At 53.4% G+C, this 573,715-nt stretch overlaps 5 protein-coding genes and 1 pseudogene across 12 annotated transcripts; 4 read left to right on the forward strand and 2 right to left on the reverse strand.

Moving 5' to 3' along the window:
• Positions 1-105,152: 105,152 nt before the first annotated feature.
• On the forward strand, positions 105,153-444,493 carry ADARB2 (adenosine deaminase RNA specific B2 (inactive)). 2 transcript variants are annotated; one of them, XM_041767012.1, is made up of 10 exons: positions 105,153-105,631; positions 354,541-354,627; positions 360,813-361,687; positions 405,988-406,102; positions 417,680-417,848; positions 419,266-419,417; positions 424,427-424,595; positions 432,496-432,677; positions 439,598-439,776; positions 440,271-444,493. In XM_041767012.1, exons 1-10 carry the CDS (start codon positions 105,532-105,534, stop codon positions 440,445-440,447), a joined length of 2,205 nt encoding a protein of 734 aa, XP_041622946.1. In that variant the 5' UTR covers positions 105,153-105,531; the 3' UTR covers positions 440,448-444,493. The 2 variants fall into 2 exon arrangements, with proteins under 2 accessions (XP_041622946.1, XP_041622947.1); XM_041767013.1 differs by lacking the exon at positions 354,541-354,627.
• Positions 384,580-385,030, forward strand: LOC121497411 (protein S100-A10-like). The gene has a single exon (XM_041767014.1). It carries the CDS (start codon positions 384,580-384,582, stop codon positions 384,871-384,873), a length of 294 nt encoding a protein of 97 aa, XP_041622948.1. The 3' UTR covers positions 384,874-385,030.
• On the forward strand, positions 442,786-456,100 carry LOC121497763 (annotated as a pseudogene).
• Positions 456,101-465,128: 9,028 nt separating this feature from the next.
• Positions 465,129-518,346, reverse strand: WDR37 (WD repeat domain 37). 4 transcript variants are annotated; one of them, XM_041765534.1, is made up of 15 exons: positions 518,128-518,346; positions 515,881-515,978; positions 507,289-507,466; positions 504,625-504,721; positions 501,740-501,835; positions 501,304-501,368; positions 497,540-497,675; positions 495,981-496,052; positions 492,583-492,627; positions 490,216-490,292; positions 484,429-484,669; positions 483,023-483,164; positions 472,482-472,616; positions 471,717-471,831; positions 465,129-467,912 (listed from the first exon to the last, which is right to left on the reverse strand). In XM_041765534.1, the coding sequence occupies exons 2-15, from the start codon at positions 515,898-515,900 to the stop codon at positions 467,781-467,783; spliced, it is 1,551 nt and encodes a 516-aa protein (XP_041621468.1). In that variant the 5' UTR covers positions 515,901-515,978; positions 518,128-518,346; the 3' UTR covers positions 465,129-467,780. The 4 variants fall into 4 exon arrangements, with proteins under 4 accessions (XP_041621468.1, XP_041621469.1, XP_041621467.1 ...); XM_041765535.1 differs by lacking the exon at positions 518,128-518,346 and adding an exon at positions 516,592-516,760 and having other exon boundaries at positions 484,429-484,666; XM_041765533.1 differs by lacking the exon at positions 518,128-518,346 and adding an exon at positions 516,592-516,760.
• On the forward strand, positions 516,827-525,116 carry IDI1 (isopentenyl-diphosphate delta isomerase 1). Of its 4 annotated transcripts, none has more exons than XM_041765538.1 (5): positions 516,827-516,973; positions 520,697-520,869; positions 521,355-521,447; positions 522,248-522,378; positions 523,518-525,116. In XM_041765538.1, exons 1-5 carry the CDS (start codon positions 516,957-516,959, stop codon positions 523,833-523,835), a joined length of 732 nt encoding a protein of 243 aa, XP_041621472.1. In that variant the 5' UTR covers positions 516,827-516,956; the 3' UTR covers positions 523,836-525,116. The 4 variants fall into 4 exon arrangements, with proteins under 4 accessions (XP_041621472.1, XP_041621475.1, XP_041621473.1 ...); XM_041765541.1 differs by having other exon boundaries at positions 516,883-517,011; XM_041765539.1 differs by having other exon boundaries at positions 516,913-517,050.
• A 6,006-nt stretch (positions 525,117-531,122) lies between these two features.
• Positions 531,123-550,239, reverse strand: GTPBP4 (GTP binding protein 4). The gene is made up of 17 exons (XM_041767149.1): positions 550,050-550,239; positions 548,900-549,070; positions 546,857-546,960; positions 546,637-546,773; positions 545,116-545,216; positions 542,911-543,003; positions 542,023-542,214; positions 541,877-541,942; positions 540,094-540,183; positions 539,326-539,436; positions 537,303-537,380; positions 536,939-536,990; positions 536,484-536,584; positions 535,075-535,272; positions 533,921-533,986; positions 532,471-532,614; positions 531,123-531,779 (listed from the first exon to the last, which is right to left on the reverse strand). Exons 1-17 carry the CDS (start codon positions 550,095-550,097, stop codon positions 531,627-531,629), a joined length of 1,905 nt encoding a protein of 634 aa, XP_041623083.1. The 5' UTR covers positions 550,098-550,239; the 3' UTR covers positions 531,123-531,626.
• Between the last annotated feature and the right edge of the window lie 23,476 nt (positions 550,240-573,715).

The raw sequence follows: 573,715 nt of genomic DNA on the forward strand, positions 1-573,715 counted from the left end.
ACAGCTTCTTTATCCATTCATCTGTTGATAGTTTCCTTTATTTTTGAGGGTGTCCTACGACTGCACTGAGGAATCTAACATTATCCATGTGTTCTACTTTCTTTCATCAAAACTAGAAGGCAAGTGTGTTAACAGTGATCATTTCTGGGTTGTAGATGTTCAGCTACCTATCATATCATCCTTTTTACTCTTTTTGTTTGTTTGTTCTGTAGTTACCAAATGACTTTTTGATAAACCAATCTTAAATTTCATTTTATGGGGATCCCTGGGTGGCTCAGCGGTTTAGCGTCTGCCTTTGGCCCAGGGCGTGACCCTGGGGTCCTGGGATCAAGTCCCGCGTCGGGCTCCCTGCATGGAGCCTGCTTCTCTCTCTGCCTGTGTCTCTGCCTCTCTCTCTCTCTCTCTCTTTCTCTCTATCATGAATAAATAAATAAATAAATAAATCTTTTAAAAAAAAATGCTCGTTTTATGTATACACATATACCGTCACACACAGAAATTCCTCAAGAGTTTTCCTTCCCTGTCACATCCATTCCCACCAGAAAGGTCCCTGCATCACACATTTTTACAAGGAAAAGATCCAACTGTGGGAAGGGATGACGTATGGAGGAAAATGAGACTTGGTCGAGACAAACGATGACCTCACCCACACTCGTATTTACTCCTAGGGGTTCAACACACGCACCCATATAACAAACTGGAAACAGGGACTTATATATAACGTGAGGCTCTTCAAGAGAGAGAGGCGGGCACGAGGAGTGGTGGTGGCATGCGCCCCAGAAGTTATATGATGCTGCAGGAATCCCTACTCGTGAGAGTCAGTGGGTGTGGTCACCTTCAGAAACGAATCTTTTGGGAATGGAAATCAGGTCAAAATGCCATTAGGATAACTTGATGTAATAATGGGTGTTTGCTATTTCTACCAAAACGTTGTTGAGGTACAAAGGTAACCTGAGAAACAAACCCTGTCCAGGTCCAGCACCCACTCTGAGCCCCGGCACGGGCTTGTGAGGGCAGCACCCAGGGCCTCCATTCCATCTTCAAGGAAGGAGACGGGAGAGGAGAGAGGCCAAGCCCTGGGCCTCCGGCGACTTCCTGGCACACCACAGCTGCAGAGCCACTCTGGACCCCCCTCGGAGGCCTTTCTGTGTCCTTGACCACCCACCCAACCGGGACCGGCTCTCTGCCTGCCTGTGCCCCGAGGGAGGACGCGGGAGGGACACACAGGAGCCGAGGCTCTCACTCACTAGAATGCTTTGGCACTGCACGAGTTTCCTGCTCTGTAAACATTTATGCACAACTGGCCCAGGGCACTGGGGCTGCAGGTGCCAGTTTTATGAATCAGATAAATTCTTACTTGTTAGCTGCAGTCACATACATTTCCCCCTAAAGACACCGCCGCTTCCAACTATATCAGTCGATGTGACACAGTTGTGGAGGGGTCCTGTGCCCGACTGGCCGAGCGCTGGAGCCCCACCGCGAGCATTGCCTGTGTACAGACGCGTCCCTCACAGGGAGCCCACCACACTGGAATCCGCGCAAGGCGGCTTTGGTCACTTGCTCCATTTCATTTACACATTTGGCTGTTGCCAACAGGCCAGGGATGCTCCCATCAGAAAGCCATGAAGAGCTCTGGGTTCACTCTGGGATCACACCTGGCTCCCAGTGTGTAGTCCATCAGACTCAAGAATTCGATGCATGTGGTGGCAGCTCAGGGGTCAGTCACCCCTTCTCTCACATGAGTAGAACGTTCTCCCCTCATGGAGTCATCGTTGCCCGATGCATAGTAATCAAGAACCCGGACCATGTTAATGTCTCTGCACGACGGCAGCAGCAAAAATGGTCATGTAAGCAATGGTGCTCTGTACTGCGTGGGCCTGGAAGAGGAAACATGACGTGAAGGGGGAGAAGAAACAGTCCAGTGGCAGCAGGCCCGGGGAAAGGCCGCCGTGGTGCCGACGCTCCTCGGTCTGCGTGGGACACTGCACGTTAGTCCAATGAGGTGGCTGAGAAAACTCAGGGTAGTTGTCATGACCAAAGAGAGACCTCTCCCTGCCAGAGTAGGGGTTTCACTGCTGTCTTTGGAAAATGACAACTGAGAGCAGAATGAAGATATTCTAAGGACGAAACATGGGTGACCCTCCCCACCTCCTTCCTCTCCCAGAAGTGGTCTCCAAGGAGCTCACCAGAGCAATCAGAGAGGACTAGCTGTGCGTGGTCTCTCCATCAGAGGAACAAAGAGAAAGGAGAGGGGTGAGAAGTTATGATGAAGAAATAGCCTATGGACTGGACTCCGTGGACTCAACAGAAGGTTGCAATGGGAATAACTGGAAATGCAGTCTTCAGGGAAGAGGTTTGGGCGGTGGACTTCCCTGAGGAGGCATCAGGTAGGAGCAAGACTCCTCCATGACTCTGTGAGGCAGGTGGGTGGGTGAGGTGCCTTAAGATGGGCATCGGGTGCTACATCTCCAGGCGCCTTGCACTGCACACAGCAGTGGCTACATCTAGATTAAGAAGACTATGGACCAAGAGCCAAAGTCCTCAAAGAGCAAGTGTAATGATGTGGACAACAGATAGAATAGGATGGAGCATTTGAGGTGACTGAGATGAGTTTGGGAAGGAAAGGTCGGCTTTAGGAAGAGCTAGATTGTGAAGATGCACATTTTGGGCGGGGAGGGGGACACTCACTGGTGCCTGCTGAAGACAAAGAGCCACTGTCTTGAAAAGGTTTCTGCTCAAGGATAGCGTCAGAGTAACGGATTTATGACACCCGTGAGCCAGACTCCTGCTTGTTTTCTCCAATATCGGGAACAGATTGTGTCCTCGGCTGATAGAACGCCACCGACCGCCCCCCGTCGAAAGGAAGGCTGCCTGATTCAGGCCCCCTTCGTCTCACGGGCTACTTGATTGCCCCCCATCTGATGGCAGACCCCCTGACTTCAGTCTTACTTGAGAGTTTGGTATACAACATGTGATCATACATTTATTTTAGATTATGATTTGATCAGCTGAGCTGATTAGCTGCACAGAGGTGATGTCATCAAGGCCACGGCCGAGCGCTTCAGCAGCCCTGGGTGACGACACCCTGCAGGCCTTGGCACAGATGGCAGGCACCAGGGAACCTCTAAGCCACTGACTGAGGACCAGCCAGGCTGTGACCCAGGCTGCCTAGGCTCTTAAGAAAGAATCTATAAACTTTATTTTGTCTTTCAAATGACATCTTTTAACACAAATTTAATTTTCCTGGAAACTGTCTTCCCGAAATGTTTCTGTCTGGACACCACGGCTGCGTCCACCCATACAGCGTTCAATATAAGCCCAAAAGTCCTTTGTCTTGACAAACTCTACCCTTTACATGCTTTTGTTTTGATTTTTCCATTTCTTTGAATATTTCGCTCACAGTGTGCTGGCATCATTCGATTACTGAGGTCCATGGTTAGCGTGTTTCCAAAGCCTCAAATTGAAATGCACGAACAGGAGTGATGTCACCACCATGGCAGTGTGAGAGTTTTCTACCGTCTGCCCCCCAGAGAACACAAATTTAGATCATCATCTGTGGGCCACGAGTCCACCGTGGGCTTACGAGGTCCAGAGGTGGGTCAGGGCAGCTCCACATATCACCGAAGTGAAATAGTGTAAAAGCGCGTGCAAGGAGAGAGAGGGGACACCGTCTGGCCTTCTATACCTCTCCTCAGCGAGGCACCACAGCTGAGGCTCGATCATACCTCTCCTGGGGGAAAGTGAGGACATGGAGGGAGTGCCGGCTTCCCCAGCTGTGTGGGCGCTGTCACAGGAGCCTGACCGCCCCGCACCTGCCCAGCCGGAGTGCTGAGCTGTGAATGCACCCCAGGGGGGTGGGGAGCAGGATCAGGACCCACAGCAGGATGTGGATGCTGCAGCCCATGGCAAAGACGCCTATTGGGACGCCTGCCCACAAGCCACCGGAATTGCCTCATGTGCACTGCATGCCTCACCCACCCTCCCACCCTGCGGGGGCCCCCGTGTGTACCCCTAACCATGCAGAAAGCAGCCTATGCAGGGGGCTGGTGCACACAGGCACGGCAATAGCCCGGGGCTCGGGACTCGGAGAAAGTGCACAGAGGAACACGGGCTGCCACCCCCGGGGAGGAACATGGATCATCGCCCTTGGGGGGGAATGCGGGTCATCGCCCCCGGGGAGGCGGATGAGAGGCTGTCAAGCATTCACCCTGTGTTGCAGGACAGAGAAGACAAAAGATCTTCAGGATCCTCTGAAGAGGACACAGGAAGTGTGGAGCAGGTGCATCCGTGGGGAAGACCTGAGCGAGCCCAGATTCCCCGTCAGAGCTGCCTGGAGTAAGCGGGTGGGGACCACGGAGGTGACCACTACCTCCAGTGTGAAGATAGCAATGCAAGACATCAGGGAACAGAAGAATCAAGAAACACAGAACCCCAGTGACCAACCCCTCAAAAGCCTCCATTTGCTGCTTAGCTGACAGGGAAGTCAATATGTTTAAGAAGCTCTTTGAACTACAAGGAAACACAGAAAGAGATTCAGTGGAATCAGGACTATAATACTCAAAATATTGCAAAAACCTACTGTAACCTATATGGTCATTTTGTCCCATAAGCAAAGCAGAGCGATGATAATGTGGAAGCTTCCAGATGAGACGAGACTGGCTTAGTGTCTGCATGCAGGACCAGACCAGTGCTGCGTGAACAAGTAGGGGAAAAAATCCTACAAGAATCAGAAGATGTTGGGGAGATGAGACCCCTGACCTCCGATGCACAGACGCCAGTGACGCGGATGACACTATAGGCCTCGCCCACCGGCGACAGGATGACCCGGAGCCCGGGCAGTAGGCAGGGACTCAGCGCCAGACCCTGAACTTCCCCGCGGTGGGGGGGCCTCAGTCCAGCCCCAGACACCTGCCGAGAACTCGCTCCCTGGCCAGAGAAGGGGAGACCCCGCTCCTGCCGCTCCCGTGGTCTTGCACCCCTCCACTGACTCCCACCTGCTGGGGAAGTGGGGCGCACTCCCTGGTCTGATTCTCAGGGTGAAGTCAGTGCTCTGTCCATCTGCAGGGGTGAAGTCAGTGGTCTGTCCGTCTGCGGAAGAAAGGGCGTGTGCTATGCAGACTCCTCTCTCCTCAATATGGGAACTAGAAATGGGGCAAACGTGTGGGTTGGGAGGCCCCCTGGCAAAACTGCCAAGTCCCAGGCCTGCATCAGAGAGGACGAGGCGCCCAGCAGTGTGAGCCGTGGCATCTGACTCAGGTTTGAGGACTCAGGTCCTCCCGGGCCTGTGTTGTGCGAGTCCCTTGAAGGCACGACAGGCCCACGAGGACCGCCTCCCGGCCCACCAGCTCATCGCCGAGAGGTCTCGGCCTCCACTATTTGCCAGAGCACTTGCCCGTGGCCTGGAGCCCACATGGAGAGCGACCTTTTGTTTCATGATAATCATCCAGAAAGGAGGAGCCGCAGCCTTCCGCGAGGCCACCATCCCAGGCTACATCATCCAGAACTTACTCCGTGCTCTGTCTGGCCTCCTTCTGGAGGATTGCCCCGCTCTGCGTGGACAGGGCGGCCTTGCTCCGGCTGCTTCGCCAGCAATACTGTCCCCCTGTTAGCCAGTGGCAGGCCGGGTGCCCTCAGGACACCAGCAACAGCATCCAGGGCTGTGACTTTTCCAAATCACAGGTTTTCTTCAGTGGCATGCAGTCGGCTGTCGGTGGCAGGCCCCGACAACACCGAGGGGGACGTTTGGACCTGCAGAGCACCTGGGGCCTCTCCAGGGAAGACCCACGTGGGGCCTATTCCTGCGAGAGCCAGCTCGTGCCTCAGGATGGGGGCACATCAAAGCGCTTTTCAGCTCTCAGCTCGAATCTGCTTTCTTGTCCGATTCTGGAGCGCCATGGTACACCCAGGGGACCCTTGGCCACTTGGCCCAGTGGCCCCCAGCCTCGGGTCCTGAGAGATGTTAGGACTACGCTCCACAGACATTAGCAATCTTGGTCCTGGCACACGCGGCCCCCTCTTCACTCGTGTCAAATCCCCGCTGACCCTTCAAGATCCAATTCACAGGTCACCTATTTAAGAGCGACTCGAAATCCCCCAAAGAGATTGCTAACCACATATTTCCATTAAATTTTGTGAATGTCTCCCCACCACCGACTCTGGGTATTTACTTAGGTTTCTGACAACTCTGCTTAACTGGTTAACTCCTCCAAGACAAATACAGCATTTTACGGGAGAAACCTGCCAACCCGAAACTCCACATAGTGCCCGCATTTGGGGCTGCACCGAACGTCGGCATAAGTGAGCAAACGAATCGACGCGCTGTGGCTGGGACCCAATGCACTCTTCACAACTTCTGAGAAAGAACTCATCTCTTTTTGAAGAAAAAAAAAATACAGCTCTAACAGGAAAAACTCCCTTCGATTTATTAAATTGTTTCTTGCTTGCCTAAGGGTTAAGGATCTTCGGTTGCTTGCTGCAGGCATGTTCAGATATTCAACAGAGGAACTCCTGCGTGGAGAAAAATCCATCGACTGGAAGAGAGAAGCCTGGAGCATTTTCCAGTGTGATTTCTAATTGACAATCAGGATCGTTTTCACTTTTATTGCAGGGACTCTAAAAGACCCAAGTTTTCCACTAGATTTCAACCCAATTCAGAAGTGATGCCAATTATTTAAAGTAATAAGATTCGCCCTAGAATGTGTGGTTGCTGTGCTCTTTGCTTTCCTGCCCTGGCCAGATGGGAAGCAGAAAGAAGGGAGAAGGCGCCGTGTCTCCTGGTAATAAGAATAGGTCTCATATTTTCTAAATTTACTTTTCAAAGATTTTGTGACATTTTAAAGGAGCACGAAAAGATTTTAAGACAGATATTTGATATAATTGTTTTCACATATTTTCACTCTAAGTCAATTTTTTTGAAAGTCCTCTGGATCATGCTTGCGAAGGACTGAACGTTTGTGTGCCCAAGATTCAGACTGAGGGTTGCTGGAGGGGGGGGGGGGGATGGAGTAACTGGGGGATGGGCATCAGGAGGGCACGTGAGGGAATGAGCACTGGGTGTGACATGCAACTGATGAAGCACTGAAACTGATAATACACTGTATGTTAACTAAACTGCTTGTAAATAAAAAAACTTATTTTTAATTCATATGTTGAATCCTAACCCCCAAGGTGATGGCGTCAGGAAGTGAGGAGGTCATGCAGGTGGGGCCCCGGTGAAGCGATTAGCGTCTTTATAAAGGGGCCCCGGGGACCCCCCTCACCCCTCCCACCACATGAGGACACAGCCCACCCCATCCCTCCCCAGTCTCCCCCAGTGGTGGTTGAGGCGATCTCGGATGTGGCTTGAGAGATGCTGTGGTCACAGGCAAGTCCCACATGGACAACTCTACCTGTCATGAATATCTGTCCATGTACTCAAGTTGTAGTGATAGAGTCTGCGTGGCCTTGGCCACACTTCCCCAGTAATGAGTTCAAACAGCCAGTAATGAGTTTCCTGGTAGGATTTTCCCATCAAACAAGTATGTCACCTGTTTACTTCCTGATACAGGTTCTAAGGTATGACAAACGTCATTTAAACAAATAGAGCTTTGAAGGGTGTGTATACCTGGTATGACAGCAACAGCAGGAGCTACAACTCATGAAGCATCTCCTATGTGCAGGCCACCACGTAGGAACTTGAAAATATTTTCTCAAATCTTCACGATAGGCCTCTGAGCTAACTGTACAGAAAAGCAGACCAAAGATCATCTATTAAGTGAACAGCTGAAACTCAACCTGCTTCCTCTAGGCCCAAAGCCAAATTCTCTCTGCAGCGTCACACCTGAGACAGGTTTCCCTGGTGTCCTGCAGGGGAGCAAGGTTAACTCCCCAAAAAGGCATGCTGCATTCCCAAAGACTCGTGAGCCATATGCCCAGTGTGCCTCGGGGCAGGGCCCATGGATGCCCACCCGGGTCATGACGGCTTCTGAGATGCAGCCTCCCTTGGCTTCGCACTAGTAAGGGACCACGAGGTCCTCTGGTTTTACCGCTCTTCCAATGACAAACGCTCTCAGTGTGCAAAGCGTGTGCTTATGGGGATTCGGATGTCAGGAAAATAAGACTACAAGGCAGGAGATGGGAGCAGCGATTCTCTGGCTCTCCCCAAATTTGAGGAACCGCGATCGTACACAAGGAAAAAGCAATCCCCAGGCGCCGGGTTTGTATACTCAGCAATTGTCTCCCGGCTGACCTGGGACCACGGCTCTTGCTTTGGCTCATTAGGAGAGCTGTGTCTCACTGAGAGAGATGTGAGGTTGTTCATAAATAATACAGGGCTACGGTGAGGGCAAGCACGATTGTGAGAATATTAAATTCCCATTAGCTGTGTTACATGCAATCAGGCTGTCCGTGTTCTCTCATGCGTCGGATGCGGCGTGATGTTGGGGTGGGCAACAAGTCACCAGTACGGACTACATTAGGTACTTGCTGAAGATGAAGGAGGGAAATTGAATATGCCAGGCTGCTCAGGGATTCCACAATGAATAAAACAAACTCATTAAAGATACTGGCTCATAAAAATATATATATTTTATGCAAAAAGATTCTGAATTAAAGTGGGAAAAAAGGTGAGGATCAAGTGACCCTTACTCAACCCCATGGAGAGAGTCATTCTTCACGTCCATTACCAAAAATATCTTAAAAAAAAAAAAACCCAGTGGGCAGGAGGAGGTCAGCTTTCCTCTTCCTTTATCCTGGAGACAGTGCCCCCACAAGCACTCTCTATGCCCTGAGAGAAGGCAGGTGCCTTCGGCCTCCTGGGCAAGCTTTCCTGGCACCTGGAGAGCTCCGTCCAAGCCTGAACCTGGGTTCAGTATCTTCTTACAGGGTTACCTGTTCAGGGATGGGGGACATTCAGAAGAGGAGCCCTGCTTTAGCTGAGATGATAGTATGGGCTCATTTTGCTAAGATGGGACATTGATAAAATGAATTAGGGTCTTCTCTTGAGTCCATTCAAAACAGCTGGCGTTCATGGAATTCCAGACGCACCGTGCCATGTTGCACGTCTTGGATCATCTAACTAGACACGGGAGTGAGTCTGAACACTTGCTGCCACCACCGACCTCCTTGGTTTCCAGCAAATGTACTTTCCTCGGTTTGTAATCCATGTACCACATTCCAGTGAGGATTTCATTTTCCTTTTAATCGACTTATTAGGGGAGTAATTGACAAATAGTGGATTCTTACTTCAAGTGTGATTTGCCGTTCTTAAGAGTACAATTCAGTGAGCCCTGACAGACATATTTATAGACCTTTTACAGCCTTACAGAAGTAGCATTTCCATAGGCTGGAATGTTTCTGGGTTCAGCCTTGCAGTCAGCCCCCTAACCCTGCTCCCTGTCCCTGGTAAACACTGGTCTGATCCTTCTTCCTGTAATGTGGCCTTTCTCAGAGTGACCTGTAACGAAGGCCATACTCATGTATACTTGAGTGTCTCGTGTTTCTCTAACGTTCTGTACTGCTGAGATTCATCACACTACTGAATGAATCATCCAGTTTGCACGCTGAGTCTCATTCGAGGGTATGGATGCCCCTTGGTGGGTTATTCATTAAAGAGTTGGTGGACCCTTTTTTGCCCTCCATACTTCAGTGCTCATGACTAAATCAGTTGTACATATTCAGGCACAAGTGTGTGTTTTTAGGTCTTCATTTTGCTTCAGTAAATACATATATTGAAATCGCTGGGCCTTATGATAAGTTCTTGTTTAATTGTGGAGGAAACTCTACAAGAGGAAATTGTAGAGGAAACTGCCCACTGTTTTCAAAGTGGGTTGTACTATCTTGCATTTGCATCAAGGATATATAAGAGTACCACACCCCAGCACAAACTTTGTGTTGTCAGTTATTTGTCTGGTTCAGTGACATCACAGCGTGGCTTTAATATGTAGTTCATTCATTAAAAATGAGATTGAACATCTTTCTAAGGGCCCATTGAACGTCCATATTTCCCTGATAAAGTGTTCAAACGTTTGCCTGTTGTATATTGGATTGTCTTTTTATTATGGAGTTTGGAGAATTCTTTATATATTTTTGTTACTAGTCCCTTTCATGTGTGTTTTACAAATATTTCCTCCTAATCTGTATTTTGTCTTATCCTTTATTTAACAGTGTCTTTCAAAAAGCAAAGTGTCTAACTTATCCATTTTTTCATGGTTTGATGTATAAGGTACAAGCGATAGTTTATGTTTATACGAATGGATGCCCAATTGTTCCAAAACCATTCATTTGAAAGATTATTTTTTCTTATTAAACTGCCTGTGCTCGTCAAAAATCAATGTGTGTTATTTTCTATTCTGTTCTATTGATTTATATAACAATCACTATGCCAACGATGACACTATCTTGATTGCTCTACCTTTATAGAAAATGCTGAAATCGGGCAGTGCTTTCTTTCAAAATCATTTTGGTTATTCTTGGTCATTTGTTTTCCATATATATTTTGAAAGAGCTTATAAATTTCAACACAAACAAATTGCTGTTGCAAATTTGGTTGCGTTGAATCTGTAAATCAGTTTTGTGATAACCACATTACAATATTAAATTTTTATATCCATAAACATGGTATATATATCTTTAAAAAATCATCTTCATTTTTTAAATTGATGTCACCAATATTTTGTGGGTTTCAGCAAAGAAATCTTACAGATATATTGTTATCCTTATATAAAGCTATCCTCCCCAAAAAATAAAAATAAAAAATAAAGTAAAATAAAATAAAGCTATACCCATGTGGCTTTGTCCCTGGGTACTCCATAATTTTGATGCTATTGTTAATACATTATGTTAATTTCAATTTCAACTTTTTATCCATAATGGAGAGATACTATTGATTTCTGTATTTTGAGCTTGTTTCTTGATAATTTGCTAAACTTACATATTCTGTTAGCATTTTTGCAGAATCTTTTGGATTTTCTTTGAAAATAATTTTGTCTTTCAAAAAAGACCCTTTTATGTTCCCTGTCCAATCTCTATGCTGCAAAAAAAAGAAAAATAAACAAAAATATTTATCTTGCTTTATCTGTTTGCTTATTTGCTCAGTGTTAAATAGGAGAGACAAGAGCACCCTTCTTGCCACATTTCTAATCTTAAGCAGAAAGTCCTTCCTGGTTAAGTATATTTCCCATAGATTGAGGAATTTTTGTTCTCAGATTGAGAAAGTCATCTTCTCTTCCTCCTTTGCTGAGAGTTTTTACCAGGAAAAGCTTTTTTGGTCCAAATCATACAATATAATCATATAAGTTTTCTTGATAATCTATTGATATAAGGAATTGCAGTGATTGAATTTGAAACATTGATACAACCTTACACTTCTGTAATGAATTTCAGTGGGTCATCATGCGTTCTCATATTTCTGGATTTGTGTTTTCAAAATTTGTTAATGATAGGTATGGCTATGTTCTTGCAGAGTGCTGTTCTGTAGGGACTGGGTGTGTGTGATGGTTTTGCTTGTAGAATCGTTCTAGTCTTATCAAATAAGTTGAGATTTGTTCTCTTCTCTTTTATTTTCTTGAAGACTCTGTTGAATGAGTATTACCTCTTCCACAAATTTTTTGGTAGGTTTTATCAAGGAAGACATGTGGGACTGGTATTTTCTTTCTTTATGGATTCATGGTGACTCTCCTGGCTATCTATCTCTTCTTGGGTGACATTGTAATACTTTCTACTCAACTGGTCCATTATATTGCCTTAAAATTATCATAATTTTTTTAAAACTTTTAATGACATTAAGGTCTATGAGATCACACTCTTTAATTCCTAATATTGGACATTTATGTCTTTCTTTTTTTCTTAATCAATTTAGCTAGAGTTTTAGTAATCATTAATCATTATAAAGTTTTGGTTTCACTGATTTTCTCTACTTTTCTGTTTCCTACTTCATTAACTTTGCTCTTATCTTTATAATTTCTTTTTTTCATTAAAAGTCAATCAGCTTTTCTTTTTCTATTTTTATAATTTGGCAATTTTTATCATTGATTTGAGACTTTTTCTCTTTTCTAATCAATGCATTAGATTAATTAGATTAATTTATTGCAGTTAATGCATTAGATTCCCCTCTAGGCACTGCTTTAGCTGCATCTCACCAAATTTGATGAGTTCTTCTTCATTTTTATTTGATTTATATATATAATACCTCCCTGAGAATTTTCCTATGATGACTGGATTATGTAAAAGAATATTGTTTAATTTTCAAATATTTGGATATTGTCCTTTGTGTTCCTGACATTTTTTTGTTTACTTTTGTTGTGCTCACACTTAGTGTAATTTCAGTGCCCTTTGCATGTGCTGATATTTGTTTCACCGCCAAGATCAGCTGTCCTAATAAACGTTCCATGTGCACTTGAAAATTATGTGTCTGTTTCTGTTTTGGGAGTGGAGAGTTCCACACATATCTGGTAAAGTCAGGATGACAATATTGTCATTTCTTATGTGTCTATTCATTCTGTCAATTACCAAGAGGGGATATGAACACTCCACAGATAATTTCGGGCTTGCCTGTTTCACTTTTCGGTTCCATCAGATTTACCTGGAGTCTCCGTGACCAGTTGCATATTCCGTTAGGAATGGTACTTCTTCATGATGAATTGGCCTCTTTATTGTTGTGTGAGGTCTCTATACTTGGCAGTATTCTTTGTTACACAGCCTACTTGAATATCAATAATGAATTCAAAATAACACACTTGCTTATACATATACACATCTAAGTCTTTTTTAGATAATACTTTGTAATTTTAATATGGTCTTCAAATATGTAATGCAAATACACAAATGCAAACATACATTTAATACAATTTTATTTTATTTTTTAAAGACCTTATTTTGAGAGAGAGATAGAGACAGAGACAGAGAGGACACGCACACACATGTCCATGTGAGTGGGGGGAGGATGGAAGGAGACAGACAATCCCAAGCAGACTCTATGTGGAGCGTGGAGCCCAACACAGGGCTGGATCTCACAACCCCGAGTTCATGACCGGAGCCGAAACCAAGAGTGGGATACCCAGCCAACTGAGCCACCCAGGCGCTCTGACGTTTCATACAATTTCTTGTCTTTCTTACATGACTATATAAACTGACAAGTCTGAATAACTTAAGAGCTATATCAAGATACACATTAAGATTAAATATTCTTCTACTTGATTCCTCTGAATAAATATGTTCCTCATCAACAAACCAGCTCATGTATCAGCAAACAGATAGTGGAAAAACTGTTTGTGCACCATAATTATTTGAGAAATTGGTAACTAAGAGACCATTTAATAAGTTAAAACTCAGATTTGCAAGGATATACCTGAGAGGTTTCAGAAAATAATTACTACAGTGTCAAATAAATCTGAATTCCGGAAATTCTAAATTTCTGAAAATGCATATGGAATTCGGGTTGTTCTTAGCCTGTTTGAATATTAATTAGAGAATGCTGTTGCATGTGTGCTGCCTACAAAACATATCAATGTGCATTTATTTCACTCAGAAGTGAGATTTGAGATTTATATTTATTCTCCCTTCAAACACATGACTATTGCCCTTGCATCTTTTTTGTGTCCCCAGGATGAACGTGTGAGGCTGCCTTTCCCTCCTGGACGGAGAGCCCACCTCAAGGCTCCTCCCAGACATGGAGAAGGACACCCCGCACTCCCAGGCTGCCCTGGGCTCCTGTGTGCAGGACACACCTGGAGTGGTTCAGACCTGGAATGCTGAGTATCGTGTCCCCTATGCTCACACGCAGGGACCGCAGTAATGACGACGGAGTCGGGGCTGCTGTGGCATCGCACCCGAGGAAACCCAGCCAGGACGGGCGTGCCGACAGGGCGTCCTCCCAGCTGGCTCCTGCCTGGAGAGCTGCGCAGGTCCCAGGCAGGTGGATGACCCAGCCTGGGAATGCTCAGTGGACGTGAACCCTGACAGGGGCAAGCCCTTGGAATAGACGGACTTGGCCATCGGGACAGAGACTTGACACAGAGGACACCTGTGGGAAGAGAGGCCTTGGCAGTTTCCCACCTGAACAGGTGGAATCCTCCTGGGTGCCTCCAGGGAAGCACTGCCTCCGTCTTAAAGTGGCAGCGACCCTGAGGATGCCCCCCTGCGGTCCCCTCCCCCGCGGAGAACCACAGGGTCCCTGCCGTCTGTCAGTCCATGCTGGCTTCCCAGAGCTCCCAACAGTCAGCTCTGACAGCCACAGGGTGGTCATGTGGGGCCAGAAGACACCTGCCCTGAACCTCACATCCTGGCCGTCGTTGAAAACAGAGGCAGGATACAAATGCATCGCCTGCCTGTCCCGTAGTAGTTTACCCCATGGACTAGGGAAACGTCCACCCACGTCCCACTTCCCCCGGCGCCTCCCGTTCTCCCAGCAATGCCTCACAAGACATCTCACCATCCTGGACACCATCCACAGGACCCCGTTTGGTCTGCCCTCATCGGTGCACAGCGGCGACAAAGAGCCGCACTCCCAGCGACACTGTCAGAAGAAGCGGGGCAAGGGAAAGAGTCACCGAGGGACGCGAATGGCTTGCCCTGTGTTTCTAGAATCCCAGAGACAAGGCTCTTCATCTGCTTCAGAGAGGATATGAGCACAGGGGAGGGGAAAGTGTCCAGAAACGAGAGGGCCACTTTATTTTCACACTCTCAGCTCAACTTTTCAGAAAATAAAGTTTCTTCAGTTCCCAAAAGAAGTAGATAAGAAAAATAATTCTCAGAACTTTTTAGCCCAAATGCTATGAATAGATTACTTCTCTACGTTAGAAAGTATTTTAAAAACCACATATCCAAATACATATCTTGAGCACTCGACAAGACTTTTTTTTTTTCCTATTACACATACATATTAATAGAACTTGCACAGAATACCGTACCCACTGAACTATATCTTCATTAAATCTGAGAAATGTAAGAATCCAAATTCTTGAATAGGTCATCATTTCAAGAAACACGAATTATGCCAAATATTGATGTTTCAAATAATATCAACTGATAAAATCAATGTTCTTTCATTTCTCTGCATAATGTGCCTTCCCGCGCCGAGCTGGTAATTGCAGGGATGTGGAGGGAGCGGGCGAGGAGCGGTGACGGGAAGGGCTTGGCGTTGCCTCCGCTCTGAGCACAGCAGCCAGGGTCGCAGCTCCAGCGTGTCTCACCGCGTGAAATTGGGAAATTGCTGAATGGCTCGGGGCTCCGCTCTGTCCCATCGGACGTGGGCCCTGGGCAGGGCATCTGTGACCTGCAAGCCATGCTGCAAGCCAGCGTCCTTAGAGCGACCCCGGCCTGGACGCCGGGCCTGAGCATCCAGGGGGCAGCTGCCACCCGCAGTGAGTGCAGAACCCCGGGGCTCGCAGGAGCTTGGGTGGGCCCTGCTGTCCAGGTCCCCGTCAAGTGAGTGCACAGCATCACCGAGAGCCCTACTCCCTCGGAGCCAACGCCCGGTTTTCGAGGCCAGTGGAGACAGAGAAGTCAGCATGGGCAGGTGTGCCGTGCAGCCCAGGCTGTGTCCTGGCCTCAGGGCTCCCAGAGCAGGAACATCAGCATCCAGGGCTTGCTGGGGACCCACTGCTCCAGCCCCACCCCGGCCCGCCCAGGGGAGCCAGCCCTGAGCATGGCAGCCCGGGGAGCAAGGGACGCTCAGCACCCCGAGCCATGGCAGCAGGCAGACCCCCGCGGGGCCCACTCTTTGGACACACGAGGGAATTGCCAGAAGCACAAGAAATGGTTTTCCACAGATTGCAACCCTTGAAGGAAAAGCTGGATCTCAACTCTGCTTTGCTTCCATAGCGTCACCCTACCTACCGGAGGGCAGCACAGAAGAGCCACAACCGGACGGTAAGTAGCCTTTGTCCACGTCTCCCGCGGCTGGAAAACGAACGTAGGGATGCCGGGGTGGCTCAGCGGTTGAGCATCTGCCTTCGGCCGAGGGCGTGACCCCAGGGTCCCGGGATCGAGTCCCACATCAGCTCTCCTGCAGGGAGCCTGCTTCTCCCTCTGCCTGTGTCTCTGGCTCTCTCTGTGTCTCTCATAATAAAGAAAATCTTAAAAAAAAAGAGAGAGAGAAAAAAAGAAAGAAAGAAAGAAAGAAAGAAAGAAAGAAAGAAAGAAAGAATTCTAGAAAGAAAGAAAGAAAGAAAGAAGGAAAGAAAGAGAAAAAGAAAGAAAGAAAGAAAGAAAGAAAGAAAGAAAGAAAGAAAGAAAGAAAGAAAGAAAAAAGAAAGAAAGAAAGAAGAAAGAAAGAAAAAGAAAACGAACATGGTCGATACGCAGCGGTCTTATCTGCCTTCCTCACCAGGGTCCCTGTGCTTGACATTGGGGTGCACAAGATAATGTCGGGTGAGTGAACCCAAGCCAGCTAACGGGAAATAAAGAAACCCCATCGTGTGCGCACATGAAACATTAGACTGCTCTCCAGCTCCTATGAATGATCTCCGAAAGAGTTTGCTGGTAGCGAGAACATTGGGAGATTTTTGCAAACTGATTAATTGAACATTTAACAGCTTGTTTTCATGTACAGTTTACTCAATTTATATAAGCAATTACTGAATTTGCATGTACAAATGGATGCAGCTGCAAAGCCTAAGGTACTTTTTTTCATTAGATCTACTAAATTTGAATCAGAAAATAGGTTTACAAGTCGTGTTTGGCATAGCTCTCCGTGCTAATGACAAACACAACCCGGCGTCCTATATTTGAATAAGGTTATTGCGAAGGTCACTTATACCAAATAAACTAATAGGATTTGAAATGCATGAAATCCTGTTTTTTACAGTTAAAATGCAAGAAGGGAACAAATCTTAATCACTTCCCTCCTTGATCAATTCCCGATGCCTCAAACTGTTTTACATTAGTCGTGTAGACACAGGCGAGGGGAGTCTGGAGGGCGGCGTGGCCGGGTGTGTTCACAGCAGCGATGTCGATGCACATTTAACTCATTATACAAAGTTAACGCCGTTGCCTTTCCCATACATTTTTGGTTTTGTTTTATGGCACCTGGAATTGACAGGTTGGAGAGACATTGTAATGCGGTAGTACACAGCTCCATCCAAATGTCACTTAGAGTCCTGCTGAGAAATTTGGACTCAATCTCCATTTTGTCTGACTTCTACCATGGTACCTTACCCATTGAACCATATAAAATAGAATTCCTACAGAAATGGGAGAAAGGGGTTATCTTCCACGTACTGATTACTCTCAAGCAAAGAGAATTTTGTGGCACGTGACGTCCCCAAAATCTTGACCGGATACTGAATACATCAGAAGGTTCTTAGTAACTCTATGTTCTTGGGAATCTTCTTCATGTTTCATTTCTTAAAAAGATTTATTTATTTATTTATGATTTTCATAGAGAGAGAGAGACACAGGAGGAGGGAGAAGCAGTCTCCATGCCGGGAGCCCGATGCAGAACTCGATCCCGGGACCCCAGGAATGCGCCCTGGGCCAAACACAGGCGCTAAACCACTGAGCCACCCAGGGATCCCCTTTCTTCATGTTTTTTTTTTTTTTAGATAACATTTTTTTTAATTTTTATTTATTTATGATAGTCACAGAGAGATAGAGAGAGAGGCAGAGACACAGGCAGAGGGAGAAGCAGGCTCCATGTACCGGGAGCCCGACGGGGGATTCGATCCCGGGTCTCCAGGATCGCGCCCTGGGCCAAAGGCAGGCGCCAAACCGCTGCGCCACCCAGGGATCCCTTTCTTCATGTTTTAAATAGTAAACTAATCCTACATGGATCTATCTGATAACCTCTGAAATCATTCGTACAGAGAGAAGTGATGATTTTAGTTTTCATTTGAGGTTTTTCACATCAAGCAGAAAGTGCCTGTAACGTTCACAAATTTTAAATCATTAGCAAGTGGATGGCACCATCCCGTTTATAAATCTAGGCCTTTCCATCGCAGATACTTCCTGCCAGTCTATCTTCATTAGCACATATCAGAAAGGGTTGAGGCAACACGCTCCTGACACGTAACACAAATCCAGGAAGTTTCAGCTGGTTTGAGGCACTGCCACCGCACTAGACAACTGTTGTGAAAATTTATTAGGGTGATTTGTCCCAGCAATCCAACATGGAGTTTCCATTTCACTGTTTCTCTTGATTTATATAAATCACCCTGGAAAGTTTTGACCGGGGAGTCCTATTACCTTGCTGTTAGGACTTCATGAGTTCCAAGTTCCCCTCTGATGAAAGCATTTTATATTTACTGGAAGTCCATGACAACCCATCTGCAGCTCGTACGTGGACGCATGCTGCAGCGTAAGTAGCGCTCAGTGCATTGGATGTGCAATCACAGACTCGTACGCTGAGTGCGTGCTAGTGTTTCAGTGACATTGTTCAGCTTTCCGGGTGATGGCCAGCACCGTCCGAGCACTGCACACACTGGTTTATGTGTATGCTAGTCCTATCATCGGCAACACAACCCTCTGATATAGGGTTACCATATATAGGGTTATTATATTGCAGGTGGGAAACTGTCCAGGCCCGAAGAAAGGAACCATATCTAATAAATACTCGATTGATGGTCACCTGGTGGTGCAGCTAAAAACATCTGGGGGTCACATTCAGAATTACTTGGTGTTAGATCCAAATATTATCATTAATTAGGTTTCTGGGCTCGATTTATGGTTTCATGTATAGTAATGTAAAAGTTGGGGTTTTTTTTAACTGTGAAATTATGTTCCGACTGAAAAATTAAGGGAAGCTAATGAAAACAATAAAATCCATTTAAAAAAAACTTATTTTGGGCCTTTGGAGGGTCATTCTGAATTTTAAATCTCACCGTTAAAGGAACTAGATTACAGAGCAGCCCCAGTGGCTCAGCGGTTTAGTGCCGCCTTCAGCCCAGGGTGTGATCCTAGAGACCCAGGATCAAGTCCCACATCAGGCTTCCTGAATGGAGCCTGCTTCTCCCTCTGCCTGTGTCTCTGTCTCTCTCTCTCTCCTCTCTGTGTATTCTCATGAATAAATAAATAAAATCTTTAAAAAAAAAAAAAAAGGAACTCGATTACAAATATGTGAAAGATCAGCCTGTGTCTTATCTGTAGCCCTCTCAATTCTCTGAAAATTGTGTTGGCTTTGAAAATGTGTGTTCTGGATTTTAATTTGTCCCATCAAGAGATCCTCAATTCCATTATTTATAAATAAAGGAATGAGCTGGATTCTGAAGCACGGTAACTGTACCTGGATTCCGACCATGTTCTAAAGTCCTTAGCTTGTCCTCACCACACTTGTGCTGGAGAAGGAAGGCTGCATCCTAAGGCCCAGGACCTACTGGTCCCCTCCGAGGAGGTCCTGGGAACTATGTCTCAAACTGTGTTTTTAAAGTCTCCGTTACAGGGCAGCTGGGCGGCTCAATCCGTTTAGCGGCCAACTCTTGATTTCGGCTCAGGTTATGTTCTCAGGGTCATGGGATCGAGCCCCATGTCGGGCTCCACACTCAGTCAGCACAGAGTCTGCTTGTCCCTCTCCCTCTGCTCCCCCACCCCACCGGCTCTCCCTCTCCCTCTTTCTCTAAAATAAATAAATAAAATATTTTTTAAAAATAAATTATCTGTCAATGCTCTGCTTTCATCTATTCATGCCTACTTTGGAACCATCACTAATATCTATAAAACAACAACAAAAGAACAGGATGGTATTAGGCAAGTTAGAAAAAAATGATGGGCCAAATTCTGGAACTAAGTAATGTGAGGACTGTCTCAAGGTAGCTACATTTGATTCTATCTACCGGGTCCTTCCCCGAGCCCCCTGGCCCCGGGCGCTGGCCTCAGCATCACAACCTTCCTTCCCTCCCTTCCAGGACCGCATCGCCGGCCAAGCTGTCCCTGCTAACTGATGCTGGCCAGTGACAACTCCTAAGTGGTGAAGCCTCTGGGACCTGAAATACGATTGTCCGTGATCCTCCTGATCTTTTTAACCAAACCTCCTTTGGAAGCAATCTCACCAACTATCACTCTGATGATTGTGTGTAGAAATGAGCCAGGACCAAGCTTTGTAGAGCCAATCCATTAAATCAGGCATCGAGCAGATAGAGCCATTTCTTCTATATTGCCTGCAATAGAATATATTCAGAGCACTTCATATTTCATTATAATTATCAGCAAAATGATTTTCATTGAATTTCATTTCTTCTCTTAATAAAAAGAGCCTTCAAAATGAATAATACAAATTTTTCCACTCATTTTTTATGCTTATAATCCACAATACATTTACCAGAAAAGAAATGATCCCCAAAATGAATCACAAAGGTCATTCACTGTAGGGTTAAGATACGTTTTTTTATTTCTATAAAGGTTTTATGAATTCTTCTATGTATTAAACTATTCGGGCCCCCACAAATTGTTAGCCAATGCATGAAATGTGATAGAGCGTTTTTTTTATTGTTTACAGATTTGTGTGCCGCCTTTGTAGAGCAGTTTAGAAAAATCCAGCATATTTAGTTTATTCGCTTATAAAAAGTATTAAAGTCTTTTCAAGAAGCTTTGTATAAATTATAAAGTTTGTGTGTTTCCAAAACCATTTAGAGAAGAGAGCTGTGGCAATTAGATTATGTTAATATGACGTGGCCTGTGTTTATTCAAACTGTGTCTGCGGACGAAGATTTAAATAAGCTCAGCAATATATAGGCATGGTGTGTGTGCACACACAGACAAAGAAACCCCATTTTAGCCATTCTGGTCTGAAATTCAACTGATATTTTGTAACGATAAACCTACTGGCGTCTCTGTCTCCAGCTCTGGTTCTGTTAGTGAGTTTCCTGGCCCCATTTTCCTAGGCAAATCTTGGGGGCTCATTCCCTAATAGGCTCTGGTCTCTGGAGATGCTGAATCTTTAATTTTCTGCTCATCGTGACTGACAGCTTATTACTGAGGGTCATGGGGACTCCGGGAACCAGTAACTAGGTGTATTGCATGGCGCGGGTAAGTGCTTTAACCTAACAACATTTAATATAGACTATCATTTTATAATTATCATGACCTGACAGAGGACGTGTGCTTTGATAGTCCTATAAAGAATTCACTAACTTACGAATTCTGCTTTGTTTTGTTTTCTACTCACATGAAACATCCAGGCTGTACAGTTAGATTGACTGGCATCAAATAAGCCTTCACCACTAGTGGTCTGTGAACGTAGAGCATTCACCTGCCACCCTGCACCTCAAACTCCATCCATAAAACCAGGGTATTAGGAGCATGTGCCTGCATGTTTAATATTCAAAGATGGATAGATGATAGATGATAGATACATAGACGGACAGATGAGGAGGAGGATAGGCAGGTATGGATACAGATATTGTATTAGTTATGGCAAAATCATAACTAAATATGGAATAATATATCCCAGATTAAATATACAAGGAAATATAAATATATAAAGTACTTATTTATAATGCATGTATATTATATGTAACATACATGTGTGTATATACATATATATATATATATATATATATATATATATATATATATATATATATATTTAACCTTAATTGAATTCTCCAGGCTCCTTATTGCTGGGGAACTGATTCACTTGCCTTCACGAAGCATCTGCCCCCTTGCTCCCCACAACATCCATGACCTCTCCTTAGGGGTTCCCCTGGGATGGCATCTCACAAATCCTGCTCATTCCACTTGCCGCCACAGCGAAGCTGAAGTACGGACTAAGGACACCATTTAGCGATCCTCCTAAACCTGAAAACGTTAAGAGGGACAAATGTAAATGTGGCTTTTGATTTCCTGAGGTTTACCCTGAAGAAGATAGAATGTGTCTCTCCAAATGTCGTCTCACGGTCAACCAGAGCTGGATTAATATGCTCCTGCTCCTCTGAAGTCACCCGCCATCAGAGTTGTCCCCCCAGCATTCCTGGTCTTTCTCCACAGGCCTCAGAAAAACAAAATGTCAAAACCAGCATCCAAGCTGGGCCTCCCCTTTCTCAACGAAACCAAAAGCAGCCTGTGGCTCCATGCCCCAAATTTATTTCACCAGCGTACTCAAACGGAGCTCATCGGCTGCGTTCAAACACAGCAAAATCCTAGCCTCGTGGGCACTTAACAGGATGAGCACTGGGTGTTATTCTATATGTTGGCAAATTGAACACCAATAAAAAATAAACTTATAAAAAAAATCCTAGCCTCAAATCCATTCACCATTTTCTGCCCACTTGGGATGCAGAAGACACTGACCAGGCACTGTGTACAGACGGTCTCGCCCATCACTCATTCACTTATTCAGCAACTGTTTGAGTTTGTGGAGAAGCCATGTACTGTCGCAAGCACCACAATTCTTGGCACGGGGTGGGGGGACATCATGGGGACCTGGCAAAAGCATTAGCTGCTGTCACAGACTGACCGTGTAAGTTAGTCTTAGAGACTGATGTGGAAACAGATCTGACCGACGGAGATGAAGAATCCAGCTCAGGGGTCACAGTCTCCTCCCACACAGCTAGGACGGTACCGATGCTCCTACTTTTCAACCCAAGAAAGTTGTCCCTGTCAGAAGAACCACAAAGCACTCGTTTCCTAGCAGGCCACTGAAATGTCTTTAAGGAAAATGCAACTAATGGAATTCTCATCTTTTTCTGCATCTCCCTGACTTTCCTCCCCCCATATTGAATATATGAACCACACTTATTTTTTTTAAGTCTTTATTTTGGAAAGGGAGGATCAACTGTGGGTTTAGTTTCTATCTTGTCTCTGGATTTAGGTCACATGACAAGTATTATATAAAAATATGCAGGGCAGCCTGGGTGGCTCAACGGTTTAGTGCCGCCTTCAGCCCAGGGTGGGATCCTGGGGGCCCAGGATCAAGTCCCACATCGGGCTCCCTGCAGGGAGCCTGCTTCTCCCTCTGCCTGTGTCTCTGCCCCTCTCTCTCTGTCTCTCATGAATAAATAAATAAAATATTTTTAAAAAAATAAAAATAAAAAGAGGCTCTAGATGGTGGCACTTTCCTTCAACAGGTAGATTTTTCACCTCAATCCAGTAGGGAGGGACATGAGCCAGGGAAGGCTCAAACCTCGTTGGTCTTCCCCAGTTCCTAGGTAGTAGGGTCTAGCCCCCCAAAGACTTCAGTAATAGTCAAAGTGGGCTTTGCTTGGCTAGGTCCCCAGGCAGAATGTGAACCTTGAACTCTGTCTTCTCAACAGTACAAAAATGTGAAAAAAAATCCATTTTGTTTTTCAAAGTGTTTGGTGTTGTGTTTTAGTCTCCCACCCCAGGAAGCTTCAGGATTTGACAGGTAACTTAAAAGGAAAAGCAGCCACATATGCCTTTCACTACTTTTTAATCTTTTGAAGAAATGTGTTTCTTGGGACAACCAAAAAAAAAAAAAAATCAGAAGAAGAACCTCAGAGAAAGCATAAAGTACTACAAACAACAGAAAAAGTGTGGTCACAACCACTTTCCCTCCCTTCATGGTCAACAAGCAAGAGTCCAAGGATGGAAAGTTAGCATTTTAATCATGACGTGGCTTTGGCACCAAACTCATGTGCACAAGCTCCCCTCGCTAGTCTGTCGGCAGCAAATGAAGGATCACAGAGAGTGAACCCCAGTGATTGCTTCTCTGCTAGGAGCTTCTGCAGACAGAAGACCATGGGGTTAGGGCAATATTCATGTGTCCATAGGTCCATGGCCAAGACACCATCATCATCTTGAAACTAACTCTATGGTCTCTTCCCTTCAAAGCCCCCAAATGACAGTCTGTGGTTCTTACATCAGTGAGTTTTCTACCTGCAGTAAATTTAGGGACATGGTTCTGAGTTCACTGCAGAAATGGCTTTGCCACCTTGGTGACTAGAGGTTTTCCAGCACCTTGAAGCCTCCTCACCACCACCACCACCCCCCACACACACACCAGAGATTGTGTCCTTAAAGACACCAGGCCATACTGCCCAGACTCTGTACGTGATACACAGTGAGTGCTCCGTCAGGATTACCATGATTATGCGCCAGCCACATGTCTCCAGAGCCTGCACGATGGGACGTCCCTTATATGCATCTCATGACATGACCTGCAGCCACCAGGGAGAGGGAGGGTCATGTCCTGACCACCAGGACATTCCTTCACATAACTTCCTCCAGGAAGGAGACCATGTAGGACGGGAATCTCTCGTACTGCCTTATCTCTCTCTTTTCTTCCCAAATTCTGTCTTTGGGGGGAAACCTTCCTGAGCCATGTTTAAAACATGACTTACATTAATTAAAAGTTAATTAATCTTGGTATTCTCATGATTTTCTTTCCAGTAGACATTCTTGTCCTTCAGCCCTCAAAAAACAAAACAAAACAAAACAAAACAAAACAAAACAACAACAACAAAAAAAACAAAACAAAAACAAAACAAAACAAACAAAACAAAAAAAACTAAATTCAATTATCTTCCAGAAATTGCTTAGTGTCAGTCATTTGAAGCTAGAAACATTCAAACTCTGCTTTTTTGTTGATGATGGCAGTGCAGTGATAGTCACAAAAGCCAGGATGTATTGAGGACTAACCAGACAACATACACCATATGAAGAGCTATATTTCCATTAAGTTGTTTTTTCTGTTCAGCAACTCTGTGAAGTGAGTACAGTATACTTTTTGTGTCATTAATGGAAGATCCACAGTTTGGAAAGACTGAGTGAGTCAGACCAGCTCAAACAGCAGAAACTATGGACTGAGAACTTGCATTTTTATAGTATCATGCAGACGCAGCCCTTGTAGGAACAACCCTTAGAAGATGATGGTGGTGGTGGCAGTGGTGGTGGTGATGATGATGATGACAGTGATGATGATAGTGATGATGGTGGTGGTGATGATGGTGATGATGATGATGACAGTGATCATGGTGAAGATGATGATGATGGCTACAACATTGTCCATGAAAAGGAAGACATTGTCAATGTAACAGCGTTCATGGGGGCTTGCCTGTTTTGTTCTCCCTTGGAACCAGCATATTGATGGAAATTTCAAGCTTCACATAGACCAGAAATCTCCCAACCAATTTAGCTGGATTTCAGTTACCAGACTTTTTAAACACACACAGACAAACACACATAAAAAGAAACATTGGAGAATGGTTATGTCTTTGCCAAAAGGTGAAAATACTATGCTCTTCAATCTCCAACTAGCTCATGTATGTTTATATAGAACAAATACTAAATATGTAAAATTGGATTCTGTTTTCATTTAATCTTAATGAAAGGATTGGGTGCTTTCTGTATTTTTCATCCTTTTTTTTATGAGATGGCTGATCTGTGCATTCTATTTTTTTTATTTTTTTTCAGAGTATCTTTATTACTCATCATGCACTTTTTTAATTTATTATTTTGGATATTTTTTTATTGGAGTTCTATTTGCCTGAGTGTGACCTGTGCATTCCTCACTATTTTATCCTCTTTGGTCTACGTTAGGGCACCATGTTGTTTCCAAGGCCTCAACCCTCAGCCTCTGTTTATAAATTTTCTGAAAGTTTATCTCAAGTACAAGTGTATCAGTGCATCTCTATAGAGATTTACTTTCTACAATGCCCTACATTCTTTTGTTATCACCGTAGAAATTGCCTTTTTTTTTTTTTGCTAACATGGTGATCTGATCTCTCCTGCTATCACCACCTCTATCCTCTTCCTGTGGACTGTGCTGACAGTGAAGGCAGTTTTCCTGGCTTCAACAGAATTGACTGCACTCGCACTGATGCCCCATTTACGCAGAAATTTAGTCCAGTGGAAGCTGCCTGTACGGACAGTACCAAACATCTTATATCACATGGGAGTATAGAAGGTTTAGTATTTACCATTTTGTGCCCTTAAATATGCAGACCATACTTCCAAATCACTGTTCTGTGTCTACCCAAACCTGTAGGATTCAGTCACTGTGGCTGACAACCAAGTATACGTCCTTATAGGGTAATTATCCAGGACTTATAAATTATTTAGAATCATTCTATCAGTTAACAAATACACAGGTCCTTCTGTGTGTCAGGCACTATTCTCTTCTAGATCCCTAAAATGCTTGTAAAACTGTGTCATCTTTTGATTACTATGGTTTTATGATTAACTGAGATTTACCTAAAAATATTTTTTTAAGATTTTATTCATTCATGAGAGACACAGAGAGAGGCAGAGACATAGGCAGAGGGAGAAGCAGACTCCCTGCGAGGAGCCCAATGTGGGATTCGATTCCAGGAGCCCGGGAACACGACCTGAGCTGAAGGTAGAGGCTCAGCCACTGAGCCACCCAGGCGTCCTAAAAATCTTTTTTTTTTACTTCCAATTACTAGGCTATAAAATCATGGAATCATATAGGTGGAGGGAACTTCAAAGTCCATTGCGGTTAGTGCCCCTAGAAACCTTTGGGTTGCAATATCAGAGACCCTGGTTGAACTGGACTAGACTTTGATGAAATATGGAAAAGACATGGATGGGTTTTCCCTTAGGAGGGCCTGGAACCTGGGATCCTGCCCTGTGTTTCTTTCTCGGTGTGGGGAGCTTCGTCCTCTTCACCCAACCTTTTGAGGAGATGGAGACCTGGCCCTTAAAACTCATGGGCTCCCAATCTTAAGAACTTATGAGCATAAAAGAGTCTTTTTTTTAGATCCAGCTTAAAATAAATTGGCGGAGAGGCCCCTGGGTGGTTCAGTTGGTTGAGCATCCAACTCTTGATTTAGGCACAGGTCATGATCTCAGGGTCATGAGATCGAGCATTGCATGGGATTCCTTGCTCAGCACAGAACCTGCTTAAGATTCTCTGACTCTCTCTGCCTCTGCCCCTCACCCCACCCGGATCTCATATGCACACACTCTGTAAAACAAATGCAAAAATAACAATGATAAATTGAGTGAGATGAAACCTAGGATGGATGTCCATCCTCCCACTAGCTTAGGAGGTCATGAAGGATGGACTCCCCAGTGCTGGCAGTCCTCATCTAAATTATGTGGTCCAAGCAAAGGCAGGATACATTTCTCTAAAGGAGAGAGGTGCTGTTCCTTAAAGAAGGAAGTGGTGTTGGCTTTTCAAAAAAAGGGAACTTGAATGTTCACCAAATGTTCCATTCTGCTGTTGACAATATGACACCACAGATATTTAAGGACCATCTCCTGAATTTATGTTGGTTGTTGGTTACAAAGCTGACATTGGAATCTAGAGGTCTCCAAGCTGCAGAAAATTAAAATATTAAAATATTTTAATGAAGATATTTCTCAAAGTTGTGTTTCTCCTAGAAAGAATTTAAAGTGTGCTTGATGACAAAAGATCATGAGTCACCTCAACTATCATCACAGAGGCTGCGTGTGTTAATGTGTCCAATTCTTCACTCAGGGCGTCGCACGTTCCTTGACATTTAATGATCTTAAATATGCATATGAAATGAGATTGTTTTCCTATCATTTTCTCTCTTTTGTAAAATAATGAGTAGGAAAACGTCAGTTTAACTGGGGATTCCAGTTACACATCTTCAAGTTTTTTGAAGTACTGTACACCCGTTTGAACCTGCGAGCTCTCCGTAAACCAGACGGCATTCCATCATCCAATCAGTAAATGCCGTCATTCTTCAGCCAATAAGCCTGTGCTAGGTTGTCCCTGTGAGAAGGATGAGGAACAGGGATCGGTGAAGTCCTAGCGAATGTATGCACTTTTGATGATTTGATTTGTGTCATGATCTTATTTTTAATGAGAGCACTGTTGAGAAGCTAAAAAATATCCATAAGTTTGATGTTATACATGATAGACACAAATCACTTCTATCTGGTTCATATTCTAGCCCCTGCCTTTGAAATGCTAATTATTGGTTCTAAGAAGCTGCTGAGAAGGGTGACAAAAAGCCTCCTCTTTTATGGGAACTGCAGAGCTCAAGCCTCTGAAGACCTTACAGGATGTGCGTGAAGGCCGCTAGCTCTGGCCTACGCGGGCACCCGGGGACGCGAGGCAGCCGCCTCCCTGCACCGGGCATCCCGTCCATGTCTCATGCGTCCAGCCTTTCTGTGTCTGTGGGTCACGTGCTCCTGTGTGGTGTTCCCTGCTATGCGGCCTGCATCAAACCCAGCTTACAGGACCAGCTGTGACCTATTCCCCTACGCGTGTACGTCTGCATGTGCATCACACAAACATGTATGACAGGTAGGTACACAGTGGGACCTTAGAGATAAACAGGAATCCCTTCTTGTCATCACCAGTCCTGGGGGTGTTGAATGAAAACTCCCTTCTCCAGGCTCCCTCCCCGGGCCGGACCCTGGAGCTCTGAATCCAGGCGGGGGATTGACACAGGGCGGCTATCCAAGCTTAAAATATCTCTTGTACTTGATACATCTATGCGACATGGGATTACCAAAATCTCTAGTGTTCTTCCAGTGGTGCCCTGAGTAATAAGCATGTCCTTCAATACGCGCTGTGAACACCCCCCTCAAAGCAGAGAAGCCAAGAGAGAAAGGTAGCATGAGCCCACCTGTGGAGGCTGCAATGGCATCGAACGATGAAGCAGGCCTCAAAAATCACAAACCCTGACCGAGACATGTGAGAAGGGCTGATCCATAAAAACTGATTGATATTGCAATTTTTAATTGCAACCAAATCTGGTAAGATCATTTTACAAAGGTTGCTGTAAGATCATTCCATGTCAACCACGTCATAAATCATTTTTACAAGCCCTAATTTCCTCACTGATTTTTTCCACCTTTTTGGAATATTCCATCGCCCAGCCCTCTGAAATCCCCCCGATGTGTCTGCACTACAGCTACAGGCGTGGGGCTCCCAAAAGAAGCGTAGCTGAGACATGTCATGACGGTTTAGAAGCCACAGGAACAGCCACTTTGGTTCACATTCAAGGTCAAAGTTCTTTAGGAAATGTCCCCTGTACTGCAGCAGGTCCCCTGCTCTGCCAAACATCCCGACCCAACAAGCAGCGGTTGGCCAAGAAGTGTCCTGGAGCCTGCTCTTCCGGGCACCTCACACCTACAGCGGAAAAACCCAGGACTCGGAGTCAGACAAAATGCACAACGCCACCCGCTTAGTAGTTTTGCAATCATGTTAAAGTCATTGAGTATTTCTATGATTCTGTTATCTGATCCTTAAAATGTACATCGCGGGCCGTGGAGCAAAATAAAGTCCCGCAGTTTGCATAAAGCACTGTGCCCAGCGCATTTCAGGTGTTCAGTAGCCGTGAGCCCCTGGTGTCAGCCGCCGCGCACCTGCGTCCCTTCATGTGGGAAGACCTTCCACAGGGACTCCCGTGACAGGACAAAAATGGGAGGCGCAGGTGGGAGGCCGGGACCAGAGGGGAGCTCTAGCTTCTGCAGGGACCCGGCCCTGGGGCTGTGCAGCTGCCCCCCCACTCTTGCCCCCCTGGGTAGGGCCACCCTCTGCCTGGCTGAGGCCCTGGTGACCTCCTCATCTGGATCAGCTGGTTCTGTCACCTGCTTAACCGATTTCCTGCCTAATTCTCTCCACCAGAGAGGCTCAGGGCTGCCTCTGCTTCCTGGCCCGCGCCCATACGTGCATTACAGTGCCGGATACTTGACATTCACTGAAGGCGCTACAGCTCCCTCGATGCACCGGGCAGGCTCGCTTCGCGTGCCCCTGCCCCCCGAAGCTTCCTGATCTTCCTGGACCTGATGGCGTCCACCCTGGTCCTGGCCCCTGAGCCCCTCCTTCCTTATGTGCACCGCTCGTGTGACGTCCGGCATTTATCCTGTCGTGTATCTCGGTCCTACTTCTCAAGAAGTTCCTCGAGGACACCAGCTGGGTTTGGTGCTTTCCCCCCTTGAAGCTACCATACGGTCCCTTAGCGCTGTGGAGGGGCCTCAGGGGCTCGTATTTCAATTTCTCGGATGTCAGTAATGGGAACACGCTGGGCCTCAGACAGACAGAAGATCTTCCAGCCGAAAGACACACCGTCGATCATATTATTTAATTTTTCAAATGCACTTATGGAAATTAGGAATAAAGAAACGCCAGGGCAGCCCGGGTGGCTCAGCGGTTTAGCGCCGCCTGCAGCCTGGGGCGTGATCCTGGAGTCCTGGGATCAAGTCCCACGTGGGGCTCCCTGCGTGGAACCTGCCTTTCCCTCTTGTGGACCGCAGGTGTTGCTGACCGCATCGACGATGGACAGCTGGTGGGTACCCATCCGTGTGGCCCGGCGGCTCAGAGCACACAGGTAGCGCCGCAGGCCCTGGTTTCTACTCCAGGCCCAGCCACTCCGCAGCTACGTGATCACAGACAAGTCATCCACCCTCTCTGGTCTTCACCTTTCTCGTGTGTAAAAATAGACACAGTGACTTTGTCTAAATCACGGAGTTCCTACCGTGGGGACAGGCGTCAAGCACCTAGCAGGATTCCAGGCACACATGGGGAGAACTTCACAAGCACCAGCTGTTACTCCTACTGGCCGTTAATTCCGCCCCAGGCTTGCAGATGGTTATGCTGGTGCCTGGGCAGTGGGCTCATGGTCGATGAGCAAAGATGCGGGTCTCCAGGTCGCCTCTGCTGGTGGGAATCGCATCCCAGCGCGTGAAACTGTGACTTCCCTCCTGACACGACACTGGTCAACGTAGTTGTTCTAGTGTCGTCCCCCACGGCACCCCAGCTGTAGTGTGCCCGCGGTCCACCATGATGCCTCGGTTGGGTTCCCACCCAGGCCCCCACTTCCATCACCTGATCTTAGCCAAACGGATTCTGACTTCGGTGCCCCCCAACCCAGCGCCCGTGCCACCCACGTGGGGCTCCGTATGTCCCATCGGCCGATCAAGGTGTTCGCACGCTGGATACACGCGTGTCTTCAGGTCGAGAGCAGAAATAAGTCTGATGTCCTGGCATCCCCTGTGCGGCTCTGTGGACGCCCCATAAAGTCATGTAAATGCCCTTGTCAGAAAGAGGGTGGGTGTTACTAATTCCCCGAATCTACTGAAGGTGAAGCTCAAGGTTGTTTATGAGACAGACAGAGAGAGACGTGGTGCCTAACGCGCCTGACGAAGTGACCACGGAGCAGTCTCCGTGGTTATGGGGCAAATCGATACAAAGCATGAGGCAAACATCAAGACGAAACGAGGTGGGAGGCGACGCCGGAGGAAGCAAAGGGGGAGATTCATTGCTGGCACCGGCCCTGGAGGAGCCCCAGCCGGTGGGAGAGGCGTGCGGCTCAGGATAAAGAGTCGGAGCGACAAAGGCGGGGCACTAACAAGCGCAGGCACGTGGTACCGCGCTTGAGGGGACAATGGGATCTGCAGACGGGAACCCAGGGAGGAAGTGAGTGAGCCGGTGAGGAGCTGCGCAGATTGTACCTGGGTGGCCGGGCGGGAGCGCAGGTGACACGGGCCCTCCACGGGACACCCGCTGCCCCAACTTCCCCAAGCACACCCACCTGTCGCCAGGTGTCCTTGGAGCTGTGCCGGGACAGCAAGCTGCTACAAGGAGCCAGAAGCAGGCCATTTAATTTACAACCACCCCCGCCCCCCCCCCAGAATGAGAATGGGCTGGGGCTCCCAGATCAGGGTTCAGGGCTCAGGGTTCAGGGTTCAGGGCTCGGGGCTCCGGGCTCTGGGCTCTGGGCTGCAGACCAAACGTCCATCTCGGCCCCGAGGTGCCCATGCTAGAAGACCACCGGTTACCGATTTCGCCTACAGTTTCTGCATTTTCCAAGCTCACAAGCCGCTGGAGGCCTGCGTGCCCGCCCACGCCCCCTCCCCATGTGCCCCCTCCATCCCCCCTACACCCCCTCCCTGCTGGCTGACCCCAGGGACCCCAGCTCTGCTTCATTTAGGGCGATGTCCCTTCTGTTTTCGGGTTGGGGCTGCTGCACACACCCGTGTGTGTAGACACGGACCTCTCTGCCCCCCCAAGCACCAGGCTCCGTGCTCCACATTGGTGCACAGAGTCACCTTGAAGCGACCTTGCCACTCACCAGCTGTCAGCCCTGGGTCAGCGCCCCCCCCATCCCGTGGGTTCTTCCTGGTGGGAGCTGCAGGGGGGCCCTGAGATCCCCGCAGCACTTGTCGCCAGGGCCCCAGCCCCCAGCATGCCTTCCTGGGGTGCTTTGCCCTCCTGGCAGGTGCGTGTGTGTGGCAGGTGCATGGCTAAGGGGCTACGAGGAGGAACATTTGCAGAGAAAGGCTCAGGACAGGGCTTCTGAGTGTGAGGTGGTGGTCAGAGGGTGGTTGCGGGTGGGATGGCAGCCAGGGGCCCTGCGCCCCATCCCGGAGGGACTGGTCCCTGACAGGTGTGCGGCGGCCTCGGAGCCCCCCCCCATCCCCCTGCGCCTGGACCACACGGGCCGGGGCTAGGTTTGCGTGCTTCTCCCCAGAACCGCGACTTGGAACCGTGGGCTTGGCCACGTTTTCCTTCTACCTCGTCCAGGTACACGTCTGTGTCACCCCTGCCTCCGGGGTTTCCCTGCCTGTGTTAGCCCATCAGTGTCCCCCTGCTCGCTCCATCCTCTGGACTCCGGGGACCCTTACCAAGGTCTCAGGTCACTCCTGGAAGTCACCAGGTTGTGTCACCCCCCCCCCCCCCCGGGAAGCGCTGGCTGTGCTCTGTACAAGCACTTGGCCGCAACCCCCCAGGGCTCGTGGACCCGAGAGGCCTGTCCCCTTGCTCCCAGCTCACCTTTATCTCAGGGGTGTCCCCCAGCTCCCCGAGCACAACTGCCCTACCCCTTGGGCTCGAGTCTTGGATGCCACCGTCAATGGAGTCTTCCTTCATTTTGTTTTGGGGTCATTGGCTGCTCGTTGACCAGAACTGTCATTGATTTTGCATGTTGTCTTCTCCACTGAAACACCCATCAGCCATTTTTAGCTTTAGTGACTTTTTCATAGATTTTGTGGGATTCTGTGTCTGCAGAACCGTGTCACCTGTGAAGAGAGGTAGTTACTTCTTGCTCAATATGGATGCTTTTTATTCCGGTTTGTTCCTGGTTCGCCCTGGAGACATCTCCCCGCTGAAAGCCGAATGCGGGTGGTTGGAGGGAGTGGTCTTGTGTCTTGTCTTGTGGGCTGAACTTTGTTAGACAAAAATAGTTTTCTTTTTCTTATCTATTGAGATCATTTATGAGGTCTTACATTTATCTTTTACTCTGTTGACATGGTGCACTGCATCCATTGACTTTAGGATGCGAACCCAATCTTGCAGTGCTGTGCTAAATCCCTTCGAGTCATGTTCTTTAACCTACTCATGTGTTGCTGGTTGTTTTGTTTGCACCCATTTCGTTAAGGATTTTTGTGTCTATGCTCATAAGATACAATTGGTCTGTGGTTTGATTTTATTATGTCTTTGGTTTTGGTGATTAGAGTGATACTGACCTTATACAATGAGCTGCAAAGTGTACCTTCCTCTCCTGTTTTTTAGGAGAGTTTGAAAAAAGTTGGTATTCTCTTTCAAATATTCAGTCGAATTTATTAGTAAAGCCAACTGAGATTGGGTTTTCTTTTTGGTGAATTCTTTGATGACCAACTCAAATTTCTTTCCTATGTCTATTCAGATTTTCTATTTCTTTTTTAGTCAGTTTCAGTAATTTGTCTTTCTAGCAACTTGTTCATTTCATCTCAGCGACCTAGTTTATTGGCACATACTTGTTCAAAGATTTCCCTTATGGAGGATCCCTGGGTGGCTCAGCGGTTTGGCACCTGCCTTTGGCCCAGGGCGCAATCCTGGAGTCCCGGGATCTGGTCCCGCGTCGGGCTCCCTGCATGGAGCCTGCTTCTCCCTCTGCTTGTATCTCTGCCTCTCTCTCTCTCTCTCTCTCTGTGTCTATCATGAATAAATAAATAAATAAATCTTAAAAAACAAAAAGATTTCCCTTATAATATGTTTGATTTCTATAGGATTGGCAGGAAAGCCCCCTCTCTCATTCCCAAATTTATTTTTTTCATTCCCAAATTTAGTATTGAGCCCTCTTTCTCTCTCTCTCTTCTCTTCTCTCTTTTATTTCCTGTTCAATCCTGCTAAAGTTTATCCATTTTATTCCTCTTTTCAAATCATTCACTTTTGGTTTTATTACTTTTCTCCAATTATCTATTCTCTAGTTTCTGTTGTAATCTTCATTATTTCTGATTGCTTTGCATTTGGTTTGCTTGTCATTATCTGGCATCTTAAGGTAAAAGTTTAGGTTATCAATTTGATATTATTATTTTTGCTTAATGTAGTCATTCATCTATGAATTTATCTTTATATACTGCTTTGGTTCTATACCATAATTTTTTGCCTGTTGTGTCCTCATTTCATTAATTTCAGAAAATTTTACAATTTCTCTTGTGATTTCTTATTTAACCCATTTGGTTATTTAAGGATATGTTGGTTTGTTTAATACCCACATTTGTGTGAATTTCCCAAATTTCTTTATTATTGACTTCTAATTTCATGTTGCTATGGTCAGAAAACACATTTTTTAAATATTTTATTCTTCTAAATTTATTGAGGCTGATCTTATGTCCTCTCCTCTTACGGTCTATCCTTGAGGATAATACATATTCTGCTGTTGTTGGATGGAGTTTTCTTAGGTGTGTGCTAGGTAAAATTAGTAACCAGTAAGCTATTTTTAATTAATTGCTAAGATCTTATATATCTTTGGGGATTATAATGGTGAAGGCTGGACACAAACTTCAAAGAACTTATCATCTCTAACCAGAGAAATAAAACACATGAGAAACTGATGTACAATAAAAGAATATTTATGTTATAAATTATGAATAGAGAAAATAATCGTTCAGAAGCATCTAATAAATAGAGAAATACGATGTTTGGAGCAGGAAAGATTTTAGAAGTGGACTTGAACTTTTGACATGAAAGATAGGTAAGATTTGCCTGACATGTAATCAAAGAAGGGATTGGGAGGAAGCTAGTGAAATTAATAGGGCTTAGAAATAGTGTGGTTGGTACAAATCAAACAAGAATTAGAGACTAACCATGTTGACAGCCACAGTGGAAGGAAGGGTAAAAAGGATGGAGGAAGGGTGAGCAGATAACTTAAAAGCAGAATAAAAATTGTGTGAGAGTTGATTGCTAATTCAATAATTTGATGAATCTGCACCCCTACTAATCACTTTCTGCTTTGCAGTGCCACATTTTGTTTCACGTCTTCTCTCGCATGTCCTCCTTTACATTTATTTGAATAATGTTCAATTTATTGCTTAAAACCTCTGAGGACAACTATTCCCTACCCGACCTCAAAAGTTACCTGCTTTTAAATAACACCACTAAAAAGCCCAAGTCCCCACTTCCAGTTGGAGTGACTCTCCACATACTTTCTCGTATTGCCCTAAATCCAGTGACTGATTCTGTTGAACAGCGCTGCGGGTTGAATGCTAGGAGAGTGCCCCTCATTGTTCATTTTTGGTGTGCAAACACTGATTTCACATGATTCAATCTCCTATGTCCCTTTCTTGGACAATTCTAAAACAGAGAGCCCTGAAACGTTCATCTTTGCTGGGGACTGCAGAGATATTTCCCAAATGAACCGGGATTTTATTAGTTGAAGGAAATAAAGGCCACAAAATCTTGGGTTCTCCTTTCCATCCACATGCCCAGATTTACATAACAGATTCACTCCAAATTGTTTCTATTTGTCTCTCAGCACAGCATGCCCCATATGGAGGCCTAATGAACAAATTAACAGAACCTGTGGTGATCCATTTGTGAAGGACAAATTGGTTTCTAACTGAAAGAATCACTCCACACATTTATCTGCAAGTTTAGAATGTGTAACCCTATGAATGAATGACCCATTTTACACAGATTGAATGTCTTTGAATCCAAATTAAGATGTTATTTTTCCTTTGATTTTGAATTGACTTATACTCGAAGTAGGAAAGAAAACCTGTCTCTAAAATGTCAGATTCATTACATTTGCTTTGCAAATTCAAGAAATCCTGCTTGTCCCAGAATACTTTATGCTGCATTATATATTTATTGTATATGTATTTTATAATGTATTTATATTTTTATAATATAGTGTTTATGATATATATGTGTTCTAATATGTTAGATATAATATACGTTATGTGTTTTATGGATATATAGCTCATACTGTTTCTTAAATTGCCTCCTATTGTACAAGGCAAAAAAATCTCCATCTGCAAATAGCAGTGTGTGTCGAGCTGCGTTTGGATGACTACGTTACTGAAACAGAGTGCTGAGGTGGCACTGTGTTCTAGTGAATGTTCCAACATAAAATCTTCCTGAAATGACAAGCTAGAAGGTCACTTGGTCTCCTCCTGAATTTCCACACCCTGAAACAGTTAATACCATTCTAACTCACAAAAGTGTTATGATTATCCCAGTGTGAGGGGGAAAACATGAAAAGCAGGTTTTAAGTCATAGAAAACTATAGAAAAGTAACTGTCCTTTGCTAATGTTTTTCAAGGTCATCTCATACTTTAGAAATTACTTTGCTACTGTATTGTGTATATTTATTTTCACAGTATTGTGGGTACTTTTTTTTTCCAGTTTATATGGATGAGTCTAAAATCCTTTTTTTAGTTGTAATTTGGGATATACTACCCTGAACGGTTAATGAATCTCCAACTTTTACAGAGCTGGTCAACAAGAGAGCTCTAGGTTGCTTTCCACACTTCTGTCTGTATCCATATTTATCTTTTTCCAGCCACATCTATCCCTGTTTCTATATCTGTCTGCCTATCCATCTATCCATAGCAATGATTAATTGTATGTGTTCACTTGACCAGGCCATGGGGTGTCCAGACATTTGGTCATACATGATTCCAAGTTTGTCTAGAAGCGTCTGTGAATGAGATTAACATTTGAATCAGGAGACTGAGAAAAGAGATCTCCCTCCCCAGTGCAGGTGGGCTTCATCCAATGAACAGAAAGGTTGAGTGAGAAGAAATTCTGTCTTTCTAACTGTCTTTGAGCTGGAATGATGTTCTTCTACTGGCTTTGGACCCAGACTCAGACTAAAGCTGAACCATTGGCCCTCCCAGGGTCTCCAGCTTATGAACAGCAGATTCTGGGGCATCTCAGCCTCCATAATCTTAAGAGTCCATTCCTTATATAAAAAAAAAAAATCTACCTACCTGTATACTGTCCGCATGTGTGCATAGATACTGTTTATGTATGTATGTTCTGTGTACATGCATGCATACATGTTCATATTGCACACATACACACACAGGGGAGAAAGAGGCCCTGGGTGTGGTGTGGACACACTCCCGCCAGTCCTTGCAGGTTTGAGGCAGATGACTGTTGGTCATACCAATAGGGATGACTGTCAGGATGACCAAAGGTGGTGATGAAATTATGTCTACCTGACCCTGGAACATAGCATCTGCTGTTGCAGGTTTGGGCGTCTGAACTTACATAGCACACATAACTTGGAAGTTTATTATATTTTTTCCTTAGAAAAATCAGCAGTTGTAATGCTCATTTATACAGGATCTCCTCCTCACTGTTGTCATAGCTTCTGCTGCTCGTCCTGGATCTGTCTCTGCACCATGTTGCTAGGCAATTCCTGACACGGCTGGATTTAAATAAACATGTAGACAGCACACAGAACACATCCCTCCACCCACCATCCACGCCTCATACCAAAACTGGAAGCAGTGAGACCCTTCATAGGGTCCACACAAGTCACTTTGACATATTCAGAGGAGTTATTTTAAAGGAATTATATTTAAAACACTAATAAGGTAAAAACAGTACAGTGATACGTAAAAAGATGTACTTCTATTAAAAAGTTGGAATTTTGCAAGTAATGATGGTTTTACCATATCCCATCCGAGGAACAAATTTAATGCTAAATCTTCTTTTAAAAATTTTCTTTACATTTATGTTTTCTATGAAACTAATGTTTATTACCTTTCATTGGCATTCATTTGTTTTAGCCATATTTCACTGGAATGAAATGTCTTGTGGTGAAAAATATTTAGTATCTTTGGATCTTGAAATTGATTATTCAGAAGTATTAACTAAAGGCCTATGTGAAAGTACACAGCAAGAGGGGCACCCAACTGGTCCAGTTGGTGGAGTGTGCGTGATCACAGTCATGAGTTTGAGCCCCACGTTGGGTATGGATCCTACTTTTAATTAATTAATTAACTAATTAATTAATTAATTTACTTATTTCTTTATTTAAAAAAAGTACTCAGTAAGACATGTTATGGAATACAATGGTAAAATATAGTTCTTGCCCTCCAGAAAGTTACAGTCAGATCTTATTATGAATACCCATTCTTATTTCACAGAGAACATGCCTCATTTTGTGTGTGTTTTTTTTCTGGTTAAGTAACATACACTTGTAAGAGAATAAAATAAACAGAAAGTTGTACTCACTCGGGTGGTGCTGTCACTCGGCACAGTGCTCAACTCTTGGCAGCCCTCCAGGTGTATTTGGCCAGGGAGGGACAAGTTGAATGAATGGACACAATATGATAAACCTCAAGGCATGTCTAGACAGGATCTCGCCACCACTACCCCACGCACCGCACACACTCTCCAGTGTCTCCATAACATGGGATACATAGCGATGTGAAAACACCGTGTTTGTGGACTCGTGTATGAACAGATGGAGTCAAGTTAAATGTGGCAGAGGCTGTGCTGGCCCCTGGGTGTCCCTGTGGTGCCACTGGTCACAGAAACTCCCAGACAGCTTCCTCTCACCGTCCCTGGGGCGAGGTGAAGCACATGGCCACACAGCCCGGGAGAAAGTCCTCTGGCGGCCGGAGCAGCCCATCGTGGACTCTGCTCTGGATGCCTCCTGAGCGGGTCCAGCACCACGCTGGGGGCCACTGCACAGCTGGACGTGCCCGGGCGGCACACGTGTCCTGGAGACAAAACACCATTTGTGACCAGAAGACGTTCACTTGACTCCGAAAAAATGATGCACACACTTGACTGGAGCAACGGAGGGTCGATCTTAGAAAACCAGGTCTGAAAGAAAGAAGAGAAGGGAAAGAGGGAAGGAAAGAACAAAGGAAGGAAGGAAGGAGAAAACCAGGTCCTTTTTAGAAGGAAGGTCAACTGAAAAAGATTACCCATAATCTTTTCACCCATAATCAAAGCCATTTCTCTCCTTTGGAGTTTGCTGTTTCCAAAAAAAAAAAAAAAAGTGCAACAAACTTAGGAATAATTTGTGGGACATTTCCCACATCATATTTTATGCAAATCATAATCATTCCATATGTTGTTTGGCTTGTTTATGAAGTTTAAAAGTAACTATTTAGAAAAATGCATGCCTAATGGAATCTAAAGAAGCTTATGCTTTTAAAGAGAAGCCCATATGTCACTGCAAACAGATACAGTTTTCCAAGATGCAGATACTCTCCTACTCTCCATAATAATCTCTTCCTCCATAAGTTGGTTCTCCCTACCCACCTTGGTTTTGCTATTATTATAAAGGCAAGATATTTCATCTTTTAGAGAAAGAGTTTGGGACCCCTGGGTGGCTCAGGGGTTGAGCATCTGCCTTCAGCTCAGGGCGTGACCCCAGGGTCCTGGGATCGAGTCCCACATCAGGCTCCCCGCATGGAGCCTGCTTCTCCCTCTGCCTGTGTCTCTGCCTCTCTCTGTGTCTCTCATGAATAAATAAATAAAATCTTAAAAAAAAAAAAGACAGGAGTCGTTTATGCCTCCCTGTGTGACGTGTGTCGCAAGAACACTTTTATTTTTACCAAGTTTATAACCAGTTACACTAACATAAAATAAGTTATGATTTTTAAAAAGATTTTTAACCGCTGAGTCACCCGGATGTCCTAAGTTATGATTTTCTAAAGAAGAGTCTGCTCATTGTGCACCTACATGATGACACTAAAAGATGAATATCTTGCATCTGTGTGCCATTCCACACCACACGTGTACCTGCTCCAGAGAATCCGAGGAAGACCCCTAGGACCCCAAGCCTCTTCCTGAAGATGGAAGTGTATTTGATCATAAATTCTTACACCTGGAATTGGCAGCCTCAAGGAGTTTTGGAGAAGTAGCAGAAAGACCATGATACCCCCCATTTGTTCAGATTTATCAGCAACAGGTCTGTGAGCCTGTCTGGGTGTTGGGCTGCTTTAAACCAGGGTCAGGATCAGGCTAAGGCTGAAGTCCTCGGGACCTGCCAAATGAAAGATGACACGGGCCCACGGTATTATTTGGGGGGATGCAAAAGCAGGCACTGGATGGGCTTAATTCTGTCTCCACAGAATTCATATTTTGAAATCTAATGCCCAGGACCTCAGGGTGGGATGTATCTGGAGACGGGGTCTTTGAAGAGGTGACTAAGGTAAGACGCGGTCACCAGGACAGACCCCGATCCAGGTCCTCACGGGAAGAGGAGATGAGGACACAGACATACAGAGGGACGGCCACACGGGGACACGGGGAGGGGACGGCATCTGCACGCCCAGGACCAAGGCCTCAGGGACACCAGCCATGCCCGCCCGACCGCGGGCTCCGGCCTCCAGTACGGGGACGGGGAACGTCTGCTGTGTGAGCCCTGAGTCTGGGCGCTTGGTGTCACAGCCCAAGCTGACTCATGGAGGTGGCATCGGGGTTCTGTGGGCTCAGAAAGAGCCTTCAGGGAATGTGGCCCCATTGAAGGGGCAGCTGAGAGCTTCCCGTTGGGTGACCCACATCCTGGCCTCCAGAGGGGAGCAGCAGCTGCCTGTCCCTGCCTCCAAGGAGAGCTTTGCAGAAGCGCACGGAGCAGTGAGTGGGCAGTCGCACTTTACTTTGCAGCGTGCACAGATCTAAGGGATCATTTACTAAGGGGACGAGAGGAATAGGGGAGGAGAACACCATGAACACGGCGACATCATGCGCCTCCCCCAGGAAGTCTCACTCCAGTCCTGTGGACACCAGAATATCCATTTAAAACAAAAATATAGCCTTCGTGGAGCCAAGGGTCTTCGTGTGGCAATGAACCAGGAAATAAAAAATAAAAAAAAAACCACTAGGATTATTATTTGGGGGGTAAATTTTATGTCTCTTTCCCAGATACTGACGTTCAGGAAACTAATTTACTCAGGCTTAAGCTTTAGAAAAGTCCCCCGGGATGCCCACAGGAAGACCAGATTTTATTCTCTGTTGTAAATCAAAATGTTTCCGTCTAAATATTCTTGCCTAATATCACTAATATTTTCCAGGCATGGAGAATAGTGTCTCTAGCGCCGGAAACAACTTTGAGAGCTCCTGTATAAATGACAGGCCAAAAATATGCATTTGCCTTCAAATAAATTTTCACAGAATGCGGAGTCCACTCCTGGGCCTGTTGTCTTCAGCGATGATGAAAACAAGGGAAGTGTCCATGCCGTGTGAGGCCGCGTGGCCGTGGGATTTCCTGTAGAGGTGAGCAAGGCGCAGCAGTGACCGTGGGCGTGTCCCCCTGGGTCTGCTCCGGGCCCTTGAGGCCACAGGCGACGTGTCCCCTCCGGGAGCTCGGGATCTTCCTCCGACCCAGAGCTGTGGGTGCAATCTCCGTGGCTGAGGCTGCACAGACAGGGGTCCGCGAGTTTCGGGGGGTCCCTCGGCCAGGGGACACCTGCGGTTCCCGGGCAGAGCCCTGACCGCCCGATGGCTGACGTCTCCCAGGCCAGGGTGAGTGTCCCTCTTCAGGCCCAGGGCAGCAAGCGCACCCCTCACGTTACCGGGAGGTCAGCTGGAGCCAGAGGTAGGTCCCACCTGCACCCAAGCGGAGGGGCCTCTGATGGGGGACGTCCCCGCGATGTCCCCAGGGCAAGGGGCAGAGAATTGTAAAAACTGGTGAGAGCATGACGTCACCGAGGGTGAATTCCCGACAGAGCCAGGGGACAGGTAGCAAGAAGGCGAGAGGTGCAAGGGAGGGCGTAGTGGGACCGAGGCCGAGGGGCGAGGCTGGGACAGGTGCCCCGGGCCACAGGTGCCCCAAGGCTGGGACAGGGGACCGTGCAGCCGGGCCAGGGAAGGACGCACCCAGCAGGTGGGATAACCACAACTCACCTCAAACCCCATTAGACTGTCAGGTCGAGCGGCACACAGTCACCTGAGGGACATGGAGCAAACCACGCGAGCAGAGAGAAAGCACAGAGAGGAGCAGGTGCCCTTCTAAGGTAATAAAAACGGGAGGCAGAGACAGACGGTCTAAGTTGAATGTTTCTTCACTGAACCCGAGGAAAAATGTCCAAAGACTGGAACAGAAGCCAAGACCAAGAACACAGCAGCACAGCAAAATTCTAAAGTTAAAAAAAAAAAAAAAAGGCCACCGTGTGCTGTTATGTTTTAAATATAATAATGACAGAAAAATACAGCAACATTTAATTATAGAAACTAAATAAAATAATGGACAGGCATATTGACTTAAAAAGTTCCAAAGTATAAATAAAGGTCATAGTAGTGGGTGCCTGGGCGGCTCCATCGGTGAAGCATCGGCCTTCAGCTCAGGTCATGAGCCCTGGGTCCTGGGACGGAGTCCCGCGTCGGGCTCCCTGCTCAGTGGGAAGCCTGCTTCTCCATCTTCCTCTGCTCCTGCTCATGTGCACTCGCTCTCAAATAAATAAATGAAATCTTAAAAAAAAAAAAAGAAGATCACAGTAGCCTCATAATCGTGTCCAGCCCTAGTTTTTAAAGGACGATGTGCCTCATTTTTAGGTCACTTGCAGTAAAAAACAGGAACCGAGAATTTTACAACCATCCACGTTTTCTTTGATGGGTCATAGCAACGAACAACAAGACCAGGAATAGTGATGCCACGCAGATTATAAACTGTTCTCTTGTCCTCAAAAAAACAAAAAAATGAGAGAGAGAGAGAGAGACAATTTAAATACAATTTCAACTATGAATTTACTGGACAATAAGCAATTCAAATATAAACTGAAGTGATTTAGATCTAAACCAAGACCAAAAGTATGGACTACAATGACATAGGAGAACATGCTAAGTGTAAGCCTGGGCCTAATATTTTAAACATGGCAAAATACTGGTCAGTAAATCAGACGATTTTAAGCATAAAATTTTTTAAGACCAATTATTTTTCCAGTATGGAGCTAGGGAATGACGTGAGTACTAAAAGGGTAATAAATCTCTCACCTTACAAAAGCCAAAATGTAGTTTTGATCATTTGGTAATCAAAAAGTTAAAGAAATCGTTTTGTAATTTTTTTTCCAAATCACTGGCATAGATGAATAGGAAAACTAACAACAAAGATCCAAGAGGGGGAAAGAGAGAAAGAAGAAAGAAAGAAAGAAAGAAAGAAAGAAAGAAAGAAAGAAAGAAAGAAAGAAAGAAAGAAAGAAAGAAAGAAGAAAGAAAGAAAGAAAGAAAGAAGAAAGAGAGAAAGAAAGAAAGAAAGAAAGAAAGAAAGAAAGAAAGAAAGAAGAAAGAAAGAGAGAGAGAAAGAAGAAAGAAAGAAAGAAAGAAGAAAGAAAGAAAGAAAGAAAGAAGAAAGAGAGAGAGAAAGAAAGAAAGAAAGAAAGAAAGAAAGAAAGAAAGAAAGAAAGAAAGAAAGAAATCTTATTTTCCAGAGGAGCAGAGCTTTGATAATATCAACGGGCATAGATTAACTTCCGAGAAATGAATCCACGACCAACATCCTAGATGAACTTTCCGTCGCTAAGAAAATTTTTTTAGAAAAAAAAAAGAAAGAAGAAAGAAAGAAAGAAAGAAGAAAGAAAGAAAGAAAGAAAGAAAGAAAGAAAGAAAGAAAAAAGAAAAAAAGAAAGAAAAAACCATAGTAAAATAAAATAAAATAAAAACATAGTGAAAAAAAAAAAAACAGTAACTGTCAAAAAGACCATTAATCTAATAACACTGGGTTCCAAGCCATTTGAATACAGAAATCCGTTTGGAGTGGAGTCCTGAGAACCATATCAACTTTGATATAACAAGCAGATAGAAAAGCACTTAAAACACAAAGTAAATATGCAAGTATTCCAAATACAAAGACGTCCAATGAAGAATTATATGTTAAGGAACAGCCTGCCTTTGCAGCGCCCATATTCAGAATTAACGCCGCACTAGATCATTCATAAATCCCCAAGGGTAGAAAATAGACCAACTATATTTGTTCAACATAATGGGACACAACAGCAGAATTTTAAATGTATCCTTGCTTGTGCGTGGGTATATTTTTTTTCTTAAATGATAAGTGTTGTGTAGAATGTTTGTTTTGGAATTTAGCTTTGACTCAGAAGCTCGTATCCCATTTACAAAGCTGATCTGCCCAGCGCATCTATATCCACCATCAGCTCTGATTCCTCCAGCTAAGCCAAGTGTCCATCAAAGGCCGCTCCTGATTAGTTCCTTTTTTTTTTTTTTTCAAATGAACAAGCTAAAGAATGGATAAAGATAAAGATAAAAAATTTTCTTAGCTACGGAAAGTTCATCTAGGATGTTGGTCGTGGATTCATTTCTTGAAAGTTAATCTATGCCCGTTGATATTATCAAAGCTCTGTTGAAAGCAGCTTGCGGAAACCCCAGCTTTCCCGGGCAGGTAGCATTGGACACAAAAGAAACATTTCCCTAAGAATTGTACAGAATGGCTGTTACGAAATTCCCATATAAAGGAAAACGCTGGGTTCTTCTTCCAAAAGATCGGCGGGCCCTCTCCCTCATATTATTTACGGAGGAGACAGCGTTTGCCCCCATTGCTGCCCAGCTACAGGATCCAGGGAGGGCAGGCCTTGTGCAAGACATCTGATTTCGACCTCAGTGCCCTGTTCCCCCCCATCCCACACATTTCCATTTCAAGGCTCTGCTCACGTTGCACTCAGCCAGCATGTCAGTGCCGGCAGACAGCTGCGAGGGGCGGTAGGACCGAGCAGTCGCTCCCAAGCTCCCCAACAGCGCCCTAAAAATAGCTGGGAAAGAGGCAATGTTGAACGGGGGGCGGGTGGGAGAATTATACTTTACCAATTACATCCAAGGAAAAACCATGTGTAAATACAGATGATATCTAGACTGCTTTTCCTTGGTGGTTTTGTTCCCTGTTTGTCTAGGATCACGGGAGGATAGATAAATGCGCAGACTCGTTGACAAGCTTCAGACACAAGAAGAGAAGCTGTACCCTGAGTAAATGGCCATTTGGGCCCACAGAGCACCTTTTACTTAAATATCAAAAAAAAAAAAAAATGTGAACCGCTGAACTGATGGTGTCTGTACCTCATGTGTACGACACCTGTGTGGGGAATCCATTGCAGGGCCCGTCTGGTTGATCTGTACCCCTTCCCCCTAGAAATCAAGCCCATTCCCTTCATTTATGTCCAGCATCTGCCAAGAACCCCCCACCCCTATCCCAGAGCGGTTACTTCCTCTCCTGTTACTTGAATCCCGCCCGCCTTCTCTAGTTTCTGGCGTGGGTGTATGTGTCTCCCCCACGCGTGGCCATCCTGCCTGGGGCCTGCCACGGCGCCTCTCCTACCGGCGGTGCTGAGTTGATCCAACAGTGATGCTAAAGTCTGTGACATGTTTTAACGGGATAACACCCTTCTGGGTTCCCAAGAAAATGTAACCTGAGTTTAGGTGCTCCTCTGCAGTCTGAGTACGGGTTGCCTGCATGCCCCATTCCTTGGCTGGGGGGAGCCTGAAGCTCCTCTGCCCCAGGCCCCACTTCTGGGCGCGCTCTCTAAGATTCCTCAGCCTCGGTCCAGATCTGCCTCAAGCAATCCATGGGGTTGCCGCACAGAAAGCGTCTGCATGGGAGGAGCATGCCGACAGCCACCAGGATCAGAGTGTGGTCGCAACGCCTGCAAGTGACCTGTCCACGTCAGATGTGCCGTTTCCCAAGTCCATACCGGTCACTTGGCTTTCACCCCTTGCCTGCCCTCAGGTCATTCTCGTTCTTCCAGGCTCTGGGATCTGTCACTCTCTCTTGCCCATTTCTTTCATTCTGCAGAACAGTAAGTGCATTCACATTGTTTTGTAATATTAGACACATCCCCGCGCCCTGACTCCATGGGGGCCACCCAGGGTCTTACCTTGATCTGCACTGAGGCTAGAAAATATTTTCTAACAATGGTCTTCCCTTTAAAATTAATTCTGTTGCCTGATGTGGAACCAGAAATGCATTCTTCACCTAACAAATCAGTGTGCAAAGATGGAGAATGTCAAATACTTACAAACGGTTTTCATGTATCTGGTGTAAAGGTGAGAATGTAGTTCTTAGTATTTGAATCATGTCTACACCAAGCAAAAATAATGAAAAATGAGAAACTCATTCTCTCAGATTCCCTGCACTCAAAATTCCAAACAATTAACTTGCATGCTTGCATGATTTTTTTTTCCTGATTTGGTAAAATATGTAAGTTGCTCAGGTATCGCACAGAGGCACCCTAAGACATCTGTCTTGATTTCCTTATTCTCACAGGTACCATTTCCTAATAAATATATGCACTCCATAAAGCCTATGTCATAAATATAGACAGCTGACTCATCGTGCTAACTAACAGGATTTCAGTCGTTTCTCCAAAGAATGTGCAAAGCAATTCAGCTCCAATCCAAGTGGAAAAAAAAAAATCTCTGAAACTTATATTTTTAGCAAGCATCTTACTTCATTATATAAGAATGCTGAGGAAAAGTGTAAACTCATACCCTGGTATAGGCAAACCATCCAGAGGGCATACCCTCCCCTTTCCTCAGGTGCTATGATTGTGCTCATGCTCCTTAATGGTTCCAAAAATATCAGTTACAATCAATTGATTGGCAAACAATTATTGAGAATCTATTCTATACAGGGCCCTGCACTTGATGCCCTGGGACAGATAGTGAGATAAGACATGGCCTCACACGAAATTACATAATGTTGCAGTCCTAAAATCGACATGAACTTCACGGTGGATTATGAGGTGGTTTATAGCTGATTGCACTGCAGAAGCTCAGAAAGAGACAATAGTGACATGTTGGCGTACACGGAGAAGGTAGCGTGTGTGTACATGTGTGTGCTCCAGGTACACACGAAGATGGAAAGTCCTTGAGGACGGAATAATGCAAGACACATACGTAGCCAATCCAGGAAGTTTGTGAAATGCCATGATAAAAGGCAATGAGTTGATGGGAAATTTTACTTTGATGCTAACAGAGGAGTGAGATACAAGGGTGATATGGAATCAATTTGTTTTCATTGGTGGTGATATATCTGACAAGGATCGCAGTCGCACACGCAGGTTTGTGACTTGCCTGACCTCTGTGTCAGTGGGGTGAATGAAGCAAAATGAAACAGAGTCTTTCAAGCTTGCCTTGAGAATTTATCCAACAAAATAGTACTTTTGCCTTTTTGGAGATGTATTTATTTGAGACAGAGAGCACGGTGCACAGCAGAGGGAGAGAATCCCCAAGTAGACTCCCTACTGAGCAAGGAGCCCAATGAGGGATTTGATCCCCCCACCCTAAAATCCTACATAGGCCAAAAGAGTCAGACAACTGACTGAGCCACCCAGGTACCCCAGAGTATGATATCATACTTCACTTCCAGGCCCCAGATTTAAAAGCTTCTACCTTCTTCCATTTCTCTTCGTGAAGGCCAATCTTTCCAGCGACCCTAATTTCCAGTTTTGCATACTTGGATTGGCATACTGCAATGCCAACACAGAGTGGTGGGAGTTCTCCAGTCCTGCTCATTGGAAAGCTGCTCTCAAGCTGGCCTGGTTCTGAATTCCTGCACGTTCTCTGCAGCCTGTGTTGAAACTCAGCTCTTTTGGGGGAACTCCAAGGGAGGAAGCAGAAAAGAGCCACAGAGTCTCACCTTCTCAAGGGATTCCCACCCATGGCTGTCTCCCTGCCAACACATGGGACAGAAAGCAGATGGAATGGAGTTCTCCCATGGAACTGAAAGACACATGCCATGCTCAGGGGAAGTCGAACCATGCAGTAACTCCCAACTGTTAGCAGAGCTCAAGTACATCATGCTTACTGGTTCCTCTGGACATTTATCCATACATGAAATTAAATAACAAAAATGTCAGCAACTCAAAGTTTCCTAGAAGTACATACAACAGAACACAGGTATATATTAATAAGATTCTGAAAACATGTCTCCTATGCATGCTTAAGCTCTATATCAGTCAAACAAATAACTTAAGAATAAGAAACATTAAAAAGAAGAAAATATGAAGTAGAAGAAATAGCAATAGTCATTAACTCTAGTAAAATTCAAGATTAAATCAAAATAATTGTTGATAATGGGTTTTACAAAATTTATTGTAATGGCTTAAAATTTTCTTTTTTTTTAATTTTTTTTGGCTTAAAATTTTCTTGAAGATACTTAATGCAAACTTCAATATACTTAATGTCAAAAAAAAACTAAACTAAACTAAAATTAAAGGCCATGAAAAGAATACGTCTCAGATATTTGTGGGTAGTTAGGGTGAAAGTAGGAAAAAATAAAAACATATTATATCAGTGGAAATCATAATAATTTTTCTATACTGTGGATGTTGGTAAAGACATAAAGTTTAAAAGTATTTGCACAAATTTAGATGAATCCACTAGTACTATTAGGAATATGATATGAGAAACAATAATGTTTCATCAATCAGTATCAATAAGCAATCACAAGAAAACAATTAAAAATGTGTAATAAAGAGAAAATGAAATATATTGTGGCTGGGTTGATGTAAAGAATTTCCATTTGACAATAAATGTAAATGGATTATATTCTCTTACTAAATAATCTCGCATTAATCTAAAAAGCATGTTTCAGTCATAGATTCCTTTAAGATATACATATTTTTGAATAACACAGAAATGTTGAGAACAATGAAATATATATGCTTTCCTAGATCATTACAAAAAAAAAGGAGAGAAAATACAGATAACTAAATTTTAAAGAGAGATGTGTGCATGTGTGTCAAGGATAAGCAGTGATGGGCAGAAGAAAAAGGAAAAGAGGCCACTTATCAAAAAATCTAACCAGGAATTAAGGAAGTACTGATTATCACAGCTTGAATTCAATAAATATATCTGAGTGTATATGGTAGGCAAGAATGGAGCCAAGCACCAAAAATCATGAAGTGAGTTTCTTCTTACATTTCTACATTTTAACTAAAATATGCATTGTCTATTTTTCTCTCTCAAGACAGAAAACTTCATTTCACAATAAGGGGCATTAAAATAATGATTTTCATTATCAGCAAATAGAATTCAAGTGATCTATCTTTTTCTGGAAAAGCCTCATAGTATGGGGGGGAATATTGAAGAGGGGGAATGCCTACTCATAAACAGTAAGCATCCCACCTCTGACTTCAAATATTATATAAGTCTAAATTTTTAAGTTTTAGTTAGAATAGAAATGCACTCCACACATATGCAAGCTTGTAGGTTGTATGCTGTGGAATTTCAAGTCACTGCACGATTATAAAAAGCCAGATTAGGAATGGTTTACAGACTGTTTCTTGTATTTTTAAGAGAAATGTAATTCATCTGGAATGAAGGGATCATCATAAAAGGATGTGATTAAAGGAAATCTTGCTCCTACTTGATCATGTAAGATTTCTCTGATGTTACTCATCTCTTGTGTTCATTCCCCTCGATACATTGCTTTTCTCTCTCTCTATTCCCATATCACCTTCTGCTTCTTTTATTCACTCTGCTCCCATGCCCGTCTTCACATTTGAATTCACATTCCTATAATTTATAAGAAGTATGGCTTTTCACACTAGCCTTGGACTCTATTAATACTTAAATGGACTCTTTGGAACTATAATATATTTTCGCTTAAAAATGAATACATATAGTAAATAAGACTCAAACTTTGAAGACACACCTTAAGGAAAATGACGTTGGTGTTAGTGTTTCATAACCAACTGAGCTACTTCCAGAAGGACGCTCAGAGGACTTGAAAGAACCAGGCCTAAGATTGTATTTGAAAAGAAATCAACCCAGTGGAATAATTAGTTGCCAAGAAATTAGGCTAACTAACCCAGAATCCAGCATCTGATATTTGATCCTAATTATATCTCAGTAAGATGTGGACAAGAGGAGGTTTTGATGGAAAGAGAGTCAACCGCCTTGTAATTAAAATTGGATTCTTAGTGTCTCAGTGGTCAAAGGGCTAAGAAAGCCTATGGCGTTTGCCCCCTGAGTTTATATGCACATCATTAATATATGAAACTTCTATTTGAAAATTTTTCAAAGGAGAACATCAGGCTATTTTACTCCATTTTTATTTCTGAGCAGCCAAACCAACATGTACTAGGAACATTATATTGTCTTTTTCTGACATACTGAAAAAGCCATTGACTGATTTCCCAATAACTGTATCTTGGGTTCTCATGTCAACATCTGCAAACCAGGCCCTCAGCATCCAGGAAAGTCAACCTTCTTGAGCCTCACAAAGAGCAGAGCAGGTGCTGCTACGCATCTCCACCCTCCACCATTTGGAACAAGCAATCGACTGAGTGGAGCATGTTCACTCCATTTTAGATCGCAGAGCTAAAGAGTGCAAATGAAAATGTGGAAAACAACAATCCAGTGCCTGGTAGGACAACGTCTTCCTATGATCACAGACTCTCAGGACGAAATCTCTGGTAAACCACTGAGTCTGTACTGATAGGAAGAAAGAAAAATATTTAATGAAATTATAAATGAGAAAATTAGGAAAAGTATCAGAAACTGTTACCTGGGCATAAGAAGTTGGGAAGACGGGAGATTTTGTAGGGCAGTGTGTCTATTCACCATCTTGATTATGGTGATAGCTTCTTAGCTATGTCAAAACTCATCAAAGTCTACCTTTCAGGGTATGTAGGTAATTGTATGTCAATTGCATCCCAATAAAACTGGAAAAACAAGGTGAAAAAAATTATATCTGGGCAATTCCTGGCTAAGGAGCACATGTTGATGAACAGCCTTAAAAATGAGGACACCTGGCTGGCTCAGTCAGTAGAGCATGCAGCTCTTGATGTTGGGGTCATGAGTTCCAGCCCCACATTGGCTGTAGAGCTTACTTAAAAAGAACAAGAAGGGGGAGAAGGAGAAGAGGAGAAGAACCTTTAAAATAAGTGACCCGGGATCCCCGGATGGCGCAGCGGTTTGGCGCCTGCCTTTGGCCCAGGGCGCGATCCTGGAGACCCGGGATCGAATCCCACGTCGGGCTCCCGGTGCATGGAGCCTGCTTCTCTCTCTGCCTCTCTCTGTGACTATCATTAAAAAAAAAAATATATATATATATATATATATATATATATATATTTAAAATAAGTGACCCAATCCTGAGTGGGTGGACCGCTATAACACAGGAAGCATTAAATCGCATGTTCCATTACCAATAATAACGCCAGAGAAATAACTTCGTCCAGTGAATTATTCACGTGTGGGGGTTTATTGAAGCTTGATTCTCTCTGCCTTCATTAGCACAGAGTTTTGGATTGTCCCTTCTACCGGGATACCTGGTAGGACTAGGGGGGTTGAAATGAAAAGGTAGCTCCACCAAAAATTCAGGAAACCTACCATTCTGTTCTTACATTAAGTCTCCCTGGGAGGAGCTGAAAGGACATTTCCTTTTTTTATATATATATATAAATTTATTTTTTATTGGTGTTCAATTTGTCAACATATAGAATAACACTCAGTGCTCATCCCATCAAGTGCCCCCCTCAGTGCCCGTCACCCAGTCACCCCACCCCCACCCACCTCCCCTTCCACCACCCCTAGTTCGTTTCCCAGAGTTAGGAGTCTTCCATGTTCTGTCTCCCTTTCTGATATTTCCTACCCATTTTTTCTCCTTTCCTCTTTATTCCCTTTCACTATTTTTTATATTTCCCAAATGAATGAGACCATATAATGTTTGTCCTTCTCCGATTGACTTTTTTCACTCAGCATAATACCCTCCAGTTCCATCCACATTGAAGCTAATGGTGGGTATTTTTCATTTCTAATGGCTGAGTAATATTCCACTGTATACATAGACCACAGCTTCTCTATCCATTCATCTGTCGATGGACACTGAGGCTCCTTCCACAGTTTGGCTATTGTGGATACTGCTGCTAGAAACATCGGGGTGCAGGTGTCCTGGTGTTTCACTGCATCTGTATCTTTGGGGTCAATCCCCAGCAGTGCAATTGCTGGGTTGTAGGGCAGATCTATTTTTAACTCTTTGAGGACCCTCCATGCAGTTTTCCAGAGTGGCTGCCCCAGTTCACATTCCCACCCACAGTGCAGGAGGGTTCCCCTTTCTCCACATCTTCTCCAACAGTTGTGGTTTCCTGTGAAAGGACATTTCCAAAATATCTATTTTATGAGGCTAACCTGATTCTGAGCCAATTCTTAATGAGGATGAACAGATAGAGAAATTTTATAAGCCAATACCACTCGTTAGAAAAAAATATAACAAAACGGTAAACTATTAACAAAGCATAGCACATACTTTACGTGCATGTATTACATACGCATCTAACATTATATGCATATAATACATAGTATATATAGTAATATAACATACTATACATGTGCGCATGATATGTGCACGTGCGTGCACGCATGTATATATATATGTAAAATATTTGTACATAGGCCTATATACAATATTATATATATATAGAAAATACTTCATTACCAAGCCATATTAATCTCCAAAATGCAAGGTGGATTTGACATCATAGGGGCAAAACATCACTCAATTCCAGATTCCTTCACTTCAGAGAAATTAATTGTCAACTTAAAAAAAAAAAATCTCAACTGATGCTCGCCTAATGAACCTACTTCCCTTCCCGGTTCCAACGCCACATCTCAGTACCATACAGGAGACGCGTCAAGTCACACGTTAGATGAATTCATAGATGATCACAACCGTCAATATGCTCCGAAGCTCTAGCTGGGTGCCCGCGAAGGGATGCGCCTCTCCGGTGGTCTTCTTGTGACTACAGCCTCCATTCTGGAGGTGTGCATTCTCTGCCACTTGTCCTCAATATCTTTCCATATTGCCTCTTGAATTTACCATTTATGTGATTGTCCCTAGAATTATAGGAGTTCCAGAAACACTAAGAAAATTGAAGAAGCTTGCTGGGCTGAGTAACCAGCAGGTGGTTCCACCACCGCAGCCTGCCAGCTGCTGGACCTGTCCCCTCCCCACCCCAATCTCCGAACAGATGTCTGGGGGGAGAAAAGGAGAGGGTTGTTCGTTAGGGGACTCCCACGGGGGGCTGATGGCCCTGCTGCACCGACTAGGACAACCAAACTCTAGTCTGTCACAGGATGGCTTGTCTGAGTCAAGGTGAGGTAGAAGCCCCGCAACCCCAGGTGTGTGGACCCGGGCCGGGCCCGTCTCCCCGCGGGACAGGGGACACTGTGGGGTGCAGCAGAGGTGAAGCCGGCCAGCCTGTCTACTAGCAGGGGGCCGACTCTGTGCCCGCGCTGGAACAGGACCCAGACAGGACTACAACCAGGCCCATAAAACCAGTAACGTACTATGAAGGTCATAAACTACTTTCAACCAGATGATCAGCTACTCTTCCGCGAGGCAGGACAATCCCTTTCGACGTTCTGCTCCATCTGTTCCCATCCAGAGCCACGGGGAAGAATCACAGAAAGAATCTTCAAAAAAAAAAGAAACTAGGGGCAAGGGGGAGAGGGAGGCAGCAGGGGCAGCGGCTGCGTGTCCGCCCCTCCCCCCATGAGACACAGGGCTCCTCACTCACCCTTGTGCAACCCGGACAAGACTATCACCACTGGCATCTGCAAAACAAGAAAGCGGCATGGACAAGGGTCAGAGTTCGGCCTCCGCGTTAGTGCCGGGCCCTGCTGGAGGCCGCCCGGGTGACCCGAGGGCCCTCACACCATCGCTCCCCTTCCCAGGCGCTGCCTTTCTCCGCGGGCAGACACAGCCTAACCTACCGAGGAACGCGGCTCCTCAGCGTGTTTCCAAAGAATGAAAATCAGCTGGATTGAAAAGAAGAGAACAAGAAACAGCCCCGCCCTGGTCAGGCTCCGGGGGACAGACCCGAGGACTCTGCTGTCCCTCTGCAGCAGGTCGCAGGCAGCTGCGAAATGCCCTTGAGTGACAGCGGCTTCCTCCACTGCCACAGAAGGCCCTGTACTCTCTCCCCCTAAAACGCGGCCCCCGGGGTCCTCAGCCACCCTCACTTCATGGTAGCACCTAACTCCTGGTTGTAAGCCCGAGTCGACTAATCCCGTCTCAGAGAGAGACGCCAGTGCAGGCCCTGGGCCTGGCCTCCTGCACTCCTGGCCTGGCTCTCGGCTTAGGAGCCGCCCTCCTGCACCCCTGCCCTCCTATTTCCTCCTCTCCTGCCTCCTCCCCTCCTGCCTCCTGCCTCCTGCCCCCCTGCCCTCCTGCAAAAGGACAGGACACCTTCCATGGTTCCTTCACGTCAAGAAGCAGGACTACAACTCCATTCCTCATAGTCACAGGGGAGTGAATGTATAGGTTTTGTGCTTCAAACAGCCCCATGGTTCTGAAAACAGACCCAAAGCTGCAAACGGAGCCAAAAGTATTGGCTCAGGTGTTTACATTATCTCCGTGCAGGTGATCGTATCATTTTAAATCCATGTACTGCTCATCCCGTACAGTCCCTCCCCCGGAGGAAGCAAATCCCTTTGTTACCTTCGTGCGATGACTGCTGTCCTAGAAACGGCTTCACCTGCTGCCTATCACAGTCACTGGCTTCCAGGGAAAATGGATCGCAGAGAAAGTGGCTTCCTAACAGTAATGCCTCTCTCTCTCTCTCCGTCCACTCTCTCACTCTGGCCTGGAAGCCAAATGACCATAGTGCACAGGGCTAAGTAGACGTTGGTGGGAAGATCACAGAACACCTCACAAATTCCTCGAATCCGAGATGCACAGAGAAATCCAATGATCTCACAGTTGGAAGACACCCGAGACCATTTCCCCCAAACACACCCATCCTACCAGTCCTGTCACGGAGACCCAGAAAGGTCAGCCCTTGACCTCAGGACACCGAGAGCCAGGACTGGACGTGTCACACCTGCCTTGCAGTCCGCGGCTTTTCCATTAACATACCCGATACTCCACATTTATGACCTTCTAAGTGAATCATAAAGGTTGTTCAGAATTGCATAAAACGTAGAATCACATTATCTTTCTACTCTGAATAAAAAAAATATATGAAGCTGTGGTATTTAAGTACAATGTATAGATAGTAGAACATATTTGAATAAGTTCTGTAGTAAAAATATCTAGTCTAGGGATGCCCCGGGGGGTTTAGCAGGTGAGCATCTGCCTTCAGCTCAGGGTGTGACCCTGGGGTCCCGGGATTGAGTCCCACATCAGGTTCCCGGCAGGGACCCTGCTTCTCCCTCTGCTTGGGTCTCTGCCTCTCTCTCTCTCTGTGTGTCTCTCATAAATAAATAAATAAAACCTTAAAAAAAAGCATCTAGTCTATTTATTATGTAATTATCAAGAAGTATAATATCTTAAGCATAAGAAAATAGTTTCTTTTCTATTCTAGTTAATTTGACATTTTCTCACAGTTAACATATCTATTGCATTGTCTATATATTGTTAATGTAAGATATTTCTGACATCCCCATTCTACACATATAGTGAAATCACAGAACTGTAGATATTGGTAAAAAGTAAAACTAAAGGGTCATTTTAATTTCCATTGTTATTAGTTTGAAACACTATGTCTGCTTAAGTCTAACCACTATGGGAAGAAAAGGCTAGAAGTTCATCTATTCAACTGTTATCATGTTGAACCTGTGATGACTTAGTGAGAAGATTTGTCACTCTTCATGATATAAATTAATTTTTAAACACAGATTAAATATCAAGAAAATGAAAACCTGAAACAGATGGCTAAAGCTTATCATATAAGAGAATCACAATAGAATATCTCTGGGTTTTCACAAAACACATTAATTTATATTTTACCCGCTGAGAGTTTAAGACCGACGAGCAAGAGAGGCAGTGAGTGAATTTCTCTGTGATTTCCAGACGGCAGCCACATTCCCACGTCCGCCTCACTCAGTACTGCATGTTGTGAAGTACCTCTGTGTGCTCCTCTTCCTCCAGATGCACCTGTATGAACAATACTCCCAGTGGTTCCCGACAATCCTTGCAGGGGTACCTTCTGTGATCCCGGAAGGTCGCTGCCGTCGTCGTGTGGTAACCACTGCTGGTCAGTGTCTTGTGCACATGACATTTCTGGGATAATCCTTCCTCTGCCACAAAAGCCTACACACAGGCCAACATTCACATTACAGGAGCTCTTCTGCATGAGCCCACGGCCTGCAATCCTCGGGGGCAATATTGGGTTTCATTCAAGCGGACACAAAAGTCAGCTGTAGACCACAACTGTGATGGTCACAGCAACCGGGTTATATTCCTCTCTGTCTCTCAGACTCATGAGGACAAAGACCTGAAAAGTGACCCCAGGAGCCACACCACTGTCTCCTCCTCCTCTGTCCTCCAACCAAATTCCCGTCCATTCTTCATCATGAGACGATTGTATTGGTCAGAGCATTCCAGAGAAAAAGAATCAACAGGATATGTATTGTTACCCACATATATCTCTATCTATCTATCTATCTATCTATCTATCTATCTATCTATCTGTCTTTGTCAGACATGAGGAGTTCTCTTTTGCTTGGGGGCAGGTCAGACTTTTGTTCCAGTCAGGCTTTCAACTGACTTGATGGGATCCACACACCGAGGGAGGGCAATTTGCTTGATTCGGTCTACTGATGCAAATGTCCGTCTCATCCAGAAACACCTGCACAGACAGAATGATACTTGGCAAAATATGAGAGCTCCCCGTGGCCCAATCAAGTTGACGCGTAAACTCAACCATCATACAGTCAAGCCATGCCCACCAGTAGATGCAAAGTGACACATGGGCAGTAGACAGTGGGCTAGGGAGGGGCTAGGTGAGGGCATGCATGTCCCCCAATCTAGCAGTGATGGCCTTTAACCCTAAAATGACACACTCTTACAAAAGGGAAAAATTCATCAACACAAATGAAGAGACAAAGCAAGCTCAGATAAAAAAAGGATCACGCTACAATCCAAAACCCATCTGTATGATGGTACGCTGATTCAAATCCACAGGGCGTTGCTAATGTTTGATGTTCCATAAATGCTCTTGTTTCAATTCCATATGCGTCCTTTGTTTATTCTTTTACCTTTTTTGGGGGGTGGGGGGGGGGGGTCCATGTGATAACTACCTGAGAAGTTACAGATGCCTTCACACTGCTTCACTCCAGTTTCCCAAGCCCTCAGCTTCCTGGACAACATGCTCTATTGGTCCCTCCTGGTCACCAAGGTGCTGCTGAGGTTTCTTCGAGAAAACAGGTGACTTAGGAAGAGGAAGCAGAAGGAACAAGTGGTAACATGACCTCACAGATTTACAAAGTTATGCTAAAATAAATAGCCCTTCGTGCCATAATGTTCCCTTCCTAAATACCTTTTTGATAGATTCCATTCATAAGCTGGTTCTGTCAGTGAATCATTCTACACAATCAAAAAGAAAGAAAAGGATTGGTGTAATCTTTGCCTTTTTGTAGCATGGTGAGAAATACCTATATTCACCTTGGAATAAATCGTTTGATACAGGTAAAAAAAAAAAAAAACTGTAAAATAGTTCTCTCAGATGTAGTCATTTATGGCCCTTAATTAAATAGCCAACATCTAAAGAAAAAAATATTGGGCAAATATGACAAAATTATCCACTCTGGATGAGTAGACTTAAAATAGGGCCATTTGCACATTGGCCTATGTATAATTTTATTAGGAAACTAAGTAAAGACAAATCATTAAACTCTCTCTCCTCCCTCTCCCTTTCTCTCTCTCTCCTCTCTCCCTCTCTTTCTCCCCTTCCCTCTCTCCCTCTCCTCTATTTTTTTGCTTCAAGAATCATAGTTAATAACCTTGATATATAAAGACCCTTACAAATAAATAATAAAGTATGAACACAAAAATAAGAATAAATGCAAATATCTCTACATAGGAAAAAAACTTAATTAATGTATGTGAATGTGGACAATGTCACTAATAAGGAACAAAATGCAAAAATAAACCAGATGCCAAAATTCACATTTCAAAGAGCATAAAATACATCTAAAAATGAGCACTAATTTTTGGCAAAAGCAGAGCAAAAAGAGAGCTAACATATACTGCTGTGGGAATATAGGTGTTAGAATACCATACATTCCTTTGGGATTGTCAACAGCCTTTTAGAATTTAAATCCTTTTACTCAGCATTTCAATATTAGGAAGCAACTCCACCTTTCTAATCAGAGACACACACAAATATATATAATCTCAAATATGTCTGTGATGGCATCATTTACAAGGATATAAGCTGGAAACAGCCCAAATATGCAGCGCTAGGGAAGCAGTTAACTGAATTACGTTATATCCCAAGAAGAAATCTTCTGGGACAGCCTTAGTGAAATTCCCCTAATATGCCCTAATATTCCTCATGAATTTTCCTTTCTGTGGGAGGTAGATAAAATAGACTATGGACATTGTCCATATATCTTCAGTTTCACCAAGATCTGCGTATCATTTTACTAAAATACAGATTATACCATGGAAAGGAAAAAATGGTTTCTCCCCTGCTTAAATTAAAGTCTCTTTCTTTGGAGGCTACATGCGCTTGATAGTCATGCTGCTGGTTCAGAATTTCAAAACCTTGCACACAAGTTTTTAGACAATAGTAGATAGGTTGATAGATAAGAATAAAACTTACCAAATTGTTAAGAAATTACCATACATAACCCTTGAATTGACAATAGAACAATCTTCCCCCGCAAATAACCTTATATGTCTTATTGAAATTATGGACTAACCATACATTTTCAAGTTCTCCCCAGACTTTATAATTCTTCTGTGATGCTCAACATCGTTATGAAGGGTAGCAGTGCAGTGACCTTTATCTTTCCTACTAAGAAAGATAAAGCCGTAACACATAATTTTACAGAACTCTGATGGAGCACAAGACTCTGTGAGTCTAACCAGATACCTAGGATATGTTTTGGAATTTTTTTTCCTTACTACACATATATTTTTTTAATATGTGTGAGCTGTTTTCTCTAAACTTTTCAATAAATACAAAAAAATGGAAGTCCTTTGTCTAGTTGTAACTATCTCAACCAAAGTTCTTTATACTGTCATATAAAAGCGAACGATACCGTCTTGTACAAGGTGATGAATCAACCAAATGTGTGTGTATACATATATATATACACATATATGTAAAAAATAGTGGGAACATAAAAAGCCCTTTCTCCAACAAACTAACATTAACGTTGATAAAAAAGATTTTCCCGGGGATCCCTGGGTGGCGCAGCAGTTTGGCACCTGCCTTTGGCCCAGGGCGCGATCCTGGAGACCCGGGATCGAATCCCACTTCGGGCTCCTGGTGCATGGAACCTGCTTCTCCCTCTGCCTATGTCTCTGCCTCTCTCTCTCACTGTGTGCCTATCATAAATTAAAAAAAAAAAAAAAGTTAAAAAAGAAAAAAAACAGCACCCTCCTTCCCACCCTACACCCAAAATGCCAGGTTGTCTGGACCATGCTACCATGCAGTATGAGGCCTTAAAATCCTAGGGAATTCAGCATGGAGAGGGACTGCACTTAATAGTAAAGGCCTTCTATAGAAAAAAAAAAAAATTTTCCCCCTAAGGTAGCTTACATATTTATAGTGTGTGTGTGTGTGTGTGTGTGTGTGTGTGTGACTGTAATGTTTTACGTGGTTGCACCACTAATCGTGAGCGGCAGTGAAATTGTCGATTCCTATTTCTTCTCATGACACCTTCGATCTCGCTTCATGTGGTTTAACACCTTATTAAGTGTATGCAAGTTTAAAACTTTGACCTTCCTATTGACTTGAACACTCGTGATCCTTGAGTAATTATCCATATCATTACATTGCCTTCTATCTTAAAATCCATTTTTTCTGAAACTACTATCAGGTTTTGGGTTTGGTTATTGTTGCACACTTTGCCTTGTTGACCTCTTCCATCTATCTACCTTCCATTATTCTACATTATTATGTCTCAGCTTTCCCTCTTCTAAACATTAGAAATCTGAGTTCTCTTCACCGAATCTAACATTTTTGCTAACTGGATGCATTTTATTCACGTACACTTACCAGGATTGAGACTTCCCTACATCTTCTCTTCGGCTTTCATTCTGTCCTATTGTTATGTTCCTTTTCCTCCTTTCTTGTTCACCTTTTTCATTTTTTGTTTGCTTTATCTATTTTTTCCCTGCATTTTCTATTAATTTTTTTCACCTTCTCTTCAATTTATGGTTTACATTGAAATTTTGCATATATAATTAACTTCACAATGTATCCTGAGACTACTACACGTCCTAAAAAACAAAAAATACAGGAAACTTTCAGCTTTGATTATGATCCTCCCAGCCAGCTTACTATTCTTATGCCATATTTTATTGAGTTCTGGTTTTTTTTCTCAAAAATCCCACAAAAATGAGATATTACTATTTTATAAATATAGTTTAGGCTAAAGTGTGTGCTTTCTTTGCTTGACATTTCTTCGTGCACCTCTGACCCTCCTCCTGCTGATGATTTTCTCTTCTCTGAAACCCGATTGTTAGAAGTTCCTTTGGTGTAGACCACTTGGATGCACACCCTCCCAGCCTCTGTTCATCTGTAGATAGCTTTATTTACTCTTCTGCTTGAAAGATGTGTGTTGGGGACACAAGTCTAGGTTTACTTTTTTTTTTTTTTCAGCACTGTGAAGATATTTTTTCCTGTTTTCTGATTTCCACTTTTGTAGTTGAGAAGTTGGCTGCCAGTTGAATTGTTGTTCTTGGAGATGATGTGCCTTCCGGGCTGTATTTAAGATCCTTTTATTCAGCAGCATCATTATAACATATCTTGATGTCCGTTTACTTTTGTATTTTCTCCTTGGTAGTGATTGCGCTTGCTGTCCGTGTGAGAGCTGGAGTGCCAACCCATCTGCCCTCTCGCAGTCATTACTTCCGTAGGGCACTTTTTTACGGCGGTGTTAAAACTCTTACTGAATCCTCATGTCCCTTAACTTCTTTCCAATTTTCTCTCTCTCTCTCTCACATTCTGAGGATTTCTTCAGATTTATCTTGCACTTCATGAATTCCTCCTTCATGTGAATCGAATCTGGTTTTTAATTTGCTCATTGACTTTTTAGACTCAACCGTTACAATTTTCATTCCCTATGTTCCGTTGATTTTTAAACCCGTCTGGCTCTCCTTAATCGTCTTTTGCTGCTTGCTCACTTCTGCTATGGCCGTGCTCACATCTTTAAGTATTTCATATCGAGTTCTTTTATATTCTATGTTTGATAGCTCCCATTACTGAAATATTCAGGCGTCTGCATTCATCACCATAGGCAGGACTGTGTAACCCACACTGTGTTTAAGGGAAAGAGCATTGCTGTTGCCTCTGACAATCTCCTTCCACGTCCATCAGACCCCACTGCCTCCATCACCAACATACACTTGTTCAGATCTCTCTCCCCACCGTGGAAGATACTGCTTGCTTAGTAATCTTTTTTATGAAAATACATTTATTAAAACATATTTCACTCAGCTCATCTGGTTTTCAGATTCATCAATGTTACTACATCTATCAGTAGCAGTTTTTAACTGATAATTAGTACCGATTGTATGGATATATCATAGTTTATTGATATGTTCTTCTTCCATGAATATCCCTATGTAAGTCTTTTTGCGAACTTATATTTTTATGCCTCGAGTAAATATCCAGGAGTGAAATTATTGGGTCACATGGCTGGTGCCTATTTATTCCTATAAGAAACTGCTACATAGTGTTCCAAAATGGTTGTTACACTTTACACCGCCACCAGAAATATGCAAGAGTCCCGGGTGCTTCTCATTCTCACCAATATTGGGTATTTCCTGGCTTTTCAATCACAGCTATGTCATTGGGGTACCACGGAAGCTCACTGTTACATGCTTAACTCCACTTGCATATCTTCCTTTGTCTCATCACATATTTAGCGAGTTGCTTATAATTTTGTTACTGAGTTATAGGAGACTTTTTTATACGCTGGTTCGCAGTCCATTCTCAAACACATATTTTATAAACATCCATTCCCAGGATGCACCTAACTTTTCATTTCCTTACTAATGTTTTTGGAAGAGATTTTTAGACTTTGATGACAACTAACTTATCAGTGATCTTACCTATAATTATTGTTTTAAGTGATCGTCTAGGGAAGAGCTGCCCACCCTCATGTCATGAAGAAACTCATTCATGTTATTGTCTGAAGATTTATAGTTTTACCTTCTAGGTTTACATTTATAATGCATCCTAAATTGACTTTGATGTACAATGTGAGGTCTAGACTCTGAGGTCTATTTCTGTGTCCAGGAGGATAGCATTGTGCCAGCACCATTTATTTGAAAGACTGTATACTTTCCTATTGGATGGCCTTGGTGCCTTTGTTGAAAATCGACTGCTCAAATGTAGGCCTGTTTCTGAATTCTCTATTCTGTGGCTTTATCTGTTTGCCAATATTTATGCCAGTGCTACACTGTCTTTACTACAATACCTTGTGGTCAGTATTGATACTAGGTAATGGAAGTCCTCCCAAGTTGTTGTTATTTTTCATGATTGCTTTGAATAGTCTTTGCCCTTTGCATTTCCATATACATTTTACAATGCATTTGCTCATTCTTCAACAAAGTCCTCTGTAGTTTGGGTTAGAAATGCATTGGACCTATAGATTAGTTTGTGAAAGGCTGTTAGCTTAATATTTAGTCTTCCAGTTCGTGAACATGGTGAGTCCACCATTTGTTTAGGTCTTCTTTGATTTATCTCATTAGTATTTAATAATCTTTAGTGTAAAAATCTCATGCATCTTTTGTTAATTTTTTCCCAAGTACTTCACCTTTTTAGAAAGCATTATAAATGGAATCTTCTTTTTAATTTCATTTGTCAATTTTTTGCTGCTCATATAAAAAACACAATTGACTCTTTTATCCTTCTATCCCTTCTATTCAGTCTAATTAAGTTATTTATTTATTAGGTTTGTTGTAGATTATTTAGGATTTTCTATCTCAATTAAAAAATACTATGAAAATAGGGTTAATACTTCTGTTCAAATATTTTTCATTATTTATTTCAGTATCACCTAGGACCCTGGTTCAACAATTAGCACAAGTGGTTATTTCCTTTGTTCCTGTTTTTAGGAGAAATTACTTAATATTCCATCATTAAACATGGAATCAGCTATAAATTTTTCATGGATTACCTTTAGCAGGTTAAATAAATTCCTTGAGAATTTTGTTGAGAGTTCAAAATTTTAAACTTTATTTACCTTTCTAGAAGAAAATTGTTATAATCAGATTTACATTTTTATTTTCTACTTTTTATTATATACTTACTTATTTATTTCTTTAGCACTAATGGGTATTGAATTCTGTCAACTGTTTCCCTGCATCTATTGAAATGATTATATGACTTTTCACTGTCATTCTTTCAATATGGTGAATTATATTACTTAAATTCAAAATTCTAAAACAAACTCGTATTCCTGGATTAACTTCATTCAGCTAATTGTATTTTAAATATTGACAGGTTTGGTTTGATAATAAATCATGAATGATATTTGCAACTATGTCTATGAGTGATTTTGGTTTTTAGGTCATTGTTCATAGGGAATAAATTCCTTACTTTTTTTTTTTTTTTTTTGCCTGATTGGGAAGTGTCCCTTTTGCTCTAATTTTTTGAAGTATATGATATGATTTGTGTTATTTCTTCCTTGGATGTTTGAGAGAATTCACAGTGAAACCACTTAAATTGGAGTGCTTTTTTGAGGAAGGTTTTTGATAACTAATTAAATTTCTTTAATTGGCATAAGACTGTTTATATTTGCTGTTTCTCTTCATTCAATTTTGGTGAATTTTATTTTGCAACGACAATGTCCCTTCTAACCACATTGTCTTACTCGTGGCATTTACTTGTTCAGAATATTCTCCTCCTGCCCCTTAAACTTTATTAAACATGTAGTCCATTTTTTTCCTTTTATTTCTGGTATTGGTGATACAACACTATGCTAAAGGAAACAGATGAACGAGAATATTCGAGAGAAATTAAGGGGTAAAAAATGAGTATAGTTATGCCAAGTATATGCAGATGAAAACGAAGCAGGTGTCACACCTTGATATTTGACATAAGCTGGCGAGAATGCAAAGAAGCTCAGATGGCAAAGTATTTAACAAGGCAAAGAAAAGCATTTGCTTCATAATGCTAAAGGATACGGTTAACAATAAAGATTTAACAGTCACTAATAGGTGTGGAAGGTTAAAACACCAACAAAGTTAATAATGCAGAAATTACAGAGAGACACTGTAATACTAAGAAACTTTCATACATTTTTATCAATCACAAAAAGACAAATGAATAGGGAAGACATAAAAACAAATTACTAAGGTAGATCTTACTGCTCTAAGTCATACTCTAAACTGAAATAAATAAATACATGGTATTTTAAGAGCATTTAAGCCCATGTGAAGCATTCTCAAAACTTCAACTAACTTAGCCTACAAACCGAATTTCAATACCAGAGTAAAAATAATTTTAAAAATAAATAAATAATAAAAAATAATAAAAGCATTATTTGGCCATTATGCAAAAACTTTTAAAATTGTAATTGATAGCAAAATCAAAAGCAAAAAGACCTTCCTTTCACTCCCTTTAAAACATGTCTGAGGAGGGCCAGCATTGAGCACACGGGAGCACATGCACGCACCTCACACTGGCATAGAATTGGGAATCCAAAACCGAATTTCAGAACCTCCTGAAAACAATAATGAAAATATAACATCATAACCCACAGGGTTCTCCTGAACCCCAATAGAAGGAGATTTATGTAAACAGTAACTTTATAATAGAAATGACAAAAAGAATAAATGAATGTATCATCCAACTACAAAAGCTAAAAAAAAAAAAAGACAAAACAAAAAGCAAAAGGAAGGAATTAATTAAAGGAAGAATTAATGAATGAGAAAATGAAAATAGAGTGATAGAAGTAAACAACACAACAGTTAAATAAATAAGTGAAAATTCAGCAAAAGAGCAAAAAGAATAACTGACTCAATAAAGAAGAAGGAAAGGAGAGAAAACACTAATTATCAACAACCTAAAAAAACCAAAGAAATAAACATTAAAGTAGAATGTTTTCATTATGAGAGTAATATGCACTGTAAAAACATACTTGAAAATGCAGATGAAAAGGAAAACTTTTTCCAAAAAATGCAATTTGACAAAAATGATCCCATTAGAGGAAGGCTAACAGATAAGCTACCACAAGAAAGAGATGGAATAAAGAGCAACTTTGTATTTTAACAAAAGCACCAAGCCCAGGAAGATTTGCAAAGGAACTCTATCTACCAAGTCTCAAATGTCAGTAAGTCCCCGTGTCATTTATATTATTCCACAGCATAGACGAAGTTTTTGTAAAAATGTTTTAGGTAAAAGGACATATTGATCCCAAACCTGAAAAATAAATACCTAACAAAATAAAACTATAGGCCATTTTCACTTATGGATATGAATGCATGTCTCTTACAACGTGTTAGCAACTGAACGTAAGCTCTTGTTAAGAGCTAACACATCTTAAAATTTTTCTGAGAATTTTTTTTTAATTTTTTAATTGAAAAAAATAAAATCAAAAATAAAATTCAAATCAGTAAAAATAAATGAAAATCTAAAAAGCTCACACATCTGATCCTAGTTATTCTAGGAATGCAGCAGTATTTTAGCATTAGGAAACTTAACTTATAACTCATTAACTCTGAAGTTTTCACTCTCTTAACTGAATATGTTATATATCCTATGTTAATACAGTTAAGGATAAAAATCATTTGATCATGTCTAGGAATTCAGAAAATGCAGTTGGCCAGACCATCTTGTGTCAGCTGTACCCACTGTGTGGACACGTTCAAGTTAAAGCGAGCAGTAAGGCACTCGAGAACAGGTAAGAATCCGTTCCATGTACATGCATGAAAATGTTTCCAATAATTACATTTTGGTTGTAGTTTCATCACTGTTAATTGGAGATGATTGCTCATTGTGGTTTTTTTTTTTTTCAGTCCAAATGCAGGAATAAAGACAAGTATGCCCTCATTCACTTTCCTTTAACATCCTGGTGGAGATACCAGCCAATGCTGTTACACGAGGTAGAGGAGGTAAAGCCATCCGTGCTTCCAGGTGACGCGATTCCGTACCAGGTAAAACCAGAGGAGCTGATGGAAACCCACAACCAAAACAAAATGATGTATTAAGCAGCATGTTGTAAAATCTGCATTTAGATGAGAGAAGGACAGATGACTGAGATCCGGGAGGCCCGAGGACGAGCGTAACGAGCCCAACGAGCCTGCACTGCCTTGAGCCTGGGCCTGGGAGGCAAACGAGGTTCCCCACCGAACAGGCTGTCCCCAAGGGGCCTCAGGCGGGTGCTGAGCCTGAATCCCCAGTGCACCCCAGACGTGTAAACGCCTCTGCCCCGGGTGACCCCAGGTGACCCCCAGCACAATCTAAAACCCCGGCTCTCCCCGGGCTTACCTTCCTCCCCTCCACGAGAGCACCGCACCTGCGCCTACGGTTTGTCTTTCCCAGCACACGTATTTCAGTTTTTTATCCCTTCCCACCATCTGTCTTTTCATTTTGTGAGTTCTTCGGGGATAAATTCTGCACTTTTTTTCATGTCTTTGGTACAGGTGCCTAGCAATATTCCTTTAAAAAAAAGAAAATCACAGCGTGGCCATGGGAACGGAGTATAACCCAACGAGGTCTAATCGAGAACATGCCTTCAGCCGGACAGAGCAACCAACATACCTTGAGCAGGAGAGAAGGTAGCTAACGCATTTCACGGCAGTGTTTTAACAGCCAGCCCGAAACTCCGGGCGCCTGAGACGTGCTCTGAACTCAGGCCTCACCCCCAGAACGAGGTCCATGTCTCCCCTCACGGCCGGGAACCCCACGGCATCCTCTACGACGCGGTCTTTTTGCCACTCTCTGTTGGAAGATGTTTTCCTCTCTGAAGCTAAGCGAGACACGTTTATTGCCTTTCCTGACTTTGTGTTACGGTAATCGTTAAATACGAAAGTGGAGAGAACAGAATAAGGAACCTTCTGGATCTCTGACCCAGCTTGACAATGAGCAGAATTGTTTTATTATGTGACTGCAGCAACATATCTGTCAACCTCGTGATGGAAAACATGGGCCCGTGCTCTGTTGCTGTGGTTCTGTTCCTGGTTTGTGTTTTTGTCTGTGACACGGTCGGCAGCAGGACCGAGGGCCATGGGACGCAGCCACAGACGGGGCCTGGGCCTCTCCTGCTCAAACTCCAGCACCGGGGAAAGGATGCTGGAGCGTAATCCCCTTCTACTAGATCAGAAATGCCCAGAAAACCGAGAGCTTGCCTCTCCTCTGTGTTATCATCACCCCGCCTGGAGCAGAGCTGGGCTCCTGGAGGTGCCGCGTGCGGGGCGCTCTGGATTCAGCTGAAATGGAGTTTGCTTTTCTCTCTGGCATTCAGCATCCAGGAACATCACGATGGATCTGGCCTGATTAACCACTTATGAGATGTCGGGAAAATCACCAAATACATCTCTTGTGCAAGATTGCTCTATTTGAAAACCCACAACCTCCCATTACCATGGAAACCACAAAGATTCTACTGTGAATTACAGTTTGAGATTTTTTCTTTTTTTTTTTTTTTACTTGGCTGGTTGTGTGTAATTAACTTTTTTATATCATATTTTTTGATATGCCGGGAAGGCTGCTCTAACACCTGCTGTAATACGAAGGAGCCCAAATGCCGGCTCGATTTTGGAAGGTGCGCCCCGGAGGGGCCTCCTGGGGGCCGGGGCTTCTGCTCCCACCCTGCCACAGGCTTCTAGTAGCTGCAGGACTTTGGAAAACGCACTTCATCTCGGCCTGCATATCCTCAGCCCGTGTGGTGGCGAGGGATGGGGCCAGGTGGCGGCTCGAGAATCCAAGTCCTTCCAGCAGAAAAATCCCATGACTCCCTAATCGCCTCTTTCAGATAGAAAACACAGGCTTTGAAATAAATGATTTCACCTCATAAGCCTAAAAACTCCGTTCTGGTAACCTGATATTCCAACCAGGCTACGCGAAAGGAGGTTTTAAAGCAGCTAGTATTGGACCGAAAAGACAAAGCCAACGACACTCACCCTATAACCACGTGTGGCAATAATAATAACGACCACTACCAGCCATCAATACCTGTATGACCCGGGCACCGAGGTGGGCACCTCATAGTATTTGACGCAAATGACTATTGAAAGGTAATTATTACTATACATTCTCATAAGGAAAGTGAGATTTACAATAATCACTCCACAAACTCTGGGTTAATAAGTGATAGAACTGGGTCTGAAATCATGTTTCGTGCGCACTTCGCTACCTCCTGCGAGTCTTTGTCTCTTTGTATTGACCCCGCAACACTGCTACTTAATTACACTGGAATTCTCTGAAATTATTATCAAAAAAGTCCTCGGAAAGCCACTACTAAGTGCAGCTGTTCATAGGCCGAAAAATTAAGAATATCGAAAACTTACATTTGCAACTTTTTCTCATTCCTTATTCATAAAGGAAAAAAAAATCCAAAATAAAATCGCTCTCCCCAAGGAATTTACCAAATGCCCAATCCTGTCTGGGCAATGTGGCACGATGATGGGTGTCAGAGGTCAGAGATGCTGCGAGTCCTTCCCTGCGCCTGTGCACATACCTGTGTGCCTGAGTGGTCGTGGCTTTGTCTCTTCCACAGTCTACTGGTCTTGTTAAAATTCCATTACGGTGTTCCAGGTTGTTTATAATTTGGGGCTGATTAATACGTAACACTCAAAGGCAATTCTATCGGCAATGAGTTGCGGGGTTTGAATGCAGCGGGGAACCATACGCAGCAACTGAAAACCGTGACTACTTTAAACGTCCCCACATATAAACCAGAAGAAAATTGAGAGCTTTGGGTTCAGTATGAAAGATAATCACATATGACCTGGTTCTCTCTCCTTTCTTATTACACCCTTTTTTATATTAAAACGAAATGAATGTCAGTTGGGATCACCTTGTCCCTTGAGACTTATATGGGATTGGGATCTGAGGGGACTTAGAAGCATGGCCTCCGACCCCCGATCCCGAGAGCGCGCCCGTCTCCAATGCTTATCCAACCTCACTCACACCTGACCCCCGTCTTTCCTTGGCAGCGATGCCTGTGATCAGGGGCGCAGTCCCTTTCACGTGATTTTGCACAAGTACCAAGCGCGTGGGGTATCGCACACTTGAATGGAGCTCCCGCTGATTCACACTTGAATCTGCTCCCGCTCTCTGGGCACTACCCATGCCACCACGGTGCGTTATTGTGCCACAAGGAGCTTGGAGCAACTTTTAAATTAGCTTTGCTGTTTAGGTTTGCTCACTCTCATCCAAAGTGGAGTTAACAACATATTGCCAAAAAAAAAAAAAGACATTTTAGGCCAGGAGTGTCTCAGGTATATCAGGTATAGGATCACTGATTTTATGGGTAGGTCTTTTTCTCTATTACCTGTCACGCCTAGTCACAGCTAACGGCAAGGGCCCCCCCGCCCCCCCCCAGCTCACGGAAAGGGTCCCCCCACCCACCCACCCCCACCCCACCCCCCCCCACCCCCCCCCACCCCCCCCCCCCCCCCCCGTCTTTGGAGAGGACCTGATGCAGGGAGCTGGGAGCTGCAGGTGCAGCGGGACTTGGGAAATGCTTGTGCAAATTGGAGCAAGGCGGCCGGACGTCAGCGCTCACCACGGAGCAAGTGCTACCAGCTGCAAGCAGGTAAGGGCCTTTCACCCGAGCCGCAGGCACCGCGGGGATGGCCACCATCACACTCAAGGTAGGAGGCATGGAGAGCTTCCAGGGGCTGAGGAAGATCCCAGCGGCCGCAGGAGGGGCCCGTGTGAGCGTTCAGGGGAGCGCACTTGTCCTCCTGTGGCTCATCCTATGTGGGCAGCAAAGACCAGGGAAGCCGCAGGGACGGCCAAGGCTGTCAGGGCGCATCGCCCGCGGGGTTGTGGCTGCAGCTCGGGCAGGATGGGTCACCCCTGCGGCCCACCTGTCGTCCATCTGCATGTCCGGTCACTTGCCCGTGATGAAGGTCCCAGTGCCACTGCCACCATATGACCGAGGACAGCGAGCCAGCCAGAGACCCATTAAGTGCTCTGAGAAGAGGCAACCAGTAAAGCGCAGGGTCAGGATGCGAACACAGGCAGCCTCCCTCCAGAGCCCAGACTTCGGGCTGCTGCAGGAGCGGGCCGCGTATTGAGGTAAGATGCCGCCCAGCCGAGGCTTCGCCTGGAAAAGCCGGGGCCCTTGGCCGGTGGCGTGGGCTGCAAAGGAGACAGCAGGCAAAGACTCCCCGAATGAGCACATTTTGGGAGTTCTCATCTGGGCTTCAGCGCCTGCGTAACCTGTTCCTTCAGCCCGGCTCCATCCCTCATAGGATATACTTGAACAACTGTATTCACCTCATTTCCAACCCCAAAGCTAGAACTGTCTGGAATTTAGAATAAAGAATGTGCGGTGACCCTCACACTCGGCGCCCGGACGGCCCCACGGCCCTGGACGACCCCTCTCCTGGTTTTATCGCTACCATCAGCCCAAGAAATATCAGGTTTCTGTGTCACCTGTCCGCAGACTCTCCCAACCTGCTTCCCGATGCCCTTTTTATTATTATGACTTCCATTTATTTTACAAAGAGGTGTGGATCTCTCCCTTTCCTGTCTTTGCCTGATAAGCATTCTGCTAAATGAAATACAATGAGACGATTGGTGCAAATTACGGAGTAGATAATGTGGCCTGACACCAGGGTCAATGGTGTTGTTAGCAGCGGGAGGGAGTTACGTTTAAACAAAAGATTGCTCAAATGAGGGAACCTGCAAGCTATCGGCCGGTCACAGAGGGTAAAATTATAAATATGCTAATACGTCTTGCTATCATAATATGACTTTGTTGTTAATAAAGTATTGAAAAATGATAATTATATCTGGCTCTGGTAGACACGGTGCTGTTCACATTCTTATCTGATATTTGACCATATTCTAGACTTCTATTCTGACCGCCGTCATTCAGAGAAGAGAAAAAAGGACTCACAGGATGATTTTGCTGTGGTCTCTCTCACAGTACAAGATGCATCTTTTATTACACAGGGTCTATTAAGAAAAAAAAACTTCTGAATTTAATTCTTGATAAAAATCATTCTGGAGTTACCATGAGCTTTTTTCTGTTTCCCCCCTTTTTTTTCCGGTTTGTTTTGTAGGATGTGCACTCAGCTTACAAAAAGGGAGGGAATCTCTAATTTAGGGGTTTACCCACCGGCAGCCACCATATTATTTACAAACTAACTTGAATTGTTTATGAATTCATTTGATTTAGCTAAATGTGCTTATTAGTCTTTAAGACTAGTAAATAAAGATGTATATCTTTTCTGCTTAATGTATACAGTTCACAGAGACTTTCTCTTTTTTTTTTTAAGATTTTATTTATTTTATTTATTTATTCATGAGAGACACAGGCAGAGGGATAAGCAGTCTCCATGCCGGGAGCCTGACACAGGACTCGATCCCAGGACCCTGGGGTCACACCTGAGGCCAAGGCAGATGCTCAACCACTGAGCCACCCAGGTGTCCCTACAGTTCACAGATTCAACCCTTCCCACAGTATTTTAAGAGGCTGAGAGTCAGAGTCCCTGGCGTGTATTACTGTCCTTTGTTTCTGAGCCCGTTGCCAGGAGAAGGAAGGAGTTGCGTGGATCAGACAATCCACATTATCAAAGAAACCCCCCCCCCAACCTTATCCAGCTGTGCCTTCAGCAAAAGTAGCTTCCTCTGGAACCATCTAGAAGGCTTGAGAGGGGCCAGCGTGAAGGGGGGCAGTGATTGTGCAGCACGTGGACTACAACTTTGAATACTCGTACTGAGGACGGGGAGAGGTGAGCGCCACACGCACAGTGGCTGACGGCAGCGAGGGAGCAAGCACTGACTTTGTGACACCCTTTGCATGTCCCCCGAGAGGTTGCGCGAGAGGGCTGCAACAGGTGCACTGTGCAAGGGAGGCCTGCCAGAGGTCGGCCGCTGGTGGGGAGGACAGGTGCGCTCCAGGAGGACAAGAGACAGGTGTCCGGGTGACACCAGCAGTCAGAGTAGCAGCGCCCGCCCCGGGTGGGCCCCATCGTGTGACCCCCACTCCCACACAGCACTCTCTACTCTCACGGGGACTTCTACTCCCAGTTGACCTTGAGGCGTCTCTAAGGTGGTAAGTGACCTGCCGGCTGCAGAATGGTGAGGCCAGAGCAAGGGCTCGAAGTCCCGCCTGCCCGACCTGACCGTTGCCAGCAGGGAATGCAGAGGCCTGCGTGGCTCACGCAGACAGAGGGAGGACACAGATGGGGGGCTGGCCACGCGGATGCAGGCCGACTTGCCACTGATTTATGAATTCAGCTCCACTGGGAAACCCGCGCGTTCCCCTCCCCACAGGAGCTGCAAGGAACCAGTAATAGCAACCCAGCGCTGCTGCTCTGTTTGCCTGAGACAGACAGGTCTCCACCCGGAGCGCTCACCTGGGCAGGTGGGCCAGGCGCTGCCCCCAGTGTGACCTGCACCCTTGTCAGAACACGCTGGGCTGCTGACAGCGCCCGTCCAGGGTGGCCCGAGCCCGAGAAGCCCAGTTGGAAGGGCCACCACCGCCCGGCCTTCCCAGGGAGGCAAGCGTGCAGCCCCCAGGGCCCCAGGGCCCGTCCTCTGTGGGTCGGCCCAGAGCTAGAGCCCTCCTGAGCTGTCACCTTGCAGGCTCTCTCCTGGGCTGGCCTGCGTGTGTACTCAGTGGCAAGTGCACCACCCACCCCGGGGCAGCCCCTCCTAACTCTGTGCCCAGGACCCTTGCTCAGTGTCTGGGACTGAACCAAGGCCTCCCCTGGGGACTGGAGACAAAGCTTGGGCTTCACAGAAGCAGATTAGGGATCCCATGCTCACTCTCTACGGCCAGTGTTGACCTCGACCCTGGGGTCCTGGGAAACACGTGGTTAGCAGCCCCCGTGAGCCTTTCGTGTTAACCCGTGAGCCTTTCAAATAAGAGTCGTGGGGGCCCGTCTGCAGCAGGGACAAGGCCAGACACAGACCCCCCCCAGACCTCAAGCTCCAACTCATTGAGGATCAGTGCACTGCCCGCCCCACAGACCCGTCTGCACAGCTGCCTGCCAACGTGCCCACCCCAAACCCCAGCTATGCTGCTCTGCCCCAGGGGCCTTGGACCAGAACCTGCCCTCATGCTCCAGCAGGCGTGAGAGCATGGAGGGATCCCCAACACGCCATCCAAGAGCAGGCGGGCCCTCCACGCAGGCGGCCCCGGACCCGCGGCCCATGCCACCCTCCCCCTCCAAGGCAGAAAATCCGTATTGCCTGACCTGTGACATCCTCACCCACGCCGGGGTCAGACCCCGCTCCCACCTGCCAGAGACCATGTACCTGAGTCCGGGTTAGCTGCTCTCTTGAGACCATCATGCCCTGGAAGTGGGATGCGAGGGAAAGGGGGGGGCCTGTGCAGGGTCCTGGAAGACACCCCGAGTGGGTGGGATGCAAACCCCTCTGTGTAGGTGTCCTTCCGGGCCTGGACACGTTGGTGCAGAGGGACCCTCAGCAGAGCAGAGTGTCAGCGGGAAGCAGTTTGCAGGACGGTGTTCTAGGCTCCTGCCAGCTCTCACTGCCCGCCCTCCCCCTCCCGGTACGGTCCCCCCCCACGACGAAGCAGCCCGGGCCCACCAATGGGAACAGGAGCCAGCGCCTCGCCTCACTTCAGGGCCAAACTACGAGACCCCGTGCGTGGCCCTGGGGCTCCCCGCAGCCTGGGGAGCAGCAGGAGCTCCCTCCCCTCCCACAGACTTTGCCCTGCTGCCCGCAAGCAAGGCCCTCCCGGGAGCTGGGCCGCGTGTCCAGAAAGGCCCCCGCGCCCGAGCAGCTGCCCTGCTGGTATGTTTGTCGTCTGTCGTAGTCCAGGCACTGCAGGAAACTTGGCGGCTTGCAAACATCAAGGCGTCCGCCCCATGGCCCTGTCGGGCTGAACCCGCTGAGGCTGCATCCTGTCCCCGCACCAGGCCTCCCCCGGTGGACACGGCCCAGACTTGCTTGGCCAGCGTCTGCAGGCAGGTCACAAAGGGTCAGTGTGGCTGAGGCTCAGGGTGGCCCCGGACGCGCTGCGCTTCGCCGTCACCTCCCAGCAGCCTGCAGAGGAAGCTTCTGGGCCATGGAAAGGCCCACCTTCCACCCGAGGGGTCGGCGCCCGCGGATGCCCATCCACATCTCGATGTTGGCCATCGAGTCCTCGTCATTTTCTCTAAGCGTGAACCTCGGCGAAGAGCCCTGTTAGTTTCCCTCCGTGGCCTTGGTCACACATGGTGACCGGTCAGGGCCGGGGCGCGAGGCAGAGGGAAGGCACCGAGCAGGGAATAAGGCCAGGAATCCCAGGGCCGCGGCGCCTGGAATGGGTGCCGGGGAACCGTGCGTTTCAGGGACAGCGTGGACCTAAAGTCACATGACAGCAGCCGGTCGCCCAGCTCAGCCAGCGGGCAGGAGACGCAGCCTTCAGCTCCCCGCACTTGTGGGGCCGGCCACAAGTCTGCTGAAATACTCGTCCTTACAGGCAAAATCTCCCTCGCCAGAAACATTTATTGTTAAAAGCAGAGTATCTCTCAGCCACACCGTCTGTCTCTTTCATGTCTCCGGTATGGATTTTTCCGTCACTTTAGATATGCCAGTCAAGTAGAGGAGAACATAAAAATAAACTGATCCTAACGTGTTCTCTGTCCCATATTAGACACTAAAACTGAATTATGTTTCCACATATTCCCAGCTGGACGATAATCACTTTCAAGCTTTTTATTTATGACATGCATCTAGGAAAGGAGTACAAAACACATAAAATTCTTAAACAGCAGTAAATAGACTAAAAATTATTAGATTTGCATCATTATTATTACTATAAATTTTTATGTTTCTATTTTAAAATTTCACATAAGTCTAAGGGGATTTTTTTCCATTTCATGAGTGTCCCTGCCCAATAAACTAGCAGGAGGAAAGAATCATCGTTCCAAGACCTGAGTAGACTTTCCCCTCTAAGTACAATTTGGGTAAGCTTGGAAAATCAACTAAAATACGCGATGGCAGGGCCACCCCTTTGCGTTCAGAGGAACAGCCCCACACTCGGGAACTGTCACCCGCCGAAGGGTCTCGGGTTTGCCTCCCTTCGCTGTTTGTAGCTTTTCATGTTTATTCATTTGATCTTGTATTAAGTACAGATTTGCCTTATGGTTCGGAATCAACCCCAAGTGGAAGGAAGTTCCGGAGCGCGTGAATCTATAGCTTCCCGTCCTCGGATCGACGTCTGGAAGGGCAGCCGGCTGGCGTGTGAAGTCCTGGAAGGGGAGGCTTTCGCACCCAGGTCTCCCCAGGCAGCACCCCCTCCGGCTGTAGGTCAAATGCTTGTGCAATTGGCACGATCCCTTCTACGTGCAGCACTCACTCAAAATGCTGCGTTTGTGGGCAGAATGTGTGTGCGCCGGGGGCCTGTGGGCCGCACGTCCCACAGAGCTTGGGTCACTGTGGTGGGACAGATGCCCACGCCGACTCTCCAAGGCCTTTATCGCCGATAAGCACATTGCACAGTGATTGATGTGATTTTTTTAAAGATTTTATTTATTTATTTATGAGAGAGGCAGAGACACAGGCAGGGGGAGAAGCAGGCTCCATGCAGGGAGCCCGATGTGGACCTCGAACCCAGGACCCCGGGGTCACGCCCTGAGCCAAAGGCAGACGCTCAACCCCTGAGCCACCCCGGTGTCCCAATGATCGATACAATTTTAACGTCGATGCACTTTGAAGCATTTTCAATAAAAGATGCATTAAATACTCTCTACTTTCCTTCTTATTAATCATTAAGCAGAAGAATTTTAAATCCCGTTTACCTGCGACAGATATTTCTGTTTAGCCTGAGAACTGGGTCCCGCAACGGGAAAAACCTCCAAGATCTGCAGAAGATAGGATTTTTAATCTGGAGGAAGTGCCGCGGGCATCTTCATGTGCCACCTTTCAACGTAATTCCGCGATTGATGCAAAACCATCTGGAGCAGCTTCCTGCTCACCACCGTGGTAGGCGCAGGCCTGGAGCTCCTGCACTTTCACTTTGGGGAATGAACAGTTTACCTTCTGGACTCGGAGTCAGTGCTATTTGTTATCTTACGATCTTTGATTAAAATGGAGTTTTTAACCCCCCGTCTGATTACCATGCAGTTATGTTCGTCTCAGGTATGATGCTGTATGGACATCACTCAGCTCCTCCTTCATCCCCATCACCTGTTTCCCCCTTCCCCACCCCCTCCCGTCTCGTGACCAGCAAGGTGTTCTCGAGAATGAAGAGTTTTAGTTCATCTTTTTTTTTTCTTCATTTGTTCATATAATTTGTCTCTTAGATTCCACATACGAGTAAAATCGCACGGTATTTGTCCTTCTCTGACTATTTCACTCAGTGTGACACCCTCCTGGTCCATCCGTGTTGTTACAAATGGCAAGATTTCATTCTTTTTATGGCTGAGTAATAGTCCGTGATATAGATACACCACGGCTTCCTTACCTGTTCATCTATGGAGGTCACTTGGACTGTTTCGATATCTTGGTTACCGTAAATAATGCTGCTGTAAACATAGAGGTGCACATATCTTCTCAAATTAGTGTTTTTGTGACCTTTGGGTGAATGCCTGGTGGTGCAATTGCCGGATTGCACGATAGTTCTGTTTTTAACTTCCTGGGGAACCCCCATACTGTTTTCCACGGTGGCTGCACCAGTTTTCAGCCCCACCAACAGTGTAAGAAGGTTCCCCTCTCTCCACATCCTTCCCAACACTTGTCGTTTCTTGTTTTCTTTTTTTTTAGTTTTAGTCATTTTGCACATGTGAGGTAATAGCTCACTGTAGTTTTGATTTGCATGTTGAGCATCTCCTCATGGGTCTGTTGGCCATCTGGATGCCTTCTTCGGAGAAATTTTTGTTCCTGTCTCCTGCCTGTTTTTTTTTTTTTTTAATTCTTCTACTTATTTATTTATTTATTTTGGTGTTGGTTTAGAGAAGTTCTTTATATATTTTGGATACTAACCCTTTATCAGATATGTCATTCGCAAAAATCTTTTCTGATTCCATAGGTCGCCTTTTAGTTTTGTTAAGTGTTTCCTTCAGTGTGCAGAAGCTTCTTATTTTGGTGTGGTCCCCATAGTTTATTTTTGCTTTTATTTTTGCTTTTATTTTCCTCACCTGAGAAAACATATCTAGAAAAATGTTGCAACAGCCGATGTCAGACAGATGACTGCCTGTGTTCTCCTCTAGGATTTTGATGGATTCCTGTCTCACGTTGAGGTCTTTCATCCATTTTGAGTTTATTTGTGTGTGTGGTATAGGAAACTGTTCCAGGTTCATTCTTCTGCACGTGGCTGTCCAGTTTTCCCAACACCATTTGTTGAAGAGACTATCTTTTTCCCATCGTATATTCTTGTCTCATTTGTCAAAGATTAATTTAAACATATGATCATGGGTTTATTTCTAGACTCTCTATTCTGTTCCATTGGTCCATGTGTCTGTTTTTGTGCCAGCGCCACACTGTATTGATTACTATCGATCTTAGTTCATCGTGACATCTGGGATTGTGATACTCCCAGCCTTGTTCTTCTTTTTCGGGATTGCATTGGCTATTTGGGGTCTTTTGCGGTTCTCTGGGATTTTAGGATTGTTTGTTCTCGTTCTGGTGTCTCCTGACACCATCCTCTTTGGGGGGTAGTTCTCAACACATGCATGTTGAGGAGGACGCAAACATTCAGACCAAAACATTTTTGAAAGAGGAAGAGGCATAAAAATGTGAGTGGTTTCTGATTCATGGCCTCACACCTGCTGCTTGTTGCCAAGGCCAGCATGCAGGCACACATCTAATATCATGTATGCATATGAAAGTTTATCGTGCCACATAATGTTTTTTTTTCCTTCAAACTGAATCATCCCATCAAATACATATGTGGTTGGCCACCATGTGCCCTGAATTCACAGTACAGCTGTCAGTCCACTTGGCCGGCTGACGCACTGGAAATAAATTGGGTTCCAGGACCGATGCCTCTCTGTCTCATATCACCAAAGGCTCTGCCAAGAACTCACCTGTGCCTAACAAGGGAAAGCAGCCTGATGGAGGACTTGGCCTCTAGAGTCACACGGAGTGGCTTCAGGTTCTGGCTCAGTGACGCTCACCGTATGACCGTCCATGCACAGCAGGGGTACCGCATCCCCTTAGCTGGGATAACAGGTGCACAGTGGTTTGCCCCCACAAAGCTGCCCAACAGATAAGTCTTCCTGTTGGAAATAACCAGGTGTCCTCAATAAGCCTATCTCTCCTGGACTTTATAGTGATGGAAGGCACCTGCTGATGCCAAGTGCCCCTCCCACGTGAACATGCTGTGAAGACTCGTTGGATACACATCAGAGGGAGGAGAGGGCTCCTCATCTGTGGTGTGTTGTTGAGGACAAGAGAAGAAGGCATCTTTCCAGTCGGTCCCCCTGGAGAGCAGGATCGAGAGGAACACGGTCACTCTCTGATCAAGAAACAGTATCTGTTACAGGCACTCATCAAACAAAGCCACTGGATAATGATCCATTGAAGTCTGTGGTAGGTTAGCGGCACACCAAAAATATGTTGCCCGAAGACCATCTGTGAGAACACCCTGTCTGGGGAGAGTCAGAGTTATAATCCAATAAATATGCAGTGATGTGGGTATTTACATAAAGGTGAGTTACATTAAAAAGTCAGACACACATTCTCCCCCAATTTAGAATTCACATTTCTTTCAGGCTTTGAGTTAGACTTCAATCTTGACAGATTTAAGTGGTAATCTGTTATAGTATGAGATGGCATGAAATGTATTTATTGACATTTCAAATTATAGCATTTTCAATGAGAAAGGCATCTAATTTTGAGCTACTAAAACAGCATGGTGTAGTCATATATTTCTTGCTGAATAGTAATCACTCAGCGATACAGGATTCTTATTTATAGCAGGTATCTAGGATGGGAGTGCTACGTACAAAAAATGATGTTAAATCACGAAAAGTTGCCATCATGATTATTAACAGGCTGTACTTCTACTTTAAAATGCTAAAGAATCCTGTGATATTTCTGCATTTAATAATTGCACCAGCTCAATAAAAAAAAAATACAAAATCATTATTTCCTGACATTAATGAAGTCAACTTTTCCAGCACAATTTGAATAGGCAATTGAACAACGGGACTCAGAAATGCATTAAAACCAGGTCAGCTGCTTGGCGTTTCCAACAATATGTCCACAATTCCATGAAGGGTAATCTTAAACCATTTTCCAGAACAGCCTGTACATCTTTATCTTAAAATTCCAAATGTTTCAACAATAGACGATTGTGAAGAACTAGACAATTATTTTTCAGCTCCCATTGATTAATGACTTAGTCTATGACACGCAGAGAAACCGTAGAACAAAGGGGTCCGTTATAATAATGCACAGGCATTAAACCATCTTCATTAATAGAATCTTCTGGATTCAGCTTAGCATAAAACCAAATATGCCATAAAGGAAGTAGAGAGGTGAGAATTTTAAATATATTTTGAAAACTCACTAGATAAAAAAAGAAGATTAAATCATGTTGCTGCCCTCAATTAAAATTCCCTCTCCCTCCCCATCCCACCCACCCCCCAACACACACACAGAGTTAACCAGTAAAAAGTGTCATAAAATTGCATTCCTCACACTATAAGGAGTTGACCCTCTCAGACCCACGTCTTCTCAGTGGTTATTGACATTCAGGAGACCAGTTTTTTATCTAATTACAATGTCTTGAATAACAAATGCCCTGATAACAACGGGGGAGTGGTTCAGGCTACCTCCTTTCAGAACCCTTCCACGGTGGATGATTTATGTAATCATAGCGGGAAGGCGGGGTTTGAGAAAACAGGGTGGTATTTTAAATGTTTGGGGGCTAAATTTCGTCAATAAGATCCCCGTGTATGACAAAACTGTGGCCAAACCTACGATGATCATCACATCATTTACCATCTTCGGGAGCTTTATTAGGTCAATAGCTCAGCTCACCGTCAAATCGTTTTATTCCCCACTCAGCTGCTTTGCTCGTCTCTCTGTGCGAACAAGAACCGGATCCCTGGTGACTCCAAGCGAAGCCGCCCCTGCACCTCTGCACGGACATGGACATTCGGGGAGCTCGGCAGGTGGGACGCTGCCCCGAGGGCTCCTCCAGGCCCGGGGAGGGGTGCTGCCGACCATCCCATTTCACAGGAGAGAACATCAAGGCTCAGACAACCTAAGAAAGTTGTCGGAGTTCGTCACTGTCTGTGTGGCTACAGGAGGGTGGACACTGTGCGTGGCTCCCACTCGTGTCCTGCCTGGTTTCTCATTCCGTCAGCTGAGGTCACCTTATTTGCAACTGCGTACCTTCGGGGACGTGCGAGGGGCCTCCGGGATGGCCCTCCAAGGCGCCCAGCGCCCGAGCTCACACCGCACCTGCTGTGGCCGAGAGCACCTGTCACGTTGGGCAGGAGCGGGAGGTCACCGCGGCGCTCACCCCTCCAACGACCACCTTGTCCTGGAGCGCGCCCTGTCCGCCCCGTCGTTTGTCTCCTCCTCGGCCTCCTGTCCTCCCCTGCTCCGGCGCCAGCCGCCGGCCGCCTACGGAGAGGTTCTCAGGATGACAAACTAACATCTCCCACAGCCCGCGGGGAAGCCGGCTGCAGCCCGAGTGAGTTTGGGCACAGGTTCCCCACCGGCCGGGCTTCTGGACGCCGGTGCAGCCCCCTGGCCAACGCCCTGAGCCCCCCGCTCCTGGGCCCACACCCCAAGCCGGAGGCGGCGAGCAGTGTGTGCGGTTGGAAGCCGCTGCTTTGGGGTGATTTGCCAAAGCCTGGCGGGCAAGTAGGCGAGGGCGAGTGGAAGGCGTCGATGCCCGGCACCTTTGGGTCATCATAGTCTCCATCCCTCCCGGTGGCACCTGCAGGAGCTCAGCGTCACCTCCCCGGCAGGGCACCTGCCGCCTGCCGCCTCCCACTGTCCCGTTCTTGGTGTTGGTTGTCGTCTTCCTGCAGCGCCAGGGCTCCCTGCACCCAGGTTATGGGCCGTGGGGGCAACGTCTCCTCCCGGCCTGTCGTCGGCAGAACCTTTTCCAGATCCCCCCTGTCCCCAGCGCAGTTGGTCCACGTCTCCTTGGACAAAACTGGGATCCGGAACCAGGTTCCGTCGCAAAGGAGGCTGTGGATGTGATGGCCTGGCCGTCTGCTTCCACGAGGCGCTTCGGCAAGAGCAGGGCCAGGCTGGGCCAGCGGCGGGCCCCAGAACGCGGTTCAGATGGGCCGGTGCTGGCTGGACTCCCGTGGTGCAGCCGCGCACTTCACACCTGGAGCTCAGTCCCCAGCAAGTGTGGCGAGCGCTCTCCCGTCAGCCATCGAGTCGCACCCCGTAAGCCAACACCTCGCTCAGGGCTGCAGAAGGCCTGCTGGGCCCATGGGGCTGCGGTGACAGTAGGCGGGCCCCCAAACAAGGCTGAGGCTGCGGGAGACGGGGGGCCAGAGGGCGAGGCGTCCCCCGCACCAGACACGGGGCCTCCACTTAGCACGGTTTCTTCACTGGTTCTGGGTTGGAATGGCTCACGGGGCACAGCACACCTGCTCTGAAGCCATTATCCCCGTCCGCCGGCGTGCAGGCCACCTCACCTGTTGGCCCATCACAGAGTTGGGAGTGACCAGGTGCGCAGTTAGCCCCACTTGCGGGATTTAATGCGGGGACAAACTGCCATGGGCTTGCAGGTCGGTCGGTCCGCGCCGCGATTCAGGTTTTACACAAAGAGTTGCCGGTGGTGGGACTTTGTGACCTCACGCGTGCATCGATTTATTGGACTTTTACAAACATTTGCAACCTAGACTGTTGCCTAACAAGAAACAGACCCATAAAACGACGCACAGCACAACCAGCCACAGCGAGAGAACCTTCTGGTGGCACGTGGAGCTTCTGAACGTCCCTGTCTTACTAGCAGCAGGCAGCGAACAGAGACGGATGACAATGTAGACGCACGTACGGATGTGCACGGGGACGCGTGTTCATACAGGACGTGATCTCTAAACAAGTGACGTCCCTGGTAGAGTCCTCGAGTCCTGAGGTTTGGGGGGGTTCCTGTTTAAATGTGAGGCTTTCCCATGTCTGCTGACCACATTCTCACCCATTTCAATCTCCCTGATGACCGCGTCTCCCCGAACGGGCCTATTCTGACCTGGAGGTTAGGGATACAGGATGCAGCTCACCTGAGAGGTTTCCTGGGCGTTTGAGCCTGGGGGGGCTGAGGCTGCCCCCCACGTGTAACGTGAGGGTCAGGTCCTGGTTTCCTTGCTGCAGAGGAATCAAGACGTTGGAGTGGCCTTAGGAAAGGAGAAGCCCCCGCACCCCCGCCCCACCTGGAGCACAGGAACCCTGCTCCTCTGAGCAGCACCAGGGACGGAGGGCACTCGGGGCGCAGAGGGTGTACTCGGGGTTTCTGGGCCCGCCGCAGCGCCCATGTGACGTGCAACCTTGCGGGTGGCTCCCCGTCCTTGCCTGGACAGAGCCTCCTGTCCCCACGCTTGCCAGTGGGATGCCCTCCTCTCTGCGGGGCTCTCACCTCCCCGCCTTCCCCTGGTCGCTTCCCGGCACCCAGCTCCCTGATGAGCTGTGCTTCCCTGTGCAGAGGCCCTCAGGGGACAGGTCCAGGTCCCTGGGCAGAGTGAGGTCCAGAGGCCGTGCTCCCCACCCTCTGGGTGCACCGGGGCCCCCCTGCAAGTGCTGGGAGGGCAGGCAGCGTCTGTCCCACCTCAGGCTGGGGTGCAGCTCTGCAGAGACATGGGGAGCCCAGCTCTGGGGGTCCTGAGGCTCTGCACAGGCCTGTACTCCGGGGTCACCGGGCGTGCAGCTCCTGCCAGCCTCTGCCCCCCTCGACACCTAGCTGGGTTTAAAGCTGCTTGACTCAGTGTACATGGTTGATCCATTAACAATGAGCTCACTGCCGCTGTGCTCGGCCTGGGGGGAGCTTCTCGAGCACCTATGCTGTGTCCCCAAGGCCACCGCAGGCTTCCAGCGGGGCGGCGACCTGGGGTGGGGGGTACAGGTGACAGCGCCAGCGACCTGCACAGGAGGACCTGCCCCTGGGCCGAGAGCCTCCACCCCCTGATGCGGGGCGCGTCCACACAGCCCCTGCCTTCCGCAGAAACTGGGGTGCGCGCTGGGATGCAGAGCTTCAGGTCCCTGCGCCTCCCTCCCGGGAGCTCAGGCCAGCATTTTCACCGTGCTGCTCCCGCGCCTCACCTCCCTTCCCCAAGATAACAGGTAACCTTAATTTTACGCACCGCTGAATCAAAGACCAATTCAAAGACTAATTTCACTCCAGAAATATCAGGTCTTAAGCTATTTCCACTTGTTCCAACTTTTCGTAGCTTTAAACAACAAAACGATGTTTGTTTCAGAAGCTCTAGTCTCTGTGAATTTTGGGTAGTTCTGTGCATGCATCTGGATTCCCGCTCCTTGGGACGGCTCCCTGTCCTTATGTAAAAATGATCAGGGACCACCTAGGGTTTCTTATGACGAAGGATTCCAAAATGGGAGAGTGGCTCCAACCATCCGAGGGCCCTTCTATACATGTGGTAAAACACTCACTGTCTCGAAATTGGTGGGCAATGGGCACTCTAGAAAATCGCCCGAGTTCTTCCCATGTTCAGAGCGGCATTTGTAAAGCATTGACCTAATGGTTCACGTGGCTCTTCAAAGTGCCTGCGTCGTCAGAGAGAATCAGGCCCTCTCGTGGGTCTGACTTGTCATGCTCTCTTCTTTCCCTTCCTTTAACCTCGGGTAATGAAGAGACAAGCACCTGTTCCTGAATTCTTTTACCTGGACAGCATATAAGAGATTAAAAATCTTCCAAAAGGAATAACCTCCTATCATCTTTCTCATGATTTTGTGTGTCCACTAAAAACAAAAACAAAACAAAACAAAACAAAAACAAAACAAAACAAAAACAAAAAACAAAAAAAAGACCACCCACACCTTGATAAGTTTGATTCTGATTTTTTTGTAAGAAAAGATTACGGGGGAAAACTCCTGCAAAATATATTTGAGATTTTGGAAAATATATTCCCGCACCCAGTTTTAGAAATAATCCATTCAGGGTTTCCAATAAATCACCAATAATCACACTACATTCTTCACCTGGGTAAGAAAAACAAGCAAACAGAAAAGACATTATGTTTTTCATGAAATATTTATTTTAGTTTTGCGTAACATTTAAAAATGTGGATAAGATCTGAAACTTGATCTGACAAGGACCTCTGTGGTCCAATACACAGGAGTCACTGCACTGCGTTTCCATTTTTCATAAGAATAATTTGATGGGGGATCCCTGGGTGGCGCAGTGGTTTGGCGCTTGCCTTTGGCCCAGGGCGCGATCCTGGAGACCCGGGATCGAATCCCACATCAGGCTCCCGGTGCATGGAGCCTGCTTCTCCCTCTGCCTATGTCTCTGCCTCTCTCTCTCTCTCTCTGTGACTATCATAAATAAATAAAAATTAAAAAAAAAAATTTAAAAAAAAAAAAAAAGAATAATTTGATGGTCAATGTATAAGAGCAAAATGACCAGCACCCCAATATTGGGCTGTATGTTTACCGATAAACAATCCCTACAGCTTCTAAACGGATGAAAACGGCCTTTCTATATGTTGGGCTGTTCACACGGAATCAAGTCAGCATTAATGAGAACGTATGGCGAGAGCAGAACAACCAATTATTTTAGACGTCAATAAAATCCAAAACTACTTGGGCAAGAAATCCTTGTATTTTTTTCTGGATATGATTGTTCACTGATGCAGCCGTGAAGCTGCCATGAGAAAAATCAGACAGGACCATTTTGATAGGTCTTCTATCCCATCATCCGCGACGTCATGATATTGGAAGACCTACCACGACTTTGTCTTCGTATCTTAGATTTCGGGCTGTATTTACTGCTCCTTGGGACTGTGAGTTCCCGGCACTGACTATCACCACTGTCATTAAATGATAGACGTGCTATTTAGCTCTGAATTTTCAGGTTGTCTTTGGGCGGAGCAGTGGACTCAGAGGATTTCCCTCTAGGGCTCATGCCCCTGGTGTCCTTGAATGAAGCAGGGAAAGATGGAAATGAGATGACAAAGAGGAGCTTGGCTTGGGGCAGACTGGAGGGCACGCCGTCCCATGGGAAGGCAATCGAGTTCCAGATTCTGAAATGCCGTGAACCAGCCAGATGAGGTGGCTGGCGGCTGACGGCTCCGACGCCATGTCTTCCCAGCTTCCCAAGAGGGCATCTTCCCCATAATCTGCCCCCTGCTCAAGCCAGGGAAAGAAAAGGAAAAGAGAGAGAAAAATCTGGGGAGAGATTCTGATTCTCTTTGCTTGTCTCTCCACGTATCAATCCTTCTGTCCAGGTAAACGGAAGCACATTCCCGTTCCCATCACCTGCTTTTCCTGCAATAGGGTCATGTTGCTCATGCTCTGGACTTCGGGCTTGGCCATGGTGCTTGGTCTGCACGATGGGAGGCGACTGGAAGCCATGTGTGCCACATCTGAGCAGGGCTGGTCCTTCTGCCAGGAGCACAGCCCCATCCCGGGGAGGGCTCGTCACAACCCTAGAGTTGAGGTCAAGGAAGACCTTCTGGGGGAGAGTCCTACGGCTGGCAGGCGACGTGACGGAGAGCGAGCCTTTCATGATGCCAACTGCTTGGGCTCTGGACTGTCTGCTGGGGCAGCCCGGGCCGGGAGCCAGCTGTGTGGCGCCCCCGAGCTCAGGCCCCGTGTGTGCTCCAGCTCAGGGTCACAGCACGCCGCAGAGCCAGGAGGACACGGGGAGCTCACAGAGACCTCACAGACACCAGGTGGTCGTCTTCAGGTTCCTAACAGGCCACCGTTTTTCTCCTAAAACATTTCCAGTGGCTGCTGCACAAAACCCGAACTCTTTTCTCGGCCTGGTAGGCACCTTGCACCAACCACTGCCCGTCCATCCAGCCTTACCTCCCACGAGTGCTCCCCTCCTGCACCAGCCAGAGCGACTTCCCCAGAACCGGCCCCGTCCCCTGCCTTCCTGCCTGAAATATCGCTCCGTCTCCAAACACATAAATCCACGACGTCGAGGGAGGCCATTTTTCTAAGCAAGGTTATTATACGCTCGATAATGTTTCCTGGATTAATGGGAACCCGCCCCCCGGCTGAAGAATTCGCGGGCTGCTCCTGTCAAGTGCCTTCTAAATTCCTAAGTCCCCTTGTTTGTACCAAAACCATCAGAACTTAGTCTAGGGTTATGAGTTATGAGCCAACCTCCCATATCTGGGCAGCCGGGCCCCTCCACGCCGGGCTGCGCGGCCTCCCGTGGAGCGGTGGCGACGCACCTGCTGCCCGCAAACGCTGCGTGCGCGGTGTCTCTAGGCCGGCGCTCAGGTGCTTCCTGAAGGACGGCCCCTCTCCCGGCCCTGATCCGCGTGCGCCGGATCGATGACTCGGTCCTGGTAACTGAGAATCCTCAGGAACCCCTTCCTTCCCTCCTTCTGGCCCAAAGTGAATTTCCTGCCCCTCTTTTATTGTAGAACTGTATTTGTTAATACAGTGAATTATTAAATGAATATATGTGAACATGTGTGTGAATTCTTGAGGAATTTGGTTACCCCAAACTAAATAACCTGTCAAATCGGTGAACTCTTGGGGGCCCCCGGGTGGCTCTGCAGTTGAGCATCTGCCTTTGGCTCAGGGCGTGACCCTGGGGTCCCGGGATCGAGTCCCGGGTCGGGCTCCCTGCGTGGAGCCTGCTTCTCCCTCTGCCTGTGTCTCTGCCTCCCTCTGGGTCTCTCATGAATAAATAAATAAAATATTTTTTAAAAAATGGTGAGCTCTACGCCTCCTTTTTGACTCAGTAGATTATACCAAACAATGAAATAAGATACGATTTTCCTCTCACCCCTTAGGTTTCAGATTCAGCTCGTCAAAGTTTAACTTCCTTTTACTAGACCAGGCACAGTAGTTATTATTATGATTTTCAGATTTATTCACTAAACATTGTGGTATTACTTTCATTCGATTGTGTGGACTCCTCTCTCTCTCTCTCTCTCTCTCTCTCTCTCTCTTTTTAATGATTCCCTTTGGCATGTAATACAGCTACTTCTTTTTTTTTTTTTCTTTTTTTTTTTTTTAATTCTAAGGCCAAATTCTTTGGCACTTCTTCTCGGCCTTCTCCTGGGATCTGCACATCTGGGCATCTGGCCACCACCACTGCCGTTTTAGCCACGCGTCTTGTTCCCCTTTATTAAATCCTCAGGAAGAGGTTCCCTCTCGACACCCTTGCTTCATTTAAACACACACACACACACACACACACACACACACACAACAACAACTATTCTTTGTAAGATGGTTCTAGGCCAAAGCAAGAGTATTTCTGAAGACTTTGAGGTTGGCTTTGTGGGCACAGAAAGGAGGAGGAACACTTCCATCCTCAGCCCCGACCTGGACTGCTCGGCAGTGACCCCCTGTGGCTGCTCGGGCGGGCTCGGTGCCGTGGTGAGCCTCCCGAGAAGGGGCTGGTGTGTGTGGTGACGACGCACGCAGGGAGAGGAGGGGGGAGAGGAGAGAGGAGAGAGGGGGAGAGATGAGAGAGAGGGAGAGAGGAGAGGAGAGAGGGGAGGGGAGAGGGGAGAGGGAGGAAGAAGGGGGGAGACAGAGCCACAGGCAGGGGAGAGGGGAGAGGAGAGAGAGGAGAGACGGGTGGAGAACAGGTTTTAGGACAAGGTATTCTCACCTGGAAAGCACGGCTGTGTCTCTAAATCAAAGTCTGTCTCCTTCTGGGGACCCAACAACAGACAGGCGCAGCCTCGGGGCTCAGGTCGGGGGGGCTGGGGAACACTCCGGGTCTCAGGGTCACACCCTGCCGGACGGCCCTGTGTGGCCCTGAGCTGGGAGGGGGGGCACTCGGGGGAGGGGGGCACATGGGGCACCTTTGTGAAAGCTGGGGGGCCAAGGACAGAGCCGGGGAGCGTGTGCGTCCCAGCGGGGAGCTTGGTGAATCACGGGGGCAACGATGAGCCTGAGCACACGGCCTTCACCCGCAGGTCGGGGCCGCGGAGACCTTGCACTCCCGACCCTGAACGCGAGGGCCTGCCGGGCTGCTGCTTAGCTCTGTCGGCTGCTCGGGGGTCGCGCTTGTTCTGCTGTGTCGTGTTCCTTCCACCGGAAGGCCAGGTGCCAGTCCCCGGGCCAGCAGACAGAGAGGGCTCCGGGCGGGAAGGCCGTGCACCCCGGCATCTCCGAGGGCCCCAGAGAAGCAGCCACCCGGGCTCTGGCCTCTCCTCCACCCGCAGGGGCTGCGGGCCAGTCTGCGCCTCTGGGAGACGGGGCATCTGGTCTCCCTCTCCCGCATAGACCAGGGTCAGAGGCGCTCCAAGGGTCGTTCCGGCCTCCACCCCGACCCCAGGGTCTGAACCATCGGCCTTTGCAGCATAATGATTGCAGCATTAGGGCCCCTGTGTCTGGCACGGCAGCAGAGCCGTGACTGTCCCCGCTCCCGACCCCAGGACCCCAGGACTCGGCCCCTGCGCTCTGCACCTGCTGTTCCTCCTCGCTTAGCCCGAGGAACCGTAATCGGCCTCAGCGGCCACGTCCTTAACCCACGCTCAGTCCTTAGCAGGAGGCGGGCACTGGGGTGCACCCCCCGGTAACAGGACACACACTCGGGGCAGCAGAAAAGCATTTATGTTTGCAAAAAGAGCAAGATTCCTGCCAACTTACCTTGTGATTCATTTCATGAGACACAGATGATGCGAGAACCCATGAAGGGGACGCGGCTGTCACACTTTCCTGACTGCACGCGGGCGGATGTCGGGGCGTACGCGTGAACACGCTTGCTCCAACACGTGTGCCAACGTCCAGCGCCCTGCACTTGCAGCTGGACCCTTGTTTCCGACGGCTCCGACATAACATCACCGTGCAATGAGAAATCTCCGGCCAGACAGCTGAATTTCACTTTTAGTTTTGTTTTTTTTTCTCAAGAACATCAAGATTGGTAACTTGCAAAGGAAAACAAAAATTAGGAGAAAAACCCCAAACTTCTTTAGACCTAAAGGAAATATGTATTAAGGCCAGAGCAAAGTATACAGAGATCATTTCTTTGACTTTAGAGATTGAATTAATGTTAATTATGGTAAGAGCACAAAGTTCTCTTTCATCCTTTTTTTTTTCTTTTTCTGTTTTTGGAAGAAACTTTTAAATACAGCGTAGGTAAAAGTACAAACAAATGGTGTTGAACACTTGGGTGTTAACTGAACATTAGAAATAAGCTACCTCCTGGGGCGTCTGGGGGGCTTAGCCGCCTTCAGCTCAGGTCATGATCCCGGGGTCCTGCGTTCGAGTCTCACATCTGGCTCGGAGCTCAGCCAAGAATCCACTTCTCCCTCTGCCCCTCTCCCCTTCCACTCTCTCTCTCTCGAATCAATGAATAAAATCTTAAAAAAGAAATCCATATCCTATTGAATGTGTGAGTCATGAAAATTTCTGTTTTGAGTTGTGGGGAAGGTAGAGTGATGTGCTTAATATCCACGCCCAGATACAGTCGGAACAGAATCCTGGGGGGACTTTTCCACCAGTGGTAGAAATTATAATATATAATATATAATAAACAGTGCGGGTTGGAAGCATTTGGCTTTCGTGGAGATGTGGGTTTCTCGTTTTTCCTCCCTGCCGGTTTTAGAAAGCTGCCTCCTCTCCGGGTCCGCTGGGACGTCGTGTCGAGCCTTGCACTGTGGCTCACTTCATGAGCCTTTCCATAAGGAAAAAGGCCCAGGTGCACTCGAAAGGACAGCCAAGCAGGAGGACGACCTGCTGGGAGCCGCAGCCCTGCTCCTTCCCGGTTCACGTCCCTGCGGTAGACCCAGTGTCACTGTCTGTCCTTGGCACCCTCCTGAATAGACACTTTAAATACACAGTTCTCCTTCTCTAGTGTCAGTAAGTGAAGCGCACGCGTCCGGCACCTGCCCCTCCCGCTGCCTCCCCGGGACGCTGGCGCGTGCTCAGCACACCTGTCCCCTTAGCTGGGCCTGCGGGAGTCATCCTCGCCCTCGTAACCAGAGTGCCCACGGGAAACCCCGTAGTTAAGACACACTTACAGCATGGATCTAGCATGTGAGGTTTGCTAACCGCCTCCCTTGGGCGCCCTGTCAGCCCCCCGGGTCCCACCGCCGCTGCCGCCGTTGGTGTCTGAGCACGTGCTCTCGGCTGGCACTGGGCTTCAGACCACGACCCTTGAATAAGACTCCTGTCGGGGCTGTGTGAACCCCAAAAAGCCTCGTTGACCAGAACGCATTCGTGGTAGTTATCCTGGTTCACTCAAATTCTCCTTGATTGAAGTAAGAGGCCAACAGTAATGTTGATTTTCCAAAATCCGCTGAAAATGATTGCAGAGCTGCTGGCCAGACTGGGGACGCACGGTCCTGTCCCGGTCCATGAGGGTGTGTGACCTGCGGGGGTGGTTCGGGAGTCAACGGCCCCACACAGACGGTGTGGCACGGGGTCCTCGGGCCCGGGACAACCCTGATGATGCCGGTGCCCCCTGCCCCACGCCGAGCCTCAGAGCCCGCCTTCCACGGAGGCCTGAACACCTGCTGTCCGTGTAACGCCCCGGCGGGGCTGAGATTCCCCGTGGCCGACCCGGATCGGACCACCTGGTGGCCTGCGGAACTTCCGGCTCAGAGTGTCTAGAACTTCTACGAAGCTCTGATACCCATTTGCTTTCTTGCTTTTCTTCTCTGGTTCCCAACCGTGAAGTCCTGGGAATCGTCGCAGCTCACGGAAGGCGCGCGTAGTTAGAACGGCTTTTACATGAAATTGAGCTGCGACAAGGTGACGGACTATGCCGGTTTGGGCGTCTGCGGGGCGAGCGGTTGCTGGGTGGCTGGGGGCACCTGCCAGTGGTCGGGATCATCGCTTTTACATAATGTGTTTAAATATACGCCAGGGCAGCCTGGGGGGCTCAGAGGTCTAGTGCCGCCTTCAGCCCAGGGCATGGTCCTGGAGACCCGGGATCGAGTCCCGCATCGGGGACATGGAGCCTGCTTCTCCCTCTGCCTGTGTCTCTGCCTCTCTCTCTGTGTCTGTCATGAATAAATAAATAGAATCTTTAAAAAATAATTAAAAAATAAAAATAAACATATGCCTAACCTGAAATACTTTTTATTTGTCAAGAGGACTCCATGCGCAGGACCTAGATATAGGCCCCGTCCTAAGCAGACTGACTCTTTTGAAAAAGATGACTTAGAGAATTACCTCTGTCGTCACATAACACGAGCAGGTGTCTAACAATGTCTCCTTCGATAAAGGTGCCCTTGCCTTAACCAACATGTGATGTGTTCACGTATTTTACCTCCTTTCTCATGTCTGTAACAGGAACGGTCACTGTCCCCAGATACGCGTTTGATGCAGCTGCAGTGGGAGGGGGGGCCTTGACCTGTATTTTTAAAGCTTCTTATATTTGCAATTAATAGATGTATTTCAGAGCAGTTTTATGTTTTATAGGAAAGTTTTACTGAGACTTCCTGAAGAATCTCTCCCCCTGCCCCCTGGAAGCCGTATCACCAGTATCTTGCGCTAGAGTGGCACATTTTGTTGCAAAGGAAGAGCCAATACTATTAATTGATTAATGAATGATTATTACTAGCTGGATCAGCAGTTTGCCTTAGGAGGCACCTGGCTGATTTAGTCAGAAGAACACGTGGCTCTTGATGTTGAGGCCATAGTTTGAGCTCCACCTTGGGTAGAGAGATTACTTCAAATAAACAAATGAGCTTAAAAAAAATATAGTCGCTCTAGGATCCACTCTGATGTCGCACATTGTATGGGTTTGGACACGTGTATAAGGACATGTAGCCACCATGACGGTGTCATACAGAGTCATGTCACTGCCCCCCCAAATCCCGCATGTTCCAGCAGCTCATCCCTCCCGCCCCTCAACTCTTAGAAATTACTGTTATTTCTTACTGTCCCCCTAGTTATGCCTTCTCCACAGCGTCATATAGTGGGAATGACGCAGGAGGAAGGTTTTTCAGACTGACGCCCTTCACTGCGTAACACGCTTTCCAGTTCCCTCTACGTCTTTCGACGGCTTGTCAGCTCACTTCATTTAAGTGCCAAATCGTCTGGATGGACCACAGCTATTTATCCGTCACCTGCTGAAGGACATCTGGATGCCTCCAAGTTTTCACAATTTTAAATAAAGCTGCTTGCAAACATCTGTGTGCTGTTTTTTTGTACGAACGTTGTTTTCGAGATCCCCAGGTGGCTCAGTGGTTGAGTGTCTGCCTTCGGCCCAGGGCGTGATCCCGGGGACCCAGGATGGAGTCCCACATCGGGCTCCCTGCATAGAGCCTGCTTCTCCCTCTGCCTGTGTCTCTGCCTCTCTCTCTCTGTGTCTCTCATGAATAAATAAATAAGTAAATAATAAATAAATAAATAAATAAATCTTTAAAAATAAATGAACATAGTTTTCAGCTCATCTGAGTCAATACCAAGGAGCATGATTGCTGGATTGTGGGGTAAGGGTACGTTTAGTTTGTGGGAAGCCACCAACCGTCCTCCAGGGTGGCGGCCCCATCTGCGTGCCCACCCGCAGCCAGGGAGCGTTCCTGGGCCTCCGCATCCCTGCCAGCACCTGCTGGTGTCAGGGCCCTGGGTTCCAGCCCCTCTGATGGGCCTGCTGTGGTGTCTCCTTGCTGTTCGAATTTGCATTTCCCTGATAAAATACGATATTGAGCTTCTTTGCAGATGCTCATCTGCCATCTGTATCTCTTCTTTGGAGAGGTGTCTTTTCAGATAATTAGATCATTTTCTTAACTGTGAAGGTTTTTAGGATTTTTTTGTAATGAATGAAATTTTCATTCAAATGAAGATGAAAAAAATATTTTTTAGATATCCATAATAGACTAGTTGAACAAATTATGGTAGATTATATGGTACAATATTAAGACAACTCTGACCGTTATCTTTTATTTATTTATTATTTTTTAAGTATTGTCAGCTATATTTTACAAGTTATAAAGCAAAGACATCATTGTAGAAAACACTTGAAATGTTTAGAATCATTGGCAAATATTGCTTTCAGTCTTTTAAACTCAAAAGTATTATTTAAACTAAATTTATTTTTTTTTAATTTTCATATTAATGACGATTTAAGCACTTTTCTTTGGCATTAATCTTTTGGACCAAATCACTTTAATTACCGTGGAGTTTTAAGAGCTCTTTGTACATTTTGGATGCCAGTCCTTTATCAGATATGTGTTTTGCAAATATTTCCCGCAATCTGTGGTTTGTCTTTTTCTTCATTTTTGAAGGATAATTTTGCTAGCTACAGAATTCTAGGTTTAGTTGGGTCTTTCCTTTCTACACTTTGAATATTTCACTCCTCTCTCTTACTCTCCTGGTTTCAGAAGAAAAGTCCAGTGCAACTCATGTCTTTGTGCCCCTGGGGGTAAGGAGGGTTATCTCTCAGCTTTTTAAAAAATCTTTGTCCTTGATTTTCTGCAGCTCACCTTAAGCCTTGGTGTAGACATATTTGTATTCATCCTTCTTGGAGCTCCCTGGGCTTCCTGGTTCTGTGGTGTGCTGTGTGCCATTTCCAACTGGCACTTCCTGCTCTTCCTTGTCCTCCAGGTATTCCCATTATGCCTGTTATAGTGATACCAGTTTTTGCATATTCTGTTGTCTTCTTTCTCTGTCTATCTCTGTATTTCAGTTTTGGAAGTTTCTCCAAGCCGCCTGATGCTTCTCCCCTCAGCTGTGTTGTCTCCTCACGAGCCCATCAAAGGCATCCTTCATTTCTACAGTGTGCTTGATCCCTGGCCTTTCCTTGTGAGTCATCCTGGGATTTCCATCTCTCTGCTCATGACTCACCTGTACCTGTCTGGTGTCCATGGTTTTCCATTAGAGCCTCCAGCCTATTATCCATAGTTGTTCTATATTCCTGGTCTGCTAGTTCCATCATCTCTGCAGCTTCTGCTGTTTCTCTGTCTCTTTAAACCATGTTCTTTTGTCTTTTCACGTGCCTTGTACTGCTCTGTTGTTGAGCCAGCCATGATGCACTGGGTGAAGAGGCTTTAGCTAGAAGTTAGGACTGTTTTACTGCTTGCTGTCACTGTACATATCAGACTGAAATTTCCTCCAGTGTCCCTGTTTTGTCTTTTCTGCCATCTTTGGATATCCCTAGAGACTTCTTCCTAGATGAGGTCTGAGATGTGACCCCTGTTTTCACTCAGGAGCCCTTCTGATGTCGTGGGCAGGGGACCAGGGAGATGCATTGTGCAGCCCCAGGATTGTGATTAGGTCTCACTCTTTTTGCGGCCAGCTGCCCCTGGGCTACAACCTTCACAGCCCCTCTCAATTTTCTCCACTTTAGGTGGGACAGGTGATGACCATGGACTGGAGTTGGGCCCATCTCTTCCTTCAGATCTGTTAGACTCTGATAAAACCCAAAAAGATTAGGCTCGGCTGAGCCAGCTCCTCCCCCCCCCCCCCCAGGCAGGCCTTGTGGAGAACCGAGTGCCACGTCCTATCACAAGATGGTTTGCACCCCTGCCCATACTAGAAACCTAAGGGATTTTCTCTGATATTCACTATGATGACCTGGTAGGGCTCCAGGAGGTAAAACTCTCAGAGGTGTGGGCTCCCGCACTCGACTGGGTCTCAGAATTGTCCTCAACGAGCCTCCTGGTTCCTGCGCCAGCACATTGGGAGTCTCTGCCTCCCTAATCCCTGGGCGGTAGTTTCTAACTGGATGAGTCCACAAGAATGACTGTGCTGATGTGTCCAACTGGAAACTCCAAATCTCATCATTCAAATAGAAAACCAGTATTCCTATGCTCTGATTATCAAGAATCCAAACCTAATCCTCACTTCTGAAAATAAAGAGGTTTTAAAATAATGATCACCTAATATTTTCCTCTTTCACATGGGCCAACGGAGCTGAGACCCCGTGGGATGAACTCACGCAGGAGTGTGTCTACACGGAACCACCCACCTTATGAGCACATGAAGCAAAATTTCATAAAAACAAATCTCAAGGTAATTATGATAGAAAAATAGGTAGCTATTTTTAGAAACAAGACTATTAGGTACAGCTTATTGGGTGACTGAGTTAGGAGCAGATGATGAGAGACAACCATCATTCACTTACTGGACCTAGGGACTCAGTTTCCCCACCTGCAAATGAATGGAGCAGGTCAATCATTTTTGTATTGCTCCCCTGGAGAACATGGAGCAAGGCTGTGCCCCAGAGGCATCCCCAGAGCATGGGGCACCTGAGGTGGTGGGGCCCAGGGTGTCCTGTACCTGACTCCGTTTACAGTGTACTCACGGGCATTCCGCATGCTCCTTCATGCAAACATAGGCACTCTGGATTTGAAAACCCTTGGAAATTCATTGCTCTAGTTGATCACTTAAGGTTCCTTTCGGTTCTACATTTTCATAAAATCCATGAGCTGATGTGATGAGGAACAGTAAATTATTTGGAGAAGAAAGGGTGGAGCAAAATTTACTTAAAATCATAAATATGGCTTCCTTTTAAACTTGTGTCTGAGGCAGGCTGGTTTTAAGGCTGGGCATGTGAGCTTGGGTGGCCCTTTCCCCGTCACCAGCTTCCGTTCTCGTCGTTGCTTTACCTGGATTGACTTGCCTGGATGAACCAGAAAGTGCCTTCTGAGGCCTACCCACCTCTCAAAAACTGGGACTGGCATGCCCGTAACAGCAGCCTCTTGACCCCTGGCACCTCGGGGCTGGGAGAGCTCGCCGGACCCACGACAGGTGTACAGGGTATTGATGCCTCTCAGACAAAGGTCACATAATCCACATAGCATTGCAACATAACAGATAGGGACTGAGGTCTGCAGATCTTTACCAAACGTCTTTTATTACAATATAAAAATTAAAGGTATCATTTACCAAAGAAAACAGTTTTCATCAAGACTCTGCTTTGTTCCAATAAACACTCCTTTGGCCTATAAACCCTGAAAAAACTAATGCTTGTTAATGAACATTATTACACTGTGTGCCTCCCTGAAATATTTTTCTTAATTATGTGGGCAAATCAATGTTTGGAGAAATAGGCGAGAATACGCAAGACTGTTAACAACTGTTGTTACGTGAGAGCGAAGACAGCAGCAGGAAGCAGGTTTGGAATGTGACACACTTGAAGAAGCACAAGCCTGAGGGTGGGGAGCTGCCCACGTGCCCACGCTAGCCCCAGGGGACGGCTGGGGGTCCCCTGGCCTCACTCCTGGAGGTCAGAAAACCCACCTTCCAGAGGGAGAAGCCCGCATTTGGTGTCCAGTTATCCATCCTGAGAAGGTGACCGACTCCAGGGCCCGGCCTCGCCAACCGCGTTGGTGCCTTAGTGCTCTTTAGTAGCGCAACACAATCATCAGATGAATTTGTTTTCCTAGTATACTTAAAGCTTTAAAGACTCTAAAAAGCAATATATTTAATTATTAATAAAGTAATCCTTAGATAAGTGGTCATTTCAGTCATAAAACTGTGAGTTCCTTGTAAAAGTCCGACGATGACAGCACCTAGTAATATTGTGCTATGATTTAGAAAGCAAACAAACGGTTTTAGGGGCACCTGGGCGGCTCAGTCGATGAAGCGTCTGACTTTTGACTTCAGCTCAGGTCGTGATCTCAGGGTAGCGATCTCAGATCCGTGAGGTCCAGCCCGGTGTCAGGCTCCACGCAGAGCAGGGAGTCTGCTTGGGATTCTCCCCCTCTCCCTCTGCCCCCACTTCTCTGTCCAAAAACAAAAGCAAAGCAACAACAACAACAATAAAAAAAAAAAAACAGTTTTAGGGAAATAGAAATATATTCACAATGTTAGAGGTCACAAAAACCCACATTTCAAAATTATTAAATTCCGATTATCAGACTTAACAAGACGCCACTGTACAGGCCAGTCATAGACGTAAGACTAAGTTTTTCAAATTGTGTCTCAAATTTCCCCTTTTTTAACAGAAACAGCATATTAGCATATTTCCCTTCATTTGTCACAAACTGTTTCTTGAATACGGAGACATTGAAAACATTTTAATGATAGCCCAAAGTGATTGTGCATTCCAGTCCTCCTCCAGGAGAGCCCCAGAATTCATTATTGCTTTAATGACAGGCCTCTTGACTCCAGACGAGGAGGCTCGGCATTTTCCACGGTGTCTCGTCCACCGGGAGGTGGTCGCTGACAGGACGGATCAGCAGCCCACACCGCATGGAAACGCAGCACAAATGCAGCTGAGCACCTGCCCTCTGCGCCTGGGCGCTCCGCTGCCACTAACAATTACCAGGGACAGGAGCACCGGCGCGCTCGCAGCAGGGACGCCTGACCCGAACGCGGCGGCTCATTTTGCACCGCACTCATTCAATACAGCCCTGCCCTGCAATTTCCCTTGCATTGTTATCTGCCGGCGTTTACACAGTCACACCTGCATTATGTCCCCAGTCGCCAGCATTAGCTGTTTGTCACATCTATTGATTGCACTCAAACTGCAATTTACATGGATCGCTTTCGACGGTCCTGAGAAAATCCCACCTGCCTCGGTCGGGATGGCGGCTGGCTGGTGGGGACCCGAGGCCATTGCTGGGCATGCAGTGCAGACCAGCATGACCCAACGCAGGCCCGCGGTCATATCAGGGCGTCACCCAAGATGCGGCTTTCCCGTTTGCTGTGATAATACGATGCAAGTGACGTGCAGGGAAGTAAGTGCCATGGATAACATCCTGTGCTCTGCGTGGCAACAGAGAACACAGTCGGGTCACAGAAGGACCCCTAGGGCAAGCCCCTGGTGCCCACACCTTACGTAAACAGGTGCGTCTGAGCATCTGCGTCCCCGTCCCGCAGATGAGGGAACCGAGGCCCGTGGACAACTTGCCATATGCCCTGGTCCACGCAGATGCTCAGCAAAGCACAGGTCCGCGTGGCTCGGAGCACCTGCCATCTTGCCCCGCACCCTGTCTCCCACAAACAGGCCTCCGCTCCGTGTGTCCGGGGCCTTTGCTCGTTCCTGTTTGGCTGTAACATCCTCCCCCCCTCCTCCCCGTTTCTCTTGGAATGTTCCTGACTTAGCTCCTTTCTGCATCCTTCCCTCTTCGAAGCCTGCGGTTGCCTCTCCCATCCCTTCTCCACAAAGTATCCTTCAATGACACCTTGAGATACAAAGAAGGCTCCTCACGGGGAGGCGTAGGCTAAGGATTGGGCACAGCATCGGCACCGCCCCGGGCCCCGCTCTGCTTGGGTTCGTGCTCGGCAGCCCGGCCTGCAGGGGACAGGAAGACCCAGGGTCACCACGCTGGTGTGAGAGGCCGGCCACCAGCACCACGTCAGGGTAGCGCCGTGACATCACGGGGGCCTGCACCGCCGCGCACCGTGCATGTGACTCACCCAGGCCAGCCGCTGGTCCAAGTGGGCAACGGGTGTCGCTCTGTTGGCCGTGGTCTGGACGCAGCTGTCAGCCCTGGCCCCGACTATCCAGGCCACAGCACCGTCCACAGATGATCTATATCCTCGCATCTGCACAAGCTTCCCAGCGTTCGAATAACGTTCACAAATCCTGCCTCCCTATCTTGGTTTCGAGGCTTCGGAGAAAACGCGCTTCCTCTGGTGCACCAGGGAGCCCGGGCCACAGGCTCACACCCCCCAGGATTGCCACCGACCCCCCGAGGACTTCCCCCAAAGTGGGATTCCCCAAAGTCATGGTTTGGGCTGCAAGTATAAGAATAGGAAGGAGGAAGCCTGGGGGCGGACCCCTGGGGGGGCAGCCTCCGCTGGGAAGACCAGGGTGCCCGTTGGTGGGGCTGCAGGCCGGCAGGGAGGGCCAGGGTTCTCAGAGGTAGCGGGGGCTTCGCTGCGGGGAGGGTCTCATGAGCTCACCTCTTTCACTTTGGTGCCATCAACATGTCTGTCCCCCCCCATGGGACACCTTCACCCACCCTCTGTGTCCGGTCTCCGGCTCGCAGTGGCCGCGGTGGTTTCCACCCAAGCGAGAGTGGGGAGGAGTGCCCTCCTGGCCACCCTGGGAGCACTGAGGAGCGCTCTCCCCAGGCCGAGAGTCTCCGTGAATATGAGAATAGTGGGGCGACTCTGGGAATTCAGACACTCAACCAGCCGGGGTGCATCTTGCATTGACAGATGACGGCCAAGCTGCCATCTGAGGACAGCGACGCTGTCACACGCTCTTTGCACAAACCTCTTCTAACCAAATTAGGTTCCTTGCTAATATGTCTGGTTACCTTTCCCGAGGACCATGTCTCTTCAGTGACAGGATCGTGTTAAGCACTTTCCACTCCGAGGGACCCCCCACAGCCCGCGAGCCCGTCTGCTGCTCAGGAGCAGGCTCGGGGGGACAAGGTGGGAGGAGGCCCCCGTGCCGAGGGTCCTCTCGGAGAGGTTGGGGCGGGTGCGTGCACTTTCCATTTGAGTTTCAAACCCTCTGAGGAACCCACATCCACATTCCTTCTAGTATTTCCCTGGCTCTGTCTTCTTTGCCTTGTCCAAAAGTTGGCAATTATCATGCGAGCTTTTAAAAATCAACTCTGTGAAATGGTCGAAGATCCCGGTTGGGACCACCCCATTCCCCCAATTCCGGTTGTTGTGGGCAGAGGAAGGGGAGAGACGCGGACACCAACCAGCTGGAGTTTCATCACGTCCACGCAGCCCACGGCTCAGATGATGGGAGCATCCAGGAAACCGTGGGAGGAAGCGAAGTGTTCAGACTTTAAACATCCGGGTAGAGAACGAACATAAATCCATCCATCAGCCTACCCCATTCTCACGACAGAAATGTATTCCTGACGCGCTTTCATCCTGCCTTTCAATTTATTACACTGATTAACACCCCAAACCATTAATTCCATCTGTGTTCCATTCTCTTGCTGTCTTTGCGCTGTCACACGGCACTCTGGGGATGCGACATTGTTCCTTCTGAAAACCACGGGTTCCAGGAGAAGATTTGGAACATAAATGCACATATATGTTAAGTGTTTGAATTGTATTGGTTTAAGACACAAGGGGACGTCTAGGATGGGGTATGCATGAGTAAGGGTTTTAAATGATGGTAGCTCTTTATGAATAAAATGTTAGGGTTTCACATTTCAAAACCTGGCAACCAAGGGCCTTTTAAGTGTAAGTGCGGGTAACTGGATCTATCCACAGTGTTGTGGAGGAGGAGTATTTCAGTCGTGGTTTCTCGTACGCTACACAAATATTTGGTAGTAAAATCCCGCACTTTGCTCTACCAAGAGATGGATGGCTCCGTCACCTGTGCTGCGTGATCCATGGGGCCCCGAGCCGTGCGGGGTCGACGTGGGGGCAGGCCGTCTTCTCGTGGGCCCTGCTTATCCCAAAGACCATCTTGATTTGCATTGGTTTTGCTGGTTGTTGGGGAGTCACTGGTTCAAAGGCAGAAAGACAGCCACAAACACGGTCAGGGATGTTGGCAGGTCAGAGTGTCCTCCTTTCACCAGTATTTTCTAAGTTGTGCTCCTTTAAACGTTAAGACGAACTCCAATAAGTTCTAGCCTAAAGATGCGCTCTGGCGAATGTACGTTGGAGTTAAAACCTGTGGTGCTGACCCATGAAGAAAACCTTGCATTCCTGAATTATCTGACCCAAGAATGCGTGTGCGTGTGTGTGTATGTGCGTGCACGTGTGCATGTACCAGCAAGCGCATCCCATGGACGTCTGAGAAAGGGATCTCGGAAACCTGCTCTACACCACGTTCATTCAGGAAACTGATAAGAATGCATCTGGTGTTCTCTCGAACCGTAGACATGCTTAGGAGAAAGAAAAAGAACAAAGGGAAAATAATTCTAGTAATAACATCGTACAAAGAGCATCTCCACATTCAGGACTGTGTCCTGCACCTGGGGGCCTCCCAGCGCTCCCTCCGCGCCCTCGGGCGGAATGTGAATACGGATGCCTGTGTCGTAGCAGCTGTTGCCTTGATATATCATTTTCCGATACTTTCAGGTCTTATGTCCAAGTTCTTTGATGTGAGTTATTTAAATTTAAGAACAATGGGCGAAGATGAAAGAGTAAAAAAAAAAAAAAGGCGCTCTTGTGCTATTTCCCTGTTTGCGAAAAGTAATGATTTCATGCCGTCTGTGAGACCGTTGTGAGTCAGCAGACATACATATCTCCGGTGGGGGGGGCCTTTGTTCTGCTGCTTTCCACCTAGTGGGCATCGCCTCCCCGGTGAGGGGGTACTGGCCAAAATTTGGATTCTAAAGAAGTCACAGTAGTTTCCGTGGTATTCTTAGTGGTTGGGGGAGCCGGAAAGAAACCGAGTTAACTATACTTTTAACTGACTAGAAATGTGTGGTGAACGCTGATGAATCAGGAAGTGAAGTCGTTGTAAGTTGGCCAAGGAGTCTGGAGGAAAACTCCATCGGGGATGGCAATAAAGGGACTTGAGTTTTGGCCAGAAGGTACAATTCTTGGAACCATCCATCCCCGTGCACCCCTCAGGCTCCTCTTTGGTAGAAAGAGAAGGTCAGGCCAGCGGTGTGAGCCCCTGAGAGTTCTGATTTGTGTTGTTGCTGGAAGACGATGGAACATCATAACCCAGTCTTGGCTCTTCCTCCGTCTAGTAATGCAAGGGATGCGCCAACACTCAGAGCCTGCATAACCCCGGGGGGAAGATAAGGATGATACCGTCTTTCCTGCCCATGTCAGAGGCGTGTTCTGAGAAAGGAGGGTAAATGTGGAAGGCTCAAGAGTGATAAACACGTGTGCAGGACTCTGCAGGTGTGCCCAGGAATGGTGGACGTCACAGTGAGCATCGATGACCAGCTCCCCACTCGTACAGATGCACATGTCCACATCCAGTTGTTCACAGATACCTGTGGGTCTAGAGGCCCATCGTGATGGAGACATCCAGGTGCGGAGGTAAAGGTACAGGCGTAGGTACAGGTAGGAGTTATCTCGGGGTTCTATGTGACCCTACGTATTTATAAGTCACACACACGTAAACACTGAAGCTCGGAGTCACTATTTGACAGTGTCACGTATCTCAGAGTCGGCTTGTACAAGTCCCCAAAATGCACCAGCCTCCGAATCTAGAATGAAAACTGGTAGAGCAATGCGGTAAAGGTCACGGGCCGGCCAGCTCAGATGACCCAGGTGTGAGTCCGCCATCTGAGCCTCGCCACTTTGGGCAAGTCGCTATGTTCTCTGAGCCCCCGCCTCCCCATGTGTAGGAGGAACTCAGCTTCAGGCCCGCGCTCTCTGAGTCTTCGAGAACATCAAACGAGATGCAGCGCCACAGGCCGTCAATCTTGAGCAAACAGCCGCCACCATCAGGACTCCCGCGGGGCCACTTCTGCACCGGCTCAGGGTGCTCCACAGTGAGCGACAGAGGCCGCGCCCCTCGTGCTTCGCCTGGTGGGTGGAGAGGCACACGGGGAGATGGGGCAGACAAAACGCGAGGTAGCGGCGCAGCTAGAGTCCCAGCAAGGGCGAGGAGGGAAGGCAGGGGGGCCGCCCGGCCGATGCGGGAGCCACCTGCCCTGGCACAGACGGGGAGGCTGGGCCTGCGGAGCCCCTACTTCCATCCCGCGGCCGGCCCCCGGCCTGCAGCCCCGTCTGCCCTGGGAGCCTCCTGCCCGGGTCTTCGTTCTGTGGAAGGGTGGGGAACGGCTCAGACGGGCAAAGCCACGCATCAGTGACGGCTCCTGATGGGCGTAGGGTGACGTTGGCTCCTGCTCCTCTTCCAACTTCTGCTTGTCCCTTTAGGCTTCTGAAGCCTCCTGGGAAACAGACAAAAGGCAGAGCGAAGGATAGCAGGTAGTGGATTTCGCTCACTTGATGCCACCCTTGAGTTAAAAATATTAGTAATCACGAACCTTTTTGAAGCCCGCCCTCCTACGAGGGACAGACTTTTTTTTTTCTTTTCTGGGGCTCATGCTCTGTGCATTATCGTGTGCAAAATAAATACGGAAAGTAGGACATTTCTAGGCTAAAGCCGTGTTTGCGGAAACTACACCAAAATAAATAAGGAAATAAACAGGAACCTCAGGAAAGGCCAAGATTGGCCAAGATTTTTTATCTTAACCAACGTTTAAATCTGGATCCACACGAAGGGTTAAAATCCAAGTTTTTGTTTTGATTTTGGTTCCGTGCCCCACACCCCCCCACACACCCCCGAAGTCGGAAGCAACACGTAAGCACAAGCAGCTGTATTCTCTGCTTTTCGAACCCACGCTTCAAAACAGTAGGAGTCAATGCACCCGCGTGTCTCGGGCGCAGCATCTATGCCTCCTACGAGGCTGGGGGGTGTGAACCAGGCCGGCGCTGGGTGCAAGCAGCCTTGAGGGTGACTGTGCATCTGTTTGCAGGGCTCCCCTAAAGCACCCTCCCTGGGTTTCTGGGCTCGGGAACCAGTTCTAAGTGGGGCAACCTCGTGTGAGCGTGGAGGAGGTGCAGGGAGCCGGGAGCCCGAACGTCCCACCCCTGCGTCTCCACATGCGGTGCCTGCTCTCAACTATCTCTTGTGCCACAGACAGTAGGTGGGCGCGTCATGCCCTCGTCCAGCATCTGAGACCAGTTGCAGGCGGCTTTCCTTAGCTGCGCTGCTGGGGGAAGGCAGCACGTGCGTCTCCATAGCAGCCTGAAATGCGCCAGACAGGGAAGGCGCCTTCTCTCTGAGGCCCACCTGTGACACGCGCTCAGTCTCCCCAACGCATTTCCCGGATTCACGCACCGAACAATGACACGTACCGAGTAATTAATGTGCGGGTGAAGCCACGCGGCAGATGCCGCTGTGACGCCCCTTTCACAGGTGGGGAAACTGAGGCACCGTGTACTCGCCCAGAATCAGAGCAGGGGACCAAGGACTTGAAATCGCACGTCCTGTTCTCTCTCTCACCAGTGAAAAATGAGTTCTGACCCCTCAGCTCAGCACGTAACACACGTGAACCTCCTGATTATTTCCCACGTTGCCTAAGGGGTTATTTTTTCTTATAAAAGAAAATCATCAAGACATTTCTAGGTCCATCAAGAGCTTGGAAACAGTAGGGATAAGGTAGTCAATAGCATACAGATACTTGTGTGCCATCTCCACATCAACATACGACAATAACGCTGGCTAACGACTCCGCGGGTGGATTTTTTTTTCCCAAATCATTACTATTATAATTAATAGCTTATGGGACCTGAAGGCAAAAAGGCAGTAATGATGCCTCGATTATTTTTCTTCTTATAGCTCGTGTTAGATTTTTAGTGTTCCATAAGTACAGTCTTGAAACAATAGGATAGCCCTGAAAAAAAAATTGTTGAAAACTATTTCAATTTGCAATCCACCTCCTGGTTAAATATGACTTTTCTTTCATCCGAATGTTTTATTTGGCGTTAAACCCATCAGATGAAAGCCCTTTCTCTGTGCATTTCATTGTTACCTCCATAAAGCAACCCATTAAAATCCCTCTCCTTAAAAACCAGACTCCGATCCCAACACCTCTGTCTTTATGCAATCTCTGCCTTTTGCAAAGGGAACAGCCAAGGGGTAGGAAGGGGAAAGCAAAACAAAACAAACAAGCAAACAGACAAACGTGCCTTCTCTGGAAAAAAAAAAAAAAAAAGAAAGAAAGAAAAGAAAAGAAAAAAAAAAAAAACGAATACCCCTAAGAGGCTGTCTTCCGGGGGAATTGCAAATCTTAGTCCCCTCCTCCGGGGGAGGTGAGGTCTCCGGCATTTCTTGGAGAGATATTTCCCCCCTGGCACAAGGAGCATTATAATGAATTAACTAGTTAAAAACTGTTGGGCTGGAGAGAGAGCTGCTGCATCTTGCCGGGCGTGTGGGGTCGGGCAGGCGCTGTCCTGCGGTCTGAGGCCGGGAGCCTGCAGCCCCGGGGCTGAGCCCTCCTGCAAGCGGCCCCTCGGGCTGCTCCCTGATGAGCTGGCTCTGCGTGTTGTTCCCTCCCTCCCGAGCAGTCTCCTTCCCTTTCAACCGGGTCCTGGGCAGCTCCATCCGTCCAAATGGGAGCTGAGTTTGCAAGCTGACAGAGGATGCAAAGGGCTGGTGGTGCTGATGTCAGAGCCAGAAGACAGTTGTGATTGGACCTAATTAGACTTTGCAGCAGCAAATAGACAAGCTCCCTGCGTGATTGGCTTCAAAGTGGCTGGTGCCAAACAACTAGCAGAGGTGCCAAAGTAGAAGCCCTGCGTCTGGAGCCCAGATCAAGAGAGGCCGCCCGGAAGAGGAGGAGAGCCTGGGAGGGAGCGCCCACGGCGCCCGGTGCACCTTTCCTTCCCAGCGTGTCCTGTCGTCCTGCCGCGGAGCGCGGAGCTGCTGGCCGGCGGGCTCTCAGCCCAGCCCCAGCCGGTGACAGAGAACAATTAGGGGGAAGGAGGCGGGAGCGAGCGAGGAGGGCTCCGTCCTAAAAAGTGAGCCCCGCCGCCTGGTTTGCAGAAGCGGGAGCGGCGGCGGCGCAGGAGCAGGAAAGGTGAGCTGCTGGGAGGCAGGATCCCCTCCCGTGCCCGTGCGGAGCCCCAGCCATGGCATCTGTCCTGGGGACCAGCAGAGGGTCCGGAGGGCTGAGCGGCCAACTCAGATGCAAGTCTAAGAGGCGGCGGCGGCGGCGGTCGAAGAGGAAAGGTAAGGACCTGGCTTTCTATGCTGCCTCCACTAACTGCACTCTTCTCTGCCTTGCTCGGGTCGTGCCCCCCCTTCAGCAGCTTCGGTGCAGGGTGCTGGGGGGTGTCCGTTCGAAGCAGAGCGCGCAGGAGTCCCGATCCCTTTGTAAAGGGCCGGGGGGCTTCTTCGAGCTCAGAGGGGACTGCGCGCAGCGGACAAGACAGCCGCGGGCTCAGCCCAGCCGGGCTGCGAGCAGCCGGGGAGCAGGGCAGGCAGGGACCAAGGATGGGGCAGCCGTGCCCTGGAGTGCAGCACGGTCCCCTCCCTGGTCCCCTCCCTGGCTCGCGCTCCGCAGCCCGGCTCTGCCTCTGACCCTCTCCGAGGCGACATTAGCACGCGGTGCCAAAGGAAACACTCACTTAAGCCAGCAGCCCCAGAAACAGGGACAGGACCCGGTGCCAGCGCCTCCATCCAAATTGTCTCGGAGGAAGGAGTGGGCACAGCCCCGGCCGTCACGTTTCCAAATTGGCCCACAGTTCCTACTTAGTCTGGTTGGTACCCGTTGTTCCATAAACACCAGGACCCGCGGGAAGCACGGGCTGGTCCCGGGGGTGGGGGGTGGGGGGGGATGAGCAGAAATTAAAACCTGGAAAGAGACATAGGGACCGCGGCTCGTTGGCGGCAAAACCCTGCAAAGCAGAAAGGGAGGAAAAGCAGCCGGGTGACAGGTTGCCGCTGACTCCCTGTCGCGTCCGGCCCGTCCCCGATATTCCGGGGACCGCCGCCCCGAACTTAGTGCGTTCCATCAGCAGCCCAGAGCTTCCCGCGGGGGGCCCAGGGGAAATGCCCTGAAATGCCATTGGAGCCTGCACGCAGTCCACGGGGCGAGCCCCGAGCTGCCGGCGCCGCTCGCTTTCTTTCCCGGAGAGGAACTTGTTATCAGCAGCTCCCCGTGATGAGTCCACCGGAGAAAGTTCGGCTCTTATTATTATTTGAGATGCGCTGATTAATAAAACAATAATAATAATAATAACAGAGTGAATACAGAGCCTTGCAGAACAGTGGGGCAGACACCAGACAGGACCCAATCTCTCAGATTTTCCAGTTTTCTGCGGCAGGGTGCATTGTCGGCTACGGTGGCGGTGGCTCGCCCTGCCCGGAAATCACTGTATTTGCAGGGCCTGCCCTAAGTTTCTGACACATGGCTCTCCCCACTGCTCTCAGACACCCCCGGCTTCTTCCAGTAACAGAAACCATCCAGGCGGTTTGGAGACACGCGGGCCGACGTCCAAGGTCCCCGCTGACGGCTTTGTGTCAGGACCGCGGGGAGCAGGGGTGGCTGACACCGTGCCCCCCAGAGGGCTCCCAACCGGGGGGACCCGGAGATTCTGGTGTAACTCAGAGCTGCTGCTCAGTCTGTTACCTGAAAAACCTCATCCTGACACGGATCTGTGGGTGCCTTCCAAAACAATGCCAGCTGAAAGTGGCAATAAAGGGGGGGGTAGGCACCGAATTTAATTAATAATGAATATAACTTTTAAAAGAAGAGAAAAGGAAACATTGCCTTGTAAATCGTAAGTGGTTGTGTTTCCCAAGACCTCCCTTTAGTCTATTTTGAATATTTAGTAATACTTTCCCTTTATGTTGAATATTGAGTAATATTTTCCCTTTAGTCTATTTTGAATATTAAAATGTTGGACTATGGACTCCTGTTTCACCATAAAACAGCATTCCACAGAAATAAAATGCAAGCTGATGGATGCTGGTGCCTTTCTCCAAATTCATTTTTCTTACCTTTAAATGTCAGTCGTGCTGGCTTAGAAAACATCCAATTTTGGGGAGAAAAAAAAAGGAATCTGAAGGAAGACTTCCTTTGCTATAAACTTACTGACAACAAATCAGAGTGAAATCTCTAGATGAGATGTTTGTATGCCTTGGTTATTTGGAATAGACCAAGTCCCCTCATTTCCACACCCCAAAACTGAGGAGGGGAAGGGCTCGCGGGCACGCGTGTGCTAATTCCAACGCCTCGGAGATACACGGGTGGGGGTGAAGCCTCCTGCGCACCTGCTACCGGGGTCGGAGAGTCAAGTCACTAATACTCACTTCTTAGGGAAAAGTTAGTAATATAAATGTGAGTGAGGCGATGAAAAGAAAGCATAGCGACCGTGGGGCACGTCAGACTGTGATTTGCACTTGCTGGGAATAGGTCAGTGGATGTGCAATTCCTAATTATTACAGATCCTTGTTTTTCTCTTGTACCAAGAAAAATGGTAGATTTAAATCATGCTCTAACAGTCATGGGTCTCGACAACAGCCGTGGGATGGGATGGCCTCCCATCTGGCCGGCTCTGGCCTCGGCTCTGAAGCCCAACCAGTTATGAAAACTCTATTTGTCACGATTTAGAATCCACGTGTGTATGGATGGTTGTTAAGGAATTTGGAGAAGGCTCCGTGGGCACTAACGGGGGCTCTTCTCATACGGGAATAACTAAATTAGGATAAATGTTGCCCCGATCTGCCAGCGGAACACATTTTTCCACCTATTCTAATCAACGAGGGTGATTTTTTAGGCTCCACCATAACTTTTAGCTCCCGGGCTGTGCAAAGCTGTCCATATTCTGTGTGCAAACTCCAAACACGGCTTTGATATGATCTTGTTTTGTTTTGTTTTGTTTTGTTTTATTTCACTTATTATTGTCAACATACTCTATGGGTTTTGAAATTAAAAAAAAAAAAACTGTAGCTACAGTTTAAGTGTGGGATTGATCCAGGGCTCTCATTGCTCTTAGGTGTGATCCAGGGCCTCAGAAATAAAATATTTTCCTGTAATCAGTATTTTATAGTCCCGATAGCACACGGGGGAGAGGATATGTCTTTAAGAATCCAAAAAAAATGTGAAAACTGAAAAAACTTAGTCCCAAGTATTAACTTGCTGGGACCTGCATTTGTTCCCCAGATAAACTTTAAAGGAGATGCTCAGAGGAAAAACCCACACACCCACCCATGTGTTCCCACTCTCTCATCAGGACCCAGGATGATGCATTTCTGCATTTCCTCTCTGTTACTTTTTAGTCAGGACTTTCTTTTAAAATTATTTACGAATGATTTACATTTTCTGTACCAGGGAAACAGTGTCAAAATTTGAGTTTCCAGTAGGAGAAAAATAGGCAGCTAAGAAAAAAAAGGGGAAAAAAAAAAAGACAACAGCAGTGTAAAGGACGAGGAAGCCGTGTAATTTCTCCACATGTGACGATACAGGATGCTCACACGCCGGGTCACACGTGGGAGACGTGTCAGCTCCGTGTCAGGAGATACCGGCAGCGCTTAGTAGTTTGTGGAGTCTGTTTATCTGCTAAGTACCCGCGGAGCTCGCTGCTTGGGGGGCTCCTGGAGGCAGCCCTTTATTTGGTGGCTCCGCGTGGAATCCTACGAGGCGATTGTGCACGACCAAGTGTGTGTTAGGTGCTTAGGGCAGCGTCTCTCATGCGAGACAGGAACTTGGATGCGTGAATATTGTCAAGGATCTGTCTTGTGGCCCAAAATAATGAAGGTTAAAGGTTTAAGGTTATTTGGGATTTTGTGCCCACTCAGCCAGGTGGAATAAGAGGCAGGAACTGATGGAAACGGTAGGATCTATGAAGATAGATCACTTCAGATTCGATCAGGTAATCTCTCCACCATCGGCTGCATTTCGGGCAACGTGTCCGAGGGATTTCACAGGCGCATTTTTAATCATTGAAGTAGTAGCTGCGTTCTGTTGTGTTTGCGTGCAGTTCTCTCTTCCGTGGGTGTGCTTGTCCTACAGGAAGCTCTGCACCAGCATGAAATGCATTTTGTAAATAAAATATCTTGAGTGTTGGACTGTGAGCTCCTACAACGTATCAAAGTGACTCAAGTTTGTGGAAATTTTTTTAAAAGCTTGTTTTTTGTTTTTTGTTTTTTGTTTGATGCAAACCTATTTGGAGATGCATCAGGACGCTCGTTCCCAGAGGTAGACAGGAGGACAGGGTTCTGAGCCGGGGCCTCAGTCACCAGACACAGAAGGGGAAGGAACTTGAGAAAACTCTGTGAAATGCTCTATAAACAATCATTTGTTAAGTCGGCAAATTGGATTCGGTCATCAGCACATGACCTTTCTTTTTTTTTTCTTCTTTTTTTTCTTTCTTTCTTTTTCTTTTTCTTTTTCTTTTCTTTTTTTTTTTTTTTAAGACATTCAGCAGCAAAATAAGCTAACACTTGAGATCTCGCTATTGTTGCAGGGTGATGGGTTACCGAGAGTTTCAGGAGATCGGAGGTGAATTTTGGAAATGGCCACATGGGGTGTTGCTCTGTAGAGGTCAGGCGAGGGATCCCGGCCAGAGCAGGAGCGCGGGCTGCTCGCCGCGTGTTGTGAAATGCGGATAAAAAGTTGGCAAAAGGAGCAGAGTAAGTGCAGCAGATGGACGACAGACGCAGGCTTGTGGTGAAACGGGATTCCATGAAAAATTAATGAAATAGAAAGAGTGTGTCAAGGATGAGGTGGGCAGGCTGTGGGGCTCTTCCTCCCCAGAGGGCGCCCAGGTGCGGGGGGTGAGCCTCACCCCGGCCGTGGGGACACGGCGCAGTGCCACCGCCACGCGTCCCCGTGAGCCCGCCCGCCCGCTGCTGACAGCTCCCGAGGAACGACTGGATGTCGTGATAAAACTAAATTGATTAAACCGTTCGCCATCGTCTAATTGTGTCGGGCTTCCTGCCCCCCCCCCTTCTCTCTTTAAAATTTGTGTTAGTACCTCTGGTTTTTGGTGACCCGTGTCACAAGCAGTAATTTGAGATTGCTTCGAGGGCATTAGATATGATGAGTGAACTTGAATTTAGAATGAAAATGTGACATTCGTGTATCCGTATCTAAATAGGGGTGATCCAGCGATTGCTGAAGCGCTGTCCCAGAAGAGCATTATGTAAGGAAATGCAGAATGAGGAAATTGTATTTTTCTTGTTGGAAGCATGGGAAGATAACTCAGGCTCCGAAAGCATTCAGTGTCCAATTTAAAAACCACATATGTGCTTGTGGTTGTGCCTGTGTGCGCCTGCATGCACAGTGCAGACAGTTGAAACCTTTGAGCGTTCTCTACGTCTGCCTGCCTCTTTATCCAAAATGCTGGAGAATGAATGTTGGTGTTTTAGTGACATGAGCAATTCTAAGCAATTCGTAAGACCAAAAATAATTATACTACTCTGCTCTTCGTCATTTAAATATGTTGTTTCTAAATAGATGCTGCATTGACTAATTGGGCTCTTAATTACCAGCAAAGAAGATTTCTAAAAGGATAGATTTCCACGTAGTAAAAGCAAGATTTTAGAAGCACTTCTTAGAGCCATTTCTAAACTTAAAAAAAAAAAAAAGGCGAAGGCCAAGCGAAATATGAAAAGCACGATGTCCTTCACAAAATATTTCAACTATTGAGTGATAGCGCTAACCATGCGGCTCTGCATTACGCGGAAAAACAGCCCAGCAGTGCCCCGTCTGAATTCACATTGTTAAGTATCTGTAAATAGAGTGAACCTGAATTAACCCCATCTCTTCAATTAAAATGTTTTTCCTCCCACTGAAATACAGAAGTATATGCCGTTAAATCGTCCGCTAGGCAAAGAGAATTGTTTCCTCCTAGCCGTTAATATACTGCAATTCACTTAAGAACGCACCACTATCCAATAAAGGGACGTTACTTTCAGAAAGAGGAGAGCATTTGTTTAATTCCTGACCACGTGTAAATCTGATACGCTCCGTGAGGCTTTAGGAAACGGGAAGGAAGGCACGTCTAGAAATTTGTGAGAGACTCCTGCCCCTGCATGGGCCCAACACATGCTCCCTCCGTCATTAAACTTACATTGATCTGTTTATTTTATTTCTAAAGAGAGGGGTGCAGAGGCCATTGCGCCTGGTTTTTGACCGGCTCCGTCTCGGGAAGGCCCTGGCGCACGCAGCTCTTACAGCCCCTGTCCCCACTGCACAGTGAGGAGTGGGTGAGCTTCCCAGGAACCACATCAAACTATCACAACCTACAAATGGATAGATTTGCTCCTTAAGAGATCTCTAATTTTCCCAAAAGTAAGCCTGATCCCTTGCAAAGACAGAAGGTGTTGTTTTTGTTTTTGTTTTTGTTTTCTGAAGAGTGATAAATATTTGGGGGGGGGGGAAAAACCTTAATCTGAATATCTGGGTCTTCTCCATACCCTGTGGGCATTTACTCATGTTTTATTCTACTTACAGATATTGCATATGAAGGGCAGCAAAAAAACAAGTTGATTTCATTATTTTATTGATGAGAAATGAATACAATTAGTATCTGGTTTCTGTAAGAGAGCAGCTAGTGAACGTCCTCTTTGCATTATGCACACACACACACACACAGAATTATATTACCTGTTTCAAATCATAAAAATCATCAATAGTTAATGTTACCTTTTAAATCTCACAAAATAGCCAACAGGTAACATCAATTTTATATTTATGCTGAGGAGGGGACTTTACGTTTGATTAAGAAATAGTGTCCGGAAAGAAAGAAAAAAAAGAAAAAAATAAAAGGAAAAAAGAAATAGTGTCCGGGAAAGACACCATTTAGATAAACAAAGAAAAGTAGTGTTTAGGTTTAGGATGGAAGGGACCTATGACATAAACGCTCAGTTGGCTCCCAGATTCTGAGATGGTCTCTCTTGACTCCCTAAGAGGTGAGGCGGTGAACGCTCCTCCTGTGCTGTATCCATTTGAAATGCAGGAGCGAAGGTGGCTCGGCCAAGCATCCAGTGTGAGGATGGCCAGAGTGGCCGCATGTGCAGCCGCTAATCCTGCTCCAACGTGACGATTCCCAGGAGCTGGCCTCCAGCCGAAAGGCACAGCTCTGTCTCCACTCCCAGGAGGATCAAAATCTCTGAGGGATTAGGGAGCGAAGTCCAGCAGTGTAGACAAAAGGTGGACCAGGACAGTTATTATTTCTAGGGTAAGCACCTGCTCACTTTAGCCAGAGTCTGCTTGCATTCGTCCCACTGAGCGTGTTTGTCACAGCACCCACGGAGAACTTATTAATGAAAGAGATCGAGGTTTCTATCTGGTGCTGTTGCTTCACCATTTGGTCAAAATAAATAAATAAATAAAACAGAGACTACTCAGAATTTATTAGTAAACACTTTTTTCTGGAGTCTCTACTATGCAGAAGTGAATCTTACACCTGAGTGATGATAGCCCCATACTTCTGGGTGATTTGCACATAATAGGAAGTGTTCTTTTAAATACCTTGACCAGGATGTGCTCAGGAGAATCTTATAGATTTAATTAATCTTTGCTGCTCCATTTATTTCGGATGAAACCCCTGACTCTTGTTTCCCACAGCCGAGAGATAGAAGACGGCCTCGTCGTTTTGCAGTGTCTGACACGGTGTCTCAAATACGTCTTTCTAGATGTGGCCTTAAAACAGGGTGGAGGGGACCCGGCTCTCTGAAACTGGACCTGTGACTCGTTGAAAATGCAAACCCGAGCGGAGCCCCCTTTTGGGCTTAAAAACAATAAAAAGTGGGGGAGCTACTGTTCCTGAAAGGCAGGACCCGGAAATCATAATAAACCAGCTCAGAGCATATGCCTGGGACCCCAGCAATTGATTAAAAAACAGATTTTATCAGTCTGAGTCCATCGGAAGTACCCAGATTCCCTCTCGTTAAAATTAATGCAGTATTTCCTAAAAGTTTAATTGCTTTTGGAAAAGTGCAATTTAATAAACATGACAGAAACGTCAGCAAAATAGATTCTGACCTCCTCTGCACCCCAAGTCTGGCTGGGTTCACTCAACCCTGGCGGTAACAGATGCTCCACTTGCATTAGGCTCGGGGCTGTGAAAGCATCGTGTCCTTAAAGGAAACTCGCTCTCTCTCTGTCTCTCTCTCTCTCACCCGGACCGTGTGGGACCCGAGAGCCGAGGCAGCAAACGTGCAGGAGCTCAGGAGGTCTGACATGTCTGACGTGCACCCTTCAAACAAAAGAAGACTTCTCTAAATTTGGGTGTGCAGCGAAAAAATATTTAAAAATACCCCCTTCTACTGTTCCTTGGGTGGATAAAAACATAGAGGGCCGAGTTCGACCACTGACGTAAGGGTACCTTTACATGTGCCTCAGCCTCCCTACTAACACTGGAGACAAAAGTTTTTAAGGGACAACCCAGATTCCAGCAGAGTCACAACAGGAAGTGACTTTTTCACTACAAACGTATGGTTCAAGGATATGTTTTGTTTTGTTTTTTTATTCAAATGACTCGATGCTGCTCATTTTCCTCCTAAAGAAAAAAGTAAATTTGGACTAGAAATCATTGCTATACTCCCAGGGAAAAATCCTAGGATAATCAGTAGCTTGTAAAAAAAAAACCCAAGGCAGCAGAGTGGGGGTCCCCTTGCTTTGCTGGCCCATGAAAGACACAGTGCTGGGGGCAGACACAGCGCCCTGGGCAGGTGGCCTTGCCGTGTGCTAAACGTGTGCTCGGTCCTCACATCCGTGCTCCGTCAGCATCTGTAGACGGGCGTCTGTTGGGTTCTGACTGAAACTCAGGGAAATGTTCACTTACCAAGCATTTAGGATGATCCTTATTTTAGATCTAACAAATTTGAGGGTTCATATAATTTTATGTAATCACCTGAATTTTTTCGTCCAATTTGTAAGGGAAGTTAAATTATGATTTGGGCTTTTGTGTGTAGATAATGGATAGAACTCAAGTCATTTAAAAAATTGCACTTGTGTGTTTTTGGTAGATTCCTCATACACGGAAGCCATATGTAGAGATGGCTGAGACTGGATTTAAAACACAGCTGACCCTCGAACAATGCGGGTTTGAACCCCAAGGGCCCACCCATGCACAGGTTTTTTTCCCATAAATACAGGGCGGTCCTGTAAGTTTATTTTCTCTTCCTTACGATTTTCCTAACGACGTTTTCTTTTGTTTAGCTTGCTTTATTGCGCAAATATAGTATTCAATACGTACAACGTACACGCTGCGTTACGTTATCAATAAGGCTTCCTGTCAACAGCAGGCCTTAGTAGTTAGATTGGGGGGGGGGCTCAGACATCATACGTGGATTTTCAGCCACACAGGGGTTGGCGCCTGTACCCCGATGTTACTCACGGGTCCACTACACACGTAAGCATTTGTCAAAACGAGGGATAGATATCGAAATATTAAAAGATTATCTGACTCCAAAACACACACATTTATGTATAAATGTATACGCACATTTTTTAGATGGGCATTTATAAAATCGTGTACAGAAAACAAAAATCCTGAGTAAACTTCTGAGAGCACAGACTCCTTGAGAGAGAGCGTAAAAAACAATGCCGTTGGTTGACGACCACGCTTTCTGGTCCTGAGGTCAACGCTCGTTCATTGTAAAGTTCCAAAATATCGTCTCACATCACAAAACAAGAGGGAAACATAAACCACGTGGTTGGATGAGATCTCAATGACCAGAGAATGACAGAGACAGGAAGACAGAGGGACAATAACCTCTTTCCCTTCCTTCCTCTGCTCCCATCAGAGCGCACCTTCCTACATTTTCTCTTCTGTACCTTCTGAAACAGAAAGGGCCCTTGACGTAAAAGTGTGGGGCACCCAGTTTTGCTCTGCTTGCAGGTTTGCCCTCAACATTTTATGTCTATTTAGACAACGGCTGTATCTGATGGAAGGACCATGTCTTCATTATGGGCAAAGAGCTACGAACTAAAAACACACACCAAAAAATCAGTTGGCATAGTCCTCGTCTCCAGGATTATGTTGTATTTGGGGATACACACATACCAACATGAAATTAAAAATACAGAATAAAAACAGAATAAAAGCACAGAATAAAAATACACCATCGAGACCCTAACGCACTATTAGGCTCTATGGGAAATTTTTTTTCAATGCAAAATATTATTGTATTCTTTACAAAATTGTTGGATTCCTATTATATTTCTTGTATTACATCAAGTGAAACTCCTGTGTGAAAAGTAACTCATTAAAATATAAACCCCTCCAGGTTTGAAGGGTTTTATTTCCCCACAATGTCAAAACGTAATAGCTACTCAATTAAAACCCACTGAGAAAATGGATTTTTGATTTTGAAATAAGAATTGCTTAGAGAAATAATCAAGACAGGATAGTAGGAAGGAACATTTTCTAAGGGGATTGTATACAGACCATATGAGCTGTACCAATTTACATAAAGGAACAAACCATGGGCGACAGAGGTGGGGTAATGCTCCGAAGCCATCCCTGGGAGGATGACGTGGAATTACCTGCTGGTGTGAGTGGCAGGCATCGTTCTGTGTGTGTAGAGACTTTGGGTGTGGGGGCCTCGATGAGCTGTGTTCCCATAAATCAGGACAGTGGCTATCTCATTGTACACCATCAATAAACGGTTGCCGTAGAATCAATTATTAGATTTAGATTGCAACTTTGTAAAGGCTGCTGTCTGACTTACCTTGAAGTTGTTGCTATGTAAATCTGAATTTATTCGCGCAGCAAACATTTATGGGACACCTTTATATGTCGGCCACCATGGTAAATGGCAGGGATTAAGCAGTAACAAAAGCTCTGAAGATGTCCTGAAAGAGTCAGGAAGCACATCTCACTTGGCTCTGGCGTCTTTGTAGTCCACACGGAAGAAATAGCTTACAAAACCCCCTTCCAGAGAGCTCGGGAGGCACATCTGTATCATTTGTCAACCCAGCTACACCGATGATTGGTGTGCTTGTGGGTTATTTGTGTGGATGGGGTGACATGAACCCCTGAGGCCCATACAAACTCCAAAGATGCTTCTCGGGGAGCAGGCCCCCGGAGCAGGGTGTCCCGTGGCCCTGACTCTTCAGCAGCCTCTCTCCTGGGCCTCTAGCTTGCACACCAGGCCACACCTTCTGCCTCGAGGGTGCATGTCTGTCCCTGACTCTCCCAAACCTGTAACTGGTGCCAAGCTCCTCCTTCTATAAAGGTGCAGGCGCTGCCCAAGAACTCAGCCACCATCTTGCTACTTGGCTCACAAAAGTCCAGCTCTGTCCTCCTTGCTAAGGACACACATTGTGTGTGTCTGTGTAATGCAAAAGTCCAGCACCAAGGCTAAGAAACAAAGCAAACATGGCATCTAACTCATGATGCAGCTTGGCTCTCTTTGTGACAAGGATGGCAGGTCTTTGCCTGGAGGTCTTGCAAAGTAGGACATAGATCTCAACCGAATAGTCCTAGAAGCTGTTCCCACTGCCGTGTCCACTCAATACTGTGGACACAGACCATGTCCTGAAGAAGAGAGGGCCGCTGAATCTGTCCCCCGCTCGCCTCTGTGCAGATGGCTTGATTCTTGGTCTTTCTTGACTCTCACCTATTAGAGACCTCTGGAGTTATCTCTGTCCCTCCGCCTCCGTTCCTGTCTCAACCTTATTCACGAAGCAGGATGTGTGCGGAACCCATGCCCACGCTGGAGCCCTGGAAGAGAAAAGTCATCCGTGCGTCCTACTTACTTGTCTGCTGACGTCGGCGGCAGTGATGCTGGCTGCAGTCATTAGGTCTAGATGTTTATCTATCATGAGACTTGGGAACGTTTCCAAACTCAAACATCAGGGCAACAATAAGAGTGGGAATTGATAAAATTGAAGCCAGCAGAAAGCTGACATTAGCATCCACGCTTCTCCACCAGGAAACCGTCTGATCCTTAATCCAGGTGGTTAAGGAAATCCGTAAGTCCAGCTGCCCTTGACTCCTTTGGACTTTTCTTCTTTGAGTGTTTAGGCCGAGCTGATCTGTTTCCCTAAATAGCCTCGACTCGTTTCTTTCCACTCTAAAATGTTACTGCTTATATTGAGGTTCTTATCACTAGTATCAAAATCCTCTCCATCCGAAAATATTTAAGTTTCACACAAGAATGCAGAGACATCACCAACACTTACATGCGTGTGTGTACGTATATATGTACTCACACAGTGTCATATTTAGGTGACCTATAAATAAAGTTCTAAGATAAAATTTAGAATAGGAAGAGCTGTGGATCCTGAGGGTTTCAGTGGGGTGAAGCATCTGCCTTCAGCTCAGGTCATGGTCTCAGGGTCCTGGGACCAAGCCCCGAGTTGGGCTCCCTGCTCAGCAGGGAGTCTGCTCCTCCTGTTCTCTCTGCCCCTCTTCCTGCTTGTGCTTTCTCCCTTTCTCAAATAAATAAATAAAATAAATAAAATATTTTTTTAAAGAAACTTTAGAATAGGAAGGGTACTCATTAGTCAAAATAACTATACAAAAACATGTAGATCCCAGTGTATGAGTGCGCTAGAGCTGCTGTAACGAAGCACCACAGATGGAGCAGCTTCAACAAATGTTCACTGCCTCACGTCCTGGAGGCTGGAGCCCGCGGTCCGGGCGGGTGGGACAGGTGTCCCCGAGGCCTCTGTCCTGGGCATGCGGACACCGTCCCTCCCCGTGTCCCCACACGGTCATCCCTCTGCACATGTCTGTGTCCTCATCTCCTCTTCCTATGAGGACCCCAGTCAACCTGGATCAGGGTCCATCCTAGTGACCACGTCTTACCTTAGTCACCTCTCTAAAGACCCTGTCCCCAGATGCAGGCTCATTCTGAGATCCTCGGGGTTAGGAGTCTATCACATTCAGGCACATAATCCAGGCACATAATCCAGCCCATAACAGACAGAAAAGAACAATTCTATTCACTTTCAGAGATATTTTCTGAAAGCTAAGGGTTCCATGGGTTTTCAGAGCCCCCTCTCCAGAAACACCACGTCTGCCTCTGTGCAGGCCAGAGAATCCATGGGTTCCGTGTCATGACCGTCATATCTCCAGCATGTGAACCATGATATCTCCAGTGGATGATCTACACTCGTATAGTTGGGCTAAAAGAGATTTGATTAAATAGCATCCAGACTGTTTTTCTCCAGGATTTGCCATGAGTGTTGTCAGCTGACGTGAGGGTACAAAGCTCAGTGAATTTGACCTTATCCTGCCTTGTTTCCTCGTCTCCTCCCCTCTGATAGTGAACTAGCATGATTGTAAGGGGAGTGAATGGGGGAGGATCATTTTTAGCCCCGACTGACCACTCTTCTTCCAAGTGGAGTAGGGTCCACGCTGTACCTTTCTTACCAGGATCCTAGGATACCATCAACTCAATATCAGCTTCGTATTGGATGAGGGAGGTGGGACCCAAAGAGATAAGCAGCTACTTCGGGAAGCTAAGGAGTGAGAGAACCTGGAGCTTGGGTCCTCAGTCAGCTGCTCTTGGGCGAGAGGCACCATCACCGGGGGTGGAACGGAAAGCCCACGGAAGTGCTGTGGTGGCAGCGCGGGGCCCTAGGTCGGGGGGATTCCACGCACCGGCGGGGGTGGGCCACGCACTGAGCCCGCGTTCCCTGAGCCCCCGGGGGTCCTCCTGGGGAAACTCTCAGAAGCAGCTTGGCCGGTGCCTGTAACAGCCGCAACACAGAGCTGGGTGCAAAGGGCTCCAAGGAGGTCTCCCACGTGCCATGTTCACTGTGAAACCAGCTCATAACATCTTAATGACTGTGTGGATGTGGATGAGTTTGTATATATGTAAATACACACATATGCAAATATTTGTGTCTGCATATCTTCCACTGTGCGTTCATTTGCTTAAGTGGTGTCAGTAACACAATTTTCTGATTTGAAGATTAAAGAGACCGTAGAGATCATTGAACAAACTCAGGCATCAGCATTTTCAGTTTTTAGACGCCTGTGTAGCACGTATATTGAATTCCAAAATAAACGTATTCCAAAATGAGGACGGTGCGCATATTAAATTCCCAAATAAATTGTCGCATAAGGCAAAAAATTTTTAAGGAATACCACAAATTAAGATTAGAGATGAGGACGTTTTAAAATTCTCTCAAAAGACAAATGGGAAAAAAACGAAGCCGGCATGCTGCACATACACTGCACCGTATGCAGATGAAGCACCTTGTCTGTTGTGACTTTCAGATTAGTTAACGCTTCACAATGAAAATAAAACATACTGTTCATTCAGTGAAATGCTGGAACTAAATTTGGATATTATAGAATGAATTCATCAGATTTATTTGCACTTTTTTGGGTTATTCTGCGTCTGGATTTAAAATGAAAACACCCTGCGTTACTTTGTGTGTGTGTTTCTGTGTGTTTGTGTACAGGATGCGTTTTATCCACTCTCATGCGTAAAGGATAAGTTCGCTGTTCCAATTTCCTAGATTAAGCTGGCTCAGACTCTGTGCTGGAGAAACAAAGTCAAAATCACATCGAAGCCACAGGTAAACATATAGGCTGTGTTTTAAATTCACTGAGTAAATGGATGAAATCTGGACTCCAGAAACAAATCTGAGGACGGAATAGTTAAGAGGACATCTGAACTCACCCTGGGAGCACCGATTCTGGAAATGCCAACTGGAACACAAAACGGTGAAAGCACACACCCTCGTAAGGAAGCACCGTGAGCTCCCACAACATATCAAAGGGGCGGTAACGCAGACGACGAGATACATACACACCTCGTCCGCGCACAAGCTCGGAAATCACTCCTGCCCTCTGTTCAGAATCTTACTTGTAAAATCATTCCACCTCGACACACGCAGGCAGGATCTCTGTTGTTTTTCCAGTTCCTCTGTAGACAACTCACTCATTCTTGGTGACATTTTATCTATGAATCTTGATCCCTTTTCCCCAGAAATGAGAATGGTACGTCCCCTCCGGCCTGAACTTAGAGAGCGAGCGGAGATTTGGGGCGGCTCCTCCGCCAGTTACATGGACTGAGGGAGGCTCTGCATCAGGGAGCGTAGTGTGAACTCGCATGATTGAAGGGGAGTCAATAGGGGAGGATCATTTTCAGCCCCGGACTGACCACTCTTCTTCCAAGTGGAGTAGGATCCGCACTGTACCTTTCTTACCAGGATCCTAGGATACCATAGACTCAACATCGGCTTCGTGTTGGATGAGGGAAGTGGGACCCAAAGAGATAAGCAGCTACTTCGGGAAGCTACGGGGCGAGAGAGCAGGGAAGAGGGGAGAGCTGAGAAATGATAAAGGGCAGATTGCATCGTGGCGGAAGGGGCTTGAGCCTGGGACGTGGAGCCCAGTCCACCAAGGGTGCAGCCTCTCAACAACCGTATGCGTGGGACTCAGGCGACACGTGGCGGGCAGTATATCTGGCTTCACTGGGCTTTTGTGAACGTCCCGCTGGCGTAATACACATGCATAAATTTCTTTATTTGTAAACCTGTCTTCCAACTCACCGTCGATTTACAACAAAAATTGCGCCTAATCCGAGTGACTTAAAATGTGTGTGCAAGGCCTCTGCCCTTCGTGTTACGAGTATGAAAACAGCAAAGCCCGGTCGCGGAATCTAACTACTGATGTTTCCAGATGAAAACAATACATGGCCAAATTTAGAAAATACTCTGATGATAACCTTGTGTTTTTTAAGTTAGTTTTTAATACCTGTTCTTTCTGAATTCTTTTAGATCCACATTAACATTTATTTGGCCCTAAAGCAGAGTAAGCGTTTACCTCTTGTAATATTTTGGTCCATTTCCTTCTTCTTTGTAGCTTTGTTGTTTATTTGTTTTTTTTTAAGTGGCTTTAATTTTTTTTTAAGTGGCTTTAATTCTTTACACAAGTTGGATAATAATGAATCAGTTACTGTCCTGGTCCGGCTTCTGCTGAGGGTCCCCCAAGCTGACGAAGGGAAAACTCTGGAATTTGAGATGTAGGTCTGTTCATCAATCCCTTGCTACCTTCATTGGGGCGAGCACTGCCTTGGCTCTCCGCTGTGATCATTGCAGGTCTTGTAGAGTTTCGGAGTGGAACAGTATTTGTGGGATCATTTTCATTAAAGGAATGGGAACATCGAATGGATAATGTCTAATGTGGACCCACCTAAGGATAAGTTACAGATGCCATAAGCCTGATAACCTTCCAGATAGACGCATCCACACCAGGCACATGCAAGTCAAAAAAAAAAAAAAATCAGCAACAAAACAATAAATACAACTGTTCATCTACTTGTCTTTTATACTCTTTCCTCTTCTTCTTCACTGTTAGATTAGTTGGTGTCCCAAAATTTCCTGCATGTGGACTGTCAAGCCTCCACCAATGATTTCCTGACAAGGGTAGTCACGGGGCACACAGGGCGGGTCCGCCCGAGTAGGGCCAGGGTCCATCTGCAGTGGGGGACTACTTAGGAATGATGCCTGTAAGCTCTCCAATTTAGGCAGTCGAACTCACAGGCCCCGGAATTTATGAAACAGCACTAAATATTATTATAATTCTGCTAAGTTCCCAAAGACCCCCCCACAAGACATTCTTTTCTCCTTCCCTTTTTTGTTACACCTCCCCGAGCTGCATTACTTACCCATCTGTGACTTTGGTGTTCCTGCTTTATATTTGCCTAAGACAGCATTTAATTTTTTTATGGTTTTCACAAAATCAACTCAAAGCCATCCTTGGTGTGCGTGTATATTGAGACAGACCAGAACCATTTACAGAGTCTCAGAATGGGGATGAAGCAGAGAGTCAGTGCAGTGGACGGAGGACCACCAGTGGGGGAGCAGAGGACACGACCTGGGGCAGGACCTGGATGCCCATGGTTGGGTGGGGCCGCCGCAGGGTGCCACTGCCCCCCAGGCCCCAACGCTGCCCCTTGTCATGCCCATGGTGGCCAGACATCAACCGCCATCACATGTACCTGTTGATGTGTCTGCTCCAAAATCACTGAGAAATGAGCCCGATTTGTGCCCGCAAATGAGAAGAGTTCAGAAAACTTGAAAAATTAAAACTGACACAAAACTCATGACTTAGTCAAGCAGATACAGGAAGTGTGGCTTTGTGCACCTGTGCGGGGAGGCCCATTTGCGGTCCTGCCAGGAGACAGGCGGGTCAGGAACGCATGACATGAAAGTGTGAGGACACACACTCAGTGGGATCTCGAGAGCGCTGCCTGGTGGGAACCCAAAAGGTGCGAGTACACCTCCGGGTCCTCCAAGGCAGATGTGAACTTGAGGGTTATTTTCTAAACTTTTAAAGGAACTAATATTTTATTATAATACTCTCTTCAGCAGATCCTTGTCATCCATGAGATATAAATATATTCAGAGATTTGTGAATCATAAATTTGGCAATATTTTATAGCACGTCATTTCTCCTATGGAATGGAGTAAAGTAAAATTTCCAAATGGGGAGATTCATGCAGCGTTCAAGATGCATGGTTTAGTTTGGTTTGGTCTTTTTTTTTTTTTTTTTTAAGCTTGGGATATTTTGATTTTTATAAATTTAACAAACTGTTTTACTGAAAGACTTCTTAGAGCTAGTGCTTGTTGATAAGATCTAAGGCGAGGAGAAGCAGGCAGTGTGATTTATTTTTAAAAATTTTGGTGTAACATTTTAAACTTAACTTTTGCGGGCCATACGCGAAAGCCTCACTTAACATTAACATTACATGGGATAAAGTTTTGGAAATGTCCAAATAATTGAGCACTGCTGACCTTTTCCATAGGCTCCTTCACAATGGAATCTGCTGTATTAGGATTTTTAATTTCCCTACACCTATTTTCTTCCTCAGAACCATAATTTTTTAGACCCATTAATACCTTCTTTATTACTGTCACCAGCTATATTAGAGGACTATCTACGAGATTTCAGGTGACTTTCTATCATCTGTTCAGAATCCAAGCCACCTTTATGTGGAAGCCACGTAGCCCACGGTGGCACTTCCACGTGCACTAGCACATGACACAGCACACAGACGATGGATCTGGAGGGGCTTCCGCAAAGCATAACCCACGACTAACGTTCATCCTTGTCCAGCAAGGTGTCCAGAGCTCTGTCCATCATCTGGAGGAGAGGGGAGGCCAGTGGTGATGGAGGCATCCAGCCCCACTGTCCCACCACCCAGCTCTGGAGACTTCTGGAGCATCTTCTCCCTTCCCTCCACTTCCCCAGACTCTGTCACTCTACGAGTTCCCTCCCTATTCCCAGTAAATGCTCTTTTAGCTTAAAACTGGCTTGTTTAGGGATCCCTGGGTGGCGCAGCGGTTTGGCGCCTGCCTTTGGCCCAGGGCGCGATCCTGGAGACCCGGGATAGAATCCCACATCAGGCTCCCGGTGCATGGAGCCTGCTTCTCCCTCCGCCTGTGTCTCTGCCTCTCTCTCTCTCTCTGTGACTATCATAAATAAATAAAAAATTTAAAAAAAAAAACTGGCTTGTTTAGTTTCAACTGCTTATAAATAAGAATATCATATTACTTTCTTTTCGGAGTCCTTTTAAAATAATAGAGCAAAGCACAAATGAGACACACAGTGTCGGGAAGTGGGTGGTGAGTCATTGGTGGGGTCACCCTCCCGCGCAGTGATTTGACTCCCGTTCAGCATCTCTTGGGAGGCTATTCAATTTCAATACCACGATACCTGCACAACAATACCTGCACATCTCTACATTTCCTACATCTTTGGGGTCAATTGTCAGCCACAGTTTTAAAAGAATTATGTTATTACATTTAATATGAAATAATCCCTGAAAGTTTCCCAATCAGCTAATCAACATCTATTATTCAAATAGAAAAGAAAATGCATTTAGTGGTCTTTGTTTCTTCCTTAAACCCCACTTACTTTCAGAAAGAAGGTTATATGATCATCCTATCCTCCCACAGCGAGACTCTGCAAATAAAAATACACGACCAGAATGAATGGAAGAGTTTGGGAGGATAATCTGACTACCGAGCGTTAGAGGAAGTGCTGGTCTTCCTGGTGGCCAAGGCAAAAGGGGAAACAGAAAGAGGGCTGTTATGGACTTCTTGTTTTCTAGTCAAAGCAGTCAACCAGGGTGTGAAGAAAAAAAAATAGGTTATTTGACTCCGGAACATAAGAGAGCATATGTAACTAATTGGATATGATGGTTATAAAAGGACTTCATTAAGGTTTCACCGAAGCATCTGGTTCTCCATCAGCTGGTCCTGACGGACCATCCACACACAGCCAGATCTAAAATGTGCTCCCGATGGCTGGAGGAGCTCACGGTCTTCAGGGGGGGTCACTCCATACAGTCCAGGCTGGCACGGCCATGTCAGGGCCATACAGGTGGGTGTGAAGCGCCCTATGCATCCAATACATTAATAAGCCAACCCAAGTTGATTAAATGAAAAATGTAAGAAGTGGGTTAGGATTCACACCTAGTCTTTACCACGTAAAAGCTGAATTTTGAGGATACCATTTTTACATTCTGAATGCACGCCCAGTACGCCAGCGCTGATCAGCAAAGTAAAGGCTCCAGGCACGTTAGACATGCTCGTTAGGTGAATTATTTTAGCTTTAGTTTTTAGTAAACGAAACAAATATTAGAATTTAGCCTTAAAAACACCATGCTTCAATTTTGCTTGCTCTTCCTGCCGGCTTCTGGATGGAGAGGCTCACCCTTCAGCTGACTAAAGGGCCTGACAGCCCAGCGTAGACGCATCTGATGTTGGATGACCTCGCTGTCCCCCCAGAGAACCATCAACCTGGAGTGCCAACCTCTAATGCTTCCAAATCCCGGCCTCCAATTTTATATAGAAGCTGTTCATATTTTCTTTCTTTTTTTTTTTTTAAACTGCCATTCCAGCTCAGATAAAACCTTTCTTCTCCTAAGTTTTTTACGCACACACTGTCCTACCTATTCTCTCCAAATGTTTTTTAAGCAGTGGAACGCTTGGTAACTGAAATCACATGGAGTCTCCTCATGCAAAAGAAAGAAGTAAGCTTTGAAAAACGTTAGAACTGCAGGGAAAGGTTTTGTAAGCCCTGGTGGATGGAGCACCGGGCCCTGATCGGGCTGTGCTGTAGTTGCCACCCCGCGGTAGGGACTGTCCTGCGCACCCTGCCGTGGCTTTCCCTGTTTCCCATGGAAGCAGTAGAGCCCTTATGCGGATGGCCACCTCGAAGGTGGCAGAGCGTGACGTCAGCTCTTCATGTCCCCCCGAGACCTGGGGCATGGGCTTCACGGTCCACGGGAGGTGCTCTGTAGTAACCGTGGACGGAATTCTGCTCCCGCCGTCATCGAGCAATCTTCTGCGCCTAAGGCGGCGAGGTGGACTTACAGTCTCGTCATAGGGCACCTTGCCTGAAACGCTCAATTCTCATCTCCTTTTGGCCAAAGCAAAGAGGATGTGGGGCCTTAAAAAAGCTCCTTAACCCCCTGAGAGGAGGGAAACCTGAGAACAACCCTGTAGCACAGTCCCGCCAGAGTACTTCACACACCCAGACTCTGCATTTCTGTGTGCGTGCTTGTCATGTCCGAGCATCCCCTTCCCTCACCAGGCTCCATGCCCCGCTACCCGCTCATCCGGTTGTGAAATCCCAAGGTTGATATGACTTGACGTAATTTTCTTTCCTGAGTCCCCCCGTGGCTGGGACAGTTCCACACATAAGGCGAGAGCTGGCCAGGGACACGGTTTTACTGGGTGCTCTGTGCCCTTCAGCTTAAAGCATTTCTGAAACGGGTCAGCCCCATTCCCCTGGTGGTCCGTCACCTGCCAGCCTCTCCGGATTGTCTTCCTCCCAGGTGTTCCAGGGCTTCCATCTGACTTCTCATGGCCCAGACCCTGACTCCAACGAGACTTTTCTCTTCAACTGGTCACTCTTACAACCTGATGTCACCTAGCTGATGTTGGCAACCATTCAATACACCTTCACAAGGAAGAATGAGCGACCAAAAAACACGTTGTTGTAACTAAGGAGCTTGCTTGCTAATAGGAAGAGAAGAACGTTTTTACCCAATGCAATCATGACACTGTGGTTTCAGCCATCCACAGCGAGACTGGGAGAGATCTTTCTGGAGAACGGTGAAGGAAGCCTTCCCAGTGCCCTCAGTTCATGCTCCACAGGCACAGCTCCCCACACAGAAACCACGCGAGGTGCTCCCACACCGACTTCCTCATGCAGAGCATACGCAAAGAAAAAGAAAAGAAAGGAATGAATAATGTAATACACCTGGTAATTTCTTACTTTTGTAGGAAACAGAGCTCATCAAAAGTATGTAATGTTTGCCTACATACGAGCTGTGTGAGCTCTTTCCAAAAATACTAATTTTTTACAAGATGAAAAACTATTATATTTCTGTTTGGAAAATAACCAGTGAGTATAGAGCACCTGTTGTGAACGCCCATTGTGTTGTCAGCAGCTGGACAGAGATTCAGTCATAAATTAGAAAATAGTCTCTGTCACTTAGGCTTCCATCCTGGAGGGACTTGGAGGCACGAATTTGGAACACCCGTTTCAGATACAGCTTAGAACATTATTGCTTTGTGAATTGTCTTAATGGATCTGAGGCATATATAATTTGGAAATTAATTTTTTTAATGGGGTGGATTTTGAACAGCACAAATAATGGGCAGTTTGAACGTCCTGGAAATAAAAATTAAGCATCGGTCTAACTTTGGGTGGATAAAACACATAGAGAATGTAATTAAGCTTTACCTTTTTTATTGGGAAGCTTTTGGAGGCGTGGAAGCACAATTCAGAGTTGTACTGAATTCTAGGCAGCTATAAGAAATCTACCACCATCTGGAATAACCTAGAAATGTCAGAGCCAACACTCTTCCTATTCCATTTAAGGAAGAAGTTACACGTGTAAATCTACAATAAAACAGACAAAGAGGAAACACTTTATCAGTCATCTTCATGAAAAGAGATACCACACATCCCTTCCAAAGGCCCAGCCAGGCTGCAGCCCCATTCACCGGAATCCATAATGCAAGACAAGACTGAGTTCCTGAGACGTTTAAGTAGCTTGCCTGAGATCACACAGTTGGTAGATTAGCTCTGAACATCTCCAAATTTCTTATCGTCGTCACCTCTCTCCTCTGTCAAGCATAGGAAACCCTCAGGGAAGAGTCCCCCATGAGAACTCCTCTGTCAAAGGGCAGGAAATGAAACCTGGGCCCAGAATCAGTGCTCATGGACGTGCCCGAGGCTCCCCACCGGCACCGCGGTTCCAGGGATATCTATTAGCCGTCTTTGTTTCTCACGTTGAAGGTGCCAATGCCAACTCCCCTGGGAAAGAATGGCCAGATCCAGGCCAGCCATAGCACGGGAGCTGGCTGATGTCCCGGAGTTCCTCAGAGTTGGGTTAAGATGCCCGAGCCTGTTTCAGGGACCAGGTGAGCACTGGGCCAGGCCTCAGGTGACCCACTGTCACTCCACCGCTGGTTGAATGCTCCCTGAGACTTTTTGAGAACTGACTTCCAAACACCGACATACACTGCGTAGAACACAATGCCTTTCCACACTCAGCCCCTTGGTTTGGCTGTATTTGCTCTGCAGCCTCCCTGGGAAGTCCTTGGAAACATTTCAGGCGTCTGCGGAAAGCCCTGCTCTTCCCCATGCTGGTCTGAATAGGTTGGGAAATGGTATATGGACCAAAGTCCAAGTCCCATTATGGCTTTTATGGCCAATAAAAACAAAGTTGAAGGCGGGAGCATGGAGTGAACTGTGAAGTGGGTGATGAGATCCCGAGGATAGGTAACCCCATGTCTTCCTCGGGCTCCTGCCCACGGAGGAGTGACAGAGGACACCATCAGGCCTCCCGAATTTCCCAGGTAAGCAAGCGTGTCCACTTCCTCATGGGGGGAGCAAACCAAGGAACGAAGGGGCCCCTCCAACACCCACATGAATGTTGAGTGTACCAAATATCTCATGCTGATTGATCCAGTTTCTCCTCTATTGGGCTCGTGCCAATGACAGATACAACGTTTATGTGACCAACATCAAATCCAGGAATTCATACCTTGTTTCTCTTCCAAATAGTAACTTTTTAGGAGAAAGGGTGATAATCATCCAAGACCCATAAAGCCCAGAGTGTTTAATTCAGTGCCACACAACACTCCCGAGGACTCGGATACTCAGGATTTATTATTAAGTTTCAGAGATGATGACAGAAAAATAGAGATATATTAGAAATTAAATGTACTCTTCTGGTCTGAGTATGAAGGACAATAAATATTGTTGTCATGGGACAAATTAATAAGTAATATAAATCACTGATGACGAGGACATTGACTGTCCTAGAAGATCTCCAGTCTTGCTTCCCTTTCTGATGGACTACAAACCTTCACAGACTCGGGGTGTGGAGGTTCAGGACGTGCTGTCCTCCACCAAGCACCTAGGAGGGAAGGCGATTAACACATGGAGGGGACAGTCTCTCAGGAGAGCTGCACGTAAAATGACCGGGGAAGGGAAAGGCAGCTACTTCTCAAATTAGCATAATTAGTAATTATCTCTTAATAGCCCCACTTGGCTTTGGAGACTTGGCACTTGAAATTCTGCTTAAAGTTCAGTGAGGAAAAACAAATTTCACGCTGAAATGTCTCAATAACACAGCCGAGCTGCTGAGGTAATGGTCTGGGTGAGGCGAGGGGAAGGAGGTGAGCATATGGACACCTCCAGCTCTCCCCTATAAGAACCAGGTAGGCAATCACACGTATTTTGACAGAAAACACCGAAGAGCATGTAGCACCACTGAAACTCCCCCTGGTCTTTCTGTCTTTGAAAATACTTTCAGAATTTTCCCTCCCTGGGGAGCCCGTGACACCAGCTAGGTATTGAGAGTCATCCCATGTAATAAAAACATAATATAGCTTCCCTGAGTTCAAAATAATAAAAAAAAAGATGAAAAATAAAAATAAACTACAATAAGAGAAAGAAAAACAGCATCAATGTTATAATCAGCCTCTAACAAATCCTAGAAGGACCTTCCTAAGTTGCTTACAGAATTTAAATCCAAATAAGATTCATAAGCAGCAAAGGGCTAATGGCAAGGAAACTGGTGGATGCTTTCCATTTTTTATTAAGATACGGTTAGCAGGACATGAAGAAGACATATTTACATTTTTACGTAGCTCAATGACACCCTTCTTTAGCCTGGACAAGGTACACTTTGCCACTTGTCAAAGCAATCTTTTGTTATTAATCAGCTGCACTTGATTTGTGTATTGTAGCAATTTGAGGGAAGTCTAAACTATCACCTTGCAATATTGATCGATAAACCACTGGACGATGGGCTCAAAGAGGAAGGTAAGCAAGTCTCCAGTCTGCAGACATTTATTTAGCACAGGAGAAAAAAAAATGCCCACGGGGTTGGTCATTCTTACTTTAAGAGCGCAATAGTGTCAAGAGGTTGAGAGTGAACACATTCATGGGGATCTGACACTACTCATCCTCCTTCCTCCATGTTTAAAATATTCTGCTTGGGCCCTCCCCCTTCCTCCTTCCCTAACCTCAACCTCATTTCTTCCAGCCATCACATGCTCCTCTGATTATATTCATGCAGCACTCCCCGGTCCCACGCCCACATCTGCCCACAGTGTTGGGTGTTCTTTGATGCGGCTCACAGGCTGATGGGTTGATCGCATAAATGACTCTTGAAAGAGGAAGAAGAAAGGAAGGATTTAATATTCATGATCCCTCAGTGCAGAGCACATGCACATCATCTCACTGAATCTTCACAAGAACCCAAGCAGATAGATGCTATTATTTCTGTTTTGCAGGAAAGGAAAATCAAGTCTTAAAATGATATGAAATATGGCAGAAAGAGAACTTGAACCTACACTTTTCCTCCCTCAAAACTCATGCCTTCCCCCCTAAAATGATGTAGCCACGCAGCACACTAGCAGCTACGGTTTTTGAGGAACTTCCGTACTGTTTTCCAGAGTGGCTGCACCAGTTTGCATTCCCACCAAGAGTACAAAAGGGTTCCCCTTTCTCTACATACTCACCAACACTGGTTGTTTTGGGGGTTTTTTGAAAGTAGTCATTTTAGTAGGTGTGAAGTGACATCTCATTGTGGTTTTGACTTGCATTTCCCTGATTATTGGTGATGTTGAGCACTTTTTCATGTGCCTGTTGACCTTCTGTGTAGCTTCATTGAAGAGATGTCTGCGAAGTCCTTTGCTCATTTTTTAATCTGGTTATTTGTTTTTGCTATTGAGTTGTAGGAGTTCCTTATATATTTCGGAATTAACCGCTTCTCAGTTGTATGATTTGCAAATATTTTCTCCCATTCTATAGGTTCCCTTTTCTCTTCTGTAGTTTCCTTTGCTGTTCAGAAGCTTTTTCATTTTATGGAGTATTGCTTGCTTATTTTTACTTACGTAGTCTATGCTTTTGGTGTAAATAAAGGTTCAACTTTATTTTTTCATATGGTATCTAGTTTTCTCAATATCATTTTACTTATTTAAGAGACTGTCCTGTACCCTTTCTGTAATCCTGGCTCTCTTGTCAAAGATCATTAACCACATGTGTGAGTTTATCTATAAGCTTTATGCTGGTCGATCAGTATACATGTCTGCCTTTACACCAGCGCCATATTGTTTTAACTACTGCATCTCTGTAATATATTTTGAAATCTAGAAGTGTGATGCCTTCAGCTTGCCTATTTTTCTCCAAATTGATTTGGCTATTTGGGATCTTTTATGGTTCCACATGAATTTTAGGATTATCTATTCTATTTCCATAAAAGATGCTATTGAGATTTTGATGGAGATAACGTTGAATCTGTAGATTGCGTTGAGTAGTATGAACTTTCTAACAATAGTAAGTCTTCCAATCCATGAACATGGGATGTCTTTCCATTTATTTATATCTCCTTTAATTTCTTTCATCAGTGTTTTATACTTTTCAGTGTATAAATCTTTCACTTCCTTGGTTAAGTTAATTTTTAATATTTTTTTCTTTTTTATGTTATAGTAAGTGGGATTATTTTCTTAGTTCCCTTTTCAGATGGTCCAGTGTTTATATATAGAAATTAAACTGACTTTCATATGTTGATTTTGTATTCTGCAACTTTACTGAATGTATTATGTCCAGAAATTTTTTAATGTGGCGTCTTCAGGGTTTTCTGACTATAAGATCATATCATCTGCAAATATAACCATTTTACTTCTTCCTTTCTGATTTAGATTTCTTTTATTTCCTTTTTCTTGACTAATTTATCTAGCTATGGCTTACATACTGTGTTGAATAGAAGTGGTGAGAGTAGGCATCTTTGTCTTGTTCCTGATCTTCAAGGAAAAGCTTTCAATTTTTCATTATTGAGTAATGTAAACAATCTCATTTCTGGGTATATATTCTAAAAAATGAAAAAGAAATCACAAAAGCTATCTTATCCCTATCTTTATTGAAGCATTACTCATAATAACAAAGATATGAAAATGATCCATTTCTTGGAATAAGTTAGAATGTTATATTTCAGACTTAAAAAAAAAGAAAATCCTGCCATTTTTGTCAATACAGATGAACCCGGAGGACATTATGCTAAGTGCAATAAGCCAGTCACAGAAGCACAAATAGTACATGATTCCACTTCTGTGAGATATCTAAAGTAGTCAAATTCATAAAAGTAAAGATCCTGACACTTGTTGTCAGGAGTGTGGGAAATAGAAGATGCAAGATGAGCAAGTTATAGTGATCTGCTGTACAACATAGAGCCTGTGGTCAACAATACAGTTTTGTGCCCTTAAACATTATTTAGGAGGGCAGATCTCATGTTGTGTTCTTAACACGCATACACATCAAACCTAAAGGAACACAAGGAAATTTTGGGAGGTATCGGGTATCTCTATTTCCTGATCGTGGTGATGGTATCACAGATGTTTGCATATGTACAAACTCATCCAAATGTGCACATTTAGGATGTGCAGTTCTTTGTACATCAATTATACCTCGGTAAACCTGTAAAAAAATTATTCTGGAAGTTAGGGAGTAGAATCATGTAATACTGACACATCCTCAGTCGCCATCTTACATGGATGAATCTTGACCTGCAGTGTTTGCCAGCAGAGTGCCTTGCTGCAGGGTCTAAGCAGGGAAGATGTGAGCACAGTCATACTTTCCTGTCCATGCAAAGTTAACATTCTTACAGTCAAGGTCAATCTGTATCACTGCCTACTGCTTAAATGAACACATCACTGCATCTTTGGATGGAACAAACTGTGCTCTCCAGACCAAAGCTTGGTTTGGGTAGTTTGGCTTTGAGAGTCCAATATCTTTTTTCTTTGCCCCCACCAATTTTCTCATGTCATCCCTAATACACAGGGTTTTCCCTCAATTTCTATAATTTTCCTGTTCTTACAAGGCACTGAATGATATATAAAGTTAAATTAGAATCTTTGCCCCTGAGAAACAGAAATCCCAAGGGCACCAAGGAAGCCTGTGCTGAACAGAATCCCAGATAGAATCACTATGAGCCATGTGGTTTCCAGATCTTGTATCTTCCCTAAGGTGAGCATGAGTCAATGTGTCACTTTTCCCAAAGAGACCTAAGTCTTAAGCTTCAGCATATATAGGATGTTGGAGACTTTCAGAGTCCCTGCCCTTCCATGAGTATAGGCCAGTCCTGGTTTCCTCCACAGGGGGAGATGAAACAGAGAAAATCTTTAATTCTGTGATGCTATGGAAACCAGAACTTTAGTCCTAGTTTAATGTCAGTTTTCTGAGCCAGATGTCTACTTAGTTATAACCAGAGGAGAAGCCACGATGTTTCTTTTGGAAAACTCAAGGTTGACGAACTAAGTCAACAATGCTTGCATATGCACTAGGCCCCACTCTCCCATTCTAAGTGACATGTGGCACTGGGCCTCTAGAACGGTGCTCAAACCACATCTAATAAAATAATAAAGTTCATATTCCAAATCAGAAGATTGGAAGGCTGAAAAAAACAGGATTATGAAACTGAATCAAAATGATGATATGAAAAAAATATGGTATGAAGGAAGCACCAGGGCTGAACAGATGTCAAACCAGAAATTAAAGTGGCATCGCTGAGCCACACAAGTGTTTACAGGAAGAATATGATTCTAGAAAATGGGATTAATGAGAACTTGAAGAATTGTGGGTTACATCTGTTCCTCCCCCCACCTCAGAGCATCCCCTCTGCCGCCTCTGGTGAGGTAGATATGAAGTGAAAGTAATAAATGAGTGTCATGTGGAAAGGTTGACAGCTGACCAGGGTCACAAGTGTTGAACTGTGAAACTGTGAAATTGTGTAAGAATCTGGGACACTTTGAAAAGTAGGCTCCAAAACAGGAATCCTGTGAGGGAGAGAATGTCTTTGGAAGCAATATTTGTTTCAATGGAAATAATTTGTTATCGATTTGATAAAATAAGAAAAACCCTGAACTTTTCACTCTTTGTGCATAGATCCTTTGGGGCAGGGTATGGAGAGAAGGGCGCATGAGGTGCAGCATCGGAGGCACTGGGTGGAGGGTGGCCCCAGTGGGAGCTCTGCTGTCCACTATGCTCCTGGGCATCATTCAGGAGGAGATGATGTTCATTCCATCCTGAAGGGTCTCCTACCAAAAGGGCAGTGCTCTGGCAAGGGTTGCCTTTCTGGCCAATTCCTCAGGGTGTGTTCATTTAATGGGGCCAGAACTGTGAGCTCAGGTGCAGCAAGAACAGCTTCTGAGGAACCTGGTTCTGCAAAACACCATGTAAAGCTGTGCCCTCCACCGTATGGTCCTAGAACGGAAGGTCTGGAGACATGGCGCTCCACTGGGGGAAGAGTAGGGCCATTTTTCTTTGGAATCAAACTTCTCAGAGGACTGCACAGAACTGAAATACTGCTCCTGGGGCATTCCAGACTCCTGGATCCTAGTCTTCAAAGGAGGGAAAAAAAGACTACAGAACAGAGTACCATCAAAATACATAAATACTGCAGTTTGCCTTCCCTTAGCTTCCAGAATGAAGACAAATGCAGGCAAACAAGATCAGATTTGGGGTAGGGACACCTACCTTGTGTGCTCCTAGTTGGCCTTTCCCTGCCTCACCGGTCTCTCTGTATCCATTTCTCACCTTGCCATGAGACACGGAAGCTGATGGCTTCTGAGCAGCAAGTAAGTCAATGTGGTGATGCAATGAGCATACTTGGACATTAGTCAATAGCCCCATTTAGGAGAAGAAAGGAGCCGCCTACATTTCCAGAGCAGGTTGAAAAAGCACCAGCATTTTCACAGACAAAGTAAATAACCTAGCTAAAAAAGACAAAGTAGAAAGGCTAGCCAGCCCTGTGAGTTCTCCTTTTTATCTAATAAAAGCAGGCCAGCGTGTTTCGCTGCTCATATTGGTGTCATCCTTTTTACCTTGACTAATAAAAACCAATGGCTGGTTAACTATTAGTGTGGGCCAGAAGCTCAGATAAAGAATAAAAAGTAAGATAAAATGGTAAATATGCATTTAAAAATCAGGCATTAAAGCACTAAAATAGTCCCAAGATATGTTTTGTAACTTTCTGATCCTATGATACCTAGGGAAGAAATTTTTAAGAGAATGAAAATCAACCCAAAATTTGGTCTCACAATTCCAGTGACTTCCAAACAAACTCTTATTTAATACCTCTAACTGCCCCTCCGAGATGCCAACAATGGAGCTGGTTGCCAACTAGAATCTTTGAGCGGGAAATCCAGAGAGAGGCATAACAACATAATGTGTTTCTCTGAAAGAATGACTCTAGGCTGTGACATACGTCAAACCATCCAGTGCTGAATGCTGAAATAGAGGAAGCCCCTGAACAACCCTTCCCAGTCACCATACGCTGCATTTTGGGGCCATTCTATGTCAAGATTTCAGTTTATCCATCTTATTCTCCACAAGGGTCCTCGTAGACACTTCCTTGCTCACCTCCTGAGCCCTACCTCCCCCTTCGACCACCACTTGGTGCATTTGCTGCACCCAGCATTCTCCTACTCCATCCGTCCCCCTCTCTCCCAGGGGTTGCTGCCTACTGCCGCCCCCATGCTTCCCTAGGGGCTAAAGCAGTGGTCCATCCACAGCCCTTGGCCTCATCCGTTCTACCAGCAACTCTTCAAAACCCTGTCCACCCTCCCAGGCTCAGAATCCACACAAGACAGCCATGGGCTCAACACAGAACACAGACGTGCCCTTCAAATACAGCCGCCCCATGGGCCAAAAAGCTTTGAAATCACTACTTTATTAAATCGAGATGACCAACATGTCAAAACCATTCTAACACTGCAGAAGTTTGGAAAATTAAATTTTAATTAAATAATGGGAAAACCAATCTAATTTGTCCTTTAATTTTTAATGAAATTAGGGATTTCGAGTATTTTTTTTCGTGCACTGATGAAACAAATCAAAAGGATTTCTATCACCCTTTTGCCGGCGGATGTGTGGACTCAGCACCTCTGGAAACTAGGGCTCAGCTGTTTACATCCTCGCCGTCTCTGTCTACTCTTCCCATGTGGAGTGGTGAGTTAGGTAACAAGAAAACAGAGAGGATGATCCAGAAGGGGACATGTGAAGGCTGGAGCATTCGACTGACTCGCAGAGTGACTGGCCAGTGGCCCAGATCACAATATGCAAGGGAGTGTGAGGGACTTGGGGGAAGTCGTAGGTCCCACTAAATTCCCCTTTCTCAGGATTCTCATGCTCAGCCTGCTGCTGGGACCAAAATATCCCTAAAATCCATCCTGTCCACCATTCTGTTTGCCACTGATACGGTTGAGGCCTTCCTCGGTGCTTTTCCAGGCAGCCAGAGTGGTTAAGAGTGGGTCCTGGAATCACAAAGACACACACTGACACTCGGCTCCTTGACCACGTAGAGGCTTGACCTTGGAGCCTCTGCTTTTCAGCTGTTACAGGAGCTTGCGGTTGAGATGGAAAGAATACAATGCACGTGAAGTGCTTGTTGGTGTCTCAAATTATGCGACATGATGAGCGGTCATTATTGGTAGGTCGCGGGGATCATCATGTCTTTTCCTACCACAGCTCGTCCTCTGTGCCCTTCACGAACCTAGCCTACAAAGAATGCAGTTAATCGTGTCACTCTTGGGATTGGAAATCCTCAGTACCCCCCTCCCCAGACCAACTGAACCTTACTCCAAAGTCTTGGCAGTGGGTGTAAGGGCTATATGACCTGATGCAGCTGTCCCTCCGCAACCGTGTCACCCATATCTCTCACCCAGCCACGCAGGGCTTCGGTGCCCCTGTGTCCTGGTATATTTATCCGACAGTCACCGAATGCCCATCTGTGGCCAGGTGTAGCGGATGCATCCGTGAGTGAAACAAACAAACAACAAAACAACAAAAAACAAAAACAAAAACAAAAAAAAAACCCAGTCCTGAGCCTTAAGTAATTTTCATTCTGTCTTTTTTTGGGGAACATTCTTTGTTCTCCCATTTCTCTTCTCTGCTCCTTCTCTTGGGATTTAATCTAATTACTGACTCTTGGTTAAAATATTCTGTGGACTCTCCGAAGTCACACATTCAACTAGGGCACTTGCTTTATGAGATTTGCCACCTCGTGTTCTAATTATTCTTCTGTGTGTCGTCTCCCCTACTGAGCTGGGAGCTCCTCTGAAGGCTGGATCCTTCATCCTAGCGTTCTCGACGCCAGCATGGTACCTAGCACAGAGGAGGCATCTGTATCGAGTTGGTCTCTTTGTTTGCAAGCACCATAAGTCAAATCTGAGTAACTTTAGTGAATAATTTATGGGAAATGTGCTGGGTGGGTAATGAGATCAAAGCTGGGGGTAAACAAACAGAGCACAGTACTAATAACAGGTACCAGAGGTGGCTCTTGGGAGCCGCCGTGGATCGCCAGCTCAGGGTGTTTCCATCAAGGCCTCCAGATGCCTGTGGTCCTTTGGGGAAAGAGTGGGATTGGTTTATGGAGATGAGGCACCCCTCTTGAAGAACAAAGGAGTAGGAGCCCACCAACGGATAAGTGGGGTGCTCTATCCAGAAAAGAGAGCCTGAGACAGGTGCTTCCTACAGCATTTGTCTTAAATTATTATAGTCTCCTTTGTTTATTGTCAAACAACGATTTTCAATGGTGCTGTCCCGGGAGACAATGCGCACGGTGTGCAATACACCAAACGCTCAAAATCAAAGTCCAGAGTATATCCCAGTGAGCAAGTGATTATGTGTTCACCTGCCCCCTTGCCCCTACACCAGATACCACAATGAGTAACGGAGAGAAACAAAGTCACGCAGTGCCCCAGAAGTCCGAGGACCCGCATGTCGTGTAACTGCCTCTTGCGCACAAACCCAGCCTGAGGGCCGCCAGAGGGACCTCGCTTCTGATGACTGGAGTACGACAAAAGTGATGGGCAGCCACTTCTGAGATGAGGGGACACAGTGACTGAGCCTTGCGTCTGGCTTACCCTCTCGCTGTCACCCTGTGACTGCCTTGCCGTGAGCTGCTCCACGGAGGGGCCCACGAGGCCGACCGTGAGCAGCTAAGTCCCCCAGGGAGCACGGGGGTGAGCGTGGAAGCGGGTCCCTTCCGTCCCGTGTCCAGGCAAGACCCGCAGCCTGGGGAGAGGCCTCGGCCAGAGAGACGCTCAGCTGCTCGCAGAGTCCGGGCCCGCCGGCGGGAAAGATGAGCCCCCGCCACCCGAGTTCTCGTGGGCGTTGCTCCGGGGCCCCCCTGGCACCTCCTACGTCGCTGCTGGTCTCCAGGGCACCGCTCCTCTCCCACGGCCCCACCCCTCTCCCACCTCCTCGGACAGATGGACAGACGTGTTGGAAGCACCCGCTCTTTGCCCGAAGCGCGGTTGTAACTTGCAGGTGGCCGCGTGCAAGGCCCTGGTCTGGTGACCTTCCTTGTGTAACATTGCTCTGGTACCCCCTTGGTCAGGCGACGAGGGGGGCGGGGGACAGACAGAGAAATAGGGCCTTTTCCCGCTGATTTGCAGCTCCACTAGCTAATTACAATTAAATGTGCTTTCCACTCCTCTGCTCCCTACTCTTTCACAAGACAGAGAGTTGGGCCTTTTTCCGACATTAGAAATTATTCCTTAAAGCAAGTTTTCACTCGTACCCATTCCCCTCTCCCAACTGGAATGCTGGCCGACGGCCGTTCCAGGGCGTCGTCAGGAAGGAGTGTTTGAAGCCCGCCCTCGCCAGGAACAGCATGTAGTTGCCCAGACGAGAATCGGTCGTGATCTCGGGGTCCTGGGATGGAGCCCCGTGTCGGGTTCCCTGCAGTCGGGAGCCTGCTGCTCCCTCTCACTCTGTCCCTCTCCCTGCTCTTGCTCTTGCTCTTAAATACATAAAATCTTAAAAAAAAAAAAAAAAACTAGAATCTTGGAGGAGATAAAAGGGAATGGATACGTATAAAACTCTGTTAAGAGTTTTCATTTTTGTTTCAAAGTCATCATATTCCATTTTGACAGGGCGGTGAGATGTGTGGTCGTCACAAGACTTGAAGGGAGGGACACCTGCCAACACGTGGCCACTGAGCAGACGGGCACGTGCAAACGGCGATGGCAGGGCCGCGGGGCCCATCCCGGAGAGGAAGAGTAGTAGGGCGGTGGGAGGCGGAGCTGGTTTCCGCTGACTCGGGACTTGTGCTCCAGCGTGCGTGTGGCCATAGCTTAAAGTCAGGTAAACCCAGAGGATAAACGAAGCACCTGGAGGAACGATGTGCTGATGTGTGTGTCGGGGGGAGGCTCCCCGTATCACGAACTGCAGGGCAGCCTACAGCGGCTGACCGTTTGCAGGGTTTTTCAAGGTACAGCTCAAGTGTTCAAAGACCTCGCAGGCCGACCTGGCTGCTTGGGGCTGTGTTTCCATCGGCCTCTGGGGACCCGGATGGAAAGTGTGAAGGGATGTAGGGCGGGGAGACTCTGCTGGCAAGCGTCTCTCTTGGAAGAACTGTGAGCGCCTGCAGAGAGCATACTCGCCTTAGGGGCACTGGAGATTTTCCAGCCAGAGCACTTGCCTACCAACACTGGGTGCCTTGGAGGGATTTAATGGGATGGGATAGGATGAGGTGGGATGAGATGGGATGGGATGGGGTGGGATGAGATGAGGCGGGATGGGGAGAGATGGGATGGGGAGAGATGGGATAGGATGGGATGGGATGGGATGGGATGGGATGGGATGGGATGGGGAGGGGTGGGGAGGGGTGGGGAGGGATGGGATGGGATGGGATGGGGAGGGATGGGATGGGATAGGATGGGATGGGATGGGGAGGGACAGGGAAGGATGGGATGGGATGGGATGGGAAGGGATGGGGAGGGATGGGATGGGGAGGGATGGGATAGGATGAGATGGGATGGGATGGGATGGGATGGGATGGGATGGGATGGGATGGGGTGGGGTGGGATGGGGAGGAATGGGATGGGATGGGATGGGATGGAATGGGATGAGATGGGATGGGATGGGCTGGGGTGAGATGGGGAGGGATGGGATGGGATGGGATGGGATGGGATGGGATGGGATGGGATGGGATGGGATGGGATGGGATGGGATGGGATGGGGAGGGACGGGGAGGGACGGGGAAGGATGGGATGGGACGGGATGGGGCCCACCAACCTTGCCCTTGCTCCACAGCACCTCTGTGCCTCTCCCTCCCGCCTTGGGGCCCTCAACCGAATGTACACTGAGCTTCTACACTGACCAACTGGGCAGGGAACCTGGTTCACCAAACTGCAGAACAGTGGCCTCCGCGGCCCCCTCCCCAAGTGTCAGCACGCGTCTGTTCCAGACAAAGTCCCAGCCATGAGAAAGTGCCACTAACTGTTGTGGGTGGGCCGTGTGCAGAGTTCATAAAGCCTGATTTGTGTTCAATTAAAGACCAAATAAAAGTTAAAAATCAGCATCCAGGAGACAAAATAAGCACATACATTATTTATATTCCATTGACCCTCGCGGAAGACTAATTGCGTGCTCCACCTGACACTTCGCAAGACAATGAATTAGCTGAATATCACGTTACTTTTAATTAATATATGAAATGGTTTGCTATTCACAAGTATATGGATTTCGGAAGCTTTGAATTTCACACGGAGGACTGCACCTTAATCAATATTTCCTTGTGGATTAATACGTGAAATAAGGGCGTACAGACTATTTTAAAGAAACACTCTTTGGAATTAAATCGGAATAAAAATGTAACGGTCCTAAAAGTAACTCAGGCGATATAAGGAACTTGCGTGCCATATACATGGATTGTAGGATAGCACCTGCTCCAGGAAGCCCTCCTGTGAAACCCAAGGATCTGTGGCTAAAGACTTGCTTCTCCGTGCAGCGCCGGCTGCCTCTCCGCCCCAGGATCTCACGGTGCACAGTTCAGGGAACCCCCCGGGGCGGGTGGTACCACCAGATTCCCCACCTGCTTGGAGGAGAGACCACAGCCACATAGTGGTCTCTAAAATAATTTTTGAGGGTCACCCGGGCAGCTCAGCGGGCGAAGCGTGTGCCCTCAGCTCAGGTCATGATCCCCAGGTCCTGGGGTCAAGCCCCCGCGTCGGGCTCCCTGCTCAGCGAGGAGCCTGCTTCTCCCTCTCCCTCTGCCCCTGCTCATGCTTTCTCTCTCGAATACATAAATAACATCTTTAAAATTAATAACAACAAAATAAAAATAAATTTTGAAGTAACGAGAGACTATACGATGCTGAAATCCATTCTTAAAAGGGAACCTGGAGGAGCGTATTATTTTTCTTCTCTTTTCCTCAGTAGAACGACTATAAATATTTGAGATGACTTTCCTTTTAATTTAAGCTTCTATCCATTTTTCCTCTGCAGCGAAACTCTCAGGTCACTGTGTGCAGGGCAGGCTATGGTGCTAGCACATTGGCTGCGACACATTCACGCCCTGCTATGCAAGTCAACTATGTCGGAGAATGAGTGGATTTCCAGTGTAATTTATAAGAATTTTATTACTGGCGATTCTACTTTTTTTTTTTTTAATCTAAAAACAATAGGGACACCTGGGTGGATCAGCGATTGAGCATCTGCCTTCGGCCCAGGGCGTGATCCTGGAGTCCTGGGATCGAGTCCCACGTCGGGCTCCCTGCATGGAGCCTGCTTCTCCTTCTGCCTGTGTCTCTGCCTCTCTCTCTCTCTCTCTCTGTGTCTCCTATGAATAAATAAATAAAAATCTTTAAAAAATTTAAAAAATTTAAAAAAATCTAAAAACAATAGTGCAGGTCGTTTTAGAGTGAGTGGATACTAAATGAAAAATACCTTCTTCATCTGGCTGTGCTGGGTTACTGTTTTGAGTTATATTTTTGTCTTTTCGTGATGTGGCAAAAATAAAAATGAGAGAAAACAGAAGCAGTTTATTGGGGGTGTTTTGGCTCCTTGGCGCCCTCCTTCCCACCTTATATGTCTAGGAGCCGAGCAGGACCCCCTGAGAGGCCCCTCTGGGCCCAGATCGCACAGGGGTCGTGGCTGAGTCTTCAAAGTTCACGAGTCCACGGTGCTGATGCCTCCGGCTTTCAGCAGGAAACAAAGCCATCAGTCCCCTAATTAGCGATAAAGGCTTCACCCCTACCTGAGAGAGCCCATGACCCTCCCCTGCAGGGCAGCGCATCCAATCCCACCCTGCTGATGGGGCAGGGAATGTTCCAGAGATGGGGAGGCCTGGGGCCCCGGGAGGACGAGGACAAGCACGAAGGGAGCATGTGGAAGGGGGAAGAAAATGCTCTGGGAACCGAGGTCGTGCGCCCAGGAATGTGGTGGAAGCCTGAGTCCGCTCCAGCCTCTGCTCACACAGAAACCAGAGTCCTCCCCAACCCCTCGGGGCGGCCCCTAGAATCTGCCGCCCTGGTGTGGCTCCCCCCGGGGGCGCGCCCTGCTCCCACCCGCCCGGTAGCGCGGGCACGGCCATCCGTGGCAGGCGTCTGCGTGTTTCCAGTTTGAAGGGAACGGTGACTCCCAGCAGCCTCGCAGGGAGCGGGGCCCTCGGGAGCCCGCAGAGGGTCAGCTGGCTGCCCACGCATGCAGCCTCCAAGCCGGGGAGTCTGGCGAAGCCCCCCACTCGCTCTCGCCGTCTTGGTAACGCGGCACCCCTGCTCCGTAACCTGTCGACGTTTTCACCAAGATCCCCTGTGGGAGTCCATAGCCATCCCTCCCGACTTGGGGAATCGGGACACGGTGGCATGGAAGCATGTGCTAGCTCCCCGAGCTCGCGTCTGACCCTAGTCACGAGGCCCTGTAAACCCAGCACGTGTCCCTATGTGCCCTCAGCAGCAGACCTGGCTGGTCCGCGTGCAACCACGGACGGCCCTGAGCCCAGCACCCGTGGATAGGACAATGCCACCTGTCACCCAGTGCCGCCCGGCAAATAAGCTTCGTTGGGGAGAACTGATTCTCTAGTGTTGACCCTAAAAGTTGATGCCAGGCTTTTGAACCCCGGCTGTGAGAAGAGTCACGACCCCTACCCGGTGCCCGCTGCTGGGGGCCTGTTAGAGGGCCTCCACCTCCCACACAGAGGCCAGCGGCCGGGAGCCCCAGGGGATCCCGGTCCACTCGTCATTGTTGGGGACACAGGCGATTCTAGCAGACACAGCGAGAGCATGTTCAATAGTAAATAAACCTCGTCAGCCCAATATATTCGAATATCATCCTTCCAACAGGGACTCAAAATGAACGTTGTGGGTGAGACGGTTCACAGTATTTGCTCATATTGGTCTATGAGATGGACAAGAGCAAAGGCTCCGTCCCCGTGTTGGTCAGCTCAGGTCCCCGTGACGGGCAGCCCAGCCCAGGGCTCACAGCAGGCCTTCGCCCTCCCCGTCCTGGAGGCGGGGGGCCCAGGGTCCGGGTGGGCAGGGAGCCTGGTGTCTGGGTGGGCAGGGAACCCCGAGATCCTCGAGGCCAGGAGCCTGGGGTCTGGGTGGGTAGGAACCTTGAGGTCCAGATGGGTGGGAACCCTGAGATTCTGGAGGTGGGGACCTCGGGGTCTGCGTGGGTGGGGAACCCCAAGATCCTGGAGGTGGGGAGCCCAGGGTCCACGTGGGCAGGGAACCCCAAGATCCTGGAGGCAGGCAGCCCAGGGTCTGGGTGGGTGGGGAACCCTGAGGTCCTGGAGGTGGGGGGCCCTCAGTCCCAGGGTGGGCAGGACTGGTGTCCCCAAGACCTCTATCCTGGGCGTGCACTGTCTCCTCCCCGTGTCCTCACACGGCGGTCCCTCTGTGGGACCTCAGATCCTCTCCCGATAAGGGCACCATCACATTGGATCCCAGTCCACCGTAGTGACCTCCTGTTACCTTACCTGCTGCCCTAAAGACCCTGTGTGGGAACGTGATCACATTCTGAGGTCCTGGGAGCCAGGGCATCGCATCGGAATTCGGGGTAGGCCCATCGGGCCAGAGTGCCTGGGGCGCCCGTACCCAGATGGGCGGGGACACCGTTTGGGGGTGGGGAGGTGGGCGCGGGGTGCAGGAGGCACCAGGTTTGATCCACCAGAGCTGGGCTGCCAGGCTCAGACACGCATTCCTGAGAGGTCCCCAGGTGGCTGCGTGGAGATAGACGGAGCAGGGGAGGAAGCGGGACAGACGGGATGGAGCGCAGGAGCAGGGGTGCATGCCTTGGTGGGGGAATAGGTGCAGGGAGGTCTGCACGTGGGCCCTGGAGCCGTGGCGGGAGCAGAGGGGCGAGGCCCACGAGAAGATGCAGGACACCTTGCCTCCCAGAAGCCCTAGTGCCGTGGAGCCACCGCGTGGACACACATACCTGCCCCAGGGCAGGAGTACCTGGGCCCCGCCACTTTCATCTGGGGGCCCGTCACCCTCCGCCCGTCACAAGCACATCCAGGGCTCCGGTTTGCCCACACCAAGGCCCTGGATCAGCTGCAGCGCCACCGCGCACCGACGACCTGCGTCTAACACCCTGAGCCAACTCGTCCTAAGCCGCCGGTGTTGGCATTGATCTGACACCAAAACAAGGCTTCCTGTTAGGGGCTGCTGCGAGCCCGGCACAAGCTCCTTCCTGCAAGCCGCACCTCGGCCTGGAGCCCTGCCGTGGATCCGTGACCGCTCCGTGGAAATTACTCTTTCGGCGCGTGCGGCTCTCTCACGAGCTCCCATGCGACAGGGGCCACTGCACTAGCGTGTGTTCTGCTCCCCACACACCCAGCGCCCCATCCCGTCACCTTCAGGGAGGCCCGGCTTTGCAAGGGAAGCTTGTTTCTCTCTACGATCATACTTTCCTGAACAGTGGAGTTTCCCCGTTGGATTTTTCCAGAAATCGGGTTAGAGAGGTAGGGAGAGGGGCTCCAACTCAGTCGTTGTGCATGTGGCTCGCTGGCCACTGTAACCCCCTTGCGTTCCAAAGCCCGGCCACCCGAGACTTGACCATTCCGCGTTAGGTGAACTCGTGTTTGCCGCACGGGCGTGGGTGCAGCAGAGGAGCTTTGCAGGAGGGCGCGTGTTGCTGCATCTCCTGTGAGAGCTAAAGCCCCCCGAGGTCTCCCCGAGCGGCCAGCAGGAGGAGGCGATGCAAGGACTGGGGTCGGCCCTGCCACCGAGTACACCCGGGGCAGGTGTGCCTGTGTGGCTGCGGAAGCTTGTCCAGGACGCGCAGTCGGGTGCTGTGTAGGGACTCCTCTTTCCCCCAGCCGTCGTGTGAGTCCAGATGACCCCGTGTCCCGAAGGCCCTGCCGCTGCTGCTTCCCGAGTGAGCGGCGCTGGGGACGGAAGGTGCCTTACTTTCTCTGTATGTGCTTTACATATTCTTCGCGAACATGTTTCCAATGTGCGATTATTACATTTTTTTTTTACTTCGAAATATTTTTAAGGAGTTCTCCAGCCCTCAAGTTTGGTAATGGGGAGCAGAAATCCTACAGAAGCTTATAAGAATGTTTCTGTGATGTCAGGAGGTGCTTGGACAAGGTGCGACAAGGTTAAGGAAGAAAGAGTCGGGGCTAATCCACGGGTTCCCTCTCAAATGGAATCAGTAAATTAATTAGTGTTTAGTTCCAGGCCCTTTGTTTAATGAGTCATGACCTTCAGCATCTCTGTTATTTGGTGGGGGATGGGGGGTACACCGAGGAAGCAGGATGGACAGAAGGGTTTGGGGGGAGAGGGAGACAGGTGTGGGAGGCCCTGGGTGGACCCGTGGCTTCTCTAAACTGCTGACATGTGCGCAGATCCTGCCCCACCCCGGGAGCTCGGGGTGCACCTGCTACCTGCCCGGAGGCTGCGGCTTCGTGGGTGCGGCCCTGTGCCCTGTGCTCACCCTCAGAGTCGGCGGCTCAGGGCCCGATTACACCTGAGCGGGGTGGTGGGCAGGGTGGAGGGTGGGCTGGCAAGGCCGGAGCCTGGCGCTGCAGAGCCGCCAACGCCGCGCCGCCCAGGGTTCGCTCATTGGGAGGAGCCACACAGGCCCTTCTGCGGCTCAGAGCTGCCCTGGCCTCCCAGCCGCTGGCCCCACTGCCAGCCTGGTGTCCTGGTGTCCTGGGGGTTGGCGGTGAAAGGGGCAAGTTACATGGTTCTGCTTAGGATGATTCTATCTTTGGGACGCCCAGGGGGGCTCTCAGTTGAGCGTCCACCTCTTGGTCTCGGCTCCGGTCATTATCTCGGGGTCCGCATCCAACCTCGCGTCCAGCCCCCCATCGGGCTTCGGATTCTCTCCCTCCGCCCCTCCCCCTGCCCGCACGCCTGCACGTGCTCGCTCGCTCTCTAATAAATAAATAAAATCTTTAAAAACAAACGGTTCTGTCTTTGAGACATCCTTCCACCATGTACTTGAAGAGAATCATGATATTATAAACAAAGTGCCAGCTGCTTGGAGCCTTTTTAAAAAGTAGGCTGTGAATCTAAATGACATATGTGACATGCAAACATTTAAACTGTTCTATTTAGAACTGTCACTTTACATACACTAGTAACTTTAATATTTTCTTACCTAAACGTCCTTCATCTGGGGCCAGTGGTGGCAAATGGCACCTGCCGGGGTCCTCAGGTTCTCCGTCAGGACCCCTGAGTGTCTGCGGCCGCTCACCAGCACCCGGGGTCCATCCAGCCATCGGCTCAAGTCTTTAAGGGCTCGGCGGGAACATCGTCGTCGCAAAAATGTTCTTTTACAGAAAGAAGGGTATCGTTATTTAAATAATCTAGCGCACGTCGTATTTGTCGTTATGAATCTACTTTACGAACCCTGTCTCATGAGATCAATCAAGGAGAAGGGTGAGGGGGTGTCTGCAGCACCGGATTTTAAACCTGAGAGTTTCTACAGCGTCGGTTAGTGTACTGATTTACCACTTATTTTATTTTTATTACTATTTTGAGCAGCTTTATTATTGTGTGACGTTTGTGTTGCGGTGGGTTCAGCCACATGCACCACAGGGAGCTGTGATAAGAACATGCAGATGGCTTCCTAGATAAACTCGGTATTTCAGGAAACTAAAAAGCTCTACTTTTTGGGGAGGAAAAGCTCTACTCTGGCACCGAAATGACCACCCTGGGAGGAGGGTTGAGGTGTGTCAAATGCAGCTGAGAAGTAGGCAGTAGGACATAAATATGTGTAAAAAACAATAATGATGATGATGTCTTCAGTTTCCTTATTTTTATTTTTATGTCTTCAGTATAGATTTTGGTCGTGGTTAACTAGTCGGAACTTTCAAATGTCAAAGTTCAATATACTTACTGTCTGGGATTTTCGTGACTTGTGGGAATAATCACCGACACACGTGTGCAGATGCTAACGCTGTATGAATAGCCGTATTCCTCACAACTACAGGGGCTCTGGTGACCCTTTGCCATGCCCTCTGCATAAAGGGTCTGGGAACCCTCAACCTTCACGTGGGCACAGCCCAATCCCCAAGGTAACCGAGCCCCTGAGGACCCACCGGGTGCGGGGCACACCTGCTGACCGTGGCCTGGGGCTGCACGCCCCTCAGCCGCCTGCTGAGCACCCAGCTATCCACGCAAGATTGATGGAGCCCTCAGCACCCACAGCTTTTGTCTCTTATCACCTCGACGCCATTAGACGTTTTTCTGGTTTCACGCAAATTAACTGCTCATCAATTCCATGATTGCAAAACCTTGCAGCAGCTGTACCTCTCAAACTATGATTACTTTAAACCTATTTGGTCCTAACTTCCCAGCACATCGTCTCCCTTTGTCGGCTCAATTGATTAATTCCAACCAGTTTATAACCAAGCCATTTATTTCACTCAACTACCTGCGCAGCCCACAGGAACGTCCCACGCCGGCCGATCGATGCCCCGGCCGCCACTCGAGCCTCCCAATTACGGTGCTCGGCCCCACTAACTAGCTTCCGTCGGTTTCTGTTGTTGTTTTCGTAGACAGTATTCCAAGAGGCGGGTGGAACATCTGATAGCCCTCAAGTACCGAGGTTCATCTCACTTAGAAGTGTTTATTCCTTCTGGCCTGATGCGATTAAAGCAGGAAACCAAGCTTAAGAGAGGTGATCCTGTGAAGGCTGTGAGGCGGGGGGCAGGGGGCCCGCCGGGCAGGTGCTGTGCATAGGTGAGCCGGGCCTGGGTCAGCACCCAGCCGCGGGGCCGAAGCCCCGTCCCACCCACCGCCGGCCCGTCTTCAAGGGCGCTCGGGGGTGTCAACATCCCGTGTCGTGATGCCCACCAGGCACCGTGCTCCAGCTGGCAGAGGCCTGCTCCAGGCTCTCTGGATGCGTGCGTGTTCTAAAGACGTGTGGGTATTTATAGTTTAAAAACCATACCATCTTCCTCCCTTTCCTCTGTTCAATGTCTGCTGCACACAGAGGTGAAAAGGTTAACCCACATTTTGAAATAGAAAGCAAATATGTAACTAGTGCTTTGAGTTATGTATTGGGTTCGGTTGTATAAGGAAATGAGAATTTATTGAAATGTGTTCCAGAGAGAATTCTAAATTTTCTCAAGGATTAGGCCCTCAAAGACAAATACATTATCTTGTTCTAGGATCTCTTCAGTTGGGGTGTGCCGTGCAGGATTCATCGGCTGGGCTCCTTGAACCTCATCATTTCTCGCCCACAAGGCCGGACGTCATGCCCCGTGGTCCTAATCCCGTCTCAGGTGCTCACAGACCCCACGGAAGGGACTGGGGCTCAGGCTAACTGTGCTTGCTGACTTCTGGGTCGGCGCAGCCCCCCGGGGCTCATAAGGCAATCGGGATGTTTGTCGCAGGGAGGTGAAAGGGCAGATGGACGGGTAAGCCTCCCAGTAACAGACAAGAGGGAGGGAAGCCAGAGCTTTGCTCCTGCTGACACTGATGTTCCCATGCTTATTCCTGGTGACATCCAAAACTCAGAGTGTCCCTTGGCCTTTGCTATTATATCCATTCACACTTTCCATTGAGAGGGAGAGACACACACATATGTGGACCCACATGCATGTATGTGGACACATACATGTGTACATGTACACACATACATGCACATGGACACACATACATATACATGGACACAAATACAAGTATGTGGACACACATGTACATGGATGCAGATACACCTACATGGACATGCATACGTGTATATGGACATACATACATGTATGTGGACACATACATGCATGCAGAGTCACGTGAATGTATGTGGACACACATACACGTATATGGATACAGATGAACTTACATGGAGACACATACATGTATGTGAACACACATACACGCATGTAGAGTCACATGAATGTACGTGGACACACATAAACGTGCATGGACACAGATGTACTTGGACACACATACACATACATGGACACAAATACATGTACTTGGACATACATACAGGTACATGGACACATACATGCATGTGGAATCACATGAATGTATGTGGACACACATGTGTGGACACATACACATATGTGGACACAAATACACATACTTGGACATACATACAGGTACATGGACACACATGCACATACATGGAGACACATACATGTACATGGGTACATGCACATATGTGGAGCCACATGAATGTACGTGGATGGACACACATGGACATGGACACACGTACATGGACATATGTACAAGTACATGGACACATACAGGTTTACATGGACACACATACATGTATGTGGACACAAATACACATAAGTGAGCACAAATACATGCACATGGACATACATACAGGTACACAGACACATATACATGTACGTGGACCCACATACATGTTCATGGACATACACAAATTTACATGGACACAATACATGTATGTGGACACACACGCACCTACATGAACATACACATGGTACATGGACATACACATATGTGGACACATGTACAGGACACAGATTCATGTACATGGACACACATATGTGGATACACAGACACAGACACACATACACGTATGTGGACAGACACATGACATACATATATTTTTTCAGTACAAAATTCCACTTTGAACCTTAAGACAAACTCTTGCATTGACTGCTTCTTTGAGTTCCAGAAAATATTTTTAGGGTTTCTTAGACATTCAGGCCATTTTTTTTTAATCTTCCAGTAGCTGAGAATCATGTCTTCAGTTTTTCACTGTCTTCTCAAAAAAAAAAAAAAAAAACTCTCAGAAGACACGTATTTTTCTGCCATAGATTTCCGAAGGACAGGATTTTTGACTCAAGGTCTAAGCACACCATGGGAGGAGTCGGAGTCTGTGCTCCGGAGAATGGTTGAGACGCTCACCTCTTTTGTTTAAGTTCATTAAATCATGCTGTGTAGACTCTAAAAATGCACGTGTTCCCTGTCACGAGGAGCTTGGTCCCCACCTTCCCCGTGATCCCAGCACACGGACTCCCACACAACGTTCCGGGAATCTGACTCCCGGCCAGAGGTGCTGCAGGCTGACCTGAGTCCATCCTTAGAAGCCCTTTTAGACAAGGCCAGGTCAGGGCGGCTTCTCAGCTGGGAGGAGCGGCATCTGCAGCGTGCGTCCGTCAGCCTCGGGTACCTGCTGGCGCCTACCCTCCCCCGCCCCGTTCTCTGACACTACAGCTTGTCTCACCTGCGACTCATGCCCACGTCACATGACTTTGAGGATGCTCATAGTGTCTCTTCTCTCCTTTCCACCCACCCCCATTTCACACGTGATGGCCGTGCAAAGCTAGCCCAGTAACACGCGTCATCGAGACCCAGTCCACATTTTTGAACCCAGAATGATGGATAGCCCATACGAAATTCCGAAAGCACACAAAATTATGTATATGGCGTTAATCATCTCTTTCCACTCAAATAAACCTATGATTAATTGCAACGTTCGATGACGATATGCCTCTTAAATCCCACCCCCAGTCCTGCTTCGGCAGTTGGGCCTACACTTCCAAGAGCTGGTACATGTCACCAGCCTACCCGTGCCCCGGCCCTCGAGACCACGATCCTGAGCACAGAGGCAGCCGTCGGCACCAAGGTGTCTTCATTACCCACTGATCTGAACGTTCGTGCATTTTGGTAAATACATGGCATCCGAATTTCGTGTCTCGTGGGCCCCTGCCCCAGGGAGATGGTGTGAGAGTCGGGCCCACGTCTGCTGCCTGCAGGGTGGCTGTGAGTACCCGCTGCACGTCTGAGCCCCAAGGAGCGGGACAGCAATGGCCTGGATGGGGAGCCGGGGTCGGCCCACAGATGCGGCGGCCAACCCTGCAGGGCGGGAGACCATGACCAGCCCGGGGGCATAAGCAAAGCAACTGTCCACACCGGAGGGTGCTCTTTGGTATTTTGGTTTGGGGTCATTTTGGTCCATTGGCATGACCAGTTGGTTCTTAAGACACACCTGCAGGTGACTCTATCTGTGTCTGCGTTTGTCCGTAACTACGAGCTGTGTGCCAGGCGGCGTCCCTCGCTTGTCGCCCATTGGGCAGATTCTCTTACTTACCGGCTCTGAGAAAACACGGAAGGGAAGCCAGGCCCTCCCCAAACCCCCTTGCGCCCCAGTCGTGCTGCAGTCTGCGCGACGTCGGCCGGCCCGGGATGCAGGGCCGGGGGCCTGCGTCACCTCGCTGGAAAATCACAGGATGCTGCGAGTCCATCACCTCATTTTCCGGGGCAGATGGGGTGACCCTGAGGCCAAACAATTTGCCTGGAGCCACAGATAATTTACTGCAGACGAGGCCTAGCATCTGCACGTCCTAATTCCTGGTCTAAGGCTCTTCCTGTGGGGCTGGGGTCCGGGCTTCCCCGGGCAGACAGAAACAGAGCGGCAGCCCCGCCGGATACCTACCGGGCCAGTCGGCAGGAAAAGGCCCACGAGGCCCACGAGGAGTCGTGCATGACACACACAGGCGGGCGGGGACGGACGCAGAGAAGTTCATGCCCCGGCCAGTGACCCCGACACAGACAGCATCTTGCTGCCACCGCGCGGGCAGCGCTTCCTCCCGAGCCGCACACACCAGCTGATTCCTCCACGGAAGTCGGGATGATGAGAAGCCTGTACGTGGTTGGCGGGACGGCGCTGCTGTGCTTCCCCCCGATGCCCTGACACCTGGTGGTTCCCATGTCCCTTGTGAGATTTTTAAGAAGTGACTCCAGAGGGGTCCCAGCCCCCACTAAATAGGCACTCGACCATCACCACTGCTGTGGGAAGCCTGTGTTCTTTGGGGGGAAAGGAACATTATCCTAGCACCAGTTATGGAGTTCAGGGAATAGACATTTTTTTTTAAGATTTTGTTTATTTATTCATGAGACACAGAGAGATGGAGAGAGAGAGAGAGAGAGAGAGAGAGAGAGACAGGCAGAGTTGAGAAGCAGGCTCCATGCAGGGAGCCCGATGCGGGACTCGATCCCAGGACCCCGGGGTCACGCCCTGGGCCGAAGGCGGCGCTAAACCGCTGAGCCCCCCGGGCTGCCCAACATTTTTATTTTCAAGCTACATCCCCGTGTCCTGAAATCTGAGCCGGTGTCCGGCCTGAGGCAGAGGTGCTTGTTGCAGGGTGGCCCCTGGCAACGGGTGCAGCATGTCCTGACGTGCCCGGAGCGCGGGCTGAAGTGGGCCGTCCCGGGACAGCGGGAGGAGGTCACGGACGGAGGTCAGCCTTGCCCCAGGCAGTGAGCTGCTCCACCGGGCCTCCCGCTGCTCCTTCGGGCCCGTCCTGGGGACTCGGGCGCAGGCTCTCCCGCTGCTCTTGCGGTGCAAGCCCCCGGGGCAGCGCCGCGTGACATCAGTGGCCTTCGAGTGACCTAACCCGTCCTGCAGGGTCCAGGGCCGCCCTGGGGAAGGCGAGCAGCACGTCCACACGTGGGCAGCCAGGCTGGTCCCCCCCGCCCCCCGCTGGCACGGGATATCCGTGGGCAAATCTGGAAATGGGAGCATGGGGGAGACGGAGCCCACGGGAGGAGACAGCGGGATCAGGGTCCGGGGGATGGAGATGCAGGGCCCGGAAAGGACAGAGCTCCGGCCAGGGTGTCTCAACTGTGACTTTTGCACAAAAAAGAGGGGTTGATAAATGAGATTTGGGGCCAGAGAGAGGGGGCAGCACTCTGGAGTCTGAGTACTGGGTTGTTTTGCTGCATCATATGACTGTTTTATTTAGTCTTAACATCCGTTTTATTTAGTACAAAAATGTCCTGCCTTCATCACCATCCCCCTGTCCAGAGGCCAGGAAAGCAGATGCTGCAATGACCTGCGCTGACCTGCACCCTCCATACAGCACACCTGTACCCCCCACACACACCTGTCCCCCCAGCACATGTACCTGTCCCCCAGCACACACACCTGTTCCCGGGCACACATACCTCTCCCCCCAGCACACACATTTGTTCCCCAGCACATGTACAGTGAACTGGGTCCCGCAGGTGGGGGTGAAGGCCCGGGACCCCCGACCCCGTGGCCCTGGCTGCCAGCAGGGGAGTCAGTCCCCGCGTGGTGGTGGCGTGCACGCGGCTTGGGGAGGCTGGCGTCCGGTGGGGGCAGGGGGTGTGGGAGCCCAGGACCCCGAGGTCACGGCTGCCCATGCAGGCCGCCCCCACGTAGGGGCTCACGTGATCCAGCCTCCAAACCAGGACACTCTTGAAAGTGGCAGAAGGCACTATTAATAATGAGGCCGGGACAATAGGCACAATCCGCAACTGTCCCAGCCCCGGGTGCCGGCAGCCACCGCTTCCCGGGATAAATGACCAGGACCGCCCCCTCTGTCTTTCATCTTCCCGGGGCCTGAGCGCTCGGCAGAAATGAAACGGCAAGTGCCCCATATTTGTTGGGGAGCGCGGCTCCCCGGAAATGGAGCTCAGGGCGCGTGTCTGCCGACTGTCCCAGATCGTGACTGCTGGGGCCGGGTGGAGACCGCAGCATCTCTCCGTGTGCAGCTTCCGTGGGGGCGCACAGAACCCGTCCTCCCTCACCTGTTGGTGCCCCTGAGGGGACACCCAGCTAGGCCTGGGCAGCGCTGGGAACAGTTCCAGGGACCAGCGTGGGAGGCCTCTCGGGGGGCAGCTCTGGGGGCAGCTCTGGGGGCAGTTCTGGGGGCAGCTGTAGGGTCAGCTCTGGGGCAGCTCTGGGGGGGCAGCTCTGGGGGCAGCTCTGGGGGGCAGCTCTGAGGGGACAGCTCTGGGGATAGCTGTCAGGTCAGCTCTGGGGGGGCATCTCTGTGGGCAGCTGTGGGGGCAGCTGTGGGGGCAGCTGTGGGGTGTCAGCTCTGGGGTGAGCTCTGGGGGCAGTTCTGGGTACAGCTGTAGGGACAGCTCTGGGGGGTCAAGTCTGGGGGCAGCTCTGGGGTGTCAGCTCTGGAGGGGATCTCTGAGGTGTCAGCTCTGGGGGCAGCTGGAGGGACAGCTCTGGGGGAAGCTCTGGGGGGATCTCTGAGGTGTCAACTCTGGGGGGCAGCTCTGGGGGGAGCTCTGGGAGGGCAACTCTGGGGACAGGTCTGGGTTCAGCTGTAGGGTCAGCTCTGGGGACAGCTCTGGGATCAGCTGTGGGGGCAGCTGTGGGGACAGCTGTGGGGACAGCCCTGGGGGGCTCTGGCCAAGGAGCAGGGGCACACAGGAGTTCCGATGCCCCGGCTATAAGACATGCAGGGAACAAGCCATGTGGAGGGGGTCCGGGGAGGCCGCTGCAATGCTCTCATATGTGGGGGCGGCCCTGATGCAGAACGGAGCACACTCCCTGCTGGTGTAGACGCTGCCCCTGAGACGCTCACAGTGGGAAATCCTGCAGGAGGAGGCGCCCACTTCAAATGAAGTGAGGTCCCCCCATGACATGCGTGAACTTGCCAGGAAGGGGTGCAGAAGGCAGGCCCTCCCCCGGGTCCGTGTGGGGCTCTGGGTTGCAGCGGAGGGAGGAGCACCCCGCTTACCCACCTGCCCCACCTGACCTGCCTGAGTGTGTGCAGGTGCTGCCAGGGTCAGGCCAGGCGCAGGCTAATGCGGGGCTGGCTGGGTGAGATGTGGGCCCACAGGGACTACCTGCCACGTTCTGCGTCACCCACAGCGCCCCCGAAGCTGACCCTGCCCCGATGCTGACCCTGTCCCTCCATGCTGATCCCTGCCCGGATGCTGACCCATGCCCCCATGCTGACCCATGCCCCCATGCTGACCCTACCTCCAATGCAGAACCTGCCCTAATGCTGACCCTTGCCCCAATGCTGACCTTGCCCCGATGCTGACCCCTGCCCCTGATGCTGACCCCTGCCCCTATGCTGACCCTGCCCCCATGCTGACCCCTGCCCCAATGTTAACCTTCCCCCCATGCTGACCCTACTCCCAATGCTGACCCCTGCCCCATCCTGACCCTGCCCCCATGCTGACCCTGCCTCCATGCTAACCCCTGTCCCCGATGCTGACCCTGCCCCCATGCTGACCCTTGCCCCCATGCTGACCCCTGCCCCAATGTTAACCTTCCCCCCATGCCGACCTTGCCCCCATGCTGACCCTGCCCCCATGCTGACCCCTGTCCCCGATGCTGACCCTGCCCCCATGCTGACCCTGCCCCTGATGCTGACCCCTGCCCCCATGCTGACCCTGCCCCATGCTAACCCTGCCCCTGGGCGGTGGTGTCCCCACGTGCCCCTGCTCCGGTGCTTCCCTCCCACGCACATCGGTGCGGCCATGGGCCGCAGAAGCAGCTGCGTTCCCAGCAGGGCCTGGTTCTCTGGCGTCTGTGCAAACACACTCAGGGCTGTTTACTGGGAGCAGAAAGATCAGTGGATGTGCCCAGTGGGCGGAGCCAGCATCGTGGGGTGGGCGGGAGCAGGGGATCCTGGCACACTGGGTGCCCCTCAGGGGTCCAGGATGCGCCCCAGCGCGGGCGGGGGTGACAGGGAAGGAGAGGGTGGGGGTAACAGGGGCAGGGGCAGGGTGATGGGGTGGGAATAGTGATGGGGAGGGAGGGGTGATGGGGATGGGGGGCGGGGTGACAAGGATGAAGGGCGGGGTGATGGGGAGGGAGTAGTGACAGGGAGAGAGGGGTGATGGGGATGGGGGTGGGGGTGATGGGGATGGGGGGCAGGGGGGTGACGGGGGGGATAGGAGCAGGGTTACGGGAATGGGGGCAGGGTGACGGGGAGGGAGTAGTGACTGGGATGGAGGGGTGATGGGGAGGGAGGGGTGACAGGGAGGCAGTAGTGATGGGGAGGGTGAGGTGATGGGGAGGCAGGGGTGATGGGGAGGGAGGGCCCTGCTGCTCTGTAAGTCGGCCCAGGGTGTGCTCAGGGATGAGAGCCCACCTGAGTGTCCCCAAGGGGCCTCAGAGGTGGGAGGCAGCCCTCCCACTGCTGCGAACCGTGATCTGGGGGACAGGCAGGAGCACCTGGCCTGACAGGTAGCGCTGGGTGGGGGGGGGCTGCTGTGCTGCTCAGTCTTTCTGACCCCCGGAGCTCCCTGGACACCTCCACCTGCGGGCTCTTGGCTGCCTTGATTTCCCTTCCAGGGGTGGCTGGTCGCCCCTTTCCACCCTCCTACCAGAAACAAAACCTGCCCAGCTTTGCTCTTTCCAGTACATTCTATCATTAGGAGCGCCGTCGTGCCTCAGTGGAACAAAGTGGCTGCACCCCTTCTAGTATTTTGATACTAAAATCCTGTTGTTCAAGCGTCGAGCCGCCCATCTGCTACCTGACCTGGAAGTCTCTAAGTCATTCAGAGAAACCGGGGATAAAACCCACCACGGGAGCTCCGCGGCCGCTCTGGTCTGAACCCCGACGGGCACTTTTCCAGCTCGGAGCGCGCCCCCGTATGCTTTATCCTTTCAATAGAAATTACAAACCGGTTTCGCCTTCTCTGGAGGGTGACGGAGCCGTGGACAGAGCGCGCGGCCCGTCGTGCTCAGGAAAGCCTCTCTCTGCCCGGCTTGCGACCTGACTGGGCCGCACCCAGGGCACCCGGGTGGCCGGCAGAGAGGCCAGGGGGCAGGGAGCAGAGCGGGTTCCTGGGCGTGGGCGCTCAACCCCTCATGATGGCGCCACCTGCCCGGGCAGCAGGCGGAGGGTGTGCACCTGCCTGGCCGCGGGTGTTTCCAGAACAGGGCACAGGGGCTCTAACCGGGGGAAAGGGCACGTGAGAACAGTTTAGTAAGAAAGAGGAGCGTCCCAGTCCTTCCTGCGGGCTCGTGGCTCACCCTGTCCGCTCCCCCATCCTCTGCGGCTCTGCTGTGATCACCCCTGCAGTGAGCAAATGTTCTTTCCACCTTAAAAAATAAGAATAATACATTGGAACGAGGGACAAGGATGTCGGACAGAGCAGGGTCCTGAGAAGGTCACGCCTCATCACGGAGACACTCCCGAGACCCTCGGCGGCTCCCCCGAAAACTCCGGAGCTGCCGGCGGGGAGAGGAGGACGGCCCCCCCGCCGTTTGGCAGCTAAGGCGGTCGTGTGTCACCCTGAGATACGTCACTGAATCCAATAGCAATTTTTGAATATTCAGAATATTCAATATAGCTATTTCTGAAAGTAGTGTCAGGGTGCACCTCAGAGATCTCACCAAAAAATTTTCATGGGCCTTTAACGAAAACACATAAGTCAAGGGCCACGCGCCGGAGGGCATCCAGGGAAGCCTGGACGGCGGCCCGGTGGCCCCAGGGTGGGTCTGAGAGCCCAGCGCCGAGGAGGCCATGGCCGGGCCCCGCAGGGTCTCCCCGTCTCCCAGGGCAGGCGCGGGGTTCCAGTGACACCCTGATTAGTCCCGAGACCTGTGTCCAGTGCATTGCTATTGCCCACTGCTCGCGGGGCTTCCGACGGCATTTGTGCCCGACCATGCACGTGGCGATCCTGGAACCCCGAAGCTCCTGCACCCCGGGCCGCCGTTCCGGAGCTAGAGCCCACGGCCCTTTCCCGTCCAGTGAGCGCCTACCACGGGGCGACGAAGTTCCGCTCACGGCGACGGTCCGGGATGTGGAAATAGCACCGCGCCGGCCGGCCGGCACCGACACCGACGGGAAAGCTGCTGCCAGTGCTAGACCTGCAGGTTCAGGGTGACAATCGGTCCCCGCCACCCTGAATCCGAAACGCAGCCCTGCGCTGCTGACGTCATCGTACCCATGGCAGGAAAAGTTTCAGACTAGCTCATTTGAGGGACGTCCGCGGCCCCTGGTTTGTCTTCACTATCGGGCTTCCCGGGGCTACATGTTGCTTTCCCCTGCTGGCAGCCGGTCGGGGGGCAGAGCTGGACTTCGGGTCACATCGAGGAGAAGCATCGTGGCAGGACCCAGCGACTGGAAATCAAAACCCGCGCGCACCCCGTGACCTTTTTAACTGACACGCCAGCAGAGGGCTTGTCACAAATAACTTCAGGGTTCAGCCCGACGCTCCTCGTGCAGTTTATCAAGTGGCTAACATCAGAATTCCCCGTTAGGTCGGCTCGGAGTTCCCACGCGAGCCCGCGCCGTCTGGGTCAAGCCCATACCATGACGAGGGCCGCCTCCCGGGACGCGGAACACCACGAGAGCTTCGGCAGACCAGCCCAGCAAATCCACGGGGCCAAGCGCAGCCAGGCCCGTGGCACCGAGTCGCCAAGATTCAGCATGAAAGTCACTCCGCAGCGAGACACTTCAGACACGCACACGTGAAGCTGCAGCGCCCGCACACTCGCCAGAGTTCCACCGTGGGGGATTTAAAAAAAAATTAAAAAATTAAAAAATAAAAGGATCTTTCAAAGAGTCGTTTGTTCTGAAGAAGAGAGACAAAAAAAAAAAAAAACGTTATGAAAGCACTCACACATAAGCCCTCGTTTCTGGGCAGCCGGCCAGCGGGGTCGCTCCTGGACGCCTTTGCTCTCGGCTGGCGCCTCCCATCCCGCTTCCCCCCGACAGCAGCCACTAAAACTTGTCCTACAGAAAACTCCGGTTATTAACACCTCGCTTGCCTTCATGTTTCACGCTTAACACATGCTCTAGGTGGATTACGGATACCGCATCGATCCACGCAAAAACCCCAAAACGTAGACACCCTCATGGATGTTATCCCGCAAATGGGGGAGGGAGTGAGGGCCCCAGGGACGTCCCACACTCGCCTGAGTCCCCGGCTACACACAGTCGGTGCTCAGTACATGCTGGCACGACCAGGGTGCTGCTCTCCACCACATCCAGGCTTTTGGTGTTTCCGTTCGTCGTCTCGACAGTGTAAATAGTGCAACATGCCTTCTCTTTCCTCCTCCCGGGGAGAGTCCCCGTGGTCACGATCAAGCCATCACTGCAGCCGTGCAATCAGTCACGTGGGCTCTTCGTTTCTTTGACCTGCTGCTGAGATGTAAAGAAAATCTTCATCATGTCATACTCTTTCCCGTTTCGAAGGAGACAGTGTGGTGTCACAGACCTTCCCCATAAGACAAAAAAAAAAAAAAAAAAACAGTATTATAAGGATTCTTGGGATATTCCAAAAACAAAACAAAACAAAAACAAAAAACAGACCACTTGTGCGTCTGATATATATTCCCTGAAAAATATCCACCTTTTCATCTAATAGGATTTGAGTCGGGCCACAATCCTAGGCCTCTTAGGGTCAGTGTCCAGCTCCAGGTCCGGAGCAAGCACGCTGGATGAGCTGAGCCAACAGGAGACTGAGACGGAATGTGTGTCGGCCATTCGTCCCACTCTGATTTCTGGAAGGTTCTGTCCTCTTCGTGCAACGTGACATTAGCATTTGGGCAGGTTAGCTTTCATCCCAGGGATGCACGTCTCCTGGGAACCCCTGGACCTCGGGTCAGCAAGCCTGGTCAGAGGGGGCGAGCGCTGAATGCGTGGAACAGACACTCCTGGAAAGGACGCAGCGGTGGGGGGGGAGGGGGGTGGCGGCTGAGAAAACCGTGCTACGGTGCATGCCGACGGCGGGGACCTGGGGACACGATGACGTCCAGAGGAGGGCCCACCGTACGATGCAGATGGGGCAAGCAGGCTGTCCTGCTGGGCCAGCGTGGGTCGGGTGCAAACCAGACCAGCTATGACGGGCAGCTCCTCTGGATACTCTCAGTCCGACGACGAGGACGACGAGCTGGGCCCCTGCCCCCTCCAGGCTGCAGCTTCACCCACAGGAGAAGCAGCCCTGGACCACACATGCACCTACTCCCCACCCCCAGGGCCAGCAGCCATGAACCCCCTCCCATGGGACCTGGAGATGGGAAACCCTCCCTCCAGGGAGGGAGCCGACCAGGGGCGAGCAGGAGTCCAGCACGGCCGAGGGCGAGGGCGGAGGGGGCACCCGACACGGCCCTCCCCGGTCCTCGCACCCCCGGCCCAGGCTCACACCCCAGAACGGGGGAGATGAGAGCGGCTGTGGAGCGGACAGCAGGCCTGGAAACCACATTCGGGAAGTGGACGCACGGCAGGAACGTGAAAATACCTGCCTGACCTTTCGTTTTCCTTCCATATGAAGAATTTGAAATTCCATTTAAAAATCAGAGGAAGAGAAAGGCCGAGATGTGTAGCTGACTGACTGAGTAGATGTGCGGTGATGCGATTCACGTGTGCCTGGGGCCTCACAGTCTCCCTGCCCGTCCCCACGCACCTATGAGCGCTGCCATGTGCTCTCTTCACCGCGGCTCTCGCCCGGGGGTCCCGTCCACCTGGGCAGTGTCGAGAAGCAAAATACGCTGCCCGATTCAGGCCCCCTGAAGTCTGATCCCAGCTCTGCACGGAGGATCTGTGGGGTGTTTATGGGGACCCTTGGCCCCTCAACTGCATCGGACGTCACTGGGGGTTCAGGGTGCCAGGCGGACCACAGCCACGAGCACAGACGGGTGTCGAGAGAGGTAGGTGCAGCGCGGGGAGGGCAGACTCAGAGCCAGGGGCGCAGACCCTCCGGTCTTCCGAGTGACACCAATAACCCCAATCTTAAGCTAAAAATTCTGGTTTTCAAACTGATAATTTAAAACTTTGTAACTAACGTGGCCCAAGCAAAATGCATCTCCCGCTGGATCCAGCGCCCTGAAGATCTGTGCTCCCCTTCTGAGCACCAGTGCTCGGTCCCTCCGAAAACTCCACGTGCCATGGAAGGAGGTGGGATTCGGCAGCAGCTCCGCAGAGCTTCCCGGATGTTACCTGACTCACCGGGATGCGACCAGCAGCACGAGTACAGCCAAATGAACGGGGTGCTTAACAGGAGAAGACGACAGGTGGGTTCATCCTGGACCAGTTTCCCAACCGCCGCGCTCCGTCTTCAGGGCGGAGAGTTCACCGGGGCCGTGCGGCCCCTGCCGCCGTCAGACGCACGTCCCGCTGCTGAGTCCCGGGGCCGCACGCTGCTAGGCACCTTCATGCTCGTGTAAGAGGCAGGTGAGGGAGGCCTCCTGGGGCCCCAGGGGCAGCAGGTTGGGGTCTCCATTTCCTGCTGAGAATGGATGCTCCGTCCTCTGGGAGGACCTGTGTGTCCAGCACCCCAGGGCCTCCCGAGCCTCTGCACAGCTGGCAGGGCCACCCCCCACCCCGTACCGTGGGCTGCAAGCTCTGTGGTTGCATGGCCCTCACAGGCCGCGGGGAGCCTATCTCATTGGGTGGCAGGAGGGTCTGAGCACCCATTATACCTCTGCCCTACGTGGCGGGACCTCTGCTGTCAGGAGCTCTCAGAGGCGCATCTTCCTGAACGTAACAGGGACGTCTGGCCGTGTCCGGAGTCTCTCCTGCAAGCAGCAAAATGGGGGAGGCTGTTGCATTTTTTTAATTTTTATTTATTTATTTTTAAAGATTTTTATTCATTTATTCATGAGAGAGACACAGAGAGAGGCAGAGACCCAGGCAGAGGGAGAAGCAGGCTCCATGCAGGGAGCCCGATGCGGAACTCAATCCCAGGACTCCAGGATTACGCCCCTGGCTGAAGGCGGCGCTAAACCGCTGAGCTACCCGGGGATCCTCTGTTGCATTTTTTTTTAAACAAACCTGTGAGATGGCTGCTGGGAAAACCGTCGGAGACATGAATCGATCTTTCCATGGAGACCGACGCTCGTCGTCATGAAAACTGGTCGTCGGATCCTCACGAGCCAGGCCTCTGGAAACATGTCAGGAGGACCGCGGCTGGGCCGGGCGGCCCGGGCTGCTGCTGCCGCGAATCAGAGGGGCTTTCTGCTGAACTAGCAGGGTCTAAACACGAGCGGGTGTGCAGATTTTGAGACGTGTATTTTGAGCTTCACACCCCATTCCGGGGTAGACTGAGCCATCATCACAGCCGGGCGCAGACAAGCCAGAGCCACGCAACAGCAATGTCGCCACAGGCGGTTAAACGGGCCGGACAGGAGGAGCGCTCTGGGAGGAGGGAGACCCCCACAGAGAGGCCAGGGCATCTGGCGCGGGGACCCACAGTGGGCCTGACCCGACAAGGTGTAGACGCCGACCGGCCGACCGAGGAGTCTGAGCGTGTGCTGGAGGACAGGCCCTCCTCGGCCCACGGGGCCACTCGGTGAGGCCCCGTCCACCCCGGGGGGCTCCCCAGTTTCTACGGACAGCTTCAGGATTATTTTCACCAAAGGTTTCTGAGCCGGGAAGATGGCCCTCCTGGAGCTCAAGCAGGGGACCGATACAGAAGAAAACCAGAATTTCATCATCACTTTCAGAAATCACTCAGGATAACCCCGGAATGCCTCTAATTTGTGGCTTTGTAGGACAATTGAGCAGCACTCTTGCTTATTTATCTAAAGGGCTTGCAACAAATAATTTAGGGCCTATTTTGAAGCCCGCTAAATGTGGGCTCTACTTAAACTGTCAAGTGTCTTCCAATTACGGTAAACAGCCCTCTGAATATTCAGCTGTGGAAACAAGGATCGTTCAGTTCCGCGGCAGACGGGAAAATTGCTTAGTTTGCTCCTTTCAAGCAGTTGCTGTTTATAAATGCGTGATTTATTTTCCCGGGCCTATCTCTGGGATTATCTACGAAATGAAAATGTTTTTTATTAGCAAAGATGTTTACAAAGAACCCCGTTTGCGACTCGGCATGCGATTTTACTTACACCACACGATACACGCGTTCAGCTCCGACACACCGATAATTTGAACGTCTGTATCGTCCTTTAAGAAGAGCTCGATGAGATGTTCACATGTTTTATGACCCTCATAAAACACGTGCTTCGGTCCCCATTACCTAAAGAAAAGAGAGAGTCAGGCAGATCCTAGGTCTAAGCTCACAGAAGCTGACTAATTATCATGTGGCATTTAATTTGATGTGTGATTTATCTTCCTGGACTTTCCAATGAGACAAGATCATGAAATCTATGGTCTCAAATTAAATTCTATTTGGGACAATCTACGCAAGTGATTTGTCCCACAAATGTACCCAGCAGGGAGGCAAAACCACCTCCTAGATCCCACCGCTAATACAGATGTTAATTCTATGATAATGACAAAAACACGCCCACCCCTCTGTGTTTTTAGCAGATTAGGACCGGGGCTATTTCTTTTTTTTTTTTTTTTTTGGTTGGGGGCTATTTTTTTTTTTTTTTTTTTTTTTTTGGACAGGGGCTATTTCATTTTTTTTTTTTTTGGACGGGGGCTATTTCTTTCTTTTTTTTGAATGGGGGTTATTTCTTTTGTTTTTTGTTTTTTTTTGGACGGGGCCATTTCATTTTTTTTTTTTGGACGGGGGTTATTTCATTTTTTTTTTTTTTTTTTGGACGGGGGTTATTTCTTTTTTTTCTTTTTCTTGGATGGGGGCTATTTCTTTTCTTTTTTTTTTTTTCTTTTTTTTTTTTCTTCTTTTTCTTTGGATGGGGCTATTTCAGAGTCCATGGATTCTAAAAGTACACCGAAGCCTACAGCTTTGCCGAAAAGTACCCATGTGACCCGAGCGACCGGGTCTCCCAAAGCCAGGTGGGTTTAGCTGTGGAGCAGCCAACGTCACATCATCACAACAGTAATCGTTCAGAGCTGCCGTGTCTCCACGTCCCAGATTTTTTAAAGGTGGAGTTCAAAACAATGGCGACTTATTGGTACATAATGTGTCCTGAGGATTCAGATGCCTCCAGTGCCCCGGGGGCCTTGGCAAAACAGGACAAAGCAGGAAGCTAAAGATGAGGTTCGTGATAAATGCTACAGACCCGACGTATCGACGAGCCTGTTGCTGACAGGACACTTGAAATTGTCCCTCGAGCCGAAGGGCATCCCTTGACTGGGGAGGACGTGACACCCGAGAGGGCAGATTGTGGAACCCCCAGAAGACAGGATGGGGGATGTGGGTGCCCTTGGAGAGGGGACAGCCCTAGAGTTTCCCTAGCAAAATGCTGCTCCATAGGACGGTCTTCCATGTATATCCCAGAGCAAAGACCTGCCTGGACCCCCTGGGGCCGGGTCACAGGGCTGGACCACGGACCCCGAGAGCCCTCCTGGGCCCGGGTCATGCACCAGCCCTGCAGGCTGCTCCTGGACAGGCCCCGTACACATCACAGACGGGGCGGATAGCTGTCCTCGGCTCCCTCGCCCTCATCTGGCTCCATTGCAACCCCGTCCTCACCACCCTGCCCTGCCCTGACTCTGCTCATGTCCCTTCCTGACATCGTAAGGCTGTGCGGGTGCCCCTGCACACAGTCTCTGGGGACCTAAGTCCGTAAGGCATCCTCGTTGAGTTCTGAGGTTTAGCTGGTTCTGTGCCCATCGTGAGCCTGCGTGAGCCACAGGGGCCCAAGGTCTGACGCACGCTGCTCCCCAGGAAATGCCCCACCCTGCAGAACCCCCTCGTCTCTGGGGGTTCGGTGTCCTCTCTTCCTGTGTGTCCCCACTGGGTGCCTGTGGATTCCAGGCCTGTGACGCGTGCGCTGCTCTGTCCTGGGATGGTCTCCACCCCTTACCCGCCTCCTTCTAGGAGTAGAGGTCTGTCTGGGGTGAGCCCCAAGATTCCACAAATCTAAGAAGCCCCCAGAAGCCTCACCACTGCTGGTCTGGGGCCCCCTCTCTGGGAAGCAGAGCCCCACAGAAGAGTGTCTTCTCCAGGGAGCTTCCCAGAGGGATCCCCGTCGGCTCCTGTTCTACCCTGGCCGGGCAACCACCCCCCATTTCTCTGCTGTGGGGGTCCTCAGGACAGAGGAGTGGAGTCCTCTGTGCCACTTCGTAGCTGCTAACCCTTTGCTTCATAGTCCATGGTCCCTTGGCGTGAAGAAGATGCAAGGACAGACCCGCCCATGCTCCAGGGATGGGGCTCGTGGGATGCATAGCCTTTGAGCTTCCTGAAGCACCTTGAAAACAGCGTGCATTAGGGCAGCCCTGAGGTCAGCGCCCACTCTGACCCGGCTGGGCTTTAGGGCAATGCACATCCCCCGCCTCCACGTGGGTGCCGTACAACATCCCCAGACCCCACGTGGGCGTCGTGCAACATCCCCAGACCCCACATGGGCGTCGTGCAGCGTCCCCCCAGGCCCCACATCTGAGGCTTGCGCTGCTTCCCTGGCCCCTTGCCATGGACCAAGCGCAGTGTCTGTGCACAACTCCTCCCCATGTGCTTTTTGAGCTAGCTGGAAACGGTGGCATGGGTTTTATATGAACCGTTATGCAGAGTTTTAAATATTGAAGAAAGATCTAGGGCAATAAGCGAAGGAGCCAGGGGAAATAACCAAAATTAAAGATGTTCAAATCAGAAGTTAGCAATGACTTAAGCTTTTTTTTATTCTTTCTTTAATTATGATTCTGCTGCTTCCTTGGGAAATGGGGAGCGGGCCGGCGGATAGGCCCGGTGCACCGTGCACTTTGATGACAGGACGCAGGGCCTCCGTCCACCTGGGCAAGGTGCACACACGACAGACCTCGAATTCTGCGACTGTGCCCCATCTTGCATGATCTCTTCCCTCTATTTTCCCTCCCTGTGCCTCACCCATCTCGTCCTGGGCAGGTAGGCCTACATGGCTCGGCTGGGTGCAGAACTGCCGCTGGAAGAGCTCCCGAAGGCATAGCTGACATGAGCACTGTCGACATGGCCCAGAGAGGCCCTCCCGGGGGTGGGGGGACACAGGCCCCAGCGACAGCCAGATGGGAGTTTCACATCCCGCGGCTGCTGGTTGTGATTTGTGTAAAGTTAGGTAACCCCCCAGTCGCGGGTTTCTTCCTAGTAAACAAGAGATAACAGAGCGCGGGCAGCCATCCCCAGAGACCACGGCAGGGGACGGTGACCATGAAACCCGCAGCACACGGCACGCGCTCCATAGCTGGCACACGTCACCAGTGAGACGCAGTTCTCTGAGCTGTGACCTTTCCTGACGGGGAAGCCTGACATCAGCTTTATGCGGGACTTTGAAGGACAGGGAGCAATGGGACCTCGCGGTCACCGCTGGTGGAAACGCAGAACAGCCCGGCGCACTGGGGGAGGGTGTGGGGCCTCCCCATGAGGCTCAACGCGCTTGAACCAAGCGATCCGGCGGTCGCAGCAAAAACCCGCGCGCCGATGTCTCCAGCAGCTTTCCTCCTAATCGCCTGACTTGGAAGCAACCTGGCGCTTCCTTCAGCAGGTGATGGATACGCAAATGGCGGTCCATCCAGACGATGGAACATTATCCAGCGCTGAAAAGACATGAGCTCAGAGGCCGTGGGAAGACACGGAGGAAGCCTGCAGGCACCACACTCAGTGGGAGGTCAACCCACCCTAGGCGTCCAGCTGCAGGACGCTCTGGACGAGGCTCCACGGAGGAGCACAGGTTGCCCGGGGAGGGGGGGTGGGGGCCAGCTCAGGTGAGCCCAGGACTTTTAGGGCAGGGAGACGACCCCGGGTGATGCTCACCCGGTAGATACGTGTTAGACAACAGCAGGGACCGACCCAAGTGTAAACCCAGGTAGCGGCGATGCGTCCAAGCCGCTTCCCATATCGTCACACGGGCCAGACGTCAGCACTGCTGGGAAGCTGCGAGACGGGGCGTGGGGCCTGCGTGTACTCTCCGCCCACTTTTCTGTGTGACCAAAACTCCCCGAAAAAAAGATGCTATTGACTTAAAAACCACTTCCATGACGCGCATCATCGTTTATTAACTCGATTTGTCTGATACGTCAATTGGACACATAGGTTCTGTGTGATTTAGGCTCAGCTTTGCCGCGGGTACTCACTGACCGCCTGAGGCATCACGGGCTGCTCTATCCGCCTGGGTCAGCGCCTCCCCCGGGGTCATCACTCGGGTCTTGCCGCCGCCCACAGTCTGTCCAGTGCAAACGTCCCCGAAGGGACGGCCAGGACACCGCCGTCTGGGCAAGGCCCACACAGCTGTACGTAGGCGTCCGTCTGTCTCCCTCTGGGAGAGGTCCCTCCCCGAGGGTACGCTCCCCGCCCTGCGATCCCATCAGTGTGGCCACGAGGCTGCTCCTCGGGTGGAAATGAGCAGAAATGCAGCACCCCTCCTGGCCAGGGCCTTTGTTCCTTCCTTAACCAGCCGAAGGCGTGGGTCTCAAGGGCCCGTCATTGACCACAGGGCCCAGACCGCTATGCGGAGCTTCCCAGAGCTTTCGGTCCCAGGGCAGGAGGTGCTGCTGTTCCCGCTCACGCTCCGCCCCTTCCCCCGATCTCTGAGCCTCCTCCGGGGAGCCTCGCGGTTTGGTGGAAGCAGAGACAAGACCCAAAGCCCAGGGACGGGAGTCCACAGCATGTCTCCATCCCTTTCCAAAGAGATTTAGGGCGAGTTTGGGAACATTAACGCGTGAAGTGCCTCGTCTGTAACTGGGAGTAATTGTAATGTTATCCAACAGATGTTTTGAAAAGTGATTATGAGCACACTATTGCCAGCAGGTGTTTAGTCGATAAACGTGGGTGTCTGCGCGGGATCCTCCCTCTGCGTGAGGCCGCGCGTCTCCTGGCTAGGCCCGGGCCCCCTGGGTGTCCCTGCGCTCACGCGGTGCTGGGGCCGCCCCAGAGCAGAGGTGCCTCTGCAGAGCCCTAAGGACAGATGCTGAGGCTCCCAACAAGGAAGGAAAGGGAGAGAAACGCGGCCCAGCCAGGTGGGCACCCTCATCCTTTCTCTCCACTGATGTGGAGATGAGGTGCGGGCCTGCAGGGCGGGGATGCGGGGCCTGTGTGGGCAGCGGGAGGCCCCTCCGCTGGCTCGGTGGCACCCACAGTGTGACCTGGGGACATGACCCGGCCGGGCAGGGCCGGGATGCACGATGAAGAAAGGAGCAGCCAACCGTGTCCCGAGCCCTCCCCCTCCCTCCCCCCTACACCGGGGACAAGGGAGCTGTCCCCTCGGCGGTCTGCCTCTCCCTGCACCTGCTCGTCCGGGACGCGGATCCCAAGGTCGGGTGCAGGAAACACCTGCAGAAAGCGATGGCAAGCACCACATCCCCACACCGGGGCGCCGCCTGAGCCTCGGTCAGCCAGCCGGGTGAGGCCCGCCCGGTGCATCCAGGAGGCACCCTCTGCTAGGGCTTCGCTGCCCGTCACAGGTGCTGACACGGCCGCCACCTCCTTGCAGGTTTAGTCTGTGAACAGACTCAGGGCCGGACGTGGACGATCATCGGCTTTAACATAATTCCTGGTATGAGATAAAATTCTCGAGGAGGGTCTGGTGAGTCAAGAGTTGGACAAAGCACCTGTGAGCATTTACCTAGGATTTTGCCGCAGGAGGCTCGGTGAATGCTTTGTACGTGTGATGGGAGGGACAAGAGGCAGGTGTGCAACCGGAGGGTCTCCGCGTCCTCCCTCCACAGGTCCGGGAAGGGGGCGGGTACAGCAGGCGGCGCCCACCCAGGGCCGTGCTCAGGGTCCCCGGGCGTGGGAGTCCAGGTGCGGAGCATCGGGACACACCTGCGCAGACACCTGCAGACCCGGCATGAGCAGGAGCGTTCCCGGAGGGCCAGGCAGCCGAGAGCACGTCACCTGGATCGCGGGGGCTGCTGCTGGTGCGTCCCCACCTCTCCCGTCTGCGGCGTCCACCGGGTAGTGATGCTCCAGGAATGAGGACAAACGGGAGCAAACGACGGGCCCCACAGCTCCAGAATTCACCTGTGCCATCCGCGCGTGTCTGCATGTGCCTTTCGGTTCTCTCTCTCTTTTTTTTTTTTTTTTTTTGCCTTTCGGTTCTCACCTGGGATCCTGCTCCGCACCAAGCGGGCGAGTTTCCTTCGGCCACGCGGCGGGGGAGTCCGCACTGTCTGAGGGACGGGGCGGCTCCCTCCTAGAGACCCGTCGAGCTTGCGGGTGCCTGCCCCTCTGCACGTCCCAGACAGGACGGGAATCTGCTAAGCTGGGACGCCCGGGGCCAGGCCGTTAAAGACGGCCATTATCATTTATTAAAGCAGGTGCCGAACGAATCGGGCTTTTTATCGCAACGCAGATTTACAGTGCAATAGGCTATCCATTTTTCAATTTGCTGTACCGCCGCTGATAAATTAACAGATGTCGATTGATTTTTTTTTTCCCTCCAGTCCCCTGTTTACACCTGACAGGCCGTACTTTATAGCTGAGCAGTTATTTGAAGTTATAAACATTATAATTAGCAATTTTTTAATTAGGCTGACAATTAACGGGAGATTTGCAAAGCTGCTAATTTGACATGTCCTACTCTCTGTGGTGTTTATGTTAACCACAACTTGAGTGAATTCAATTGAACAGAACCGTGGTGTCTGGAACAAAAAAAAAAAAAATCAATCTCCGTAGAACCTTTTCTCCCCACTTGGCTAGCGCCCTGGCAGCTCCGACAGGCAAGTGGGAGTTGAGTGTGATTCCACGAGACCGTGGCACTAACGGCACCAGCCGGACCCGGAGCCGAGCCCGAGCTGGAGCTCAGGGCGCCCAGCACGGCAGCGGTTCACTTGCGGACCCCGGGCGGCTTGGTGGCCGCATCCCGCACAGCATGGCCTGGGACCCGGTGGCTCCAGGACCCCGGTCCCCAGCAGAGCCAGACGGAGACGGAGACAGAGACGTTGGCTCTGGGTTTCCACGGCCTTTGCTGTCTTCCCACTGACTCCTCCAAACAGAGGCAGGTTATCGGATTCCGGGGTTCGGGAGCTGTGCTCCGCACGCAGGACAGACGGCACCTGACTCCTCGGAAGCCTCCCGGGTCCTGTTCCTTGGCCACTGCTTCCGGCAAAGGCGACAGCATCTTCCACAGGGTCCCTCAGCGGCCTCATCCCTCGCGTCTGTCGAGGAAGCTGCGGCGTCGGGACAACGGGGAAGACGCTCCGTCTCCATAACCTGACACGCCCAAGGAGGAGGGGAGGAGAGAGGACTTGAGGCTTTCCCGCAAGATGAAAAGAGAGCGCTACTTTCATGGTGGATTTTATTTTTTTTATTTATTTATTTTTCATGGTGGATTTTAAAAGGAGGAAAAGAAATCGTTCATGTGAAAGACCGTGGATTCTTGAAATTCCGGGTTTTTTTTCCTCGCTGTCTTTTCCTGGGTCCCACGGCACTTGCTCGCAGCGAGGAAGGCATTAATTAAAACCAGCGGCATGACCAGGAACAGCGCGTTGAAGCCGAGCTCTACCGTTGGGCTCTGATTAAGAACATCTCACTACTTTCATACTTTTTTTTTTTTTTTGAGAATCTAGATCTGAAGAAATTTGCCGCCTGGAGGAGCTGGATCCAAAGCCATCCTCCCAGGCGTGCGCCACTTGGCGCGTGTCGCCAACCAACGGCGCTGCGAGGGCGGAGCACCCAGCCGACGGGGACCCCGTGCTCCCCACACCTCTGCTCTGCTCGAAAGCAAGGTGCTGCTTAGGGAAGAGGGACTTTGTCGATTCTGTCCCAGGGCCGCTCATGCCCCCCCTTACAGCAGCGGGCAGCAGAGACTTTTGCATGGTCGAGGGCCGTCCCCCCCGCCCCCCGCCGTCCCTCCATCTCCCTCACTGGATCCATGACGGGTGACAGATGACGGGCACGGTGGGGCCTGAGGATCCCAGCGTCTGAGCACATCTGGGACCCTTAGATAGACGCAAATTGCTCTGAACACCCTATAGGCCCAAAGGAAATTATTTTAAATTACTTCAGAGGATAATGATTGATACCCCTACATACGGGCAATCACGAGCCTTTAAAAGGTTAAGCCCTCTCAGGTGTGCTCTCCTTAAAAAGGCAGGGAAGTTATGCTATATGTTGGCAAATTGAACTCCAATAAAAATAAATAAATAAATAAATAAATAAATAAATAAATAAATAAATAAATACCAAAAAAAAGGCAGGAAAGTAAGTAAAACCTCCCCCCAGAAACGTATTAACAAAAATGCTTGAAATTTCATACAGAACCAGCTCTTCAGTCACCCGAAGAATCAAATCCACACGTTTTGTGGCAACGCGTAGGCTCCAAGCTATCCCACAGTGCGTGCGTGGGTCAGCCCCCCACAGGGCCCGCGTGGCTTCTTTCAGAGCAGGTGTTACAGAAACCCACTAGCTCATAAGCTCACGTGTAACGTGACCGTGAGAAATGGTCCCCTCCCCTCCCTCCTAGGGGTGACCAGGTGTCACAAGGCCACTGAGGGACCGAGATGCAATCTAGAACATTCCAAAGCCGTGCACGTCCTGGTCTGGACTGAGACGGACCCCTCCCACCCCTTCCCCCGGCCATGGAGCTCCTGGGACACCCTGTGGAGCTGGCAGGGTGCGGGGTGGGCATGGAGGGGACTTTCTTAATAAAGAGACACTCTCCAGCTTTCACCTTTTTTAAGCAAAATTGCTCGTTTCCTGGTGTGGGTTTGCACATCCCTCTAGAATCCACCCAAACGGACTGTGACCTAGAGCAGAGATGTCTGAGAGTGGGAGAGACGCCGGAGCTCCTTAATCTTGACAGTGCACCCAGCAGGACACTTTTGCAGCAGTTCCATTGGAATGAGAGGCTGATCAATAGCAAATTAGTCACAATTAAGTGCAAGGCGTTTGCAGCTCACGGATAAGTGCTCACCTCCAATGGGCCCAACAGACAGTGCAGGAAGCCCCCCTGGAGGGCGCGTCTGAGAACCGCTCTGATGCCTGGTCCTGGCTCCCCGTGCTCCCTTCGGTCCACATGGTGGGGGGAGGGCACCCCAATTCTGCGGCACCGGGCTCCACTTTAGGAAACCCTCCAGTTCGAGCAGTTTCTCTCTCAGGGCTCTGACGGGTGGTCACAGATCGAGCCACTGAGCTCCCCACAGACGCCCCTAGAGAGGAGGGCTGCTGTCCAGATGCCCCTCCCGCCATCCGTCCACCCCCTGCACCTGCCCCCAGGATCAGGACAGGCCTCCTAGGCCCCAGGCCGTCCTCTCTGTCTGCCCCCCGACCCGCCGCCCGCCTTGGGGCAACATGGCACCGGAACGGAACAAGGGAGCATGAAACCCGGTGCAGCCCCACAGGCAGGCGGCTCCCCTGCGTAGGTGGGGTCACGTGAGAGCCGGGGACCCGGGCCCCCTCCAGCCCTGGAGAGGGCATGTGGAGGAAGGGGACGGGGGAGGATGGCTGCGGCCCCAGGATCTCGGCCTTGGCCGCCATGTCACTGTGCGCTAGTGGCACTGCTGTGATCACCCGAGCCTGCTGAGAGGCCTCATTCCCTGAGTGCGGGCTGGGGGGCAGCCGCAGACTCCACCCCACACAGCCTGGAAAGTGCGAGACTGACCATGGCCTCGTGGGACTCACATCCCGGGGGAGCGGGCACACAGAAGGCAATAAACAGGACGTGACATCGAGGGCTTGTAAGCAGGGGAGCAGCTGGGGGCCAGGGACAGGATGGAGGGATCCGGCGTGAAATGTCGAGCTGTGGTAGGCGGCCTGAGGAACGGGCCCCAAGGAGGTGACCCTTGGCCAAGGGGAGCATGGGGAAGTCAGTGGAGAGCAGAGGCCAGCTCACTTCAGGCAAGGATGGGGCAGGGGTGTGGACAGTCCACACAGGGCCCCGTAGGACCCTATGAGCCTGTGGCTCCTGTTCCGAGCATCACGGGGAGCCCTTGACACAGAACTTGGATTCTTGGATTTCAGAATGGTCCACTTGGGGCTTGGACAGGTGGGTGACCTGGGGGCAGGGGGCTGCAGGGAGTGAGGGGCTGGGGGGCAGGTGACCTGGGGGCAGGAGGCTGCAGGGGAGTGAGGGGCTGGGCGGTGGGTGATCTGGGGGCAAGAGGCTGCAGGGGAGTGAGGGGCTGGGGGGCAGGTGACCTGGGGGCAGGAGGCTGCAGAGAGTGAGGGGCTGGGGGGCAGGTGACCTGGGGGCAGGAGGCTACAGGGAGTGAGGGGCTGGGGGGCAGGTGACCTGGGGACAGGAGGCTGCAGGGGAGTGAGGGGCTAGGGGACAGGTGACCTGGGAACAGGTGCCTGCAGGGAGTGAGGGGCTGGGGAACAGGTGACTCCAGGGCAGGAGGCTGCAGGGAGTGAGGGGCTGGGGGACAGGTGACTCGAGGGCAGGAGGCTGCAGGGAGTGAGGGGCTGGGGGGCGGGTGACCTGGGGGCAGGAGGCTGCAGAGGGGTGGGTGCCCTGGTTGGGGGAGTTCAGGCACGTGGGGAAACTGGGCCCACTGAGTGTTCAGAGGAATCGAGGGAGATCACCACATCTCCCACGTGGAGACAGCATCATCTCTAGGACCTCCCACCCCGTGCCGCCCCATTCCCACCAGCACCCTGCAGGGCCCGGGCCTCCTCCCCACTCCCCCGTCCATCTCTAGGCCTAAGCAGAGCCCATAGGGTCCCCTGCGCAGCCTGCTTCTCATTCCGGCGCCGCCTGACCTCGACAGAGCAGCAGGTGCAGGTGGCTGGTGGAACATTCCAGATGAGTGTTGCAAGCACTGTGTGGCCGTGGCGGAGACGAGGATGGTCAGGAGGGGATCCCAGCATCCAGGGGGCGGGCGAGTGTTTCCTGGAAGATGTGGTCGGAACAATCAGGGGAAGAAGAGCCGTTCTGCATCACATACAAATCCGCAGTAACTGTCACTGTGATGAGTGACCGGTTTTTATGTGTATTTGTCTAACGCAGGACTAAAGACCGAGGGGAAGGTAGGCGGGGACTCCCCCAGAGAGAAAACAGGCAGCCAGGGTCAGCGGCACCCCGTCATTATAGAAAACAGGTAATAAATCCCCGTGTCGGCGATGCGCAGGCAGGCGCCGATGGTTTGGTATCAGGAAGACGGAGAAGCGCAAAGAGAACCAGGAGAGCAACGTGCTGGCCCGAGGGCAAGAGGGAAGGATGATGTAACAACAGCACCTCCAATCCCATCTAGTGGTCGTTACTATCGATAGACATTCCTCGTGCACGAAGGATCCCTCTGCGCAGAGAGCGACGCCGCAGAACAAAACTAGATATTTATAATCCGCCGGTCCTCCCTGGGGAGCACGTGTCAGCAGGCAAGAAAGGAATGCAAAGTGGGAAAGCCCTGCACAGAGTGGGTGCTAACAGCTCGGGGGGGGCCCAGAGCCAGCTGAGGGGCACACCGCGTGCAGGGAGGTCTGGCCTGGCCCTGCAGGCCGCATACACAGCGGGTGCTCCAGCAGCTCTGGGAAATGACCCCGAGATGGCGAGCGGCTGCGAGTGTGGTCTGAGGCCCGAGCAGGGGTGTGGGGGGGTGGGCAGAGGCCAGAGCAGCCTTCATCGCGGCAGGGACACCAGGTCGCAGCCGGAAGTCCCCACAACCTGTAAAAGGCAGGGTCGTGCTCGCGGGAGGAGCCGCGTTGACCCAACGGCCGGATGACAGGACAGCCTGTTCCCATTTAAGTCCATTTTATTCATAGCGCGTTACTGTGAACTTAACTGTTTGTCTCTTACCTTTGCCTTTATCTTTATTTTTCTTGATTGTTTCTCAAGAATTGACATTTCCAACCGATGGTTTCTTAAGATAACATTTAAACGATAAGCGTTTGAAATGCAAGGATGAGACACAGCAGTCCGCGTCTCCCGCTGCAGGTGGCTCTGGACTCCCAACCCGGGGCGCCGGGGGCCCCGTGCAGGCGGGAACCGCACCTCCACGCCTGGGGTCAGCCAGGGCGTAAGCCTCCTAGGGCTCCCAGAAGAAACAGCACAGCTCATGGCAGCCTCCATTTCTTCATATTTATTTTTTAGTTTAACTTTTTACCACTTAATTGAGGCCTGAATGACATGTAAAAGAAGTTGTATGTATTCAATACAAGTGGGTGAGTTTGGGGACATGTACACATGGTGATAGTACCCCCACCAGGGCCATGGGCATGCCCATCAGCCCCCAAAGTCCCCTGATGGCAGTGGGGGCAGTGGTGGTGGTGGTGGTGGTGGTGGCGGTGACAGTGGTGATGATGGCAATGATGGTGGTGATGGCAGTGGTGGTGATGGTTGTGATGGTGATGATGGTGGTAGTGATAGTGATGGTGGTGGTGATGATGATGGTGGTGATGGTGGTGATGGTGGTGGTGATGGTCACGATAGTGATGGTGGTGGTAATGACGGTGGTGATTGTGATGATGGTAGTGATGGTAGTGGTGATGGTGATGGTGGTGATGGTGGTGGTGATGGTCGTGATAGTGATGATGGTGGTGATGGTGGTGATGGTGATGGTGGTGATGGTGGTGGTGATGGTTGTGATAGTGATGGTGGTGATGATGGTGATGGTGGTGATGGTGGTGGTGGTGGTAGTGATGGTAGTGATGGTGATGGTTATGGTGGTGGTGATGATGGTGGTGGTGATGGTGGTGGTAATGACAGTGGTGATTGTGATGATGGTAGTGATGGCAGTGGTGATGGTAGTAGTGATGGTGATGGTGATGATGGTGATGATGGTGGTGGTGATGGTGATGGTGGTGATGGTGGTGATGATGGTGATGATGGTGGTGGTGATGGTGATGGTGATGGTGGTGATGATGGTGGTGGTGATGATGGTGATGATGGTGGTGGTGATGGTGATGGTGCAGATGGTCTCCCAGTGGTCATGCAACACCCACTCTGTTAGCAACATCTAAGGCCATGGCGCAGCATCGTTGCCCAGAGTCAGCCCGCCAGACAGGAGCTCCCAGCAGGGCCTGGTAGCTGGAGGCCTATGCCCTTGGACCAGCGCCCCCCCAGCTCCACGCCCCCATACCCACCGGCGCCATCCCCTGTCTGCTTCTAAGCATTGTCTGTTGCAGGCTCCGCGTGACACGGCCCAGCACCCACTTCCTCCTCAGAAGGGAGTGCTTCCCCGACTGCCGTTGCTCACACACGCAGTGCGTCCCCCACGGTGGTAGCCACCAACGACAGCGTCTGCCCCGAGTTTCTGTGTTGGGACAGGTGCCTTTAGTTACCGGAGCAGCAGTGCTGTGACCACGGGGGCAGCGGGCTGCCGCTGGACCTAACCGGGAGGGGTTGCCTCCCTCCCCACGCCATCCACGGTTGTGTCGTGTGGTCCCAGGGACCCGGTGGGCAGGGGCCTGGGCGTCTCCAAGCCTCGCCTTCACAGTCCCAGGGCGATGCACATGCCGGGCGTTCCCGGTGCTGCTCCTGGAGGGATCCGCATCCCGAGCTGGTTGTTGGAGCACAGGACGGTTGCTAATGGAGCCGTCAGACCCGCGCATTGGCTAATAGTTTAATTAGGCCCATCTGGAGGGGGCTGCATGGAGGACTGTCACAGCTCCGATGCCGGCAGGGAGGTAATTTGTCACCCTGTGGCCACTGACCGCACAGCAGCACCCCCAAGCCGCGCAGAGCCCAGTCTGTGGCGTGTGGTTCACCTTGACACCAAGGAGAAATGCACGGCTCCCTGGAGTCCTTGGGGTGGTCTCGTCCAGTGGAGAGAGGGCTTCTGAAGGTCAGCCAGTCCTGGTAGAGTGGGGGACTGCCTCTGCACGGGCACACGCACGCACACACACGCGTGCACATGCATGCACAGAATGTAAGCATCCGTACCTGTCAGCACCTGCTGGTGGCCTCCAGCTAGAGGAGTACGTCCCACAGCAATGGTAAATCCTGGAGACACGTGTGTCTTGTTTGGTCCGACAGCGTCCGCACCCCCGTGGTGGAGCCCAAGCCCCGCCCGCATGCCCCCCGGGGCAGGTGGCAGCAGGCAGGGGGAGGCTGAAGCACCCCATCCTGACAGTTGGGGGGCGGCTGCCCCATGGAATTTAGGGCGGGAGGGACACAGCAGGTCAGAAGTGTGGGACCAAGAGCAGGGCCGTGCGCACGGTCGGGCCAGGGCCTGCTGCTTCCGTGTCGGGGCCGCTACGAAGTCCACAAAGGTGAGCCACGGGGAGGCTCGCGTCCGTGTTGCGGCGTCAACGGGTATGCCACAGGCCTGCTCACCCGCGCGTTTACGAGGCTGCTTCCCTGTTCTTCTCCCTTCTGTGCCTTCTTGTTTATCACCAGCCCTAAAGCACTGAGCTTGTCAAGCACTTCATGCAAGTGCTTCCATGTTCTCGGGTTGAGGACCCTGACGGGAGAAGCAGGTCCCACTGCGCGCCCGGCTCTCTCTTCCCGCATTAGAGGCCAGGCCGAGGTGGGGCTTGCAGAGGCCACGGGGTTCCCCGTCCTCGCAGGAAATGTAGAGACATACATGAGCCTGCCTGGAGGTCCCCACAGGTAACCAGGCCCCGCAGAGGAGGCAGGACAGAGCTGGGGGTGGAGGGTCCCAGGGCAGCCGTCAGCCCGCAGGGCCCGCCCTCCGCACGGAGCAGCAGCACCAGCAAACACGCGCTGCTTTAATTGCCCACCGATGTCTGGTGTTGCAGCGTCCATCCGGGAGTCTGGGGCTTGCCCGTAATCCAGAGACGGAAAAAGCCTTCTGGAGTGGCCCGGCCCCACATGGGCAGGTGAGCCCACTGCCCCGCCCGCCCATCAGCCGCCACGCATGCTCAGAGATCCCGTTAGGTCACTTGGGGCATGAGGAGTGCGGGTCACAGATCCCAGAACCCCGCAGAACCCAGAGACCATCCTGCCTGTGCCAATATGTACTTTGTACGATGACACCACAGAAAGGAAGCAGGTGAGCGGGTCAGTGAGCCACAAGGTGGAGGAGAAGCCAGGCTAGGGGGACTCGCCCCACCAGGATGCTGCAAGACACTTGTCCCGCCACACCGGGACGAGCCCCCCCAGTCCGTCTGGCAGTCTGACTCGGGTTATGGGATTATTTCCTTTTTTTTTTTTTTAAGGATTTTATTTATTTATTCATGAGAGACACAGAGAGAGGCAGAGACACAGGCAGAGGGAGAAGCAGGCTCCATGCAGCAACCCCAATGTAGGACTCGATCCCAGGTCTCCAGGATCACGCCCTGGGCTGAACGCCGGAGCTAAACCGCTGAGCAACCCGGGCTGCCCTATGGGATTATTTCCTGTAGAGCAAACAACCAATCAGAATCCCTGCAATGGCCTGTATCTCGGGTAAAGCATTGGCACGCTGTGGGAGTGCGTGTTAACCACACACGGCGCACGTGTTAGCTGCCAGGAAGCAATGGGGACCGTCGAGGGGACATGGCCGTGGCAGAGAGAGGTTAAGGGGTACAGGCCGGGCGTGTGCAGGAGGATGGGAGGGACCGTTCCCCATGTGAACCCAGCGGGGAGCTCACACCGCCGTCCTGCCCAGCTCGGGAAATCTGTAAGTGGCCCCGATTTATGACATGGACTCAGACCAAATGCATCACTGGGGACATTTCAAAGGCCACAAGGAAAAGCCTCCACTTTCTTAAACTTGTCCCATCCGAGCAAATGACGTCGACCTGGCCACATGTGTGGATGGGAAGGTTCGAGTCGGGGTGATTCAGGCGAGATCCGAGCGGGCTCCGTGGTCCGGTGGCTGCGGCTCCCTGAGCTCCGTCCCAGTGTCGTGGAGACGGCTCCAGGTGCCACCTACGACCATGTCCTGTCGGGCCAGCCGTGAGCGCTGCCCCAGCCCGCAGCGGGGACCTCGCCCGCTGCCACTCACAGGCCGCGGGACCCGGCACAGGCCACGTGGGCTCCTCCGGGAGCAGGACGGCGTGTGCCCTCCGAGGGGCGGTGGGCCGACTCCACGGCCCGCTCGCTGGAAGGAGCCCTCAGCACCGATGGCCCATAAAGAGGTGCCCCGCACACCGGCATCCCGTTTGCTTCCGCGACGTTGGCTCCACTATCATTAGACCTCCTGAGCCGTTATCGCCGGAGCTTTGTCTTCTGCATATGCATGTGAAATAGGGGGACAACCCGGGAAGCATCCGAGGCTGGCTGTGCAGGGCCACCATCCCGGACTGGGGGTCAGTACAGACCTGGTCTCAAGCACACACCCGTCTTCTAGGTGTAGAGATCGCGGAGGGACGACGCAGAAGTGCTTCTAAACATAATGCATGCATTTTGTAACTCGAGGGATGTAGCCGGACAAAAAGCCAAACCAGTATTTTTTAGAAAAAAAAAAAAAGCATTTTGAGAACACGCCGGGGCCCGCTTCCTCGCTGGCATGTCCCTGGGCTGGCCCGAGTGGCTTCTGGTGGAGGAGCCAGGTGGAAACACGGCGCCAGGCGCGCCCACCCGCGCCAGAGCTTCAGCCGGAGGAAGCCGCTCTGGGCCCGTTTTGTGAGACGGTCAGACGGGGGATGCTCCTTTGAAGAGGGGGCCCCCGAGGAAGAGGAATGGCTTCGGGGAGCCACGGGAGAGCGCAGGTGGGAAGCCGCGTGGACCTTGTGCAATAACGGCACGAGCTCGGGAGGCCAGAGGAGCGTCTCACTTCCCAAGACAGAAAAAGGAAGAAAGGCTGAATGAGGCTTTTTCAAACTGTGAAAAAGTGCTCGTTTCTGAGCTTCCTGCCAACAAGGCTGCGTCCTTAAACCCCAGTCTTGCTGGATTCCCCCAAACCATCGCTCGCAGAGAGGATGTGGACGCACGCACTTAGAAGCTCCTGCGTCGGCTTAACGGTCTTTCAGGATCGTAGGTTAGCACTTGCAGCTCCGACGCGCCCCCGCCTAATGCAACGGGATCCCTTGCTTCATGTCCACGCGGGGCGGGCGGCACGAGGAGCCGACCAAGGGTGGGGGAGGGTGGGGGCACCTGGAGGTAGCAAGCGGGCAGACGGCAGGGGGTTTGGGAACAGACAGGACCTTTGGCAGTGACGAGGGGTTGAGGACATCATGCCTTTGAGCCCAGATTCCAAGCCACGGGATTCGAGGCTCCCCGCCTGCCCAGGGGCTGAGATGCAGGGTTTCACAGACGCCACCTCCAGTGACGAGAGTCCACCAGGCATCGGACCCGGTGCCTCCAACACCACCGGCCTGATAGCACAAATCAGCATCCAGAGTCGTGAGCAGCTTTTCTTAGACGTCTGTTTGCTCTCATCTCGCTCAAGGAGACTGATGGTCACTGATTCTGGACATAGATGATGGGCAGGCGTGCACAGGAAACACTGAAGCCTCATGACGTCCCCCAGGGCCCGTGCAGCCCCCCCAGGTGTGCAGGGCCGGGGGCTTGGTCCACGTCCTGGGTGACGAAGTGCAGGGGGGCTACAGCGACAGCAGGCATGAGGGCCGGTGCGGAAGACCTGGGCCGCGTCAGTAGGTCTGGACCTCTGCTAACAGAAATCCCTTGGCCTCCGGTGGGCGCTGGCAAACGCTCTCAGCCTTACCAAGTCAGCTTAAGCGTCACTTCCCCTAGGACTTCCCAGCTCCCCGCACAAGGCTGGCACTGAGGCCGCGCGTCCCCACGATGTCCGTAGCCTCCTGGTTCCTGCTGAGCTGCTTCCCAGAGGCAGGGGTGGAGTCAACGGGCTTGAGCACCTGCCTCTGTGAATGAATAAACCTGATGGATGAAGGAGAATGAGGAGTTTCAGGCCAAAGAGGAGCTGCTGTGTGTGGGTGCGGGGACGTCACAATGGACACGGAGGAAAGGGAGCGTTGGCGGGGGGACGGTGCTGGGCGGAGAGACCAAGGGTGGGCTGTGGTCCCACAAAGGGCTGGATGAGAAGCCACGGGGGCTGTCGCAGGTCTTTCCCTGGGTGAAGCGGGTGCGCACACACATCGCCGGGGTGAGGTTAGCTTGTTTGACCACATCCTTAGCCCAGGTTAGGAAGCTGCTGCACCATGACTTGCTCTTCAGGTACGTGCTATCCTCTTACTAACTCAAGACCTCAGGGGTGAGGCTTTTATCCAAGACGGACCATGCGGGTGTCTTGTTCCATCTGCTGCCACCCACTGGCATTGACAGGGGCGGGGGTGGGCAGTGGGCTCCACTGGCCATGCTCTCCCCAGGGTCTGCAGGCCGGCCTGCATCTCCTATACCAGGTGCATCTACTCTCTCAGCCCAGGCATACCCAAGCTCTGTCTGTTGGCTCAGCCCCACCTGAGACATTAGGACGCACCAGCAAGCTGACGTAGGAGAGCGATGGCTGGTGACACCGCATCAATCCGCTAAGGCCCCTTCCTCAGCCCCTGCAGGCATCCTGCTGGCTCTTTCCTGGAGCAAATGTCCCACGCATTGAGAGTTTTGCCAAAAAACCTGTCTCTTGTACATCCAGTAACCATGCAAAGATGCTGGTTGACCAGAAGCCGGATTCCTACCTTTTGCCTCCATCTTTACAGTGCGTGTTTGCATAGACATTTAAGTGCATTTTTGAAAGAGGTTGCAGAGGTTAGCATGAGAGAGTCACACTGGAAGAAACTTCAGGCGTGGGTTTCTCCTGTCACACCCTTAAACCTCAACAAAACAAAATGAAAATCCCAAGCCCCCAAAAGAGAAGTTGGATGCCACTGTCACCTATCACTTTATCCCAAAAGTCATTTAAAAGGCTCCCTGCCCTTTCTAAAAGTGTGAGACCGCTTGGCGCAGGGAGCTCCGTGCAGCTCCTCTCGTGCAGGCAAGAAAAATTGCACGCACCGCGGCGTTATCACTGACTGTCCACTCCGGGCCGGTGCCAGGCAGGACAAGACAAAGCTCTTGTGACAGCCTTTGGAACAGCCTCACATTTCTCTGTCACTGCCTATGATAACCTGTGTCATTGCCAGCGTGTGCTCATTTTGCTTTTCCAAGGAAAAGCCTGAGCACTGTGCTCCTTTGTCCTTTTCCTTCCCTCTTCTCCCCCGCCCGAGCCTTGATAGCCAAGTGAGGTGATAGATGTAGGCAGCTAAAAATAGTTTGTTTTGCATGTAACATACAAGCAAGTGAATAATTTTCTTCTGTAAGCAAGATGCCCGGGGACAGGGAGAGCTTGGTGGCAGTGGCAGCCAGGGGACGTTGATGGAGTGCTGCTCCCAGCGCAGTAAATCAGCAGCGGCGTAGCTTGGCACGCTCGCAAATGCTGCTGCAGCCTGCAGGAAGAAAAATCAAAGCCCTGCAGAAATACTTCCTGCATTTAAAAATTGTGCTTGAGCTCTTTGTGGTTGACGCAGGGAGTTCGATCATTTATCCTTGGCCTGTGTAAACGGCATCATGAGTGCCGCGGCTCCCTGCGCTGCCTGTTTCCACCCCTGCCTTTGAGGTAACCCGGAGCGTTGGCATCTCCTGAGCCAGGGGAGCGGGCGTGATGAATGAAGCCTTCGCAGCGACGCTCAGGGAGGGCATCTCCCAGACCGAGGGCAGTTTTCAGGCACCTCCCCCTGCCACTCCCAGGCTCCCCATCCAGGAGGTTCGGTCTCTGCAGATTTGGGCAGAGCATCTCCTCCTGACCAACCTGTGGGTCTTGGGGTGTTGGGGGGGGGAGGCGGGGCGTGGGCTGGGCGAGCTGTCCTTGGTGCTGTCCCCGTGGGGGCGCTGCCCTGGGCTCTCTGGTGCTGCCCGTGGTACTGGCCATGGGTGCTGTCCACGGTGCTGACCCCATGGGCGCTGTCCGTGGTGCTTCCCCGTGGGTGTGCTGCCCTGGTCTGTCTCTGGTGATGTCCATGGGTGCTGTCCGTGGTACTGCCCCATGGGGGGCACTGCTCTGGGCTCTCTGGTGCTGCCCCATGGGTGCTGCCCATGGTTCTGGCCATGGGTGCTGTCCATGGTGTTGACACTGTGGGCACTGCCCGTGGTGCTGATCCCTGTGGGGGGCGTTGCCCTGGGCTGTCTCTGGTGCTGCCCCCATTGGGTGCTGTCCATGATGCTGCCCCGTGGGCGCTGCCCTTGGTACTGATGCCAGTGGAGGCCACCCATGGAGGCACCCAGTCTTCCCTGTCCCTCAAGGGGTCATGGGCTCCTCAGCCTCACTCACATGTTCCTTCCCCTTCTGGGAGAATCTAAGAGACTCAGCATGAGATGGTTCCAGTGTTGACACAAAGTAAGCAAGGGCAAGGAGGAAGGGTCACTAAGCTTCAACCCCCAACCCCCAGGTGGCTGAGTTTATTGGTGCAAAGATTTGATATCAAAAACTCCACAAAAGGGAAGTTTCAGGACCAATCCTTTAGAATCATTAATGTGCCACATGCAAAAGTGTCTTTCACTCTGCTTTCTGCTGCACATTAGGACATGTTTGACTGTAGGTGTTGCACATTAGATAAAGCAGACATGTTAGAGTTTATGAGAACTGAGTTTTAAATTCCAGCTCGGACTGAGTATGCAGATTGCTCAGCTTCCTCATCTGGAAGTGAGGAAGAGCACCTATGTCCTTGTTAATTTGGAGGATTGCATGAGATAAGGCTTCCTAGCATTGGGCTTGCACACAGTGGTGATCAGTTAATGCCGACATTGTTGCTGACTGAATAAGTGAAGGGACAAGCAGGATGGCATCTTCCTAGATTTAGAGGGAACCTAAACCTGCCTGGAGTTTCCTCCAGAGTATCTCCATGGCTCCCAGCCAAAGGACTGGAAGTGTGTGTGTGAGTGTGTGCATGTTCATAGGGGATGATCTTGAGCTAATTTTTTATTTTGAAAAGTCCAAGGTAGATTGTATTTATTGGTGTAGGCCAACTCTAATGTGTTTTCCTTTGCTTTTGTTTACTTTATATAAATTATATCAATAAGGTGCTTTTATTCTGATCCAATGATCTGATTGGCAGTAAGATATGCTCGGAGAAATGAGAACTGGGGAATGCTTAATTATAATAAATAAATACTTAAATAAATTTGCCAAACGGTGTGTCGGGCTCCCTTTAGCTGCTGATGGTTTTTACCAGTCTTTAACTCACCACAGACTGATGTGGAAACTCAGAAGGCCAGCATCCTTCCTCAAGGGCCTCACTAGTTTCAATAATATTCACAGTTCACAGATATGAGCTGATTGTTCATGCAACAAGTAATTGCTCAGTGCCTGCCACATATTAAGCATCGCTTTGAGTGCTTTTGAAAGAATATGGACAAAGTCAATGTCCTTTGTGAGTTTGTGATCTTATGCAAGAGCTGGTTTTGATTTCTGGGCCAAATTATCCTAAAATAAATAAATAAATAAATAAATAAATAAATAAATAAATAAATAAAAGATGTCACTAATGACACAGAAATGGAGGATAAGACTTTCTGGTCTAAAAAAAAAAGATCAAGAACAAACCATAATAAATGCCAAATGTGTCTATACTGAGGTGAAGTGTATAATGATATGTAACCATTTGGAGCAGATTTGTAAAAACATTTATAGCATCTTAACAGGCTGATGGGAGAAGCAGAATGAGGCAAGGTGCTTGGCTGCTTAATGAGCAGGAGCTCAGATGCATCTGCGGCCAGAGTTCTCCCGGGCAATGCTCCCAAAACAAAGATGTGAGGAACATCAAGGAGCTTCCCCGTCTGAGACACAGCTCCCAAGAGCTAATAACATGCAGCTCAGCCTGCTCTTTTAACTGTGATTTTCAGCTTAAAACCCACCAGCTCCTGTGTTCTAGAAAGAAATTGCATGCCTTTCTTTCCTTTAAAAAACACACAGTGGCTTAAACAACACTGCAGTTTTAAGCACTTACGCTGGGTTGTCCCCACCATCAGTTTCTAAGAAACTGCAATTAACAATTAACTCTGTTACCCCAGGTTTGCCCGTGGAGGACAGATGTGAACAAGCCCATTTCGTAGTGTTGCTTTGACTGAAAATTAACAGCTTTTATAACCCCTTTTGGAGCTATCTCATTCTTTGCCGATGACGGATTTAGACTTAGGTGCCCCAAAGATTCGTTTTATTGAATTATTCTGTATCAGGTGCCAAATAACAGAAGGAGTGCCAACATTGCTAAGTCATGGTGTCCACATTAAGTACCAGTACTTCTTTCATTGAATAGATATTTGTGATTTACTGAAGTTTTTCTGAATTCAGCTCTCACCTTTGAGCAAGGGCATCTAAGCATGAGGATAGAAACCTTTTTTTTTTTTTTTCCACCTAGAAGCTAAACTTTTTTCTGAGTTCCTTGTAGCCATTCACTTTAGCTAGGAATAAATGTTAGGCTCTTGCTATTTTTGTCAGGTGGGCATAAACGGCTGCTTTTGCCCTGTGGGTATGAGCTGTTTACCATGCTGCCTCATGATGTAGAAATCCCTTCTTATGTGGTTCATTTTCTACGAAAATGTATTATCTACCATTAACCTCCTTTTAAGAAGTGAGTTTTTCATGAATGTATTTTTCGACAAGGTGGAAAACGTGTCTTGTTACAGTTCACAGGGGTTTCAGAGGACCTCCCACAGAAGTTTGTTGATAGCATGTGCATATGCATGTACAACTATATATATTCTTTAGTGCACACAGGTGTCACACGGCCAAGTGAGTCTCTAGCCAACGATGGGCCTCACTTTAACTTGGCCCTTTATCTGCAAAAAGTTTGGTCCAATGTCCACATTTAGTTTAGAGCAGCCACGGTTCTTACCATTTCTCCTTCAATGTTGTTTTCTTCACGATTCAAGTCAAAATGTTAATGGGCCACCTGAGCCCCTTTGCCTTGATGGACTGTGGGGTCTGACGCCTGCCTTTAACCTTTCCCAAAGGCAGAGGTGTGTGTTTTTGCTCCCTTGGCATCTTCCACCAGGCTCCTTTCAACCTCACTAGTGATTATCACGCTGACAGGGAAAAGTAATACCCTCCCCCATCCAGCCTGTCCCCCTTCAAAACTGAGCCCTTCGGAGAGAGTGTAAATTTAATCCTGTCAATCTGAGGAGTTACACAGTGACTATCAAACATAAAAATTCAAGTCTGCACAGTCTGCAGAAGAACAATTTCCGACAAACTGCCTGCAGACAGAATAGGTTTCCTCGGGAGAAACAGGAAAGGCCCCCCGGGGGTGGTAAGTTTCTCATCACGGGAGGTGTGTAAGCGTACGTAACGTGCGTCAGGGCCAATGGCATCCAAGCATGTGTGAATAGTGGGGTGAGATGTTCTGCTGACGCTGCCGACCCTTGACGCCCCGTGGGGTCTGAGGTTTCACTATGAAGGAGCCACATTGAAGGTCACTCTGCTCCAAGGGCAAGTCTGAGGATTTGACTCTGCTCCTGGGGTTCCTAATGTCTATAGTCTGGAGCATTGGCAGGAGTCAGATGTGGTACCCAGAGCTTTCCTTTTTTCAGCACAGAGCGAATTTTTCTTCCCCTTGGTGATTGCTGAGTGTTAATGAGAAATATTTAGTCCGGGGGCCAAATGGCTCAGAAAATAAAACAGGGAAAAGAAAATGCTTGAGAAAAAGGGTGGTTCAGAGCACAGCTCATGTCGTGTCCCAGGACTGCCCTGGGGGAGTGGCTTGTGCAGCGAGCCAGCGTCCCAGGCAGAGAAGGACACTCCGGGGCCGAGGAAAGGAAGACCACTGGGCCCACAGGGCCCTGGCCCCTTCCATTCTTCTAGAACTTTCTGACTATTGGACGCACTTGTAATATTGTTGCTACCCCTTGACGGAAGTGAAGGATAACAGCCCCAATAGTCCACAACACAGGCCTTCGCCGAGACCACTCCTTCCCAGCTGGCAAGCCGCGTGACTGTGGGCAAGTCGGGTAGTGCCTTGGTTTAAAAAGACGGGCGCACTATGACCTGCAAGGTGAACGCAGGAACGGGAAACGCCCAAAGTCAGAGCAGCCGTGTGAGGCCATGGAAGACACTTAGCCGCTGGCAGCTCTTCCTTTCCCTCGGCTTAGCGTGGGCCCCATTGCTTTGTCTGTGGACGCGGAGCCAACGAGGAGCGGTGCTGCTGGCCTTCGCAGCTTCCGGGAGAACAGGCTGCACCAGGAGCCACCGTTCATTAGACATGAGACTCCGGAAAAACACTTGATCCCAAGTCTGGGTTCCCGCCCTGGGAAAGTGATCTGCTGCCTCAGGCACTGGGGCGTAAGGAACTGCGTTCATCCCATAGTCAACACTTGAGAAATGTTAGCTCAAAATATAATTCCTTTCCTATAATGGGCCTGGAAGAAAAAAAAAATCCTAAAGAAGGTAGAACAATAGACTGAGCTTCATAAGGTCTCAATTGAGTAAAACTGTTTAAGAAAGCCTTTAGCGATATTCATTATAGCTTTTATAAATGCCATTTTTATATTAATGCTAAAAGATTTATTTGACATCAAGTTGCTCAAATATATGTACTTTTGGCATTTAAATTAACTTCTTGTCCCAAACTCTAAATGGGGAAATATGTCACCTTTCCTCAAACAATCAAGGCTCATTGTTAATTCAAAAGTTAATGACATTTCAAGGCTATTTCCATATATTGAAGTGTTATATCTACATCTGTCGCCCGTCTCTCCCGGAATGATTAAAAGTTGTCTCATTTGTATTGGGCGTTGAGCCTGACAGGGTAATTCAAGAAATATCATGGCAGCCAACGGAAGTTGGGAAGGAAAGTTCTCACGATTGCTAAGTTCCCTCGGGCTCAGAACAACCTCCAGGGTCACCGTTCTGTCCCCAACCTTTGGAGGCTTTATCTGCTGGTGAAAGGAGTTCCAGTTGTCCCTGCTCATCACGTGGAAATATTTGCTAGTTTTATCTCAAAGCCAGACACATCAATCTGCCACCGTAATTTCCATCTTCCCATCTGGCATCCCCGATCCAAACACCTTCAGAGAAGTCCCAGAAGCGCATCAGGAGGCGTCCAGGAACGGGAGGCAGCTTGCTCTGCTTCAACAATCAGAGGTCCTCTGACCTGCCAGCTTAGCAAAGAGGCGAGTTCCTGAGAGTGACTATTAACACATGATCCCAGGAAAATGTGGTTGAGGAGCGGCCCCAGATTTAGATCATGCCCACGTCTGTGGGGCGGGGGCCAGCCGTGTGGGAAGATGGTCCTAACAGGTGACGTGAGCCTACCTTACGGAATGTGCTCCCTGCATCCTGCCACGGACTCTGTTGCACTTTTTAGTATCACGGGGCAAAAATGAGTTAGTTCATGTAAAAGTCTCTGAAGACTTCAAAACTCAACCCTGAGTGTAATTACGTGAGAAAAAAACTCTTCACCTTCTCCTGAAGAAAAACACGTCTCCTTTGCAAGAGCATCGTAGGTTCCGTGAGCCCCACACTTCTCCCCGGGGACCCGGATGCAGGAAGCTCTGGGTGATCACAGCTCGGATCCCGGAGAGATGTGCCTTTAGAGAATGACACTTGTCAGGGCACCTGGGGGATCCGCGGTTGAGCATCTGCCTTCAGCTCAAGTTGTGACCCCAGGTCCTGGGATCGAGTCCTGCATCGGGCTCCCTGCATGGAGCCTGCTTCTCCCTCTGCCTGTGTCTCTGCCTCTGCCTCTGTGTTGAATAAATAAATAAAATCTTTTTTTTTTAAATGCCTTTATTTAAAAAAAAAAAAAAAAAGAATGACGCTTGTCACGAGCAGCACAAGTGGAGGCACGATTCCCGAGCCTCCTGCTCTCTCCTGCCCCAGGACTGGCAAGAGCCGGAACGGGAAGGATTCCCTGTGAACAGGGTATGAGGGTGCCGTCACCGTCACCTGCAGCATCTGCTGGGAGCCGCAGGAGAGCCCCCATCCAGGCGCCCACACAGTCCGGAACACAGCGGCTCTTCCAGTCACACCGGGAATGCCTCCCTCCAGATGTCAACCGCTGCCTTGCAGGTTCCCAAAGCGCATTAGATCCTAATGACAGCGTCCAGAAAGAAGGTCCGTGCTTTTATGCGCCAAAAGTTAAATGAAAGCAACCAAAACTCATTGGTTGGAAATTATTTTTATATATATTTATGTACATAAGTGTATATATTCGCCTGGAGGAAGTTCAGCTACCCCGTCCTCAGAGGCCCCTGGTGGCATGACGGGCACAGGAACGAGTGAACATCTCCAGGGCCACGGCCACCCTTCGCTTCTGTGCTTTCTGAGCAAGCAGGTCAGCGCTTGCCGATTTCTCTCTCGTTTTCCCATCAGCCTCACTGGCGTCCTCCCGTCTGGCTCCCCTTGCGCCCCAAGCGCCTCACACACCGCAGGTGGGGGGCCGCCGCTACCCTCAGATCACATGTCAGGAGGAGCAATGGGCTCCCAGGGCGCCGGCCTGTCGGGGTCCGCAGCCTTGTCTTCCCCCACCCCTTCGGGTTCCCTCACGACGACGTTCCGATGGCTTATTTGCTCGCTGAGAGGCCTCCGGGTAAGCGGAGTGGTGCTTTGATAGCAACACACCAGAGATGAAAACACAGAGTGGCTCACAGAAAAGCCAAAGCCTGTTCCGAGGGAAATTCAGGGGAGATGAAAGCGAGTAGCATTCCCCCACAAGACACGCAGGGGAACGGGGAGCAGCCTGGAGGTGGTTCTGAATTCTGTGAGCAGAGCGTGGCCAGCTGCTTCTGCTCCGGGAGGAGACAGCCTGGCAGGCCGTAGGCCGGCGTGACTTGGGCATGAGGACCTCGGGGTGGGGAAGCTACCCATCGCAGGAGTGGGTCCCAGCCGACGACGTGTGCAGCTTGTCCTTGGAAATTTCAGGCATAGAGACGTCTTGAGTGGGACCTTTAGCTCGGTCCTCCCTGATGGCACAGCTGATGTAAGGGCTGCTTGGTGAGCATGGGGAGCGTGACCCAAGGGCTCACCCCTGTGTTAGACAGATGGACGGACGGACGTCCTTCAGATGGTTTAAGAGCTGTGTAGCCCCACCCAGCACCCGGTGGGCCAAGCTCCCGGGGACTGCACCTGCCATGCTCACCACTCCATCCCCAGCACTTCGCAGACAGATGGGTTCCAAAATCTTGTTACTGAATGAATCCACGTAGGAGCATCTCACCCTGGGAAGCATTTAAATAATGAATGGAAAAATAAATAAATAAATAAATAAATAAATAAATAAATAAATAAATAAATAAAGGAGATGATCTGTCTCGGGATAACCTGTTAAAATGTTGTATTTTAGGGCAGCCCCAGTGGCTCAGCAGTTTAGCGCCGCCTGCAGCCCAGGGCGTGATCCTGGAGACCTGGGATGGAGTCCCACGTTGGGCTCCCTGCATGGAGCCTGCTTCTCCCTCTGCCTGGGTCTCTGCCTCTCTCTCTGTGTCTCTATGAATAAATAAATAAAATCTTAAAAAAAAAAAAAACGTTGTATATTTTTAAACCTTGGCAACCACGGTGGGGAGGCAGGTATAACCAGAAAGCATCAGTGCAACATAAACGCAAACCCGTAAATACGCCACAGACCCTTCCAGCGCACATTCCGATCCTCCGGTTCCACAGATACACTTATTTCCCTCAAGATGCGTTGGATCCCGGAGACACGCTTACGTTTCTACCCGCCTTCCAGGGTTTAAATGAAAATTGGCTTCTATAAATACAGATTGGTTTGCTTAACTGCATCCAGCTGTGGCAGCGAATTGACTAGAATGAACACAGACCAGAAAAAAAATTAAGAAGTGTTTGTTTTGGAGAGTAACTACTGGTTTTTACGAAGAGCTTATTAGAGCTAGTTAAAGCTGGATTATTAATGAATATTTGCACATTTATATTGCTTCTGTTAACCAGTGCTGGCTGTCCCAGTAATGAGATGAATCCAATTAAAACACTTCTATCACATGTGCATGCACCTCTTTAGAGCGTGTCGGCCGGGAAAATCGCATGGAGACACTGTTCTTCTAAAGCTCTTGAAGTAATTTGAAATATTGTGGTAAATATACATTCGGTGCAGAAATGTCGCTGTGTGTGCGTCGATACTCGGCAGAAACCCCCAACCGCTATCGACAGCCGGAGCCAGGAAGTCCTCCCTGGACGGGAGGGGTTGCTGGTTTGGGGCCAGTGGGTTGTGCGCTCGCAGTGGAGGGTCGTGGCGGGTCCCTCTCCTCGAGCAACAGGGTTGAGAATAACCTGGCCCGTCCAGATCCCTTTTGTTACCGGCCCGCGCTGGGCTAGGTACGTGGAGAATTTCAGGAGAGTGTTCCTGTTGTTTCTCTGCTTTCACCAGACATCTCTGATGTGCTGGGGCTGCCGCCCTGATCTCGAAATACAACGTGCAGAAGCCAAACTCTGTCACCTTTGGGTTGAAGCCGAAGCCAGTGTGTTGAGGGCGGCAACTGGCCATGTGGGGATCCGACTGTGGAGCCAGCGTGGTCCCGTGTGCGTCCACACACAGCAGGTGTTGGGGGAAGAGGAGGCGCGGGTCAGGGAGGGCGGACGGAGCAGGAACCCAGGGAGTCGACGCCCGGCGTGGGGTGGTGTGTCCCACTGTGGCCACATGGTGGGGGACACGGGTGCAGGTGGCGGGCAGGGGCGAGGTCTTGGATACCCCGTGCTTGCAAGAAGCCCCATCAGAACGGCCCCCGGGAAACTCCCTCGAGCTCCAAGCAGGTGGTGGGACCCGGGCAAACGATGCTCCCTCTGGCTTCAGATCCCCATTTTGCTCGAGGCGCGACGGGGACACAGAGCATGATGGCCGGAGCTAGATGTGCTGGACCGCCATCCCAGGGCTGCCACCGAGCCTCCCAGGACAGCCAGGCAGGCTGCCCCAGCCATTAGGACGCTCCAAGGCTGCTCTGTTCTGTGCGCCAATCGACAGGGGCCTGTGATGGAGCTTCCTGTTGGAATGTTCTGGAAATTGCTCCAGACTGTGGGGTGTAAGACGGGATGGGCCTCACGGGGCAGCTGGTTCTTGGTAACGACTGCTCTGCTAGTGTCTGTTCACCAGAAACCCAGTGGAGCGGTCCCGTAGGAGAGTAGGGGCCCTAGAGAGGTCACAGAGGCCGCGCTGCCCACCTGGACTTCCCAGGGTCCCTGGTCACTTACCTGGCAGCCGTGCCCAGCGGACTGGTCTCCAGGGGGAGGTGGCGGCTGCAACTTAGCCCCAAGCGCCTGCATAGGACCAGTCCTGTGGGCAAGTGCGAGGTCGGGGTCGGGGCACACGCATGACCTCGTCTGTGCAGGTGATTGGAAGTCTCCGTGTGTTTCTTCGTGTTTAACGATGAGTTTCTCACCCAGTTGGGATTTCTTTCTGGCCCTAAGAGAAGCTTCGAGATTTGCTGGAAGCAGTGCCGTTTCTAAGATGTATGACTTTGAAAGCCAACAGCATTTCAGTCCTGCCAAAATGTGCCGACGCACCCCTCTGGGAGGCACTGCGGCCAGCCCGCCCCAGGGTGCACGCGGCAACGGCACCTTTGGGTGGCAGTTTCGAAGGAGAGATAAATTGTCATCGAGAAGTTCTGCGACACACAATGCCTCCCAACATAACTAGGAAGATCTGATTAAATTCCCCCAATTGCTTTCAGAAATCAACCCTTTAAGTGACGTATCCTCCTTTATAAAGGAGCACAAGCAGCCTCATGTTCCGGGAGGCGTGGTGGCCAGAGGAGGACGGACAGTATTTACTGCTTCATATCCGCGTGTTGCGTTACACTTTCTCTAAAATCACCATGAAAAAAAAATAAAGAAAAAATAAAATAAATAAAATCACCATGAAAAAGACATCACATCACCGGACTGGTCTGTCTCCGTCTACTACCCCTCCACCCGCCTGCCCTTCCTGCCGGGGTCTGTGCCACGGCTCGTCATGGCTACGCAGCACACACACTTGGCCGCAGCCTCACCTGGGTGCTGGACGGGGATTGGGTGATGTTGGGACAACATCTGGGTCCAGGCCTGCGAGGTCGCTAGGGTCGTGACCTTCCCGTAGTAATAGGGCAGCCGAATGTGAAGGGCCTTGCTTCCCGCTGTCCCCACGTTCCCAGCGCCCGGTGACAGCAGGTGCTCCACACACCCCACGGTAGGGAAGTAGGGAGAGAGGGCGGACGGGCCTCGGCCCGGCATGAGGCTCCCCCGTGAGACCACCTGGTAAATCGTTAAGTAAGTCCGGGATGCGCACGGACCTCCCCATAGCACCCGAGGAAATACGGACGGACGAGCACCAGGGTTCCTCTGCCTAAATTTGCGGCTGGTACACCGGACAAAGCACTTCCTCCACCTCCAGCTCGGATTTATGTCCACAGATAAGACCCCAGTAGTTGACCAGGGTGGAGGCCAAGGTTCTTCAGTTCTAAAGCTTGAGTGAGGGCAGCCCCGGGTGGCTTAGAGGTTTAGCACCACCTTCAGCCCAGGGCCTGATCCTGGGGACCCGGATCAAGTCCCGCATTGGGCTCTGTACATGGAGCCTGCTTCTCCCTCTGCCTGTGTCCCTGCCTCTCTGTGTGTGTGTGTGTGTCTCTCATGAATGAATAAATAAAATCTTTAAAAAAAATAAAATAAAATAAATAATAAAGCGTGAGTGACCCAACTGCCCCAGCTGAGTGTTCCCCGGAGCGCGCAGCAGAGCGTGGGACGCAGTCCTATTGCTCCTAAGGACACACCCGGACTCGAGGGTTAGTGACAGCGCTGGCGGGCTGTGTGCCCACTGCCCTGGCCCTCTGTGCCCCGTCTCCCCGTCCAGAGCAGTCCTCGCCATGTGCCCTCACCCACCCGTCTCCGGCAGCGACCCAGGGCAGGCTCGCCGTATTTGTTAAATGCAGGAGGAAATAAGTGTCTCCCACTCCTGCACTGGCACATGTGAAGCCAAACTACCTAGTGATTGCTCATCCCTTGTACGTGAGCTATAGGACGAGGTCAGCAGCCTGCAGGGGCTGCGGGGTTCTGACACGAGACGCGCCGGGGATGGAGCCCCTCTGTCCTCACCCCGGCATTGCCCTTACACCCACTGTCTCCGTTGGCTATTTTGCCATAGAGCCTCTTCACGTGGTAGATATTCCCTGGGTGGTGTGAGCGAGGCTGCGGTGCAAACCTCGTACTCACTCTGTTGGCTACAAGTGGGGGACACAACCTGGCAGGGTTTCCCCAACTGTCCCCTCCTGGAGTCATTGGAAAGAGCTTGTGCGCCCCAGAGCACAAGCCTGGAGGGGTCTGCAGAAGAGAGGCAACCATCCGGGACGGAACAGCTGGGCGAGGCTGGACGAAGGAAGAAGGGCAGAACCGGGGAAGGGACGGGGCACACGTGGAGGGGCGGGGAGAGTACATGGGTGGGAACACGCGGCTGTGCATGGCTTCCCCTGGGGCCTGATGGGCTTGGGCTGCAGGGAAGAGGAGGCAAAGTAGAGAAGACGCTGGGAACCACAGTGGGGGCACAGCCAGTCCAGTCTGACTCTTGGTTTCAGCTCAGGTCGTGACCTCAGGGTCGTGGGATCAAGCCTGTGTAGGGCTACGTGCTCAGCATGGCGTCTGCCTAGGACCCTCTGCCCTTTGCCCCAGTACACGCGAGTGCACATCACCTCAGTCTCTCTCCCTTTCTCAAATAAATAAACATCTTTTTTTTATTTCATTTATTTATTCATGAGAGACACAGAGAGAGAGGCAGAGACACAGGCAGAGGGAGAAGCAGGCTCCATGCAGGGAGCCTGATGGGGGACTCGATCTCGGGACCCTGGGGTCACACCCTGGGCTGAAGGCAGTGCTAAACCGCTGAGCCACCCAGGGAACCCCAATAAACAACAACTTTATTTTTTTATTTATTTATGATAGTCACAGAGAGAGAGAAAGAGAGAGAGGCAGAGACATAGGCAGATGAAGAAGCAGGCTCCGTGCACCGGGAGCCCGACGTGGGATTCGATCCCGGGTCTCCAGGATCGCACCCTGGGCCAAAGGCAGGCGCCAAACCACCACCACCCAGAGATCCCAACAACAACTTAAAAAAAAATTCTTTAGGGCCCACCGTGGACACCAGAGACCACAATGGTCCTAAACGAACCCCACTGTAAGGAATAAGCCCACACCATTTTAGAAAAGCTTTCTGGCCTAAAAGGCCACGGGAAGAACCCGAGCGTAAGAGGGAGCTCTGTGTTCCAGGCCCAGGCGAGGACCTGGGGGAGGCGGAGTCGGGGTCTTTATGGGAATAAGGAGCAAAGACAAAGCTCTAAAAGCAAAACTTGGAGAATCCGGAGGAGCCCGCTGCCCGTGTTGCCCGTCATTTAGGGCCACCAGAGGGAACGCGCCACTTCTGATGTGTTTCCTCCTGAAGGAACGTCCCCATTTCAAGGATGGCGGCTTCCATCTGGCTCATGGTGGAGCCTCAAGAACATAAAAATCCGGCGCTTCCCTGCCGCATTCTGTACTAACCCCGGTCTCCAAGGCCCTCATGGAATGAGACAAAATTCTGGCTGCTTGCCCGGTGCCTCCGTGAAACAAAGAAGCAGGGACCGATCTGGAAGGGAAGCGCCAGCCCCCGGGAGGGGCCGTCGTGCAGCTGGGGCAGCCACGGCCTGCAGGGCGCACCGGGGCGGCGGGAGGGACGGCGGGAGCAGGCCAGAGGAGCTTTGAGCTCCACGTTACCTGCAGAGAAGCCGACCCAGGGTGGGGGGAGCCTTTCTGCACCCACTGCACCCACTGCACCCACTGCATCTACAGAGGCGCTGGGCTCTGCTGAGGCCTCTTGGGATTCAAACTCATTCCCTGGGGACCCCACCCGTTGAGAGATTCGGGGCCCCCGGAGCGCGGACCCAGACCGGGATCCCTGGTGGCTGAGAGTCACCGCTGCCGTTCGGTGGGATGTTACAACTATGTTTTTGCCAGCAATCGCTTGGGGGGAAAACTGTAATTAAATTATTTTCCTGTTCTAAAATATCTGTTTGTCTTTCTTAGGTAGAACCGTGGTTTATTAAATCCCTCCCCGTGCCCTCACTGCAGCAGAATCCCAAAATGTTTTGAAAACACTCCTTAGAGCCACACAACAATAATTAACAGCCTAGCAAGTGCCGAACAGCAAGCGGCTGATAATAACGCAGCCTAATGTCGGCAGAGCACAATTAATCATGGAACTACCCATCGCGCCGAGGATTTACGCTCGGTTATCATAAAGCACTGATGAGGCCCTGCTGGTCCTTTACGATGTATGTGTGAAGCGCATCTTTCCCCCAAAGCGTATCGGGAGGAGCAGAAGGAAGGCTCGGCGACGTGGTTTCCTAATATTCTCACTCTCGCCCTGGTGCTCCCGGAGGAGAGCCGCGTCCTGGGGCATCCACTGTGCCTCCTCCCTTCCCCCAGAGTGACCACAGCCGTCGCAGGTGGACGCTTGGCTGCCGGCCCAGGGCCGGGAGCCCACAGGACGACAGTCTGAGCTGACCCAGGTGTCCCTGCAGGCGTGCTGGGTGGGCAGCATAAACTAGCATCCACGCTTGTGGGATCCAGACGTGCCTCTTCCTCATACAGACGACTGCGAACAGTGGGCCACGGGGCAGGGACGTGTGGAGGGAGCACGGTGTGGGCACCACGGGTGGGGGCGGGGACTGAACCCGCTGGCGCGGAATCCCCGCGTGGTGGGTGAGCACTGAGCAGCAGAGGGGACAGGCTTGTGCCGTTACATTGTCTGTCGTGTGTTAGCGTCTGCGGGCAGCATGCAGACGAGGGGCCCCACAGTGCAACACAGAAGGGAGCACGTGGCGGGAGAGAGCAGCCGCAGGATGGAGGAGACCCGGGTCGGGGAGGCCCGCTAAGGTGCTTCGGCGTTTTCGACCCTGCAGTGGACACCTTGTCGAGAAGAAGCGAGATCAGAAGGACAACTGGTCGCCTTCTGTACAGTTTTACCGTATTTGATTAGCGCAGTGGAGGACGTGCGGTTGGCGGGGAGGACGGAAGCCACCGGTAGGGCTGGGCGTGAGAAGAGAAGCAGCTGCAGAGCAAGGAAACCGGGGAAGGCCCTTGCCTTCAGGCGTGCTCCTCTTCCTCTCCTGGGACGAGGGAACCAAACTAGTCAATTCCTCAGAAATCTAGGAATGTTCGGTTGCGTAGCCGTGGCTTTGCCTGTACGGCCGAGCTTCCGTAGATTTTCTATGGAAAGGCTCGTGTTTTTATACTTCGACGAAGGTCTGTGCAAAGACCGAGATTTAACTTGAAGTCGAAGCTGTTTTGGCAGACAACGGGCCCCCCAGCAGACGGACACTGAACAGAAGTCGAGACAGAAAGGCAGTGGAGACGGAGAGCTGGTGGGGCTTTCCGTCCCGGAGACAAGGCGGCCTTGAGTGCGAGGATCAGCCTCCTCCTTGAAACTCTGTCCTCTCGTGTCTCGCGTTCTGTGACAATCTCCCAGGATTCGAATCCCCAGGAAGTTGGGCTAGAAAAGCCACCTCTGAATTGATAAATCAATCCAAAGCCCGTCGTCCCCTCCGTGTGCATGTCGAGTCATTAACATGGAGAAGCTCAGCCCGAGTCCTCGTGGAGCCAACAATCCACTTGAGGAGCCGACTGCGGGGCGAGACGAGTGTCCTTCGCTTGCACGTGTGCGGAGCCGCAGGCCAGGAGGGCGTGTGGGCCCCGGGGCGCGGGTGGGCTGGAGCTCCCTAGGCAGGGAGATGAAGTCATTAGGAGGAGGCACACGCGGACTTTGATGAATGAGAAGAGAGGGAAGTAAGCAGAGCAGACCCTCGAATCTCGTTAGCCCGGATGTAGAGTTGGGCAGGTTCAGCATCTGTGCACTACCTTGTGGATGCGTCTAACTGGTCGCAGCGCTGGAGGACATCCCGGAAGCCCGGCCACACCACCCGCCTTCCCGGTGGCCCCGTGGAGCCCAGGTTTGGCCACAAAATACCAGGAGTGATGGGAAGGTTGGAGCTGAAGCAGGAGTGATGGCAGCAAAGCCCCCTCCGTGCAGAGAAGACGTCGCCGGGGGAGGAGACGGGGCAGTCGGGCCGGAGAGGAGGTCCCACCCGTAAGGTGGAGACAAGCTGAAGACAGTGGACCAGGTGCGCGGTCGTGCCGGAAACCCCGTGAGGACCACCGCCCACCCAGGAGAGCGAGGCCAGGTGGGCAGGAACAGCCTGCCCTGCTGCTGCGTGAGGAGCAAGGCGCCAGGAATCGGGGAAGAAATGAGGTGGATAAACCCGAGGTGCAGCACGGGAGGTCGTTTTAAGATGTCTGGGCCGCCGGGACCCAAACGACAGAGGGCTCTCCTCCCAGATCGCCTCTGGTCTGATGGCCCAACCGCATCTCTCCACCCCACGTCTTGCCACCCACTTCCTCCTGCTAAATGCCAATTTGATGATGCTTCAAAACTGGCTGCCGTTCCCTGATTCTTCAAGAAGCAAGTGGGCCCCCCGTGGCAGGCCAGGCCATGACCCCGCAACGTCATCTTAGCACACAAAGCCAGCCGTCCCGAGTCCCATTTCCTCAGCCAGACATGCCCAGGGCTGTGGACCCGCAACCGAGGCCCAGACCTAGGTCCCCGTAAACTGGTCCCCGCCGGCCCCAGCCCTGGGCCGCCTCACCCACTTGTGACGGGTGGTGCCCTAACTGCTCATGGAGAAGGACAGCTTCCCTCAAATGGGGGTAAAGGGTTGACTTAGGGCTCAGTGTAACCGCGCGACTCAGCGCCCTCGTTAAGTCTGTAAACCCTTCCATCTTACCCCAGACACGTTTTTGTATCCCAGAAAACAAGCTACGGAAACATCTCTCAGGATTCAGATCTCAGGGCTCATCGTTAATTCTGAATAATGTATGGAGGCACTTTGCCAAATCTGAACAGGGACAGATGAATTCACATTTTTCCAGAGGGCTCAAAAAAATGATCAACAGTGGGAATAAAGGCCTCGAAACCTCTCTACACGTCTATTTTTTTTTGTTTTATTTTTATTGAGCTATACTTTTTTTTTTAATTAGTCGCTTGCCTCTTCTTAAATACACAGAGCACGAATGACACCGCCTGTCATTTAACCTTTAGATTCTTTTTTTTTATTATTATTATTCCAAGTCGGGAAAAATCTCAAGCACTTACAAAAGCTGGCTTCTCTTCATAGTTTACTTCCTTTTAAAGTACTTTCTTACCTTTACAGACGCCGAAGATGAAATTAGAAGTCATTTTGTTCCTGCATATTGGTAATGAATAATTATGCTGTCATGCGGCGCATAACTATTAATTACACGGCTGCCTTTTTATTTCAAGGAGTTATTTAATAATTTTTTAATAAAGAGTTACATATGTCAGTCTCTTAAAAACATATCAATCAATGTTATTTTCCAAGGTACAGAATTGTCATAACCTTGTGAAGATCTGCTTGGTCTGTGATTACAGACGTCGCCGGCCTGCGTGCTTCGCCGCGCCGAGAATTGTCAGCACCGTGTGGAAAAACACCAGCTTTTGCAGACGGTAGGGCCAGGCAGCACGATCGTGCACACGGCTGGCGAGGCTCAAATCACCTGCTGGAAAGCCGCCCTGCAGAGAAGCCGGTGGGGGTGCAGTTCCGTCCGCGGTGGTGGCAGGAATTGGCAATGGCCTTTGCTGGTTACGCCTGGAGGCTGCCTGGGTTGGTATCCTGAATCCATCCCCGACCAGCCAAGTTACCCCGGGCAAATCCTTCTCCTTCGCATCCTGCATAGGATGAGGAAGACGATGGTGGCGTTTGAGGAGTAGAGGCATCGTTCACCCACCCTGCTCTGTGAACATCAGCGGGTCTTGGCCTCACGCCGGGTACTCTCAAGGGTGAAAGAAGCTTAGTCCCTGCTTCTGCACCCGGTGGGGGCTCCCAATCCATTCAAGGGGACGGGAGACCCATCGACGAAGCAGGAAAGCTCGGCTAAAACTGCTTATTCTTTAGAGAAGGCCATGACAGGGATCGGTGCGGGCTGCAGGCTCCAGGCGGAGACTGGAGGGGAGGTGGCGGGCAGGGCAGGGGGATTTGGTGCCAAGGATGGAATCCTGTGGTTAGTAACAAAAACAGAGGCTCAGGCGGACTATGGGAGATCTGGTTTGGTAACAGAAACATTCCCAGAGTAACACGGTGGACACTCTTCCTTGAGTAAACAAAGTGGCACGCAAGGGCTCGCAGTAGGCTGAACCTTCCGTGCTGAAGGGTAACTGAGATACAGCTTATGTGCCATTGCCGCTCACCCACGCGCAGGGCACCGTTAGCCTAGGATACGTGTGGAGTCGGACAACCATCATCAGCGCTGCCACCGTGCAGGAAGCTCCTTCATGTCCCCTCACAGTCAAACGCCGTTCCCGCCCTCAGCCCTAAGCAACCACTAATCCACTCTCCGCCTATATTTGGACATAAATAGATTCAGGCAGTACGTGGTATCTTACTTCTAAGCAGCTTCACCCAGCGTGCTGCAGCCTGTAGCAGCAGCTCCCCGCTTCTACTGGCCCAGTAGTGCTTTGCGGTACAGATACGTACCCCTCCTTGCGTTTGTCCCTCACTGTTGACGGGCGTTCCTGGGGCCCCGAGCTCTCGTCTGTAACTAGCAGCGTCTCTGCACATGTCCCCTTTCACGTCCCCACGCAGCCACGTGTGTTCGTCCCCCGGGGCAGATTCCTAGGTGTGGAATCTCCCGTGCTACGGGGGCCGGAACATGTTTAACTATTTCAGAAACTACCCAACCGTCTTCCAAAGTGGCTGTACATTTTTACGTTCCCAACATCAACGTGTGAGGTTTCTAGTGTTTCCATATTGTACCCAGTACTTGGGGTCTTCTGTCTTTTTTCATCAGAGTTATTCTACTGGGAGAGTACTTCTATCTTATTATAGTTTGATTTGCATTTCCCTCATGACTGATGACATTAAGCATCTTCTCGTGTTCTTATGTGCTATCTGGGTGTCGTCTTTGGTGGAGTCACTACTCAAACTTCTAGTCATTTTTTTAATTGGATTTTGTCTTCTATTTAGTTGTAAGATTCTTTATATATTCTGGATAAAATCCTTCATCAAATATGATAACAAAAATCAAAATATTTTCTCTCGGTTTGGAACTTATCCTTTCATTTCCTTAATGGTGTTTTATGAGACTTGAAGGTTTCGAATTTTGGTGACATCTAATTTCGAGTGTTTCCTTTTAAGGAGAGTGATTTTGTGTTGTATCTAAGAGTTATTTGCCAAGTTCAAACTGATGAAGATTTTTTACTATGTTTCCTTCTAGAAATTCTAAACTTTTAGCTATTATCTTTAGGTCTATGATCCATCTTGAGCTGATATTTGTGTGTGGTGTGAGGTAAAGATCCCAGTACATTTCTTTGCATGTAATCACACAATTGTTGAAAAGACCGTCCCTTCTCTATTGAATTGTCTTGACTTATTTGCAAAAATTAGTTTCCCATAAATGTTAAGTATTTATTTCTGCACATTCAATACTGTTCAACTAATCTAGATTACTGTGCCTCTATAGTAAGTTTGAAATCAGTTAGTGTAAGTTTTCCAACTTTGTTCTTATTTTGCAAAATCATTTTGGCTATTAAGTCTTCTCATTTCCATATACATTGTAGGATCAACTTGTCATTTTCTACCAAAAAAAAAAAAAGTGTTCTGGGATTTGAGAGGGATTGCACTGAACCCATAGAGCAACTTGGGAAGAATTGCTATCTTGACATTATGGAGTCTTTTAATCCACAAGCATGAGATGTCTCTTTATTTACTTAGATCTCCTTTAATTTCTCTCAGAAATGTTTTGTGGCTTCCAATATACAAGTCTTGCCCTTATGTTAAATTTTTTCGTAATTATTTATTTTGTGTTGCTCTTATAAACAGAGATTGTTACTAGAATATAAAAACACAATTGATGTATCTCCATCAATCCTGTATCTCACGATCTTGCTAAAATCACTTATTCAGTATTTTTCCTGTCAATTTCACTAGATTTCTATATAGGCAGTACTGCCATCTGCAAATAAAACAGTTTTATTTCTGTCTTTCCATGCTGGTTTGGTTGTTTTTTCCTTATTTGTTTGTTTGTGTTTATCACATTAACTAGAACCAACAATATACTGTTGAATTTAATGTTGAATATAGATATGAAGGTGGGCTTTCTTTCCTTGTTCTTGTCCTTATGAGAAAGCATTCAATCATTTATGATAAACTATGACATTAGCTGTGGGTTTCATATGTGCTTTTTTCAATTTGACAAATATCTGTCCAGTCATTATTGAGAGATTTTCTCATGAATGGATATTGGATTTTGTCAAATACTTTTCTCTACATTTATTGTGACCATCAATTGTTGACCTTTATGTGATTAGTATGGTGCATTATGTTAATTGATGTTCATACGTTAAGCCAAGGCTGCATTACAAGCATAAATCTCACCTGGTCTTGATGTGTGTTTCAAAGGTATATGTACATATACCTCTTTATATGATGCAGGATTCAATTTGATAATACTTTGTTTTTAGTTTTTGCATCCATACTCATGGGGGATTTCGGTCTATGGTTTTCTTGTCTTCTCTCAAAGCTTAGAAGCAATCTCTATTGAAGGAGATAATAGTTGCTACTTCCTTCTTGATTTTCTGAAAACCTTAGTGGAAAATGGCTGTTATTTCTTCTTTAAATATTTAACAGATCACTAGTGATACCATCTGAACCTAGACTTTTCTTGTGGAAAGATATTGTTAATTATTAATTTAATTTTGTTACTTGTTACGGTCTATTCAGGTTTTCTGTTCCTTGTTTAGTCAATTTGGAAATGTGTACATTTTCAGGAATTCCCCCATTTCATTTAAGTTGTCTCATTTTGAGGGATAAAGATGTTCATAACAACATTCCCATATGATCCTTTTAATTTCTATACTTTGCTGTTAATATTCATTCCTTCTTTCTTTCCTGATTTCAGTAATTTGAGGATTTTATCTTTTTTTTTTTCCTTGATCAGTCTATCTAAAGACTTGTCAACTTTGTTTGACTTTTGTTCACTTTCCATTTCACTGATTTCTGCTCTAATCTTTATTCTGTCTTAATTTATTTTGCTCTGCTTTTTCTATTTTCTTTAGGTGGCAGTTTGGCTTACTGATTTGAGAACTTTCTTCTTTTCTCACATAAGTGTTTAAAACTATCAATTGACCTCTAAGTACTGTCTTAGCTGCATCTCAGAAATTTTAATATGTGCTACTTCTGCTTTCATTCACTTAAAAATATTTTCCAATTTTCCTTGTGGTTTCTTCATTGATCCATGGGTTATCCAGAAGTGCATTGTTTGACTTCTAACTTTTGGGGGGTTTCCCAGGTTTCTTTCTCTCACTGATTTCTATTCTATTGTAGCCAGAGAATATACTCTATATAGTTTCAATCCTATGAAATTTATTGAAATTTGCTTTATAGCCTAGCATACTGTCTATCCTATCAGATGTTCAATTTGTACCTAAAAATAATATTAACTCACAGTTATTACATAGAATGTCTATATTTGTCAATTAGGTTGAATTAGTTTATACCATTGTTTAAGTCTTCTACATACTTGCTAATTTTTCACTGAATTGTTCCATCAATTAGTAATATAGCAAACGTAGCTTTCTTAGGGTGTGACAGGTAGTTTTTTTCATTCCTTATTAATTTAACTTATTTGAATCTATGGTGTGTATCTTGTAGCAGCTTATCTGTAAATCTTCATTTACCTGAACTGATCATCACTGCCTTTGTATTTGGGTGATTGGACCATTTATATTTACTGTAATTTTTGATATGGCTGGATTTACCTACTATTTTCCATGTGTCTCCTGACATTTTTGTTTCTCAGATCTCTCTTTGAATGACTAAAAGTGCTACTTTAATTCCTATGCTGACTTTTTCACATCATCCATTGTTCCAAATCAACTGAGCTACTGAGTACAACCAAGAAATTCCAGGTCTTCACAGCTTGTCCTACCTTGAAAGAACTTCCACCAGCAGCAGGGTGTGGGGAACAAGCAGTTTTAGAGTTGCTTTTGAGACGAGGATTTGATTTTTCCCCTAAACTGGTCATTGACAGGAGTCCTGCCTGCTATTTACTGTTTAGTGGTTTTAATGTTTTGTTGTAATTAGACCTGATACAATGTATTTTCTAGCAAAATTAGGCCCTTATATCCTGTTTATTTAATTCATTTGAACAACTGTTAATCACCAACTACCTCAGCCCTGGTAGGTGACATTACTTGTGACTTAATTTTAAAACTTAGTGGCATTGATACCTGGGAAAACTGACTTGTTAGAGGTAAAAATTACTTTGAGAAACAATGACAAATTTTTTCTATGATTGACTATATCAGCATTTCCTATAAATATATGAGTTTTCAGAATCAATAGAACTTTCTCATTCTTTTAAGTGTGTTGCCACTACAGGACTATTTAAATACTTGATAAACAATAAATTTTATAATACCCACCAAACAATTATAATTTCTAGTTGTCGAATGGCAGTAAAGGGGTGATATTAATGGTGATGAATATTTTTTAAATAAAGTTAGAATCATAAGATCTTAAATTTATTTTTTTTTTAATTTTTTATTTATTTATGATAGTCACAGAGAGAGAGAGAGAGGCAGAGACACAGGCGGAGGGAGAAGCAGGCTCCATGCACCAGGAGCCTGATGTGGGATTCGATCCCGGGTCTCCAGGATCGCGCCCTGGGCCAAAGGCAGGCACCAAACCGCTGCGCCACCCAGGGATCCCCAAGATCTTAAATTTAAAAACAGCTCATACATAAGTCCATTTTTCTTCAATGAGTGGCGTACGGGCACATGTTAGAACAAAGACTAGAAGTTAGGCTTACCAGCTTGGGCAGTCAGTAGGGTATACTCTGAGAGATAAATATGGAAATGGAAATGTTAGGGGACTTAACAGGGATGGTGAACTCCCCAGAACGTGTGGTAGATGGGAGCCACTGCTTCATGAAAAGGGAGGTAGTATTATCTGAACTTGGGGGCTCTATTGCCAAGGGAGAAGAGCCATCGGGGGCAGGGGGGAGCCAGGATCTCAGAAGAAGGAACATAGCAAGTCCTGAATGGAGGCCAATGAGAAAGACCCCAGCACTGTCCTCTGAAACAAGCCTGCTTTGGCAGATTGTTTGAAGCTAAGAGAACCCAGAGGTGAGGCGACCCCCAGAGGTTGCCTTGCCAGGATGCAGAGCAGAGGGTAACAGGTGAAGAAGGCATCTGGGCAGGCAGGTGGAGAACTCCCAGCACTGTTCATTTCTTTCCACCCTCATTAGTTTTTTGTTGTTGCTGTTGTTGTTTCCTGGGAAAAAAAAACAACATTCAAGTTTCCAACACAAGGGAAACACAGAGTACCATCAACGGAGGTATTTTTGAATGATGATTTTACACTCCCACTGCAGTCCTCTATTGAAATGTAAGCCACCATCAATGTCTTCCCTATATGGTGGCAAGAAAAATGTGGGAAAGGTATAATTAATCAGCTTAAAATATAGCTGCCACGGTCTTCAGTTCTGAAGCAGATTACAAAGTCTAAATGTGTACTTCTCGCTTTTTTCTGCCATCTGATTCGTAAAATTTCCCCTACACTTTGCCAGCCCCTCAGCTGGTGAGACCTTTACTGTAACTGGTGGGGTGGCCTGAATTGTCACTCCCGCAGGATCCCATCCTTGGTGGTCTGTCCTTACGGGGTGGCCACAGGTTCCCAATGACAGATGCAATGGACATGGAAGTGCAGGTCAGTGCCCCGCTGATGGGAGCACCCCGACTTCCAATATGGGTGGGTTCTGGCATCCAGAACAATAACCTCTTCTCTGACAAATAGTAGGGATTAAGGAGTGGAAAACATCTTAGCCTCCTATTTAAAGAAACCTTGGCCGTGCTCTCTGGTAGAGGTAGACTCCTTTGGTCATCAACACTTCTGACCCACCACACCCAGGGGTATGGGGCTAGGAAAAAGCCCTCTAGGTGAAGTGTAACAGTGAGAGGAGCCATGCTCCCCTTCTGCATGACCTCATTCTGAGGGAGGCAGCACACACTCTGGCCCCACATGTCCATTTGGTCACGTCTCCACAGGAAGTACAGTTGAGCTGTGGCCAGTGGGTCCTCCAGTCGGAGATGACCCCGAGTCTGGCAAAGGACAGGCATCTTGAGTCCACACGTGCTGCTGCGAGCAGAGCGCTACAGGAGAGGAGGACCACAGGGGGACAGACCATACCAAGAGGAGACCTGGAGGTTTCTGATTCTTCCAGATTCTTCCAGAATTCTCTCCTGCTCCCTTCTTTCACCATTTCAAGTTTGCATCATTCTCCAATAGCAAAAAGTAAAAATAATAAAATATTAGGCCTTGGAGAAAAGTATTTTGTTGTTGTTGTTCTCAGCAAGTCTGACACACACACATCTCGGTAGATGGAAGCCTAAAAGGGGCCAGGGCCATGGTTCTACTACGAGGTTTCTCTCAGTGAAGGAAACCCTAGAGATCTGCCATTTGCCTGCACCCAAAAGAAAACAGGTATTTTTATAAAATTCTCCCACACATCCCTGAAACAGACACACATCTTCTCCCTGCAGGTGCACATTGAGGTAAACCATTTTCTTATCCTACTAACACTAGACCACAAAATCCCAACATTTTTTTCACTCATTTATAAACCCTCATAGCATTTCCAAGTTTTACTAACTTTGAAGAATTGATCTAGTATTAGGAAAATAAAATCTGTTTTTCTTTTTTTTATTTTATAACATTCAAATTAAGACCTGGACTGATGTACCCAAATGTATTTGCTTTACTTGGTTTAAAAGTCCCAAGGAGAAGATGGTGGTCTAAGGAGAAAAATATTATTTATCTTGCTTTTAAGACTGCAATAAAGCCACATTTTGATATTCTGATAATATAGTGTAATCAACTTTTTATACTTTACTTGTCTTCATAGTCTTATGTTTTATAATTTTAAGTTGGTGACATCTGTACAAAATATACACTTTCCCCTCGAGAAGATGGAAAGGTTCTACTTCTCCATTAGCAGGTTTGGCTGCTTTCAGGCCTAAATTAACGTGTCTGTCTGTGTTGCATCGGTGATGGACATTTAGACTCGGAGGTATAATTTCCAGTAAAGAAAAGTCATTTTATTTCCATCTGAATAAGCACTCTATCATACTAACCAAGTCAAACAAAGTTATTATCTGGCTTTTTGCCAAGGTGTGAAAAATAGAAAGGTCATATTTTTAATAGCTTTGTACTCTATCGTAATCAAATTTGTAAGCCTGGAGAAATAAACTACTTGCATCCACCCGAGCTCCTGAGCGCGGTTAACCACTGGCTTGCTGTGCGCAGCCACAATACAGCACATTGCTGCAGCTTATCTTGCTATTCGGTGTGGACACGGAGGCATCGTGTTCTCATCATCAAGTGGCGGAAACCCGCCAATACGAAGCATGTCAGTTCAGATCTACCTTCGGAGGCTGCTCCAGCCAGATTTCGCCTCATGGAGGAGCGAGATTACGGCACGTAGGCCCGGATACACTCAGGCGTTCACGGATGACTCAAATCAATGCACTGGGTGTTATTCTATATGTTGCCAAATTGAACACCAATAAAAAACAAATTTATGATTTATTGGGGAAAAAAAACAAAATTCATTAAAGCACACACCTGTGTTAAAAGTCCCTTTAGCCTTGGGTGGCAGCACTGTGTTCCTTGAAGTTCTAACAGCTTACTCTGGAGCCCTACTGCAGCAGACTTTCAAGTTTCGATGTGAAATTACCAATAATCCTGAGATTAAAGAGGGTCTTTATGGATCTCGGCATCCAAACAGTCATGAGAGAAAGAAGAGGAAAAGTTTATGGAGACACCCTGTTGAGTGACCATAAAATTTACATTTTTGCTCAAAAATTTTTCATAGAATGGCTTTCGGTTAAGTTCACTGACCCGCACACGGGACACCGATGACCAGGTTTGCCCCAGAGATTCCCAAGAACCGTGTTATTACCTAATAGATCCATTATAAGTGTCTTTCCCGGAGTATTTCTTCCATGCATCCCTCCTCTGGAGAGACGAGTCTTTTTTTTTTTTTTTTTGAGAGGAGTCATTTTTATCTCTGGCGTGCACATCCCAATGAGCTGTACATTCGACCCTAGTTCTGGATTTGCTGAAAATCCTTTACTCAACGTGGCTGAGATGGGTGAAGTCCAGCCTTCTAACACTAAGTGAGTGTTAACCCGCTCGCACCTTGTTACCAATGGTCCCACCAAAACTTCAGACACTCCTGTCACTTAGAACAAGATGTCTTTCATAGCCCGATAGTTTGAAAGTGTTCAGCGAGCTTTTCCTAAAAGCCAGATAGTAAACAGTTCAGGCTTTGCAGGTCAAGAGGTAAAATTGGAATATTAAGGAAGTACTTATGCAAACTTTTAAAAATGCAGCCACTTAAAAATGCAAAAAAGCATCCTTAGCTTAAATACGCAATTCTCACACACATGCATGTGCACGCAAATCGAAGCAGAACGACAGACGGTTGACTGACCTCTGGCCTAAGAGCAGAGCCTCAGGAAGGATAATCTAGCGCAAAACAGTGTAACATGTAAGTTCACACCAAGCCGGGCTGCAATACTGGCTCCTGAGGTGGACCTTCAGCTCCGGTGCTGTATGTACCCCAAGATGGGACCGGTTCTGCCTCGGAGTCATGGAGGCGGACGGCATCTATGGCAAGGAAAGCCTAGCAAGCAATTGCTAGCCCAGTCCTACCGTCAACACAACTTAATGAGCACTTTCTACGTGTTTATGGGTTTTGACCAGTGGTCATTGTGCTGGATGCCATGGCGTGCCCCCAGGGACCAGAAACATTGACAACCAGAGGCCTGGCCTGTTAGAGAGCTGCCTTAGCTGAGGATGGAGGAGGGGCAGGTGAGGAAGCACAGAGACACCGAGCCCTTCGGTGGGATGCCCTATGCTCCCTGCTCCTGCTTCCTTCGTGATCTCAGCACTTGGGCCCCAGAGCCTTCCGGAGACCCCCGGGAGTGCAGATCCCCATCTCAGAGCCCGCGACAGGCATTGCTGCAGACAATGCCATGCAAGGCCGAATGAGCAGATGGAAATTCCCTAAGGGAAAGTTCCCCACTCATCCCTAAGGAGGGACAGAGTGATTGGCGTAAGTACTGGAAAGACTGCTCCAATTTTGACAGGTTGGGTTTGAGGAATCTCAACAGGCCTTGGCACCCTTTCACGTGTGACCCTTCTTAATTTCTTGTGATGCTGGGAGACAGGCATCGCTCAGCAAAGACTGAAAAAAAAAAAAAAAAGGATGCCAACCTAGGGAAGAGCCCGGGTGTGTGGTGACAGCAGGCCCCAGCCTTTCCAGGGCGACGTCTTCTTTATTTACTTATTTGTAAAATAATTAACTTTTTTAACCTGTGCAAGGATCTCTCCCAGAAGAGGAAGAGTGGATAAGACAGATACCAAAAAAAAAAAAAAAAAAACCCTCTTGCCAGGAAAATATATCAAGTCACCTTGAGCTAAGGTCATCTAGAATGAATCCTGTATCTGGGCTGAAATTACACCAAAGGCAAAATTATTTTTTTTTCCTTCTCCCTTCAGCCTAATGCACATGTCATATTCCTGTCTTAGAATGTCACAGGACGACAGTCTCGATTCCAAGGACAGAGGAGGAGGCCTGGGATGCCTGTGGGACAGGACTGGTAAAGTCATGGGCGGAAGCAGAGTCCTTCCCTTGCAAGGCCCCCGTGGGACGGCCGGGCCGGGGAGCGGGGCACTCAGGTCATTAGGTCTTGATTAGCGAGGCTGCAAGAGGAGAATACCAGTTATTGGAAAGAGAATATCGTGTAGACAGGTGATTTCCAAAGAAACAGGAGTGAATTTCCACCTAGCACCACCCGCGACGGTCGGGCATCTTAAATTATTCTGAGAGTACATCGAAGGGAGAGCCAAGTAGCGCAGGTTTGAGCAGCGGCTGGGAGCGCCAGCTGATTTATGGGCCTTCAGGGCTCTGAAGGTCCAAAGAGAAAAGGGAAGATCAGCTACTTGGAACATGAGGTCATCTTATCTGGGCCTCGAAAATGGACTTAGAAGCAGCAGGGTGTGAGGGTGCAACTTCCCTCGGCCTTTCTTGGACAAAGGCGGGCGGCCCTCACCGACCTCCCCGTACCCGGTGTTTCTCTGCTCAGGTCTCAGAACTTTGCAGCTCTATGAATAAAACAAAGGATCCAACTTAGTTTTTGACGCGTGAAAGCTGCGCATGTTTAACGGATACAACTCAATGGCCGGGGGATAAGCATGGACCCTTGAAACCGTACAGTCCCAATTTATGAGTATAGTGCAAAGGAATTAAGTCAAGACCTTGAAAAGGTATCTGCACCCCACCCCCCATGGTTATAGCAGCGTTACCGACAACAGCCAGGATGCAAACGACTCTGGGGTCTGCAGGTGGATGGATGGAGGGATGGATGGATGGAGGGAGGGAGGAATGTATGGATGGATGGAGGGAGGGAATGCAGTGTGTGCACACAATGGGACGTTCCTCGGCCATAAAAATAAAGGAACTCGGGGATCCCTGGGTAACTCAGTGGTTTGGCGCCTGCCTTTGGCCCAGGGCGGGATCCTGGAGTCCTGGAATCGAGTCCCGTGTCGGGCTCCCTGCATGGAGCCTGCTTCTCCTCTGCCTGTGTCTGCCTCTCTCTCTCTCTCTCTCTCTCTCTATCATAAATAAATAAGTCTTTAAACAAAAAAATTAAGGAACTCTTGCCACGTGCACCAGCCAGGATGAAGCCTGAGGGCATCCTGCTGAGGGAAGGCAGTCACAGGAAGGCAGACGCGGCGTGATCCCTGGGGATGCAGGGCGGTCACACCCACAGAACACATTAGCCCGGAGTGGGCTGGGGGAGGCCAGGAGCTGGGAAATGACGAGGTGCCAGTCCACGGGCACAAACTCTCAGGGAGGAGACGAGTGGCCCCCTGGGACCTCATGTGCAGCATGGTGACTGACGGTCACACGCGTGGGGGCGCCGGGGGGCGCACGTGGTTTGGCGTCCGTCTGACTCTTGACTGTAGCTCAGGTCGTGCCCTCGGGGTCCTGGGATCGAGGATGGCGTCAGGCTCCACGCTCAGAGGGGAGTCTGCTCGAGGTCCTCTCTTCCTCTCTCGCTCCTGCGTGCTCACTGGCACACACACTCTTTCTCTCCAATAGATAAATATTTGAAAAAAGTGAAATGATGCTGTGTCATACACACTTGCAACCTGCTAAGAGGGTAGACCTTATGCTGTACCTGCTCCCCGTGAGATAATAGTAACGAAGGGGCCGAAAGAGTCTTTGGGGGCCCAGGGGATGTGGGGGTGGCTGTGGCCTCGGTGGTGGTGGTGGCCGCGGCTTCACGTGCAGGGTTCCTGCATGGCTCTATCATAGTTACGGGGTCGTGGTGCTTATTTTTGAATCTTTTTTTTTAATAAATTTATTTTTTTATTGGTGTTCAATTTACCAACATACAGAATAACACCCAGTGCTCATCCCATCAAGTGTCCCCCTCAGTGCCCGTCACCCAGTCACCCCCACCCCCCGCCCTCCTCCCCTTCCTCCACCCCTAGTTCGTTTCCCAGAGTTAGGATGAATCTTGATTATAAGACCGGAGAAAACCTGCACCGGCAGATGACACGCAGCGTGTCCAGGGCCCCACTGCTCGGACCTGGAGAGACAGCTCTTACTGGGCGCCGCTCCAGCGCAACCCAGGCATAGCAGGTCAGCAGCACACGGTGGATCTCTGGGGGCTGAAGTGTCACCCCTCCCGCGGGCTTGCGCCTGCACCAGCCCCACAGGCTCCATTGGCCAGAACCAGGAGTAATTCCCGACCCCAAGCAACCTACTCCCGTCCTGCAGGGGTTGTGACCCTCCCCTCGGCTCGTTTTACCCCGAAGAGCGGTGCCAACTCCCGAAAATGTCCGTCCTTCCCTTCTCGGCAAAGACGTGTACTGAACATGCGTGAAAAGCCTGGCACCGCGCCCTATGTAGAGAAGGGAAGTGGATGGAGGGCGTTCCTGGCCGTGTCTCGGAGCCACTCGGGTAGGGGACAGAGGGACACCAGGGAGTCCGTTGCTGAGGGGCAATGCCCTTGGACCGCGTGAGCCCCATGTGTGGGGAGAGCCTGGCGTTGGAGAGGGTGCGACAGGCTGCAGGGAGGCCGTGGGGGAGACCAGGGAGACACCGTGAAGGCTAGCGAGGGCTGGCCCGGGGTGCCCGGGGTGGACAGAGGGACAATGCGCTCCCTCCCTGCTCATCCCTGTTAAAAAACCACCCCTGCCCCAAACTTCGAGGGCCGCTGTCCCCAACGCCGCCTGAACCGTTACCCCTCGCCTGGAAGCGACGGGGTCTGAGAAGGGCGGGACCTGACCCAAAGTCCACTCCCCCACCGGTGTCCCCTGTGGCTTGGGTGGCCGAAAAAACTCTCCTGGCGGAAGGGGCCTGACTTGAGGGCTGCCCTCCCAAACGCGGCGTCCGCACACCGCCCAGCACCACCCGCTTGGCTCTCGGGCTCTGACGACACCCGCGCGACCCCGGGAGCCCATTCCCACGCTGCTCCCGCCCCTCACGGGCCAGCCAAGGCACCCCGGCCACCCACGGCCAGTCATCGCCGCACATTACGGTTTATCACCATGCGATTTAACGCCTCTGACCTGTTGGGGCCCCTCCTCATAAAACAATCTTAAGAAGGAAAACAGGCGGTAATAATGAGATATTAAAAAAAATTTTTTTTCAGCAATCCAATTCAGCCGGTGGCTGCCCAAGCTTGAAGGTCTCCGGGCACCTTTGCTTAAAGAGCTAAAAACAAAATTATAATAAACGGATGCATTAGGCGCCAATGTGAAGGCGCCCTGCTACCCTCGTAATGAAAGGGGCAGGCGGCGGCTGTGAGCGGCCCTGCTATTAATTACTCGCCTTGAAACGCGGGAGGAGCCTATTTAAGCCAGACACCTGGAGAGGCTGCCAGCTAATTGCACGCGTTGTAATGACGGCGGACACAGGGGGACCAGCCCGCTGCCTCCACAACAGCCCTGGCGTCCACACCGGCGAGCGAGCGGATTCCAGCCTCACCCGGGCCTTGGCGTGCGGTGGGGATGGACGGCTGCAGACGAGGTCCCAGCTCCAGGCCCCCCCGGGAGGGCAGCCAAGTCCCACAGATGGGTCGGTTGGAGCGCGGCTCGGGGGCACACGCACGGGGTGATTGCACGAGGGCCCCCCCCGGCCGCAGGAGCCCCCCGGGGCCCGGAGATGGACGGTGCGGCCGTGTCCACGCGCCCCCCGCCTCCCCCCGTGGCCTGCCCACCGCTGGCCTCTGGGGCAGCACCAGAGCCATCAGCGGTTAACGCGGGATGGACCCCGGTGTGACCAGCGGGTCCCCGGCAATCACCGGGAGAACTAGCTATTATAGCCAGTTTAATAGCTTGAAAATGAACTCATTAGTGGTCTTTTATCAGTGGAGAAAAGTCTATTAACTCCGGATGTGTGAAGCAGCCGCGCAGAAGCTCATTTCCATCACGCGTGTGACCTGAACAAATCCGAGATGCGCTTTTCTGGGAGCCGGGGTCAGGCTCCGTGGGAGGGGAGCTCGGATCCCGAGGCCGCCCCGGCCCGCGTGCATCCCTCCGGGGGGCTCCCAGGCTGCTCCCAAGAACCTGGTCGCTGTCCTTCCTCCCGGCCTCCCGTGCTGTCCCTTCAGCCAACCACCCACAGGGCGGCTGCCCGAGCCGGCCGCTGCTCCAGCGCCATCAGCTGCACCGAGTGTGGCAGGACTGTCCACATGTCTACACTGCTAAACAGGCTCAGACGCGGCGGGAGGAGAAGTGGCAGGCGGAGGGCGCTGGTGCTCCTCCCTCCTCCATCCCCCTCCTCCCTCCTTCCTCCTCCTCCCTCCTCCTTCCTCCTTCCTCCTCCTCCATCCCCTTCCTCCCTCCTTACTCCTCCCTCCCTCCCTCCTTCCTCCTTCTTCATGCCTCCTCCCTCCCCTCCTCCCTCCTCCCTCCTCCATCCCCCTCCTCCCTCCTCCTCCCTTCTCTTCCCTTCTCCTTCTCTCCCCCTCCTCCCTGCCTCCTTCCTCCTTCTTCATGCCTCCTCCCTCCCCTCCTCCCTCCTCCATCCCCCTCCTCCCTCCTCCTCCCTTCTCTTCCCTTCTCCCTCTCTCCCCCTCCTCCCTCCCTCCTTCCTCCTTCTTCATGCCTCCTCCCTCCCCTCCTCCCTCCTCCATCCCCCTCCTCCCTCCTCCTCCCTTCTCTTCCCTTCTCCCTCTCTCCCCCTCCTCCCTCCCTCCTTCCTCCTTCTTCATGCCTGCTCCCTTCCCCTCCTCCTCCCTCTCTTCCTCTCCTCCCTCCTCCTCCTTCATGCCTCCTCCATCCCCCTCCTCCCTCCTCCATCCCCCTCCTCCCTCCTCCTCCCTTCTCTTCCCTCCTCCTTCCTCATGCCTCCTCCCTTCTCCCTCTTCCCTCCCTCTTCCCTTCTTCCTCATGCCTCCTCCCTCCCCCTCTCCTCCCTCCTCCTTCCTCATGCCTCCTCCCTCCTCCCCTTCTCCTCCCTCCTCCTCCCTCCTACCCCCTCCCTCCTTCCTCCTCCCTCCTCCTCCCTTCCCCTCCCTCAGGCCTCCTCCCTCCTCCTTCCTCCTCCTCCCTCCTCCTCCCTTCTCCCTCCATCCTCTTCCTCTCCTCCCTCCTCCCTCCTCCTCCCCCTCTCCTCTCCACCCCCCCCCCAACCCAAGGACACCTGCAGACTGGGAGCACTTAGGAGCACATTCAGTGTTCCCTGCCGCTTACCACAGCATCAGCTCTCGGGGACAAGCTGGAGCCTGAGCACAGGCACGCAGACTCTTGGTCAGCTCCGGGGGAGGGTCCCTGTTAGCAGGAGCCCCTGAAACAAACAGCAGATGCATGAACAAGGCTGTCACTGCTCCTCCCAGGCCGGGCTCAGGGTTGTAATGAGCCCTGTGCCCTCACCCCGGCGGCCCCAGCTCACCAGCCAAACACAAGGGGCTTGGCTGGCGGGAGAGACCCTGTCCCCCTTACAGGGCCCACAGCCCCAACACTGGCCTGGCATATCCGTGAGGCATGAAGCCAGGGGTCCCGGCCAGTTGGCCCCTTGGGAGCCAGCTGGGCCAGGTCAGTCATTACTCCGCTGGGCTTACACCATCGGGCCGGGGGGAGGGCTGACCTGGCCACCGCTAACCTGTCGGAAGCCCTTCCCACCTGCATCTCACCCGCCCTGCAGGTGCTCCCACGGGGGGTCGGATCCCCCTGATGAACCTGTGAGTGAGGCACACCAGCTGCCACAGCTTGGTTCTCGCCAACCCATCTCCAGGCAAGAGGGCGTCCCGTCAGGCTGCCCCTCCTCACCTGCCCTCCGCAGTCCCCCGTGCCCCACCTCAGCCTCTGACGCGGAGGGGAGGGTCTCAGCCAGAAAGGACCTGCCCCTTCCCGGCCATTCCATCCCCCCGGCTTGCAGAGCCTCTCTCTGAGGTCCGTGGGGTCGCAGGCCCAAACCTCCTCCCGGACTCGCTTCCCCAGCTGTCCGTGCAGGGGAGGGGGCCTCCGAGCCCCGCACGTCCTCACCCGGCCCAGACGGCTCCGGATCAGGAGGTGGGGCCCCGAAGCCCTCTGCCTCCGCAAAAGGAGGGTGTGCGTCTGGGCAGATCACCTTGCTCTTCCTCCGAAGTCCTCGTGCACCATTGCGTCCCCAGATCCTTGGGAAGCCCTCGGCATCCCGGTCTTGCCTCCGAACCGCCTGGAGCACAAACTCCAGTCTGTTCCGAGGTGAGGGCCCTGTTTCCTCACTTGGCAGTAGCTGCACTCTGGGTACCCGTTGCTATCGTTTCCAGCTTTGTGGAGGCTGAACAGACAACTGAAGGCTGTATGTGTGTGGGGGGCACAGCATGACGGCTCGGGACGTGGACCCCCTGCGAGACCATCACTGCAACCAAGCCAATTAACACCTCCCTCGCCTCGCTCGGTTACCTCTCTTGTGTCTTTCCATGTGATGAGAGCGCAGAGGATCTACGCCCTTGGCCAAGCGCAAGTACGCAATCCACTGGCCTTAACTACCCTCATTATGCTGTGCGTCAGGTGGGGTTCTTTGAGGAAATATTACGATTCTCGTAAGGTGTACTTTTCTTCTCTCCAATAGAACCTGTGCTTATTAAAAAATAAAGTACAGGGGATCCCCAGGTGGCTCAGCGGTTTGGCGCCTGCCTTCGGCCCAGGGCGGGATCCTGGAGTCCCGGAATCGAGTCCCGCATTGGGATCCCTGCATGGAGCCTGCTTCTCCCTCTGCCTGTGTCTCTGCTTCTCTCTCTCTCTCTCTCTCTCTGTGTGTCTATCATAAATAAATAAATAAATCTTTAGAAAATAAATAAAAATAAAGTACAGCTCGGGGTGGGATGCATTACTAACTCCAGCTGCAGAGTCTCCTTGGCCAACCAGGGGCTCTGCTGCTCCTTGGGGCCAGGCCGGCCCTGCCCGGCAGTCGCCCAGCACGTTTTATAGAGCCATTTTGCTCAGGGGAGACTTCTCCCTTCTCCAAACCAGAATCCGAGAGAGGGCAAACAGGTGCCGTCCAGACCACCGTGCTCCACCCTGCAGTGTCTCTAATACCAGGGGTCGGTGACATCAGTTAAGTGGGGGCCGCGTGCAATCAAAAACCCGGATCAGATTAGTAACCAGCGGGTCTGAAGATGGACTCTGACCCATTGGCTGATGGAAATGAGGCGATGGAGGCCCCAGGAGGCCTCGGCGGCAGAGCTGGGTGTGCCAGGCAGCACCAAGATGGGAGAGGAAGGTTCCCCGAGCTGATTATTTCTCCCCTGGAAACCCGTCTGGAAACAACAGCTTCTTCCTCCTGGTTTTTATACCGACGAGGTATCCCATCACCTCTGAGTCATTTACCCAGCAGGAAATTTAATACGCTATTTATTAGTGCAACTCCATTATATAAATAGGTTGATTCTGCTATCACAAAAATAATCGCGTGGAAACATGCCTCTGGATTCTCTGACCGTAGTATTTTGCCCCTTTTTTCCCTGAAAGCTCATCCTTCTGAGTTTTAGCTACGACATTGGAGGCATGACAGAAAGAGCAGATTTAAAAAAAAAGAAAAGAAAAGAAAAGAAAAGAAAAGAAAAGAAAAGAAAAGAAAAGAAAAGAAAAGAAAGAAAAAATACACCCCACTGTGCTTCCTCTGCAAGGCACAAACGATAAAACTTGGAGGAACCCGGTGTGAGAGCCACTGGATGCTCACGGACGTTCTCGTGGACTCCGCCCCGAGCGGTGGCTGGGCGACCTCCAAATCTAGAACCAAATGCTATGCACCCTACGCTCTTTGGTGCATTATCTATCTATCTATCTATCTATCTATCTATCTATCTATCTATCTATCTATCTATTTATTTATTTTTTATTATTTTTATCTATTTATTTAGTACATGACTTTATGAAAGAGGAGTAACCCCAAAAGGACAACAGTCTGTGCAGAGGTGAGGACCAGTTTCCAGTCAATAGCTTCATTCGGGTTCATGCCCATCGAGCCCAGCCGTCAGGACAACACGCACACGCCATGCATTTCCCCATGAGAACAAGCCTCACCCACAAGCTGCTTAACAGTTAACGAGAGCCATCCCGGGTTTTCACGCGCGACCCCAGCGCTGCTCCGGAAGGGTGTTTGCTGTCAAGTGCTAACAAGATGCCCGTTTCACTCTGGGCTGACCGTGGACCTGCACGTGGATGTGTTTTCCATGTCCGCAGGCCTCCTCGGGGTGACCCCCTCAATGGGATTCCCATTGCCATTATCACAATTAGCTTTGACCTTCAGCGTGAAAGAAGAGGGAGCCTATGCGCGCCCCTACTGACAGGGAGGAGACGCTTCCGTCCTTCTGGGGCCTGGGCTGGGGCCACGTAACACGAGACAGATGAACCGGTTCGAAGCAGACGGACGTATACTGACATGCACGTCTCATTTGCGCATGGGAGAAAGGCAGGAGCCCCTCCTGGGGGAGGCGGCTGGGTCTCAGTCTCCCGCGCCGTTGACAGGGGAAGAGGAAGAGGGGCTGGGGGACCATGAGAGAAGCCCCGCAAACACGGCTGGGCTGTTCTGCAGCTCGGGCCGGGGCCTGCTCCTATGACGGATGACTTGGGCATCCTGCACCTGCCGCAAGGACGGCCAGGGGTCCCCTGACACACGGCGATTTCCTTCGTCGGCGCAGATTCACCTGACACGCAGGCCATGGATGCTGTTTTCAGAGCGTCTCCCGGGGCGGGGCTGGGCCTCAGAACAACCGGCGGGAGACTGTACCCACTTTCCTCCCGTGGGCGTCTCCTACGGTGCACAGGCGTATATTCGTCTGTACGCAAACGTCCATACGTGTGTGCACAGGTACAGACACAGGGATGTGTGCGTGCAGTGTACGTGTGTCTGCGACTCCCCCAGTGACCTTGACAGAGACTTGTTTTTTTTTTTTCATAAGTGAAGCGAAGTGTTTCTTCCTTGATGCAAAACCTAAGGTTGTCCCTGGCAATTGTTGTTCTTCTCTGCGGCTCAGCTCTTTTTTGAAAATGAACTTCCTGCCCGCCGTCTACGAGGATTGCGTTGACCCTTCCTAAAGCTGTCTTTGTAAGGTTTCTGGAAATATCCCGAAACACAGACAGCGACCTGTGATGCGGGATCGGGGTGGGGTCGTCGCGAGGGACACATGGCCCTCCCTGCCGGGTCCCGGGTCCAGCCACGTGAGGTTGGGCCACAGCAGGTGCCACCTGCCCGCAAGGGGGTGACCGTCTTGGGGAGACAAGGGTTGACCGCGACAGGGCGACGTCACGGCCCTGGCCTATGAGACACATCACAAAACGCTCGCAAGTCCTGCGTGACAGAGGATCCGCGAGCCTCAGACTATGACGAGAAGATCCCCAAACTACCGGCTCAAGCCCCCCGGAGAGGATGCGGGAGCCAGGGCACCTGTTCACGGAGTTTAACTCCAAGTTCTTGGCCTTAAGCTATGACGCAGAGTAAAATATATAACACACATGATCTACAATATAAACAAATATGACTTAAATATGAATATATTATAAAATATAAATGCATATGGAATGTGAACATATAATATAAAATATACGACACATATGAATGTATACGTACACATCCTACGTGCATAAAACATAGAATGTCCATAATATAGATACATATGCAAATAAAATATGAAATGTCTGTAGAAAAAATATAGAAACTGGCAAGAGAGAAGTTAGGGAAAAATTGCTGTACGATTTTCAGCAGCAAGGGACAACTACGTCCCGCCTGGGGAGCGAGCAGATGAGAGAGGGTGCGTGAAGAAAGGAGGCTTGAATCATGTTTCAGAAAAATCAACGGCTTCTGGCGCGGCGGAGATGGGGACATTCGTGGGGCCACAGAGCACAATGGCGAGAGACGCCATCCTGCGGGGGACAGGACGCTGGGAGGAGGACTGGCAGGAAGGAGACGTAGAGTCAGATCACTGAGGACCAGGCTGCTGACCTCACGGGACAGCCGATAGCCACCTGACGCTCACCTGACCCCACCTGATCCCACCTGACCCCACCTGGTACCCTCCTGGTACCCACCTGACACCCACCTGGTACCCTCCTGGTACCCACCTGATGCCCACTTGACCCCACCTGGTACCCACCTGGCACCCACCTGACACCCACCTGGTACCCACCTGATGCCCACCTGGTACCCACCCGATGCCCACCTGACGCCCACCTGGTACCCACCTGGCACTCACCTGGTACCCACCTGATGCCCACCTGACCCACTTGACACCCACCTGATGACCACCTGACGCCCACCTGGTACCCACCTGGCACCCACCTGACACCCACCTGGTACCCACCTGATGCCCACCTGGTACCCACCTGATGCCCACCTGACGCCCACCTGGTACCCACCTGGCATCCACCTGGTACCCACCTGATGCCCACCTGACAACCACCTGGTACCCACCTGATGCCCACCTGGTACCCACCTGATGCCCACCTGATGATACCCACCTGATGATGCCCCTCCATTACGTGACAACATTCTCCGTTTGGTCATTGATGCCTTGGGCCCTGGCGACCGTTCACCTGCCATCGGGGGTGGCCTGTCTCGAGTCCGCAGCCATGTGGAGGCATCCCCGAGAGCCTGGGAGGCACACCCGGAGCATAGGGGGAGGCAGTAGGATGGGGCCTCCAAAGCCCATGTGACTTTGCTTCCGGGAACTGCAGCTGCCTCACTCAGACACTGCTTCTCCCGATAAATAAAGCCTCTGACTCAAGAGGACCCTGCCGCCGCCCCGGCCAGCAATGGGCCACTGCCACGGTCACCCCGCTGCCCGCTCACCTGGGCTGGCACCACAGACCGACGCCTGGCACCTGCTGTGGCACGCAGTCCTCACAGGCACCTGGACAGAGGTCCTGGGACAGCCCAGCGTTGGAGACGGGGACTCCGCGGTGTGGGGAAATCACGGGCGTGCCGCAGACATGCAGCTGGTAAGCGGGAGGTGGGAGTGGAAATATGCTCTGAGCCATCGGTCCACGTGCAGTTACCTGCCCGTGTCCCCTCGAGCCCAGTGCCCCTCATGCCGGGGGTTCATGGTGACGTTGCTAGAACACAGAGCCGCAGCCAATCCGTCATGAGCCACCGCCGGCCCCCGGCCCGGGGAGCTAGGGACCGTGCTAACCCAGCCCCTCACGGGCACATCCACACAGGTGCATTTCTGAGCCACTCACAGGTGACCTGCCTGCACTTCAGCATGACCTTCCGTCCCCAGTCTCCCCGCGCCAGGCTGTTCCCTTCACACAACCCCAGGAGGTGCGTGCGGCCTCACCCGGGCTCCCATGTGTGCGCCCGCTGACGCACGTTGTGTATAAACAACACGCATACTACACCTGTAATTACAACATGATGAATCGATCGGTCCTATCATGGAAACCCCGTGGGGTAGCACCCGCTCAGAAACCGGAAATCGGGGCACAATTTGTGGCAAATCGAGCGTCCATCCTCCTTAGTACTAGGTTCCTGCCACGCGATGGCAAATCCACATGCTGGGAGGAAGCATAGACAGCCTGCCGGCCTCTCGTGACCTTACATCGTGACTTCTGTCGTGATTACTCCTTGATTTTGGGGAACTCAACGAGACGGCTCCGTGAGCCAGCGTCTTCCCATTGGGATTTTAGGGTCAGCATGGGAGGCCTGCGTCTTCCAGAGAACGCGCAGACGCCAGGGTAGTGTATTAGATACCGACCACAGTCACCTCGGGAGCGCAGCCTCGGGCTCGTGCGGCGCTCCGTGTGGGGTTGGGCGTGAGGTCCTGGCGGCAATAACGGTGCTAACGGCACAGCAATGCTAACGCCTTAGCTGGGAGCGCCCGTGCGTCCAAGGCCATGCACAAAGCACCACGTCCCGTGTTTTTCTCGCTGGGTCATCCCGACCACGTGTGAACTTGGGTTATCAGACCAGCAGACTGAGGACCGTGATGCAGCCCTGGCGTTGTGAGGTTTTCTGAGGTCCATGTCCCACCAACCTCCAGGCCCCGGGACCCTTTACCGAGTGGGCCCACGTTGGCCGAAGCCTGTCGGCACCACGTCAAACACTAAAATGTCAGAATTGCGTGTTTAGGATGCACAGTTAGCTCGAAAAACATACTTTCCAAAATGATCGATGGAATTTATTTTTAGAGGGGCCCCTGGGAGGCTCAGTGGGTTAAGGTCCAACTGATGATTTCGGCTCAGGTCGTGTTCTCAGGGTCATGGGATGGGATCCACGCGGGACGTGCAGCCTGCTTAAGATTCTCTCTCTCTCTCTCTGTCTCTCTCTCTCTCTTGCTGCCCCTGGACCTCAGCTCATGCTCTTTCTCCAAAAGATGAATTAATTTGATTTGATTGACTTTAGCTCTCCGTTAACCCCCATAAGTCATATTCCCAGATTGCAGGCAAAGGAAAGACGTGCGCTGAGCACGGGGTGCGAATGTCCCTGCTGGCCACGGGTCCCACGCTGCCTGGGAGCCCGGCCCGCACGCTCTCCCTGCGCTCAGCACAGCCAGCACGCAGGACGGCCCAGGACCGGACGGCTCTGACCCCGTGACGTGGCTCCCCACCCCCACCCGCGGGCTGCAGGCCGTCCCTGCCCCCCATGCACTTCCTCCCCCGCTGGGTCCCAGAGTTCAGCCTCCCTCGCAGTACCACCCGGGGGGCCCGTGGCTGGTTCTGGGGCTCATGAGGGAGTGGCTGCTGGGCTCAGGGCTCCCGGGGCAGCCGGCTCCTCCTGCTGGCCCCACCACAGTGTCCCGTTCGCCTTTACCCCTTCCAGAGCCTTCCGCTCCAGGCCTGGTGCAGCCCCCACTGCTCTGGCGGCTTCTCCTCCTGCTGGGCCGAGGAACAGGATGCAGCTCCCCACCGCGGCTCTAAGAAAGGGACCCCACTGACCACTAGCTTCCAGGTGGGCTCCTCGGCAGCTTGCAGGAGCTTGCATAAAAACCTCACTAGTTTTTATGGGGCGCCTGGTGGGGGCTCCGGCGGTGAAGCACCTGCTCTCGGCTCAGGTCGTAGTCCCGGGGGTCCTGGGATCGAGCTCCATGTCCAGCCTCCTGCTCAGCGGTAGGGGAGGCCCTGCTTCTCCCCACCCCCACTCATGCTCTTGCTTTCTCTCTCAAATAAATAAATAAAATCTTCTTTAAAAGTTTTTATCGGTCGCCTAAACACTGGCTTTATTTTTGCTAATACACAGATCAAAAAAAAAAAATAAATAAAGAGACCCAGAGGGCTTGAGTTGAAAGGCTTTATTTTCGTTCCATTACTGTCATTTGTAGGATTTTAATGAAGCCTCACGACTCTTCAAAAGAAAGTCACAGTCAGCATAACGTGCCATCATTTGATGCCCTTTGCTTATATAACCAGGATTCCTTAACACCGGGGTGGGTGGCTCTGGAGAACTGCCGTGGGTCTAGTAGCTACAGGGCCGAGGCTCATTTCACCTGTAACACCTGGCACTGTCTCTGAATGGTGCCGAGAAGCCCCTCCACTTCCACGCACTCAGGCTCCAGAAGACCCTGATGGCCCCAGAAACAGGGAGCTGCCTGCAGAACGGCTCAGGTCGCTGCCCCACAGGACAGCACGTCCCCTCTCTGTTCCCTGAAGCACATGGGCATCGCAGCCCCGTTCCAAGAACCCACAAGCCTTCCCACAAGGGAGACGCAAGCGCACATGCCGACGTCTCTGCTGCAGTAGGTGCCCCTGGCTGTTGGAGACCTGGGAAGGTGACCCCAGGTACTGGTCCAGGGACACAGAGAAAGGCCCCTGCAGTTTAGCTCGTTCTATGCGGTAAGCACCCCCCCACCGCCAAAGAGGAGACCCCACAGGTTTCAGATACTTTTTCCCATCTCGATGGAGAACTCCAATAACCAAGTCTGAAGTCAACACCCATTGACGCCAAGACATTTGAGAAATGTGTCCCTTGGGACAATGATGGCTGCGAGCCTTCTCCGCTCCTTCTGGGGCCTTCGCAGAGCCACCAGATGCTTGAGGAGAGCCATAGGAATGGGTACTGGCCGCGAGCGGAGGTCAGGCCCACCTCCTCAGCCCACCCTGTCTGCCGCACCCACCGTCCACACAGCTCTGCTGCTGTTGGTGCCCCCCAAGTATGCTTAGGCTTCACGTGTGCGCAGGCCCAGGTCCACATCGGGCTGCTGGGTGCTTCCTCCCACAGGTGCCCCCAGGGCTCTTTCCCTGTGCCACTCCATTGTACCCTGTACACCCTGGTGCACCTGGCCTACCCCATTGTACCCCGTCCTACCCCATTGCACCCCGTCCCACCCTATTGCACCTGGTCCCATCCCATCCTGCCCAGCCCCACCCCATTGCACTCAGTCCCACCCCATTGCACCCCGTGCCACCCTATTGCACCCTGTCCCACCCTATTGCACCCGGCCTACCCCACTGTACCCCAGCCTACCCCATTTAACCCTGTCCTACCCCATTGCACCCAGTCCCACCCCATCCTGCCGAGTCCTGCCCCATCCTGCCTGGTCCTACCCCATTGCACCCCGTCCCACCCCATTGCTCCCAGTCCCACCCCACTGTACCCGGTCCTAACCCATTGCACCCCCTCCCACCTCATTGCACCCCATCCCACCCTATTGCACCCGGTCCTATCCCATCCTGCCCAGTCCCACCCCATTGCACCCCGTGCCACCCTATTGCACCCTGTCCCACCCTATTGCACCCGGCCTACCCCATTGTACCCCAGCCTACCTCATTGCACCCTGTCCTACCCCATTGCACCCGGTCCCACCCCTTCCTGCCCAGTCCCACCCCATTGCCCTCAGTCCCACACCATTGTACCCGGTCCCATCCCATCTTGCCCAGTCCCACCCCATTGCACCCAGTCCTATCCCATTGCACCCCCTTCCACCCCATTGTACCCAGTCCCACCTCATCCTGCCCAGTCCTGCCCTGTCCTGCCTGGTCCCACTCCATTGCACCCCATCCCACCCCATTGGTGGGTTCATACACTAGTATGCTCTCCGGGGAGCTCACTCACCCTTGCATGTTGGCATTTCTGAGGAAGCCAGATGTAAGGTGCCCCGTGCGCAGGGCTAGACGTGGAGCAGAGCACTGCTTCCCGGGGGACTCGGCCACCCCTCTGTCCCCGTTCACCCTGAGGCCAACAGCATCGGCTGTGAGAGTCTGATCTGTGTTTCCCGAGATAGCAGGCAGGCAGATTTTCTTGCATTGTAATCACTTACCCCTTACGAGGTAAGGGGGCTGCGGAGAGCCGGCAGGTGACAGGTGAATCGTGCTGAAGTGGGTTTCTGCCCTCAGGAGCTTTCCACACACGGGCCCCCAGGGCACCATGGCCAACCAGCGCCGCGCGATCCTCCCGCCACATTTGCCCAGCCGGGGACACAGGGCGGGACTCTGGGTGAGAGGGCGAGTCAGACGGAGCTGGAGACGCAGTCAGGGACAGGGTCGGGAGCTAGTGTCATGCAGGAGACAAGGTGGCTCGGGGCGGGCCCTGCCGGTGGCTCGGGCATGGACGGCGAGGCAGGAGCAGTGCCCCTACGAGGTGCAGCATGATCCCAGAGGGCTCCGCGGAGAACCTCTGCCCCCAGGACACACCCCGGTTCTGGGGGCCCCAGAGGGCTGTGTGTTCAGATTCACCAGCGAATGCAAATGGGGGACTCTGACCAGCTAATGCTTCAACAGCGTTGGGTGGGAGGAGGTGGTCCGCGGGGGATGAAGGTGCACTTTAGGGACAGGAGTGGGGAGGAAGGGCTCCCCAAACCCCAGTGTGGCCAGTCTCCCCATCCCGCCGCCCGCGTCTACACATAGTCCTGAAACGCAGAGACGCAGAGTCTCTGGCCGTTCACCCTGGTGACTCACCACCCTTTCGGAGGCTCCTCGTGAGTCCACAGACCCCCCCCGGCACACACCTCCCCGCCCAGGACGCTTCTGCAGCGGCCGACAGCGGGACCTCCGCGGCTGATTCTCTAACAGGAGAAAATCAAAGTTAGTGACACGCAGACGGCGAGTCCACGTGTCCTCCTTGAGCAGCAGGAGCGTGGCCACCGTCTGGAGGCCCCAGGAGGGAGGAGGTTCAGGGCCGGACCCAACGTCAGCAGGCCGGGCTGTGCACCCCCGTCCCCGCCGGTCCTGCCTCGTGTCACACGCCGCCTGTTTACCGTGATGTCTTCATTCCCGGACAGTGAGGGTGGGCGCTTTCCATCCAGGGCGGCTGTCAGAGTGTGGCCGGGGAGTCGGGGAGTCGGACTGTGAGTCACATGCGCCGGGCCGTGCCTCTCGTGGACGTGGACGGCTGGGCTGACGCGTTTCAGATCCCAGAGCTTGGGAGCTTCTCAGACTGGAAGGAGCCACACCGTGGGCCCACTGGGCTCCCCCTGCCCACGTGCGGCCCCTCCCAGCATCTCCCCGGGTCCCGCTTGCAGCTCACAGACACGCTGCACCCACACGTGTGGAGGCACGGCACCCAGACCTTCGGCAGCCGGTCACACAGCCTCGGGGCCATCCCTTGGTGGCCAGGGCCTGGAGCCCCACACATGTCCCTCGGACGGGCTGGCGCAGGGGGGCACTTGGACAGCGGAAGCGAGCCGATACCCCCCCAGAGCAGAAGCACAGCTTTACGTGATCCGTGCGGGCGGGTCTGCAGAAGGGAGCCGCCGTCCAGCCGAGCTTAGCAACTTTTATTTTCTGGAGGCGTTTAATGGGAAGATGTGGTCTCACACCTGCCAGGGACAGCCTGGGGGAGGGGATCCGAGGCAGGAGGAGAGATGGCCACTTCACACGGCGCCTGTCTAGAACCCTCTTCTTCAGACACCTCTGGCCTGGGCTGCGTGACCATAAAGTGATGGCGACGTCCTCCATCATTTTCGTCAAACGTTCCTAGACATCCCTGCAGGACGGGGAGGGAACAGTTTGCACCTGCTGGGAGGTGAGCCCATGCCCGTCCGACCATCCTGCATGCTGAGGTCCTGACCACTTGGTCCCCTGTGGCTGCAGGTGAAGCCTGGGGGGGCTCCATGCCCGACTGTCCGTCTGCTACACAGCACATGCTGCTCGGGGCCCGTGCCCACGCTAGGTGGTCCGTGAGTGGTTGGATAATCAAGGTGGACCCCGGGGACCTTTCCAACTTGTGATTAATTAGCAAGCAGCTAGTTCACTGTAGTCTGGCCACAAAATGCCATCGTGACACGTGGAAGATGCAAGCCAAGCCCCAGACTGAATTGTCACATTAGCAGGCAGGAGGAGCATGTGGAGGGGAAGGTGGAGGAGGCACGGCCTTGGGGTCCCACGAGGTTCAAGCCCCCCAAGCCCACGTACAGCAGCCTGGACACTAATCATGCAGCCTTGGCCCCTCTTTGCCGCCCCCCAACCTGTACCTGCCTCGCTCTGCACAGTCACGTTCTTGCCAAGTCCTCCATGCACTGAGCACAGGTCTCCCTCCCCGCCCGCGCGTCCTGGCTGCCTTTGCACACACACAGATGCAATAAAACTGTACGTTTAAAAATCATTTGAAAACGATTAATCTTGGGTGCCTGGGAGGCTCAGCGGTTGAGCGTCTGCCTCCGGCTCAGGTCCTGGGATCGAGTCCCGCATCGGGCTCCCTGCATGGAGCCTGCTTCTCCCTCTGTCTGTGTCTCTGCCTCTCTCTCTGTGTCTCTCACGAATAAATAAATAAAATCTTTTTTTAAAAAAACCTGACAGTTAGCCCCCTTGCCCATCCTCCACATGCCTCCCCATCCCGTGTTCTCATGTCTGATGCTAACGTCTCATCACTGGACTCGGCTTCCTGGATTTCTCTCTCAACATGTGGCAATCGGAATGAAACAGAGTCCATCCTTGCTGCTCAAGGTGCGGTCCGGTGACCAGCAGCCTGCGGGGGCCCCAGGCGGACAGACCGCGCCCCAACCCGAATGGGGCCGGGCAGGAATCGGTGCTTGGCGCGCAGCCACCCTCCGCCGTTCCTTGTAGCGCCTGCCTCCCTCCGGGGTCTCATGTGCAGGAAGATCTTCCCCACCTTCACCCCTGGGAGATTTTTACTGCAGAAGGATGGCCTTGGGGCAGGCCAGACCCTTGCCTGGTGTCAGGGTTAGCGGGTCATGGGCAAACCCTCCTAAGGCAGCACCAGACAGCCAGCCTAGCTCCATCTCACCGAGCTGGATTTTTTTTTTAAGACCATTTGCACATGGTTACATCCTCTTTGACCTATTAGGTCTCTTATGTAGGTCACTGATTCCCCGAAAAGACCAAAAGAGGACTTGCCGGTACAGCAAAGCAAAGTTCATTAGGCTTGCTGCAGAGAACACCGCGTGACACGGCATCTGTAGGGCCTCAAAATGGGAACAGCAGAGGATTGGAGGGGTTTGGGGCCTGGGCCAGCTGACTGTCCCATAGGTCCTGCAGGGCAGCCAGCTGCTCGGGTTGGGCAGAGTTCATGACCTTAGGGCTCAGAGCCGGCTGGCAGGTGCAGAGAGTCTGGAAGTGAGCTTGGTAGCCGGTGCGGTCTCGGAAACTATGCTCGCTGGCCCACCGTCTTATCGTTCAGAAGCAAGGATTTCCCGGAGCTAGCTTAGTTCTTCCCTGTCCTAATAGTGTTGAGCAACAGAAAAAAAAATATGCTGTCTTCCAAATTGTTCAGCGAGGACACAAGGAAGGCGTTTGCACCCTCAGTGTGAGCCCCCGCCCCCGTGCTACCCGCATGGCTTTGTAAGCACCCGTCATATGATAAGGAGCAAAACGTGGTCAAAACCAGCCAGCAGGGGATCCCCGGGTGGCTCAGGGGTTCAGCGCCTGCCTTTGGCCCAGGGCGTGATCCTGGAGTCCCGGGATCGGGTCCCGCGTCAGGCTCCCTGCATGGAGCCTGCTTCTCCCTCTGCCTGTGTCTCTGCCTCTCTCTCTCTCTCTATCATAAATAAATAAATAAATAAATAAATAAATAAATAAATAAATAAATCTTTTTTAAAAAAAAAAGAGACTATTATTTAAAAAAAAAAAAAAAAAAAAAAACAGCCAGCAAATGCACCTAATGCATAACCACGTTCACTCACAATCGTTTTCTTCTGGCTGAAACCTAACACAGGTGACGATCATGAGCCCCACGGATGCAGTGCTTTTCAACATTATTTTTCACGATGAGCAAGGAAGCAAAATATTAAAACAAATAAAACCAAGCTCTTCTGTTTCCTGGATGAGAGTAAAGCTTCGGCGGCTCCTTCTCTTGCCAAAGGGACCCCTGAAGGCCCAAAGAACTAGATTAATACTCAGGAGCCTTCATACCAGAAATCATTATTATTATTTTTTTTTTGAGGTCAAAACCCTTGCTCAGAGGAAAACCAATTGCACAGCCAAATTATGTGTAAACAAGAGAGGAGATGAGAACCCTTGGTAGGGGAAATGAATATACAAGCAGCTATAATAATTTTAACCAGAATTTAAAGCAAACTCTTTTGAGTGCCAGAAGACAGAAAATTTGCAATTCCCCAATGTAATTGAGTATACTTTTATAGACTTCATTTTTGTTTTGGAAATTAATTCTTCCACAATAGAGATACTCCGGTTAATTTAAGTTATAATTAAAAACAACCGTAGCTTATATATATTGATTTCATTACGTTGTATTTCATTTCTATTTATTGTTTCACATTTTAACGAGTTAATAAAGGAGCGGTTTTATGTATTCCCTCCTACTACTCACGAACCCAAGCTACTTTTTGAATAGAAATCACATTTGTGCAGCACACATTTCTTTTTTGCCTCCCGCGACTGTAATGACAGCTGTGCGTCGCTGACATAAGTCATGGGGGAGAAGTCAGGAGTCTGTGGTGTGTCTGGGGCCAGGGATGGGGCAGGGGGAGGCCTTTTTTGGGGCTTTCCAGGCAAAAGCAAATCCAGCTTTCACTGGAAAGACCAAGGTCCTGAGGGACTTCCTGGTCCCCACCTGCCGGCTGGGGCGTGAACTTACCGCCCGGGAGGTCGGGTGACTGCGTGGGGAGGTCACATCAGGGCAGCGGCCCCATCCCACAGGTGCTTGGAGATACCGGCCCGGCCCAGCCACGCTGCTCCCAGCACAGCCTCCCGCGTCTGGAAGGAATGGGACAGCAGGTGCATCAGAGGACGTCGGCTGAGCCTCTCCCAACCGTCCCTCCTCCGTGTCTTGGCTTCTTTTTTTTTTTTTTTTTAAGATTTTATTTATTTATTCATGAGAGATACAGACAGAGAGAAGCAGAGACGCAGGCAGGGGGAGAAGCAGGCTCCACGCCGGGAGCCCGACGTGGGACTCAATCCTGGGTCTCCAGGATCATGCCCTGGGCTGAAGGCGGCACTAAACCGCTGAGCCACCAGGGATCCCCGCGTCTCGGCTTCTTAAGTTCGAGACGTGTGGCCCTCAGACACGTGGCCCCGCGCGCTCCTGCCAGCCTGGCTCGGCCTCAGCGTCCTCGTGTATATTGTCGCCAGCCCGGGAGTGGAAAATCCCAGCCTTGAGGGCAGGACCCCAGGGCCCTTTCGCATCACGACTTTTGATCTTGGGGAGGCACCTGTTCCCTTAGGCCTGCATCTCCGGCCGTATCCGCGCCCCGGGCAATAGGGAGGACGGCCTAACAGACCACATGCAGAAGCCCTTTGTAACACGGGAAGCTCCGCAGATGCTTAAGATCATACCCGTGTTATCAAAGGTCCTGTCGGGATACAGAATTCTGTCAACCTTTGTAGGACGGTGACCCCTTGCACCGTCTTACTGTGCAGCGCGTGAAGTTTCACTTGCCTCCTGGGGTAGGGAGCAGACTTTTCGGAGCATTTGATGTTGAAATGCAGCCTCTGCAGAATTAGGCTTCGTCGGTGATGATCTAAGGCTGGAAGCCACGGGGGTTGTGATTCCAGGGGATCGTGGGGGCTGTTATTAAAGCACGACCCAACAATGACCTCGTGGCGACAGGCAGGATCCAGCAGCTCATGGGGAGGAAGGGCGACGTGGATTACCATGGGGACCAAGGGGGAGTCTGTGGGCATGCAGCCACACAGCAGGCTCTGCCCAGAGCTTGGGGTGCGCTCTCAAAGGGGGCTCTTCCGTGGAGTGAGGAAGGCGAGCAGAGCCGGGAGTCTCCTGCTCCATCCGACGGGACGCGGGGATGTGAAGCCAGGCAGGGCGGGCCCACCGGGCCGTGACTGCCGGGCTTTCCTGTAAGCGGGGACTTGGGGCCGTTGAGGAGGAGGACCAGGAGGCCAGCAGTCTGAGGACACAGTCGCGTGCAGGGGGGTCAGCGGCTGGGCCCCCGAGGCCCCCACGGATCTTTACCGTGGGCCTGGCCTGACATGCGTCCTTACTCTCAGGTGAAAGGAAAGCCCACCAGGAGAAAAAATGCACAGGTTTAGTTGTTCTTAATGGCTCCATGCGGTCCGCTGTGGCTGCATGACCTTGTCAGATCCCCCCAAAGAGCAAATCTCCGCAGGGACAGTCAGGGCAACCAGGGCAACCAGGGCAGCAGGGGAAGCCGCTTGCTTCCCACACCATGGCACATGCAGCAGGGTTGGGGTCATCCACAGTGGCTCGGTGGCCTGGAGCCCTAATGACCTGGAGCACCTGATGGGGCGGGGGACTGAGTGGCCCCCTTCAGCTGACGGCGGCTCTGTGACGGGGATCGCCCATCCCCAGGACAGGGGGCATGGCTGGGGTGGACACAGAGCTGAGCGGGTCCCCACGGCCCCCCTGTATGCATCGGTCAGCATGCAGGTGAGACGGGGGCCCGCCCCAAGCCTGTTCAACAGGCTGCCTGCCCCTCCAGCGGGACGTTACAGCTGGTTGGCAAGGGGCTGGGGTCTGCAGCAACCCCAAACAAGAGCCACGGGTGCGGCTGCAGTGCCAGCCGTGCCCTGTGGGCCGCGATGGGGAGGGAGGTGCGCTCTGCTTCGCAGCTGCAAGGCCTGGTGTGGGCTTGTCACCGCGGGCATCGCCCTTGCCACGCGTGCGTCGGCTTGCCTCCTTTGTCGTAGACAAATAGGCCGTATAGACAGGAGCTGCTTTCTGGACTCCCCTCTGTTCTGATGACCTGGGGCCTGTTTTTGTGCCAGGCCCACACTGTTGGGATCCCTACAGCCTTGTGGGGTCTCTTGAAATCTGGGATTGTGACGCTCCCGGGTTTGTTGGTTCTTGCCGTTGCTCTGGCGATTATATGGGGTCTTCCGTGGTTTCCACCCAAGTTTTAACATTATTGGCTCCGGTTCTGTGAAAAATGATGTGGGTGTTTGGACAGGGCTTGCATTCAACCTAGATTGTTCGGGGTGGTGTGGACATTTTGACCATTTTGGTTCTTCCAACCCGTTAGCATGCGATGCCTTTCCGTTTCTTTGTGTCCTCTTCAATTTCTTTCATCTGCGTTTTATACTTTCCAGAATACAGGTCTTTCACCTTCTTGGTTAAATTTATTCCCAGGTATTTTAGTCTTTTGGGTACAATTGTACATGGAATCGTTTTCTTAATTTCTCATTCTGCTACTTCGTTATTAATGTACAGAAACGCAACAGATTTCTGCATATTAATTTTGTATCCTACGATTCAACTGAATTCATTTGTCAGTTCTCATGGTTTTTTTGGTGGAGTCTTAGGGTTTTCTATGGATAGTATCATGTCATCTGCAAGGAGTGATAGTTTTACTTCTTCCTCCGCAAAGGGGATGCCTCTTATTTCTTTATCTTGTCTAACTGCTGCAGCTGGGAGGGAATGCAAGCTGGGGCAGCCCATGTGGAAAACAGTATGGAGGCTCCTCAAAAAAAATTAAAAATACAGCTAGCTACCCTACGATCTAGTAGTTCTGCTACTGGGTATATGTCCAAAGAAAATGAAAACACTAACTCGAAAAAATAAAACTGGGTGGCAGGCACTGAGGAGGGCAGTTGACCGGATGAGCACTGGGTGCTATTCTGTATGTTGGCAAGTTGAACACCAATAAAAAATAAATTTATTAAAAAAAAATAAATAAATAAATAAATAAATTTATTATTAAAAAGTAAATAAATAAATAAATAAATATAAAATAAAAAAATTAAAGGCCAAAAAAAATAAATGCAAAAAATAAATAAATAAGAAAGAAAGAAAGAAAAGAAAAGAGAAAGGAAAAGAAAAGAAAAGAAAAAATAAATGCACCCCTATGTTTACAGCAGCATTTTCAATGATAACCAAATTATGGAAAGAACCCAAATGCCCATCAACTGATGGATGGATAAAGAAGGCACGGTGTATTTAGATGAGGGAGCATTACTCAGCCATCAAAAAGAATAAAATCTGGCCATTTGCAATGACCTGGGTGGACCTAGAGTATATTATGCTAAGTGAAACCAGTCCGTCAGAGAAAGACAATTGTCATATGATTTTGCTTATATACAAAATCTAAAAAAACAAAACAAACAGAAAAAAAAACTACGGATTCTTTGTTTTTAAGATTTTATTTATGTATTCATGAGAAACACAGAGAGGAGAGAGAGAGAGGCACAGACCCAGGCAGAGGGAGAAGCAGGCTCCATGCAGGGAGCCCCACGCAGGACTCGATCCCCGGTCTCCAGGATCACGCCCTGGGCTGAAGGTGGCACTAAACCACTGAGCCACCCGGTCTGCCCAACCTACAGATTCTTAAATGCAGGAAACAAACTGGTGGCGGTCAGACGGGAAGTGGGTGGGTCAGGAGATGGGCAAAAAAGAAAAAAATGGAATTAAAAAGGTACAAACTTCCAGTTACAAAATAGATCAGTAACTCAGAGGGGAAGTAGAGCGTGGGGAACATAGCCAGCGATCCTGCACTAGCGGTGTGTGGGGGCAGACGGTGGCACACTTACGGGGTGAGCACCGCATCGTGTATGGGGTATGGGATCAATGCACCCAACACCTAGAACGAAGATAACATCGTGCGATGATTATACTTCAGTTTAAGAGACAGAAATACACGTATAGGGACAGACACACGCAGAGTCACTGAGACTCACACGGAAGAGCCCAGGAGGAGATACTGTGAAACACTCAGAAGCGACCCCATTGTTCCATCTCGCAGACGTGCACTGAGGCCATGAGCCCGTGCACGGTCACGCCGGGCCCCAGGCTGGCTGGTTTCGGAGCTCCTGCTCTCGGGGCGAAGGCTCCCTGCACGCACGGAGATGGTTGGCATCCCCCCGCACTGCCCACAAGCAAACGTAGACAAACCCTCTGGTACCTCCCGCTCAATTCTGCTATGATGCTAAAACTGATCTAAAACTAACGTCTTTGAGACTAATGTCTTCATTGCCAAAAGGAAGGCCGGGGCAGAGACGCCACCAGCAGACTTCTCTGCCATTTTGGAACTATGGCAACAACAGAAACAACTAGAATGCCTTGTTCCCTAATAGACGATCGCTTGTGCGTCTGGTCGACCCACCTGCAAATCCCGTGGTTTATGGAGGGAGACAGTGTCTCCGTAAACAGGGCACAACATGTGTCCATTGGGGACCAGGCAGGGGGGCTGCATGGACCGCTGGACAGGGTCGGCTGCTTCAGGAAGACGTGTCACGCGCAACCGAGAGGGGTCACACTGGGAGAACCCGAGAGCAGACTCGGTGCAGGGAGGGTCCGGACGGGAGCGAAGGGCGGGTCATGAGGTCGGAGCTGCCCCGGGGTCGAGGTCTCCGTGTCGTGTGGTCGCTCTTCCCCGACTGTCTTCATCGTTACGGGGCGTTCGGGCTCCGTGTAGACAAGCAGAGTGCGGGGAGCACGGGGGCCCCCACAGTCCCCGACTGCCTCCCAAGTGACTCAGAACGAAGCCGCTTCCCCAAACGCACAGTAGGGTGTGCATGGCGGCTGGACACAGTGCCCCGACGTGCTCGGCAACTTTCCCTCAAGTCATGTGTATCCTGCAACTCCCTGTCTTCGTCTTTCTTCAATAAAATGCAGAAGTTACGCGAATAAGCCGTGGAAGTGAGTGTGAGCCGGACCTCAGCAAGCTGGCGTGGGGGGCCTCGGGGTCTGCAGGGCAACCCCACCTCTCGCCAACGACGGGCGGCCAGGGCGGGACTCGCACACTGCATAGCTCCCTCCAATGAGCTGCAGAGAAGGGAATGCACATAGAGATGCAAGCCAGGCGGGGCTGGGCAGTGGGGTAAACTGAGGCAGCGGAGGCTCAGAGGCCTCGTCCCCTGGGTGCCTCCCCATTCTGCCCGCCTGGCAGCCAGGCCCCTGGTCTGAGCACCTCGGCTCCCACTGGACTAAGCCTTCAGCCTGCGCCCCAGTCCCCCGCCCGCCACCCGCCTCTGCTCCGCCGGCCCCCACTCATCCACCTCAGCCTGGCTCACGGGCTCTGCTACCCGGGGACACCCCAGTCTTGGTCCTGCCGTGCAAAAATGTACGAAAATTTTAGCCAAAAAAAAAAGTTTGTTCTGTATTTATTGGTAACAGGGGCAAGACACCAGGTGGTGTCTGTGACCTGGGAGGTGTAGGGCCGGCGGCCTACCTGCTGTGGTCACCTTCACGCTGGGGTCCTGGCTCCCGCCCAGCGAGCTGCCCTGAGAAGTGGCCGCTACATTTGCCTGCGGTTCGCCCGGAACTCACGGTCGGGGGCGTCCCGCACTGCCCTCGGTCTGGCAGCTGCCGTCCTGGGCCGCAGTAGGTCCCCCCCACCCCCACCAAGGCATCTGCTAATGCGGTTACTTGAGTTGTTGTGTCTGGAGTAGCTTTGTATGCTCCACGGCGGGGAACTTTCGGGGGGGGGGGGTGGACAGCAGAGGGACCGAATGAGCGCCTGCTGGCCCCGCATCCTGCAGCGAGTGGGCACCGTGCCCCTTACCCCGCTCACCTCCCAGCAACGCTGCACACGCTCCTGCCCGCCCTGCGTCCCAGGGGGCACACAGGCCCCGAGGGGGTGGCTGCCCCAGGACCCACGGTTCTTAGGGGCAGGACGGAGCCCAAACCGTGATGGTCCAGTTCCCGACTCACCTGCGGCTGTGGGACCCGAACATCGCCCCTCGGAGGCCACACACAACATGCCTGGGAACCATCCCGTGGGCCGTGAACAGCACCCGGGGTCACCGGCTCACGGGAAAACCCCCACACAGTGCCTCCCGGCTCCTCCCCAGAGGGATGTGGGAGGGGATCACACACTCCATCTCCTCAGCACCCCCACCCCCCTTCCAGCAGCCCCGAGAGGTCCCCTTGGTGCTGGGCCCTAACAGACACGGGGTGAGGGATGGAAGGCGGGTGGTTCAGGGAGACGCAGCCCCTCCAACCTTGGGGGGGGGTCCCATCTGGAAACCCCGCGCCTCCTGACCCCACCCAGCCCCCCAACCGACTCGTCCACCTGCCCAAGGGCACCACCTGGCCAACAGCCCAGACAGGTGCATCAGCAGGTGCGAGAAGGGGGAAACCCTGGGGGCGTGGAGTGGGTGCACCCCCCCCCCGCAGACGACCCCACAGACGCACATCTGCGCGGCGCTCACACGCAGGTTACTGTCGCTCTGCCTATTTCTCTGCTGCCAAACGGGCTGCTCCGTGTCTTTAGGACCCATTATTCGCTGTGATGACCACCTGCGAGCTGGCACTAACGAGTCATACATTTCTTCCTACCAGAAAATAATCAGCAGTGAGAATACAGAATCAAACCACTACCTTTTTAATGAGCTAAGCAGTCTGGCCATTAATTTATAGCAGCTCCTTAAGCAGCCAGGGGAATATATTAGCTTTCGGGTTTTTTCTTTCTTCTCCTTCTTCTTCTTTTGAAAAACAAAAACAGAATTGCTCTGCTCATAAAATCCAGTCCCGGGCAAGCCGCTCCATGAGGGGTGAATTAATTAGCACGACTTATTAAGGTTTTACTGCTATTGATTCATTCTGCTCTATCAATAATCTTAATTCATCCACAAAACCAATTCAGTTTAATAACTTGTAAGGGGAAGTTAGAGACCTGTGTTGCCGATTAAAAAGCGACTTCCCAGATTCTCCCGTCGGGTTGTTTCTCTGTGGGTCGTTGTGTTCCTGGGTCTCCTGGTGGCCTCGCTGGCAAGGACGCATCCAGGAGCCCTGGCTTCCCGGTCACCCTGCACCGTAGGCTCCTCCCACCACGTGCCAGGTAGCGCGTAGCCTGTCCCCGCTGAATTGTGTCCCCCAAGTTCTTGTGTGTAACCCTAACCCCAAGACCTCAGAACATGACCGTGTTTGGAGATGGGGTCTTTGAAGAGATGGCTAAGGTAAGACGGGGTCACTAGGATGGACCCCAATCCAGTGTGGCTGGGGTCCTTATAAGAAGAGATCAGGACACAGACACGTGCAGAGGGACTGCCACGTGGGGACCCAGGGAGGGGACGGCGTCCGCACGCCCAGGATGGAGGCCTCAGGGACACCTTCCCTGCCCCCCGGACCGCAGGCTCCAGCCTCCAGGATGGGGGACAGTGAATGTCTGTTCTGTGAGCCCCCTGGTTGGGGTGTCGGTTACGGCCGCCCCGGCAACCTCCCGAGGTCCCCTTGTTTCCTCCTTCCCCTGCATCTGCTCAGCCTGTTTCTTCCCCTAAAGCTACACCACGTGTCAGCACCGTCCGCTCAGGAGCACCAGGTGCCTCCGTCGGGCGCAGGTGGAGTCCTGACCGCTGTGAGCAGGAGAGGGCGGTGGGCAGGCCCTGGGCACCCCCTCCCGACTGTCCACCCACCTGAGCTGCTCCCCCTCCCCACCTCCCCGACTGGCAAGGACCCCTGCTCCCCGGCCCCACACCTCCTCCAAGGCCTGCTGTGAACGCTGCTTCTGGGTCACCCGGTCCCTCTGGGACGTGTGTGGGGTTCCAACCAACGGGACGCTGGCCTGTGCGGTATGTCATGTGTCAGTCTTGCCGGGCGTCCGGTTTGCTGGCATGGGCGTGACTCGCACCAGCTTCCTTCTCACCCAGGAGCGCTGGTCCCAGGTGACACCCTGGGCGAGAACAGCCCTGGAGGCTGCTGACACATGCTCCCTTTGAGGAGAGCGCTCTCCTCTCCCTTCTAAAGTCCAGGCCGGCCCAGGTTTGCCCTCGGGAAGCGCAGCGTCTGGTACCGGCCGAGCCTTACCGTGCGCACATCTTGTTTCTTTCCAAGAGCTCGCTCAGACAGACCAGGGAGTCCATCAAGGAGGTAGGAGTAGCATTGTCTGGGAGTAAGGGCCAGGGGTCCCCAAAGCCCAAGCAATCTGGCCGTGCTGGCAGGAGGGCTGGCACAGAGCACCCTGACTGCCTATCCAGCGGACCTTCCATCATATGTCCAGGGAAAAAATCCCTTCCATCATACGCCTTGGCCACCAGTTTGAGGGGCTGATTACGGTGGGCTCAGCGGGCAGTAGGAGCGGCAGTAGACGGCCTTCTCAAGGGACACTGTGCAGACCAAAACCCAGGCTGGGTGACTCAGTTTCCCCCTGCGGTCACACAGAGCCTGGTTCATAGCCTGGTTGGCTGTGCTGTACCAGAGATGGTTTGTCACAGAAAGCCCTGAAGGAAGGCTGGGGGCAGACAGCGTGTGTGCGAGGCGGGTCGCGAGGTGCTCGGGGCCGGAGGAGGGACAGGTGGAGACAGAAGGGGGCCCCCCCGCAGACGTGCTCGTCGTTCACCTTCAGCAGGAGCACGTTTCGGATCCCGGTGGTTTGCTGATTTGGGCGGTGGCACGTTGTTAGTCTGTGTGTAGCCTCAACGTAGAAAGAGAAAATGCCAGGGAAAGCAGAGAGGCCTGGGATAAATTATAGTTTGCAACAAGCACTCTGTACATATTTTTATGAAACCACAAACAAAACCTGTCATATCGGCTTTAAGGAAAATAAAGGCAGATCAAAAGTCCCACTTCTCAAGTCGGCTATCTGATTTAAGGATCGTGGTCGCCGCGCCTCACGGCAAGTACGGTGCTGCCACGGGGAACGAACACCCGTCCAGGCGGGACCCACCACAGAGCAGCTTTAGGACGTGGTCCTACTTTTAAATGTATCTTCACTTGGAGCACATTTGAAATTATTCTTAGAAACATTGATTCTTTCACATCAGTCAACGCTTATTTATTGGAACAAACACACAGAATTGATTTAATTCCATTAAACCAAGAAGACCCCAAACCCATATCATCTGAGAGGCAGATTTCCCATCCAAACTCAGTGGATATTCATTCCGAGTTATGGCCCAGATTCATTGTGACGTGATTTTTTTTTTTAATTATACAATTAAACCAGCCTTGTTCTTCATTTTCATCATTAACGTCAAATGGCTAACATTTCCAGAAAAAGAAACAGCCCCCACCCCCGCCCGAGCCTCCTGGAAGAGCCAAGAGGCTGTCGTCGTCCCCCGCGCTCTGCACCCTCAACCTCCTCCACCTCCCATCTGTCCCCACGCTGCCCCATCCTCGTCCTGTGCGAGTGTCAGACTGGCCGTCCCATCACAAGTGTGGCCCTTCTAGGGTAACGACTCACACGCCAACCCAGCGGGCAGGTGCTGAGGACACCCCATGTCAGCATCACCCAGGGTAATAAGGTAGCGCCTCAACACGGGCCTCCAGGAAGACACAGGCAGATTCGGCACATGTCCGCTGCAGGGCCGCCCATGTAGGAGGGAGGCATGTGTCCCCCACCTTCACGGGTTGCTGGAGGGCTCACTGAGCACCTACCATGCCACGGCCCCCACGTTGGTGCTAAACAGCTAAGCGCCCCATGAAGGAAGGTCCCCAGGCCGAGACACAGCTCAGTGAAAAAGCATTTCCAGTGCATTTACCAAAACATCCGATCCCAGCCTTGATCTGCTGGACCCTAAACCCCTTCCAGCATGGCCCACTCAGCACCCAGAAATACCGTTAGAAGACAACACCTCACGATTAAACACATCATAGCAGACTGCCTCTAAGAACATATAAGTTGGGGGCACCCAGCTGGTTCAGTCGGTGGAGATTGTCTTGACCTCAGGATCGTGAGTTCGAGACCCATGTTCAGTGAAGGAATTATTTAAAAAGAAATAAAATCTCGGGATCCCTGGGTGGCTCAGCGGTTTGGCCCCTGTCTTCGGCCCAGGGCGTGATCCTGGAGTCCCGGGATCAAGTCCCACATCGGGCTCCCTGCATGGAGCCTGCTTATCCCTCTGCCTGTGTCTCTGCCTCTCTCTCACACACATCTCTGTGTTTCTCATGAATAAATAAATAAAATCTTTTAAAAAGTAAATAAATAAATAAAAATAAAAAATAAAAAGAAATAAAATCTTAAAATTTTTTTTTAAAAATCTTAAAAATTAGATAAAAGTATGTTATACTAGAGTTTGGTGGTAATTTAAAAATATCTAGACATATGTGCACGAGAAAAGAACGCTCGTTCTTGCTGCTACAGACCAACATGTATGAAGTTTTTTATGCACAGAGTGAACTCTTACTTCCAGAATGCGGTTCTCAGGGGTGATTTAGTAATGTATTCAAGGAAGAAAACAATGATGAACGATGAAAATTATTCTTAGCTTCCTTTTTGATTTAAATAGTAATTGCCAATATCCCAAGGCAGTATATGGAAATGTAGGAATAAAAAACAAGCAGCCCCCATTTCTGCCATTCTTTCAAGAAGTCATTTACAAGAAAGTCTTGAGCGTCATATCTTATAAAACCAGCAGCATAATGCATTTCAAGGGGAAAAAATCCTGATATTCTCAGAAAATAATTTCTCTGTGTCTAGAATACTAAGGTAAAGATGATCAGATTTATAGGCAATTAAATCCTTAGCTGATTTGAAGATGCGGCGAATGGATACATCTAATTTTTAATAGGGAGACAGGTGCTCAGGTAAAAATATTCATTTCCTAAGGCTTCCTCCTCTGCAGCTCATCGCAATGGAATTTAAGAATAAAATTAGAAACTGAAAAATAGGCTGCGTGTGGGCCCAGAGGCAGGCTTCGCTGGCCGCGCGGTGTATCACCAACTAGGCTGTGCCAGCCCCGCTCCTGCTCGGGGGGAACCAAGACCGCCATCCCCTCCGTGGCACGCTGGCCAGGCCGGGGCTTCTGCAGACAGCTCGTGGGGGCGGAGCTGTGCGAGGGGTGACGCCGTTGACACGGTCACCGCAGGTGTGATGAGTCAGCACATGAATTCCGGATTCCAGTCTCCTCTGTCCGTCTGTCTCCCACCCCTTCCCCTGACCCCTGTCCCGACTCAGGCTGTTCCCGGTCATCTAGTCCATCACTCTTACCCCTCTGGGGTGGAGGTGGGGGGTAAAATTGCCGGAGGGGCCCAAGGTGAAGGGCGAGCCTAACGTGCATGCTTCCTCCAACTGGTGCATCAATTTTTTTAAAAAAGTAATCATTTTGAAAAAAAAAAAGTAATCATTTTGGGGGCAAAAGTCAACATTTCGGGAGCTTGGCACAGGTGTTAGTAAATCGCACATACTCACCTTTTCCCAAGCATCGCTTTCAGACGCTTCAGAGAAGAGTGACGTGGTACCTCCTCCTCGAAGACCACCTGCCTCTTTGTGTCCCTCCTCCTTCCCCTCCTCCCCTGATCCTCCTCCTCCTGCGCCTCCCCTCCTTCCTCTCTCCCCTCCTCCCCCTCCCTCCTCTTCTTTTGTAGTTCGTAAACTAGTAACTAGGCAAAGGGCCGTTTACTAAAACCACAAACTCTACTCCGAGGCTCAGTTCCCCCAGGCCGATTGGCGTGACATTGACTTTGGGTGGAGCCCTCTTAACAGAGACCCTGTGCAAGTGTCCCTCCAGGCACCCTGGTCTCTGGCCGGTGCGGGTCCCCTCGCCTGAGCGCTTCCTCTCCGACCCCAGGTTCCTCTAGAGAAGTGCATCCAGAGTCAAAGCACGGCCTCTGCCATTGCCCCCCAGGCTCCAGCTTCTGCAGGCCTCGGGGCAGCTTAAGGCCTGATGACCTGGGCACGCCTCCCATCTAAGCTGCGAAGTGTCCCGCTCACTTAGAGCGGGTGCCACAGCACGGGTTCGTGAGCCACACAGAGCTGCTCCGGACGGGGTCGCGCTCTGCGCTGTGGTGTCTGAGTGTCATTCAGAGACCAGTCCTGGGCGTCCCGGGGGAAGTCGCTGAGGCTGCTAAGCAGCCTGGGGTCAGGTGAGGTACTCAGCCGTTCTGGGACCCACTTCCTCGTCCGAGAAGCCGCCGTCCCTTCAGAAATGCTCTCGAGCCCCCACCACGCGTGGGGCAATGTGCGAATCCTCGTCGGGAAGCAGGGGTGAGACACCGCTGTCCAAGACACTGAGCACTTGGATGTGTCGTTGACGGAGTGACGTCATTAAAGCGTCGTCATGAAGTGCATCCATGGCCGTGCTCTGGGGGTGTCGGGGCAGAGCTGGGGAAGCACAGAGTCCGAGAACTGCGCCTCCCCGAAGAGGGCTGCTGGCCTTGCAGAGCAGGAGCCCATCCCGAGGGGCGGCGGTGGGCAGAGCAGTGGGCAGCGAGCAGGGAGTGGGCCTGGTCACACCGCGGGATGTCTGAAGGTTGAGCTGAGGCTGCAGAACGGCGCCAGGTCTGGGGAACCGACTCCTGCTGTCTAGGCAGGGGCTGGGGTGACCACTGCGCCGCACAAGGGAGCTCATGTGTCCGAAGTTTAGCAAACGTTGGGGGAAAAAGCCTGGAATGCACAGGGTTGTGTTGGGTTTTCTTAGAAAAGCATTCAGAAGCCCGGGGGTGGGTTTCCAAGAGGCCAGACAACTGCTTCCAAATGCTCACACAGAATTGTGAGGTCTGGGATTCTTTCAAGAGGGGACCTGTAGGGCACTGGGCTCAGTCGGTTAAGTGCCTGACTCTTGATTTTGGCTCAGGTCATGATCTCAGGGTCCTGGGGTGGAACCCTTGCATCAGGCTCTGCGCTGGCAGGGAGTCTGCTCCTCCTTTTTCCTAACATCCACCCCCCAACCCCAGCTTGCACACTGCTCTCTCGTTCTCTCTCTCTCTCTCTCAAATAAATAAATAAAATCTTAAAAAAAAGAAGACCTCATAGACATCTTGTGATTATCAGAAGGAACTTTAATCAGCAATACTTACAATCGCTGGATCTAGTGATACCATCTAGTCCTTCACTCCTTCAGTTTGCAAAGCCTGCAATTCCCTGCACCAGCTCTGAAGCCTAAAGGAGAAAGAATCCTCACATAAATCGTGTGCCTTCTGCCCCAGAGCTCCTATTTTCTTTCCTGATGGGAGTCTTCCGTACTTATATATCTGCTTCTCTTACTCTTTTTTGAGTGGATCGTGATCGTATCATTAAATGTTCATAAAAATCTCCTTACCTAGGGAATAGAATTTAAAAGAATATAGTTTTAAAAAATAAAAGAATATAGTTTTTATATGAGCCGGTTTTAAAGAAAAGAACACACAGCATCAGAGCAACCAAAGGTCGTAGCAGTCGGATGGCTCCGTACAGGCTACAGAGGGTCGCGTGTGGCATACGGGTAAGTGCAAAGTGTGTGACTCGCACTCGGGTTCAGAGTACAAATTGCCGTACCTGGCTAAGTGACGCTGGCTGTCAGCTGACGATCACAGCTGCACTTGCTCCAGAAGAGCAGCCTCTGCTACTGGACGGTCAACATCCCTGAGATGCTCGGTCGTGGGTTCACCGGAAGGGAAGTGCACTGTCCCTCCCACGGTAAACTACCCACTAACCGGTAAAACTGACCGCGTGCAGCTCATGAGGGCACGCGACCGGGATTCCAGGCACCCGTTCTTCGGAGCAGCAGCTTTTTGGGAAGAGAAATTAAGATTACCGGGAAGAAGGAACAATTTCCTAGTCCCGTCCTTTCAAAGAGACACACGTCCACAGTGACGATGGATGACCATGTACTCGTTGCCCGAACCTCGAACCTACTGGGGACTGGCCAAGGGGATGTGTGTAAAAAGGAAACCGTCACGGGGCGGGGAAGGGGGTATCCATGAGATCTGCCCCCAGGCAACCAGACCACGGGTCGCCCTACATGCTCGGGGTAGAATCAAACATTACAAGGGGTTAAATCAACAGATACTGACCTTCTTATGAAGCAATAGGACCTGGTAAAAAGACAGAAATTTTTTAAAAAATCAATGATAATGTCATTAAAATCAGATGTTGTATGTGGAGGAACCCACACAGTGCACAGGACTCGGCCAAAGCAGCCAATCTGAGAAGTCTACACGCTACAGGGTTCCAGCTGCAGGATGATCCGGAAAAGGCACTGCGGGAAAAGATCCGGGAGGGGCTGGGGGTGAACAGGTGGGGTCGGGGGGCGGCCTATGGGGCGGGGGGCCCAGGGATGCTGTGATGACACATGCATGTCATGCATCCATCCAGACCCCGAGATGCACATCACCAGGGTGAGCCGGTGTAGACTCTCGAGTCAGGTGACGCAACGCGTCCACACGGGCTCATCCCTGGTAACGGATGTACCATGGGGGTGGCGGTGATGATAATGGGGAGGTTGTGCGTCCGGCGGACGGGGGTGTATGTGGGGGTCTCTGTACCTTCCGCTCAGTTTCCCTGTGAACCTGAAACTACTATAAAAAAAAAATTCAGTTTGGACCGAACATGATGCCCTACCGACCCAGGAAGAGCTCGTGTCTCTGTCTCCGTGTCCCCCACCTTGTGCGTGTTTGTCCCCACAGGGAAGGGCCTGCTTGCTCTGCAGAGGCCCCCATTGTGTTCGTCATCGTTCATTCATTCAGTGGCTTCTGCTGACTACCTCTCAGCAGCACCTCAGCGGCCACAGGGGTGGAGAGGAGGATCCCGCTGGGCTCTTGGGAGAACCACAGGGGATGGGGTGCTCCCTGGGGCCAAGGGGAAAAGGGACTCCTGGGGGGAGAAAGCTAATGGAGTTGGGCACCCAAGTGCTCCCTGTGCTAGCTGGGAAACTGAGGCAGAGGTGTTAGAGCCCGGTGGCCTGTGTCGCCGCCTCCCTTCCTCAGGCCCGTCACGGTTCTTTCCCGCCTCAAGATGAAGCATCCGTCCCATCTACAGAGAATCCTAGATTTTCTACAGCCCCGTGCGGTAGGCCCCCTGGCAAAACCACGCAGGGGCCGAGCGTGACCCATTCTCCCAGCCTCTCTGCTTGTTCCCCGACCGCCACCGGCTTGGTGCTCGTGCCCCCAGTCGGGATCCCAACAAGACCCTGCTACTCAGTGTTAGCGGCTGGAGTGGCAGTTAGCTCAGCCCCGCGCAGGCCACATCCAGCAGGGATCGCATGTCCTGAGACCCGCCGGCGTTCACGGTGGGTGGACGTCCTCTGGCGTCTGGGCTGAGCTCCCCACCCACGACCTCTGTCCCGGGGACGTCCCACCCCAAGGTGCTCGCGGGATCCTAGGAGACGCAGGGCCTCGCAGCGCTCACGGGCATCCAGGGGGTCGTGAGGCCTGCGTCCAGGGTCAGCTTTGAGGGCGAGCACTCGCAAAATTCAGCACAACCCCTGCTCCGCCCGTGGAGCCTCGCTGACCCAGCGTCTCCTGCACGCAGCACCTCGGAGCCCCCGACAAGGCCCTGCCAGCCTCAGAGCCTTCATCCCTCTCCGCTGAACTCTGAGACAATACTACGGCCTTTGTTTATTTATAGTCAAAGTACTTCATTGATGTATAATTGACCTAAAATGCTGTACATATTTGATGCGGACAGCTCGGTAGTCTGGGGACACGTACACACGCACGACGCCGCCACCACCAAGGCACGCACGTGCCCATGGCCTCCCAGAGTCCTCTCTACCCCCTTTTATTATTTTATTAATATTAATATTGGTATTTTGCAATGAGAACACTCAACATGAGGTCAACCCTCTTAGCAGTGTCAAGTGCGCAGTACATGCGATATCATTAGCTGCGGGCACGGTGACGGGTGGACATTTAGACCTCGTTTGTCCTGCGTCAGGGCTTGAAAGCCCCCCGAGAATGCAGGCCCGGTGAGGTCACAAGGAGGGGCGTGCTGGCAAGAGCACCCCTTGCTTGCCCAACCCTTGAACACTCTGCCATGCGTCCTGCTTGCCCACTTGCCGGGACACAGGGCACGAGGTGGCGGTTTAGAGGGGTCCCCAGGAGCCGCTCTAGGGGGAGGCCCCCATGCAGGCCGGGGGAGGGAAGGATGGGCAGGTGGGCAGGGGGCTTCCTGGCGGCGCCTGCTTCCCCCTGGGGGGGTGGAGGTTCCTTGGCCGAACTGCTCGTTCACTTCCAGAAATCACAGGTGTAGTGGCCAACATGCCATGAGCCCCCAGTTTTCCTAGAAAGGACAACTGAGCCACAAACTGTCCTTAAGGTACATGCACTTTTGGGACACCTGGCAGGCTCAGCGGTGGAGCATCTGCCTTCTGCTCAGGGTGTGACCCCAGGGTCCTGGGTTCGAGTCCCACATCAGGCTCCCCACAGGGAGCCTGCTTCTCCCTCTGCCTGGGTCTCTGCCTCTCTCTCTCTCTCTCTCTCTTTCTCTCTCTCTGTGTGTCTCTCTCTGTGTCTCTCATGAATAAATAAATAAAATCTTTTTTTAAAAAAAAGATATACGCCCTTTTAATGATGAAGCCCTGAGGTTATCCTAGAACTGAGAGGAAGACAGGCCCCCGGGGCCCGTTGCTGACACTTGGAAGGACCTTATGGGAGTGGCGATGGGGACGCAGGTGCTGCCCGGACCTGGAAAGGCTGAGCCGCTCCAGCCGACCTCCAGAGACTCAGGGAGGGAGAGCCCCCCTGCTTGGGACAGCCGGGGGGACAACGGAGGGACACGGGTTGCGGGAGGGCTGGGGCATCAGGCGTCCATAGGGGAAGGTGCAGCAGGCCGCACGGTCGGCGTCCTGGAGGGATGCTGGTTGGTGGCTCTCGTGAGGGCCCCAGAAGGAGATCAAACCCACTGAGCGTTTCAACAGGAGAAGCTGGGGGTAGGGAGCTGACCTCACAGGCCAGGCCGAGGCGCAGAGCCACAGGGCAAGTCACCCGGACAGAGGCCACTGCCCCAGGGGCTGGGGGTGCAGAGGGCGGGGCGCCACGGAGTCCAGGCCAGGCCCCGGGTGGAGACGAAGCCCGGTCGGCCCCCCAGGATCAGCTCTCTGATTAAAGGAGCTCTCCCCGCCGTGATGGGGCCGGGCTGCCCCCCTCGCCCGGAGCCCCGAGCCCCCGGCCCTGCACAGCCCGTCGCTGGCATAACTGATCGCCGGCGCTCAGAAGCCACAGAGGTTTGAACCTCATCCAAGACGCGTGCGCCATGTAGCTGGGGAAAACGCAGCAATTAAAAGCAGCTAAAACTAAGCAATTTATGACTTACAGATGTCAATTTATGACAGAAATCACTGCATATATTGTACCAGCAAAGTGACATTTATTTGGTAATTAATGATTAAAACAGTAATCTCCCGATGTCAGCAGCCACCTGGCGTCTGGCGGCGCGGAGGGAACGCGCCCTTGCCCGGGCCAGGACGGCCTGTGCTCCCTCTGCCGCCTCGGCAGAAGCAGGAAGGCAAGCGCGCCTGCCTCGAGCGTCCTTACACATAGGCGCTCAGCGGGCGACCGGACGAACTCCTGAACCGTTGGATCAGCGAAAACCAAACCCAGCAGGAAACAGAGGCCAGTGAGCGCGTGTGCCAAGGCCCCGGGACCCATCCCTCCCCCAGATGGACGTCTGGCCGGACCGGAGTAGGTCCGGGCCTTCCTCTCCTCCTGTCCGTCCTCGTTGTCTTCACACACTAGCTCCTGACACAGGAACGAGGTCCCCGGTCTCGACCTGCGGCCCCAGGCCCGCGCTCGTGCTTGGGCACACCTTCCCTGGGGCGTCCGAGTGGGGGTGAGCAGGGTGGCCTCTCGGGTCTACGTCTTCGCCTCTGGCAGGCGGGCAGGCGGGGGTCCAGAGCAGGTGCACTGGGGCCTCCACGTCCGTGCCCAGTGGGGGCGGCCCCCCTCTCAGGGTCCTGGGCGGAGGACTCGGGCCCTGGCCGCGGGAGCCCGGCCTCCTCCAGTGGGGTGTCCCGTGCACCTGTGAGGTGTGGGGGTCGGTCCCCGTGTCCACCTCGGCAGTGCCTTCGGGACTTCATCAGCCGCCTGGTCCAACACACCCGCTCAGTGCCTTGGTGCCGGTTCCCTCTGAGAGCCAGGCCCTGACCCCGACCACGGGCAGAGGGAGGATTTGGAAGAGCAGAACCTGGGGCCCCGGAGAGCCTGCCTGGGGGGGAGGTGCGCGGGCCGGGGGGGATCTCCTGGCTTATTTTTTTTTCTTGGTCATTGGAGGAAAGACATCTTGCTTTAAAAAATAACTGTAAGTGCTTTACAAGTTCCAGAACCTGTGTCCCAGGGGGACGTGCGGCCCCCGCGGCTGCCCAGGGCCCGGAGCTCCCGGGGGACGGGCGCCGAAGGGCGAGGCGGAGGCGCGTGGAGAGCCGGCTGCAGCCATCCACACACCCGCGGCCTTAGCGACAAGTGCTGACAACCCGCGTCCGCCGTCATGACTTGGCAAACCGGCCTTCCCGTTGAGCAAGTGTGTCGGAACCCACCGTGTGGGCCGCGTGGACTCGCCCGGGAGCGGGGGACACTGCCGGGGTGACGGGCCATCTAAGGGGGCGGAGGTCGTCCTCTCTTTAGAAACACACAGAAAAGTCGTTCACTTTGTTCTTTTCCGCAGTCAGAGGATTTCAAAGTCCGGGCAGCTCACATCCCGGAACTGCCCGATTTCTGAGGCTGGTGCATGTGAAGCCGATCGCGCAGAATCCTGGCAGCCCTCACTTCGCTTCTAGAATGTTCTGCAAACCCTCTGACTTGCAAATAGGCCGAGCGACCGCGGGCTGAGGACGAGGAGCCCTGAGGGCCCCGTTCCAGCCTTGGGAACCAGGAGCATTGTGTTGGGACCCCCGAGATTCCTCCTACACCTGAGGTGCTACGACTCCCCAGTGTTGAGGGGACCCCATCCCCCCGGGCCGTAGACATGTAACCTGCCCCCACGTCCGGGGACACAGAGGGCAGCATCTTCCAAACACGCTCAGTAACGTGTCCCGAAACAGAAGCCAGAGAAGCGTCCGCGGCACTGACAGGATCCACAAAAGGACGGTCACACCACCCAGATCCCCACACGTCCCCTCTTCGTTTGCCAAAGTCGAGTGAGTGAGAGAACTTGATTTGTGGGGCACAGAGAAAGACGGTGCCCAGAAAGGAAAAGTGTAAGGCACGTGAATTCCGTGCAGCCTTCCTCGTGTGAACCACCTGCCCTCACGTCCCCAAGGTCAGTGAGGGGCACTCAGCCCTGGGCCCTACCCCGGGCTGCACGCTTTCCGTCCTCAAAGCAGATGGAGCGTGTCAGGGAGGAGGCCGCCTGAGTCAGCTCGGGCTGCGTAACAAGCACCCCAGCCCGGGCACCTGCAATGACACACGTTCCCTGTCCCCATCCTGGAGCCTGGAGCCCACGGTCGGGCAGGCCAAGGCCTCCATCCTGGGTGTGCAGACACCATCCCCTCCCCGTGCCCCCGCGTGGCCATCCCTCTGTGCGTCTGTGTCCTCATCTCCTCTTCCCGTGAGGACCTGGATCAGGGTCCGTCCTGGCGACCGCGTTTTACCTTAGTCACATCTTTAAGACCAACTGTGGTCACACCCTGAGGTCCTGGGGTTAGACGTCTGGTTCCCGATGCACCACCTGTTGGCCACGTTTATTCCTGCCGAGCACTTGGCGCCTCGGGGGTCTCAGTCTTCTTGTCTGTACCTTGCTGTCCCTCCCGGACATTGTCGCTCACAGAGCCCCAAGCGCCCAGTAGGACCACCCCATCCTGCGGCCATGCACATGCGTTAGTGGGAGCCCGTGGGACATGACGACGGGGGGGGGGGGCCGAGACTTGGCCCGCGGACGCCCCGGCTGAAGGAGGCAAGTCCTTGACTGCAAGCTCCCGTCACAGGAGGAGGGTGAGCACCATGGGTGTGTGGAGAGCTCCTGCAACCCCGTGCCTGGTCCTCTGCGCGCCTGAGTACACGGACCCACCCCTCACGCCGCTCAGGCTTACACAGCACCCCTGGCCGGCCGTGGCCGTGCTGACGGCGCTAGAACCTTCTACAGCGCTGGGGCCATGGGGCTGCAGGTGTTTCCATCACCTTCACTCTGAGACCACCGTTTGGTTGCAAACATCAGAACGAGGTCCATTAAGGTTTTTAAGAGTCCTTCTTGGGTGGCCCTGATCACACAGCTGCCGTGGCGTTCAGGAAGACCCGGGCTGCGGGCTGCCCTCCTGCCCTGTCTCGGCAGAGCACCCAGAATGGGGCTCGCAGGGCAAGGGCTGCGCCGCAGATGGGGCCCCGCCTCCTCCTGCTTCCCTCGCCCTCCCCCACGTGCTCTCGCCAGGAGCAGATGCCGCCGTGTGGGCAGCAGGTGCATCGCCGGGGGGACAGGGGAACAGGTAGCCAGGCACCCCTCACCTCCCAAACCCTCACTGGGGTCCTGCCCAGCAGGGGAGGCTTCCTGAGGCCGTGCGGGCTCCCTCTGGGCCTGCCCATGGGGCTCGGTGCTCCCGCCAGCCTCCCTGCCCCTCCCTGACAGCAGCCCTGGTCCGCAGCCCCAAGAAGCCCCCGTGGCCCCCCGAGGCTCGCAGGGCCCCTCCCTTGCGTCGTCCCTGTCGGCTCCTCCATGAGTGTCATTTGGGAGCAGCAGCCATAGGCAGACCCTGTCGCCCAGGACACCCGGCATCCCCTGCAGCACCCAGCGGCTCAACGCACAACGCTCAGCTTTGCCACAGCACGGGCTGGGGAGTAACCCCATCATCAGACCCGGCTGCGGCTCTTCGGGCCTCTAACTGACCCGTGTCCACACAGCCCCTGGCACCACTGCTCCGCGTACCTCCGTCGCCCTGTGGCTCCTGCACGAGGCCCCTGCCACGTCCCCTTCTCCCTGCAAGCTGACCTCTCCGTGCTGCCCCCGCCTCCATGGCATCTGTTCTCGCACACCCCACGGGTTCTGGGCCTGCTCAGCACCCCCGCCATCTCGGTAAGGGCTCCCCGGCAGCTCCGGGTCCCCCCGACCATGGCCAGACTGGGGACTCCCTGCAAGAACCCCAGGACTCATGCTGAGGGCCTGTTGGGGATGAGGGGTGCAGGGTGGAGGGAGAAGGAGCGTGAGACGGTGCCTGGGGAGGCCCCGCGAGGGAGCCCACGGCAGGCTTGACCCTCCCCAAACACCCCACACGCTCTATGGGGTGCCCACAGGCTCCCCCCACTGGGCCCCAGCACTGGGGTGACAGCTATTGGGCTTCCCGGCCTTGCAGGAGTGATTAGTGGGGACCCTTCCATGGCGGCGCTTATCAGCAGGCCCCGGGCCCTAAACCTCGGCCGCACTGTGTCTCTGCCGAGATCATTGCCTCTTTCTAGGCGGGAGGGCCCTTCCTGAGGAGCTTCTGCGGCTCCATTAATGGGCAGAGAGCGGCCTGCAAGGGGTCAGGCCCTCGTCCTGGAGGGGAGGCCAGAGAACAGGGCTGCACCCCCGGCCACGTGCTGGACTCGCCAGCTCGTGTGCACGCGGGGCCCTGGCATATCTGCGCCAACCTGGGGAGGCTTCCTGAGCACGAGGCCCTTTGTGCTGCTCCGAGGCACCTGTAGCTCGTCCCGGGGGAGCGGCAAGGCCCCCGAGCACCCAAGCCCACCTGGTTCCCGACACCCCGAGCCACCTCTCGGTGGTGACCTGGGCCCCAGGACACCCGGCCTTGGAGAGGGGTGGAGACCACCCTGGGTTAGGAAGGGGTCGGGCGCAGTCTCCCCACGGAGCGAGGGGACAGCAGGGGAGGGGACAGTGGGGACAGCAGGAGGCCCCGGGGCGGACGGGGTCACCACTGATCCAATAGGCCCCCAGCTGGCCCTGGACACCGGGATTCCTCCTCAGATGGGCTCTCCCCTGTGTGTGCTCGAGCACAGAACACAGACGGAGGGGCCCACGCCCATGGAGCCAGCCTGGAGCACACCCGTACCGACCAGACACGCTGCCGTGGACACACACATGTGTGCACGCATGTCCCTGCGTGGAGCCAGCACTCCCACTGGCTCCAGTCAAGCCCACCTGGCCCCTCGGGCTCCAGAAGGTCAGGGAAGCCAGAAGGGAACAGTCCCAGGTGGGTGACAGTCCTCAGCACCCTGCCCGTGTCTGATGGGCGGTCATGAGGCTGCACCCCGGTGGGGTCCTGTCCCCCAATGCCGCACCCAGGAGATCCGGACCGGCCCCGGACGTGGGTGGAGATGCCCCCCAGGCTCTGTGTCACACCGGGAGGGCCGCACGTCTGCAGAGGGCAGAACCCGGTGCCCCCGGCCAGGCCCCCCTCCCTACCCCTTAGACCCTCCCTTCCAATCCCCATGTTAGGGCCGGATCCGCGAGCCCCCACCGTCCGCGTCCCCCCGGGACAGCCCTGCTGGTGCAGGAAGCCTCTGCGCCGAGGCCTGAGAGCCGCGGTCGTCTCCTCCACGCTCTCCCCTCAACCACAAGCCTCCCTTTCAAAGGAAGAACTACCCGTGGGCTCTGTGGAAAACACTGCAAAGCCCCATTTTGTGAAAACTAAGTCCTCAAGGTAAAGACGAGCTCTGGGGGCGCCTGGGAGGTTCAGCGGTTGAGCGAGCGCCCGACTCCTGGATACAGCTCGGGTCCTGGTCTCAGGGCCCTGAGATCGAGTCCTGCATCCAAGCCCGCAGGGGGCACGCGGGCTGCTTGAGATCCTCTCCCTCCCCGCCCCTCCCCCTCTGCAAATACTCCCGCGCCTCCTGCCCTTGTGGGGCACCCGCGCCCTCTCTGCGTGGAGGAGCAAAGGGACGGATATTCCCATCGAATCATTTGTCAGGGGCGCTGTTGATTTCAAAAGCTCCCCTCATCCGTTGAGGAATAGAGCCGGTGACCATTTATCTTTGTCCTGATGCTGGCATCTCCTTCCTGCATGAAATCTGCGCATCGGCAGAGGGTGTGGGGGGGGCCAGGCGCGGCCCGGAGAGTGCCCCGGGGCAGTGCGGACGGCGGTGTCCGTGTGCGGCTCTCACGTCTATGTTGCCCTTCAGTTAAGTCTGAGAGGCTTGCGAGGGCGCTGATGGATCTCTCTCCGGATACGATGAGCCAGCAACAACGGACGGCAAATAACTGGCTTTTGTGTCTGCGCGCGCTCCAGACGGGAGGATGGAGCGGCTTTAAAGGGCATCCCCAGCATATTGGTGACGGGAGGGCCTCGGCGGGCCCTGCAGACCCCGCACCCCGGGGTGTCACGCTGTCAGGGCGAGAAGGCCCGGATGGGCGGCTGTCCTACGTGGAGGGACCCGGGTGTCCGTGTCCAGCGCTGGCTGAGGACGCCATCGCCCATGGGACGGGGCAGGGAGACAGAGCGAGCGTGCAGGGCCCCTGCTGGTGGTGCCCCACGTGGGACATGGCCTCACGGCAGCCGACATCACTGCCATCAGCAACCAGGCACCTCAGCGTGGGGGATGGTCTGCCCCTCAGGGCCGTGTCGGGGGCCTCCAGGTCCAGGGCCTTTCCTCCGGCCGCTGGGACATTCCCTGAGGTGGTCTGACCAGCGGCGGCAGGTGCCCAGTGGCCCGAGCTTCCTGGCAAACCCTGACCTTATTCACCTGAAGTTCCTGACCGTTCTCTTGGTTTCCTAGGTTACTGGTGGACGCACCCTTCCCTCCCCAGATCAGAGCCCCCGGACCTCCCTCAAGGGGCCAGAGAGCGCATCGCCCCCCCACCCCACCGCCCACTGGCCACGAGAAACTGAACACACATCCCTGTTTTCTTCTGTCGTTGTTGAGAAACAGGGGCCTTGATTTCGGTTCCCAGATTTAAAAATTTAAAAAATTTTTAAAAATTAAAAAAAAAAAACCCAGAGCCACTGCCGTTGAGATAAAATCCAAACTGTCTGCTACACCTCTAATTATCAGCCTGCCTCCTGGGTAAAATGGTACTATTCAATTATTGGTTTTTGTTCACTTGTCAGCTAGCAAAAAAAAAAAAAAAAAAAAAAAATCATCACTGCTTTCAAACCAGCTAAAAGAACAGAAATTCTGCAAATTGCTTTCTCGACATCGTTCCTTCAGACCTCATACCTCTCCGCAGAGTGTCAGGAATTGTATAATGCAACGTTGCATGCAAATCGTTTTAATGTGGCTGTTTCAGTGATTCGCTTTATGTTATGTAATTTCATCGAAATGATCCTTTTGTCACCACTTTACATGTGGCTCATTTTGACACTTCCCACTTATCGGGTAAAAATATTCGTTTGATCCGGTCCCTGTAAATAAAAAGCCGCGTTGTCAAACAGGAGCATGGCGCTCTGCGGCTCCTTGCGGGGAGCGGTCCCCCCCACCCCACCCCCCGCAGCCTCCCGGCCTCCGGCTGGAACCCAAGACCCAGCGTCGGCGGCATCAGAGTGTGGGACCAGGAAATTAAACAAAAATCCCCTACCCCGGACAAGCAGAGCAGGACTGACTCCATTTTGTGCTGCCCCCGCCTTGTGCCGACCTGCTTAGGGCACTGCCCCGCCCTAGTCAAGCCTAGGGCACGCCCTAATCGGAAATGGGCTCAGTGATAGGCCAGTTCAAATGGATACTTTAGGGTAAAATGTAACTCAGTCGGCCACCTGCGTGTGGACCGACATGACTGTGCAACTTTCTGCGTATCCCATTGGCCCCTGGCCCCTATAAAGCTGCTGCGCCTCTTAGTCTCAGGGTCCAAGTCCCTGCTCCACTGTGTTGGGTACACTTGGACCCAGGCTCGAGCTTGTGAACAAACCCTCGTGTTTGCATCGGTGTCGGTTCCTCGGTGATTTCTCGGATTCGCAATCTCGGGCACGACAACAGCACCCGGACGGCCCACGGGCCCTGCGTCCGCACCTGCTTCCTGAGCAGGAGGATCCCCGCCAGGCCCGTGAGCCTCGCCACAGCCGCCCGGCATCCGGGAGGGACCCGAGGCTCCATGTCACATTCCCCGGCAACATCTGTGTCCCAAAGCTGAACAAAGTCACTGTAACCAGGGGGTCAGGACGTTCTAAGTCTCGCTGAGTCCGTCGTGAACCGACCGCAGCTTGGGCGCCCCGCTGATGCCATCTCCCGTTGCGGCGGCTTCTTAGAGGACACTCTGCCCTCGGGGCACGAAGACGTGGTGCCGGCGTGCATGCGTGAACCACAGTTCAGGCTGCAGCCAGGCCCCGCCGGCCCCGCCTCCTTCCTCAGTTTCTCCATCAGCCCTTACGTCCGCGGCCCAGATCACCCTCCCCAGCAGTCGCCCGGGGTGATATCACCCCATACCCCCTGTCACGTGCCTGTCCTGCTCCTCCCTCCGGCCCTTGGTATCGGCCTGCTGTTTCTGCGCCTCCGGAGCCAGCACGGCTCAGGGGTGTGTGTGCGCGTGAACGAAGGGCCATCGGGTTCGAGGGTCTGGCTCCATGCAACACTGGCCATCGCCAGCCTCTCCTGAGATGCGGCTAACAGCTTCCAAACCCACATCTGCGGGTTTGGACCAGTGGGTCGCTGGGACCCCGGGAACGGCATCGGTCCCCAGGCGGATGCGCCTACAGGGTCAGCTGTTCCTTTATCATGACCCCCGGTTCCCCCTGGGGCAGCCGTCCTCAGGCTGCAGTGACCCGGTCAGTGCTTCTGTGCGTCCTCTGCGTGGACCCAAGAGCATCCACTCCAAACACACCATTCACCGTCCCATCACCGTAGCCCCTGCTGCGGCTGATCTGAACCCACTTCTAATTTTTAAAGACGAGCAATCCCAGCACCCTGTTCCAATTGGGACCGTTCTATGAAAAGCAGTCGTATTTCCTGGCTCCTGGGACCACGGTCCTGGGGGGCACTGTTTCAGTTTGTGGAACATCTGCAAGAGAACCACAGGTGCACATCCGGGGTCCCGGCGGCCGGGATGCCATAACAGGCGTGGTCCTCAGGACTGCAGCTCCCGCTAATCCCCCCGCTGGAGGGCACACGTCCCCTCCAGCTGAGAGGCCAGAGAGCATGGAGGAAGGTCCACGGGGTCCCCCACCGTGGCAGGTCGGTGTTGGGCGCCCTCTGAGTGGACGGGGCGGGGACCCCAGACCAGGAGGTTCTCGAGCCTTGGTCCAGCCGGAGGGGACCCCACGGCCCTCAGAGGCGCCAGGGAAGAGGCCCCCGGGCCCCTGAGGACCCCGGACCCGCGAGGACCCCGGCGCCAGGGCGCGGTGACAGCGTGAGTTATGTTGAGAGGCTCCCCTCGAAGGGAGAGCCCGCGTCCTGCCGGGGAGATGAAACATGCTTCACTGTCACCCTCCGCACGGAACAAACGGATGGCCCGAATCTTGCCATCAGCGACATCACTGTCTGGGGAGAAACGCAGGAGTCGAGTTTGATGTTATAAATCACCATAATTTGTTACAGTTTCCAAAGACAAATATGACAGCGTGGAATTACTCTGCAGAGCTGAGGCAGGCGTCGGCAGAGGCCGTAAAGGGCCAGAATGAGTCCGAGGACAAGATCGATGTACTCTGGGTGGCGGGGCTGGTACGGGCCTGGCCTGCGGCACCTGCCACCCCATAGACACGCTGGCACAGGGGAGCCAGGCCGCGCTCGCCTGGGGGCCCCGCATGACTGCCCGGGATGGGGTCTGGGTCCTCGGAAGCACCGGGTCCCCTCCGGCAGGGAGTGCACAGAGTGTGTGCCTGGCGTCGGAGGAGCAGTGCGGGAAGCTCTGCAGAAACACACGGCTGCGGCCCCAGCCCGGCGAACCTCCTCAGTGCTCCGGAGCCAGGCGCCCCCCTCTCATGCCCGCACGGCCCGCGGAGAACCGGGAAGTAGGGAAAGCCCGAGCCCACGGTCACCAGGGGGGACGCAGCAGCATCAACCGACCAGCCGTCACGACGGTGCTCTGCTGCCGTCCTCCTCTGAGGGGGCAACAACCACATTCTTAAAGATTTTATTATTAGGGCAGCCCGGGTGGCTCAGCGGTTTAGCGCTGCCTGCAGCCCGGGGCGTGACCCTGGAGCCCCGGGATTGAGCCTCGCATCAGGCTCCCTTCATGGAGCCTGCTTCTCCTTATGCCTGGGTCTCTGCCTCACTCTCTCTGTGCCTCTCATGAATAAATAAATAAAACCTAAAAAGAAAAAGATTTTATTATTAAAGTGCAAGTTGTTTAATTCAAAGGAAACATCATGAGTGCTGTTTGGTGGATCCCCAGCGTCCACTGAATGTGCAGGCGCCCCAGCCCCTTCGAAAAGCCCTCGGTATCCCCCGCTCCGAGCCCCCCAGTCAGGCCCACACTGGGACTGCAGGCTCAGGGGTTGCAGGAGACCACAAACCAGGGCCCCGCATCCCTCCGACAGCCCTACAGACGGACACCCCCCCCCCCGGCTCGGAGGCCGCACATGGTGAGCACCCCAACCCCAAGAGCCCCCACCGTGGCTCTGATCCCACCTGCACCACAGACCCCGCACCATGGACCCCACACCGCAACCTGCTTCCTGCCCATGAGACGACATCACGTGTGCACGGAGGGCACCCCGGTTCCCGAGTGGGACGGAGCTGGAGTCTGGCCCCACCCCATCATAAGGGTGGAATTGGAGCACAGCGCCTGCAACCTCCAGAACTTGGGGCCCAGTCTCTACGGGGCAGCATCTCCCAACGCACTTCTAACCCGGCCGGCGGTGCTCAACCCTCAATTCCCCTGTGCCGGCCTCGCCCCTGAGCAGGAGAAATGGAGCCAGAGGTGCCTCCATCGCCCGCAGCGCCGGCTTTCCCGCTCCACATCTCCACGGGCAGCGCAGGTGGCTTAGGAGGGGCATCTGATGCAACAGAGAAAGAAGGGGGGGTCTCTCTCTTTTATATTATTTTAATATTTGATTTATTTATTTGAGAGCGAGCGAGCGAGCGTGCAGAGGGAGGCAGAGGGAGACACATCCACCCCATTGAGCAGGGCACCCGACGCAGGACTCGATCCCAGGACCCTGGGGTCAGGACCTGAGCTGAAGGCAGACGCTTCACCATCAGCTGGGTCTCACTTCTTTAAGAAAAGACACGGAAAGAAAGAAAAGAAAGAAAGAAAGAAAGAAAGAAAGAAAGAAAGAAAGAAAGAAAGAAAGAAAGAAAGAAAGAAAGAAAGAAAGAAAGAAAGAAAGAAAGAGAAGAAAGAGAAGAAAGAAAAAAAGAAAAGAAAAGAAAAGAAAAGAAAAGAAAAGAAAAGAAAAGAAAAGAAAAGAAAAGAAAAGAAAAGAAAAGAAAAGAAAAGAAAAGAAAAGAAAAGAAAAGAAAAGAAAAGAAAAGACACATGTAAGGGATGTTGGTGTTTTTCTCCAGAGAAACAGAGCGGGGAGGTCACGTATGTGTCGTCGAGGCAGAGGGAGAGTCAGACTCAGACACATGGCCCCCGGTGCAGGCCGCGGGGTGACCCCAGGGGTGGGGTGTGGACGCTGAGCCGGCGGGCCCTCCCCCACACCCTCCGCCCCTGGGGGTCCCCTGGGTGTGCGGCGCGCACGCAGACGCGGGAAGCAGGGACGAGGCCCCCAGGTTGGCTGCCTCAGTTCCCAGTAAGGGCAGGTTGTTCCCCACGCTCTCCCAGCGGAGCGTGCGGCTTTAGGAGGTAACTCCCCGGGCCCCGGGCCCTCCTGAATGCCTGGAAACCCCAGCTCCCCCGTCCTGGATATTCGCGGAATGCTTAAATTCCCCCACTGTGGCTTTAATCATCAAAGATAGAAAACATCCGTCGTAAATGATGGACTAACAGGCTGTTTCTCAGTTGTGTGGGCCGTGGGGTGGGGGGTCAGCCTCCCCAGAAGGGGCCAGGCAGCCGGTAACACCAGGGCGGGGAAGGAGGAACGGGGTCCCCTCAGCTCCTTCCCACCTGCTGGGGAAGCCGCTCTCTGTCAGGGCGTCTCTGGGGTAATGTGTGGGGGCCCTGCACTCTGACCCCAGCCCTGACCCGGCACCTGTACCTGTCCAGGGCCCGCAGGAGGGGTAGGCGGCTGAGAGCTCCGTGTGGGGAGGGCTCCGGGGGAAGCTCGCGGGCAATGCCAGGTCATGGCCACCCATACTGATGGAAAGGTGGCATCTACACCGTCAGGACCGTCGGGCCAAGCAGGAGCATGTGACGAGCTTGCTCCAGGGAAGACGGGATGAGAGACCCAAGGGGGATAAGGTGGGACGCCCAGAGGTGTGTGGGGTGCCCAGGGTCAGATGGCTCGTGTGGGGGGAAACCCGGCCCGTGACCATCCATGAGCGCTCAGGTCCCCCACCCACCCAGGTAAAGGCGTCCATGAATGCACCTCAAGCCATCACCCAGCCAGTCATTTCTCCCTGAAGAGGGGCTTGCTCTCATGCCTCCCTGCTGGCGTCGGGATTGCAGGAAGTGTGCGGCCCTCGTGGCATGTTCAGGGGGACCCGGCTGTCCTGCCCGGCGTGGCCAAAGGGCCGGCCCGGGGGCGCGGGGCACCACGTGTCAGTGGCCGTGTTCTGAGCCAGCCGAGCTCCTGTGCAGACGTGACCCCTCGTCGCCCCGAGGAAAGGGCTGCCGGCCGGTCCCTTGGCCTCCGGGAGCTAACGAAACAGAGCCGGCCCGGGAGGTCGCCCTCAGGCTTGCCAGGTTCAGGACAAGTACAGTGTGAGGAAGCCAGTCGGACGCCGTCCCCGTGACCCCCCTGCCCTACACGCCGTTAGCCGAAGTGTTCCTAAAAGCGGGCGTTGGTGAGGAAGGCCAGGGCCTCCCCCTAGGGCCTGCGCTCCGTGTGCTTGCTGCTCCCATAAACCGAGCGCCCTTCACAGGCTCATGGAGAACGCCGCCCCAGGGGACGGGGCCACGTAGCTCCGGGGGGCGCAGCCCTGGACACACACAGCCGGTCCTCTGTGTCCTGGGCTGGGAGCAACGCCCACCCCGGTGGGTCCCCAGGAGGGATCCGTGGGAAGCGACACGAGTCCCCCAAAGTGCAGCGCTGAGCGCGGCAGGCAGGGCAGGAACAGGGAAGGGGGCAGGTGGGCCTGGGCCCGCCCGGGGCAGGTGGGTGGGGAGGTCGGCCTGGGGAGCCCTGGGGGCAGGTCGGAGGCTAACAGCAGGCAGGGCCATGGCGGTGCAGCACGGCAGAGGTCCCACGCTCAGGCTGGCCGCACCCCTCCCAGACCCGCGACGGCCCCATGGCCCCCACTGGACAGCAGGTGCCCGAGGAGTGTCCCTGGAAGTCGCCTCCGCCCCTCTCCGGCTTTGGTGCAGACGGCGTGCGTCCTCCCACGACCCAAGCTCCACACCCCAGATTTGCTCTCAGAACAACCCCCGGCCCTCGCTGTGTCTCCAGCTGGCGGTCAGCAAGCAGGGAGGCCCCCGGTGGGACGCAGGCCGGGACAAGGGACCCCAAGAGGGGAGGCGCTGGCACTGTGCGTGTGCAGGTCCGTGAGCGGTGTGTGCATCTCAGGCCCAGGCTCCCATCCCACCGGGCCCGCAGGCTCCCTGGGCAGAGGCGGTGTGGACCCCCGGCGACACCCAGCCCCAGTCTGTGCGCACGTGAAGCCGTTCCGCCCAGCCCGCTGCCTCTGGGTCGTGGTGGCAACACGCCTGCTCCGCTCGCTTTGTCTCTGTTTCCGTGGCAGACAGTGTGGCCTCGTTGTTGGCTTGGGAATAGGGCCAACATCGAATACGTCCCCCCGTTCCACGCGGGCAGCTGGGGAGGGGACCCAATGTACGGCCCAAGGCCCTGTGGCCGCCCTGAGCCTCGCAGCCCCTCTACAAGGTGGGAACCAACTCTGCAAGCAGCTCAAAGCGCAGGGAGCGTGCCGGGTTCTGGTTCCGGGAAGAGCATCCAGTACCTGGTCTCTGTCTCGTGGATGGGGACACGGCGGGAAGCGTGGTCCAGGTCTACGCTCCAGAAAACCTGCAGCCTACGGTCCCGGAGAGCCCAGGTCCCGGGTTGGCTGCACCGCCCAGGAGACGCCCGGCTCCTGCTCTGGGCGTCCTCGGCCCCAGGCACCCAGGGGGACAGGGACTGGCTCAGGGGGCGGCCCCAGCTCAGCCTCTCAGAGGAGTCTGCTCGTGATCCAACAACTGACTGAAGATCCAAACCGGTAAGCTCGCTGCGCATCCACCCATCCGGACACCCGCGCCGCCGAGGAGAAGGGGCAATGGAGTAATCGGGAGGCTTGCTCGAAGCCGCCAGCGTTGCAGGGCCAGTACCTTCTCCAAGCCGGTTGTCTCCCCGTGACCGGGGTGGAGACCTCACGGCCACCCCCGGCTGGTGCCCCTCGGCTCACATGACACGGCAGCTGATCGTGGTCGGGACTAAGTGCCTGCTGGCAGGTCTGCGGGGATCACATCAGGCACCGGGCCTCTCCAGGGCCCGGAACGCCAGCGACAGGACTGCTCCTGACATCCTGACTGAGCTCGCCCAGGAGACCCCTGCCCCAAAAGCGCCAACGCAAGCAGGGAGCTCCCAGGGGAAGGGTCGCCGCCCCGAGGGGCAGGTGCATCCTGAACACGCTGCTCCATTTCTCTGGCTCGCTCCCCCGCGGGGGCTCATCAAACCAGGGTGCGCCCGTCCTCCACTCCTTCGTGGGCTCCTGCCCTCTGACAGCTTGTGCACGGATCCCAGAATGGCGCTAGAGTTTTCATGATCACTCTTCTGGGTCAGCTTAAATGGACCACGGGGTCCCCAGATCTTTGGGGAAACGTTATCTCTGAAGGGGGCTTCCTGATGGAATTGAATCTGAGCTGAGGAAAGCAGACTGCCCTCCCCGACACGGGTGGGCCCCATCTCACCCGGCCTCCAGATACAGACGGGAACTAGATCCGCGGCCCTCCTGGGACCCCGTGAACCGACCCTAAACCTAGGACCTCTGAGGCCCCCCGATTCCATGAGCCCACTCCGTACCGTGAACGTGTGTGTGCATAGGCTTTGTTCTCAGGAAAACCAGCTAACACTCTTGGGGGGAGGTAAGAACAGAGGGGCAGGGGTTTCCTGGGCTCATCTGTCATGGGGGGACCCTGCTGAGGCTTCACAAGGTGAGACCCCCAGAGGGACACAGGACAGTGTGGACGCCTCTCGATGGGACAGAGGGACCACCCGTCATCCAAGATCAGAACAACAATGGTGTGGGGAGAGGGTACGGCCAGGCCCCCGTGCTTTAGGGTGGCAGGGGTTGGGCACTACTCCCAGTGGCGATTCTGGGGGCTTCTTAAAAGAAGAAAAGTAGGGACCGACCCAGCATCTCGGCAGGAGAGCCTCCAGGAGCTTCGAGGACCGTCTGTCCTGTGGTGAGGAGCGTGGGCGGGATCCGAAAGTGCCTGCGGGGAGGATACGGGGCGAGCATGAATAATTAACTCTTCGGGGACAGAGCCCAGGGATGCTTTGCTCTGATTCAAGTGGCAGGCATCAAAGTGTCCGATGTAAGCTTGCAGCCTGCGACGCCCGGCCACGTCTTGTGAAGACGGCAGGCAGACAGCTCAGGGCGCCGCGAGGATTTGACGTGAGGCGGGAAATCAGGCTGGTGAGGCTGCCCATTCCCCCAGGAGGACAACCTGCACCGCGGGGCCTGACCCGCAGTGACCAGCTGGCAAGGTCATTGCCCCAGGGATTAGGATGCGTAGGGTCCTAGAGCCCAGCCCTGGATTTGGGGCTAGACCGGGGTTTTCATGCCAGGAGCTGGACATGGCCAGACACCACGGAGCATTCAACTGTGCTCCAGATGGCCTGTCCCCACAGGTGCCCAGCAGAGGGTGTGACGCACAGCACCCTCCTTGTTCCTCCCGTCCCATAAGAACAGATGCACAAAGTGACCCCATCGTCTCAGGAAGCCCAGGCCTGTTCCCTCACTCCGCAGCAGGTACTCATGACACCACACCGCGTGGAGCACAGCGCCACACCTGGGACAGGTGGGAAGCCTGCCTGGGGCCCAGCGGGGAGGACCCCAGTGCCTATGAGCTGAGCCAGACTCCAGGTGTCATGACAATGTGATGAGCACACAGAGAGTCCTTGCTCCAGGAATTTGGGGGTCAGCGCAGCTTCTCTGAGGACTGACAACGACTGCAGGCCTGAGGGATGAGCAGGGTGGCACAGGGTGAGAGGTGTGCTACCACAGAGGCCCAGGGCCGGAGTGAGAAGGTGAGCAGGTGAGCAGGATCAGGAGTGAGCAGGTGAGTCAGGGCCAGGAGCAAGAAGGTGAGCAGGTGAGCAGGGCCAGGAGTGAGTGGGTGAGCAGGGCCGGGAGTGAGCAGGTGAGCAGGGCCAGGAGTGAGCAGGTGAGCAGGTGAGTCAGGGCCAGGAGTGAGCAGGTGAGCAGGGCAGAGAGTGAGCAGGTGAGGGGACATGGGAGGCCCGGGCCCCACTGTGCTGTGGGGAGGCAGCCTAACGTGCACGGCAGGGTGTCAGCTGCGCCGTGGTGAGCACACTGGGCGTCCGTGTCAGTGACTGACCAGCGAGGAGGCCACCCACAGGGCCGTGGCCCAGGACGGGGATGGGGAGGGGACCTGTGGGGAGGACGGGATGTGGAAGTGACCGGATCTGCTGGGGGCTGCGGGTCCCCAGCAGGGCCGTGTTTCTGGGCGGGAGGTGGCAGGCGAGGCAGGCTGCAGCTGCGGGGGGCAAGCAAAAGGAGGTGTGACCCACGTCCGGGTCGCCTGGTGTCGGGAGGGAGGCCATCGATGTCCAGAGAGTGGCAGTGGCGGCAAGGCACCCAGACGTCCCCCTGCAGCGGGTTGGTGGTAGGTGAGCATGGACAGTGGTGACGGGCATGGCGGCCGCAGGAGGCTCGGCGGGCAAGCCCACACCTCAGCCCCGTGCTCCTCGAGGCCCTGCAGTCATCGTCACCGCGGCGTCCTGGGCACTGTCAGGTGTTGGGTGTCAGCACAGCCCCGAGTTGTGACAGGCACACGCATGTGCAGACTCTGTCACGTGCCCCCCGAGGGGCCCCCCATGGAAACCGCTGACCTGGGGGCCAAATAAGAGGTGCCTCCTTTTTAATGGGAGAGACTTGGGAACGTTTGCAATCTGGCAGTGAGGGCGCGGTCGTGGGGAGAACTCGGAGGAGGGGACGGTGGCCTGCGCCATGCAGGGAGGTGGGGGGCTCAGGACAGGCAGGCGGGTCACCGGCGACAGGGCAGCTTTGGGCAGGTGTGGGCAGTGGGTGCCAGGGACCCGCAGCTCAGGACCCCCAGTGTCACACCCTCTCGGGTCCTCGCCCCCCACCAGCACCGGACGGTGAAACTTGGCGGGGGCGGGAGGGTGTCACAGTGGCTGGCGAGCACAGAGGGTCCAGAGGGAGTGTACTGCGGGGGTCAGGGAGGGTGGGTGTCCGAGAGGCAGGGGCCACGGCCCAGCGGGGAGGACGGCCGCTCCCAGAGCCGAGGGCACACCGACACCCCTCCAAAGCAGGGGCTGGGGCACGTGGGGGGCTCCGGCCGGGGGACACAGATGGGGGTCCCAGGCGGGTGGCTACCACAGCGACCTGGATTCCTGGCCTGACTCCATCGGCTCCCAGGCAGGACGGGCAGCCGTGTCCTCGGGGGTGGGGCCCTCATGCCCCGCCCTGCTCCGCTCGAGGCCCCACAGGGCAACATTGCATATTTAGACTCCGAGGGGCGGCACCTGCCCCAGGAAACGCTTCACGTTGCCTGAGCGCCAAGAAGCAGGGGTCGCGGCGGGGAGCGCGTGGGCCGGGGCTGCTGGTGGCCGCTCAGGCGTCCCTTGCCACAGAGATGGATCCTCCGGGCACCTCCTCCTGCCCCGGGGGCCGCAGCACAGGGGCACCCAGGCTTGGGGAATTATTTTAATTAGTGCATCCGGAGTGGTGGGCTTTGAATGTTAGTGTCAGCAAGGAGGCCGCCCTCAGCCCTACTGCAGAGGTGCCCTGCTGGGACACCTTCTTGCTCTTTTTAAAAAAAAAAAAAAAAAAAAGATCTTATTTATTTATTCATGAGAGACACAGAGAGAGGCAGAGACCCAGGCAGAGGGAGAAGCAGGCTCCATGCAGGGAGCACAACACGGGACTTGATCCCGGGACCCCGGGGTCACGCCCTGGGCCGAAGGCAGACACTCCACCCCTGAGCCCCCAGGGATCCCCGCTTCCAGCTTCTTCACTCATGACCTGGGCCGGTCAGCATGCGACATGCTCAGGGGCTGCTCCTCGCACGAGCGTGGGTCCCTGCGGACAGACCGGCGTTCTGGTACCTTCCTCCCATACGTGCTCCCCCGGGAGGCACTGTGGCCTGGCCGCCGGGTGTTGAGGACTCATGGCTCTGCTGGTGGCAGCGGCCTGATTCACAGTTTGCGGGTGTCAAGTGTCGGGCGGTGCTCCTCCTTCTGTGCTCACCGGGTTGATGTGACCCCCAAAAGCCGAAGGTTCCGAAAATCTGAGGAGAGTGATGGGAGTGATGAGGGGACGGCTTCTCCATTTCACCTAATTATTGATGCAAGCGGGTCGCCAGGCTCCAGGTGCTTTCAACCCAGGACTGGAGCTGGTAGGGGGAGGACAGTGGAGCAGCACCTGTGCTTGTTCGTGGAGGCTCCGCCCACGCGGGGCCTGAGGACGCCCCAGGCACCTGTCTCCACGCAGTGACCACACCTCCTGGACGCAAGGTGGCGGGATGGTCGCCACCCTTGTGCCCCATGGCACGCTCTGCGTACAGCGGCTGCCGAGGACCTTCTAGTCCGTGTCCTTCATGGCAAAGATGTGCCCTCTCCGGGGCAAGGCCTCTCGGGGCTCCCTGGCTTCTGCCCAGGATGCTGGCTCTGCCCGGGATGTGTGGGTCCCTGGACGTGTAGGTACCCCCGGGACATGCGTGTCCCCCCCAGGACATGCATGTCTCCCCAAGACATGTGTGTCCCCCCCGGGACGTGCGGGTCTCCCCAGGATGTGCAGGTCCCCCCAAGACGTGCGTGTCCCCCTGGATGCCCACCGCCCCACAGGCGTGCCTGAGCAGCCGGCCACCAAGGCCACCTTGTCTCGCCATGCTCCCTGACGGCTCCTCCATGTGCCCAGGAAACCACCACAGGCAAAGCTGTCGGGGCAGAAGGAGAGTCAACCATGTCGGGCCGTAGAAACACTCTGAATGGAAGGCCCCTCGTGCACCTGTGCAGCTCAGGTGAAGATGCAAACCGGGCTGGGGCGTGCCCGGTGGTTGTCAGGACATGGACTTACAGGACGTCACATCACGCTTTCCCTCCCTTGGTGCGATGATGAGATTTCTGAAGGAAAGGCCGTGTTTGATGATTTTACGACACAGCTTTAGTTGTGAGGATGTGGAAATTTCAGGGTGACGATGACACGCACAGAGCGAGGGGAGTCTGGAACCCTCGTCCCCTGAAGTCACCCAAGACAAAGAAATCCTTTGGGTCAGGCTTCTGCCTTCCTCGGGGCCGCGAGCCCCCACACACGTGCCGGCCGGCTTTCCTGGCGTGACCGTCCTGCTGGAGCCCGGCCCTGGCTGGGGACTTGCTATGACTCAGTTACCACGGCCCTGGCGGCCACTGGGGGTGCGCACGTGGGCGCGTGGCTGTGAACCGGAGGGGTGAGAAGAGAGCGGCACAGGCTAGCGGACATGTTACCCTTAAACCTTGCAGCTCATGCTAAGATTAGACCATGGCGTTTTGCGTGCGTTTCGTGTCAGCCAGATCCAAGTTCTGAGACCGGAATATTAAGCACAGAGCTGCAGATCTCTGCGCGGCCTGTCACATCGATGGGGCCCACGGCGCACAGGACTGCCCGGGGGGGCACATGCACACGCACACACAGATGTGCACACACGTGTACACACACTCCCACACACCTGTACACATGCCCCCACAGGCACACCTGCACACACACATGTGCTCACATGTCTGCATGCACACATGTGTGCACACACAGATGTGCACACACGTACACACACTCCCACGCACCTGCACACGCACACGTGTGCACACGCCAGCATGCACACACAGATGTGCACACACGTACACACACTCCCATGCACCTGCACACATGCCCCTACATCCACACATGCACACACGTGTGCACACACCTGCATGCACACACAGATGTGCACACACGTACACACATTCCCACGCACCTGCACACATGCCCCCACGCGCACACAGCTGCATGTATATATGCACACGCCTGCACACACTCACACTTGCATGCACACATGGATGCATACACACACACATGCCCACGCATGCACTGTGCCACCCCCTTCCCTCCACCTCCCTCTAGGCAGCCACCCGGCTGGGCTGTCCTCTTAATCAAAGGCTAAGGGGACGAGAAAGCATCTGCCTACAGCAAACACTCACAGAAATAGATTCCTGTGGAAACCAAACAAAAAGGCAATAGAAAGAGGAAGTGGAGATATTAAATTTTTCATTAGATCCATTGCTCCAAAGCTTTTAGGCTCTGGGCTCAACACACTGATTTCTTGCTGACCATAATCCAGTTGAGTTGGAGAAACTTGGCGAAGACTCAAAATTGTGATGCCGACGGGTTTGAAAAACTGCCCAAAAGGCCAAGGAAATGGATGCATGTGTGTGTGGTGGGAAAAGAGATGATTAAGGAACCCTCATAATTTGGATCTTATTTTATGTCTTTGCTACTGAATTTTGGGAGCGCACGGCTGTTACCTTAGCTGAACTCGTACTCGGTGATTCCGGGTGCATGAACACATCCGCCAGGCTCGAGGGCAGAGTCCGCACAGAGCCCAGATCTTGTGTTTGCTCTCTTGCACCCACGGTGCACGGTCTGGGGAGTCTTATACCCGAGCCTCTCCTTCACAGCCCCACGCACCCACCGACAGTGACCCTGCGGCACGGGCCATCCGCCATTTGTCCCGCTGTGTCGTCTCCATCATCTCTTCATGCATGTACCCATCACCGAGCCCCCCGTTCCTCAGACGTTGTCTGAAACATAGCAAGTGTGGGAAAAAGGAACAAAAACCTTAATAAAAACGTGTGAATGCATGAATGGATGATAGGTGAACACATAAACCCAAGGGATGGGAACCACACAGAAGCTTCTCCACACGTGTGTAACACACAGGACAGGCATTGGCAGGAGGACCATGAAAGGGGCACACGCAGCTGAGAAGGTACGAGAAGGTGGTGGGCAGGGATGTGGGGGTCTAGGCAGGCTGGACACGGGATGGAACCCCGGAGCGAAGAATCTGGACCTCGCTCCTTGGTCATCGCTGCCATCGGTTGCTCTTGAGAAGGGAAGAGCTACCGTCACTTTGGGGGATATGCTTCGTATGTTCACGGAGACCCTAACATCGCTGGCGTGTGGGGACCTGAGTGTGGTCCAGATGCCGGCGTTGGGACCCGCAGCCTCAGATAGGCTGGATAGGACAGTGTGCCGGACCAGGGCCGAGGCAGGTCCCCGAGGCCACCCTCACGTGGGGAGGAAGCCGTCCGGGAAGTTCAGGGCCCCTGCCCTCGCTCACCCGCACTAAGCCTTCTGAAGTCGCCAGAGCGCACCCGCGTTTACCTTTAGGATCTGTACCACCTTTCTGCTTGGGAATTAAAAATTCTTATGATGAAATGTTATTTTCACGTTCTGAGTCAGGTAACTAAGTGGACGACGGTCGTCGTCGTCGCCTGGTTAGGCAGAGAGCCACACAGAACAGCCTCACTTCTCCCTGGAAGGAAACGCATGTCAAAAACCCTCGTTACCAAGTGGCCGACGCCAGATCCGTCCCTATTGATCCGCGGAGGGGATGCTCTGCTGGTCAGACTCTTACTCACGAGAGGACTGACTGACGGACGCAGGCCGGGAGGAGGCGAAGCTGTGGCCGCCCCTCTGTGCCTTCGTCCAGCCCGCCCGCTGCCTGCCGGGCCCTGGGTGGTGCAGGGAGATGAGGATTTGAAACAAACCCGAAAACGAGAGCTTAACGGCTTTACAAGCAATCACACTGTGATCCTCATGAGGAGTCCTGAATGGCGGCAGGGCCAGCTGCCCCAACGGGGAGGTGTCCGGGAGGACCCTCACGGCCCCCGGGGGTGCACACTCCCCTCCAGGCACCACATGTGGACGCTCTCAGGAGCAGAACTGAAGTCCTCCATGGGGAACACAGGACGCCGCCTTCCAATGTACCCGTTTAATAACTAACCAGTTTGAAGGAAGAAGAAATACGTAATTACTAGAAAGGGGGAATCTGGTGGCGGGCGGGCGTGAGAGTCACACCACCCAAGGAAACACCGAGAGTCGGGAGGCGAGGAGCAAATACACATGCAGACGTGGGGCAGTCACGCCAGCCACAGACACAGAGGGGCTTTGAGCCTGGGCCTTCGTGGGAGCCGGGCTGTGCCGACCCCGTGTCCTCCACCCGTGTTTCCATGGATGCTGGTCTACACGGCGCCCGGGCGCCCGCAGAGCCCGTAGTACTGGCCCATCAAGTTCCCAGGGCCGGACGGGGCTCCAACGCCCGCCTCCCACTCCCTGGCCGGGCTGAAGCTCTCACGCGTGGCTCTGTGTCCACATCTGACACCGGCCACTCGTCAGGACACAGCCTGGCTGTCGACAAAGGGGGACCTCGTTGCTGTTGGCTGTCACCAACGTGAGCCAGAGGGGACAGGCACGGCTGCGTCCAGCACACGCCTGCCAACAAAGGCACCACGAGCAGCCATCTCAACACCAATAATGACGCAGATAATCACCATGTGTAATTGCTCCAGGCAACGACGCGCTTATCGAGGACTCCTTTGATTTTTCTCAATCATCCTATGGGGTAGATGTTTTTTAACTAAGGATTATACGAGGGAAAAAAAAAAACCAAACCGCAGAGAATTACAGAGATTAGGAAAAGATAGTCAAGATCGTACAGGTTGAGAGTAGCGAAGCCAGGATCAGAGCCCATGTCGGCTGGTTACGAAGCCCCGTGGCACCCTGCTACCGTGCAAGACACACAGACCCATCCGTGTGGTTGGGGGACAGGGCAGCACTGCACAGGCCCCACACGGAGCCTCCGATGGCTCCAAACTACATGATGTCCATGAAGAGCATGGACGGCGGTTTGTGCGGCCCCTGTGCCGCTCATCCCACATCACAGCTCAAGCCCTGGGGCCCTCTGTCTCTGTCTGTTGTATCCGTGATGCTGCGTTCCCAGGGAGCAAGGCTCAGCGCCCACCCCATGCAACTGGTCAGCGTCAAAGTTAGGGGAGCTAGCCCCGGACGACCTCGTTCAGCATGTCTGACGTGCGCTCCTCCAGATGGAGCCTTTCGGTTTCGATCATGGCCTTGCTTCATTCTCGGGAACAGAAAAGGTCAAGGAACCATCTGGAAAGGTTGCATCTTAGCCTCCTATGTGTGGCCGGTACGTAAACATTGTCCGAGACCGTCATCATGTCCATCGCAGAGAAATCCCTGAAAGCCCATTGTCTGGGAATGTGTGAACTGGCTGCCCCTTAATTTTCTTCCTGAGGAAGTGACCCACGTCAAGCAAAAATGATTGTGGGTGACATTCATTGGGTTTTCCCATCTGGCCGCTGGTCCAAAGAGCAGACAGACCAGAAGGGGGGGTTCCAGTGCTCTGCACTGAAACGTCAGAACGAAGATGCAGACTTAGCCTGGAGGAGGCTCCCAACCCCGATGGTCAGCGGGCAACGTGCTTGTTACCATGTTCTGGGAACGGGGAGGACCCACGCTCTTTCTTCTCTGTGTTAAGCTTATTGTTTGTTCTTAAAAATATAATGCATGCCCGTGGTGAGAATCCAGACGATCATACAGATACTAAGACTCCAAGCGAAAACTCACTCACAGTCCCTGCCCCAGATGTAAGTGTTGCTATCATTTCCTTGCGTGTCCTTCCGGATACTCGTCTTACGCAAACACATACACACCAAATTGTCAACTAAAAGAAAACGTAGGGCACATGCCATTCCGTGTCTGCATTTCCGAACCCAGCACCGTGGTGTACAAAAGCTCCTGCGTAAATGCGTCATCGGGGTGGGAGGGTCGCAGGAGCTCCTTTGTCGGGATACAACACAACTTAGTTTCAGTTGGACCTCTATTCCACGTGCGCTTGCTGATCCTGTGGGAAGTGGTGGCAGGAACGCTCTCGGAAAGGTCCCCGCCCGCGTGCACTTGTCCAGTTGCCGTCTCAGGACAAAGTACCCCATGAGATTCCGGGGTCCGGGGCAGCAGGGCACTGACACTGAATGTCACCGAGGCCCCAGCAGAGACATTCCTAGATTGTAGAATGTGGCCCACAGCGATTACTCTAACATCCTACAGGCTCTCTTTTCAAGAGAAGAAAGGAAGGAAAGAGTGACCAACACACGTAAGACGGAAGTGTAGGTGGGTCTGAGGTCTCGGTGACACGCTACGGTGCATCCCAAATGCCGAGTCGCAGTGTTGGGCGCGGTAACACAGTAAACAGGCCAGAGCAGCAGAGAGGGCCCTGAGACGAAGGAACAGACGTGGGCTGGCGGGTGGGACCCCGCCTGCCATGCGATGCCCTCGGGGGTCAAAGCAGGGGGCAGGAGGAGCGGGCTCAGCCTCAGACGGCTCCTCCGTGGGGCTGTCAGGTGTATGGATGCATGCGGCCTCACCTGGAGCCCCCATACCAGATCCGTTCATCCCACCAGAGAGCCAGGAGCCCTTCTATGTCCTCGGAAGATTCGTGCACAGCCTGGTTTTGACCAGACACGCGCCCACATGCAAACAAACCTACGTTCCCAGGGCTGCTGTATGGGCTGCACAGCCTCGGACTCGTGCCAACAAACAGACACCAGTCTTCAAGTACAGGTTACAACAACCACTGAGTGACTTTAGAAGTCACCACTTGGGTGGGCATCGAATGAAGCATCTGGGGTTTTATTTCTCTTATCAGAGGAAGAACCACTGTAAAATTAAGTAGCAGATAGATTTTTTTAAAAAATCAAAAAATAAATTAATTAGGGGATCCCTAACGCTCTAAGTTTCCTCTTTTGCTACCTTTCCCTCACACTCAGGCTTCCATTTAATGTGAATCATCTGCAGTCCTCAAGTAAACTTTGCTGTTGACCTCTGTTCCTCTTTCAGGAAGAGAGGGTCCGTTCTGTGCTACAGGATGCTGGATTGGAAGGCGTTCTTTTACAGCAAATTCTGTTTCTGAGCTGGACACAGGGGATGTGAGTCTCAAAGCATTTCTGCTCAGTGTCATCTTGCTCCCCTCCAGCAGGGACCACTGGTGGGGGGTTTATGTGATAGGTTCCCATTCTACAGGGGAGAGATGTGTGAGCATGGGATCGGTTTGATGATGTGGTCTTGGATAACTTCACATTATGACATCATCAGCACAAGGGACATCAAGAAACCTATTAAATATTCAGACTGTGGGGATCCCTGGGTGGCTCAGTGGTTTAGAGCCTGCCTTTGGCCCAGGGCGTGATCCTGGAACCCCGGGATCGAGTCCCACGTCAGGCTCCTGGCATGGAGCCTGCTTCTCCTTCCGCCTGTGTCTCTACCCCCCCTCTCTCTCTTTCTTCTTATGTCTATCATAAATGAATAAATAAAATCTAAAAATAAAAATAATTAATTAATTAAAAAGTAGCAGATAAATGCACAACTGCATGAGCTCACCTTTTTGAACCACTGCTTCTAGTTGACTGAGTTTTGAGCACCTGGGTGGTGCAGTCGGCAAACTCAACCCTTGGTTTCCACTCAGGTCATGATCTCAGGGTCGAGAGATGGAACCCCTGCATCAGGCTCTGCGCTCAGCAAGGAGTCTGCTTGGGATTGTCTCTCTGCCTCTTGCTCTGCTCCTTCTGCTTGTTCTCTCTCTCTCTTTTTAATAAATCTTTTTAAAAGAGGGGGAGGAGGTCAACAGGGGACAGGCACGAAGGCGGGCACAGGACGTGATGGGCGCTGGGTGCTGTACACAACTGATGAGTCATCGCACTCTACCTCTGAGGCTAATGACGTGCTTACTGTGTGTTAGTGGAATTTAAATTAAAAAAAAAAAAAAGAGGGATTGAGTTTCCCTCGATTTCCGATTTGGATTCCGATTTCCGATTTGGAGGGGCCCGGTGTCCGTAATTTCACTGCTGGGACACCGACACTCTTCAACGGGCTGGCCCTTGACACGCAAACTGAATACGGCTCTGCGTCACCTGCTGTGTTATCGTCGCACTGGCTGGACGGGAAGGGGCGTGAACGATCTCTCCGTCCCTCGCTGGAGAAGACTCCACGGGCCCCTGCCACCCGCAGGCTCTGTCCTCCCGCAGGTGTAGGGAACCCCCATACCCGGGACCCTCGTGCTGGCTGTTCAGACGGGGAAGCAGAGGCCCGATGCCGTGCCGCGTGGTAGTAACAGAGCTGGGGCTGGCGCTCGGGGCCTCATCACCGCTCCACGTTCAGCGCTGGGCCCCAGGCTGTCCTGGGGGAGCATGTGGACGCGAGAAGCCCCCCATGGCCCACGGCGTTCGCACATCCAGGAGTGGACGGAGGAGGACAACCAGGGAGGGAATAATAAATGTAGAATTGTGACTTCCAGCACATGGAAAGAGCAAGTGGGTCCCAACCCTTCCTCCTCCTGAGAGCTGATTTGCCAAACCACCAACCGGATTCACCCCCTTAATACTCAGCGGAGCTCTCGGTGGTCACGCCCGCCTCTGTGCGTGGTCGCTTCCCCCCAGACAAAATCACAGTGTCCTGGGACGCCTCTGCCTCGCCTGGTTGTTAGCGAGAACGCAGAGAAGACAAGAAAATTCGCTCTTGGGTGTTAAGTTGCTTAAGGGATCTGACGGTGGGGGCGGGTGGGGAGAACAAATTAGAACCGTTTCCTGCCCGACTCACGGTTTCGGGAAATGCCGCCGTTTCCCGGGAAAGAACAGCCGGCAGGAGGCCAGAGTTACTTCCAGGGGCTGCGTGTGACTGACATTATCTGTCGCTCCCTCGGAGTAGCTGCCTCCAGCTCGGAATGTGGAATTGCCTGATGGGAACCCGCCGTCCAGGGGACAGGGGATCCTCATGGGAGTCCTGCCCCCCACCCGGCAGCCGCACGCACGCACGCGCTGGGGTCAGTGCGCTCGGACGCAAGCCCTGCCCGCCCCCAGCCTGGTAGAGGTGCCTCGTCTTCTCTGCTTCTCGGGATGAGTCACGACTCCCTCCCCCGGCATGTGTAAGGCCGAACCGCAGACAAACGGGCTGATAACAGCCACCTGGCATGTCTCCCACCCGCTCTCATGCTCTCATCGCTGAGACCTTTAAAATCCAGACGCCCCGGGGGTGGCCGTGTGCGGCCCTCCTGCTCTCATCCCATATGTCATTCTCGCGCCTGAAACGGGAGGGCACGATCCTAGGACGTGACGCCAAACTTCACTTCCCGAAGCGTAGAACAGCCAACGCGGGTAAATAAGCAGACATTCCGTGCGAGGCGCAGGTGTCAGGGACGTGCACTTGAGCCATGAGCTGGGGGGGGGGGGGGGGGGGTGCATGTGTGCACAAAAAGGAGAAGAGAAAGGAGGAAGCCTGGCTCTGTGGGGTCAGTGGCTATCAGGGACGGCGGTCAGCAGACTCCGCGGGCTGCTCTGGTGCTGCTGAGTTGGGAGCAGCTTCTCCAGAAGGATTGGTTGGGGGGGGGGGGTGGTTTACTTGGATGGAGGGGGGAGGCGGGCATAGCATCCAGCCAGCTAGCCCAGTGCCCCCCCAAGTCAGTCCTCCTGGGGACACAGGGCCTCCGTGTGGGACACACGTGGGTGTCCGAGCACAGCTGCCGCTCCCGCACAAGGGAGGACCCGAGGCCAAAAGCGCAAGTGCAGAGAGGAGCTCACTCTCAGCGCAGCGGGACGTGTGGGGCCTTCGTCAGAGCCCCAACTCCTGCCACAACACAGATGCCTGGGTGGACTTCGATTTGGGGTTCTCCCACCCAACCTGGGCGTGGGACGCGTCACGGGGTGTGTACTGGGTGCTGAGGCTGGGCAGGAGGAAGCACAGGTGCATCCCTTGCCCTCCCTGGGGCGACACCTGTTCACAGAAGCACCAAGCGGCAACAGCCATCGCTTCTACTATTAGCACCTGGCAGCTCCCTAATTTTTCTAGGGTCTGGATAAAATGTTCTGGGGTCTCAGGTCACTTTTTCCCCGGGTCCTGGGTGACACTGGCTGCAGGGGTGGGCGGCACTTGGGTCCAGCCTCTCTTTCCCCCACAGAAAGTTCAGAGCTCGGGGACCTGGGAGAGCTGTCTTGGTTCCTCACGCTCTCAGATTGCAGGGTCTCCGCTGTCTGGTGACCTTAGAAGGACGTCCTTGCTGGTTGTGACATGAGGCTTCCTCACAGCAGCCAGAAAGCCGGGCAGGAGTGAGGGGGTGGAGCGTTCCCGCCGGCAGCTGCCAGACGGGATGGGGGGGGGGCATCCTACCTGACAGTGGACACCGTGCCCTTGGGTTCCCCTGGCGGCTGGCCCGGGGCTGGCGTCTGGACGCCATCGGACGGCCCCAAGTCGTGGGAGCAGGGTGTGGGCCGCAGGCCGCCCTGCTCCTGGGGACGGCAGGTGCGTCCAGACCTGCCACAGGCTCGGCCCCCACTGCCCAAGCCGCTCCCGTTTCCCCCTTCTTCCCGGGGCTCTAAGTCCACGGCAGCTACAGTATCTCTGGCAGGGCCTCCAGCTAAAAGCATGAACGTGGGCACCGGATTTGCCTTTCAGCTCTAAGCCCCTGGTCTGCGATCGGTGCTTGCTCACGTCGCACCTCTCGGTCTTCTCCTCCCCTTTACCTCCGTCTCTGTGCTCCTCTCCTACCAGGACCCTGACAGTCCCCTCCTTCCTCGACATGAGAGTTTCCCGAGCTTCCAAGAATAAGCGGTGGAAACCCGCTTCCCTTGCCGGGAGCCTTGCAGATGCCCCCGTTGCCTGCCAGATTCCATGACTTTCCGTGCACTTGCCGAGATACAAATACCCCTTCGTAAAGGGCGTCTGAGGCCCACCACATGAAACCCAGCAGAAATGGGAGTACGCCGGAATTTTAAGCTTCCTGGATGGCAGCTTATCCATCACTCCTAGACCTGCTCTAACGCAGTAGCTATCAGCCACACGCGGCTCCTCAAATCGGACCAGGACTCAATAGTAAAAATTAAAATGCAGTTTTTCGGTCTCACCTGCCACACGGCAAGTGCTCAGCAGCTGCGGGTGGCCAGTGGCCACCATACTGGACGGCACGGGCCCCAAACATCCCCATGACTGCCCCCGGGTCTGTCGGTCACGCTGTCCAGACTGAAACGGCGTTCTAACCGCAGGATGGACGGTATCTGGAAATGCTCTCCAGATAATGGGCATTAAAAAAATATATATTCAGTATCACACGATCATCAAGAAACATTAAAATTCCAAACTCATTTCTTATTCATATAATTGAAAAGCAATGGAGAGTTAATGGTTGTTGGAAATAGCTATACAAGCACGCGTTAGACAAGTCCCCAAATGACAAATCCATCCATGTTCAGGGGTGCTCTGGATCAGCAATACCGGGTCCACTGGGTGCATTTGTGGTCCTCCTGAACAGATGACTCTAACGGGCAGGCCAGGGGTTGAGGGTTAGCACAGTTAAGAAGAAGCCAGAGGAGGCGAGAAACATGAAAATATACTCGAGTTAAAGGGTTTTCACTACAACCAAAAGCTTCTCTGCAACCAACGCAGGGAGGAGCCTGCCCGGCGTGACTGCTCAGTGCAGAGGCGGCCACACCATCCGTGCCCCTTCCTCACCAAGCAAGCCCATCAATCTCCACATGGTCGCCTGGCTTCTGAACGCCGATGCTGAACCATGTGTCCTGAACTGTGAGGAGGACGGCTGTCCAGGACTCGGAGGATGGCCCCGGGACGCTGCACGTAAGTAAGCAGTGCTCACCGCCAGGCACGTGCCTCACAGGGCTGAGAAACCACACCTGCAGCGGCCGGGCCCCCAGCCCCACCGAGGCAGAGAGAGCCCGGTGCCAGACAGGCTGCCCCGCGAGGCCAGCGCCGGGGATGCTGGCCCAGGACAAGGCCTGATCGTCATCTGACCCCCGTGCAAGGTCACGTAGCAGCAGGTCCGTCACCGAGCACGTGTATCGAGGAATTTCAGGTACTGACGGGTTGCTCACAGCTCGAGGTTAAACAGGTGCCTTAGAACCGGTGAGCTTTCAGGGAAACGTTCAGGTAAAGTTTAAGGGAATCAGGGTGTCGTCCGATTCGGTGACTCTCTGCGGAACATCAGCCACGAAGAAGGCCCCACAACAGTACACGGACCAGGAATGCTTCCCGTGTAAGGAGATCAGTGCTCAGCCCACCTCATCTGGCTGAAAACACCGGAGACCCCTCCGTGTCTCTCAGGACAGCACCTGATTTCACCCTCCCACGTCTATCGTTCATTGCCAGGACCCTTGGGAGGGAGTGTCTCCATCTGCCACGACACAGGATTTGCCATTAAGGCAAGTGCCCTTGGACTAAAATCCCAACCCCTGCACATAATGGCACGTGACCCTCATCCCTCCCGAAGCAGCGCCCGCTCTTTGGACATCATATTTCCCGCCGGCAAACGACAATGACCTCATTCAGCGGTTTGGACGTGTGGCGGCGAGCGCAGGTGCTGAGTGCGGGGCACGTGTGTGGAAGGCATTGCTGCTTCGGTATGTGACCCGCTGATCCTTCGTCCTGTGTGTCCCGCTGGGCCCTTGCTCAAATGCCCGTCACACCGTGCCAGGCCCCACGGAGCCCCGCACCCCAACCTCCGAGGATTGCACACACATGCACGCCCGTGCAGTCTGCCTCTAGTACCTGGAATGTAAGCCACACGAGGAAACAGATTCCTTCCTTTTGTTCGCCGCTCGTTCTGAGCATGAGAACAAAGCCTGCCATAAGATAGCTGCTCAATAAATATTTGTTGAACTCATAAACAAAATTCCTATCTGTAATCAGTGTGTTGAGATTAGATCCTCAATTTAGCATTCACCAGTATCGTAAGTGCACCTACCCCTGAGCCCCCAGGCACACACGCAAGCAAACAGAACAAACCAAGCAAAAGGGGGGAAAAATACCTTGGAATTGAGAGTTCCTTGTATAATGATATTTGATTATTACTGATTTTATGACAAAAGGTTTTAGTGTTCTGATGCCGATTTAGGTTAGATCCCAGGGAAGAAGTGACTGCAGTGGAGAGCTATTGATCCAAGATTAGCAATAATTACAACAGAACCATGAGGGGTTCAAGGCGCCATCGATTCTATTCTTCAGCTCCCACGATCTCCAGGTAGATAAATAGGAAATTCGGGAGAGAAGCTACTCCCACAATTAGCTTCAGATGTCTCTTAAATTCGAGTTTTAGTTTGAAAATTTAGTTCGCGGTTAACCGTCCTTGGTGGCTGAAAACAGCCCTCTGACACAGCTTCTTTGTGCAAACGGGGTTTCAGGCGGCGGGGGCCCGACAGCGAGCCCCGCGTTGCAGCATGCATGGGCCCGGATTGAATCCCGCGGCGACGCCTGCAGGTCCGGATCAGCGGCACGGCCTCAGCGACGCCCCTTGATGCCTCTGGTCGGGGGCCCCATTTAAATTCCCCTTCCCATTGCACAGCTGTTGCAGCATTTCCCAAAAAGACCCTGGAGCTTCATTTGGATTTGAGCACTTTAGAGCCTGCGTGGACCTAATGAGAATCGGCACGTCGGCGGTCTGGTGCCACTTGCACATCCTCTCTTCAAACAAACAATCTAATACCTCTTCTGTGAGTCAATGAATTTATTAAAGACAAATAGTCAGTCCCATCTGCAAATCCTGCAGAATCCGGCGTTTTGACTAAATGACATTTAGTCGAGTTGTAGCTCTGATGGCAAAGACAACAGTAGCAGCTCAGTCTTTAAGCCTCCGTCCCAGGGCAGATATCATTTCCAATATCCCACACAGATCCTTCGAAGGGTTTGCGCCTGGCGGACCCCAGAGGGCTTCTTCAGGATTAGTTAATAGTGAGAAAGCACCAGGCCAAATTTATGGGTTATGGTCTCCCATGATTGCATAAAAAATAAAATTAAAAGGAAGCCCCCAAAGAATAGTTTATCAAGCGTGGTGATGGTACCCTTTCTGACAGGGAGGTCATAAAAGCATATTAGCAGCCCCCCGATGGGATGTGTTTACTGGTGAAGTCAAGGAGATTGATCATTTTATCCAGGAATGGCATTTTCGTTCAACATACTGTTGCCATTAGCCCGAAAAAACACACTAATCATCCCATGCATGGCACGCAATAAAAGCAGGAAACAAGTGCAATTATCGGGGTCTTTATAGACCTAGCTCCTCGTGGGATGCCCTAAAATGCGGTCTATTTATAGACTCTCTTCCAGAAACGCCTGTGCTCCCCCGGGCTCTGGAGTGAGAGGAGCGGATGTCTTTCCTGCCTGAAGGCAGAGGAGAGTGAACAGCCCTCAGCGGAGCGGGGCTCACCGTGGGGGACTTGCGGCAACCCTGTGCACCTCCCACGCCCACTAAATCAGCACTGATTCCTTAGTGACCGCCACAGCGAGGGTGGCCTCTTCCGGGAGCACCATACGTGTGCAGTGTGTGCAGATCACCACTCGGGGTTTCTGGGTCTCAACGCCGGCCTGCGTGGCAGGAGTGCTGCATCCCCATTGGCAGGTGCGGGTGGTGGGGGGCCCGAGGTGCCTGGGACTGTGAAGCCAGGACTCACGCACGCAGCCCCCCAGTCCACCTGCTCATCTGCACTGCTCGTTGTCAAAGGTGACACCAATCAAGAGGCCGCAGGACGCTGGCCCGGAGGAGGAAGGAAGCGCAATCAGCTGCATGGCATGGGGCACTTAGCTTCCCCTCAGACGCGCTCAACTGGCAAAGTCGGCCACGCTCTCGAGGGCCAACCACCTCGTGCTGAGAGGCAGGATGGCTAGGCAGTGTACGCTTCAGGGCCCGTCTCCACCGTCGGATCTACACCTGACGCCTGGAGACGTGCAGGAGCTTGCCTGAGGTCACACTGTCAGTAAATCCTGGAGCCTCCCGGCTCTTCTCCTCCCTGGTTCTCCACACACCTGTGCCAGGAGAGCTGCGTGTCTGCCAACGACAGCACCTGCCGTCCCTCCCGGTGTGCTGCACACCTGGCTCAGATAAGTCACTGAGTCAGAGGAGCCCCTATGTCCACTGAGTCCACGCCAGCTCACTGTAGGGCCGGGAAAGGCACTGACGTCAGGGCTGCCCTTCCTGTTAATAGGTAAACGGAGCTATTAGAAAGAGGAAGACAGAGAGAGGAAGGAAGGAAGAAAGGAAGGAAGGAAGGAAGGAAGGAAGGAAGGAAGGAAGGAAGGGAGGGAGGGAGGGAGGGGGAAAGAAAGGAAAGGAGGAAGGAAGGAGGAAGGGAGGGAGGAAGGAGGGAAGGAAAAAGGAAGGAGGGGAGGAAGGAAGTAGAAAGGAAGGAGGAAAGAAAGAAGGAGGGAAGGAAGGAGGGAGGAAGGAAAGGAGGGAGGGAGGAAGGAAGGAAAGAAGAAGGAAGGAAAGAGGAAAGAAGAAGGAAGGAGGGAGGAAGGAAGGAAAGAGGAAGGAAGAAAGGAAAGAAAGAAAGGAGGGAAGGAAGGGAGGAAGGAAGAAGGAGGGAAGGAAAGAGGAAGGAAGAAGGAAGGAGGGAGGGAGGGAGAGAGGCAGGAAGGAAGAAGGAGGGAGGAGGAAGGAAAGAGCAGGCAGGCAGGCTTTACTATTACTCCATGGCTGTGGCCCTTCTGGCTCTACTGTCGCGTGCAGAACACGGTGAAAGTGGACGCAGGCAGGTCACGCACCGCGATCGACCTATGATGCGTTGTCCTGTGTGTGCAACCGTGGGACGCGGCTCCCGGACTCAGGGATGGCAGCGGCCGGCACAATGTAACAAAATTTTGGGCACGACAGAGATTATGACGTCCTAACATCTTCCCACTGAGCAGCAAAAATAGTAAAAATATTTTGAAGCAATTTCTAGGTATTGAAAAAAAATGAAGCTTCAGTGTGCCCGTGTGTCCTCCTCCCGTCACCGCTGCTGGAAGGGGTCGGCCACCAGCCCGCGGAAGGGGCTTCACCGCTGCCCAGCCGAGCAGCTGGAGCAGAAAGGCATAGCCCAGCGTCCTGTGACCCGGGCGTGAGCCGCGAGCACCACACTCGCCCACTCACGCCCAGGCTGCCTCGCCGCCTGCCCCGTCCAGCAGCTGCACACACACCACGCAGCCCGCAGCTCCTGCCTCGGGCTCTTTGCAGAAGACCCTCTGGATGGAAGCATGCTGTGTAGACAACATGTGATAATTTGCATGAAATAGTCCTGGTTGTTGAAAGCACATCCAGAGCGGAAGACAAAGCCCACGCTCCCCTGCTCGGGGTCCTGGTCACCTTCCCACGTAGAGCCCACCCTCTGAGCCGTCCTCGTGTGCCAGGAACCTGGCAGGGCCACATTTTCCTGGCTCCCCAACGACAAATGATAAATCCACTGAACTCACATAGTTTTTCCCTCGGGGGGCTAGTGTGCTGCCTCGAGATCTGGGGTTTGAACACCAGTTACCACCCTGTAAACCACCCGCGTAGATTCTCGTGGTCGTAGCGATGACACGTAGGGAATGTGAGCAGAAGCGTCGCCCCTGGCTTACAGGAGGCATCTCGTGCGCTCTGGCACACCCCTCATGGAGGCTGTGCTGTTGCATAACGCGTGCGTCTTTCCGAGGCAGCTCTGCACACACGGACCGCGCGGGTGGGGGCGACCTAATGACGAAGCCCCGGATGGTGGAGGCAGACTCTGAGTTCTCTTCGCTTTTTCTTCTTGAGTTCTGTTGTGCCCATTACGGGTGCATCCAGGCTTCATCTTACTGCCATTGCTAATGTCTTTCCAAAAGTTATTTAAAACATAATTAAGATAATATGCTCGATTGCAGCAGGAAAATATAGGAGATGAATAAATGGGAAGAGGGAAGATAGAGCACCATATGGTCCTGCCGTCACGGAGATCCATCCAAAATACAGACATCTCAACAAAATGTATTGAAAACTAAGTCCTCCTTGCATGCATAAAGATTATTTTTATGCAATAATCAGACACCATGATCCCATTTCTTTTTCTACTTGACAGGGATTGTGAGGAAAAAAGACAAACGTTTGGCTTATACAGGTCAGGGCAGGGATGACCTCAACACCCCAGCTGCACCCCCAGGAGCGCTCCTGCAAGCGAAGACGCCCGCGAGGGTGCGGGCTGGGAGCAGGGCGGGGAGGGCCCCGAGGGGCCCCGTCACAGGTGGCCGCGCTGGCACCGAGCTCCTCTGCAGAGACAAGTCAAGTCAGTGGGCTTGGCCCTCCGCGGGCTGCAACGTGTGACTCTCAGAGCTGGAAGCCCAACAGGAGGCGGAGAGACCTGCGGCGCTAGGAGGCGGCGCGTGGTGTATAAAGGCACGGTTTCTCTCTCCGGAGAAGGAGGAGGGCTGTGTGCATGTGCGGCTGCGGGTGCGTGTGCGGGTGCGGGTGCATCATGTGCTTCTGCACAGACCACAGGTAAACCTCTCCCGGACGCGTGAGTGACAACATGAAACAGGCGGCATGTGATGCTTCTTGAGCCCTGTGGGCAGGGCCAGCAGGTGCAGCAGAGGCAGCACCTGAGGGGGGGCCAGGACCCCCGCCACCCCCAGACGGGGCCTGCTGGGTGGGCAGCCATCGACTTCCTCTGTGAAAGCAGCAGATGCCGCGTCCGCTCCTGGTGACTCACTCGTAGGTGTTCCTGGCACCTGTCCCCGCCGACGGGCCTAGTCATGGGTCCCCACGCTCTGGGATCACCGATTAGGCTGTAATTGCAGGCCTCGCCGGGCTCTTCCCGCCGGGCGGCATGTGTCAGCAGCCGGCTCTGGCACCGGGTGGCCAGCGACCGCTCAGCTGGGCCACGTTGTCGGGAAGAAGGGAACACAACCTCAATCCTGCCCGCCGCCCGGCTGGTTAACAAATCCAACAGCTTTGTCCTTAGTTGAGACGCTGAATTTCTGGCCTACGGGTTCTCATCAGTGAAGAAAACCTTGAATTCTGTTTCTAATCCTCCTGAAATGCCCAGTGGGGAGAAATTATATTTATGGAGGATTGTCTGAAGGACACGAAGTCCATAAATCCCCCTGGCTAGTTTACATTTTACCCTTGGATCAAAACAGACCTGCTGGAGAGCGATATATTTGAGCTGTCTTGATTGGAGCCCTCTGTGGGATTGGTTCTTTGTGAATTGTTGTTCACTACTTTTTGTCTTTAATTGAATTAAGGATAGTTGCAAGAAACTGATACATGAGCTGGTTTGGGTTTGTGCGTGTGTGTGCGTGCACACGTGTGCATGGAGAGAAGGTCGTTCTAACGTCAGGGAGAGGACTCAGACCAGCCACTTATTAAAATGCAAATCTGGGGATTCCACCTTCAGTGATTCTGTTCTGGGGATAGCCCAGGGCCCTTCGTCGTATCAAACTATCAGTGATATTGATGCAAGGGGCCCGTGGAGCACATTTTGAAGAAGATTGACCCTGAGAACCTGGAGAAAACTCTGGATATTTAACTCTAGAGAAAAAAATCACGTACAAATTCTGTATGCAATTCCGAGGGAATCAGAAGGATTCACACAGATACCAAAATAAAAAGCCGTTTGTTCTAAAAAAAAAAAAAAATCCCCTTTGTTGCATAAATGTTTAAGCTGACCAAACATGTCAGTTGTCACCTGTTGAAAAAGGCACAGCAGAGACCCTGTCTCCAGGTTTCAGGATCAGCAAAAACAGTGCTTTTGCAAAACTAGTGGTTTATATTGATTTTGTGATTATCGTGAATCTTGTCAGAGACCATTTCTTTGCACTGGTGATGAGGAAACTCTTACCTAAACATGCAAACCCAGCTCTACCCGCCGGACAGGACTACAATATTATTGCAGTATGCCTGTTGCAGTCATTTTATGGACTTAACCAAAATTTTCTTTGCCACGACTCATCCAAAAGTCCTTTTGTCCTTTTCTGCTGTGTTTACAAATGAGGAAAGACATCTTATGAATGAGGAAAGATAATTCAATTATTATTTCGAGTTGACAGTTAAGTTAATGTTTAAGCCAATCTAGAATTGCCGAGATGGAGACTGGGAATCCCCCTTGTTTGTGATGTGTGGCCCTTCCTGAGAACTATGAAAATAGAATTCTGATGGGAATGCCAAGTCTAAGTCTGATAACTCTCTGAATAGAGACAAACATACAGGACTTTGATTTATGTAACACATGTTCGGTTAAAAAATCTTCAGGGCACAGGCGGAAAGCCGAAATATCAGGAGGCACCAGGCAGACAAGTAGACATGAGGAAGCCAATGGGGTGTGTGAGTACAGAGGGCTTCAGGGGCCGTGGGGATGGACTCACAGCTGGATTCAGGAGCAGACATAGGCTTGAAATAACTTCAGTTTTGACAAAAACCTGGCATTCTTAGGTAAAAATACCCAAATAGAACAGCCCCGGTGGCACAGTGGGTTAGTGCCTCCTGCAACCCAGGGCATGATCCAGACCTGGATCGAGTCCCACATCGGGCTCCCTGCATGGAGCCTGCTTCTCCCTCCTCCTGTGTCTCTCCCTCTCTCTGTGTGTCTATCATAAATAAATAAATAAATAAATCTTTTTAAAAAAAATACCCAAATAGAGACTATGACTCATGTGTGGCCACATGTAGCCTGTCAATTGTCACTTTAAGTATCTGCTGCATAGGCCCTTTCTTCACGGAGACAGAGGCCTTGGTGAGCGGTGAGTGAACGCAGTCCTCTCCCACAGTGAGTAAACAGCAGCTTATTATTTTTGATATTAAAATACTGGTGTTACGCAATTTCTTGAATTAATATTACCCTGAATGTTTGTTTTGGTTTGGATGCGGTAATGACCTTGTGATTTTATGAAGAGTCAAATCTAAACAATCGAACTTATTCACTAGATAAATTCTGGAAGAGTCACGGGGGAGGGATTCATTAGTTTTTACTGTAGTACTTATGTGTTCTATGGGAAACTCTGTTAAGGGATTTTGTGGAAACTACTCTGGAGAATTTGATGGTTTTTTTCTCATTAGTAATAATCTCTAGGACTTGTTTTCTTCTATTTGCATTTTTCTTTTGAAATCAGGACTATGGTTTTCCATGTTTCCTCTCAGTGATTTCTTCTAACAACATTTAGATGCATGTTGAAAAGCTCAAGTCAGATTTTTTTTCTGGCTCTACTCTATAAATCTTATACTTTCATTATAAAAGTCTTAATTGCGTGCTAGCAGCTGACAGTTGAGCTTTATTAAAATTTGACATTGGGGGCCACCTGGGTGGCTCAGCAGTTAAGCATCTGCCTTTGGCTCATGTCATGATCCTAGGGTGCTGGGATCGAGTCCCACATCAGACCCTCTATGGGGAGCCTGCTTCTCCCTCTGCCTGTGTCTCTGCCTCTCTCTGTGTCTCTCAAGAATAAATAAATAAAATATTTTAAGAAAACTGACATTGCGATGGAATTACATCTATGTAGATGCAGTTTGGGTTGCAGTGCATAGAGATTTGCTACTTTCACCATTCAGCTGGGGGAGCTTGAAGAGTGTCGTGAGCCAGTGAGAGACTCTGTTTAAGTTCTTTTTCCCAGAAAAGCCATTACTGAATTTTAGTAGCAACATACTTAAAAACACATGCTTGATTAAGGGATTTTCTTAAAGGAGATGAGACTGGGGAGATGGAATCCAGAGTCTAGGCTCTGGTGTGGGGCCACTCTGGCCACCCGTAGCACCTCCCTGCCCCCAGTGCTTACTGAGGGAGCAGCAGGGACTGAGAAGACTGATAGCTCCAGACTATTAGGAAACAGTGTGTTTACTGGAACATTCAAATAACAATATAAGCCATTTGTACAGACATAAAACTAGGTTTGCAAGAATCTACCTAAAGGTATTTCTGATATGCAATTGTACACATGTGTACGTATGTGCATGCGTGTGCATGCATGCCTCTGTGTGTGTGTGTGTGTGTGTGCGTGTGTGTGCAGGGCAGGGATGTGCATTGAGGAGAAGATAAAAGTAAGGGGAAAAGAGGAAAAATACATTCCCAAGATCTATCAACATTTTCAAAACAACTTCCCTGCTACTATCTTTTCCTCCAGCTCCAAATGTGCAATTATATATGTAAAGTGGTTATTTATATATGTGATAATATATATTTATCATATATATGATTATATGCGTGCATATATATTCATCTGGATTCATTAACATATGTTAACTGGCATGTAAATGGAGAACACAAACAATATTAGAAGTGTCTATAATAATAGACTAGAAATTGAGTTTCTTTCATCCTCGCACAAAGTGCTTCTGCCTCCGTGTGGCCCCATTGCAGCCTTCCAAACATAGGCCCTCGTGTTCCTCTTTATGGAACTCCCATAAGGCACACCCACTAAATATGCCAGACACATTCCCATAGTCAAGTACAGGCTAATGAATTTTCTCTCTTTAGAAGTTTTATTTGGCTTTTTTTAAGTCACTAATTACAACATATAGGCATGCATAACATATACATCAAGTGTGTATAACACTATAACCAACCCCAGCCTAGCAGTGAGAGTGTGTCCATATCCCGGGCCTCCCGCGTCCACTTCCAAGTACAACTCTCCCCCTCCACCCTGGATGGGACAACTGCCTTTTCTGACTACCATTATCTTTTTTAATTACAATTTTACCATTTACAGATCTCTACACTATGTAGTTTGGTTTTCCTTGTTTCTACATTTTGTGTAAATTTGTGTATATAAATTCTATTGCTTTACCTCTTTCACTCAACATCATATTTGTGAAATCCAGCCATGTTGCTGCACGTAGCTCTCATTTGTTTTCATTGCTGTGTCATGTTACATGGAAATTGAAACTCTACATGTGTACTGAACACACACCACCACCATATATTTGTCCATTCTAAGGTAGGTGGGCATTTGGATTTTTTCACTGTTTTTTACAGACAGTAGTGTTTATGTATCTTGGAGCACCTCTCATTCGTACTACTACCAATAGAATTACTTAGGCATAGAATATCTGTCCCTTCAGACTTATCAGACAATGACAAACAGTATTCCAGAGTATCGACTGACTTATACCACCACAAGCAGTGAAGGAGGCTGCTTATCGTCCCACAGATACACAACCATTTGATCTTGTGAGGCTTTTTCAAGTTTATCAAGCAGGTACTGCTAATATTTCCTTACCTCAAAAAATGAGATATTCTCTCCCATCCTCCCAGGCACGTTCTCTTCCATGCCACAGATCTCATGTCCTTCAAGGAGCTTTCCCCACCTCACCAGCCAACTTTTTTTTTTTAATTATTTCACACAGAACAAGTTATTTTTAAAAGGCAATTCCAAGTTGAAGAGAGATTGAGGCATAATTGGTGATGACATGTGCGTCCATATCACGTATAATTTATATGTTATACATGTTATATAATTACATATCATATACACATTTAATTTATGAGTAGTTTTGTACTGAATATTTATAAGAGAAGGAGGGGACAGCCCGGGTGGCTCAGCGGTTTAGCTCTGCCTTCAGCCCAGGGCATGATCCTGGAGTCCCGGGATCGAGTCCCACGTCGGACTCCCTGCATGGAGCCTGCTTCTCTCTCTGCCTGTGTCTGTGTGTGTGTGTGTGTGTGTGTGTGTGTGTGTGTGTGAGGAATAAATAAATAAAGTCTTTATATATATTTTTAAATATATTTCTAATATATTAGAATTCTAAATTCTCATTCTAAAATCCATCTCAAATAAAAGAGTAACTTTTCTGCATATTTCCACAAACTTACCTACAAATTTCTTGTGAGTCTTTAAAATGGAGAGCAGCAATGAACGTGCAACATCCCATATTATGGAAGCACTACAGACAAGTAGTTAGCAGCATGAATTCTCTAATTGAAAAGACCCCAATTCATACTCAGAGTCTGCCAGTTGAGAGCTTTACTTGCTTGTGTAACTTACTTAACCTTCGTGAGCTTGGTTTTCTGCTTGCAATATGGGCATTTTGATGGGGATACTATGTGCAATCCAGAACTTCTGAGACAAGTGGTATTATTGTTGTTGTTATTATTATTACTCCATTTGAAGCATGAGAGAGACAACTTGGACTCGTGGAGCTTAAGGGACAAGCCTTTGACCAAACGCTAGTGATTGCTAGAGGTAGGACTGGATCTAAAGTCCTCTGAATCCGTACTCTGAGTCTTTGCCACAGGATCATGGTGTCATAAGTAGCTATTCTAAAATTCCTTGTTTCTATTTCATGTCTCAGCCAAACCATCCAAAGTACACAATAATGTATGTACCTACCTAATTGCCCAGTGTTTATTGTCCTCCATAAGTAGAAGATCACTTACACGTTGGTGATGCTGCTACACTTGGTGGGGACATTGATGATGATGGTGACAATGATGATGGTAGTGATTATGGTGATGGTGATGATCGTGATGGTAATGGTGATGATGGTGGTGATGATGCTGGTGATGATGCTGGTGATGATGGTGATGGTGATGGTGATGATGGTGGTGATGATGGTGGTGATGATGGTGGTGGTGATGGTGATGGTGGTGGTGATGAGCACCACCGTGACTAGAAAGGTCTGTACTTTTCTTTAGCTCATACAGCATGATGAGGTTCTCGTCTCTATTTCTAATCAGTGATATGAAACGTTTCCAAAGCTCACACATCTTAACAACTGAAGCCTTCTCCAAATCTTTTACAAGACTAAGTTATGCCCAAATATAGACCTGGGCTGGAATTCTATTTATCAGTCTATGTGTACATGTTTAAATCCATTGTATAGTGGCACTGGTTTGGATTTATATTCACTCGGCAGCATAACCCCTGGGACTCTTTTCATTGAATTCAGAAATTATGAGCTCTCCCTTTGTCCTTAGCAAGGTAGAAATTCTCTGAGGGATTTCATAAATAAACGTAAAGGTGAACTTCTTGATATGAATTTTACATATTCGACGTACGACTTGGAAACCTCCTCTAGCATGGCTCTCCAGCTGGTTGCTTTTTACTGGTGATGCTCTCAGAGCCTTGTGCTAAAACTGAGGGAATACTCTTGCGAGACTGATTCTGTAACAAGACCTAATGCAGTTCAGATTGCCAATTTCTACCGCTTAAGCTGAAAGGCAATTTTCAAATCTGCCATATAATGTGAGAACTGTGATCTAAAAACTATTTTAACCAGAATCAAACTATTTAAAATTAGTGGATAACCCAAGGCTTCCTACACAGAAAAATACAAGTCATACCTGCGCTTTGGTTGGGAATTTTAAACAACACAAAGGAGGAAGCCTAGAAAACCACTAAGCCGGTGAAAGCTTCTGGGATTTTCAGCAGAGGTGACTGGAGAATTTCAATATAGCAGAGGTTTGTAGTGTGGCAGGGGGTTAGTATGGGAAGTGGTTTGTCTTGAAGCTGAACTAACCCACCAGGCATACTTTTTGCTCAGTTATAAATTTATTTAGGGTGGTTTGGGGCATGTAGTGGGCATTCGGGAGGTCAAAGCCCCCGGCTCACCCCTTGGCTCAGCCTGTAGTTTATATTTAGGAATTAGAGTGAACCGAAACCCATGTGCCTGTGGAGTTACTCAGTCTCTCTAAAATGACACACGAGTCTTGTCACCTGGCTACAGCACGTTTGCCATATTTCAAAAGAGGTGGGACTGAGGCACCCCAGCAGTTGGTGCTCTGCCAAGCTGAAAATAACATTTAACAGGCTTTTAATCTACTGTGTGGGTTACTGTCCTCATGAGTGCTGTTGTAGTCCACAGATTTAAAAAATCAGAACAAAGGGTTATTTTCACACTTGGCATTCATAGCTGGCGGTGTTATTATTGTGGCTTCAGGAATCAGACAGAGGTCGCCTAACAAGTGCAGCCTTTCCATTCACCACTTAGGCAAAAACGCTCACATTTAATAATAAACAAGACACGAAATCCAGACAGGACACCATTTCAATCAAAGCCAGGTGATTAGCCTTAGACCTGATTTTCAGAAGGAGACGTGGATACTGTCTAAAAACATGCTCACGCCATCAGGCTCCTAAGGTCTGTGTACAGGAGAACAAGTGGAGCGCAGGGCAGGCCCAGGGCAGGGCTGTGTCCCCACCGCTGGGTGCTTGAGAAATACTTGGTAAATGAACGAGTCGGCCAGTTAATTCCTGAGTGAACGGGTGTTGACAAGCCACCTGCAGGACCACGAGCAGCTCACCGGCTCCTCGTGTGACTCCTTGTTGTGACCGTCCTGGCGTCCGTTCCCCCTCTGCACCCTCGCATGTCCGTTATTCTGACCTGAATCTATCATGATGTCAAACGAGAATCTTCAGACTTAATGCAAAAATATGCCTAAAGAAATAAGCAAAATAAATAAACTGGCCATCCATGAATTAGCAAAAAATAAAATAAAATAAGATAAAATAAAATAAGGAACTTTATGTTTTTCTTTCCAACCTGCACCCCCCTAAGATCTCTGCAGACACAGCACAAACACATCATCAAATGCAAAAATAAAAATGATAGATACGGTGTGGCCAAAAATCTGAATGCTGATTTTTTTATTTATTTTTTTGCTTCTTAGTCTGGAGGAAATTTTATCACTTACTTAGCAAACATGGGCACAGGGCAGTCACTGTTGCGGTGGTGGAAGTTCTGATGAAGTGTTTTTAAGTCTACAGAAATAGAAATTGTCACATCCCGTCCCCGTGAAGATGCGCATGTGGCCCGTGGAGTCGCCGTGGCGAGGGAAGCTCTGGGGTGGGTCGCGGCTGGTGGGCCCCGTCTGCACAGCGTGCTCACAGCGCCCCTCTGCAGGGCACCCACGGGGTGGGGGGGCTCCCTTCCGGCCACCGCTAAGACGCCCCCTTCCCCTGCGCCGCTGCTGGGAGGACGGCCAAGCTCAGGCCGCCGTGGTGGGGACGGTGCTCCGCGATTCACAGCCATACCTGCTTCCCTGGTCGGGGTCAGAGGCACTGCGGTGGGCGCAGACAGGGCGGCGAGCAGCAGGTGCAGCGGCCTCCCGGCTCTGGAGGCCAGGGGGTCCCAAGTCAAGGGGTGGGCAGGGCTGCGCTCCCCCCGAAGCCCCCGGGGGAGGAGCCTCCCGCCTCGCCCAGCCTCTGGGGTCGGCCTCCATCCACAGGCGCTCTCGCAGGTGGGGGCCGGGGGGTCAGGACCCCTGGGAGCCCTTACGACCTCACACACCGTCGTGCCCGCACCTGCCATGACCCCACTCCTCCCTCCACAGGCTCTGGGGCCCGGGGCTCCCACGGATCGGCCAGGCTGTATGTACGTGTGCTGGCCCGTCCTCACCGCGGGACCCCTGTGGCCCCTGCACAGCCTGGGCTGCACCTGCTGGGTCCCGCCCCCCATGCCTCGGTTCACCCTGCGTCCCGTGCCGCTGGACTGTCAGCCCCGTGACCATGAGAGCCTTTTCTGTCCCCGTCTCTGCCCAGTTCCCTAAATCAAGACGCACAGACCCAGTGCGGAATAAATGAACGACGCTTCCGACATGGGATAAACATGTCCCCGCTACCAGCAGCCAGCGGTTTACGTCGGCCACGCAGAGGCAGAGCTGGGTTTGAAGCATCCCTGAATTAAAACCAGCTTCCTCACGCCTTCCCGCCTTCGACGTCATCCACCATCGATGGCGCCAGCGAGGCAGGGGCACACGGCTCGGCCCGTCCGCCTTCCCCGGAAGGACAGTGCTCTCCCTTCGGGGCTCTTTACGAGCTGACCCTGTCACATCAGGCGGAACGGCGACCGAGGTGACAAGAAAGAGAAGCCAGGGGAGAAAGAACGGTGGCCGCTTGCCCACGGCCTCTGCCCCGACCTGCTGCGCTCTCACCCCAGCGCTTCCTCCAAGCTGGAGCCAGATTGGGCTTGCATCTCTCCGAGTCTTATTCTGGGTGTAAAAAGTGCCTGTTTTGGGAAGCTTATCATTTGTCTCATTTAAAGACTGGTCAGCTCGAAAGAACTGAGACGGTGTTTACTCAAGAATTAGTATTTGGGAACATGTCCCATCTTCGCGTTTCCTCGCGGTGGAGGAATCACCGAGGCCTGCCGTCACCTTCCCCCGGCCAATGCGGATGGAGAGGCGCCTCTGCCCGTCTCCACACTGCGGAGACTCTGCTCCTCCGGGGTCAAGAAAAGCCCACGTCGGAGGGCTCGGGGAGACATGGGATGTGTGTGAATGTGCAAATGTCACCAGATGGTGGAGCTGGATCTAGGATCCTGGCCTGCAGAAGCTTCCAGAAATACCAGGTTGGAGCCCACCAAGAGACACGAGGTCAGACGAGCCCGCGGGTCTCCACAAATGGCACGCTGGCCAAATGTCTCCAGGTTAAAATATCAGAGGATGACTGCGGCGGAGGAAGGAGCAGATGGGGCGACATGTGGCCACAGCACGTCACACGGCCGAAGGGGAGCTGGCCGGGGTGGGCCGCATGGCAGGCCGAGAGCAGAGCCGCCCATGTGCAGGCAGCGGAGGTGCCCCCGCTCCTCTCATGGGGCACTGCAAACGTCATGCCCTGTGCTCCCAGCCCCGTCTACTTTGCAGACCGAGAGGTAAGCACATCCTAAAATAGGGGCCAGTCAGGCCACGAGCTCCAGAACCCCAGAACCATCCCAGCGTGCCCAGCCGGCGGGAAGCAGATGAAGGCACCCTTGGTCAAGAGGGGATGTGTGCTCAGGCTGGGGCCTGTTGGGCGTGGACTCACGCACAGCGCAGGCTGCCTCCTGGGGGGCTGGGGCACACTGTGCACAATCGGCGGAGAACGCGCGGTCAGCGGGTCCCCCAGAGCTACTGCTGCCATCCGGGCGTCCGTCAGTTCTGGCACCAACTTGGTGCCGAGCTCCCTGAAGGGCACTCTTTAGGAGAGGCCTTAATTAAGATTTCTGCCTGCAGCAAACGGCACGGGCCGCAATACATCACACTACAGCAGTCCGGACACAGATCATTGGCCACTCAGGCCCACTCAGATGGTGTGAACAAATATTACCACTTTCACTTTGCCGTGGATCGTTGCTGAATATGATTAAAAAGGCAGCGCCAACTGTAGGCATCTCAGACATTCATTTTTCACCAAATCTGAGAAAACGTCCGCGCATTCTCGAAGCACTTGCCTTCGAAGTCGGGTAACGTCTCGCAAGTTACGGAAGAGGCGTGAGCTTACGAGAGTTTTAGATGGAGGGAGGGAAAAAAAAGAGAGGAGGGACACTTTATAGCAAATGCTTCCATGGGGCAAATCCAGAAACAGACATATGATCTCCTCCAGTAATTTCTGCAACGTCTGAAATACGTTAATACTGAAATGAGCACAATGCAGAGGCTCTGATGCGCTGACTTGCGTTCATTCCCCTCCGTCTGTTTGTTCCCCCCTTCGCTGCTGCTGGAATCGGGGCACGTCTTTGCTCACGCCGGGGGCGGCTCCTCTTATCTTGGGCCAGCGGCAGCGCCCGTGCCTGCGCCACCGCTTCTGTGTCTCCAGTCCCTTGGCAGCACCCAGAAGTGCAGCTGTGCTCTGTGAACACAGGCCTGAGAGCGGGAGTCGAACGGCGAACACCTCTTTGCACGTTCTGTCCTTAAAACGTCTTTCTGAAACCGGGCCAGTCACGGATGACACGCGCCCTTTTGTTCTTTTTTTTTCTTCTTTTTTTTTTCTTCTTCTTTTTTTTTTAAGTCCGACCACATCTTGGGAGTATGTCAGAGGTCCCCACTGCAGCGCTGTGACCCTCCGCCTGTGGGGCTGCAGACCGTGTCAGCGCCTGGGGCGCTGAGAGTGGGCCGCGGGCCTCCTTCCTCGTGGGCACCCCGGAACAACTCAGCCCCCCAGCTGGACTCGCTCTGGGCTCCCTGGCATTTGCACCAGCCTGCATGGAGCTCCCCAGACAAGGCTCTTTCAGTGGGTTTTTGTCTGTGTGGTTTGTTTGTTCACGTCATTGCAACCAAAGACCTCCAGCTGCGTGACTGTCACCGTCCCCCTCAACCCTCACTGGGCACCAGAACCAACCTAGGGTTTTTAGAACCTTTTGCCTGAGCCCCACCCGGTGACCCTGTTTGACTTGGGAGGTCTGCTGCCCCCGGCCCCGGCCAGAAGGAGGCGGCTGCAACCCAGGGCCTGGGGCTCAGCTGATCCCAGCCGCTCCGCCCGGTGCGTGTCCGCCTGACGTGGCACCTGCAGCCACCCGGGCACACAGCGAGGATCCAAGGTCCCAGAAACAGCCGCCGGCAAGGCCCACAGTGACGAGGCAGGGAAGGCATCCTGTTTCCTCGCTGCCCTCCTCTTCCTGCGCCGAGGCCTGTACACGTGCTGGGCCGTACACCCCTGAATCCCGGCGGTGCTCGCGCTGGCCTTGCCACGCTACATTTGAGGACCTCACACGCAAATCCAGATTTCTGCTTCCGCTTGAAATCTCCTTAGGAAGGTTCTGGGCCACCTTCCCGTTCAGTAACAGGTGCATCCGGGCCGGTCCGCAGGAAGCCCGGTTTTCCCCAATGCCGAGGCTATTCATCATCACTTCCGGCTCTCGCTCTCTTGCTCTCCCTGGGGGTAGCTAAGACCTCTGTACGACCGACTCTGCCTCAGGATAAGACAGCGGGACCCAGGCCGGGGCGGACCGTGGAGCATCGCCGCGGAGGGCCGGTCCTCACGCTCACGGTCGGTACCCCTCAGCCCACCACGCGATACCCTCAGCTGTCCATCCAGAACCTCCCATGTGGAAGTCAGGGAGAACGATGCCATATTCAGGAATTTGACTCCTCACATCCCAGCCAACAGATAAGGTCTCTCATGGTCGCCACCTAGAAAGCTGCGCGTGGATGTACATTGGTGCTTAATCCGCGCACACAGACACGCACACATGCACACACGCACACCGCTGCCTGTCTCAGTGTCCCAGAGGTGCAGCACCCCCGAGCCTTCGCCCGTGGAAATAGATTTCAGTTCCCCGCCAGGCCTCAGTGTCCCCGTCACACGCTCAGCTGCTGGAATCTGATGATGCGGCCAGGAGAGGGAGGGACAGTCATATATTTTATTTCTCATCGGGTGACCCTTGAGCTCCACGGCCAGGCGGCCTTTTGGAGGCCTGCACGGGAGTCGGTTCCGGTTCCAACACACGCAGTCTCTCAGTAAATGCAAGCAGGTGAGGCACCTGGGTAAACGAAGGATGCTCGTGGCGGCCCTTTATTCTGACATCCAACACCTGTGGGAAAGCCTGGTCGCCACCATGAGATGGGGCTTTGTGTCAGGCACATGTCACAGCAAGGGGACAGGGCATCCTCCCTCAAACTCACTGCGCTGGACACTGGCCAGCTGAAGTCACTGATACATACCTACACCTTTACCTACCTGTGTGCCTACCTGCCTACCTACCTGTGTGCCTACCTACCTACCTGTGTGCCTACCTGCATACCCACCTGTGTGCTACCTGCCTACCTGCCCACCTGTGTGCCTACCTGCCTACCCACCTGTGTGCTACCCGCCTACCTGCCTACCTGTGTGCCTACCTGCCTACCCACCTGTGTGCTACCTGCCTACCTGTGTGCCTACCTGCACACCCACCTGTGTGCTACCTGCCTACCTGTGTGCCTACCTGCATACCCACCTGCGTGCCTACATATCCACACCTGTACCTACCTGCATGCTTCCATGACTACCTGCATACATACTTACATACCTATTTACACATATACCTATATCCTTACCTCCATACATACATATGCACATGCACGTATGTGTAGCTCCATACATACACACGTACATACGTACCTACTTGCGCACATGCCTACCTACCTACGTGTGTACACGTCTACCGCATGCGCACCTACCTGCTGCACAGCCACCTCCTTACAGGGACAGGCAGGCTTCTACGCTCTGAGCTGTGCCGTCCTCACCGACCGAGTGGCCCGGAGAATACGGTTTTGATGCCCAGGTCAATTCAAAGACCACAGGGCTTGCCCCCTCCCCGCGTACACGGGCGGCCGTCCTGGAGCTTCCCAGGCACAGCAGAGCTGCTGGGGACCGGGTGGGCGGCGCTGGCGTGGCCTCTGGGTGCAGCCCGGGCACGCGGCCCTCTGTGCAGGGCTCTCCGCGGTCACTCTTCTTATTCTGAATTTCTCTCACGTGTGAGTGTTTAACAAATGACACGTTGTGAGAACATTAGTGCTTATGGAAAACTGTGCACGCCGGGAATTTCAGCCCTGGCTCGCGTGTGTGTCACTTTTCAAACCAATTTCCCAGGATTTGTTTCCTTTGTGGCAGAATGAGAGAAATAAGGTGAGAGGTAGCGTCGTCCCAGGAAACTCCCGGGGATCAGTGTGCCTGAGCGCGCAGGAAATGGTGTTCTGGCGGTGCCCACGGGCTGCTTGCAGACACGTCACATGGAGGACAGTTTGTTAAGCAGGAAATAGCCGGGGTGGACACGGGACGGCAAAGTGGGGAAGGACAGATCCAAGAGTAGCTCCGATGTGTCTGCGTCGCTAATAAAGGAGAGGCCAACTCTTGCATTCAGTTAAAGAAAAAAAATATTCCCCAGACGCCGTAGATGGAGAAGGGATGCTCTCACTTCAGTCACTTCCGTGTCCCACGCGAAGCTGGGGGGGGACGGGCTCCCACACCGCCGGCTTGAGGGTGCGGGGAAAGCCCAGCAGGGGGCAGCGGCTCAGCTAGAACTCGATTCATTAGATGGCAGCCGACCCCAGTGACCTTGCCGCCCCCTTAAACGCCTCCTTGCTGCCCCATCTGAGGGAAGTCGAGGCAGGGCAGACACCCGGCTGACGTCAAGGGTCATCAAGGGTCAAAGGTGAGACGCGGCCAATTCCCACTCGGTTTTGGCTCTGCTTTGTCGGGTCCCTTGTAAGAATTCCGTTGGCGGGCAGCCCGGGTGGCTCCGCGGTTCAGCGCCACCTTCAGTCCAGGGCATGACCCCAGGGTCCCGGGATCGAGTCCCGCGTCAGGCTCCCTGCATGAAGCCTGCTTCTCCCTCTGCCTGTGTCTCTGACTCTCTCTGTGTCTCTCTCATGAATAAATGAATAACATTAAAAAAAAAAAAAAGAATTCCATTGGCATCACATAACAGACTGACTTTCTGGGTAAAGACCCTGAGCCATGGCATCGACAGCGTCTCCTGTCGGGAGGACCAGGGGATTTCTGAGTCTCCCAGACAGACCTTTGTTTCTTCCCAAGCAAAATGCTGTTGGAAATTACTCACTCGGGAACTTAGCATTGTTTTCGGTAAATATCTGTGTGTCTAGCACAAAATGACTATAACATTTTCTTGGAATGAGTGCTGAATTACACCATGAAAACTATTATATGATAACATATGATGTTAGGGTCCTGGAGTTCCAGCACAGGGTTCTCCAGACCCTGACGACCTAGAGCGGAAAGTGTCCAGAAATAATGAACAGAGCAGCAACGTGGCCTGAAGCACAGAGCAGTGCTGGGATACGCCGTTTAGAAGTGCACGGTTTTGCTTGGCTTTTACTCTCAGGGTGATTTGAACCTATAATCGAAGTCCTGTAAGATTTTTAGAGAAAAAGAAAACAGGAGAGAAATAAGAGGGTTTCCTGTAGATGCAAAGATGTGTCCCAGAACGATCGTTGAGACATCACAGCAAAGCCAGCTGGTTTTCCATGCTTACGACGGAAAACAACAGAAAAATAAAAACGCACTAAAATCACACTGAGAAACAGGACGAGAGAGAAGTTCAATCCCACGTCCGAGCACCTAGAAATGCGGTTCGTTAGCTGAGCTACTAATTTTGCTCTGAGCTTCCTTGTAGCCAGAGCATAAAGGGAAATTAGACCGTATCTCAGTGTTGCGCACTTGCGGCCACAAGGAAACAAGCACCGCACTGTCTCGAAAGGAGCGTAGGCCACGGGCTGGGGCGGGCTCCCGCGTGAGCTTCCACAGCCGTGGTTCCAACCTGGAGGAACGTCCTCGCGGGAAACCCTGCCCGGTCTGCGCGTGTGCACACCCGTGTGTGGTTAATGTCCCATCTCCGTGGCTCTTTCATTGCAGTGAAACTACGTGACGTAACACTTACCATGCTAACCACGTTTTGGGGACAACTCAGTGGTATTAAGTGTATGTCCCATCCTGGTACTCCTGGGGGAAGACGAAACTTCGTCTTCGTCATGTGGTAAGCCAGTCACAAAGTTGTCAGGGGCAGGGGCAGAATTCGAACCCAGGCCGCTCAGCACCAGAGTTCACACCGGCAGCTGCGAAGCGATTCTGTTCCACCTGGCTGGGTGAGGGCAGTGCCCCTTGGGGATGCTGTCTCTTGAGGAGCATAGAGCCCCACAGGGGTAACCCGCTACGGGGTCCCCGCGAGTGCTCTGTTGTCAGGCAGCCACTTGCTCCCACCCCCACCCACACTGTGCAATGTGGGCCCAGGAAATAGGGTGCTGCGCCGGAGCCACACAGAGCTCCAGATACAACGCCGTGTCCTGGGGGGCAAGCCCGGCGGCCAGTGGCGGTTCTGGGCTGGCCGTGCCGCAGGCCCTGAGACGCAGGTGCAGGAACACGGAGTATAAATGTTGTCTAGTGAAGACGCTCCCGTGCACCAGGTGGAGAGTGCTTGCACACTGGTGGTGCCCACATGGGCCAGTCCAAAACCCCAAGGGGGAGCTTCCTCCCTGGGCCAGCATGGAGGCAGAGAGCTCCTTCCAGCGGATGAGACATGGAGCCGTAGACACGTCGCCCGCGCGGGCGCGGGGAGAGGGTCTGGACCTACCTTCAGATGTCCAGAGACCGTTGTGGCCACACGGATCCCAAATTAGGTGGAAACATAGCGTGGCGCTCCAGCCCATACCCAGATCCGCAGATGCCAGACCCCAGAAGCTCTCTGACGACAGACGGTCGCACCTGCCATCTGGGACCAGATGCACAGGCGGCGCTCTCTTCTGTTCTACATATTTTTTGTATATATTTTTTTTGCTTCCGTGCTACTTTTCTGTGTCGCTGGGCACCTCGCACGCAGTAGGTGTGTCAACCCTTTCGAATGAGGAAGCATCATGAGCCTCGTTGGTCAGAAGAGAAAGCCAGGGTTTCCCAGGGGTGCCTGACCCACGTCCACCTGCCTGAGGGGCAGCATGTTCTCCAGCAGAAGGCGCTCATGGCCACGCGCAGTGGCCAGGACCTGCCCGTGGACGTCATACGCATCTTCACCCGCGGGCAGCCCAAGACCCTAACCTCGGGTTGTGAGGGCAGGAAATTCCCGCGGGCCCTGAGTCGTCCTCTGTGTGTGAACCTCACGCGGCCACACACGTCCAAGCCGCCGCTGGACACGGCGTGGGGACTGCCCTCTATGCCGCACGGGGCCGTGGCACCCAGGAGCCTGCGGGGGTTTCCCCCGGCCTGGCCCAGTGTGGGCAGAGGGAGAGGCGCCCTCGCCTCCCGGGACAAGGCAGGTAGCCCTCCCGCGTGCAAAATCCACCGTGCAAATAAGAGTTCTGGTGCCGATGGCCTTTCTGATCCGGTTGCTATGGGAACGGCGGTCAGATGGAAGAGGATAAGGAAGGGAAGTTATAAAAAGAAGGCTGTCTTTAAAACCCTTACCTTGTCTCCCCCAATCTGGCGCGTTTCCATGGAAGCAGAGCAATAACCGGGTGCTGGGCGCGCTCAGGGCCCCTGCTCCCCTGGGCTGTCAATCAGGCGGCTCGGCCTCTTCCAGGGGCGTCGATTCATCCCAAAGGTGAGGACAGCAGGGTTCACGAGGCCTCCATGTGCGGGATCCTGCAAACGGCCCGGGGCCGGGGCATACAGGTGTCCCCCCCAGCCGTGGTGGCCGGCAGGGCTGCAGCTCCCTCCGGGAGGACGGCCTCGAGGAACAGGGTGGGCCCCACGGAGGGGTGGCCTGGGCCGGGGGGGCACCTGTGCTCCGCGAGCCCCGTGCCCAGGGCCCCTGCTGCTGCCGACAGCCTGCCCTGCCCGCCCCGAGGCCACGGAGCTCCCCCTGCACCCCCTGCCCGCGCGGGCTCTCCCGTGGGGTCTGCGTGACGCCCTGCGGTCCCTTCCAGGGCGTCTCACCCCTGGAGATGGTCCCCTTCAATCAGGCACCGACAGCTTCCCGCCTCCAAAGGGAGCCTCCTGTGTTGGCAGCGCCAGGTGTTCTCACCATCCGCAGAGCAGCTGCGCCTGTTCCCAGGCACGTCTAACTGCCTCTGGGATAGCGACTTGTCACCCAGATCGAAGGAGAAACAAATCTGTGTCCCGGAGCGGACAGACGGCTCACCTCCCCGTGGCCTGCGCCCTTGGCTCCTTGGCCCGCACTCTTCACCTGAAGCTCCCTCGCAAAGGCCCGGTGCTCACGGCCCTGCCCGGGTCCGCTCTGCGTCCAGCCTCAGCTCCAAATCCACGCAAACACCCAGAGCACCCGCGTGAGGTCACGCGAGGTCTCTCCCACCAGCGGCGCTCACAGTATCCATGGGGGCCAAGGGAAAAAAGATCAGGCTCGGAGCTACTCTGCGGCTGTCCTGTTGGGGTCCCTCGGGCTGGGGGCAATTCTGCGGGTGCCAGCCTCCGGGTGGGGAGGCAGGGGAAGGCCTAGTCTCCGTGTCCAGAGAGGGCAGGCGAGGCCCAGGAACATGCAGCCGGGACGATGGGGACGCGGGGTTGGGACAAACGTCTCTTGTCGCCCATCCTGTGGTTGCGGGCAAACACGCAAGGAGACCAAGAGGCACGGCCCCAGGAAGACGGCAGCTCAGAGGAGGCTGTAAGGGCAGTGGGCGCAGGAGGTCGGCCCGAGGTCCCGGCCCGGAACACACGGCCTGCCCCGCCTGCTGCTCCCCGGCTGCCCCTCCAGCCCACGGTGCTCTCTCCCGGTCACCGCATCCCCAGCCTCCCAGCTCCTCCCTCGGGGACCCCCGTGGGACCACCCACCCCCAGGGGGAACCCTGGCCACCCTCCCCTGTGCCACCTGCATCCCCCAAGGCTGAGCCACTCTGGCCCCGGCTGCCCCTCCAGCCCGCGGTGCTCCCAGTCACTGCATCCCCGGCCTCCCAGCTCCTCCCAACTCCTCCCAACACCTGCCCCGGGGCTCCATCACCCAAACGGCCACCCCACTCTCCTGCCTCCCCTCGTCCCTTTCCCAGCTCTGGCCACATCCGCTTGCTTGTCCCTTAAGTCACAGGACTCTAACTCCAAAATTTCAGACATGGGCTTTCCTTTGCATGCAAGGCTCTGCATCCGCCCTAGGAATGGCCAGGTCCCCCAGGCATCGAAACTAAGCCAAAATTTCCTGGTTTCAAAACACATCAGCATGCATCCTAAAAACCAAAGCTCACTAGGTGTAATATCCATCACGGGAAAAACGTCCCAGGAAGATTATCCCCATAGATCGTTTAGGAATCTCATGCAGAAACTGATGGCCAAGGTTTGCTCAGGAGGAGACGCGCTGAATGGGTGTCCTGCTCGGATGTTTCCAGACGAGGAGGCCAGGAGGCTGCTGGAGCCCCGCTCATCATCAATCCTGCTCACCTCCCCGCACCGTTCTCTCCTGATGCGATGCACACCCTCGAGGCAAAGACCGGGCTGGGCTCTATCTGCTTCAGCCACACCTGGCCTGACACCTCAGGCGGGGCTCCTCCAAGTCCCTCTGCCTGGATGACCCTCCTCCTCATCCTTCCAGAAGGATTCCCTTGAAGGTGACCCGGTTGCAGCAGTTCCTCACCCACGCTCGCTGGGCCAGGCGCCCTTCCACCACTGCACTTGTCACAACGTTCTGGAACCATCTCCTTGATCCGTTCTCTCAAAAGACCTTATCTCAAGGTTAGAACGACATCTTGCTCATCCCGGGAACCTCATGATATTCAGCATATTCAGTAGACGCTTACATAAGTCACTTGAGCTCTTAGACCCAACCGTTTCCTCTGCGGGCAAAATGAGGAAGTGCCTGCTAACTTATAACACGAGAAAAGCGGCCTAGTCATCCTCATGACCACAGCCCGAGACTACCGCCCTGTTGAAGCGGCCTCTGCACAAAACCACCGCTCCCAGGAAGAAGGCCTGTGATGGCGAGATGGCCCCTTCGTTAGTATTAGATGTGAGAATCGATTGCGGGTTCGCGGAGACACCCACACGCCCAAGGAAGTGCGGTTCCTGCCGCGGGAGTTATAATGGGAACGCCGTAACCCGGCCTGGGATAATGGAGCAACGTGAGGTCTACCGGAAAACATCACCTCTGGATCTCACCCCGTCCCCCTACAGAAAGCAAAAACGTAATGAGAACAAGTCGTTTTCGTGCGGTAGCTGGAGACATCCAGACACAGCGCTCTGCTGGCGCGGCGGCGTTTTGGAGGGACGGCAGGCAACTTCACGAGGAGGTGGATCCTAAAAACCTAAGGAGACCTTTCTGCTGAGCTTCAACGATAGAAAGAAATCTTCTGGGGGACAGTGGCATGCTCATTCTTTGGAGGCTGAGATACCACCGCAGCAGGGTGCCGGGCTGCTGAGAAACGTGAGGGTGTCTTTATGGGTTCTCCTTTCTTGCGTCCTTATGAGCAATCGATTTCCGTAGATTTTTATCTGTATTCGCATCTAGAGGTCGCTTACACACAACCCACCGCGGGAGTCACAGAATTTGCTAAAAATGGGAGCCGCTGGGTTCATAAAGGCTGAAGTCACATATTTACAGCAAATCCAAGCTCCCGTAAGCCCACGCACACCCAGATGAGTGGGGTTCCTGCAGTCCGAGCGACACACTTGTAGGAATGCACCCTGGCGTTACCCGGAATTAGTTGGGATTTTCAGTGGCTGCTCGGTGCTCTGGCATAAAGTTCTGTGAGGTTCACCTGGACGTAGGTCTTCAACCCAGCGGGCTACGGTGATGCCATGCAGATGCGCACCGGCCACCGTCTCAGCCTTCCCTCCCGCCAGCTGCACTTGCAGGGGTGCGTGTAGAGCGGCTCGTGTGGTCAGACCGGGGCCGAGAAGGCAGACGAGCAGCCCACCCCCTGCCCTGGCGAGCCCTGGGGACAGCACTGCTGCTGCTGCGGCAGCATCGGACGAGCGGCGCCCAGGGATCCCCTGCTAGACGGCCCTCGGCTGGGGAGGTGTGCGGCAGGACGAGCACCTGGGCCAGGTGAAGTGGGTGGCCTTCCGGGGCTCGGATCCACCACCGACAAAGCCCGAGCCAGCCGGGCTCCTGCACGTCCCCGCCCGGCGCCCGCTGGAAGCTCGTTTGCATCACCCACGCTGACCGGCTCCTTCCTCACTCCTCGTGCAAGTGCTGTTCACTCTCGGCTCCAAGACGCTGCTGTTTTCTCCGTTTGGTTGGATTCATTCCGCAAGTTCAAAATTCACCCCCTCCCACCCGAGCTCTGCTCACTCATCACCGAGACCTTCTAAAATCATCTCTGGCAGCTGGAATCTCGCTCCTAACTCTCTTAGCATCTCGCCTGTGCCTCTTCCGTGGAGTCAGAGGAGCTCGCGTCTTCTCCACAGGCTGCAGACGCCCTGAGCATGGCCGTGCTCTACCTACACGTCCATCCCCAGAGGTGCCTGATGGCGCCTCAGCGACAGCAGCCTCCTCAAGACACGTGTAAATAGGGCAGCCCCGGTGGTGCATCGGTTTAGCGCCGCCTGCAGCCCAGGGTGTGATCCTGGAGACCCGGGATTGAGTCCCGCGTTGGGCTCCCTGCATGGAGCCTGCTTCTCCCTCTGCCTGTGTCTCTGCCCCTCTCTCTCTCTCTCTGTCTCTATTAATAAATAAATAAAATCTTTAAAAAAAAGAAAAAAGAAAAAAAGACATGTGTCAATAGTGCACCGTGCGCCCCGGCCTGTAGATTCAGCTTCACAATCCTGTTTCCGGTGCTTCTGCGTCCAGACCCAGGAGTGGGATTGGTGGATCGTAGGGTCGTCGTGTTTTTTGATTTCTTGAACAGTGTCCTTGCTGTTTTCCAGTGGCTGCGCTATCATGTGTTTCCTCCAATAAACTGAAATTTTTTTGAAAATTAAAACTTGGCAGGGGCCCCTGGGTGGCTCATTCGGTTAAGTCTCTGATTCTTGGTTGTGGCTCGGGTCATGATCTCAAGGTCACGAGATCAAGCCCCACGTCGGGCTCCACGCTCAGCAGAGATCCTGCTTCGGGTTCTTTCTCCCTCTGCCCCTCACCACTCTGGCTTTCTCTCTCTCTCTCTCTCAAATAAATCTTTTTTTTTTTTTTTAAAGGGTGCCTGGGTGGCTCAGGCGGTTAAGGGTCTGTCTGCCTTCGGCTCAGGGCAGGATCCCCGGGTCCTGGGATCGAGCCCCACATGGGGCTCCCCACTCAGCGGGGAGTCTGCTTCTCCCTCTCCCTCTGCTACTCCCCCTGCTGGTGCTCCCTCCCGCTCACTCTCTCTCTCTCAAGTGAATAAAATCTTTTAAAAAAATAAATAATAGAAAATAAAAACTGCAACGTGGCAATCACCATCGGATAGCTTAAGTAAAATTCAGGATGTCTAATGGTTTTCAAGTCTTTGTACTTCTTTTAAAAACAAATGCTAAGATCGTGACGCTAAAAGGAAACAATCGTCATCATCATCTCAAATCTCGGGAGGAGTCAAGACGTGACCAAGAATTACCTGGAAACTTTGTGCTTCGCCAGCAGAACAAAGGTGGTAACCGTCGGCATCCAAAGCAGGGGGACGTGTGGTCAGCGAGAGCAGAGGTAACGCGGCGTCGCCCCGTCTGCCATGCTGGAGCCGCCCCAGTGACGCCCGGCCTGCGGCCCCAGCTCCAGGGCAAGAAGCGCGCATCGGCCGGGCCGCATGGCGCAGGGCCTCCAGCCCAAAGAAGACAGATGCTCCTGCGGGAGGCCTGGGACCCATGGCCCGAGCGTTGGGCCCACCTGCACGCCGAGCCGGGCGCTCATGGGTTTGACTTTATTTTAACTTGCCTTGCTGCTGTTTTACTTTTCAGCTTCAAAAATATTTGAATGTCCAAGTGATCGTATTATTTCAGAACAAGAAAACCCAAGGGAAAAAAAAAGAGAGGATAAAAAAGGACGGGATCAATCCCCCCACAACCTTGCGCAGATGACACGTCACACACACCTTGGCCAAGACACGGCCCTCACACACAGCGGGCACGGCGGCACAGTGCACGGGCGTGCGAGCCTTTGGCTCCGCCACAATTGCAGGAGGAAGGCTCCGGGCCCTGCGGGGGGCGGGGGGAGCATTTAGAGCCGCGGCTGAGCTAGCGAATTACTGGCACTCGGTGCCCTGGTCAGACGGATGGCTATCACTTCACGAGCAGGGGCGCAGCGCGGTGCCAGCGCCAGCCACCCCCGGCCAGCGCCAGCGGTCTATTTGAAAGCACAAGATAGAATAAAGGAAATAGTACATTTTACATTTTGCCAGCATAAACATTTATTTTTATTTTCCCAAAGTGCCGAGTGCCGGAACTGCATCAGGGGTGCATACAGGATTGCTTCCACTTGCTGCCCCCTCCGTGCCCCGGAGTCGCGGGCTGACCGCCGGCGGGTAGGCCACGTGTGGGGGCTGCTGGCTCGGCCCTTTGCACGTCCTGCGCCTCCTCTGTCGGCCCGCCTGGCGCTCCCGGGCCTGCTGCGGGAGCCAAGGGGCCGCCCAACATCAGCGCAGCCCGACAGCCGCTGGGCGGGAGCTGCATCCCGGGCTTCCAAAGCTTGGCCCGGCGTTCAAGGCCTGAGAAGACGCAGAAGGAGATCGTCCTGGGGAGAGGCTGCACGGTCCGTGATTCATTCTCCAGAACACAATCGGACGGTTGTTTTGGGTTTTTTTTAAATTGGTTCCCCCACGAGGACTCTTGCTTCAAGACCTCACAGAAGCTCCAAACCCGACAATGCCTTTGTGCGCAAATGCTCTTCCCGAATTGTGGGCCTCTCGAATCAGCACCAGGAGCTGACGTGATGAGCGCTTACGGTGTTGCAGACGGCTGCGCAGGAAGTGGCTCCAAAGTGGCTCCCTTGTGTGGGGGGTGTAAGCCGACCGGGCGCTCCCGGTCTCCGAGGGAAGAGCAGAGACAGGGGGGGGAGTCGAAGTGCAGCCGCAAACCTCCTGAGCTGACACCCGCGCGCACCTCGTCCTGCTCCAGAACGCCCTGCCTTCCGCATTCAGCGCCCAGGGACCTGCCCTTCCCTACGTCCCGTCCGTCCGTCCCTGTGTCCCACAGGGGCCGCCCAGACTCCTGGGCCCGGATCCACACTGCGGCTGCAGGCGCTCGGCTCCAGAGGCAAAGGGGAAGCCTGCGTCGTGCCGTCCGGAGATGCGATCCTGGGAAAGTATGATGAATTCAGAGGGTGGGGACTGTGGGCACCAGGGCACAGCCTGAGGAAAATCTTTCCATGCAGATTGATGCCCGCCCACCAGCCCTGCACTCTCTGAGCGCAGCCGCTCCACCGAGGACTGTGGGCCCGAGTCTCTTGGCCACGCGTGAACTTGGGATAAATCAACCTAACCGTGAAGATGTAGCCGCCCCCCTGGGACCCTGAGAGGAGGAGGGGAACTGTCTGCGTCACCCATGTGTGTGGTATTTCCAAGGATTTTGACCCATTTAGAGAGAGCGTCCAGGCCTCTGAGCACTTGGGTGAATCCGCGTGTGGTTGCTGGGGCGGCGTCTCTCTGGGCCCCCCGGGGTTCCTGACCTACACCCACCGCAGAGCACGGGAGGAGGGCGGCTTGGAGGTCGTGGGAACCGCGGGCGGGGAGTCCACACGTGGCCCCCGCGGGACCCTCCCCAGGCGCACAGTGGCTCCCCTGTGTCCCCCCGGAGCCCCGGGCCTCGAACCCGTGGCCATGAGCTCCCGCCTAACCCAGTCCCGCCCTGGGCCTGCAGCCTGACCCCTCCATCTGCGCAAAAATGCAAGGCAAAAATTTATACAAGAGAGTAAGAGTCTCGCTTCAGTCGAGAGCCGCTGCCGCCTCGGGCTGTGGCTGCGGCCTGGGCGGCGGCACGATGGCCAGTGTCAAAGCAAAGCCACCCCGCCCACCTCCCGCTAGGCACCCGGCTCATCACGCCCTCCTGTAGGGCTGGTCCTGGGTGGGCAGCACACCTGGGCGCCGAGGGGGCCACATGCTGACGCGCTCCCCGTCCCCAGTGCTCGCCTCGGGCCAGGAGCCATGCAAAACACTTCACAGGGGTGACAGAGGGACGGGGTTGCTGCGGCCCAGTGACGGGCAAGGCTCTCGCTGGCTCCCCCCCGCCGCCCGCCGCCGCTGGCAGCCCCGAGCCCCCTCCCCATGTGCACGGAGGGGTCTCCTGTCAGCACCAGGGCTGCAGACGTCTGCCGGCACCTCCCGGGTGGGACGCGCAGCCAGTCCCCGCCGGCCCCTGATGCCCTGGGAGGCAGCAGCAGGCGGCACAGGGCAGGGGCAGAGGCATCGGCACAGGCCTGTCCTCTCCGCCAGGCTCTGGCAGCTCCTGTTTGCAGGCCTCGCTCCGGGGCCCACTGGCCGGGTTCCCCCGACGGCCTCAGGCTGGAGAGGCGCTTCCAGCCGCACTCTGTTCTCTGCTGCCCCAGAGTTGGACCATGGCCCAGAAAATACGGGCGGCCGACGTTAAAAACCTCAAGTGAGAAAAGACCCAAAATGGGTGATTAGGGTGAAGGTGGCTACAGACCCGGGACAGGAGTCCCGGGAGCCGAGAGCCCAAGGGTCTGGCCCGCACGCAGGCTCCCACCACGGCGGCAAGCAGAGCTCCTGGGAGTGGCTCTTCGGGGCCCCGAGGCCGCCATGGGCTCCGAGGATGCAGACTCGCCGGGCACCCAGGCCCTGGGGTGGCCGCTGACAAGGCCATTCTGGAAAGCAGGACCCCTGGTGCCAGCGTCAGAGGCCACGGCTTAGTCTTTTCTTTCTTTCCATCTATTTTAAGATATGCACACAACACAAAATTCACCGTTTTCGCCATTCGTAAGCGCATCGTTGGGAGGCGTCACACACACGTGCCAGGCGCCCGTCCCCGCCATCACGTCCACAACGTGTTCACCCTCGCTGACACGCTGCCCGGGAAACCCCAGCGGCCCTCCACGCCCCCGACCCCAACCCCACGCCACCCACCCCTGCACCTTTGTGGACTTCTCCCCAGGCCCCCGCTGTCCCGAGGTGCTGTGAGATGCTCAAACACTGACCACCACCTCCAGGAAGCCTCTCAACCTCAAGAAGCGCTTGCGGCGCTTCGGGGGCTTTCTTGACATTTGCAAACTGAAAGAGGCCCCGTGCTTCCTCCCTGGCCTGCTCCTCAAGCTCTCCGATGGGGTGTAAGTAACGCACAGTACAGCTCCCCCTTTTTAGGGCATACTCTTCGAGCTTGGATGCACTAAGCCTTAAAAGCACCATCAAAATATGAAATAGTCCCATCATCCCAGAAACATTCAGTTCCTGCCCCCAATCCCTCGACTGCTCTCTCTCCTGCCCCTAAAACGGAGCACAGGTTAGGAGCGCGCGGTCAGGAGCACATCCCCAGGAGCAGGGGGAGCCAGGAGTGTGGGGCCAGGAGCCTGGGGTCAGGAGCATGGAGTCAGGAGTGCAGGGTCGGGAGCACGGGGTCAGGAGCACATCCCCAGGATCATGTGCTCAGGAGCTCAGGGTCAGGAGCACATCCTCAGGAGCGTGGGGCCAGGAGCGTGGGGCCAGGAGCACAGAGCCAGGAGTGTGGGGCCAGGAGGAGGGGGCATGGCTGGGCGCACGGGGTCAGGAGCAGGGGGCCGGGAGCACGGGCCCAGGAGCGCACAGTCAGGAGCTCAGGGTCAGGAGCATATCCCCAGGAGCGTGGGACCAGGAGTGTGGGGCCAAGAGAGCCAGGTCAGGAGCGAGGGGGCCGGGATCGTGGGCCCAGGAGCACCCACAGAGTAGGGGGCTTGTCAACCACCGGCCTCCACTGTCCCGCAGTGCTGGCGGCCTGGAGGACCTGGCCCCGGTGTCTGGTGAGAGCCGCCTCCCGGTCCACACACTGCGCGTCTCCTGCCCCTCACCTGGGGAGTGAGGGGCTCCCGGGGGCTGTGTTAGAAGGTCACTGACCCCTCATGGGGGACCCCTGGCCACCTCCTCACCCCCGAAGTCCACCTCCTGGCACCAGCACGCTGGGGCAGGACACAGACATTCCCTCGCAGCAGCCACTGCTTCATGTCTCCCTGGCAGGTCCCGGCCGCCCGTAGGGTTTTCTGGGGAGTCAGTCTGTGTGAAACCCTAACGCAGAAGTACTTGGGGGGAGACGGGTGCCTGCCTGAGGGTGCGGAGGTCACGGGGTGGGAGGGGGTGGGGGGGCAGGGGGACGGGAGGCCTGTGGACGGTCACGGGCCCAGGGGCGCATGCGGGGCAGGGCCGAGAGCAAACCTCTGCAGTTTTGCCTGAGAAAACAAACCCGGCAGCTACATAATTAGTAAAATAATTTAAAGATCATCTGTGCTACTTCCAGAGAGAAAGATTCAGAAACTCACCTTGTAGCTTAATTGGGACAATTACTTGAAGTCCATCAGAGGCGGGGAAGGCACGGGAGATCGATATCTTTAAGGAATCACTCTTCAAAACATACCTTTCCTCATCAGGGCAAATGTCTTTTTAAAAAAAAAAAAAAATCCTATGCGGGGAAAGAATTAGACAAATTGCCCTTGAAATTTCTCCATCCTCGTTCGGCAAGGAATAAATCCTCGGGCTCCGTGATGAAAGGATTATGTGCTGGTTCTCGCGTCCCGACTCGGGAGGAGCTGTAACCACAGTGAGCGTGTCTCCTGCGCCGGCGTCGAGGCGGCCCCCGCACAGACACGCGAGTGCACTGGGCCCGCGGACGCCGGGGCTGTGCCGAGCCGCCGGGGCGGAGAAATCACTTGGGGTCGGGGCCTCTTCCACGATGTCCCAGGTCTGAGGTCGGCTGTCGAGGTCCGAAGCCCAAGGCTGTTCCCGGCGCGGCTTCCCCGCGTCCCGTCCACCGCGCGGGCAGGCGCGGACTCCCAAGGAGCTCGTTCCTTCGACTCAGAGCAGCCACGTTTCTCCGTCCTGGTAAACGGAAGCCTAAAACAGCGGGATACGTACTGTTCAGGTTAGCTTTCGCACTGGGCCATAAACGTGTGCGCACCCCGGACACACACTCGGTCCACGGAGCAGGGGCCTCTCCCACTTTGGGCAAACCTGATACTACGCTCTGGGGGCCACACGTCAAGGAGCGCCCCCGACCTTGAGGTGGTAAAGCCTCACACCAGCTTCTTTCGGGTGGAGCCTCCCCGGCCCCGGGTGCGTCCAGGTGCTGAGCTGCCGAGAGCGGAGGGCGGGAGATGTCCAGACGAGGACACCTTTGCAGGGGGAAGGTCCGTGGGCCGGAGACAGGGCGCTGACACCGTGCTGCGGGAGCAGGGCTGGTCCGCAGAGGCCGGGGCCCAAGCTGTGGCCGCCCTCTGACAAACGCACGGGCACACGGCAAGTTCCAGTATGGGGAGGGGCGGGTAAGGATCATTCGAGACCTGCTCCTGGGAGGCTGTCGGTCCAGGAGGGACCAGGGTCCGTGCAGGGGGAGGCTGTCCGTCCACGAGGGACTGGGGTCCGTGCAGGGGGAGGCTGTCCGTCCACAAGGGACCGGGGTCCGTGCAGGGGGAGGCTGTCCGTCCACGAGGGATTGGGGTCCATGCAGGGGGAGCCTCTCTGTACACAGAGGGCCATGGTCCATGCGGGACCTTCACACGGAAACCCCTCCTGGAGGGCCCACCCCCAGGGCCATGACCACCCCCAGGAACTCATCACCCCCGCTGGGGCCGGCACAGAGCCAGGGCTCCCGAGGGTCGGCTTCTGCACAGGCCTGTCTCCAGGGCTCCCCCCCGCCCCCCGCCTACACCCTTCCCTCTGTGCAGGTCCGGGGTGGCTGACCCCTTCCTACAAGGACACCTGTGTCACCTCCTTACACACCTTATGTCCGCGAACGCTCTGAAGGGCCAGGGATCGGGCTCAAGCACAGAACCTGGGCCACACGGGTCCCCCTGCGCCACGGGGTGTGACCGGGCCACCAGGGGCAGGGAGGTCGCATCCGGCTCCCACCCACGCGGCCATGGGGCAGACACCGGGAGCGGGCCAGGGTCTGAGGCCCCAGGGCTCAATGGGGAGGACGGTGGGTTTCAGGGTGCACAGAGAAGAGGGGCTTGTCCTAGGGACACTGGGCGACACAGCTCCCGAGCCGAGAGCCGACTCCTGGCCTCTCTGTCTTTGCTGCTTCAGTAGAAATGTGCCCGTCATCAGCACTGAAGGGCGGAGCAGCCTGATTTCCCAGACTCCTCACTAGACCCGGGGGCCCGGGCTGCGTGGTGCTCCCCCCTTGGCAGAGGACCGAGCAGGTCGGGGGGTGCTCGAGTGCGCTGGGAAGGACCTGCAGCTGCGACGGCGGCCGCTGTCCCTGGAGCCCTGCAGGGGTGCGGCCGTGGGCGCGCTGGTGGCAGGACGGTCCCCGGGGATAGCGAGCTGCTTCTCCGGGGCGGGGGGGCGGCTAATGAGGTTCCCTCGCCCGCCGGAAGCACCCCGCGGAGGCTGAGTGGGGTCGGGGCACCTCCAAGCCGATCGCCCGTCCGGGTCAGAGTCTGCATGTCCCCAGAGCACCCCACCCCTCTCCGCAGTCCTCACGGCCACCGACCTGGCCCAACAGAGCGGAGTCTTACATCTAAATTATTCTGTATTTCTGTTACCGGGAGGTTATTCTCTTAAGATTTCCTTGTGGTTTCGACCAGTTTTATCGTATTCAAGCAAAACGTGTTGTTTAGGGTGAAACTGTCCTGGGAGATCATGAGATGCCATCTCCTTTCGAGGGAAGGAACTGACACCTCCCAGGTGGCCCAGAGATCCCATGTCTCCCGGGGAAGTCTCTGTCTTCTGTGTCACCCAGTGGGGGGCTGGACAGGCCCTTGGGGGGTGGGGGCAGCAAGGACGGGGCTTCCGGTCACCTTGTCACCGCCGGGGGCTCCAGGTCACCTCGCCGACCAGCAGAGTCACAAAGGCCTCCGGGGCCACTGTCATCGGCGTGTGAGACTCACTGCCGCAGGAACAATGCCCCTGATGGTGGCCTCGGCCATCCCCAAGGAGCAGCTGGGGCAGGGCGTTTGTCCAAGGGGTGGGCCGGGGACGGGATGTCCCGACGGGCGTCCTCAGGCGTGCTCCGGAGGTGGGCGGTGGTCACGCTGTTCCGTTGGTGGTCACGCCGTCCTTCAGTGCCCGGGAAGCGGCACGGCTGGGGTGGATGGTCCCGAACGCAGGGACCAGGACTTAGACTGGCTTCTGTTCTCGCTAGGAGATGTGATCTAGAACATTCTCTGAGCTTCCTCTCCAGCAGGTCCCAAGGCTGCGCCTCACTGATGTGGGATTTTTACTTGTGGCGGAATTATAGGTTTCATCCAGCGGGGCCGTTGGTCTGCCTGGAAAGCGCATGCCAATAACTCGAGCCAGGTTACGTATTCAGGATGCCCTACCGCGAACGAGACCTGGCAACCACCCGCTTAGGAATGGGCTGACCAGCCACGAACCGTGTGCTCCCTTACACGACGCGAACTAGAATGTGTTTTTCATTTGTGTTCCTGTAAAAAACGTGTCTGTGTGCTCGCGGTTGAGAAGGAGCAGTTTCCAGGTGCAAAAATTGCTTTTTTTTTTTTTTAAGATAAACTCATTACGATAAAAAAAAATAGTCTGTAGTTGGATGGATTAGAACTGAGTTTGTACCCATTAAGAAAAATCAGAAGTTGGCCATCACGAATGGCCCCAAAATAGTAGTAAGAATGTTCATTTTTAAAAACATGAACAAAGCCAATAGGAAAACTTTCTGATTCTATCAAAAAAAAATGGAGACATCGTTTTTAGAGGATAAAAGGGCAATACCCCAAACACAGCACTAGCTCTGAACGGACCTTAACTCTCCACGAAAGGGTGTCGGGTGGCTTTTATCTGTGTTCTTGCCCAATCGTTGCTTGTTTTCCTTCCTTTGAAGTCTTGTTCTCGTATTTGTTGGCTTAGATGTGGCTGCTGCACCTGCAGATGCACAAGGAACTCTGTACTGTCAGGGTCTGAATTACCTGGCAATCTGTATTTCCTAATAATTTTGCTCATCATCTTCATTATAAATTAAAGCTTTAAACTGAGACAGGGACTATTTTTAAAATACGTATCAAATGGGCAGCCCGGGTGGCTCAGCGGTTTAGGGCCGCCTTCAGCCCAGGACGTGACCCCAGGGTCCTGAGATCGAGTCCCGCATCGAGCTCCCTGCACGGAGCCTGCTTCTCCCTCTGCCTGGGTCTCTGCCTCTCTCTCTCTCATGAATAAGTAAATAAAATCTTTTAAAAAAATACATATCAAACGATGAGACTTCTCCTTCCGGGTGGCGTTCCATCCGCATCTGGCCAGAGGACCGGGGCGGCCGCACCACGACAAGCCAACCCACCGCCTCCTCCTCACCACGGCTTTCAGCCGCGTCTGCCCACCGCGCAGGCCTTGCAGGCGGGACTTGGAGTCCACTTGCAAGTGCACGATGCCCGTGAAAATCACGTAGCTTGACGACGGCGACTCATCCTTTCCCTGAAGGGTGAAAAAGCCTTGGAGGGATCGGATTCCAGGACTGGGGTTTTTTGTTGTTGTTATTAAGGATTTTATTTATTTACTCACGAGAGGCACAGAGAGGGAGGCAGAGTTTTGTAAGCAGATTTCCTCGGTGGGAGTGAACTCATGTAGACCTGCGTCCACCGCCAGCTGGTGTCAGAACAGCAACAAGGCCCGGTCTCAGTTCCTGCAGAATATCAGGGGACAGGCGGGAATTCTCTTAAAGCTTGGCCTTGGGGTCTTCTTTTCTTCTTTAAAAAACAAAAATGTGGTAAGACACACATAACGTAGACACCCATTACCGTCTTTAGGCACACGGTTCCCTGGCCTTAAGTACATTCACCGTTGGGCAGCCGTCCCTGCCGCCATCGCCCCAACCCAAAACTCTGTCCCCAGCCAACACTAACTAACCACAGCCCCTGGCACCATCTTTCTTACTGTCCCCATGACTTTTATCGCCCTAAGTACCTTGTGGAAGGGGGATCACACAGCATTTGCCCTTTGGTGACTGACTCACCTCGCTGAGCATAACGTCCTCAAGGGTCATCCGTGCTCCAGCGTGGGTCCCCGTCTCCATCCTTTGTCCCTCACCCGTCTACACCACACTTGTTCACCCAGACATCAGGGTTGCTTCCAACTTGCGGCTGCTGTGAATGACGTGCCGTGAACGTGCGTGTGCAAGTACCGGAAGTGGGGTGGCCGGGTCTCTGTCAGGAGGCAGAGCCACACCGTCCCCTGCAGTGTCGTGCCGTTTTACATTCCTGCCAGGAGTGCTCCTCACCAACCCTCCTCCCTTCCGGTGAGAGCTCCCATCTTGCTGGGCGCGCGCTGGAATCTTCCACTACTCTCCGTGTGCGCTTCCCTCACCGCCGGCGGGGCCGAACGTTTTTCTCTATGCTCATTGGCCATTCATTCATCATTCTTGTTTGGACAAAAGTCTCTTCATTTTAATCGGGTTCTGTGTTTTTTGTTGTTGTTTCTTTAGAGTTTGTTCTTGTTTGTGGTTTGGTTTGATGTTCGATTGTAGGGGTCGTTCAACTACTCCAGATATGAACCCTTGATCACATATATGATTTGCAGGTCTTTTCTCCCACTCTGGAGGTTGCCTTCTCGCTCTGTTGTCTTATTGATGTGCAAAATATTTTAATTTTGGTTAAGTTCAATCCATTTGTTTTGTTTGTTTGTTTCCTGTGCTTGGGTGTCATATCCAAGAAACCATTGCCAAATCCAACGTCTTGAAGCTCTCATTCCGTTTCCTTCCAAGAATAGCAGTTTTAGCTCTCGCATTTAGGCTACTGATCCATTTTGAATTACTTTTTGTATATGGGATTAGGTAAGGTTTCAGCTTCATTCTGTTGTATGTGGAAGCATTTGTTGGAAAGACGGCCCTCTCCCCACTGGATAGTTTTGACGAGGCTTTCGAAAAATAATATATACAAGGGCTTATTTCCGGGCTGTCTGTTCTAATCCACGGGTCCACACGTCTGTCTTGCTGCTAGGACTGCCCTGTTTTGATCGCTGTAGTTTTGTAGTAAGTTTTGAAGTCGGTAAGTGAGAGACGGCCTCCTTTCCTGTTTATCAAGACTGTTTTGAAGATCCCATAAGCATTTTAGGATGAATTTTTCTAATCGTGCAGAAGAGAACATCATGGATTTTGTTAGGGATTTCACCATGCCTTCCAGCGCTTTGCGTAGCATCCACACCTTGCAGTCCACAGACACGGGACATCTTTCTGCGTATTGCCTCTTCTTCACTTCCTTTCAGCAACGCTTTTGTAGTTTCCAGTGGACACATCTTTGTCTTCTGAGTTTAAGTTTATTCCCAGGCATTCAACAGCTTCTACTGCAAGTTGAGTTATTTTCTCAGTGTCATTTTCGGATTGTTTGTTGTGAGTTTGTGGAAATGCAACTGATTTTGGAGGGTTGATTCCATTTCCTGCAGCGTTGCTGGATTTGTTTGTTGTTCTAACAGGCTATTTGTGTGGAACCACTGGTGTTCTCTACACGTGAGGCCACACACCCTTGTAGGCCATCTACATATGCAGCTCATCTGCATGGAAGATGTCCTCTGTGAACAGACATATTTTACTTTTTCCTCTCCAATGTGGACGTCATTTATTTGTTTTTCTTGCCTAATTGCTTGGCTAGGACTTCTAGTACCATCTTGGATGGCAAAAGTGGCAAAAGCAGGTATCCTAGTCTTGTTCCTGATCTTAGAGGAAGTGCTTTCAACATTTCACCGTTGAGCATATTAGTTATCGGCTTTTCACATATGGCCTTTGTTAGTTGATAAATGAATTAGATGAGCATGTTTCCCCACACACACACACACTCTCATTTTGTTGATTTCATGTATTTTACCAATTGATTTTTGGTGTGGAATCATCCCTGCATTTCAGCAATAAATCCCACGTGGCCATAGTGTGTTATCCTTTTCACGTGCTGTTGAATTGTGTTCTCTAGTATTGTGTTCGGGATTTTTGCATCAATATTTACCAGGGATATTAGTCTATAGTTCTCTTTTCTTGTAGCGTTTTTTGTCTGGGTTTGGAATCAGGGGGATACTGGCTTCAAATGATGAGTTGAGACATGTTCCCCCCTCTTCAGTTTTTCAGCAGAGTTTGAGAAGGATCAACATTATTTCTTCTTTAAACATTTGGCTTCCCCAGTGAAGCCACTTATTCTTGGGCTTTTCTTGGTTGGTAGGTTTTACTACTAATTACTGACTTAGTCTCCTTACTAATTATAGATCTACTCAGATTTTCTACCTTTTCATAATTCAGTCTTGTTAGGTTATGTGTTTCTAGGAATTTTTTTCATTTTGTATGGATTATCCAAATTGTTGGTATTTTTTTCATAGTACTTTGTTTATAATCCTTTTTTTTTTTTCATAAAATCAACAGTAATGGTCCTTTTTCATTTCTGATTTTAGATCTTCAGACAATCTAGCTAAAATTTGTCAATTTTGTTGATCTTTTAGAACTAACTCTTGGGTTTGCTGATTTTCTCTATCAATTTTTTATTCCCTGTTTTCATCTCTGTTCTAATCCTTATTACTTCCTTTTTTCTACCTTTGGGTTTGGTTTGTTCTTTTCTGTTCCTTAAGGCATAAAGTTAGGGTGTTGATTTGAGGTCTTTCTTCTTTTTTAATGTACATGTTTATAGCTACAAATTTCCCTCCTAGCATGCCTTCTCAGCTTCCCATGTGTTTTGCTATATTGTGTTTTTATTTTCATTTGCTTTAAAATAATTTCTAATTTCCCTTGTGATTTCTTCTCTGACCCATTAGTTGCTTTAGAGTATGCTGTTTAATTTCTACATATTTATGGATTTTCCAGTTTCAATATGCTATTGACTTCTAGTTTCATTCCATTGTGACAAAAAAAAAGATTCTTTGCATGATCTCAATTTTTTAAAATTTAATAATCCTTGTTTTGTGGTCTATCATATGGTTTATCCTAGAAAAGTTCTATGTGTACTTGAGAAAAGTGAGTGTTTTGCTATTGTTAGGTGGGGGGCTCTGCACATGTCAGGTCTCATTGGTCAAGAGGGCTGTTCACGACCTCTGTTTCCTCACTGACCATCTGTCTGACTGTCCTATGTATTCTTTAAGGTGACATATTGGAGGTCCCACGATTATTGCAATATTGTCTGTCGCTCCCTTCAAGTCTGTCAAAGTTTGCCTAGTATCCTTAGGAGCTCTGATGCTTAATGCATACAAGTTTATAATTGTTATATCTTCCTGGTAATTTGACCTTTTGTCATTATATAATGTCCTTGTCTCTTACAACATTTTTTTTTATATAACAATTTTTGACTTAAACTCTATTTTCTCTGATATTAGTATAGTCACCCCTGCTTTCTTTTGGTTAATATTGGCATGGAATAGCTTTTTCAGTCCTTTTATTTTCAGCTTATTTGTGTCCTTACATTTAATGTGAGTCTCTTGTAGATCCAGCCGATAGTTGGATTTTATTTTATTTTTTTATCCATTCTGCCAATCTGTATCTTTTGCCTGGGGAGTTTAATCCACTTACATTTAAAGTTAAGTATTGATAGGAAGGGACTTATTTCTGACATTTTACTATTTTTCTCTCTGTATGGCTTATAGTCTTTTGTTGTTCTTGTTCCTCATTTCCTGCTTTACTGCATTCCTTTGTGTTTAGTTGATTTTTTGTAATGACAAGTTTTGATTCCCTTCTCACTTCCTTTTGTGTATATTTTACAGATATTTTCTTTGTGGGTGCTGTAGGAATTATCCAAAATATCACAGTCACAACGACCTATTTTAAACTCATAATAGGGATCCCTGGGTGGCGCAGCGGTTTGGCGCCTGCCTTTGGCCCAGGGCGCGATCCTGGAGACCCGGGATCGAATCCCACATCGGGCTCCCGGTGCATGGAGCCTGCTTCTCCCTCTGCCTGTGTCTCTGCCTCTCTCTCTCTGTGTGTGTCTCTCATAAATAAATAAAATCTTTAAAAAAAATAAATAAATAAACTCATAATAATTAGCTTCAACAGCATATAAAAATTCTACTCTTTTACTGCTGTGTCTCCCACACTTTACATTACTGATGTCACAGATTACATCTTTCTGAACTGTGTACCCATTGCAGTACATCAAACCCTGTAAAGGGACAAAAAGTGAACTTCATGAACCAAAATTAAATACACCTGAGTTTTATTCTTGTCCGTGTATTTTTGTAGTGGAGAATTTTATATTTTCATGTGGCTTTAATTTGCTGTCTAGCAGCTTTTACTGCAACTTGAAGGGCTCCTTTCTGCATTTATGATTGAGCAGGCCTGTCGGTAAAGAATGCTCTCAGCTTTTGTCTGTCTGGGAATGTCTTAATTTCTCCCTGACTTTTAAAGGACAGTGTTTCCAGATGTAGAATTTTTGGCTGGCAGTACTTACAGTTCAGGTGAGACAAATCAGTCCTGGAGAGCACTGCCCCCCCCCCCAAAAAAAAAACCATAGCATGCAGAGAAGTTCCACTCTTTTCCTGTGTCTGAAGGAGGAACAGAGACTCAGGTGGCTGCTTCCATCCATGCCGAGCTGCACCAGGGCTGGTGGGACAAGAGCGACCAATGACACCACGGGCTTTCCTGCTGCCGTGAGCATGGCTTTTTCATAACTGGGCGTTTGCTAGGTTGCTGTGGATGCTGACTGGTTCCTAAAGTTCTCACGGGGCCCTTTTAGCCAGTCTGCTGTTGTTTACCTGGTATTTCTGTGGGGAAGCCAGGCCTTAGAGCTCTGTGGTCCACCGCCATGCTGACAATCATCCTCTCAGGTAAGGGCCGGGAGAACAGACCGGCAGCCCTCAGTGTGGTCCTGACCGGCCGTGTCAGCATCACCTGGACTCCAGGGATGCAGATTCTCAGATGCACCCCACAGCTGTTGAGTCAGGTACTCTGGGGGTGATTCTAGAGCAGGCTAACATTTCAGAACAACTGTCATCAACTTTCATGTCTTAGAAATTCTTGAGGCTGAGGAAAAGAACCTTCTAGAAAGTCATGGAGAGAGAGAAAGCCAGGCTTCTCCCCTCGACTGTTCACCGTGGGGCACAGGTGTGAATCCCGGTCTAACCAGGGCTTAGACTGATGCTGTGGGCATAGTGGACCGGCGCTTCCACATCCATTATCCCCTTGACTGTGCTAAGTCATCATGCCACCAGGTTCCTGCAGCTGCAAAGTTAGCATCACAGATTAAAGCAAACTTTGTTGTCTGGCAGAGGCAGAGATTCTGACTTTGAAGAAGGCTGGTCCCCCTGCGGGCCAGGTGGCTGCCTCTCACGGCCAGGGGACAGCACTCCACAGGGGGAGCGGGGCCTCAGCTCTCCCATTGTCTGCAGCTCCGGGCTGCTTATGTCATCTCAGTGTTCATGCATCTGTCCTTTAACAAACAGCTGAGATCATCCGTGAACTCTCTCTCTGAAAAAGGAAACATCAGCACCATTCTTCTCTGTAAACCTATAAGCAAAATGCCAGAATGCCCACCCCTCACACCTATGAAAGAGAAGAGAGCGCTGATCCTGCAGCAGGTCCTCCTAGGATGGTCTCACGTCCCACTGGGCTATTCATCCAAGGCTACGGCTCCCCCTGCCCGCGCACCTGTGCCCCCTCCACACAACGGTCCACCCCAGGGGTCCCCGCCGTGTCTGTCAGACCGTGAGCCCCACGTGGCCTCGGGAGCGGGATTCGGGCCATCGGTGGGTGTCTGCCGCTAGCAAAGCCCACACGCGTTCCCCTCCACCATCCCCAGGGGTGGGTGCTCCGTGCGTGTGGGCCCCACTCTGCCAACTTCCCCATAACAAGGGCGGGGGCCACTTTTACCGTATCGCTCGTTTATCGTTTCATAAAGCATTTCATGCGACATGACCAGGCCGAGCAGGGGAAGAAGGTGTTCCCCACGAACTGTGCCAGGAGCCGGGAGCCTAACAGGTTGGGCTGATCTATCTCAGCAGAGGACTTCTAGGAGCCCCTAATACAGAAACGTGGAGGCGCTGCGACCGATGAGCGTGTGGCCAGGCTCCAGGCTGTGCTTGAACACGACCCCATGGGATCCCTGGGTGGCATAGCGGTTTAGCGCCTGCCTTTGGCCCAGGGCGCGATCCTGGAGATCCGGGATCGAATCCCATGTCGGGCTCCCGGTGCATGGAGCCTGCTTCTCCCTCTGCCTGTGTCTCTCTCTGCCTCTCTCTCTCTCTCTCTGTGACTATGATGAATAAATAAAAATTTAAAAAAAAAAAGAACACGACCCTTATTTTTCTCTTTGCTCGAACAGTCTCGTGAGAACACGTAACAGACACCCCAGTGCCACCTTCCCCTCAACACCCCGCAGCCTTCTGGGGACTGTCTGACTCGGTGTGAACTTCGGGGGCTGATTTTGTGCAGACCAGCTAGCGGATCAGGGCATTGACACCCCGACCCCCAGCAGTGGCCCTCGCCAGCAACGGCTGGGGTGACCGGCGACCACCCCACTTGTTGGTCCCCAGCGTGGCGCAATGGACGCAAGTTCTGCACCACCTCCCGGGGGCCAGTGGGGCACAGGCTCCGTCTCTGTCACCCTTCGGCATCAGCCCCGCAAGGCCTCCCGGTGTTGTCTTCAGAACAAATCTCCCTGCATGTAGATCCTTGTCTAAGAGCTCGCTTTGAGGGGAAGATACTTGCGACAGCCCATTCTTGTCTGGTCCCCTTCGTGATCTAATTCAAGTGGGGAGGAGCCAAGATTACCCTTGGGGTGGGGGGGCACCCAATGCATATGCAGGCGTGCTCTGAGAAGCCGAAGTACCTGGTGAGCCCACCGGTACCCAGGAAGTCTCAAAGGCCTGAGTGCTGTAGGAGAGATCCCAAAAGCCGTGTCCGTGCACCGAAACACAACCACAGCTACCAAAAAAAAGAGGCATCATTTAGAGAGGAAATAAAGTGGACAGAACCTTAATAATAATTTCTTGGAGACTGTGAAAGTCTCTTCTACAGGGCACGATAATTGGAGAAGAGGAGATAGTTTGTCACCGATCTTTATGGGAGCAAAGGGGAAGGGCGTACAACCGAGGGTCAAGGCCACGCACGAAGCAGGGACAGACACAGTCCTGTGTGCTCAGGACGCAGCTCCCCGGAGGCCGTCTGCAGGGTGCAGGGGCCCATCCCCATCCACCCCCACGACGGCCCCTAGACCGTAAGCCTCCTTCCCGCCCCAAGTCGTCCATCAAGGTCAGCGAGACACAATTAGAATGCAGAGGCCTCCGTGCCTACGCCCTTGGCTAATTGAACTCACCCAGATGTTTTCTTTTCTACTCAGTGAAATGATGACATTATTGGAGGTTAATAGTTAAGGGTTTATCTAAATTAGGTATCCGCAAAGTTCTTAATTTAGCCACTGAGTGCCTAATAGAAATGAAATTGGACCTGGAGATACCGACTGTATTTCAATCCTGCGGGAGCCACTCTGCACAAAGCACCCAGGGCTAGGTCACTAACAAATCCCCTCTTTCTACATAATACCTTTAATTTCTGCTAACAAGGACCTCATTTGACGTAGGCGCTCTTAGGCTTCTCCCTTGGGAATTCTCTTTGGAAAAGGCTCTGATTTCTGCTCTAAGAAATCCTTCATGAAAAGAAATCCTTCGTAAAGCTGCTTGATCTGCTGGCGGAGAGCTTCGTGGAAAGGGTTAAATGAAAAGAAATAGAGGTCACAGGAGAGGTTTGGGGTAGGAAAGGGAGAAAATCGATGAGATCAATGGATATGTGACTTTTAATTTTTTTCTTTTTTTTTTTCTTTTTTCTTTTTTCGCCAAAGGATAAATTGCGTGTGCTTAGACACCGTGGGGGCTGGGAAGCCGGATAATAAGGCAGGGTACCAAGAGCTGAAGGGCACAGGGTATGGGTATGAGTATGAAAAAAAGTATGATACTGGCCAAACGGAAGCGAGACTGATGGCAAGAAGCAGGCAGGTGTGGCAAAGTGACAGCTAATGATGAGAGCAGACAGGGCGAATCGGCCCTGGAACAGAGGACATGGGGGCTGGGGTCGCTGTGGGTGACATGGGTTCGTCTGAGCCAGTCTGATAAGGGCATCAGAGAAGGAGCCGCTACCCAGGACGACGCCCCGCGGCCCCAAGCTGACACCGGGGGGGGGGGGGGGGGCACACGCGCACCCCAGAGCACCCCGAGGCCGCCTGCAGGAGCTCGGGGAGGCCTGCCCGGCCGCCTAGGTGGCACGTGTGCTCGGCGGGTTGTCAGGAGCAGCGCACCCACATGGGCCACGGTGGCCAAGCTGGGGGTCAGAGACCAGGCGCGGAAGGAACCCCGCGGGGTGGCAGGCCGTCTTCCCCCACGAAGTCCTGCACCCACTCCTGGGGTGAGGAGCTGAGAGTCCAGGAGGGCGACCGGGCCTCGGCGGCGTCAGCGGGTGGGGCCAGCCCCAGGAGTGAGCAGCACAGCACCGGGACCAGGCCCGCACCAGGCAAGGCCTTCCCTGTTACCCGTGTCCGTCTGTTTGGGTTCTCGGGGACTTTGTCCCAAAAAGGCAATTTCAGGTCATCCGTATTCCAACTTACACATTTCCTCGAAAGCTGGCATTGTATGACATTTGCATTCGCTTGTTCACCCAGGACCATGAGTTATGTGCCCTTTATCGGTTTAATCTTTTCCTTGTTAATCCGTATTTCACGTGTCTTGACAAGCCCTGTGAGTCACTGAGGCCCGCGTTCCCTGTCTCACCCGCTGCCCCGCGGCGATGAGGCTCCCTCCCTCCGCGTCCCTTGCCGAGCCCCCCATAGGACCCGCCCTGGCTTCCCCACGCCCCTGTGTCCTGGCTGTGGGGACCCGCGTGGCAGCAGAGCCTCTCTGGGCCTGAATTCTGGGCCCCTCGAGTGGGCGTCCTCCCTTTCTCTCCTGGCTTGCGTCCTGGAAATGGTGACGTCTTTGGCAAGCCTGTCATTATTAATATTAATATCATGGTCACATGAGCAGCTGGTATTTCCAGGCAAGTTGCAAATGCCCGGCGCTGTCCTCAGGTGCTTTGTGTTCATGACGGTGTCAGCTGGCCACGGGGTCTCAGAGGTGGCGGTCATGTCCCTGGGGGGGAGGGAGCACATTCCAACACAGCTTGAGTGACGACTTCCCAGCCACCTCGTGCATCGCTGTTGGGCAGACGTGATGCTGAAGTAGGTGAAAGCAGCAATGAGAGCCAGAGGGGAGTGAGCACGGACGCTGTTCACGAGTTCATGCATGTTCTCCAACGTGGCTCCGCTGCTGTTGCCTGTTTTCCAACACAGTTCCCGTTTCCAATTCAAATATCTACGTTTTGTGTATCGAACACCACAGGGCATGTAACAACCCAAAAAGCATCAGGTTGGCCTCTTTTCTTTTAACTCTTCTTTCTTTTTTAGGATTTTCTTTATTTTAGAGAGACAGAGAGAGGGAGAGGGCGGAGGGGTGGTGGGAGGCAGAGGGAGAAGCAGCTCCCCGTGAGTGGGGCACCCAAGGTGGGGCTCGACCCCAGGCCCCCGGGATCATGACCTGAGCCGAAGGCAGATGCTTAACCCACTGAGCCACCCAGGCGCCCCAACTCTTCCTTTCTTTAAATTAAAATCACACACTAATTCTCGTCACTCAAAACCGCAGCAATGTGAGCTGGACCCGGGCGTTCCTGCCCGACCCCGTGTGGCCCGCAGGGGCTGCGGTAACATCTTGTCCCAGGCAGCTCGGGTAACAAAGGACCATAAGCCGGGAGCTCATGAGCATGAGACGTTTGTTTCTCTCAGCTCTGGAGGCTGGACGTCCACGATCCAGCTTCTGGAGACTTCCGTGTCAGGCCAGAGCTCCCGGCTCCTGGGTGGCGTCTTGCTGGGTCCTCACGTCGGGGAGAGCAGATGCGTGTTTTTACGAGGACTGTGATCCCGTCCACACAGGCCGCCCCCCACGACCTCAAAGGCCCCGCTTCCCAGCACCATCACAATGGGGGTAGGTGTCCACCTGCAGATTTGGGGGGACACAGCCATTCAGGCCACAGCCCGTGTCTCTAGCCATGCCTCTTCCCCCCTGAGACCTGAGGGCCAGGAGCTCCTGGCCTGGGATGGACCTCGGGTAAGATCATCTTGTCCTGACAATGCCTTCCGCAGAGAGACATAAAAACTCCATTTTATAGAAGGGAAAACCAAAACCCAAGGAGCTTAAGTGAATTTTTTCCAGGATAATCTCAAATATTTTTAAAGCATTTTTTAAAGATTTATTTATTTATGATAGAGAGAGAAAGGCAGAGACGCAGGCAGAGAGAGAAGCAGGCTCCATGCAGGGAGCCCGATGGGGGACTCGATCCCGGGATCCCGGGGTCACGCCCTGGGCCAAAGGCAGGCGCCAGACCACTGAACCACCCAGGGATCCCCTCAAATATTTTTAGAGACAGGGCAGTGTCTTGCTTTCCAACTTCGAACATCAGGCTTGTCCTCTGTGCTGCTCTCATGCACTTCGTGTGCCCCGAAAAGACCCCAATGACCTGTTCGCCCAAAGATTCCTAAAGTAAGCCCGCCATTAAGATGCTCTGCCTAAGTCTGGCATACAGAATTATAACTAAACTCTTACCCACCAGCTTCCATTAATTAAGAAGTTCCATTCATGTTTTACAATTAAGTGATTAAATAATCAATTTTCAACTATTTCCTTAATGAAGTCGTAAGCTCCAAGAAACCGAGTGCTACAATTAAATTAAGGAGAAGAATGGGCTAGAACGCTGACAGCGGGCGCTCCCTGGGTGTAAGTCAAGGGCTTCGGAAGGAGTATCAGTAGGAGGAAGAACAACGGTGCGAACATGGGAGAGAGCGGTGCTCGCCGAGCCCCCCGGAAACCGCACCTGGGAAGAGGCGAGCCCAAGTATCGTAACACGTAGCCCTCACGACAGCACCGGAAGATACACGGGAATTATTACCTTTTTTGAACAAATGTACGGACTTGTACAGGTGTTGGCGGACAGAGAGGTGTGAGCCCGGCGCCGGCCACGCAGAGTCTGCACCCCTGCCTCCATGCCCCTTAGCGTTACTGCCGCCGTCACCCCTGGGCGGCCTGCAGAGCCCTCCCGCAGTCGCACAGCAAACACCTGAAGCGAGAGGAAGAACGTGCTCCAGAAACGGGCACAGAGGCTCAAAGAGACGGCAGCACTTGCCAGGGAGGCCCTCCCGGAGGGCGGGAGAGCTGGGCACCCAGCCTCCCGACCCACAAGGCCCAGAGCACTCCCTCCACACCTCTCAGCCCACAGCCCCCCACAAGGGTGCGCGGTGATGATCCCGCCCGGCTCCGGCTTCACGAGCACACGGACGGTGTCCGGGACTCAGGGCGCCACCGCAGGGAGCGCGGTCCTCGCCCGGCTGTCCTCACACGCTCGACGGCCCACTGCCGAGTGTCGGCAGCAGCATCTCCCGACGGCCCCGTGCAGACAGCCACCTCGCCTCTCACACACACACATGCACATGCACGCATGTGGTAGCAGGACAAGTCGGAAGCCAGAGGGCACGGTGAAGTCCCCGCGTCGGTTCAGGTCGGCAGGGACCGAACGAGGCACCGGGCGTCTGGACAGCATTCAGCAAATGGAACATGTTAGGAACACGTGGGATTTCATCAACTCGTAGAATCAGGAGGGACGCCGAGGACGGGGAGCCTGGGAGACAGTAGTGGTGGGGAACCCACGGGCGAGGGGGCTGAGGGAGCCTCCCACTGAGCCAGAGGAACGTCCGGCAAACACCGGAGATGCCAGCTTGGCTCTGGGGGCATCTCCCCCTTGGTCTCTGCCTCGGTGCAGACCTGGGACTTCACTGGTACTCGGCTGCATCTTGGAAATGTCGATGTCTGTGGGCCCCACGCTTCTTCCCAGGCTTATCATCTCCACTCTCGCTGCTGTGTTTTTACCCCACGGGCACTTCTGTCTCTCACACTGGTCGAGGCGCAGCCACCCCACTCTCCAGGCCGGCGGATGGCCCGAGCCACTTGTCCTTGTTTTTGTGTTTCTTGCCGTGCCTTCGGTTCCTCTGGGCGCCACCCCCCGCCCCCCCCCACCCCTCCGCCCCCCGGCGTCTCCGGGTCCATTTCCATCTTGGCCAAGCTCAGAATTCTCTTTGTTACTCTTCCAAGTTTCAGAGGGGAAAATAAGAGAGACAAGTGTTCAACTGAGTTTTTTCCATTTTCTGTGTTATCTTACGCAATATAATGTTTGACTGAGTTCTTATTGATCTTTTCATTTAATCTCGTCTAAGTAGTGAGTGCCTTATCCTCAAGAGGGTAGCTACTGATTCTTTCATTTTCTGAAAATCTTTACAATCAGTTGGCTAGGAAGGGGCCAGCCTACGCCAACACTGCCGGGATGTGCGCCGATCTGGTGAACGCGATCCGGTGGACGCTTCTGTTTTGGTTTCTCAGCTCAGCCTCCAGGAGCGTCTGGCCTTCCCTGCTCGGCCTGTGGCGCGAGCTTAGAGTCTGACACGGGGAGCCTTGGCACGCGCCAACACAGGGAAAGCTGGAAATGTAGACTGAAACCCAAAGCCGGCTCGGGATCCCCATGGGGCGATGGGTAGCTGTGGCACCACAGACGGCACACGGCTGGAGCAGGACGAGACCCGTCCCACACGGGAGAGAAGCCCTGGGCAAGCCCCTGATGACCCAGGAAGGCTTCACGGAAGAAACAGAAGCACCTACTGGGTCAGGGCGGGAAGGAGAAAAGCTATCCCAGGGAATCTCGGTAACCCAGATGTTCTACAATTATGCAATTTAAATCTCATTAGCTTCTGTATCTCCACGGAGTGTTTAACTTCATAGTTATGAGAAAGCCTTAGAAAGATCCTATTTCAAGAATTTTTCTAGTCTGAGTTGCTTAAAACCCAACCTGACATTTATTTGAAATTTTTCTGTGTGTTTTTCTGATGTTAACTGGGGCCAGTATGTTGAGCATCCACGCCATTTGCCTAGGAGTTGACGTGGATATAAAATCGAACGAACGTTCCTTGTTATTTCCATAATGTAAAAAGAAAATCCAGAATAACAGGATAAGCACAAGTTACTTAATTCCTCCGAACCCAATTCCTGTGCAGAATGCAGGGAGTAAAATGCCATTATTATGTCGATTTTGAAAATTAAAGAGATCTGTATGAAGTACTTAGCATTAGAAGCACCAACACTCCAACAAATGTTAAAATCCCTTTTGATTCTTACATTAAGAGACTCTCAAAGGAAAAAATATATAACTTCAAATTCCATGCAAATAAGTAAAAATGTTTGACTTTACTCGCATATGTGAAGAGTATACCAACCCAGTGTGGAGGCCTGGATGTGAGGGCTGTGGACGTGGTATGTCCACCAGGCTTTGGAAAATAACATTAGCTACTGTTATCACTACTAGGAAAACTGTCCTCAAAAAACACTGTAGGCAAACTGTGAATTTTCTGCAACAACTTTTGTTAGAGAAGTCACCTCTTTATTTCTGAAATATTAATCACACACGTGCTTCTTTCTTTCAGATGCTAGAAAGCATACGCTAAAAGGGGGGCATACGAAGAAAAATTATGAGAACAGTAGACAGGAATATTGATTTCCAAAAAAACTATTTTTTTTCAGACCATTTAGCTTGTCAGGAGGAAAAAGATTTTTCTAGAAACACTTCTCATCCTGCTGTCCCTGTCCCACCTTCCCCACAGCAAATGAAACTATCTCATGCCCAGATCCGAAAGCTGGCATCTGGTCTACCTGATTGTACTTAGGTACAGACGTACTTGCACATCTGCTTGTACTTAGGGGCATGATGCAGCCGATGCCACCAGGTGAGCTAAAAAACGGGTTGCCGTGGCACCCGGGTAGAAAGTCTAGTCAAAAGATCTCTTCAGTGTGCGAGCTGTTCACCTCTTAGCTCTGGCAATGACTGATGTGAGGTGTGTACACATGAATTCTCATTGCCGGGTCCTTCATGGCCTCTGCTGGAGCATGAGAAACCACGTGAAACTCAGTCCTTGTAGCTCGTGTCCTCCTAAAGATCCCCTTTCTCCATTTAGAACAAGCCCCATCCCCTGGTAGACCATGTATTTCTCCTGTTGGGCTCTGGAAAATACTTGAGGGAGTATTTTACAATTAACGCTTGGTTCATGATTTGCCCTGGACGGGAGTGTTGCATGATCTTGATTGATTTACATTACACACTCGCCATGCCTCAGGACACCAGCACAGAGCAGCCTCCGGGGTGGGCTACAAGTAAATTAGGTGGTGGGAAACTAAAACTTAAAATTGGAAGTAAAATCCACGGCTGGAGTCATTCATCATTATGACACTGAAATTGTGCTACAACCTGGGGACATGCATGGGGGCTGATGGGCTCCAAAGAGCTGCCTCTGAAATCAGGGGCTACATGTTTTAAAGATGGCACCAAAAACGGAAGCAGAAATGACTAGCTTGTTGGGGAAAAGGTTGTGGAGACCTGGAGCTGGGACAGGGAGCATCAGCTAGAGAGTCAATAGGCTTTAAACCATGAGGACCGGAGTGACTGGCCCGCAGTCGCTCAGTCACAAGTGGTCTGTGTCTCCCTGAACACCAGCTCTGTTCCCTTCACCCCTGGTTAGATTCTCATGCTTGTTGGCCGGACAGATGCACAACAGGGACTAGAGGGATTGAAAATTGGTTAGTTGCCTCAATCTGTGAAAACATTGTGTGCCTCAAGTGCAGAGTCAATAGTCAGCTGGGCCCAGCTTTACAAGCCTGCATCACGCACATTGTCTAGTTCACAGAGGAGGAGGCAAGGGGCAGCAGCCAAGGGTGGGGGATAGACAGCAGGCTGCGTGCGAATCTCCGTTCTCCTGAAGCGGACAGTCCATTCGGAGAAGAGGCAAGTGGGGTGGAAGGCGGGAAGCTTCTATAGGATAAAGAATAAAGAACAAGGCAGAGAGGGGGAGCAAACATCGGATCAGCTGGGGTCACGCAGTCACTGCTGTCAGGGGGCGAGAACCCAGAGTGGGCGGGCCGACTGGAAAGTCTGCATTTCTGCTCAAGCGGGCCATTGACAGGGACGCGGAGGTTATCCAGGTCCTGCTTGCTGACGTGGCCTCAGGGCAGGAGCAGCTCCATCTTGGGCCCAGAAATGTATCCCGACACATCTTTCTGATCAGCGTCCTTTACGTTACCAGTGGTGGGCACACCGGCTGCTGTTTGACCTCTTGTGCAGAGACCAAGGGCTGCGTGTTCATCTGTGAGTGTCCTTGCTGGACCGTGGACCCTAACATATGGCACACGTGCTACAAACATAGGTATACGAACTGCAACCACATAGATGTAAGACCATAGATACACATAAACCACAGCTAAGTACAGATGTGTCGGGTACACATTGGCTACGTATGTGGGTGCATTAATCCATACAAGGTCATAAAAATTTTTTTTCCTCACTTATAGTTTTTACAAAATAATTTCTAACATTTTCACACACTCTATACAACTCTAGAGGATGGAGAACCTATCCACTATCTTTCCTCTCCCCAGCAAAAATGCCTCTTAGCCCTCGAAGAGCCCTTGGCACAGCGAGTGGCAGGCCGTGCACAGCTCATCCATCCGGGTGAACAGAAAGTGTTAATCCTTGCAGGAGTGTATCCACATATGTAACCACTGCCTATTTCTAATTTTTTATCCAAATAGCATGAACACAGATATGGTGAGATTAATAGAAAGTGCCAAAGAGTAAGAAATATAAGGATTCTTGCATAATGTCTTTAGAAGAATATTCTCCTTGAAACAGAATAGAGTCAATAATAAATCAAGATGCTTCAGAGTTACATGAAGCAGATGAATTTTCATCATAGAAAATAAGACCCTTTTATTTAAATGAAATCATTCATTTAGAGCAAAAATGTAAAACTTGAAATGGCAGTTAAGGTAGCTTCTCCCCAAGGGAAATTCAGATGCATCCGTGTGCATTAACATATTTTAATGTTCTATTCCCTAAAAGCTTTGGAAGGTGGAAATTTTTAGAAAACAGAAATTAAGTGTTCACAATGTAAATGCTTCTTTATTATTATAAAGGTGTTTATATTACTACAAAGTATTATAGGAAGAATAACCCAATTCCAGTCCTAACAGTGTCACAAATTATGTTTTTGTAATAGCAAAGTCACTTTTGAATGAAAATCCGGGCTTAATTGACTTTTAAGCCACAGACTTCACCAGGTTTTGAGCACAAGAAATAAATGTGGTCGTTGAAAATCAGTAAAGAATTCCTTTAAAACAAAATGATCTGGGCTAAGTACAAAACGAATTAAAAAAAAAAAAACCTGTTAGGAAATTATAGGTTTCCCTCATGATGATTCTCTATATTGCAAAATTCTGGAAAATGACAGATAAATAGAAGTGGTTTCTGAGGAGCAGCTCTGTATGAAAATGTGCAGACACACGGCGGCAAGGGCCTTCTAAGAGCTGCTTTTTTTTTTTTTTTTTTAAATTAAATGAAGCTATATTACCAAAGGTGAGGACTGGGGTTTGAACCTAAAATATCCCCCTGACATCTCCAGTTTGTAGATAATTTCACTCAACTCAGCCAACATTTGTTTGGTTAACAAGACAAACATTCCCCCAGGGAAAGACGGGCCGGTGGTTAGCAACGTGACCCTAAAGCCGTCTCATTGTTGAGCTATTCTTTCCCCTTCTTTTGAAAGAATTAGTATGCAGTCTACCAAATTCCCTCTTATGACCAGACCCTTCCCTAAAGCCCGTCCTCGCTCACGTTGGGAGCTGGGAGGCTCAGATGTCGCCGGAGACGCGGCTGTGCCCGAGGTGTGCAGCGCGGGATGCCCAGCCCCCACAGTGCGAGGACAGGTGGCGGGGAGCGGGGGGCCATCTCCATAGTTGGGTAGCCCCAACTTCCACTGAGCCAGGACATGACCCTTAACATGCTTTCTCCGCCAGAAACCCCCCGAGAGGCTCAGAGCATCAGAAAGCCCCTCCACTGAGCGGCACGCAAACCCCAAGAGTGTACCCCCCCACCCCGTGCTGCCAGCCCTGCAGACGTGCCCGCTCAGGACCCATCATTGGGGGCAGCCCTGGCCCCCCGCTGGGCAGGTGACGCCCTGCTCTGCGCTCTCAGGGCGCCCCAGGTGAGCTGCAGGTGCACAGGGTTGAGCCCGGGCCAGGAGCCCAAGGAGGCAGCGGCCCTGGCTGACCTGGGAATCACCGTGGGGGCCGGTCCTGCCTGGAGCAAGCCCTCGGCCAACACCTGCTGAACATATTTATTCATATATGGGGGCTGGGGGCTCAGCAGTGGAGCGGCTGCCTTGGGCTCAGGTGTGACCCTGGAGACCTGGGATCAAGTCCCACGTCGGGCTCCCCGCAGGGAGCCTGCTTCTCCCTCTGCCTGGGTCTCTATCTCTCATGAATAAATAAATAAAATCGTTAAAATAAAATAATAAAAATTATAAACAGCGATAAGGAAACAATTTCCGATTATATTTGAACGGGGATTCCTGATGCCAGGCCGGGGCCTCACCTGCCTCTACGTCACCCTGAACTTCCTCTCTTCGCCACCCTCCCCCCCCAACAGCTTCACCCCGGCCCCATGCGCCCTGCCTGGCATCCTTACTACCCTTACTGTCCTGTCCCCGAGGGCCAGCGTCAACACCTGGCCTCGGCGCCCCCGTGGCTCCTCCCCGCCCACGAGCCGCAGCAGAAGGGCTGGCACAAGTGAACACCCAGGCAGCCAAGGGTCAGCGGGGGAACAGCCACGCCGCGACGTGCGGTAGACTGAGGCTCGCCCCAATGGAAATCCTGCTCGTTTTTCCAAGTTTACTTCAGACCCGTATTTTAGGTCAGTGAAAGTCCTCAGGGGATCATTGGGGTTCTTCGGGCATCTGGCCCACGCGGAACGGCCCCCGAGCCACCCGTTAAACCGTCCCTGCACTGGGCGTGAAGCCTCTAGGGCGCTCATCCACAGGGTTCCCGTCCATGTGCGGGGGGCTGCCCCCCATGTGTTTGCCCAGTGAGCTGGTCACACGACCTAAGCCCGCGGCCCGGGCTCCGTGCAGGGTGGCCGCGGGGGCGACGGGCCCTGGATGCAGGCTGCCCGGTGTTCGCACTCCTTCCCCGGGAGCACGGCTCCCTCTTCTTCCTCTAAAATTACCTTAAACCAATCACGAGCCATATGGCCTCCAGGTGGGCTCAGCGAGCAGGAGAGAGGGACCTTCGGGCCCGCGCCGCCCCTGCGCATACCTCCTGGCGACACGGGAGTCCTACCCGCCTGCCTGGACGGGACTCAAGCGGCTGCAAGTCCGGGGGAGTCGTGAGCTGCGCTCGTCTCACTTCTGCTCATTCCTGGGCTTGCCGTCCTCTCGAACGACTTTTATTATCCTCTCTTAATTTTACTCCCTCCTGGATTATGATAATCGCCGTTCTCAAAGCTTACATCAGAGTTGAAATGCCAACCTGAATTATTTATGGGCCAGATGGAAAACAAGACATTTTTGAAACTTGGGATGAACTAGAAAGCAGAAGACTTTTGGAAGGTTTTTTTTTTCTTTTTTTGCTTGTTTGCTTTTTTCTGTTTCTCTCCTTAAGTCTGTGTATCAGACAAGTTCACAAGTCGAGCTGGGACCGCCTTCAAAATGAACTGCTCACTCAGCCATTCATCCCTTCGTTCGTTCATTCCGGAAATTGTCGCGGCGACCGTGTTCTGGTGCACGGCGCGGGGCAGGCTGAGCCGTCCTCGCCCGCGGGGCGTCAGCCGCCGCCTTCCCGGTCCGGCCACGACCGATTCGGTCAGGACGGTCACTGAGAGCAGTGAGACAAAGGAGAAATGGAGCCCTTGGGACCTCATCATTTACTCTTTGAATAAATACTTGTTAAGCCGCCACCGCAAGGCTGGCAGCAAGCTCACACTGCCAGACAAAGAAAATAAATAACAATCTCGACCTTCATTAAGGAGATCGGGAACCCCAGGATTTGGGACTTTTCATTTGGAAAAGCAAATGAGCATGTTAGGTCGAAATACACTAATGAAAACAATTTCTTAGCAACAGTAGTAAACGGAGACATCACGGTCGTTAGCTAAGACTTCATAAAAAGGGAAACAAGATTGGTATTTGGTAAAAATGCAGAGGACCGGGGGGCGTATGCTCTGTTCCTGCTTCCGTCCCCCTCTGCTCCCACTGGCCGCGGCGACCGTTCCCGTCGGCTAACGTGTGTCAACGACGAAGACGTTTCCAAGCTGAACAGAAGCCATCGTGACATGCCAGCCGTTTCCTCCAAGGCGCTGGGGTTAGGGACGTGACGTCCTTCGTGGCTTCCCTTGGTCCCCCCTTTCCGTAGCTCGGGACTTGTTACCATGTCCCTGGGATCTTCCTAGCATCAGTGATCTCTTCTTATCTTTCACAGGCCAGCAAGATGTTTATCAGTTTTACAGATATTTTTTGAAGAACCAGCTTTAATCCACCAATTGTCTTTGTTTTCCCATTTTTAACTACATTGATCTCTTATCTTTATTTTTTTTTCCTTCCTTCTGCCTGCTTTGGGTTTACTCTTCTCTTCCTTTTCTAGTTTCTTAGGATAAGAATGTTAACTATTGATTTGAGAACTTTCTTCATTTCCCATGTGCGTAAGCTCTCAGGGCTATCAAGTGCCCTGTTGGCACGGCTTTAGCTACACCCCATAGATCTTCGTTTCCTCTGAGACTCCCTCTTTGATGCACCGATTGCTGAGAAACACGTGGTTTAATATCTGAGGATTTGGAGACTTTCGTGTTGTTATTGATGTGTGTTATTGATTTCTGGTTTAATTTCGCTATGTTGGAAAACGTGCTCGGTATGGAACGTGTTGAGGTTGGTTTTATGGCCCAGTGCACGGTGTAGCTTGATGACCGTCTTGGACAGTGTGAGAGGTCTGTGCTGCTGGCTGAGATGCTCTAGAAGCCCCTGCTGGTCCGCGGAGTGGCGCAGCTCCTCTAGGGTCCTGATGGCTTTCGGCCAGGGGGGTCTCATCATTTGCTGGCAGTGGGGTGGGGGTCTCCACCCAGCATGTGGGATTGGTTGACTTCTCATCTTGGGTCTTTCAGCCTTTGCTTCACATGCTTTGATGTTTTGCGGTACGGGGCACACACATTTAGGACGATTATGTCTTCCCTGCAGTTTGATCCTGCCATTACTACCTAATTCCCCTCTTTATCTCTAGTCATTTTCTTTGCTATAGGATCTCCTTTATCTGGTGCTAATATGATCACTCCTGATACTTTAATTCAGAGTCACATGGTGTATCTCGCCCTGTCCTTCACTTTCAACCTACTGTAACTTGAGGGAATGTCACTGTAACTTGAGGGAATTTCATGAAAACAACATATCGTTGGATCATGGTTTTATTTCTTTTTTGATTTACTCTGTCGATCTCTGTCATGTAAGTGGTATTTTGGAGTATTTACACGTAAGCTCGTCGCTGCTAGGTTGGGGCGTTAGCCTCCCATTTTTCGGGTTGTGCGTCTATGGAGAGGGGAAGAAGACGGCACGGCGAGCAAATAACCATTGTTCAGTGCGACGAAATGAGGCCTTAAGAAATCATCGTAAATAACATGAAGCCAAAAAATAAAAATAAAAAATAAAATAAAAATAAAATAAAAAAATAAATAACATGAAGCCAAACTCCTCTAACTACACACAAGAACACGGCTGACGTTGTGTGACAGAGCCCCAGCCTCCTTGCAAACGTCGCACGTTTGCCTGTCGAGGAACCAGAAGTTGTGAGCTCTGCACATAAGCAAGCACCTGGTTCTGAGAAGAAATTGCGAATGAGGACCTGGGATACCGCGCGCATTAGAGCAGAAAGGAAGAAGAACGGGCTTTGGGTTCAAGTGATTTGGCTTTTCTCCCAACACGATCTTTATTAGCTGAGTGGCACCTACCAAATGGCTCCCTGGGTGTCAGTTTTCTCATCTGTGAAGTGGGGATAACAGTACGTTTCTCGCAGGGTGGCTGAGGGCATTCATTCAGTCACTGGTAGGTCTCAGTGTCCTTCTGTGTGTGGAGCTCCCCATCTGAGGAGGGCTCCCAGAACCTGGGAGAGCGAGGGGCCGCCTCCAGGGACCGGGGGACCAGAGGTGGGGCTGCCAGGTGGTCCCGCTGGTGACGGGCAGGGTTTGAGGCCAGGAGTCGCTGCAGGACTGACCAGTGCTCTGGCTCCTTGTCGCCTTAGTTGCTGGCCACCTTTGTGTTTTGTTCAACACAAAACCCCCTAATAAGAGTCTGCCCTCATCTGATGGGACAAGCGGTCGCACTGCAGGCGAATGAGGGTCCATCAAGAACAACCCGTCTGTGCAACCAGCCTCACTGCTCCTCCGGCCACTGCAGATCCTGCCCCCCGCGGCCCTAGAACCATGGCTCTGTAAACCCCCTTATCACATACAACAACCCCTGCCCCTTCCCCTGGGGAAGCCGAGCTTCTTTCCCTTCACCCTACAATGGAGAGAGTGAGAAAAAATGGGAGGACCCCAGGGCTCAGGGGGACAGGAACGTGCTTCCATCTGCATCCCAACCTGTAACGGTGAGTGCGTGTGCTTGCTGACTTTATCAGTTCTCTGAACCATCACGTCGGAGCCGCCGTCTACTTCACAACAGCGAGAGCAAAGTAAAATCACGTGGAAAAGGAAAGGGTTAAAAGGGCCGATGCCCAGAAGGCAGGTAGAGTTCTCCCTGTTGGCTCTTCTACTGTGAAATAACCTCATTCATTTACAGACGAAGGAGTCACACCCTTCGAAGAGTCACATGGCCCCTGGGCGGCCACGTGCCGGCCACGCTGCTCTGCCTCGACTGCCCCCGGCGTCCAAACCACGGGCTCTGCTACACATCAGATCTCGAGTCCCATTCTCTAGGTTAGTTTTGTTTTGTCACTTTAGGTCAGATACAAAACATAAACACAGCCCTGAGCAGCCAGCACAGAGCAAAACGACCTGCCCGAAGGGTGGAAGGAAGCCGTGCACCGGCCTGAAGGGCTACGCTCAGCATGTCTGCGTAACCTGCCCTGAGGTCGCACCCCGACCCGCTGGGCTCCTCTGTGAGCTGGCCCTCCTCCCCCTCCCCCCCTCCCCTCCATTCTCTCCCCCTCCCCTCCCCCTCTTCCTCTCCATCACCCTCCTCCTCACCCTCCTCCCTATCCCCCCTCCTCCTCCCCATCCCCCCTCCTTCTCCCCCTCCTCCTCCCCCTCCTCCTTCTCCCCCTCCACCTCTCCCTCCCCCCTCTCACCCTCCTCCCCCTCCTCCCCCTTCTCCGCCCCCTCCCCCTCCGCACAGCTGTCCCTGCTGCTGGGCTTTGCAGCAAGACGACGACGGCCGGGGCAGGCGTCAGCATGTGCTAACCGGCTCCAGCACGTCACCGCACGCCCATGATGTCTCCACGGGGACCAGAACCCCCCCGACTCAATCACGTAATTCAGATTATAAACGAGCCTGCTGCCAAGTTGGGGAGTGAGAGAAAAGCAAGAGCTGAAGGGTCAGCAAGTCAAGAGCAAAGCTGGCTCTCATTGGCTGCACCTTATGGGGCCTCAGAAGACTCCAGCCCGGAATGTCGCGGAGTTCTCTGCGAGAACGAGCCGGGGGGTACTGTCCACCCGGCGGTGGCTCCCCAGCAACCTTCTGAAGGAGTACGTGGACAGGAAGCCTCATAGAAGCCTTTGGAACAGTACGGCAGGTTAGGTTTAGCAGGTTAGCGCATTTCACATGTTGTTGCAGACGCATACATTTTGGTTAATTCGATCTACGTTACATCCGTTGAGCTTCTAGCGTGTCCCAGGGCAAAGCGTGGTCTCTCTGCTCCCGGAAGATCAGGACTTACTCAGGGAGATGGACATTTAAACGAATAAATGCCATGTAGCATAACATGTCCTGAGAAACGGGGGCTGAGCCAGGCAGGCTGAAGCCCGGCGTGGGGGTGCGGGTGGGGTGCCATGACGGGATTACATCAGCGTGAGATCAAAATGAAGCCACACAAATGAACTCTCGATTCTTGCTTCCGCACACGGAGACAAATTACGGGAAAAATGTTCTGTTTCCTTTGACCAGGAGGCCTTAAATGCCACGGAGCAGGACCCATCCCCTTGGAGGTCTGACCGGCCCGTTCCGTTGTCTCTCCAACCAGTAACGAGGGTCAGACAAGCACCCACAGACGCGGACGTGGGGAGAAGCAGATCCGTTCTCCTGTTTCGGTGATTAGCTTTCTTCGTGCAGCTGCTAAATGCCTTTGAGAGGTTAGGTTAAAATTTCCGCGTTAAAAATATCACAGTTGATGTTCCTTAGAACAGCTGGTGGTTTCCACCCCTCACTCCCGGGTGGCCACAGTTCCAATTTGTGGCTAGCCTTGTCTTCAAACATCTCGGGGCAACCAAAATACGACAGGATGACAGATCGTCCTCTCAATGGATACTGACAAACAAATTAGTGCAAAGATGCTTTTCGTAGCACACCAGATGTGTTGAGTTCTATCATATGGAACAAGCAATGAGAAACTGTCCGTGCCCCATCTGTGCCTTTTATTTTTTATTTATCTCTCCCTCTCCCTCTCCCTCCCTCCCTCTCTCTCTATCTCTATCTCCCAACGCGCTATTATGAAACACAAAGCGCTGGGTTGATATGTGCACCTAATGAACCCATTGGGAAGCCGGCTTCACCGCCGCGTCGGAAACTTTCCTAGGGTGCCATCCAGGAGAATCAGACCAACCTTTCACGGACCTCCGCGGCGGCAGATGAAAGCCATTTGCAGACAGCCCGCCCGAAGCTGAGCTTTAGCACAAGTCAGCAACACCCGAGGAGGCTGTGGAGAGCTCACCCCTCACGCGGCTCTGGCATAGACTCCCGTGTCCTCCTGCCCCGGGAAGGCAGCCCCCACCAGACAAGGACGCGGGTAGCTAGGCCTCAGGGCGCATGAAAAATGTTAAGATTCTCCATTTCTCAGTTGAGATGCATCAGCAGTCCCTGAGGGCCTGCTATTCGGTTGCAACCCCAGCGGGCACTAAGGAGGGTATAAGGAGGAGTCAGGAACGGCGGCTCCCGGGGGGCACTTGACGGGATGAGCACTGGTTGTTATTCTGTGTGTTGGCAAATTGAACACCAATAAAAAATAAATTTATTATTAAAAAAAAAAAAAAAAAGGAACGGCCGCTCCCTCCGTCCCTCCAAGGAGCCCAGCGTCCTGCTGAGTCCGGGGAACACCCGTGAGCAGTACCGGCCGGTGCAGAGCGTCACAGGGGCTGGCTTGAGGCTGGAGACCGTGGCTGTTTCAAGAGCGTGGGGGCTGGCGAGGTCTCCGGAAGGCTCGCAGAGGGGACCCAGGACTGCGGTCGGTCCTAAGGGGTGGCCGGGGTCCAGGTCGGCAGAGGCAGTGCCGTCAGCGGGGGCAGGCCAGTGACCAGAGCAGTCGCGTGATGCTGCGAGCACAGGCCTGTGCACCGCTGAGGCTGGGGGGGCAGCGGGCTGCAGGGAGGGTGCAGCCGGGGGGCGAGCTGGGGCCGCGGGAAGGGGCTCGGCCCCGCAGGATCTGAGCAGGGAGGGGGCTCCGCCCGGCACCCCCATGCCGTGGGATGCAGAGCACCTCTCCAGGGCTCTGCAACGTGGGGCAAACGTCACCCGGGTGTGTAGCCACAGGGTGGGTCCACTGTGATGCCCCCGAAAGCTGTTGGGGTGGCCTTGCAGCAAGTGGCCATTCTTAGGCAGACCCTGTCGTTTCCCTTCCGCAGAACATATCTGGGGAGCGGCAGCATGCCCACGCCCCTCGTACCCAAGCACCACCCGAATCTGAGCACCATGTGCCGGCCCAGCGGTCCCTTCCAGTCTAATGGCAAAGCCCGTGTCCCCTGCTTCACGTCCGTGGGTTAGGGGCCGCCGTTTCTGCAGTTTTGGAGTGTCACTGGTTACCGTCACCAAATGGTTGGTAAATGTGCCAGCTCTCTGGAAATAGATATACGTGTGAGCGGCTTGCCGTTGTGGTGGCCCCTGGGGGACCCAGGGCACGACCCCACTGGGAAGGAGGCTTGCTGCCCCCTGCCCTGCCAAGCGCGCAGGTCCGGTGCCCACCGCGCCCCCGTAGGAGGCCCAGGTTGGGTTTGACCTTGCACGTGTCACAGGGTCACAGGTTGGAGCCCCTGCCCCCGAAGCATTACAGTCCCCCCCCAGCCCCCCCGCTGGCACTCCGCAGCTCCGGGACGGCGGTCTTTGCAGATCGGTCTCCAGCGAAGGAGCACCCGCAGCCGCTGCCCTCACGGGAGAGCGGAAAGCTGCGGGATACTGTCCCCGCCCGAACGGACCCTGTGGATCTGCCCCCTCCTCTCGCACACTCTGACGTGTCCATATTCCGCTCCTTCCGACGACCTTGGATGGCAAGCGTGGAGGTCAGGAACTCAGTCTTTGTTTCCATGGAAGTTTCCAGAGCTTTGGTGGAAACGTTGGCGTATAGCCGGCTTCTTAGGTGCTGGGGTCTCCAGAATAGCTGTCAGACTCGGACGCTGCAAGCCTAAGACTCCACCTTGAGAGCTCGATGCCTCAGGCCGTGTTCTTTCCACGGGGCCTCAGGGGGAGGTAGCGTGTCTGTGGGCACCTGTCTCGCGCTCGGACAGGCTGTGGCAGGTCCAGGACCCCGGAGGATCGTGCAGCATGTGACGGCCCTCCCTTCCAGTCCAGGGACGCCCCCTGAGCCCTCCCGCTCCCCAGGAGGAGCGTCCTGGCTGGGTTCAGGGGGGCGGCAATGACCCCTGCCCTCCCGCTACCTCCATCAAACTGTCTCTGTCCTGGGCCCCTTTAGGCGACAGACGAGCGGCTCTGACAGTGGGAGGGGCAGAGAAAACTAGCGGCCTGTCACCGTTGTCGCACTGTGGTGCCTGAGCACCACGCCCTCCCACCGTGCGGGGTTCAAGCCCCGGCACGTGAGCTCACGAGGGCAGGACTGACCCATTTTGCTCACTGCTACACCCGCAGGGCCTGGAACAGTATCTGGCCCATGGGGGGCGGAGCCAAGACAGATATTCAGCAGGAGAATAAAATTCTGTGACAAAAGGGATCTTAAACAAGACCAAGCGGAAGTCCCTCTGTGGCCTCTCACCCCACCAAGACTTTTAGAAATTGGCCAACTGCCGTGACATCACAAGGTGGCAACCCTGGAGCTAGAGCCTGGGTCACTTGAGATCCTTCATTTCAGTTGCGTGGACTGAACAAGAGGCTGGATTTCCAAGCCCTGACAAGCCTGGAAACCAACGACTCCTGCAAATCCACACAGGACACCAAGAGCACAGCACGCGTGGGCACGTGGATCTGCACCGCGCTCGGGTCTCAGGCTGCCTCAGCCCACGGGGCTGCTCTAACGGAACCCTTCACACGGGAGGCCTGAAACACCGGGAATCGCTGCCTCGGAATCCCTCTGGAGGCCGGAGGGCCGAGGCCCAGGCACCTTCTGGTGATACCCCGCTTCCTGGCTCCTCCTCCCTGTGTCCTCCCATGGTGGGGCATGGGGCGAGGGGCTCTCTGGGGACACCTATCCCATCCGAGGGAGCCCCCCATGCCCTCTCCCCTCCAGAGGCCCCGCCTCCTCTCCAGGGACACCCATCCCACCCGAGGGAGCCCCCCATGCCCTCGTCCCCTCCAGAGTCCCCGCCTCCTCGCACCATCACCCCGCGGGCTCCGTTTTAACACAGCAGTTTGGGGAGGGCACGAGCATTCAGTGCAGAACTGAACTTTCGACTCCCACCCAATGTGGAAGTTTCCTTTCGTCTGGAGTAAATCAACGCAGGTCCGAGGAAGTGTCCGCGCCGTCCCTTCTCCACCCAGGACCCCACCCTGATGACCTGAAGCACCTCGGTCCACCGAGGGTCTCACCCACACTCTTGCACCCGCGGTGGAGGCTCTGGGGGCTCCGAGCTCCCCCTAGGGGCCAGCAGCTGCCACCGCCGCCCGGGAGGGACAGCCCAGCAGGTGCAGGGGCGGCTTAGGGATGCCAAGGCTTCCACCTGCATCTCTTCTCTACAGACAGACTCACTTGCTCGGGTCCGTGCACTGTGCAAACCCCTGCAAAACACGGCTTCCGGGTGCGCACGCGCAGGAAGTGTGACAGGGGGCCGTTTAGGGCTGCTCTCCCGTCTGTCTGGGGTGCTCGGCAGGCGCTAAGGGGCAGGGCCCTCCAGCGCTCCCCTCTCCCCCTCTCGTCTTTCTCTTTCCGGAACTCCCGACCTGCCTGCCGGCCTGGGTGCAGGGCCCTCTGCAGCAGGCTGCCCCTCGCACCCGGGGTGCCCCGCTCGCTCGCCCGCTCACGCTGCCTCCGTCTCTCTCTGTTCCAAGCAGGCTCCTCCGTTTCCTCGGCCTTTTATGTTGATGCCTCTTTCTGGGAGATGAGGCCCTGCCATCATCCATCAGGGATTTTATTCTTCATCGTGAAAAACCGTAGCCCGGAGGCCAGCTTCTACGTGGTAGATAGTCGGGAGATCAGCCTTAACTCCCAATCTTATAAACCTCTTAGAATAAAATCCCCTCAGATGTAAATGCGCCGTCTCAATAATTAGATAAATATGCCCGACCACCGGTTACCAGCCTAGTGACGGATCTAATTATATTATTTTCCATGACTGCGCTGGCCTGACAATCCCTCATCAAACATCTGTCTCTGTGACTTCTTGCCAGTCTTACACATAGCTGTCGATGTAAAAATACTTATAAAAGTAACTGCTCAAACATGAACATCTCAAGGCAGGAGCTCATTAAACAATGAAATGGTACGAGCTGTGTTGTGTGCTAGATTAGAACTTTAAGTGATATTTTCTGCAAGCAAGGAAGGTACGGGGCTTTTAAATATTATTATTCACATTTAATCATGCACCAAATGCTCCTGCCTAATTGCTAAATGTTTTCTCTTGTGCTTAAATTCCATGCCACAGATTATTAAAAATTGACTTTACAATATTTATTTTACTTATCTTCTCAAGCCAGACTGGGCTTTAGCCCATAGATTTTGTGAATTATTAATTTTTAAAGGCAATTTGTGCTACATTTTACACTTGGACGGCATCCAGAGAGACACTGATTTCTAATCCAAAACTTGCAGGACTGAGTCACTTTGATTCATCTTTAATCTAAAGGCTCCTAAAGCACACATACCCGGAGACGGAAGCGCTAATGAATCCCTCTGACGTAATGTGGAAAGCTAACAAGCACTTAGTTAACATTTAGATCCGTGTGATAAAACGGGGAGACTTCATAGGTTATCTGAGCAATAACCTTGGGCAGCATAATTCACCCGGTTGTGCAACAAGAGCTGCGGGGAGGGACAACGAGGGGTGAGTAAAGCCAGGGCACCAGCAGCATCCCCGACCACCCTTCACGCACCTGCAGCCCCGAGCTCCCCGTCCCCCGCAGCCGCACCCGCACCCTCCACGGGGCCCCTGGCCTCCCGCTCGGCTGGGAGCCGACGTACACCTGTCACGCTGATTTCCACTTGATTTTCTCACCAGCACATCGCAAGGAGGTTCTGCTCCGCACATGCCACATCCTAAAGTAGAATTACGGGCTCCATGGACAGAGCCCCTGCAGGGGTAAGATGACCAGGCATGTGTGTGCATAAACCCCTGCACCTGCCTCATTCTGCTTAAAACCAGCTTCCCTTTCCTGAACTCCGTCATGTGCTCCAGATCAGAGCTGGAGGGCAATCCTTTGCTCCCCCGGGCTATGCGGTTACACTTACCAAAAAAAAAAAAAAGGGACGCCTGGGTGGCTCAGCGGTTGAGCATCTGCCTTCGGCTCAGGGCATGATCCTGGGATCCTGAATAGAGTCCCTCATCGGGCTCCCTGCGAGGAGCCTGCTTCTCCCTCTGCCTATGTCTTTGCCTCTCTCTGTGTGTCTCTCATGAATAAATAAATAAATCTTTAAAAAAAAAAAAAAACAGGACGTAGGTAACTGGTTCGCAGCGTAAAGCACGTGCAACAGAACAGGGAAATTCCCAAGGAAATCAATAAACATCAAGGCGCGGATCCTTCCCCCCCTCCCCCGCCCCAGACTATCCAAAACCTAAAATGTGCCAGAAAACAAAACAAGTGAACGAGCATCCAAACTGTACTAGGAAAATAAAACAATGAAATGACGCATCACTTGACAATGCCGGCGTCTTGCTGGGTTTTTCAGTGTTTTCGGAAACTCGACAGTGACATCTGTATATTTATATATAAACATATGTAATTGGAAGAGTTCGTAGAGTTTCAGGAATTTCGATGCTCTTTGCGGGTTATTTTTACAACTACCCTGTCCACGTGGTTCACCCTAAAACTACCCTGGGCGGCGAGCAGGACGTTATTTGGACCCGGGCGCGGTTCAACGGTGGCTCTTGCAGACACGAGCTTCAGTTCTCGCGTCTACAGGGAGCGCGATACGGAACGAACTTACCCACGACGGTAGACGCCTTAGAGAACCGCCGTTTACCGCAGACGACTTCTCTTCCGTCTGGTTTCCGTTGTTCCGTGGACACGTCAACGAGGCGGCCATCGGGAGAGCACTGCTCCCCGGCACCCGCGCCTCGGGGTCCCTGCCAGGGGACGTGCAGGGTGGTGTGGAGATGCGCGGGGACGTGCAGGGTGGTGCGCGCTGGTGTGACCCCAGAGACCCGGGCTGGCGGCGGCTGAGCCATGCTCAGTGGAGCCCGCAGGCTGCGGCCCAGCCTGAACAGAGCCCACCACTACTCCCTCCAGCCCGTGTTCTGCGTGACGAGAGGAAGATCATGATAAACTTGGGACTGCTGTGAGCGTTAGGAGAGGAAACACCTGAAAGTGGGTGCTTCCCACTTTGTGCTGACACGGTCAACACGCAATAGGTATGCACTAGTGCCTCAGACATGGGGTGCACGGAGAGGCTGCCCCCCGACCTCACCCCTGCAGTGGGGACTGGGCCCCAGGACCCCGAGGGCTCTGGGTGGGAGCGTCCACACCGGGTGCAGGAGGCAGGGATGCAGACTCCCCGTCCCCGCTCGGCGGGGACACCAGGAATCTGACCCACGAGGCTTCTAGGACCTGAGATTGAATTTGGACAAAAAGAGGAGCATTTTGCTTAAACAATCCATGCGTCTTTAAATGATTTAAACTAAAAAATAAAAAAATAATTTAAAAAAAATGAAAAAAGGGGCCCCTGGGTGGCTCAGTGAGCATCTGCCCTTGGCTCAGAGCGTGATCCTGGAGACCCGGGATGGAGTCCCATGTCGGGCTCCCGTTGTGGAGCCTGCTTCTCCCTCTGCCTGTGTCTCTGCCTCTCTCTCTCTGTGTCTCTCATGAATAAATAAAATATTTTTTAAAATAATAATAGTAAATAAGTAAATAAATGAACTGACAAGAAATAAGCCCAGTCCTGTCAGCATCCCTCTGGGTCCAGGGATTTCAGGGAAGCAACGCGAGGCTCCCTGGGCTGCAGGCGAGGCCCCGGGTGGTGGTGGGAGGGACACCTGGCAGTAAACTCGAGGGGCCGCTTGAACCCCCGCCCACGGAGTCGGCCCGTGAGTGCTCAGGAAACCCACGGCCGAGTGGCGGAAGGACGTGTCCTCACCTAACGCAGGGGCAGTGGGAGGGCGGGTGTTCCCCAGGCTCAGCACGTGGTCATCTCTGTGCCCAGCCTGCTGCGCCGGGGACACCGTGAAACACCAGCGGAGCGGTGACAGCCCAGCAAATGCGGGCCCCATCTTTGCAGAGTTATGGTCCATCCGGACGCTCAAGGACAGGCTGTCAGCTGGCCGCCCGGGGACCCAGACGCACGGCCCCCATTATCACTCCTGATGTGTGTCACCGCAGCCGGGCCTCTGAGACACACAGAGAAATGTGTCCTCGGAAGCCTGACAGCCTCGAGGAAGGCCCCTCCGCCCAGCCCCCCCCGCGCAGACCCTTCAGCCCCCAGCCCCCAGCTGCAGCCCCCCTGGCCGTGCTCGCTCAGCGGCTCCCGGAAACACTTCCCACTCCAAGGGGACGCCAGCCACCTCCTCCTCCCCTTGGGGCTCCAAAGCGGATGTTTTACTTGAAGGAGACCTAGGGCACTCCCCACCACGTCAGTGACAGACCCTGGTGGCGTGAGCCCTTGGCCACCTGGCACCTCCCCTGCTGGTCAGCCCTGGGCCCCCATGCTCGGTACTGTGGGGGCCCCGAGAGTCCCCCGCACCCCAGTGTACGGGAATCAGGCCCAAAACCCGCTCCATGAGCACGCAGGCAGCAGCCCTACCTGGGGCGAGCCGGCCTCCTCCTGCCGGGGCGCCGGGGCCGTCTCCGGGACAGACAGCGGGACGGACAGTGTGACCGCCATGCTCATGAGGGTGGGTCAGGGCCCCCCAGGAGGCCCAGGCCCCAAATGCCGCACAGATTGAGACAGCCCCAGTGTTAAAAAGACGTTACCACGTCAGGGTCAGCAGCCAAGCTCTGCAGTTCTTCCCGCCGTCGTGCCTGGAGCTCCAGCCGCCACCGCCGCGGGTGGGTGGGCGACGACGCAGACGAGGTCCCCCTGTCACGCAGGCGGCCGCGGCCATGTCAGCGACGGGGCAGATGCAGAGCTCTCCCACACCTGTTCATCGGTGGGACCGTCCCGTCTCCCCAGTGAACCAAAGCCAACTGGCCAAGTGCAGATATTTTTCATGTTTCGTCCCAAGTGTTTACGGAGAGTGGGGGTGTACTTGGCTCCACGTCTCAGAAGACCAGTCGTGAGACTGGCGAGGGGCCACTGGCAGTGGCTCCGTCCGGCCCCTCGTTCCATGGGAGCCATGCAGCAGCCTGGGGACCCAGCCTTTCTCACAGCCGCAGGGCTCAGCTCCAGGCCCACAGTCTCGCCCCAAACTCCCCAAGAAGGGGCTGCTCTGCCCCCGGGGACACGGGGCCTGCCTCTCGCCCACCGGCCGGGGTCAGGTGCCCACGCCAGGAACAGCCGACCTGCAGCCCGGGCTCCGCTGGCCCCGCCGCCAGGCTCCTTGCGCGCCCAGGCTCTGTCCCACCCCGCACACCTGCCCTCCCACCCGGCCGGGAGTGGGATTCCGGGGCTAGGCCACCCGGAGCCGGCGCAGCTGACAGCCCGAGGCTGCTGTCAGGAGCAGCGTCCCCCCCAGAGGCTCCGTGGGGGAGACGATGAGTCTGCTGAGCTTTCACGGGCCTGTACCCCCAGGCAGGGTGGACGCCGACCCTGGGCCCGCGCGGGGCGACTCCTCGTAGGCGCTCAACAAACACACAGCAGATGCTACGGGGGAGCGGACCTGACCACAGCGAGGCAGAGGATGGCGCCTCCCTCGATGCCCCGAGCTCCGCACCGCGAACACCTTCACACTCACCTTCGCACTCACCTCCCAAGTGCGGCAGGCCCGGCCCGGCCCCGGGGGCGGGTCGCAGTCGCAGCCAACGCTGTGTGGGGTCACCCGCAGGGCTGCGCCCCAGACAGGAGGCGGCTCCGCCTGCCCATAGCACTTCCCATGGGACACCTCATGGAGCGGAAGCTCGAGCGATGCTGTGAAGGACGCGCTCCAAGGCCACGAGAAAGGCTGCGGCTCCGCTTCGGACATTTTCTTTTTCCTTTTAAAGATTTTATTTATTCATGAGAAACACAGAGAGAGAGAGAGGCAGAGACACAGGCAGAGGGAGAAGCAGGCTCCATGCAGGGAGCCTGATGTGGGACTCGATCTCGGGACCCCAGGATCATGCCCTGGGCTGAAGGCAGGCACCAAACCGCTGAGCCACCCGGGGATCCCCACATTTTCAAGTCACGCTAGCACATCACCCATTAGGAGCCCCCACAAGCCCCTCAGGGGACAGACCTGCTTAATGTCACAGAACTGAGCATTCCTCAAGCGTATTTGCTCATGGAAGTGATGCCCGTCCTGGGGGCTTCAGCTTTAGTCTGGTCCTCAGAGCGGGCTGTGCCCAGCAGGGGGCTGAGGCTGCCTGATGGGGGCCCCGCAGCCCAGGCCCTGCCACCCTCATGCCAGGCTGTATCCCTGGCATCCCCGGGTCATGGACCTTCCACCGTGTCACCTCCCTGCCTCCCCAGCTGACGGGTGGGAGCCTGCAGGGCCTGCGTGCTCCCCAACGGAGTGGGTCATTCCTTCTAATCTCCACGCCCCACGGGCTCTGTCTCTGAGGGACTCTCACGAATAAGCACGCACGCCCCTGTGCTTCAGCTGTTTCATGCACACGCCCCACAGGCCCACAGAACCTGGCAGCCAGCAGAGTCTGCAGCCACAGGCCAGGCTCGTCCCAGGCCCAGAGCTCAGGGGTGGCACGTGGGCTTCTGGGCGTGCTGTTCTTGGCCGTGTCCATCCGAGTGGGGCCCTGGGTCATGTCCCCATCTGAGTGGGGGCCCTGGGCCTCGGCAGCCCCGTGCCTGCACCTGGCCCCTCCCAGGTGGGAGACCCCAGTCCGGCTGCGGAGGCCTGTGGACCGGGAGTGCAGGAGGATGGCTGGCCCAGCCCAGCAGGAGCAGGAGAGAATCCTCCCTTCAACCCCAAACGGCTGTGCAGGCCTCGACTTATTAGGTGAGACCCACCCTTGCGAGGAGGCCTCTGCTCTACTCAGTCCTCCACTTCGAATGCTGGTCTCTTTTTTTTTTTAAGATTTTATTTATTCATCAGAGGCGCAGAGAGAGAGAGAGAGGCAGAGACCCAGGCAGAGGGAAAAGCAGGCTCCCTGCAGGGAGCCTGATGTGGGACTCGATCCCGGGACTCCAGGATCACACACCTGGCTGGAAGCAGGCGCCAACCCACTCAGCCACCCGGGCATCCCTCGAATGCTGGTCTCGATGAGAAACCCCCTCATGTGTGGCCAGACCTCAGGGCTCCCAAGGGCCTGGGCACGGGGAGACGTACGATTAACCAGCATGACACGGCGTTTCTGTCAAGCAGCGGTCGCCACCTGACAAACGCACGACTCGGTGCTCAGAAAACCTGGCAACCTCGGGTCGGCGCTGGACTCCTGTGATGCTTTCCGTCCCGTGCAGACCTACGGTGCAGGGTGCAGCCTCCAGCGCAGGAAGGGTGGGATGCTCTTGGCTAGAAAACACTGATCTGGGCAATCTTCTTATCCAATAGAAAAACAGAACGTGAAATCCTGAAATAAAAGGACTTTGGTTAAGCCTGTGTCCAAAGAAAACAGAGGGTGCTAAGGGAGGAAGCCCAGGGAGCTCTAAGGAACAACGGTGTTGGGGTGACTTTGGGGGGAGACACTTCTGTAGGGTCGGGAAACCCACCAGGAGCCTGTTACCTGCTCAGCGGGGCTGGCGGCGAGGACCGTGTCCAGGCTGCACGGGCATCAGGTCTGAAGCCACCAGTCGCCAGCGGAGAAGAGACGGAGCCTCTGGGCTGATGTGGAGGACGGTGTCCCGCACCCTGCAGCGTCCATGCCCCGCGCAGCTCCGCCAAGGGCCTGGCACATCCCCTGGGAGGCCTGGGCTCTCCCGGTGGGGTGTGAACACGCACCTTCACGTGTATGTACCTAAAACCTAAACGCACTTTGTGGCAAAGAGTCGCCTTGGTCGGTCGATCACTTGAGGGACTATCTGTGTCTTCGCACCGCCCACGGTGAGCAGGGGGCACTGGCTTGCTTCTCCCCCGCGGCCAAAAATAAGCCGGGCTCGCAGGGCCGGGAACCCGTCCACAAGTGCCGGGTCTGCAACACTGTTCACAGCGCCGTGGTCGCGGCCCCATGAGCCCCCACCGGGGTGCGTCCCACGTTGGCGCAGGGACCGCTCGGCTGTGACCCGGGAGCCCTTGGGGGCAGGACAGCATGCCTGGAACCCAGCCTGAGCCCGGTCGGCGGCCGTGTCAGACCTCCCACCTGTGCAGTCCGACTCCGGGGGCCGAGCTCCGTGGGTGGGGTGCTCGCGGTGACCTTGGCCTGGGGACTGCCCCCTGGGGACCTGGCGCCGTGTGGAGGGACCCCCGGAGTCCCAGGTCCGTAAGGCCCGCACTGCCCGTCGCTAGAGCGCACTCCAGCCCCCGGGTCCCCCCGAAGCGCGCTGAGGCTGGGGGTGTCCGAGGGCAGAGCCCACGGGTCCCCAGGAGGCTCCACCCTTACTCTGCACCCCCAGCCCCAGCAAATCTCAGGGGAGCCTCCACCCCCCGGTCGTGTCCCCCCCACGAGGCCCACCCTGGCCTGACTGAGGTTCCCATCTAGGAAGGTCTGAGCCCCCCCAGGGCAAGGGGAGGGGGAGGAACCTCAGCTCTCCCGGGGCAGCCCTGCTGGTGAGGACCCACCTCCTCTGCACGGGAGCTGTCTCGCTGTCTCTCTGCCTGTCTCTGTCTCCCTGTCTCTGTCTCTCACTGTCTCTCCCCCTCTCTCTCTTCTCCTCCCTCTCTCCTTGTCTCTGTCTCTCTGTCTCTCTCCCTGTCACTGTCTCTCTCCCTGTTTCTGTCTCTCACCCTGTCTCTGTCTCTCTCCCTATCTCTGTCTCTCTGTCTCTCTCCCTGTCTCTGTCTCTCCCTGTCTCTGTCTCTCTGTCTCTCTCCCTGCCACTGTCTCTCTCCCTGTCTCTTTCTCTCACCTTGTCTCTGTCCCTATCTCTGTCTCTCTGTCTCTCTCCCTGTCTCTGTCTCTTGCTGTCTCTCTCTGTCTCTCCCTCTCTCCCCCTCCCTCTCTCCCTGTCTCTGTCTCTCCCCCATCTCTCCCTCTCTCTCCCCCTCCCTCTCTCCCTGTCTCTGTCTCTCCCTGTCTCTGTCTCTCCCCCTATCTCTCCCTCTCTCTCCCCCTCCCTCTCTCCCTGTCTCTGTCTTTCCCTGTCTCTGTGTCTCCCCGTCTCTCCCTCCCTCTCTCCCCCTCTCTGCCCTCCAGCTCATCTGTCCCAACCCAGAGGTCTGGCGTTGGTCTCACGTGGCCGCCCTCTGGTCCCCCCACCCTGGTCCCCAGGGCTCAGGGTTTCGGCGTGCGATGCTGGTGCACTTACCGGGGCGTGTGCAGGAGCCGCTCCTCCCATCGAGGCGCCCTCCACACCCTGAGCTGAGTGAGCCCACCCCCCTTCCCGCAGGAGTCTCCCGCTCTGGACAGACGGCCCAGTTCAGCACATGGGGACGCGGCTGCCACCTGTCAGGTCTCGGCAGCCCGGGCACCTCCCGAAGGGCCCCTTCCCGACTTCCAGGTCCCCGGCCAGCGGCCGTGTCTCTGCATCCGTCCCTCTGGGGCCAGGTGTGCGACTGGACCAGAGACACACAGCAACCCTCCCTGTCCGCGTCCTGGAGGCCGGAGTTCGCGGTCGGGCAGGCAGGGCTGGTGTCCCCGAGGCCTCCTTCCTGGGTGTGCGGACGCCGTCCCCTCCCCTTGTCCCGCGTGGCCGTCCCCCTGCGCATCTGTGTCCTCATCTCCTCTTCCTGTGAGGATCCGGATCGGGGTCCGTCCTGGTGACTGCGTCTTACCTTAGTCCCCTCTTCAAAGACCCCGTCTCCAGCTACGTCCCACCCCGAGGTCCAGGAGTTTCCGGGGAAGCCGTGGTTCACTGAGTGTGCGGCGTAGTTACTGCCTGGCCGCCTGCTGGCCTGCACCCTGATTCAGGGCCTCCCGTGGCTGCTACCCGCCCGGAAGCTGCCCTGGGTCCCCCGTGACAATCAGACCTTCCCGTCGGCCACCCGACCTCACGCAGACCCAGGGTCTCTCCTGTAATGAGGCCTGAGCTCCCTGGGGCCGTTCGTCGGACGGCAGCTGGGGAGCCACATCGAAAATACACATTCCTGGGATCCCTGGGTGGCCCAGCGGTTTAGCCCCTGCCTTTGGCCCAGGGCGTGATCCTGGAGACCCAGGATCGAATCCCACGTCGGGCTCCTGGTGCATGGAGCCTGCTTCTCTCTCTGCCTATGTCTCTGCCTCTCTCTCTTTCTCTCTGTGACTATCATAAATAAATAAAAAATTAAAAAAAAATAAATAAAAGAAAATACACATTCCTGAAAGTGCACAAGAAAAACTCTTTGCCTTTACCCGAAAACCCTTACTCCTCGCCTCCTGCCTGCACTGAGGCTAATTATTTCCTTGCTTCCCTGGGGGCGCCCACCTGTCCAGGCTGGCCCGTGTCTGTGTTTAGCTGGAAGTCACATCCACGAGGGACGTACCTGGACGCGATCGTAGCACACGGCTGGGAAGGAAAGTGGGTCGGGAGGGAGGGAGGCCATCTGTCCGGCCGTGTTCTGGCAACACGAGACCCTGAGACAGTGCATGAGGGGGGCCGAGGTGCGCCGCCCGGGGGCTGCCGCAGAGCTCTGTGCCTTCCGACGGTCACCTTCCTCTTGGGGGATACACGGGCCCCGGAGCCACGCCTGCTGCAGCCAACCAGACGGAGATAATTGTACAGAACTCGGAATTGTTGAGATGGGGGCGGCGCCAAAGGGCTCAATTCATGGGCCTCTAGAAAACAACCCGCGCCAGGAAGTAGTGGGGGCTGCTGGGGGTGCGCAGAGCACGGGGTCAAACCCGTACATGTTCTGGCAATTGCGGTGTTTATCGGAAGTTACGGCGGGCGTGCAGTCTCACATGAACGGACCGTCCAGGGAGCTCCGAGTGCTCAGGCCCCGGAGGACTCCAAGGTGCTCGTCCTACTTGGTCAAGAGGCGAACACGGTCCTCACGGAGCAGGACCCAAACTATGGGCCCCTCCCCGCCTGTCCTGCCCCCGCCGTGGGTAAGCAGGGTCCTCCCAGGCTGGGTTTATAACCCATTTTGTGATGATTTTCGGGTGTGGTGTGCGGTCGAGCTCAGGATTCACCTTCTCCAAGCTGGTGTACGGTTTTTTTCAACGCTATTTGTCAATAAGACTTTCTTCCGCCCCATAGTGTGACTCGCAGATCTCTGTTGGGAATCCGCTGACCGTATGGGTACGATTCCCTCCCTGAATGCAGTTGTGTTCTGGTCTATTTATCTGCCTCTACGCCACGACCGACCCGACCGCTTGCCACTTGAGTTTGCTCTTTGTTATCAACATTCCCAGCGACTGTGGTCTCACATGGTCCCAGGGAAGAGCTCCCGGCCCCTGAGAGCGCTTCCCCCAGGCTCTGAAAATACTTGAAATCACTTCCAAGGGGCCACAGCCACTTATTTTGCAAAGAGCAATGAGGTCTCCAATGCAAATGTCCTGGATCCCTTCAGGGGATGCGTTAGAAAGGGCACGGGCCAGGCCTCCCCTAGAAGTGACCCTTGGCCAGAGGGCAGCCCGGTGCCACCCGGCACCTCTGCCAGCCCAGGCCGGCCGCTCTCTCCCTCTGGGTCACTCTCTGCGGGTTTGCAGCAGACACTCTGGGTGCAGGGAGAGACTTTCCCTCCAGAAACACCTTCTCCATCTTCCAGACTTTGCAAGGGGTGGGGGGTGTGGAGGGCTGCGGGAAGCGCAGGGAATTCTCTTTGAGCTGGCTCCTCCGAGCTTGCCCCCAGACGTCCGGACCTGAGTAAAGTAGAAGCCCAGCCTCCATGTCCCTCCGTACCCGTGTGAGCCCGGCGTGGGGCGGTGCTGAGCCCAGCGAACAGAGTGGGCTGGACGTCCGAGAGCTGCTCAGATGCAACCAACCCAACGCAGAGTGCGTCAAGGGAATAGCCACCAACAAAGGTGCTGACGAGGAATCTTCGTTGCGATTTTTCCAAATAAAAAACATGTAATCCCCACCGTCTTTCCTAATGACACACTACGGCTGCAGCCAGTCCCCTCCTGGCGCAGAGTTGCAGGTGGGCCTGCCTAGCAAACGGACCAGCCGCTCACTAGGTGTCCTGCTCTGTTCGGGTCGGGGGGCCTAAGCTGGAAACCTGGAACCCACGGCGCTGGAGGAGCTGCTAGGGCATGAAAGATGTCCCGTTAGATTTGACTTATTAAACTGGCAAAATATACACAATGTAAAATTTGCCGTCTTACCCGTCTTTAAACATACAGTTCGGCGGCATCCGATACACATGGGTAGATACGTCATTGTGCCACCACCGCCACCATCCATCTCCAGACCCTTATTTTCTCGAACCGAAGCTCTGTCCTCATTACACACTGAGCCCTTCGCCCCCCAGCCCCTGGCTCCCACCGTTGCATTTCCTGTGTCTACGGATTTGGGTCCTCTGGGGACCTCGGACAAGAGGATGACACAGTGCGTGTCCTTCGGGGACCTATTTATCCCAGTCAGGCCCATGGTCCACGCATGTCGTAGCCTGTGGCAGTGTCCCCTGCCCCGTTTTTCAGGACGAGTAATAATCCATTGTGTTGTCCGTTCATCTGCTGGTGGACACTCGGGGCCCGTCCACCCTTCAGCAGCTGTGAACACGGGTATGCACGGATCTCCTTGAGACCTCACTTTAGATCGAGGCGGCCTTGCTGGTTGCACAGGGGCTGCGCCACCATTCCCTCCGTCCCGACCCCCCCGCACCGGCACCGACCGACGCTCGCTACTTCCCAGTTGGCGTCTACACGGCAGCCATGCCAGCGGCAGGGAGGTGGTGTCCATGTGCTTTTGGTCTGCATCTCCCTGCCCATGACAGTGTCCATTGGCCGTCTGTCTGTATGTCTCCTTTGGAGAAGTGTCTACTCAAGTCTTTTGCCTTAAATCTGGATTTCAGATAGACTGAATGATGTTCCGGTGTATGTTTGCCCCACACAATACTGGAGATAGATAGATAGATAGATAGATAGATAGATAGATAGATAGATAGATAGATAATTGATAGATGATTGATAAATATAGATAGATAATAGATGATAGATGATTGATAGATAATAGATGATAGATGATTGATTGATAGATGATAGATGATTGATAGATGATAGATTGATTGATATAGACAGATAATAGATAGATGATGGATAATAGATGATAGATAGATAGATAGATAGATAGATAGATAGATAGATAGACAAACACTAAATAAGTATCTGGTGTTTACCCGAAATTCAATTTTAACTCAGTGTCTGGGGTTTTTATTCTATGAATCTGGCAACCCTAGAAAGCAAGAACATTGAGGACCTGAAACAATCTTTAAATATTTCACAATTTTGCTAAGGTGAGCTCTGAAATAGTTTAGTGTATTTTTGTGGGTGTTTGGCCGGTAGCCCTGCTTTATTAGAAAAAAATGTAATTTCATTTTGAGATGCTCCAGACTAAATCATTTGAGCTTCACACTCTTTGTGTAACATTATTGGGCGCCCTTAATGAAATTATAACTCAAGCAAGAGATTTCATTCCCTTGTAGTAAATTAGCTTGGGCTGTAGGGTTTGGAGAGCCAATCCCTCCCTGGCTTATTCTTCTCGTTCCGTAGAATGAAGAAAGAGCAGGCATTTTATATTTGAGTTATTTATTGTTCTCTCTGAGTGAACATTATACCGTTGCCCGTCCCTACTGGAAACAACAGCTGTTAACAGGCTCCTGAGTGAATTTCAATGCGAGCTCCCCCGGCCTCTGGAAAGCCTGGGAAAGGGAGCGTAGGCTCGGAATTGAAAGAGAAAGAGCACAATAGGGGCCTGGTCTGGACGCCTGGAGGCAAAGCCAGGAGCGGAGGAAAGCCAGGAGCGGAGGTGTTGGTGCAGAGTCACAGGTGATGTGTGCACCAAGGGACCCTCCCTCCCGGGCCAGCCGTCCCCACTCTGAGGATACAGGCAGACGGGCCCCGAGAGCCAGCGAGTTCCTGGAGATGCGTCTCCCGCCCCTGCGGGCCGGGCGAGGCCCCAGAACAGCGGGAAGGCCCCCGGCTGGCCCCAGGACACCGGGACAGGCGGGTGCAGGAGAATAGGGGGCGCGTGAGCCGTCCGTGGGTGCTCTCCTCCACCCCAGAGTAGGTTCCCCTGAGGATCAGGGCTCCTAGCCTCCCCTGGGAGGGGGGGGGGTTAGTTGGTGGAATCTCTACGGAAAGGAGCTTTTCCTTTGGCCCCTTCATTAGTTGTTTTTCAAGTCTCCCAATTGCACTCCCATCCCACAATTCCCCGATCTTTCCGGCTGACAGATTGCAGGGGGGGCACCTGGGGGGCTCAGTGGGTGAAACGTCTGCCTTTGACTCAGGTCATGATCTCAGGGTCCCGGGTCGAGCCCCGTGTCGGGCTCCCTGCTCAGTAAGCCTGCTTCTCCCTCTGCCTCTGCCCTGCTTGTTCCCTCTCTTTCTCTCAAATAAATAAAATCTTCAGTAAAGGGAGAGAAAGAGAAGCTGCAGGGCCTGACGTGGAAGCACAGGTCGTACAGGTCCTGAGTGGCATCCCCCGGGGCCAGCTGCCCGCCCCAGGCCGACCCAGGACAGGTGGTGCCTTCGCTCCCCCGTCACTGGGCCGCGGGCGAAGGGCGCGCTCTCGGGCTCCTCTCCCTGCTGGGCGGCGCGCCCATCGGCAGGGGGCACAGTGGGGGCCTCCACCCCGCTTCCCTTCCTCCTTCGTGCACCGCTGCTTCTCCTGCTGCCCAGACGCCGCCGGGTGTGTTGTACAGCATGAAAGTCCACCCTGGTGCATGCACCTCGAGCCCACAAAGCAAGCTCTCCACTAACGGGGAGAGATGGTCTTGGCTCTGTTTGCACCATCCCCGTCCCGTCTAATGAGGGCTTTTTATCTTAACCAGCTTCACTCCCTCTCTGTGAAGTGCCCTGGGTCCGAAGCGCTGCCCACCCAGCCTCCCGCAAGCCCCCGGGAGGCTGTTGCCCCAGAGACCATCGCTTTGAGTTTGGAGGAACACAGAACCAGAGGAGGAGAGATGCCAAAAATGAGAAAAGAAGAAAGATGGAAATCATAAAGTTTAAAATGGAACGGAGAGAGGAGTTTGATAAAAATGCTGTCAGAAATTCAATAAAAGACTGAACCAGAATGAAGTGGCTGAAACCAAAAACGAGCTTTCAACCTCCCTTGTCCAAACCCTCAGTAATAAGAACCTAGGACAACATTGAGTTTTTCTGAAACTCGATGTCAAAAGTGCATTTCCTGTTCTTCTTTTCTTTCCAGACAAAGTAAGCATGTTGTCAGCCTTGATCGCTCCCTTCAAGCACTTAAGCCCCGAGGCCACAAACACGGAGGATGAAGACAATCTAAGTAAGCGGCTCCCTTCCCTGAGCAGTCGCCCCCGGCGCACCAGGGTCCCCTACTGTCCCCAAACACGGAGACCCCTCGGGGTGACGGCATGGCTGTCGGGCTTCCTGGAAGAGGAGGCTCTGCTCCCATCCACCCCTCAATCCCTTCCGCATCATGAATCCCGTCCCCACCCGGAATCCTGTCCCTACCTAGAATCCCGTCCTCACCTAGAATCCTGTCCCCATCATGAATCCCATCCCCACCGGGGTCCTGTCCCCACGTGGAATCCTGTCCCACCCGGGATCCCATCCTCAGCTAGAATCCTGTCTCCATGTACAGTCTCCTCTCTACCCAGGATCCCGTCCTCAACCAGAATCCTGTCCCCACCTGGCATCCTGTCCCACCGGGAGCCCCATCCCTACCATGAAATCCTGCCCCCACCTGGAATCCCCTCCCACTCTGGGTAGTAGAAAAACATGAACAGCGACTATAATTGAGCACTCGAGGGATTGCAGGGAAATGATCAGTCTCTCGACACCCCCCCCCCCATCCTGTCTTTCCTTTGTGCTTCCCCTTCAAAAGGAAGAAAGGAAGGGTGGGTGGGCACACACTTGTGCAAGGAGGAAGGGTGGGGGGGAAGGCTGTGCACACACACCTGTGCGGGGGAAGGGGGGGAAAGGCTGGGCGTGCACGCACCTGTGCAGGGGGGAAGGCTAGGCGTGCACGCACTTGTGCGGGGCGGGGGGAGGCTGGGCGTGCACGCACTTGTGCGGCGGTGGGAGGCTGGGCGCGCACGCACCTGTGCGGGGCGGGGGGAAGGCTGGGGGTGCACGCACCTGTGCGGGGGGAGGGGGAGCAAGGCTGGGCGTGCACGCACCTGTGCAGGGGGGAAGGCTAGGCGTGCAGGCACTTGTGCGGGGCGGGGGGGAGGCTGGGCGTGCACGCACTTGTGCGGGGCGGGGCGGGGGGGGGGCGGCTGGGCATGCACGCACCTGTGCGGGGGAGGGGAGGGGCTGGGCGTGCACGCACCTGTGCGGCGGGGGGGGGGGGGGGGGCGGGCGGGGGGGAAGCTGGGCGCGCACGCACCTGTGCGGGGGGGGGGGGGGGGGAGGCTGGGCGCGCACGCACCTGTGCGGGGGGGGGTGGGGGGCTGGGCGCGCACGCACCTGTGGGGGGGGGGAGGCTGGGCGTGCACGCACCTGTGGGGGGGGGGAGGCTGGGCGCGCACGCACACAGCTGTGCAGGCAGAAGAGTAGGCAGGTAGAAGCGAGTGTGAACCTGCCTTGAAGCCTCCCTTGCTTCCTAAGCCGCGTGACTAGGTGTGTCCGGCCTGTTACACGGGGTGCTCCGCCCGTTTCGCGGCGAGGTCGCGCCTGCAGCCTCCGTAGGCTCCCGCGGCCCCGCGCCCACGCCCGCGTGTCCCTGCAGCCGAGCCCGAGCCCGCGGACACGGCGGCTGTGGGCGCCCCGGAGCCCGCGGGGGGTGGAGGTGGGGGTGGGGGTGGGGTCTGCCCCGAGGTCCCCTGGGCAGCCGCGGGCGACTGTGGCGCTGCCCGGGGCCTCCGCGCCCGCCGCCGACCGGGGCCACACGAGGGCTCACGCCGGGGCCTCGCCCACACCTGCCCCGCGCAGCCGGCGCGCCCCTGGCAAGCGAAGTTCCAGGCGCGGACACACGCACACGCGCGCGCACACAAAATCCCGCGCTTCGTCCCGGGGTGCAGGCCGCACGCGCTGGGCCTCGAAGGCGGCTGCGGGGTCGGGGGCGCCGGAGGGAGGACGCGGCCCGGCCGAGGAGGGCACCTGCGGGCCAGGGGACGCGAGCCCCACGCGAGCCGGGCGGGGCGGGGCGGGGCGGGGCGGCGGCTCCCTCGTGGACGGCGGCCGGGTCCTCGCCCGCCGGCCGCTCACGTCCCCCGGGAGCCGCTCGCCGAGGCCGCAGCGTGGACGTGCCGGTCCCAGCCCGCGAGGATGCTCGCCCCGGGGTGTCGGACCCGCTCTGCCCGGATCCGCGGCCGCCCCCGCCCCGTGCGCCTGCGCAGACACAGGCCGCGGCGGGGGCGGGGGCGCGGAGGGGGCGGGGCCGAGGCGGGGAGGGGCGGGGCCGGGGGAGGGGCTGCGCTGGGAGGGGTCGTGGGCGGGGCGGGGACTGGGGAGGAGCGCGGCCCGGGGCGGGGGAGGGCGGGGGAGGGCGGGGGAGGGCGGGGGCGGGGCCGGCCGACCGGCACGTGCATGGTGCATGACCCTGCAGCGGTGCAGCCCACCCGACCCGACCCAACTGGTGACCCGCGGTGGCGCCTCCCGCGGCGACGGGAGTTTCCTGCGAGCGGCTCGAGGCCCCGTGTCCTGAGAGTCTCTGAGTTATGACTGAGGAGAAAAGCAATTATTTGGGAGAATGAGCTCCAGGGTGGAATTAAAGGACTCACTAATTCTTATAACCTAGTGTGACCCGTCCGGTCGGGCTGTTCCGAGTGTACAACAAATACAATCTCAGAAACAAATCATTTTTATCACATCATAAAGATTCTAGCGCCAAATCCTGCCCCCCGACCCCAGGGAGAGCCCTGGCGGGTGGGCGGCGGCCGCCGCTATGGCCACGGGGATGACAGTGCTCAGGGAGCACACAGCCTGGGAGGCGGCGGCGCTCACGCATGGCCGTGTACAGATCCCCGGGTCTCCCCTGAGCCACGCACAACACCCAGCAGCCGGCTCTGCACACCCGTCGCCCCCAGCACCCAGGGCTGGAGTCCCACCTGCGCTCTCCCACAGTGTCCCCTCCGTGAGGCCTGGGACAGTCGCCGGAGAAGACCGAGTCTGAGCAGCGAGGAATGCAGGTCAGCCTGCAGGGTCAACGCCGGACAAGCTCCCTGACGACTCCGGATCGGAACGAGCCTGCTGCCCACATCGGGTGCCCCAGTGGACAGGGTACAGGTTCGAGGCCTGCGACCAGCCTGAGCGGTGATGCCCCCAGGGCAGATTGGACGAGGAGCATCTGTGTCCCGCCCCCTCCTCAAGGGTGACCCGTGACTGTGCGCTTGGATCCCGCGGAGCCTGGACCCAAGGAAGCACGTGCAGGGCCAGGCACCCCGCGGCCTGCATGACGATAAAGAGGCTCAGTGGTCATTCTGACGACAGAGCACAGGAAGCCCAGGAGCTAACAGTGAGGGCCACTCCCTGGGTCGGGAGGGGACTGCAATGCATCTAGTACCTTCCATGTGGAAGAAGGAAATGTGAGTTCGCAGGGTCAGAACTGGAGTCCCGTGGGAAGTCCGTGTGGAACGACAGTAGCGAGATGGCCTGGACCTGGTGAAGGGGCTGGAGGCTTTCCAGCGTAGGCTGCCGATCTTCCAGCGCGGGCTCCCGATCTTTAGGTGGCGCCAGGGCTGCGGGCCGGTCTCTTCGCCAGGCGGCCTCCCCGGGCCCTCACCACCATCCTCTGGCGACAGGGCATCTGTCTGTGTCCCACTGGACCGGGCCTCCCAAGAGACCAAAGCCATTTACCCAAGGCTGTGGGCTCTGGGGAACTGGGAAGGTGGGGCGATGTCCGCCTTGCTGTCGGAGGGGAGATGTGGGGTGGGCGCCGGGCTCAGACAGTGACAGTGTCCTGGGGGCCCTGGGCTAGTCCGTAGGAGGGACTGCCTCTGTCTCCTGCTGGTTTCAAAACACACAGAGAAACGTGCTTCCTGTGTGTTGGGGGCCTGGCTCCTTTGGTTCTCACTCAGAATAACATCAGAAGGCACGTGCTCTGAACACTGACGTGTGACATTTTAAGAAAACAGAGTTTGGGCATGTGAAGGACCTGCCCCTGGTCATTCCCACCCAAGAGGCATGAGCAGGAGCCGCGAGCTGGCAAAGTGACTGCCGCCCCCCGGACCCTACGGGCCAGTGAAAGAACACTCGGCCGTGTGCACGGGAGCCCAAGGCCCGACCTGCGCGTCTGCAGAAACCAGGGATTGTGGCCGGGGTGTCCAGGGTGCGGCCCAGACGCCCACTTTCTCCATCAATTATTATTAGTTGTTGGTTAACGAGGAAGCAAGCAGCCTTCCTGCCGCAGCGCGGTTGCCCTGGCTCAGGCCCCGGGCAGCGGTCACGGCGGCGGCCGTGGGGTGTCGGGGAGCCGGGCAGGAGAGCAGAGAACCAGTTCCATGCAGGTGGGGGAGGTCGGGCCACAGGGCTGTTCCTCCAAGAGGAACCTTTGTACCTCGAAGGCAGCAGAGTCGCTCAGCGAGCCCCGCCTTCTGGGAACCAGTTCGGATTTAGAGCAGCCCTGGCAGTTTTCTACGCGGTCTACCCTGCGGCTCCTGGGTTGGGGTTCTTTTCCCCATCTTTGCCTTCAATTTGAGAAACTGCATGGTTCATCTGATCTACTATCTCCGGGCCTGAAATACCCCGAAGGGCACAGCTCTTGGCTCTCTGTCCCTCAGACGCCTCACGATTAACAAAAGAGGCAGAGATTAACTGCTTGGTATCTGGGAGGTAAGTCCTTCTACCAGAGCAGCCTGTAAAGGGATGGCATCCGCCTCCCGCTGAAGGACCCTTGGCGTCACACCTTTGAGCAAAGTTACAGCCGCAAACCCACCGCCACTCGCCACGCAGAAGCAAACTGCCCGAGGAAACACGGACCCAAGGATCCATCGTTGAGCGGTCGGGGTTTTAGCAGACGGAAAACACCTCCCCCCGCACCTGACCCCGGGGATGGCACACGAGCCCTGAGGGCGCGGCCCCCAGAGAGGGTACCCGCCCGTGGGCACCTCGCACTTTACCAGTATGTTCTCTGCCAGCAACGCCCCGGGGGGCGAGGTCGCGGGGTCTATGGCTCTTACCGGCCCGGGGCAGAGCTCAGGGAGCCCGCCGGATGTCTGTTCAGGAGCTATGGGCTGGCTGTAAGAAGCAACCCAAGTCTCCACGTGCTCAAGGGGAGCCAAGTGACTCCCGACTCCCGGGGATCTGCGTGGGCCCCGCCTGGCCCCGGGCAGCCGCCTCGCCTCCCACCTCTGTCAGAACCGAGGGCCAACCGCGCTCAGCATCCTCAGGCCACCCAGAGCCCAGCACAGGGGTTGCCGGGAGGTAGCCCAGAAGATGATGGGGCGATTCTGCTTCCATAAAATCAGCCTTACAGTGGCTGCAAAGGTTCCCAGGACGCCAACGCCCCAACCACCGAGCCCAGATCCAGCGCCTCCCTGCTTGAGCCTCGTTCCTTCCAGAACATAGTGCTGCAATCCCCACACGGGGTGGATTTTAGGAATAGGATGTGCAGCTTGGTGAAGATGTGAGGCACCTGCGGCACCCACCTCCACCTCGGGGGATTCCAGGGGAGCCCGAGGGGTCAGTGCCCTGGAAGCATGTTCACCTGTGGGGCCATCGGGACTCTCGTCCCGAAGCGACCACACCTGAGATCTCCTGCACAGAGCCGCGTTATCGGTTGCAGGTGCCCCAAGATAGCCAGTCCACAGAGCATGCGTGCACCACCCACGGTTAGCAGAGGACAGTTCTGCCGAATTTACTTTGTATCATCTCTCACCACAGACACAGAGCAGCCCCTGAGCCCGCATCATTTTCCTCCATGTGTCTCGGGGGCAGTACAGATGTCTCAAACCTTTACCACCCACGTGTGACCACACCGTCTGTGTGTGTGTCATTCAAAGTCCCAATACCCTTGCCTGCGTGTTGTTCACCATCTAGTGCATTCCTGAGATTCACCCACGCTGATGCACACAGATGTAACTCATGCTCATGACATTAGCATGCACCCTGTCGTAAGACATCACAGTTTACACACCCCCACCCCAAACCTCATAGAAGGGCTGGGCTGCCTGTTGGTCTGCTCTGGGGTGGCTTTGGGACACGGGAACGCAGGGCCTCGGACGGCTGGCCTCAGCCCCAGACATCACAGCCGGCGCCCAGGGCCGCAGATGGCAGCCGTGCCAGGGGTGCTGTGCTCCCCCACACGCCCCCAACACCTTCTGCTCTGAAATGCGTCTGTGCAAGAACTGCCCCGGGGGACGCGGGTCCTTCTGCCTCCGGGCAGGTGGCCCCCCTGTCCGGAGCTGCGGCGTCACACGTGTTCCCGCAGGTGCCCGCCCAGGGTGCCCCTCCTGGCTGGCTTTTGGTTCGGGCCAGGCCAAGCTGCGCCCTGGAGACCCCCGTCCTGCGTGTGGCCGGTAGCGAGCTGCCAGCGCCCTGGGTCACGGCTGTCTTTCTCACTTGCAGGTACCAGCAGTGCCGACGTGAAAGAGAACCGCAACGTGAGCAACCTGGAGGCCCGGCCCCTGCCCGCGGGCGACAGGGCCCGGGGGGGCACGCCCAGTGTGAAGAGGAAGCGGCCCCTGGAGGAGGGCAACGGCAGCCACCTGTGCCAGCTGCAGCTCATCTGGAAGAAACTGTCGTGGTCTGTGGCACCCAAGAACGCGCTGGTGCAGCTGCACGACCTGCGCCCGGGCCTGCAGTACCGCATGGTGTCGCAGACCGGCCCGGTGCACGCGCCCGTGTTCGCCGTGGCCGTGGAGGTGAACGGGCTCACCTTCGAGGGCACCGGGCCCACCAAAAAGAAAGCCAAGATGCGGGCGGCGGAGCTGGCCCTGCGGTCATTCGTGCAGTTCCCCAACGCCTGCCAGGCTCAGCTGGCCATGGGCGGCGGCGCGGGGCCGTCCCCAGACTTCACCTCCGACCAGGCCGACTTCCCCGACACGCTGTTCAAGCAGTTCGAGCCCACGGCGCCCCCCGAGGCCTTCCCGGGCCGCCGCCCCGCGGACGCCGCTCTGCTGGGCTCGGGCTGCCGGCGCGGGCGCCTGCTCTGCCGGCCCCTGGACCTGGTGGGTGCCACCCCGCGCGACCGCAACCCCGTGGTGGTGCTCAACGAGCTGCGCTCCGGCCTGCGCTACGTGTGCCTCGCCGAGCCCACCGACGGCCAGCGCGCCAAGGGCTTCGTCATGGCCGTGAGCGTGGACGGCAGGACGTTCGAGGGCTCGGGCCGCAGCAAGAAGCTGGCCAAGGGCCAGGCGGCGCGGGCTGCCCTGCAGGCCCTCTTCGACATCCGCCTGCCCGGCCACGCGCCCAGCAGGCCTCGGAGCCCGCTGCTGCCCCAGGTGAGACGCGAGGGCGGCCGCGGTGGGGGCGGGGCTAGGGCGGCCGGGCGCTGACCACCGACACCCCCTCGCCCCCCCTGCCCCGGCCGGGCGCCGACGCCCCCCCCACCCCAAACTGGCACTGACTCCCGGTCCCCCGCCCCTCCCTTTCCCCCCGTGCCACGGCCAGGCACCGACCCTGCTCCCCCACCCCGGCCAGACACCGACCCCCCACCCCCCGGCCGACCCCCCACCCCCAACCCCCCCTGCCCCACCCCGGCCTCGGCCTCGGCCTCGTCGCCAGGAGCGACTTCCCGGCGTCCGCAGAGAGCAAGCCTGTGAGTGTGCAGAGCGTCCACATCCGCCTGGCGAGCGGGCCACGGGGGGCAGCGGCCGTCCCAGGGGTTATGGCGGGGGCCCCGCGCCTCCAGCAAGCCCGTCAGCGCTCGTGGGGGGCAGGGACCCACTGGGCTTTGGGGACAGGCCCCCAAGCCCGCCCATCCCGTGTCCTGGGGGACGCAAGGCCCAGGATGCGCGGGGCGGAGGGCTCGGCGACAGGTGCGGCTGGAGGCGTGGCGGGCACGAGGTGGGCACGTGGTGGGCACGGTGGGCACGTGGTGGGCACAGCAGGCACGCGGTGGGCACGTGGTGGGCACACAGCGGTCACATCGCAGTCACGTGGTGGTCACTTCCCGGCCGCGCGGAGTTGCGGCTCACGCTGGGGCCCAGGTCGGTGCGCGTGCACGTGCGTGGCCGGCCCATGCCTGGTCCCCAGCCCCAGGCGCTGGGGTCCAGGTGCCCCTGGAGCCGCAGGCGGGAGCAGGCGGGCTGGGGGGCGGGGGCGGGGCCAGCGGGGGGGGCGGGGCCAGCGGGGGCCCCGTGCCCCTGGGTTCCGGCCCCGCAGACCCCGGGGCGGAGCCGCGACAGGACGGCGCCAGCGCCGGCTTGTGGCTCAGCGGCGGGTGGGGCTCGGGGTTGGACCCACCGCGAGCCCCGAGCGGGAATTCCTGCTCCGCTGCGGCCCCGGCCTCTGTCTGCGCGGCCCTGGAGCTCCTGAGCACCTGGAGGCACCTGGACCGGCCCCGCCTTTCACCCCACACTCACCTGTCCAGGTGCGCGCCCCGCGGCCTCCATGACCCACCCTGAGCACGGGGGTGGGGGGGGTGCGCGGCCCGGCTCCCTCCTCCCCACCCCTGTCCTGGGGGTCACGGCCCTGCCACCTCCCCCCTCACGTGTCCAGGTATGCAGCCCATAGTCTCCATGACGCACCTGACCCCCTGAGGGGAGGAAGGGGTGCACAGCCTTGCACTCTCCTCACCCCTGTCCTGGGGGTCACGGCCCTGCTCCCTCCTCCCCATCCCTGCTTCCTCATCCCCCACCCCTGCTCCGTCCTCCCCCACCTGTCCAGGTGTGCTGCCCCTAACCTCCATGACCCACCCGACCCCCTGGGGGGGTGCACGGGCCCTGCCCCCTCCTCCCCCCTCCCCCCTCCCCCCTCATCCTGTTCCTTTCTGTGCGCGTCTCGGTGTCTGTGGCTCGGCCTTGCCGACATGGAGGGCAGAGCGGCCCTGCGCAGGATGGGCCCCGCGTGTCCGAGCACCGCCCAGGAGCGCCCCCGGCCTGGCCTCTGCCCCTCCCCCCTGCGCCCACGGGGCTGGCGGTCGGATGGGGTCTGCGTGCTGCGGCCCAGGCCTTCTCCTTGGCTGAGGCGACCCGGGGCGGGGGCGGGGCAGCGCCCTTGCCCCTGCTGAGTAGCAGCCAGTGGACCAGGAAGGCAGCCCAGCCGGTCCCCTAGAGCCGGCCGCGGAGTAGGGTGACGGAGAGCGCAGGCAGCCCGGCAGCCAGCCCGTGGAGGACCTGCCGGGCCCGCGGGGAGGTCGGCACCCTGCCTCGCTAGGGGTGAGTGTGGAGGGTCCCCGGGCACGTCTCCACGGGCTGTGAACGCTCAGGGCGCCCTCTGCGGGAAGCCTCCCGTGGACTGACACGGGCGAAGGAGAAGCTCCTATGTGGTCCCACGCGGTCCCACAGGGAGCGGCTTCCAAGGCCGCAGTGGGCCCCACGCGAGACACCTGTCCAGCAGGTGCCGGTGTGCAGATCGGGACCCTGCAGGTCGCCTCACCTGCACCCTCCGGCCCCGAGCACAGGACCACATGCCCCAGCCCTGATCTGCCCCAGCACCCGTGCGGGGAGCACAGCCGCCCTGTGCCCCGAGCTCTAGGCCTGAGGGGACCCTGTCTGGGTGGCCGTTGCCCCGTGCTGGTGGCCCAAGTACCGGCCCTGTTGGGGTGTGGAGCGCGTGCCCCTCCACGCTGTCCACCTGGAAAGGAAATCTTCACACACTTGCTTCTGCCTCCACTGAAGAGCAGTAGCCTCTGCAGAATGAAAACCCGAGGCTGAGATTCCTCCGGGATCGGGTTTTCACCGATTCCTTTATCGGGCGCGTTTCTCAGAACTGGGCTAGTTTCCTTCCTTCGCTTTCCCAAGATCAGGCTTTAGGTCTCAGACCAAGACTGTATTCCACTAAGACGCGGTGCAGACCTCGGGGGGAGGCTAGGACATCGCACAGGCTGCGCACTCTGCAAGTCCGTTGCTGAGGACAGCGATAGACCCGGAGGCAGCAGGCCCCTTCCCTGGCCTGTGCCTGGTGCCCCTCCTCCGCACAGGGGTCCTGTAGCTTACCTGCAAGGAATGAAGAGACCGTGTCAGGATCCACACATGGTACCCAACCTGAGATGGTTCGCCGTGACCGTGTCTAGGCTTCATGGGGGCGCATCAGCAGTGCACGTTCAGCAGATGCCATCCTGTGAACTTTGAACATAGACCTCGCCCCGGGCCAGCGGCAGGCGGGACGGTCCTCGCTCGTGAGCAGCTCCCAGTCGCCCTGCGATCACAGGAGGAACCGAGGGCACAGGGACCACCGTCCTGCACCCGCACCGCCATCCATTCTTCAGGTTGAGCACCGCCTTCAACACACCATGTGAGACAATCAACACCCGTACATCAAGCAGGCTCCGCGTTAGGGGCCTTGTCCCAACCGCAGGCCGACATGAGGGTTGTGAGCACGAGCCAGGTCGGCCGGGCCCAGCTGGCACATTCCAGGTCACGGGCGTTAGAGGCATTTTGGACGTAAGGATGTTTTCAACTTACAATGGGCTGGTCGGGAGGTGACCCCATCACAATTGGAGGGTGACCTCCAAATGCTCATTCCCTGGGAGCATTATCATAAAGTAAGATAAAGTCACAAAATCCTTCTCTGTTAGGCGTTTACTTCCCACCCCCAGCACGAGAAGTGCTGACTTCACGAAAGCATTAGATTCAATAGCAAAGGCGGCTCTCCCGGCGACGCCTGTAAAAGGAGAGTGGGTCAAAGTTGCGTGATTTCAGGAAACAGCTCCTCCGGTGAAGACAAGGACATTTACTGACTTGAGTGAGCTTCTCTCTCACACTCACTGTATTTAACTTTGTTTTGCTTTGTTTTAATTTCCACGTGTCTCAAAGATTAGTCTTTCCCTTAGAGTAAGAGGGAGAATCACCTAAACGTGTTCCTGCAGGTGCGTTGCTCCGACGGCATCCTCGGGGGTCCTTGCCCAACTCGGGTCCCGCGTGTGCCACTGTGGCTGAGGCAGGAGGAACCCTGGGACTCTAAGACACGATGGACAGGAGCAATTATTTTTTTCTTTAAGTTTCTGCGTTCAGCAGCCGATGTGGAGCAGAGCGGCGGTGCGCAGCCCCATTTCATGGAGCCTGCCCCCGGAATTAGCTGCAGAATGGGGCCGGGGGGACCGCTGGGCCTTCTCCACAGCTGTGCGGTGGGACGCTAATAGGCCCCCGCGCTGTCCTTCCCCAAACCGCAAGGTCACCCCCAGCCGCCTCCGGCTGCTTCCCAGGTTGTGTTTCTCCGCGCTCTGTCCGTAGGGTGGCCTCCTAACCGCCCCAACGCGAAACCGCTAATTACTGTCGCCGCAACAACTCAGCAGGGCTGGGGCCCTCAGACCTTAAATAGGCGTAAATTGGAAAACAGCAGTGGAAATAAATCACACCCACGTGGCTTTGAGATGGCTGGACGCTGTCCACGCCGGTTCCCCCGGGGATGCGCAAAGCAGATGCCCGCGCCCTCCCACACGGCTCTGGGGATGCAGGAAGGCACAGCCAGGGCGGACTGTGCCAGCGGCCACGGGTCCAGCCTGGGGCAAGCCCTGGGTGTCGTCTGGACAGAGTCCTACAGCTCCGCGGGCCCCACACGCAGGAACAGCAGTCTAGACCCGAAGTCACTTCCCTGGGAAAGGGTCCAGGAAGGCATAGGAAGGAAAAAGCAGCGAAGATCCAGGCTGGGGCCGATGGAGCATGTTTACAAACCGCTGGTGAATTGGTGGGGGGCTCTGATTGAGCCGCACGTGGTCGGCCAGCACCTGGGGGACGCTGCTCTGCTGAGGCCGGAGCCGGCAGACAGTGCAAGAGACCCTCGCCTGGCCGCAGCGCTGCAGACTCCAGCCTGATGTGCGGGTTCCCTGGGGCGCAGGGTGAGCCCTGACTGGAGGCCGCTGTGGGCTGGGTGTCCGGTGACGCCGTCGGGCCGGCCCTGGGGCTGCCAGGGAGGGACCCAGCCATCGGGGAGCCGGGCAGGCAAGGACCAGAGGGATCCCAAGAGAAGACGATGCTTCGGATCCAGCGTCTGCACCCCCGCGGGGGCTGCAGGTGATGGCGACGAGCACGTGGGCCGGGACCCAGTGGGCAGCAGGATGAGCACACAGCGGCACACAGCCCAGGACCCCACGGACCAGTGGGGAGCGTGCCTGGGGTGCCCATTTAGAGCCTGGAACCGTCTCGCTGGCGGGGAGGAGAGGAAGGCGGCTCCGTGTCCACTCAGCCAGAGGTCCCCGCCTCTCCATCCACCGGGCTGGGTCCCGGGGAGCAGCATCCTGCAGGCCCGACTGTGGCTGGCTGTCCTGGAGGAGCCCTCGTCCGGCCGGCCGTCCCAAGTGGAAAACCCACGCGAGTTAAAACTCCGCACCTTCTAGAGGAGCCCTCACACCACCAGTCAGACCTGACTTTCTTGTTTCTGTATGTTCCCCATAGAGGAATTTGGGAGGGAGGTTAAAGTGAGCATTTTATTAATGTGATCTGAAGAATGGAAATTGGACGCGAGGAACGACTGATAAAAGGATAAAGTATGTGCAGCGCAGTTGCCGGGGCATGGGAGCCGCCAGGACCTCCCACCGGTGAGTGAGCCGGAAGGTGCAGGCCGCATCCTCGTCGGCTGGCATGGCTGGCACGGCTGGCGGAGACGTGGCTGTCACCGTGTGTCGGCCTTCCTGTGCCCAGGAGGTGCCTGGGGGTCTGGAAGCCTCCGCCCTCCGCGGGCTCCCCCGTGTGGACTGGCTCCCACAAGTCTCCTCACCTGAACAGATACTGCAGGACGTGCGCCTTCCCTTGGTGGCAACATGAAAGCCCAGACAAGGCCCGCATGGGCCCCGGGTCCCAAGCAGGCTGAGAGCAGACTCTAGCCTGCGATTAAGTGTCCCAGCATCTGCCTTGAGTGACTCCGTGACTCGCTCCCTAACGTGTCCTGGCGCGTGAGATGGGAGCTAGATAGTGACGGCAACGTGGTGCAAGAGCATGGACGGCGGGAACCCCGACCCCACAGCGGGTGCCAGGCCCCGTCCTAACGGCCCACGGCGCCCCCTCGACGAGGGCGGAGAGACAAGGAGAGGGACGGCAGGCGGGAGGGGTGGACGGCATCACCTAAACCGGTGGTCGGAAGAAGTTCGACGGGCCACTCGCCTCAACACGCGGGAACTGGAGCCTCTAGGTCCCCGTCGCGGCGCCCGGCCACCCGTTGCTCCGCGGTGCCTGGCCCGAGCCCCGGCGCAGCAGCGCGGTCAGCTCCTAGATTTACGGGGCCACAAGCCCACCCCGGCCCAGCGCCGTGCACGGGGGGCCCCTTCACGTACCTGGGAAGGTCGGCTCACGCTCCGTAGAAAGCTCCCGGACAGGCCCTCACGGGAGAGGGAGGAAAGACTCTGAGTTACATGACCTGCTGCTGCTGCTTCCCAGTGTCCTGCGAAGATCCCTGTGCCCGCTACGTGGGCGCCCCCTGCGGGGAGAGGCGGGCGGCAGAGGGAGGCGGCACACGGGACACAAAGGCCACGGCCACCGAGGACAGCACACAGGAGCGGGTGTAATTCTTCCTGGCACTAAGGACAGCCATAAACTTCACCTGACGCGGGGAACCCTCGGCGGGCTCAGAAGGGGCGGGTTTTTTCCTACAGAGAACTCCCGTGGCCTTCGGAGGGGGAGCAGGGTGCAGGAAATGTCTTTTCCGTGAAGAGCACCTCGTAAGTCACCAGGAGCTGAACCTAAATGGAGTTGCAAAGGTCATTCTTATTTTATAACAAGAAGAAATTTCCAAGGAGCCCTCAAACCCTTCATTTCCACAGCCGTGCGCGCTCGTACATCATCCGCTGCGGTCAGCCGCCTTCCGCGGCCAGGGTATTCATTTAACGAGCATCCAGAGGGCTCCCACGGTGTGTTCGGAATCTCAAGGGACAGAGGTGCTGGAGAAGCCGAAAACCAGCCTTTAGATGCTTACAGCGTTAACTAGGCTCTGAGTATTTAGAGCTCTGGTGAGCGGAGGGTGGGCGTGACGAAGTCATTAAAGTCACAGCGCGTGAGCGAGGGCCACAGGAACGGCACAGTGAGGCCAGTGCCTTGGTGGAGGTGCCGCGGCACTCCCTCCGGCCCGTCGGATTATTGCAGAGTGAGCAGCAACCTTTAAGTCTCTCACAGAAGCCCACTGTTGGGAGCCTCCTGCCCTGAATCCCCAGGCCAAGCGAAGGATGATTCTGAAATGAGTCAGTGCTGAATTTATAGGCATTCCACAAATTAGAATGTTTGTGTATCGGAGTTTCTTAATATGGGGGACACGTTTAGAAATCACTAGATTTTACAACCAAATAGCTTTTGAATAAGAGTTAATTATGTTTACGTTTGTCCCGGAGATACGTAGAAACACACTATGAATGGTCCTATTAACCACACAGCCAAATGTGAAGACCCACTTAGTCCCATTCAAATCCAAAATCAGTGTTAAGGCACTTGGAAGGCAGTTTATTTGTGATGCAAACGTATCTCTGACTTGTATGCACTAAATGGAATAAACAAAGCAAGAGCTACTTACAAAAACAATGAGATAATCAGGATGTGCGAATTTTGCTTTGATGATTTTTAAAATGGGGGGGGGAAGCGAGAGAGTATATCTTATCTAGGCAGAAATTTGCTTATTCTGATTTAAGATATATCAAAATGTTCCCTAAATTGAGAAAAGACATAAATGACTGCCAGAGTTTGTTCATAGCTCAACAAATGGCTTGTAAACTGTCAGGCCTACTTGCAAAGAGACTGGTTTCCATGGATCCATCCGTCCATCCATCCTCCCCTCTTAGCATCCGTCCATCCTTCCATCCACCTAGCCAGCCATCTGTCCATCCATGTATCCATCTATCCTTCCATCCATTTGTCCATCATCCCATCCGTCTATCCATCTCTCCAGCCAGCCAGCCATCTATCCACCATCCCTCCATACATCCATCCATCCGTCCATCTGTCCAGCCATCCAGCCATCCATCCATTCATCCATCAGTGCATCCATCCTCCCATCTTAGCATCCATCCATCTATCCAGCCAGCCATCTATCCATCTATCTACCATCCATGTATCCATCTGTCCAGCTGCCCATCCATCTGTCCATCCACCCATCCTTCCATCCATTTTACAAGTATTTAATGAGCATATGCTGCCTCAGGTGATGTGCCAGGTGCTAGGAATACACAGGTGAATAGGATAAAGACCTCCCTCCTGGGAATTGCTCACGGCTGGTCAATGGGTTCCCCAAATTGTGCCCCAGTAATTCCCAGCATAGCATCTGCCTGCGCATCACATCTTAAAATGCAGATACTGGGCACTCGGCCTAGACTTGCCACATCAGAACATCTCGGGTTGCATTTTCACAAAGTCATCCGAATGATCCTTAGTCACGTGAAAATTTCAGAATTGAACTTGTGGAACGGTTTGGAATGAAAACAAATAATTATGATACGTTTCACTGCACCGTTATAGGGATGTGTTAGCGTCAGGTAAAAGCTGAGGGGAGAGGACTAAGACCCGCAAAATAAAGACTCTTTGTTAATGAGAGCACGACGTCCTCCACACTGGAGCTGCACAAAAAAGTTCCACGCATCCTGTAGAGAAACCAAACGGTCGAATGTGAAGCTAATGTTAACTCTGTGCAAATGTGTTTGGCTTCGTGAGGCGACTTTCCTTATAAAAGGAAAGCTGCAAAATCACAGAAAATAATCCACCTTGAAATCTCAAGGGCTCATCTGTTAAGGTTGTAAATCTTAATGAAGGAATCTGTATCAAAGTAGCTGGATTGACAGGTGTGAATTATGACGATAAATGTCCACGTGTGCACACGGAGTGCGTGTGTACACGATGAAAGCAAATATTCTCTTATTCTTTTTATTCTGACTCTTCTGAGGCCTGTTTCTCTTTAAGAGGCACAGGGTGACAGACCCACAGGGTTCACATGTGACTGCTTCAGACGTTACTGCCCCCGGCACCTAATAGCAGTCATAATTTTCAATATATTTGACCCAAAAGAGAGGCTGGCCTCTTTCATGCGTCATGTCATTCACTAATTAATTAATAGGAAACTGATAATTAATCCATTTGCTGGATATCCACTGAACACCTGCTCCATGGCACGTACGGCCGTCTTCCTCCAAAATGTGTCCCGCTCCACGGCTGACGCCGGGGAGGGGGCCGCACAGCAGGGTGCCTTGCATCCTGGCTCCCACCTTCCCAGAGGCGACAGGCAGGCACACGGGCACAGAAATGACTTCATTGTGCCTCCAGCCCAATTCTCATCTGATTTATAAACATTTCCACCGTGAGGTTTATCTGCATTTGTGAAAATGCCCCTGGAGTGCGTGGCGCCCGTCTTTGAGAGACTCCCTGACCGACGGCACGGAGGGAGCAGGGATCGTGTCTGGGGCCGGGGCCCTGCAAGTGCACACGGTGGCACAGGTGCAGCATGGGGCCTGAGCTGGCCCGACGCCCGCCCTCCCGCCAATTCTACAGCAGCAGCCCCACGGAGCAGGGCCACGAGCCTCTCCTCCTACTCGATTCAGCTTTCCGGGCTTGGGCTGCTGAGCTGTTTTCCTATGTGACCGTTCTCAGCCACACACACACACACACACACACACACACACACACACCTCTGCCTAGTTACTAGAAGTATTAGGATGATGAGAAAAACTACGCCAGGTGTAAGGACAATCACCCGCTGACCCCAGAAGCAGCCGCGGATGTGCTCTGGGCTCAGCAGACCGTGGCGGAGCCGGCTGGCCCCGTGGTCGAGGCCGTGGCCATGGACGTGGGAGCCCAAGCCTCTGCCCCACGGCCGGCGCCGTCTGTGTGACTTGGGCACACCGCCTGTTCTGTGAGGTTGGCGACGAGGGGTACCGCCCTCGCAGGGCCGTGGTGACGACAGAAGTGCCTCGTGCACCCTGGACCTCATCCTTCCCGACAATGCAACGCCAGCCTCCTAAATATTGTGTAACGGGGGGCGACTCCAGAGTAAGCAATCAGGCACCAAAGTTCATCAAAAGCGAGGGGAAAGCCAGTAAGAATTGAGTAAACTCAGCTAAGTCCGGGGCACTTCTCATGAGCTCGGCAATGGAAGGAGAAACGGATCAAGCACTTCCCTTAACGAGCTCAGGGACCGCACTCTGCGATGGTCACCTGCAAGTGGTGCTGGCAGTCGGTGGTGCGCACGGGCCCGAGCCCCAGCAGTGGGCCCGCCTGTGACGGGGCTCCCCGCAAACGGCTGTGCCCCTGCCCACGGTGTCTGCCGCTCCGTTCCTGGCCTTCTTTTTCTGTTAAGGACAGGAAAGGAGACAAGGAAAAATCTGGATGACCTAAAACCTAGAGAAAGGGAAACAGCAGCTGGGCCTCCCAGGGTAAGCAGATAAATTATTTTTACTTATAGTCAATTTAGTCAAATCATTTGAAAGCTTTGAGGGTTTTCCACAAATTCATGTATCCTATCTGAAATTAACCAGATATCCTCAAAAAACCAAAATTGCAAAAACATAGAAGGGGAGGGGATGGGCACCTGGGGGCTCAGTCACTGAAGCGTCTGCCTTCAGCTCAGGTCATGATCCTGGATCCTGGGCTCAAGGCCCACATCAGGCTTCCTGCTCAGTGCACAATCTGTGTCTCCCTCTCCCTCGGTTCCTCCACCCTGCTTGGCTCTGTCTCTCTCCTCTCTGTCGAATAAATAAAAATCTTTTTAAAAAAAGAGGAGGAGGAGGGGAGTTCTCTCCATTCCTATCCTCTGTGCTCACCGGTATAAACACGTACACGCTCCTGGGGCCCTGAGAATCCTTATTTCCAAATATCAAAAACATGCCATTCTTTGTTGCAGTATTTCTCATTAATCAGTAAAAGGTCTGAAACTTCTCTATTAGATGCCCCCAAACAGCAGCAGGAACCTGTGCTAATAGCTCGCCTGGTCGTCGCAAATGGTTCGGACCATTACCTGGTCAGCGTCGTGTGTTCAAGTCTCCAACGTGTGGCATGTGTAGATGGTGCGTTGGGGAGAAAGAGGAAAATCTAGACCTTCGATTACGTGGTCTTTTAATCATTATTTTTATAACACTCTTATTTTTTTTAACACTCCTATTAAGCTAGATCAGAGGCCGTAAATTCTTCCTGTCAGCATGCGTGATCCAGCAGTTTTTAGTACACTCAGAGTCGTGCAACTGTTACCGCTAACGTTAGAACATTTTCACCACCACCACCCTAAAAAAACTCAAAAAACGGTATTAGCATTCTCCCCACCCCCCACACCCAGCCCTGGCAACCACAGAACTACCTCCTGTCTCTAAGGACCGGCCTATTCTGCACATTTCACGTAAATGGAATCACGCCCCTGGCAGCCTTTTGTGTCTGGCTTCTTGCACTTAGCATATTTTATTCAAGGTCCATCGATGATCTAGAATATTACCGGTGGTTCACTCACTTTTAGAGCCAAACTGCATTTGATTATATCGATGTGCCACCTTGTCTTTACCCATTTGTATGTCGATCGTTCAACATTTGGGTTGTTTCCACCTCTTTGGCATATTATGAATAGTGCTGCTATGAACGCTTGCGTCCACGTTCTTGTGTGGACACGCGTCTCTGTTTCTCGTGGGTGTACGCCTAGCAGGGGAGCTGCTGTTTCTAAATGCGCTTAACATCTTGAGAGGTTTCCAAACCAGCTGCATCCATCACTTACGGTCCCTCCAGAAATGCACGGAGGCCCCCGCTTCCCCACGTCCTCGCCAACCGCTCCTAGGACCCGCCCTCCGTATCTTAGCCAGCCTCGGTGTGAAATGGGGTCTTCTGTTAATTTTGACTTGCATTTCCCTGATGACTAATGATCTTGAGGATCCTTTCATGTGCTGCTTGCCATGTGCACATCTGCTACGGAGAAGTATCTGGGTTCTCGGGCTGTTTTTATTTGGGTCTTTCATTTTCTGAATTATAGGATTCTTTATATATTCTGTATACTAGTCCCTTATCAGACACACGACTTACCAAGATCTCCTCCCATCCCGAGCTTTGTCTTTGTACTTTCTTGACGATGTCCTTTCAAGCATGAAAGTTTTTAATTTTGATGAAGCCCAAATGATCCATTTTTCCTTTTGTGACTTATGCTTTTGGTATCACGGCTAAGGGATCATTGTCCCGCCAAGGTCATGGACATGGACGACTGTGTTTTCTCGTAATGGCTTTATAATTTCAGCTAGAACCTGCAGGGTGGTGTTGAATAGAAGTGGTGAGAGCAGACCCCCTGGTCTCATCCCTGAGGGGAGGGCAAAAGTTCCCAGTCTCTCCCGTTGAGTGTGACGCGAGCTATGGGCTCTCATAGTTGTTTCTCAGGTTGAGGGGATTCCTTTCTGTCCCTCGTGGGTGGACCACGTCTCCTTATTTTTCAAGTTCTACTTTTGTGTGTGTTTTACAAGTTACATTAGCATAACAGCTTACAGCATCTGTAAATGAGCAGATATGCTAGGTGGGAGGAACCCTCAGAGCTGCTCTAGGCAGAACGGCGCACCGCCAGTTTAAGGACCCCAGGGCCCTAGCACGGCACTGCCAAGCCCCTGGCAAGGAGTCCGCCCCACGGTACACATCACGCCACAGACTCTGCTGATTCTGTTCCGAGGCCTGAGATGAAACCAAGCAGGCGTGCAGCTCAGTCAACCCAGACTCATTCCTCCTTGCTGAGGACGCCCCACGTCCACCTTCAGGTGCAAAAGAATGTGGATAGAACTCAGCGATTATCCAGCTCTACCCCACTTCTATGGTAACCAACAGAGTACCACTCAAGGGAAGAGACCATTGAACATGTTGCTTTGGTCGGAGAAAACCCTCCAGTGGTGTGTGTAGATGCTCCAGAAACGCCGGAGATCACGGCCTCCATACAGCTTCCCCAGCCCAGACCCTGATCCATGGGCGTCCATCCTGGAGCATCATCTACGGGCGGCCAGGCCCACTGCACCCGGAGGGCCCCGCCCATGTCGACCCAGGTTGGCCCGGGACTCGCGGAACCCGGGGCAGGCACCTGCCCGGCTGAGACACCGCACGGATGGATCTCAGAAGGGCAAAGACCCCGGGTTCCCGAGAGCGGGGGCAGAGAGAGCTGGAGGCTGGTGTCCACGGGGACGGGGCTCCCAGAGCAACCGCCGAGTGGCCAAGCTCTGCGGGAAGCTGCAGGGACAGAACCAGCCAGAGGGCCAAGGCGGAGTGCCCGGGAGGAGGCTGCCTGCCTCCTGCCTGCCTGCTGCTCGCCTGCCTGCTCTCCCCGCAGCCAGACACCTGCTTGAACATCCTGGGTCGTCGGGCCTCCGGTTCCCAGTTTCAATGATTTGGAACAAATGGTCCATTTTAATAGATTTAATTATTTGAACTTTTAAGAATCGCTGGCACAGATTGAATGGCAGGGGTGTTTTTGATCTTATTCACACTTTCATTACTGTCGATGCCTGGATTTCCACTCAGAAATAGTCTGACAATCTTACATCTCACCGGCAGCGTGCATGAGAGGTGGCGGTTGCCAAGGAGCCCGACCCGTCAAGACGGGTGCTGCCACGCAGGGAGCTGCGTGTTGGAGCAGCAACACGTCCCAACCCGACGGTCGGACCGTAAACTGGCGCCGTGACCAACTCCTGCACCCGCACGCGGGGGGCCAGGCCCTGCCAAGGACAGCGGGGACCGAGCCCGCGGCGCCACAGCTTCCCCTCGGCGGACGGGGGGACCGCCCATGGACTGGCCTCCAGGAGCTCCGCGGCGTCCCTCCTCCCTCTGACCACCCGGGATGCAGCCTCCCAAAACGGTGGCCATGGGTGGTTCTCCCCGCCTCACCCCACCTGCTGCAGCCATGGCCCCCGCTGCCCTCCCCCAGCTGATCCAGGGACACCCCACTCCCCCCGCTGCCCTCCCCCAGCTAATCCCGGACCCTCACTGCATATTTTCACGAATCCAGAGTATCTGCGGCTCCGTGCAGCGCGGCCCGTGGCGAGGCGACCCTGTGACGGAGGTGCAGGTGGCCCGCTCGGGGTCTGTGCTGGTCGTTGCCGCGCATATTCATCACTAACTCATGTAGCAAAAGTAGCTTCTGGAAAAGGGCTTCCCCCTCTGCTGACCTCAATACTTCCAAGCCCAGATTTACTTTTCAAGTCCGTCCACTCACAGAGCAGACGGATGTATTCCTGCCCTCCTCCCGCGGGATCCCATCCCAGGGACACGCCCCGGGTGCTGCCCTGTTTCTCTACGTTCCGGAAACTAGAAGTGCATGAATTCGAAATGGAGTTTTGAAATAACTGGAAATTGTATCTCCTACTGGCAGACTTGGACAGGAATCGTGATAAATGCAACACCATCCCTTCGCACCCAGAGCGTGGCAAGGAGACTGTTCTAGATCCTCCGCACTGTGGACCTGGAAGGTCACACGCCATGAAGCGAGTGACACGCTCAGTGGCCATCATGATGCGTGCCCTGTTTTTGCTTCAGGAAAACGGCCCCAGACGGCCAGCTGTTTCGAGCATCCATGGCTGGCGTTCTTCGCTGCGTCTCGACCCACCTAGTGGGCACGCCGCGTGCTCCAGCCCCCCGCCCCTCACTGCAGCTCCTCCCCAAGCTCCAGACTCATCACTCGGTCCCCAAACCGAGAACTTGCATAGTCGGCAGTGAGAAGAATCCACTCAAGGGCCCTGAAGTCTGAAGAATCAGGGAAACTATAAGAAGGCAGACAGAGATGAACTGGGTTGAGACCCCGTCCCGCTGGAGCCGAGCCTGAGCCCCATGCGGCGCTGAGATTTTTGAAAAAGACAGACAGTTTCCTCGACGGACGGCGCCTCCCAAAGTTTTTATCAAACGGGATTGCACTCCTTCCAGCAGCAGAAACTGAGATTTAGCACCAAACGCAGGAAATGGAGTTTATGGCCCATCCTTAATGATTTCCAGCTCTCCCGTCGCCTCCTCTCACCAAGCTTCAGAGACTTTCATTAAAGACATAGCGAGGAATGTTGAGACCTGCACTTTTCTCTGGTGCTGAGTTATTTAGAAATATCACCAGGGACCAATTTGTGCCTCCCGAGCCCAGAGCTGGGGTTGCTCTAGGAGAGGGCAGTGCAGAAAACAGAGTAGGGCGCGTCTATTTGTGCTTCGGGCCCTCTTCCTGCCACCAAGGGGACGTGGACCTCGCGCAGGTGCTCCCCACCCCCATGGCCACTCCCGCGGCGGGAAGGTGGGGTCGTGCTCTGGTGAGGGTCTCGGGAGCTGGGACGCTGACCTCAGAACAGAGCGTACTGACGGGGTAGCGTCACCCTGCCTCTGAGGACGGCAGGCGCCCCGCTGGTCCTTGCTCATGGTGGGACATCCCCGAGCAGAGCAGGTTGGGGTGTCGTCTCTGGAATCAGGATGACCCCCGCCCCAGGTTTGCCCATGGCCAAGAGGCGGGAAGGGTTTGGACTCCACCCCTGCAAGAGGGCAAGACGCCCACCGGAGCACTGCTGCACCGGGAGGCCTGTAATGAGCCACTGGGACGGGTCTGGTTCCAAATGACTTATATTGGCAGATTTATTTTATTTTTATTTACTCATGAGAGACAGAGAGAGAGAGAGAGAGAAGCAGAGACCCAAGCAGACAGGGAAACAGGCTCCATGCAGGGAGCCCGATGTGGGATTCGATCTCAGGACCCCAGGGTCACACCCGGGGCCCAAGGCAGACGCTCCACCGCTGAGCCCCACAGGCGCCCCCGATGTTGGCAGACTTCAGCGACAGAGCCGTATGACCCATCAGCAGAGATGGAGGCCCAGGGGTGTCCAGTCCCTGTTGTCTAGGGGGTGGGGGTTTTACATTTTTCAGTGTAACTGGGACATTTAACAGAAAAGTATGCACCCACTGAAGAGCCAATCCCAACAACCGTGTGTGGACACGGGGTCAGGTCCGCGTAGACCTGCAACACCGCGCGACACAGGCACCCGCCTGGCTCTCCACGTTGTCTTATCCGAGGGCCTAAAAAGCAGGAAAAAGGGGCATTTTATCACTGCCCGCCAGCACTCCCGCGTGCCGATGTTTTCTCCTTGGGGAATGGCTTTATCATCTGTGTCTTACTGCGCGGCGCCACCTTATCATCTGCCCCATTACGGGAAATGAATGAATTTATGGGGCCCGGCAGCCTGTCAGCAAACCTCATCTTATCTGGAGGAACGACAGTTATAAAGTCAAGCCCAGGGTGACTAAGTCAGTCACGGTGAGGACCCCCCTGCCGCAGGCAGTGCTTCAGTCGCATGTGTCGCAGCAGGAACCGCTGGCCGCCCGCGCCCTGCATCCGTTTCGGCCTGAGGGCACCTGCTGGGGCGCACCCCCGGGTGCAGGGGACAGCTGGCTGCCTCTGGCCACTCGCCGAAGTCATGACCCCTGTGGACGTCGCTGCCTCCCGCCCGACGGATCGCTCCCTCCTCGCTCGCAATGTCAGGTATCCCCGGAGCCCACGCGGCTGCAAGAACCACCAGCGTGAGGCCGCCGTGTCCCACGCCGCATGTCCAGGACCCGGGGCCCCACGACGTCGGGGCAGGGCTGGGCGCTGGAGCCACACGCGGTGCCCAACCGGCGCACTGGTGGGGAAGCCCGGGCTGCCCCAAGGCAGGACGGCAGAGGCCGGAAAGAGGCGGAGGCGCCAGGGAGTCCCAGTCCCCGCTGGGCGTCCCGAGGGAGCCACTCATCTGGGCGAGGGCCACGCTGCATCGGTGCCGGCTCCCCCCGAGGGGCCGCGGCCTGCAGGAATAGCCGGGAGCCCCCCCAGTGCTCCTCAAGGGGGATGCCTGCAGCCCCGCCCCGGGCCTCCTCCAGCTCCCAAGTGCCCGTGTCCCAGGAGAGCTTGGTTCTGGCCTCACGGGTGACAGGGCAAGCAAAGCGATAGAGACCTACCCGGCAGAGGCCGGAGGGCGCCTGAGAACCCCAACCGCCGGGGCCATTTTATAGGAAATGAACTGGGTGAGCGTCTTGTCAACGTCCGGGTGGACCTACGAACATCTGGTCTACGTTCAGAACAGACGCGTGGACTCCGAACGGACAAGATGTGCTCGGGGCTCCCGTCTCCTCCGCAACGCTCCACACCCGGGGTGTCTGTGGTTACTTAGTAGCCACTAAAGGGGGAGACTACCCAACATTGGGAGCTGGGAGCCAGGTTTATTTCTCCTGTTTCCATCTTCTCTCCGTTCCCTCGGGCTGGGTAGGAGCCTGGCGCTGGGGCCCTTCCCCCAGCTTTCCCCGCCTGGCCCATCTGCCCTGACTCGTTCCTACAGTAACAGGAACTCAAGTGGCGAGTTCTGGTCCACGGGCTACAGGACGCCCACCCCCTGTGACCCCGCGGCCCCACCCCACGGGCCCCATGGATGGTGAGTTTCACGTTTTACCCCCATCATGACGGGCGGAGTGTGATACGCACAAATGTTGGATTTGAGCAGCTGGCTCTGAGCGGGGAGCAGCACCCTGCTGCTAAGTGCCCCGGGAGCATGTGCGGCGCTTCTCGTTGCTGCCAGACGACTCCGGTGCCGGCATCTCCCCGGACGCCCCAGCCTGCGTGGAGCACAGATCCTCTGGGAGTGGTCAGCACCCGGCGTGAACGGGACGTTCTGGCGTCGTGCCACCAGGGTTGGTCTTGCCACCGTGAGCCCACGGTTACCCGGGATTGGCACTGCCTCCGAGTGGGTTTTGTGTCTGTTCTCTCGTCGTTCCTGTGAGACTCAGGTCGCGACAGACACTGAAGACGACATGCGTTGCACTCTGTCCAACGGAACTGCAGTGTAGTCTTCACTGCCTCAAATGGTCCAGCAGCGCAGAATGTACACAGATCAGCCCCAGGGGCTTCGATCCCCCCACGCGGGGTGGGGCCCGCTCCTGGTGCCGACGTGCTCATGGTGGGCATCAGCTGCACTCTCGCCAGGCGGCGAGGGACCCTCCCCACGCGTGGCCTGGGCGGAGGGAGCACCAGGGAATGTACATCCTGTGGGCAGGCGGGAGTGAGGGTACGGACGGGCCGGCCCCACACGCGCCCCACCGCCCACCCGCCCCCAGAGAGCAGGGAGGGGCTCGCTTTAGGACTCAATGTATCCCAAGGGCCTGCAACTTCCACACCGCACCCAAATCAGAAGCGGTGCCCAAGAAAGGGACGTCGTGGGGGGAGAGGCAGTGATTTATATGAAAAGTCTTCCAGAGCCATGAAACCCTAACTCATATTTGCTCGGATCTTTAAAACTTTCTCTTTCATTGGAAATAATAAAAGTATGTGAGATCCCCACCGAGCTGGGAAGATCCCGGCCATACGATCACTCAGGACGCCGACGGCCCCTGCGTGCCAGGTGTTCGTGATCACGGGATCGTGCACAGTCGCGCTCAGGATGTCGTGCCTGTGTAAGAGACGCTCAGGAAGTCTCAGGGAGCACCGCCTCGCTCCGGGTAGAGAAGGGCTGGCACAGCCATCGCTGGGGAGTCCGGCCTGCCTGCCTCTGCGACCATTTTTCCTAATAAAGCAGAAAAGTAAGATGTAAGCACAGGGAGAATCACCCAAACCACCAAATAGACTAAAATATAAAATAAAAGGCAGCACATAATACAGGGAGGATACAGCACGCAGTTTCCACGGACGTTCTAGAAATGGGAGGGTTTCATTTGGTTTCAGAAAGACCCATAAATGTGGCTTTCCTTCCAGCCTGAAACGCTGGCAGCTCAGGAGGAAAGGGTCGGGTCCCAGATGGGGCTTAACTGGGAGAAAAACAGTGGGGCTACATTTTGTACACAAGCAAGCACATGAGTGTGCATCCACACACATGTGCACACACGCATAAACACATGCTCACGTGTACACATGCAAGTGTACACCTGTGTACAAACACAGGCACACATGTACATGCACAGGTGCAGACATACAAATATGTGTGCGTGCCTGCACATGCATAAACATGAATACATGCACATGTACATGGTACGCTTGTGCACATGCATGCACATAGGTGCACACATGCACATGTGCTGACACATGAACATATGCACACATTCACAGGTGCAAGCACACGTGCACACACACATAAACACATGCTCACAGCATGCATGCAAATGTACACCCACCTGTGATCACATGCACACACAGGTACGTGCACACATATGCAAAGGTACCCCAAGCACACATACATGCACATTCACACACATGTACACATGTGCAGACATGCCTACATTGTGTGCGTGCACAGACATGCACGTGTGAATACTTGCACGTGTGAACAGTACACTTGTGCGTATGCATGCACACATATACACGTGTGTGCACGTGCACAATACACATGAGCACCTGTACACGCTTGTGCATATATGTGCGCACACTCACATGTGCACACCCACAGCCTGGGCCTCAGGAGCCGGGAGCAGAGCACGTCACTCATTTGCAGCAAAATGATGGGAAATCTGTCATTGACACTTTGTTTTCAGAGCTAAACGCCACAAAATCTGGCGGAGCCGAGGCAGTTTACTTCTCTTAGGCCCAGGCCCAGGCTGACGGGGGACTCCCAGTCATAGGCTGGGACTGCTTTGCTGTTTAATAAGAACAGCCCCTGCCTCTTGAATGTTAAGGCCTTAGGGAGCCACTGTTGGGGGCAGGAGGCAAGTCCACGCCTCCGAGTGGCTGCACTACTGCAGGTTCTGTAGCAGAGGGGCTCCCACATGACCAGGCCGGGACCTGGCGCCGCCCGCACCCTGCACCCCACACACAGCCGTCCCCCAGACTGAGGGCCAGGGGCCCATCTCACGGGCAGGCACGGGGCGAAGGGTCCCAGGTGCAGCCGCAGAGCTGACACCCAACCACTGTGCATCCTTGGCCACCAAACCAACTCACAAGTGCAAAGGGATTTACTTTCAGCAATAAATGACAAGTGGGAGCATCCGCACTTTCCAATCTGAGCAAGAATGAAATTAAGAACTGCAAAGTTCATCCTGGTTTTGAAAAAAAATTAAACTTTTAACATTAATTGCTCCTGAACATTTGTGAGTGCCCCAAATCCTGACATAAAAGCTTTAATTTCTATGCAAAGCAGATAGGATGATTGAGTTATAATTAAAATGATAATTATACCCTTAATGCTCCATATTTGACTTTTCAAAAAAAATGTTATGCTCCAAGAAAAGCTATTTAAAGATCAGAGGAAAATGTTTGAAAATGAATGTATTCAAGACATTTTAAATCTTTTAAAATCCAGTTATTGATTTTTACATGCTTTCAAGTGTAGTCTAAAACAGTTCTTCATTTATTTTGGTCGATGGAAATAATAAAAAATCATTGGGACGTGAAAAGCTTAAATGAAGGCAGTATTCTGGAGGTTGCTATATAATGTGATAAATATTTGAAATGTTGGGGGTGCAGAGGAGGGGCGTCAGGCCTGAGCACGGGGCGCTCTGAGCCCCACGGTGGTGGCAGCGAGGAGCCCACCGGCGGAAGCCACCTCAGGCCGCCCCCCTTCCCGGCCCCTGGGGTGTCACTGGGCTTGAACACTGCAAATATGACATTTCCTTTGATCCTCTATCGACCATTTAGAATTAAAAAGAACACCTAAAGCTATAAATCAAATGTCAGGTGCGGAAGTCTGGTGGAACCCTATCAATATCCCATGATGCGTGGCTTGCGGGGGGCCTCGGACACCCAGGGGGCAGCAGGGCGGCAGGCGCTACGGTCGGGGAGCATGGACACTCGGGAGGCCGCGTGTGGGCTGGGCCTGACCGGGCCGTGGCCGCAGACACTCCCTTGCACCCCTCGCCCGGGCCCCAGATGTCCCAGGAGAGGGCACCGCAGCCAGGAGGAGGGAGGCTGGGGAGGAAGGCTGCCCGGAGGGCTCGCTCGCCACCAAGGTGGCTGCGGCACTGGGGTCACAGTGCGGTGTCCACGAAGCCGGAGCCAGCCCCACCCTGGCCTTTCTGGGAGACGCTCCTGCCCCCTCTTCTGCCTGAAGGGCCCCGACTCTTCCAGGAAATTCCGCAGCAGCAGTGAAACACCCAAGGAGCAGAAGAGGCCCTGACGGCACAGGCGCAGCGGCGCAGGCAGAGCCCCCCGGGTGGGGTGGGGTTCCCCCTGGGAGAGGCTGGCCTTCCCGAATCTGCAAGAACTTCCCGCCCTCAGCATGTCTGTGTGCTGATGGACAGGCCTCCCAAGGAGGCCCGTGGCTGCAGGTGGACGGACCCCGCGTCTCGGAACCTCAGGTCGCGTGTCGGGCACCCTATAGTCTGCACATCTGCGTGGGTGTTTGCAGACCCCAGGGGACGCGGGCGGAGGGCTGGAGGCAGTGGACCCCGCAGGCGCTGTAGCGGGGCTCCGTGCGAGCCCATCACCCAGTGGGTCCAGCAGGGGGACCTGCGACGGCGGGGACATCCTGGGCCGGGCTCCCTCGGGGCCTCCCCTCCTGCAACCTGGGTGCTGCTGGGGAGGGTGTCGGCATCTCCGGCTGCGAGGACGCCGGGGAGCGTGGCCAGGATGCACTTCCTGGGATGAGCCCGGCGGGACCTGGGGCCATGGGCCCGTGGAGCTCCGAGCATCAGGCCCGGGCAGCAGGAACCGTGACCCCAGGCGCCTCAGGCCTCACCACCAGCCTGTCCCTCCGTGGGAGCAGCCCGGAGTCAGCCCACGGAACGTGCCGACCCACGGCTCTGCCGTCACCAGGTAGCGCTGCCCGTGACCCAGACCCAGGGCAGGGACCACCCGCTGGCCTGGGCATCCTGGAACATCTGCAGACTCGCAAAGCCACCGACGTGAGCAGACGTCCCTGTGGGAGCTTCACGCAGCAGAAGTGTGGCCCCTGCAGCCTCGCCTCCTCACTGTCCCCGCCGGAAGGCCCCGCTGCCCTGCAGCACAGCTGGTCCCCAGGGAGCAGTGACTGCAACCCTGGCGGCTCCCGCAGGACACTGTGCGCCTTCCCGGTTCAGGGACACCTGTCGCTGCAGTGACCCATACATGCGGGGACAGGCTCCCAGGAGGGGCGGCGGCCCATCCGCTGAGCGTGGGGTCCCAGCCTCGTGCTGCGCAGTGGGCAGCCCTCGCCGGGTTCCCCGCTGCGCACACCGACGCAGGTGGGTAGAAACAGACGTGGACCCGGGTGCACGGCTCACACTGCGCTCCCGCCCCGGGGAAGGCAGGCAGTCGCCGAGCGGGCTGTGCAAGTGAGGGAGGCCGCGCACGCACCTGGGCCCTCCTGTCTGCACACGGTCGTCGGGTCGAGGCGAGGGGAGGCTGCCGGTGCCCATCACAGCGCTGCACGGAAGAGCCAGCACCTGAGCAGCCTTGGCGTGCTTCCTGACTCTACAGAAACAGGTAATCCAGGGGGACAGCCCGGGATGGCGGGCTTTGGGAGGAGGAGCACAGACAGGAGTTCCTGGCCCTGCGGTGGGCCCCCTCCCCCACCCGGAGCTGACAGTGGCCAGCACATCCCCGGGGCCCGGGCCTCGCTCCTGGAGGACGTTTCTGCGCCGCCAGTGTCCAGGAAGGGCAGGTGCCAAGGCCCCGGGAGAGGACGCAGCAGAGAGCAGAGGTGGGCACGGGGCTGGTGGGCCGACTACAGTTATTTTTCTGTTCCATTTCACCTCCAAGTTGAATTATTGATTCTAATACTTTATTTTCACACGAGTTTATTTGAGCGACAGATGCTACTCAGGTAGCCGCCGAAGCAGAAATGAGATTCTGGTAATTAAGGATTCCACCCGGGGTCGAGCACCGGCGGGGATTAGGCTGCTCAGCGGAGTGAGCACAGAGACTCGGGGGGATTAGGACACCAAGTCAATAATTTCTTCCAGTTTCTTAAATTACACTTCGGTTCTCAGGAAGGCTTAGGATCCGGCCCATTGGCTCCAGAGAGAAATTCATTTAACTTGGCTTCCATCCTTCAGGGCGGGGACCGTCCCGGGGGCGGCGGCGGGGCTGTGGGCGGGCGAGTCCCCACGCAAGAGCGTCCGTCTCAGGCTGCCCTCTCCTCCCAGTATTGGCCTACGTCTCTGTCCCACCTGGGGCCGGCGAGTCACAGCCCGCATCCCGGGGCTCGGAGGGCTCGGCCGCGCGGCTCCCACTTGACCCGGGGCCCCCGAGCAGCCCTGTGCCTCTGGCTCAGACGGGCATCCAGGGCTTGTGCAAGCACGTGGGCAGGTGCAGGCTCACCCCGTCCCCACTCTGCGCCAGGGTGTCCGTGCCCCCGCATCCTCGCACGGCCAGCATGTCCCGCATCTGGAGCGTCCCCGCCGCACTTCGCGCCAAGGTTTCAACAGACCTCACCAAGATGCCATCTCAAATGGAACATGCCATGGGAATCATGATGTTCACGTTTCACAAGTTTGCTGGGGATAAAAGATACTTGACAAATGAAGACCTGAGAGTACTCATGGAAGAGGAATTCCCAGGATTTTTGGAAAATCAAAAAGACCCTGTGGCCGTGGACAAAATAATGAAGGACCTCGACCAGTGCCGAGATGGCAAAGTGGGCTTCCAGAGCTTCTTTTCACTAATTGCTGGGCTCACCATTGCATGCAATGACTATTTTGTAATACACATGAAGCAGAAGGGCAAGAAATAGGCACCATTGAGCAACACTCCGCCCAGAGTGAGGTGTCCCAAAGGGTCTCAAGGAATCTGTCCCACAGCTTCCCCCTGTATAAAGGATTCCATGAGCAGATCAGGACCCTCAGAAAACGTACAAATAAAATCCAACCCCCATTTGAGAAGCAGAGAAAGAAAAGTCAGTAAAAGAAAGCCAGATAAGCTTTTGATTTTTATATTGCTTATTGCATCCTCTTACCCTCAATAAACAAATTCCTTTTTTAGTTCCTAAAAAAAAAAAAAAAAAATTCACCCCGCAGGTGAGCTCAGGACACCAACCCCCCCACTGCAGAGCAGACGCACCCCCGGAACAGCACCACCACCCCCTGTGCTCACAGCTCCTTTACAGCCAAGTCTACATTGTTGGTGGGCCTGGGAGGACTGGGCCCGAGTAACTGAAATCCACATTTACCTCCGAGCACGGGGCTGAACGGTAAGGCTGTGGGACGGGCGTTGCCAAGCTCGCAGGCCGCACTGTGGCCCGGGTCATACAGCTCCACATTCCACCTTCAACCTCGATCTTGACCGAAGGGTCGCCTCCTCCTCTTTCTAACGGTGTCTCCTCCTTCCCCCACCTGGGGGGTGGGGGGTCAGGCTGCTGATGGGCGAGGTGGACCTGCGCCAGCGCCCAGGGAGATGTCCCATTGGAGCCCACACCGTGTCATCCCGACCCGGAGCGCACCCGGCACACTGGGCCTCCCCGGGGGCCGCGTGATCCCCTCTCCTCCGCTCACCTTCCCTCCACACAGCACACGCAGTAGGAAGGCCTGCCTCTCCGCCCTGGGTCTCGGCAGCCTGTGGTTTATCAGCAGCTGATCTGCCCCCGGAGAAGCCCGGGTATCATCCTCCAGGAGTGCTTCTCCCCGGGCCTGGCAGGAATCTGCAGTAATTCTCATCCCGTGGGCACCGGGCCCCGGAGAACACCGGCCGTGGACGTGCGCCGGCTGCACAACCCCCGTAGCAGCAAGTTGCGGGGGGCTCTCCCAAGGTCAGGGCGGACGACCACGGTCCAGTACAGAAGGAAGGGGAGATGCTCATCGGGGAGACACGCTGAGTCCAGACGAGCACAGAAACGGAGGCTGCGCCGGCGAGCAGACGGAGGGAGCTGCAGGCAGGAGCAGCTCTAGGCGGACAGGGCGGGGGGGGCGGGGGGGCAGGTGCCTGGGGAAGGTGGGAAAGCCCCATAAAGCAGGAGCGCGGGAAGACAGCTAACGGGAGATATGGTCTGGCGCTTTGAAAGGGAGGTGGATTCGCGGCAGACAGCGCCTCAGCGCCCGCAGCCTGGGCCGCCCCTGGAGACCCGGGCCAAAGACGTTCAGCCGGCCGGGCCAGACCCGGAACGTGGATGCAAACACCCAGCAAGGCCAGAAACCAAACAAGCAAATTATAAGGTGTGAATTTCTTGAGATCCCTGCTGTTGGGACGGTGGTCGTTGGTCCTGGTAGGCTTCACGGAACCCGTCAAACTTTAAATCTAAGCGAGAAACCAAAAAGCATCAGGGCGGCTCTCAGCTGGATGTGCCCCCGAAGCCCCCACGACCACCCCGGACTGCAACAGGGCAGCCCCGCAGAATCTGCGTCCGGGAGCAGAGCCGCTGGGGCCGCCATCGGCACGTACCGGTCAAGCAGGTGCATGTCGCGGGGGCCACGACCGTGACCTGCACGGAGACGGGGCACCCGTTAGCGAAAATAAGATCGAAAGTCAACCTCACGGCAGCTGCCGCCGACCCTGACCTCCCGGCATTTGGGCAACGGCACCATTTGTTTCTAATTGAGTTCATCGCTCGGTGGCTCCAGAGCCGCGGCCGGCGTCCGTCGGTCATGCCGTGAGTCTAGAGTCCCAAACCTCCCAGAAGCTGCTCCCCGGAGCATCAGTCCCTCAGGCGCCACTCACGGGGTTAACTGTGGGGCACGGAGCAGGTGCGGGTCCAGTGCAGGTCCCCGTTAGCCAAAGAGCCCGGTCGCATACAAGGGTCGCCTGTTTTGTTTACCCCGTAGGAAATCTCCGTCGTGGGCCTGATAGGATCTGATCCTGGCCAAAATCAGCTTATGAGAAACCACATCTCTTTGTTGTAGAAAACCATTTTTATAAACTTTTTCCATTAGGAAAAAAAAGTGGCGACGTGACGATGGTGTCATGCGGGAGCTGTCGGCACAAAGTCCCGTGGCAGGAAACGCGCCGCCAGGAGCTCCATACTGATTTCCTGGGGGGCCTCCCGTGACTCCGCAGACGCTCTCGTTAGGCTCCCTGGTATTGAACGAACCCTGCGCGCAGGAGACACGGAGTCCGAGACAGAGACACGGGAACGAACGCCCTGCCCACGTGAGCTTGACGTCCCGACGGCTGGCGTTGACCGGTGCGTCCATGTCCCGGCGGCGAGCATCCTCGGAACAGACAAGCTCCTCCTCAGTCGTCAGCGCAGATGCCAAAGGCACCGTGTTCAGGTGTAGCGAGTCCCACATCGCCGTCCCACGGCGGGGCCCGGCCTCCTGTTGTTCCCGTCCACGTTCACATGATAATCAAGATCGGAAGTTCTTGGCGAGCCGCCCCCCACACACACACACACACTCTGGCCAACGAATAAACCCAGGCGTAAACACAGGGCCAAGCCGCCACCACCGCTGCCGGTGTCCCTGTGCTGCCCTGGTGGCTGTGCACAGAATCCGCCGTGAGGGGCCTGGAGGTATGCGCCGACCCCCGCATACCCTCCCGCTGGTGTCCAAACCCCGACGGCCTCGTGGCCTCTCGGACCGAGACACGGGAGGCCACTCCCTGACCGCCCTGCTCGGACGCTTCCCTGCGCCCCAGACACCCACCACGGCGCGGGGTCAGCGTGGGCCGCAGGCGGCCGCCGAGCACCTAAGGCTGACCGGTGGGCAAGGAGGCACACAGCTAGCGATGTCCGGGACGTCTTCTCCGGGCAGGGGTGTCTGCCATGTCCACTGCTGAGCACGGGAACATCCCAGCCTCTGCCCCAGGTGGGCATCACAGTCAGGCCGGTGGGGCTGTCGGAAGCGGTGGAGCCAGGCAGGAGGCGCACAGGGACAGGCGCTCTGGCCGGAAGGCCAGCCGTGGCATCACCAGCAGCATGACCATCTCGGGAGTTGGAAGAGGGAGCAAGGAAGGCAAGAGCGCTCGGGCTGCGGTCAGGCACTCGCTGGGGAGCCAACGGGGTGCGCGGCCGAGGGACGATGGAAGGGGCCTGAGGACGGCGCTGGCAGGGGCACCGCAGGCCTGATGACACCTCACAGCGAGTAAGAGGCCACGACCAGAGCCGTCACTCCCGCCCGTGTCCACTCCAGGTCCCCGGCCTCTCCTCTCACACACACTGCGGGCGACACATCTCAGCGCCCCCACCTCGGGGACACCACAGACCCCACGGCCCGTGGCAGACCCTGCAGGAGCCCGTGGGCCGGGAGGGGCGGCGAGCACACCTCACCGAGCACGGGCGCAACCCCTCGTCTCCCACCGGAGGGAGCTTACCCTCTTCCCCTTCCTTTCGCCCCACGCAGCTCAGTCTGGGCCCCCACCCCACCCCACAGTCCCACCGCCGGGTGCTCACCCTCAAGGTGGCCCTCGGCGCCCCCGCCCCACGCCCATGCCCCGGCCCTGCTCCAGCTGCAGTCGCCGCCTTCTGTTTTGCATTTATGTCTTGAGAAAGGCATTGCCCTGGCGACACTCCGCGAAGTGTCGGTGAGTAGAGTCTGTTATGTGGGCTGCAACGCCATCTGGACTTCCTGCTGAAAAGGCTGGACAGGGTTAGGCAAGATTTTTATCAGATCTGAAAGAGGAAGGGTAAAAAAGAAGCCTTGAATGCATTACCATCTTCCAAGGTTGATGTCAGATTTTTTCCCCCTTGTCGGCTGCAAAACAAAGACGACAAACCAGAGGCGCTGAGGATACAGACGTGCATCTCCAGAGGAAAATGCCAAAGGAAGTGGAGCATAGGGATCCCTGGGTGGCGCAGCGGTTTGGCGCCTGCCTTTGGCCCAGGGCACGATCCTGGAGACCCGGGATCGAATCCCACGTCGGGCTCCCGGTGCTTGGAGCCTGCTTCTCCCTCTGCCTGTGTCTCTGCCTCTCTCTATCTCTCTGTGACTATCATAAATAAATAAAAATTAAAAAAAAATTTAGGAAGTGGAGCATAAACAAAAAATACATTGGTTTTGGTTTTACCAGAAACTGGACAGACTTCGGTCGGTATGGTCGTTTGTGGCGGGTCCAGGCCGTCCCAAGGAGGGCCCTCAAAGTGCAAACGGGAAGCCCCAGACGCTCACAACCAAACAAGAGCTGCTCTCCGAAACCTATTAACGGCGTCTTCAATGCGCAGGAAAGACCGAGGGAGGCCAAGGACAGGACCTCGTGAGGGTGACTGCACGGAGATCCCCCAGCCCGCTCCCTCTGGACGGGACACACTCTTCCAAAAAGGTTCAACTTTCTGGTCAAAGCATGTCGGTATCTTAGCAACACACTTGTGACCACCCGGCTTTGCCGGCAGAATGAGTTCTCGGGTCAGGGCACCCCCGCAGCAGGGGCTCCGGCTCGGACAACGGGCCCCACCACCCATCAGCTGCAGCGCAGGAGAACTCACTCGTTTCTAAGCGCATTGACTCGGGAAGAAGATGTCTTCATGGAGAAGGACCAGAGCTGGCCTCAGGTCAAAAGCATTTCGTCTAATTAGGGGATAAACAGGCTGCACAAAGTGATGGTGATCGATCCTGAAGAAGTAATTGATGTAACATTTCCTGTTTTCTCCTAAACATTTTATTGCAACAAGCACGGCTCATTAACGCACGTGCAGAAGCCAGGGGGACGTGAGATGCCACATCGGATGGGAAACAAGTCCCCTCTGCGGCGGTCAGAGACCCCTGGTGGGAATCGGTTCTGCAGCCCAGATGTCTCCGAGCCACCAGTCCTTGGGCTGCCGTCCCTGCAGCTTCCAAGGGGAGAGAACGCCCACGGCCTGCGTCGGAGCCGCCACCCGGCCCCAAGGCTCGTCCAGAGGCAGACGTGCTGGTGGCCTTACTGTTAGGGTCACGGGACGTCCCCACACAGCCCCTGAGCTCCCACGGCAGCAAAACTCTCCTCTCTGCATGGCGCGAACTGCACCCCGGCCTTAGAGGAAGGCAGTGGAACCCCGACCCCGTGTCCGTAGCAGAGGGTGGACGTATGGTGGGCCGTGGGCAGAGGCGGGCAGACCCTGCCGTGAGCAGTGTCCACGGCCCCCTCCGCGCACCTGCCGGAGTGCGACCCAGCTCTCTCGTCCCTGCGTCAGACTCCGGCTCTGCGGTCGGCTCCAAGGTCGGCTCCCAGGTGGGCTCCCAGGTGGGCTCCTAGGTCAGCTCTGAGGTCGGCTCCCACGTTCTCCCAGACTCTTCTCACCTTGAGACTCAATCTAATAAAAGTCCACCTGCCATCACACCGGGGTACACCCAAAGGAGCCACCCCAGTTTCATGTTTGTTCTGAACAAATCTGAAATGTGACCCAGCCAAACAGACTGCGTCACCACTTTGTGAGGCTTTTTCAGATAAACGCCCTTTGATCACTGTCACTGTTAACACACCGTCCATTGGGGTTCACTGGGACTTCTGTACCTACCTTCTGCCGTTTTCTTGTCTCGTGCTGTGTCAGACTTTGGCATCTGTGTGACTCGGCCTCATAGAATGAGTCGCGAGTGTCCTCTCCTGTTCCATCTGTTGAACGACTTCTAAAAGTATTGGTATTAATTCTCTGAATGTGTAGTAGAATTCACCAGTGAAGCCATCTGGTCCTGAGCTTTTCTTTGTTGGTTTTTAACTTTTTAAAACTAAAATATAGTTGAGAGATTTCTTTTTTTTGCTAATTCAATTTCTGTCTTTTGTCATAACACTGTTTTATATTGTTATATTCAAGGCATTCGATTTCCTCATTTAGTTTGGGGAGGTTATACGTTTCTGGGGATTTATCCATTTCTTCTATATTATTCGATTTGTTGGCACATAATTGTTCATAAGAGTCCCTTATGATCATTTTCATTTCTGAGGCACATGTTGTAATGTCTCCTCTTTCATATCTAATTTTGAGTTTTCTCTCTTTCTTTCTCAGTTAACCTAGCTGAAGATTTGTCCATTTTGTTTATCTTTTTTGCAAAACCAGAGCAAATTTCAAAATTTTGTGGATTTTTTTTCCGTTGTTTCCTATTCTCAATTTACTTCAGCTCTACTCTTTATTATCTCCTTCCTTTTGCTATCTTTGGGCTTAACTTGTTCTTCTTTTTCTAGATGAGGTGTACAGGTAGGTTCTCTATTTGAGATCTTTCTTCTTTTTCACTGTTGGTGTTTATTGCTCTGACTTCCCTCTTAGCTCAGGTTTGGCTGCCTCCCATAAGTTTTAGTGCTGTGCTTTCGTTTTCATTTGTTTCAAGACATTTTTTTTTTAGCGTCCTTTCTATTTCCTCTTTGAACCAATAGTTATTCAAGAGTGTGCTCTTTGGTTTCCATTTATTTGTGGATTTTCCCCCTTAAAAAAAAAATCTAGTTTCATTCCATTGTGGTTGGAAAAGAGGCTTGGGAGGATTTCTATATTCTTAAATTTGTTAAGACTTGATGGGTGACCTAACATGTGATTTATGCTGGAGAATGTTCGCTGGGTGCTTTAGTAGGACGTGTACTCTTCTGCTTGGGGATGGAGAGTTCTGTACCTGCCTGTTAGATCCGCTCGGCCTATATTGTTGTTCAGTCCACCTGTTTATTGACTTTTTATCTTAATGTTCTATCTATTATTGAAAATAATAGTCTCATTATTTCACAATACTTTATGAAAATGTAATATTATCATTACTATTATTAATGACATTATGTATAATCTCCTACTCTTCTTGTGTTGATGTCGATCGCCCCCTTCAGGCCTGTCAATATTTGTTTTCCATATTTAGGCGCTCTGATATTGGGTGTATAGATGTTTATAATTGTTAAATCCTTCTGTTGAACTGACTCCTTTGTCATTGTATAATGACCGTCTTTGTTTTTTGTTACGGTTTTTAGTAGTTTACTATTTTGTCTGGTAGGAGTATAGCCGCCTCTCCTTTCTTCTGGTGGCCATTTGAATGGACTGTCTTTTCCATCCCGTCTCTCTCAGCCTACGTGTGTCCTCACATATAAAGGGGACCTCTTGTAGGCAGCACATCACCGCACCGTGTGCTTGTTTCAGCCACTCCAAGCCTTTTGTTCGGGGAGTTTAATCCATTTTACATTCAGAGTCGTTATGGGCAGGAGAGGACCTACTATTGCCATTTTGTTACTTGTTTTCTATCTGGTTTATGATTTTTTTGTTCCTTTGCTCCTCTCTTGTCCTCCTTTGTTACTTGGTTGTGGCTTTTTTTTTTTTTTTTTTTTTTGCAATGATGTGCATTGATTCTTTTCTCTTTATCTTTTATTCATCTATTGCAGTTTTTTTGTGGCTGCCTTAAGGCACACATAAAATATCTTGTAATTTTAGTTATTTTAGGTTGGTAAAGATTGCATTTCAGTCACACACAAAGTCACTCACCACACTACTGTTGTGTAATCTGTCTTTGGTGTGTCTACTCCGTCCGCCTTCAGGAGTGAGATTTAGGCCTTCATATGTTTTCATGTGGCTATTTGGAGTGTTTTTGGTTTAATTTTAATAACTTTCTTCAGCATTTCTTGTAAGGCAGGTCAAGAGGTGATAAACTCCCTCAGTTTTTGTTTGTCTGGGAAAGTCTCTATCTCTTCTTCATTTTTAAAGGGTAGTTTGCCAGGGATAGTACTTGGTTGGCTTTCTTTTTCTTTCAGTACTTTGAATATATCACCCACTGTCTTCTGGTCTCTGAGGTTTCTGCTGAGAAATTTACTGGCAGTCTTGTGGGTGTTCCCTTGTATGTGATGTCACTTTTGTCTTGCTGCTTTTGAAATTCTCTTTGTCTTTGATTTCTACAACATAATTACAATGTGTCTCCAAGTAGACCTCTTTATGTTTAATCTATTTGGAATCCGGTGGCTTCTTGAATCTGTATGTCTATTTCCTTCCCTAGATGTTGGGGGGGAGGTTGTCATTATTTCTTTAAATATTCTTTCTGCCTCTTTTTTCTTCTTTTCTGCTGTTGAACTCTCAAGAACATATTATGTTCCTTTGGAAGCATCCTATAAATCTCATAGGCTTTTTTCACTACTTTTCATTCTTCTTTTGTTTTTTCTCCTCTGGATAATTTCAAATGCCTTGTCTTTGAGTTCATAGTTACTTTCTTTTCCTTGATCGAGTCTGCTATTGAAGCTGCCTGTTGCATTTTTTTTTTCATTACAGTCATTGTATTCTTCAAATACAATGTATTTGTATGCTCCAAAATGTCCATCTGGTTCCATTTTATGATATCTATCTCTTTGTTAAACTCATCATTTTGTTCATGTATTGTTTTCCCAATTTTATCATGTTGTCTATCTTGGTTCTCTTGCAGCTCAGTAAGCTTCCTTAATATCATTATTTTGAATTCTTTGTCAGGAAATTCATGGATCTCCATTCCTTTGAGGCTGGTTACCAGAAAAGTTTTGTGTGTTACTAGAAAGGCTACAAGTAGCCTTGCTTTGCTGTCTATACATTTGAAGGAACAGTCACTTCTTCCAGAGTGTAAGCGCTCACCTCCATGGGAAAGGTCTTCACTGGCCAATGAGTGCAAGGATGCCAGCCGGGTGGCATGCTTAGTGGTGCCAGATTTGGCACTGGTTCCAGGGAGTGTGACAGCAGGGAGTCCAGGTCACAGGTGTGCACATGATAGCGGTGAGACCAGGGCATGGGGGCAATGCCTTTCTCGTTCGTGGAAGTCTACCTGAAAGAAGAAGCATTTTCTGGGCCATCTCTGTCCTGTTTGTTACACATAGTAAAAAGGGCTGGGATGTGTGTATCTCTCTGGTCTCAAGTATCTCTATGAGCTTGAGGAAATGCACAATCGTGGCCAAGTCCTGGTGTTAGTGCCTCAGATGCACTATTTGAAATTATTTAGCAATTTTCATCTACTTCATTACTCCTTCTCCCCAGAACCTATTTTCAGGGTAAAGAAAGAACACTGGGGGAGGAGGGAATGAATCATCAGACAAAGGCATTTTGAGTTTGTCCTTAATAGCATTCATAAGTGAGTGTGACACTGATGTCAATGGTGATATTGCAAAACAAGTGTTAGCATACTTTATTATTTAGCCAATAACTAAAACACTCTTCTTGAATTTAACAAAAGCTGGGAAAGTAAATATTACTTCCTTTATGGAACAACTACTTTTTCCATTGTGAATCTTTTTCTCTTGATGCACTGAAATGGCTCTCGTTGTTCATGTCTTTTTAAATCCTGATGAACTCAAACAACCATGAATCAATCCCAAACAGAGGACCTCATCTGTTAGCACCCTCATATTAGCACACTAATGACATTTTAAAGATTCTAATTAAACCCAGATGCAAAATATCTTCCTGAGTACATCGGAAATCACGAGAATAAGGAAAAGAGAAATACCATATTTTTCCAATGCAGTTTCAGTTTATTTTCTATATTTTTTTGTATTCCAATTTTAAGTTGATTGCTATAGTAGTAACCACTATTAACATGTATAAACAGATCTGTGGTTATCTAACAATTTAGGTAATTGTGAATAGCTGCAAATTTACTTAATCAATAAGTAGGTATAAAACTACCTGCACACATAACCCTCAGCCCTCAATTATCAAGATAATGAACTTGTGGTCTCTCATTGTAGGCTTTTCTAAAATCCTCAGCTAGTAAAAATGCCTTAGAAGGTACACTGTGGCTAAAAGCCCAAATGTCGGAGCCAGAATTCAAACATGTGGATGTGATTCTAATCCAACACTGACTGGCTGAGTCAGCTCCTGTGTCTCAGCCCTGGCTGCCCTTCCATAAAGCATTCATCCCACTGTGCCTGGTTCCTGGGAACTGCCCAGGGTGGGCAGTGGTGTTGGCACCACTCTCCTCTCACTGCCAGAAGAGGGGGCCTTCAACTGCCACCCAGCCGCTGAGTCCCCCGGGCCTCCAGCCACTCTCCACTGAAGGTGCTCAGGAGCCAGATGGCAAATTCACGAAATAAACAGCAGAAAACGGGTAGTGTAATCTATTTATCAGACACGGGAGAGAGAAGGTCAGCTCCTGATGTTACTTAACCTTTGTTATCAACATAGCATGAGCCATTCACATAACTATCTCCCTCTTTTTACTTTATGCAGATCATTTATTTAAAAAAAATAAGAACTATATTCCTCATTTTTCCTAGACTGTTTATTTTTATTGTAACCTTGTAGAATTTTAAAATGCCACAATACCTGACCTAAAGTGCCTTCGTGTCTATGAAATTTTATTTACAGACGTGACCATCCCCAGCCCTGTCTACTCCTATCTATCCCATCATACATAGGAGGGTCTTCCTATCCACTGGCAGAGAATCCTCTTGTTCAGCAAAATCCCATCCCCTTGGGGAGGCAGCAGCAGAGGGACCCTCACTGCTGGGAGGTTCCACTGCCCCTGGATTTGTTTGTTTGGTCTCGACACAGGAAGAGGGAGGCATACAGGTCACGGTCTTCCTTGAGGAGCCAAATTTGGCGGGGGTCACTGTGTGGCACCAAGTGGGGTGAGGCCTGCAGAAGCCAACGGGGGAGATGGGGGGGAGGCACAGAGCTGGCAAGAGGGAACGGGCAGCCGCGTGGGGGCCCAAGACGACCACATGGTAAGATGGGCCGATGTCTCGTGGCACATGCCCCTGCTCTTGCAGGGAGAGGTGGCCCGTTCCCAACCCCAGGAGAGGTGGAGGGCCTGGCCCATGCCAGCCCAGCTGTCTCTCCCGACTGCTGACCCGCAGGCCGGCTCCAGGTGTCACACGATCCTGGCAGGTGAGGGGCCATAGCGGCCGGAGCGAATGCAGCATGGGAAGTGGGGGTTACAGCCATGGAGCAGGCGGGGTCAGCGCATGGAAATCACAGAGAGGAAACATCGGTGGTGAAGGCGGTCCTGGCTAAACTGACCAACAGGACCCTCGCTGAGGACGGGCCAGGTGGTCAGGCGTCACCTGGGGGAGCTGGGGACGAGGACCTGGGTCGGGTATGGAGAGCGGGGGCTTCTGGTCCTGAGATTGAGTGATGCGGGGAGGAACACGGAGGCCCAGACGGCAGGCTTGGTTGAGCACAGCTCAGGGGAGGCTCACGGAGCTCGGCCAATGAGACGACACATCGCTGTTGGTTCGTTGCACTTTCCAATCCCTGAGCAGCCTGCAGACAACGCCAGAGCGGGCCGTGTGGCCTGACATTCTGACTCGGTGGTCCTCGAGGGATCTGCGGGCCTGTACACAGCCCCAGGTGGCTTCCTGTCCCCTGTGAAGTCCTCCTTCTCCAATTACCAGGGGTCATTTGCTCCCTACTAAACTCCTACAGTGAAGACACTCATAAAACCCAAATATGTGTGGGGCACTTGGGGGCTCAGGGGTCGAGCCTCTGCCTTCAGCTCAGGGCGTGACCCCGGGATGATCCCGGGATCGAGTCCCTTGTTGGGCTCCCTGCAGGGATGGAGCCTGCTTCTCCCTCTGCCTGTGTCTCTGCCTCTCTCTGTGTCTCTCATAAACGAATAAATAAAATCTTTAAAAAAAAAACCTTAGTGTAAGACGCAGAATTCCACATTCTCTGCCTCCCGCCTCCGTGGCTGGGTCTGCATTTGTCAGGCTCAGGTGCTCAGTTTGGTCTGAGAACGCAAGCCACGCAGCCGGGCCTTCACGGGCTCTGCGCCCCACCAGCTCCCCGGAGGCAGATGGGCCCTGGGGTCCAACTGCAGGAGCACACCCGGGAGCCCCGTGCTCCGGGCAGGGAGGCGGCCTTGTCTCGGCCTGAGCTTGTCACTCTAAAAAGCAGGGTGACACGGCAACCGCCCCCAGGACAGTAACGTCCAGCAAGGGAAACGGTGTGCCGGGCGCTTAGCAGTTGCACATGGCACGTCCTTGAGAAACGGCGGCTTCCGTCCATCACCAGGGTTCTGTTTCCTGCGTCATATGCTGGGCCTCTTCACACCGAGGACCTTGTCTTCCTCGTCTCTGTACCTCATCAGGGTCTTGCTCAATGAGTTCTGGTTTATTCTTTCCCCCAGGGGACGGGTGTAGCAGTGAGTGTGGAAGTGCTGCGCATGCCATGTGCACCGTGGCTCCTCCGGGGTGAGCACTCCCCAGTGACAGCTCCAGTTCCGTTCCCGCCCACCTTTGGGGGCGCCTCGGGAGCCAGGTACGCTGGCCAAGCCCCCGAGGCAAACACACACCTTGATTGGGGCACACGGTGCACACGTGCTGATGCTGCAGTTGCCAAGGGGAGTGAGGAGGGGTCGTCCCCCGGCATCTGGGACGTCGGGGTGACGCTCGTGCCAACAGTCACACAGTAATGTGGCCCAAGGGTGAAGTCAGACAGAAGGGGCCAAAGTCAGGGGACCGTGAGCAGACCGGTAGCCCACAGCGCGGGGCCACTCGGCTCCGGACAACATGGGACGTTCAAACGCGCTGTTGCCAAGGACACTGTCTCCCGAGTGGAAGAGTGGTCACAACTTTAAAGCTGAGGAAAGATCAAGTAAAGAGCTCAGCTCGGCCCAGAACTGACTGACGTTTTCGCTGGACGGGGTGACACGCGTGTACACTCTCCCCAGGCCGGGCTCTGGGTCTGTGTGGGGGCGACAGCGGGCCAAGCGCACCCTCCGGGGGCCCGCGCTACAGCTGGGCCGGGCTCAGGGGGTCAGGGCGCCGGGAATGCAGCCGGCAGGACGGGCCGCAGCGCCGTCGGGGTTGACTCGGGATTCCACGAGGTTCCGCCTCCGTGCGTCCTCGACTGTGCCCAGCGGGTCCCTCACGCGGCTGGTTGCCAACAAAACATTCATTTCATGCAAGGAAGTGACAAGTGTTCCTCTGTGGTTTCTAAGAAATTCTGTCTTGCACGTGTCTGGGCAAGAGCCGCATCACCCACGGGTGGCCCTCGAGACGCGGCCTCAGGTATCGCCTCCCCGCTCCGCTCGGTCCCACCTGGGATAACCCTGGGCCGTCGGCGCAACTCCATGTTCAGAGAAGAGGACACCAAGGCCTACGTCACGTTCAGAGTCAGGCCACGGTCCAGCAGCAACCCCAGGGTCTGAGTCTGGGCCAGGACAACTCCAGCATCCACCCTGAGCCCCGGCCAAGGGCCCCGTGGTCCATGCGTGGTCTCTACCGGCCCGCCCCGTCTGCGTTCTTCACCTCGGCCTAATGAGCCACGCCACCACGCAGCGGCTTCGCAAGCCAGGCTTTCGTTGGGCTCCCGCACCTGCCGTGCGGGCAGGGCTCGGCGGGGATGGTGCTCCTCTGCTTCTGGGCCTGAGGTCCCCTCCCTGGGGGTGCCCGGGAGACACAGGGTGGTGCTGGCTGTGGCCTGGGGGCCCCTCTCGGGATTCCTCCTGGCTGGGTTCCAGGAGGGAGCACCCCGGGGACCGGGCGCAGGTCATGTGTCCGCTGGGACGGTGTCCAGGGGAGGACACAGAGGAGGCACGCAGGGGTTAGCAGCCAGACGAGCCCGTAGAACGGACGACACCGGCACGGCCATGCTTGGAAGATGCAAGCTGCCAGACAGCAGGACGTCCTGGCCTTGGGGCCCACGCCACATCCTGCTGCCGCCCCCGGGCGAGGACCCCAGCCACAGGATGGGCTTGAGGAGCCACGTGCGGCCAGCCTGGCACTGGGACTGGAGGCCGCATGCGCAGAGTCCTCCCAGGGCGCTGGTCAGGCCCTGCGGCTCCCAGGCCCCAGCACGGCCCCTCACCTGGCTCGTCCCTGCGGCCCATGGACAACAGAAGCGCTGACCCACGGCAGTGCCTCCCGGCCTTGGTTTCCTCCTCCGGCCGTGGCCCCTGGCCGCCCGAGCGCCACTGCTTCTGGGGACACGGCAGGCGTCCCCCAGGGGAAAGCGCATCACCCAGGTCCCCGCCGGAGAATCGGAACCAGGCCGTGGGGTCGCCCGGACGCCGCGCCACACACACAGGGACGCCACGCCTCCGAGGGGCGACCAGCCCACCTCTGGGACTCCAGGCTCAGGCCTCTTCTGCCCCGGGGGCCCAGTCGGGACGTCCTCATCTGCCATGACTTCCTTCAGGTCTGTTAGGGCCCCTGCATGATTCGAGGTAGAGAAGAACTGAGAAGTCCGCTCATCTGAGTTACGGAGTCAGGCCCGGAAATTAATGAGGCTTGATGGCCATCGTCGGCAAACCGGAATCACGACGGGACCTCGAGGCACGCCTTCCACGGACACGCGAAGGGCCACGGGCACGGAGCCGCTCGCGGGGTATCTCTGGGCCGCTGGGAGCCGCCCTTGCACTGCCCGGTTCTGGAGGGGGGCCTGGCCAGCCACGACCCCTGGGGGCGGCCACCTGCCCAGCGTGCCCCAAACTTATCATGCGGGGGCCGCCCTGCGGGCGCGAAGGAACCCAAGGGGGGGGGGGGGGCGGCGCCCTGAGCTCCCAGATCCAGGCTGGCCCAACCCATATGCAAATCTAACCTTTCCGGTATCTCAGCATCATAAACCTAAAGACGGGATTTCAACGAGAAAATATTTACCGGAGGCTTTTTCTCTTTCATAATCTATCGATTTTAATATCCTTCCCACTTTGGCTAAATGTCAATTTTACCCTGAGGACTGCTGTTGCAAACTTGAACACATTTTATTTATTTATGGCATTCAAAATATTAGCGTTGGAAACAAGTGCAGTGTGAGTCTTCCGGTGTTCCCGCTCAGAGTTTATTTTTCCTGTTGGGATAACGCTGGTGATTCGCCACGGTACCTGGGGCCAACGGGCGGCGCGGCAACCTCCGGCCGAAGCTGAAGCGCGTGTTCCACGGTGACGCGCAGTCACCACCACGGGGCCGCCTTCCCCACTAACCCTTTGGGGCTGGAAGCACCCAACGGTCGCTGTCACTCAGCCAGAGGCCACATCCTCTCTCCCGACCATTTCCACTGCACTCGTCCAGCCTGTGGCCGTCGTGCATGAACGGCCCCCGTGCTGCCCACGGCAGATCCGAGCGCGTCGGAGCCCCGGGCAGCTGCCAAGCCGAGCCCCGTGTCCCGGGAGGCTGGGCCCGCCCCGAAGGACGTGCCCCCCCCGCCACTGAGAGGGCCCCCGCGGGCGCCTTCTTGGTCACCAGGAGCGGTATAGCCGACGCCGCTGTTTTCTGGTCAGTGAAGGGCTGATACTGCGAGCGACATCCGTCCGTTTCTCCCGAGTCTTGGGGTGAGGGTCTTGAGAGCCTCTCTGTGCAGGGCTTCCTCCTGCCAAGCCGGCCTCCACGCAGGACGGAGCGCAGCCTCGCGGCCCCACCCAGACAGCAGGGACCTCTACAAGGCCACCACCGCTACCCTCACCACCAGGACCCCCGCCCCCAGCTCGGGACAGGGGTGCAAGGACTGTGGGGGGCTCCGCGGACCCCACCCCCCATAGCTCCTCCCCTCATGGTCACAGCCCTGAGCACCCTCAGCCTGGCAGCTGCTCCTGCCTCCACCTCTCTCCTGCAGATCCCCACTCCCCCCTGGCCAGCCCCACGGAGGACGCGCATCATGGGCCATCTACACTGCACCCGACCCACATGGAGAACCACACCCACCCCCTGCCAGACCCACAGAGGATGCCCATTGTGGGCCATCTACACGATCATGAATTCACATGATCGTTAACAAAACCAGCAGACAGAGCGCTGATGGCCCCTTAGGCGCGGGCGGCGTGCTGACGGCTGACTCCCATCCCGCTGTCCCCATTCACAGTGTGTGAGGAGTGACCTCAGGGCAGCCCCAGCTGCCGTCACCACGACCATCACGTCAGGGGCCCTCCTGGCCCCTTGTCCACGGGGCCACACTTGGTGACACACGGAAGACAAAGAAAAGCTGCCCTCGGAGGACAAGCCGGGCAAGGACCCGGCTTGAGGAGCCCTGGGCCCTCAGGAGGACTGGGAACCCCGTGGAGGGCAGACGGGGTGGCCACCGCCTGTGACGCTCGCGTGACTCAAGCGGGAGGCGGCGGCGTGGACGAGGCACCAGCCCGGGGACACGAGGCTGCGGCTGGGAGTCACAGGGAGGGCCTGTGTGCTCGCGGTCGGGGAAAAGTTAATTAACTTCACTGATTTAGGACGCAACACTACACTGTGGCCTGACCCACGAGGGACGAAAATGCTCTTCGAGTGGCGTGTAGCAGTCCATGTGCCGTGTGTCCCGTGGCCCCGGGAGGACCCCTGCAGCCCCGGGCAGACCCCGGGATCTGCATTTATAGAAAGAATCCATGACACGAGCTGCTTCTAGGCACCTTAGCAGCTTCTGCCATAAACCAAGTGCCAGGCGGGTTTGCAGCAACCAGAAGTGACTGCGTGTTCAGTCCCAAGTGATTAAAACATAAAAAATGCCTGGCGTTAAGTTAGGCAGTGAGGATACACCTCCCGGCGCGGATCCCACACTTGCGCCCGGCGTGGAGCCCCCACAATCAACCACGTCATCCACGTGCACCCGCCCCACAAACCCCGCCGGCAGCTGCAGGCTTGGGTGCCGCCCGCTAACCACCAAGCCCCCGAGGTAGCAGCGGGCGGGCAAGGGCGGCTGGCCGGGCAGGCTCCTCTGGCCCCCACGGCCACACACGTCCACTCCTCGGGGCTCCGATCCGCGCGAGGACCGGCCGGTGGTGCCCTCCGATTCTCTTCCTTCCAGCCCCACAGCCAGGTCAGCAAGGGTCACAGCTCCAGGCACGTCCACACGGCCCCAATGGTTGCCACGCGGGTTCCACGTCCCAGGTGGGCCTGAACGGTGCACCAGACCCTTGTCCTCGCTTCAGTGGGCCGAGCCGCCACCCCAGGGAGCAGAGCACAAGACCGCTCCACCCTTCCTGTCAGATGTGAATGGGAAAGGGCTGGGCAGAGGCGTCGAGGAGGTCGCGGCGGCCCCGGCGGGGGGCAGGGGCAGGGGGTCCAGGCCGGCGCCGGTCAGGGAGCCAGCGCACCCCACTAGCCCTCCCTGCCCCGGAGCCACCTGTCCGCCCCCCACCCACAGCAGAACACCCGCAACCCGGGCAAGCGGCCGGCACCTGATGACCGGTCTCACAGGCCCCCGGACCCTACACGTTCCTCCAGGGACACCCGGAACCACTGCACGTCCGACAGATGTTCTTAAGCGGCAACGGAACTGCACACAGTGGCCAACCCACGCGGTCAGGCCTGCAGCCCCCAGAGCCCCCCCAGAGGCCCCCCAGAGACCTCAGAGCCCCCCCAGAGGCCCCAGAGCCCCCAAGAGCCACCCAGAGCCCCCAGAGTCCCCTCAGAGGCCCCAGAGCCCCCCAGAGGCCCCAGAGCCCCCAAGAGCCCCCCAGAGCCCCCAGAACCCCCCAGAGGCCCCAGAAGCCCCAGAAGCCCGAAGAGCCTATGAGAGCCCCCAGAATCCCCCAGAGCCCCCAGAGCCTCCCAGAGCCCCCAACCCCCCCGGCGCCCCCCAGAGCCCCAACAGGTGCCCGGGCTACAGGTGGCTCCCCTGGATGGGCGCCGCCTGCTGGGTCCGCTGTGGGGCATGGTGCTCTGCGCGCTCCTTGCTCTTCTGTGACGTGTCAGGACTTACTTGCCTTTTTATGACAAATTCCCCGCGTTCCTGCCACCGGGGTCAGCAGAGCCATTGCTGAAACCCCACATCCTCAGAGCCCGTGACCGCTCAGGGCTGGCGGTGGGTGGGCAGCAGGGCTCCCGGCCTCTCCACGGCGGCTCCAGCCCAGGGGTCTGCAGCCGGAGGACATGGGACAAGAGACAAGGGGCCCCTCACCCTCCAACAGCCAGACCCACGCATGACACCACTGCCAGGAAGGTCACTGAGACCACAGCGTGTGTCACAGGTCCGTGGGCGGGACGTTTGTCCCCCCAGGTCCCTGTGTTGTAACCGCACCGCACGGTGGCTGCGTTTGGAGAAGGGCCTGCATGCAACGCTTGGGGTCAGGCGAGGCCGTGGGGGGGCACGTCCTTCGGGAGGATCTCGGGGGGCAGCCCGCCGTCCACCTGCGCCCGCGCTGACACCAGCCTGCGGAGCTGGCAGGAACCGGGGCCACAGCGAGGGAGGCGGCCTCGCCCACCCCGGCCCCCCGGCCTGGCCCCTGCACACAGCCTGCAGCGCGGGCAGCAGCTTCTCCGTGGGGTCAAGCAGGACACGCGGACGCCACACACGGGGCAGCGGGTCTGCACCTCCGTGGAACGGACACTGGAGCTGCTTTTCTGAGCACTTTATGTTATCACCAGTGGCTGGGACGCCGCCCTCTGGGGCCTGTCCCCACAGAGCAGAGATGCCTCCGCCTTGGACACCCGGCAGCGTCAAGGAGGGGACACTCGCAGCCACACGGGCCTGCTCAGCGCAGCACCCAGGGTCCGAGCCGCACCTGCAGGCGGAAGCCAGCGGCTGCTTGGCAGGCGAAGGCTGGGCGGGAGACGACCCCAGCACACGACACGTTCGGCAAGGCACTAACATCCAAGACTCGTTGAAGACGCGTACAAATCAGCACCAAAAATAAAAGACAGAAAACAAACAATCCAGTTAGCACGGGCAGAGCACCTGGATACACGTTTTTTTCCAAAGACAAGACCCAGACGGCGCACGAGCAGGTGACAGATGCTCGACACCACAGGCGGTCAGTGACACACACGTCACAACCACGGTGCGGTCCCGCCTCGCCCGTCGGGAGAGCTCGGGTGTCGCGAGGCCGCGGAGACACGGGAGGCCCCGGGCGCTGCGGCGGGAATGCTGGGGGCCCGGGAGGTCAGAGTGGAGCCGCCCCCACCCGCAAACACTCGTGTTCTCCAAAGGAGAGGAGAACGCGGACTCCGGGGCGGCCCCGATGTTACAGCCGCCGAGTCCACGACGTCCACGGAGGAGGGCAGCCCAGCGCCCGCCCACTAGCCCCTCGGCCGCCGGCTAGGGCTCAGCACGAAGACAGACGCCTGGCCGCTGGCGGTGGCGCCGAGGGAGCTAGAGGGTGCGACGCGGAGCAGAGACGTCGGAGGACACACGCACCGTGACCCCCTCACACACGGAGAGAGACCGAGACACGGGCTCCGGGCTCCAGCGCACCCAGCAGGTCCCTGGGGCGGGGACGGGGGTGGGGATGGGGGCCAAGAGGCGCTTGTCCCCACCGTCAGTGATGCACAGAATCGGTCCTGCTGCTCCTGACGGTCACACCTGGGGGCGCCGTCCGTGGTCCTACCACTACTTAACCTGTTGTCGGAGGAGCCGACAGGGTCCTCCCTGTGCCCTGCCCGTGACCTCTGTGCCCCCCGTGTCCTCTCTGTGACCTCCCCATGTGTCCCCCTATGCCCTCCCCATGTCCTCCCGGTGTCCCTCCCGTGTCCTGCACCTGCGTCTATGAAGAGCTGAGCTGAGGGTGGCCCAGAATCCAGGGCCGGGCATCCTTGCACCAGGCAGGGACAGACAGACACGCTGGAGGAGGCAGGGACGGACACACCCGCAGCCTCGGGGGAGAGCGGCCTGCGGCACCTTGCCCTCAGCTGCTGACCCCAGGCCGGGAGGGGACAGAGTCCACGGCTCTGAGCCACCCCACCTGCGGTCCCTGGTTCCGGTCACAGCAGCTCCCACGCCATGTGCCTGGGACACATGCCCGGACCCCCGGACCTCGGCGCCCAGGTCACAAAGGTCAGGACGGCTCCAGGCCCGGGGCTGGCTCCACAGCTCCCAGTGGAGGGGCAGCGTCTCACCCACGGCAGCGAGCCTCTGCGGCAAAGCCAGGGTCTGCACCCCCTGCGGGGCCTGGAGGTCCCAGCTGTAGGGCGCCGGCCCACGGAGCCCATGCCCCGCTGCTGTCCCGGGCGGGCTTCTGGTGCGGGAGGCAGGCCTGCTGCCATGTGAACGTGTTGACTGCCTGCAAGCGGGATTTTTATAAAACCGTCTCCTTTCTTGCTCTTTGGCGCCTGTGTTGAGACGTGTTCTTACCTGTAGCACCGTGTCCGACACCCGGTGGCAGGTGGAGCTGCACACCACCCCGAGACGGGCCACGTCCCCCCGCCCGAGATAACCACCCAGAGGTGGCTGGTCTACGGCCACCAGGGAAATGATAGTAATAATCACGAGGAGAGAAGGGGCACCTTCCTGAGCACTCACGTGCAGGGGGCGGCAAGCCACGCGTGTAACACACTCGGTGCTCACGAAGGCACTGTCGGGCGGGAATGAGGAGGATCACCTTATAAATCAGGAAAATGGGCCCACACGACTCACAGCAGAGCCCTCTGTGTCCACTGCCCACGGGCACCGCCACCGCCTGCCTCCCACAGCAGAGAAGTGACACGTCCGCCTGGGAGGCCGCGTGGGAGGGAGGGGGAGACGAAAACCACAGCCGTGGGCCTCGTTGTAGATGAGCTGCTCTAAGAGGGACATGGGCCACACGAGGAAAACCCAACAAGTGGGATTCCGACAACTTGAGGGTGTGTGTGTGTGTGTGTGTGTGTGTGCACCTCCTGAATGTATGTGTGCACGTGTGTGGGGGGGTGTACCGTGATGTGGGCACACGTGTGCACCCGTGTGTATGCAGCTTATGAGTGTGTGGGGACCTGCACACGTGCATTGTCTCTGGCTGCACTGTGTGCACGTAGACGTGTACCTCTGAGCACATGTGTGCTTGCACGTCTCTGCGAGTGCACGTGTGCCTGCGTGTGTGTGTCTCTGAGCGCACATGTGTGTGCCTGTGCACGTGTGCAGAAACCCGATGGGGGAGACCGCGGGGTGGGCACGGGGAGCAGCTCAGCCAGGAGGCACCCGAGGCGGTGGGTGTCTACGCGCTGGACCCCGCCCAGCCCCCGGGCGTCTGTGGGTCGAGCGCCCCCCCCACGGGAGCCCAGGCGGGCCCCTCAACAGACGGGACAGTGGCCATGCTCAGGCGCGGGGCCAGGCGGGGCCCCTCAGAACCAGGGCCTGCCGCCACTTCTGGCCCCGGGGTGTCGGCCCAGCGCAGGCGGGGGCGCCCGGGACGCGGCATGGAGGGCGGGAGGCCCGGACGCCGCCACTCAGCCGTCAAACAGGCCTGGTGCTTGTGTCTTTCAGGAATTCGCAGACTCCGTGTCCCAGCTGGTCACGCAGAAGTTCCGCGAGCTGACCGTGGGCCTGGCGTCTGCGCATGCCCGCCACAAGGCCCTGGCAGGAATCGTCATGACCACAGGTAACGCCTCCCATTCCCCCGGTGGTATCCCACCTGCTGCAACGCACACCTCGTGTTTGCCTGACCTTGGGGACCAGGCGCCTGTCTTCCCCATGAGGACGTGAGAGGACACGCGGCACCAGGACCCACTGGGGGCTGTGGCCCCTGGTCACGGCTGCGCCCAAGTGCCCACCGCCCACCCAGAGGCCGCGTGTGGGCCCTGCAAGGGCCTTTCCTGTTAGGCCCCACCTCGGGGTTGGAGCACCGCGGCTGTGGGTGCCGCTACAGCTGGAGCCCGAGGCCGGCCACCAACGGGGCACCCCGGGCGGGTGGCTGACGAGGCTTTCCCGCCGCAGCCTCTCTGCGGCAGGTCCCCTGCCCTAAGGACACCGGCTGCGGTGGTGCAAAGAGACGGGGTGCCCTCCTTCCTGCCGGACGGTTCGCGGCCGTGGGACCCTGCGCCCCACGAGCAGCAGGACAGGAGGGCAAGGTGGTGGCCTCGGACCGCCGGGGCGGGAGACACGATGGCTCGTGTTCCGCAGTTGTGGTGAGAACATCTATGAGTGGTAAATAACTGGCTGATGCTTCGAATTCTACTGCCTCGGCTTGCAGGGTTGGTGACGGCCGACCCCAAATGAGGCTGCAGAAATAACTGCCTCTGGGTTGACTTCCACGCGGAATACCACCTACAGGAGGACCCGTACTCATGTGGACAGGCAGTGGGAAGGCAGATAGTGGGCCCACCGTCCCCGTCCTTCCACCCCAAGGGCTCCTCGGGTCCCACCGCACGCAGGACGTGAGACCCCGGGGCCTTGGCACAAGGGCGTGCACCACTCGACCTTTCCATTGCCGGCCTCTGAGCAAAATAGAGATAGAAGTGCCTCTGCTGCCCTAACGTGCTGAGTGGAATAAGGCGCGTGAAGTGCTGGGACAGGGACCAGTGACTTTAGGAGGACGATGCGCCGAGGCAAAGCCACTCAGTTCCCCCAGGGACAGCACTGTGTGCGCCCGCCAAGCCCAGTGCCCCCCACGGGAGCCCAGACACCGCCTCCTGGTCGGAAGCCAAATATTCCAAACTGAGCGCCGGGGTCCACCTCCGTCAAGACCCTCCCCTGGACGGGGCGTTCCTCCCTCCGGCAGCCACTGGTCACACGCATCTGCACGCGGGCACCGTTCTGCACACCCAGCGGGGTGACGAGGAAACACGCAGCCCCACCCAGGAAGTAGCCTGGGGGCAACGAGGGGAGGCACAGGCCGGGAACTGCTGCCCGGGGTTGAACCCCAGCTCTTCCCGCAACTGGTGACCTCAGGTCTGTCGGCCTGTTGGCAACTCAGGGGGCGGGAGGGGAGGGGATGGGAGAGGAGAGAAAGAGGAAGGAAGGAGGGAGGAGCTGCGGGAGGCCCCGAGCCCCCCGCAGTCGACCCCATTCCCGACCCCCACACGTAGGTCTCAGGTCGCTGTGACCTGCCGGGTGGATTTCCCAGCCTGGAGATGACCATCCAGTACCCTCTGAGTTTTCTGGAAAATTCAATGCTGGGAAGTCCCGGGGCCGCTCTCGGATCCCCTTGGAGCACAGCAACATTTTGCAGGGACTCGGGGACGGCACTGCGTGGCCAGTGAGCACACGGCCGACCGCGGCCGAGGCTGAGTGGGTCCGCCCCCCACCAGCAACGCGAGCGCTGAAGGACGAGCTGCCGAACGTCACCTTCCCAGTGTAAGAGGAGGTTCAGCGGCGGCACCGACTCCCAAGAGGTGGGCAGATGGGTGCAAAACCCCCGGGAGAAATAGCTCTAAAACCCACTGCGTGAAGCTGGTGTGACACGTGACCTCACCTGGAGTCCAGGTGCTGAGCACATGCGCTGCGGGCAAAGGAGCGGGTTCCGGTCCCCGGTCGCGTCGCTGTGGCCGCGACAAAGCTGGCAAGCGCGGCATCGGGTCGAAGGCTGTCGGCCACAGGGCGGGCATGCATGGCCCCCGCAGACCCAGCTGCCTTCTGTGGCCCCGTTCCCCCCCCCCCCGCCGAGGGCTGCTGGTGTGCGCTGCCTACGTCTGACACGTGGCGATTTCTCATCCTCGTACGTGTGACGGTTTCAGTGATGCACGGTCCTGGCTTCTGACATCAGGCCGAGGGGCGCCCCTGCAGGCCGCGCTGCCACGGAGCCCCCGGCTCCCCTGTCCCATCGGAGCCGCACCCGCAGCCCCCGCCCCCAGGCCACACCAAAGCCCTCCACGGTCGGTCGGGTGGACCCGAACGTGGCACCCACCACGGCCGCACGTGGTCAGGATGCGGCAGGGCCCCCAGGCACGGGGTCGCGGGGTCACGGGCTGTGAGTGCCCCGGCTGGTACATCCCCCTGTGCCAGCGCCTGCCCGAAGCCACCTGCACACAGGGCTGACCCCAGACCGTGGACAGCTTCTGGGCCAGTGCGCGCGTTTTCCCGAAGCTCAATTTTCTTTTCTTTCGCTGAAAAGAAGGACACGCCTTTGGCACATGGGCTGGGTGACGTGCCCCACACCCTCCCCGGCCCCCGCTGACCCCGGCACCAGCCTCACCTCGCTCTTCTCCCTTTTCCAGCCCCAACAAACACCTGTCAAAACTCCCTGGGAATCCCGTGGGGGCAGAAACCCGGCGCGCTCACTCACTCTCGGCCACCAGAGCAGCTCGGCTTGGGGACGATCCTGCGCCACCGCGATCTCCCCAACGTCTTTGGAGGGGATGTTGCTATCGTCTCCTACGTGGCGCTTCTACCTGGAGACACCGGCTGGCGTCCCTGCCCGCGGGGCGGAGGCCCATCCTGTAAACTGCGTGTTTGGTCATTTCCCAAGAATGTGCGTAGGCGCGAGCCACGCACCTGCCCTGATTTACTGAAGCTGTCGATTCCTGTACTTCCTCTCCTATCATTTCTTTGATGAATTGCTTCCTTTTCCCTCCTTTTCTTGGTCGAATTTTCCGTATTCCGACCGGATCCTTGGTCTCTTAGGTTTCCAGGCGCCGTCCACCCTGTGTGCTTGGAGGCCCCGAGCACTTCCCTTACCACTCCTCGACCCCGCTGCGTGCTGCATCCTAGTCTCCGCTAGTCCCTGTATCACTCAAGACGTCCTTCCTCTTGTTCTATAGATGTGACACTCCTCACGGGGCCCTGGGGACACTCGCCAGCTGATGCCTGAGCCTCCTCTGTCCTCAGACTCTGCTCCCTGTGATCTGACCCACTCTGTCTATTGTCAGTCTTTCTCTGTTATTCTGCTCGTGGCTTGTGTCTGAATAGTCACACTTGTGAGAACAAGGCTCCAGTTTCCCCTGAAACTGTGTCTCTTTCCCCCGCGGAAGGCGGGGGCTCCTCTGAGCACGAGCCTCCTGACCTGGTGGCCGGGGCCAGCGCCAAAGGTCACCTGGTGAGGCCCCCTGGGTGTTTGCTGGCCCCGCGCCCGCCTTCTCCGAGCCCACCTGCAGGCAGCTGCTCCCTCGGGGCGGCTCCTCCACGAGGTGCTGGGGTTTCACCCCGTCCCCCCAAGGCCCCCGGAATCCTTCCCGCCTGTGGATCCCACGGGAGGGGAAGCACCGCGTCGCTCGCTCTTGCCCTCCTCATCGGGAAACCTGGACGTGGTTTAGCCAAGCTGCCGAGCGATGGCTCTGTCTTCTTTGTTAAGAAATCCTGGTGTTTCCTGGGAAGTGGGTCTTGAAGGGCTATTAATAATGATGATTTTCATTTGATATGCAAATGCACACTGTTGATAACACTCTCCAATACGCTAATCAAGTTAATTGCTGCAACCCTGGGAAGTGGGAGAGGCAGGAATCTTAATTACGGCTTTTAAGACACACCGAGGAGGCGATGAAGGGGACGGGTGCCTTTCCCCAGGCCGTGGGGAGGCGGGTGGGGTCAGGGGCGGCCGCAGGCTCCGCAGCACCCCCACCACCACCACCTGCCGCGGGGCCTCTACACGCATGCCCGAGGCGTGGTGTTGTGATGCAAGATCTTCGCCTGCAAAATTATTGACTTCTGGGCTTATTAAGTGAGTAACCAGCAAAAAGACATCCCTGGTGCGTGCTTTTGGAGGTTCGTGTTCCAGCCTCCCTGCGAGCCCGGCCTGCACAGCACATCCAGGCGCTGTGGCTCTGACAAGACCCTTCCAGTTTAAGCTGACGGGCCGCTCTCATCACCCTCCAACGCCTGGCACGGGTGACTGCCCGGCGCATCTCTTGAGGGCCGGGTGGGGAGGACACAGCCCCGAGGTGGGACGGTGGGAGAGCAGCCCAGGAGATCTCCGTGCACGGTGGCAGATGCTCGAGGGCAGAGGGCACTGGCCCGTCGTCCAGGGAGGATCCCAAAGTCCCACTGAACGACACGGCACGTGTGCTCTGCCGTTTCAGAGCTTCTTGCACTGAACCAACGTGAGCACACGGGCGCCGCACTCTGCGGGATGAGGAGTCCTCCAGGGCGCTGGGCGGGGGAGGCAGCCCCCAGGCACACCTGCTGGGTCCCAGCATCTCAGCAGGGGACTCTCACAGGCGCTCGCCCGCAAGCTTGCTCCCCAGGCTCCCAAACCCCTTTCTCCCCGCTCTCTCCCTTGAGTTTGATCATAGAAACAGAAGTGGGTGTCTCCGTTCCCACCCAGGAGGCCGTGGGGAAAGCGGGTCGAGGCCGTGGGCAGGGCCTTGCATGAGGGGGACACGGTGAGTGAGCGGTCGACAGGACTTCAGAGGCTGGTCCCAGAAGCCCCTCGCGGCAAGGCGCAGAGCCCTGTGGGGCAGAGGAAGGTCCCCGCATTCGGGGAGGTTTACACTGGCAGGGGCCAATGCCCCGCACGGCGAGGGGCAGGTCTAAACCGTGGACAAACAGGCTCTGTTTCACTCCTGACGTGGCCTGTCTAGAGATAAGGGGCTCAGCCCACAGGCACACGAGGGCCAGCAGCCCCACCCGGGCCAGCCCCCTCTGGCCCAGCAGGTGCACCAGGAAACGCGGGAATCGGAGAGGAGGACAGCACGCCCGCTGCACCCCCCAAATCCCGAGCCCTGTGCACGCTGTCCAGGTGCTCCTGCTTTCTCACCATCACATCGTAACCCGGCGTCCAACTGCCCAAGAGTTCACTGGGGCACGAAAGCCAAACACCGCCTTTTACCTCAAGGCCATAAAGCGAACCCCACTTTGTTCCGGTCTCTTCAACCACAGTCTTTTTCCAATGGGAACCTGACACAGGCCTCGCTGGTGTTGGGAGGAGAGGCAGACCCTCCCCCCTACGTGCTGATCGTGGGCGCGGGGCAGCGAGAGGGGAGGAGGAAAGGGGATTTCTGGAAGATCCTTGCATGTCCCGTGTTCCCAGGAGCCCCCGTTACCTCCGATGCCCCCCACCCCGGGTTGGCAGGGTTGTAACGCGCAGCTCTGGACACCCGATAACACCGAGCGCACGGCCAGCTGGGGAAGCTGACGGCCTGCAAGCTCTCAGACTTTCGAGTGCGTTCACGGTCTACGTCCCTGTCCGACCGGCCGCAGAAGATAACTGGTCCATGGGATGGTGTGGAGCCCCCAAGGGGGCTGTGCTGCACCAGGTCACCTTTCAGCTCCTCACCTGTACCTCACCCACCCGGGACTCCGTGGGAGCTGTGCATCCAAGCTGACCGAGTAGGAACGCATCCGACATCCGACATCCGACATCCGATGGCAGGAAAGACTAGATGATGGGCGGGCTCCTAAGCACAAATCCCTGTGGTCCGCATCGGGCCTGAGGGTCTCAGCTCCTAATTCCCCTCCTCCTGCCTCAATCGCACCCCGGGGCCCTTGCAGGGCGGGAAGGAGGAGGCATCCTGCAGACTTGACCGCAGAGGCCGGCTGGAGGGACACACGCGGAGGTGGGGGTGGCCCCTCGCTGTCCCCCATCAGTGCCGGAAGCCGACCCGGCGTCTCCTCCCCACACGAAGCCCAGCCTCAGCGGTGGCCCCCAGATCTAGGGGCAGCTCAGTCCTGGCACCACAGACCCGTCACCTGACCCTCGTGTGTTCCCTGGGGCAGCGGCCTCTCAGGAGCCACCGGGCTGCGCGTGGACGGCCACTTGAGAAACCAGCACGGCATTGAAAGAGCCGAGTCGTTCATCCCTAGCGCCCCCAAGCCCGAGCCCCCCGCCCACTGGGCCCCGGGCAGGCCTGGGAGCAGGGTGCCCGCCCTCCTGGCTCCCCGAGGCTGCTGCCAAGCCAGCTGATGCTGCACCGTCCGCCCTGGGGCAGCAGGCCCATGGGACCCCAGCTGCGAGGGGCGTCAGGGGCCGCGGGGTTCCTGCACTTGCGACAGCAGCCCCAGGGCTGTGCTGTAATCCTAGCAACGGGCAGAGAAGAGCCCGGCTGCGGCACCGACAGCTCGGGTCCCAGCACTCGGGACACTCGCGCTGGCCCCTTGCACGTCGCACCTCCTTCCTGCTGCCCCACAAACCTTTGGGAGCCCTCGTTTTGTCCCCATCTTCCACACGACACAGCGGACGAGCTCTAGCAGCCCGGATGGTGCAGGCCCCCAGGTCCCCCCAGGTCCCCCCCAGGTCCCCCCCGGCCCTGACCCCATCCCCCGACCCCGGCTCCCGGGGCTTCTTGGGCAAAGTGCGAGGACCTGCACCGGCTCACCTGCGGACGTCCTCGCGCCGTTTCCTGCAGGAAGCCTAGGTCGCGGCGCACCTTTCTCGGCACCTTGCAGCTTACCTGCGATGATGCGCCCTGGGAATCTTTCCACCCGTGCTGTGTGGCCACCACGCCCCACCGGGACGCTGCAGCCACTGGTGGGGCCCACCCAGCTCGCAGCCCCGCTCACGCATGTGGAGGGCCGGAGAGGGGGGCACCCCGGGGCAGCTCCTCCCCACCAGGGGCCCGCCCCCCCCCCGCCCCCACTGGCGGCCAGAGTCTCCCAGAGCCCCTCCGTCTGCGCCCGATGAAGTTCCAGGGCCTCCCCGACCCAACACACGCAGGACTGTGGCGCACTGACCTCCGGGGATCCCTTGGCCCCAGTGACACTGTCCTACCCATAGGAGCCCTTTCTCGGGTCTCTGGGCCCTGCCCTCGGGGCCTTCCCGACATCCACGGGGACACCACCCTGGGGCCTTCCCGTCACCCACGGGGACACTCCCATCCGTGAGCTCTTACCTGCGACGCCACATCGCATCGCCACATCGCATCGTGGCTTGGCTGCGGGCTCCCTGCAGCCCCGCCCTCTTACTGACCTCTTGCTGCCCCGACAGGCGCTGTTGTCAGCTGGGCGGGACTTGGCGCAGCGGGGCTGAGGGCCTGTGCTGCACGGAGAGCTCGTCATCAGCAAGGCCTCCACCCTCCAGACCTGCACGGTTACCCACACATGCCCTCCAGCGCCTTCACGTCCTGTCCTCTCTTCCATCAGCCAAGTGCGCGGCTTCTGTTCTTGGTGCAGCGCACTCCGTGGGCGCGGACAGGTGTGCGACGCGCGGGTGACCCGGTGCCGCCCAGACCCGCTCACCTCCCCCGCCCGGCGCTCTGCTTCCCCAGGGTGCCCGCAGGTGCCGTCCCACTTGCTGGCTGGCGCCCTGGGTGATAGGGGCCCCGGCTTCCCGCGTCTCTCCACAGGGGATGGCTCAGGTCGCTTCGCACCATGTGGACGGACCGCAGATCTTTATCCGTCACCTGCTTGAGGACACGCTTCCAAGTTGGGGTCATTGTGAGCAGAGCTGCTGGAAACACCGCGTGCAGCCCATCTTGCGTGTTGCTCCACCCGGACGTAGCCGCTGCACGTGAGGAAGGAGGTGGCTGTGGCCAGATGGCCCTTCAGGGATGCGACAGCCCCCTGGGACGGTCTCCAGTGTCCCCACCCGCAGCTCCGAGGCATCACCACCTTCACCGGCACTAAGCTCGTCTATGACTTCGGGTGGAAGCGCAGCATGAGGCTCCCGAGCCCTTGGAGCCCTTGGAACCTGCTGGGTGTCTCCTAGGGTGTGTCCCACTGCTGCGCTTCTCCCCAGCACTTCCCGGGTCACCACTGAGATCAGCGCGCCTGGTTCAAAAACAAGTAACGCAACAAAACCGCACCTTTAAACCAGGTTTTGTCAAGGACAAAGCCCCAGTGCTGCCCTGGCGGGAATCCCGTTAACCTTAACAATCACGTTAGATTGGGGGGACCCCGGACGCCGAACCTTCCCGTCCAAGGAGGGCACGCACCATCCATCAGTTCAGGTTTTTTGGTGTCTTCTGGGGTGAGTCACTGTTTTCTTCATTTTTCGTCTTGGTCACGTCCTGTGAAACTCACTCCTGTTCCTCTTGGCTGTGCTCAGCAGAGCCGTTTGTTCCTCCCAGTTTCCTGCCAGCAGCCGTGTGTACAAGCGAGAGCTACTGAGTTCTGTACACTCGCTCGTGCCCTGTGACCTCACAGACTCTCCAACGACGTCCACAGTCTCCCGGCTGGGCTCTCTGGAGATTTCCATGCCCACAATCGTGGCGCCGTGCAGCGACACCGCGACTTCTCTGTCCCCACTGCTCTGGCTGCACCTTCCTTCTCTTGTTGAGTCAGTTGGCTAACGGCTCTGGGGAGTGCTGAGGGACGGAGCGGCGCGGGCATCCTTGCCGCGTCCCGGAGCCGCACACAGCCTCTAGGGCTGCCCCAGCGAGCAGCCGCAGGAGGGAGGGGGGTGTGCATGCACCTATGTCCACAGTGCGCACACCTGTCTCTGTGTGTGCACCTGTTGTGTGTGCACACCTATGTCCACGTGTGTGCATACCTGTCATGTGTACACCTGTTTCCGTGTGCACACCTATTGTGTGTGCATACACCTATGTCCACATGAGCATACCTGTCGTGTGCACACACCTATCTCTGTGTGCACACCTCTCTGCACATATCACACGTGTGTGTCTGTGTGTACACCCCTCTCTATGTGTGGTGTGTGTATGTAACATCACATTGGAAAAATCCCTCTATTTCGTTTTTTGAGTTTTTATCCAAATCCTTGTAGGATTTTGTCAGGTGCCTCCTCAGTGCCCATAATTATCATATTTTTGTATTGCATTTTAACTGACTATAAGCTATTGCTGCACCTTCAGCACAGGCCCCTGTGGCGAGTACTGTACTGCTCCTTCGCCCCCACGCGTGGCAGCTGGTATTTCACTGAGACTCTGCGGCATCTGTCCCTGAATAGATGACAAACAGGCATCCCAGGATGAAAAGGATTTGAGGTCTCCTGATCTCCGCGGGCTCCAGAACCCTCTAAACGGCCTTGGCCGCGGCTGCCGCGTCATGGTGGGAAGGATTCTCCCACAGAAGTGGGCCCGGAGCTTCGGGGGCAGGTCGCTCGACGCGTTTCCACCCGTTCCACCGACGTCAGCGCACTGTGCCTTCTGCCACGCCCCTCCTGCCGTCCCTCAGCCATGTCCCAGGACCGGAGTCCCACACCGGGTCCCACATCCACTGTGCGTCTCACAGGGGCCGCCCCGCAGGGGGAGACTGTGGGGCGCGGCGGACTCCAGGGAGCCCAGGCGCTTTGGAGGGCGAAGGCACAGCCATGAGTGTTTGTGCAGCGGCCGGCGGCACCCGGGAGGAGCGGGGAGCGTCCCTGCAGAGCTCCGTGCTACTGGGCTGGCCCGCGCGTGCCCCGGACGGCGAAGGTCCGAGAGCCAAGAAGACAACTGTGAGTGTCACCTTCCACGACTCCAAGTCCCCGCACCTGCAGAACGCGGAGCGGCAACAGGCACCGCTTCCTCCGATGCTGAGACGTGGAAGGTCACTGAGGTCCTTGGGCTGGACTCTGCTTCCTGGACGAGGCGCCGGGAACAGCAGCGGAACCCGAACTCAGGGCCTCGCGTCCAGGCCCAGACGTGGGCGGGAGCCGGCTGCCAAGGCGTCGTCGTCGTCCTCACAGTGGACAGCGCTCAACCAGGGCCTGTCAGGGTCTCCCCAGCGCCGGTGGCCCCGCACAGCCTGCGGTTCCTTCCCAGCAGTTCTTCGGTTCGGCTTGCTTTCGGCTCCGGGCTCAGCGAGGATCCCAGGGCGGGAAAGGAAGTGCGGGGGGGTGGAGGGGGGCGTACAGGCCGTGGGGCCTCCGCCGGGTCAGTGGCTGGGAACCGGGGCGCAGAGACAGTCCAAAAACCATAGTGGGTCTGACCTCAGAACTCTGCTCTTACATATGTAAAGAGAGCACTCTGAACAATGACGCGCCGCTCTGGAGGCTCACGGCCCAGGCCCACAGGCACCGAAGCCAGCTGCCCGGTTCTCCCCGCAGCGATGGCTGCCCCGGGGCTCGGCAGGGCTGCGGGGACTGGGGGGAGGTGGACCCTCAGGGCTCCCTCAGGCCCCCACACGAGTGCGGGGTGGGGGAGCGTGATCGCCGGCTCCTTCCCTCCCACCCGGCCCAGGCTCCTCAGGAAAAGCGCGAAGCCCTGGCGCCGAACGCAGAGACTCACACATTTTCATGGGTCTGGGAAGCGCGATGTTGCACATTGGCCTCGAGTTCCGGGAAACGGAGTCCGCAGTGTAGACGGTGCCCGCGAAATGCGATCAAGGTCAGGGCAGGGGTGGGAGGACGCTCCGGGGCCCGTCCCGTCGGAGGTGCACGTCTGCGAGGGTCGCCCCCGGGCCAGCAGTGCTGCAGGTCCCCCCTGTGGCTGCCCCAGGCCCAGGCCGCGCCCGTGACCCCGGCATCCGCGCATCCTGCAGGCCCTGGGCCTCGCACCCCCAGGCGGAGACGGGCACCAGCTTCGGCGGGGGAGTGAGCGTGGTAGAGCCAGAAATTCAGCACCCAACTGCTCAGCTCTGCCCCCATCTCTGCAGGCCCCCCCAACCCCCTGTCCCCGCAGCCCTGTCCCCTGTCCCCCCATCCCCCCTTCCCCGCAACCCCCATCCCCCGGCCCCTTGGCCCCGCAGCCCCTATCCCCAATCCCTGTGGCCTCCTGTCCCCCATCCCCCCATCACCCATCCCCACGGCACCCTTTCCCCCCTAGCCCCCCCCGCTCCATTCCCCATGGCCCCCTGTCCCCTCTAGCCCCCCATCCCCCGTACCCCTGTCCCCCCATCCCCCATCCCCCTGTCCCCCCGTCCCCCCGTCCCCGTGTGCTGGGGTGGAGCAGGCCCACTGCCCATGGCTGAGTGTGCGCGGGGTCTCTCTTGTGTCCTGGGTGGCACCTGGGGGGGCCGGGGCCTATGCTCACCGGAGTCTATGAGGACGCGATTCTCCGCCCCATGAGGGGAGGCGGTGGCAGGATGGGGGGCTGCTGCCCACAGCTCAGCGCCCCACATCTGCGGCCTGACCCCGGGGGCCGCCGGGTCTCTCGGCCTCCGGTGCTGCTCGCATGTGACTGTTGGGGGGCAGGCTGGGCACCGTCTGCACAGACGTGGGGAGGGGCCAACCGTCTGTGTCCCTCCGAGAACCAGCCTGCGGTCACTCAGGGCGCCCGTGGGTCTGCGGGGGTGGAGGAGCTGCTGGGAGCTTCCCGGGTCCCCGGGCCGCGGGGTGCTCTGGGCCTGCACCCCCCACACCTGCCGACACCGCCTACGGTGCCCGCGAGGCTCCGGGTGGGGGGCTCCTGCCACGGGGGGAGGCTCGGGGGGTGGGCGGGGGCGCAGGCCCGGCCCGCACACGTGGGCTGACAGTCTCTCTGTCCCCCAGGCCTGGACGTCAGGCAGGCACAGGTGGTCGTCTTGTCCTCGGGGACCAAGTGCATCAGCGGCGAGTACCTCAATGACCAGGGGCTGGTGGTGAACGACTGCCACGCAGAGATCGTGGCCAGGCGGGCGCTGGTGCACTTCATGTACGCGCAGCTGGAGCTGCACCTGAGGTAAGGGCCGCCTGCGGCCACGCGGAGCCCCAGGGCCCTCCCAGCCCCGCCCCCCCCCCCGCCCCCGCACGCCTGCCGCCCTGCCGTGCAGCTCCCAGGGCTCCCTGCCTGCTAACCCCGTCGCCCTGGGCCAGGACCCCATAGCTGCTTGGGGGACACGAGCTCGCAGGCCCTGGAAGGAGGTCGCCTCTAGCTGCCATCCAGCTGAGGACACAGCTCCTTGGGGGGGAAGGGGAGCGGCCCGTGCAACATGCACCCCCGCGGCTGCCGAGCTGCTCCAGCTACTCCCGGGCCCCCTCGTCCAGGGGCCCCCACACCCCACCCCTCCCACCGCCAGCCTCTGCTCGGTCATCCCACAACCACCCTACGTTTTCCAAAGAAGGAATGAAAGAAGCCCCCCAAAAAGCCCACTGTCCCCGGGAGACGGGCACGGCCCCCAAATTCCTGGCCGCAGGAGGCTGTGAGGACAGGGACGGCGCCTCGGCCTGAGGCTGCCCCCTGCGCCCCGGCCTTACTGGCCATCCGTTCAGGCCCTTCCAGCCGCGGGCGGCGGGCGAGCGGAGAGCCTCCGTGCACCTGTCGGTGCCACTTCTGAGAATCCCCGCGCTTCCCCAGGCCTCATCCCGAGGGTCATCTGGGGCCTCGTGCCAAAACCTAGTCCGGGGACCTCGTCCCAGGGGCTCATCCTGGGGTCTCTTCCCAGGGACCTCGTCCTGGGGGCTCGTCCTGGGGCTTCGTCCTGGGGTCTCCTCCTGGGGGCCTCATTCCAGGGCCTCATCCATGGGCTCAGTCACCACCAGCCAGGCCACAGGCCAGCAGCTCCCAGCCCTGGTGACACCCAGACCGGGCCCAAGTCTCCCTGCGCCCCACAGTTCCGAATGGATTCCACTTCCCAGAATTTGTCCCCCAGGACCGTGACCCCAGTGGCCTTGAAGGTCCATTTCTTGCCTCCTTGCAACGCGTGTGTTTGAGGGGGTCATGAGGAAGGGGCCCCAAGGCCGGGGTGGCCGTCACCAGCACTGGCCTCACTCTGCACGACACACTAAATGTGCAGAATTGAGGTGCTTATGGGCACCCGATGCGCCAGCACTGTCTGCCCGCAGGCCCAGGAGGGCGGGGGAGGCCTGTGGGCAGACTCCCGGCAGCTGCGGGGGGAAGGGGCCCTGAGAGGCCGGGGGCCGGGGACCGAGCCCCGCCCCCCAAGAGCAGGGCCACTCCTGCCAGGGAGCTGGCTCGGTGACACGTGAGCCCAAGATGGAGTCTGCGCCCCACGAGCCTCCGCCTGTTGCAGACGCGGCCCAGCGGCGGGAGGCACCACGCGGAGGGCACACGGGACAGCTGGGGAGCGATGGCGTCAGCCGGTGGGCGCCCTCCCGCTCGGCTCACGGCAGGTGACCAGGCCTCTCTGTGACCCTAGCAAGCGGCGCGAGGACTCAGAGCACTCGATATTCGAGCGGTCCAAGGACGGCGGCTACCGGCTGAGAGACAACGTGCTATTCCACCTGTACGTGAGCACGTCCCCCTGCGGAGACGCCAGGCTGCACTCGCCCTACGAGATCACGGCAGACTGTAAGTAAGCACAGCCCCACCCACTGCGCCCACGCCGGCCCGGCCGTGCTGACCGCGCGTGGCCTGTGCTGTGCGGGACAGTCCTCCCCGAGGCCCGGTGTCGGGTCCCGGGCACGGAGGGCAGGCGCTCCCATCCACGTCACCCGGTGGGCGGCCCACACCCCAGGAGGCAGGGGACAGAGAGGGAGAAGTGGGGAGCAGCTCGGGGCACAAGCAGTCCAGGCGGCGTCCCTCGCCGTTGTGGGCAACTTGGCGGAGAGAAGCGCCGGCCGCGTCGGCTCACGTGTAACTACGCCGGTGGCAGGTGTGGCCTCGGGGTGACAAGCTCCGTTGGGCGCTGGGCAGCAGCTACCCTCTGGGGGCTTCTCAGGGGCGTGTCCCACGGCATCCACCCAACGGAAGTGATGGTTCCAGAGTCGGGACACAGGCCGCCTCCCTGTGTGGTCCCATGACGTCCGCACCTCCAGGAGGTGCAGCTGCTCCACAGGGCACGGACTCATCCCTGGTGCGACGTGTGCACGCGGCACAGACGGTGCACACACCACCACACGCGCAGACCCGTCCCAGAAGCCCAGGTGCATACGACATGTACTGCACATGCATGCACACCACACACATGCACACACGTGCACACATGCACACCACATGGGTGCACACACGCACACATGCACAGGCCTGTTCCAGGTATGTGCAAACACGTACTGTACTTGCGTGTGCATCACACGTGTGCACACGCACAGACGCGCGTGCACACGCATGCACGCACGCAGGCCCGTCCCAGCAGCAGCACCAGGCCAACTGTCTGACGTGGGCAGTGATACTGAGCATGTGCATGATGAGGGATCTGGTCCCACCAAGACGCTGACACCCCAGGAAACCCCCGGCAGGAGCACAGTGGCTGAGACACACGTAGGGAGGTTTATTTGTGGCTGGTGATGTCACATCCCCCCGACCCCTGGTGGCTCAAAAAAGTCTAAATTCCCCAGGTTTACTTGTTTCCTCAAAAAGATTCGTCCACGCGGACCGTAATCCTTCCTCCCGGAGTCTGTACGACTGAACTCGAAGCCCCGGGTGTGAGGTGCTTGGGGGGCTCCCTGCCGGCAGGCCAGCGCTCCTGGGCTTGTGTGCAGCCTGGCTCATCCAGGGCCACCGGGGGCGTCCGCACACGCAGCTGCTCGCTGCCCCACTCCGCCCAGGATTCCGGTCACTGGGTGCGGTGGGGAACTGGCACAGCCGTCCTGAGCATCCACACGTGTCCAGCTACGGGACTGACCCCCACGCAGTCCCCGCGCAGACCAGGTGCGTCTCCCTGCACACAGGGCCGGGCCACCCAGGCAGGTGTACGGCTCCTGCGGGGCCCGGCCTGAGTGACAGGAGTGACTCCACTCACCCCGGGGGACCAGACGGGGGATGATGCCACATCCTAGGGTTCCGGGCAGATGGGGTTGGCCCCACCACTCCGAGGGGGCCCCGTGCAAGGAGCCCTGACAAGACCCCGGGCACCGCCCTCCCTCCGACCCCCACGTCCCAATGCACACGCCGTGTCCGTGGGCGTCTCTAACTACCCTGGGAAATTCAGTTCTCACTGCCATTTGCCAAGGTTTAACGGTGTGCGCAGATCCTCCTCTCCGTCTTCCCCCAAAACCCACGGGAAAGGGCGGCTTACGTCGTATCCCACGAGCATGTGCTGAGCCAACCCACTGGTCCTACGTTAGGGATGTTCGAGTGGTCAGGCCACAGCCACCCCGTCACAGATCTGCAGCTGCCTCCCGGAAGCCCCGTCTTCGGGTCCGTCTACTGAGTCACAGGCCGTGGCTGAGAAGGTCCGTGCGTGGAGGCAGGGCCATCCAGGGGCCCCCCGCGCTCGCCGCTGCCCCCCCAAGACACACGCGACAGGGGCTGCAGACACTGTCGCAGTGTCACCGTGGATGGCGCCACAGCCGTACCTTCTGGGACGCACACACTGCTCAGAGATGGCTTGGAAACTAAGTAATGTGGCGCTTAGACGCACCATCTGCCCTTCCTAGACCTTTGTCTCCCATTTCCGGCTCTCCTCCTCCCTGCAGCACGGCGGCCGCCACGCACCGCTCCTCAGACACGCCGCGCTCCCTCCGTGGACGCCCTCCATGGCCGTCGGTCTCCATCTCCTGGTTCTGTCCTAGAAATACAATACTCACCTGAACGACCCCGTAAAGCACAGGACCACCCGTACGTCATCTCATCATCCGTCTCCAAAGGTTTCAGGGTGACCGAGCCCACAAGGAGGAGTCCGCAGACTTGGAATACCAACAGTGGACGAGAACGTTCTGTGGATTTGGGAGGGCTCGTACGCACGCCGCACCCCACCGCCGGGGCCGCTGCAGCTCGGGGAGATTCGGTCCCCTGCAGCCCCTGGCTGGACCGGGGCCTATTCTGCCTCCAGTGCCAATGTCAGCTCCCCCCACCCCCCAGCCAGGCGAGGAAGAGCCGCAGGAAGTGGGCTCCGCGAGACCCCCAAGGCTCCCAACGCGGCCCCCTGTCCCGGGACTGATGACGCTTGTCCAAAGGCAGCCTGAGATGTAGCGCCCCCCAAAATAAACAGTTTTCAGGAGCGCCTCGTGCACTTGGCCCTTCAGGCAAAATCAATCCACCTGAAAACTTTGCGTGAACTCCTGCCCACCGGCTGCTATTCAGGCCAGGACTCCCTGCCGTCACGGCGTTAACCGCCTGTAAAGTCTACTTGCTGGAAAGTTACTCGTGCAGAAGCACTGGGTGGGAACCCAGAGAAGCCTTGCGTGGTGACAGGCAACCTCCCAGGTCTGAAAAATGACACGGTATTTGAAGCACCCGGAGAGTGACAAGGACGCCATAATTATTACAAAGAGGCAGAAGGAAGTACCATGCTCCCTGAGAAAATCCCCGTGGAGAACTCCCAGTCCCTGACACTGCAACCAACTGGAAACTGAGGCATACTGGTCCTCTGCTCTCAGTCTGCCTGACCCGGGAAGCTGACGGAGCCAGTAAGGCCCCACACGCACAGGGTAGTCAGGTCCAATCAAAGTTTTGGTCAAGGGGTTTTGAGTCATAGGAACTATTTTATATTCACTTTATCATCATTGCCACCATCATCCCCATAACCTTCACCATCACCACCATCATCACCACCACCTCCATCACCGTTATCTATGATGATCACTACCAGCATCATCATCACCATCATCACTACCACCACCATCATGACCACCAGCATCACTAACATCATCATCACCACCACCACCATCATCATCTTTCTCCTTATGGTCCCTCTGGTCTCCTTGTGACCATCATCATCACCATCACTACCACCATCATCTTCATCAATATGAACATCACCATCACCACCACCACCATCATGACCACCAGCATCACTGCCGTCATCCTCACCATCCTCACCATCATCACCATCATCTTTCTCCTTATGGGCACCCTGGTCTCCTTGTGGCCATCATCATCATCATCTGATTCCTGGTGCCACCTAAAGCTGCAGGGATTGGCTCTCTCACCATCACCACCGTGGCACATCTTTGGCTGTGCCTACCCGGGCTCAGTCTCTCCTCTTGGTTCTTCCTTCTGTGGATGACTCACGGACCGGTCAAGATTGGATCCCGCCAAGCACCTGGTTGCTGACGACCAAAAAGCAACCTGAGCCCTTTTAAAAATTCACTTTCTGCGAGGAGTACAGCGTCTTTCTCCCTAAGACATGGATGTCCGTCACTATGGAAACGTAGAACAAGAACTAAAGTTCCCAGAAACAATGAGAAAACATACCAGCAGTTATTTCGAGATCTGTAAAAGGAGGTGCACCTGTAAACCCACGCGTTATTACTTGCTGCCTTCGATAAGGATAAATAGGGCAGAAACCCTATTTCCACGACTTCAAAACTTACATAGAAACTTTTAAAGAGAGTCCCCTCAGCATCCATCCACGTCACCACGTGCGCGGGAGCGCGGGGCTCACGTGCTGTTTTCGTATCATTCGCAAGCACAGCAGTTGGCCATTTCCATATGCGACGTGCGCCAGACGTAACTAGCAGAACTTTAAGAGATGATAAGAAGTGACGGGCACGGAGGGGGGCACTTGACGGGATGAGCACTGGGTGTTACACTATGTGGGCAAATCGAACTCCAATAAAGAAATATACGAAAAAAAAGTTGACCGTCTCGGCCTCCCTCATGCTCATTCTCCAAGTAACCATGGGGTGGGCAGTGTGTGTGCACGTGCGTGCGCCTGTGACGGGGCTCTGGGAAGGAGAGCGGGAGGGTATGGGACGAAGGCTCATGGGGCCCCCAGGGAACGATTCGTAGCTTCCCAGGGTGGTAGCGAATGCCCTGCTGCACCGTGCACGGCCTACCTCACCCATCCCTGCAGCGCAGGGGGCAGGCACGGCCGCGGCCCGAGTCAGGGCACAAGAGCTGCGTCCGGCCGTCACCAGTAACCTTGCCGAGGTCATGGAGCTAGAAAACAGTCGGGCCAGGATGAAATCTAGCCGGGGTCTGCAGACCACAGGCCTCAGGCCCGAGCCCCCCACCGCCCCACGGTCTGGGGACCAAGCACAGCTGAAGGGTGCAGAGAGGGGCATCGCGCAGCATGGACATCCACGGACCTCCGACCTCAGCGTCCACGCTCAAAGCGTTTGGAACGCAGCCACGCTCCCTGGCCGCCGGCCGTGCCGCCGTGTGCGCAGCCGAGGAGCCGGGCTGGAGGCCGGGTTACCACAGAGCCCCGGACGCTCGGTGCCGGGCCCGTGCGGAGCCGTCGTGGCCGGGTCTCGAGATGGCGCTGGGCGCAGCTGTGCAGCGGCCTCTGCTCAGAGGCAAGTCCCCTCCGCTGGGTCACTTACCTGTGCTTCCCCGGCCGGCCACCCACGGTGCCGGGGCCCCCAAGAGGTCCCTGCGCACCTGCCCCTCCTCCACACCACCCCGGGGGGCGGGGGACTCCTGTCCCTGCACAAACAGGTCCCAGCTGCTCATGGCCGCCTCTTCCCTCCTAGTGAACAGCAGCAAGCACATCGTCAGGAAGCTCCGCGGGCACCTGCGCACGAAGATCGAGTCTGGGGAAGGGACGGTCCCCGTGCGGGGCCCCAGCACGGTGCAGACGTGGGACGGCGTCCTGCTGGGTGAGCAGCTCGTCACCATGTCCTGCACCGACAAGATCGCCAGGTAACAGCCCCCTCGCCCGCCTCCGCCCAGGGGGCCGCGGCCTGGCGGGGCCTGAGGGAGGGAGGGACGGGGAAGGCGCCCGGGGGAGGAGGGCCTGTCGGTGGCCTCGCTCACGGCCACCCTCCCTGCGCCATGTGCCTCTGAGCAGAGCCACGGCCCGTCCAGGCACTGCTGCCGTCGGCCCTCATCTGGAAGCCTGGGAGGTCAGGACGGCCCGCGGGCCCGTCGGAGGCAGATGGCAGATGTGCCCCCCTCGCCGGCCAGGCCACGTGCACCCTCCAGGCCTGGGTCCCCGGCACGCGGGCTCCCGAGAGGCAGGACTGTGGCCCACGGACCCTCGCGGGCCCCCCCCCAGGCCTGTGCTGACCTTCTCCCTGGGAGGCCACAGAGCCATCGGGGGCAGGCGAGGTACAGGCCAGGCCCTGCAAGGGCTCAGATCCACCAAGGGGCGCAGGGGAGTCGGGCGGTCGCCCTCTAGGCTGTGGCGGCCCCGGGCCAGGGGACAAGCTGTGGCACCGGTTTCCACCTCAGAGGGACTGGCCCCCACGCGTCAGACGCCCCCTGCTCCCTGTAGCATTCTCACCTTCCGTGAAGCAGGAGAGAGGGGCGACTTCCTCCTCCGGGAAACTCTCTGGGTGCTGGGGGTCACGGGGCTCTCAGCCACCCCCCGGGGCCCTGGGGACCCCGCGCGAGGGCACGGTGCAACCAGCCGCGTCCGTGGGTCCCACACACACGAGCGTCACGGGGCACGGCCGCCTGGGGTGGCTGTGGGCGGGTGGCAGCCTGTGCCCTTCCCAGACCTCTCCTGCAGGAGGCCCGGCCCCCGATGGCGGCCCATGGGACGCGCTCAGCTCTGCAGGTGGCCGCTACAAGTGGTGGGCGTCCCCTCAACACCGCTCGGCCCCGCTGTGTGTGCATGCCCGCCCCTGGTCCCCACCCTGGACCGAGGCCACCGGGGGCACGCAGGCCGAGCAGGAGCCCAGTCCCGTCCACCCCGCCCGTCGGGTCCCTGTGTCTCCGTCTCTGCCCTCCCCATCGTCTCCCCCATATCTCCATCTCCGTCTCTGTCCCCCGCATCGTGTCCCCCGCCTTTCTGTCTGTCTGCACCCTCCCGCCCGTCGTCTCCCGTCTCTGTCTCCCCTCCTCCTCTCCCCCGTCTCTCCGCCCCCCATGGTTCCCCCCCCGCCCGTGTCTCCATCTCCACCCCCCGACACTGGGGCTGCAGGAACACTGAACACCAGTACCGTTGGCTCCTGCTCCTAAGAGCAGGGCGCCGGGGGTCCCCTCACAGTGACGTGCACGTGTGGCCCTTCAGTTCTTGTGGCGGCCCTGAGCCTGGGTCAGGGTGACACCACCTGCCCTGGGTCCTGCTGCAGCTGCCACCTTCCGTGGGGCGTGCACCGATGGCTCTAGGCCCCGAGCTCCTGCGACATTGCACTCCGTGCACGGAGGCTTCCAAAGGGATGCTCTGACGATGGGCGCGTTCGCCTGTTTCCTTCTGTCCTGCATGGACCCACATGGCAAACCAGGGCGCAAACAACACCCAAAGTACGGGCTCTTCCCACGGAGACGCGAAGAGTGTCCTGACTTGGCTACTGCCACCGTCCCAACCCATCCCCTGGGGCCACAGCCCCGCCCCGTGACCTAAGTCACGGCTACTGATTCACGCCCCCCGGGTTGTGGGATGCACCGTGGTGGCCCCGGGAGACCACAGCCACCAGGGGAGGCAGTTTCCTCCTTTGCCCAACCCTCTTGGTCTTTGGAAAATTCTGGAACCAGATGAAATCATCATAAAATCGATTCCCAGGACGCCCAGGTGACGTCGGAGCATCATGACAGAGGGGCTGTCCCCGGGCATGAAGGGGGACCCCCCAACCGCAGCAGCGGGGGGCAGTGGCCGCAGAGCAGAGCGGATGTCGCCCACGGGAGGGGAGGGGGGCCCGGGCGCTGGTCCGCTCCCCGCAGGGTCGCCGCACCCCTGGACCGAGGGGCCCCGAGCGGTGCTCTCCGCCTTCGCCGCCAAGGATCCAACCAGAGCGGCACATAAAAATCTAAATCTTCTGGAACTAATGTTCCTTTAGATATGGTTTCTAATTTTAAGTACCTGAGCTCGATTATTGATCGCGATGTGTCTTTAAATGAACAGATTAAAACTTTCTGCATAAAAATGAACTATAAAAAATTATAGGTGTCCTCCAGGGACCGAGGCGCTGACTTCCAAACTCAGATTCCAGGCGGTGAAGAGGGACACCGTCCTGACCTAAGCGGAGGGCCCGCCGCCCGCCCGCCCGCGGCCGCCCTGTGTTTGCGTGTCACCAGCTCCATGGAAATCCAGTCAAAGCATTGCCCATTTTTTCCAATCCCAAAATACAGGTCCTTTTAACACGGTCCGTCCTGAACGCCCGCCCCGGGGCACTCACAGCTGGGTCAAGGGTCCCGCTGCGTCCTGCACCAAGGCCCGTGCACCCCGCTGCCCCCGCCGCCCCCGCCACCCCGCCGCGCCCACACCGAGTCCTACCCAACCTCCGCCCATGGACCCACTGGCAGGTCTCCACCATCAGGAATGCTCCGGATCTGGCGCCTCCTGCACCTCAAGCAGACACAGGCCTGAGGAGCTGCCCGCCGTCCACCCCCCGGACTCCGCAAAGGGCAGGGCAGCTCGGTTCCTGCAAAACCATCTGGGCATCCGGCTGGACCCACAGGAGACAGTGCCCAGGTCCCAGGAAAGCGCAGGGGTCGGCGAGGTGGCCAGGGAGGCCACAGACATCTCGCAGACGGCACGGTGTTGGGGACATGGCAGGGTCCCGACGACAGGGTTGAGGGGAAGGAGAGGCAACCTGGGGACCTGGAGAAACAGCCTCGTGTGCAGTCCAGGCCCACACGGGCCCGGAGCTTTGCCGCAGGGCTTCCATCTTCACAGAAGGAACACAAGGCGACATGTGTCCTCCAGGAACCTCTACGGGGGGCGCAGAGCCAGAGCCCAGGGCGGGCGAAGCCCCACATACCGGCCCTGGAAGCCCCACGTACCCAGAGACACCGGCCCCCACCGAGGCTCGCAGGTCTGGCACCCGCAGTGGAGACGCACAATCAGAACCACCCGGTCACAGCGAGGACGTGCGCGGTCAGTGCCGGGCAGGTGCAGCCAGAGGCGCCACATCAAGGGAGCACGTGCCACGTAGTCCTCGGGAACAGAGCAGAGACACGGCGCTAAGCAGAAGTCATTTCTTTCAGCTGAAGATGACCAGAGCGGCACGACGTCATCCTGACCCCAACTTGTGCAGTTGGTGCCAACATCCGGGGGACTCCACTCGCCATGACGTACACAGACGGCCTGGGAGTCGCGTCCGAGAATGCAGGGGACGCTGGGACCACTGTCCACTGTCTGTAACAACTGCCCCAAAACACACTGGCCTCAACAAGCCACGTGTCGGCCGCAAACCTTCCCGTGCGCAGGGCTTGCTCGATGTCCGACGAAGCTCCCCGGGGTGGGCCACCCCCTGGCCGGTGGGTGCCGACCACCAGCGGGTAGCTCAGGCTCGCCGAGGCCTCCCTCCACGGAGCGCCCGCTGCCAGGACGGGTGCGCACGTGGCTTCCACGGTGACGGCAGGCCGCCCGCCGCCCGGCTCCTGCCTCCGAGAGCCGCGCTCCTTCCCCAGGCCGACCGGGTCGACTGCCCAGTCCTACCAACAGGCGCACAGAGGACACCAGGCCTTTCATCTCACCGTGTGGCGTGAGCTTTGCAACAGCAGACACTTCTCTGGGGAGCCGCTTGTCCTAGCATCTGCAGTCGGACCGAGGTCGTGTCCACGGATGAACCCGTCGCGGCGATGGGGCTGAGCGGCAGGCTCGCGGGTCTGGCCCTGCGCTCGTTTCGAAAGGCCCAACCCGCAGACCGGACAGGCAACGGGTCACTGGCGCAGAAATGTGTCTGATGTCGTGGCGTCATCATCACCCACCTTGGTCAAAAGGCAGGAGAAGAAGGTTGGAGATTTGGGAACAGGGGAGGCTGTGGGGCGGAGGCTGTGGGGCCGGGGTCAGGGGTATCAACCTGCAGGCCGGTAGGAGAGTAAATCCCCTCTCTGGGTGGCTGGACCCGCGGGGATTAGTATTCTGTCCGGCACGGGGATCCCCGTCAGCAGCGTGGGAAACAGGCTGGATAGGCGGGACCCCCGGCTGCGCCCCAGCCCTATGACTCAGAGCCGAGGGCAGCCGGCGCCCCCAGAACACTCTCAGAGTCGACACTGGGTGTGTGTCATGCCTCCTGCGCCTCCTGTCAGGCTCCAGGCTGGAGCACCATCGGGCCATTTCTCCCAGGTGGGCAGGGCTCTACCTTCGGATCACGGGCAGGTTTCCCCCCGAAGAAGAAAAGGAGAGGGTTAGTCCGTATACCCACCCCCGCTTCGGGGGACGCGGCCCACGCTGAGGCATGCGGTTCACGGCGTAGCACGGCTCGATGGGAGGGTCACAGGGCGATGCGATCCCCTCGCCCCCCGCCCCCCATGGCTTCATCGAACACCGCCATCAGGTCCCGGAGGTTCCGTTTCCCTCCTGCGGTGAGAACCTTCCAGACCCACCCTGAGCCCTTCTCAGGGGTACCGTACGGCACTATTACATACAGTCCCCGAACACCTCCTGTCACAGCTGCAAGTCCGCGCGCTGTGACCGGCGTCTCCCCACGCCCTGCCGCCTCCGCTGACCGCCGCTCTACTCGGTTTCTGGTGGTTCGGCTTTTCCATGCTTCCCTGAGAAGTGACATCCTAGGGCATTTGTCTCTCATGTAGGATGACGCCCCCAAGAGCCATCCCAGGCATCACAAATGTAAGACCTGGCGTCGAGTCTTTAATCCACTGCAAGAGTTTGGTTTTGCGCCCGGTGGGCGACAGCGGTCCAGTTTTATTCTTCCGCGTGTGGCTGCCCAGCTCTCCCGGCGCCATCTACTGAAGAGGCCGTCTCCTCCCCGTTGCGTGTTCTTGGATGCTTTGTCGTGAACTGAGTGGCCATATGTGTGTGAGTCCACTCCTGGGCTCTCTATCCTGTCCCATTGACCTGGGCGTCTGTTTTTTGCCAAGTACCTATGTCGATGGTACTGAAGACTGAACCACGGGCTTCACCGTACGTAGGAGACATCACCCCGCGGGACCGCAGCAAAGTGGCAAGAACCCCAACTGTCCCAAACATGCACCACTAACGGCTGCCTCCCCGTCCCGTGTGCAGGTGTGCCGCGTGGTGACCACAGAGGCTGGGCTCACCCCTGCCACCGCTTCCCCCAGTCCTTAGAGGCCAAGATTCGAACTGAGCGAGGGGATTCCACAGAAAGGCATTTTTTTTTTTCCCAAGATCTCTCCTCCACACATCTTTTGGTATTTCCGTGATTGACAAATGGACAGAAATCTATTTATTGAGGGATTATCTATATTGAAAACCAGACGCGGGATCTCTTTCTTTCTCTGTCAACATCGCAGGAGTATCAGCTGTTTGAACAAAAAGGAGAGGCATTCTCATTCAGTCCTCAACGCCGACGGTTCCCCAGTTCATATTCAGGAAGACATTTGGTTTTATCGATCGTGTGAGCTGAATGCATTCAAACTCCTAGAGCCAGACAAGGAGAGGCTTGATTTTCTCTTTATTATGAAGGTTATTAAGAGGAAGCCACATAGAGAAGTCATTTGTTTTCAGACAATCCCGCAGAATCAAAACCACTCAGTTATGTTCCAGAACTTTTGTTCACAGCCAACACCCGAATGGCCTACCGCACTCTCCCGGGAACGCCAACCTTGTTGTTCGAGACTTGGCCGATTTCGGGCAAGTGCTTCGTTATCGGGGGCGGGGGGGGGGGGGGGGGGATGTCCATTTCCTTGCTTTCAACTTGTAAGAAATGTTAAAGGTTCACTAACGGTCAGACATAAGAACAGACACACCCCCAGAACCCCTGGCGGCCGGCGGTGACGTAGCACCCTACCTGCGGGCAGATGGCGCCTGTGACTTCGTCCGCAAGAGTTCCTGTGCTCATCACTTGGTGCCAACACAGGAAAGCCTCCAAGTGGGTCGGGAATAACGTGTGCACTTGACAGCAGACGCCGGAAACCGTCGCACTAACTGCTACCCTTGCTCCTGCTTTCTCGCATTCTTCTGACCCAAGGAGGAGGCATCCAAAGTAGCATCCGACCAAGTGACTTTATTGGATTTTTTTCTGTCACTCCCTGGTACTCCTGGAAATCCTGGCCCCATCCCTCAATGACCACTCAAAACACCGCGGTGCTCCTTCCACGGAAAGCTCACATGCCCCAAACTCCCCTCCCAGATTCTGCGCTTCGTCGGCGGGAGTGCACAGGCCAGCTCACACGCCCGCGACGGCGGAGTCCGGCAGCGGCCACATCACCGAGGGAAGGCCCCCGCGGCCGGGGACACGTGCTCCAGTTGCCTTTAGGAGTCCACACCTCCGAAACTTTTTGATGTTCTCTTTGGTAGAAACCACGTAAGTCTCCGAAGGACAGCGGGTTCAGCCCTTTCTGAAAGAGGTGATGGGACCTACAGAAATGACCACAATTATTTTTTTAAGCGAAGTTATGCAAATCTGATAGACTAAAGTAAATGTTTCATAAAACCAATGACTGTTTAAATTGTAGGACTAAACTGTTTGTATATAAATATTACCTTTTATATTCCATTTGAGTTTTATGTAGATGAACACATTACTTTAATGACCTGCGTTTGCGAGGAGAGCAGGAGATTCGCTCTCTCGATCCTCGCCCGCCAGATGGCTGCCTTTTCTTGCATGAGATTAAAACATGTCTCTCATTCACCACGATGCTTCTGAGGCAAATTAATATCACCAGCTAAATTGCTTGTGTTTTCAGAATAAAATTTAAAGAGAACTTTTTAAAGCAATTGGTGTCACAGGTTCCCGGAGCAGATTGCTCTCCAGGTAGGGCATGCTGGTTTTAAACATTCGGTAATTAATGGAAAGGATTCTGTGTTAATTGACTGCTTCAGGAAAAGGGGAATATAATGACTCCTTATTAATCATGAAAAGAAATGTACGGCACGGAGGCGCCACAATAATTGCTCTAACAGCGGAGAAATGTTAATTAATGAAAAGAACAATGATGTAAGAAATTAGCTGCATAATGTTCGCTGCTGATGGAGGTTGGGTTTTAACACGTTATTTACAGTGGAAACCACGAAATGTTGCCTCAGACCGATGCACATAACCTTGTACCACCCAAGTTTAGGGGAAAAAAAAGAAAAAAAAATCCTACAATGCTGCGGTCATCGGGGCTCGCAGAAGCAACCACGCTTGCCCAGGGCTGTATTTTTTTCCGAGGACAGCCCGGTCCTTCATGTCTGATCTGAGCTTCTAAAATCAAAATCTTCCTCAGAGCAGAGCAGGGTCATTTATTAATGTCATTTAATGACACAACAGGTCATCCTGGCTGCTGAGGACAAAAGGGGGAGAATGTCTTTTCCCCTAAACAGAAATAAACAAACTCCGTTTCTGATACTTCCTGGCTCACATGAAGAAAAATTCAGATTCGCTTTGGAGACACAGGGTATTTTTTTTTTTAATCTAACTCCAGTCCCTGAGAGAATATATAGTTTCCATGCCATCTAACAACTTGTTTTCCAGAAAAGGAAGCCCCAATCATGGAAACGCAGAGCCCCGTCGCGGCGCCCATGGGGTTAGGGGCTCAGCGCCCTGAGCCACCCAAGCCTGCAGCCCCTCCGTGGGGCCAGGTGTGGCCAAGGGCCCTCCTCCCTTGGGCCTGCCTGTCCCCACAACACGGCCAAGCCCAGCGGAGGCAGGCTAGGCCCGGGGCTCCCGGGGCTCCGGGGGTGTGGAGGGAGGCCCTGGGCACTGCCGCCTGCCTGGTGAGCACCGCACTGACCCTGTCCTTGCAGGTGGAACGTGCTGGGCCTGCAGGGCGCACTGCTGTGCCACTTCATCGAGCCCGTGTACCTGCACAGCATCATCGTGGGGAGTCTGCACCACACGGGCCACCTGTCCCGGGTCATGAGCCACCGGACTGAGGACATCGGCCAGCTGCCCACCTCCTACCGGCACAATCGGCCCCTCCTCAGCGGTAAGAGCACGCTGTCCCCATAGATGCGGGAATAAGGGCCCATCGGCCGCACCCATGGGTCCTGACTCGGGCAGATTTTACCCATTTTGGCTGATGGCTATTGAGATGTAGCGAGCAGGGGCGCCCGGGGCTCGTTGGTGAGGCGTCTGCCTTCGGCTCAGGTCGTGATCTCAGGGTCCTGGGATCGGGTCCTGCGTCGGGCTCCCTGCTCAGCGGGGAGGCTGCTCCTCCCTCAGCTCGTTCTCTCCCTCCCTATCAAATTTATTAAAACCTTAAAAAAAAACAAAAGGCTTAGCAAGCAAACTGACACCACTCCGGGGCTTCAGAGAGGAAGGTACAGCGCGGCCTGGAGGCAGGGGAGAGGACAGGAGGCCGCTGCCGCGCCGCAGCCCCACGTAACCGGGAACCACGCGTGGACAGGGTAGTCTCTCCCTCCGCTGGGTGGGAGGCGCCTCCCCGGGGGCCGTGCAGGCCGCTGGCTGCCCCAGGGGCTGCGGGAGCCCCCCCCCCACCACGGCGCCCGGGGGACAGCCCACGTCGGCACCTGCTCAGCCCCGCGCCGCGGGTGGGCACCGGGTCAGCGGGGCCAGGGTCGCACTGGGGGGGAGCGCGCGTGGCGAGCCCCTCCTGGTTCCTGAGAACAAGCCTGGGCGCAGCCTGGCGGGGGGGGGGGGCGGGGGGGGCAAGACCGCGCCCGGAGGCAGGGGGGCCACCCCGCTTGGGGCAGGAGCGGGCGGCGTGTGCGCCCATCAGGAGTCAGTGGGGCCACCGGCGGCCCGAGGCTTTCCTGCCTGTCTCCCACAGTTCCCTGGAGCCCGGGGGACAGGAGCATCTTGGGATGCGAGGCGGCGTCGGGGCCCGTGGGCGCCCACTAGGCCCGGGCTGCTGGGGAAGGGGTGGCAGGAGTGGCGCCCACAGCCGGCTCGCCCAGCGCCCCAGGATGGGGGCAAACGCGCTCCAACTCAAAGTCTATAAAGGCACATTTATTTTTTTAAACGGTTGGTGAGGGGATCCCTGGGTGGCGCAGCGGTTTGGCGCCTGCCTTTGGCCCAGGGCGCGATCCTGGAGACCCGGGATCGAGTCCCACGTCGGGCTCCCGGTGCATGGAGCCTGCTTCTCCCTCTGCCTGTGTCTCTGCCTCTCTCTCTGTGTGTCTGACTATCATAGATAAATAAAAATTAAAAAAAAAAAAAAACAGTTGGTGAGTTCAGTTTGTATTCTGATCACATAGCACTTTGGCTCAATTTCAACCTCTTTCTTTCATTCCCCCCCACTTCCCCTTTTTTTTCTCTCAAAATGGCAAACTTCTCACAGCCGAACTGCCAACCCGACCCTGGAGCCCAAAGTCCTAGAACGAGGACTAGGTTTGGTGCTAAATCAAATGCTCCCAACTCGGGGGCCCTACAAACCTCAGTCCTTCGGGCTCTAAGTTAATATAAGAATCCTCACGGCTCCAACGAGAGTCACGGGACACCTCTCCTAGGCTCGGAGCTCCGTGGCTCCACTTCCCTCTCCTAGTGGGGAATTCACTCAAGCTCTGCGAACACAAGGAAATGCACCTGCAAATCCTTACTCCCCTCCCCGCAAGGGGCTGGCTGGCTTTTTTTTTTTTTTTTAAGATTTTATTTATTTATCTGACACAGAGAGAGAGAGAGCACAAGAAAGAGGGGCAGAGAGAGAAGCAGACGCCCCACTGAGCAGGGAGGCCAGTGGGGCTTGACCCCAGGGTCCTCAGGATCATGACCTTCGCCGACCGAGCCACCCAGGCGCCCCTGGAGGGGCTGGTTCTCACCCACCCTTTGGGTTCTGGATGTTACTGTCTGGCCATCCGTTCCCTCGCAAAGCTATTTTAAAATCATATGTTCAACTGGAACTCAGAGCAGAGCAGGGTCATTTATTTGAATGATCATTGTAAATGCAGTGAATTTAAAAAAAAAAAAAAAAAAAAAAGCTCCTTTAGAGAATCTCAGAACACTCTAAACCATCGAGTGGTGCAACCTGATGGCGAAGTGCCTGAGCCTCCCGTGTGAACCCCCACCCTGGGGAGACACTCACCCCTACCTGCAACCAGGACGACCTGACTGGACGTTTCAGTCCATCCTCAGATGCTGATTTAAAACACAGCTTTTGTTACTGCAGAGATGCAAATAAGCCTAAACTGTGGTGTCTCACCTGCATGCTCTTAGCTGCTCTGCTCTGGATATTTAAAAGCTAATCATGCAAATTTTGGGAGGAAATCATCAGGACTTTCTGCAACAGGGAGAGACAAGAGAGAACTTGTATGAGGATAGTAATGAAAAGCGCACTCAGACAAGCACATGAAATCTGCTTGAAGATTCCCTCAAGGTCAGTTTGCAAAACTGCCCGAGGAGATGAAGCCCACGTGCCGTAGGAGTCTGGCCGCTTCATGGGGGCTCCGTCAGCTCTGGGTTAATAAGAAGCAGCCGAGCCGAAAAAGACACCCTATTGACACAGTTGTAGGACGCATATTAATGTCCTCCGCAGATATCCTGAGACAGTCCACACAGACCAGTCTGCACCTGTGGGCGGAACCGAGGCGGGACGTCAGACGTCCAGACAGCGAGTCACATCCCCCATGAGAGCAGCCGCCCTAAGGGAACTGGCCCTCCGTCTTTCTCAGCATATTCGATATGATGAGAACATGGTGATGAAGATAATTAAGGAAAATCTCTGCTCCAAATACTCATTTTTTTAGAAAAACACTAAGTGGAGTAGAAAGTGACTTCGAAGCTGTTCCGCTAGGCTGAGGGTGTGGTTTGTGTGAGCTTCCGTGCTCAACCTAAGTCTCCTTTTTCTTCATCGGGAAGAAGAGCAGCCCGGGTGGGATACACACGGTCTTTGTTCCTAGTAGCAGCCGTATCCAATGGCCCTGGTGTTCAACGTCGAACATCCTTAGTCCGCACCGAAGAGAACACTCGGGAGGAGGCTACGGCCCATGACAAGCTCCTGGCCATGGAGACAAAACTGGAGAGACGGGCCCTGGGGATTGGACGTCAGAGCCGTGGGCTGTCTCGGACCCTGGTTTACAATCGCACGATGGGAATCACAGGCTGTGATAAGAGGAGCATCTCCCTGAAGGAGTAAAAGTGGGTCGCTGGTGGGTCAGGGCCTCGTGGACTCCATGTTTCTCAAGCAGCTGGTTCACGGAGATGTCGCCAACAGCATAAAGCCTGCCCCCGGCACCTGCGGGCCGCGCTCCGGATGCCTCTGTGCAGGAGGGAAGTGGGTGGGATGGAGGAGGCCCGAGGCCAGGCAGACCCACATTTCTGCGAGTCCCAATCTCCGTGTATTGTCACATTGAGCTGCGGAACCTGAGGTGGAGAGCCAAAGCCTCTTTGATTCAGGAGAAATTCCTAAAATTAATGATCATTAACAGTATCTTGCAAAACCACCCAGTGGGGGATAGTAGCAAACTTCGTTTTTTATGCAGGTGGTAACTAATACGCAATATTATAGTCATCTTAAAATAAGGACTGGAGCACCTGGGGGGCTCAGTCGGTGAAGCATCTGCCTTTGGCTTAGGTCATGATTCCAGGGTCCTGGGATCGAGTCCCACGTGGGGCTCCCTGCTCGGTGGGGAACCTGCTTCTCCCTCTCCCTCTGCCCCTCCCCAACTGTGTGTACACTCGCACTCTCTGTGTGTCAAATAAATGAAATCTTTTTTAAAATAATAGATGAATAAAAATAAACACAGCTGAGGAGAGAATTAGTAAGTTGGAAGATCGGCCTGAAGGAACCCTCCAGAACGCAGGTGGGTTAGTGAGGGTTTTCCAGAGAAGAGAACCAGTAGAGTATATTCATTCCCCTAATAGAAAAGAGATATGCTTCAGGCAACTGCTCATGTGTGTGCGGGGCTGGCAGGTGTGGTCCCCAGGCAGCCTGGAAATTCCAGCGGGAGACCATGCTGCCACCGAGTCCACGGAAAGTCGACCGATGGCATGAGGCCCTGCACAGAGGACAGTCATCTCTTTCCTCCACGTCAGTCACACCCGCAAGCACCCTCACAGCGACGGCTGGCCGGTGTTTGACGAGACAGCTGGACACCACGGACCAACCAGGCTGAGTCATGAAAGTAACCGTCCAGCGGGAAAACACAAAGAGGTCAGAGACGGGGCGAGGAAGTGCGACTAACCTGCTCCAGACGGAGAGAGAAGCCGCAGAGCAGGAGCCGCGTGCAGAGAGCCAACAGCCAGTCTCTCCCCAGGACGCATGTGAAGCATCAGTGACAGACCCAGGAGCACAGCGTGGCCCAAAAAGAACCTCAAGTCCTCCTCCCAGCGGCAAAACTGCTACCAAACCAAACCAATGAAGAGACAAAAGGAAGATGGTAAAAGCAGTCGGGGACATACAGGTGCAGCTCCAGGGGGCCGGATCAGCTGCTTCGTGGGAGATAAAAAAACAACAAAACAGTATCTCTAAGATGCTGATAGGAAATCAATCTCAACCGAAAATTCTAGACCCACTGAAAGTATCTTGTAAAAATGAGGGCAAGGAGGGGGCACCGGGGGGGGGGGGGCTCCGTGGGGGAGAGCATCTGCCTTCAGCTCAGGTCCTGGGATCCAGTCCCACTTCAGGCTCCCTGCTCAGCGGGGCGTCTGCTTCTCCCTCTGCCTCTGACCCTCCTCCCCTACTCGTGTGCATGCTCGCTCGCTCTCTAAAATAACAAATAAGTCTTTAAAAAGTAAAAATGAGGGCAAGACCACAGTCTGGACAGACACAGAGCTCACGCGCCTCGAGACTCACACCCCAGGAGACATTAGTTGGGCTACTTGGGCACAAGGAAAACCACCCCCAATGGATAGAGCAGAATAAAGACTGATGAAGATAATCCACATTTTTATCCAGTACAACCCTCGGCTTATTACGTCAGTTTAGGTGCCTTAGGAGAGAAACACGTGTCATAGGAGGAAACCATGACCATGTTCTGCTGAAGTCCCCTCGTCCCGTGTCTCTCAAAGAAATGACAACCCTTACAGGTGCCAAGAACTGTGTCACTGTCAGGTTGCAACATGAAGTAGTCACACTTTTTCCTGCCACAGAGGAAGGGTCACAGCCTTCAGAGGTGTCCTGGGAGCCCGTGCATTTTGAGCTGTGAGGACCACAGACCACGGTCACTATTCAGACTCGCATGGCTCCTGTTGCCCGCAGGAAGGCAGCCCCTGAAAATCAGGGGGAAGCGCTCATGACAACAGGAGGCCCCAGCACCCGAGCAGGTGCCCCAGCACCTGAGCAGGTGCCCCAGTGCCCAGCAGGTGCCCCAGCATCTAAGCAGGTGCCCCAGCGCTCAGCAGGTGCCCAGGTGCCCCAGCACCCGAGCAGGTGTCCCAGCGCCCAGCAGGTGCCCCAGCATCTAAGCAGGTGCCCCAGCGCCCAAGCAGGTGCCCCAGTGCCCTCCTAGCACTGCACACACCCGGCAGACACCAGCTCACCGCCGCTCAGATGAGGGGACGCCAGGGGAAAGCCCAGTTATTCCTACGTGTGTCCCTCGGACCTTAGGAACCTGCAGGACTTGCAACAGGCGTCGCTCGGCAAAAAGACCATGCCCAGTTCTCACCCTCTCCAGACCCTACTATGCTCCGCACACTCACCCCAAGATGTGCTCTCATAGGACGAGGCAGTGGCTATAAAATCACTGCCAATCGTCTCAATGTTTGCGCCGATGCGAGCAAGCGGACCGACCCCACATCTGCGAGTCCGCGCCAATTAGTCCAAGCTCCACTCCCGTGAGAAGCACATGCACCATGCCATGTCCATGTGTGCATGCCTACGTGTGAGGGCCGCACACAGGGTCTGGCAGGGGGCAGAGCACACTAGCAGCCTGGTCTACACCTGACCGCCACTGCAGGACTCGATGTTGAATCCGTCTCACAAGATGGAAGCCAGTGCTGCCTGAGGTAGGCACTTGACCCTCTTCCTATAAAAATTCTATTCCTGAATGTCATGTGTAGATAGAATTCGGAGAAAGGGAATTAAATCTTAAATACGCCCGGCCCACCAGCGACCTGAAGAAACGCTCCATGGCCTCGCTTTTTAAACAGAGGCGCACAAGGGTTTTCTCAAACTAGAGTGTAGGTTAGCAGTTAGACGAGCCCTTAGGGCCTCCCACTTGGGGCCACAGGCGCTGTAGCCGCCGGGGGCGGGCACGCGGAGGGGGGCCCCAGATGATGGGGGGAGCCCCAAATTAGGGGATGGTGGGGGGGGCCTCCAATGGTAGGGGAGCCTTGGATGGGGGAGCCCTGGATGGTGGGGGGGGCCTCGGACAGGGGGAACCCTGGATGGTGGGGGGAGCCCTGGATGGTGGGGGGAGCCCCGGATGGTGGGGGGGCCTCAGATGGTGGGGGGGCCTCTGATGGTGGGGGGTGGACTTGTATCTGTAGCTTGGCAGCACCCAGAGCTGACGGGCCAGCTGCCCCAGGAGGGCCTGGGGTGCGGGGCCCCCGGACGCGGGGTTACCGCCTCACACCTGCCCAGCCCCTCGCGCTCAGATGCTTTCCGACACCAGGCATCCCCCCTGCACTGTGACCCACAGTCCAGTGGCGGCATGAGCACCGTCTGCGAAACCGGCGCCCACCCTCCCTGGACACAGGCCCGGGGAAGCCCCTGGGCCCTCCAGGCCAGGACAAGGGGCGCTCAGGTCGGAGAGGTGGCCTGGGGAGGGGTGTAGGGGGGTGCATGGGGCTGTCCCCCCGCCTGGTGGGGCCCACGTGCCTTCCCCGGGTCACCCTCGGGGGGCACCGGGCAGGGGCAGCAGGTGTGCAGCGCAGAGGCCGGGGCGGCCGGGACTGCTGGGCTCTCGCCGCCGCCGGGCCTCTGGGCCTTGTCTCCCGGGAGCAGCCCGCGCCATCCTGGGGGCTCTCCCAGCCGACCCGCTGAGCCCGGCTCCCGCGCTGTGTTGCCAGGAGTGAGCCATGCGGAGGCACGCCAGCCGGGGAAGTCGCCGCACTTCAGCGTGAACTGGGTGATGGGCAACACGGACGTGGAGGTCATCGACGGCACCACGGGCAAGAGGAGCTGCGGGGGCTCGTCGCGGCTCTGCAAGCATGTGTTCTCGGCGCGGTGGGCCAGGCTCTACGGAAAGGTAGGGCCCGGGAGCCCGCGGGAAGCTGGGCTGGTCCCGCCGGCGTGGCCCAGCGCAGGCTCCGCTCTTTCCTCCCCACCGACGCCCGCAGACTCGGGGGCGCCACTCCACATGGGCCTGGCCAGCGAGCGCGGCCTCCAGGGCTGCAGAGCAGGCACTAGCTGCGGCACCAGGGCAGTGTAGGGACGTCCCCAGAAGGCCCCTGGAGCGGCCCTGGAGTCCGAGTCCGTCCAGGTCAGACAGACAAAGACTGGCAAGTAACCTGCACTGGACAGACGCAGGGCGGAGGACGTGACGGTCCACCGTGCGCCCGTGGGGTGGACGCCAGGTCAGGCCAGGTGGTGCCCCGAGAACACCTAATGGAAGCAGCAGCTTTGGGCAAGCCCCAGGCACTCGGGCCTCTGCCGCAGCCCGGTCCGTGTCCGGGGAGGGGGAGGGCAGGCAGCCAGGAGCCGCATCGGCACGGCTCACCTGTTGTCTTGTCCCGCCCACAGCTGAGCACGCGGATCCCAAGCCCGGGAGACACGCCGTCCATGTACTGTGAGGCCAAGCGGGGCGCAGGCACCTACCAGTCTGTGAAGCAGCAGCTGTTCCAGGCGTTCCAGAAGGCGGGGCTGGGCACCTGGGTGAGAAAGCCACCCGAGCAGGACCAGTTCCTCTTGACGCTCTGAGCCAGACGAGCTCCCGGGCGGAGCGAGCGCCAGGGCAGGGCAGGGCAGGGCAGGGCGAGTGGGCGCCAGCGCGGCCGGCGGCGGAGCTCCCTGGCTCTTCGCACTCATTTCCCTTTGGCGTTCCAGAAGCACGCGCGGGCGGTGCCCCATGGGTTCCGGGACTCCCGCTCGGAGCCTGGGGCTCCCTGGGGGGCTGCTCCCTTGTGGTCGGAGCCCAGGCACCCCAGCCCAGAGGCACAGGTGCCGCTGCACGGCTCTTCCCGCTGCGTCCAATGGAAAGTTTCTGTCCAGGCCGAAGGGTCTTGGGTGCGGCCGTGCCCAGCAGAGCCTCGCGCCACCCCACGCCCCCTGCCCGCCACGCACCCGCAGCGCCGCGCCCGGTTCTCACGAGCACAAGCCGACGCGATACTTCAGGATAAGCCACAACGAAGAGAAAAGCCATGGGCTCCTCCCCAAAGAAGCCAACAGGACGCTCGACCACCCTCATCACCCACTTAAGTTTTTACTCCACCTCCTTCCCAAGCGGATGGGAGACACGCAAGCACTGAGGAAGCCGTGAAGCAGGACAGGAGACGCCGGACCCAGAGTCGCAGAGAGCGTGCGCCCCGGCCTGGGTCCCAGGGGTGGGCTCCCAGGACGCGGCCCGCAGGCACCCGGCGCAGGTTCCCAGGCAGGTGCCCTCGGCCGCCGGCTGCACCCGGGTCCTGCAGGTGACGAGCTAATGGGGGCCCCGGCCAGACCACGCTCCGACTTTCCCTGAAATCCCGTTAGACAGTGAGCAAGCTCGACAGAGCCTCCGCAACAACCCCCGCCCCCCGGGGCTGCAGGGCCACCAGCTCTCCCTGCCTTCATCTCCCGGTCACCATCCTGCATGACGGAAACGAAGCACGCAGGACAGCGGCTGAAATGCGAGGGGTGGGATGGTGTCCTGCTGAGAGCGGGCGACAGCGTCGGGCCATGTGGGGTCTGTCCCTCGGCCCCAGCAGGGCTCCGCTCTGACCACGAGGACGCGCGTCTCACACCCACCACGCTCGTCCCCAGGCCTGTGGTTTCTCCGACCCGAGGCCCGCCCCCGTGACTTTGAGGACTCCCGAAGGCCCGGCTCCGGGGTCCTGGGGTCCTGGGGTCCTGGCGAGCATCCGGCCGGAGGGGAGCGCAGTGGCGGCCGGACACGGCAGAGGACAGGCTGCAGGTATGACAACGCAGCAGCAATGAAACACAATGAGTTTGAGACGTTAGGGGGCAGGGAGCAGCGGGCTGGCATGCAGAGTCCTCCCGGGACGTCACCCGGGATGGGTCACCCCACCTTCTCCTGGGTCAGAAAACGGGCACAGAGTGCACGACTCCCTCAAGGGACGGTTTTGGAAGATACGAAAAGGTTTTTGCAAGGGGTTTCCTGTCGTCGGCACCCCTTGAGGAAATGGGGTGCGACCTCAACGTGCTACGAAAGCCGCCATCAAATGGCCGGTGGGGGTGGGCTTCTGACACGTCAGCAGGACGAGGCCTGGGGCACCGAGCCCGGAACCCACGGTGACCACGGTGTGATTCGCCCCCACCTGGAGCTGCCCCGAGGGCACCGACGCCCAGCCTGTCAACACCCCGTTCTGGGCCCTGGCGCCAAAGAACGCCCCTCCTGCGGCGAGAACACAGCAGGAGAGCCACCGCCCGGGACAGGCAAGTGGGCCCGTCCCCACGCAGCACTGCGGGTGCCCCCCGACCACCTGCCCCGGGGACCTGGGCAGCACCTGCCCCCCCAACTACCGGGCACCCCGAGGCCCCCACCGCAGTGCTGGTGTGCGGCGTTTCCACAGCAGCAGGAAGCCGCCCGAGAGGCCAGGCCCGAGCGGGACAGGGCTGGACGCGCACTGGGGAGGGCGGCCCACTCTGGGCGCACGCGGGGCCAGGGCCGGGGGCCGGGGCACGGGGCTCTGCCGGGCCGGTGGGACAGGGGCCCGAGCGCCTCCGTGTGCTGTGCAGCCGGGCGCCGGCCTGAGCGCTTTCCGTGCCGAGGACGTGCCTGCCACCCTCGGGCTCCCCTGCGGCCCTGGGGCTTGGGGTCCTCTGCTGCCGCCGGCCATGCTGCGCCCCGAGCCCCGGCCCTGATCACGTCCACACCGCCCATGCCGGCGACCTGCCCCCGAAGCGCGGGCTGCATTCCCAGCGCCGTCCAGCCCATGGTCCGTGTCCACAGGCCTCTCCATGGGGCGGGCGCCTGTGCCATCCCAGCACGCGGGGGCCGGGGGGCGGGGAGGGCTCTGGGGGCGTCTGCCGAGGGACGGATTCGCGGGCCGGTGACCGCCCGTCTGTCTCTGTGGGTCCCTCGTCTGTACATACCCCCATGTCGCTGCTGACTTCGTGAGTCTTGTTCCTCAGAAACGTCAAGTTGAGTTTCTCACACATAATTTCTCATATAATTTCCTTTTTGCAGGAAGCTGTTCTTATCAATAAAATTAAATGGTTGCTTTGGGGGGGTTTGTTTGTTTTTGGTTTTTGGGGGGGCTTATTTTGGTATAGTGTTTACCGCGTCTGGAGAGCCATACACCGAGAACACGTGGTACGTCGATGCCCAGAATAGACTAGCCAGAGTATTTTGATGAAATGCTATTTTTAGATTATAAATTTCAAGATGTGTCTATAGTATCTTGTTTTAAAAAAAATAATAAAATTTAAAAAGACGTTTGAAATTTAGACATTTTTAATTTAGAGAGAGTTTGACAACCATTTTTTTAAGAAGCCATTCGGAAGAAATCATCCCAAAACACAGTAAATGTCCGTTTCTCATAAAGATGAAAGAAAGGGAAGTCGGGACGAGCCCTTGTCCTCACGACCACTCGCCTCCGCGGAGAGTCCGGGCTGACGCGGCGTCGTCGGCATCGCTGCCCCACCCGCCCGGTCCCCAGGGCCCTGCAGGAGGGAAACCGGAGCTCGGAGCCCCACACTCAGCGGGGAGGCCGCCCCCCCCCCCGGGGTCCCGCTGCCCTTCTTCCCCCTTCGCAGGTGTAGGGCAGCCACCAGGGAGTGGGATCCGGGATCCGGAGCGGGGTGCGGAGTGAGGTCAGAGCCGGGCACGTGGCCGCTGCACGGGGTCCTGCCCAAGGGGCTGCAGGGAGGCGCGGGTATCCCGCCAGGGGAGCCCTCCCACACATTCGGAGTCACGTAAGGGACTGGGGTGGAGGGTGATGCAGCAGACACAGATGCAAAACACGCAGTCACTGATGAGGAGGCCGGGGCCGGGAACGTCTCCATTCTAGGGGGGCCTCATCCTCCCAACGGCTGGCTCTGGCCTCCCCGCACCCCCTGCCCCCAGCCCCCCCGCCCCCCGCCGCCCGCCGCCCTGGTTTAGTGCTTGTTTGTCCCCCACCGACACCTGTGATTCCCTGGACAGTCGGGTCTCGGCCGCCCTGTCCGGATGCCCAGGCGGGAGCTCCTCGAGTGCCCATGTGTTCAGTCCTGGGGGATTTGCCGGGGTCCTTCTGTGGACTTCTGGAACGTGTCCGCTGGTCATGGGCTCCACCCAAGGGACGGTGGTGGCCGGGTCCCCAGGAAGTCAGAACCAACAAGAGCCGCCCCGCAGGGAGCTGCCGCCAGCGTCAGCCCCGGAGAAAGGGACACGCGATTTCCCAGCTGCTCGTGGTGGAATCAAACGTGCAGGGACGAAATGCCCTACAAGGGGAAAGGTGCGACAAGGCGCATGGTATGGCCTCCTTCGTGCCGGCACGGGTTCCTACCATCGACAGGAGACACAAACACACACTTTCCCAGCAGTGCCCACTTAGTTTTCGGCTAATTTTTGGCATTTTTTAAGCAAATGAACTTAATAAATAGTAATTCTTAAGCAAAGGTATGTACATAAAAAGCATGAATGAATGGCAATATTGGATGTACATTTATAATATTTGTAAAAAAACAAAAAACAAAAAATCCCAAACCTTAAGGTATTAATTTACATGTTACTTTGCCTCTAAGTTCTGTAAACCGCACTCCGGTGACACCTGATAAGTGGATGTTTCTGTTAAGTGAATAAAAACATGGAGTCCAGCCGCGCTTCCCTGGCTGCCGGGCCTGTTTGTTGGAGCAGGGCCTGGGGGCCGGGGCGGCGGGGGCCGGGGGACTGGGGGCACGGGGCCCGGCCGCCCCACTTGTGCCGGAGACTCTTCCAGGGAGCGAGAGTTAGGGCACCTGCCAGCACGTCGCCCCGGGGGGGACCCGAGCGGGAGCCAGGTGTGGACACGGCAGGTGTGGACACGGGTGCGGGGCCTCTGCCCCTGGGGCACACCGCTTCCAGGCCCCGCACCACCTCGGTTCCTCCCCTCGGGAAGCACGCAGCCCGGGAACCTGCCTCCTGACGCCACACGTCCCAAACCTCAGGTTTTATAGGACAGCGGCTGGGTCGGCTCAGGGGACACATGGACACCCTCCCCCTCCCCCTCTAGCCCTCCCCGCCCCTCTCTGCTCCCTGCTCCCCTCCCTCCCCCTCCTCCCCTCCTCCACCTCCATCCTCCTCCCCCCTCCCTCCTCCTCCTCCATCCCCCCTCCTCCTCCTCTTCTTCCCTCTCCTTCCCCCCCCTCCTGCTGGCTATGCCCCTCCCCTACTCTCCCCCTCCCCTCCCACCCCCTCTATCCCTGCTCCTCCCTCCCTACCCCCACCGTCTGTTCCTCCCCTCTCCCCCTCCTTCCTCCTGTCTCTCCCACCCCTCTTCCCTTCCCTCCCCTCCCATCTGCCTCCAACTCCCTCCCTCCCCCCCTCCCCCACACCCTCACACCCTCAGACTTTGCAGCTGCAGGACAGACACAGAGTCACTGCTCCCTGGAAGACCACAGCTCACCCCGCTCACCCCGTCACTCAGTAATGTCACCGTGCTCCAGCCTCCAGGTGGGCCGAGCCTATAAATGTCCCTTGCCACCAGAGCCCTGCCATCGTGGCGCTGCCCCAGACACGTGCAGCCAAGCGACACCTCCGTGGGTGTCCCCGGGTCACACTCCCCAGACCGCAGCCATCAGCTCTGATTTGTGTGGCGCTCACACAGGCTCCGGGACCCTCGGGCCCCAGGCCTCGGGCCAGGGTGGGGCGTCAGAGCCAACGTGGGCTGCTGCAGGCACGCTCAGGGCTTGGGGCCTGGGCCCTGCTGAGGCTCATGTTGCCACGGGTGGAAGGTCCTCCTCAGGATCAATGCCAGCACGGGCGAGGCGGCCGGTAGGCCAGGAGGGGCGGGCTGGGCCCTCGGGGATGGCGCCCCCATGACCTGGGGACACACGAATGCGGCCCCAAGGGCAGTGGACCCCAGAGCATCACACTTGCACCGCAGGGAGGAGCCCGGCTCCTGCCGTCCAGGCCCAGGCCCTCCAACCCCAGGGCGGGACTAGCGGCTGCGGCGGCCACACACCCGCACAAGGTCCTGACACCCACGGGGCGCCCCCCTCCCATGGGCCTCACAGACCCTCTGCAGCGGCTGCTTCCCACCCGCAGGGCGGCTGGAGCCCCAGAACCGGGCGTCAGTGAGACCACGGCTCAGCCTCTGCCGCGACCAAGTCCCCCCGCCCCCCCCCCGCCCCCTGTGCTCACTCTCGTCCCCACGAAGACCCGGAGGGCCCCTGGGTTACCAGAGTCCCTGCGAAGGCAGCCAGAAGAACCGCTTCACCCGGACAGCAGGTGAGCGAGGGAACATCTGCCCCTCGCGGGGACCAAGGTGGGAGGGACGCCGCGGCCACCCCATGCCCACGGGGCCACGACTGTCCCACGGGCCTGCGTGCCCCAGCCCGGTGCTGGAACAGCCTGGCAAAGCCTAAGCGGATGGGCTGCTCGGAGGACAGGCAGCACCCGCGACATGGCCACCACCGCTGGCCCAGAGGCGGACAGGTGGCTGCGCCATCGTCCAACCGGACGGCCTGGGGTGGAGCTGCCCACGGGGCCGCCGAAGGAGCGAGCGCAGCCCCCGCCCCCTACAGCACCAGTGCATCCTGAGCCCTCTGTGGACCGGCCACGTGCTCAGTCCTGAGCTAGAGCTGGGAGGTGAGACGTGGGGGCACTGGACAGATACGAGTCCCAGCCAGGGCACCCCCAAGCCAAGGCTGTTGAGCCCCTCTGCTCGGAGCCCCGGGCCGCCGTCCACGGGGACCAAACCCCGTGGCTGTCAGCAGCTGTGCTCGCTGAGCTCTGGCCCAAGCTGAGCCAGGGGGACTGTAGAGCACAGGGACCCCGACGGGCCCGGAGCCCCCCCGTGCTACAGCCAAGGCCGCAAGGAACAAACACTGCATCTCTCCTCACCCACGGCCGCCGGGGCCTGGCCTCCTGGGGCTCCGGATGCAAGACGCACATCAGCTGCCACACGCAGGGGCCTGGACGCGTTAGGGCCACACCGCCTCCCTTCCTGGGGCCAGTCATCCCAGGGACACAGGTGCCACCGCGCTCCCTCTCCCCATTCCAGTCTGCGCCCGGTCGCCCCGAGTTAGCCCCCAAACTCCAAGCCTCTGCGCCAGGAGCAAGATCACATCCAGGACGTGCACAGCTGCCCCCCCCCCCGATGCTCCATCCCCCTGAATGCAGGGCCTGGGTCACCGCTCCCGCCAACGGGACGCTGCTCCCGGCCCACCTGCTCGCTCACCTAGCACAGCGCCGTCAGGGGCCGTCCACGCCGTAGGCCCCACTGGGGCCTCTTCACTCCTCGTTTCTGAATGATATTCCTGAGGAATCCACCCATCAGTTGATGGGTACTCGGGTTGCTTCCACTTTGTCACGATTACGAATAATTCGGCTACAAACACTTGCGTGCAGGTGTTTCTCCGGACCTGGGTTGTTTTTTTGTTTTTTTTTAAGAATTTATTCATTTGGGGATCCCTGGGTGGCTCAGCGGTTTGGTGCCTGCCTTCGGCCCAAGGCATGATCCTGGAGTCTCGGGATCGAGTCCCACGTCAGGCTCCCTGCATGGAGCCTGCTTCTCCCTCTGCTGTGTCTCTGCCTCTCTCTCTCTCTCTCTCTCTCTCTCTATCATAAATAAATAAATAAATAAATCTTAAAAAAAAAAAGAATTTATTCATTTATTCACAAGAGACACACAGAGAGAGGGGCCACGACCTGGTCCAAAGGCACCGGACCTGAGTTTTCCAATTCTCGTGGGTGCACACCCCGCCTCGGGATTGCTACGTCAGCCAGTAACCCCGCATCTACCATTCTGAGAAACTGTGGACTGTTCTGCAGAGTGGCTGCATCTCTGCACCCTCCCTCCAGCGGGGCATGAGCACCCCACTTTCCCCTACACCCTGACCAGCACCCACTACTTCGATGCAACAGGCAGCCATCTGTCTTAGCCACTGCAGCCACCTAGTGGGTGTGAGGTGCGAGCTCATGGCTGGTGGAGCTGCATTTCCCTAAACACTAATGATGCTGAGCTTTCCGAGGGCTGATGGGGTCATGAGTCGTAGGTCTCTTTTTGGAAACTATCTATCAGATCCCTTGCCCACTTTGAACTTGGGTTACCTGCCTTTTTATTGTTGAGTTACAAGGTTCCTTTATATATTCTGGATACTGGTCCCTTCTCAGATAAATCACAAAAACATTTTAAAGGTTTTTCCTCTCACTCTGTACACGGCTGTTTCACTTTCTTGCTGTCCTTTGAAGCAAAAAAGTGTTTGACTGTAAAGAAATCCAATTTATCTATTTTTTTTCCCTTTTGCTGCTTATGCTATTCCTTTGAGGTCTAAGAAAGTGGGAATCCTGTCCAGCCCGACGCTAGCAAGATTTAAACCGTGTTTCCTTCTAAGAGTTGTACAGCTTAAGCTCTTACGTATGGGTAACTGATCCGCTTTGGGTTAATTTTTACATAGGGAGTGAGGTAGGGGTGCAGCGTCGCTCCCTGGGAATCCAGACGGCCGATCACGCGCCGAAGAGCGCTTGCCCTCCACTGAATGGTCTTTTCAAAAACCCACTGACCGTAAATGTAAGGAGGGGTGACGAGCTCTCGTGGTTCTGGTGTGGATTCCTCGGGACCTTCTACACACAAGATCACATCTGCAGACACAGAAACCACGTGATTTCTTCCTCCCCAAGATTTATGTCCTCCACTTACTTTTCTTGCTTAATTTCTGGGCTAGAACCTTCGGTACGGTGTTGGACAGAGTGGTGACAATAGTTATTCCATCTTGATCTAAATCTCAGGGACAAGGATTTCAGCCTTTCGCCACGGAGTGGGAGGTTGGCTGCGGGTTGTTCGCAGACATCCCTCGTTGGGTTGAGAAAGCTGCCTTCCGCTCCCAGTCTCTGAGGGTCTCATCAGGAGACAGCGCTGGATTTTGCCCCGTGTTTTCCCCGCATCTCCTGAGAGCGCCGTTCGAGGTACTACCCAGTGTACCTTCCATTTCAGCCCGAAGGACCAACGTGTTTCTCGGAGTGCAGGTCTGCTGCAAATCCTCAGTCTGTGTTTATTGGGGGCCACCTAATGCTCTCCTTCGTTTCTGACGGATAGTTGGCCTTTCTCGTCTGGCTTCTTGGCTGACGCCTTCTTCCAGCACTTTGAGCAGGTCACCCTGATGCCAATCCAATCAGTTTCCAATCAGAAATCAGCTACTAGGGGCGCCTGGGGGGCTCAGTGGTTGAGGGTCTGCCTTGGGCTCAGGACGTGATCCCAGGGTCCTACATCTGGCTCCCTGCTCAGCAGGAAGTCTGCTTCTCCCTCTCCCTCTGCCTCTCCCCCTGTTTGTTCTCTCTCCTCTGTCAAGTAAATAAAATCTTAAAAAAAAAAAAAAGAAAGAAATCAGCTATTAATACTATTGAGGATCCCCTGCATGGGATAAGGTGTTTCTCTCTTGCTATAGCCAAGATTCCTTGTCTTTCTTTTTTTGACAATTTAAGATACATCTAGGTACAGATCTCTACGTTTATTTATCCTTAGAGTTCATTGAGACTAACGTTTTTCATGAAAGTTGGCAATCATTCTTTTTTCCAATATTCGTTCAGCCCATCTTTCCCTCCTCCCATGGGATCTCATGGGCACGTTGGTCACTTGATGGTCCCTGAAGATCTGTTTCTTTCACTTCATTCCTATTTCCTTCTATTCCCCAGATGGGATCATCTCAATGGGCCCATCTTCAACTTCCATGATTATTTATTGTCCCAACTCAGACCTATTGTTAAGTCCTTTGTGTGGTCTGGATCAGGCCTTCTTCCTCCCAAAGACGTCCACATCCTAATCCCGGGGACTCGTGTCGCCTTGAAGAGCAAAGGGACTCTGCATATGTGATTAAGTTAAGGATCTTGAGATGAAGGATTATCTTGACTCCTCTGAATCAGCCCCAGTGCAGTCACTAGGGCTCCCACAAAAGAACCAGAGGACCAGGGTGGGTAATAGAAGATGTCAGGACGGAAGAGGCACAGGCGATGTGGAAGGGAGCCCAGCTCAAGAATGCAGGCCAACGGCAACGCTGCGAAAAGCAGGGGAAAGGCTCTTCCCGGAGGTCTCCAGAAGGAACACGGCCCCACAAGGACCTCGCTGACATTAGATTTCTGACTTCAGGACAGCAAGGGAGTACATTTGTGTTGCTTGAAGCCACCATGTTTGTTACAATAACAGGACCCTAATGAAAGCCCTCTTTCAAAGCAAAATTTTATTTCAGTGATCATATGTTTCAACTCCACAATTTCCATTTGGTTCCTTCTACAATTTCTATCCCTTTACCGATATTCTGTTTGGTGAGATGGCACTCGCATCGCCGTACTGCACTTCTTTACGCAGCCTTTCCCACAGTTTGACATCCTTATAATAGCTCATTTAAAGTCGCCGTCTGGGAAGTCAGCATCTGGGCTTCCTCGGGGACACATTCTGCTGCCTGCTTCCCTTCCTGTGTGTGGGCCATACTCCTCTGCTTATTGCATGCCTCGTAAGTTTTCGCACAAAACTAGACATTTTTAAGAAGATGATGTGACAACTCAGTAAACTAGATCCCCCTCCACCACCAGGGCTTACTGTTGCTGCTGTTTGTTAGCTTCATGACCTTCTTGAACTAATTCCATGAAGTCTCTACTCTTTGTCACGTGTGGGCCACCGAAGTCTCCATGCAGTCAGCCTGGCGGTCGACTAAGGGGGCCTTCCACAATCTCCTTTGATGCTTTGAACAACCGGGAGGTGCCTGGGGGCGCAGTCAGTTGAGCCTCCGACTCTTGGTTTCAGCTCAGGTCATGATCACAGGGTCGTGAGATCAAGCTCCGCCTTGGGCTCCCCGCTCATCGGGGAGTCTGCTGGAGATTCTCGGTCTCTCCCTCTGGCCCTTCTCTTCTTGCTCACTCCCACTCTAAAATAACTAAATCTTTAAAAAGAGAAAATACCTTAAACAAATGAGATCCCCGGCATTTGCAGAGGGGCTCCGTGAGCACGGTAGAGGAAGCCTTCAGTGCTCCCCTGGGTACTTTACAGCCCTGGCCTAGCCCTCACCCTGTAACTGCACGGAGCCCAGAGGTCGGCCAGACACCAACTCCGGTGTCCCCTGGGCACGGAGCTGTGCACGGGCCTGTGGGTGTGTGTGACCTTCCAGACTCCTGGGACGACACTGCAGCCTCCCCAAAGCCCTCTGTGAACATCCACGCCCCCAGCCCCTCAAGATCTCCGGTCAGCTTCTTTGCCTTGCTACGGTCACCTCTGGCGGCCGTGACGTTGAACAACTAACTGACCCAGGGAAAAAGGCTGCTCACAGTGGGCAAGCTGGGGGTCAGGCCAACTGGAGACGAGCCCCAGGAGTGGGGGTTCCCGGGAGGTGCCACTTTTGACAGCTGCCAGGGGGCAGTGCCTGGGGACAGGGCTTCGGGGAGCTCCAGACCCACCCGGCCCCTTCCAGCGGCGGCCAGGCCGTGCCATGCTGTGCGACTGCCCCTGTGAGACCACCAAAGAGCTGGGTGATGGCACGGCTGGGACTGAACCACCACTGGACTGTTTTTACCAGGATTCAGGCACTTTTCCTTGAGCTGCTGCAGCCTCTGGGTATTCTCCAGAGTTCTGAAAAGGCTGACTTTGACCTGACTTTGACGTTTTTGTCAGTGTTCTCAGGGCTTTCACGGAGGAGCCGGTCCACTTCGAAAGCGCCTTCAGCAAAGCGTCTGCTTCCACACCCGGTGCTCTGGTTGCTCAGACACGAGGTGGAAGGAAAAGCCTAAGCTTCAACGTCTGTTCCAGAAGTTTCACTGCACATCATTAAACATCTGAGCGTGCCCCTTGGTCCCCCCATAAAGCTTTCCAGTCTTTGTTACCTGCTCCAAAGATCAATTTTTCTTCCAGATGAAGAGGCTTTGTCCCCTGTTGAGCATTTTTTGATGAACAGAGATAACTTTTCCTGTCCATTTAGCCATAATAGCTCCAGAACATCTGAGAGCTTGAAAATAGTTAATGGAAAGCCATGCGCGGTGTGTCACTAAAAATGATCCACTAGAAATACGGGTCTCCAAGAGCCCAAGTATAATAAGCAACAGAACTATGTGAGATGACCTTACAGGACACTGGACGACGGAATTTTAAGAAGCAAAATGCATAAGGAGTTAAAGACAAGAAACAAAGCTGCCGTTATTTACAGACGACAACATCTTGTGTGGAGGAAGCCCAAGATAATTCACACGTAAATTATCAGACTTGAAAGGAGCGTGTGTGTAAGTGGAGGGGGCCACACTGTGCTCACCCATATTCCTGGGGCAGCCTGGGGGGTGCCGGGAGCGAAGCCCAGAGGCCCTGCTGGGAGGAGAGGAGCGCGGAGCCGACTAGCAGCAGCCCACGGTGCGCGCCCTCCCGTGACCCCGCCGGCCCTGCCCCGGGGTCCCGCGGGGCCCCCACCTGGGAGACTGCCTATGGCCGGGTTCACGGTGCCGCGGGCCGGGGCAGGGCACAGGGGGTGTGAGCCCCAGGTGGACGCGGCCCTCGGCCTCCTCTGAGGCTGCAAACATGGCCGGACCGCGCGTGCCACCAGGATGAGCCTGTGAGCTCCACGGGGAAGAGGCCACGCGGCTCGAACCCTCACTCGAGGCTCCAACACACATGGTCCGAGCAATCGCGACCCAAGGGGGACAGTCACAGGGACGCCACGGAGAAGTGTCATGACGTCAAGGCGACGGTCACCTTGAGGGAGAGGAAATAAGACGGTACGACAGGTGTGGGTGAGGGCCGTGTCCCCGTCCAGGCCCCCTCCCCGGCTCCACATCGCCCTCTGCCTACATCACGCATGGAAGGCCACCTTCTGAAGACGAACAGCACTTCTAGGAGCTTCGCGTTCCTTCGACTCCATCTCATGAATGGGTGGCAAACAGGCGGAGTGGCCGCTGCCGTCGGGCTCCTAGGTGCCCTTTAGGAGAGCCGTGGTTCCTGGGGCGGGGACCACCCGCGCAGCGCGTGCACCGTCGCCACTACGCTTTCGATGCCTGTGCGCTGTGGGTTTTTGGTTCTCCCCATCACAATTTTTCTGACTAGTTTCACTCACTGCTCACTGTTGCGTTAATTCATCTAGAATCCTACGGAGATTTTTATTGGGATTACATTAAATTTATGGACTAACTTGAAGGTGATTGGTGGTTTTTTGATATTGAGCCTTTTTGCCAAGAATGTGCAATGCCTTTCCATATGTTCAAATTAAAAAAAAAATGTTCCCCTTCACCCTGCTTTTACATCCCCACCCCTAGTCTGTTCTGCACCTACAAATTTGTTTTTTGGGGTCTTTTTTATTTTAGATCCTACAGATAAGTAAGGCCATACAGTGTCTGTCTTCATCTGACCTATTTCACTTAGCTGAATGCCCTTGAAATCCATCCATATGGTCACAAATGTCAAGATTTTGTTCTTTTTTGTGACTGAATAAGACTCTGTATCCCCATCTTCTTTATCCATTCACTGGTCCATGGATACATGGGCTGCTCCCCCATATCATGGCTACTGCGAATAATGCTGCTGAGAGCGAAGGGGGCAGGTATCTTATTGATCTAGTGTTTTCATATTTTTTAGATAAATATCCAAGCTGGTTGGCTAGGTCATTCTACCTTTAATTTCCTGAGGACCATCCACACTGTTCTCCAGAGGGGCTGCACCAGCTTGCGTTCCCACCAGCAGCACACGAGGCCCCCCTTTCTCCACATCCTCCCTAGCACCTGTTGTTTCCTGTTGTTGACGTTAGCCACTCCGACAGGTGTGAGGTGATAGCTCATTGTGGCGCTGACCTGCGTTTCCCCGGTGACGAGTGACGTGGAGCATCTTTTCATGTGTCTGCTGGCCGTCTGGATGTCTTCTTTGGGAAGATACCTCTTCGAATCCTCCACCCATATTTTAATCAGATTGTCTTTTGGCCGCTGAGCTGCATGAGTTCTTTACCCATCTTGGACATTAGCCTCGGATCAGAGACATGATCTGCAAAGATCTCCCCTTCTGCAGGCAGCCTTTCTCTCGGTTGATGGTTTCCTTCGCTGGGTAGCAGCTCTCTAGTTTGATGTCTCATTTGTTTGCGGTTTTTGTTGTCTTTGCGTTTGGTGTCAAATCCCAAAAATGTCATCACCAAGACCGAGGTTAAGGAGTTTACCTCCTGTTTCCTTCTAGGAGTTTTATGGTTTCAGGTCTTATATTCCAGTCTTTCATCCATTTTGAGTGTATCTGTGTGTCTGGTGTGAGAAAGTGGTCGTTTCATCCTTCTGCATGTGGCTGTCCAGTTTTCCCAGCGCCATCGGTGGAAGAGACGGTCTTTTATCCACTGGATATTCTTCCTTGCTTTGTCGAAGATGAGCTGACCACAGAGCTGAGGGTCTGTTTCCGGGTTCTCTATTCTGTTCCATTGATCTATGTGTTTTTGTGCCCGTCCCACACTGTTCTGATTACTCCAACTTTGTAATATGGTTTAAAATCAAGGAGCATGGGCAGCCAGGGTGGCCCAGCAGATTAGCACCACCTGCAGCCCAGGGTGTGATCCTGGAGACCCGGGATCGGGTCCCGCGTCGGGCTCCCTGCGTGGAGCCTGCTTCTCCCTCTGCCTGTGTCTCTGCCTCTCTCTGTGTCTCTATGAATAAATAAAATCTTAAAAAAAAAAATCAACGTGTACGACAGGCCCGCGCCCCGAAGTGACACTCAGCCACTAAAGCGGCGATCAGAGAAGTACAGTGTGACTTCTCCTTGGAAAAGAAAACTATTGAGTGGGTTGAAGATATTAAGAAAATCCAAGAAGCCCAGCGGGAAGCAGAACGCAAGGTTGAGGAAGTAGAAGCTAAAGTGAATTATAAGAGTGGCCCAGAGGGTGACAGCAAAATGAGCTTCTCCACGACTCACAGTACAGCCACAGTGCCACCTCCTATTAACCCCATCCTTGCCAGCTTACAGCACAACAGCATCCTCACCCCGACTTGGATCAGCAGCAGCACCATGCAGTAGAAAGTTTTCAGCCTACCCCACGCAAAGGCAGATTTCAATCCTGCTGACTTTGAGTGTGAAGAAGACCCATTTGATAATCTGGAGTCAAGGGATCCCTGGGTGGCGCAGTGGTTTGGCGCTTGCCTTTGGCCCAGGGCGCGATCCTGGAGACCCGGGATCGAATCCCACATCAGGCTCCCGGTGCATGGAGCCTGCTTCTCCCTCTGCCTATGTCTCTGCCTCTCTCTCTCTCTCTCTGTGACTATCATAAATAAATAAAAATTAAAAAAAAAAAAAACTACTGATGAGAAGGAAAAGCTGAGAAACATTCTGGTAGGAACCACTGGACCCATTATGGCTCAGTTATTAGACAATAATTTGCTCAGAGATGGCTCTCGGTCTGTGTTACAGGATGAGGAGATCCTGGCATCCCTGGAGCGGACGAGACCTTGGATATCAAACCTCTTCACAAACCTAATGGCTTTATGACCTTCCCACAGTTGGGCAACTGTGAAAAGATGTCTCTGTCTTCTAAAGTGTCCCTCCCCCCCATTCCCGCAGTAACCAATATCAAATCCCTGTCCTTCCCCAAACTTGACTCTGATGACAGCAATCAGAAGACAGCCAAGGCTGGCGAGCACTTTCCATAGCACATCCTGCCTCCGCAATGGCACCTTCCAGAATTCCCTGAAGCCTTCCGCCCAAAGCAGTGCCAGTGAGCTCAATGGGCATCATACTCTTGGGCTTTCAGCTTTGAACTTGGACAGTGGCACAGAGGTGCCAACCCTGAACCCCTCAGATCTGATCTCCCAGAGGCCTTCCCTCCCTGTCTTGTCTGTGTGCACAGAAGAATCATCACCTCCAAATACAGGTCCCACGGTCACACCTCCTAACTTCTCAATGTCACAAGTGCCCAACGCTCCCAGCTGTCCCCAGGCCTATTCAGAACTGCAGACACTGTCCCCCAGTGAGCAGCAGTGTGTGGAGACAGTGGTCAACACGGGCTGCTCATAGGAGTGTGTCCCGAGAGCCATGAAGAAGAAAGGAGAGAATATTGAACAGATTCTCAACTGTCTCTTTGCACATGGACAGCTTTGTGAGAAGGGCTTCGACCCTCTTTTAGCGGAAGCAGCTCTGGAAACGCACCAGTGTTCAGAAGAAAAGATGATGGAATTTTTTCAGTTAATGAGCAAATTTAAGGAAATGGGCTCTGAACTGAAAGACATCGAGGAAGTTCTGCTACTACACAACGATGACCAGGACAATGCTCTCGAACACCTTATGGCTTGGGCAGGAGCCAGCTGAGACCAGGCTCTGCATAGGCCCTGCCCTGGAACAAACCACCCCTGCAGGAGGCGCTGAGGAGCCCACGTGTGGGGAACCAGAGAGGGGGCACATGTCCCCGTTTTCTTTTGGGGGTGGAAGGTCAGGTGTGGAGACTGTGCTTGCCAGTCTCTGAGCTGGGGAGAAAGTAGGAAAGATTGGAGCATGTGAATGCCTCTAGCGCTGCCCCGGCTTCTTCCATATTAAACGTATTTGTATTTTGAGAAGTGTCCTTCCCACCTCCGCCCTCCAGAGAAACCTCCCTGGTCCTTCTGGAGTCTGTACATCCTCACCTGAAACCTGGTCCAGCTGCCAAAAGGAGGCAGGGAGGAGCGGTGGGAGGGCCAGACTCCATGCTGCTTTCGGGCTAGATGCTTCCTTCCCCCTGCACCGGTGGACTGAACTCTTAATCCAAGTTGAGTGCAATTGAAAGGTTCCTCCAGGGTGGTTTTTTTCTTCTTCTAACAAAGTCTCTTAGTGGTAACACTGGTCCTGCAACGTCTCTGAGGTGCAAAGAATGCCCTTTCCACGTGGGGCGCTGAGTTTGCCCCTTCTGCTAGGCAGTTACCACTCTCCCCTGGCCCAGCCTGTTCCTTTTGGCTTGGTTTGGACCACAGTCTTCCGCTACCCAGGATTTTAGAGCCCCCTAGCAAACAGTCATCAGTTTAAGAAATCATTGGCCCCTTCCCAGCACACGAGTGGAGGAGAAACAGGCTGCAGTACAGTAGCCCAGAACTGACTCCACCTCGGTTCTCTGGAGAACAGCCTCTCCCTCCAGCCTGGCTCTAGGATGACACGAGGAACACCTAGTCATGGAAATCAGTCTCTTTCATTTGCTCTATATTCTGTTGTACATCGTTAAAGATCTAAATACAAAGGAAAAAAAATCAAGGAGCATGATGCCTGCAGCTTTGTTCTCTCTCAAGATTGCTTTTGATTTTCGGGGTCTTTTGCGGTCCCATGCAAATATCAGGATTTTCTGTAGTTCTGTGAACAAAGGTGCGAGGGGAGCCGCTTGCGTGGCAGTAGTGCTGCCCCTCGCACAAGCTGGGTGGTCACAGCGGCTTCTCCCAAAGCCAAGCTCCCTGCCCCATGGGGGGGGACCCCGTGCTCGGAAGCCAAGAGGCATCACTGGGCCAGAGTGAAACCGCGGAGGGAGGCCCCGGACACGCGGGTGCAAGCGCGACCACGGCAGCTCGCAGGGCCGGGTCGGAGTGTCATCACTGCTGGTGCTGCGACGCGCGGGGCCCCCGGCCAGACTCACCGTCATGAACTGCCTGCGGACCCAATGAGACGGGGATGCCGTCACAGCGGGTGGGGAAGCCAAGGGGGGCCACGGTCATGGTGCACAAGGCAGCAGGACAACGGTGACTCAGCCAGGATGGGGTCTGTCACCTTCCAGGACGGCCCAGAGCGGGGATGATGTCTGTGCCTCCTGTCTCGGGGACGAGGGGCTGGGACGTGCCCACCGGCCTGGAGCAGTGGCACCCGCCCCATGGCTCAGAGAGCTGGTGGCCGCGGTCAGGGTGGCGTCTGCCCAGCTCACACACAGGAGTCTGGAAGGAGGATAGGGGACGGACATCAGGGACAGGCCGCAGGCTCCCACGGCAGTGCCGGGGCTGGGGGGTCGAGAGTCGGGGGCCGGAGGTCGGGGGGGTTGGGGCCAGGGGTAGAGGGTCTGGGGCCAGAGGTCAGGGGCCAGGGTGGGGACCGGGGTCGGGGCAGGGGGCCAGGGCCGGGGGTCGAGGGTTGAGGGCCAGGGGTGGAGAGTTAGGGGCCAGGTTCAGGGGTCAGGGCAGGAGGCCGGGGCCAGGGGTCGGAGGCACTCCAGCTGCCGTGACCAGAGGCCCTCAGGCCCAGCGAGCACCCTGCCCGCCCGGCCGTGCAAGGCCCCAGTGCGTGTCCCGAGCGAGGCCGAGCTCTTGGAACCCACAAGCCTCGGTGGAACCTGTGCATGTGAAGGGTGCTGCACCCGCTATTGCACACGCAGTGAAATGCCACCGCAGCGCCCCACCTGCACGCACAGGTCCCACTGCGTGGGCGATGAGCACCCCCAACAGCCTCCCAGCAGGGCCAGGACTGGGACTGGGACCCGGAGGGTCTGTAAGGAGCGATGGAGCAGCTCACACGGGCAGAATCAGGGCCCCAAAGCGTGCATGTCTTGATCCCCGGACTCTGGGAACGTGGGGCAGCCTCCCCGGGTGCTGAACGCAACCGATGTGGCAATAGAGGCTGGGAGGGAAAGCCAGTGTTACTCGCACAGACTCCAGAGACACAGAAGGATGATGAGGGAGGCCTAGGGACGTACCGGTGAGGCCGATAAACCCAACAGCTCTGATAAGGTGCACACGCTCTTGAAACGCAAACCATGAACGCTTATTCAGGCACAGACTAATCACCTGACACCCTTTTACCTGTAAAACTTAATTTATAGTGGAAAAATCCCCCCCTACACACACACACACAAAGCCACAGAAAACTCCAGGCCATGACCTCACTAGCAAACTCAATAATAGCAACTCTACAAAAAGTCTTCCAGAAAACTGAAAAAGAAGGCTTCCAAACTCATTCTATGAGACTGCATTACCTTAGTGCCAAAACCAGGCAACGGTACAAAAATACAAAGTACAGACCAGTATCTCTCATTGACGTAGACACCAAAACTCTCAACAAAGTAATAGCAAATCAAGCCCAGTGATATAAATGATAGTGCATTATGACAAAATAGGGTTTGTCCCAAAAATGCAAGGTTGGTTTAACATTCACATGAATCCATCAATATAGGGGCACCTGGGGGCTCAGAGGTTGAGTGTCTGCCTTCAGCTCAGGGCGTGACCCCAGGGGTCCCAGGATCGAGTCTCCCATTGGGCTCCCTGCAGGGAGCCTACTTCTCCCTCTGCCCGTGTCTCTGCCTCTCTCTGTGTGTCTCTCATGAGTAAATAAAATCTTTACAAAAACAAAGAAATAAAAAAAAAAAACTCATCGATATAAAGCATTGTTATCAGCAAACTAAAAAAGAAAAATCATAGATTATCTCAATAAACACATAAAATGGCACTTGGGAAAAAGACCCCTCGACAATCAACGAGGAGTCCCTCCAAGGAGGCAAGCGCATGTGGAAGCACTGCTCACGCAGAAGCTCATGACAAAACACGAGTGTCTTCTCCGCATCAGAAGCAAGATGACGCCGCGCTGGGCTCCCGCCGATGCAGCAACGCAAGGCGAGGAAGTCACAGGATGGCCTGTGCGGAGGGTCCGACGGGATCTACTTAAAACTCTGCTAGAACAAACAGCAGGCGAGTCCGGGAAACCCTGCAGGCTGCAGGATGAATCACAAATGCTCCCATCTGTGCTTGTCGGAGAGACGCTGTCCTTTCCCTCGCTCCCATGGGGTAGCTTCTCCAGACACGGAATTTGGGACTGGGGCTCTGACCTTTCGAGACTTCCGCTCCGCTCTCCTGTGGCCTGTGTGCTTCCCATCACTGCTCCCGTCGGTGGAGTGTGCTTTCTCTGGCTCCTTGCAACATCTGCTCTTTGTCTTTAGTGTCCTCCGGTACTTTTTGTCTGCTTTTTAAACATTTTACCTTTAAGTAATCTCTACACCCAACAGGGGCTCCAACTCTCAACCCCGAGATCCGCGCCAGAGCCAGCCGGGCCCTCTGTCACGTAGTTTTCACTTGACGTGCACAGTCCTGACCTTTTAGCACTAATTCACCTGGGATATTCCCTGAGCTTCCTTGACTTGTGGTTTGGTTTGTGTCATTAATTTTGGAAAAGTCTCAATGATGCTTATTTCAAATCTTTCTCCTGCTCCCTTCCCTGTCCCCTGTGTGTCACACCTTCTTGCGACTGCCCCACAACGCCAGGGCGTCCTGTTCTGCTTCTTTCACTCTGGTTTCTCGTTGCTTTTCCATCTGGGAAGTTTCTACTGACGAACCGGAAAGCTTTCTTGGGGTTTCGTCCCTCGGCCGGGTCGGGTCTCTCAAAGCATCCGTTCCCATTAGGGGTTCTTGGGCCCAGTACTTCTGCAGGTGCCCCGCTCACCATCCCCACTGTCCTTCCACAGCGGCCCCATTACCGCAGCTGCCTCCCACCGCACCCGCACCCACACCCGCTGCCACTTCACAGGGGCCTGAGCCCTGGGCGGGGACCTCAAGCACTTCTCAGCCGCCATCCCCTCTGTGGGACAGGCGGTGGCTCCGGGAGGCCTTTCCCTCAGGAGCCGGTGTCCCTGCTGGAGGCCGCTCAGCTCAGCGGCGAACCCAGAGGTGCTATGCTGCCCACGGCCCCCCAGGCGCGAGGGGGGCCCTCTGATCCTCGCCGTGGGAGCCCGCCCATCCTCAGCACCCCAACTCCTGCTGCGCAGCCTCCACTCCACACGGTGACTCTCGGCCTCCGCCTGTGTCCCCAGCCCCGACCTCAAGTCTCTGACGGATCTGAGGGGTCTGGACGGGAGTCTGTCTGCCTTTTTTGTCATTAAGAAGGAAGACGGGGGGGAGGGCGGGACTCCCGGGCTCTTGACGGGTCAGGGCAAAAACCAGAACTCTCCGGTGGGCCCCTCTGCCGGTGCGCGGCTGGCCCGTAAGGGATGTGGGGTGCACATGGGGTGCACACGGGGCGCGGGCATCTGTTGCAACGCTCGGCAAGGACCAGACAGGGCCTAGGCCCCTACGGCTCTGGTGGACGGGGACAACGATCAGGGCCCACGCTGAGAGTGAACTGCTCCAAGATGCTAGAAAATGCAAATCATCCTTTAGCGACAGAAAGCGGACCGGCGGTCCCCGGAGACAGGGCCCAGGGGGCGGAGCGGACGGTGACCGCTGGCGGCCTCGTGGCCGAATACGTCACAACCTACCACACTTTACACTGTACGTGCACTCGGTGGGCATCGCGTCAGTTATCCCGCAATGAAGCCGCTGTTAAGAGAAAATCACATCAGCTTCATGTAACACTTAGGGGTTGATTATAGAATATCTACAACTACTTTTGTCCCTGCAAAAGGAAAAATAGACTTTACCCCAAGATTTTTATTCTTCATCTTATTTATCTTGGGGGGGGGGGGGGAGCCGAGCTAAGCGCGGAGCCTGACCCGGGCAGGGCTCCAGCTCAGCTCACGACCCCGAGATCAGGACCCGAGCTGAAACCAAGAGTCAGGCGCCCAACGGACTTGAGCCACCGCAGGCATCCCGATTTTATTTTTATTTATTGAAAATTAATTCAGAGCTACAAGACCTCTGTAACACACATGCACTGTAGAAAAAATGATTATATTTTTTAGCAGATATACCACAACTTACCCACCTGGACAAATAAACGCTGCTTCCACCAAAACACAGACTGTGAGAATAAACATGCTTGTTCTGGTGTGTGGCCATTTACACAATATGGTTTTTGGACCGTCTCCTGGATTTGAAATTACTTCAGTCCCAATTTATGAGCAACATAAGAAAGCTACTTTTATTGCTTTATGATCACACCTGGTAAATGAAATGCTTATTGCATTTCCCACTTCAAAGCTGGGATTTCTGAAATGTATTTGAAAACAACACAATTTCGACACCATGGAACGCTGCCGCCTTTTGACAATTTCCTTGGTGGGTATTTTTTCCGAGAACATTATCTTGGAACAAAATTGGCTTTGTCTTCCCTCCCACGGAACATACACGCTGAGGAAATCGGTCATCACAGAAAAATACAGCTGCGTGTTTGTAAGTGGAAGAGGGACGAGGGCGTAAAGTGAGTAAAATAGGGGTAAGCAAAAAGCCCAACCTTGACATGGGCAAAAATCTCTCTCAGTTCCCCGATTTGATCACCATATGCCCTCACCCACCCTTGCAACAGCACCTCCTCTTTAGCGTTTTCTGTAGGACGCTTCAACTGCGTAACATAGCCCCATGAACAGAAGAGCCGTACGACGCCTTACAGACACGTGGGCCGTGCGTGTGCGAGTTGGCCACCGCCCGCCCGGAGACCACCGCTCACCGCCCACGACGGGGAGTTTGCTCTCCCGTGTTCCACACACAGGACCTAACTGCGTGGGGCGGGGCTGGCTTGCGCTCCGGGACGGCCCCAGGGCACGGGTCCTCTGTGGCTCTTGGGTCCCCGGCGTCCACCCCTGGCCTGGGTCAGCTGCTCCCGTGTGCACAGGGCCTACCCACCCCGCTTCACAAGCAGGGTGCCCACAGACCCTTCGGGCAGCGGGGGCCCGGGGCACTCGCACGACCGCTCACGTCGTGCTTTCCCGTTTGCTGTCCTATTTTATATCCTAGCCAGTACATGTAGGTCCCAACAGAACCCATGTCGCAGAGCCTCCTTCCCAAATCTAATAGTTGTGAAATGGCATTTCCATTTTGCCTTAACTTTTTTTTTTTAATTTCTACATTTATTTCATTGTTGACTATCCAACGTTTCCCCCTGGTGACACACCTAATCACGCCTGCTGCCCAGTCCCGACTCTCTGGTGGGAATGTGGAATTCCGTGGATTACGAACGCAGCCACGACCACCTGCGGTTTGTCATTTCGCCTCTTCGAGGCTGTCCTAGTCCTACACGGCTATGAACTTGTACCCTGAACGTCGCTGAACGTGTCCATCTTTCCCAGTACAGTTAACGCATCGTCTGTGGAAAGCTAACAAACACAACGTCGTATAAATGTGCTCTAGATTTTGGGTTAATGCTTTTTATTTCACATGCAGCCCGAAATGTGTTTGGTGTGAGGCAGCACCGGATTCATTTCTGTTCCGTGTGACTTTAAACACATGACGTTTTCAGAGAAGCTTGAATCACCGTGATGTGTGTCCCACCTCGCTGGTCAACTCCTCCGTCCCAAGCGAATCCCACACACCACCTGCCACAGCCCTGCCAGGCTCAAAGGGCACCCCGGTTCCCCCCCTTCCCCCTTGTTTCCTCGGCACCTCATCATCCCTGCCCTTTGCCTCACATAACTAGAAATCAGAGGCCCAATTCTGAAAAAAAAAAAAAAACTCAGGGGTGATTTGCATTGAAATAGCATCAAATCATCTTGTCAACATGGGGAAAACTGACGTATTTACAACATCGCCTCTTCCTGTTGGTGCACAGCGGTCTCTCACTTTACCGCTTTCAATGTCTTTATTGAAGTTTTTAAGTCTTTCCATGGGTGATTTCATCTGTCGGATGTCCCCCACTCGGCACCTTTTGTCTTTGTCATTAGCATAAAGCGGGAAATTTTCAAATACTGGCTGATCGACTGCGATGGTTCCAAAATTTTACACCTATTAAAAAAACTACTAAAAAACTACTTCTGTTCCGGTTCTTACTTACTACACTTCCCAACCCCCTTACAGTAATCACTTGTAGTCATTCCTTCTTTTCTTCTTTGTGGTGACCCTCGAAGTCCTACTCTGTGTATTTAAGACAAATAGAAACTGAAGCCCCTCCATCCAGACGCTGCAGCCCATAGGTCTCTGTCGGCATTAGCCCATTTCGAAAGCACCCCCTGTGACTGTCATCCCCTCAGCACCCCGAGTTCTGGGGAGAACCACCCTTGTTCACCAGACCCTACCCCTGAGAGAGGGCGTCGTGAGCTCACGGGCCTGGCTCCTTCCTCCCGGCCCCCCGCAGCTCAAAGCAACTGCAGACACCCCGACTTCCGCTCCACAGCCCGTGTCAGGGCGAGGGGCGCAGTGCCGAGTGCTAGGGGCCCTGTTTCCCGGCGGGGACCCTCCTGAACCCACAAAGCCCGCCGGCATCACCTGCACCTCACACAGCTCCCACAGCCCCCGAGCTGCCTAATCTAATTTGTGACTAAAACACTTTAAAATGTTCTCATAAAATTAGCTTTCAACTACTCAACAGGGGCAGCCCGGGTGGCTCAGCGGTTACCGCCACCTTCAGCCCAGGGTGTGACCCCGGGGGCCCAGGATCGAGTTCCACGTCGGGCTCCTTGCATGGAGCCTGCTTCTCCCTCTGCCGGGTTCTCTGCCTCCCTCTGTTTCTCGTGAATAAATAAAATCTTTTAAAAATAAATAAAATAAAACAAACTACTCAACACTTGCATGTGATTTCATTCTCAGCTTCTCCCCACCACACGGACCATATACCACCCATGACACAGAACAATCGAGGTGTTCTCATTTTCTGAAGTAACCTATTAAGAGAAACCAGAAAAATCTATGCATAGTAAGCGAGACACATTTTAGAGGCATTCTGATTAAATTACAGCAATAGAAATTTTGCCTTTGTGATTTTTAAAATATTTAAGTAATCTCTGCACCCAACGTGGGGCTCAAACTCATGACCCCAAGATCAAAAGTCGCACGCTCTTCCAACAGAGCCAGCCAGGAGCCCCACCTCCGTAACTCTTTATACTAATAGGTAAACTTCTACATGTAACTGTGAAACCTGGACAACCATCACATGTTCTAAGGTAAGAAAGAGAAGTAATCTGGGGACTGAACGAAGGAAGCGAGCCCGATCAGTCTGAAGAGGGGGTGCCGCAGGCAGAGACGTACGGACACCTCCGGACACCTCCCGAGGTTCCCGCACCCGCCGCCACGCCTCGCCCACGGGGTAAGAAGGAAGGGCCAATCCAGATGCGCAGTCTCCACGGGGGTGAACAGGGCCTACTTTTTGTAACTGCAGTTTTCGCAAACTTTCAAATAAGCTTAACTGTCGTTAAGAACAAGACGCGTCTCCCGAACGAAACTCAGGAACCTGGACAATGCCGCACCTGCATTATTATATCAAATCATTAACTCCCTCCAGAAACGGCTGGGGCAGTGATGCTGGAATGGAGAAGCGTAATTACCTGTCACTTCACATTAGCCTGATGGACAGACAGGAAATAGAACAAAACTCATCTTTTAAGTCTAAAGTCACAACTTTTCAAGTGGGCAATACTATAATTTGACTCCTACATCATTGTGGTGTTTAGCAGCCATTACCGATATTTAAACAAAGCAAAACATTTTTGAAAATAAATATTAAAAAAATAGAGACTCCTGATAAAATAAAACTTTTACAACAGTGATTATGGAACATGGATTTTTAATGAATTTCATATTGCAATGAAGACACTCAACACTTAAAAACAATTACATCAATACAATAAAAACACTTGCTTCTACACAACATTTATAAATGCATACTCCCCCCAAAGAAACTTGTATTTCACAGATTTAAGCAACAAATGATTTACATAGGATTCTTCAAATTCCAAAATATGTACAGAATTTTTGTCTCTCCAGAAACTGATGTGCAGTGGTTGAGAAAGAGTGCTGTTTTGTCCAACAACATAGTTCTTATGAAATTCTCTATCAGTACACATTTTCCAGTAACCACACATTTTCCTTCCATTATTAAATGAAATTCTGGACACGTGAGCATATAAGACAAAACCACTCCCATTTCCAAACACTATTTCAGATGAGATCGCGTGTGGCTGATCATGGGACTTAATCTGAGCCACACAGGTACCTCTGCGCACAGATTCCCACACGTTCACACACGCACACACACACGCACTCCCTAACTCAAATCTCCGGGACTCCGGACGACACCGCCATGAAGGCCGCAGCAGCAGCTGAATGGCCGCCACGCAGGTGAGCAGCAGGTGCCCTGTCCTGGGAACTGGCGTGCACACGACAAGGCCCGCCCTGGGGAGGGGAGGGCGGAGTGGGGAGGAGGTGAACAGCTGCCAGCGGGCGCCGCACAGAGGGCGCTGGGCCGCAGAGCACTGAATGAACATCAGAAAGTGAGTTAAAAGCTTCAAATGTTTTTAATCTGGCAGAGATCTGGTTCTTAAGTTTGATCTGCTTGTTTACCTTTTTCAGTGTTCCTGACAATGATTCTAAGACACCCAAACATTCAAATTAAAATCCAACAGGAGCCCAAAAGCACAGACGCTCAGCTTACTGTCTCAAAGCCACTGGGGTGCCGCCGCAGGGGAGGGGGCACTCGGGTCAGCGGGGGCGGGACACAGATGTTCCGGCTCACGTTCCCAATGTGCCTTGGGCAGGTGCCGGGCTTTGGGAAGACAGCCGCTCGCAAGCATCTGTCTGTCATTCGGTCTAGTTGGCAACCTCAGCTCTAACTATGTCACAATGGGTTTCTCCTGGCCCTTCTTCCCTTCCAGACTGTGTAGGTCATTTCAGAATACTCCAGATACTTCAGGAATGAAGCTCCTAAGATGAGCTACCGCACGTAGGACCTGAGCAGAGGAGCCTGAGGCGAGGCGCGTTCACGCAGGCCCGAGGGCGGCACGCATGCTCTGCCAACATCACACCTCCCTGAATGGCGCTCCGCCAGCTGTCACCACCTGGAGTGGGGGGCACCCATGATCGCTGTCATTGTTACCCTCTGTGCCTCTCCAAGTGGACACAAAGACTTAAAAAGAGGAGGGCAGTACACGGACATGGCTCTTTATCAAAACCATAACTGAGCAAGAAACAAACTCACAAACACCAGACGACAGTAACGCCTAAGAAGGCAAGAGTGACAGGCTCGCCCAGGCAGTGAAAGGACTGGCACTGAGAGGTGTCCCAGCTGCCGAAACAGGAGCACCTTGGTACCCCGCGAAGCATGGTTTCGGCTCCCACCTTGTCAGCTAACGGGAGAGCTTTCCTCCTCGGATGCGCCTGCTGTGATTGTCTTCCTTGCCCTCCTAACTGAATTCGGCATTCCAGCTGTTAAGTCAAAAGTGCTCTAGCTAGGCAACAGTGAGACTCCGTTTTCCAAATACATTGATTTTTGAGGTAGTACTCATTTATTTGCATTGTTGGCTCTCAAACACCACCAAGGAAGTGAACTCATTTAGAAATATGCAAACCAAAGTGTAGAAAATAAATAAGGTTTTGTCTTCAGGTAGCAGGCAGGGTCTTCTTAAAAGCTCAAGTCACATTCACTGGATAACTCATTTGTAACTTCTAAAAACTGTTTATAACCATAGCTATAAACTAAAGTGCTTTAAATTTTGCTTAATATCTGAAATCAGTGATTAGAATCATCCTATTTTTGAATTTGCTAAACTGAGACCTCAGGAGATTGAAATGGTTTTCTATAAAAAGAGCAAAAACGTTTTCTTTTCAAAAAAACTTTCCAAACATTGCAAAGTTGGCATTGTTTTTGTTAACTTCTAAATTCCAGGTAAATTTTACATTAACTATACCAGAATACAGAGGTGAAGCTGAGTTACACACAGCACATGCGAAACCCTCAAACAGAAGTAAACATGAAATCTTCCGTCACGCCTGCCATCCATCAGCCCCTGCAAACGCAGCCCCGGGCCCGTCCCGGTACAAGGTAGGTATGTCTAATTACTCCAGAAATGCCACAGACTGCGTACGCCTCACAGCAAGTACACAGGTTCACACTGAACTCACGCAAACATAATGCCCTCCTGTCACCTGTCAATCGCCCGGAACTTACAACACATGATGTGCTACAGGGAAGGGGCTTCATGTCCACTGACCAGAAGGTGCTGACACAGACACGAGACGAAAATAAGACATGTGACCATACATTTTGCTGTACATTTCATGCAAGCTCGGTACAATGAGAAAAGAACATACAAACCGCCCTTTCCAGGGTGCAACTCTCACAAAAAGGGCTTGACCAATAATGAGAAAAGTGGCAGCGGTCCACAGGTCCATGGCCAACTACGCCGCAGAGGACGCCGGCAACCTTATTTCTCTTGTAACAATGCAGGGATGTTGATGCTCCAGCCAATGGCCTGCCTGTCAAAGCCACAGGTGAACAGATTGCACATGGGGTGGTCCTCGCTCCACGCTGAGCAGCACACCATTCTTCTGTGGCCCTGTTTCCAATCACACAAACCACAGTTAGTACGTCATTCCCGGAGCATCCGCGCCATAAAGCCTCAGCCAAGTTAACAACTATGCCACTCAACACAACTGACTTCAAAGGACAAAACTGAACAGGCAGCTTCAGTCCGCATGGCAACGAGCTTCAGTGACACGCCGTGGGCACACGGGGACAAAGCAAGGGACGTCAGAACAGATAATCAAATCAAATCAGGGAGACGCACACCGGAAGTATTTTGGGATTCATTAAAAAAAAAAATAAGTAAGATCACGGTCAGAAAAAAAGAACAAACGATGAATTTGAAGTTTTTTAATGAGGCTACATAATATTTGGGAACATATTAAACAAAACTCATTTAAAGACTTCAAAGACCATTTTAACAAATAACTAACTCAGGTAATAAGGGACCCAGAGAAATATATTTGGTACCAAATAAAACAAGGATAAAATAAATGGCCTTTTCAAGTAAATTCCTGCCACCTTCAGAATTCCAGCTAAATATCAGGACATTGAAAAAAAATCATTGCAAATCATTAGCAAAGTTTATAATGTGACGTACGTGGTGTACGTATACAGAGAGACACGGGCAGTGCCTTCAGACGTGTGCATACATTCCAGGTTAATGAGGTCGCTCTGTGCTGCTGCTACTAAGGCATCACACAATGAAGTACAAGAACCAGGATTAAGAGAAGCTGACAAATTTATTAAGTCAAAGAAACATTCCAAAGAATGACACCAAAGTTCCCTCCGCAAAACATCCCCATGTGAACAGTGCTGTCTACACGAGACAACAGGGCACACAATAAAGATACTGCAAGTGTAAGGCCACATAACAAAGGGTTGAGAGCAACCTTCTATCACTTCTTCGTTACGAATCTAAAGAAAAGGAGGGAACAACGCATCCACTAACTGGTAATAAAATCCAGAGTCTGCACAGGAACCAGTTAAAGATGATCACTCAATTCAAGGCATTCACAGTAGAAACCCTGAGATGAGCACTGAGTAAGTGGGTGTGGAAAAGAGACCCCCTGGCACCCAGAACGCGGGTCTGCACGCGCAGCCCGCCCAGGACAGAGCTGGAAGCCAAGTCAGGTTTGGAGTCCAGCCTCCTGTCTCCCAGGGACCACCTGAATACGCACCGACGTGCCTGGGGCTCGTGTCCAAAGAGGTTCTGTGAGCATGAGGGCTCCCAAAGCCCACGCCCTCCCTCGTCACAGTGCACAGCCTCGGCAAGGGTGCTGACACCCACCATGGGAGCCTGTGTCCTCGCCGTACACATCTCACATTCACCTGCACGTGAGCCTCCCCGCTCCGTCCCTCCCAGCACCCTACGGAGTTCACCTTGCTTCAAACACACTTTGGGAAATGCCACTCACACTCTCCCCAAAGTAAGACGAGTTTACGCCGTTAGACACCTCCACTGTTGCTACCAGTTCAAAGAAGGGTTGTTTGTTTTCTTTTTTAATCCCAGCAGCTGAAAGAAGCCAGGGATTTCCAGCTGTGGTTCTGTGACACTGAAAACCACATCTGCGAATCTGAGGAAGCATTACCAGCTCAGAACGCAGGGACATGCTATTCACTAATGTTAAAGACTAGTCTACTTAACACAACGCTTTGAGAACAAATCCAAACACAACAAATTCTGCAGTCTCAACAAGGCTGAAAGTTTACAAATAACTAAAAATGTCATGCTCTCTGCCAAATAGATAAATAAAATCTTAAAGAAAAAATAAAATCACTTCCCTGGAATAAATACCACCAGGCATCTCTTAGAACTCCGTGTTTTTTTTTTGAAGAAAATCTTCCCAAAGTCAGGAAGCCGCACACACACAACCCTGTTTCAGGCACACGTCTCACGCGCTGCACACAAACTGCGGGAACACGGGCACCTCCGCAAGGGGATCCAGCGTGTTAACAATGCAACGGGGGCACACCAGACTCTCCACGGGTACCAAGCATGAGAAATTCCCTGTTAGCGGGTGTAACGCTCCTATTAGGTACTCTAACTTCACGAGTAGTTTTCCCTGACATGTACTCAAATAAAAGTTCAATAACCCACTTCCAACAGTACGCACAGAAGCCCTAAAAGGGGAGAACAGATGAGAGGCCTTTCACAAAAGGTTGGTGCCACTTAAAGAAAAGGTGTCAGGATGCCCGGGTGGCTCAGTGGTTGAGCATCTGCCTCCGGCTCAGGGCGTGATCCTGAGGTCCCGGGATCAAGTCCCACATCAGGCTCCCTGCATGGAGCCTGCTTCTCCCTCTGCCTGTGTCTCTGCCTCTCTCTGTGCCTCTCATGAAAATAAAATCTCTAAAAAATAAAAAAATAAAAGCTGTCTCCACGTCGACAGAACCCCTTCATAATCGTCCTCTGAAAACACTCTAGGTCGACAGTTCCTAAAGCCGCCCTCACCCACTAAGCTGGCCTGCGGGCTGTACTGTGAGGCTGTGCAGGAAGATGAGACAGGGTGTCCCCACAAAGGTCAGCAGAGCCGCGGCCATAGGGTGGCAAGGGTGGTGGGCGCTGAGGGGCACAGACACGCTGACCACAGGGTCAGGGGACACATAAAGGCACGGGCTTGCCATACAGCTCAGTGTCACAGTGACACACTGCAGAGGCCAAAGGACAAAAGAACAGGGGCTGTGGGGTGGGGCCCCACAGAGCACAGAGCCTACAGAGGTGCTGCTCAGCCGGAGAGGACGTGTCTTTTTTTTTTTTTTTTTAATTTTTTTTTTTTTTATTTATTTATGATAGTCACAGAGAGAGAAAGAGAGGCAGAGACACAGGCGGAGGGAGAAGCAGGCTCCATGCACCGGGAGCCTGACGTGGGATTCGATCCTGGGTCTCCAGGATCGCGCCCTGGGCCAAAGGCAGGCGCCAAACCACTGCGCCACCCAGGGATCCCAGGACGTGTCTTTATCACAGTGACCTCCACTCCCCAAAGGAGGAGCCAGTAATTCACACACTTTGCGCCTCTCCCCACACTTCAAACCGCCCCAGAGCTACCTAAGGACAGGGGCCCGGATGGCCCTCCGAGATCCCACATCAGCAGGGCTGAGCTGGCACCACGAGCCGAGCACCAACCAACTCCGAGCACCAACCAACTCCCAGCACGGATGCAGACACCTGGCGGGCGGTCCAGCCAGCACCGCGGACACCGGCCCGCTTCCCTGCGACGCACCAGCTGAGCTGACTCACGAGAAAACTGCATTTTCTGGTCCTGGACCTGGTTGGAAAGGTGTCTCCTGGTTGTGGGTGAAGTGAGTTCTCTTCCCAAAGGGGCCCCAGAGTCCACACCGCCACTTCTGCATCTCCGTATTCAATACTCATCATCTACCACACTTGCAGTTGTACACTTTCACTTGCCAAGATCCAAGTCTGCTTTCCCACGTGGAAACCACTACCACATGTGCAAACAGCCCCTCAAATCTGACAGTGAGGAACTGAACAATCTTATTCAAGTTTTTAAAAAACCCGACACTCTCAGTTCAGGTTGGGAAACACTTTCAACTTTAAATTTTATGAGCTCTAAATACACATCAAGTATTTCCAATGAAAATCTAGCATCCAAAGTACAGGAAAACAAGAATACAAAATCTCTAATATCGTTCTATTGATTATAGTTAGAATTACATCACCTTGTCTACCTGCATAAATTTAACATCTTGTTAAAATTAGTTTCTCTTTAAAAAAAAAAAAAAACTTAAGACAGATGTGGGGCTCGCAGCATGTTTCTATCCATGGTGACCTAGGACACAGACTCTGAGATGTCAACATGCGGATCAAGAGCACACTTACCTGCCGGCTGCTTCGGGGGAGCCGCGCTAGCCTCACACCTGACATGTCAAACAACCTCACTTGTCGGTTGTCATGTGGGAGGGCAATGATTTTTTGGCCAACACATACATTGATCCTGCAAATAAGAGATAAAATTGGGTTACATACAGGGACACCTGGGTGGTTCCATGGGTTAGGGGCTGCCGTCGGCTCATGGTGTGACCCGGGTCCCGGGATCGAGTCCCACATCGGGCTCCCTGCATGGAGCCTGCTGTTCCCTCTGCCTGTGTCTCTGACTCTCTCTGTGTCTCTCATGAATAAGTAAATAAAATCTTCTTTTAAAAAATGTGGGTTACATACAAAACAGTGACAGCACGCATGTCTGAGTTTACAGAGCATCCTGTAGGAGACTCCACACCATTCACATTTCAAGGCAAAACACACCAGCAAACCCAGCAAGCAACACCCAACAGCAGCATCAGAGCACAGAGACCACGTGACTCACACGTAACATGCACACACTACACAGGGACTCGAGCATGGCCCTACAGGGGACCCGTTCTTAATCTGGAAGCTCACTGCACCAGCCTGATTTTACACTTACGTGTCAGCATACAGGACCTAACTGTATTAGAGGATCAATAAGAATGTTCCTCTCCCCCCAAAACATCCTCCCCCAGGAGTCTAAACCACTTTTCCAAGGCTCTATTAAACACTAACATTACACGAACGAGACCCCACATTACAGTGCACCCTTTTCAAGGCACAACAAGCAGCTCTCATCACCTGTTGATGGCAGAGTCCGTGCGAATAGTCGCAATGGGGGACCTCATATTCCTTAAGTCCCAGACCTTCACTGTGCGGTCATCACTGCCCGAAACGACATTATCTCCCACGGTGAACACGGCAGATGTCACGGTGCTGCGAGTAAAGAACACAGGTTCAGAAGACCGTCAGGGAGTTGCAGGGTACAGACACGAGTTCCCCCCACCCGTGTAACAAGCACGTGGTCCCGCTGCCAGAGGCCCCGGCGAGCCAGGCGGACAGGATGCTGGGAACGTGGAGGCGGACAGGGGTCTCTGCTAACTGTTCCTCCTGCTTAAACCTCTCTGTGAGGGTAAACTTGCACAAACCGAGCCTCTCCTCAGCAGACTAGAAATGAGTCCATCGTATTGTTCAACCTCCTCAGGCAATGGAGTGAAGAGAAGCTACCCGAAGACACGGATTGGACAGGATGTGCCAGTATCACACCTGATAGCAGAAAATTAAGGAAAGAGAAATCCACACCAACTCTGTTTAATCAGAACACTGGAGAAAAATTTATTCAACTCAACCACTACCACCACCTCTACCTTAAAAATGTGTAAAGAGAGGCGCCTGGGGGGCTCCGTCAGTTAGGCACAGACTCTTGGTATCGGCTCGGGTCATGATCTCAAGGGCATGGGATCCAGCTGCATCGGGCCCTGCGCTCCGCGGGCAGTCAGCCCGAGATTCTCTCTCTCTCCCTCTGCCCCTCCCCTGCTTGCGCGTGTGCACGCTTGCTCTCTCCCTGCCCTGCAAATCAATCTTTAAAAAAAAAAAGGTGCAAAGAACTTAAATAGACCTTTCTCCCAGGAAGATTTATGAATGGCCAAAAAGCCCAGGAAAAGGCCATTAACGTTACCAATCATGAGAGAAATGCACCAAACCACAGGATCCCACTCACACCCACCAGAAGGCCTACCATCAAAAAAAAGAAAAAAAGAAAAAAGAAAAAAACCCAAATGTTGGCAAAGACGTGGAGAAAGGGGAGCCCTCGTGCACTGCTGGTGGGAATGCAAGCTGCTGCAGCCAATCTGGAAACCAGTAAGGAGGGTCTTCAAGAAGGTAATAGGGGCTGCCCTACAACCCAGCAACCCTACTCCTGGGCATATATTCCAAGGAAATGAGACAGCCTCCTAAGGAGCTCCCTGCACTCCCACGTTCACTGCAGCACTATTCCCAGTAGCCGAGACCCAGGCCCCACAAGAGCGGCCATCACAGATGCACGGGGAAGGAAGATGCGACATGTGGACAGGCAGTGGGCTCCTACACAGCCGTAAGAGAAGGAACTCCTGCCATCTGTCACAGGTGGACGAGCGTGGAGGACAATGTCCCACTGAGACCACAGAGGGACCATGCAGGCCGCACAGAGACCCAGGTGGGGTGAGCCAGAGCCCGCCCTGGGGGTGCCCCTCAACTCCGAGTTTCAATCTACAGGGCGGCCCGGAATCGAGGGGCGCAGGTGCAGGGGCCCCCGCAGGCTCTGAGGACCTCACCCTCTGGCCGAGCTGTGCAGACGCGGGGGACTTCTCCATAGATTCGCCTTGTCAGGGGGCCGTGGCCAAGTGAAGTTTCCGCGAACACTCGGCTAAATTAATGAAAAAAGTCTCCACAAAAGACTGTCTCACCTTATGTTAATGAAATGCTGAAAGACATTAGGTTTTTAATAAATCACAATCCTGACAGGTATTGTGGGGCATCAAAGGGAAGAGCTGGCACTGGGCACTCGCTCGAAAGGCACCCTCAGCCTCGGTCCCACGAGGAAGCGGCTGCGCCACGACCGCTCACTGGAAAAGCTCAGACTCTGCCCAACTCCAGCCAACTCATTTATCTTGTCGCTGAGAGCAGCCGACCATGTGCTTCCAGCTGACAGCGCGGTACCTCCTCGCCGCACTCCACTGCCTGATCTGGAACATTCCGCTCCCTCCGTGGGTCTCAATCAACGGAAAGACGGCAATGCCAGCACTCCTCATTAGGACGAACAGCTGTCTTCCCAGTCACACAGAAATGCTGACTGCTTTGCATAACAATCTGCCCGAATGCAGGGCTCAGAGAAGAGGCCCAGGACACCGAAGACGCCGGGCCCGCGTCAGCAGCCTGCTCGGCTCCCCGTTTCTGTTTCAGATGGAGCTTCCCACAAATGAGCCCTAATTTTACATCCAAGCAGGACAGGGGAGCAAGCAGGCAACATAGGCCACAGGGGCGGCGCTGTTTGGGGGACACAGGTCACCCAGCCACACGGAGCATGTGTGCAGAGCCCAGCGCGGCTGTGCCCCAGAGAGGCCCCCATGACAGCCCTGCGGCCCAGAGCCACCAGAGGCCCGAGAGAAGGCTGCGAGGGAGGGCCGCGAGGGAGGGCCGCTGGGAAGGCTGTGAGGGAGGGCAGCGAGGGAGGGCCGGGAAGGCATGCCACCACACCACTGCCGCCTCCCCCACAACCGCCTCCCCAACAACTGCTTTTCAGTTTCAACGATGCTGCTACCACCCCACCCGGTCTCCCAACCCATGAGCTTTTAGAGCACACGCCACCGGGAGCTCACAGCTCAGGAGTCCGATGCCTGAAGGAGAGGCGGGTGGCTGTGCCCTGAGGGAACCCTGTCTCAACAGCCCTCAACAGCCCTCGGTGGCCGACGCCCACCAAAGCAGGCGAGATCACAGCATTCCGAGGAAGATCCCATCGTGTCCCACAGGATCTCTTTCCAGACTGGAAATCAAGGGCTCCCAGAACAGGGTCCACAAGCAGGAGCTCCGTGCAGGACCCGGTTAGGCTGCTCGCTGCAGCCTCTGCGCGTCAGGGGGACGCCGCTCCACCTCACCCACGGACACGACCACAGGGCCGTGGCTCGGCAGGGTCCTGGTCTGCGGTGACTTGTCACAGGCGTGAAGAGTCCCCTCCTCTTCACCAGTTAAAGGAGCGGGTAAGGCGGCCATCCCGCATGCTGCGGTGGGGATGACTCCCGCCCGAACACTGGGCTGCAGGGGCCTGAGGTCACCCACAGCCCAGGACTGAGTGCAAGTGAGCCTCAGGATGGTGAGTGGGAGTGCGCCCAGGTGAGGCCACAGGGCCACAGGAAGGCAACACAGATGTGACATGCAGACGCTGGCTGCACGGAACAAGACGTGTGCATGTGCATGTCATAAAACACGCCAGAACTCACCCACCCGACAGCGAGCAGCTGCTACCTTGGCCACTCTGACGAGCAGTGTCCTTTCATCAGGCTTGCGATTTACTCTCCGAGGGGCAAGAAACACCGGGCCCTGGAAGCACCATGGCTCCCATGGCTGAGCACGGTCTGACAGCCTACAGCTCCGTATCTGCATGGGACAGTGACCCAGGCGACAGACCCCTCCCCGTCGGCCTGACCCGCTGAGGATTACTGTCCCAGGGTCCTGGCACTCACAGGCCCAACAGGACAGTTGCTGGCCTGGACCAGGGGCACAGGCCTCTCCCTAGCACACGCCGCGGGATGCCCGCTGTCGCAGTAATGGGGACTGGGTGACAGCAACCTTTGCCCCGAGTTTCTTGAGCTTCAGCCAGACTAAACTCTCTCAAGCCAAGGTTCAGCCCTTGTGCTGCATGACTCCAAGCCAGGAATTGTCCAGAACTGCAAGTCCCAGTGCCCAGTCCTGTGTGTCCAGCGAAAAGCCCCGGAGAATGACAGGGGCAGGGACACAACACGGACGACGACCGCCATCCTCACAAGCACGGTGTCTGCAGCGCGCAGTCACGGCCTGCCTGCCCACACACGCAACTCCAGAGCATCATTACAATTACACCCCTGACGGTGTTCGACAACAGCCGGGTCTGTGCGCTCCAGGCTGGCCCCAGGACTGCTGACCACAGCCACCCCAACAGGCACCCCGTTCCCCACGTGGCCGTGTCAGTCATGCCCACGGGCCCAGGAGGTGTGCACATGCTGCGCCCCAGCCTTCTGCACAGAGGCTTCGTCAGACTCCGCACATAGCAGCACACAGTCGGTACTGGGTCAAGTACCAGCACGTGGTTTATTCTCTAGACTAAGCACCAGCATTCTGCTATGTTCTCAGGACTGAGTGACATAGCACTCAGCTGCATGGACTGCAAAGAGTACTAACTGCCAGCACTCAGCTCATGGGAGACACAAGCTCTCCCAGGGAAGCCAACCCAAACACGTACACACCAAACCTGAGGTGCAGAGCATGAGGAGCCGCCAGGTGTGGGGTTCACACAGCACATAGGAGGCTGCTAAAAACACCCAGAATCCCTCTCTGCACACATGCATACACACACGCACACACTTGAAATCTTTTTTAAACAGTCCTGGTCTGTGAGGGACTCTGGAGAAACCACTCCGGGGAGCTCTTGAGGACAGAAAGGAAATGGAGTGTTATGCTCCTCTGGTGGCGGCAGTCGCACCCACTGGGCCGACGCCAAGGCTGAGTGCGAGCGGGTGCGGGTACGGGGCTGGCAATCAGAGGCCCGGCTGGGCAGCATGGGCAGGGGCCAGGCGCACAGACCCCGGGCAGCACCACCTTCCAGAAGCCAGCTCTGCCTTCAGGCAGCTGCTCCCCCCCGTCTGCTCGCCGCACACGTCAGTCGGTGGTCCCGGCCCACACGTGCAGGCCGCTCCACACACACCGCGGGTCCGTCTAGAGGAGTCTGCGACTGTGCAGCCAGAAGGGTTTCATCTGTGTTAACAGCCTGACGATTCTTTCTCACATCATCTCAGGGAAAAGTAAAGTGATAGCTCACAACAAAGCTGTCAAACACACTAACGGGCCCAAGTCCACGTCTGTACTAGCTACCTCTTAGCCCTCTTCAACCATGGGGGCTTGCTTACTTACATGTTACCTATATATATTATATACTCACTATTAACTTACTTAAAAGAGCAAATAAATCTTGAATATTCTCTTACTTTTAAAAACTGTACTCTGAATCAGAAACAGCTTTTAAATCTACCAACAGGGCTGTGAAGTGAATTCCCGGGGCCCAAGGCACAGGCTAGAAGCCACGGGTGAAGGGCAAGTGCAGGTGCTCACACAGGAAGACTGCAAGATCTCTCCACAAAACGCCAACACCTGCAAAACGGCCGCATCTGCAGCAAAACCACAGGCTCGTCTGCGAATGTGAGGTGCGGAGCTGCCACACAGCCGCTCACGCCGCACCCTGTATTCACGACCCTCTCCTGCCTCATTTCCGTGACGCCATGACAAAACAAGCTCTAACTCATACAAAGGACACTTCCAAAAACACAGCTTACCACGACCCCTGGGGCAGGGGTCCTCATCTCTCCCAACGCTGGTTCTATGGTACTGTTATCAACCACCCATGATCAGGAGTTATGTAACTCGCCAAACCTCAAAATTATTTCCAAACTATGTAATTTAAAAAAAAAAAAAAAGACAACATCAGACTGCCAGGCACACGGGCAGGGATTGGAACAGTGACAGGCGTGCAGGCTCAAAGGCATGAAAAGGCCCCGTCTTCCTACTGTCACTCGCCCCCCAGAGGCCCTCTGGAGCTGTCCTCCGGTCCCCGGAGGAACAACGTAGCACCACACATAGGTCGTCATCTCTGTCTCCTCCTCCTCCTCCTCTTCCTCCTCCTCCTCCTCTTCCTCCTCCTCCTCCTCTTCCTCCTCCTCCTCCCGGACAAGGGCTTACAGGTGATCACCAAGGGTAATGTACTTCAAACCACATGCAGCCTACCCAAATCCCAGCCTCCAACATGTTCTGTCACCAGACGGCCACCCACCCACACCAGGGGCCTGCACACAACCTGCGTCACTGACCACACACACAATCCAACACTTAAAATCAACCACTACCCAGGTAAAAAGGCCATGCTGTCGGGCAGCCCAGGAGGCTCAGTGGTTTAGCGCTGCCTTCAGCCCAGGGTGTGACCCCGGGGTCCCAGCATCGAGTCCCACGTCGGGCTCCTCGCACAGAGCCTGCTTCTCCCCCTGCCTATGTGTCTCTCCCCCTCTCTCTCTCTCTGTGTCTCATGAATAAAAAATTTTTTTAAAAAAAGGTCATACTATCAAAATGCTTTCTCTTCAAAAATTGCTTATCGCAAAACACAAAATTCAAAGCTATTTTCACCTTCATACATATAAGACCTAGAATTTGGTATTTAGTACTTAATATCTTCCCTGAGTATTTGGGAGTAAAAGCAAATAATGTGTTAACTTTAAAGCAATCATTATTGTTCATCTAATATTTGAAAATTTTGTTAGATGTGATATTTTGTCTTCTTTAGAAGAAAATACCAAAACTCACATTTGAAGGATAAAGTTATCATTATATGGGAAGAATTAAAGCAAAACAGAAAAAGAGACACTCTGCATTCTCAGATATTTTACCCATGTTGAGCTAATTTCAGAGTTTATTCACACTTATGAATACTGTCAGCTGGGTACAGACTGGAGTCATTGGCCACCCATGGAGGAAGCTTAATGACCAGTGACTGCCTCAACTGTCAGTCCCTTTGTATAGCAATTGAAACAAAACAAAACAAAGCATCAGAAAGGGAGGGCCTCCACCAAAACCACAGAGAAACAATGGTGCCAGGAGGGAGGAATCTGGACCCTCTGTTAGAGAACAATCCAAATGGGCAGCTCTCGTGTTCCTCTCCAAGGAAGGACAGTTAGTGGATTTAACCTCAGAATACGTCTTCTTACCATCAAGGCCCCCTGCAGACATGTCCCTGAATGCACAGCCCACATGGCCAGGGTCCGGCTGCGCTGACCGGGGTACAGGGCCCCAGCCCCCAGGAGTGTGCGCCAACTTCCCCGGGAGGGAAGGGCAGGCTACCATTCACAGCACGAGCCCTCTTGAAACAGCTCACTTACTGCATTATGCTGTCAGGGGACACACACATGAACACAGAAGGATTTCATTATTTTAGATGAAAAGCACTGGATTTCAGTTCTAACTCCTGATGAAGACAGAAATACAGGAAAACAAACTGCCAGCAGCTGAAATTTCTGACATTCCAAAATATTTCAATTAAACAGTTCTATGATTTCAAAGAAGAGTATAATTTCCCATTCTTGCTATTAGGAAAACGTGTTACATACAGTACCTAAAATTCATCTTCACGTAACTCGGTGCTCCGGCAGCGAGCCCAACACTCACAGCCACACAGCTGCAGCAAGTAAACCCTACTATGGTAAAGTTCCTATCATGATGAAGAGCTTTCACAATACAGTGAAAAACAGAAATGGATCACATCAAGAAGGAAAAAACCATGATCTGTCCTTTCTAAACATTTACAATGCGAACCTTAAACAGAACTTATGTCAAGGAGCTTACTCTCTCTCCAGCAGAAACAAGGGCACACAGACTTCAAGGGGACCCATGTGGCTACTGATTCTATCCCTACAGTGAGGCGCCCCACTCAAACTCTCCTTTTACAAAAAGGCACAGAATCCACATAGCAGCACAAGGATAACAGTAAGATGAAACGAAAAGGAAAAAATATCTCTCTCCCAGATCCAAGAGAAATCAAATTATAAAACTAGGCCAATAGTCTTGAAACCTATACCCTTACAACTTGCCTTAAAAAAACCCCAACATATGGGGGCACCTGGGTGGCTCAGTCAGTTAAGCGTCTGCCCTCAGTGCAGGTCATGATCTCTGGGTCCTGGGATCTGGCCCCACTTCAGGCTCCCTGCTCAGCAGGGACTTGGCTTCTCCTTCTCCCTCTCCTTGTGTGCTTTTCTCTATCTTCCTCTCTCTCAAATAAGTAAAATCTTTAAAATATAACATACTTATTAAAGAGTATGTGATGAAAAGACGCCCTAGGATAGTAAGCTCTGCACAGTGTGACTCACTTCAGGTCCAAACGAAACATGCTGTCATGTATTTTTAAGGAACACTGCCTCTGCCTAAGCCATGATCCACGGAAAGAACACTCCACCTACGACTCTTCAGGTGACCCTGACAGGTAAGGAACAGAAAAGCTCTTCAGAACAGTGTGCTGAGTTGCGCTTTTAATGTTCAGAAAAGAAAGAGGTTAGAAGAACTCAAGGAAGTCACCGTGGAAAACCAAGAGTTAGCTCCCCGACAAGAGGACAGCCCTGCAGACGTAAAAACGAGCTCCAGAGAGAACATTCTGACTTACTTCCTACGGTGACAGGCTCTGCTGGAGGCTGGAAATGCAGCCTCGGGTCCGCGACGGTAGCTGTGGCCACCAGGAACACCCGAGGGCAGCAGGGGTGTCTGTCAGGGGGACCAAGGGTTTCAGGGGGAGGCAGGAGCCCCTAATATGTTCAAGAAGCCACACAGGTGAGGGATTAAACTGAACACAGCCAAAACCAGCCACTCCTGTACCTTTGGTTGGGACTTAGGCTCCTGCGTTCTAGTAAAGCAAGCCCTTGTGTGGGTCACTGCCATCACCTGCACAGGGACCATCTTCTGTAGGACTAATGTGTCCTGTAAGCTCACACCTGAAGAACCCATGCCAGAGACCCAAAAAAAAAGCAATCTTTTTTTACTGACAGGCTCACCTAAAAACCCTATAAGTGTCCCACCTCCTCCTTTTCTGAATTGCAGGATTTCCAGAGACTTCAGCTAACGTAACACAGGAGGAGTGCTTGGTACGGATGACGCAGGCTGCAGCCCCACCTGCTGACCACGTGGTGTGGGGTCTCTCCACACTGTGGGAGCAGAGGCTGCCCCCCCGCTCGCGGCCAGGGCTGGGGGAACAGGACAGACTCAGTCCTCAGGCACAGCCAACAAGCCCCCGGCCAGGCCTTACCAATACCCAGAGGCTTAACAACAGGTAAAACTTCCCCTTCTCTGACACCTACCGCGGGAGGTCAGCGCCAAAGGGAGAACTTGTTCTTATCCCTGTAACAACACATCAACAAACACGCTAGAGTTTGTCCCAACTCGACTAAGAGAAAACGTACAGTCTAAGTAAGACCGGTGCTCGGACACATTCTATTTTTGCTCAGAAGCCTACAGGTCCTCAGCTACAGTGAATGGAAGCATCCACTTACATCCTGGGGGATCTGGATGCAAGAGGCCCAGGGCGGATAGGTTCAGGCCTGCTCTGAGCCACTCCTGACTCCATGAGAAAAACCAGAAGAACCCTTTCATAATCAATTCTGTTCCTCCTAAGTATAGCTCTTCAAAAACAGCCATTGTTTCATATACCCACCAACTGCTAAACTACCCCCAAAGTCAAACTGACCTGAGAAACATGACAGTCCCTGCCCTATTCCCCCCAATTTCACTTATGCTTGAAACTCCTCAAAACAGAACACCCGGGAGAAGAGAAGTGCAAGCTCCAGGTAGGGCCATGCGTGCCGGGGCCCCATGTCGCCGTGAGTGCCAGTGACAGCACATGGCTCCCCCCGTCCTCCGGGCCCGGAACAACCTCGCCGTAAATGCAGATGAAGGGCAGCTGCTCCTGGCCCACCCCTACGGCTGCCCCTCGAGATTGTCCAGGCTCGCCTGACAGGAAGCCGTCTCCTCCGTGGCCGAGACCTATGAAAGAGGGACATGGCAAGAGCCACCCTGGATAAACCACTGAGAACTAGAGATCTTCTCTTCTGGGGCTATGGTTATTCTAGCTGGTAGGAAAAAAAAAACACGATTAAATAGCCATGGAAGCTCTCTGAACACACTGAGATTTCAACATGTGCTGGCTACTGCCTACCACCAACACCACAGTGCACCTCAGACGTAAGACGCTTCTTTCCCGATCTCAAGCTTCTTAAAAATCTCTGTCTGGTTTCCTTGTGAACATTTCATTAACTCTGCACGTTGAACCTTAGTATTCTAATGTCAAACACATAAAGCAGATTTATTTACTGCTTCCTATGAAGGAATGAAGAAAATCTATATTTTCAAGCAGCCAAATAAGCAAGTATTCAGTCATTAAGAAGTGTTTACTGGGCATGCAGGAGCTCTTCTGGTCATGCAAACACTCAAGCAGGCCAGGCACTGCCAGAGAGAAGCAGAGGTGTGGTGGCATGGGGAGCAGGTGACAAGACACATTCAGGAGGTAGGACAGGACAGCAGTCCTGCTTATGGTGCCGGTGGGGCATGGAGGGGTGGGGGGGATGGGGACATCCATGGGACGAGTCACTGGAAAGGTGGTCATGTAATTTATCAGGAATGGACACACCGGGAGAAAAGTTTTTGGAAGGAAATAAGAGCTCTGTTAAGAAATGATTATGTCTGAGCTGCCCACCAGATGGCCAGGCAGAGGGAGGCACAAGACGAGGGTCGGGGGTGTGTGTGTGTCTTCCCCAGCTCTGGCCAGGCCCTCTCAGCAGAGGACCTGAGTGCCACCACGCCTAGAGCATTTCCTGACTTCCCCCACTGCTCCATTTGGCCATCTCATTCCTTGTGGGAACTTTGGTGAGTTTGTCTTCTAAATGCTTGCAAATATGCAAATGGAGCTAAACATTTAGGAAAAGAATAGCCATTCTGGAAGACAGTGGAGTTGGAAATTAAGAATAAAGTTTTAATATCCACCCACAAAACCTTTTCCACAAATAGAGAGAGATCTCTAAATCACTGTGACTCACTCCGTATGGCCCTGGAAGACATTCACGGAGTGGATGGAAGGGTCCCTGAAATCCCAAAGACGGAAAGTCGTGTCCCGGGAGGAGGTCACCACAAGCCGCTGGGTGGGGTGTGTGCAACAGTGCGTTAGCTCCTGGTCATGCCCTACAACCAAAGACGACAAAAATGCAAGATCATCCACCTGCAGGTAGTTATAGAGACACAAGAATCACACAATAGTCTTTATGGTCTCTACTGCTAATACTGTGAAAGTAAATGAAGGCAGTGAAAAGAAAGAAATCACTTAAAAATAGCACATGAGGTCACGCTGGGACTGGTTCTGCCTCAGGAACTACAAGTCCTTTCAGAGGGATGAGGAAAAGGAGTGTGAGTGGAATCCACTTCCTGATCCTGACAGTTGGAAAGTCTGGCAAATCTCTTCAAAAGGCTAGGCGTGTGAACAGATTAATTCTCAATTCTTCACTCTCAGAATAACGTCTAATAATATGGTACGTGGAGCCGTTAGTACAATACGATCTTTAATACTCAATGAGGAAATTCACTTACTGACAAATTTGCAAAAACATCTGAGGTGGGCATAATTCTAAGATCTCCCGGTAACCCCCATCCCTGGTATACACACCCTGGAGGACACCTTGCCTTGGTTTGGGCAGAACCTGTAAATGTGACGAGATTTCACTCTGGTAAGCTCAGGACATTAAAAGGAAAACAGATTTTGCAGGTATAATTGAGACCTCCAAACCAGGTGGCTTTAAGTTACTCAAAAGAAACTGCTCTGGGTGGGCCTGACCTACTCAGGCAGGCCCCTTAAAAGAGATGTTCTCCAGTAATCCAGAAGACAGCACACAATTAAGTGGGAAACACCTCTGGAGGGCGCCACAGGGACCTGAGGGCACCTCTGGATGCTCAGAGTGGTCCCCAGCTGACAGGCAGCAAGGAAATAAGGACCTCAGCCTCACGCCACAACAAAATGAGTCCTTCCAACAACAGTAGTAAGAGGACAGGCCCTAACCCTCAGATGAATCCCCAGCCCCAGGTAACACCACTTCGTCCACAAGGGCCAACGAGCATAACTGCCTAGAACTCCTGACCTAGGGAAACCATGAAGTTTTAAATCCATGTTATTTTAAGGCACTTTTCTGGAAATCTGCTACAAAGTAATAGGGAGCTAACAGACCGCCCCTTTTTCAAATATCTAGATACTACTACATGCTACGATGAAATCCCCTCAAGATAAATGTAGCTAACCAACAGCTCTCCAATGTAAAAAGGATTCTTGAAAAATCACAACCTGAATAGCATGGGAACTAAAGATAATTCTGGATAAGGAGCAACTTGCAAGGTTAAGATATAAACATATGCACATAAATCAAAATACACAACTGGAAAACACAAACGTTTCTAGTACCTGTCAGAGAGTGAACAAGTTCTGCTGTCTCCACGTCGAACAGATTCGCCGTCCTGTCCCAGGAGGCCGTCACCGCCTGCTTCCCCCCAACCAGCCAGTCAGCAGCTATGACCACTCCCTGGTGGCTCTTAAGAGAGGTGAGTGGCACCCGGATGGTAGGACAGTCGCTGGACACGTCTGCATCTACATCAGGCTCATCTTTATCAGAGCACTCTACTTCGTCTTCGCCACATATCTGCTGCTGATGGTGAGAGCAAAGAAGAAATTCCCTGGGAATCTGGAGTCTTTTCGGACATAGCTACACAATCAAACTGTTGTCATTTGAGTTTACAGGACTCAATCTTCATTGTGGCCAATACCAGCACAGCATCCGCTGCGTAACTGGAGCTCACTATCGGCTTCACGATCTACTTGGCTGGATCCCATGACCAAGTAGAAGAAGAAAAAAAAACTAAGGCCACTATGACATCAAATGAGCTCCAGTCCATTTCCACTAACCACTAAAATAGCAAATAAAATGATTACAAATGTTCACCACATATTAGTAGAAATGTAATAAAATATCATTCAGAGTCAGTAATTCATCACAATAAGAAAAGAAATATTTCAGTTCTCAGGAGGTACTTAGAATTCTATTGCTATAGGAATATATACTAGAGTTCGCTTTTATTTTCCTACAATATCAGGAAGGTATCTTGTTAAAAGCTAAAATGAAAACATAAAGGCTTCAGCTCTTTAAGGAAATATGTTCACCTATTCATTCAACAAATATTTACCAGGCGCTTACACGCTGCCAGGCCACATGGTGGTCTCACAGCCTGGGAGGGAGATGACCACCGTCTGACGCAGACATACCAAACAATGCACGGGCCAGGTGAGGAGAGCTTGGAGCCAGAGACTGGCAATGTCCTCCTTTCACAGAGCTTACACGCTAGCAAGGAAGACAGACCACACACAAGCCTGCACGCACACACACTAGTGTGGTCACGTATGTCACATAGTAAGACACACATAGTAAAGAGAAGTAATTCCCATGTACATGCACAGTGCAGAGATACAGGCCACATGTACACGTCAAACAGGAACACGTCACACGTACACATTGCAGGGATATAGGGCAGACGTATGCACACACGGTATAAAGATATGTCATACGTATACTCAGTCAGTAATAGGTGCTAATAAGGAAAACAGCGGATGAAGGGATAGACAGTCTATAAGGCTGCTATGTGATACAAAATTATCAGGAAGAGACTCTCTGCTAGAGTAACACTTGGGTTGGGACATGAAGGAAGCAAGGGAGTGAGGCACACAAACATCAAGGGAACAGCATTCTCAGCCATGGAATAGCAGGTGCAGAAGCCCCAAGAAGGAAGCCGACTGGGAGCCACAAGAACAAGGCCATGGCAGCAGAGGTGGGAGCAGTGAAGTTAGAGATGCACGCCAACAAGACTCAAGAGAGAGAAGGTGGGAGAAACACAGATGTGGACCAAGGTCACAGCATCAAATATGAGTAGGGACTCCCAGGATAGAGCCCGGCAAGGTGGGAGGATGCTGATGAGCAGGCCCCGCAGCAGCAGGGAGCAGCAGAGAGCAGCAGGGACACACAGCTAAGCCCAGAGGACCGTGCTGAGAGCATGAACAGTCCAAGGTCTGCACAGGAAACCGGGGGGGGGAGGGGGGGGACGGACACAGATGCCACTGCATGGGGTCTGAGAACTGGCTAGAAGGATCTGGACGAGAGACAGGCAGGGAGGGTGGAAATCCTTGAGAAGCCTGGACAGCATGCTGGGAGTGCACAGCTCAGGACACTCACAGGTCAGGTGCAGGGAGCAGAGGAAAGGCCTGGTGGAAACAGGTGGGATTTCTCCAGGGAGACAGGGACTCACAATCTAGTAGTAAAGTTAGACACACGTAAGTATGCACAGTTTACCAATTTCAAAGCGCACTAAAGACTACAAAGCAAAATGCAGGGCGCAGTGCGTCAGGCAGGTGGTGTGCAGCTGAGCAGGACTGCAGGGTGGACAGCATAAGGGGGTGAGCACACAGCACCTAGAAGGGGCCAAGCAGGCCCACGGAGTGAAGAGTACAGCAAGACCATCCAGCCTGAGCTGGAGCCAGGGAGAGTCACACTAAGGCCAGGGGCTGGCAAAGGGCTCCCCAAGGTGACCAGTGCCACTCCAGAGACACCCCTCCTGACATCATGCAGAGAGAAGACGATGTGGGCAGCCAGGCCTGAGACAGGGAACCAGTCAGGGGTGGGGACTGGAGATGATGACAGCTAGGGCTTAACCACCTGCCCCGAAGACGAAGACAGGTCCCAGCACTGTGACCTGCTCGAGGTGAGAGGGGCCTGACTGCTGACCACATCCAGACGGGAGAAGCAACACAGTCACTAGAAATCCCACAGGAGGAGGCCCCAATTCCTGGGCCACATGGCTTCTCAGCTCCCAGAGAAACTTGCTGCCCCCAGCAGGCAGCGGTGGTGTGGACAGTGCCTCGGGCAGGTGCTGAAGAGGGGTGCTGGGTGGGGCGGCAGCTCAACAGGCATCGCTGGGTGCATGTTACAGAAGGGGTATCCCGGGGCCAGAGAGGAGTGCATCCAAGAATTATGTAAGAACCAGAAGCAGTAAGATGTGACCGACCAGTGGAAATGAAAGACAAGAAGAGAAAGAAGAGACCTATCAAAGATAATCCCAAACATCCTCAGAGTTTTGTTCACTGTTACCCAGATGTGCGGCAGTGCACCTACGGGGCGGTTCTGAGTGACAAGGAAGCGTGAACACAGGGATGCCCTCAGAGCAGGTCCAGGGGAGAGACCCCAGGTGCCGAAACAGATGCCAAGAACAAGGAAGAGTGGCCTGGGCTCCCATTTTAGAACGCCCCACCTATCACAATCCACGGTGGAAAGGTCGGAGTCAGAACCTTGACACAAGTCATTTTTCCAAACTACACAAAGAACTAAAAGGTATTTTAAATGCAAATGTGCTAAATCCTATTCATGAGTAACTGTAAGATCTTTTAACACTAACGTGGCAAAGGGCAGGGGAAGGAGGAGAGTTGTTTGTGTGCTCTCTGCCCACGTCCTGGGGATAATCGATGTCACGTTAGCCGCTTCTAATGCCAACAACGTCGGAACAGGAAGTACAGCACGGAGTGCTAGCAGTGCCCAGAACCAAGGAGTCACCGAATCTCTCACGGAATCCAGGCTCCCGGGCAAGAAGGGCCTCTGGAAGCCACTCAGGTAACTCGCTTCGATTTTCACTTCCCAACAGGAAAAATTAAGCCACTCGCTATATTAAGATAGTCAAGTCACACAAGGCTGTCACACGGTGACTTAACAGGTCATCTGTACGGCTTCCAGACACCGCCCAAGCACTTCTTTACCAATGTGGTGAACACCAAGGAAAACTCCCCGGTACATATTAACAAGCGAAAACATACGGGCACCTGGCAACTCAGCCGGAGAAGCATCTGCCTTCAGCCCAGGTCATGATCCCAGGGTCCCAGGGTCGAGTCCAGTGTCGGGCTCCATGTTCACTGCTTCTCCCTCTCCCTCTATCTCTCCCACCCACCTGTGCTCTCGCTTACACTCTCTCTCTCAAATAAATTTAAAATCTTTAAAAAAATAGAAAAGGAGAAAACATCTGTCTAAAAGCTGTACTGCTGAAAATAACAAAATCTTTGCAGATGAGTATCTGTTCTAACATGTGGGAGAAGCAGTAAGGAAACGTGAGCCACGACTAGCAGCAAATGCTGCAGACTAGCGCAGCGTGCGTGCTGGGGGCGGCGCGGAGGGCAGGCCGCGGGGGCCTTCCGAGGCTCTGTGGCGGCTCTGCTCCCTGCTGGATGCAGGCTCAGCTCCATTCAGGTTACCCCCAAGCCTGAGGCAGCCCGACGCGAGCAAAATCATAAAGAAAAAGATCAATTTAACACTGTAAATAATCTACTTGGTGTTTTTTTTTTTTTAGATTATATTTTTATTTATTCAGGAGACACAGAGAGGCAGAGAGAGAGGTAGACACAGGCAGAGGGAGAAGCAGGATCCATGGGGGGAGCCCGACGCAGAACTCGATCCCAGGACCCCAGGGTCAGGCCCTGGGCTGAAGGCGGCACTGAACCGCTAAGCCACCAGGGCTGCCCTCTACTTGGTTTTCATCAAAGTACCGGACATAATTCCCTACCTCTGCCAGAACTGGCATGTTTCTTTCTTTCTTTGAAAACAAATCCATAGCCAGCTAATGCCTTCCTTCTCTGAATCCTCTGAGGGGACCCTGGCCTCCCCTCCACCCTGTCCTTTGTCAGCAGTACTTCCTGAGTGAACACCTACGTTAAGCGACGAAGTCTTAAGCGACAAAGGCTAAGATAAGTCTGATTATTCCATAATGAGAGAACATGTTGCGATAAAGATGCACTCAATTAAAAATGAACTGTTCAGACTTCTTCACTAAAGAAAACTCTTACTCACCACTGGAATTTATTAATTAGTCCATCTCCAGAGAGAACGACATTTAAACTGCTTAAAAAAAAAAAAAAAATGGGGGCACCTGGGTGGTTCAGTCAGTTGAGCGACTGACTCTTGATTTTGGCGCAGGTCATGATCACCAGGTCCTGGGATCGAGCCCCATGTTGGGCTCTGAGCTCAGTGAGGCGTCTGCTTGAGTGTCCCTCTCCCTCTCCCACTGCCCCCCACTCGCTCATGCTCTCTCTCAAATAAAAAAATAAATCCTGGGCAGCCCGGGTGGCTCAGCGGTCTAGCCGCCTTCAGCTCAGCACGGGATCCTGGAGTCCCGGGATCAAGTCCCACATCGGGCTCCCTGCAGGGAGCCTGCTTCTCCCTCTGCCTGTGTTTCTGCCTCTCTCTGTGTCTCTCATGAATAAATAAGTAAAATCTTTAATAAATAAATAAACCCTTAAAAAATTTACAATTGAATGTAAAGACATGCCATCCTCCCGTCCAACTATGGCCTGAGCACACAGGAAAGCTCCTCCTGGGCTCAGGTGCCTGGCAGGTCTCCACCCGCGTTCACAGCACAGGACAGGCTAACCGCTTGGGAAGACCAGACAGCAGAACACTGCCCAGCAGGGGAAACCGGGGAGGGGTCTCCCTCGGGAGGCCGCCCGAGGTCTCCGTGTGGCCACAAACACAGGGTGCTGGGCTGAGGGGAACAGCTGCACCCGACAGGACAAAGGTCAGCCAAGGCTCTGCGGTTTAAGCCTCAATACACAACCTCTCCCTAACTGCAGCAAAACCTCATGATAATCACATGAACGGACTTATGTGGTTTACCTTCCCAACAGAAACATGACTTAAGGATACAACTTTTAAATATTAATGGCAAATGTTTAGCATTCAAGGTAAGTGGGGTGAGAACAAACAGTGCACATGTAAATGAAAGCCCCGCGTTTTCAACACCATCTTGGCCTGTGTGGACACGGGGTGCCCGTGATGGAGGCACGGCCAGTTCGGTTTCCAGTGAGGGCCTTCCTCGATTGTCAATACGTCCTCCCACGGCTGCCACACAAGCTCTCTGTGTCTGTAAGGACACTAACCCCATGGAACCAAGGCCCCAGCCTCAGGACCTTATTACCATCTCCTTAGAGGCCCATCTCTAAATAGAGCCACACTGGCAGGTTAGGGCGTCCAACCCTGGGATGAGGGGGCAGGGGGATCACATACATCCAATCCACAAGGTACTACAGATTTATCCTAAGCTTTGCAAGTGTCCAGAACCCAACCAACATACCCCGTGTCGTGCTTTCAGGGTAAGTAAAGGTGCTGCTTACAGTAGTGTCGGCAATGGGCTGCGGTGTCGGCAGCTGGACAGCGTAACTCCAAATGTGGGCGGTCTGATCTCCAGAAGCTGAGGACAGAAATAAGGGGACAATTAGCCAGGGTGCACACATGTAAAACGTGCTTTCTGCTAGGCTCTGTCACTCCGGGATCCTGAGCCATTGACAGGAGGTTCAGTGTATGATTAAGACAGTGGTTAAAGGGATCCCTGGGTGGCGCAGCGGTTTGGCGCCTGCCTTTGGCCCAGGGCGCGATCCTGGAGACCCGGGATCGAATCCCACGTCGGGCTCCCGGTGCATGGAGCCTGCTTCTCCCTCTGCCTGTGTCTCTGCCTCTCTCTCTAGCTCTCTGTGACTATCATAAATAAATAAAAATTAAAAAAAAAAAAAAAATTTTTTAAAAAGACAGTGGTTAAAAATATCCCCCCTGGCAGCCCGGGTGGCTCAGTGGTTTAGGGCCTGCCTTCAGCCCAGGGCATTACTCCGGGGTCCTGGGATCGAGTCCCACATCGGGCTCCCTGCATGGAGCCTGCTTCTCCCTCTGTCCGTGTCTCTGTCCCTCTTGCTCTCTCTGGTCTCTCATGAATAAATAAACAAAATCTTTAAAAAAATATATCCCCCCTTTCATTTTGGGGTAAAAAGCTACAAAGGGCCAAGCAAAATTTACACCTATATTTTATCCACCATCTATCTAACCTCAGAACTCTAGTAACCCATCACACGCTACGCTGCAGCTTCTGACCGTGAGGGTTCCGAGGCGTTCCCGTGCAAGTGTGTGTTCCCTCCGTTCCATACGGATGGGCTCACCACCTGCCGGGCCCCCGTGAGTGCTGAGACCTTACCTGCCCCTGCCAAGCGTGCAAGGTGCTACTCAGACGGGGCCGAAAGACAGGGCAGTGAGGGCACACACCGGCCCACGGACAGGCCAGACAGGCATCTGCACTCACCCTCACCGGGTACCTGCCACCCACTCCTCTCCGTGGCTGCCGATGTCCCCCAAAGCGGCCTGTGTGGGTGGTGCACATTTCCTATGCTGTCACAGGAGCTCCCCGGCTGACCTCATGCAAACCCCCGTCGTGCAGGCCTCTGTTCAGTGCCATGTGCTCTGCTTTGGTTTCCAGCAGCTCTTCTCAAGTGTCTTCATCTCCTTCCCGCCCCACCTCTGCTAGTCACTGGTCTCCCTCTTCACGGTCACACACCCAACAGCTTCATAAGGTGGACAGTCCCCCTTACTTTATTCCCCAATTGTTCATTCAGGCATCAACTAGCTGTGGTCGAGGCCTGTTCACGCAGGGGGCTCCCAAAGTGACTTTCCCACTACACTCTGCTCCCGTGGAAAAGCACCTGATCAGCCCCACGTTCATCCTCTGGCTTCTATCCCACGGGCCAAAGCCAGGCAGGCTTTGCTATCCACCATGAGGATATGGCTGGCTGCCCACAGCCGTGGCTGCTCACCCAGGCACCACCTCTGCCGCTCTCACACTAACACAGAGCTGAGTACTTGTGACAGACCATGTGGCCCTCAAAAATAAGAACATTTACTTCTGGTCCTTCACAAAAAAGCTTGCTGACTTCCACTCTTTCCAAACATTTAACCATTTAACCTTCAAGATCACTGCCAGGGTCCCCAAAAGTCACAGGAGACTATGCGTCTCAGACTCCTCAGCCCAACAATGAAAGTGTTTTTAAAAACTACTATATAGGGATCCCTGGGTGGCGCAGCGGTTTGGCGCCTGCCTTTGGCCCAGGGCGCGATCCTGGAGACCCGGGATCGAATCTCACATCGGGCTCCCGGTGCATGGAGCCTGCTTCTCCCTCTGCCCGTGTCTCTGCCTCTCTCTCTCTCTCTTTCTGTGACTATCATAAAAAAAAAAAAAAAAAAAAAAACTACTATATAAAATGGTAGCAAACCCACACTCCCACAGCCCAGGAGCCCTACTCAGAAAGGAGTAAAAACACTGGCCCTGCAGATCACCAGGACCTGGGCCACTATTTTCCCCCTCTCGGTTTCAGGTGTGTGCAGGATTAGGAACTCGGCAGCAGTGACAGGGCTGCAGAGAACCCAGTGCCCTCGGCGGAGAAACACCCAGGGCAAGCAGGAAAGCAGGCAACCAGGATGGGTGTCGTAGAGGACCTCCCGGTGGGTCACCTGCACTCTTACAGGAGCTCATCTAACTCACGATCCATGACGGTTTTAAAAAGTTCTATTCGATGTGCTTTTCTTTCTCCATTTCTCAAGTTTCACACGAAACAGCTACTGATGACCTTGTGACTTTTGTGTAAGGCACCAGTGAGAGGCAGCTCTTTCAAGATCATCAATAACTTTGCTCATAAGGAAAAAAAAAAAAAAAATCAACATACCAGTAAGAGCCAACTGCTCTGAAGGATGAAACTTTATAGAATTTACTGCAAAAAAAAAAAAAAAAAAAGAAAGAAATTACAAAAACAGGTTTAAAATACTTATCACCACTACAGCATGTATCACAAGGAAACTTTAAAAGAATTATAATAGTTCAATATTAGATCCATTCAATTAGGCAACGAATAAACACATAAGAGACTAGAGACACAAAAACACAACTGAATATAAACTATCATGTCGACAAAGTACAGGCCACACAGAAGAATACGAATAATCTTTTTCATAGATAAAGAAACCACCTAGAGTTAAAATACTTCAGGATGAAACAGAAACCACACTTAGACAACATATGGACAAGGAATACAGCAGGCGCAGGGTGACAGCCCACCCTTCCTCCTGTCCCGTTCAAGGAGCCCCCAGGAACGGAAGAAGGCAGGCCCCTGCCAGCTCGCGGCAGGTCAGGATCAGAGCGGACAGCGTCCTCCTCCAGGTGTGGTAATCTTCCCAGGGGGTGCTCCTGCGCTGGATTGCATGATGGAGGAGGGAGTGCAGGGACAAGACAGCAGCAGGAGCACACAGAAGCTGGGGCAGGTGGAGGCTGGGGCACGCGGAGGCCGGGGGGCACATGGCGGCCGGGGGCACATGGAGGCTGTGGGGCACGCGGAAGCTGGGGACACGCAGAGGCTGGGGGGCAGGCAGAGGCCAGGGGACGCAGAGGCTGGGGGGCACGCGAAGGGAGGCCGGGGGCACACGGAGGCTGGGGGCACACGGAGGCTGGGGGCCTGGTCGCCGGGACCTCCCTGCCCCTAGCGAGCTCATCCTGGGGAACCGGCAACCCTGTCTCCCAGTCACCCTGACAGAGCTGACCTGGGTCAGGGCACACCGGGCATCAGCCCTCACACCCACACGGGAGCAGGTGCATGGTGTGCAAAAGAACACACAGGAGTTTCAGCAAACCGGAGCAAGGGCTTTCTGGAAGATTCAGCCAACTACGTCACTGGGATTCTATTTTTCTGAGGAACTGGAAATGCTAGAAGACACCCTATTAACTCTAGACGACAGATCACTGTGGGAAGAGCCAGTGGCAGCTGTGCCTAAACTACCAACGGTCATGTGGAGTAACGCCCCAGTGTCAAGGGGCAACTGTAAGATCAGCGGCCGCTTTGCGCCTTGACGTCTATGTGACCTGGAGCTCATTCCTGGTGACGCGGGGCACAGACACAGCTTCTCTCACAGGCCCCATGAAGCATGCGTGAAAGAACACGTGCTGAGTGCTCGGCCAAGAACTGGCATACAGCAGGCGCTTAATGACTGTTTGCAGCTGCCATGCTGGCTATGTTTAGCACTGCCTACACTGGCATAATACATGACACCTAGCATGGATCTCACTGAGGGACAGTCCCACTGAACGGGCGCCAGACTGGAGGCAAGCTCAGGAGCCACAGGCAGCGGGCGAGCTGGAGCTACGCCGCCCCCCAGGTCAGCACATCGTGGCTAATGCAGAAGAGGACAGGGAGCCCCGCAAGCACCCTCGTCAAAGACTGGCAGCAGCCCCCACACGCAGCTAGCTCAACTCCCAGGGCCCAGCCCGGGAGCAGACACATGGTCTCCACAGGGAGCTTCGAAGACACCCGATCCATACATGGTTTGTATGCCGACTTTAACACAAACGTCAGAGGAACAGCACACGGAGAAAGGACAAGCTCCTGCACGGAGGCCTCCAGGTGGGCGCGGCGGCTCCAGCAGGGGCAGCTGCGCAGCTCAGCATGGGACCCTTGAGGCAGAGGACAGGTGCACAGGAGACCCGCACGCGAGGAACCAGCCAGGACGGACGGACACGTGTCGCACCACCTATAGTGAGTCACACGGATGAGAAATCCCGGGGAGAACTCCACCCTTTAGGTAGGTTCAAGGGACCCTCCAGCGGGGAAAGCAAAAGCCAGGACACAAGCGACACACACACGGTGCTCTGGAAGACAGCGGCCGCAGAGGAAGGGAAGGCCAGACACACCGGCGTCCCACTGCGTGTCACCCGGCCTCACCAAACCCAGGGCGGCGCCGCACCCCATGTGCTGGCACAGAAGGGACATGGAAGGGACACGCGTAGGACACCCCGGAAGAGCTGGGGGTCAAAGCTGCCAGCAGGAGGGGAGGTTCCAAAGAAGGGAGAAGAGCGACAACTAGGGAACAGAGATGTTGCGCTGAGTCTGGCCACGGGCAAGGAATGTCACACGAGGGGTGGAGCACAGGGATAAGTCTGGGATACACAGAAACCAGCCAAATAAAAAGGCAATGGCAAGTAGAGCACGTACATGGACAGCTGTGAACAATACACACGTCGCCATAATTAGATAAATCTGAGTATCCGTTTGACAATGCGTCACGCTGTAGCTACTTGGCGAGGACAAGAGTGGAGGGTGACATGTGGCAAGGGAGCAGGTCAGATCCTCGGTGCCTCAGGAAGAATCACTCGTCTAAAGCTCAAAAATTCAGAAATAATAAAACAGGCTATTCAGAAAAATGGAAGAAAAAAGCAGAATACATGAAGGTGTTAAAGTGGCTCCGTGTTGGGCAAGTGGAGTAAGGAGGCAGGGGACTGCAGTCGTACTTTACAGGCGGCCAAACATCCGTTTCATTCATAAGCGACGTATACATGTTTCACCGTATACAGGTCTTTCGAGGAACAAGCACGCGGCAAGGAGACAAAGGCTGCAGCACACGCTCACTTGAGCACCGCCTCCGCCTGTACAGGTGCTGTCCCGCGGCCCCCAGAAGAGACTCCGTGTGGAAGGACACGAGACCCCGACAGAGGGGTGTGGCTCACAGCCCCAACAGGACAACCGATACGCCCCCGCTGCGCAAAGGGGGCTCACCCAGGCCCGCAGGTGGGGGCACACCGAGCTGTGGGGCGAAGCCAGGCACCCCCTGGACCTGTCTGCAGTGTGGGGGGAGAGGGAGCCGGGAGGCAGCACACAGGCTGGCGCGGAGGGCCCCCAGAGGGCAGTGTGCAAGATGCAGGAAGGGGCCCCCGCAGGGGGCACTCAGGGGGCAGGAAAAGCTGCTGCGCCTGCTGCAGCAGGAAATGCAGGCAGGAAGCCCAGAGACGACAGCAGCCCCTCGGGGCCCCACTACACGCAAAGCCGCATCAGGCTGAAGAGGAACCTCTGAAATGAACACACGGCCTTTGACAAACATGTATTTCAGTTCCACACTCGCTGACCTGGGGCTTTCTAGGCAACGGTAAAGGCATCGCACACCAAGTCCTAACTGCGGTCAGGGCGGCTCACACTGCTCCAGGCACAGCACCTCCCTGACCACCCACCACGGACCCACCTGCCCCCGCAACCAGTTCAGCACACCTCCCATCAGAAGACGCCGCCAGCTCAGGGTTGCTCACCTGACCCCACGTGGCCCGAGTACTTGACGAGGCACCTCCCTGTCTCTATACTCCACAGCAGAGCCGTGTGATCTGCAAGATCCAAAGAACAAGAGTAACTGACCCATTACCAACTTTATGGCCATTTCAATAAAAGGGAGAAGTTACATTTTCACTAGCATCTCTTCTACACTAATCTATAATTAACTATTCAAACCATTTCCGAGGAGACAGAAGTTGGTGACCTGTCAACTGAGGCCAGGGAAGTAGTAAATAGAAAACCAGGGACTTGGGACTCCCAGCGCCTTGTCACACTGACTGCATCTCGCCTGAGTCCCTACAGGACAAGACTGTTGTTTTGCTGAATTAACACTTTCCAGAGTATCACGGAACAATGAAATGCAAACCCAAATTCAGTTACGAATTATTTAAAATAAGAATATTCTTTTGGGCCTTTCTTCTCATATAACAGGAAAATCTGGGAAATAAATGCAAATGATCCAAACAGGATTTCTGAGATAGGGTGCCTGGGTGGCTCTATCGGTGAAGCATCTGCCTTCAGCTCAGGCCATGATCCCAGTGTCCTGGGATGAAACCCCACATCAGGCTTGTGCTCTGTGTGTTAAATAAATAAAATCTTTAAAGAAAAAAAATTCTGGGACCAAAAAAGGACTCTTTCTCATTTAATTGTAATTTCCAAACATGGTGAAATGCTCGTGTGTAAATACAATCTTAAACAAGAAAGAGAACTTTCTTCATGGTTCTAACTGCTGCAACATTTTCTACTTCTTCTTTAAAAAGCAGAACCAGGGATCCCTGGGTGGTTCAGCAGTTGAGCATCTGCCTTAGGCTCAGGTCATGACCCCGGGGTCCCTGGATCAAGTCCCATGTCGGGCTCCCTGCATGGAGCCTGCTTCTCCCTCTGCCTGTGTCTCTGCCTCTCTCTGTGTCTCTCATGAATAAATGAATAAAAAATAAACAAAAATCTTAAAAAATAAAAAGCAGAACCTAGTAACTTCTCACAAGGTAGAAAGGTCATTTTCAACAAGTGAGCACCATTTTTAACTTTAGCAATTTTAATCTGAAAGAGTATTAGGTTATACACCTTGGATAGCTTTCAAAAAAACATCTTTAACGAGAAAAAAAGGATTTCTGTTGCCTGCCCTGGGAGTCCCACAGGCAAACAGGGCTACCAGGGGTCCTGCTTCCACTTAAATCCTAGAACAAGACCACAAGGCCCCTCCCTTGGCCGTGCCTCACTATTCAAGCAGATACGCACTCAACTGGGAGTAACAAGAAAGCCAATCAAAAAACTATACCTGGTCTGTATAAACGACATTCTTCCTTACGCTGCCGAGAACAGTACTCTGACCTAATGCCAGTGTCTGCTCACGCCGACACACGACATCACACCAGCGGACTGCAGCGACACCCGTGGAGCACGCAGGGCCACGTGCTTTGGTTTCAATGACTGTTCGGCCTCCTGCCTGCGTCCAGAGCCAACGCTGCCACCAACATGGGCAGGTCAGGCGTCTGCACTGGCTATTGTGCCCGAAGTGGAGAAGTAGCTGTAGACTCACCAGCAGACGCGGTGCCCAGCACCACGGGCTGTGTCCTCGCCACACTGACGTCCCAGATGCCATCCCTGTGGCCAATGTATTCCTTCACAAGCTGGCACACGGCCCTCGACGTGGTGGTCTTGAAGCTGGAGACGATCTAAAACCGTGACGAGAAGGAGTATTATAGACAATTTACTGACCAAATGCATTTAAGTTAAAAAAAAGGGTAAAACTGAGTAAGAGCTCTTGAACTGTGTAAGCCTCTGAACGGGCTATTTCAAGCATTAAGGGAACACACCGTAAGTGTAAGCAGCAGCATCCCTCCAGCTGGGTGTCACAAAGGAAGAATGAAGGCCATCCTAAGGCCTCGGAAGACCCTGACACCCCTGGCAAATCACGTGTGTCCTCCCACGGAGAAGAGAAGGGTCTGTTTACACGCTGCAAGGCTCTTCTACAAATCCAAACCATCAGCCAAATTTCCAGATTCTTTCTTTTTTTTTAAAAAAAAAAAAAAAAAAAGAGCTGCCAGGACATCAAAGTCGGGAAGGTATACCCACACCCTTAAAATTGCTTGAATTATTGAAGAATTTTATTTTTTCCCCATTTTTGGTAATTTACACCAACCACATATTATCAGGAGGAAAAGAGCCCAAGGTGGGGAGGAATCCAAAGACGACACTTCTAACAGACAAGGTTTGTCCAATACTGTTTATTGAGCGCATGCTTGGGGCCGGCACTGCTCTAGGAGACGCACGTGGAGCAACAGCGGCCCCGGCCCCGGGCAGCGCACAGTCCGACAGGAACAGGAGAACCACAAAGGTACACACGAGGGTGACAATGGTCTCGTATGATACACACAGCAAACAAATCTCACTTTCTCTTACAAGGAAAAATAGAAAGTGCATGAGAAAGGAAATAATGAAACACAACTCTTCAGAGTTTGGTTTTTAAACTGTTCTCAGACGGAATGGCTTTTCAGCGTTTAAGCAAATCAGAATAAAAGATTAATCAGAATAATGAAACTATAAAATCAAGTGAAAAAGACAACTTTGTGGTTAAACAGCTATTTTGAACACTGATTTAACAAAGCCCAGAAAATCAGTCTAAATTCATTCTTAGGATAAAGACGTTACAAAACGATCCACTGTTACATCAACTTGGGTGTGAACAATCCAACTGTCCTCTGAAGCCGAGGAGAAGTAATACAGCATGTGTAACGAAGACGGACTCTTTCGGCAGAAATTCGTCTGGCTTGGTTTGAATTTTATAAAAGGACTCGCTCAAACGCAAACCCATCATCATCTTTTTCCTGCCGAAAGCTCCTATCGCATCTCAACTAGTGACACTTGACCCCACAACACAGGACAAGTTCTCTGCTGGTGTAAGCTGCCACCAGGACGTCCAAGAACGGAACACGGGAGAGAATGGAGCCCGAGAAGGTGCGGAGCCCGCCCCACGTAAGTCTGAAGCCTCCTGCCCTTTCTCACACAGATGTGGCTGTCCAGAGACATGAGCCACCACAGCCACACTCCTCACCAACCCCACGCATACAGGAACAACAGAACATCACCACTCAACACTCATGCCAACCCCAAGTCTGGTGGGATTTTGGAAGCAGACAACATGCAATTCATTAATGTTGTAACAAATCACTTCATGTGTTGCTTCCAAACGCTCACTATGCTTTGTTCTTAAAAATCCTGACTCCCTCAAGACAGCAGAGGCCCCACAAAGACTGAATCACTCAGAGTGAACGTTCATGACAGAAAAGCAGAATGAAGTGACAAAGTGATGCTTTCACCTGTCGTCCTAGTTATCGTTTTAATTAAGATACAACCTAAAGCACTTCAACAAAACTGGAAGGGCTTTTTCACAGAGTGAGTTATCTTTATAAAAACGTGTATGAGGGACGCCTGGGGGTCTCAGCAGTTGGGCGTCTGCCTTTGGCCCAGGTCAAGATCCCAGGGTCCTGGGATGGAGTCCCGCATCGGGCTCCCTGCATGGAGCCTGCTTCTCCCTCTGCCTGTGTCTCTGCCTCTCTCTGTTATCTCTCATGAATAAATAAAATCTTTAAAAATAAATAAATAAATAAATAAATAAATATAAAAACATGTATGTACATTCCAGAAGTTTCTCTACAGCAACTGCCACTTAGACGGGCACACCTTCCTCCTGGCAGACACAAGCGGCCCATCCTCAGGTGCCCAGGAAGGCAGGCCTCTTCTGGTCCGCTGAGCACACGTGGGAGCACCAAGCACCGAGCACACTGCTCGCCGTCAGGGCTGAGTCAGGAAGCAAGTACTGCTGCCTTTAAGTGCACTCCCGCCTTGTGCTACCACCAAGAACACACGCCACAGCATGGATCAGAGTCCACGGGTCAGACTCTGGTATCAGAGTCCTTCCTCAAGTTTTAGACAACATCTCACAATATTATTCCTTTCTGCGCACAATAAAGATCAGTAATAGCATGTTTCTTATACATGGACATTAATTTGAAAGATCTAAAATGACTGGGGCTTTAAATATATTGTAATACATTTTTTTTAAAAGCAGAGTATTCTAGTACGTATCCTTCCCTTGGCCCAAATCTTGGTTTTCACTAATGCCAATAAGGGATAACTTTACACACTCCTTGCATCGTCTACTTCAGCAATACCCTAAAGGTCCCCAAATTCTAACACTGTACATTGTATAAATAAGCTGTACCCAGTGGAATGAACAATATACTTCAAAATAACATACCGAGGTCAGATGACGAAGAACATAATCTTACAACACGTTTTGAATAAAAGTTTAATGTTAATACATCTAAACAATTAAATATAAGCTAAATACAAAATAAATTTTTTTTTTCAAAATAAATTTAATTAAGCACTGTTACTCTAGAGTTATCAAAGGAAACACAAGAAAATGTAATCTACATTCATATTAGAAAATGTAATCTACATTCATATTTTAATAACGAAGTACTAAAAATTTTCAAATCAACAGAAGCAGCCGTAGGACCGCGTGTGCTCTACTGACTGCAGTTAACCTCACCGTGGATGTCCGGCTCAGTGACCCCAAGCCCAAGGAAAACAATGGGAAACGCAGGACGTTACCAAGAACTACTTACGCTGCCACAGCACACTCACCACAAATTTCAACTTTTCCCTCAGGGTTAGCAAAAGGAATGTCCATTTGTTACAGTCATGAATTAATTTATCTTTTGTATATTCAAAACACTCCAAAGTAAAAATGCACACAAAGTTACTGCAAAATATTACCTTACCACAGAACTCCCTCCTCACAGGTAAACTTGTTTCCAAATAATTAAATCCTTGCCACTTTCAGAGGGTCAGAACAAGATAATTTTTTAAAAACCAAAATATCACAAGTGTCCCTATGAGCCCTGGAGACAGACCTTCAGGAAGACACGATACTTACAAAGTGAGAAAGAAGAGGAGGCTAAATGGGGAAACGTGGCTGTGGCTCAGAAGCGCATCTTCGCTGCTTCCCGGCAGCATGTTCTCCACACGCAGAGCCTCTGCCCCAAGCCACAGAACAACGCAAAATGTCTCTTCCCTCAAAAAAGACAACACGTTTGACCGTCAGCAAGTACCCAGGCGGAGCAGCGGGCCGGTGTGCACACCCAGGGTACTCCCTGCAAAAGCCCAGTGTCTCTACACACCAGAAGCTCCTCTTTGCCGGTTACACATTTCTAACTGGAAAATGTGCAGCTTCAAGTACACGTCGGCGCAGCGCAAATACCACAGGAGCGGCCCGAGGGCCAGCGCCCGGCATACCTTGCTGGTGGAGGCCTTGTACGTGGTCTTCAGTTTCTGAGAGAGCTGGCTGGTGCTGTGGCTGGCTGCAGAGACAGAGAAGGGACAGTCGGGACACCCGCACAGCCGCCGGGCGGGCCGACCTCAGAGGGGCAGGCCGGGGCCAGCCAACTCCGGCTCTCATCCCACACGGGAGGACGGTGGACGCCGAGGGTACATCTGTCTGTGCGGGTGAGGCAGTCACAGCACTGCAGCAACGAGAGGCCGGGCTCCCCAGGGCCTCCTCCCCCCTCTCCGCCCGGGCCTGCCCAGGACTGCTGACAGCACCGAGCAAATCAGTCCACGGCCCCGCACTCAGTCCCATGCATCCCCACCGGCCGGGAGCAGCGGGGCAACCCCAGGGGGAAGGCCCCGGGGGGAAGGCTGGGGCAACCCCATCAGGCGCGCTCGCCCTCACCTTTCGTTTTGAGCTGGCCCTTACTCAGTTCCGCGCCGTCGATGGCTTGTCCTTCAGCCGCTAAGCGCTCGTTCAGAGTCTCGATTTCCCGACGCACTGGGAACAAAAAAGTGGTTTTCAAAGAGGTAAGGCACGCACTTCCCGAACCTGAGTACAAAAGAACGTCAATACAGAAGTACCTCTAATGCAGGTATGAACGTGCCCCTGAGGCACAAGATCACAGTTCAGAGAGTTCTCAAAAAACTCAAGACGCCTGTCAGAGACTCGGAGCCCCCTCCCTCCCGCACTCCCCCCCAGCGGGAGGACTGTGCTATCAGGGCTCTGGAGCATGGCTCCTGGACTTCACTCCAGCTCACAGCCTTTGTACGTTACTCTCTACATGGACAGTTTTCTGAGACCATCCAAAATTTAGTGAAATGTGTAGAGTCCAGCTGAGGACACTGAAATTGGGGTAAACACACACGACAAAGTGCGGCCACTGCTGTGTGGCACCACAGAGCGCCAAGCAAGGATCCTATACAACAGACGAACAACTGAGGGACCGTGAGGAGATGAAACTAGGAAGCACAGAGCCACAGCGCAAGAAGAGGAAGGACATTTGTCATCAAGAAGAGAATCAGCACTCAGCTGAGGCTCTTCCTGGCACCAAGGCCTCCGGAACAGGCCTCCTCGTCCACCCACAGGTGGAGCAACACCCAGGGAAGGGACCTGGCCACAGACACCAGCCACGGCAGCAACGCGGCAGGACCATGACGCGGCCACACATCCCCCTGCACCAGGTCCGTGCACCTGCCACTACGCCATGCCACCTCCCAGCATGGGCACCCTCTTCTCGGGCTCCAGGGAGATGAAGGGGCTGGGTCAGGCCATGGAGAGGCTGAGGGCAAAGGCTCTGAGTTGATCCACCTGAGCGCTCCTGCTTGTCACTCACAGGCCATGGGGGCGCCATCAAAACCAGTCAGCATGAAACTGTGTAAACTCAAAGTACCTCTAGCATTAGTCATTTGTGATCCTATAGTTGTTCTTTTTTTTTTTTTTTTTTTTTTCAGTAGGCTCCATATGGAGAACAAGGCAGGGCTTGAACTCATGACCCTGAGGATCAAGACCTGAGCCGAGATCAAAAGTCGGACACTTAACTGACTGAGCCACCCAGGCACCCCTGTAATCCTATTCTTTTCTTCAACTAACTGCATGAATTCATAAGACAGAAGGCCTTAGATCACAACAGACACTCACTAACACTTAGGTCATTACAACTGATACTTTAAAGAAAAAAACCCTTAAAAATCAGAAGCAGTGGGGATCCCTGGGTGGCTTAGCAGTTTGGCGTCTGCCTTCGGCCCAGAGCGTGATCCTGGAGTCCCGGGATCGAGTCCCGCATCAGGGTCCCCGCAGGGAGCCTGCTTCTCCCTCTGCCTGTGTCTCTGCCTCTCTCTCGGTCTCTCTCATGAATAAATAAAATCTTAAAAAAAAAAAAAATCAGAAGCAGTGCATGGTACCTAATTTTTACCGCATAAAAACTTTGAATAATTTCTCCTTCTATAAATTTCCAAGATGAACTTAAATAAGAATCCAAAAACAAAACACTAAATTGTCGAAGAGCAGAGTTTAAATGACATGGGATTACATTCTCTTCACTACAGATTCAATCCCATCACTTAGTTCTAGAGCAAAAATTATTTTAATGCAATGCTGTTTACTACTACTCAATTCTGAAATCACGGTAGAAAGCATTAAGAGCAGATTATAGTTACATTTGCATAGTATAGATTTTATCAACACACACCTTACAAAAATAATTAGCACTGTGAAGTCATGGAACAGTGAGTAGGTACAGTACAGGTTTGTTTCCTGATGTTCCACAGGGAAGCTTGAGTGCACATGGCCTAAAGCTGACAAGTTAAAAGTGAACTACGTTTACAAAAATAATCACAAGAACTAAAAGCAAAAAATGCAGAAAATGTTTTCCTTTGCAGAATGGAATAGGTCGACAGGCAAGGGTAATAATGGTAATTATCTTTTTATATTGCTTCTTTTTCTTTTTTTGCAAGTTATCTCTACACCCAATGTGGGGCTCAAACTCACAACCCCAATATCAAGAGCCAACTGAGCTGGCCAGGAGCCCCTGTGCTGCTTGATTCTTTAAGCAAAGGCAGGCATTCCTTCTAAAATAAAATTTCAAAAGAAAAAACACAGCTAATAAGCTAATTAAAAAATTCTTTTGATTTACCTTTAATAAGTCAAACAGATAATACATTCAGGAAGTTCTCAATATACAGTGTACTTTGTGTAGGAGTGGTTATGAGATGCATTTATTTTTCATAAAATCGCAATGTGGCCAAGTGAGGCTGGCACAATAGTACCCACCCCAAAAGTAACCTGTGGGCACATGGCTTCCATGCTGAAGGGGTCCTGCAGGTGCAATGAAGGGGAGGACTTCTGATGAGGTCACCCTGCATGACCCGGTGACCCATCTCCCCTCCTGTCCGAGGAATGGCCCTGGGACATGCTAGGAGGACTCCAGCCGCTGACGGCTGTGAAGGTGGAGTCAAAAGGCTTCGAGGCGAAGAGCGAGGCAGGCTCGAGATGCCGGGAGTGCCAACAGGGAGACGGCGACCGCCGTCCCCACACTGCAGGGAACTGCAACCCGCCACATGGCACACAAGCCGTAGACGGGCTCCCCCTCACAGCTCAAGGAGCACAGCACCCCGACACTGGGTTTTAGTGTGGTGACAGAGCCACGCCAGGCTTCTGACTACTGAGCCTGAAGTCACTAAGTCTGTGGGATTCTACGTCACTACACATGATACTGAGTAGAAGCAGACACAGTGGTGAAGGTCTACCCAAAAACTGTATAGAAGTTTATTAACACAGGAAATACTCACATTCTAAGTTTTCAATATAAAGGTTTTCAAACTCTCTCTCTATTTGACCAAACAGTTCCAGAAGTGTACTGCGAACCGAGGAAGGCAGCTTAGAATCCTGAAAAGGAAGATTCTGTTCAAAATGAAGAAGAAACTCTTCCAAAGTCAATTGTCATGTCTTAAATTCTCATTTCTTACACGTAAAATGTTTAAAGAACTTATTTTCACATCTCTACAGATAGACAAAACTACGATCCAGCGATATAAGTGGCCACCCAGCAGAGTACAGGATTCAAGAACAGGCACTTCTTCAAAGGAACATTTCTCCTTTAACACGGGAAGGAATAAGCCTACCTTATTCAAAAACTTCCAAATCTGTAGAGAAGGAAAACAGTTCCCATAAATGAAGTGTTATTATTCGCAGCCTTTAAGTTCTACCATACAATATAATAAATCAGTTTTAATGAACTATATGCTAATAGAAGTGCTTTCAGAGTTCTCTCAACTACTGTGCTTCAGGCAAAGTACTGGACACTTCCCGCAACTACACTTAATACCTACAAGAGTAGGGAAGAGGGAAACACGAGAAATCTGACCTGGAAGAGCAAAACGTGTAAGCTCGACAAAACCGGACTGTTCCATGCCCAGCAGCACCACGCTCTGCGTGCCTGCCTCTCCACATGTCTGTACACCTGCAGCTGCGTCCACACTCACGGGAAGCCCGTGAGCAGAAGCTACATCTCTGCCGAACTTCTAGGTACAAAGGGGTGGGCGGTGTCCTCAGCACCACCTGAGCTCACACGCACGTACTTCCTGGACGCTGCCGGAGATGGGGAAATGGGAGAGTACACACTCTGCTCCCATCTCCAGAGGGCAAGGCCTGGGCCCTCCTTTGTGTGCCTTCCACACTTACGAGTATTTTCAAGTAGAATTTAATGAATTGCAAATAAAAAGACATACAATGTGTATTCAACTTCCTGATTAAGTTCCAAGAAGACAAAAATTTGAAGCAAAATGACCTCTAATGGCCTATGTATTTTAGCAATGTTTTAAAATCACATGATGTACAAGTAAATTTGACAAACTAGTTAAAACTGTTTATGAAGTCACATGTTCAAAACCTAAAACCTGCCAGAATGGTAACACAGCCTCCATCAGCACCCCTCTAAAGGGCCAACGAAAAATATGAAAAGATATATAAAAAAAAAAAAAAAGAAAGAAAAATATGAAAAGAAAGAGAGAGAACTTGAAGGAACAGTGAAAAGTAAAACAGACCATCACCGTGAACACTTACCGCGCTTCCCACCTTGCCTCGGGGCCTTTGCATATTCCGTTCCCTCTCTGCACCCTCGTCCAGAAGTCCCTCTCACCAGGGCACCTGGAGAGAAGCCTGTCTGCACCCTACAGCGAGGCCAAATCTCCTCAGTGTATTAATTCCTACTCACCTATGCTCAGTGTTTTAGATCCTGTTAGTCAATAACTGAACTATGACATTCATCAAGCAGTAAATGCAGACGGTCATCGTAACCAGAGACAGAACTGGGATGTCCACACGAACCTCACCTGACAATCAGGAAGCGGGCTGCGCAGGGAGTCGAAACCTGTTCCAAGAGGCACGTGGAGCCACCACGTGAGCACACTCCGGACCAGGCTGTGGGGCCGTCCCATTGCACAGACCCTACGGAGAAGTGCTGAGCTCTGGGTACCACTTCAGGAAAAAAACTCAGGACACAAAAGCCAGTGACTCGGCAAAGCTTTTAAATCCACACCTGATCCCATCAGCACATCTTAGATGCAGGCAGCCCGTGTGCACACCGTGCACAGATTCAGCAGCACTCTGCAGCCACGGGCTTCGCGCCCCCGCACTGAGCATGCACATCTGTGAACCTAGGAAGTGTGAACCACCACCACGGCTCATTCACACTATCTTCATGTGGGAGGGCACCGCTCCCCAACAAATGACCGTAACCTTGTCTAGAAAGCGCTGGGCTGCTGTTTAACTCTAATCCACTGGTCATGGCCCACGCCCCTCCACCTCACCTACCATGCCAACTGCTGGCAACAGACACCACCGCTACTGTCTTCCTGCTGAGCCAGACAGAGCACCTCACCCCAGCCATCCAGGGAACTCAACAAGGAGGCCCCGTCAAGGGAATGGCAACGACACAAAGACGAGGACCCTCCGAGCGGCGTGGTAGCCAGGCTGCTCAGCTTGCAGGACTCTACATGACCTCCACAAGGGTTACCCTGACGCCATCACCCACTGTCTTACATCACAATGGAGGAGGGGCAATCACAAGGCCATGCAAAGACACATTTACCTCAAATGGCAGCTAACTCCAGAAGATGCTAGCAAAGGAGGGTGCGGGACTTTCACCACTAGAAACCTAAATAAACCTAACAAAAAAAGTATCCTAGGCTGTTTACCTGCACTGTCCAATATGGTGGCCAGCAGCCACATGTGGCTATTTAAATGTAAACATAAATTACAATCTTAAAAATCCCTCAGTCACACTAGCCACATGTGTCTCTGTGTAGGTATTATATCTGATAGTTGTTTTAATGGGTTATTAAGGGAAGAGGGGATTGTTTTGTTTTGGTAACCCACTCTTTTTCTCTACTTTGGAGACCTCTATGTATCTGGCTATTTCTAGAACATCACAGACACAATCAGCACAAACTCACCTGTCCTTCCAACATTTCTCTGGGCAGAGCTGTCCTCTCTTGCTCGGAGCTGTTAGTTCTTCGTATGGAAAGGCTGTGAGATTTGCGTTTCTGTTTTGCTTGGCGAGCAGCAGAGCAAGTCCCGCTTTCTGTGGGCATTACTTCTAGAAGGTGATGTCCTGCTCCCTCCTGCAATAAGCTAAACAACAGGAAAACAAGAACTTGATTTCGGATATGGCAAACTAAAATGAAGGAAAAAATGGTCAACAATTCGTACTTTAAATTCCAATCGCCTTTACTGTGGCTGTATTTACTATGTCATTTAGAAAGTGACAAATTAATGTTTGGTAAGAGGGACTGGGTGGCTCAGTGGTTGAGCACCTGCCTCCGGCCCAGGGCGTGATCCTGGGATTCCCAAGGATTGAGTCCCGCACTGGGCTCCCAGCAGGCAGCCTGCTTCTCCCTTTGCCTGTGTCTCCACCTCTGTCTTCCATAAATAAGTAAATAAATAAATAAATATTTTTAAAAATACATCTTTGTTAACAAAGAGACCAAAGCCTTTGTCAAAGAAGTCATTTTTTATTAAATTTTGTTAACAAGTTTTGAAAAAATCAACTAGCATAGAAGGGCTTAAAATAGTTTTCCGTTAACTAACCTTCCCAGCCTTGGCCTCCTCCCCAGAGAGAAGAGAGTCTAATCACATGTCCTAGCCTCACAGCAATGCTGTCCAAGAGAAATGCAATACAAGCCACACACACAACGGCAAATTTTCTAGTAGCCACATTAAAAAAAAAAGTAAAAACAAGTGAAATCACTTTTAATGATTTATTTAGTCCACTGTGCCTCAAATACTCTAGGCAATGTGAAAAACACAAACCACCAAAATATTCTCCAAAGCAGCTCTAATCTCTTCTAGTCCCATCATCGATGCAGGAGGATCCTGTTCTCCAGTCTTATTTGCTATGTTCACAATGCTGAATTTCAGCGGCCCGGACAGGCAGAGTACCTTGCCACGGTCTTCACGTGTGGCACGCACACTCCCCCGGGGGCTGCTCATACCCCACATCTTTCTGTGCACTTATCTGCAGTCTAAATACCCTTCACGGTAAAATGTCTCCCTCCATCTTTTGCCCATTTTCTAATAGGACATTGGGTTTTTACTATCTAGATTTGAGAGTTCTCCATTTTTCCCTCATGAATTACACGTCAGGTGTGCGGGTTGCCAAGTTTCCCCTGGTATGTAACTTGTTTTTTATCCTAAAGGTGTTTTTCCCAAAGCAAAACTTTTAAATTCTGATGAAATCCCACTGATCAATTATCTTTCTCCTATGGATCATACTTCTAGAGTCATGTCTAAGAACTTTTTATCAATCCTAGCTCCTAAAAAATTGTTTTTTTCTTTAAATTTTAGTACACGAGGGATCCCTGGGTGCCGCAGCGGTTTGGCGCCTGCCTTTGGCCTAGGGCGCGATCCTGGAGACCCGGGATCGAATCCCACGTCGGGCTCCCGGTGCATGGAGCCTGTTTCTCCCTCTGCCTGTGTGTCTGCCTCTCTCTCCCTCTGTGTGTGACTATCATAAATAAATAAAAATTAAAAAAAAAATTTTAGTACACGATATTTAAATTTACAAGCTCCTCTGGGTTCATATTTGCATCAAGCTGTGAAGTTTAGATTGAAGAGTATCTTTGTTTTGGGTTTTCTTATTTCATTCTTTGCTGATAATATCCAATTATTCTAGCGCATGTTGAAAACTATCCACCCTACAATGTGTTGAGAAACTTTGGCATCTTGATCAAAAATCAATTGGCTATAGTTACGTGGGATTCTCAGTTCTCTATTCTGTTCACCTGATCTATGTATCTATTTCTCTACAAACAACACAGTACTTTTCAAGCTTTATTTAGTCTCTACACTCAATTTGGGGCTCGAACTCACCACCCCAAGATCCAGAGCCAGAGGCTCTTCCTACTGAGCCAGCCAGGCACCCCTGCCATTCATAGTCCTGATGACTGTGCTATCTTGAAATCATTTAGTGATTCCTATCACTTAAATCTTTTTCAAAATTGTGTTAGCTCTTCTAATTCCTTTGCCTTTCCATATAAATTTGGAATAATCTTTCCCAAATCTACAAAAATCTTCATGGAATTTTAACAGGAATTGTTTAGTCTATTCATCAATTTGGAGAGAAGTGCATCTTTATCATGTTGAGCCTTCCGATCTATGAATACAGTATATGACTCATTTATTGAGATCATCTTTTCTTCCCTCAGTTTTGTAGATTTCCACAAAGGAGTCCTACATATGTCTTTTCAAATTTACACTCAAGTCTGAATTTTTATTCTCTGAATAATTTTAAATAAAACTGTATTTTTAATTCCATTTCAGGTTAATTGGTAGTATCCTACTTTGTTGAACTCCTTAGTTCTAGGAGATTTCTTATAGATACTTTGGCATTTTTTTAGGTAGACTATTATGTCATCTGAAAAAAAGGACAGTTTTTCTTCCTTTCTAATCCTTATTGATCTGGCTAGAAATTCCAGTTCTATGTTGTAAATAGTGACAACACTCTTGTTTTGACCTCAAGGAAAAAAAAAAAACTGTTTTTGACCATTAAGTACGATACTAGCTATATGTTAACTGTAGATTCGGTCTACTGAGATGAGAAGGCTCCCCTCCGGAGTCTCACAATTACATGCTGAATTTTGTCATGTTTTTTTGTGTGTGCATCACTTAATGGTAAGGCTTTTCTTTAGCCTCTTAACAGATCAATTACACCAATGATTTTCAAATGCTAATCCAAATTTGCACACACAGAATAAATGCCACTCGTTCCTAGTATATAAGTCAATCTCCGTTTTTTTTCTTCTGCCTTCTTCCTATGGGTTATTTAAACATTTTTTTAGAATTTCATTTTGATTTATGGTATAGTTTCTGAGTTTACCTCTTCTGTATGACTTTCTTTAGTGATTGCTCTAGGTATATCTTCACAACTATCACAGGCTACTGACGATCAACATTTTACCAGTTCATGGTAACATACAGAAACCTTTCCTTCCCATCCCCTATACTCCCCCACTTGCAACAGTCAAGTGAAACACCACCTCCACCGAGAACATCAAGAGCTATGCTTCAACCTTCAAATATGAAAGGAGCGTCTCCTGAATTTACCAGTGTTTGCTCTTTCCATTGTTTGTTCTTCCTTCCTGGTGTCCCCACATTGCTTTACGTCATTTCCGTTCTGTTCAGAGAACTTCCTCTACTTATTATCTTAGAGTAGGTCTGCTGGTGACAGATCACATGAAAGATGTTTTCACTTGATCCAGAATTCTGAGTTGACAGTTCTTTTCCTTCAACACTTGAAAAATATGCCACTTCCTTACAGCGCCTATGGCCACTGATGAGAAATCTACTCCAATTGTTTTCCCACTACTGATAAACTTACATCTCTCTCACTGCTTTTTGTCTTTAAATCTCAGAAGCTTGAATTCGATGAGTCTTAGAAAGGATTTGAGTTTATCTTATCTGGATTTCAACAAGCTTGATTCAATAGGTTTATGACTTGCTAAATTTAGGAAATATTCAGCCAGTATTTCTTCAAATACGTTTTCAGCCCCACTGTCTTTCTCCTCTTTCTGGGATCATAACAAGAATGAAAGTTCTTTTGTCAAAGTTCCACCAGTCCCTGAGGGTCTGTTCACTTTCTTCCAGTTATTTTCTCTCTGTCATTCAAACTGGGCAGTTTCTATCTCTAATCTTTCCTGTCTTCTCCTTTCTGCTGGTCAGCCATTACTGGGTTTTTTCCTTCAATTACATTTTTCAGTTCTAAATGTTCATTTGTTGCTTTATATCCTGTGCTTTCTTCCTCAGATTTTGTTTTTCCATGGGTTCCAAGCATCACTAACTACACACTGATACATCTTCATGACGGCTGTCTTAAAATTCCTGTCCAATCATACTAACATCTGCGACATCTCTGTGTTACTGTCAGTTGTCGTTTCTCATTCAGGTTGAGATTTTCCCAGTTCTTCGTATGACACATAATTCTCAATTGCAGCCTCAACATTTTGGATTTCATATTATCAGACTTGGAATCTGATTTAAATCTTCTAATATAGCAGGCCACAGAAATTTCTTATGTCAGCCAGGTGTCTGCAAAGGTGGAGATGGAAGGCAGGGTTCTCCACTCGGCCTCCACTGACCCTGGGTGGAGCTACTCGTCGAAGTGCTGGGTTCCCTGAGAGTCCGACCTCTCCCTTGCCTTCTACGCACACCACCCTGTCTGCAAGAGAGGCCCTTGTTACAGTACTCCACGTGGCCTTGTTAACACTGAGCAGTGGTGACATTCCTGAATCTCTACTAGTTTTCCCCTAAACCACCCCAGCAGGAAGAGCATGTTCCTATCACCCAACACAGGCGAAAACGCCACTGGCTGCTCACCCAGCCTTCTCTGATACCACTGTCAAAGGTAAAAGTCTAGATTCTCCATCGAGCCGTAGACAAGAGTGAGGGTAGGCGCTGCAGTGTTTTCCAAAAGTGTTGTCTCTGGGGCTGTCACTTTCCTGGTCTTTTGCCCAGAGTAGGCTTTCCTGGAGGCTTTTGGTCTGAGCCCTTCAGTGTTGCTGGGTTGCTACTTCTTCAGGCCCAAGTCTGAGACATACGAGGCGAAAAGAAAACCCAGGGAATGGGCATCCCGGGTGGCTCAGCAGTTTAGCGCCACCTTTGGCCCAGGGTGTGACCCTGGAGTCCCGGGATGGAGTCCCATGTCGGGCTCCCTGCACGGAGCCTGCTTCTCCCTCTGCCTGTGTCTTGCCTCTGTGTGTGTGTGTGTGTGTGTGTGTATGTATGTGTGTTTCTCATGAATAAATAAAATTTAAAAATCTTTTTAAAAAAAAAAAAAAAAAACCCAGGAACTCAGCTCTGTGTCATCTCTGAGGTCCCAATACACCAAGTCACTATCCTTCCTCCTCTTCACCTTTCAGTCTTGTACATTTTTAAATATAACGTCCAGTGTTTTCAGATATACTTAGTGCAATAGGGAAGTACCTCTACTCTGTATTTTCGTAAGTACAAAACCAGAGACCTTTAGTGTCTCAAGTTTTATGTGCAAAACTTGTGTTAAAATTGCAACAAGGAAGCAAATCTTCTTTTACATCACATTAAAAACTTTCAAACTGGTCAAGCAATTCTGTGTTTTTAGGTTTAAAATTCTGAAATCTGTTAATTTATTAAAATCATCACCTATTTTCTATAGTATTATGTAAAGAAAATTCAAGTCTCAGATTTTTTTTAAAAAAAAAGGAAATAGAAGCAAGATAACTATTGCTTTTATCTCTAAAATTCTCTTGGTTTTCTTTCTAAACTTCTATTTCTCAATTTTTTGGGTATTCTATTTGTCAAAGCAAGACACAAGGCCAACCCAGACTCAAGTGGAGGGCAAACAGACTTAACCTCCTGAAAGAAAAAGAATGAGAAAGAATTTGTAGCCACCTTTCATCCATCACACCTTATTCCACTTACAAATTCTGGCTATACAATAAATAATATTTTGCTTCCTTAAAAACTAACAAGGAGTGGAACTACTGCCACCTCAAATACTTAGTGAAATAAAATGGAGATAAATAATCCAGTTAAGTAAGTTAAATACCGGTCGAAATAAAATCCAAACAAGAGCACAACAGTTAAGATCATGACTTTCAGGGGTGCCTGGGTGCATGAGCAGGTTAAGCGTCTTCCTTTGGTTCAAGTCATGATCCCAGGTTCCTGGGACCAAGCCCCACATCCCACATTTGGCTCCTTGCTCAGCAGGGAGCCTGCTTCTCCTTCTCCCTCTGCCATTCCCCCTGCTTATGCTGTCTGGCTCTTTATCTCTGTCAAATAAATAAATAAAATCTTAAAAAAAAAAAAAAAAAAAAAGAACATGACTTTTAAAGCCATGCAACCCGCCCAACTCTTCAAAGCATCGGCTCAACTTCATCATGAAGCCTCAGCTTAAATGTTACCTCCTCAAAACAGCTTCCTTCCACCACTGCTAGTCACAGCACCGCACGATCCTAATCACCTCCACATCTAGATCTTCCTCCCACAGCACCACCAATGTCCCACGTGGGATATTATTTGGGCTCACTACTATACTTGTGGGGTTGACCATGTGGGCTGACATAAATGCATCCCAAAATATTTGATGAATATGTCAGTGAATGAATAAACACATCTATTAGCAACTAGCTATACAACCTTGGTCAAGGTACTCAACCACCTCCCTAAGGCTTAATTTTAGCATCTTTGAAGTGGAGATTATCAACAGCCACTTATTTTAGGTCACACATCAAATACTCTTCGGTTCATAACAGCACTGCCTACTGGGAATACAGCCATGAACTAAACAGGCCTGGTCCCTACTTTCAGGTCTTTAGGGTTGTGAGACAGGCCTTAAACATTATCTCAAGATTTATTACAGAAATTAGAAGTCATTGGTATCCCTGGGTGGCTCAGTGGTTGAGCGGCTGCCTTCAGCTCAGGGCGTGATCCCGGGGTCCTGGGATGGAGTCTCACATCAGGCTCCCCGCAGGGAGCCTGCTTCACCCTCCGTCTGTGTCTCACCCTCTGTGTGTGTGTCTCATGAATAAATAAACAAAATCTTTAAAAAAAAAAAAAAAGAAAGAAAGAAATCAGAAGTTGCGGTGACTGCTCTGGAAGATGTACAAGTATCACAAGACAAGATACAAGCTAAAGAGCAAGGCTTCTCTGAGAAACTGACCTTTAAATTGAGACTGAAGAATTAGGAAGTGTTAGCCATGGACACGCAGAGGGGGAATGGGGTTTCCAAGAACAGGAATAGCATGTGCAAATACCTTGAGCTGGGAATGAGACTAGTTTATGAGAGATTCTAAAAAAGAGATCATGTGGCTAAAACATAGTAAACAATAGAGAGAATGGTAACAAGATAAGTGGGAGAGAGAGGCTTAGAGTCGGTCTTTTTTTTTTACTTTTCTTTTTTTTTACATTTCTTTTTTTTTTTTAAGATTTTATTTATTTATTCATGATAGTCACAGAGAAAGAGAGAGAGAGAGAGAGAGAGAGAGAGGCAGAGACATAGGCAGAGGGAGAAGCAGGCTCCATGCAGGGAGCCCGACGTGGGATTCGATCCCGGGTCCCCAGGATCGCGCCCTGGGCCAAAGGCAGGCGCTAAACCGCTGCGCCACCCAGGGATCCCTAGAGTCGGTCTTTTATGTTTAGATGTTATTCTAGAACAAAAAGCCAGCCACTTCAAGGTGTAAGTAAAAAAAATGACAACCGAATTTGCATGAAAATCACTCTGGCTGTGTAGGAAACACGGAAAACTCAGATGACTAGGAGTGGGGAAGAAGCTGGTCAGGAAGTTAGTAAATGTCTAGGCAATTAATGATGGCCCTTAAGATGAGAGGGTACAGGAACAGATGTGGGGTGGGGCAGAAGAGAGATTTCAAGCACAGCCCTCATTTCTGAAGTAAGAAGGTGAGAGAGATCAGATTATTGAGATATTGAGGCAGCAAATGGAGAAGAAATCAAGAACTAAATATTGAAGGTATGAAGTTTGCAATGCCTCTGAAGACCTAAGACACAGAAGAGGGAAGGAAGTACACAGATCTAGAGATGCAAAGACCACTGGGCTAAATGTATAAATCTGGGAGAGGTCTACACTGAAAGTAGAGATGGGCATTTTGACTCCATCATGCCTCCAGATTCGATGCCTTATCAAACATTACTCTTCCAATAACATTATAAAAAAGCTTATAAAGAACGTTACTGGTAGAAACAAGCAACATTTAATAAAGCCAGCACTCCTTCAAATGACATATGGAAAATTTATTTTTGACTGAAAATTAACCAATTTTCTGATGAAATTTAGGTCTGAAAAATATGAGCTCTAGAAATTAGAGATGGCTGAAATTAAAAAAAGCAGAATCTGTAATTGGCTAAATTTCATATGCACAAAGATTACACTGATACTATATTTGACAAATTGGGGGCACCCAGGTGACTGAGTCAGTTAAGCCTCTGCCTTCAGCAGGTCACACTATCCAGGCTCCTGGGATCAAGCCCCACGTAGGGCTCCCTGCTCAGCCTGCTTCTCCCTCTCCCTCCGCCTGCCACTCCCCATGCTTGTGCTTGCATGCACGCATATGCTCTCCCTCTTGCTCTCTCATAAATAAAAAATCTTTTAAAAATTTTTGAAAAAAAAAATAAATAAAATAAATAAAAAAAAAATTTTTGAAAATTTTGGAAAAAAGCCAAATTGTTAAGCAATTCATATGATCCCACTTAAGAGTATTTCAGTGATTTTTTTCTTTATTTTTATTTTTTAGTGGAAACACTTAGAACTATTTAACCGTGTCACATACGAATACTGGCCAAGAAATCAAACTGACTTAATGGAATCTTACACCCAGAGATTATATTCTTCAATAAAAAAATAGGGATAGACATAATTCTTTTTTAGTGATTACACATTTTAATTAGTCACTTCATTAAGCATCTCAGTTGTGTCAAAATCATTAACACAACAATTTACCATAGTTACCTTGCAGTTTATAAAGCGCATTTCGTAAAGGAAGAAAAATAACAAAACCTACCAACCAAGCCAACCAGGCATCCCTCAAAGTTGCAGGTTTTGAATCCATGATTTTCTCTCTGAAGTATCATACCACTGGCTTTCCAGACACTGGAAAATCTGGGAGAGGTTACATATTTCTTACTTATCTTCAGTAAGAAATCAGCAGTCTTCTAATCACTAATGTTAAAAATCTTCACCCTCTGAAAGTGCTTGGCTGGCTCAGTGGGAGGAGTGACTCCTGACCTTGGGGCCCTGTGCTGAGTCCTCACTGGGGTGTAGAGATCACTTAAATAGAACTTCAAAAAACAAATCTTCACCCTCTGCCTTTCACTGAGGCTCTAACCTCCATCCCCCCACAAACCCCATAAGCTGTTGTTCTGGGCTTTTCTTGTTTTTAGCACTTCACCAAACTGTCCATACACTAGTAATCTTTTTGCACTGATCAACTTCCAAGCAAATATGTACACTTCATGCAATTATAAACTATAAATCTGGGATAGCTTTTGGTTCCCCAAAACCTGGCTCAAAAGGAGATTTTTCATCCTGAGTCGATTTTTTTATCCCTTAGTACCCTCAGAAGCTCCGTGAGGTGCCATCTCAAATATGGGCTCATAATCCCTGGGCCCTGCGCTTCACAGTCGAAGACCACCTGGCTATTTCCACTCATTTCCTCAGCCACCTTCACCATTCTTCCAAAACTACACTGATAGGTTCCTCTAGTTTTTCTAACCTCTTCTCAATTCTTTTTTTGTTAATCTTTCCATCGCTATTTTCTTCCTGAACCTTTTTCAAAATTTCACTCCTGTCCTCTTGGTTCATATCCTCTGCCTCCTCCAGCAGTGCACCCTGGCGCCAACATCACTTCCTTCCTTCCACACCAGTCCCTCTGGGGAGAACAAGCCCTTGTTCGGCCGGGGAACAAAAGTGTCTACGTTCTTCACGGGCCATGGGTCACTGTTAATATAAACCCAACACCAAGGCTTGAAAGGGTTTTCAGGTTGAGATTACAGAGACAGGCAAGAAAACTGCAGGTGTGTGTGAAAGGAATAGCGAACTGCTACAGCGCGAACTGCTACCGCACGGACTGCGAGCTGGATGAGGAGGGACGCGGGGTGAGTCCTACTGCAGCAACGCGGTTACCCAGAAACAGGTGGGCAGAAACAGGAACCACTACAAAGGTGCTCAGTCGGTAAGAACGGCAGCTACTGCTCCAACATCCCTGTGAGGCACAGTTCCCGAGCAGTTAGGGCGCAAACACTTTGGTAAACTGGCTATAGTACTATAAAGGGAGGGGCGGGAAGAAGAAAAACTAACTGTAAAGGGGGGGGGGAGCCTTCACTTTAAAAATAACCTTGTGTAACCCACGTCAAAAGCTGTGCCAGGGGCAGCCCAGGGGGGCTCAGCGGTTCGGTGCCTGCCTTCATCCCAGGGCGTGATCCTGGAGTCCCGGGATCGAGTCCCGCATCGGGCTCCCTGCATGGAGCCTGCTTCTCCCTCTGCCCGTGTCTCTGCCTCTCTCTCTGTGTCTATCATCAATAAATAAATCTTGGGGGAGGAAAAAAAAAGCTATGCCATTTCACCTAAATATAACCAGGAACGAAAGCCTGAAATTCCAAAACAAATCACATTTCATCAAAACGTTGGTAGTAACCCCCTATCCTAGGACAGGTCACATTAAGGAAGTTGATGGAGAGGAAAAAAAAAAAAAATCCTACTGGTATCCAAAAACCTCCTGACCGGGGGCGCACGAACAGCTCCCTCCGGGACTCCGCGCTCCCTAAGCGCCACCCGGCAGCTCCCGGCAGCTCCCCTCGCCCCGCGGGCGCGACTCCCACGTCCTCGCGGAGGGGCTCCCAAGCACTCCCTGAGAGCAAGGGAGGGCGGCTGGGACGCACGCAGGGAGCGAGGCAGCAACGGGCAGCGCGCGGGGCAGCCCGGGGGAAGTCCCCGGGACGCGGCGGCCGCATCTCCAGGAGCAGCTGGAGCCCAGAGCCCCCGGGGCGGAGCCGGGCTGCACCCTGCCCCGAGGTCGGCGGCGCCCACCGCGCAGGCCGCGGCCCGACAGCAGCACCGCGCGCCCGGCGCAGCGTCACCCCAGATCACGCCGGGCACCGGGCGACCCCGGGCGGCGACCCCGGGCGGCGGGCCCGCACGTGCTCCGCGGGCAGCAGCGTCGCGACCCCGGGCGCGCGGAGCTGCAAGGGACGCGGGCACGCCCCCCACCGCGCGCAGGCCGCGGCCGCCCGCCCCCCGCCCCCCGCCTCACCTGGCCCGCCGCCGCCCAACAACCGCGCCGAGCGCCGCCGTCCGTCCGTTCGCGACCACGCGGCGCCCGCGACGGACCGACAGACGCTGGACCCCGAGTCTCTGCCCTAACGCGGCCCCGCGACCCGGCAGCCCGACGCCCCGCACTTCCGGCGCCGCCGGAAGCTCCGACCTCGCCTCACGCGCAGGCCGCCGGAAGTCCCGGCCCGCCCCGCCCCCCGCGCGCGCCGGAAGTGCCGCCCCGCCCTCCCCGCGCGCGCCGGAAGTGCCGCGTCCGCCCGCGCCCGCGGGGGCCGGCGGCGCGGGGAGCACGGGGCGGCGGGGGCGCGGCGGCGATCCTCCGCCTCCCCCCGGCCGCCGCCCTCGGCCCGCGACCCGGCGCCCCCCCGCGGGCGCGGGCGCGGGAGGGCCGTGTGGGCGTCGGCGCCCGGTACTCACCGCGGCGGGGTCCCGCGGGGGTCGCGGGGGTCGCGGCCATCGGGCCGGGGGCGGCTGCGGGCGGCTGCAGGCTGCGGGCCGCGGGCCGGGATGTGGCGGCGGCGCCGGGGCGTGGCGGCGGCGCCGGGGCGGGGGCAGCTATGAACGTTGCGGCTCCTCCGCAGAGATGACTCACTCGCGCTCCTCTCCGGGGCCGGGGTTCGCCATTGGCTCGCGGGCGACAACAGCATCAGCTGCTCCCCCGGGGCGCCCACCCCCGCGGCCGAGCGCCGAGCGGCCCGACCCAGGCGCGGGGTCAGGGGCCTGGCCTCCCTGCGGGGCCGCAGGCGGGGGCGGGGGCTGCGGCTGCATGGGACAGTGAAGACGAGTGCTCAGCAAACACTTGTTTGTTTGCTGAGCCCCCAGAAACTGGGGCACGGACCCGGCGAGCTCCCTCGCTGTCCGCCAAGGCCTTGACGGCTCCTCGCGGAACTTGCTGATGGGACAGGTGGTGGGTACGGAGCGGCGAGGTGTGCTGACGCCTGCAGCATCTGCGTAGTTTAGGGGTTTTCCAAGTGACCTGATATCGCAGAATAACGCATGAGAGGGGCCCCCGGGGGTCAGACGTGGAGCCAAAAAACTACCTTTGGTGTCCTGCTGTGTCATCAAAAAACAATGACCACTATCGTCGGAAAAGGCTGAGCTGCTTGCCGCTTCTCCAGGGTATCTCCGTGGGCCTGAGCCACGGCGGGGGCCCGGGAGGCCTGCAAGGGTCAACCTCTCCGCTGCCTCTTCGGACGGTGCTTGTTTGGAGAACAGGTTCATCGAAATGTCGATTTGTATTTATCACCGTCTTTAAATGAACGAACAAACACTAATATAAGTCCTAGAACTTCTGGCATAGTTTAGGGATCGATACAGAAGAGGAAGCCCAGGTTCCCGAAGGCTGCGGTGACGGCCAAGACCAGAGGTGCCCCGAGGCCGGACACGGGGCCCCGCAGCTGCTCCTGCCTCGGGCCACAGTCCACGTCCCACGGGCGGGAGAGGAAGGAACGCGCGCTCGTACACGGTTGATACGTATTGAAACAAAATAACTTCACAGGCAATCGGAATTAAGAATAGAGCACACTTTATTCAGTCTTTATTCAATTTCTTGGAATAAATGGGCGTTACCAGATGGGAACTTTAGTTATTTTGATATTTTTAAGATCTAAGCAGATAAACGAATTTTTTTTAAATGACCAGCTAACAGATTTTGTTATTTCGTGTTTTAATATCGAGCGGCTGTGACGTGTAGGGCGTATGGGGTGGACGGGGGTGTGACGTGCGGTCGGGCGCGCGGGACCCCTGGGGCCCAGGGAGGGAGGGACGGCCCGGCGTGTAGGGGCCCGCGTCTGGGTGCGAGGCGGGGGCCGGGCGGCGGGACCACCGGGAGCGGGGGAGCCGCGCAGGCGCGCTCCGGGCGACCCCGTCCGTGGCCCCGGCGCCGGCCACCTGGGCAGAGAGCCCGCACACGTACGTCAGAGCGCAGCGCCCACGGCCCAGCCCATAGCCCCGCCCCCGACGTCGGGACACGTCAGAGCGGAGCGGCCCCGCCCACGACTCCGCACCTAGCCTGGCCGGGTCTGCGGCGCCGGCCCCTGGGAGAGCGCCCGCGCACCGACCTCGGGACGCGAGAGCGCAGCGTCCCCGACCCCGTAACGAGCGCTTGCCCGCCGGGGACGGTCTGTGCGCACGGCCTGAGGGCGTGGCCGGGGCCGCTCGGCCCGCCCCCCGCTTCGGGGCGCCCCCCTTTAAAATGGGCGCGTGGAGACCCGATCGCCAGACGCCGGAGCGCCGAGGGCGGAACCGCGGGCCCCGGGCTCCGGACGCGGCCCCCGCCCCGCCCTCTCGCGATCGTGACGTCAGGCGCAGCCGGCGCGCAATTGGCTGCAGAGCATGTGGCGCGCGGTGGCGCGGGCGCTGGCGATTGGGCCGGCGGCGCGGAGGGGCGGGGCCCGGGGGCGGGGCCCGGGGGAGGAGCACGCGGCGGAACGCGGCCCGCGGGGCGCTGGGAGCCCGGGGTAGGCGGGGCCGGGCTGGCGGGCGGCGGGGGCGCTGCGGGAGCGACCCGGGCTGACGGGCTCCTGTCGCGTGTCGTGTGTCGGCGCCAGGGTCGCGGGCCGCGGCGGGCGGACCGCCAGCATGCGGGAGGTGGACCTGGACGAGCTGGACGCGCATCAGGTGCAGCTGCTGGCCGAGATGTGCATCCTCATCGATGAGCACGACCGTCAGATCGGCGCGGAGACCAAGCGCAACTGCCACCTGAACGAGAACATAGACCGAGGTGGGGGGCGGGGGGGCAAGTGCCGGGAGGGGGGGCAGGTGCGCGGGGAGGGGGGCAGGTGCAGGGAGGGCAGGTGCGCGGGCGGGGGTGTGTGCGGCAGCAGGGCACGCTTGGGGGTGGGAGGGCACGTGTGCGGGGTCGGCGGGGGCGGGGGTGTGTGCGGCGGGGGCACGTGCGGGGGCGGGAGGGCAGGTGTGCGGGGGGGAAGGGGGCAAATGCGGGTAGGGCAGGTGCGCGCGCGGGAGGGACAGGTGCCGGGAGGGCAGGTGTGCGGGGGGGGGGGGGGGGGCGGGGCAGGTGCGGGGATGGCAGATGCAGGGAGGGCAGGTGCGCGGGCCCAGCGGCGGGGAGGCAGGTGGGGGGGGGGGCAGGGCGGCTGGGAGGCAGGTGCGCTGTCTGCAGGGGGTCCAGGGCTCTGGGCTGCGGGCTGAGTGGGCCGCGTAACTGCTGTTTTACGTGAAGTAACCGCCCGTGTTGGCCCGCAGGGTTACTGCATCGAGCCTTCAGCGTGTTTTTATTCAACACAGAAAATAAGCTCCTGCTGCAGCAGAGGTCGGATGCTAAGATCACCTTTCCAGGTCAGTGTGCTTCTGACTTCAGCGTTTTGTGCGGAGTGGGATCCAGGCCAGGTGGCTCTGCCAGGGGCACCCTTGGTGGCAAAGGCCGGTGCAGCGGGTGCCGTCATTTCGTGTTCTGCATAAAGAAGCGTGTGCATGAGTGCAACCTGCTAAAACAGCAATGAAAACTGCTGCCTGGGACACCTGGGGGCTCAGCAGGAGCGCCTGCTTTCGGCCCAGGCCGTGACCCCGGCGTCCCGGGATCGAGTCCCGCGTCGGGCTCCCTGCGAGGAACCTGCTTCTCCCTCTGCCTGTGTCTCCGCCCCTCTCTCTCTCTCTCTCTGTGTCTCTCATGAATGAATAAATATTTTTTAAAACACACACAAAAACAAAGCTGCTACCTACCTGTATATGTACATGTATTTCTTTTTTTTCTATTTTATTTTATTTATATATTCATGAGAGAAGCAGAAACACAGGCAGAGGGAGAAGCAGGGAGCCCAATGTGGGACTCGGTCCCAGACCCGGGATCACACCCCGGGCAGAAGGCAGCTGCTTCACCGCTGAGCCCCCCAGGCGTCCCCACCTGTGTTTCTAACATCCGTTTTTATGAGTGTTGTAGGTTTAGCTGTGTACACTTTGCTCTCTTTGGTTAAGCAAGTGTTCATAAACAACTTACCTAGTCGTGTCTCCTAGAACAGTTACTGATAGCTCATAATAATTGACTTAGAAATCCTTATTTTCCTGTTACTTTTAAGTTTTCTTGATTTTTTAGACCTCTTTCGAAGAACAGTTAATCTACACGCTTTAACCTCTTCCAGGTTGTTTTACCAACACATGTTGCAGTCATCCATTAAGTAATCCACAAGAGCTTGAGGAAAGCGACGCGATCGGAGTAAGACGAGCAGCACAGAGGCGTTTAGAGGCTGAATTAGGAATTCCCATGGAAGAGGTAACCAAGTTTACTGCACAGCTGTACAAGCTGAAATCTTGTTTACAGATTCAAATGTACATTAAACCATTTTAAATAAAACTTTAAATTTAAGGTGAGTCTCTGCCTTGTAACCTTGTGAGTTCCTGGCCCCAGAAAGTCCCCCCATTAAAGATGATTTAAGTTTTGATTTCCTCATATTATGTGAGAATCTTTTTTTTTTTTTTTTTGAGAGTGAGAGAGATTAAGCACAAGCAAGGGGAGCTGCAGAGGGAGAGGGAGAAGCAGCCTCCCACTGAGCAGGGAGCCTGACACGGGGCTCCATCCCAGGACCCTGAGATCACAACCTGAGCCCAAGGCAGATGCTTCGCCTACTGAGCCACCCAGCTGTCCCAACTTAAGAGAATTTAGCTAAATGCTGAAATGGATTGATCTAATAACCAGTATATGAAATTAACTATTTTTATGAATTTTTTTGAAATTTATTTATTCACGAGAGAGACAGAGAGGCAGATATACAGGCAGAGGGAGAAGCAGGCTCCCTGCGGGGAGACCGACGTGGGACTCGATCCCGGGACCCCGGGGTCACGCCCTGGGCCAAAGGTAGATGCTCAACCACTGAGTGCCCCCCCAGGCGTCCCAACTATTTTTATAATTAATCAGATCAAAGATTATACAGAAATCGTTACAAATATGTACTATAAATCTGATTGGATAAATTGGAATCTTTTTTCTTTTTTTCTGGCATTGTCCCTTTTTAAATAAAACCTGGGTAAATAAAGTATATTTCCTCTAGTTAAAATGGCAAATAGTTTTTTTCCCCTGGAAAAGTACCATTAAGATGTGAAGAAGAATGTCACACATCTAGTGTGAGGAACTGCTTTTTTATATGTATGTGTATATATATATATATATATATATATATATAAACTTAAATTTTCGATAAATTTAAATTTAAACAAATTTTTGGTCATATGGGGAAAAAACGAGGCACGTTAAACTTTGTAATATTATCTTCATGTGTCATCACTCAGAGATTAATGTTTTAAGAATTCTAATTCTGCAGCTACGGTTGTGTTCAGGATGTTACGGAGTGAGGTGGGCTGGTTGACATTACCCGTGTTGTTGATGTTTTTGCTGAGGTTTTCTTTTCATCCCAGGTTCCTCCAGAAGAAATTAATTATGTAACACGAATTCACTACAAGGCTCAGTCGGACGGCATCTGGGGGGAACACGAAATTGATTACATTCTGTTCGTGCGGAAGAACGTGACCTTGAATCCAGATCCCAATGAGATTAAGAGCTACTGTTATGTGACAAAGGAAGAGCTAAAAGAACTTCTGAAAAAGGCAGCCCGTGGTGAAATTAAGATAACTCCGTGGTTTCAGATTATCGCTGATGCTTTTCTCTTTAAATGGTGGGATAACTTAAATCACTTGAATCAGTTCGTCGACCATGAGAAAATACATAGAATGTGAATGTGGAGATGAATGATTAGTAAAATACAGAAAAATTTCTCCACTTAGTAAACTTAATATGAATTTTTTTTTTGAATTTTTGGTTCTCCTTAAGAACTCATCATCTAAAATATTGGTATTTTACAAACGAGCATTTGGAAAGTACAACCAACTTGTTCACTTTGTATCACATGGCCCATAAGTGTGGGTTGCTGTTTGTAAAAAACATATGTGGGAGATTATGGTAAAAAAAAAAAGTGGGGGGAGGTTCACTTCATTTAACCTGTCTAATCACATAGTCCAAACAAATAAGTGAAGCTCTTGATTTTTGAGATGTCATGATAAACATCGTCCGCACACTTTGCTCTTTACCAAATGCTTTATAAATAATTACGTTTTTATCAGTCTAGAAAAATGTGCAGTGGGAACTGTTTGCTTAGCTACTCCAGAACAGTCCAAGCTAACTTTCCATCATACGAGCCGATTAAACTAGTAAAGCAGGTTCAAGAGAAATTAAACAGTGTGTGTTCTGATTTCTGTCATTCTAAGTTGATTCTGTGGTTTACTCATTCGGGAAGTATTTTGATGCTGAAAGTCACACGTTGCTGTGGGTGACGATGCTGCTCAGGTCCCTTCTATTAGAGCCTCTGCCCCTTCGTGACGTGTGTTTTCGGAGCACGCCGGGCAGGCGGGCAGTCTGTAAAGTGGGAATTGGGTTAATTGAGGGAGTCCAGCACCGGATTTCTTAAGCTGGACACTTGGCGTGTGGGTGGTAGTCCTTTGTGGGGGAGAGTTCACCCCGTGTGTTGTAGGACGTGTAGCAACTCCTGGTTGCCGCCCGCCCACAGCCATTCACCCCCGTCGCCCGTGACTCACAGTGACACCAGGTGCCAAGTGCCTCCTGGGGCACAGGCACCCCCAGCTGAAAACCAGTGTTCTCCAAAGTCAGGCTGTATTGTAGGGGGGGAAATCTGCAGGAAGATTAATGTCCATATGAGATTCGGGGTGTGGGGTGTGTATTTATTCGTATTTAAATTGTACCTTGAGGAATGCATTTTTTTTAAAACTCTTGCCATAGATTTCTCGGACCTGAAATCTTACGACAGCTGTATTATCCTCGAATGTTGTATAATAAACACTGGGAAGATGAAAAATTATTTAACAGAGCTAAATGTTTGTGAATTCAGTAGAAAAGCCCATTTGTTAAGCCTGATGAGTTGCTTAAAACTTCAGGCAAGACGATGTGGCAAGTACTAATTTTACGGAGAAGCAAAACCAATAAAAGGAATTACCACATTTTAATATTGTTGTCTGGTTTGTCAAAACTTTAATCCCGTAAAGCTTTAATCCCACAGTTTAGTCTTTTGATGAAGTTATGGGGCCAGAGCAGGAGCTCCGTGGACGTGCCGGAGGATGGACGGTCCTTGACCTGATGAACCCTCGGAGCTCTCCCATCTGTTTCATGAAGGAACTTTTTTTATAATAGATTTTTTTTTTAAAGATTGTATTTATTTATTCATGAGAGACAGAGAGGCAGAGACACAGGCAGGGGGAGAAGCAGGGTCCCTGCAGGGAGCCTGACGCAGGACTCAATCCTGGGACCCGGGGTCACGCCCTGGGCAGAAGGCAGCGCCCACCTGCCCCCCGCTGTCCCCTCACTGACTTCTTGTAGTTTTATTTGAGACCCAAGATCCTAGGTTGGGGAGGGGGGCAGCGGGCGGAACAGTGTCCCCGCTGAGCAGGGAGCCCGACCCGACGACCCCGGGATCCCGAGGCCACGGCGGGCGCCCACCTCCCACGCCTCGGCCCCACTTGCCTCGCTTGGTCTCGGAGCATCGATTCTATCCTGAAGACTTCACACGGTCTGCACCCCAACGTGGGGCTCAAGCCCGCGACCCCGGAGTGCAGGGCGCTGCGGCAGGACCCGGACCCCCACACCTGCACCCGCTCCCGCACCCCCTCCGCCGCCGGCCAGCCGCTGCAGCCCCACACTTCCCCCCTTCACGGCCGCACCCACCAATGTAGACCCTTCGCCTTGGCCCGGATGTGAGCCCTGATGGGTCACCTCTCCGGGTCCTTTGCCTCCACCCCAGCCCTGGCGGCCTCCGTCCGTGGTCCTAGCCTGGCTCCCGCGCGGAGGCGGCAACCTGGGCCTATGCAGCCCCTGCCTACCCCGAGGCTGCTTCTCCCGGGAATCGCTGCTTCCCATGTCCGTCAGTGACCGGCCCTCACTCCTGCAGGGCGGCCGGGCTTGGGCGCGTGGGCTGCCCACGGGGGCGTCAGGGATCGTGGCCCGGGGGGACGGGCGCCCACGCAGGCAGCGGCCGCCCACTTCTCCGTGCCGTGAGGTCAGCCGGCAGCAGGGCGAGGACAGCGCACCGGGTCCCTGGCGCCCGGACACACACCTGCCCGGTGACCCCGCTGCAGTGGCTGCCGGGAGCCCGGGCTCATGCACGGCCAGCAGGAGCAGCTCGGTGCCCACGCGGGCAGGTGAACACGCCAGACCTTCCCCTAAGTGCAGCCCAGGCGTGGGGGCTCCAGCCGGGGTCTCGGGGGCGCGGGATCGAGTCCCCATCAGGCCCCCGCTCAGCGATGAGCCTGCTCCTCCCTCTGCCTCTGTGCTTGCTCGTCTTTAAATAAAATAAAAATAAAAATAAAAATAAAAATAAAAATAAAATACAGCACCCGGGGCACCTGGGCGGCTGAGTCGGCGGAGCGTCCGGCTCTTGGTTTCAGCTCCGGTCTTGGTCTCGGGGTCATGAGTTTGAGCCCAGCGTGAATCCTACTTATAAAGTAAATAAACAAAACCCAGTATCGGGGAAGGAGGGCGCCTCCCTCATCCCAGAGTCTTCCACTGAACCAAGAATTCAGCTGACCTGAAGCAGACGGAGGGAGGAAGACTCCAGCCCCTCCCGTGGGCACAGGGGGCCGCGGAGTGACCGGGGCAGGGCGACCCCCATGACACAGAGACGGGGCCGGGGGCCGAGGGCCCGCAGGTGCGCAAACAGGTGGCCGCAGCTTCCGTTACTGACGGAGTTTTCGTCACACTGGGCTGGGGGAAGGCGAGAACACAGCAACAAGCCCTCTTTTATTATTTTTTTAAAGGTTCCACTCATTTATTCATGAGACCCCCAGAGAGAGGCAGGCCCAGGCCGAGGCAGGAGCAGGCTCTGTGCAGGGGGCCTGACGCAGGACTCCATCCCGGGACCCCAGGATCACGCCCTGGGCTAAAGGCGGCGCTAAACCGCTGCACCACCCGGGGATCCCCTGAAATTTTCTTTAGACAAGCCCCAAGGTGGGACAGCTGGCGGGCTCAGTCAGCACAGCGTGAGGCTCCATCTCAGGGTCGTGAGTCCAAGCCCCATGTTGGCTGTGGGGTCTACGGAAAACACACACGCGGGGCACCCAGGTGGCGCAGCGGTTGAGCACCTGCCTGCGGCCCAGGGCGTGACCCCACGGTCCTGGGATTGAGTCCCATGTTGGGCTCCCCGCAGGGATGGAGCCTGCTTCTCCCTCTGCCTGGGTCTCTCATGAATAAATAATTTTTTTTTTTTTTTTTAAAAAAAAGGGAGAGAAGTAAAGTGAAACGAAAGCTAACAGACCTGCGGGAGGGGAAGCGCTCACGATGAGGCGGGCTGCCACCCACGTGGGGCCCGCTTCCCGGGCAGGACAGGACTGTCCCCCTCGGGGCTCTGGGCTTCCTCCAGCACTGAGGCGCCCCCGCCCCCCCCCCCCCCGGGCTGCTCGCCCCCGCTGTGGCTGCAGGCCCAGAGCTGACGGCCAGTTGCTCCCCCTGGAGGCCCCTGAAAGTCGGCGCCCAGGGGGAGCTGCCGTCCTGGGACCGCGGCCCCTGCCCTCCTGGAGTCCGGGCGCCCTGGCGCCCTTGGTCCCCCCACAAGGCTGCAGGGTCGCCCCCCGATGCCCCCCCGGATCCCCCCCGCAGCAGCGGGAGTGCCCTCTGCTTGCCGCAGCTCTGAGGCACGGCCTGAGACCAGGGAGCATGCAATCCTCCGGTTTCGCTTCTTCCCCGACTCTTTCAGCTACTCCCTGAACATCCCTGTGACCCTTAGGACGGACGGATTTCTACAGAAAGCATCACTGGGACCTTGACAAGGGTCGCGCCGGATCCGTAGGCCGCGGCGGGCGGCGGGCACCGAGCACCGGGCACAGACTCGGCGCTGGGCGTCCTCACCTCTCTCGGCAACGGGTCATGCCTTCCAGTGGACGCTCCTTTCACGTCCACGGCTAATTCCCAAGGGTTGTATTCCTTTTCATCCTATTACAGATGGATTATTTTAAGGTAGTTCTGGGCTGTTCACCATTAACGCATAGAAACGTAAGTTTTTTTTATTTTACATCCTGGAAACTTTGCTGAGTTCATATTTTTTGGCATGAAACACTTGGGGCTCCCTACAAATAAAATCATGCTGTCTGGGCAGACAGGATTTACTTGTTTCCTTCCAAATTTGTATGGTTTTTCCTTCTCTTTCTCATGAACTGCCCTGGCGAGGACTGGGGGCTGCTAAGCGGAGTGGCCAGGGCGGTGTGCGGGCCGCGTCCCCGACCTGAGGAGGCCTTCAGGTTTGCGCCCCCCAGGGAGGCGGCGCCCGAGGGTTTTCCACAGCTGGCGTTTACTGTGCGGCACTAACTTCCGTCTCAGTTGAGTCCTTTCATCACGAAAGGGCACTGAATCCCACCAAGTGCTCGTTCCGCATCCCAGCGAGGCCCACAGGGTTCTCGTCCTTTGCTGTCAACGTGGTGTGGCACCTGCGCGCTGGCCACCCCCGACGCCCGGCCCCGCCGATCACGCCACGCAATACTTCCGACGCGCACGCTGTGGCTGCTGGCTTTTCGTCGAGGACCCGAGGGTCGATATTCCAGAGGGATCCTGGCCCCCGGTTTTCTTGTGGTGCCATCTGGCCTCGGTATCCGGGCAATGCTGGCCTCATGGAATGAGGTAGAAATGGACCCTTCCCTCATTTGGGGGGGGGGGGACCGTTTAAGGATGGGCGGGGGTTTTTACGTTTGGCACAACTCACCAGGGAAGCCACCTGGACCAGGGCTTTTCCTTGCTGGGAATTTTACTGGTAAAAAACACTTAAACCTTAAATTTATCATCTTAACCCATTTTTAAGTGTACGCTGGTAAGTCTGTTCACGTAGCTGTACAGATCTCTGGCACTCTTGCATCTTGCAACTGAAACTGTCCCCATGAAACACTCCCCGTGGCCCAGCTCCAACCTCTCAAATCCGTGTTTCGGGGATTTTGACTAAATTACTACTTCGGGGTGAACCACAGGGCACTCGGCTCTCCTCCCTCAGCAGGGCCCCTTGCAGTCCGGCCACACGCCACGCGCCAGGCTCCTGGAGGCTACGGGCTGCACGGGCTCCCGGGCCAGCCCCTCTGCAGCCAGCCATCCCACACTGGCGGGAGCCTCCTCCTAGTGAGGATCCGGAGTAATTCTGCTCGGAACCGAGGCCGCACATGCCTCTGGGCCGTCCTACGCTGAATTCCTTGGCCCCGTACCGACAGGCAGGATTGTGCACACTGGCGCCCAAGGACTCAGACTTGAGGAACCTCCATACTCTTCTCCAGAGGAACTGCTCCCGGTTGCGTTCCCAACAGTAGTGCACAAGGTTGCGATTTCTCTACATCCTTCGCCACCATCCGTGTTCTCTCGAGTATCCATCCTCGCAGGAGTGAGCTCACGTGGGTTTCATCTTCATTTCTCTGTATGAGTGATTTTCAGTATCTTTGCATGTGCCAGTTATTTGTACGTCTTCTCTGGAGAATTGTTTGAATTTCCTGCCCAATTTTTAATCAGGTGGTTTTAGGTGAGTTGCAGGAATCCCTTATGTGTTCTGAACATTAATTTCATAAAAGAAATTATTTTTTATTGATGTTTTATTTCATAAAAAAATAGTTTGCAAATATCTCCCCCCATTTCATAAGGTGTCTTTCACAGTTTATTTCCGTGGAAGCACAGAGATTTGACGTCATCCCATCTATCTTTTTGGTTTTATTACTTGTACTTTCCAGCTTGGGAATTGGGGGGCACCTATTGGGCTTTTTGCTATTCCTCTTTTGTTCATGCCCCCTTATGATTTTGTTGAACTCGGGACATCTGAAATCTCCTAATGTGGTAATTCCAGAAACCAGATATTCTCATTCCCCAGAACGGCTGGGTGTTTTGAGGGGCATCACTGTGCCAGCCAGAGGTAAAGACTGAAGGTCTCCATAGTTCTCTGACGATGTGTCCTCCCCTGGGCACGTGCAGTCTTTCCAAATTCCCTTGACAGCAGCTGCTTTTCAAAATCCTAATTCTTTAATGTCTGGCCCCAAGGTAAAGCAGGAAAAATGCAAAGAAACAGGCCCTGGCTCTTCAAACCCTCTGCATCTGGCTCGGCGGGCGGGGACTGAAGGACGGGGCCCACCTGTGCCCACACCTCTGCCATCAGAAGCAGCAACGAGCAATCTAACGTGAGAATCCTCATCTTCAGGGAGCAAGGTCCTCAGCAAACCCCGACGCACACAAGCAGCCACAGAAACACGCAGGCGCAGTGGCTCCCCAGGGCTGGGGTGGGGAATCCATGACCGTCGAAGCCACGAGGGCTAAAACGACCAAAGTGAATGGATCTGCCAGCAAAGCGCGTCCCCCAAGACGCAAGTCTCCAGAGACTCGTTCCAGAACAGCTCGGCGACTGTGATCCTCGCGAGGAGACGGGCTCCTGTCTCCCCAGCAGCATTTGTGTTTTAGGTTCTCTTAATGAATCCTTTGCAGCACACGTAGGTGAAAATCTTGCTTTATATCCCCCCAAATGCAACACTTGTTAGAAAGTGACATCACATGACAAACCGCTGCAAACCGTCCAACGCGGCGTCCTCAAGAAGTGCCCTGCTGCCCACGCACCTCGGCTGGACACTGCAGGGCCCAGCGGTTACACCAGTACCATCTGAAGGTCTCCAGCACTTGGCGTCCCACTGTCCTGGGCTTCGGACTCCGCGTCCACGTGTTTGGGAGAAAGGGAAGCGGGTGCCCACAGGTGACCCCATGGCAGCACTGGGGTGTCTGGGGCTTGCTGGACACACGGGTCTCTGCCACCCAAGCGGCACAGGCCATCCTTAGCTGCTGCGCGGTCTCAGGTAACATTTTACCCCACAAAAAAGAACTTTCTGTTTTGAAAACAACAGTTCATTTTTTTTCTCTTTTCTCATGTGGCCAAACTGACAGGGATTTGTAAGTAAACCAAAAACAAAGTAAAACCAGAAAAACCCAACCAAACACAAAAACAAAATACATCAACCAAAAACACTTTATTCTGAAGTTTATTTTGGACAAACTAGTTGAAGACAGGTTACAACGGTACACACGTCGCACAGAAAGATGGGAAAATCAGCCGGCGCTGGAGCTTGCTCTGCTGCAGGCAGGCACGGCTGGCAGCCCTGGGCCCACGTCCACCACCAGAGGGGCTGGCTTTCCTCACAAAAAAAATCACACTAGACCTACGTAAACCGAAGTTCCCTCTTGCAGAAAAGAGTAATACACGCGTTCACGTCAACCAATCTTTCCGGTTCTGTAGATCTGGAGCAATCAAGGCTCCGTGGAATGCCACACCCACCGTCTGCTCGGAACACCTGGGCTTCGAGGCAGCGACAGCACCTCCCGCAGCCGGGCACCCAGGGGAGCAAAGCAACAAAAGCCTCAGGTTTGCTTGTTATCTGCAGTTCATGGGCCAGGACTCCAACCCCATGACCGCACACCTGGCGGGCCGGAGACACCCTGCGCAGCCAGACCACTGCAGCCGCAGGACACTACCTCCTGTCCTTTTTACCCGCTTTCCTCTTCCCAGAGAGCAAGTGCTTGGGCTTCATATCGAACACGTGTCTGTCGGCTTCTCCTTTCTTCCCCAGGCGGTTCATCTTCCTCTGAGCGTTCTTCATCATAGTCTTGGCTTTCTTCACCATCTGCACAGGGACACACAACACACGTCAGCTCCCAATTCTCCGTGGGCCCCATGGCGACCCGTCAACAGCCCTCCCTAACCGTCCAGATCTGTTCTGCCAGAAGTGCTGGCGGGTCTCCGTCCCCGCAGTCTGAGGGTCCGCAGACCTCAGGCCTGTGCGCGCGAGGACGGGATGAACGCTGTACCCAGACGAGGCCTGTGCCCCACGGGACCTGGGAGGTCAGGGCCTGCATGCCGTAGCTCCACTCAGACAAGCAAGAAAACGGACAGTCAGCCCAGGAAACCACGCTGCTCGCATCAGACTCACAAACAGCCACGCTGGTACTAAAATCCAGATTTCTAGGAGATGGCACAGTACAATGGAAAGCTCTGTACCTAAACTTTCAAAATGCAAAATCTAACAATTTTTTGTGTTTATTTAAATAAAAAAAAATTTTAAGTGAAACAGACTATGTATATCTCAAGTGTCTTTCCCAAAGACTGACCAAAACCGCTCCCTACAGGGGCTCCAGCCTCCAGGCTCTGAACGCAGTGTCCTATGACATCACAGCGCCCTATGACATCATGCTCCTGTCCACCCACTCCGCATGGGGCACCAGCCCTCCCCTGGTGGTCACTGCCCTCTACACGACTGCTGTAGGGTGTGTCCGGAGCCCAGGAGACCCCAGCAGAGGCACATCACAAGGACTAACCTTGACATCCCGAAGACCAGAGACATCCCGTGGAGTCCGAGAGCAGCTGCGGCTGCGGGCTATAGACGTGGGTGGAACAGAGTCCTCCCGTTTCCTCTTCCTAGTAACGCTCCGAGACCTTCTCGCCTGGACTGCGTAATGGGCCTGAAGAGCAAAAAAGCAAATTTAAGGCTGTAATCACACACACAAAATTACACCATCAAGAGAACAAGTCGCTGAAGAGTTTTTTAAGATTTTATCGAATAAGCTAAAGCTCTTTCACATATTAGTACTGGTCAAATGTTCCTCTTCACTTAACACAGCTGCTTCACGTTACAAGTGATTTTAACTCCAACAGAAAGCATCGACTTAACACTGGCCACTGCATGACGTTCTTCCCTTAGCCTGGATCACGAGACTGACATCCCAATTTCTATTTCCGGTGTAAAGCGTCCTCTCCCCGCAACCTTGGGCTTATGTACCTGAACACCAGGAGCAGCCCTCAGAAAGCTCAGAGCTGACGTTAAGCAGACACACCCACTGCACCTGGGCGGGGTAGCCCTGCTCGCCGTGGTGGGCGCCCTGGTAACCCGTTTCCTGTCTGCAAACAACACAATGCCTCGACAGGCGTGCTGGCACTCGGCCGGCACGTGAAACGTCTGTTAAAGTAACGCTCCACATGAGCAAGGCACTGTCCACGTTCCTGATTAAAATTAATCTAATCCCTTTGGAAAAGGGATTTAATAAGTTATCTTTTGATTTTGATTATTCTAAGAATGTTTCAATAAAATAATCAAGAATATGAAAAAGCTATTTTATACAAGACTGTGTATGCTCCAGAGCTGCCTGCGTGGCTTAATCAATTAAGCAACTAAGTCATTTTTCCCCCCAACTAACTCTTTAATTTTGACTCCGATCATCCGGGTCCTGGGATCAAACACGCGACGGGCTCAAGGGCTCCACACTCAGCAGGGAGTCGGCTTCAGATGGTCTCTCCCTCTGCCCCTCCCCCCACTTACATGCAGTTGCTCTAAAATAAAATCTTTATTTTTTTTAATTTTTATTTATTTATGATAGTCACACAAAGAGGGGGGGGGGGGCAGAGACATAGGCAGAGGGAGAAGCAGGCTCCATGCACCGGGAGCCTGACGTGGGATTGATCCCAGGACTCCAGGATCGCGCCCTGGGCCAAAGGCAGGCACTAAACCGCTGCGCCACCCAGGGATCCCTAAAATAAAATCTTTAAAAAAGTATTTGCTCCAGCAAAATTCATCAGGGATAAAAAAATTCCAATAGTTACCTCACAAACCCGACAATCTCTGGGCCCCCAGGAAAACAGTTCTGAACTGTTTTCACACAGCCCAAGCTCCTCTCACACTCTGCTACCCGACAGGTGAGAGAGCCTGGGCCCTAAGGCACAGCCGTATGCGGCCCAGGACATACGTGACCGGGACCATCTCCACACACTTACGTGGTCTTTGTCATCCATGTCAACGCCAAGACTGCGCATCTCATTCTCTAACACCTTCCGCTGAACCTGAACACAGAGAAAAAGGGATTGAAGCAAAATTAGTTTGATGAAATGTTTAAAAAAAAAAGTTCAACAGAAAATGGGAACACGTACCTTACAATGATCTAGGATACATTTCTTTTAGGAATTATATCTTTTAATCGTCTCACGTTCATATTTTGGGACAATCACTAAAGCCGAGGAAACCAACATTTCCCAGGAAGTGGCCACGTCTAAGACAACATCCTCTTCGCATCCTCGGATTCTGCACACCTCTGCAGGAAGTCTATGTTCAAGGGGCCCCGAGGCTGAGCTCACAGGATGTGCCCCAAGACACAAACTCCAGGGGCAGCTTCTCCTCCCAAGCCCACTGAGCACCACCAGGGAACCAGGCGGATTCCAGTGTGCCAAGGGGCTATCATGTGCCACCCCGTGAACACAGTATCTCAGACACACGAGCGTCCACTGAGACGCGTGGGGAACATCATCGTTCCCCCCGCCTCCCTCTGCTCACACTCTAGTTGCCCTGCACACCGTCCTGGCTTGCGGAGGCTCCCACTGTTTGCTGTCACATCCTGGGGCTGGAAGGCACCCAAGGACCCAGCCTGACCTGCTGCCCTGATGGGCACAGAGCAGGAGATGAAGATCCTACAAAGACGGGGATGAGACAGAAAGAACTGCTATCATGTGGCCGACCTGCACCTAAAGTGTAAGTCTCATTGTCCTCTCCAGTCACGGAGGCCAAGAAATCGCCCAAGGATTTAACCCGGACTGGCATAGATTTCTGTAAACTGCAAAGGATTAGAGTCCTGACTCGCAGAGAAATTAAAGAGGAACTGGCGACTGATGGCTTTTCTGCCACAGATCCCAAATCACAACCTCACAGGTCTGGCAGAGAGTCTAACTCCCACAGTGCTGGACCAGGAAGCCACCAGGATGGCGCCATCAGCCAACACGGCCGATCAGAGCTCCACCCACCTCAGATGCCAGCACGCATCAACATCAACAGAACAGTACGTGCGATCCGATCCCACGGCCACACGTGGGTCGAAATGTCGCAGTTAGCAAATCGGATCCATACAAGCCGTCCGGCAATCTGGAAACACAGAACTTGCCTTCTTAGCCGTCCGAGGCATCCTGGGGCCCTGTGTGTTCTTCTCCTTGGACTGCAGAATTTTCAGCTTCTTTTTTTCCCGAATTTGCTTCGCTAGCTGGCGGATCTCCCCCATCTCTTCGTCCTCGCTCTCAGACTCACTGTCGTACTCGCCAGCTGCTGTCCTCAGCTCTTCTTCTTTTTCTAACTCTTCTAATTTCTTTAAAAAAATAAAATAAAATAAACAATTCTAATGAAGCACAACAAAAAAAACTCTTAAGTGTAGCAATGCTGTATGGGAGCTCGGTTCCCCCTGGTCTTTCAGGGGGCGACAAGTGCCATCACCTGGTCCCAGTGACGCTCATGGGCTCGATTCCCAGCAGTGAGCCCACAGGCCCCATGAGCTGTCCTGTGCTGTTTCTCTCACTTTACCAACTACTGCAGACATCAGGGTGCAATGTGCAGACATCACCTCCCTCCCTCCCTCCCCAGTACCACCCCTCCCCACACATGAGAGCACAACCGTGCGCGGAAAAGTAAACCTTATTGATGTGAGCGGATACGACACTACAACATCCCCTTCATCCATTCTAAGCCCATCCCCAAGCACGAACGCCACTGCTGGCAGCAGCTGGGAAGGAGCAGGAAATATTCTTTCTTTAAAAACCCTGAGGACAGGACGCCTGGGTGGCTCAGTGGCTGAGCATCTGCCTTTGGCTCAGGGCGTGATCCTGGGGAGTCCCAGTCTCCCTGTCTCTCTCATAAATGGAAAATAAAATCTTAAAAAAAAAAAAAAAAACCTTCATAAATCCTCTTCCTTCTCTAATTCTCCCATTTTTCTCTCCTTTGTATTTTTATTTTATTTTTTTAGTTAAGATCTTATTTATTTATTCATGAGACACATGGAGAGAGAGAGACACACAGGCAGAGGGAGAAGCAAGCTCCATGCAGGGAGCCTGATGTGGGACTCAACCCCAGGCACGCCCTGGGCTGAAGGTGGCGCTAAACCGCTGAGCCACCCCAGCTGCCTGCAAGATTGTTTTTAAAGAGGAACCTGCTAAGAGACATCCAGTAGGAAGAAGCCGCCACTGAAGAACAAAAGCCCCAGGTCGGGCCGACAGGTCAGGACAGAGGACAGTGGCGGCAGCAGCACAGGACATGAGAAGGACGACAGGGAGCTCGCAGCCAGCAGAGCCCACCTGCCCCACACAGGAGGCCAGGGCTAACCCGGAGGAGAGCACAGTGCAGGGCCGAGCAGCAGAGCCCTGGGGTCTCCAGGACCCTCGCAGGAGAAGGCTGCTGCTGGAGGGGGCGGGTGAGGGGAGCACCGTGATGCAGAAGGCACAAGGCAACAAGTACAGTCCACACGGTGCTTGTACCTTCCCGGTTACTGAGGAACAGAAACCACATGCTTCAGCAAGTAACACAGACCTGCATGATGTCGGGATCAATGTAATCAGCTACGTTATGGCCTTCCCAGATCTCGGGTATCTTATCGTGCTTCTCAGAGGAGTTCATCAGATCCCAATACTCTGAAGTTAAAAAGAAAGTTTACGTTTACTGTAACATCCAATACCTGCAACCACGACGTGCCCGAAATGACTCCTCACACGTCTCTCCGGGAAGACGACGGGCGTTCGTGCTCAGCACAGCAGAGACACCCCATGGAGGAGGGGCTGCAAACACCCTGGCTCGCCCAGCACCTCCAGCCCCAGGGCCCAGGGCGGGAGGCCAAGGCAGCAGACGCCTGCACCTGCACCAACACGCCACGCAAGCAAACCCAACCCTCCTCCTGAAGCCACAGACCCCGGTGGCACATAAGTCATCTCTAAGAGGTGAAGGGCATCGCTGCCCTCCCACAGCTCCCTGAGCGCCAGCAGCCTTACTCTGAAGGTCCAAAATGTAATCATCCCCCAGCTCCACTTCGAGGTCTCGTTCCTGCAATGAAGGAGCAGACAACTTCATCAGCCCCCGTTGGCCTTCCAGGCGCGCAAATGCGGAGCCCCCTCCTTGCCCCAGGAGACAGCCTCTTCTCCAACCCACAGCCCACCCCTGACACCTGTGTGGCCTGGCTCCGGTGTCCCAGCAGTCCCACCATGTCCACCTCCCTCCCACCCACAAGGGTAGGGGCCTTGGTCGGGTCACGGCTGTGCTCGTAGAGCCCGACAGCATGGCCCAGACGCCCTCAGCGACATGCCCCCTGCCCACTCCAGGCTCACACAGCCTTCTGCACCCCTGAAGCAGACCTACCCGCTTCCTCCTGGGCTCCCCGATGTCCATTCTCTTCCTACGTGCCACCACTCCCTCGGGGATGAAAGGGGGCCTCTCCTGAGGAGATATCACCGGAGAAAGTTTTGTGCAATGCCTTGCTGAATGCAAAGGAGCACAAAGGTGGAAAACCAGAGGCACACTCCCTCTCCGCAAAGCCAGACTAACAACACCAGAAGAGGACTGGGCGGGGGCACAGGCCAACTGGGCAAGGAAATGGGATGACTCCATAGGGATCTGCAGTTTATTTAGAAAAAATAAGTGCCAAAGTTCTCAGGCAAAATCACCAACAAAAAAGCAGGAACAGGTGAAACAAAGTAGATGAAAGCAATCTAGACGGAAACTCAGTACACAGGAGAATTTAACAGGAAGATACAGCATTTCATCATCAGTTCTGAGAAAAATGACTCTCCTGGTGAAAACAAAGCTGGGTAGCTGCCTGCTTCCTAAGAACAAAGCGTGCGAGACTGAGCAAAAACTTCTGTTCAAGGCAGGAAAAATTAAAAAATGAAACCATCCAAGAATAGAAGAAAAATACTTTTAAAAAGCATTTTTGGAATGAACGGTTTTGTGCCTGACACAAAACTGGTAGCTGCAAAAAAATACCAATGTTAGTTAATACCACATAATTAAGTTTTAAATAGCCTATGTTAAATGCGTATAATCTAAGGTTGAAAAAGAAAACCCCAATCAAAAAGCAAATGACCAAAAGAAAGAAAAAATCTCACCCAAAAGAACCCCCCCAAAAAACCAACCTAGGGACACCTGGGTGGCTCAGGGGTTGAGCATCCACCTTCAGCCCAGGGCGTGACCCTGGGGTCCCGGGATTGAGTCCCGCATCGGGTTCCCTGCAGGGAGCCTGCTTCTCCCTCTGCCTGGGTCTCTGCGTCTCTCTCTCATGAATAAATAATATCTTAAAAAAAAAAAAGAACCCTACAAACCACATGCGTCTGATTTCCTTTACGTAAAAACTTTAAATTAAATGAGTAAAAGATCAATGATCTGAAGAAACAACGGGCCAATAAGCTCACGAAAAGGCTTGCGTGACAGGGCACCTTGCTGGGTCATGAATTCAAGCCCCACATGGGGTGTAAAGATCACTTAAAAATAAAATCTTCAAAAATAAAAAAATGCTCGCCTACACTAATCATTACAGAAATCCCAAATATGGGACCAACTTTAATGGGTCAGACTGACATCAGCGATCCGGGCCATGCGCAGTGTAATCCAGGCAGGCATGTCTGTAGGACACAGAGCTCTCAGTGCCCACCATAAAACTCACTCTACACACACACATCTGTAATTAAAAACAAAGACGTAAGGAAAAAAGATGTGCAGCTGAGTACCACGGATGCAAGGAAACAAAAAAAATTTTTTTTTGAGAGACAGCAAGCATGGGAATGCACACAAGCCAGGGGAGGGGCAGAGGGGGAAGTGGACCCCCCACTGCATGGAGCTCGACACAGGATTCGATCCCATGACCCTGAGATCATAACCTGAGCCGAGGGCAGACACTTCACCCACAGGGACACCCAGGTGCCCCCGAAAATATTTTTTTGAAGGTTGATTTTCGCATTTTAGAGATAGCAAGAGTGGGAGGGACGGAGAGGTGGAGAGCATCTCAAGCAGACGCCCTCTGGGGCTGCCTGCCCCCACTCCCCGACACAGGGCTTGATCCCACGACTCGGAGATCATGACCTGAGCTGAAGCCCAGAATCAGACATGTAACCGGCTACACCACCCAGGCGCTCCAGAAAACAAAAATTTTCGAAGAACGTGACACATTTCCATGCTTGAAAATTTTTTTAAATGTTCACACACTACAAAGATTTCCCAGAAGATACACAAGACAGCCGCTAACCGCCATGGTAGAGTGGGCGGCAGGGTCTCCCTCGGCACCTGTACAGCCCGGGACACACGACGTGGTTTCCACGGAGGCCTGCGTGAGGCAGGAGCCCAGTCAGCGCAGGCCCCGGCTCGCAGGCCCGAGGGAAGGCAGCCTCACCTTGTTGTCTCTCTTGTGCGGCACAGCCAGGTGCAGCCTGTTCAGCACCTCGTTCACTTTATTTCCTTTCATTTTGGTTTCGACTCGATGAGCCAGAAGCCTGTCACAAGCCTGAGAAGTGAGGAAACAGGGCAGGACTCACGAGGCATCCCCGCTACAGGGCTGCAGGGGGGCCCGCGGCGGAACCGAGCCCCCTGCTCACCAGCTGCCTGCGTTCCAAAGCTCTAGACCTACTACACGCTTCTCCTCAGGAGTCAGAGCGGCCGCTGCTGTCTTGGGGTCACCTCGAGGTCCCTGTAAGCTCCCGGGGCAGGGCCCTTCCCAGGCACCCCACACCCAGGCACCCCACGCCCCTTCCAGGCCTGCCTCCCGCCTCTAGGGAGCCCCTCGCCAGGTTCACGACCCCCCAGACTCCGACTGAAGCGCCAGGGCAGCGGCAACCACAGCATCAGATGGGCCCCGGTTCACAGGAAAAGGACGACGGTGTAAAAGTGATCAGACTCGCAAGGGAAATCTAACGGGAGCGGCCTTCCTCCGAGTTCCTCTTGCTCCTTCTGTCTCGGGACAAGTTGTGCAACAGCACAGCTCCCACAGCCTGCCTGGCAGGACCAGGGCAGCAGGCGGCGGACGAGGCGGACACCCTCGTGCAGGGGAGTCACAGTATCCCCATCAGCCCCCGCTCAACTGGGTGGGTGGGGAGCGGGGCTCCCTGCCCACGACGGACGCCTCTCACAACAAAGGCAGTAACGAGATGGACAAGGCACTGACCTCGGTTTTCACTTGAATAACCCCTTCCTCTGTCAGGGTACTGGTCTCAACCACAGGAAATCCTGCAGCCTGCAAATCTGCAAATATTTTCTGGGAAGACAAAACAAAAACGAGAGCGCCATTGTTTCCACTTCTGCATGTAATGATTCTCGCTGTTTTTCATGTGGGTATCACAAAGCTAACTGGCACGTCCGTGGTTTGTTTCTAATTCTTCTAAAGGCTACTTCCCCCAAATACTGAATTTTCCCTATATTCTTCTATGATTAAGAAAACACCACCGTCAGGATCAAACCAGATTACAGAAGCCAACTACAGAAGTTCCCTGGAACATTCTGTAAGACGTAGTGCTGGTGTGGTTCCTTAGAAGGAACCTGGCAACATCAAGCTACAGTTTTTAAAATGTTTTCAATACTATTTTTATTTTTTTAATACATTTATTTTTTATTGGTGTTCAATTTGTCAACATACAGAATAACACCCAGTGCTCATCCTGTCAAGTGCCCCTCTCAGTGCCCCCCACCCAGTCACCCCCACCCCCCACCCTCAATACTATTTTTTATTTTTATTTTTTAAAAGATTTTATTTATTCATGAGAGACACATAGAGACAGAGGCAGAGACACAGGCAGAGGGAGAAGCAAACTCCACACAGGGAGCCTGACATGGGACTTGATCCCGGGTCCCCAGGATCACGCCCTGGGCCGAAGGCGGCGCTAAACCGCTGAGCCACCAGGGCTGCCTTCAATACTATTTTTATTTTTTTATTTTTTTTATTTTTTTTAATTTTATTTTCTTTATTTATGATAGGCACACAGTGAGAGAGAGAGAGAGACAGAGACATAGGCAGAGGGAGAAGCAGGCTCCATGCACCGGGAGCCTGACGTGGGATTCGATCCCGAGTCTCCAGGATCGTGCCCTGGGCCAAAGGCAGGCGCCAAACCGCTGCGCCACCCAGGGATCCCTCAATACTATTTTTAAATAAAACATTTGGCCTCTGCGACCTCAGGGAATCCCTTATCAAACAACACAACATGCACACGTCACTAAGATCTCTCTCGTCACAGACAAGGCCATGCAGCCCCACCACAGGGAGAAGGGCAGAGGTCTTGGGCAGCACTGGGATCTGACTAGCCTGTGGTCCGGACAGTCTGCCTCAACCTCACAGGGGCCACGTTCATCACACGAGCAAGCCAGGGTGCCCAGGCACAAGGCCAGGGTGCGCCATCAGGTTAACCAAACAGCGACGTCAGGATGGCACCCGGCGCCCACTTGCTTTCCAGTTTCGTTCGATCTGCCTGCCGACGGTGCCGACGAACCACCCGGGGATACCGCTGTTACTATGAGCAACTGCAGAACGGAGTGTCCCCCCGGAGCTTGCCACACCTCGAAGCCTGCTGCTCCTTCACTCATTCAACTCATGCCCCAAACTCATTTTCCCACAAATCTGTGCGGCAGGCAAGAGGCCCTCCGAAACCCGCCCCCCCACCTAAATCCCTACTCTGCAGGTGCTGCTCAGAGCACAGGGCCACCCCAGGCCTGAAGAGACAAGGCCTATCTTCAGGCACGTGGGGTGCTGTAAGGCACACGGGCACTGTCCTGATGAAGGCAGGCAGGCCATTCCCACAGCCTCCACGGAGGGCAGAGGTCAGGGAAGGTCAGCTTTAGCTGGCCAGTAAGAAAACAAAGCTGAACTAGTATTGCTAAAATCCTTCTAGACTTCAGTTGTCTGAAACGATGACTTGGAATCAGCAGGTAACAAACCTGACGACACAGAGGGGACTTACCTGATCGTCTGCAGGAAGCTCAGCTATCCTCTTCACGTCACACTTGTTTGCTACGACTATGAGCGGCTGGAACAGAACAAATGGACAATGAAGTACGTGTCCTCAGGGCACAGGTTCTACGCTGACAGCACGGGGCCCCCCCGCACCTTGTTGATAAAGAGAGGCTTGATGTTCTGGAAGAGCTCCAGCTGCTCCGTCAGCCCATGCCCACACTGCTCAGACAGGTCCATCACGTACAGAACCGCAGCGCGCAGGTGAGCCAGGGCCGTGATGGCCTGCATCTCGATGGTGTTCCGATCCTCCAAGGGGTGGTCCAGGATCCCCGGCGTGTCTACGACCTAATGGTCAGATCTGTTACCGCAAAGTGCACATTCCCACAGCCTTCCTGCCAGCACACCCTGGAAGTGACACCCATACCCAAACCAGGATATAAAATGTAGCTCTCCTGACTGACCGTAATGAAATAACCTTTAAATATTAAGAAATAAGGTGGATGAGGTGAACCCCAGGGAGCTCACTAAAGAGCCAGCCGATGACCTGGAGAAAAAGACTTTTTTTTTAAAAAAACACAAGCTCTATGCCAACATGGGGCTTGAACTCCTGTCCCCGACGTCAAGAGCCACATGTCTACTGAGCCAGCCAGGGGCCCCAACGGCACAGCCCACCACAGAGGAGGACAGAAGGAACACTGATCATTTATAAAATTAAGTTTTACTGTGGAAACTGCTCTACCCTCTAAAATGGCTAATAAATGTCGTTTCTCGTGACAGGGTCAGAAACACCAAGGAGACTTGTTTGTTTGGAAGCACCGCCGTCAGCACAGTGCAGACATCCACGCGGGCCGCTGGCTGCCTCCCTGAGTTCTATCAGAACCAAGAACCGCCCTCGGGCAGCCGAGAAGCTCAGGGGAGTTTTGTCCATGGGGCAGTCCTGGTGACCCCGAGAACGTCTCCCACCCCTCGCATCCTCCTCCGAGTGCCACGGGAATGGGGGAGACACTCCAGGCGTGTGCTGTTAAAGGGGAGAGCTCTGACCTGCCAGCGCAGATACTTATAATCCATGTGCCCCACAAACAGAGACTTGGTCGTAAACGCATAGGGCTGGACATCCACATCTGCTCTCGTCACCTAAAACAAAGCAATCACACAAGTTCCAAACCTCATTCTCCCTCAAATAAGGTAAATGTGGCACCTATGTGTTATTAAGACTAATGATTGGGATCCCTGGGTGGCGCAGCGGTTTGGCGCCTGCCTTTGGCCCAGGGCGTGATCCTGGAGACCCAGGATCGAATCCCACGTCGGGCTCCCGGTGCATGGAGCCTGCTTCTCCCTCTGCCTGTGTCTCTGCCTCTCTCTCTCTCTCTGTGACTGTCATAAATAAAATAAAATAAATTTAAAAATAAATTAATTAATTAATTTTAAAAAGACTAATGATTTTGGCATTAAAACAAAACCAGGGGCAGCCCAGGTGGCTCAGCAGTTCAGCGCGGCCTTCAGCCCAGGGCCTGATCCTGGAGTCCCCGGATCAAGTCCCACATCAGGGTCCCTGCAGGGAGCCTGCTTCTCCCTCTGCCTGTGTGTTTGTCTGTCTCTCTCATGAATAAATTTTAAAAATCTTAAAGGAGGGATCCCTGGGTGGCGCAGCAGTTTGGCGCCTGCCTTTGGCCCAGGGCGCGATCCTGGAGACCCGGGATCGAGTCCCACGTCGGGCTCCTGATGCATGGAGCCAGCTTCTTCCTCTGCCTCTATCATAAATAAATAAAAATTAAAAAAAAAAAATCTTAAAGGAGACAGACCTCACACAATCACACTGAGGACAGAAGCTGCCACTCCCTGATGGTCGGACAGGCTCCACTCCCTCATGCCACAGGCCCGCGCAGGGACACTGCAAATCAGACGGGGAGGTGAGGGGCCTGGTACTCGGAGCGTCCGTTAGCTTCTGCTCTGATCCACCCCAGCCCCGGTGATACCCCACAAACTTGCTGTGAAGACAGAAATGCTCACTGCTGATCCACCAGCCACACGGTCCCACAAACTCTCAAAATGTGGTCGGTGCAACCGAAGAACTGTTTACTGTTTAATTCGAACTTTCTTTTTTAAAGATTTTATTTATTTATTCATGAGAGACGCAAAGAGAGAGGCAGACACAGGCAGAGGGAGAAGCAGGCTCCGTGAGCCCAATGCGGGACTTGATCCCAGGACTCCGGGGTCACGCCCTGGGCTGACAGTGGCGCTAAACCACTGGGTTACCCAGGCTGCCCTATTCTAACTGATGAAGGGGCCACTGGCTCACAAGCGTTTGAGCCATCAGCTCGGTCATCACGTGTCACGTCAGCACAACTTGGGGACAAAATAAAAACCTGCAAATTGGCTTAAAGTCGAAGTGTTCCTGGCAGCAAGCAGTCACACATACGTAACTGCTGTTGTTTGGCACCTGAGCTGTTGCTGGTTGTGAACGTACTTTTTATTACTTATGAACCAACAATTTATTTTTTTTAAGGATTTATTTATTTATTTTAGAGGGCATGCACTGAAGAGCATGACTGGGAGGGGCAGAGGGAAAGAGAGAATCTCAAGCAGACCCTACTGCACAGGAGCCTGATGCAGGGCTCCATCTGACAACCCTGAGGTCGTGACCTGAGCAGAAATCAAGAGTTGAATGCTAGCAGACTGAGCCACCTGGGCGCCCCTCTGTTGCTATCTCTGCTCAGGTCCCTCAAGCTCAGCTTCGTTGTCTTGAAGCATGAAGTTACTAAATAGTGTCAAGTCCCAATTAATAAACTCACTCAAGTAAAGAGTAGCTCAACCACTCCCCACTACGTGGACCAAATACTTCACATGAGAAGTGGCCCATCAACCAAGGGGACATTCACCCACGAAATAGGAAGCCCAACTCAGCGAGTGCAGCCCGCCACAGTAGGCACGGGCACGCCCAGACTAGGCTGAGACAGCACGTCCTGGGAGAGGCTCTCTGTGTGTTAACAAAACTGTACTTGAACATCTTCAATCCCTTAGAAACTTATGAAACATGTACCAGAATAGAAAATACAATGTTTTTTGTAACAGCAATACAAATGTGGGTTCAGATGAACTTAATCCTTCCCTCAAGTAAAGGGCTGTGAGAGCCAAGGGCAGTATGACTCAAGGACTAATCGGCTGGTCATCCTCCCCATGGGGGCAGGACACAGCAGCCCTCGGGCCTCAAGTCCTTGGTCACCTGCCTTATCAACAGAGACTAACCTTATTGATGAAGCTGGACTTGCCAACGTTTGGGTATCCACAGAGAAGCAGGGTCCTCGTATTCGGGTCAATAGTTGGCAAACGGGACAGATGCTGGCGCACTGTGAGGTTCAGATTGCATATACTTAATTTCGCAAGACCAATCAAGAAACACTTTAAGATACGCTTCTCTTAGTTGGACTACAGTTTTATTAACCCCGCTCCAACGCTCTGCCATTCCGACATACAGAATGTGAGAAACAGGAAAAATATAAACAGGAAAAGGATTGGCTACAGGTGCACCACAGTACACAGGAGAGCATCTCCCCAATCTGGCTGTACCCAGAATCCCAGTCAACAGGTCAGAAGTGGAGGGAGAAACACACGTCTAAGTGCCCAGACCACTCTTACTAAGTGAGATGGTACTGGAAAGCATGTCTGAAGCATGCGTGCGTGCCACCGCTTCCTGCCCAGGCCATGGGCTGTTTCCACACAAGGACCACGTGCCTCATCGGCAAGGCACAGTCACGCCACTAGACTACCCTCAAGATTAAGCAAGAGAGATGCAGGATGCACTGCAAGGCAGAGGAGCACAACTTGTTACAAATTATTTGCAAGATGTGGGGGAGGGGGGAAGAAAATCAAATGACTTTACATTTGTAGCACAAAAATATATGTAAAAAGCCAAAAACTGTTTCATAAAAAACACTACACTAATTCAGAACTGTTCTCTTAAATAAAAATACCACTTAACAAAACTGGAGTAGCAATTTCATGCTAACACATATTACAAAGCTTTTTTTTTTTTTTGCGGAAAGATTTGGGTGTGTGTGCTCAGGGGAGCTAGGGGAGGGCAGAGGGAGAGACTCTCAAGCAGACTCCCTGCTGAGCAGAGCCCGACAGGGGCAGATCCCACAACCCTGGGATCATGACCTGAGCTGAAACCAGAAGTCGGACACTTGACCAACTGAGCCACTCAGGCACCCTATATTGCAAAGCTTGGAAGAAAAAAAAAGTTAAAATCTCAATAGATAAAAAACTATGGGTCATTTCACACCCCCCCATATTTTTGGGTATTTTCTTGTGATTTATAACATATGTGCCTTATGTACTATTAAAAGAATTTGTGTTTGCCATATTTAATAGTACTAGTGCTTTGTAAGAATTTTATTTTTTAAAAAAGATTTTTTTTTTATTTATTCATGAGAGACCCAGAGTGGCAGAGACAGGCAGAGGGAGAAGCAGGCTCCCTGCGGGGGGGCCCGATGTGGGACTCGATCCCAGGACCCCGAGGTCATGCCCTGAGCTGAAGGCAGACGCTCCACCGCTGAGCCACGCAGGGATCCCCAGCGTTTTCACTAACTGCTTTTTTGATAATAACTAGCCTGCTGGAATTTCTCATAAGCTGGGTGGGAAAAGTAATTTGATCCTGTCAGATCTAAAATAAAACAAAACAAACATTCCAAAAATAAGTTCTTGACAAAAATCAAGAACCAGAACAGTACACAGTAACCACCGTTCTTGCTTACAGACAACAGATACCTTGCTCCAGGTACTCCAAACTCTGCTTCTGTCTCCGGATGATTGTACACATCCGCCCGAGGGCAGCACGCTTCAGCTGCTTGCAGCGGTACAGAGAGTCTCCGTACTTCATAAGCCGCACGTAATCTTTGGCCACACTTGAAGAAATCAGAACAAACACACAAAAGGTTTTTCACTTTGGTCAGTAATTCAAAACCTACTATGATAAGAAAATACCTACTTGTCCACTAAGTTTTTGGCAATGTTTATTTGTCCCAGAGCCAACTTGTAATGATCCTTGTCATAGAGAATGTTCATCAAATCGGCATAAAATGGATGAATATCCTAGAACAGAAACAAAGCAGTGTTTTGGCACAGGAGTCTCATCTCAACGTGTCAGTAATTCTGGAGGTCACTTCTGTCTGCCCCACCGTGCCCCCTTCATCTCTCCCACGGCCCCAGCCAACTCTCCACTTGTGCATGCGCCCCCTCCCCCACTTCTCAAGACCCGAATCCATGCCTGCAGACATGCGGTCATTGTACCCCGTCCCCCCAAATGTAAAGGTCTGCAAGCCCCTTTGGCCCCCGACCCTCTGCTCCTGTCTTGGCAGGAATCACAGGAACGGCTCTTTTCTTCCCTAAACCCAATCGTGCCAGGAGCGTGTCCACCAGTCATCAGTTCAGACCCTCCCCAAACTCCTTTCTTCCTCCCAGAATTCTGCAGACAGCCAGCCACTCAGGCTTCGTGAGGCTTCCTATCAGCTGCCCCCAGGACCAACCTTCTGCTCCTGCAGGCTCGTGCTCCCACCCAACACTCAACACCAGCGTTCCCGGGGGCATTTCTCTCTCCACACTCATGTCCTGGGGGACTTCGCGTGGATCTAGGAGCACGGACGTCTCCAGGCCAGAGCGCTCATAAACCTCCGCTTGCATGTCTGGGCAGATGTCTGACCCACACTTCGGATCCCTCCTCCTCCTTCAGCCTCCCCCGCCCCCGTGTGGACAGATGGCCACCCTGCTGTCGCAGGTGCTCCGGGCCACCTGCCCTGTGAGCAAACCCACGAGTTCTTCCTCTCAAACACTCCACTCTCCAGCACCACAGATGTGTAACTCGGTGCATCACCTTCAAGTGGTCTGCTCCCCGCAAAGGCCGCTCGGCGGCTTGAGGCTCAACTTGGAAGGCCTAAGGACAGAACTCACACCCTGCAGCAGCCAGCTGGCCCGCACATCCGCCCGACCCAGCCCAGGTACTCTCTCTCCGCCACCTTACTCCACCGCCTGGGTCTTGATGGCTGTCGTGCTCCCAGGGCCTGAACAGAACCCAGACACGTCAATCACTGCGCGAGCGCAGCTACTCTAATATTCTCAGCTTAAAAAATGTGGGTGGGGGGGCATCTGGGGGCTCCGTCAGTTAAGCACCTGACTCTTGGTTTCAGCTCAGGTCATGAGGCTCGTGGGATCGAGCCCCACGTCCATGCTGAGCACGGAGCCTGCTGCAGATTCGCTTGTGCTTCTTCCCAGGTAACTTCTGGGGTTCTCACCCTTTCCCCAGAAGCTTTCGCGTGTTCAAGCGGCCTCTAGCGAGCACCTGCGGCATGCCGGGCCGGTCAGCTAGCACAATCTCCGCTCTTATTTGAAGCACACCTGTAACGGTTTAAAGGAACTCGTCCCCTCTGCCTTAACCTAGCTTTGTGGGCCATCTTGGGACAGTGGCAAATGCAGACTCGCCCCCTGTACTGCTGACCCGCCCTCATACCACCCTGCAGCGGTGTGACCTGCACAGCGACCTCACACGCAGTGCCTGCTCTTGCTTTCTCCGGCTCCGTCAACGGGCAAACTCGACTACGCCGGAAAGGCTTCAACTGTTTTAGCTTAATGCACAGACCGTAGCACCCCCCCAGGCCACAAAGAGGCCCACGCCAAGCTGAGCATGATCAGTGGCGGACCTCGGGCCACAGAAGCGACCTGAGGCCACAGGAGAAAGAGCCTTCCCAACAGGGAGGGAGGAAGGTCACGCCCACTGGCGGGCCACCAGGCGCAGTGCAGGCTCTGGGAGAGCTGAGCTGGTTGGAGGGAAGGCCTGTGGCATGGCTCCGGACCGCGGTACGTGGGCTCTGGCTGCGGGACAGGAATCCAAACACCTGCGCTCTGTGCCCAGCTTTGCCACCAACTCAGGAAGTGTGACGGGTGCCGTGTGTCAGGGAAATACCTGAACCGGCTGCAGACACCGGTGACCTGAACGCTCACGCTCACACCGTTACTGCAGGGTCCCCGGGGCACTTACGTCTAACTTGGGGAAGTCTGTTAGAATCTGTGACAGTCGGTCATGGTAATTCTGCTGAGTGAATTTGACCTTCCTCATGTAAAAATGTCTAATGCGGTGGATTTGGTAATGTTTGTGGACGACCGTCGGAGTCTTGCGTTGAGTCTTCGACAAGGTCAGGTCGATAAAGTCCTGCAACAAAATCAGACACAGGAGGTCCAGCAAAAGTGTACGCTTCTTACCCGTTCATCTGAAGCCCTCTTAGAAGACCAACGGTACCGTATGTGTAAAACTACGGATTCCTAACTAAATCTTTAATTTCTTATATTCAACTCTGTTTGTTGGTGTTCATAGTTTCAAGCCTTTAAAAAACCACTTAACAGCTAGCTACCAGGACCAGTCCCGCCCCTAACCTCTCCAGGCCGTCTTCCCAGCACGGCTCCTCCCCCTGTAGACCGGTGCCTGAAGCATAAGTCAGAGGAAAACACTCGAAGGGAAAACAAGTCCTGCAGTTTCAGTTCGCAGGTCTTTGTGGAAACACGGACGTCAGTAAGACTGACACCCGCTCGGTGGTCTCCCAGGTCGCAGCGGCCGCGAGGACACAGGGTCTCGCCTGAAGCGCCCCCGCGGTCAGGCTGAGACAGGGACCTGCTGGACCCGCACGGCCCTCCCCCTCCCCCTCCCCCTCCCCGTGGCCCGCCGGGCGGGGCCAAGGGACCCTACCGCACCTCCCGTCCTCTGGGGGGAGGGCCCTGCGCACAGGATCCAGCCTGACCCGGCCCTGGAGACGACCCCCGACCCCAGGGGGGGCCTGACCCCGAGGGAGGAACGTGAACCCCGAGCGGGGGACCAGGACCCTAGGGAGGGACCCGTGGCCCCGAGGGGGGACCCAGGACCTCGAGGGGGGGGACCCAGGACCTCGAGGTGGGGGACCCCTGACCCCGAGGGAGAGGACCAGGACTCCGAGGAAGGAGCCCGCGACCCGAAGGAGGAACCCAGGGCCCCGAGGGAGGAACCCCCGACCCGAGGGAGGCCCCTCCGCGTCCCCGGGGCCCCGCTAAGCCAGGCGGCCCTAGTCCGGAGACTATGTGCCGTAAGGGCGGTGGGCGCTGGAGGCGACCCCGTGCCCCCGAGACGCAGGCCCGGCCCGCCCCGCCCCTCCGCCGCCTACCTTGGCGGACGGCACCACAGTGATCTTCTTGAAGTTGTAGTGCGCCATGCCGGCTGCCAGCCACGCGGGACGGCGGGGGCGGGACTTCCGCCGGGGAGCCGGACTTCCGCCGGATGCGCGTCACTTCCGGGAGCTCCGGCGTCCTCGGGCGCGGCTTCCGGGTGTCACGGCGCCCCCTCCCGGCCGGAGGTCCCGGGGGGGTGGAGGGGGGTGGAAGGGGGTGGGTGGGGACGGGGCGGGATGGGGCGGACAGGCCTGCGGGACGGGGACCCGGAGCTCAGGGTCCTCGGAGGACGTGGTGTCTGGGGGTCACGGGCCCGGGAACTGGGGAGCCCGGAGGACTCGGGGGTCGGGGCGCCGGGGTGTCGGCGGGGGATCCGATGGGGAGCGAGGCGGAGGCCGCGGTCAGCTGGGGCGGGCGGGGGCGGGGACAAGCCCTGGGGCCCGCGTCCGCGCAGCGCCTCCGCCCGCTGGGCGCCCCGACCCCCGTGACTCGGCCGTGAGGTTCCGGCTGCCCTGCGGGACCCCGCCCCCGGGCGCGCCGGCCCAGCTCTTCCCGCGCCCCGCCCGCTCGGCCCGACCCGGCGCCCCAGCCGGCGTCTCCCCGTCGCACGCGTTCGCCGTCACTCGTGACCTGCCCGCGTGCGGGACTCCGGGGCGTTCGGCCTCCCGGCCCGCGAGAGGATGCGCGATCGCCGACCCCGACCCCCCGGACTTCGGGCCCAGAGCGCGTGGCTCCGACGGGGCGCCCGGGGCGCAGGGACAGGCGGACGGGGACGGTAGGGCGGCGGCGAGCGGCGGGGCTTCGGCTCCCCCCACATACACCCGCGCCGCCCCCCGCACCGCCTCCCCTCCCCCTCCCGCCTCACACCCCGCTCCCCTGCACCAACTCCCGACCCCCGCAGCACCTCCCCCTCCCCCTGCCCGCCTCACATCCCGCCCCCCCCCGCCCCCGCCCCCGCACCGCCTTCCGCACCGCCTCCCATCCCCCTCACAGCTCGGCCCTCGCTGGTCCCCGCGGCCGGTGACCCCTGCCCCTCCCCCGCCCGCTCCCCTTGTTGAGAACCTAAGCGCGAGCAGCCCCGCTGCAGCCGCCCCAGCCCCTCGGACGGGCGGGCTGCGGGGTCAGAGCCCGGGACCCCGCCGGCAGGGCCCGCAGGCGAGCGAGCCCAGGACCCGGCGCAGGACAGCCCGGAGGACGCCGGGGCCCCAGGTAGCCTGCGGCCAGCCTGTCGAGGAGCCCGCGGAGCGGGGGAGGACAGGGCAGCCCGGCCCCTGGCGCTCGGCCCTGGTTTCTCCACCCACAGCCTGACCCACACCTGCTGGCCCACGGCCTCCTGCCCAACGGCTTCCTGCCCCACGGCCTCCTGCCTCAGGGCCTCCTGCCTCAGGGCCTCCTGACCCACACCTGCTGCCCCACGGCCTCCTGACCCAGGCCCTCCTGACCCACGGTCTGCTGACTCAGGGCCTCCTGCCCCACGGCCTCCTAACCCAGTCTCCTGCCCCATGGCCTCCTGACCCAGGGCCTCCTGACCCAGGGCCTCCTGACCCACGGTCTCCTGACCCATGGTCTCCTGCCCCACGGTCTCCTGCCCCACGATCTCCTAACCCAGTCTCCTGCCCCACGGCCTCCTGCCCCACGGCCTCCTAACCCAGTCTCCTGCCCCACGGCCTCCTAACCCAGTCTCCTGCCCCATGGCCTCCTGACCCAGGGCCTCCTGACCCAGGGCCTCCTGACCCACGGTCTCCTGCCCCATGGTCTCCTGCCCCACGATCTCCTAACCCAGTCTCCTGCCCCACGGCCTCCTGCCCCACGGCCTCCTAACCCAGTCTCCTGCCCCATGGCCTCCTGCCCCATGGCCTCCTGACCCAGGGCCTCCTGACCCAGGGCCTCCTGACCCACGGTCTCCTGACCCATGGTCTCCTGCCCCACGGTCTCCTAACCCAGTCTCCTGCCCCACGGTCTCCTGACCCACGGCCTCCTGTCCCACACCTCTTGGCAGTGGTCTACTGCCTTGGATCAATGCCTGAACTGCTGGGCCAGGGAACAGAGGCTGAGTCCATGCCACTTGGTTGCTGGTGTGATCGGTTATGAAGGGACCTCCCCGAGGGGTAAAAAAGCAGAGGTTTACTTGTCGTGGTTTTCCTTTCACGTGACAGTACAAATCCGAGGGAGCATCACTGTCGCAGTGTCGCTCAGTGTCTCAGCAGCTGGCGCTGTGTGGCCAAGGGAGCACAGACAGGGGGCTCCCGGAGGACCGACGGGTGCGTCCACCGCTCAGGGGGCTGCGGGCGCGGGGCTGGCACGGCCGCTCAGCTGAACACCCGGTGCCGTGGAAGTGGCCGGAGCTTGGGGCTCGTAAGGACACCGCAGCCCACGGCCCTGTCTCGTAGCCTCATCGTGAGGGCTCGGGTCTTCACCACATGGATTCCCGGGCACACGCTCCATCCCTCGTACCCACTGGCAGACCTGGTCCCCGTGACCGCTGAATTTATGCCGCGTCTGTTAACCCAGTCCCATGAGTGTCGTTGAATGTGCAGGGCAGGAATGGGACAGACGCCGCCCTACCTCGGCCAAGGCGGGAGTCCGTGGGGTCGTGCTCACCCAGTGCGGGAGGTGACGCACCAGAGCCATCCCCAGCGGTGTAACGTGCCCTTCAGAGCCACACGGACTGCGGCGGGGCCTGGGGCCCGTGTCCGCGCTCTCGGCCAAGGTGCTCGATCTCATTAAGCCTCGCTATTTTCCCTTAGAAATCAGGGGTGATGATGACGCCTGCAGAATCGGGCTGGGGTGAGGCCAGGTGAGCGGGCTTGGGGCTCCGGTTGGTGCTGGCGTGGCAGGCATGCGGGGCCCGAGCATGGGCGCTACGGGTGTGCCCCCTGCCCGGTGCCAGCGACGTTCCCGGGCGCTGAGTGTTAAGCCCCGGGCTCCCCACGATCGCAGTGCGGGTACCCGTCCTCCGTGCCCGTGACGCCGCCTGCCCGCAGGAGCTCAGGGGGGTGATGGATCGTCCGTCATACAGATGAGAGCGTGGACTTTGCAGAGGTCAGGGGGCGCGTTCACTGTCACACAGCCGCGAGCGGCGCAGCTGGGACGGAGCCCAGGGCCATCTTCCTCTTGCGCGACACTGGGAGCGACTGTCCTTGAGCCCTTCCAGCCACTGCTTTATCCAGTGCTGGTGCAGATGCTGAGGGACGGCACGGGAGCAAACGCCGCGAACAGTCCTGTGACAACACCACACCCTGGCCGGGTGTCCACACACGGGTCTGCGGGGGGACAGGCAGGCGGGCCGGGGGGGGGCAGCCTCCTTGCTCGCGCCGCAGCGGTCAGGAGACACCGAACGCCAGCGCAGTACGGGGGCCACTCTGCCCCAGAGCTCGTGGCCAGGCCTGCCCGGTTCACTGTTCCCTAAAGGACTTTGGTTTCGATAAAGTCTTGCAGCTCTTTTCTAGAAGAAAATAAAAGGTAATGACCAAAGGTCTCTAATCTGTGCACTTTGGCTTCCACGACTAATTTCTAAGGGATTCCAAAGTACCTGCAGGGAGAGTTTCTTGAGATTGATATTCTGGGGCGCCCGGTGGCTCAGTGCGTTAAGCATCCGCCTTCGGCTCGGGTCATGCGCTCAAGGCCCTGGGATCGAGCCCCACGTAGGGCTCCCTGCTCAACGGGGAGCCTGCTTCTCCCTCCCTCTCTGACCCTCCCCATCTTGTGCTGTCTCTCCTTCTATCAAATTATTGAAATCTTAAAAAAAAAAAATTGGCATTCTGCATGACACCCAAAGACCAAGAGATGCACGGACAGTTTCACGTTGCAGCAGACATCTGAGGTCTTGGTACTCGTGCCGTCTACCCCTCAGGTAAAAGCAGCAACAACATCCACTTTTGATGACACTGTCACAAGTTTATTATTGACTATGAAGTTCTGCATGTGAAAGCATGCTGCCCTTGCAGTCTCCATTTCCCACCCTGCCTGCCACCAACTTTTGTAGTAGCAGCCAGCTAAGTGCCTTCCCATTATTTGTTTTGCACACACACGTAGCCGCCCAGGAGGATGTATTGGTCTGTGTCATCTGAGTTACGTGGTGGGAACACACAGCGCCCTGATCGCAGCATCGTGTTATATGTCTTGTGCTGCCTGGAGCCATCGTCAGCGGCAGGGGCTCTGTGCTGGATGGCCACCTGGGGGACAGACCACCTGAGCAAACGCTGCCAGTTGTGCCGGGAAAAGAGACGTTTGACACTTTAGTATTTCTCCCTCGATTCCTCAGCCAGCCGCAGCCTCATGGGGCAGGATGCAGGAGGAAGGGCAAGAAGCAGTTATTTGCCAACAGTGCCAATTCCCACCGTCCTGGCCTTTCAAGTGGTCACTCCATAAGAGTGGGCTCAATCAATACCTCAAGTATTGTTTTAAGATTGTATTTATTCATGACAGACGCACACACAGAGAGAGAGAGAGGCAGAGGGAGAAGCAGGCTCCACGCAGGGAGCTACAGGGAGCTCAATGCGGGACTGGACCCCGGGACCCCGGGGTCATGGCCTGGGCTGAAGGCGGAGCTGAACTGCTGGGCCACCCGGGCTGCCCATAACTCAAGTATTGTACAACATGGAAGATAATACCAAAATACACTATCAAACTAGAAAATTTGAATTCACAACAAAGCTGATGAAGGGCAGGCAATAACCCTTTCCTGTTTATCCACCCCCAGCTCGCAACCACACTGGCTAACAGAGGTACAAACCTTCATACTATCTATTCCCCCAAAACGTCACAAACATAGCAGCGTCTCTGGGAGCTGAGAAGTGCGTGTTCTGAGCTCTTCCGAAACCACGAGAGGACCCTAGTGAGTAAGCCCTACCTGCTGCTTTAGGCTGTCTTGCTTCCTTCTGCTACAGTCGGCTTCCACAGATAGGAGTCTTCGGAGCTCCCTTCCCATTGGGACTAATTGAGATAAGGTTCTATTTTTATTTTATTGAGTTGTGCTCATTTTCAAAATTTCAACAGCAGAGTGCCATGCCAACATTCAGTAAACGTCAGTTAAAACACTCAGAATGGAAAAGATCTAGAATAAGCACATGAAGGATGGAGAAAATGGAGTCATAAGGACTTTAAAACCGGTAATAAGTCCACAGGCAGAAGGCGCATCGTGACTGGGTATCTCGGGCCGCACCCTGTGCCCTGCTGTGTTGGCCTCACCTCCATGGCGTGCTCCCTGTTTGCGGCCTGGCACGACTAGCGGCCTTTCCCCCTTTCACTTCACTGGCCCACTCTGTGATCCTTACTTTAAGCAAATGTGGTCTAGTCCATTTTATTTTAAAAATGAAATGTGAGTGAGAACATGCTCTGCATCACTGGCCATCTGGGAAACACAAATCAAAGCCACCATGAGATCCCACCTCACCCCAGTGAGAATGGGGACAATTAACAAGGCAGGAAACCACAAATGTTGGAGAGGATGTGGAGCAAGGGGAGCCCTCTGCACTGTGGGTGGGAATGTGACCTGGTGCAGCCACTCTGGAAAACTGTGTGGGGGTCCTCAAAGAGTAAAAAATAGATCTGCCCTATGACCAAGCAATTGCACTGCTGGGGATTTACCCCAAAGATGCAGATGCAGTGAAACAGCAGGACACCTGCACCCCGACGGACACCGAGGCTGCGGGCCCGTGATCCCAGACCTTAGCCTCCAGTGGCACAGAAGTGGCCTTTGCAGCCCCGACGGGCCACACCACGCTTACAGGTGAGACCACCCGTGCTCCTGTACATCCCCACACAGCCCGGAAATACAGAAGTGTTGCCTTATTAGCAATAACAAGCTTGATACTGGTCATTCCTCTTCTTTCCTCGTAGACGAGTCCTTTAACCTCCCTGCCTCCTTTCTTCATCCGTAAAACGCAAACCGTAACTCAGAGTCACCTACTCGCCGCATGTAACTGTGACATGGTGGCGGCACGCGCCCCGGGGGTGTGGGCACGGGGAGGAGGCCCCTGCACCCGAGCCCCGGCAGCTCAGTGGGCCCAGGCACGCAGCTCTACCACTCGCAATCTTTGAAAGGAGCGAGTTGAGCCGGGCCGGGGGCCGGGAGCCAGACTGTTCACAGGAAAGATGTTTTGCGTCTTCCAAATCTACCCGCGTGGGTCACAGTTCCTTCTAACACTGAATGGAAGCGCTGAGACTTTCATTATTTCTATTTAGACAAAAATCGAAGCTGACACGATATGAATGAGATAACGTGTTCTGTGTCTGATACTTTCCTAACGCGCTTTTTTTTTTTAATGAACTTTTTCTTTTTTAGAGAGAAGGCAAGGGGAGAGCCTGTGAGCAAAGGAGGGGCAGGGGAGAGGGAGAGAGGGGACCTGCTCAGCGCCCAGCAGGGCTGAATCTCACGACCCTGAGGTCATGACCTGACCTTATTTCCTTTTTTATGACATTTCTAAGGAATTATCTTTGTTATTCCGCTGGGCCATCCTTTTAAATCCCGTTATACCTTATTCAATAATGATGTTAAATTCTCTTTTAATATGGTGACCCAAGACTTTTTAAATTTAATGTAAACCAAAGTTCTCATTATTTGCCATCACATCAATACTTACTATGCTTATTCTACTTAATATCAGCCTAAGATGACTGCAGTTATTTCTAGAAGTTAAAGGGACTAGAAATACGCATCGTGCCATCACCCAGCCCAGGGCTGTCACATGAGTTCCTGGTGTGATGTCCCACCTGCCGTCTTGGGAAGAGGCAGCAAAAATTAACTCAAAATGGATTAAGTACTTAAACGTAACGCTCGTGGCTATAAAAAACCCTTGACTTAAGTCTTGGCAAGGATTTTACAGACAGGACACCAGAGCGCAAAGTAACAAAAGCCAAAATTGACAAGTAGGATTGCATCAAACTAAAAAGCTCCTGTTCGGTAAAAAGGGAACAACCAACGGAGTAAAAAGTGCCCTTGGGGAGCGGGAGAGAGCACCTGCACATGTGCCCCCGACGGGTCGCGGCCAGAAGCTCATGCTACTCGACAGCAGAAAGCAAAGGCAATCCGATTTTTAAAATGAACAGAGCACTTGGACAGACATTCCTCCAAAGACAAGATCCAGACGACGCACAGGTACACGGAAGGAGGCTCGACATCACGGGTCATCAGGGAAATGGGCATGGAAACCATGGTGAGGTCCCGCCTGGCAGTGTCGTGAGGCCGCGGAGACACGGGAGGCCGTGGGCCCTGTGGCAGGAGCGCAGGCTGGTGCGGCCGCGTGGGGAACGATGGGGGGGGGCCTCAAAACGGAGCTACCCTCCGACCCCACAGCCCCGCTGCTGGGAATCTGCCCAAAGGAAGTGAAACGGGGACACTGCAGACACGGGCAGGCCCATGTCACTGCAGCAGGTGCACAAGGCACGCTCTCTGCACACCAGGGCAGGGGTGAAGGCCGCAGATCCACATAGACGGAAACGCAGCGCAGAAGCAAGGCCTGCCGGGAGCGACGACGTGGGCCTCTGGGGGACGTTATGAGGGTGAAGGGAGTCGGACAGGCACCCACGGTGTCACGAGCTAGTGGAATCCAGGACATAAGACTCGACGACAGCGGGACGGTGGTGGCTAGGGGCGGGGGGTGGGAGGCGTTGCTTGAGGGACAGACTGTGGGCCACCAGAGGGTCAGGGCCCGGGACCCAACGGACCGTGGTCACGGCACGAGGGTGACGCTGGGTGCACAGAGGGACCACAGACCGTCGAGGGGCTGGGCGCTGCGCCTGGGCCAACAGGACACCGCACTGACCAGCTGCAGCGTGAGAATGGAAACAGTCGAGAGGCAAGAGGTCAAAAAACCTCCAGTTAATGAGGCCAATTCCTGGCGACCGAGTGTCAGCGGGCGGCCAGGGTCTCGTGGTGCAGGTGACAAAGCGAGCCCTGCAAACACCCCCGACAGCCCAGGCCGGCCCAGCGCAGCCCACACCTCCATCCCCCCATGGCCGTGGTCCCGCCACCCTGCTGAGGACACACGGTCCAACCGCCCACCGCGCCTAGCGCTCCCGCGGCTGCGCCCTTGTTTCCCCGAGGAAACGGCACCTCCTCCATTTCCCCAAATCCAAGGTTTCTGCATTTGAGGCCGCGGCCCGGGACATGGCAAGGACCACAGGCCTGGCCCCAGGGCACGCGCTTGGGTCCTGCCGATGTTGACCAACCGGCAGCCGCGTGGCATCACTACTGGTGCGTGAAACTGCGAGCGCTGCGTGGACAGGACCGTGTGCAGAGAGCCACGAGCCCGCAGCCCCGCAGGAACCGCCTCCCGTGAGCAGGCTCGGTCCCAGGGGCCCTGAAACCGCTGCACGGTCAGGTCTGAACGTCAGTCCCAGGCCTCGCGTCTGCCCACCTGCTCCGGCCCGATTGAGGGGCCTGATCTGGGGCCTGATTTGGGGGGGCCTGGACCAGGGCGGGGGGGCATGATCCGGGGGGCCTGACCATGGGGCCTGATCAGGGGGCCTGACGGGGAGGGGCTCATGGGGGGGGCTTGATCCGGACCCACGGGCGGCGACAGCAGGCAGTGACACCTGGTGGGACAACTGCACCTGGCCCCGTGCTCCAGGCCCTTGGCGCACATCCGCCCGCATCCGCCGCTTGCAGCGCCTCGTCTATGTCTACGGGTCCACCAACATGAGGTGATACTTGTGTCCGATGGATGACGTCTTTCTGGACCTTCATGAGCAGAAATGCAACCGAGGCGTCCACACTGCCCGACTTCCACCCGGTGGCGACTCCACACCCGGCGCTTGGCCGCCTGCACTGGCTCCACTACTTTATCACCGGGATGGTCTGGGCCGTGGCGGACACAGGTTACCCCTCGGGGACAGGAGAGCACAGGATGCTCTAACCCGCGGTGGCCTCCGCACGAGGCAGAGGCTGCTGGTGTGAGCGCCATGTGCCGCCCAGTGTGCGCCGAGCCATCATCACCGGGTCACTGTGTCACCATGCCGGGATGCCGTTGCTGCTCTGCTCAGCCGTGGAGACGCGTGGGCCCCTGCAGCCCTGGCCCGTGTGCCCGCGGGCACTCCCTGCGCTGCCGGCTGTGGGGACTTGTGGCCACATGGCTCCGCCTTCCCGAGGCTGGGGCTGCGGTGGCAGCAGCGCCAGGAGCGCCTGGCGGCCCGGGAGCGTGGGTCACCCCTGTGTCACCCCAGCACCTCGGCTTCTGCGCTAACTCCCTGCTGAAGGTCACCTGTTCACACCTTTCAGATCTGAGGCTTTAAACTAGGACGCAGACTAGGAGGTGCTACGGCCACGGCACTGGGGCCCGCGAGAGGCTGGCAGAGGGTCCCTGGTCTGCTCTGGGGACACCACTTGCAGACCTGATGGAGGCCTTGGCGTCTGCTGCCCGAGGCGGCAGTGACACGGCCACGAGGACACATCGGGGGGGTAGGGCTCCCCACGACCCGGCACTGGGAACGCCCCTGGTGCTGATGTATAACCACGCCCGTCAGTGCGGCCCCCACACCAGCACTGCCTTGTGAGCCACGCGGTGGCATCCGCAGCTTGGTTTTGGCCACAAGCCGCCTCTCTTATAATCTGTAAAATTAAAGAAATGATGAGAATATGAAAAACCAAGAAGCAGACACCCCAACCCCAAGCCGCAGATCAGATTCAAGGACATCGGGAGATACTTCGCCTGTGTGTGGATAATAGGACACGAGCTGGGGAGGGTTTCCTGCCTGCAAGGAGCCGGTGCTTGCTGGCGACAGCGGGGACGGTGTGCAACCTCCGAGCTCTCCGCTGTTCCCGTCAGGGCCACGTACCTTCCGCGAGTCCTCGTGCACCGTGCAAATGACCCCACGCAGGGGGGAGACGGGCCCTGGGGCCGGGGCGGGGGCACACATGTTACGCGCCAACCAGAGGCAAGGCGGGGGCGGGCAAGGTCCCCGCACACCGGCGGCCTCTGACCCAGGAGCCGCCCCGCACCCCCGCGCTCCCCACGGAGCCCGCAGTCAGGAACCTCCTTGGGGCGCCTGCAGGGTCCTCCCTCCGCCCGGCTCCACAGCCTCCCCCTGGGGCAGCAGAGCACCTGCTGAGGCTGCGCTCACGGGGGGGGGGGGGGGGCACAGGGGCGGCACCCGAGGGAGGACCCCAGGAAGGACGGCGGGGCTCCTCCAGTGGTTCCCGCGCTCACCACCTCACACGATGGCGGACGCTTCTGGCAGATTTTCTGGAGGATGCGCCACAGCCCCCGCCCCCGCCCCCCTCCGTTCTGGGACATCTCCCCCCGGGCTGCACCAAGCCCAGCGCTAGCGAGTCCCAGCTCGGGGACCTGAGCGTGGTGCCCATGGCAGGTCAGCCTGGCCCCGAGGTGGTCGGTAACTGTCGCCAACGGTTATTCACCTCGGGATTATTGAGGTGTCGGGGTCAGGGGGACGCCGGGCCCAGGCCCCGAGCAGCTCTTGGCCCCATGCCCGCGGCACGGCCCACGTTCGGGCTCTGTACGCCCCGGGAGGGTGCGTGGGCCCTGAGTCCTTGGAGAGGCCCCAGGTAGCCGGGGCAGGCAGGTCTCCCCACGCCCCGCGCTGTCCCAGTGCTTGCTGTGTCGCCGAGGGCACCATTGGGTTTGAACCCCTCGGGCTCCAAGCGTTTGCATCTCCAGCCAAACGGGGAGCGGGGAGCACCGGTCAGCCTCCGAGGAGCGGGCACCCGCGGGCCCAGGGTGCACAGGCCCACCGCCGGAAGCAGCATCCGCGCGGCCAGCGAGCATGTAGCTGAGAGCCTGAGGGACGGTGCTTGGACGCGCACAAGTGAGTGGCCGTCACCCGGACTCACTGCTAAGGCCTGGCTGATCCGGGAGCTTGGGTACCGAGGTCCACTTCCTTCCTTCCTTTATTCAGAAGTCTCCCGTGTGGCCCGCGTGGTGCCCGGCGGAAGGCGTGTGCTCAGCACGGTGGCGCCGCGGTCCTGTCCCCACGTGAGGGCGTCACCAGGCCACGGGATGGGCCGCGCCGAAGGCCAATGAGCTGAGTGGCGTCGGCAGGCCGGGCGCAGGTGGCTCCAGGGGCCCCACGGGGGGACGGCAGGGCGGTGACAGGTGTGCTTGGCTGCTGCGAGGACAGGACGGAGGCGTGGGTGGGCGGCAGAGGCTTCAAAGGGCAAGGATGGAGCTTCCCGACCGTGCGGAGGGGCGGCCCCGCGACACCCTTCCCGGCCAGCAGCCTGGAGGACCGAGGGCTCCGCCTGCCATCGCAACCCTGTCTGCAGCCACCGTCCCGCGCCAGCCGGTTCATCCCCGGAGCTGAGAAAAAACCGCCGAGACATGGCCCTAGACCTGCAGAGACAGCCGTGGGGAGGTCATGCTGCCCGCACATGGGTGTGTACGCGGCTGTGCAAAGGGACACCCACGCTGTCCAGGCAGAGAGGCAGCATCACAGCGGGCTGGCTCGTCCCTACTGTGTGAGCCGCCCTGGGGCCATCATCCCCCCACGGCCTGGAGGGGACAAGGCCACACACATCCCTCCTCCGGACGCCCCGACTGCACCAGGCTGTGTGCTCCCGGGTGGCCGACACCACTTGCTTGTGCGGGGACGTGGGTACCCTCGGCAGCCCTGGCCCTGTGAGTGGGGACCCACCTGGGACTGGCCATGGCCACACTGTCGGTGGCTTTGGATTCTCTGCTGGATGAGGCAACGCCAGCCCCGAGGAAGACATCAGGCTGCTGTCGTCGGGAAATGTGCCCATCACACTTCCCATCTGAGCGCACATGGACTCGCCTGGGGCCCTGGTGACGGGCCTGCCTTCCTGTCGCCCAGGCCACTCGGGCCACACTTCTGAAGCCTCCTGCGGGCCGTTCTTTGGACGCGCATCAGCACCCCCCCCCCCCCAGCTCTGCTAACAAGGTTTCTGGGTACCCTTGGGCTGTTCCAGAACGTTCCATCTGGGAGGTGCTGGCAAGCCTGTGGGCACGGGGAACTAACTCAGTGTCAGCGGGTATGCAGCCCCTCTTCTGCCTCTGGGAACCCAGCCATGGTAGGACAGCCCCCTGAATCTCGGGGGCCACTTAGCGCTCCCGCACAACACCTGCCTGGCGCTGAGCCTGCGGGGCGCCTGTGGGGGTGGCGGTCAGGTTTCCCACTCAGCAGGGCCCCCCTGTCCATGACGCTGGGCTCAGCTGCGCCCCGAAGTCCCTGGGACGCTCAAGCAGCTGCCGCAGAGCTGGCGTCCCCCCAGCCCTCTCCCCCATGCGAGGTGCTGCCCAGCGGGAGGAGCACCGGGTGCGACCTGGGAGCCACCCCCGAAGGTGGCGGAGGCTCGTTGTCCCCAATGACACCTCTCCTGCTGGGGGGGCTGGGGCCACGCAAGGGACGGACACTTGGCCTCCCCTGCCTGTTGACACAGGTGCGCAGCCAGGCCACGTGGGCGCCACCCAAGACCCCGACAGGCCTCGCTCATGTCCCCGCAGGGCTGAGCCAGCACCTGTCGCACTCATGGCCGATAGTGTCCCCAGCAGCCCCCTGGGGCCTCGGCATGGAAACCCTCCACCAGGGACCACAAATTCTCCACATTTCATACCTGCCAACACCTATATTTTACAAGTAATAGATTTTTGAAGAGAAAACAAGAGAGCGTCGCAGGGTGAGATCCACACCGCAACCCAGCTGCACTAGCACAACCCTGGTACGTGAAATACGGATGCTCCCGCGGGTCTGGGGGGGTCCCGCGGGGGGGTGCATAGGGTGGGGTGGGGAAGGGTGGAGGTAGAGGTGGGGGAGGGGGAGGGGGGGCGAGCCAGCACCCGGGACTGTGGCGGGCGGTACGGGGCTGTGACGCACAGGCTTTCACGCGGCTTGCCTATTAATCCTGACGCCCAGGCCACAGCCCAGCACAAGGGGACCAGAGCTCCTTGTGTGCAGCTCCTGGGGGCCCATGCACGGGGATGGGGTGGGGAGGGCGTGCACTGCCACGGTTGCGGGCAGGGAAGGGTGAAGGGTAGGGCAGTGGGCAGCTGCCGGGCCTCCGGCACCTGTGCACACGTACACACAGCCCGCTCTGCCCTGGGGGTCAGGTCGCCACTCCTCCAGCAGCCTCTGCGCCCACGTCACTAGTCCACGTAGGATGCACGTGGCCATGTGGGCTCCGTCGTGGTCCCGAATGCCGGCCCCAGGTCTAAACCCCAGGCGTCGGAGCCAAGGTTCGTGGCGCACTGGACGTGCAAGCCCTGTGGAAGCCTCTGTGTAGCAGCGTCGAGTCTTAGCTGTGGCGGGTTGCATGCGTGGGTTACAAAAAGGAGTCTGCGTGGTTTCCTCGTACTTGTCAGAAGGGTAGTTACTAGGCCACAGTAGTCACGGTCATGGCCACACAGGCCCAGACCAGGCCCCTATGCCTGCCCGGCTGGCTCCCGAGGGGCTCCTGCGGGCCGTGGGCTGCATGCACCTGCCCCCGCACTACCCTGCACCTGCTCCCGCACCTGCCCCCATACATGACATTGTTAAATTTTGTTATTTAATCAGTTTCCGTCTTCACGTGGGAGAAACCTGAAACCCAGTGACGGTCTGAGACTTGCCACGCAGCTAGTGACGGCACAACCGCAGCTGGAATGCATGTCTCTTCGTGGCCAGGCCAATACTTTTCCACCTTAAGATACTCGAAAGCAGGAGCTTGTCCTCTCCTGGTTCAGGGCAGCCTGCAGTATGAGGCCGGGGCCCCGTGGTGTCTCACTGGACCACAAGGCTTCCTGTCCCCTAGTATTGGAGGAGCCTCTGGTTTATTAAAAACATTTGAGTTGGGGCAGCCCGGGTGGCTCAGCAGTTTAGCACCGCCTTCCACCCAGGGCATGATTCTGGGGACCCGGGATCGAGTCCTACGTCAGGCTCCCTGCATGGAGCCTGCTTCTCCCTCTGCCTGTTTCTCTCTCTCTCTCTCTCTCTTTCTAATAAATAAATAAATAATCTTTTAAAAAAAAATCTGAGTGCTTCAAGCTTCCTGTCCATTTGTAGCCCAGCATCACAGGAGCTGCTGTGGCCCCGTTTCTGTCCCAGTCTCTGGGTGTCAGGGGTGCTCCTTCAGGGTCACAGAGCAGGATTCCCACTCCTGACTTGCACCAGATAACCCCAAGGAGGGGTGGCGGGTGGCTCACAGCTAAAGCTCCCAACGGAGATGTGTTCATCTAATGTGTGTTTACTTCGCACGAACATGCTTGGCGCTGCTGCGGGCTCTGGCGCACAGGACTGAGCAAATCAGAAGCCCACACAACGGAATGTCACCCAGCCATAGGAAAGAATAAAATCCCGCCATTAGCGGCAACTCAGATGGCCCTAGAGTGTGTTACACTAAGCGAAAGAAGTCAGAGAAAGACAAATACCTTATATCTGGAATCTAAAACACAAAGCAGAAGCAGAAAGAGGCTCATAATTACAAAGACCAAAACAGGTGGTTGCCAGGGAAGAGTGGGTTAGGGAGAAGGCAAAATGGATGAAGGGGGGAAAAGGGGACAAACATCCAGTTATAAAATAAATAAGTCATGGGGGTGAGACGTACAGCATAGGGAATATGGTTGGAAAGAAAATCCTGTGACTCTAACGAATTTATTGGTTCTATTGATTTTTTTTGGTGGAGCCTTTCAGGTTTTCTTGCATATTATATCATGCCATCTGCAAATAGTTACAGTTCTTACTTCTTTCTTGCTGATTTGAGAGCCTTTAATTTATTTTTCTTGCCTGACTGCTGTCGTAGAACTTCAGGATCAGGTTGAATAAAGTGGTGAGAGCCACCGTACCTGACCTGACGTGTCCCGGGTCTCAGTGGAAAAGCCCCCAGCTTTCCACCATTGAGGATGATGGTGGGTCTTCCCTACAGGGCCTTCATGACGTGGAGGTAGGTGCTCCTACAGTCCGTTGAGAGAACTCACCATGAATGGATACGGACTTGAAGGCTTCCATTCTGGGCCGCCTGCTTGGCTCAGTTGTCAGGTGTCTGCCTCGCATCGTGTGACGGTCCCAGGGTCCTAGGACCCAGGGCCTCCTTGGGCTCCCTGCTCAGGGGGGAGTCTGCTCTCCCCTCCCCCTCTGCTCCTCTCTGCTACGCTCCTGCTCACTTGCGCTCTTTCTCTCTCAAATAAATAAATAATCTTTTAAAAAATAAAGCTGGGCAGCCCAGGTGGCTCAGCAGATGAGCGCCTGCCTTCAGCCCTGGGCGTGATCCTGGAGACCTGGGATCAAGTCCCCGTTGGGCTCCCAGCATGGAGCCTGCTCCTCCCTCTGCCTGTGTCTCTGGCACTCTCTCTGTGTGTCTCTCATTAATAAATAAAATCTTTTAAAAAAATAAAGCTTTCCTTCTGTAACTATTGAGTATAATTTTATTTGTAGATCAGGTTGAGAAAGTTTCCTTCTAGCTGCAATTTATTGAGTATTTCTACCAGGAAAGGGCATTGAGTTTCATCAAATTCTTTTCTACATCAATTAAGATGATCATGTGTTTTTATTGCCTGTGTTCTATTAATGTATCATATTCCATTAATTAATCTTTATATGTTGTACCATTCTTGCAATCTAGTGACAAATGCTACTTGGTAATGGTGTGTGATCTTTCCAATATGGTGCTGAATTCAGTGTGCTAGTGCTTTGTTAAGGATTTTTGCATCAATATTCATAAGAGATGCTGGTCCATAGTTTTCTTCCAATGTCTATATCTGGTTTTGATATCATTGTAATTTGATAACTTTCAATTTTTTTAACCCTTGCTTTTTAAAATAAATCCCAAGGATGGGGTGAGTATACCTTTCTACATAATTAAATTTGGTATAATCTAGAACAAATGCAATCACCTACCTAAATGTACTTATTAAAAAATATCTTCCACTTCTAGTTTTGTAACAACACTTTGGAATATCACTTCAATTATTTCAAAGGGTTTCAACATATCTTCCAAAAGTTTTCAAAGTTACACTTAATTCAGCTTAATTAAAGAAGTCCTTTTAGGGGTGTAATATTGGGAAAAATATACAGTAAGATAGCCATCAAATTTCCAGCTTCCTTTTGATGATCATTGCTTCCCCCTAAACATTTTCTTTCATAGTTTTAAAGACCCATGTCGTACTTTTTTCCCCATGTCATAATCTTGATGCTTAAACCCAAATCTGAATAGTTTACCATAACAATAGTTGCAAAACACCTGAAAAAAAGTAATTTGCACCTCCATTCCTCTCTGAACTGTATTCTTTTTGGATGTCTATGTACTTAATATAAGTTTATAAAATTTTATAATATTTTCTGATATTAATACAGCCACATTAGCATTTTTGAAATTAGATTTTGCATGGTGTGTCTCTGTCCTTTCACTTTCAATCTGTCTTTGTCTTTACATTTAAAATATTCTGATGTAAGTAGCAGAGAGTTAGATTTGGTTTTCTCCCAGTCTACTGATTCTATTATTCAGACCATTCATATTTAATGTAATTCTTTAATGTAATTTTCTATTTGTTCTTTATTCCTCCTTTCCTCCCTTCTTTTCCACTAGTAAGTCATGTTGGGACTTCATTTATTGTTTCTGTTGGCTTTTTAGCTATATATCTTTTTTATTATCTTTTAATGGTAATTCTAGTGATTACAATATGCACCTTTAGTTTATCACAGTCTACCTTAATCTTATCAGACTTCAATTCAATGTAAGAAATCTACAATATTCCTGTATCCCTTAGCACATTATATTATTGTTGTTTTACTTCTATGTGTGTCATAAATCCCACAATATGTCATCATTATCATCATCACCACAATGATTACTATCCCTTCAAACAGACTTTAAAAAATTATTATAGAAAAATTTTTAAAATACTTTATTTATTTATTTGACAGAGAGAGAGCAAGCATAAGTAGGGGAGGAGCAGAGGGAAAGGCAGAAACAGGCTCCCCACTGAGCAGGGAGCCCAACATGGGGCTCTATCCCAGGATTTTGAGATCATGACCTGAGCTGAGACACTTAACCGACAGAACTACCCAGGTGCCCCTGAAAGTATAATTTTTTACAGTTACCTATATATTGAATTTCTGATACTTTTCATTCCCTCATGCAGATCCAGATTTCCATCTTGAATACTTTTCCTTTAAGTTTTAACAACTTCCTTTAGCATTATTTTTTTAAAGATTTTATTTATTCATGAGACACACAGAGAAAGAGGCAGAGACACAGGCAGAGGGAGAAGCAGGCTCCATGCAGGGAGCCTGATGTGGGACTAGATCCCGGGACCCTGGGGTCACACCCTGGGCTGGAGGCAGATGCTCAACCGCTGAGCCACCCATGCGTCCCTTCTTTAGCATTTCTTATAGTGCAGGTCCATTGTTGCAAAAATCCATGAGATTTTTATCATTTAATCCCCTGAATGTAATGTGCACTTTTTTCTAGCTATATTTAAGATTTACTCTTTATCTGTTTTTCAGTAATCTAACTATCATATGCCTAGGAGTGGTTTGTGTTTCTTCTGACCAGGATTCACTGAGTTTCTCAGATCTGTGAGTTTGTGTCTTTTATCAGTTATAGAAAATCTTGTCCATTAGCTCTTCAGATATAGAAGTGATGGCTCTATGTTTTATTATCTCTCTTTATTTGGCCCATTCATTCTCTCCTCTTTCTGAAGCTCCACTAACATGTATTTTTAACCAATTTATAATTCCACACATTTTAGATGTTCCTTTATTTCTTCCATTCTTTCCTGTTTAATTTTGATACTTTCTAATGAAGTATTTTCAAATTAACTGATCCTTTTTCTTCTGTACCTATAACGCTGTTAAATCCATCTAATGAGTTTTTCATTTCAGAAAGCTGGAGCATTTCAGATACTGTATTTTTTCACTTCCAGAATTTTCATTCCATTAATTTTTTTATAGCCCCCATTTCCCTAGTGAGAATTTTCATTTGTTCACCTGTTCTGTACATCTCTTTCATATTTGTTTTCGTAAGTTGCTTGTTTTATATATATATAAGTTGTTTTAAAGTCTTATTCTGCTAATTGTAACATCCAGACCATCTGCTGATCTTTTATATATAGACTCTTTTCTGGATCATGTCTCAAATTCTTGACATAGCTAGTGGTTTTCGTTGTATACTTGACTTTGTGGGTGATACACTATAGAAACTCTGGATTATGTTATCTTCCTCTATAAAGAATTGACTTGTTATTCTGGTAGGCAGTTAAATTTGTGGCAGATTCGATCCTGTGGAAGGTTGGTTTTAATCTCTGTTAGGATAGTCTGCTTTGGTTTTCTTTTTTGGTCTGGAGTACACTCTTTTGTATTGTTGATATTTTTAATTTTTTGTGTATTAGGATATTTTGTCATCTTTAAGACGTTTCTGTCTGGGGAGAGACTGCCTGTTCCAGAGCCAGTCAGTCCTTGGAGATGCCAGAAGCCTCAGCGGGAAGCACGCCTTTGATACGTAGACTGACCAATGTGGAGCTGGACCTCCCCAGTCCGGCCCTGCCCCCCAGAAGGCAGCATTCGTCTGTCTTGTTTCAGAGCCTGATGGAATTACTCAAACTAGGGCCATTTTGCCTCTCTTGCCGCCAGAAATCCTCGTAAAGGTGTTGATTTTGTCTTCCCCCACGCAGCTAAGGAACGGCGGTTTCTGTAAGTGACGTTCCATTTGCACCCGAGCATCCCTCCAGGACCAGCGGCCACGCTCGGTGTGGGTGATGATGACGTTCCCGGCCAACAGTGCACAGCCACAGGGCATGAAGAGTCCCCATGGGCCTGCACAGACCAAACATTCAGGGACATTCATCAGGCCCCTTGTGCTCGTGCCACTGGAGCGCTTGGGGTGCTGCTGGGCTGCGGTGGGCATGGCTGCTCAGCCACCCCGGTGCTCCCCCCACCGTCCAGGGCAGCCTCAGGGTCACTAGCCATAGGGCGAGGCACCCACGTCCACCTCCTTGGCTCGAAGCCCCTGGCCCTGGACACCCCTGGAGCGTGCCCGAGTGTGCTGGGGTGCAGGGAGGGCAGGAAGAAATGGGAAGGCAGGAGGACCACACACAGGGCTTGTCTGCCGCACCAAGTACACGGGAGTCATTTTTTTAAAATTTCCTTCCAAAGATTTGAAACTCTCGATCTCGTTGGCCTCAAATGCTATCCAATTCCTGTTTCCTTCTGTGACTCCCCCAGAGTCTCCAGGCTTTCCGTCCCTGTCTCAGCCTGTCTCCGTGTGTCCCTGTCTCCCCTAAAATATGCTGCCGAGGCCCAAACACGGAGCCCAGGTGGGGTTGGGTCCAGGCCGCGGCCACAGCCTGCGTGAGTCGGCGTCTGTCCCCAGCCCCTTGTGCGGCCGCCCGCCCTCACTTTGCAGTTCAGACACGGCTCCCGCGCTCCTTCCAGCACTTTCTGCCGTGAGGTAAGGAGCTCTCCTCCGTGGTCCAGGCTCGGGAGACAAGCTGTCTCCAGCCACGCTCTTTCAGCCACGCGTTCGGAGGAATTTCCGCCGTTTGAGAAATCACCAGCACAGCGAGCGGAGCGGTCAGGGGAGCCAGCCCAGCAGGAGCAGCTGGCAGGGCCACCCCGCATCCTGTGAGTCGTCCTTACGTGTGTTTGATCAGCAGAGACTCATTAAAATCTTTCTGCGTCTGCAGTTAACATGCCCACGTGGAGCAAAACCCTGTCAATTTAGGCTAATTGGAGGGACACCAAGTACATTTAGAAACCAAAATATGCTAATAAAGGGTTGCTAAGGAGAACAAAATTCTTTGGAAACTTTCTAAGAATTATTTTAATTAGCATTCAAGTTGTTCATCTGGAGTAGCTATAGTATTTGGCCCCGACTTGCTTATGAAAGCCCTTTTATTAGTGCAAAGGTACACAACCGCTGGAGGCCGGTACGATCACTACAAATTACCAGGTCCTGTCTTAATGAGGTTTTCATGTCACAGAATCATGGGGTCTTGGAGACAGAAATCCCAGGGGCCATTGAATCTAAATTTCTACCCACTGCTACGAGCCTCCAGCTGAGTGTTTCCTGAGCAAGGACCATGTAATACGTTACATGGACAAATGCATCTCCTGTGATATTCGGGGGGGACGGAGCAGCGAGGGAGAGGCATGCTTATTTTAGAGGCGTCGAAATCTTTCCCGGGTGGCCTCCACCTCCTGTGTCAGAGAAACACTGCGTGGGGAAACAAAGAGCAAGAAGGCCGCAGCCCACTCCTCTGACTTTTCCCCACGGACTAGGGAGCAGGCCCCAGGCCTGCACGGCGCCCGCTCTCGCTAACCACCCAGCGCTCAGGAGTCGGGGTGCTTGACTGCCCACCTGGAGCCAGCGTGTCTGCACCCCAACCCCGGCCTGTCTCCCTGTGTATGTCCCACGGGGAGTACTGTGCACAACACCCGGCACAGTGCTGGGCCCCGGAAGTGGTAACTACGGACTGCCTCTGCCCCTTCCTTGCAGGTCCCCGGCAGGGTCAGGGGTGCCCCTACCTGGCTCCCAACATCCTTGTTCCCATGACGGGGCGTGGGAGGCAAACACAGGCTGCCCTGGGAGGTGTCACAGCCTGCGCCACCCGGGCACCCATCACGGCCTGCGCCACCCTGCGCCACCCGGGCGCCACCCGGGCTCCTACTCTTGGCTGCACATCGGGTCACCAGGAACCTCAAACACAGTGACGCCAGGCCACACCGGGACCACGAAGGCACCCTTTTTAACCCCGAAGATATGTTGATAGTGCCACGTCCTGCTTCCTTTGTCTCCGGCATTGTGCGCCCACGTTCACGTTGTGCCGGCTGCTGCACACACACGCCCCCATGTCAGCGCACACGCAGCACACGCACATCTGCCTCAGCCACCGATTCTCAACATGCTCCACCCCACATGTCTGCTTATTCCACTTGTATCTATGTAAATAGCATTCACACCGAAAACTATGACCCTGTTTCCTTTTTTTCTACGTTTTTTTTTTCTCCCTAACGTGAGTACCTGCGCTGCTCTTTCAGCTGTTAACTCCCACCCTTGCTGTGGATCTCCTGGGCCGCAGGCCCGCCCCTGGCTTGTGGGCTGCCCCGCACTGCGGGCTGTCAGCACCCAGCCCAGGAATCCTGGCGCTCTTTCCTCTCTCCTCTGCCGGACTTCTCTCCTCGGGGCCAGCGCCCGGGCCTGTTTGCTTCCTCAGCCCTCTGCCGGCTTCCCAAGAGTGCAGGAGGTCACGCTGGACGGCCCTCGGTTGCGAGTCATGGGGTCTGGATCAGGCACCCTGATGGGAAGCGAGTGGTGTGCCCTCATGATCTTTGCAGCAATCGGCGACCTGTTCCCAGTTCTGCACCCAGGACCCTGCACGCACGCCGGCCGGGGTCCCAGCATGCCTGGTGGCACTCGTCCCACTGGATGCCGCTCAGCCTCCTGGCTGGAGCTCCCGTCTCCTTACAAGGGCTAGCTGCCAACACACAGGTGTATCTTATTTCATATCTGTTTTTCATCCCATTCCTGTTGGGACTTTTGAGGGTTTTAAAAAAAATTCATCTTCCAACCGTTCTGCTGAGATTGGCATTTATACTTTATTTTTACAAAAGCTTTCCCCGCCTTCAGGGTTTTCCTTTTTTTTTTTTTTTTTTTTTTTAGGATTTTATTTATTTATTCATTAGAGACAGAGAGAGAGAAAGAGAGAGGCAGAGATACAGGCAGAGGGAGAAGCAGGCTCCATCCCGGGACTCCAGGATCACGCCCTGGGCTGAAGGCGGCGCTAAACCCCTGAGCCACCCAGGGATCCCCAAGTGTTTTCCTTTTTAAGGCATTCTTCCCTGGGGCACCTGGGTGGCTCAGTAGGTTCATGCCTGACTCTTGATTTCAGTTCAGGTCATGATCTCAGGGTCGATGGAGCCCCGGCCTGGGCTCTGTGCTCAGGGCAGACTCTGCTTGAGATTCTCTCCCTCCCCCTCTGCCCCTGCCCCAACTCAAACGCATGCATGCTCTCTCTCTAAAAACATAATAAATAAATCTTAAAAAAAAATTCTCTCTCTCTCCATCTGCCCCTCCTGCCCTCCTACACACACGCCCTCTCTCTCTAGAAATAAGGAAATAAGTAAGCCTCAATTTTAAAATGAGCCATCCTGCTCTATTCCCCAGGTGCACTATGTACCCCACTCTCTCCAAGGATGCCATTCAAGCATTTCCGTCCCTTGAGGTTGACCCCCCCCCCCCCCCCCGCCCCACATGTCTATATCCTCTGGATGCTTCCTTCTTCCCTTTTCTCTGCGTGTGAATGCCTTACTGGGTGCTGACCTCCAGGGCCTGCCGGTTCCAGCTGTCCGCACCTAAGAGCTGTGCTCCCCGTCGGGTGCACTGCTGGGCAGGTGCCGTGCGGCTCCTCACTTACAATCTTGGGGCATTCCTGGAGGACCAGCGAGACTTCATGGGAGGGCCTGTCACACGATGTGTGGACGGCAGTCCTGAGGCCGCTCCGTGAACCCAGGCAGGAGAGACCCTGGCCGGGACCTCATCCAGCAGCCAGCTTTCTACAGCTTCATGGGCGGCGGAGGGAAGGGGCCTCCAGTTCCCCAGGAGCCTTTTATTTTTCAGCTGACCCTCTCCCACCTCTGTGCGCCCTGGGGTGCTGTAGTGCCAAGTGCCTGCTGGCCAGCGTCCCTTTCAACCTCACGGGGCCAAGGACCTGGTCGTCACACCCCTGTGCTCCCCAGCTCCGGGCTCTCCTTGCTCTCGCCTCCTGTCCCCTCTGTCCAACCATCTGCACCACATGCTGCTTTCCGCTTTCCTCGTCTTCCTCCTTCTGTGTCTCTGCGTCTATCTCTTGAAGAGACTCCAACAGGAACAGAGGAAGGACTGTGCCTTCAAGTCAAGGCAGACCTGGGCTCCCGTCTACGCTTCAGGCAACGCTGTGCTCCAGACGCGGGGTGAGTGGATCCCTTCCACGGTGGGGAGAGGGCAGGGGCGCTGCGGACCCCAAGGTCCGTCCACTGCTTGTCTGACGACAGGCCGGTGGCTCTGACACACTGGGCCCAGTTTCTGTTCTCCAGCTCCCATGGCGCCGTGCTCCACCTGACGGAGGTGACAGTCATCCCAGGGCAGCCACCGCATCCCTTGTGATCCTTAGGCTCTGGCTCCAGCAGGTGACTGACTACTCAACAACTGGCTAGAGCACAAATGACTCAAAATGAGTCACTTTTCTTCAGTTTTCTCTTGCTCACATACAAATATCGGGTTTGCTAATTCCCTCATATCTTCTGCTGCATTTTTGGTCCCTGACTACATCATAAACCATCTGTCAGGCACAGAGAGACATCCTGGGATCGCCAATGGGCCCCGTGTGGCGTGAGTCACAAGGCACAGACAGACTGGCTGGAAATGAGGTGGAAGAGGAGCCCACACCGTGTGGGGGCCCAGTCGGGACCAGAACATGGTCCCCGGCGGTCGCAGACGTGAGCCCGCACCACGACCCCCTGTCCTCCGGGGCCTCCCGCGGACTGAGCCGGCGCCCGTGGCCAGGAGGTGCACCTCTTCTCATGCCCTCCCTGGTCACAGAAGTCTGTGCTGCTCAGGGCGCCGCCACCCAGATGAGACCCGAGGATGGACGTTCTCCAACAGAAGCTGGAGCTGCACAGGATAAGTTCCACCTCGGGGCTTGGCGCCCTCACACCCTGCGGACCACCCGGCAGGGGCTACCTCTGGGCTCAGCCTGGAAGCGGGGATGAGGAAGGCTCCGTGACCTTCCTTTCTGGCGCC

This window comes from Vulpes lagopus, chromosome 8 (assembly GCF_018345385.1).
Source record: "Vulpes lagopus strain Blue_001 chromosome 8, ASM1834538v1, whole genome shotgun sequence".
Lineage (NCBI taxonomy): Eukaryota > Metazoa > Chordata > Mammalia > Carnivora > Canidae > Vulpes > Vulpes lagopus.

Bases quoted from the DNA above. Each gene is read 5' to 3' on its own strand.
- ADARB2 (XM_041767012.1), top strand. From the start codon at position 105,532: ATGGCATCTGTCCTGGGGACCAGCAGAGGGTCCGGAGGGCTGAGCGGC. The intron at 354,628-360,812 runs GTAAGCGGCTCC...TCTCACTTGCAG, and splicing joins GGAGGATGAAGACAATCTAA to GTACCAGCAGTGCCGACGTG. The intron at 406,103-417,679 runs GTAACGCCTCCC...TCTGTCCCCCAG, and splicing joins AGGAATCGTCATGACCACAG to GCCTGGACGTCAGGCAGGCA.
- LOC121497411 (XM_041767014.1), top strand. From the start codon at position 384,580: ATGCCATCTCAAATGGAACATGCCATGGGAATCATGATGTTCACGTTT.
- WDR37 (XM_041765534.1), bottom strand. From the start codon at position 515,900: ATGCCTGGTTGGCTTGGTTG. The intron at 507,467-515,880 runs GTAGGTTTTGTT...CCTGTTGTTTAG, and splicing joins ATGCCTGGTTGGCTTGGTTG to CTTATTGCAGGAGGGAGCAG. The intron at 492,628-495,980 runs GTGAGCAACCCT...TTTTTTTTGCAG, and splicing joins CTCGGGCCACGTGGGGTCAG to TAAATTCTATAAAGTTTCAT.
- IDI1 (XM_041765537.1), top strand. From the start codon at position 520,482: ATGTGGCGCGCGGTGGCGCGGGCGCTGGCGATTGGGCCGGCGGCGCGG. The intron at 520,607-520,696 runs GTAGGCGGGGCC...TGTCGGCGCCAG, and splicing joins CGGGGCGCTGGGAGCCCGGG to GGTCGCGGGCCGCGGCGGGC. The intron at 521,448-522,247 runs GTCAGTGTGCTT...AACCTCTTCCAG, and splicing joins TGCTAAGATCACCTTTCCAG to GTTGTTTTACCAACACATGT.
- GTPBP4 (XM_041767149.1), bottom strand. From the start codon at position 550,097: ATGGCGCACTACAACTTCAAGAAGATCACTGTGGTGCCGTCCGCCAAG. The intron at 546,774-546,856 runs GTAGGTATTTTC...GATTTCTTCAAG, and splicing joins GCCAAAAACTTAGTGGACAA to TGTGGCCAAAGATTACGTGC. The intron at 541,943-542,022 runs GTGCGGGGGGGC...GTTCTGTTCCAG, and splicing joins AGCCTCTCTTTATCAACAAG to CCGCTCATAGTCGTAGCAAA.